This window comes from Molothrus aeneus, chromosome Z (genome assembly GCF_037042795.1).
Source record: "Molothrus aeneus isolate 106 chromosome Z, BPBGC_Maene_1.0, whole genome shotgun sequence".
NCBI classification, from domain to species: Eukaryota; Metazoa; Chordata; class Aves; order Passeriformes; family Icteridae; genus Molothrus; species Molothrus aeneus.
The window spans coordinates 65,789,503-66,366,218 of record NC_089680.1 but is presented as its reverse complement, the minus strand read 5'-3'; the positions used below and the strand labels follow the sequence as shown (position 1 = coordinate 66,366,218).

The 576,716-nt window shown below is 36.7% G+C and overlaps 2 protein-coding genes and 1 long non-coding RNA gene across 5 annotated transcripts; 1 reads left to right on the top strand and 2 right to left on the bottom strand.

Annotated features, from left to right (window-relative positions):
* Nucleotides 1-12,620: 12,620 nt before the first annotated feature.
* On the bottom strand, nt 12,621-179,765 carry FER (FER tyrosine kinase). The gene is made up of 20 exons (XM_066568772.1): nt 179,644-179,765; nt 167,262-167,369; nt 160,950-161,208; nt 157,059-157,232; nt 153,606-153,705; nt 131,169-131,352; nt 128,122-128,259; nt 127,164-127,283; nt 121,321-121,443; nt 117,986-118,175; nt 94,954-95,046; nt 88,345-88,548; nt 84,767-84,889; nt 68,851-68,907; nt 65,761-65,876; nt 64,056-64,150; nt 50,099-50,222; nt 27,721-27,875; nt 23,880-24,002; nt 12,621-20,530 (listed from the first exon to the last, which is right to left on the bottom strand). Exons 3-20 carry the CDS (start codon nt 161,154-161,156, stop codon nt 20,388-20,390), a joined length of 2,469 nt encoding a protein of 822 aa, XP_066424869.1. The 5' UTR covers nt 161,157-161,208; nt 167,262-167,369; nt 179,644-179,765; the 3' UTR covers nt 12,621-20,387.
* A 32,371-nt stretch (nt 179,766-212,136) lies between these two features.
* LOC136569029 (uncharacterized) lies at nt 212,137-250,964 on the bottom strand. 3 transcript variants are annotated; one of them, XR_010785309.1, is made up of 4 exons: nt 250,692-250,964; nt 227,307-227,432; nt 213,531-213,634; nt 212,137-212,446 (listed from the first exon to the last, which is right to left on the bottom strand). It is a non-coding gene; the product is annotated as an uncharacterized lncRNA (long non-coding RNA). The 3 variants fall into 3 exon arrangements; XR_010785308.1 differs by having other exon boundaries at nt 250,713-250,964; XR_010785310.1 differs by lacking the exon at nt 250,692-250,964 and adding an exon at nt 228,296-228,571.
* A 123-nt stretch (nt 250,965-251,087) lies between these two features.
* Nucleotides 251,088-522,722, top strand: FBXL17 (F-box and leucine rich repeat protein 17). The gene is made up of 9 exons (XM_066569489.1): nt 251,088-251,896; nt 265,570-265,692; nt 268,922-269,179; nt 269,886-270,017; nt 335,530-335,637; nt 344,019-344,149; nt 429,135-429,211; nt 504,786-504,928; nt 517,989-522,722. Exons 1-9 carry the CDS (start codon nt 251,165-251,167, stop codon nt 518,124-518,126), a joined length of 1,842 nt encoding a protein of 613 aa, XP_066425586.1. The 5' UTR covers nt 251,088-251,164; the 3' UTR covers nt 518,127-522,722.
* The last annotated feature ends 53,994 nt before the right edge of the window (nt 522,723-576,716 follow it).

The following is a 576,716-nucleotide window of genomic DNA, read 5'->3' as shown; positions in this document are numbered from 1 at the left end:
GATCTTGAGCAGTTTATGACTCAAACTGATGTTTAATGTATGTGGGTGCTGGAAGTCAGGATTTTTTCTTCTTTTTTCTTTCAGTGCAAAGGTATTAAGACTCATGTGCCCTTTTAAAATTTCCTAACTATGCACACAATATTTTGTTGGAGGGGTTGTTGCAGTTAATATTGGACTCGATTATAGTGCAGGTGTATGTTTCATGATGTTGTTGATGGATGTCTCCTAATTGTGCAGGATGGGAAACCATGAATATAAGGACATGACGATTTTCATAATGAATGACTAAACACTGTAAGAAGTGCTTGAATAAATACTCAGAAAGAATTTTAATACCTTATCCATGGTAGCAGGAGCAACAGAAGAGGAAGGAAAGAGAGACCATACTTACTGTGGTTTGGGTGCTATTTTTTATTTTAACATGGTTTTTTCAGTAGATTCTCTTTACTCTCAGAAGAGTAGAATTGATTTTTCAATGTGGTTATGGGGCATCTGAGAGCTTTTAAATGATGCTGAACAAGGGAGAGTTGTGAAAATTGACTCTTGCTGATGGTATCCACATCCCTTTAAAAAATACAATTAAAACTTCTGTGTCTTTCAGGTGCTTGTCTAAGTCCACATGTTTGTGGGAAGGAAGGGGGTTCCTGTTTGCAAGGAAAATGTTTTGCAGTAATTGGTGGGTGCAAGGTGTATAGAGGTGTCCTGTGGGGAGTTACGTGGGTAGTGACAAATCAACAGCCTTGAAAGGTCCTTGACAAATCAATGCCATGGCTTGAATGGGATCTAAGAGAAACATGTCTTTCCAGTCTTGAAACCTGAGTCTGAAGGCTACAGAAGCCTTGAAATAACTTTCCATCATCAGCCAGGCCAATTCCAGTTACAGCAAGGGACAGTCAGAGGAACCTGGAGATGGAAGACCACTCAGCTACCAGATACACTGAGTTTGAATGTTCTGCCTAATACAAAGCAGAACATTTGTGGTGTAAATGAGCCTTCCATGACCCTCCTGACCTCAGCAGCTTCATCAGCACCAGCAGCAGTGAGAGACACTGACTGAGGCAGCCTGGCTGGGATCCCTGCTAAGGGCACTGCTTTCCCCAGAGCCAGCTTGGTGACAGCATGACTGGAGGGCCCACCCAAAACCTCCTTAATTCCTGGATGCTACCACATGTGAAGGTGATACAAAACTTCCTAAATTCAGAAGCAATCTAACCTTACCAGCATCTTTTGTGGAAGAGTTGTGTCTTTAGCTTACAGCTTCAGAGGATGAATGCTATTTTCAGAGGGGGAACTACTCCATATTTGAACTACTCCATGTGGATTTAATCGTGTCATAGTAGTGATAGCAGAACCATACCTTTTCTCCCCTCTGACTCTTTCGTAAAGCATCTCTGAAGCAAAGCTTACAAAGAAAGAAAAATAAAGTGCTTAGCTTTGATCTTCATGAACAAGAAATAGGCAAGACACCTAGAATACTTTCAGTAAAACTTCTTCCTGGTTATGTTTGCTTTTCTATAAGCGCTTCGCTGTTCTTTGAGGCCGCATTTTACTGCAGCTGATGTTGGATTTCTGTAAAATTCCTACCTGCATGTTTTTACGCATGAGTGAGGGGTGTGCAATGAAGGGTGATGGATGAAGCCAAGGGACCATCTGGAGAGCAGCTGTCACCTCCGTGCTCTGAGCCAGGGCGGCCCTGATGGCCAGAGCTGGCTGCTCACTGCACCCACCTGCACCAAGGGCTGACCTCTCCTCTACAGGCCCTGGACAGGGGGTTGAATAGGGGAAGGCTGAGTCCCTTTCCCAGGACAGCCCTGCCTCGATTCAGTGTGTGCTGCTCGCCCAGCGGCATCACCCTTTGGCTGGACAGCAACACTAACAGTTCATGCCTGGCTTAATTAAGGCAAAACCTACAAATTTACATGGAAGATAGCATTTCTTTATTTTTCTCAACCTGTATTATTGCACTCTCTTTTTCCCATCTGTGCTCAGTATCACTGAAACACAGTCCTGTCATCTGAGCTTGACTTAAAATGTTAGCATTTGAACAGGAGGGAATTAGAGAAGCTCTGCCCCCTGCTCACCTCTAATAATAATTTGCTCTAAAAGTATGTATGGATACGTAGTAAGATGACACCTGTGTCTTGTAGGAATGGATTTCTCGCAAACAGAAATAATCAGCTATTGCATGGCTCAAGCACTGTAGCAGAGATTGAAAGAGGAGTTTCAGAATAAATATATATATATAATAAAGAAATTGAGAGATTGAAGTGAAATCTCATTTTTTGAGAATAGTGCCGGTGTTTTGGAAAAGAAAAATAGACAGAAATCGTTGTGCTTTGAAGTTTGACCAAACTTTTCTGCTGAACTTTCATGTATTTTCTGACACTATGACAAGCAAGGAGTCAGCTAAGATGAGGAGGATTAATGGAAGCAGGTGGGACATCCACTGTAATGTTGCATGGATGATTCCAGACTTGTTCTGTTGCAGGCTTTGAGCAGGGGTGATCTTCGGGGGCCTGTGCTCTGTAACCCCACCCCACCTACCCTCAGGAAATTTAATTGCCTTCCTTTTCTGCTGGAGCAGTGACAGGGCTCACACCCAGCAATGAAATGCCTTTGATACATCACCTACTGTGTAATAGCAAGGAAATCCAATGTGCTCACAGTGCCAAGGGGCAAAGTAACAGTTATGGGAAGGGAAGGAATGGTACCCACAGTAACACCCCTGGCCTCCTCTCCCCCTGGCTGTGCTTGCCTACAGGGTGACCACAGAAGAAAAATGCCTGATTGAATAATGTTTGCACAGAAACCAGCTGTGAATTCCTTGGGCAGCACAGTTAGGATGCAGTTTGTCAAGTGTGTCTTTTGTGATTGTAGCTCTAACAAGAGCTCTGCTGATATGTTTTTCATCTAGCAAAAACTACGTTGCCTTTATTCGCCCTCTGTTCAAAGACCAGCTGTGAGGATTGCACTGAATTGTTGAATAATCTCTGCTAATGCATAAGTAATACTTGCTGACTTATGTGAGAGTCCTATTTCTTACTGAAAAAACATTTCATTTTTATTAGGTAAAGTAAAAAAACCCTATTAGTAAAGACTACAACTCAATACCAGTTTAACTTTCATTTTGCTGCTCTATTTCCTCTCATAATCATGTAAATTGGTGGCTACCTTCTTTGAAAACAAAAGTAAAAACCAAACACCCAACAACAACAACAAAGAACTAATCCTACCAGAAACCTCTCACAAAAGATTAACTAGTACTTTCAGCACAGAACTCCTGCTGATTGAGGAGGAAAAGATTTGGTGGTGGATACAGGCAGACCGCTGGGGAAAAGCCCTAAATATTAACAGCAGCATCAAGATGCCATCTTGAAAGAGGTGGTATGCAGGTCCTTATTGCAATACTCATATTTTTTCACGTTGCTGGAACATTTTCCTCTAGCTTTTATGGTGAATATTTCCTACAGAGCCACCTAAATCCTCAGACACTGGTGGATGTACCCTCTATCAAATGAGTAGAGTACAACTGACTTTCTGCATGCACAAGCAGGGTAACGGGGAAATTTGACAGGGCACTTAATTATGAGCATCTTAATGCAATTGGTGCAAAATGGGTCTTCTACCTTGGAAAGCAAGTTGCCACAGGTGGGCTTTCCACCCCTCTGCCCTGCCCTCCCTACAACACAGACCAGCTGCGTATGTGAAAACTGAGTTTGAGAAGCAGAGCTGACCCATGGCTCACAGCCCTGTGAGTCACTCAGTTTGCCCGTGCACTATAGGTTATTTACCCTATCAGCCTTTTTCCTTTATAGCTGTATTTGTGCCCAAGCTGCCTGGTTATAACCTGCTTCATCTACTTATAAAAATAAAATTTTATTTTAAAAGCATCTGAAAGTTGGTGGCTCTTTTTGCTACTCAGAATTTGCATAGGTGGGCAAATAAACAGCCATAGGTTTGGAAAGAGTCCTTGTTCAAATAACCAAAAAACCCTAAATATCTCAAAAATCTGAAAATTTAGCATCTTTTTTATCTTTTCTTTTTTTTTTTAGTGTAAGTAATAGCATTTACATAATCAGAGAAGAATCTGGTGACTGCCAAATCTTTTGTTCATGACATCAGCTGCTGTCAGAGAGAATGATGAAAGAGCAGCCTTTTAAGATTTTACTGCAAAAGTAAGACTAGTGTTTCTTTTCGGGTCCTGCATAATGCTTCTTACTAGCTTTCACTGGTTTCCCCCCGAAATAAGAATTAAAGACTAGTGCCATCTATCCAGAATTCTTGCTAAAGGGAGTAAGAACCATACAGGAAAATATATGGTTTAGAAGGACTAGTTGGTCCCTGTATTGACTATTTCTGTCCTTTTTTCTGAGGACTTGATCTCCTCTCTCCAGCTTGTGAAGTCCCAGATTTTCTGGGGAGCCATTCCCTTTGACAGTCCTGCCACAGCCAAGACTCTGTGACATGACATGATCCAAATGGCACACAACGTGTCAGCCTCCTGTCATTTTTCCACTTGGCACGCTGCAGTGTGCTGTTTATTCACGAACACAACAGCAAAAGAAAAAGACTTGGAAATGTGTTTTCTGACACACAAATTTGCCTCCCCTTGGAAAACAACCTTGCTGTCAAAAGGGAGGGTGCAGATAAGTCTGCTTGCTGTGCATGGAGTGTCAGTGCCACTGCCTCCTCAGTCCTAGATTCTGGAGCATTTCTCCAGAAATGAGACAGAAACAGAGAAAGAGCAGGCTCATTCCTAGTGAGACTGTGGTAGTATCTTTGAAGCAAAGCAAGCTTCCCACATGAAGAAATATCTTCAAGGTTTAGTAACAGATTGGTTCTTGTCTACAGCTGCCTTTAAAAATGCATTTTAAGACTAATTACTTAGTAGTCACTTAATGAACTTGTTTAAAATTTAGAAAGAAAGTACTTCATGACATTTTTGTGAATTATTGATGTTAAAAAGATCAGTAGTTTATCTGAGAACAGAGGAAAAGCACAGCTGAATACTCAAGAAACAGAATGCATAAGTGGAGGGGCTACCTGGCTGCTCCTGGTAAAACAAGGCAAACAAGATCCAAGAATTGCCTTGGATGTGCAGAACAGAGCTCTGGTGCCATCTGAGGAGCAGCTGCCAGACCCCAGTTGGGTCCCTGCTCCTTGTCTTCACACCTAGAACAGCAAGAGGGAGAGGAGAGCTGCTCAGGCCTTTTTATCCATGCCTGGCCTGGCCACCTGGGATGGCTGCCAGCTGAAGGGCAGTGCTGCAGTTTAGGATCTGCCACTAGAGCAGCTGCTGTGCTTGCTTGGGACTGCAGCTGCCGGTGTGTCAGGAGCATAAAGCTCTGTTTCCCAGCAGAGCCTTGCCAGCTTTTGGTAACAGCCAGGAGCCTTAATCACATCCTGGATGGTTGCTCGAAGGTTGGGAGATCACACAGTGGTGTGTTATTCCATACAGGGCTTCCATCCTTGGCTGTAGTGCTGGAAACAGAACTTAAGTGCCAAGGTCTCTGCGTGGTTTTCTTTGGCTCATGTAAAGGTGTGATGCTTCAAGTCTTGACTAAGTTTATTGTATTCTATGCAGTGAAAAGAGGAAACTCACTATATAATCAGTGATGCAATAGGACCACTGGATGCTGCATTTCATTTTGCATCTCTCTATCTTCAGAAGCTTGAAGTGTCAAAAAAAGTAGTTGAGAGTTAAAAGCCGAGCAAACAGAATGATTGGTGTTTTGCTCCAGTCAATAGAAAGTGCAGGGGTGGAGCAGGCCCACAGTGATGCTAAGTGTGTTGTGCCCTGAATTCCTGCAGCACACATGGAACACCACGCCTAGCACCCCTCCTATGTGCTCCCACAGGTGTACTTTTTCTCCTGTCTTATGTTGTTGCTGAATATAGTCTGCACAGCTTCCACCACTGTTGCCACAACTCTTTAAACATCAACACAATCAGAAAAAAAAAACAACCCCACAGATGTCTTGGAGCCAGCTCTTAGCAGTGATGACAGCTTCCTTAGTGCTGTTCTACAAGCACATCTAGTAATAAGAAATGAAAATGTAAATGTCAGTGAAATCTCATGGGGCACACCTAGGAATCTCAGGAAAGGCTTGGTGTTGAAAGGACATTTCCCTAGGGGCTGGAGTAGGGCAGCTGAAGTCAGATTTATTCAGAGACTTCTTGTCAGGAAAAAAATGTACATCTGAGTATGAACGTGCCCCTGTAAAGAGGCTCTGTTTCTTACTTTCCACATTCTGCTGCTTCCCTTCCTGCTTGCTTTTTGTGCCCTGTGAGGAGCAGCAGGCCTGTCATGCCTGCCCATTTGAAGCATTGCAGTAGCCTATCTGACCTCAAAATATGTGTCACTGTGCAGCTTTTGCTGGAGGCTATATAATGGATGGGTTATTCTCAATGGGAATATGAGAGTCACAAATCATTTCCACACAGAGACCCAAGAAATCACATTATAGACTTAAAGGCCAGTGGAAAGTCAACAAAATGCCCTTGGGCCTGAGCAAACTTTTGTCCTGGATCACAGAGATCACTAAGTTTGAGAGAAATAGATGTGGCATTGGAAATTGTTTTTATGTTTCTGCAATGAAATAATTTTGTTCAATATAAAAATAAATACTTGCCATTTAGCTGAGATTATCAGTTTGTTGGGCCAGCAAAAGATAATGTCCAAGGCTGGAGCCTCAGGCTTATGGATAGCTGTCTCCGGTGAAGGATCCACAGGGTCTGGGCAGACTGACATCCATGAGCTGCTGACCTGGGTGCCTGACCATGGCCCATGCCCGGGAGCCTCCTCCCAGCACAGGCTCTCTCTGCTGGTGCTGGCTACCACACAAAAACACTGGGTACACTAAGCAACAGCCAGGCATTAGTTTATCTTTCAACAAGTGAAACAAACAAGACTTAGTCATATCAGCTTCTGAGAGGAAAGCCAATCTTCTTAATGCAGAGTATATGCAATTCATTATTCATTTTGGTGAAATGCAGAGTGCACCTTGCTGTGCAGGCCAGCTGCTCATTTATAAAATTGATTATGCATTCTCTAAAGCCATCTCTAGGGAGCAGCTAAATTGCATCCATTGCCACCAAAGTCTTTGATATCCCTGTGGCTGAAGAATATTATAATAACAAGGAATAAAAGAAAGATAGGCTATGTTCTGATTTTTCATGTTTGTCAGATTTTCTTGCCTCAAAATGTTTCAGGAGAATGTGTTTCTGGCATGAAAGTTGCCCTTAACCTCACAGCAAGAGCACCCCAAGATGTCTTAGAAATTGAAGGCTACTTTTATTATAAAAAAATTAAGAATTTATCTGCTTTAAATTTTTTTCCCCATAATAATCAGGTGCTTGTTTCAGATAATAGCATATTGACTCTTTGATTTTGTTGCTTTAATCTGACTTCTCCATTATCTCTGTGAAAAGTAAAACAGAGAGAGGACGGACCATTGGGGATGACAACACTGTATGAAAAGATCTAGCAGTTTAGTATTCATTCTATATATCAAATAGCTGAGCATAAAACTGCCTGAACTTTGACTTTTCTGTAATTTTCTGGCACAATTTTTTTCCTGAAACTAATCCTTAGTTCACCCTCCCCTCAACAAAAGCTTCCCTATACCAGCATAGGTGAGCATCAGAATTTAAAGCAGATACTGCTTACAAGTGGATCATGAAGAAACTGCAGAAAAATTAAAAGACTGCATGGGTTTTCCCATTTGCTAGTTTTAAATTCACTTAAACCTTGTATTTCACAGTGATTTTGTAATTAGATGAGTTATAGCTATAAACCTAATAATCCCTGAGTGACAGACTGTGGCATATGTTGTTTAAGCTTTTCAAAGTCATCTGTAGTCTCTGTCTTTCAGGAACTGCTTTAGGTGGTATTTTCAGCTCAGAGGAGGGACAGGGCTGTGGAAGGATGCAGCATGCTGGAGCTGCCAGGGTCCAAGACAGCTGTTGGCATGGACATCAGTTTTGAAGGGGCAGATTGAGCCCCTTGGGGGGAATATCTGGTGCCACCTCCATGCTTAGTCAAGTGTCTCCCACACATTTCTGGATTCAGCATGTCTGTGAGCCTCAAAATGGACATTTCCCCAGTTCAGTAGCCAGACACAGAACTGGGTTGTAGTAAACCCCATAAATTTGGGAAAAGCACCATGGAAAATATGAACAATAGGAATGCTGAAACAGCAAAAGAAAATTCCTGTTTCCCTGACCTCTGCCCCATAACCTATCTCTGTAACTTTGTAAGGCCATGTTACTTTAACCCTTACTATTGGTCAATTATGGATACCCCTAAACCCTTACCATTGGTTAAGTTTGGATTCTATCCAACCCTATAAAAAGGGCATACTGTACCCCATTTGACAGTAGAAGAGCTGTCACAGGGACCCTTCACAGACTTCCCCAATAAAGCCATCTCTGTGGACCCAGCCAGTGCCTCTCCTTCTCCTCTCTCTGCCGTCTACTGCAGCCTCAAGCCAAGGGCAAACTTACCTAGTAAGCAAGAGCTGAAATCCTGAGAGCTTGCAATCACTATAAGAGCTGATAGCTACCAAGCTTGCTATGGGGTTGGGCCCGCAGCGATTCGGTCTGAGCTAGCTTAGCCTGTGGGCACCCTGTTCCCCCGGGGACTGAGCTCCTGAGCCCTATTGCTCTGCATATTAATAAGGCCAAATCAGAGGCTTTATTACTGGGTCTGCATGGAGGCAATCTACTTTGTTCCAAGACCTTTCCCTGCAGCCCTAAAAGCCAAGGTCACAAGTGCTGGACAAGGGCTTTTCTCTCTGCTCCTCCCTGTTGTGAAAATACAGACTTCATGGGGCTGGAGGAGGTACTCCAGGGACTGATGTAAACACCTACAGGATGCTTATGTTGCTTATTTTATTTTATCCCTCCACCCTGCCCTAGGAACACCCCTGACCACCTGCTGCTTTAAACCAGCACATCTGCAGCTCTTTCACAAGAGACAGTTTCAGAGTCGTGGGGTTAGAATATGAAGTGTGACTGCTGCTGTGAGCTGCACCCTGAGGAGATGCATGAGCACTCCCTCAGACCCAAAATTTCTCTGTGTGCTCTCTTGTGCTGGTTTGGCCGGGATAGTGGTAATTTTCTTCGCAGTAGCTGTGTTTTGTATTTGTGAAAACGGTGTTGATAACACAAGGATGTTTTAGTTTTTGCTAAGCAGGGCTTGCACTGAGGCAAGGGCTTTCCTGCCTCTCATACCACCCCAGCAGCGACCAGTTGTGAGTGCAAAAGGACTCGGAAGGGCTTTTCCCATAGTTTTCCTGCTTAAATATTGCTGCTGTATTTAAAAAAAAAAAAAAAAAAAAAAAAAAGAAAAAAACCAACACATCCTATCCTAACGTTCACAGGGCTTGACAAAGCCCCAGGGCCTGGTCCATCTGAAGTATTGGAGAAAGACAGAAAGTCAAGGTATCTCTCTGTAAATCAGATGCATAGCACAAAAATTACCCCTGTTCAGGCTCAGACTTTAGATACCTGACCCTCTGGGTCCATAATTGTGAGAGAAATGGTGCTGTCTAGCTCCATCATATTTCAAGGTTCTCTAATTATATTTAGCTAGATCTAGGTCACTGCATTCTTTTAGTTTCAGACTCAGGGCAATAAAGTAGTGGAAAGGATTTTTGAATGCACAGGGATGTAGGTTTAGTTGAGTGAAGGTCTTTATGACCCTTGTGGGTAAGGGCTTGGTATGTGTTTGTCTGACTTTACAGGGGCTATGACTTCCATGTCTTAATGTTAACAGGATGGGCTTTCATAGCTACTGACTGCAGACTAAATTTCAGCAACTGGATTGTCCTACTAACCCTTCTCTGTACTTTCTCTTTAGCGAATTGCACTTGGTAGTGCAAGCTTTTCAGAGTAGAAAAATATTTCAATATACTCCAGGTGTTTCTAACACAATGTCATTTTTATTTCAGCTGTCAGAGAATTAATCCATCTTGAGCTGAAAATGTGTCTTGAAGATACATGCTTCTTCCCATTTCAGTGTGGTCAAATGGCACCCTGTTCCTTTGAGGATTCTTTTGAGGATTCTAAGCTAGTTAGTAGCTTGATTTTTCTCTCCCCCAACTTCTTTTTGCAGCAGATTAGATCATTGAAAGCTATGGGAGCTTAGTTATTAAAAAAATAGAGAGAGCACAGTGCCTCATTATTATGTATTCTCAAGACAGAGCTATTTCTTTAGTCCTGATGCATTTCTGCACACAGTTTAGCAGCAGTGCCTTTAGTGCAGCAGACCTGCAAGGAATGGAGGGTGATGGAGGAGGAGATGAATACTGATGAAATTGCATCAAAGACCTCTGTGTTGCAGTGTTAGTGCTGTTTGCATGTGTCATTGGCTTGTGTATTTTCTGTGGTTATCTGTATCATGTCCCTTGAGATGTAAAGTGTACAGTTTTAATCAAGACAGTTGTAATCAAGACCATATCAGTGAGGTTACTGCATTTTTGCACTTTCTGATGGCTGGAACAGGAGTTCAAGGAGAATGGAACAGTAGCTGCAGTGTGTAATGAGACAATCCTTTAAACAATTTTCATATCAGGACCTTATCAGAAAATTCTGGCCCTGGTGAAAGTTCATACTGAGTGATCTGTACTGGCCCTTGAGCTCTACACTGAGTAAGTGCATCTTATTGCAGATTTCCCCAGACTTATTTTTAGGGGGTAGAACTACCAAAAATCTTAAATATGGCAATACTTGGCTTCTGATCTCTCTATGGTCCTTGGCTAAGTTAAGCTTCCAGAGTGTGGAGCTGGTGGAAACACAGGGATCTAGGAGAACATTTATGGAAGTCAGCAAACCTAGTGTGCCTCTAAATTGAATATGCTGAAAAAAACTCACTCCCCAAAACAACTCTCTCCCTCCCTGATTTTCCACAAATTCTCCTCATCACCACGCTGAAGGCAGGCACATTCTTCTACTTGGAGTCTTCAGATGTGAGCCTCTTCTGTGTCTCTGAGCAAGATTAATCTCTCCTTCATTTAACAAAAATGTTATTTCTGCCAAACATCAAGAGAGGATTTTAACCCAACTATCAAAACAGCTTTGCATGCACAGTATTTGGATCTAAAAGGGAGAAAAAGAACTGATCCAGCTTTGACATGCAAACGCTGGCTGACTGGAAAAAGAACCCCAAAACAGAACTGCTACACAGGATCAAACCTTCTGTGCCCAGATGTCTTCTGTGTGCAGAAGGTTTGATCATTAGGGCTCACAAGTCAGCAAGACATAAAAGGTCCCAAGTGAAGAACTTGAGCTGAAATACAAAATAAGGTGTTATGGTCAACTGGGAATTGGGGAATATCTACCTTGGAGCATTTTCTTACTGCAGGCCATGAGGTTTGTTAGGATAAGATGTACCTGCATGGCTGAATTTGCCATCTCAAGAATAGGGAAATGCTATGATCTGCCATTTAAAGCAGTCCTTGTGCACCAGTGTCCTTTGGGATCTTGTGAGAAGTCTTAATCAACTAAATCTTTTCAACAGCAAATCTTTTAACTGTACTTCTAAACTGGAGAAACTGCAGGACTGTTCAAAGGCCCTGATGCCCTTCAAGGCTCCTTTCTTCAGCCTTATTTCTATTTCACTGCAGTGACACTTCAAATGAGGAAATCTGATCGCCACCCTGTGCTGCTCAGTGTTTGGCAGTCACAGATTTTCAAACAGCATATTTCTATTATTTGGAGGCCAGGCATCACTGAGCAAAACAGATTTGGCTGCAGTAACTTTTTCTAAAATAATCCTGCTAATAAATTAGTCTCAGCAGAATTGTACCAGACCTGTGTGCAACCCCACGCTGCGCTGTCTTCTGTTCCAACACACACTGGGGAAATTCAGTGGACGAGCTTTGGACTTACACATCATCCATTCATGATTACTGGGAGATGGTGGGGAAAAACATCCCAAAGGTTTGTAAAAGGGAACAACTGTATTCTATCAGAAAAAAAAATTGACACAAACCCCAGGTACCTCAGTCCCACTTAGGAACCAGAGCTGTAAATTGCCTTACATGCTATAAACTCCTTCTTCAGTCAGGCACTAAGTCTTGCAAATTACAGTCCTTGCCAGTGTGCAGAGTGCTTAACAATACCGTGTAAGGTACAGGTACCCAAAATCACATCTTGCTACCCGGTTTTGGGTCTTCAAACAAGGTGCATTTGCAGGGAGCATTAGGCAGTGGAAGAAGTTCTTCATATAGGGGTATTCATACTTTAAGTTACCCACAGGATCTCAAAACATGTTTGTATTTTTTAAGGCATAATAATGTTCTCATAACAAAGTTCTCAGCCCATTTCAACATCGCCTTCCCCTTCTGTCCTCTAGGTTACTTCTTGCTTCAATTTCTTCTGATATGCAAAAGGTAAACCAAAGTAATGCAGAACTGCGAGTGAGGATCATACAGAAAGATTATCTCCAGAAATTTTTTAAAAAATCAAATCAAATTGGGTCTCCCCCTGCTGTGTGAAACAGAGTATTTTGATTTGTGTCTATTCCCAAAACAAATGTTACTAGAATTGATCTTCCACTTGATTACAGAGGCAAATGAAGAAACACAACTTGTAAATATCAAATAAAATGAGACCGCTTGATACAAATATTTTACATTTATTGGAAGAGTACAGTGAAACAGGGACTGCAGACTCATTAGTGGTAAGTGGTCCAAAGGAGAAGACAAAGGACTATTCAAAAAAGGTCTGCAGTTTACAGGAAGACTGAAAATCTCTTACATAACAGTCTAGGAAAATAAAAAGTTAGCTTGAGTTCTAAAGTGTGACTTTAAAGCATATAAAAAATTGGCAAATAAATAAAGTTAAAATGCAGTTCTATTTAAAATTATAAAGGAGCGACAACTGGCAACTGTATAACATAGTTATAATTTTCAGACTTGATTAAAAGCCAGATAAATTCACAAATGTTGTTTCTTTATTTTTTTAATTTTATTTTACATGTACTTTAGGGAAGAAGGACCCATTTCCAGTGTTATGTATTATCAATCTGTTTCACAAATATATTATTTTTAAACAACAAAGAGCATAAAAGGTGCTTTACCTGATATTGCTGGTGCGTATTTTGGCACAAAATTGAGAACTGGATACCTAAAGACATCTGCAAATGGCATCTGTGTCCACTCAAGGCTACTGGTGACAAAGTCTGGCTTGTGATGGCAAGCCAGTGATGTGAATTTCCCTCCTTCCCTAACACCCCTGTTCTGTCTCCAGCTGCCAACAGTTACACAAAGGAAAGCAACACATGCAATTTTAAAATCAGCAGTCCTACAACCCCAGCCCAAGTTTCATCCCTGGAAGTCCTTTAACAGAAGGCACAAGGCAGGCGCTTAATGCTGGCTTTCACTCCTCAATATTTCTCTGTAGGAGTCTGCCTGCCTTGGGTGTCCTGTGTGATGAGTCTGTATCATGGGGTTTTTTCCTATTACCTGTTTTCAGCATTTTAGTGAAAATTAAGTGGGAAGCTTGCTAAAAAAACCAAATTAACTTGTGATTTGCAGGTAATGGTACAATTAACACTGGAAACAGACATGTAAACAGACATTTCAACTGAGACCCAGTGCAAGAGCAATTCCCTGTACACAACAATAATGCTTATCTCCTGGAATTGCAGGGTTCAGCACTTCATAGTGGTGGGGTTGTAAAATTATTTCTGTAAGTAAATGTTGTATGATATAATGAATTCAAATTCCTGAAAGCAAAATGATGAAAATTAACACTGTCTGAAAAGGTCTGTTAAGAAGAAGGAAGCTCACAATAAGGCTTAGGTGGAATTAAGTAATTGCTGTTGATTTGGAAGATGCTGTTCCAATCTGGCCTGACAGCAAAATGTCAAGGAGCATATTTAGCTCTTTAATTCTCCCTATGTGGAGCAGAATGTTCTGTATTGTAAACCACACAGTAACAAATGTTGTTCCTCTGATGTATCTTATGATGTGGACAATTTGTGATATAGCTAGGATCTGCAATTTCATTAAAAATGTGATTTGAACAATATGCTTCACCTTGATTCATGGTTACTTCCATTTTCATACAAACACACTGCCCTAGGTTTTAAAGTACAACATCACCACATTACTTCTGAATTAAACAACAGCAGGAGTGTATTTGGACTTTCCTGTCACCATAATAATTTCATTTGATAAGTGAAAGGGTGCCATCTGTGATACATGGAGCCTTCAGAATTAGGAAATATTTGAGAGATGCAACAGTAAAGATTATTACAGCAGAGCTCAGCTGAAGTGTAAGATTGCTGCAACCCTCTTTAGAGAGCAGAAAGATTCTTTAAGAATTGAGGCAACAGCTCAGAGTCAATTGGTTATATATCAGTTATCCAAGAATTTTGCATTATTACTTGCATGTAACAGCAAAGGAATTCTTCATATGTTGAGAAAGACTGAGCTGACTGAAAAGAGTACAGTGCATCTTTTTTTAGTAATGGAAAGTTCTGGCACATACTTTCAATATCTGTAATGCAAAGGGAATCACTGTTCTGATTTTTGTTTCAAAAGTCTAATTGCCTTATATTGATGAAGAGTTTCAATGGCTGGCTCACTTACTATATTCACAAAACTTAAGTACTTATCTATAAACATTTGTGTTTCCAGAACTAGATGACAGATCCAAATAGTAGCAATTCAGGATTTTTCCAAGTGTTCTCTGCTCAGTGTGAATCCTAGGTTACCATACTGGTTCAGAGGCTGTATTTATCAATAAAAAATAAATCAATTAAGTTGTATTTACAAGGTATTCCACTCTGGGAGACAGAGGAAGAAAGAATCTAGTTCATGGCTCTTCTATGTTTTCAATTTATGACCTCAGTCAACTACATTTAAGGGTTTTATTTATCAATTTTTTCTAAATATGCCTAGAATTTTTTTGTTTGAAGAAGGCATATGGATCTGAGATCTTTAAATGCACCACCCTTCCATAGCTACAATCTCAAACACCTGCAAAACAACAATTTAGCTACTGAACTAATTAGTTGTTTAGCTCACACCCCCACTCCCAAATAAACCATCTGAAACTTCTAATTTAAGTCCTGCCTAGATGATGTCTGAGAAAATGGCATTCTGAAATAGCCAATACTATACAACTGCCTGAAAATAAAACAAATCTGAGTTAACACCCAAGTTCTATACCTGCACATATATTCCAGCTGAAATTTTATATCAAAGAGAAGGGGACATAATGGTAACTTAGGGTTGTTGGTGGAGGTAGCATTCCCTGGGAAAGAACAGTAAATACACCTCTGAAACTTTCTGTTTTATAGAGTAGTACTAAGGCTGAAAAACAGATATTTCTTTTGCTTATTTGACAGAGAAGTGAAATCAAGGTGGATTCTAGGGTCAAAACTCTGAAAGTTTAAAGTCAGGGGCTTCCAGCCCTGTTCTATATGGTACTTATTATAATGAACACAATGACTGATAACTGGATGTGAAAATATGCAAAAATGTTGGAGCTACCAGGCAGATCTTGCTGGAATTTTCGAGAAGAGAATCTTCCCTTTGAAATTTCAGGTCTCAGCAAAGTAAAGTTGGTATTAATAACATACTAAAAGGCAACTCTGCAACACATATAGGAGCTGGATATGACAGTTCAGTACCACTTTGAGGAAATAAATGGTAGTAGTACTTTACTGTTCATAATGTGACGTGTGAATGAATTCTTCCATTTCAATTTGAAGCTTTCCACCTTTAAACTTTATGTGTTGATAATGGGAAGCTACCCCAGGGAACAGTTACTCTTAGAAAACCTTGATAGGCTCCTGAGGTTGATTCACTTTCCTAGTAAGCTGTTGCTGGTTATTAAGGACTGCTTTTTTGTTTGTTTTCAGTAAATCTGCAAAAGGGGACTACTGAAAGAAAACATTTTTAATAGAGCTGGTATTTCAAATTGACCAGATCTCTTAAAAACTCATGGTTGTTTGGAACTTCAGGTATACTGGACTTGCCCTGTGCTTGCCATGCACCTTTTAATTACTAATTGAGGTCCTGTATTACTAATTACTAGAAGTGAAGGACTGCATGAAAACCACTCTAAGAGGAAAAAAATGCATTGCTTCATTGGTAGCCTGACTAGCCTAGGAAGAAAGTTTCCAACAATATCTGAAGTCCTTTTGTGCTTTACAAGAAGAAAAAATTAATTGTCAAACTCTTCCTTTAATAGCAAACTATTTTATGCTTAGCCATAAAAATGTTACAAATTCAAGTGCACTGGCACAAACAAGTATTTCTAGCGCCTAAAAACAGGACAGCTGTTACAGAAAGTGAACTCTCTCAGCTTCTTTCTCTTTATTTAATATTTATAATGAGTTATTATTTATGACAATCAATTATTCTCAGAACTGCTGAATACCATGTTTGATGACACTATTTACACACTAGCTTAGCTCTTCAAATATTGCACTCCCTTATGTCTGTGACTAGCACTGACAATTAGAGGATATGACAGCAAGAATACTGGAAACAGGGCTAGTATTTCATCACTGTTGTTAATATTTGTGCAGCAGCACATCTGAGAAAACTGGAGGGGAGACATTTGTAAATACTTCTGAGACTTGGTTACACTGTAACCTCAGAAAAATGTGGGGGATTTTTCTTCCTTTTTGTTTTCTTTATTACCTTTACAATGGGTGCAAAAAGGATAACAAAATAGTTATAAAGAGATAACAAATAGGTAACTTCATAGTCAATTTTAATAATGTGCTTGTATTTAAGTAAGCATAACAGGTGGTCAAAGACATTAATGAAAAAATACTTGAGTATGAATAACCTAATATTTCCTTAACCAGTTTTCTCTTTCCTGTCAGTGAGAATGGGCTTTACCAGCTGCAGTTCTCACTGATGGCCTTCAGGTGATGCACTTCGCAATAATGACTTCCAAAAAAGTTTTAAGCAATTCCGCAAAAGGGCATATTTTTTTAACAAGAAATGCAATATAACTGTAGCTGATAAACAAAAAGCTAGTTCATTGTTTTTTTAAAGAACTAATGAAAATGCACATTTCAAAGTTAATGCCTTTGTGGGATGCTAACTCTACATCATCACCCTTTGCTGAACCAAGGTTTGTTTCTAGACAAGATACTTTCCCTATTTTACTTTTCATAAAATAAAGAAGCTTAGAAAACCTTATGACTTCACTGAGGACTGGACTTGGGAGATAATATGCACTAATTTTCTACTAAAAACAAACTAAGGATGCACTTCTTGCTGTCAAAGCAATTTTCTTAAAATAATGAATGCAACTGCTAGGAAAAACATGAAAATAAGAGAAAATTTGTTGAATTCCCTCTCACACTACAAGCTGAGGATAACAGTATTTAGAGTTTTGTGCGTTTAACAATATAAAATAATTCAGGATTCTCTCGGGGTCCCTCTGGTTGTGACAATGCCAGTGTAACAACCTAACCTGAAATCCATGCTTGCCAAAGAGGCTGAAGCTTAACTTCCTTCTAAGTTCTCTTTTTAAGTTTCCTAAACATAGTACATGAGCCAAATGACCTGGCTAACCTGGTAAAATTAACCTGGCAAGATTAAGTCATCAAGAGGCCATGGAGAGAAGATATTGCAGCCTTGCTTCTTTAGTGCCATGTCTTTCTTTTAAATTTCATGGCATGGCAGGCTTGGTTGTGAATGCTCCTGTGAGAAGCCTACAGTAGCTACAGGTATGGAGTCCACTTCCTAAATTGAATAGTTTCAACACTTACAAGTCAGACACGACAAATGAATTCTGCCACAAACTGTTAAATTAATGCTACAAAAGTTTAAATAATCGAAAAGACATGTACCTGTGTTGAAATTTATTCTATACTTACAAAGCCATTCTGGTATTCTCCCAAAGTATTACTAGTTTTGAACTGAACTGGTGCCTACTTCAGTAACAGTAACAAATTTTCCTAATGCTGTAGAAATTCCCTGTTTTAAAAAGACTTCAAATTTAAACAGAAGTGTGATATATATGTATGGGGGTTAACAATTCCAGAATAAAATGTTAGTACTGTTTTTATCCTTCTATGAGAGTCAGGATGGTGACTGGTTAATTTATGACAAATACAACAGTATTTTATTTTATCTGAATGAAGCAGTATTTCTTGCTGTCAAGAGGGCACATGGCAAAGAAACAGTCCATCTCTCTAACAAAAGAATATTAACTCTCCAGAAAAGCTATGCTGACACTGTTATCTTTACTTGCAGACTTCAGGGATGCATATGTAAGGAAACGCTGTTGGATGGATTTTCCCAAATGATTGTGAAACATTTCTTAGATCTTAGTACACTTGCACTTGCATTAGCATACTAGCAAATTAAGGCACAGACTCTGTGTACTACTTAGAAGCATACAAGCTAACAAGAATGTTTCCTATTGCTCTTGAAAAATATCTCTGGGCTACTTGAAGTACAGAACTAAGTAAATATATCCAGTACACTTACAATGAAGTTTTAATTTATGCCACCAAGTTTTCCAAGCACTACACTTTAATGGGTATGTGTATATAAATGCTTATCTCCAAGAAAAAAAATCACTTAACAAAATGCAAGAAGCACTTACCATTCCCTACAGCTGGATACTGACAGTACGACCTCAAATGCAGGTGATGTGATCCCACACGACCATTCACTGTTGTAGTTGGACACTAATTCCTATGTAACAGACAAATTCTTCTAGCCTACACATATTTTGGTCACACATGGCCCTAAACCACCACTCAGCACTACTGTAAATATACTTTAGAGAGCAAAAGATGATGTGGACAATAGAAAAGCCACCCTAAAAGAAATAAAAATGTAATGTAGCCACTGACTTCACTAAATCTCATTCCCACTGTAACACTAAAATATAAGGCTAATTAACATTCCAGATGCTGTGTTACTTACAATCCCTGTTTCTTACTTGCATTAGCAGCAACTAGTATCCCTTGATCTGAATAGTTTAGTAAATTCCTAGAAGTATTTTAAGCACCTTAATGCTGGAACTCAGACAGGGATACAGTAACTTGTTCCTATTTTTATTCAGAGCCCTAGAAAACAATTCCAGCTGCAAAGAGGACCCAGAGTCAAAGTAACAAATGGTGCACCTCCTCCCTCCATTATCTAGTAAGGTTTTATTCTTTCTGGCTTTTTTTTTAATATATATTTATATGTATATATATATATACAAACACAAGGTTTATATTCTTGGTGCATTTAAACCTTGTTTATCCCCAGTCTTTTGATATTTGATTGCAATAATGTAAGAAAAATAGAAGGTTAGTATTTCTACTCTGCTGTTCCCTGTCAGAGGCTTTAAACATACTTCTTTCCTTTTGGTTGTTTGCACAACTTCCTCATGCCACACAGAAGTAGTATTTTCCTTTGGACGCTATGCATGAAATGTTCTTTTGTTCAGAATAAACTTTTGCATGCTCCAGCTGCATTCTGAGAATTTCTACCAATTTAAGGGAAAAAATCAGGGTCAAAAGCAAATCTAGCAGCATATTTATTAGCACCTCTAAGATCAATTATATTTGTCATCTGCTGCTATCATTAATAAACCTTTTTTTTTGGCCTAGTATTTCACATATTTTTGGAAGGCAGATAGTTTGCAGTATTTCTTAGCATGTGCTAAGAAATATACTTTATATTGGTCTTTTTTGTTCTAAAATAAACATAGGTCACCATAAAAGAAACATGCTACTGAATTCTGATGGCACTGAAGGAGAAAAAAGGCATTATTTAAGTAGATCACATAAAAAGTCAGAAGTATTTCTACTGTATGGTAACAAATGCACAAGCAATTCAACTACCAAAAAAATTCTGGATTTTTCCATTCAGTAAGCATGTTTGCATCCAGAATCTAACTGAGCTTCATGCTTCAAACCAAGTATCACCTAAATATATCAGATGTAGAAAGAATTTTTTTAAAGGAGCTTCTAGTTGAAATACTTGTCAAAACTGTCTTCAGTTTTAAGGCCAACATGTATGACAATCCCCACATTAATATGCTGACATACAGGACAGGGATAGCAGAGTGGGAGCACAGCTTAAAGTAGAATACTTCTGAAAATGTCACTAGCAGTTATTTGCTGTAAAACAGATAAAAGCCACAGTCCCTTAAATTTATAGTATGTGCTTTCCTATGTACATGTAACCTAAATTACAGTACTACTGTGACTGGATATATAGCATTTCGCAGTATATATCTTTAATGCAGGTGTAGGCACCATTCAAGATGGTACACCAGTTAATTTCAAAGTAATCCTAGAAGAATATTGCAAATAATGCTATATAAATGCATAGTGTCTGAGGGAAACAATTACTTCACGGGAAAATAAAGTCCCAGAAATTGAGTTTGGCACTTCTTCATCACTATGTCACTTTCTTTTTGATTGAAGACAGCTCTTTCTGAATCTCACTGAATTTTGGCCGGTTTTCTGGCTTGTAGTCCCAGCATCTCTGCATTATTTTATATATTTCTTCTGGACATTTTTGTGGTGCAGACATTCGGTAGCCTGGTACACAGAAAAAGTGGAGAAAAACTTTTAGTACTGAAAACAGATGCATATTGACAAATCTAAAAAGATAAGAGCAAAGTTCAAGACCATTTCATTTATAAAGACCTTCAAGACAATATGAGGAACATCTAAAATACATATCCTATACATGACAGATAATTATGAAACTAATTAAAATTCAGGTACCAGTGACATTCAAGTTGGGCATGCTGCTCATCCCTAATAGCAGCAACTCACACAGATTTCTTTCTTGTATCTTAGGAAGCAGCTACCCTCTGGTTTTCAGTTGTATTTCCTTACTTCACTGCAGTGAGGAAACTGATAATAAAAATGAAGATGTGAGTAAATGTATTTGCTCTTTTTGAAGATGTATCCACTTTAATTCTCACATTTCTTCCCTTTTTTGTCTCCTTAAGGAAGTTCTTCCCCATCTGCACTTTAGTAAGTAATTTTTCCTCCCTCTGTTTTCTTAACTTTTGGATCTTTCCATCTTATCTCAAATCTCTTTCTCTTCTGGTTTGCTTAGATAGGCAGTGGCTTCCACACTTCTCTGCTGCCATCAGCCAAGGAGTTCTCTGACTTGACAATGAGCAGGAGAATGGACAATCAGTTAAGTAAATTAGCAGCTAATCATTCAAAAGTCGCAGGTAAGTGGCTATTCAGGCATATCATCAATAGCCTGGACCACAGAGGTGTACTCACAGCAGTGAAGACAATTTCTCAATGAGTAGGAAGTTGGGAAAAATGCCAGGAGGATTGTATGTATGGACAAGGAGATCCTGGACAAAATCAAACACAAAATCAGGTAATGAAAGGAATACCAAAACACTGTCTGAGCCTCCAGGGATGAAGTTAAGAAAGACAAAGCCCAGAAGGGCTTGAATCTGTCCAGGTGTGTCAAAAACAACAAGCAGAGCTCCTCTAACTGTGCAGGGGACAAAAGATTTGAAAAAATGTGTGCCCACTGCTGAATGAGGGACTGATCAACTCAGCAACACAGGACAGGGACAAGCTGAGGTACTGAACACCTTCTTCATCTCAGCCTCTACTAGCAAGACTAGCCTTCGGGAATCCCAAGCTCCAGGGATCAGTGAGAAAGGCTGGAACAAGGAAGATGTACCCTTTGTGGAAGGGGACCTGGTCAGAGAATACTTAAGCACACCAGATTTAGTTAAGTCCAGGGGCTCTGATGCACCTGTGAGTACTGAGAGAAGGGCCTGATGTCACTGCCACACCATACATACTTTCATACATCACTTCAAGTACAGGGAGGCGTACCTGAAGACAGAAGTAAAGCAAATGTCACTCCTATCTTCAAGTCAGAGCACCCAAGGAACTGCAGGCTGGTCAGCATCACCTTGATCACAGAAGGAGATGGAGCAACTAATGCTGGAAGCAATTTCCAGGCAGTACAAGGAAATCATCAGGAGTAAGCATGCAGAAAGTCAGCATGGATTCACTAAGAGCAAGTCATGCTTGACCAATGTGAGAAACTTCTTCAATGAGATGAGTGGCCTGATACATGAGGGGATTCCACTGTAAAATCCCACAAAGACACCTTTGGATTTATGGGCTAGATGACAAGACAGGGAGGTGGATTGAAAACAGGCTGAACAGTGAGCCTTGAAGGGAGGTAATGAGTGGTTCGAAGTCTGAGTGGAGCTCCAGGGTGCAATCCTGTGTCGCACCTTCACTAAGGCTGTGGGTGAGGGGCAGGTGCCCCCTCAGGGATGGTGACACAGCAGTGTCCCCCTTGCTGGTGGCACCGAGCCCGGGGGGGGTCTGATACACTACAGGGTGGTGGTGCTGTCCACAGGGACCGGGACAGGCTGGAGAAAGGGCTGGCAGGAGCCTCAAGAATGGGAAGAACCAAGTGCTGCACCTGGGAACAGCCCCGGGCACCAGTATGGGCGGGGAATGCCCTGTGGGAAGCGGTTTGTCAGGAAAGGCCCTGGGGCTCCTACTGGACACCAGCATGAGCTCTTCCAGCAAAGAATGCTAATGGCACACTGGGCTGCACTAGTAGGGGTGCCGCAGCAGTTTGAGGGAAATCATCTGCCCAACCTGTTCAGTCCTGGCTGAGGCCACATCTGGAGTGCTGGGTCCAGTACTGGGCTCCCCAGTATAAGACAGACACAGGCACAATGGAGAGAATCTCATGAAGGATCACCAAGGTGATGGAGGCACTGAAACATCTCTCTCTCCTATGAGGAAATGCTGAGTGAGCTGGAGGAGCTCATCCTGGAGAGGAAAAAGCTCAGGGGATCTCAGCAATGTATAAAAACACCTGTGGGGAGGGTGCAAAGAAGGTGGGTCCAGGCTCTTTCCATGCCCAGTGACAGGACATGGAGGTAATGAGCACACACTGAAACATGGGAAATTCCTCCACTTTTTTCCCTGTGAGGGTGACTGAGTACAGATTGTCCAAAGACAACCACATTCACAGAGATTTGCAAAAGTCATCTGGATGTGATCCTGCTGAGCTGGGTGGTTGGACCAGACGACATTCAGAGCTCCCTGCACACCTCAGCCATTCTTTGAGTCTGTGATTCCACAAATTGTCAGACAAATATGGCTCAGGCTCCAGGATTTGATTTGGCCTTTAAGGAGAAACTTTATTATCACCTACAGTGCTTATAAAACTATAACAAACACTGACAATGTGTGTAAATCAGCAAACCAGAGTTTTTTTGTTTGTTTGCTATTTGTTTTTGTTTTAAATAATTTGGAAGTTTTACTAGCTTAGAACATATTTATAAATTATACAGTTGTATTATGTAGGGAAGGAACAGTTCTGAAATGCCACTAAAGACAATGAAAATAAATCAAACTCCTGAACTCCTACTCACAGTTATTTGCTATTTTACCCTTTTGATTATTTTGTAAAAGAGAAATGCAGCTTGCAATGCTCAACTAGTTTACCATTCTCCACCATAATTGCTAAATCTTTCTGTGAAATGATTTAATAAAGAAGATGGAATGATAGAGATCTTTTTCTGGCAGTTTAGAATATTTATACCTGCATTAGCATCATCTTAAATAATTCAAGCTTCTGCTTTGCACAGCAGTAAATCCCTCCTTTCCATCTCACCTGTTAGTTCTGCAATAATGGAAGTCAGCATGCTGTAAGTCTTCCAACCTTTAAGTTACTGGTCAGTGTATTCCTTTTTTTCCAAAAGGCCTATATACATCACCCTGCTCCTCCCAGAGAGCTAGTCAGCAGTTTAGGAAACCTCATATTGTTTTTGCTAGAGTTGCTACAAAACTTGTATGTTATTTCTTAGCTATTTTACGCTGAATCCATACCATTTATCCAGCAATTGTTTCACTTTCAAGGAATAATTACCTTTCTCAACTTGCTCTCGTGCTTGTTGGTTGGTCATTCCAGGGTATGGGCATACTCCTAAACTGAAGGTCTCCCACAGAAGAATTCCAAAGCTCCATACATCACTCTCAGATGTGTATCTCCCTAAAAAAAGGAAAGCAAACCTTGAATTTAACATTCAGAGAAATTGGTATTTCAGATAATTATGGCGCAAATTTCCTGTAAAGGTAGAAGTGTTACACTGGCAATCTCCAGGCAAAACAAAGCTGTAGCTACTAATAAAACATTCTACAGATTTCAACGTCTCCAGTATTTCAAAGAATGAACAAATTATATTAAAACAAAAACTGTGGAGTAACATAAGCTAACCATAAGTTCTACAGCTATACACAGACCACTCCAGTTTGTCAAGCAAGTTAAAAATTTCTTTCCTTCTTAATGTACAAAAATATTTTTCTTTTAACATAAAAGGACAAAAAAATGTTAGAGTTTTCCTACTCATTTACAATTGTTTTCAATTCCAAATATTCTTTAAAAAATTACCTTTTCTAGTTTTCCATTTTAGCATGGCAGTGTTTATTCTGAGAGGAGCTACCACCAACACTGTTTCTAAGTGTGAAGAAGGCCTGGTTCTTATGCTTTGAGAAACTGATCTCTGAAAATCAAACTAAGGCTGGATGCTGCAAAACTGACACATGCAATCAGTTTAAGAAAAAAAAAAAATCAGGCCTGCTGGTTCAATTGCCTCCAATTATGCTTCAGAGATAGCAAAATAAATAATTGATAGATAACTGAATTCCAAGCCTCTTTGTGGAATTGTAGCTTTCTATTACAAGGAGACATTTTGGAGCAGATATTTCTATTGTCAGTGATGGATTCTCATTAGAAAATTAAGACTCCTAGCCTTTTGCAGCAGAATCAGTGAACATGTTATCTTAAAAATCCATTTTCAACATCACTTTCAACATTTTTCATGGCTGCTCTTCTTTGTTGCGTACTATCACTTTGTATTTACATATCTTTATTCTTAAAAACAACACTTGTGAATGTATTGTTTGTTTATCTCTAATCATCAAACTAGATAAACTAAGCCACTTCTGACTAGGAAAAAAAGGAAAATACATGTAAATTATAGTGACAGTTGATGACAGTGACAACTGTTCTGACGTCAGAAATCTCAGTTTACTCTTAGACTAAATATCACTTCCAGCTGTGCTATGTTAGCTTGTGTGCCTCATGGTTGGCAATTATGGATATTCACTATGTTCTTTGGAGTAAGATTAGTTTTCTTGTCTGTGTATCAACTTCCCACAGTTGAGCATCCAGAAATTTAACACTTTTCACTGAAAGCATTCAGCAAATACAAGATAGGTGATTAGCTGTTTTATTGGGTTTTTTTACAGAAAGTACAAGTTCTGTACAGTTAATTATATTTTATGCTATTACATTATCTGAGGGGAAAAAAAAAGATCTGTCTATAAAAAGACCCCAAGTCCTCCCCATGTTACTATTAACATCATAAATAACTCAAAATATTTTGGGGAGAAAACATACATATTAAATGTATTTTAATTTTCAAAGATCAGGAAGCAAAAATACCCCACAATCATCCTAAATATGTGCCGATTTTGGTCGGGTAGAATTAAGTCTATTCACAGTGCCAGGTACAGGGCTCTGTTTTAGATTTCTGCTGAACTCAGGGTTGATAATTCAGTGATGGTTTTCTTATTGCTTTGACTGCACAGAGCCAAGGCCTTCCCTGCTTTTCACACTGCATGCTGGTGAGGAAGCTGGGGGTCCTTGGGAGGGAACACAGCCAGGACAGGCGATCCCAAACAGACCAAAGGAAGATTCCAGACCATGTGACATCAGGCTCAGTGTATAAAGTCGGGGGACGAAGGAGGAAAGGGGAGCTGTTTGGAGTGATGGGGTTTGCCCTCCCAATAACAGTGTAGAATGGCTCTGAACAGCACCCACGGAACCAAAGCTTCCATTTCTCAAAAACTCCAGTGGCATCTGAATTTTGCTTCTGACTTCTGACACAATTTGTGTCAGAACCACAACATTTGCCCTAGCCTGGTTTCTAGCCTTCACAACTTGTGGGGCTTTTTTAAATTAACATACTTTAGTGATCACTCTTAATTTGTCATATACAGTGACTTCAGCAAAGACAAAAAAAAGAACTTTTTTGTAGCTTCTTAACCACATTGGCATTTATGTAATGGCCAAATGATCCTATTTCTCATTTTCCTCCAACCTTTGAATCTTGATATTCAGGACTGACCTGGCCAGTGGTTACCAATTAGTTTTGAAATACTGCAGATTTAATTTTATTTCATTTTGATATCTTAAAAACCACCAATCATACCTACACAATTCAATGCAATTATTAAAACCTTATTATTAGAATGGAAAACAATAAAACATAATCCAGTAAGTTTTAATAGTATCTTTCAAGGGAGTGGAAAAAACTATCCTTCAAAAACACACAGAAATCTTTCATGACATTTTGAAAGTTGAATATTGACTGCTGAACATATTAACATGTTTGAGAGAGCTTATTTCCCAAACATTACAGAAAATGACCTATAGCTGCTGGAATATGTATGTGCTTTAGGAAACACAAAGTAAGTTGATGTTAATCAACAATCTCCTCTTCTCCTGTACTGTGCAGAAAAAAGACTCAGCAGTACAAAGTGAAGGTGTGGTCACAAGAGCCTGTTTCCTGCTAAATGCAGTCAACTGGACCACATATGGTTATAAAGATAGGTTTTCATAATACATCAAAAATACTGTATGTATTTCCAAAATAACAAAAATAAAAACCCAAACCACCATTTATAGTGGATCAATCACCCAAAAGAACAAAGCATTCACCAGTGAATGTTGGCAACACTAACACCTCTTAGAGTAACTGGTAATACAAGATCTATTACTAAACTGAATTTACTGTCAGCCTTTTAAAGGGAAGATCTGCATTACTGTGTTATGTCATTACCTGCTGCAAACATGCTAATGAGAGGAAGCGTTCTGCTATCAATCATAATTCACAAACTTATGATTTCCAATGCATGATTTCCAAAAAAAGGCTAAATTTAAGAGATGGCAAAAATATTTATAGACACTTCAGATGAAGAATTCAAAAATATTTCATTCTGTGTACTCAACTAGAGAACTGCTTTAGAGAAGTACATTCAAAACATGTCATCATTTATTAAATGTGCTGCTTCTCCACAGCCCCCTTTATCTAGAAGAACTTATTTTATAGTTTCATATAAGCAAAAAAAGGTAAGAGCAGCAGCTTCTGCTTCTATTCTGGAACTAAGTAGTGTGGTTCACTTCCCTCAGTGATAAATAATAAATTTTTATCCCCAATATAAAAACCTAGCGATACACAAAAATGCAGGTAAAGTAAAACTGCAGTTAAAAACCCCCAAAAATAAAACAATGACTGTATCTTTCACCAATGCAATGAATTATCTAACACAGTGTTCTAGTACATTAACATTTTCTACTGTTTTCAATGAGGGGCTATAAATATGCAGAACTTGCCATTCATTTTGCTAACGATCATAATTTAGATGACTGATGAGGCTGTCTACAAGAATGAGTCAGCAACAGAACCAAAGCACTCTGCTATTGCTGCATAATAGCAATTCTGATGTTGCTGCCTTATTGTTTTTCAGCAGCAAAACTGCATTTTTTACATAAATCAGACTGAAATACTAAAATTATTTTAAACATTCTTAATTCGAATGAGGGAAAAGAATTGTATGTACATACACTCAAATATTGTGGCTCTCATGCTCTTTACTGTACTTTGGATTTTTTTTTTTTCAAGAAAATCCAGTTATGCTCTTACCATAGTTCAGAGCTTCTGGAGCAGTCCACTTGATTGGAATCTGCTTTAGGCCTGATGATGAGTACACGCCATCGTCCTCTTGCCGGGACATCCCAAAATCACTTATTTTCAAGATGTTGCTTTCACCTACCAAACAGTTCCTTGCAGCCAGGTCTCTAAATTAGAAAAAAAAAAAACCCAAACCAACACATTTTTACAGGTCTGAAAGTAATTGGAAGTCATTTAAATTGACCGAGCCCCTCAGCCAAGACAGTTGTACCTCTCAGAGGCTTATTTACAAAGAGTAAAAAACACTTCAGAGCAGTCATGAGGAAACAGAAATGAGGGAAGGGGGAAAAAAAGTCAGAAATAATCCTATGAAAAAGCAAAGGGAGGAGATGCTGGAGATGCTCAAAGTGCCTGAGCAGAGAATCTCCTGCAGTCCACAGAGACAAGGCAGAGTGCAGCAGGGAAGGAGTGTGAGGCTGAAGGACAGGAGCTGTTATGGAGATTCAGAACCTCCATTCCCCACTCACCCCTCAAGGGAGGAAGTGAAGAATTTCAGAATGAAGGAGTGCCTCAGAAGAAGGGAGAGGGAAAAAGCATTTCAGTTTTTGGCTTTTATTTCTCACCATGTAACTCTAATTTGCAATACATTAAATTCATGTTACCTAAGTTCAGTCTGTTTTGCTGTGCTGGTAATTGGTAGGTGATTTCCTTGTCTTTATCTTGACCTCCAAGTGTTTCTGTCTTATTTTACTTCCCTATCCTGTTGAGGATGGGGAGTGAGAAAGCATCTGTGTGGGTGTCTGGCAGCCATGCAAAGTTAACCCACCACAACTGCCCTCCATTTATTCCTCCACAAAAATAAATCCCAGATTAATGAAGTGGAACCTACGTAAAACGAAACAGAATTTGAAGAAGCATCCTGAAATGTGTTCAGGAAGTGTTTCAGTGAGAAACCTGAGAAACAGCTCCATCTTCCCTCTGCCCGTTAGAGTTTCTATCAAAAGTTAAAAGCTACTCAGCATAGAAAAGAAATTTTGGCTCAGTGATGGATGAGAAGCTCAGAAAGTCAACTCCCTCCCTTCACCTCAAATTTTTAAATTTTTTTAGATCAGAAGACATGTAGTAATACCTGATAAAAGACCTACTGTGACTTTTCTACAGGCTAATAATATATTATCAACATACTATGTGTTGATATAGTACATTGATAATATATGTTACATTGTATGTTACATTTCAGTGTTTCACAGTTTTTTAGAATACAACATAATAAAATATATATTATTATTCCCATGGTAATGTAATAAAAAGGGCGGGACATGTCAAGCAATAGGATTAATTCCATACCATTATGAACATCACGGACAAAATATTTTTTAAACTAAACTTACTGTGGTTTTGCTTATCTAAATAGCTAATATGCTCACAAATGGCTTACATGAATATTCCAGAAAAACTATATTAACTTTGATATTTTGAATTGGACCTGTAATATAGTTCTGAAGTGAATCCCTTGAGCACTTAATGCACATTCATTGGTTTTTGAAGGATGAATTTGGTGCATGCAAACTACATTGCTCTTGGAAGAAACTAACTTAGAATTCTGCTCATGATGGGCACGAAATTTGTTTTTCTAGCTACAGAATTTTCTTTCCCAGGAATTTGTTTCTACAGCTTATGCAGAAAGGTTTGAACCAGTGACAAACAGCTTCCAGCATTACCCACGGTAATGACAAAGGACTGAACTACATATAACCCAAACTAAAAGTCTTGAGCCATATTTAAGGATGCTGAAGCTCATACATCTGCTTTAATCAGCTCATCCATATTGATACTGGGCTATGTTATTCAATATGTAGACAGAGCCTAGGTACGACCCTAAATATCATAACTTGATTTAAGAATTTTAACATATTTGACTCACATAGCTTTTCTGCCACTAAGAACATTAATAGCTCTAGAGCTGGAGTGATAGAAACAAAGTTATTCGTTTGGTTTGAGAAGACGGACCACTAAAAAACAAATCTGAACTCACAGGCACCAGCTAAAGATGTGCACAAATGTATAAAACAGCTCAATGTGCACTGTTTTACATAGCTTGATATTAGCATGTAGTATCATTACATACAGCTATATTGGTTAAAGCAAGCGAGCTGCAAAACAAAATCAAATTGTTATTGTTTATACTCAAGTGTGTAAAAAGTATCACCATGGAACTTCAAGAATTTATTACTTAGGTTCCAATCATACTTCAGTAATTAGTTTTTTTATCATGTTACTCAATGTAGTCTAGATTTTGCAACTGATGCACATAAGGAGTGGAAAAAGTAATGAGGTTGTATCTCAAAGAAAATTTACAGTTAATTGAAAGCGCAGTCATCCCCCTACCTGAAGTATGACCTAGCATTTAAAAATACTGAGTCAAGTTAAGAAAAATCTATATACTGAGATTTAGAGAAAATACTGATTTAGGTTTATTGCTCCTGCATAAGTCTGATTATTTGGGAAAGTGGACAGTAAATAATATGCATAGTATGGTGCTTATAAACAAAGACTACACTCAGTTTGTATAATTTTTGTTGGTTTTGTACATAGAATATATGAGTTTTCTTTTTCATTCAGAATCAACTAGAGAAAAAGCTTTTCATCCCTACTGAAAATTGACTAAAACACTTCCATGAAAATCAACTGGCATTCGTAGAAGTTCATAAAGATTGTGACACTCTGTTCAGGACATATGTAAATTAACACCACAAAGAACAAATTAAATGTTTGCATATTTTGAGTCTCACAGTATTAATACCTTTTTCCACTTTTAGCTAAAACTCTCCCATTTTTTATGCTATAATACTCTGTATTACTTTCAATACATAATTTCTGTTAATAAAGTCTTATGGGTACTTCATATATTTATTTCTGACATAAGCAAATTTGCCGTCTTCTATCATCCTGAGTATGATATGCTTGCTCTGTCACTTATTTAGAAAATACTTTAGAAGTGATAATTTCATTCCTCAAGCATATAAATGTCACAAAGTTATATTATCTTGTTAATATTTCTACTGTCATTTTACATCTGTTTCATATCCTCAGTGATTTGTTGCTTAATTTTACGGTTAATTTTTATATGTATTTGCATGCTAAAAAACATTTTTTAAACAGTTACACTGAAAGCTGTGGGTACCTCAGCTTTTGGGGTTTTTTTTACTATTATTCTGAGGGTTTGGTTAAGATTTTTCAGTATTTTTCAAATAAATTCTTCACTGTTCTTCATTATGTCTGACAGCTTCCTTAAAAAGGATGTTATTTTTCAGTCTAGACATAAGAGAAGACACAGAAGATGCTTTCAGTCAACAAGATTTATTACAGAATTTATAGCGAGAATCTGGAAAAAAAATGGCATCAGCAACTATTACTCCCATTACTTTAAAATAATAAATTATGACATTAATTTTCTTCCGGTTTCCATAATTATAATTAATTTCTATTTTCTACAGATAGGCATTCAAGTATAATAATTTTAAGGGGTTTGTAAAGACCCTTTACTTCTTAACCTTCCATAAGAAATCCACAGTGGAGTTCCACTCCATTTTTAAGATAAACAACGTGAGTTGGGGGAAACACGAAAATATAAATACAAAGGTCTGATGACCAAAATTAACTATGAGATGTCAACATTATAGATTTCATCAGTGTTAAGTATTTATAGTAAATCATGGCTCTTTTCTACATGGACATTAAAAAACCAAACCAAATCAAACACATAAACAACAAATCCCCAAAAAATAATGACAACAAAACTCCCGTACACCAGCTGCCCAAACAAAAAACTCCACGAAAATCAACTACAGTCTATTTGTTTTCTTTCTCCTGAAAAACCAGTGTATTCTATTTGCTTTCTCTTCCTTCTCCCTAATGCTCTCTAAAGCCAACATCCTGAAGAAATACAGAGATAATTCTATGAAAATAGGTGTCTCTGTTAAGGAATTTTTTTTCCTCATAAATAATTTGCTACTTAAAGCAGTAATTTCATAAAATCAGTATTTATCTTTAAGACAGATAGCAAGAAAATATTCTTTATTTACATTGTGAAAGTTCTACAAACTGGGCACACATTACACTGAGCTGCTACAGAGTAAGCTCCTTAGTAAAAGAGAAGCTGACTCTCACTATTTAATATCAAGATTATAAAAGTTCCTAGTACTGCTAGAAACAAAGTTTCTTCCCCCCAGCTACTAACAAGTAAAAACTAGTATGTAATTTGGAAATTTCCTTTTTAAGCATTGCTCTGCAGTTCCTGTAAGTACAAACAGGACATCTCCTAGGGATGTCAAATATGGGTCAAATCTGCTGAAACTTTAAGAGAGAGGTCATAGGACTTCAGCTAAAAATTCAACAGCCTGTTCAAGGAGGAAGTAGAGGCAATTCCTCTGTGCTGGGAGCTGTTACCACCTGGATTCACATCTGTCCATAAAGACATAAACCTACTAAAGCTTTCTCTAAGGACATTCTTACACTCCCTCCCCCCTTCCCCTCCACATCCCTCAGGATCTGCAGAGAAAGTACTACCTAGCATTGCAATGGAATTCCATGAGTTAAAGAAAATCAAAACTTGAGAGCAAGCTCCTCATTACTAAACCAGCAGCACAGACTGCCTCACTGAACTAATTAGCCATTTTATATTCCATCCCTGGATCATGCAGTTAAAACACTCTAAGGTGATAAAAGCAAGTAATTAATTAGTGAACAGGATCGGTTTATCTCCTCTGCACATTAAATTCAATGAAAATAGTCTATTACCTAAACACAAAAAAAAGGGTGGGAAGTGAAACTACAAGATAAATTGCTGTGTTTTTTGTGAACTGTAAGATACCTCGCCTTCATACACCTGATGTAATTTCCAATAATGTCTAAATCAAAATACAGTAGTGCCTAAATCTATTTCAGAACTTTCTTGATATGCTAATTTTGCTTTATGTGGAGGGTACAACAAATAAACAACATATCGTGTTGTATAGATACGTGCCTAGTAACAGACTGGGAAAATATTAGAGGGTTAGAAGAACATCCTTTCATGAATTCTGTGTTTTCTTCCCCCTTTTAACTTTAATTATTTCTTTACATTATTTTAGTTGTTATGAAAATATCGGAGCCATATTAACTACAATGCTAATAACTGCTCTCAGCTCCTCATATAAAATGCAAGTCCATCTTCATCTCCAGAGATGAATGGTGCTGGCAAACCAGAGAAACTCCAAGTTGGGTACAGTGGATACAGCAGTGGTTTCTCAATAATGTCAGGTGCTCTGTTGCCATCCACAGTTTCGGATATTGCTCAGTTCCTCTCAACTATAAAATAAGCAACTTTACCCACCTCACAGCATTGACGACCTTCAATTACTCTTGATAAAGCACTTCGCACTTAAGCAAAAGACTTAAAAATTTTGCGAAAGGAACTCAAAAGGAGGAAAAGTAACAAAACAACCCCCAAAAAATTGTATTCAGTAGCTGAACACAACTGTCAACTTATTTACTGTCTGCCACCCAGATATGACTCAAAGGACTGTACAGATCTACTAACACATTAGAAAACTTTTATCTTTGAGGTTTCTTTGGTAAGCTACTGTGTGCCCTCCATTTTCCTAGCAGGGCAAGTTTTCTATACCAGCAATTTTAAGAAAGATAAAAACGGGAATAGTAGACAATGAGCACTTTCTGAGGAGAATCAAAGCAGTAGACTATGAAGATGGAAATAAAGCAATAAATTGCTGCATCATCTATTCCTCCCCTCTTTTTCCTATTTCTAAGGTTGTCTTCACAATGCCTGCTCTTGGAACAGAAACATTCCTATCAGTACCATCTAAATGGTTTTTATTTGCATTGTTTCTCAACTGTTTTAGAACTTAATAGTTATTGCCTGTATTCTTCTGAACAGTTATTTTGATGAAAATGGCATCACAGTCATTTTGGTCTTTAACAGTCATCTATGCATTGATATCACTACAGATTTTTATAACCAATTTTTCCTGTGCACTGCTGATTATATGTAATATGCTGAACAAAATGTCCTTTTCTTTTCTTCCCCTTGTGCTATATCTTGAAGCAAAGATTTGCAATCCAATTACTTTTGTGTGCCCATTTTAGTGAAAAAACTAAGTGTCTGGACAGTAATCAGAGAGGAAGACAGGCAACTTCATACAATATTAGAGTGACAATATTCCTACAATATTAGAGTGACTGGAAAATTAAATATACATTCTAGAAATCCTTAATGACAGAACAGACATAGGAATAAACATCTCTGCTGGGTTCCATGCAACCATTCCTAAGCTCTTGGATATCAAGAGAAACATTACAGGACATAACGACAAATATGGGTACATTTAGGAAACATGGAAGGCTTGTAACAGTCCTGAAAAGTCTCTTTGATATTAACTGAATTACAGGGGAAACTAAGTCTCCAAAAATTAATTATTCAAGATGTACCAGAACACAAGTTTACATTTTGTGCTTGATAAAATTACAGTGGACTTCAATTACAATCATAATGCCATCCATTTCCATAACCAGTTATATAAGTATATTGTATTATTCATGGGAAGAAAAATTTTTCAAGCAAAAATTTACACTGTATCATTCACAGAAGCAACTAAAATGAAACACAACAGTAGAATACAAAATTTTGCTAACAGGAATATTTTTAATATTATATCATGGCTTTATTCAACGTATGTGATAACACAAGTCTTGTTACAATGAGTGTCCTTGCCCTTTTAGACTGGAAGGATCACTCAATTTAGTTCTTAATTCTGAATCTAGTTTTGAATTAATCTCTTCCTTATTCTACTAATTCTACAATAATTCTATTATTATATCTTATTATATAATATAATGTAAAAATTTAATTGATATCTCTGTACAGAAGCATTAAATACTGGTTTAACTTGTTTAAAAATTGTAATCATCTGAAGAGGCAGACCAGATATGGTCAAAGGTCACATTCCCTTGCCCATAAGATATCAGTGATAGAAAAGGCTGCATGCTGGATTAAAAGAAAATGTCTAAAGCAGAGTAGCTTCTATCACTGATTTTTTGATGATTAAGGTTTTTAGAAAATAAATTTTTCATTCTATTAAATAAAGCCATTTTCTAATGTTAATATCACAATGTATTAAGTTCAAATGACTAATAATGCAAAGCAGAGTATGTGGAATTGAAAAACACTGCAAGTGCGCAAGAAATAAAGAAATTCAAAAGCATGATTATAATATGGGTCAATTTTTTCCCACCTTTTTCACTAGAATGAAATAAAATAGCACAATAACACAGTATTTGCAGGGCTTTTGAAGTCCTAATGAAACAGGAAATATTTCAAAATCTTCTCAGGCTACATTTAAGTACTTGCCACAGGTTAATATCAAAGTTCATCTGAGACAGGTAGCAACTTTATTGCTTCTTCAGTAGTCAGAACCAATAACGTGGTATGCAACAGTAGCTCTAGTTTAAGTTATCTCTACATGCATTTCCGTCACTTACATTTATTTTTGTTCCTACAGCAAAGAGGCATGGTTTAAGATTTTAAAAGTAACAGACAAGCATGGACTAATGTTCATGATTTTTCAGTAGATAAAGTATTTTATAGGAATTAGATCCTGAAACACTGTATTAATGAAGGTAAAAAAAGGTAAAGGTAATAATCAGGCTACAAAGAAATGAAGCATCCAGCATAATTAAGGTACAAGACACTACATATTCATGAAAATAATACACAAGGAATAAGAGAGAAACCAAATACATTAGGCCTAATTAGAAATGAGGAGGAAAAGACAGAACAAAGAAGTAGCAGAATCAAGCATTGCTAGACAAGAGGATTGTGCTGCAGTCCTAACCTGACTGGCTAGAAAGCAAAAATAAAGAAACGTCCTGCATTTTTAAGAGACACTCACAAAGAAAGCCAATAGCAAAGGGAGGAAAGTCAGCCACATTTTAAGGCAATAATTCATCTGGGGATGTTCCTTATTTAGGGAGAAAAGAATTTAAATGAATGGCACAGGTAACTTACGCCAGCTAAGCATTCTTAGTAATGGAAACCATTGACAAAGATGTACAGTAATAACCCACTAATTCATAATTTTTCAGTCAGAGAAAAAAAAATCTAATTTGTACTTTACAATATTTCTCTACCTTTAATCAAGGATTACCAACAAATACTTGAAATATTTCAGTATATTAAAAATAGCCTGTTTTGTAACTATAATAAAAAAGGATGAATGAAAATAAAGATGAGGAATAATTTACTAATTGTCTTAGCTAAGTAAGACCTGCAGATAGCTTACAGAAATACAAAAGAAATTTCATGTGACTAACACATTGCAGAGAATTATATATATAGAAATTTAGAGGAATAAAATTACCTATTAACTTCCTGTAAATTAACAAGACAGTAAATAAACTGAACCTCTGTTCTGTTTTTGTCTTTATTATTTAAAATCCATAATAGTTTTCCCACTCAAAAATAAAACTTTTATGTGGAAGAAAATATTCTGCACTTTTTTCATCACCAGAAAAAGAAGAAAGTGATGGAATTTTCATGGAATTATACTGGGGTATCCAAAGTGGGAGATGTTGAAGAAAAAAAGGAGATGACAGTGCTGATTAAGGATCATGATTACATCTCATATCGATAGCAGGAGACAGGATAGGACTTCCACAGCTTTTGGGAACTGGATGAATTCACATGTCACATGCATATTCACCATGGTAGAATTTCATAGCTGGGCTGAGTCGAGGAAGATATGTTACTAAGTCCAGGGCCTCCAAATTCATCACGTACTGAACTGTGTCCTTTTTCTTCTATTAAAACCTTATGCCATCTGATAGCAAAAGTCATCTGCTTGTTACAAGAATGTCCTTGCCCTGGAAAATCCAGAGTTCTGTATTTAGAAATAGCCCCTCTGCCTCTGGTTGCTCTCTGTGGAAGCATGTTCCCTCGTTTATAAGGTTGACTCCCTACAGATCTGAATGTTCCTTGTCCTACCAGGATTCAAAGTTTGCTGGAGGTGCAGAAAACACTTTCCTGCGCTTAATGTAAGACAGGAAGAGAAAACTATTAGAAAACTATTGCAAAGCTGTGGATTTACTGCACCTGGCTATTATTCTGAAATATTTCTAGAGAAAAAACTATTCTGCCATTATAGTTTAGGAAGACAGGATCCTTTTTGCCATCTAATGTTACATTCATTTTAGCATTTGTTGTGGGCAAAGGTTATAAAATAACTGAAGTCCAGATAGTCATCTGCTAAACATTTAAAATTTTCCTGCTTAAAGAATCATGGGTAAGAAATATCTTAGAAGGTGATATAATATAGGGCAACAAACTAGAGTTGCTTGTTTTCATTTAACAGCTTTGTTAATGATCTGAGGGAAAAATCAAACAGGAATTTAATTACATTTCCAGATAATATCAAATTAAGAGCAGCTGCAAGCAACAGTAAGGGCAAATAAACAAAAAGAAAGAAGGAAAGGAGAGAAGGAGAAAGAGGGGAAGAGAGGGACGAAACATATCTGTTGGAATAAGCATTAGACATAGCCTGTAAAACAGAACTATTATATTTTAAAAAATTAAGCCTAAATACAAACATTCAGTAAAAAACAAATACCACTAGGCAATTATATAGAAAAAAAAGAGAACCAAAAAAGATATGGATTACAACTATATAAGAGTAAAGGAATTAAATTGAGCATCAGAAAAATAAAATCTCATTATCTACTAGATTGTGAGAAATCTGTCTAGGAAAAGTAAGAAATTCTATTTTATTAATGAAGTTACTTCATCAACCAAAAAAGTTTTACAGGTGTACGGACCAGCGCCTGTTTCAAAGGGATGGATTAAGTAAATGAATCCAACTTTTTACTGACTTTAAGTAAACATTAAATTGTCAGATGCCCTGGAATTTATTGTTAGTATCAAGCATAAGTAAGTACACAACTAAAGTAAGTACACAACTAAAATGGAGTGGTCAAAGAGGGAGAGACACAAAGAATGATTAATTTCCTGGCTTAGTGCATTTGTTCATTTTATCATATGAAAAGGTGACTTTTTCAACCAATCACATAATCGGAGAAACAACAGAATTCCAAATACAATGACACAAACAACTAATTTCTGTACAGAAAAGGGTTACAGGCGTTGCCAGTTGAGTACAGGTAGATTCCCATGAAGTTAGAAAGACACATGTGGTGCTGAGTCTCCTCAAATTTCCATCAGGCAGCTTCAGGTATTTATTTGTGGTTAGAGGTAGTTTCACATGTCCAATGTGGCCCCACACTGTGTAGCAAACCTATCACACAAATTTTGGCTTCCTCAACTGCAGGCTTCTTTAGGGAGTACCAGTTTGTCCTTTCTCCTAACCCAGGCTGGTGTGAGCAGCACATCAGTGGCACTTCAGAGCCCAGCTCCAGGTTCAGACATCTGCAAGGGGCTTGGAGCATCAGCAGAGTTAAAATGTGTAATTTAAAAGAATATGTTAAAACCATCAGAGAAAAATACTGGCCCACTGTCAAATCTAAGAGATTACCAAAGTCTGTATAAGTTACTGTAAAATACTCCCCAAAAGGGAACTGATGCACTTAAATTTAATAGCTCCTTGATAGTTAAAGGAAGCAGAAACCGCCTGATTAAGGAAAAAAATATGTCTTTATGTTTGATGTAGAAAAATCTTCCATGACTTTTACAGTCTTATTTCTAAGAGTTCTGTCTACCTGACTCTATCTGAAGGTCATAATGCTCTCTTGTGGTTAGAGAGATGCTTATTGACTTACAATACTAAAACCAACTGATATCAATTTACGACATAAGTCCAGCTGTGCTATGGAAGATTAACAATATATACAGAAGTTTAATAACTCATTTGAAATAAATATGTATTAAAAAACAATCAGGATAGGTATATATATTTGTAACCACAAAACTAACATTTTATACTTGAGTTCTGCCAAAAAAAGACAACAGCAGCATGGGAGACCCTATCATCTCAATTTTGCCCTTCATTTAGGATACTCAGAATTTTCATGACGAGGGAGTGGCATTTCATGAATCCATGCCTGACCATGAAGAAGAGTAAGAAATTAGTCCAGATAATCTCATACAAGAGAGCATGGTCTGCACAAGCAAAGATAGGCAGAAAGGGTGGCTTCCTGGAAGCAGATGAGAAGTCAGAGAGGTCTAAGATACCAAGCAGAAAGGACAGTCAATTAATTTGTTAGTGGATAGGCCTGGAGATGCTTATAACCAACTAACTACTAAGATGCAATATTCAGAGCAGTAAAGTTCAAAACCTTTCTTCTGAGCACATGCAGGCTAATTATCTTACTGATCTCCAAAATCAAAATTATTACAAAGCAGAAACATTTCAAATCAGGTATTTTTACTTACACAGCATCCTAACTCCTACATATAGTTTGGGTTTTTTTGTTTGTTTTTTTTTAACTGGGGCTTGGCCCTTATTCCACTCATCTATTTTTATTTCCCAGCAGTCAGGACACTTGATGAAGTATCTGACATCCATCATTGCCAGGAGCTTTTTATGTCTGGCTTGAATGACTCAGCTGAAATCTGTGAGCATTTAAATACAGCAACATTGATTGAAAAATTCTCACAGTTCCATGTACCCTGATGATCTCCATCTATCTTCCAAACCAGTTAACATGCCAGTATGCTTTCCCTTGCTGTTTACTACCTTACATAAGGATTTTAAAATAGCCTTTGACAAAGAGTAACTCCTTATTTGATTCAAAACTTACAGTGATAAAATATTGTTTCGTAAAAGTGTATCCATGCACTACAGTTTTGCTGAATGAGGAGGGAAGAGGCTGAGAACAACAGAGTAATGACAAAAAAAGAAAAAAAACATGTACTTAGCTTTCTGTGTGTTTTATTTTACTCATCCTCAGCAAGTGCAATTCCTTTCAGACAGTTTAAATTTGATCACAATATTTTTTGTGAGCAGTACCTACTGGAACTGAATTTACCTTTGAACCTAGCTTAACAGGCATAAGTTTCTCTTACCTTTATGAGAAAAATGTCCTGATTTTACAAAAAGATCTAGAAAACAGCCCTTTCTATATTATTTGATATGTAGACCTATATGGCATGAAGTTCTCCAGTTCCATAAACTTTAAAACTAAGTTATTTAATGAATACACACTAAAACCCATCACACGTCCTTCTTTCATCTGTTTTTCACCACATACACAGCCAGATAACAATGCTGAACATGATACATCAGTGATAAAACTACAGCACCGTAAAGGTTGCAGGTACTTCTGAAAAACCTCCTGAGGCAGTGATAAAAACCACGTAAGGTATATTATCATTAGTGCTATCTGGAAAAACAGTGGATAAACATTTTGTCAAATCCACAAAATAGGAGTAACCCAGTAAGCATATATATACATATTTGTGTGTGTGTATGTATGTGTACAAAACACAGAAAAGAGAAATAACTTTTTCTTCTGGAAAACAATTTGGGAATTAATTATTTGTTACCACATACAGCTGAACAATTTCTTATTAAAAGAAATTTGTTTCCACTCTGAGATAACTGTGGTATATTCCTCTTTAGCATGTCAAGAATTAGTATCAGGAAGCCAAGAAAATATTGAAGCGATACATAATACCTTAGTGCATTGTATCTTAGGTAAACATATTTTTCCTTTTCAAAAACAATGATTAGAATTTTCTGCTGTAGGAAAGAAACCAGGAAAAGATCTACACCCCAAAGAAAATTAATTGGTGCATGAAAGCAGGTTTTAGCTTCCCTATACAAACACTGACACACCCTGTGGTCAATGACTTGTGCTCAAAGATCCACCCTAAACCTCATTTTTAAAGCAACTGATGTAGTTCCCTGCCTTCTCCCCCTTCTCCTCCTCCCTCAATCTTCTGCTTTTGTCTTATCCTATCATCTAATTCATTGTTCATCATCTACTAATACCTCCTTTGCCCATTGCACAAATGGTATACTGCAGCCCATCTTTCTTAGAAAGTAATTACATTTCACCCACTGCTCACCACTGTACCAGGATTATGAGAGTAGAGAAAATATTATTTACACTATCCAGAAGAGCTATGTGACTTTATGGTCAGCACCACAGCTTGCACTAACACTAACAGCATGTTATTTTTATCTTAGTTTCAATAGCCTGTAACTTTCATTTTTTTCCTTTTTGCTTTTTAATTAGAGAGAGCATGTTGCTTTCATGCAGTGAGTAGATTTATTATACTAAAAATATTACTCAAATTATTTTACTGAGTAATACTTGTAGATGCCTAATATTTATCAACAAGAAAGTGATATTGCAGCAAATAAAAACAAATACAGTACAATAATATTACACTTAAAATGTTACTGTTTGTTAAACAGAATGAGAGAGTCTAAGAAAATTTGCTTTAACTTCTTTCAGCCTTATTTCCTTTATTCCTAGCAAAGGTTACTAATTTTTTAGGAGGGAGCTTTCTGTATCAGGGATATCTCATGAGAAATAGACTAATTCAACTCCAATGGCAAGAAATAAATATTTTTCATACTATGCAATTTCTGTGACAAAAAAAAAAAATCTGAATCTTCTGGCATTTCCTACAGATTGTTTACTACCTGAGAATTTATTCTGATATAAGCCTTTTTATAATTAGCTTTCAATACTTAATGTTTCTCCTCACTGTCTATAAAATACTAACTATTAAATAGTTACTAAATTCTAATAACTTCATTTTAGTTTACCCAGAACAACTGCCCCCTTAGAATAACATAGATGCACTTCTAAAGGAAGAGATCATGTAACTATATTCATCACATACAACATTTTGTTACAGTATCTGGAAATATTTTGAACTTTGTGTTGGTTTTTTTGGATTCTCTGATGATTCGTGGAACCCAAACAGGAATTCAGCATGGCAGAAAGACCAGACCATTATCTGAGATTTCAGGGAACAGATTCATTGCTATTCACTTAAACCTGTAAGAGCAGAAATATCAGCTAGTAAGTAATAAAACCTTACCTGTGCAATATGTACTTTACCTATCCAATAAGAACAAAAATATTTCCTTCTTAACAAATTTTCTTTTTGCATATTTTTTTCTCTCACTCACAATCTTACTCAGTTGTCCAGTAAAATCTAGAAGGGCAGGAGCAATGTAAAGGAAAGGTGTGAAATTTTAGAAAGAAAAGCCCTGGACTAACAGAAGGTAAAAGAACCTCAAAAAGTTTCAGGTTTAGGGTCACTTTCTTACAAAAGATTATCCTTAAAATGGCACATTTCTGTCCCTTTATATTTGTAAACAACATATGCTCCTTAGCAAGGATTTTTCATGTTCTTCTTTGTGAGACTAAGACCTCAAGTCACAAATAAGTTATGCATAAATGCTCAATGTTCCTTAAAAATGCAAGAGTCAGCTGACCAGAATGAAGAATCTGCCTTCTAATGGTAAATATCCAGCCTCTAATTGCTAACTGACAGGTGAAATGTACCAAACAGAAAGAAAAAATAGAAGTCATTATAAATTTCTAGCTATTCTGAAAAGTAATGGATTTGCAGCTTCCCTTGTATTAGCAGTTATCAGTGAATTCTATCATCGCATATATCTGTATTAATACAGCTTACTGACAATATTGACACTATATTTTTAAAATACTTAGGTCTACAAAATAATTCTGCAATAACATGCCAACCAATTTAACTATTACTATCTTTAGTTTAATTCTACATGACATTTTAAATCACCATCCTAGAAAAAATTGAATACTGAAAGCTCAGAGGTCTGAAATAACTGGATATTTTCCCCATTTTATGGAGAACACATGAAAGATGATACTTAAGCACATACTGAATAGGCATCACTAGGCAAAATTTACAATAAAATGAAAATATCTGCCTTACTGAATATTTTAACACACACTTCAAAACATAAAGAACTATGCTTAACTGATCATATTGGGTTATCCCTGATGCCATTCAGCTGATATACAGGCAGTGTTATCTTCAGACATAAAATGGAAGCTAAAGGAAATGTCAATTAGGCAAAAATAAAGATGAAACATTGTAACAGCCTTTTCAAAAGAAAATACAAACATAGAAAGAAAAAGGTAATTTCCCTTTATTTAATATGAAGAAATGTCAATTTGCCATTTGAAGCTAAGGAACAGCATAATCTAATATCCTATACTAAACTGGCCTCTGGGAAAATTAATTATTAATATTAGCCTCAGAATGACCACAGTTGAACAAGAACTTTGTTTTCCACTAGTATGAATAGATACCTTATATTTTAATATTTGAAGAGAAGAGTAGTAAGTGGTAGAGATAAGTAGTACTGGAAAATCCCCATGGCAAATAAAACTTGTCCTAATAGCAGCTGAATAAACGATCATGTTATTCCTAAAGAGGAAAAAAAAAAGCACCAGAGCTTCCAGTTCTATCATTGATGTAACAACTATTAAGTTAATGTAATACTTTGTGTATTTGTGTAGTCTACTGCATGTTTATTTAATACAGTAACATGAAAAAGCTACAATTCAAATATGTATTTCCTGCACATTGTGACCACTAACTCCTCTGGTAACAGCACTACCTTGAGCATACATCAGGAATATATAAAGATAGCATGGTCTTAGGGAGACAGAATGATGTGGAGATTTACAGTAAACAAAAATGTATGCAGACCTTTCTTATATCACACTCTGGCCATCCAAATCACACACCTATTACTCTAATTACAAGCCTTGTGCAGCTATGGCAAAGCTCAATCTGTGATGCCTAGTTTGCTTTTAATATAGCCTTGGGTGAATTTCAAATGAAGCACACAAGGGGAAGCAGTATCAACCAGCAGAACAATTGCACAGTGTCCACAAGGAAAAAACTATATTTCTCTTCCTTTTAAATTCTTTTGTTACCAACCATGTCAAAATTCAATAGCTTAGAGAAACAGATAATAGATTAGAAGAAAGTTCAATTTTTATTCAGAAGTAACTCTTCACCATAGCTCACAGGCACTTCCATTACAATATATTTCGAATTCAATACTCACTCTAATTTATTATAATGAGTTTAAAGTATATAATATTCATGGGCTTAGATACTCATGTTTCCTGGGTTTTTTTTTTCCTTTAATGCTTTCAGATTAGATTCATAAAGGCTCACTAAAGAAAAAAACAATCACTCTGCTCGAATAAGATCTCAGACAACCAGAAGTACTAATTCAGAACTGATCCACATTTAATTGTAAATGTACTTCTCTAAGATCAAACCACACTTACCAATGTAACAGCAGGAAAAAAAGAGGTGGGAATCTCTTAAAAATCTATTCTTAAAAGCTGAAACCTGGTATATAATACTCTAAAAACTATTCCTAAATGGCAAGCTTAGTGAAATCGAGCTGCCTCTCCTATATGACAACAGTTGGAGTGACCCATATTAGTTATTTTAGGGCTGGAAACACCTCATTTTGAATGAAAACTTGGACAAATAATTTCCTGGTGCATTTGAAGGCACTGACACATCTGTCTTTGCCAATATTATGGTCTGAAATGCAGTTTTAATAGCCACTAATGAAAGAAGGATCATGGCAGACCAAATGTCCCAGCAGCAGCTATGGAGTGCTGGCATTAATATGCTGAGAGGTGAGCAGCACCACTGTTCTGGAAACAGCGCTTCCTTTATTTGTTTAGTAACAGCTGGGAGTCCCAAGAGCAGCTCTCTGAACTCAGTTTTTTCTGGAAAGACCTGGTAGACAGATCCTTATTTACCCACAACAGAACCATGAGAAGGAGGGTTCTTGTAATCTTGCAAATGGTTCTTTCATTAGTACACTTATGACCAATAGAATGAATAAAAAACAATAATGTGTATAAAACTGGCAATGCTTTAATTGCACAGCATATTTATAATCTAATAAAGTCAGTGGAAATACTCATTTTGGTGAAAAACCCTCACAAGTTAAATGGCAACAGGGAAAGTTGCATAAGGCATGCCCATATTAAGAAATAAAAGCTCAACACATGGTAATGTGCCAATCAAGTTCAAAGTTTGATTAAAAATTATTTTATAGATATGGCAGAGTAAATTTTAGTGGATTTTTTAAAAACTAACAATATATCTTATATAAAGTGGCCTGCAGAAAGTAACAGTTCTTCATCAAAGTTTCCATTTGTTTTTGTCTTTAAACAGAATAGAAAAATTTCTAACATTTATATCGGAAAAAATTACTTGAAACATCATTTTATATAAAGCAGAGACATCTTCTTATAAAAAAAGGATCAAAAATATGATTATTCACTACATTTACAGAGTGTTTCCCCTGTAGCACTGACTATAATTCTCTCAAAGACTTATTCATTGAAGCATAATCAACAGATATTACTAACACAGTAGTACATACTTTTTCATTCAGTTATAAATAAATTTTCTGTGAAAGAAAGCTATAGAAATAGAATCTCAGATCATTGTTTTATACATGTAATTCTGAAGGAATCATAAAAAGATAATTAATAATGGCAAATTAATCCTTGCAATAAACCTCAGAGACTTGAGGTGGTTTACCACCAAAATGTTGTCTTTCTTTGTAAGTCCTACACTAGCAGAGAAAATTACAGAAACTGCAATGAAGGTCTCAGGCATTGCAACTGGCCGGGAGGAAATGCAATATTCAGAGAAACAAGTGCCCAAGCTGCTGCAGAACAGAACCAAAGCTGTCATTCCAGGGAGCACAGGGTTGTGTGGAGCCTCCCAAGGGCACATACAGAGAAGTGTTGAGCTACTGTCATTCATGGGATTTAAGCAGAGAAATCAAGCAGACAGGTTGTTCCTCCTTCTTAGGAAGGAGACCTGTTCCATTTTGGAGCTAAACTGTCACTCTCCTGCTCCCAGGAGGCTCCAATCCCTCCTGAAACACACAGAACTGAGCAGCACCTTTGCTAAACTGAAAAGGATCACTTTTCTTCCTTTTCATGGTAGCTGAACTGTTGTTCCAAGTAGAAACAGAAGATTTACAGGAAATAAAATACCTACTTAACTATTTATTATAGTTCTTAAATTCATGGTTATGAAAGGGTTCTGACACTCTTTTTCCAAAATTCTATACATTGGCAGTTACCAGACTTGAGAGGAAAAAAAGTTCTCATAGCAGAGCAGATCGGCTAAACTAGATTAGTATCAAGGAAGCAAGTATGTTGTTCCTAGCAATTTATATGTAATTAAATTGAATTATACAATCTAATGAAAACTGTAGAAATCCTGAATTAGTATCCACAGTGTCAGAATTTAATAACATGAAAGTAAGCCAGATTTAACACAACACAGGTGTTTTCACAGCTACAAAACCAAGGCAAACAGAAGAAGTAGAAATATGACTAAAATGGAAAAAACTAGACCAGAGAACATGATTTTCTTGCCAACCAACACATCTTTAATTCAGAATACAGGAGACCTCCTGAAGATAAATTCATTGACTGAAAGGAAAATTTGACATTGAATGCAGGGACTTTGGTCCCTGTTTCCTCACACTCATAGTGCATCTGTTGCAAAAAAGTCAACCTGATCTTGTAGAAGACATCCTTGCACATCCAATAAAGTCCAACAGAAATTGCAGATTCCCTCCTATAGCCCCCAAGACAGCTTTGAAAACTAAACATAAATTATGGACAAATTAATTCACCACATGCAAATCAAGTACTGGAAAAGAAGGCCACTCCCAAATGCTTATTAAGCCAACTCAAATTATCACATCTCCATCCTTATCTTCTGTTTCTAATTAACAGAAAAATTGAACTATCTAAACAATAGCATATGGTAAAAATGAAAGCAAGAAACAATTCTTCAACCTCATGTTAATTAAATGGAGATGAAATGACTACATTCTTCTGTGCATGTTCAACTACTCTTTCATTTTTTTAATAACATCTTTTCATGCAGCTTTTTTTCCCCCTGAATGTGAAGTCATTTCTGTTCTTTAAAGAGAGAGAGCAAAGAACAAGTGATATCTGGATGCTAGAGAAAATGCAAATGTAGATCAAATAATAGTTCAATAATCACATGCCTATGTAAGCATTTTCACCTACTGATACAGTTAACACATAAAAAAAGTGGAAAACAAACAGCACATTAGTTGTGGCACTGTCCCAACTACTGAAAGGGTAAGTTAAAGTGTAATTCAGACAATAATTTCCAAAATCCAACACAAATTTGGGTAGAATTTTAAAATACAAAAGTGTAGCTACTGCAGTTACAACTAAAGAGCAGCATAAAATATAATGCAAATAAAGTGATGAGTAGCCCTAATTTCCCTTAGCAGGTAGCCAATTATGCATGGTACTAAATTAGTCACCTAAAATACTACAAATATTTATGTGGGATTCTAAAAAAAAAATCCTTAAATCAAAGAACTTAAATTGAATACTACAAAAAGACAACAGCATGAAGCAAACCAATTTCATTTTACTGCAATCTATGTAATAGAAACTATTTCTAACTATACATTACTGATCTTTAAGCAGTAGTAATCAAGGCCTATGGACCTTTAAACAAATGAAAAGATTAAGGTTTTTTTAACCACTGCTTAGTCCATTGCGTCTAGTTAATTTTCTCACCTCTTTTTTACCTGAGAACCACTTTCAGTAGATGAACTTTCTGACAAAAAAAGAACAAGTTTAATTTCTTTCAGAAAACCACTGTTCTTTTTACAGAGTGCTAAAGCTTCTTCCTGCTATGAATTAAATTGTTCCATTCCCACTTACCTCCTGTCAGCATTAAACTTACACATGACCAATCTGTCCTACCTGACCTAAAATGGAGGCAGTAAAGGCTCCCAAATTCCTTGTACAGACCATGCAGCCAGATAGCTGCACTTCCAGTGCTTGGGAAATTTCTGTGGGCTTCTGAGTTAGAACACCCAAGAACTTGCTCATGGACCATAACACAGCTTGATTTTTCCCTGTTTTTCTGGGCTCCTGTAGCAGACAGGGGTTCTGGACTGATGCACCTCCAGCTACTCCCCAGGGTGTCCACAAATCTTGGATCAGTGCTCAAAGAGGGAACAGACCTAGAAAAATTCTATGTATGCTAAGCCTACCAAATTACAGTTTAGCCATTGGTCAAACACATTTTAGAACTTCATGAGCTTCTTTCCCAGAGTAAGCATTTGTAATCAACCTGTGTTAGCAACTAAAAATAAAACCAACCAACACAAGTTCCTTTATCATTACTGCAAAAATCACTAAACTTGGTTGGTTGTTTGCTGATTCTGAAATTTTCATTATGTTTACCTATTGAATTTAGAAGAATTAACTCATAAATAAAGTAAGCAGATGCTATAGCTAACCACATAAAACAATAAAGAATGTTGTATACCGAAGAAAATAAGTCTGGTAAACTAATACTGGAAATGCATATTTTGATTTATAAACCTGTGTGTTTCATAAAAGTAGGAAGTTCTCCTGAACACATGGTTTGCTTGTTTGGTTACATTAAAACTATTTTTATTCAGAATAGGTTTCCTAAAAATTTTGGCTTGTCCTTTAGGAAAGTACTAGCTCTCTATGATAACCTTCTCTGACAATCTGTGATAATCAACAAATTTCATTAATATTTTAGAAGTCAAAAAGTAAACAAGGGGGAAGAAGTTCTTATCTCTTTGTATTACAGTAGGTGTAACCCAGACTGTGTGCACTGGCACGTCTATGGCACTAACAAAACATGTCAGATTTCATCTCTTTTTCCTGACTTGGGAACAATATGACACATTTGTATTCAGATTTTCAACTGAAAATTATGAAAAACTGAAATCTTCATATGGTAAGACAATACTCCACATATCTTCTCTCAGAAACACATTCTCTAGATCACTATTATCTTTGTAAACAAATTTTAGGAATAGCAGTTCCTATTCACCTGCAGAGCAGGTGAGCAGAACAAATTTCTAGAGGTACAGTGAAGCCACAATGTCATCTACAGCTACTAGAACATTCTATTTCACACATCTGTGCAGGAATACCCTTTTCCCAGTGCTAAAAAAAAAAAATTATAACACTATTTATAATTTAGGCAGCATGCTACCATTTAATGAATAAATATTGCAAATTTTTTTCAAAAATTGCAATAACGAACTTCAGTTATCCAGCTACTATTCTTATCTTTGCTTTAATTAACTAAGAACAGAAGAGCTTAAACAGGCACTTCGGATTTAACATTGATCTGAATGTTATTAAGCACTAGAGCATTAATGAGGCTAGCGTAAATCACTAATGCTGTTACTTGCTCTGATTTTTATGCCGTTATATCCTTGACAAACAGAGCCAAGCTGAAACACATTCTGTCATGATAGAATGCTTACAGTCCCTTTCTTGGATTTCCCTAAGGGGGTATTACATAGTTTTAGATCATGAGTTCAGGTTTTTTTCTCTCAGTGTTTTTTATAGATCATGATCTTGCAGAATTGTTTTGATTAACTCAATGTGCAGGATTGCAACTGAACCATTCACTGCTGATGAAAATCTAAGAGAAATGCCACTCAGGTCTCTGATAAGAGCATTCACCAGAAATGTGTTAAATCCCAAATGAACTGATTATGTAAATGAGATGTCACACAGTTCACCTACAGATGTTCCACAAAGTGTAAGACATCAACATCAGAAATGAAAACTTGTTCTCCATAATTTTTCTGTGAAATAGATCATCATTATGTTTACATCCTATATTTCAGCCACAGCATTAAGCATATTGTGCTATTCTGAGAGAACAAAACAGGTGGAAACTAATTCCATCCTCTTTGATACAAATGGAGTATAAACAGCAATGGCAGAGTCAAACTGGAGAAGAAACAAGAAAAAGGAATGGTATGAACAGAAATAAGAAACTCAAACAGCATAATGCTCCATAATCTGCCATACTTCAGAAAAAGCAGTTCAGGAAATAAAAATTTTAATATACAGAATTTTAGTTCTTAATACTTAAGGTAATCATTTAATACCTTAACTTCTCTGTTGGCCCAGCAAGTATCTGTAAATTTCAGACACGACATAAGCCTCACAGACTGCTTCTTACTATGATTCATTCTCACTGTATGAATCAGGCTCTTTATAATGCATATCATTAAGGTGAAAAATAATTTTTAACTTCTACTAATAGCACCAAACTATAGACATCAAATAATGTGGTACTTATTTGTTACCCAAATGAGTATTTTTGAATTAGACAAGTAATAATGACCAATTCATCAGAAAAAGTATATATTTTTAAATCGTAAGGTTCACTTCCGTGATAGTAAACACCATACACCTTTGAACACCTTGCATTTCTACTGAACAAAGGTACAAGAGTGAGAAAAAAAATCTTCCTTACCTATGTATACAATTTTTAGATTCAAGATAGGCCATTCCAGAGGCAGCATCTAATGAAAATTTCACCAACTGTTTGGTTTTCAGCTCATCCTTCTTTTTTCTTAGGAATGACAGGAAATCACCTCCTAGAAAATCAGACAGATGGACAGTGAGACAGACTGATAGGATATACACATTTATCTCTCATTAGGCATACAAGACCAAACAAAATGCAGGTTATTAGCTGTTCTCATCCCAAGTTTGAGGCTAGTCCAAATAAAGGAAAGAACTCATCTTTCAAAAATACATTTTCCCTTAAATATTAGGTGCTTGAAGGTGAAAATTGCACAGCATGCTTTTGATACACCTAGTCTTCACTAGCATACATTAAATACAGACTCACAAACTGCTGACAAAAATAACTGATAATCTGTGATGCACATTCTTCTCTAGTCACAGAATTACTAATTGTGAATAAAGAGGTTAGGTCCTGTTAGCTACATGAAAGTAATTACATTTTAACTGATCATTTGCAGTGATGCTTCTCTAATTCTACACGGATGTGTTGGAGGAGTAACAAAGTGTTTTTCTTCTTAAGCAATGTTAACTGGACATTTCACCAGGGCAGTGGAAGGTGAACAGTTATTACTCTGCCCTCAGAGGAGCAAAGCCACTGTCCTCTCATCTGAGAAGTGGAAGGGGTCAGCGTGGAGAGTTTCCAAAAAGAAAACTGTGTTAGCAAAAAGTATTCTGAAAAACTGATTTAGGACAAAGGTAAGCTGGAAGAATATTATACAAACACTGCAAAACCATGTTCCAACTGACATAAATGTATTAAAAGACTTTTCCAAAATACATTTTATTGTTCCAGGCAAAGACCAAAAAATCACAGCAGACCTTTTCATATCACACAATTATTTGATAGTGAGTAGCCAGTCATTGCCCCAGTATTTGTTTCTGTTAATTTAGGACTGAACTGACTATTAGGATTTGTTCTTACAAGCTGTTACACAATTTTATCTACTGCCTTTTCTTAGAAATAGGAAATGATGGTATTATATTAAAAGTTTCATATGTGATTTCTTTTAAGAGGCTATCTATATTTATATTTCATGGTGTAAGAAATAAAGTAAGACTATATTAAAGAAAAAAGTCAGATGTTATGAAGCCTTCAGACATTACATTGGAGCTGCCCTTTACTCCCAGACTGGGTAACACATAGATGGGAGAGCAAGAGGTGACTGGATAGCCTTGACTCTAAAGCTAGTCAGAAACACCCTATACTGACTTTCAAATTCCAGTGAAAAAGGACAGATGACTACTGCAAACTGACTGGGAAATGATAGCTTTTCCTTAATTTGAGAGGTTACTGACATAGTCTGGTAACTGGTAAAAAGTAGGTATTGCTAGTGGAAAGTAAGATAAACACTCCAAAAAATAATGTGTCATTTCTTGTACATGTAAACAGAATTATTCTATTTACAGCAGACAGCTAAAAAAAACTTGCAAGCAACTCATCCCTCCAACACACACAACAAACTGATGAAAATTTTGTTATTTATGTGCTGAGACCTCACTGCTCTCTACGCGGGAATCATCTTTGAATGAGAAAGTATGACTACAAGCCTTTATGAATGTGTAATCTTCCCTTCTTCACAGACTGTGGCATTACTTTAATAAGAGCAGTAGATCAAGGCAGCTTTATAAAAATACATTTAAGACCCTAAAAGACATTTAAGATCTTAAAAAAACCTCTACTGTCAATCAATCAATGTTTCAATATTGAAGATGAAGAATTGCTAGCAACTTCATGTAGGAAGAACTGAAAGACAGATAAGCTCAGTTTGATATCCTGAGAAAATAAAATAGATAAAAGACCAAATGAACAAAAAAGGACAAAACACAAACAAGCAAAAAAACACGCAGAAACAAATGCCCCTAAAATCTTGCAAAAATTCTCTATTTAAAAAAACTTGCCATAACAACATCAGTGTAAACTATAATTCTCACAATTCATAAAAATTCTTCGTATCAATAAGTTAATGCTCTCCACAATCAACAGTGAAACTATCTGTTCTCAAGTAGCAAGGTATTAAAGACAATAAGGAACTTAAACCAAACTTTAAACAAAAGAAAACCCAACCGTATCCACTAAAAATTTTTAAAATAATACATGTTATAAATTTGTTCCCAATATGTTCAAGCAATCACACCAATATCACAATTTTCAAGACTCTGTTTCTAAATGATATTAAAAGCTGCTCAGTTCCTAACATCAGAATATGTCAAACTCACAAAGCACAAGCCTGTTACTTGCCAATGCAATTCACTACCATCAGAAAGTGATTTAGACTTGCTGATTTTCAGAGTGTGGCATGCATTGTATGAAATTCTAGGGTTTCCAGCAAAAACAGCACCATATGTCGAGCCGTACACAGTGTACTAGATGCCTATCACAAAATTTTAATTACATTACTTTAATCTGTCTCAGGGTTTTCATCTTCTGTTTTGCTGTACCTGTCCTTGGATAGAAATGGCAAAAATGTCTTCTAAATATTCTAAATATCTGTCCTTGCATAGAAATGGCAAAAACGTCTTCTAAATATTCTGTTTAATATTAATTTAAAAGTAGTGTTAGTAGCAGACAAAATAAAAGAGCCAAGTAACACCCATCTCATTCTGTACAATATATGTAATGTTTACGCTAAATCTGATTATCGTCATCGTGATACTAACATAGGCTTAAGTGTCTGTCCTTTAATTAACAGTTACTCCGCAGTAAATTCTGACCTCTACTGTGGTCAATGTTCCAACTATTCATCTTCACAGCAAAACATCCGCATGAATATCTCCAAGGCTGAATTAAGAGTATTTCTCTACAAACTCTTCAGTGCAGAGCAGTGGTTATCTTCATGTACTTTTAAAAATAAATTTTAATATGAAAAGCCCTAATTTAGCATTTGTAGCACATAGTGTCACAGCATTATTTCCTATGTAATAGCTGTTGATAAAAATGAAATAAACAGACCAATGAGACTAGGGAGACTATATAATAGTAGGCAATGTTTTCTCTTTTATGTGGAATTTCCATTGGATTCTGCACAGCTACCTGTTATTCCAGTTAATGGCCCACAACATGACTAGAAAATGAGGTATGCTCTAACAGCACTAAGAATTATTAAAAAAATTAGACCATTTTTATATATATTATCACCTAGCAGAGACGGCATGCCTGTTTTGGGTTTACAGGAAAATATATAACAGTACTGGAATCCCTTCCTAGTACAACAGAATTATTCTACTAAGCAGAGGACAAAATATAGTTCATAAGCAGAAGCTCCATGAAAGCAGCCTGTTATAACCAGGTTTCTGAACACAGTCCTTCATGTATTTTGCTCTGGATGGGAACTATTTCTCATTACATGCTGGAATTCTGAGAGTGTGAAAATACCACGCATCAGCAATTCCTAATATTGGCTGTGCTTTACAGCATAAACTTCTTGTTGTACAGTAAGTGGCATATCATGGTAATAAAACAGTTCACTCCTCTGCACACAAAAAAGCAAGCTGTTGCTTTGGAAGAGAAAAAAACCCTGTGGTCTATGAGAAGAAACCAAAAATGCAAGAAACAACAATGAATAATGTTAAATACGTTTACAAAGTATTACAAAGTATTAAGTTATGGCAATCTCTTATTTGACTGGCATTTATAATCAACTATGACCACATATTTCAGTGTTTTCCTGAGATAGTGTCCACAGTGACACCTACCTACCTGCTCTAGGCACTCTTGGTATTGTTCTGACAACAATTCTGACGCTGAATACAACTAAAATATGTTTTGAAATGAAGATGGGAAATCTCCCACTGAATTGGTATATACACATAAATTGTTTATATATTGCATCTCTATCTAGTATCCTAATAATATTATAAATAATTATACAAATATTAATATGTCTTAATACAATACCACATTATGAACAATAGGAAGTTATATGTATTCTTATTCACATATAAATTTTAATAAAGTGGGGTAATTTCCTTTGTTAAACAGCCTTTTTAACTATGTTTGTTTAAAGAGGTTGCTTAATTCTTCTTATATTTATACACACATTCATCATGCAGATGCATCTTGCTTGTGGTCACACATCCTAAAGGTCACCTAACCCAGGGGAGCTTTAGAACTCAGTATTCCTAATTGCTTTACAGGCCATTGCAATATTATTGAAATTACCTTTAGCTGCACCTGTAAGTGTTTATAAATTTGAGAATTTAAATGGTCAGTATTCCAAGTAGCCTTAAAGCAATTTAGAATTTCCTTTATTGTCCAGTATCTTAATCCCATATACATGGCATCAAAAACATAAGCCCAAATGGAGTTACTTAAAACTATGAATTTAAAATAGTAAACATGCATCTCTAGGGAATTCTAGGAGATATGTTTTTTAAGTATGTAAGAAGCGATTCGACAACCTATTTAAAGTACAAGGGTTTAAAAATGCTAAAACACATTTTCAGTAAAGTACTGCACCTTCACATTTCAATTAATGCATCACTTGTGTGCAATGCAATACTTTAACATTTTTTTTGGTTTTTTATTTTATATATGTAGTACCAGAAATACTACATATTTTATATATGTAGTAACTTTCTGTACAGTACAGAAATTGTAAATAAACCCAAGGTTTACTTTTCTAACTGCATACAGAGTACTATTGTGAAATTCAGTTAAAACTTTATTTTTCCTGCAAAGCAAAGCAAATTAAAGTTGTTATAACCATGCAAAGTGCTGCCAGTGTAGTATTAACAATGCCAGTACTGAAGTATGAGTAGAAATATCTGTATGTGAAAACAAAAGATGAAGAAAGAAAAAACAGTTAAACTAATAGTGTGCACTGAGACCCAAGGACAGGAGCAACAGCAGCAACGAAGTAAACACAGAGAAAATGTGGCTTGTACCAGAACTGTGCTGCGGATGGCTTTCTAGCAGACGTGTTGTGAGATCAGAACAGAGATGACTCATGAGCACAAAATAACTGCACTGTGATAAAATGAAGATGAGAAGAAGGTTACAACACATTTATATGTGCTATTTCACTTCCTTTCAACTGGATGACAGACCACAGACATATGATTATCAAAATAAAGGAAATATTGACTATGCTCAGCAGTCCTGCTTTAGATTTCAGGAGGATCAAATAAGGTAGAGCATGAACCCAATATCCCATGTGACATAAGTGCCTGTCCAAACAGAGTCTGTCATCACCTGTCAAGAAGACATCAGAAATCATAGCAAGACATCAACAGCTAGCACCCCTTGTCTTCTGTGCTGCCAAAACAACACTACCCAGACTACTTGGACTCTTTATGTTTTAGTATTGTGGCTGTAAGGATACCCACTGTGAGTGTAGAGATAAAACCTACTTCAGAAGCTACCTGAAAGGAAGACCTCCCCAGGAGGTCTTCCATTCTTCAATAAATAATTCCTGTAAACTGATTATGCTCAATAATCCATAATCAAAGGTGTCAAAAAGTATTGTAGAGACACGATAGCTGATATGAAACAGAATGTACCTGAAGAACAGAGGATTTTTTTTAATCTAAAGAAAAACAATTAACAATTAAACATTTTTTAAACAAAGACACATTCAATACCTACTATAGCAAAAACTGCTCTAGGCAAAGTAAAGAGAAAAAAATGAATAACAACAAATAAAAAGAAAGAAGTTGAATACAGAAGTTTTTGCAACTACCAAAATACTTCACTAATTTTTCATGTTTGGTTGTTTTTATTCAGTTTAATAAATGGAATTTCTAGTTTAATCTACTTGCTGATTTGATTTTGTACAATATTGATACAAAATATAGTAATATCAAAGCCTAGAACATGTGAAGAGATAAAAATCCAAATATAGTCTGAAATGCTACTATAAAAGGAGACCAGAAATTTGGTCCTGTTTTACTAAACAGTAGCTCTGAGACAAAAGGAATTTTTAATCACCACCACCTACAAAGGAATCTGACCTTTCTTAATAATCTGGAATTCATGAAGGAAAGAGGGAGGAAGAGACCCATATGCCCTACAGAGGTATGAGCAAGGCAAGGAAGAAGAAACAGGGTCTGTACATATCTGTGTGTGTACTGCACGAGGGCCGGTGAGGAGAGGGAAAAGTTGGACACATGGAGAGAAGGAATCTGTGGGAGGTGCCTGGCTCTTTGAGCGAAACGCCCAACAACAGGAGATGGCACAGACAGAAACACAGCCAGTTGCAGAGACACAGAGACAAATCAAAATGGAAGCTGGAAACTTAAGAGGATAAAGTGAGAGAGAAAACCTAGAGAAGCAAACAGGAGTCTGTGTGAAGAGAAACTGTAGGGTAGACAGAAGGTGGCTTCATCAACGAGTAATAATGAGAAGATAACTTATTTGACTAGAGAAAAAAAGAGAACAGAATAGAAACAAAGCCAGACAGTCACTATCACTGCAGTTTACCTCTAATTGGAATTTGATGGATCCTCCTTTTTTTGTTGTTGTATTAATTTTGGACAGTGTGCAGTAAAGACTCAGGATGTGACTGCAAGATAGGACTCAGATCTGAAATCTGTTCACAAAAGACAGCTACAGAGGACGTACAACCGATACAAACAATGGGTGAGATCATGCAAAACTTTATTAAAGTTTAAGGGACTCTCTAAAGAGAAGCAATTAGGAAAAAAAACATGAATGATCTCTATGGAGATCTCACTGCCTTCAAAAGTAGGAAAGAGGAAAAAAAATACTGAAGTAGAAAACACAGCAGCTGAATCACACAATGTGAAAGTAAAAGTTCAGGTATTTCCTAGCATCAATCAGCATTCCAGGTCTGTGCATGAAATCAGTGGCACCTCAGAGACAGGAGGTCTAATCTAAGGCTCGAGTAAGCTACAGTATACATTGTCTTCAGCTGCTCTTAGCATCTGCTCTCCTTTATCCAAGAAGAGAATTAATTTAGCAAAAAGCTCAAGATAATAGGGATGTTGTATTTCATATTAATAAATAAATTATACACATCTCAGTCTCAGTTCTGAGTTTTTAGTTATAAATGGGTTTATTGGTTCCAGTGCAAGTTACAAGAGAAATATATAAAGTCAGCTGTGATTTGGTGCTATACTCCGAATTATCACTACATGCAGGAAATAAGTAATTTAAGATTTAGTAAATTGCATCAGCTCCCCAGCACCACCTATAATGGATCTGTAGGTACTTCTACACTTTATGCCTTGGAGCCCTCTTTTCCAAAAAAAGCCAAAAAGTGAGCCTGGTAGGTCAGGAAGACACCACACTTCATTTGCACGTTTCTGACATAACACACGCCATGGAAGTTGAAAAGTGCTCTAACATACAGAAAATAGCAAATGGGAGCCACATTTCAGAAGAAAGGGAGTGAATAAACTAAGCCAGACCAAAGCCAGCCACAGGCAGGACAGCATGAACAGGGTTCAGAGGTAATCCCACACTTGGGTTAAGAATCACAGAATTCCTTGGGTTGGAAAAGACTTCCAAGATCATCAAGTTCAACATTCAATCAAACACCACCATGCTCACTAAGCCATTTTTCCAAGTACTAGGTTTAGTCATTTTCTGAGCACTTCCAGGAATGGTGACTGGCTACAAGCACAGCAGAAATGGCCATGCTCATTCCGGGTGTGCCTGGGAGTCAGGGCACATCCAGCAGAGCTGGACCTGAGCTCATAAAACCTGCCACATCTGATTTGTTTCTGCATCAGTGGCACAGCCAATTTGCATCCCAAATGATCCAGAACAGACCTCTACAGGTTACCTTATCCAGCTGCAAAAACAGAACTTATGACCTTGCTGACTCCCCCTTGGAAGCTGGCTGCACATGTCTGGATATGAGTATAGCTGAAACCTAATTCTGACAATCTTCCCACTAGATTACTGGTATTTCCACAGCTGTTTACATGTACAGGCATAGCTCTACCTCTTGCCAGCTGCCAGCATTCAGAACATACCAACAAGAGTTACCTAAAACAACAAACACAAACTCACTGTTAAGTTAAAAAGGAAGTTGCTTTTTTAAAAAGCATGTATCTATTATCAGAAAGGAATTCTACAGTGGTATCAGGAAGGCACACTGGTACCCCAGTGAAATGTAATGCATTAGGAGAATGAAAAATGTCCATGAACACACTGGGGAGAGTGGGTGAGAATCAGATCAGAGCAGATCACTGCTAGAACAGACTAAATATGGTATGTGGCCACAGAATGGATGACAAGCCAAGAGACAACTTCTGGGAAATTGTTTAGAACTGTCTGAAGTACTGGACCTGGAACAGGTATATCATCTAATTTTCATAATGTCATAATATATAATATCCTCATCATGGATCATATTAGCATAATGCATATGCTAGAGGAAGCTATATTAAGACTCAAGAGACAAGACAGACACTTCAATTGCCTATATTTGAATGCCTGACATAGCAGAAATAAAATTATTCCAAAATATTTTTGGGGTTTTAATTTTAACTATGTTGGTTATAAAAATGTTTAAATATGTAGAAATCCAAAACAGAGCAAGCAGGCTACCAACTTGAGATTCAACGTTTCAGCTTCGAAAAGAAGGAGGTCACAAAACATGTGACTTCAAGCTTCCATCTACTACCTTGAATCAAGCACTGGAACACACAAAGATGTTTGCATCTACTTTTAATTAGACAAATTTTTCAGAGAGAGCTGGTGCAAGCACGATGATGGTGCTTATCTTGCACACTCTTTGCTGGAGTGACAGAGGCACCATGGAAGATTCTGTAAGATAAGCTGCTAAAATAGTTGCATGAAATGGCAACTGCACCACAGGATTCCACATCTATCCTCAAAATGCCCTGTTCTAGAACTCATATTTCAGGGACATGCCAAGTTCTTACCTCTAAATTAAATTCTCCTTTCAGGACTAAGATTCAAGTGAATTGAAATTAACATAAAGAAGGAGAAGAAAGAGCGTTGTAGCTTAGGATTGCTTTTTGCATCTTACAGATTGCATTTGATCTTGATTTGTTCTTCCCCTAAAGAAAGAGGAAAAAACATTCAAATCTTTAATGGGACTCCTGCAGTTCCTTTTTGATTACATGGGAGATTGGATGATAAATTATAAGCAAATGAAAATGCAGTTTAATGATCCTGAGTACTGCAATGAATTAAAACACACTTTGTCACCCGTGATCACTAAAAGAGAAGTTGGGGCCAGAAAGATAACAGTTAAAAAGGGTAAAAGAGAAGGGGATTTTAGTTTCTTTTTTTTACCTGTTTTTTTTAAATGAAAATATGTTGAGTTCACTCTGAAAAGAAAAGAACAGGAAGCTGGCTCTGTAGCCCCTTCAGCATTTTCCTGATAAATCTTTTCCATGCCCCAACAAAATTCCACATCCATTTGTCTCAGCTGTCAGTCTGGACTCTGGCAGTATTCCAGGCAGCCTTTCTGACCATCATATAAATTTGCTGAAAATGAGCTGTTACGAAAACTCCTTATGCCCTGTGTGGCATAAAGAGACAATGGCAAATAGTTCTTTCACTGTTCTGAATACCAAAGCAGTTCCTCAAAATTATTTCGCTTTCTTCAGTTTTAAGGTCAACAATGCAAGATAAAGCACAGAAATTCCACTGGGACAACAGACACAGAGCAAAGAAAAATTAATAAATTAACACAGAAAATATGAGTATAATGCTCAGTTTTTCAGATTGACTTGTCATTACAGGAAAGTAACATTCTTTCTTACACAGCACTATAAACTCTTACACAAAGTTCTGCTATTTTTCATGTGGGAAACAATCTCTAACAAAGGATTATCTGCATTAGAAAATTCCAGTGGTTGCAAATATGCAGCAATTCCCCCTGAACAGCTTTAAAACTCGTGCTGCACATTTACTACATTACTTTTCAGTCAGCTTAGTCAAGTCCATAGGACAATACAAACACATGGCTCTACACTACCATCAAGCATTTGGCAAGTCTCAGCATACAGGGTTTCTTCCCCCAAAATTCACTAGCAATTCTCATTTTAATTTTCTCTATCTTTCTTAGGATAAACTGCATAATTAAAGTGTATCACAACAGATTAATAAAATGTTACTGTATTCAGTTATGAAACAGTCCAGTATTCCTATTTTTAGATCAGAAGATACCAGAAAAAAAAACTCCACCAAATGTAACCTTTGCAACAAACCTTATCAAATCCATCTTAAACAGCATTTCACTATAAAGTAGTAAAAATTAAGAGGAATATTACAAAGAAAATAACCTATAGTAACTCACATGATGTTCAGAGTCATACAAGACACTAACATGTTGCAACAGTCTGATTTATCTAAGCAGCAGTCTTTTTACAGTCCTAACATTTTCCAACTAGGAACAACAGTTGTCATTGAGAAATAGTCATAAGTCATAGAAGAAGGGGAAATCTCTATGGTACATTCTCCATTAATAACAAAATGTTTTAATAGAAAGATAACAATTTCCAAGTAGAGTTGTTTTCTCATTTCTTAGTCTACTAAAAATTTCACAGAAGAAAACCAGGCCACTGTAAAATTCAGGGGGTTTTATTATTACATGATAGCTGAAAAGCAATCCAGCAGCTACAGCATTGGGCCCTTATAAAGATCTGGGCTGTCTATCCTTTTAGTTAGCATTTTAATGTCATTTAGGTGAAAAAGAATAAAATCAATTATTTGCAAGAGTGCCTTAAAGGTTATTGCAAATTTATCCACTATGCAACCACAAAAATTTATAAACCATCTGCTTGGCTAAACTCCTTTTTCACAGAAGCTAGCTACTACAACTTAAGCCGGCAAATCAGATTTGTGTATAGATCTCAAATTACAAATACATAAAATGTTAATAAGAAAAATAGTAACAGTTTATTGATTCATTTTCCTTGGCTATCTTGGTAATTTTGGGAAGGTGAGGGGAGGAAAGGCAGGACAATTTGTTTAGGATAAAAAAAAAAATCTTTTAGTAACTCTGCAAATTCCTGAATGGTGGTTTTGGGTCACATTTTTTACATACATGTAACTTTCCATATATACATGAAGGAAAAATTGCTGCTACATAGAGTTTAGCTTCTGTTAGCATACAACAAAGAACATTTTACTTAGTTTATTTCTTCAACAATTTAAAAAAATAGTTTATAGAAAGCAATACTAAATCTGAATTCTACAATAAATAAGCAGTGCACACATTCTGCATACAAGATGTTCCTTCCCATTTGCAGAGGAACCTGCAGAAAGACCTGTAGGAAAAGACTCAGGAGAGAAGAGACCTGGCCCTCTGAAAACCCAGCCAATGGCAGGGAGATCAGATGCATTTTTCTCTATGTGCATCCCTTAAAGAGAGATCTGTACAACACACACATACATTACATTAAGACCTTTCCCTAATTTCCTGATGGACAGATTGTGAAAGCAACCAAATCTTTCCTTCTGTACTGGAGTAATCTACGATGGATTGACACTGGGAAGACATGTACAGTGAGACCAGTATGGCCAACAGCCAGTGAACAGTAAGCAAAGGATGTTTTTTTCTCACTAATATGTAGTTAATTATGTTCAAGGCCAGGTGAGTGGGGCTCTGAGTAACCTGTTCCAGCAGGAGGTGTCCCCTGCCCATGGCAGGGGGGTTGGAACTGGATGGTCTTCAAGGCCCCTTCCAACACAAACCATTCTATGATTCTATATATCCATACATTGTTTACCATTTCAGTTAATCCTTCCTACATCACCCATCTTGACATTTCTTTATTACAGGACATATGACTTATGTTAACACCCCTTAAGAAAAGGGGTAAGTAACTGTCTTTGACAACTTTGTTTCCCTGTTACTTGCTGGCAACATTTGTGCTATTTTTGCATGTACCAAAGGATGGACGCATAATTAAAGATGCATCTGCAACCTTTCTTTACTGTTTTCACTGATGCCTTTATCTGTATGCATGTCTTTTAATCCCATTTACACCTTCAACAAAGATTTGTCTGCAGAGCCAATTTATAAGAGAATCACCAACAGAGCAGCACCTCTCTATATAAAGTGCTAAGTTTCAATGTACATTTCTAAGACCTGAATAAATTAAGACTCTGATTTGAAATCATAATTTGGAATGCAAAGCAGAATTAGCTGCTATGGAACCACACCAGAGGAGTCTCAAAAGACACAGTAGGTGTGCAGCCTATGTGTATTTGGGATATAAAAATGGCAGAAAATTTGCAAGCATTAGACAAAAGTCCGAAATCACAGGAGAAATCCCTTGTTTTATGGAGGTACTTCTAATTTTATCCTCAGGGAAAAAACTGTCAGACATTTATAAATTACATGTGTTCTCAGGCATACATTCACAGAACACAATTCTAAGTTAAAACTTGACATTTTTAGTTATTAAACAGAATGTCAGAGTTAAACTGCTTAAACACCTTCAAGCATACACACATTTAAAACAAAACAATGAAGATACTGAGAAAGTTTAGTGTCAAGCAGAATACAAGTTTACCATTATCCTGTTCCTCAAAGGGCAGTATTAAATACCAAGTCAGAGCACTATTAACTATCACTTTTTTGTCATCTCATCCAAACTTGTCACTAAAAAAGGAGAAAAAACAACAGAATCGCTGCTTCTCTACTCATCTAAGTGATTTGACATTTCTCTGGCATCCTTATGTTTTCTGCTCATATGGTCAGTTTTTGGTGTGCCAAAAAGTAAGAGCACATGGGGAAGTGTGGTGGCTTGAAGGCAGTCCCTTGTTTATCTGGGTGTGCAGGCAGAGCAGCCAGCCCAGAGGGTTTACAGACCATTGAAACAGGGCAACAATTCTCTCTGGAAGAAGCTTCTTTCTGAAGCAAATTCAATCCCAAGAATGTTTGGATAGACTTGAACTGCAAAATAGGCATAAGAATCAGAAGAAAGTTCTAACTCAATTCCTCCTCAATTGCGTTAGCATGTTTCAACAACTTGTACAAGGCTCTGGAAAATCTGAACCAGAATGATAAAGGTGTTAAAAGATCAGAATTTACTTCTATCTTCAGAGAATAGACGTAAATTGGAGAAGTAAATAAATAAAAATAGAAGTAAAAATGGAGAAGCTGATTACTAAAGTACCCCTTAAAACCGAGGACACTGCTTTCAGTCTCCGTTTTAATAAAGTTAATTGTGCATACAAATATAATAATCTAATATAATCTAATTTAATAAAGGCAGAAAACTCCACAAGGTCAAATATTTCATCAGTGCTCTCACTGTACAGCATGTATTCAAGAATTATAAGCAATCTAAGTCTTCCTGAATAAAATGGTTATTAAAGAAGCTGTATAATTCTGATGACGAATCCAGTGATATACAAAACAAATAGAGTGTTGCATATTAAGCAGTACTAGAGGCTACCAAACCAACACATTTTGCAGCTGCTGAGAAAATCAACAAAGAGGTAAAATTGCCCAAAAGCTATTATCATCTCAGTCATTTGAAATTCACTCCAGCCATTGCTGAATAAAATGAACCCAATTCCAAAAATAAAGCAACTTTAAAAGGAAACAATACATTCTGGTCAAGAAAAAAATGTATATTAATAAAGGTGATCCAAACAAGAGTTATTAAAATTGAGACATTACCCAGATGTGAAGTTTCTTTAAATACTTCTTAATATTCACTACTGAACTCTATTGTTAAAAGAAATAACATTTTATATCTCATCAGGAGAATAATGAAGCTTCTGTTGTCATTAAAGGCTACAGTAAAATTCTCAACAGACTTGCGGAGCTCAAACACTCCAAAGCTAGTAGAACCAGCATTTTCAAAGATTTTCAATACAGGTGACTTTTGAGGTCAGCAAAAGGAAGGCAGAATAAGACAAATAGAAAATAATACATTTCACATTATGGAAACAATGAAACCTATGGAAATATGCTGCAAAAAAAAAGGAAAAAACCAATTACCTGGAACAAGTTCCATAACAATATATATAGGCTGTCGTTGAGTGCAAACTCCTATAAGTTTTACAATATTAGGATGATCATATTGTTTGAGTATTCTGCAAAACACACAAGAAAGTTTATTATATTAATAAACTTTATTGTACAGGCTGATTAAACATTACAGGAGAATATCTAAAACCTTTAATGTTACTTTAATGGAAGATATCATTATTGTTATCAATGAAAAAATATCGTTACTGTTATCAAAATCAATGATTTGATAGAATCTGTTAGATCAATCACCACTCTGTTTTAAATGAACATCATAACTGATTCACTAATAAATAAAAAATTATTCTTATTGTAATTTTACCATTTGTCTATGTGACACTTATCTATATATAGCTAAAAAATGGCCTGATAAAACCCTTGCATATAGTCAGAATTTCAGTGGTGGACCAGAAGCAGAGCGACATCAAAACAAAACATGGCTTGTCTGTATGTTTCCCTGCTGCACTGTTCAAAAGAACACTTGTTCCAATTTTACTTTGAGAGATTAATTAATACAATAAGTTTTAGAAGACTATAAGGACATCAATTTTCAGAATTAAATGAACAATTAACATCTTTTGACACAATGCTTTAATAAGAACATTTCCAGCCTAAAACAGCATGCTATGATTTTTAAGTGAAAAGAAGAGCAAGAAAAAGTTCTACAGAGACCTTGTAACTTAAATGTTCCTTCTGATATTTACTGACTCAAAGCACCTCCTCTCTTTCCCTTTTTCCCAATGATCAAGAGTAAAATACTAACCTACACACACATTTAGCGAAAAATAACACATTTCATTTTTTTCAGACCATTTTTTCCCATTAGTGTCAAGCTGCTTAAAAAATGACATATCTCTGCTGTTGTCAAGTTACAAGTTTTTTTAAATTATTCAATAGATAGGGTGGCTGATCCTCATTCTATAAGTGCAGATGATATCTTTTATTTTCCAATACTCATCACACTAACTTGGGAATGGAAATTAAAGCATATGAATCCTCAAAGCAAGAAGAAGCAAGGTAGTTTAAAAATTATGACATTTATCTCAAGACAGCCCTCACCCTGGAGTCTCAGAATCTACCTATGTACATCAGATGATACTCAGAATGCTTTTCACATTGTCTCATGTCTGTAATTTGCAAAATAAGCATATAATCTCATGCTGATTGACAGAGTATAAAAAAAGCTCTACTGGAGCAAACTCTTCTTACAAAGAGAAAATTACTGAACGGGGCCTATACCCCACTAAGACAAGCAATCTGGGCACATTTGATCACCTCTACTAGCCATGAATATAAGGCAGGAGTTAGGCCTGGTATAATCATACTTAAACTAACAACATTTCCAGTCTTCTTATCCCAATCCTCATGGTATATCTTAGAAGTTCTAAATGAAAGCACTTAAGACAATAAAATTTTATTTTACAGGCATGGCTTGTCAATAAGATGGTTTCAGCAAGTGAAAATGCTACTGCATTCACACGTTAAAAATGCCAATGTTTAGTTACTAGGGATGTAACTAAAAATGCCAATATTTAGCTGCGGAATGTACTGAGGGAGAGAAAAGAAGGAAAAGTTTGACAACTGCTTTTTTAAATTTTTCAGAATGTCAGGTTTTGTAAATGCATCTGGTGATAAAAACTGAAAAAACTGCCACGAGTAATTTTAGAGAACCTACCTGGCTTCAGAGAGAAATTTTATTTTCAGTTCTTGAGGAAGATCTTCTTTGCAAGTTTTTACAGCAACTGGGGTTTTATCCTTTAATGTTCCTTTATACACCTCACCAAAATTACCCTGAAATCAGGAGAAAAAAGATCATTCTAGGTAAATAAAATCTTAATGAATTGCCAGAAGAAATAATGCAGAGAGCTACTGAAAGTGGACCAGAATTCTGGAATGTGTTTATGAAGCTAAATGAGATTTTCTTTCAGTATCTGTCCTAATCAAAGCCATTCACTCTGACATAGTACATCTATTATATGGACACCGCATATGAGTTCTGTTTTGACCTTGCTGGAAGGAGGAAAAAAACACCATTAATTAAGTAATTAGAATTTTCTCATAAAACCTTTTAGTAGCTTTTCAAATCAACTGACATGGACTGTAGTACTTTGTTCTTCTTATTCTTACTCTTGCCCTCTTTTGTTTTCACACTATTGTATCTTGTGAATAGTTTTTAACTTGCAGTCTGGAAGAGACCAAAAACTGATCTCAAAAACTGTGACAAAACACACCAAAATAACATAAACATTCTCATATACAAGAAAGAAAAAACAGAAAATATGAAGAAGGAAAACACTGAATATTAGTTCTTATAATAAATTAAACCCACTGCAAAATGTATTGCTGTGTATGGTGATCCAGAATTTCTTTAAAACCCAAGCTCAGCACTGCTATATAAAGAGAAATCTGTAAGGCTCTCATTTGGACAAGACTTTAGAAGGCAGCTCCTTTTATCACCAGACATTTTAGGTAGTGAATAACATACCCCTAAGGCAAGTTAGGTTTTTTCTACCTTTCATAGAAGACAATTGAAGTACTAAATACCATAAAAGACTCCACCTGATGCATTTTTATTTAATAAAAACAAAAGGAAAATTAATTAGGACACAAATTGAAAGAAGAAGGAAACTGTGAGGTATAAAGTACTGGTATCAATGAAAAAACCCTCAAGAGAAGGAAACAAGAAGAAAACTACAGATCTCCTACATCTAGTAAAGCTTTGTATTTCCCAAAGAATAAGCACAACTCAATTTTGAAACTATGTCTGATTAATTTCTACACATACTACAGTTCTGTGTCCTGGTGTCTGGGGCTGCATGTGACTTCAAAAAAGTCTGCTGGAGATGTTTGCCTTCCTTTCCTGAGTGATGAAGATTTCATTACATCATGCAGCTGAATTTAGTGTTGCCTAAGAAAGATGACAGAAAAGGAGAAAAAGAAACTCACAGATGGAAAAGAGTAACGTGCTTCCAGTAACAAGGGAAGAAATGCAGGGCTGAACACACCTGCAGAATTTTCTGTATGCTGGGACAAGGAAGATGTAGCTGGCAAGGGAGGCTCAGGATCTCTGAGAGCCCTTCTAAAGCACTTCCAGAGGCTAGTACATTACCTCTCAGATCTGAAATGGCATGAGGCACCCAAGGTAAGCAGGTGAGTTGCTCCCAGGCCACTTTTCCTTTACCATTCTGGTCAGAAGTATTTAACAGTGAAATCTGAATCCATCCTGAGCTTTCTTTAAGTCTTGAAAATGGTTTACTTCTTTATTGACAATACTGAAGTATTATTAGATAGAGAATCTTTATAAAACACATTCCAATTCTGCAATTTTCATTTTGTGGGGTATTATTGAATTAATGCTGAGTAAATAAACTGACCATTCACCCCTGAGGTGCATCTTTTCTAAAGCTTACATCTTTTACACATTAAAATTTTGTGATTTCTTCCTCATCTTTTCCAGGCCACTCAAGGTTTTGTAGACTCTCTGATTTCTCACTTCTGTGGTGAATGGCTATTTTTTATATCACAGTTTGTCATATAAATGTTGATATTCCTGTCATTCTTATCTTTTTTAGTATGATCACATCTTGTTAGAGGTGAATGCATAAGAATCATGCTGTGTTCCAATAAAGTTTTTAGCCTATTCTGTATTTCTTAAAGAACATCCTTCTATAATTAAAATTCTGAGCTGCCTTTACTGAATGTTAAAAATGCTTTGTGCCAAAAACATGCAATACCATGTAAATTGAATTTACTAAAAAATGCTTTTCAAATTGCTTTAACTGTCTTTACACATCAAAACTAATTCATATTTATTTTTTAACAAGTCAAAGCTTTTTTTGTGGCGGGAACATCTTAATTTTTCTCCCTTGATACCATCCTGTTTAAGAATGTGAAGATCCTGCAGTACCTGTATTTCATGAAGGCACAGCTCAATATGGTCATACTTTTTGTCATCTTAATCTCCCAAAAAGCTTTTATACTGGGAAACAGAAGTTTATGGAAATATTTTACTTCCCCATTCTTGAATTTCTTACTGACTTTTTTTTTAGTGTGCACCATGACAAGAAGGTAATTAACTACTTTGATTTGTCTCTTCCTCATTTAATCTTATTTTCTCAGTTTTTGGAAAATCTTTTCAAACTACTCTGTGTCCAGAGTAGCACCCAAAATGGTCATGGCAGGTGCAAAGGTGCCAAAAAAAGTGAGGAGTTTGCCTGATTTTAAAGATCTGTAGTTCCTAAGCAGACTTTGTAAACTACATGTTTATGAACTACACAAGACATAATAAGATTGTGAAATTATCTAATTCCATCAATGAATGAGTGAAAATAATCATGCACAAACAATTAGCATTTGTTTTAATAAATAATTATTTAGTCATCTCATCATATCAAATTTTGTACACAAATGCATAAGTATACACCTATTTCTCTACGTGGTTTTATTTATATTTTGCAACATTTGTCTCCAACTACAGAAAGTAAAACAGCCACATCATGCTTTATAGAAATCTAGTTAGCTGAAAACACTTACAAAAGAGAAAAAAATATGTATGCTACTTAAATACTTTCAGCACAATCATTATAATGTTTACTAGCAAATGTGACTTATGTCTGTTTAAAGCATAAGGTTGTCTCATGTATTAGTGTAAAAAATTGACATAAAAATTACATACCAGAGCAATTTAAAAGAAAAGGTACACAGAAATAGCTTAATGATGACAGTATACTTACTCAAATGTTATTTAGCTCACTTTATTACTTACTTTGCCCAGTAATTCCCCCAGCGTGACATCTTCATGATTGAGAACCCACTTCTTATCCTATGAAAAGGAAAGCAGAATTTTCAGTCTGTGCAAATATGCAAGATACAGTTTCTCTAAGACATATTTCAGAAATGGAGCTGAAAAAGTATTACATTTAGAGCACCCAATCACAAGCATACCAAGAAATTTTAAACACAAGCATTTATAGTTCAAGAGTTTAGAAATCTTGCTATACAACAAAATAGTGGGTGATATTGTATAGCAAATTTTTATTAGAAATTAAGCCTACAACATGGAAGTATGTAGATAGATTAGCACTATGTAAAGTTTCACACAAGCTCTGGAATAATATTTAGCACCCTGATTTTAACAATTTGTCAAGTGAAAATTAGATAAGAAAACTTCATTTTAGTATACAAAGTAACTTACTACTAAATTTAAGAAAAACTCCCACATTTTTCTCCTCAGTGCACATGGAAATGAACTGATCTTCTGACTTGTCAACAAGACACATATCTGCATCTCTTATATCTTTTTTGGAAGTTGGAAATATTACAGGCAACTGCTTGAAAAGATAACACGTGTCATGGTTTGACACTGGCACAATGCCAGTGCCCCCATGAGGATACCCTCTCCCTGGTTTCTGCTGTGAGATGTGACCAGGAATAAGCAAAGCAGGCTCCTACTTAGAAATAAAAAATTTATTAACTAAACTACAAGAGAAAGGGAGAAAAAAAAGAAACACATAAGGAAAATGAAAACTTCACAAATACATCTCCTCCTCCTCCCCATCAAATTCCCAATACAATTCATCCCCCAAATCTTCGACTCTCGGTCCGGCACCACCCTTCAGAATACTCAATCCTCAGTTCATCAAGAGGAGAAGGAGTCCTTCTTGTGCCAATGGTGACCTCTTCCTTTCATGTGCAGCACTCTAACCACTGAACACGGACCAGAGCTGCTTCTAGGGTTGACTTTTAAGGATGCTTTGTCCCACTCCAAAAAGGCACAGTCTCAACTTTGGGACACCTGTCCCCCCAGATTTTTCATCCCCTGGGGCCGAGGGGTACCCACACCAAACCCTCTTGGTTCTGTGGCCATTGCCTCCCCCTAGAATGCAGTCCCTGTATCACAAGGAACATGGGTCTGTCCATGGCTATACAAAGAGAGTCCAGCAAAAGCCACTCCATCATCTCTTCCCACTAAAATTCTTCTCTATTCTTCCAACATCTCTCACTTGCCCAGACCTCTCTCACACTTGCACATTTCCTTCCTCATCTTCCACTCTATCTCTCTTCTAGGAGAGGTCAATGTTCTGTAAAGTTCTCATTCTCTGAAAAGGGGTTAAAAGCTCCTACAAGCGGCTGCCTGAACCCCCCCTTCTTCTCCATCCCAGCCGTGCTGCCGGCACAGGCCCATGTTTATCAAGCTTCAAGGTTACAGTCTCAGGCACCGACTCTCTCTCTCTCTCTCTCTGTCTCCGGGGGGGGGGGGGAGCTGCCTGATGGTTCCCGGTCTCTCTCTCTCTCTCTCTCTGTGTCTCTCAGGGGGGGCTGCCCGGTGGCTCCCGGTCTCTCTCTCTCTCTCTTCCACCCTTCCACCCCCGGGCTCAGGCCTACCTCTCTCGGCCTCATGGCTTTCCCCTCCCCCTGCCCATCCAGCAGCTGGGCCGGGGGAGAGACCCGAACTCTTTCCCGCCGGAAACCCAAGAGAGCCTCCCCGGGGAGAGCCCTGCTTTTAACCCCGTTCTCAGAGGCGGATCCAATGTCCCAATGGCCACATTAGGTGCCAATATTAAAATCTGAGCACCAATTGGCCTGACTACAGCATCCCAGAAAACATATTTCCTGTCAAACCACCACAACATGGCAGGTAAAGCATTTGTCCAGGAATTGACCATCCCCCTGTGCTGGGCACTGGTGTCCAGTTCTGGGCCCTTCCCTTCAGAAAGGATATTGAAGGGCTGGAGCATGTCCAGAGAAGGGCACTGGAGTTGGGGAAGGGTCTGCAGCTCAAGTCTGATAGGATACAGCTGAGGAAGTGCGGGGTGCTCAGTCTGGAGAAAAGGAGGTTGAAGCTAGGTGGGAGTAAGTCTCTTCTGCCACATCCCAAATGAAAGGGACAAGAGGAAATGGCCTTAAATAGTGCCAAGGGAGGTTCAGATTAAAAATTAGAAAAAAATTCTTCACTGACAGAGTGGTTAGGAATTGGAGTAAGCTGCCTAGGGAGGTCATGGATTCACTCTCTCTGGAGACTTTTTGTCGAACAGGAATTCAGCAAATCTAAAAAGGGGTGGGGATCATTGCTATTGTGATTTCTACGCTTTTGTTCATAAGTAGAATGTTACAAGTGTGCATTCCAGAGACTCTCTGAATGCCTCTATTAACCCAAACTCCCAGCACACAACACCTCTCAGTCCCATCCCAAGAATTCCTGTACCACACTACCATGCTGCATGATGGAAACCAATCTTTACTGTCTCTCTTCCCTGGGTGGGAAACTGTGAGACTTAGGAGGAAATTCTCAATATACAATAGTTTATTTTTCCCCTATACACAAGATTATTGCTTAAAACTACAGCCTCACTGATCAAACATCATAAGAAACGTATTTCCTTCATCTCAATTGATACTTTTTGCAGAATGAATGTCAGATTCAGAAGCTGTTATACTACAAATAGATAGGAAGTGCCATCAAACTGCACACTCTTTCAATAATAATACTCAAATTTAAGAAAATAATTTGCAAAGAAAGCTGTAAAAAAAACAAACCCACAAAAATTATTACTTAGAGGTATTAACATAAGAGTTTTTAACATTGAAATAAGTGTGGTAGAGCCAAAAACTTAAAGAATTAAAATTCAATGGATTTTTTACTGCTTAACTACAAGGATTCTGTACTTCAGTGAATAACTTTTTGAATAAATTGACAATATGACATTTCAAAAGCTTGTTTATGAAGGAAAAAAATCTGATAATTCTTCAGAGAACTAACAAAAGAAAATAACAACATGAAGTGGAAATCAAATTATCTGTTGAAGGATTTATTATCATTGCATCTGTACATTAATCTGTACTTTTATGAAAGCCTTCAGTCATTTCTTATACCACTTTAACTCATTTATTAATTTATTGTGGTTCTGCCAGATTTTTCACAATCATTGAATTAGTCAAAGCTTGATCAGCTTCATTTGATATTACTCCTATAAACTGCACAAAAGAAGTTCCTTCAGCAGACAGTAAGAAAAAAATCTAGCAGAAGAGAGAGTCATATACATCATGCCAATGTACAATTCTGACATTAAAAAAGAAACAAACCAAATTTTCTAATTTGCAATGTGTTAGATATTAATTTCTAACAGATATTCTTCACTATTTGAACACAAATAGTGTTCAAAACACAGTGTCATTGGTCAGATAATTGCCTTTAATTAGTAAACTATAATATGAACAGTAAGGTCAAAAATAACAAGACATTCTATGCAAGTTTGTTGTCTCACTAAACCTACTTGAATTGCTCTGAGTTTAATATGACATCATTCAATAATCTGAATAGCTGTCAATAATTAAAGACATCAATAAGGCACATTTATCAATGTCAAAATCAATGCATAAATACTAGCACTCATAAACAAAGGTTATGAAATAAAGTAATATGTCTGATCACGAAGTTCATCATCTTCTCTAACTGCCTTATTCTGATTGTGAATAGAATGTAAGGATTTTTCCAGTTGTCAAATGCCATTACTCTACAGATTAATCAAGTATGCAAAAGATAATGAAAGTTACAAAAGAAATGTGACAGAAAAATGGGACAGAAATATTCTTGAATGTAGATATAGATCAACAGACACTTTAATGCATATGAGTCCAAGTCACAGAAATTTTCATTTCAATAGAGTTAGTTGCTTCTAAATCAAATGGAGCAAATCCAGTACATTTTTGTACCTAATCAATGTAATCTGAATGACAGCAAACAGAGCTCCTGAGACTATTAATGCCCATTAATTTCACCCAGAAGGAAGACATTTATGATGCAGCCCTCTTCTTGTGACATCACTATCTCTTTACCTTGTGCTTGTTCAGATTTTTCTCTTGTTAATTTTGGACCACGGAATATAAAAGCACTTCCGAAAAATTCAGTCACACAAATTAGCATTTGAGCATACTCATTTGTAATCTTAATTATATACTTTATTTCCAAATGGAATAACTTGGGAAATCTACAAGCTTACCACATTCTGCTTTATTTCTGTCCTCTAGCTTCCCCCAGGAGGAGAAACTGAATTACATGAACATCACACTTCAAGCATAGCTTTACTAATAAGATGATGGGAATCCTATCAGTTTATCTTACTTTGGAGGTATTGTTACATCTGTTGGTCAAACACTGAGAAACAAGTTATCAACCAGACAGTTCACAAAGGGGAGAACTTGGTCAGCCTTGACAGTTACCCTTCCCCAATAGCCAGGCACTTGATAACGCACATCACACACAAGGTTTTTATATGCAGCAGCTTGCCAGGGACTATCTTTCTAGACTCTGGCAACCACCCAGCACACTTGTCTGATTTCAACAAAGATAAGCATTCTCAAAGAGAAGAGTTATTTCAGAAGTTAATTGTAAGTGACAAAAACCAAACCTCAAACAGACCAGTAATTAAAGAAATAAAACTTTCAATTGTGAAAAGCAATACTTAGAAATAATAAGAAATGTCTCCTTTTACCCATAAAATAAAGTATTCTGGATATACACTATTCTTTTCCTGGATACGTAGCATTCCTTTTATAATGTTAGGGTGTTTCATGGTTCCCTAGGTCATGATAAGGTTCAAACCTTGAACAGTTAGCAGAGATTCAATTGTTCATCAATCCTTACTTTGGTGAGCATATAATGGAGTTGTGTGCAAGGCACTAAGAACAGTTTGAACAGCAGATGGTTGCTGCAAAAATGAAATCTCAATTTTCCTCTTCTGAGCTATGAGACTGAAATGTTATCACTATTACCCTAAACATCTTCAAAATACATAAGTGCAGTTTTTATCCTGCCCATCTCCCTTCATTAGGAGAAGCTACATCAAAGAGATCACAAATTACTATACCAGGAAGAACACTTACAAATCATCTGCAGTAAATTAGAACAGCTTTCAATAAAATACAAAACATAATCATGATCTAATACTTAGTGTTCAAATTCCCTTAGCATTATTTTTCTATAATTCCCAGTAACAATTTCAATCATTAAGAATCCTAAAATGGTACTTTTTCAAATTAAAAACCAGCAGTAAAGCAATTAGAAAGTAAACTTTTAAAAACAGATGTTTTGAGCATTAGGTATGAATTTATGAGCCTCATCTTAAATATTTGGTTCTAAAAATCTTACAGTTTCTAAAAGGAGAGAGAAAAAAGCCACCTGTGTTTGTATTCAATTTCAGAGAACCACCAAACAACACCAAGATTCTTACCCAAACTCCAAAGCAAGATTTTTCAAAGAGGAAGAGTGAAGAAATCCTGATCAGGTTCCTCCAACACTGTGAGTAAGTAAGACTTTTTGTTATCATCGCTGTTATTTACTCATCTCATGTTCTCTGTCACATTAGTTACTCTTCCTAGTTCAAAAGGTAGTATCTATAACAAACACTGTCACTGTTTTTCATCTTAACTGTAGATGTAGCAAAGTAAAAAAGGATAAAAAACTCTATAGGCTGGAAACTTCAGCTAATTTAAGGAGCCCCAGAAGGAATCAACCAAAACTTATTGCTTTAAGAGAACTCAAAACATATGACTTTCCAATCTTAAGAATCTATCCCAGAACAGCATGTGGCATTTGTGAAAAACCTAAATATCCTTCCCCTTTCCCTCATCCCAGTATATTAATCCTTAACATTCTTCTAAAAAAACTCAAAATAGAGGGATATTGTCAACATCTCAGGAGTCAAGTGCATAAACAAACATGATGCCTGTTTCTTCATGGTTTAAGCAGAAAAAATGCATCAAAAATACTTTGGAAAGTATTATTTGCTCTCCTTCTTCCAAGGTAAATAGGAAATATCAGTAGTATGAATTACTGCAGCTAAGAGCTATTTTTCCACATCAACAAAAATGGAAAGTTAATCTTTCATTTCCAATACTAAGGATAATTGGAGTAAAATTCTTTTTATGGCTAAGAAAATCAGAATCGCAGACAATTTTCATCAGATGGGTATTCAAATCTCACTTATCAGAACGTGATGAACCAGACAAAAAAAAAGTAACAGCTGTGTACATGTGGATAGGGCTTATCAGCATAGGAATGAGAAATTGTCTTTTTAGAGAAGTACTATTTTTGATACCACCTATGCCAGTAGATCTAATGTTCATACCAATTTCATGAATCATAAACTATGTGTTTCAAGTCCTTCAGATTAAGTACAGAAATAAAGGTAGCTGATGGGAAAGATTTTTCATAAGAAAAAGTGGGTTTTACAGGAGGGGTTTTGAAAAACCTCACTGGCAACTTCTTTAAAACTGTTTCAGAATAGATTCATGAGCTGTAAAAATTGTTATGGAAGCTGCTTTGCATTATTAACGGCACTGTATTAAGCCACACTGATGAAACTCAATGTGAGCTGTAAAAGAGAATAATAGCACAGACAGGTTTAGCTCCTTGGGGGAAAAAGTACTATTTTATCTGACTTCTTACTGCTACATAAAAACTCTTGTGAAGTTCAACCCTCCTGCTAAACCAAATTCTGAATTATCATATAACAGGAGGAGAGAAGTAAGATTTCGAAAAGCTACTGTGCAATTTATAAACTTCAGAAGTGACCTCAGATTACCTGCACAGCTGTTCTTTGACCATTCTTTCTTGAAGATCAGTAGACAAAGCAACTGTACAATTCAACATACAATACCTGTTTGCCTCAGGGTTTTTTTGCAGTACTTCCCTAAACTTATGTTTTCTTTTTCATGAAAGGGCTAAAATGATGCTAAGAATATTTCAGAAAAAAAACAGGAAATAAAGAAAAATAAAGAAGTTTAAAAAAACAACCAAGAAAAGAAAAAGACATAGAATGTGAAATACTTAAGCACAGGAAAAGGAAAGTCAAGTTTATGTCAAAACCTTTATATTTCAAGCATATTAAAACCCACGCTATTCCTCTCAACTGAATACAGTAAATTCAGCTACCAAAACAAAGTACTCTGAATCATCTGTTAACCAAATATATTCCAACAGAAAAATTATCAGCTCTGGATCAGGTATGACCAACAAAACACTCAAAGGCAAACAAAACCATGGGGTAACGTGATTTTTCATTTAAACATTCCATGTAATTTAAACAGAGAGGAATGGAAAAGCAGAGTCACATTATGCATGCACAACACCCTCCCCAAACACTCAAATTATTAAAATAGGCTAAAATATTTTCACATATGTGCAAACACATTTTCACTTCCACCCACATATAAAAAGGTTATGTCAAATGGGCTTGGGGGAACTACAGGTGTTTGTAACAATGTCCAAGACAGTCTCCTTGAACTATATAAGACACTTAGCCATATACTTAGTCCCATATCCAGTTGTTTCCAGTTAGATTTCTTTACCCCAGGAAGAGAAAGGCTTAATTCATCCCTCAAAAATAATGTCTAAGTTTCAGTGGTCAGCATGCAATACCTTTCAGAGTACTATAGTTCCAAATTAGACCTTCCACCAAATTACTATTTTCTTCAAACCAAAACCCCAAGATTCTTCATTCTATGTTTTTCTAGCCACACGTGTTCATTTTGCATTGTCTTTCATAAGCTTCAGATAGCATGTTAAAACCACTGAGCTGGAACAGAAATAACCTATCTAAATTTCAAATAATCTCCTGTATTAGCTAATTTGTGACTGTGCGAGGACATGAAAAAGGCAAAGCCACACAGAAAAGAAACTGTAGCCTTAACTTATGGTATTTCAGTGTACCAGTGAGCTTGGCCTGCATTCCAAGCAAGATGTTGGCTTTGAATCAGAAGTCATATAACACTACATAGATGCCAAGAGTTTAAAAAGAACATGCTGCACTGGGTTTTTTACAGCAGATGCATACAGTTCTTTAACAAGATACTGGTATTTTCTCACATACCACCAACTCATTATTCAGATGGCAAAAGCAATGGAAAATCTCTTAGCTGCAGAAAAAAAAGCTGATCAATGAAGAACACACAAAAGGAAGCAGCAAATACACCAAATGGTTCTGCTAGATATTAGCAGATTCTATTATTACTTTAGTAAATCTTCTAAATGCTGTCTTCCGCAATCTTTTTTCTCCTGTATTAGTGACAAAATTTTCCTGTGTGGTCTGTAGAATCTACAGATTCTACAGACAGATTACGCAGTAATCTTTGTTACTGTGTTCGCTCTGGCTGGGGTAATTTTGTTTGCAGTAGCTAGTCTGGCATTATATTTTGGTTGTACATGTTAAAGTATTCTCTCGACAAAGATGATTACCCATGAAGCAATCTTTATGACATGCATGTGTGCACATCCTCCTCTAAAATTAAACATGAAATGTAAACAGTGAACATGAATGTTTTGAAGAATTTACCACCTCTTCTAGCAGCTGTACAAGTAGCTGTGAGGAGACAAAGTTAAGACAACTGACACCAAACAGACCAAAGGGATATCCCATACTATACAGCATCACTCCTCGTATATAAAGCTGCTCAAAAAGAAGGAAGGGGGAAGATGTTTGAAGTGAAGTCATGTTGTGGTGCCTGGAGTTGTGCTCCCCCAGTTGCAGAACTTTGTTTTCCCCCTTGTTGATCTGCATGAGGCTCCTGTCAAACCCATTTCTCCAGCCTTTCTGGCTGCTCTGGATGGCAGCTTGACCCTCTAGTATATCAGCCCCTCCTCCAAGAGTGGTCTCATCAGTAAAACTGCTAGTGCCCCATCACCCAGCTTGTTAATGAAGAAGTGGATGAAGGAAGGATTGGATACATGACTGACCCTAGCGGTAGAGCAGGAGTTACTGGCCTCTAATTAGACTTTGCACAACTGGTCACCACCCTCTGGGGGTTATCTTGATTTTAGTAATACACTGTGTAAATCATTGGCAACTCTATTAGGAAGAAATCCAAGTGACAGAAAGGATAGAATTGGTAATAGCATTTACTTCATTATGAACTGAGCTTGAAATCCATGCACTACTGTCAATAGTAGGCTAAGTACAGTATTTACCTTGCAAATAAGGAATCTTGAAGCCTTACCTATTCTCACCTCTGAATTCTTCCTTAATCAACATTTAAATAAACAGATCTTCTTGAGAATTCAGGCACTATTAGATACATCAGATGCACTAACCTGATTTAAGAAAAACGTACCCCTCTTACCCTGTAGCTCCTTTTGTGTGTATCCTTTATTCCTCCACAGCTGAAATGTAATTTCGCTCCTTTTTAACATTTTGTTCCACTTAAATTGGTGGAGGCCAAAATACTTAAGCAACCACAAGCTACTTAACAAATGTAACTCTACAAAGGAATTTAAGAGCACAGACACTCATTCCTATTCTTAATCTAAACTGTGTTTTCTGACCCATGAGAGCCAATGCTCAAGGAAGGTTATGTGCTTGTCAGCCACATACTATGAAAACATTGAAAACTCAAAGCATTATTTGCATTAAAGTCATTCTGACTGCACTAGTGAAAACAGGAATAAGAATATAATTAGAGGTCTACAAGAAGTTTACAACTCACAGTCTAATAGAAAATAATTATTAAGGAACATCTGAATTCCAAATACGGGGAAGAAATCAGAATCCATTAAAAAAACCCAAGTATGTTAGTTCAGCAGAAAAGCTGCTGCAATCATATACAATTCCAATATAATTTTTTATTGCACTATATTAACATCTGGTTATAAAGCTTCTGATAAAAGGCCTAGTTTTTAAAAGTGCTCCATAAGGCACAATTTACACCCAGAATATTACAGAACACAGTCAACCCTTTGATTTTCACATGTATAGCCAAATGAACAGCAGCAAAATCTAGTAAATCTAAATAATCTTTGATGAAGGATGCTTTAATTGAAGTAGTTTATTCTCTTAGCTATCAGTGATCAAAAAAATTCGTCTTAATCTTTCATTTAATAATTTTTACCCCTTCCTAACAATATACCTTTTTATTTTTTTTAAGAATGAATGGCTTCCTTCCATCTCTTGCTTTGTAAATTTTACTTATTTTTTCTGCTTCCTACTGTTTCAGTTGTGTTTGAGATAACTCATTTTATTCAATTTGCACTCCACACAGCAGTATGGCACTCTGTAATTTTTTTATATGAAAGTTGTATAGAAAGTAGGAATGCACATGTTGCTGAGGTTTCATTTAAAATTTTAAGGACAGAGATTTTTCTTTATGAAATTGGTCAGAAATTACATTGTGTTTGTTAAAATGAAATTCATCTACTTGATAAAATACTTTTTTTTCTAGGTTTGAGCGTAATGCTTACACCCTTTAGGAGGCTTATCTTTCAATTTTAATCTAAACCTAATCATGGAAAGAAATACCAGAAAAACAAGACTGAACCAGAAACACTCAACAGAGCAGATGTTTATTGTCATGGCCTCTAAAAAAAACTATAAAAAACTTTGATCACTGAATATAAAACAATCCTTATTACTCTTTGTTCAGGTAGCCTTATCTGCCTCCATTATTATAAAGCATTTTAATGAGGTTTTTTGAGAAAATAAATCCTTTCAATTTTGAAACTAGTCAATATACCTGAAACTATACATAAATTTGGTTCAGTACTTTGTTAGCACAAAGAGTAAATTACTCTCTTTTTTCCCTTTTCTCTACAGGATGACATGCCTTGACAAGTACAGGCCACCATTAAGGATGATGCATTCCTTTTGTTATCTGACAGAAATATTGCAATAATCTCTGCTAAAAAATGTTAAAAGCAAATCCTGTGACACTTCTCCAAACTCTGAAGAAATGAGAATGTAACTGAAATGTACCTCTAATGTTAAGATATGAAACTCTGCTCTCAAATGTCAATAGCTGCAGGCTATTGATTAATTTAGTGCACATACAATAAATACATTCATTTCCTGTAAGTATGTGTTTTGCGTATTATAAACACGCACTTTCAATGGTGATCAATTTCCTTAAAGAAAACTGAAGATATATTTTGACATTTGAAAATGCATGTATTAGACTTCAACCACACCCTTGAAAATTACAGCTTTAGGCCAAAAACCAACACCCAAAGATCACTACCACCAGGTGCTTCTTGGCATTTCTACAGAATGCCTGGCCAAATTGGTGGGCATCACACAGGTAAGCCAGGGTGCCACAGGAATCCTCTTTGGAGTGACAGATCTAGCCAAGGCAGAGCTGCAATAACTGCATCACTACAGGCTGCTTCTGTCTTTTGGATTCCTGCTCCTCAAGAGTTGTCCTCAGGTCAAACAGACTCAAGATCATCTTCCCCACAGGGAGCACCATTACTGCCACTGCTTCCCTCTGCAGCACCTTAATTGTCTCCAGCCATGAAATGAGCATCTATAATTGTGTGATGGCATTACTTTGTGATAAACTTGGCCTTTTTAAGTCTCATTGTTTCTATTCAGTATCTCCCAGCAGGCATAAGAAAGCTTCCCTGAAACTGAGACTGTTCAGCAGCCTCCTTCAATTCCTCCTCCTGTGCTTTGCTGGCCTGAGGGGCACACACTACCTGTACTCTAAGCACATGTGTTGTCTACAACAGTGAACCTCAGCTTGCTTTGTTAAAATAAAACAAACCCGCCCAGAAAACCCATCAACAAAAAATTAGCATCATTTCAGATTTTTACTAATGAATTTTCATGAAGAAAATCTAACTTAAATTTATAGCTCTTCAGAATTTCCTTCCAAGTCTAACTCATCAATACATTCATATTTTGCAAGACAGCATCAGATCTGCAGAAAATTATCACTTGCAAACTTATTTATCAGCACTAGAAACACTAATAAGAAATTAGTTTGTTCTTTCAGCACTTTTCTTTCACCTCATCATTTATGATCTATCATTTTCCTATGCACACAAAACATATCAGACCATATCACAAGCTTCTTTGTCACATAAAAATAGATCCAGAATTTTAAAATTAAAGTTACTAGCAACAAACACATGGCTTAACTCATCTGACAAAGCAGCAGTTAATTTTTCCATAAGTTCAGAATTTGAATTAACTACAGAGCATTCATATACCATGAGTATTTCAGCACTAGTGAAATAGTAGCAGACCTCCAGAGCAAATCAATTGGTGCTCAGAATCTGAAACATGTATTTGGGAGAAAAGCATAATTTCAGGCTAAATCTTTCCTGGTTCTGAAAACTGAACTCCCTCCCATGAGCAGCTATGCATCCTGAGCAGATTTGCTTCAAAGGTGTATTTACGATCCAAATGAAAACTTCAATACAGGTACACTTAAATAAAAACGGTATCCCTTATTTTTTTGATCATTCTCTTTTCTAGTAGTCAAACTGAAGCACATTCACACCTTAATACAGGTGTTGTAATCTGTAAAAATATAAAAATATATATAAAAATATCTATTTCAAGAAATCTATCAACCTCCAAAACAGGAGGTCAAAGATCTTAGAAGGTTAAAATACATCCAGTATGGTTAAAACAGCATTTTTATATAATAAAGTCCTTGGGTGTGCTTTGAGTTACTCAGCAGCTGTGTACCAGTCAATCCATCAATAACAACCTGAAGAACATAATGTACACTTTTTTCAAGAAGATTATAAAAAAGTATGACACTTTTCCATTAAAGAAGTTACTAGCAAATATCTTTTTAATGCCATCAGTTTTTCTAATTTAAATTCTATTATTACAGAATCATTAAAATTCCAAGCAGGCAATTCAGTCTACATGAAATGGGACATGGGACAGGCCTTTTGTGACAAAATTAAGCCTGTTCCTTTCAAGGGCAACATCACAGAAGGTGAACACTAATTTTACTAATATAGTAAAGGAGGATGAATGACTATGGGAAGGAAGGAAAGCAAAAGCAAACTAAAAAGAATAACTTTTTTTTTTTTTGCTGTGAAGTTTTTCCTATTTAACTTTCAGTTTCTAAATAGGTTATTACAGGGACAGCAATTTGCATAAGAAGATTAAAGATTACATGAAATGACAATGACTGCTCTGCAGCTATAATGTGAACAAAGCAAAAACAGTCTTTGCAGATACCAAATGAACTTTAAGGAAATGATTAAAGACATCTTGGTAATAGCACATGATGCATAAATTACCTCCAACACTAGGTGTCAGAGTGCATATGCTACTTCTGAAAACGACCTGAAATGTGTCCACTTTCCCATAGGAAAGTCAGAGTTCCATGCAAATTAAAAAGGAAATTTCACAACAATCTTTTGCTTAACTCTGAAGTACATCTTTCAGAGTACAGCAAATAGTTTCTATCATATGGGAGAAGTAAAACCACCATAAAATTATGGCTCAAGCCAAAACAATTTAAATATTTTTGAGAACTGTTGCTCTTAAAAAATTCAAATCATGTAGCTAACACCCTTTTCAACACTGCCTTGTTTGGCTCAAGCTGCTGGTCAGGAAGCACTAAGTATACTATACATTGGTTTTACTTTACACCAAGTATTAGTCGCTCTAGAAACTGACATCCTATTACATAAATTCATGAAACCCTACATGAAATTGCAACATGTATATTTTAAAAAATCTACACATTCACTTTCCTGTCACCCATTCTTAGTACTAACAGTCACCCTTTCCATTACTTCACATAACATATCAGAATGGAAGTAGAAAGGTTTACTAAACCCAAAGGAAGTATTCTTGAATATTAAGACTGATGCACACCAGGACAAGGTCAGTCATATGAAAAAACAGATGCAGCCTGTGGATTTTACGGATAGATGCCAATTACTTGCATAATTTTTGGCAAATCTGAGTAACTGAAGTAGCTGTGCACTGCACCTCAGATCAACTACCAACTAACACAATTCTAGAGGAAATACTATTATTTCCACTAATTTTTAGTTAATACTGAGCTTAGTTGATACAAACTCAAGTCAACAAACCCAGGGAGGAGTGGACCCACTTCATTTTCCCCCTGAATAGAGGAAAAACAAAAGGCCTGTTGGAACTTTGGGGTTTTCCTTTCATTATCTTTCTCGTAGAGAATTATTTCCCATTTTGTTGCTAAGAGACATAACGATCAGGTACTTAAAAGAAAAAAGAAGTTGTTCCAGGAAAGGTACGGTTGGTTACTCTCTTATCTGAGGATTTATCTTGGAAGGGCACAGATACCCTAAGAACTGAGCTGGAAATAAGGAGGGCTGGGGCAGCTGCGAGCTCCATCTTGCTCTCTCAGCTCTGGAGAACGGTCGGAGCTGCTTCCTGCGGGGGAATTTGCTGCTGCCACCGGAGCGGTAATGGTGAAATGACCAGGAATGTCTTTTGGGAATATGTTTCTTCTATAAGATAGGGACTAGAAAAATTATTCGGCTATAGTTACATAAGCCTATGGTAAAATTAAAATTTAACTCTATGAAGAGAAAATACAAAATGAAACAAAAAAGGAAAGAGTAAGAAATCCCCTATCGTCCAAGTAAGCAAAAGAGAATGAAAAATGAATGCTGTTTTACAGATAAGGTGTGCCAGTTTATCAGACAATAACTAAGATTATGTGATAATATTCTATACTATTGTTTTACATTTGCTAAAACAGGGCTGCTCTCACATTATGTACACTCAGAAAACAGAAAAAGCATTGCACATTTAAAACAAACATGGTATTAAAGAGAGAGAGAAATTTGCAAACAGTCTCAAAAAAATTTCATTTTGAGCTTGACTACCCCCTATTTGTAGCTTAAACCAGTTATATCAAAAAGAATTACACATTAAAATTAATGTCCTATGCTTTCTCATGTTATCTATAATGAATGTATGCAGTAACTTATGTTCAATGAAGCATCAGTTTGGTAATCACCAAGATATTAACCTAAAATATGTATTTCCAATGTCCCATTCTTAAAATTTTTAAATTATATAGAATAGTTAAGGGCAGATTAAGTGCAATTTTGAGAAAAAGAACATACTTGATTTTTTTAGGATTATTAGCAGGAAAGAACTAGGACCCTGGAGTAGGTAACTAATGGTGAAATATAAATTGTCATACTTCCTGAAATTTTGATGAACACAGGCTTGAAACCAGTCTTGAAAAAATAAATGTATGAAGAACAAAAGGCTTACCCATAGTTGAGATGCAAAGATACAAGTGGAGTTGCCTTATGAATGAAATACCAGCTAGATAAATACTACCTGTAAAACTGCTGGAAGAAGTCAAGGAGACTCTTAAAACACTGATACAGTTTAATATTTAGTCCTTTTTATTTCCATCCTGAAAGACTTTCTGCAATACCTTCCTGATTAAAAAGTAAATTTTTATTTCAAATTTTCATTGATGCTGGAATATCAGTACCCTTTCTTGTGTCTAACTTATTTTTGCAATATAAAATAGGGACAAAATGCAGTTGTCGTAAGTCTTCCAAAATTTCATGAGACCTTCTCCATTGTATAAAATAGATTTTTTACTTTATAAAAGGTAAGGCAATGAACTACTACTTTGAATTACTTAGTAGGGAAATCCAAATGTGAAACCAAAAATAAAAGTATGAGGATACTTGATAAGAAGTTGAATGCCATTCTTTCAAAATAGCAAAAATTCATGGTAAGAATCAGGATGGAGAGTTGTTTTAAGTGAATGTATTGCACAGAGGTGAGAAGTTTAATAGAGATCAAGAAAAGAGTCACAAATAATAAAAATGAAAAATCTTCTGAGAAGTTCCATAGAAGCTTATTTGAATAGTAACAGAAACCCCAAAAGTTACTGTCTGTCAAATAAAGGTTCTGGAATGTATGCATTACCTTAACAACAGGATTAAGCAGAACAACACCCGACTTCTTCGTAATAACTTGCTTCGTTGTGTAATGGTGTTCTATAAGCTGAGGAATAGTTGGAAACCCAGTTCCCTCAAAACGATATTGATTCTGTATGGAGGCAAAAGGAAAAACTTATTTTTCTATAAGCAATAGTTTGAACAAGAAACTGTGAAAGTGCTTGACCAAACTTTCTTCATTAATAACAACACAGGAAAAAAAAATATAGAGTTATTTTAGATTCTGTTTCTGACCTATTGAGTAGCATTTATACTCACTTAACAGGAATGATAGTTATGAAAATGATAAATTAATAAATGCAAAATTACTGCATCAGTCATTTAAGGCAATATGATAAAATAACTATTTTAACTCTTAATTTAAATAGATAAGCCAGTTAAAATCAAAATGATTACAGAGTGAAATAAAAATATTATAAACCAGAAAAAACAACACCAACTCCTTATTTATTTCTAAAAATTACAGCAAACAAACTAAAAAATCTATATGATAAAATACAACAAGCGATAAAACAAACAGGAGATACACAATACTGTCCTAATCTCATCTTCCTTCATTTATTGACTCCTAAAATTAGTAAATCCCTGGCATAGAGTATAGAATGCATGATTGGTCTGTAAAAAGAGTTTATCAGGAATGTCTAAACGAGCTAGAGACAAAGGCAGGTGATGCACAGGCTTAAAAGAGAAGTCGGGCAGGACCCTGCAGCTGATTGTGAAACACGATAAAGTCTCCTGCTTTCCTAAGTCTCAGCATCTACAGAGAGCTTTTCCCAGAAGGCAGCAGCTGCCACAAGCCCGACAATGCAACAATGAACAAATACTGCAATTTTCAAAACTCAGAGCACAGGTGGTGATTCAAGTTCATTTGCACAAATGGACAATGAACACCTCTACCACTGGCATGCTTTCTTTCTAGCTCGCAGGGCTGAATTCCTTACAGAGTGCCTTCTAAGTTCATTGTTTCCTTAAGGGTTAAAGCATTAACTTCCTGAAATGTGTCATTGTTTTGGTAGAGACAGCAGGGTCTTGTCAGCTGTTTTTAACATTCACAGATCTCTATCATAAAAATGTTTCCATAGTCTGAATGTTTTGTCGTTTGTTAAATAGTGACTCAGCTTTGATAGACCACTAACACTAGTTCCCATCCCTTTAAAATAAGCTCCTTCATACTTCTCTGCTGATGATCCAAAAAATCTACTGTCCTAAGAGTCTCCTCAGCACAACCACCACTATTGCCTATAATTTCCTCATTCCAGATCCAGCCACTGCCCATCTGCTGCCATTTATGTAAAACCTTTAGAGCAGCCACTGTCCCTTCATTCTGTGTATTTACACCCAATTGTGACCCTTACTAAGATCACTAACAAACAAAAATTTTTATATGGCACAGCCTCAAATAAGCAGAAGTGAAAACAATGGTAGCCTTGAATGACAGCAATTAATTTTGATGCTTAAAGCTGAATGATGAAGTAATTTATCACACACATAATTGTATCAAGATTAGCTTTTAAAACAATGGTAAAACCAGAGAGAGAACACTTAAACAACTGAAGGATTGCTGTTAAAACAGATATCCTGCTATAATCTTCAGTACTTGAGTCAGAAAAAAATATGGAAACCTGTCAATGATTCAAGAGTGTGGTTTGATCAGTCAGAAACCCAATTCCACATTGTTCATACCAATGTAAACAAACCAACAAATCCTTTGTACTAAACTCTCCTTAAACTTGCCTACAAAAACGTCCATGAATAAATCCCTCACTACATGACCCCAACACTCCCAACACCTATTTTATAGAGCTTAATAAAGCTAATTAGCTTTCTAAAGCTAATAAGCTTTTTCCTTGTTCTCAGAAAATTCACCGAATAGGAATGCATACAGTGGACTGAGCATCTTTAAGGAAAAAGAAAGTGTTAACTTCCATGATTGCCAAGAAAATCTACTACAAATTAACCCCAAGAGCAGCTGAGCATAATGCTTGTACATTTGTAAATGTACAAGCAGGTAAATATCTCGACCTGACAATGCTGGGACTGTCCAGGCCATGAAACAGTATCAATCTTACATTTCAAATTTAACTACTAGGTTCTAAACTATGGAGAGAAAGATAGCTTCATTTGTTTTGTTTTGCTTTGGTGGAACCCCTCCTATACAGACACACAAAAGAAGAAGTCAGCTTACAGGTAGGCCCCGAAGTAATAGTTGAAACTTGGACTTGAAAGTCCAACCTATCTTTTCAAGATATACTTGCACATAACAGTGATTTGCACAAAATTATTTCAGTTAGACTACATATATAATGTGCTTTTATTTCTGCTGGGTCAGATCAGGATGCACCAAGCACCTTGTAAGACTCTAGGTATAGGAAATTTTACTGCTTTTATTTTCTCATTTAGCAGTCTGACATATCAAAATACTTTAAGGTCATACAATCAAAATAAAATAAACACTGATTGTGTGTTCACTTCTCAAAGGAAAATTCTAGGTGAGAACTAATGAACACTCTCCAGCATGACAAGTGTCTATAATCATTAATCTTAGAGAAGCATTGCAACCTCTGTGAATCTCAGAAAAATATTACTGCTTCTCAAAAGAAAATAAACCAGGTACACAACACTGAGTTACCCCAGGCATGCTGCATCATCTGGGGATTCAGACAATGAAATTCCCTCAGTGTAGTATCATTATGCAATTAAATTTGAGAATTTTTCTGTACATGGGAAACTTTATTACAAGGGACTGAAGAGACAGCACTACTGAATCAAAACTGAGAATGATTTGGTGCAATTTCATACTTCAAGAAAAATTTCTAGCAATGTAATGGGAACTGTCACATTTTGAATAAGTTTAAAATTCGGCAAGGTAAAAAGAAACTTACATACATGAAAAAAAACAAGCAATGCATTAAGAATAAAAAACCCACACTGTATAAAGGTAGATAATAATTAATATATTGTTCATTAATTCATCGATTTTTCCTCAGAGCAACAAGGGGGTCAATTCTGGTCCTTAGAAGCATACACACTGTGCAACATCCAAAAGTGTTTGTGTTATACTGAACAAAACAATAACCACAGGACTAAAAAGAAAATAGGCATGAGAAGTGCAACGGGGACTTCAATTCCCATGTTTATAAAAAACAACACAGATTATTTTCTTCTGCATGGCTGTTTCAATTTTTCAGAAGATGCAGTGGGATCTTTACAGTCTGAACTAGAAGTAGCTTAATTTGTACCAACTATGAAAATGGGTAACCAAGCAATCAATAACCAAATGTAAATGCACAAATAAAGAGTAACAATTTCCAGATTTCAAAACATTTACAGAAATATCTTGGCTTTTCAGTATAAAACAAAAGATACTGAATAACCTGATACTTCATACTTTTCCTTTATTTCCCAGAATGACCTTTACCCCTGATTACAGCACTGATGGAAATATTTCTAACAGCTTTCATATTTGCACATAAAGGCTAAATCCATTTGCTATAGTAAACTATGTAGATCCTAAATTGAATATTCAGTACTATATCAGAGACGTACATCAGCATATTGTATGATAAAGTGTCTCCGTTGTCCATCTGAAAACACAGAAAGGACATATTCACCAGGTTTCCCGTGGCTCTCTCGCACCAAGAAGTCTCCTTGCTGTTTTAACAGCTCCTGGGCTTCTATTCTTGGAATTGCACCATGATACCAGTCTTGCTCAGCCAATGGTTTCTCAGTGGTTGAGATTACATCAAAGAACTTGGGAAAAATATTGAAGAAAAATGTTACTATAATAGTACACTTTTAGAATTTACTTGTACACGAAAAGTATCACAAACAACAATAATTTCTGTTTTACGTATCTAAATTATGTATTTTCATTAACCAACAAGATCAAGGCTGTTACAGCTCTTAACACTTGCACAAAAGCATGTTAGTCACTTTCTTTTCTTTTTACCTGAAAAATCAATATATCAAAAGCAGAAGTTTAAGGAATCATCTATAAAGCATGCAGTATTTTTATCTGGCTTGCAGTTTTTTGTAAGCCGTACTGACCAACTCTTTCTCACACATTCTGACATGCTATTAAAAACTGAAAATTAATCAATTCTCAATCCAGACAGAAACTTCTCAGACAAAACCATAACACATTGACTCATACAAAGCACTTAAATTGGATAAATTGTTTTCACAGAATTCATCAACTGCATCCCAAATCAATTAACAATTATGATCCTTTTTTCCTAACACGTACCCTGTAGTGCAGAATACACACTTGGGTGTAGTGTCCTTATGAACTCTATCATAAGAGACAAAGATTGTAAGGAATTGTTTTCACTACATGGAATTGGCTGCAAATGGAAGCTACTAGCTATAGTGGAAGCTAATGAGTTTTAATTTATTATTTCACACATTAATTTTAACATGCCTACATTGTTTAACAAAACACTGACTAAAACTTTGTATTTTGTCACTGACCACTTCAGACTTATTTGTTCCTACCTTTGGGTAGGAAGGCAAGCCCTCATTTAAGCTGTATGTAATTCAAAAGCTCATAGAAATTCTCACAGCCAGAGTGAACAATGTAACACAGCACACACTGTGAGTAGAACAGGTATGTGGATGTGTCCCAGACTCCTGAAGTGCACCTAGGCAACGGCACAGAGATCTCTGTCTCAGTGAAGCACAATCAAACAGATGCAAGCAAAGCAATACCATTCTGAATTAACCTCTACTATCGCTCTGCCCTGATAACACCCCAGGCTGGAGGCTATCTGTACATTTAAGGTTCTTCTCAGAAGATACTTACACTACAATGCCTCACCTAGTCCAAAAAACACCAGGAAAGGTCTCAGACTCTGAGAGTGGAAATGAGCAGACACAAGAATGGGAATCTACACAGGAATCCTTGTTTCCAAATATCTGCAATTCTTTAGTACTTGCATACATTTTTAGCTGTTAAAAATATCTTTGTTAGCTTCCAGTTGCCTAAGTTACACTTCAAAGGATCAGTTTAGCTCTTTGTCAGGATCCTTAGTCAGGATCTTGACGGAAAACTGGAGAACATATTTAAGAACCTGACAGACCCTTGTGGTCTCAGGTATCAACAGACAGAGAATCATCATAGATGAAATTCTCACCAAGGAGAATTTCAGACCTGAGATTTGAAACAAGCACTATAACCAATAGGCTGATCACAAGAAAGAGTGTGCTCTGTTACAGAGTCAGAGAAGCACTATGTAAGAAATAACTACAGCTTGAACACAAATTGCACAGAGTTTTTAGAGGCAAAAGCTGTACTCCAAGGTTATGTGTTTATCACCACAATGAGGGGTTTAAAAGCAGAGATATTGATTGGCCAAGAAGATAGTCATATCTTTCAATTTCATCAACAGTTAAAAAACATCCCAGGTGAAAACTGTTCACCACTGTTAAATGACATTATGACATTTTCTTTCACAAATTTCTAAAAGAAAGAGAAAAGTTTCCAAAATGTTAGACAATGTTATTTACTTGAACATTTATTTCAATTAAGTATTTTATTTATTTATTTATTCAAATATTCTGAGCTTGACTTGAAAGAAAACCTAGATCTCTGTTATGTTCAGAGCAGCAAGCTCTTTAACAGGAGCAGATTCCTACTTGAGAGGGAATGCTCCTAAGGATAAAAGGACAGTACAGGGTTAGTAATCTACTTCATGGCCTTCATGAAAGACAGTTTAAAAAGAAAAACAACCTGACATGCAATTTATTTATATCTTAAAAGGAAGCCACCAGATTGTAAAATCTGCTTATGTACAAACTGGGTTCAGGCTGAGGCACCATTCAGACAATCAGGATCAAATCCCAAAACAAAGCATCTTAGGAGCCTTTATGACAGAGAAAGAATTTATGGAAGGAAAACAGAGCATTTTAGACACAGATAACAATGGTGTTGTCTATAACTATATATTTTCCCTCTCTTTGAAATTTGATTGAAGTATTGTTTATTACTTCAGAAAGAAAGAGTGGAAATTCCATGGAGTTTTCTTTGTTGATTGTCCTTCAATTTACCTTACCTTTACTTTTTATCACTACAAGATGGTTTTTCTGATGAAGTAAGCAGCAATTATTTTTGTCTTGAGTGTTATTAAAATCACATTATTTTTATGAACAAGTCTTCTGATTCCAACATATTTTCTCTGTGATATAATATTGACCCTAACTGGCTATAGAATAAAACATGGCTGAAAGCCCAGAAAAAAGAGTACCAATGCAGGATATATATCTACTTCAATATTGATTTCAATTCAATTTACCACTATTAGTACTAATATTTCTACTGCATTTTATAGTTAGAATTAGATGATAGATTAGTCTTTAAGGAAAACAGAGGAGGAAAAAAAACCCTACCTGCACAAAATGAAATTCCCACCACTTTTCTTTAAACTCTACTTAAATATCAGCCAGCAAGTTAATATGACAGGTTTATATTCTAGGCCATAATGTTTTACAATCTCATTTGGGGGATGGATCTCTTGCTCATTTGTATGTACATTTACAGAAGCACTCAATGATTCAATAGCCTAAAGGAAGAAATATTGCTTCTAGGATTTTTGTTGTTAATTTTGCTGTAAGGTAACAATAATTAACCAAACTGTGCAAAAAGAAAGGAACTCACATTGCAAATTTCAACTGTCCCTCTCCCCAACTTTTTGTTTTTTGCCTATATTTAAGATTTCCATTGCCCTTTTAGATCTCCATTTATTGCCATATTTCACTCATGGATTATTGGGTGGGGCTGGGGGGTGCGTGTTCTTATATATTTAATTACACTTTTTCTTCTACAAGGAGATGGCCTCATGTATTTCACCATGCTTTTCATCATCATCATCAAATCCTCATTTCATCATGCTGTCCTCTTTCCTTATATTGAGCCCCTTTCTCTCTCCCTGCTTAACAACCCATTAAAACATAGGCTTTTCTCCAACAGTAAAAAGAAGCAGTCCTCAGCTGCTTCTCTTATTTCAAGAAAAAAACTGAGCAAACAGCAGTGTGTTATGTCTACTCAAAAAATTGTATATTATTCCTGCACTTGCACCAAGAATTAAATAAAAATAATAATGGGGATGCTCAGCAGCATGCTCAATATTCTATTTTTGTATATATTCTGAATGCAAATTCTGTTCAGTAATCCCTTATTTCCCATGTTTGAGCAAACAAAACATTTTCTCAAGGTATTTTTTCTCTCACAGTGTAAAAGAGTAGCACTGACACAAATAAGAATGTAAAGCAATAAATTTAAGTTGATAATTGTAGACAAAACCCTATGGAATATTTAGTCTCTGTGTACCTGGCTCATGCCCACATGCTAACAGTACACCATCTGAAACAAGCAGTAATTCCACCTATTATCCTATAACAGTAAAAAAAAATCCTATAAACAAAAGCAGATGTTTCTGTCAAGCTCAAATGTGTCTTATAAAAAAAAATAAGCAGAAGGGCAGAAGCTGGCATTCATGATGCAATTTGTTCAGACTCTTCATTCAGATTATTCACAGTATTTCATTACTGGTACATGAAAGTTACCCCCACTGTTGTGTTTCCTCTCCTCATTTCATTAAAGTTACATCCCTTGCTGTTATAGAAAATTGGCTTGTATTTTGTCCAAAAACTATCTGAATCCTTCACCCTGTTTCTTTCTCTTCAAACAACATTTTTTTCCTATGTTACCTTCCCCTTCTGAGAGCACATACAGAATTTCAATGTCAACACACAAAAACTCCTGCCTGCTTTACAGTGGCACAGTTTCCCTATGACTTTTTCCAGATGACATACAAAAAATTAGTCCTTTCAAATTTATACAAACAAAATTCAATTTATTCCACCAATTAAAAATACTGGACAGTGTTTATAATATAGCACTACATTTAAATCATTACATTGCTCCATTTCTAAAGTTTTAATATATTTAAAAATTAAATACTTAGAAGTACTTTAAAAACTTTAAATGCTTCAACTCAATAATTTGAAAACAGGTAGACAGGATCATTTTAGACTAGACTATATGAGAGGATCAGTACCAGTCCTTTTCCAAATCTGCTTTGACATCCTTTTCGTACTGGTCTATTTAAAAAAATAAAATTTTTTTAATGGATGTTAATATTACTTTATAATACACATTCAATAATAATTTTGAATATTTTGTTGATGGATAAGTTTTAAGTACCAGTTTATATATTTAGCAATTAAACATGCTTATGTAGTTGTCAGCAGGAAATAGCTGACCACATTTAATAGCTAAGTACTAATTCGTGAAGCAAATTTGAGCTGTACACATATGGTCAGCTTTTCTAGCACACACAAAATCGCTAAATCAAAATACAAAGCAAAAGTGAAAATCAGCTGAAATTTATACATTGTAACTGAAGTAATTTAAGTGTATTTAAGAAACAGGTAATCAAGATTGCACTTGTTACTAGATTTTACTTTCTGATTCAAATGAGCCAGCACCAATCTTACTTCTTCCAAATATATTCCAAGGTTTCCCCAATCCTATCTATCACGTATCTACAGCCAGATTTACATCAGCTTACATGGAATGAAATCAGAGTGTGGCACATAGACTATTTAAAATGACACTTTTACCCAATTGACATTTTGACATTGACTTTCCCTGATTTAATTTAAGCATTTTATGTCAAGATTTTTTTTTTTCAAGTTTTTTTTTATCTCAATATTTTTTTTTTCTTCCAGTTTTTCTCTGAAGCAGTTTCAGGTAAGTTTTTTCTGTGGTTTGTGGAAGCTTTTTGGTTTATTTTGAAGTCATAAGTTTTGTAATACAGAGAAACAGAGATGAACACTGTGTCTCCCCTACATGAAGAACAGAGGTCACAGAAATACACATTTTAATTAGTTTTTAATATTAAATGCTGCCTTTTTACCACAACTAGAACTTTATTAAAATGAAGATCACAATAATGTGGAGATTTTGTTTAACATTAAGGATATTTTAATATTTTAGCAAGGTTTTTCCTATTACTTTTCAAATGCCATGCAACTTTTATGTTTTTCAGAGGAAAAGCTTTTCTACCCTAATTTTATCTCATGATTGTACTTATTTTTCCATTCCTTCATCACCATGTACAGTTGTCCTCTGTATACAACAAGTATATTTACACATATGCAATTGTTATTTCTTCCACTCCTTCTGAATACTATCTAGCTTAAATATGGTTTGCTGTGCCCTTTAATGGGTCCTTGGATGCACTCCTGCAGCATAAAATAGAAGACCCATTGCTTCTGAAGTTTTCTCAAGAATGTTACTTTGAGCTTGTATTTTAGGTGACAAGATCACAATTAAAAGGCAATTTTAAACAATTTTTAAAACTTCACCCAAATTTCTTCCAGGTGTTTTTCCCCTTTTGTTTGGTTTTTGAGTTGTGGTTTTTGTTTTATTTTAAGTTGGGAGGGTTATGGTGATCACATGTTCAAGAAAAAGGTTTTCAAGTTTTCCAGTACGATCTGATGCATCCACCAGTAGAGGTTCAAGGCTTCTAACTAATCTTGCAAGCTTCCATATGAAACAAACAGAAGGAAATACAAAAGTAAAACAAACAAGGACGTTTGTCCAAGCAATTACAGAATTTGAACAAAAGCAAACTGTATCTCAGAGATACTCAACAACCATTTTTAGTGGGGTTTTAAGCAAGATTACTTCAAGTAACTTACATAGTACAGGAGTAGTAGCAATAGTAACAATATGCTTATACATTGGAGCTTTTTTAAAAAAAATACGGGTAATACAATTACTGCAACAATGGTAAAAATTGGTAAAACATGTATGGCCATCTAACCTAATACAGATTATTATCATACAGTGCATTTCAAGAAAATCAGCCTCATTGGGAAGAATACTCTGAACGATATAGCACCACTCCAGGAGCTGCAAAGAACATACAAACTGTGATTCTCCTAAAGTGTGGCAAGTTGTTCTGACACACCACTATACCATGATATTATCCTGTATGCTGATCAGTCAGAACAGTGTTTATATAACATTGTTTTAATGTAATTTTTGTCCATTCAGATGAAAATGCATGATGTTTCAAGGAAAAAGAAATCTTATTTAAGCTGAAAAAACAATACACTATATCACAACACTACAGTATTGGTACTACTTACCGATGATGAACCCAACATGGATTTTGGAGACCTTATAATTCCAGCTATGGAATGACGTATAGTGTCAAACCTTGACACTTTATCCTTCTTGTCCTAGGAGAAAGGCCATAATCTTTAGTGAAAAAAAGCAAATCTGTAGGATCATTATTTATTGGAGAATGTACAATATAGAATCCTGAATTTCACTTAAATAAAAGGTAGGGGCTGAACTGCTATTGATACAAGCCAGAAAGTGTCAAAATCAGCAGGATTAAGCAGAGATCAATTTAACCACTTACAAACTCTGTATTTCCTAAAATATTCTGTGTAAATATTTGAACTATAAAGAAAACTGAAATTCCTTTATACTCCAAAAACAATAGACATAAGTCTCAGTTCTCCTGAAACACCTGAAATTTTAAAGGGACAATGATTTGAAAATATGTAATAAAAATCCCCACATAGTAAAAAACCCTATGTATGTGCATTATCCATACTTAATAGATTTTAGGGGTTTTTCCCTTTATTAACAGGTCCTTCTTTAACAACAGACTACCTGTAAATATTAGCACCCATTGGTGCAAGTAATAGGAGCCATTTCTCTTCTGATATTATTGTAAACCATAAGTGTCACTGTCACTTCTGACAAGCCACTGCCTGAATTTAAAATTCTGCAAGAAGAGGGTTCTGACTGGAACACTGAAACAGCCTTTAAGCATCTCTAGTTCAGCAGAAGTCAATAGAAATTCCAAGGTGTCAAAAGCTGACTTAGTCCAAAGACCATATTTTTCTTTATCTCTACTATCAGCTCTCAAACTAAAAACAACTTTTAAAAAAAAAGTATTTTCAATATGGACAAACTGAGTTTATTACTTGTAAATCACCTTCAGAAACAGCAAAGATACTTCAATGACTACTCATAAAGTACATAAATTTGAAGCAGAAAAATCACACATTAACAACCTCATTCTAATTAGCTTTAGGTTAACTCAAAACTGTAAAAAAACTGGTAATGAAGACAGACTACAACTGTCTGCCAATGTTACAAAGAAAAATTGCTTCCAAGTTTCCAATGCACACCTTTAAGAGAAGAAACCTAAGATCTCATAATGTAAGAAATGCAGCTTCAGTTTATTCCAAGATTTCCAAACAAGCAACAAATCTGCACACCAAATTTGGAAGTCTTTGAAAATTATTTCCAAATAGAGTTTATCTTACAAGATACAGGTTAAGCCCTCTCAGCAAAATAACGCTATTTATTTTTTAGCAGAAGTCTGCAATTTGCCTTAATTTGTATGCTATTGAATAAAAGAGTGCAAAAACCAGCCAAATTGTGAGAACTCTGATAGGGAGTGCATCTGTCACAGAAATACTCATTAACAGGGTGCCCACTTACCCATCAATAACATTTTTATACATTTTATCAGACTCAATTTTATCATATACTAAGTAATTTAATTTTAGTAAAACAACTCCGTGCTGAAAGCTGATTTTTATTCTTATGACACTGCTGAATTAAACTGCTCACACCAAAAAAAAAGAAAAACCAAAAAATACCCTAAAAAAAATCAACCAACCAACCAACCAAAATAAAACCCAAAAAAACTCAGAAAAACTCAACAACAAAAAAACAAACAAAACCAAAAAAACTTCATTAACAACTAAGACACAAAGTCTACATTAGCTTGCATGCTGGCTGTGGAATGATCCACTCAGCACATCTCTTCAGAAGTGAGGCATGAAATTTAACACCAATTACTTGTATACTTCTTACATAACAGGAGAAAGTAAGTTACCAAAAGATGTACGAACTCTACTTCACTTCCCACAACCAAAACTCAAGAGCTCCCTTTCTAGTGGACACTAACAGCCTGCTTACCTAGCAACAACATCAAACTACAAGTAAGGTTCTACATTCAACAATTTCTCATTAGCAAAAACATATTAACAACAGGGGGCTTTTTTGATTCAAAAGATCAGGCTCAAGGCCTGGGACAACTTTGATAAGCACCACTGAATGACATACAAAGACAAACTGCTGCATAAAATAGAGTGAGTATTGAAATGTGGATTTTAAGGGATAAACTTTGGCTTTGTTCAAAATGTAGTGCATCCTGTTCCAACTGTAGCACATTTATAAACAGTATTTAGCATTTCTACAGTTCTTTCCCCTGTCATATTGAAACTAGTCTATATCTTACAGCAATGAAGATTCAGAATTTGCACAGCAGGCATAACCAAACATATGACAAAACACAACTGTAGTCAGTACTGAGTTTATTTATTCCATTCAAGTATTTTTAGGGCAACCCAGATAAAGCTAAAGAGCTACAACAGTGGTCTTCTTCTGACTTTTTTTGCCATTGCCCAGCTGCAGTGTGCCTTAGAAGGAACTACTTGATCTTGCAGGAAACCTGTTTTTCACTCAGAATATTATAAACATCAGTATAAAGGGATTTTTTAATGCACATTAAGTATATCTTTTTTCTAAACTAGTGTAAAACTGCAACCCAGAACATCCCATCTACTTATTTTAAAATGTCTTTATGTACATCTGTGTGTAATATCTTACTAGTTAAATCAGGGTATTATTTTAAGTCTGACTTACAAAATAAAAGCAAATACACATCACAGCTATCATTCAGTGATCTCTTCCCAGCCACAGCAAATTTTGAACCTCTTAGTCAAGACACTCAATTCAACAAAGGATTTAGTAGTTGAAAGGATTATTTCAGGGTATTAGGTAATTTAAAATTTCTGAAGGAACCTAGCAGAGAGCAGAGGCACTCTTCACTCAGAAAGTTCATTACAATTCCACACAGTGCTCATTCCAACAGACATCATGTCACCAAACAGAACAAACATGCCAAATATGTAGTCATGACAAAAGTTTCAAAGTTGTAAGACATGTGACTATCAGATTAACTACCCTGATCTAGACACTGGAAACGTATTAGGAATTCTGCTTCAGTGATGCTATAGAGAGCATTGTGGAGTATTACACTTACTAGCATACACAACACAGCCACTAAAGCATATTAGCTGATTCAGTTTCATTTCAGCTCAAATTAATTAGTTTCAGAGACATTAAGAAAATGGTAGCATGATTTCTCACTTATTTTATATAACACCAATTTCACTAGAAAGCAAACTAACCTGTAGATCATAATATTTTATGTAATAACTGAATTACTACAGAAAAAATTGTACTCTACCATTAAGAAGCTAGGTATGTACACAAATACAAGCTGTCATTAGAAAACATTTTAACCTATTTCTTTTAAGTGTGTTTAAACACACCTATGTCATGGGAACACATAAATTATGAAAAATGCATGACTGATATTTCCTTTTTTAGAACTAGCCATGTTTCTAACGACTCCGCAAAACAAATTGAAATTAACTATATCATAAACTAGATATAACTGAGGTGGGGGATATCATCAGGTTTAACAATGATAAGCTGTGGGATGAGATGCCATCCACTCACACCACTGAGATGCCCACAGCCTGGGGTAGGCAGGCAGGTCAGCAGGAAAACACCTGAAAGAACACCAGGGAATTTCAGCCACCCCAGACACAAAGTCAGCCTTGCTGGGAGCCCACTGAAATGGCTCTACACAGCTGCAGATAGCAGGGGAGTAAACAGGAAGAACTGGAGATGTGCTCACGCTTTCGGGGCCATAACCTCACTGGTATCACTGAAGCATGGTAGGGCAGCGCCTGTGGAGTGTCAGAATCGAAGGATGAAAAGCTGTTCAGTTTTCTTTCCTTCTTAAGAGGGGAAAAAATTACTTCAGCTTTTTTCAAGAGATGTCACAACAGAAGACAACCATTCTGACATTCTTCCATTCTTTCTCCTCTCACAAGTGACAGAAAGAAGAAATTAAGCATAAGAACCAAAAAAGAAGAGCAGGATTCAGGTCAGTTGAAAACCATGAGTGAAATACCTGCTATTTTACTTGAGGATTTCCTCAACTGCATCTTTAAATATGACCAGAATCTGGGCTTCTGTGTTTCCTATATTCTCTTTGGGGGATCTTGTGCAGTGTGAGATCCTGTGTGTTTTAGTGGATTTTTCACTACAATTTATCTTCCATGGTCATGCCCTTTAACTGATACGTTCCTGTGGACAAGTCTCTCATTTGCCAAGCACACAGTCTTGTCACTGAGCACAATCACTGCAAATCTTAACAGTGTATGAGAAATAAAACAATATATCCAGCAGAGTGACACAACCAAAAGGCAGACCAGATGAGCCATAGTCACAACAGTATTTTCAATGAACATAGGCAAGAAAAAGCAACAGGAAAAAAAGGTTTTGCTTAAATTGAAGTGTGTGATGTAAAAGCCCAGAAGAGTTTTTTAGCTGTATAAATCCAGGACTAGGGCTGTATTTTAGATGTTGCTATAAAAGAGAAATAGTCTATATTCTTTTTAGAAAAGCAAGTAAGAGGCTAGAGAGAGATCTAAGATAAAGATGAAATAGAATTAATGCTTCTGAGTGACAGGCAAATACTAACACTACCAATCAAAGGTGGAAGATTATCAGCAAGAGACAAAGGACAATGCAGCATATATTGAATATTCCTAAAACACTAGTCAGCCATGTATGTACAGTGATATAAATAAGCCCATACTCTAATATTATTCCATTCAAAGAAAAAAATGCCTCATGAGTCAGATGTGAGCTGTCCACATGGATACAGAAGTTGAATGTGGGCGTGCAAACTAAATCATAGAACCTTTACAGAAAACTCAGAGGAAATGTGATGATGACTCTACAAGACAAAGAGAAAATGCTCTCAGAAGAAAAGGGATTTCAATTAGAAGAAATTAATCAGTGATATCTAAAAAATGAGAATGATATCACTGTTTCTGTAATAGGGTTAGGGAACTGGTCCTCAGATATTTTGTGGAAAACTCAGTAGAATACAAGGGCTCTAAGATAAATTTAGACAGGGAAATCCCAGCAGCTACTGCAAACGATGTTCAATGAACATACAGATGAACCAGGCATACAGTCAGCATCTGCCAGAGTAATTAATACAGTTTTTTTAAAGTGAATGCTAGCTTCCTTTCTCGTTTGATAAGACACATTCCACAATGAAAAAAGTGCTGAACAACATTCATCTCAAGGCTTTAAATTTAGACAATGGGCAGAACAAGGAATAGTTTTGGTTTTTTTGAAGTCTACGGAAATATGGAGTGAGAATGAAGTTTTGTGATTTACAAGCAGAAACTCTTCAAAATAGAGAAAATAACTTTCTGAAAATGATCATCTGCATTAGTCACTTCAGTAGTGGAGATTAGAAGTTACTAAGGAGTGGCCCCAAAAGCAAGTCATAAATTTATACTGTGACATTAACTCTGAATGAGTGGATATACTAACCACAAAAAACTTTGTATGTCTGTTTCACAGCTGTTAGCACTTATTAAAAGAGATGTAAATGCCGACATATTAAAATTTGAGCATACAGCAGAACATGGCCAATACCCCTAAAGCCTATGATGTGGTTTCAGAAATAAGACTAATCTTGTTCCTCAAAACACTGTTCTCTGTTTTTTTAGGTTTTGTGGTTTTTTTTTTTTGGTCCCATTCATGTCAGAATTAGGTATCTCAGAAAGACCACATGCAGAAAACCAGATAAAGAATCATGCCATCTTTACAAAAAAGACACAGAGTATTTTAAATTATTAACATAGCACTCACACACAAAACCAGTTGCTGGTTGCTGATTGCTTGAGTTGAGTAGATCATCTCTTTGGAGTCCCTTTCCAGGAATTATAATATGCATTTTCTTAGTTTACTATTGTAGATATCTAGAACTGTGCAGAGTCATGTAGATATAATACAGTTATTAAAAATTTAAATAGTCAAAGTTAATTAAAAATATCTCATGTACAGAGTGAAACCAATTAAACAACATAGGTATTCAAAAATCACTTTATGATAAGTTAGCATTTTCTGTCTCAAACATCTTCCAAAGCAGCAGAAATTATGCATAATTGATGTATACATATTATAAAACACTGCACTGGATGCAAATTAATATTACCTATCCTGCATTGCAGGGGGCAGCCTGAAAAACAAGACTTACAAGTGTGAAATTTGATAATTGTTATAATTTCTCAGACCAAAAGCATATCCTAGACTATGCCAGTGGAGAAATAACGTGTAAGAAAAGGAGAATGACAATTCTTCAGAGCATGTCTTTGCTCTCCAAGCAGCTGTAGTGTAAGATAAGCCTTACTGGTTAAGATCTGATGTTTCTACATGCAACAGTCATGGAAGGATTTTCCTTCCATATTTTTTAGCTGTTTTCTGAATCTATGTAACTTATTACAATGCCTTACTGTAGCAACCAGTTGCACAAGTTAATTACACATTTTTGAAGAACATGTTTCTGTGCCTGTTTTGAATCATTTGACTAATGTGGTTATTTGATGAGCCCTACTTCTTGCTTCTGCAAAGACAAAGAAAAGTCATTATTCCTTATTCACTTCCCCCATGTATCCCCACACCCAATACATCTTTATCACAATCCCCTTCATTGCACATCTGGAGTCTGTAAAGCCCAATCTACTTATTCACTAATGCTACAGAAGCTCCTCCACATATCTGAGCATTATTATTTTGTCTTTCTGAATTCTCCTACATCAGTTTTCTAATTAAGGGAGCTGAAAATATAATTGGTTACATAAAGCCAAACTCTTCTGTGGTACATAGCAAAAGGACAATTTGCATTAAGAAAAACACCAGTTAAGACACTGAAAAAACCAAAAACCTCACAATGAGGACAGTGATTAAACACCGAAACAGGTTTCCCAGAGGGACTTCCATCACTGGAGCTGCTAGAACCTCAACATGTATAAGGCATTTTGCAGCCTGGTATAACATTAAAGATGGCTCTGCTCTGAGCAAGAAGCAGGACCAGATGGACCCCCTGAGATCTTTTCCAATTTATTCTGTGGTTCTATGGCATTTGGGAAGAAGGTGCACATCAATTAATACAGCAATGTAATGTTTTCTGCTCTCTTCTTTCTTCTTTTCCTGAAAATTTCTGGCATGCTTTTTGGTTTTGATCACTTCTAGTGACCTCACATCTTCAGGAACATTTAGACCTTATTTTGAGTGGTAAATCCGAAGTCATTAATGGTTTATGTGAAATCAGGCAGTATTACTACAGGCTGGTCTACAGGAATGTAGTAACACAATACTAAAAGTCAATATTAAAAGTTTTTAAAAGGCTGTTACAGAAATAATACGTACAATTTTTAAAAAGTTCAGGGATTTATTTAACTTACTATCAAAAACATTTGTTTTCGTTCAAAATAACGTTTTTTTCTCTTATGATTACTTTTATTTATTTCATTTCTTATATATCAGATTTTGAAGTTACAACAGTGGATAGAAAGTAATTTTAATTTTTTTTCCAGGAAAACACCAGCAAGTAAAAGTATTAAGCAAGAGACTGGTGAAATATTTGGAGACAAAAACCTGAAAAATCTTTGGCAGATTTTACCTAGGAAAGGTTCAGCTATCAGCAAACACTCTGTGTAAATAGATTAATTTTTAAAAAAGAATTATGAATACTACAATATGATTGACCCTTCACTTTCTTTTTTGAATCCCTATCTATCATAACAGAATGTACAGTTAAGTTCTCTGCTCTGTTTTCTGTTTTAATTAAGACTTTCAGAAGGCTAATTTTTCAAGCTACATATGAAATGTCAGGGAAATGTCACCTTCATCTTTTAAATAATTAGCAAATCTTCCAAACACATGAACATGTGTTAAATGTCTTAACAAAAGTCGAGCACCTCTTAATGGGGGTTTGCAATAATGTTTCCAGAAACACAGTCCATTTTAGCTCTTATATACACCTAACAGCACTTTTATTTTTAAAAAAATGATACTTGGATTTCACCAAATTATCATCAAGAATGTCAACAGTTCTCTAGAGAAAAAGATGACTAAATGTACCTCAACACCTAAGCTGAGACACTGAGATCTTGTATAAAAACTGGTTTTGTGGAAGGAAAAAGTAGCCAGACAAGGGCTTTTGCAGTGCAAATAGGCTTCTGAAATTAAGTATTCCTTCTCTGTTTAATGACTGTATCTCTACACCACTAAATCCCAAGACACCTCTATTCATTGATTACATAATGATGCCAAGTAAATTGCACCTGATTTCAATAAAGGCAATTTAACAAACCAATTAAAACTCTTGAAAGCTTACAGACAAATTTAGAATTAATAAATACTTTTTTAAAAATAAGTTTAAACGCTATTACCTTATTTAAATTTGGAAACATATAACAGGGAAAATTAAGACCTCTATCCTTTAAAAACCTCAGGCTTGTATGTACATTTTCAGATATGAACTGTTTCACTGATTTCAAGAGCAGTGTTATTAATCAACAATTGCCATTATTAACTGAATGTACAAAAAATTATTAATTCTCAAAACATCATTTTACTTGTTTCAAGTAATAAAAAACTATTAAATTTCAGTCTGTATGGCTCTTGCTATATATGATAGGGAACTATCTTTTCATGGCATGGTCCTTCTCTTCCTTGGTTGCCATTGCCACATCACAGTAACAGATCTCCAATCATATTCACGAGTTTTCTCTTGCTATAATTCTGTGCAAGCTCATTAAGTTGCAATGGGAGAACATAAAACAGACTGCACTGAGTACTCATAGTCGTACTGCAGTACCTAATGTTCATAAAAGCAAGAAAGCCAACATCTTACATCCACTGGCAGCTAATAATTCAAAAAACCAATGGCATGAGAAAAACCAATGGTATGATGAACTGGCTGCTGGTGAAGGTCAGCATCTGCTAGGACAACATGCACAACATTTGGGCTGTGCTGCTGCTGCTGCTACTTCAAGAAAACCAAGACCCACAAGGCAAAAAGCAGTGAATAAATGTGCATCCACAAACCATTTCAATGCTAAAATTCTTAGGAGAATTTTTCAATCAAAGAGACTCATTTTATTCTTTAGTACTGCATACATCCAGTTGAAATAGTTTCAGGGTTTTATGACCAGAATTCTCAGAAAAACAGAGAAATGTAGTAGTGCTTCATGCTGCCCCAGAGTTTTAATCAAGATCAACACCACAGTTGCCATTTGAAGTGCTCAAGTCTTCAACATGCAATATATTTTTGAACCGGTTATATGCATCTATGCACAAAAAGACTGGTCTTGCCATCCTTCTTTCAAGTTAAAAAAGAAAAAACAAAACAAAACAAAGCCTGAGCTAGAACGAAAATTCTTGCTAAGGTAATAGAAGAAATTGATTTTTTCTACATTTTTGCAGCATTACTCCTACTTGGAAAACTGCATCTCTAATGAACTAGATTGTGATAAAACAGCAACCGAGAAATCAGTACTCCTTCACTAGAGATGGGAATATGCGTAGGAAATAAAATTTATGTCCTGATGTTTTCATATACATATATATATATATACATCTATGGAGAGTTGTTTTGGCACTTGTTAAAAAATTACAGTATTCTGTAATGGCACTTCCTCAATAGAATGGTGAAGTTTTAGGTGTACAGTAGCTAGCTTCAGTTTTAAAAAAGTTAACATCAAGCTTTTCAAACCAGTAAATATTACTCAAGGACCAACAGAACTTTATTACAACTACTGGCCTAATAAAGAGAACTAGAGTCACCACTCTGTGGGCTGATAACAAAAAGCCACAAGTGAAGAACCTCTAGGCTACATTTTACAGAAAGCATGCAAAATTTTCCAGTGTAAGTGCCTGAAGAACGAAGCTATGCATACAGTTCTCAACACAATGAACTCAGCAGACCAAGCAAATACAAACACAATGTCCAGGACATTTTTACACAAGGATCCAGATTGGATAACATAAAGTCTTGCAAATAAATCTCCAAAATACCTCAACTGCTAATGTTCTCTGCAACAGTCTGCAGTTGAAGTAAGGAAGGGACGAAGATCACCCACAGCTACCACAAGCATGTTGACGAATTCCTGAAGAGCAGTGTGCATGCCAAAGAATGCCATCTGGAACTGGAAATTGTCTTTACTAGCCACAAACTTAAAATAACAGTAACAGGCTTGCCAGAAATCCATATATACTTACACACCCTGCAGACTGAGAAGCACAAGCCATTCTCCTTTCCTCATTACAACCTGTGTTAGTTATTTTAAAACTCTAAAACCCTATGACAGGAAGCCAAGCCACATTTCAGCAGAGAACAAAACAAAACCAGTTCTCATTCTTTTATTCTAGATCTTCACAGGCAAAGCTTCTCTGGTCTCACTGAGTACAATGGCATCAGTATCTTGACAAAATGTGATCTCATAAAGTAAATCTGTATAGCAGTTTGTAGGTGGGGGATTATAAACAGCACAGAAGAGAATTACAGCTATGAGCTGCAAGCAGGCAATTTATTTCTGCCATGGAGGTTACTTAGGAGACGCTCAAGAAAAGTACAGGGAATGGAGAACTAAGGCAACAGGTCAGTGAAAAGGACAGTTTGGGGAGTTTCTTCCTAGAGATTACGCAAAAAATGTATTTCCTGACCTCAACTCAAGCAAAGGTTCCATCCAAAACATGGTTTTCTAAGGAGGACTGCATCTGTTTAAGTTCAGCATTTTGTATCCAAAGACATGGGAAGACAACTGATTCAACCAACTGGATGCAGTACCAAATAAAGGGAAAACTAAAGCTATGGGAGCAAGTGCTCTGTGCATCAGCAAATGAAGCAGCTGATGCTGCTTCCAACTGTGCCAATGGGGGCTTCGCCCAAAATATATCTAAATGCAGTATTTATAAATATAGCATGAACTGACTATGCCATTTATTAGGGACTGCACTTACTACATCAGTCAATTATTTTAATTAGAATGCACTACTCACTAACAAGAGCAATGACTGTCTTTCCAGATCTCATTAAATATATTCAAAAACACTGATGGATTTTGTTGGTTTTCAGCCATATTTACACTCAGTAATACCTGCTGAAGATAAGTGCTTTACAAAGCTAGTGGTGGAGTCCAGATCTTAGGCATTTAAGTCAAGAAAGTCTGGTTCCTGGCAGGGATTAGATATATTGGAGTAGCTGAAACCTGAACAGCTGTTGGGGAAGCAGTGGACAAAAGTCAACGTGTAAAGAACAAAGAATAAGAACAGCATCACTATATTGCATGATCCTGAAATCCATAAATCCTCCTATGGTTCAAAAGACATCGAAAACTAAATATCCAATAGCTGCGAGACCCAGGCTGCAGGCAGGGACCTGCAGCCCAACTTCAGCAGAAGTCCATGCCAACCTACAGAAAACACTATTCTCTAGGGGCATGAAGTGGGGAAACCACCAAATTTTCCCCTGACTTCAAAGAAGTTCTTATAGGCAGCAGAGAAATCCTGTCTCCCCAGCCAACCACCATGTCATTTTACCAGAGGGGCACTGTCTTTATGTTTGTCATCACAGTGTTCTGACTGGTACAAAGTAAGATTTCTTCACTTCTGCCCTCTACACACTGGCATCTACTAATCAAGATTCCTCTTATAATTCATTAACTGGCTTGAGTTGACTCACTGACAGGCTCTAATGAAACCACCTGACAAATGCTGTGTCAGGCACCAAGAAATGGCATTATATGTTAAGTGATCAGGCAGGATGTGAAGCCCTTTTATTCTCCCAATAAACAGCATTACTAAATATGGACTGGTAATTGTAACCTGTTTGGAAAAATCCTACTGTGAGAGGGTACATTTGTTTTATCACAACAAAACAAAGTTTCATGGAGTTGACCCTGAAGAGCTTCAGTCAAATGGGACATGACAGGTTCTTAGCCACATCCACATTTACATTAGATAAGTTAAACAATAAAACTGAAACTTTCATAACTGGAAAGAGCTTGCAGTATGCCTAGATTCAAATCTGATCAGGTATTTCTGTCTGACAGCTGTTTGGCAGGGTAGTCAGAATATGATGTTTACTTTTGGTCTTGACAGATACTTGTTTATGCACAAATCAGCCTGCATGTTAATAGATAAAATGATAGACCAACTTTGTGACAGCTTGAACACAAGTGTAGCACCATAACTGAGGTAGGCTTAATAAGTGATCTTTGCAGGGTGCCAAAACAATAAATATCTGCCAATTTAAACAATAGAACATCAATGCCAACCCTCAAAATTGGCAGTGTTCAAATTCAACTCTGAGTGAAGCCTATGGTCCACTGAACTCATGCACAGATCACAGCTACAAATCCTAGACACAAACACAACTACTTTGAAAATATAAATATCATCAATATAAACATGGAGGACAGAGTCAGTACAAATGCAAAGACTTTGAGTTATTAATTCAGTCAATAGAGTTTCTTTTTTTATTTCAATCATTACTTACTAAAAAGCATCTGAACAACCAAGCAGCGTTCCCTCAAATTTCATAAGCTGTATTTATTTGGCATACTCAAGCTGCTTGTTGAATCAAAAACCAGTCTCCTCTTTTACAGAAGAAAATCCTTTTGTGCCCACACCCCCCTGCCCTAAAAAATCAGTATTTTCTAGTTTATAGGTGTAGCTATATGTGATTCAATGCATCAACTTCTTAAAAGGTATGTTAAAGAAAATAATTGATTAAATACTTCAGTCATGTTAGTTGAAAACCCTATTTTCCTCACTATTTTTATTACATATTATAAAGCTACAAATTTCATTGTCACACAGTTCCTGAGACATCAAGATCAAATTGTACATACAATTATCCACAAAACCAGTGTTAATTTACATGTTATATAAAAAATCCCTATGGAGTAACAGATCAAATGGACAAAAGTAGCAGCAGTCTCAAGCAGACCAAAAACAGCCGCAGCTTTGCATACTTCCACAAAACAGCCTAAGAAAAAAACAGCTGCATTTTTTTCAAAAAGCTACCTCATTTGCCTGTATCAAAACTAGTCTAAAACAAATAATTCCTTTATTAATGGTCCTTATGTAATTGTTACATAATACTGTGGCCTGGAACTTGAATCATCGCTAAATGAGCACAACCACATCATAGCAGGATTCTATTAGGTAGGAAATGTTTATAATTCCACTTGCAGGTTTGTCTTTTTCCAAGCCCTACAGAGAAAACATCATCTCCCTGTTATGCTATAAGAGCCAACAAATTAACATAAGAAAACTGTATTTATATCAGCTGCACTGAACTTTGATTTTCCTTGAGGATGTGTGTTTCTCTTTCAGACTAACAAAATACAAACATAAAAGTTTTTTAGTTTTTTTAAACCCAGAGTTACTTTAACTGGTTTTATAAACCAGAAGTTACTTTTTTTTGTTTGTTTCATTGTTTCTAGCTCAGAAGTTACTTTTAAAATTTTTCATTTTTAGAACTCTCTAAATACATCTCCCCTCACTTAAAAGCCATGCAAAAATCTGCATCATCTTTCATTACAATTGTCTATGGCCAGCTCAGTCACACCAGCTCCTTCTGTACTGCAAGATTCACTGAATTACACTGAATTCAGTATAAAAATCACCATGATCAACTGCTCTGAACAGCAATTAGCACAGAAGACAAAAACTTCAGGTTAGCATGATACAGCAAGTGTCAAGACTGTCAAGCATCTCATTTCGGCCCCCCAAACCCCAAACCAATATATTTGTGCTTCCATTTTATTTTCATTTTTATAGGAGTTGCTAAGTAAATGCTACAGAGGTTTCCAGAGTGAGATAATTTCAGTTAGATATTGTGAAAGTCTTCGTTGTTACAGAGTTCTAGCAAAACTAAGTAAATTTAATCTAAAGGGGAATGACAGAAGTTTGTATTATACATAAAGCATATATTATATATTATATATTATATTATATATATATTATACATAAGTGATTTTATTTCATCTTAGTATTCATAGCCAAGATCTAGAAACAAAACAAGTCATTCTGAGGCACATCAGAAACAAAAAATTGCAGATATAGCTCAGGTATATTACTTGTATACTTCTCTTGTATATTATATATATCTTATATATATTGTATATTTTTTTTATCATACCATTTATGCTGTGATTTAGCATTCAATTTACCACAGTGGCAACATGTGTTGATGAAGTCAGTCCCATGATGATGAGCCACAGTCTCACAGAAATATTGTCTCATGAAATTATACTGACAACTGCTCTGTCTCCAGCCCTTTGTCCTGCGTGAGTCGTACATGATTATGCTGTAGGTTTCTCCAATCCTATGTTTGGTCCTGTGTCCTGGACAGACTTTGGACCCACACAATAGTCTTGTCCTCAGCACTGTCCCTGACATCTTTTCATTTTGCTCCTGGTAGGACTCCTAGGCACACTCTGACCCTGACTAAACACTCTGCTGCCTCTGGAGCTGCCAGCGTGTGGCTCTGCCACTCTATCCTGTATTTGGTTTCTTTCCTTTTTCCCCTCTACTTTTACTAATCTATACTCTAGCTTCTAGACACCATCAAATCTTGCTTTCTTCAGAAACTTCAGCAAAAAATCAGATTTAAGAAATCATTTTTCTTGCAGAAATATCTTGCAGTAACTTCCAGAAAACAACCTGCTTTTGGTCTACAAAATCCTACAGTGCTCTAAAAGTAAAGTCCTTCAATAATTTTCAAGAATTACAAATTTCCACATATCTTGGCTGTGATACTGGAAGCTTTCTTTCCTCTAGGATGAGGACATCAGTTTCAGAAACTCCTGGATATCTGTCATTATTTTCATGCAAATGTCACTGACTTTCTCATGTTACCCTAACACAGCAGCCAAAGAGAAATTAACTTTCTGATTACCTGTTTCTATACTTCCCTTAAAAGAAATTGAGATAAGTATCCTGGAATTTTTTGACAAGATTACAGTGACTACCACTGTCTCACAAAGAACTTTAATTTTCCCTACTATTAAAGACTGTTTCGTACAAGGAAGAGCCTCAATGTCTGTTGGAAAGAGGGCTTCACCTGTTTGAAAACTATTATCCAGTGCTCTTTATGGCCTAGATTTCCAAGACAACTACATGAGACCAGCAAACTTGAGTCACAGCTTCATGTCAAAAGCAGGATACCTTAAGCAATCTAAAATCGGGCATTAGTGCTGATGTTCAAGCACCTGGATCCTAAACTGGCCAGAAATGTATTGCATCTGACTGCTAGATGATAAAAGAAAGAAAAAAAAAGGATTATCTCAAACATGCTATTTCACTTACCCCACTGTTAAAAAGCACCAACAGTAAAACCCAAAAAAATAAAAAAGAGAACAAAAAAACAGCACTTAAAGACAGTGGTCTGAAAACCGGATTGGCATTCTGGTTTCTCAAGTCTGTAGCAGGCAAGAACCTCCCCACATCGCAGAAAAAAACCAGAAGCTAAGCATAAAATCATACACTTCTATCTGGCAGAAAACTACCAGTGACACTAGATTAAAAACATAAATCCTAATTCTAATAATTATTTTACAGCAGATTTTAGGAGTTTTAGAAGCATAATAATTGCCTTTAAGGACAATGGTATTTTTAATCAGGCACTTAAAAAGGAAGAGAGAAAAGCAGAGAAGTGATTTAAAGCAGCCAAATTCTATCATATTACTTCCTGTGCACTGCCTAGAGGCTATGAAAAGTGAGCAATCACATTAATTCGGTCCCATCACTATGAAAAAGATGCAAGAAGACAATGATGATGATTCTGGCAAAGAATTACCACTTTTCTCCCAGCACACAGAGAAACATATGCCGGATACTAGTATGTGATTTCTGTTCTAAAGGAAACGCCTGTGTGAAACTTTCTTAATCTACAGAGAAAATTTATAGTGAAATAACAAGTTCCCAGTGGGTATGCAGTTCTGAACACTACTATGGTGAAGCCTGCTTCCCCAAATAAGGAATTAAAGGTCTTGAAATATTTTTGGCAGCTCAAGAGAGGTCTAGGTATCTCAAGTGCTTATAACTCTCCTTCATACAGAGAGAGTAAACTAATTCTGCATTTCAAATATTCTAAAGAGTCCTCTTTCTGTGAATGATCCACCTCCCTTAATTCCTCAAAAATTTTGCTTATACTTCTAATTTCACTTCTCCCCAAGACCAGGTTATTTCTCAACAAATTTCTGATAGATAATATGCTAACCTTAAGAAATACTTAAGTTCTGAGCCTTAGTGTGCAAACTTAGTCCAGTCTTTTACTTCAAAAGTCTCTAGGCATGTTCAATGGCAAGAGTCTTGACAGCTCCACTGACCTCTTATCCTGTAAATTCTGAACAGTCAGTGGAACAAAGCATGACTGATTTTATCTGCTCTACTACCTTATTATCTCCTTTTGTATTGTTCTTCCTCTCATATATGTCCATCAGCAGTTAGGATTTAAAAAATAAGCTAGAACATATTCACTAGGAGAGAATTCATCTTCTTCACACTTCTTAACAGCATCTGACATTTGGGGCACTTTTGATCCATGTCAAATTCTGGCTGTAAGCCAGAAGCACAGGTCCAAGCCAGCAAGTTTGGAAAGTGGCCATAAACAAAACTGAACTTCAGCTGTCTAGGAAGCCACCAAATAAAACTGTTTATTTCCAGGTCTTTAATAAATAAATAGGCAAAAATTTCTACAGCATGACTGTACTGGCAGCGTTTCCTCAGCAGAGACTAAAATAAAAGAAAAGAAAAGGATACCAATGCTGTACAGACTAACTGTGGCCCTGGGTCTATTAACAACATAGTTAAGATTTTGCAATAACATGGTGGAAGTGTACAAGATTTATAAATATATAAATCAAATTACTGTGAAGGGCTCCCCTACCATGCTCTAATACAATCTTAGTTTTATATAAATGTAATGAGCCTCAAATCAGTAGAGAATTACTTACACAGACAGATAAGGGAGATGTTTGGTGATGCATTACAGAGCATAAGAATGTATCTCCTGAATCAGTAAGAAAAATGTCAAATTTATCTCTACTGTTACACTTTCTGCAATTGCTGCAATGGCCTGTCTCAGAAGGCAATCACTTCCTTGCATCTGTTTCAAAATAAAGAACCTGCATAGTCTGACACAGCAGGGGAAAAGGAACCTCCAAGAGTGTCGTAGTTCTCTCAGGAGATTATGTTTCAGGACCTTGTGATCCAACATCAAAAATGTATGCAATGAAGCATCTTTAATGAAATCACAAACTCCTGCAAAGCCTCTCTCACATCTGTGTAACTGACAGTGAAAAAATCAAAACATACAAATTGATTAAATTTGTCAATTATTATTTTGGTGAGAGTTCTGAACACATTCTCTTCAAACACAAACCTGCAGAACAAGAATCTGGCTATTGGTTTACTGATCATACTAATTAGAGGACCAAGTCTTGGATTCTAGAAAGCAAGGATGAAAAGATAAAACATTCATATTAGGTAGAATAATTTACAAACAAGTAAAGTAGCACTTCAGCTCTGTTTCATGTATTTAGGTTTTTTTTTTCCTTGTGTAATGACTGAGATCTAATTTTTTAATTACCATAACCTTCACTAAAAGCTGACTTATTTTTAAGGCAATCATTAAGGATAAGCTCTCTGAAGTCTTTTAAAAAGGAATAACAAACAACAAAAGTGATTAGATACGAGCTGAACTTCTGTGGGTTTTTTTCAAGTATTATGCTAGAACAAATAAAACCATTTTCTACTGTGTACAGTTTTAAGCCTGGAACTCTACTAGCACAAGGCATTACAACCTCCCAATGGCTGTACCATGGTGTTTCAGCTTGCTTCTGCCCTGGCTATCTCTCCCGAGTTCATGCTAACCACTTTGGCTTATTCAGTCATAACTAGTCTTCTGGCATGGAGCTCCACCTGCTGACAAGTCTCTCAAGTGTTGCAGAGCTTGCACACCAAGTCTCAGTTTTGTCAACCAGGTCCAGGAAAATGCTGCAGTATGCAAAATAAATCTACAAAACACTTCTACAGTGAGAACAGTATGTAATTTCAAACACATGTTCTTAAAAGTCATGAGTTTATGCCTTCATAATTTTTTTTATCATGTATGGAAAAAGGAAAAGATATGTTAAAGTGGTACAGAGATTTCACTATTTGATTGCTAAACAAAATTAATTACTATTTTATATTAACTGAATTTATTGCCTGGTTTAAGAACTCCCTGAAGACTCCCAATCCAGTAACAATTTCCAAGGCAATACTGATGTTGTAAGTTTAAAGCTTCACCATGAAATGCAAATTATCATAATTGTATGTAATTACCTGAGTAAATGTTTAGCTGGTACTGCAATATTCAAAAATTAATGATGTTTTTATTTCTAATCTGATCATCAGACATATAAAAGTTTTGTTGCTGTTGTTTTCTTCATTTGAATTACCATGGACTACTGCCATGCTTTGATGATCACATCAACAGCAAAAATACACCCTACGTAACTCAAGACAAATGACAGGCCATACATCCACTGACTGAACACCTAAATGTGAAAGTTAGCTCAAGTAGCTTCCAGTTAAATTTTATGAAGTGACGTAATACATAAAACTTTGGATACTACTGAATTTTTGTCAAAATATATCTATTTACATGGAATAACCAGTTTTTTTATAGTATCTTCATACTTAAAGTAGAGAAAAAAAATGTGAACTATATATCTCCCATTAACATAGTGAATGGCATAAAAGCATAACTCTAAGGGGCTAAAAAATAAGATTTTAAACTTCTAGTGCTGTCAGCATTATAATTATCTCTGTCTTGCATGGATAAGTCAGTAGAAAAGTATAATTGCTAGTAACAATAAGATGTTTCATTTTTCCATATACAATGATAAAACTGTTAAATGCAATGTTCAGAAATTTTTATTTCACTCCATGTTATATCCTGATTGAAAAAAAGAGAATGGTTTGACAATTTCCTTTTTTCCTTAAATGAGTACATGACTACCAATACACAGCAAATATACTTCAAAAAATATATTGACTGAAGCAAACCATATGGGAGACACTAACACAATACAAAACTTCCTACATTTAATAGAGGCAAAAAAGAACAAGGAAACTAAGTAAAAACACTCACATAACATTATACTGTCTATAAAAACATATCTAACAGCATTTCAGAATTTCACTCTGTGTTAGTATTCTATTATAGAGTTACCTAATGTAAAAGAAGGGAAAGAAAACAATTTGCAAACTATTCCACCATGAAATTGACTCTATTTATATGATATAAATACTTAGGAGATATGAAACAAAATTGCTTTGCATATCCCTCTTTTATATTTTAAATTACAAAACAAAAAAATTACTTGTGACTTGAGGACATGAAAATTTACTTCATATGGATTTTCTAATCCTTAGGAAAAAAAAACTTGCAAAACAAGTGTTTACAATTAATTTCTGAACAATAATAAATAATTATATTCGAGTGTATCAGAGTAACATTTAGATGAACTGCTCTCAGAAAAAGAGGAGAAAACTAATTTATAGCTGAAGAAACAGTCATCCTCTTGAATGAAACTAGGATGAGCAATCAGCAGCAAGAACATTTAGTTTCTGATATTTTACAGCCTTATATTTTTAAGGAGTTTTACTAAAAAAAAAATAAATCCCATTTTAAAAATCACCACTAAGTTTATTTACAGAAACAACCCATCAGAGCATTATTTTTCCATCTTGAGATATAGTCAAGACTGCCAGGTCAGGGGTGATGCCAAACGTAAGCAGAGACTGAAGGAAAGAAGAACACATTAAGAGCAACCCTGCAGAGAGGGACTCCGGGGTGCTGGTATACAAAAGTCAGCTGTCATCATCCATTTGCAGCCCAAAGGGTCAACCACATCCTGGGCTACACTCAAAGCACCATGAGCAGCAGGATGATGGAGGCGACTATTTCCTTCTACTCTGCCCCTGTGAGATTCCACCTTGAAAACTGCACCCAGGTCTGGGGTCTTCAAGACAAGAAAGAGATGGCACAATCCCAGAGGAAAGCCACTAAACTGATCATAGTGCTGGAGCACCACTCCTATGACAAGAGGCTGAGAGAGGAGTTGTTCAGCCTGGAGAAGGAAAGGAAGATCTCCAGGAAGATCTCACTGAAGCCCTTAAGTACTTAATGGAAGCTCATAAGAAAGATGGAGGCTGACTCTTCATGCTGGCAGACAGTGATATAAGGGGAACCGGTCTTAGTCTAAAAGAGGAGAAGTTCCAGCACCTGAGTAGAGTCTTACTCTGTCGGGAACACAGCTCTGGCACAAGCTGTGGGAGAGGAGACGCCCCCACTACTGACAGTGGCCACCCAACATCACCTTAATCCTCTCTGCTCCATTGCAGGGTGACAGCAGCAGTCCCCTCATGTGCAGAGACAACAGGCCTGACTACTTCTGGCTCACTGGAGCAACCAGCTGGGGAACAGGCTGTATGAGAGAAAAAATGCCCCAGAGTCTGCACTACCTCTCAGCACTTCTACTTAGTGTAGCTCAGGTGTAAGGACTTATACAACATCACAGGCATCAAATCATTTAACGATCACCTCAAATCCCTTCTCAGAAAGCAAGGACAATATCAACACCATCAGGCATGCTTAGCTCCTGTCTTTTTTCAAGTCTAAAGCTGGTAGAATTCCTTACTAGGTGCAGGAGCTCCTTCAGGTCCAAAGGGAAAAAATAGCATGAGCAGCAGAATGAACAGGATCCAGTGCAGGCTGCAGTAGATCACGACCATCTCCTTTCTAGGGCAACATGTGCTGATCCCAAGGCAGCCTCAGTGCCAATAGCCTGCGTGTAAATGTTGTATCCTGTACATGTAAATGCTGAACTTGACTTAGCTGTGCAAATAAACATGTCTGCTTTCACAGTTAACCCTGTTTTCAGTCCCAGTCAGTCTCCTGTACAAGATAAGGACTTCCACATCTGGCACCCAAAAAGAGTGCATGTCCAAGAGTGGCAAGCTTTGCCTTGAAGAAGCAAGGAAAGTGGTAATTCTGCACAATTTATTCTTCAGATGGACCTTAACACATCACACTTCATGACAGGTCCTCTCTGCAAGGTAGCTTGAATAACATGCATTATTTTCATAAATGGTGAAGGCACTCCAAACTCTCAGATAACACAGGCCAGACAGAACTGCATAAACTAGAGCAAGTTACTTAAAGTACACAATCCACGTTAAAAATGAATGTTAACATTATCTCTGGCATACAAATGCATACCTGCTTTATTTTTTCAAGTTGCCTTAACTTGACAAAATTTTACCTACTGGTTTAAAAAATAAAACAAAAACCAACATTATCCTCTATTTCAGGTTACACCTTAGTGGGTTAAATATTTCTGCCTCCTTTTGTACCAGCTTCCTGAATCTGTTTTACCTTCTCCCTAAGAAGCTGACCAGATTGCCTCTCATCATTAGGCCTCTTCCTAATTGCTCTCATGGCTTTTCTCTGCAACCTTGCATTGAGTTAAAGTGGCAAGATTTTGTAAATGGTGCATCCTGCTGTAGTGGAAGGTGTTGAAAGGGTTTGGAACTAGGCAATCTTGGAAGTGTCTTCCAACCCAAACCATCCTATGGCTCTGTTCCCCCTTCCCCTGCCCTCCTGCAGAGGCCACCATGCCCTGAGCACAGAACCAGCCACACTGTGCCATCTGCCCTGGCGCACTGTGGGCCCATCAGTGGCTGCAATGGAGGTGATGAGCCCCCTCACCTTGAAGGTGACACTGGAGGTGACACAGTGCTGGCAGTGATGGAGCTGATGTGTCTCTGTCCTGTTGGCCCTGTGTAGGCCTGTGCTCAGCACAGAGGATTATTTTCTCCCACTCACTGAAACAGAGGTTTAGACACCAGAAAGCAGACTTGAGCAACCTTGAGCTGAAGGAGAAGAGTACCACTCTTATGACTAGACTCATCACCTCAACTAATACTAGGAGACACTAATCACTAACACTACTACAGGATATGATATTAAGTAACTAACAAGATAGCCTGCACCAAAAAGACTCCAAGCCTCCTAATCTTCTGCAATCATTATCCTGATCCTTCCTTTCTCTTCATCTTTTTGTACTTTTTTAAACTCCTTCTAGGTCACGACAAGCATACAAGCTTTGTAAAATAATGTTTTGCACTAGTGTAAATGAGAACCATCTCATAGTGCCTTGTAAATATTAAACAGCAGTGGAGAAAGAGAATGTGACAATCAAGTATAATTGTAGAATGGGAATCAAACAGTTCCACAAAGAGACAGAGGAAGAAAAACAGCTCTCCCCTCAGAAACAACTATTTAATTATCATTTCACAGAGCTACTGCCCCACGGGCCAAAAAGAATGTGAGGCTAAACCTCAAAGAAAAAAAGTCACAAATATCTCCAACATGTCAAAACTAATCCACAAAGGCAAAAACTGTTTGCCCCTTTAGTAAACAGGTACTGTTTGCTTTTTTATTTGGCCTACAAACTCTGCATATAGATGCACACAACTGAGAAAAGGAAGTCACACAAAATATTAGCAAAGTAAGGTACTTATTTAAACTATATGAGGTCTCATCAGACCAAAAAAAACCCTTTTAATTATTAAGAGCATGTAAACATTTAAAAATAAGTTGTAAAGAAACCAATGTTCATTTCTGTTTGAGAAAAGAGTAATTACAGTACATAACATTAATTTTTCTCAATTACATAACAATTGCAGCAATTCCAAGAGCTTTTGCTGTTCGTTTTCTACCTAAAACTGTAAATTTATTTCTTCAACAAAGCCAAGGAAATTACCAATAGCTACTCAGTCACATATACTAAATCCATGTAAGGGTTAAGACTTTTCTTTGTTAAACAGTATAATGAAAATCTAAGCATCAAGTGTAGAGAAGATGAATCCAAGTCCCCACACACAGATTGTTATGAGCTACTGCCACTTAAAAAGAAAAAATATCATGCAACTGAACTTCTCGTCCAAACAAGTACCCAGAAATGCAAAGTGAAGCCCATTCACTTTAAATCACCTCAGTGAGTAGCTTGATACTCTGATCCCAGGTCTGAAGTACAATAGCAGGGCTACACAATTCAGTAAAACAGATGTAAAACTTACTATAGAAGTCACTGATCTGGCATCTTCTTCGTAATTCACTACAGGTGGTGGCTCTTTCCCATCATTCTCTTGAACTTTCTGTTCCAGTAGTTCTTTCTGGGCTGCAAATTTTGCCTCAGAGCATCTTAATTGCTGGACTGTTTGCTTAAGTTCTTCAAGTGCTTGCTTTTGGCTCAGCAAGAGTACAATACTGCAAAGAAAAATAAAAATTTAACAATGTACATGAATCAAAATAGTCTATTTGCTTCATAAAATCTGGGGAGAAGAAAGCATGACAATTCTTCAACATAATCATTTGTTCAAAGATGAAGCAATTCTAGAAAATTTTCAAAGCAACATGGTAATAAAAGCAAACACTCATTCTCTCTCTCTATCACAAAAAATAATGTTTAATATATATACGTAGAACTCCTGCTTTCATCCACTTTTGACTGAATTGATAAACACTGGGGTTCCCCCTCCTTTAGAGAATAAGTAAATTTTAGATAATGATTTGAAGTGATGAGAAATTCACTCCAATCAGTGTAGTTGTTGCAGTAATAATTTGCAATATTAAACTCCCCTCACATCCAGTATAAATTCATATGGCATCACATAAGAGGTATCTGGTTTTTCCTCTGCACTGTAAGTATTTCTGGGCTGGGGTATAACTGTCTTATGAAGCTAAATAAACGTATCTTTATGAGAAGCTAAAAGCAACTTTTCATCTTCACCTTATTTTTATAATTCTTCTCTGAATACCACTCTGAATACCAGCCTACAAGAACAGATGAAGGAGGTGAATGGACCAGAACTATGAAGAATGAGGACCATATAAAGAAAAATCTCAGTATTGTGTTACTCTGTATCTTCAGGATAACCCCTTGAAGACAAGCCCTCCTGCAAGCCCTACCCTTGAAGAAAAAAAGAAAGGCAAAAGTAGTTCATGCAGGGATTGATCCTTCACAAAGTGATGCTCAGCCAAATGGGTACTCAAATGGGTTCCAAATAACAGGGGAACCACCTGTCATAAAATCCTCTTTGGCAGGAAAAGATACAAATAGTATTGATACAGGGGAATATTATATCAAGTCAGTAATAAGCAAAACTCCTCACTATCAGGAAAATGATTGTTCATCCAAAAACGGTAAGTGTGAGGTATGCAGACACAATTCTCAAATCTGAAACTGAGATTTGGCATGGACTTGCACATATTTAAAAGCACCAGAGAAGCAAATGAACAACTATTCTGAAGTTATCCTAAAGATAATGTGTTTTCATCTGGTCTCCTTTATGAGAGAAAAAGGACATCACCATGTGAAAATAACAGGTTTCAACCATCAGCAAGGCTTTAGGTGAATACACACTGGCTGGGGTAACATCCCCAAACACAGAATGGTTTCAACTAATCAGGATACAGCAATAACACAACATAAAAATACCCTGAAAAGTCGCTCATAAGCTAGTCTCTTTCTGAACTGCAGCAAAATGGATTACAATGATTTCATTTCCCAAATCCAACCTTCAGTGCTTGCCACTCCAGTCATGCATGAGGAATCAGATCTATAAAATAATTCGCCTGTGGCTTGCATGAGTGCAAACTGCAAAGTTCTTATTGCTAGTAATAGCTACAAGCAACTTCACAGAGTGACATCTTTTATGAAGGATCCCCGCAGATCACAGCTACATGTGAGAAAGTGGTAAAAAGGTGTACTAAACCAAAACCTAAATATTCAATATGCTATATTTTTTAAGGGCAGCGGGTATGCTTGACATATACATATATAAATAAAATACAATTAAAACATTTTCTGTGTTGAAGGTGATATCATCATTTGAAGATGGAAAGGGATATTAGTGTGGGGATAATAGTACCAAGACATTGCCTTAAGGTATGACCTTATGCAGTCATTATTAAACCCAATGCTACAGTTGGACAAGATATTCTGGGGACAGTAAACATCCTGAAACATCCTGATCAACTCTGCACTGCAGCTAAAAGGTGAAAAGGGAGTTTGTTGGAGGCAGGCATGATCAATGACAAATCAGAACAAGGATGACTTGTACAGCTTGACATCTAAGCCAGATTCCCTGCCTTTTAATAAGAGAAACAGGTACTGGTGCAATTTGAACTGAAATCATCTTCTCAACATCACAAACATCTGCTAAAGGATCAGTCAGAGAAGCCTTCACACAGTAAGAAACACAGTGAGGGTCTAAACTATTTTCAGGGGGTGATAACTGGTAACAAAACAATACTGAGGGGAAAAAACCCAAACAACACCCATTAATCTCAGCTAGTTCAATTATAGTTTATCCTTTAAGTAGCATACAGCAAAGAAGACAGGTCAAGAACCAAAAATTGGAAAACACACTGTGAGTGCATGTGAACTTCACCACAGAAAGGACATAAAATATCTATTTGAAACACTGACAACAGATATATAAAGTTTTGTACGAGAATTAAATGTTTCATGTGATGGAACAATGTGATACAATGTTTCATATGAAAAAGTTCCATCAACAAAGAGCATCAAGACTCTTTCAGTAAATGAAGGATTACCTAAAGGACTTGCATTCCAATTCACTACTGCTACTGTAAACAAATATTTATGACCAAATTAGTAAGATTAAGACTGATTGCAACAAGGATCAGAAAAATATCACTACAGACAAAAGGTTTCTTTATCTGTTGAACCGACATCAGTTTAGAAGAGTATGTAAATATTTTTTCTAACCAAAGGTAGAAGAACTAAATACCTAAAGATGTTGCCCAGGAATGATTCTTCATAATAATGTTTTATTTATGGTGCACTAAAACACTCACTAATGTCTCACCTTTGTTATTTACTATGCAGTACTACAGGGTATGAGATTTACATACTTTACATTTACACTTCTGTAAAGGAAATGCAAAGAATGAACTTTACCTGACAAGATGCAAACATATTACTGCATAAGAAAGTCTTGCACAAGACTCTGAAAGCCTTTCACAGAATTAAACCTCCACAAGGAATTCTGCCAAACAGAGAGGCAACTGAACTCACTCATCTTCTTTGAGCAAGCTGAATTGAATTAATGAAAGGTCCAGCTCTTGAGCCAAAAGCTCTTGCCAAACCATGGCAATTATATTAAACTTATGGAGCTGCACAGTTCTTCGGTGAGTTGGGGTCTGCAGTGGGCAAGTTTTATTTCAGAGACAAGAAACTAACTTCCCATTGTTTTTCACAGTAATTGCTAAACACAAAGCAGAACAAGATTAGTGAAAGTTATTTCTTACTTAAGTTTTAGGAATTGCATTATAGACATTTTTCCCCTTCAAACTATTGTATTTTGAAATTTAAATTTCAACTTACTCAGATTTCTTTTCACATGTCTTAGATGACTCTTCTATTTTTTTCTCTAGTTCCAAAACAAGTTCCTCTTTGCTCAGAAGGGTTTGCTGCGTTTGCATCAGTTCTTCTATTACTGTTTTTAACCTGTAAACAGATTTCAGAAACCCAGCCTGTGAATGCATAAACTCTATATATCTGGGAACATTGTAATCTTTTTCCTGAAGATGTAAAAAAGCACTATTTTCTAGATTATGTTACTCAGTGTTTAGTGATAGTTCTTTTTTTGTGTGGCTGGACCTTCACATTGCTAATCTGTATTGTTAGAGATTCTGTGTGAGCCTCTGTATACACACTAGGTTACAGAATGATCTCTTGTCTGCAGGTTCTCCTACCAAGAAAACATTTTTTCCAGAATATGTGATGAGTTCCATGAATTAATGCCTTCCTAATACATTGCTAATTTATGAGATGCTTTAAGAAAGACAAAAGCCTTCTGACTCATAAAACATGTGTTAAATAAATACACAGAATCAGTAGCTGGGTTGTATTTATTTCTAGAAATAGTAAAAGTACAAATGATCACTTTCTGTTGTAATAGTGATTGTATCTTTCTTTACGATTAACCTTTTCAGGTTACAATCTCTGGTAATGGTTAATTCAAAGTAAAGTACAAAACCACTCAATACTAACAGAGAAGGTGTATTACACTTTAAAACCATTATGAACACTTCATAATTATATTAGTAAATACTCCAATAACAAAAAAATGTTCCATGAAATGCACAACATTTGCATTCTAAAGAATGTATGTAAATGGCTTACATAATGACAACTTCTAAAATGTGTATCAATCAAGATTGTTAAATCAGAACAATCTCTTAAAGATAAATAAGCATATACATCTTGTTTCCTTTTTGTCATTTATCTATACATCTTTAACTATCTTATTTTATTTTCCCTGTATTTTCAAGCCCAATTTCAATAAAATTACTGAAGTAAAAGGCAGAACACAAGCAAAATATATGTAGCAATTACCATTGCACAGATCTATTGCCCAAAACCATTCCAGACCAGGGAGTGGTACACCCAACTCTCTAAATACCTAGGAGGCATATGCCACATGTCCATATATACCAAACTGAGTTATTTCATTCTAAACACTGAATCAGTCCTCTCCTTCCAATATATTTTATACAATGTTGATTATATATGATCTGTACCTAGTCATGCACTCTATGCTAGGAGACTGGAACCACTAAAAAAAGCCATAGAGTGAATGACAAAAATTTATTTCCCAAAAGACAAACCTTCCACATGTGTTTGAGATAAAATAAATACTTAAAACATTTCCCTCAAAGTAACATCATCACAGCTCTGCTTTTCATATACATTTTTATCAGTTTTAGGCTGTCAAAATCTCTATGCTGAACTTTTCTATGTTTTCTTATACTGGGTCTCCAACTTATTACCAACTAACTTTTTTATTTTAATACTTTGCTAAAGAAAGTAATTTTAAAAAAATTAACTGTTTTTTAAACAGCTTTCTAAACAAAATTTTAATCAACATTGTATTTGCTTAACAACTGATTTACAGGAAGCAGATGTTTTATCTAATGATCCAGCATCAACAGTCATGAAATTAAAATGAAATTGATAAGACTTCATCAGTAGAAGGAATGAGTATATACATGCAGATACAACATCTTTATTATTTCACCACTTCAAAAATATTATATTTTATATTTTATGTTGCAATATCAGATTAAAACATTAAGTTGATGTAGTTCTTCCTGAAACTTCTGAGATACTTCAGAGACATTTTATTTATCTTAGAGAAAAGAAAAAGAAGCTACCAGGTACACAAAAACTACTTGCCTCCTTGCACTTCATATCTATTCTTTGTTTAAACAATAACTTTCATTCAAACTGAAATGAACAGCTGACAAATGCATCAGCTGACAATTCTGCAATCTTGTATCATTTTGGCCCTTGTTTACCAAAGGAATTTTCTTGTGGTGCTGGATATGCCTTATGGATACAATCAGTTTACAGAAGGGTTTCTATGACTTAACAGTTAATCACTGTAACACTTGAAAAATCACATAATGCCCCTGCCTGGAAAGCTTCCATTCCTATTCCTTTAGTTTTAAGCTCTGTTCTGCTGCAACTATCAATTAAAAGTTTGATCTTAGAGAACTCATATTTCAGAAGAATTGGACATTACTATGCTCATTGATCAGCCTTTAGCTGAGGTTGCTTCCTCTCAGCTTTTAATGCGTCTCTTCAAAGCATAAATTTTTATTCTGCTACACTTCTCAGAATTTTTCAGTACTATTCAGTGACACTATGAATATTTATCAGGAGACACCATAACTCATTCCTTAGAAAGGTTAGCTAGTCAACACTGACTTTTAACTACCTCCCTTTGTCAAAATTTTATTCATAAATATAAGCTCACCTTAAAATGTAAAAACCAGTTTTCTCATTATGCTCCCTTAAAATATAGGTTGTTAAAACCATTAACCAGTTATGTATGCAAAGCTGTCATTTTTCCATTGCATAGTCAATAATAACAGCTGATTCAACTAAATATTATTGATTATAAATCAATATAAGTCTTTGAATGTTTTAAATGTTTGTGAAATAAATCTGCCATGTGCATTTATTTTATTTGGTAGATACTGAAGGTAGTTCTCCTCTGCAGAAACGTAATGCAGCATTTTAAAGCTCCAAGGCCATGATTTTAATGTTGAAGATAAAAAGTCAAATTTATATTGTTTCATCATGTAAAGCTGACTTTTTAAAAGTCATCAACTATGGATAAATGATATAGTACACTTCTCTTGCTTGCAAATTTCTCATCATACACAGCTGACAGAAATACAGGTTTTTTGGCTGCAGTGGCTTTAAGGCAAGATATCTAAAACACAGTTAACAAGAGATATGAGTAAAGACCAAGTTACCAAGAACTGTAAAAAAAAAAAATGAAGGGTTCTGACCTGCATTAAAAAGCAAAAGGACAAACAGGATAATAATAAACAGTTTTTACAGTACCAGGGGACAGTGGAGCTTCATATGTAATCTGCACTCCCTAATATATTCATAATAATCCAAATAAAAGGACAGTTTGAAAAGTGACAAAAAATGCTGATCATATAATGTTATTTGAGGTAGGGGGAAGGCTGAATGTGAAGGATAAAAAAGGATTATTCTGGACCTTATGACACTCCATACCTGGGCTTTCATTTCAATACATATGGAAATAGGCAAATATGTAGTGGGGAAAAAATAATCCAAAGCTTTACTTATGTAGAGAATGGAGCATGGGTCTAAAATGACCACTACCACTCAGAAATGAAATCTTGGAGATACAGTTGATGATTCCCTGAAAACACCTGATGACCTGCTCAGGTCAGAAAATCAAACTGAATGCTTCTCTAGGATTTGTTAAAACCAAAGCAGAGCAAGAACACAGGAAACCTTGGAAGGCCTCCCTCTAAACTGTCTATCTGGATTACCTGTGAAATTCTAGTCATTCATCTCAAAACTAATATAGCAACCTTGAAAATATTCAAATAAAGACAACCAGATGGATAAAGGATGAGTAAGCTTTGTGAAAGGACAGATTAAGCTAAAAGATCACTCTGAAAAAGAGATCACAGAACAGAAGTTGAACAGAAATTTACATTATCATAGGCAGAAAGGAACAGATTGTTCCTCTTCTCTTCCAAAACAAAAGCTTAAGAGCCATAAAACAGAAAAAGATAAGAGCAGGTTCACAAAATAGGAAGTTAATTTCTGGAATTCCTTGACGAAAATTCTATGGACAACAGATACTTTTACACACTGAACCTGACTGAAAAAGAACACAGAAGTAAAGTACTCCCAAGGATATTATAAACTACCTCCACGTCCATTAAAGACATTTATCTCAAAATATTTCAGAGATTAAAATTACGGGAGGCTGAGGAATTAGCATTATATGGTCATCCTGGTTTTGTTCTCTCAAGACTTTTTCCCTGTTGTCTAACATGGGAATGAAGAAAGTTGTGTCTGTCTTTGGTCTGACCTTCTAGGGTTTAACTGTCTTTCTCAGAACCCTCAATATATACCAGAAAGTGAACACCTTAATGACAGCAACACGTAAAAGGGCTACCTGATTTGTGTTCCAGAAATAATGCCACACCATAAAATTTCTCCAATTTGCAAAACCACTTCAAGTGATGAATGATGAATGATTTGCAAGAGAATACTATGAAAATTGTACTGAATATATATATATATGTAGGTAAATATACAGACATACATTTATAACAAAATTATATATTTCATCAGAAATGTTTATTAGAAAAGCAAGATTTCATCTCTTTTATTTAGATATGCTGCTGTCATATTTCTAAACAGTTGGATACAAAAGGCAAGCCAAAGGCAGAATCTTTGAAAAATTTTAATATTCCATTTAAAAGGGAGGCCCAGTATTTATATATTTCGTGCTGCTGTGTTGAAGTACATCAAGATGTACAACATCTGTGTTTAGGCAGGAATAATCTCAATATAGCAATGATGCAGAATATATTAAAAAGAGAAGCATGTTTAAAGGAATTGGGGGGGTTTAATTATCATGGGATCTTTTCATAAGATAAAGCTGCTTCATGACTAAGAAGGCAGATACTTCATATTAAAAAAATATTTCAGTACTTACCAAGGGAATAGATATACAGAAAGTAATCAAATTATACAGAAAAAAAAAGAGAGGATGATTAACAGCCTTTAAAAGGAATTAATAAAATCCCGAGTTTCTGTCATGTTGAGAAAACACGGGGATGAGAGTAACCTGCAGAAGACACTGCTATATGTTTACATTTGAAAATACTTCACACTAATTTTGGTTTTCAGAAAAGCCTACAAAAAATAAGGATCATAGTTTGATTAAGGAAGTGAAATTAAAGAAAAGAAACTAAATGTAAAAGTTCCCACAATATGTCATTGATGTCTTATTTGCATCAGTTTTACTTTCTAAGGAGAAAATATTTCAAATAAGTCTCACGTGAACTGAAATACAGTAGACACAGCAAAAATATCAACCAATGAAATTCTAAATTTCCCATTTTTAAAACATGATTAACAGTTGCAATCTCACAGATGACCCCCAGGACAATTTTATGTCAAAAATTAAGGCCAATAATACACAAACATAATACTCTCAGCAGTTGATTCATTCCCCATAACAAATGATTAAAGGTGAGCTTGGTAAAAGTAAGGAAAATATTTAACTAGGCCATATATTAACAAAACACAGAGAGTTAGTTCATCACCCTGAATAGCTAAAAACTGTGAAACACTATACAACTGCTACATCTGTGCTACTAAGTTAATGTACTCTAAAGGTTACAATAATGAATAACAATCTCCTTTAGAAAACAAAAGCAAACACTTAAAAAACAAGATAAATTTATTCATTAAAATTTTCTACATGGTGATTTAAATCACTGACCACATAACTCTACTCAGTGGTTTCATCAAAATATTTTGCTGCTTTTTCTAGGGTAGTGAATGTGGAAACACTTTTGGGGAAATGAACCAGCACCTTCCCAAGGAGGACTCATCATAGATTTGGGGCATTTTGTTAACTGGCACAAAGAATTGCATACTTTGAAAATAAGGACAAGTTTTTGAGGAGACTAAGGAGAAGGATTTTGTGCAAAGAACAGTACAACCAGCATGGGAAAGAGTCTGTAGCCTGAAAATACAACACATAGAAATTGGACCTTAAAAATGGAGACACAGCCATGCAGGGATCTAAGTGAGCATAGATATAACACAGAATAGCATTTCCAAAGGATGAAAGATTTGTAGAGACTTACATGACTTGCAAACTTTCTGCTGTTAAATTATTCCACATGATCTCATTAGCCTGAAGGTTTTCATTTTCTTCTAGTAAAGACGTATCAAACTCTATTTCTTGTTCAACAACTTCTGATGACCTAATTTAGTAAATAATTGTTATAATTTAAAAATCAACATGTATCTTTGAGTGGATCATAGAGCAAATCATTAGGTTTTGAAGTATTTAATTAACTAGATTATAGTTAAAATTATATATGACATATAAGGATCGATAGCAATTGGATACAAATTCTTTTTCCTGTAAAAAAAACATAATTCTAAAATCTCATGAGATAAAACACACTGTTCTTTGAATGAAGTTCACAGCAAAATCAAGATTCTCAAAGACTACCAATGTGAATGGGTGCCTGTTATCTGCTTCCATCACAAACCTGCACACGATGACCATGAATTCACACATAACCGTAACAAAAAGAAAATGAAAGAAGTCTCAGAGCTATTTTTTCATACAGTAAAACAGAGTAATAGTTCAGTAAATGGGAAATACACTTTTTAATACACGCAGAGCATGTGTTATCTGCATGCTCTGAAGTCTCAACCTGCAATAACTGCCGAGTACAAACATATCTAGAGTTGACTTTAAACTAGAACAAGTTTAGCCCAGAATGCAAACTGCATCCAAATAAACAGCAAACTGGCTCACATTGAGTCTAGACTGTAATGTGTAGTCTGCTGTCAGTATCAAAGTCCTGGCTATTCTCATATAACTGGAAATTTGTTTTTCTAAAACCAGCCAAACAGACTGTTCAGCCAGCTTTCTGTATGTGCAAAGTAAAACAATTTTCAAATGAGGATGAAGTTTTACAAGAAACAAGGTAAAAGGAATCAAACAGAAACAAATTCCTCTGAGCACTTAAACAGTTGCAGTTTAATGCAGGGTTTTCTCAAGAAGAAACATGAGATAAACATGCTTACCTGTGAGTATCTATGAAGTCATTATACTCAGAGTTAGGGTCTATCTGTTCCACCGAGGTCTGGATCTCTTTATGGACATTCACAATCTCTTCTGTTACAAGACTGGTGATCTCACTATACTCATCCAAAATCCCTTTTCTAGAAAGGAAAAAAAAGTCTAGTGTATAATATGGCACTGAAGGCATAGATGGCATTGAAGATGCTTCAAATTTTCTATTTGTTGCTCTGACAAAGTCTTGCTCCAGCTGGCTAAAAAGGAAAAAGTATGACATTATTTAAAGAAACAACGCATCATCTGAGGACTTTCCTCTATAGGCTTAGGCTGGCTAAAGTCTCTTAAGACCACACTCCTTCTGTTGATTTCAGTGCACCAACACACAGCATAGCTAAACTAAAAACTGGAGAGATTACAAGGAAAGGGAATGTATATAGTGCAGCGATGATGCTCTTCTTCACACAGGACTTGCCACGCTTCTTATAACCTACACTGAAAGTGAGAAACAACCACTCACGTTAAAATTTCAAAGGTTTTTTAAACTTCAACAAACACAACAAAGGACTGAATCAGGAAAAAGGGCAGCGCTGGGAGCATCATCAATTGCCAGAGGCTCATCCTCAAAATGCCTGCTCCACCTTTTATACCCCTGGAGGTCCCATCAGCCAACCCTGGCCCCTCCCAAAGTCTGTCTGTCAACTCTTCTTCACCATCTACTGGTGGAGACTGCTTTCTTGTAACCTGACTGGAGGTCATACGTTGTCATGCCATGCCCCCTAGCAACAAGCTTTTTCATTCCCAAAGGCACTATACAAGGGGCACAAGTACACACCCTCCATCCACATGACTCTGACAACCTGTCCAATGGCAACAATACAGGGAGGAAAAGGGGACTATGGGGAGAACAGAGGGTGTCCAAACAAACTACTATAACATAACCATACATCAACAAAAACTTCTCCTAACATACACACAATATTAATCTCTTAATTGTGAGAGCCAATCATCACATTACCAATTTATAACACTGAAGATTTTCATGTTTCATGGCAAAATATATTCTGGCATAAAGCAAAATGATTTACAGAAATGTGTTCATTTCCTTTCAACACTGGCTTTCCATCTTGTTATAACGTTTTTTTATATACATTATTCATCATTCAGACAAAAATAGGCATAAATCACAAATAAGCATATATTTACAGGAGGAGAGAAAATTAACCAAGAAGTTGCTGTGAGAAAATACAAGCCACCCAGCCTTGTCTTCATCTGCTTCCAAGAGTGGGAAAAACCAGTGGAAAAGGAATGGTAAAGGAAGAGGTGGTATTGTGACACTACTCTTAATAGCATCCAATGACACATACTCAGAACACCCTCCTATTCTCCTTAACTTTTAGTTTTCCTTCATCATGTACCTACATAATTATTTCCTATTTCATTTTTATCTCTGATAAACTTGTTCGTTTGCCAGGATCTGAAGCATGGTGGCCACCCAAAAAACAATGATGAATTTTGTCTAGCCAAATATGCAGAGGAAAAAGTGTAAATGCATTTTTTCTGGAGAAGATCTCAAGTTGTGTTTGCTCTGTAAAAAAAAAGAATGGTGTGATAGGATTTTTTCAGTGCACTAATTCTGAGCAGAAAACAGGCAAGAGAAGGCATTAAATCTTGTCTTTTTCTGAGAATATAATGTGTGAAAAAGTTCCAGAAAGTACTTCATGGAGTGTGATGAAAAGATAGGTAAACATCAACAATAGCAGTGCCATATCTTAGAGAATCTATATCAATTACAATGACAAAAAAGAGGAAATATATCATCAGCAATAATAATCTATTAGGTCTAAAAACCTAATTTACCTGCAAAATTTGGGTTATTGAGGAAATTTTGTTTCACAGAGGTTGTCACACTAAGCTCTACACCTGAAATCAGCATCTCTATATGTGCACCAAAAAAAAGTTATTATAATAGAATCATTTTCCAATACATTCAGAACTCACAAAAAAGTCTATGTAGTGAAAAAAGTACTTTCTACAGGTTTTTACTCCAGGAAGAGTAAAGGTAAGTTTCAATAAGCTCCTGTTCCATCATAAATTTCCTCAGTTAATTATTATGGCTTGTGATTCTACAACAATCACCTGAATTAGAGCACACATATTTAACTGTAGCCTTTTGTGATCTTACATATAAAATTAAAAGGACCAAACAGGGAGTACTACAAAGCTTTACTTCAATACCAGCACCTGAAGCAAAAAAATTAAAATGTTACTGCACAGGGAAGCTAATGATGCCTGCACCATATAAAGTGTGGAATCTCCAACTCTCCCTCAGTTCCTGTGCACTGAAATCAAGACAAATGCTGAATTCAGAATAGGTAAGACAATGAACTAAAAAAGAGTGTTTCACATCTAAATTAAAAACTTACATAAAAAGCTAACCACCCCTTTTTTAAGCTAAGACAAGGAGGCAGCATGGTGGTTACAAACCAGAAAGGAGGGCTGAAAGTCCTCACTATCTGTTCTCAGATATCATCACTTTGCATGTACTCTGTAATGATGTAAGAATGATCTTTTAGGAAAGAGGTTATAGTATTTTTAAGGGGAGACTCCTTACAGAGAGATCAAGTTTACATAATTCTGTTAATCCTCCCACCCATACCATTAACTATGCATCTGATTGTAGCTCCTCCACAATCACCTTCAAGACAGTTGGGCAGTTTAAACCAAATTTGTTGCTGGTGGAATTTCATAATAATGACTACCAGAGAGGCAACAAACTTGCTATAGTCTATAAACTGAAGGAAAAATCATGAGCTCAATTGTAAACACCGCAGTCAATCTGTAAGAACTTATAAGAAGATGGTGTCTTGTTCATAGGCTTAAGTGAGCACTCACAACTACTGTATGTATCAATTGGATAGACTTTTTTCAACTGTTATCCCCTGATACATAAGTAATTAATCACAGTTTCTTATTTTCAACTATTCTTATAAATTAATTAGAATACTACACAAAGAAATTTTACAAGTTAGAAATATTTAAGAATACATCTTACAGGGCTTTAATCATTTCTTCTTGCATCTTCTGCAGTGAATCAAGTAACAGAGGAAGTGTAGTATCATAATATTGGTGCTGATGTAATTGTGCTCCTTTCAGTGCCAACACATACTGGTTATGCAACATATGAAGTTTCATAGTGGCTTTTTCACACCGATCTTTGGCTTTCTCTGTCTCCTTTCCTGAGAGAAAACAAAACAAAATGGTGATTTAAAAAGTATACAGGCCTACAGATGACACACCTGCTAAATTTATGTCAGGTTTGCCCCTTTATCTGCAGTAATTTTCAAGATACTTCTCTGAGGAAGGTAAAATCCAACCACTTCCAGATAATTAGTAAGATCAAATGTCTAGGTTTTCTAGTTAATAAACTTCATAAGAAAAAAAAGGTTATTTTCTTTGAGCAGAAACGTAAGAATTTCTTATCTAAAAGTATATAAAAACCGTAAGTATAAAAAAAATACCATATCAACAAGAAAGAAATCTCGGATGCATTATTATCTCAAAGCTTTTCTTTTATTTGCAAAATCATATTTTTAGAAGAGAAAGTGATGTCCTCCTATAATAGATGCACTAAAAATGTATTATTTTTTTGTATTCAAGCATTCCTATTGCTACCTATAATCCTAATAAAGCAATGATGCAGTCAGTCTACACATGAGCAGCTGAACCCTCACAGTTACTCCTGCTCAAAATGGGCAGCTTCTCTCCTACACCTTAACATTCCCCTATCCTGATCAGGATTGGCTCTACAGCCTCAGCTTTGCACCACTGAGACTGGAATTCCTCAAGTTCAAGCTGACAGGACCAGCTGAGAGTTGAAATGCAGAGCTACAAGGTACTTCATGAGGTCCCCTATTCCATTCTTTGCCACAGTAACTGCACAGCTATGTGAAGAATGTTATCAACACTTTTTCCACCACAAATCCAAAATGCAGCCACGCAACAGCTACTGAGAAGAAAATAACCGTAACCACAACAGACACATAAGCTTTTAATGATATCCTTGTGGTCTTCTTGATATTTACGAAGTATCTCATTACTTTTTCAGGAACTAAGAACATTTTAAATTAATCTCATATCTGCAAATATCAAGCAAGAGTCACAAGTACCTGCACAGATAAACATATGCTATCTAAAGCAATCTCATTCAGACCACTGCATTTCTTAGAAACTTAAAATAATTTATGTAAGTAAAAACATGTCTACTACCCAGCACAAAGCAGCTGAGAAAAAAGAAAATGTAAGCATTCATAGCTAAGTGGCAAAACAGCTGCTTGAAAGCAGACCTTGAAGAGCTGTGTCATATAAAGAATACACAAGGGACTGTGAACTTAAATAAATCAAAACAGAGCAACATTAAAGGCACACTAAAAAAAAGTTGAGGGAAAACCAGTAACAAATCCTCTTTCATATACATTGGAGTCGGCAACCTTGTCAGAAAAAGTAAACAACAGTCACCATATAAAAGGAGCTGGTACAAGAAAAGATTTTTTTTTCCTTCTGTGATCACTACCTCAGACCTTCAGAGATTTCCAGGATGAAATATTACTTCGTGAAAGAGTCAAAGAATCTCTTTTTTCTAAGCTATCAGAAAAAGAGGTTGTTGAGAATAAATGAAATGAGAACAAATTATGAGGACTGGATGGTGCTTAGCTTTGAAACTTCAAAGGTACTTGAGAAAGTTTTAGCTAAAATATTATGATTAGTTTATACAGGAGGAAGTAGGCACTCAATGGAGAATCCCAGGAGCATCAGCTGGACTCTGACAGATGAGGTGATGAAGACGATGATGATGATGAAGATGCTGTCTGAAAGTAGCAAACAGGGAAACCAAATGTGAAGAACTGGAATAAAAGCTGTTATAGTTTGACACCAGCCAAATGCCAGGCACCCACGAAAGCTGCTCACCCACCCTCCCATGCTACAGCTGGACAGAGGGAAAATAATTTAATGAATAATAGAGATGGGCAAAGAGAAAATAATTTAATGAAGGGTTCATGAGTTAAGGAAGGGGAGAAAACACTCCAAGGGCAAAACAGGTTCAACTTAAAGGTACAAGGTGAATTTATTACTAACAAAATCAGGGGAGGATAACGAGAAGTCAAACAAACCCTTAAATACACCTCTGTTCCCCCACCCCCTCCCTTCTTCCCTCCAACAGCACAGGGAGACAGGGCATGGGGGTTTTGGTCAGTTCATCACCTGAGGGGTTCTTCCACTCCTCCAGGAGAGGAGTCCTTCCCCTGGGAGGCCATGGGGTCCCTCCCATAGGAGACAGCTCTCCATGAACTTCTCCAGTGTGGGTCCGCTCTCACAAACAACAGCCATACTGCAGCTGCTGCAGCATGAACTCCCACCATGGGCAGAGAATCCTCCCAAAACTGCTGTGGCATGGATCACTCTTTCCATGGGGTGCAGTCCTCCAAGGCCAGGCTGCTCCAGCCTGGAAGCAAGGGCCCTCTCTCCACTGGGTCTCTCACTGGATCACAGCCTCCTCCAGGCATCCATCCGCTCCAGCATGGGCACCTCCCCCATGGGCTGCAGGTGGATCTCTGCATTCCCTGTGCACCCAGGGGCTGCAGGGGCACAGCTGCTTCACCATGGTCTTCACCACAGCCTGCAGAGGAATCTCAGCTCCAATGCCTGGAGCACTTCCTCCCCCTCCTTCTCCATGGTGTCTCCATGCTGTTTTCCCTCCTCCTCTTCTCTGTGTAAGAAAAAACTGTGTCCCCTTTGTTTTGATTTTCTTCTTAAATATGTCATCACAGAGGTGTTACCAACCTCTCTAATTGGCCCAGCTTTGGCCCGCAGCATGTCCATCTTCAGAGCCATCAGGGATTGGCTCTGCCAGACATAGTGGAAGCTTCTGGCAGCTTCCCACAGGAGCCACCTCTGTGGCCCCCCCACTACCAAAACCAGGCCTTCCTAAAACAACACAAAAAGCTTGAGAGGTACTGATTAAAGCAACAGTAAATTATAGAGTGAATATTTAGAGAGGTGCACATGGGTAACGAACTATTCCAGTTTAATAATCCAAATGCACACAGAAATGAGATCTTGGGGTCAGTACAGCAAGGTTGATGGAAATATAAACTCAGTGTTCAGCAGTTCAACGTTACTTAGCAAAGGAGTAGACTGGGTTGTTATGCTACTGATTCAATCCACCTAAAAGTATGCAATCTGTTGACCTCAAGGAGAATATATCTGACGTGCAAAAGGATTAGAAAAGGGCATTACCATCAGAAAGGTGGGAAACAAGACAAACACCAGAAGAGTTACTACAGTGAAGGGTCCCAAACCACTAGGAGTCTGAGGAGGAATGCGTAAGAACAGACACAGTTAACAGATTTGCACAACCACTTTCAATGTAAAAACCATATATTTTATGGCATTATATGGAAAGAGTAAAAAAAAAGACCTTCTTCAATGAGCACACAGCTAACCTATGTATTCTTCTGGTAAAAGTTATCATAAGCAAAAAAAAAAAGAAATTTATATGGTTTAACAGTGAAGGGACAAGTATATGCAAAATAAAAATAAAGGGAAAAAAATCCTGAAGAGTTACTAAGAAACAGGACAGCACTTCTGACTTGGAACTCCCTAGGTAACAAATTACCGTGAAGCCAAAGCAAGTTTCTATCAGTTTGTACTCTCCTATGGCTCTCTAGACACTTGCTACTTCACACCACTGTCAGCTACATTTCAAACACAGATTAATAAAAATCACCTTAAAAGGATATTATGTCTTTCATTTAATTGAAAACAATCCAACTGCTGACCTAATTTTGTACATGGAAGGTACAGATTTCTTACATTACAATTTATCTGAGTTACTGTGTACAACAAAGACAAAGCACATCTCCAGAGCTGTCACCAGAGAAGAATTTTTCATGCAGGTATGAATGAAACACTCCACTTTAAAAATTTCTGTAGAACTGTTTTGGAGAGATAACATTCACAAGGCTATCTTAAACTTTAGCCAGACATAGCAGGTTTTGTCTTTGGCAAACCATCTAAACTTATGTTTCATACGGAGACTAATTTCCCCCCCGCCAAAAAAACCCCACAGTATTTATTTCTAAATGAAATGTAGACAATTTGTAAGGGAAAAAATAATCCAATACATCAGAATAACATCCCAGAAGTTAAATACACCCAAATATGCATGTCTGACATCAGCACAACAACATAACAGGAGGGTAAAATCCTATTTTCCTTTCTGCCTTAGGAACTATATTCCTCTTGTATATAGATTATTCCTGACCAGAAAACCTCAACTAATTTCAGAGTATCATACATACTTTTTTCAAATACAGTAGGTTACAGAGTCTGGTCATCTTCAGAGTAAAACATAAACACCATAAGGTCTTTCTGGAGAAGGAAAGGTATGTGGAGCATGGGGAAATACTGGAAGGTGACTGAAGACAGTTTGGAAGGGAAGGGAACAGGTCATGTTCAGGTCATGTACAGTAGAGGATGAAGACTGGATGAAAAAGGAGAGGACAAAGCTGTTGGAAGCCAAGGCTGAAATGTTTTGCTTGCCAGTCCATAGTGAGACACGCTGTTCAGGAAGCCAGAAGAGTCAGGCAAGGTCGTAGCAGAGGCAAAACTGCTGCATTATTTTTTGGGTTATTCTGTGTTTGGCTATTCATACTCAAGCATGCCCTGGATCAAATATTCTGAAATTATCTCCATATGTCGTAGTTTAAGAGCTACAAGTTTTCTATGCATGTGTTTAAAAGACGTTCCTCATCAGTTTTCAGCTTATGAAATATTAGCACATCTGAAATCATACCATGTACCGTCAGTATGGGCTTGTGACCTGTGAACTGCAGCAAACCACCTTCAACAGCAAACTAAACTGAAAATTTACACTAAAATTATCCAATCCCCATAACTCACAATTTAGTAATACTATATCTCCTTCAGAAACCTCATTAGCATCTAAACTACCTGATTTTCCCATCTGTTTTAAGGACTAAGCACCTTTGCTACACATTATTCCTCCAAAGAACACCTCAACTAATTGTGACATAAATCAAATTACCATATTCACTCAACTTTAAAATAGAGCCTTGGATCTATATTTAATTCAGGGTACACAGTTACAGTATTATTTTCATACTGTAATTTATTTTTTAAAGTAGCAAAATGCAGTGAAGCAGCAGACACAGTTGTTCTACATGTCAATTAGCACAGAGGAAAACATCCAATTTTCTTTATCTCTACAATGAATTTCATAAATAGATATAATTATAATTCTACTGCCATCAGCTGTTGACAACACTGTTTAATGTTAATAGAAACTGATGGGTATACAATATGTCACACCATAAACTGTACTGTGAAGCTTGTAAAATTCAATTATGAAAGTTTTATATTTACAAAGAAAAGGCTGGCATTCTTTTTCACTCATTCTGGAGTCTAGCATTCCAATTTCTAATAGAAACTCATTTAAGATTTTACTGCATAGAGTACAACACAGCCATCCAGGAAAATAATGTTTTAGTCTATTTTCAATTAAAAGACAGATTTGCCAATCCGAAGTTCTTGAAATCATAATTATTAGACTCTTATGGCCTAATAATCACCTAAAATAGAAGAAAAAATACTGGATGGGACATTAAACTGAGAAAAATTTCAGCTCATAATGTTCACTTCATCTTTTTTTAAATCAGCATCAATGTACAGTGCAAATGCTTCAGGGAAGCTGATCTTAAGGAAATAAACACTGCAGACAGAGAAAGTTTTCACACATATTTTGGCTTTAAAATAAATAATTATGCCAGTGAGCTCAGGTTTTTCCCCTCTTTCCCAGGTTTTCCAACTTCTTCCAGCTAGACCTTCATTCCAAAGTGATGACAGAGTATTCACAAAAGACTCAACAGAGATCATTATAAAGGTTTAGCTCACAACAGACAAACTAAATTTCTAGATTTATAGCCCCTGGTACTGAAATGTGACCTTTGGCTTCAGCACACAGTGAACACCATCCCATGTAGACACGCCCATGACACAGTATTACACAAGGCCAGTTTTTGACAATTAATTTATTTTCAAAAGGATCCAATGCCACATCTCATGTCATAATACATGGTTACATCTCTCCAACAGAAACAGAGTGAAAAACCTTAAATATGCTAAAATTGTGGGAACAGACAAACAAAATGAAAAACAGGACAAGGTGACTATTTACACAAATAACAAGAAGGAAGGAAGTCTTTATACGTAAATAAAACTGTGGCTAACAATCCACAGAAACTGAGAACTAAAACATATGCCAGGAGCATAACCATCTCTTGTAGTTCAGGCACTGCAAAAAGCAAATCCACCCAAATTTCTGGGTATAGGTAAGTACAGGGAAGAGCAGCAAAGGCAAGGTCATAAGAAATGTGGGCAGCAATGACGCTGCCAGGGGAAACCTGGACGGTACCAAAAGTGACTAAAGAGTTCTAGGGGCAGACATGAAAAGCACAAGGGATCCTCCTTAATCCTGCTACGGAAGAGAAAAGGTGCAAGGGGAGCACTGACAATCCAGGCTGGTAAGTAGCTGCAGAACCAGTGTCAGCCACATGGGTCTGTATTCGACAACCACGGGACCCTTTTTGCAGACCATCATCTGCTTGAAAGATAGGAAGCCCCTTCCTAAGCAGAGTAAAAGTATTTTTGTCAGTAAGATGGCTGACCTCATTAGGAGAGCTTTAAACCAGTAACTACACAGGATGGAGAGGGTGACCCACAGTCCTGAGGAGGGAGACTGCTAAGGAAAGGGCACAGTAAGATGGGAAGGGATCAATCACTAAGAAAACAAAACAGGAGGTGCAGGTGGGCAAGAAGATCCCTGCAAAGCACCAATGTGAGAAGTCCCAGTAATCCTTTCCAGGACCTCAACATGCTGGCATGACATGCCTGTGTATTCCTGCATGCAGTGTGGGTGATAAATGTGGTGAGTTGGGTGTCTGTGTGCAGCTGTAGGACCAGGATGCTGTCAGGATCACAGAGGCAGAACCAGAGCTATGCAACTTAGAGTTCAGACTCCTGGGGAAAAGCAGTCAAGGAAGTCAAGGAGAGAATTGCTCTTTACATGAGAGAGCAGCTGGAGTGCATGGAGCACTGCCTCAAGATGGATGAGGGGTGACAAAGGAGTGACCCTGTGGGTTAGGATTAAGGAGGGAACAGATGAGGTCCCACAGAACACTAACCATCTTAGCTCTGGATTAAAATCTCACTAAGTATCACATTATTTGATTTCAGAAAATTTTTAAATGGAAAAAGAGGAGAGAATCAGAGCTTTTGCTGGGTTTTTTTTTGCTATTTTTTTTAAGGAAGTAACAATCTTCCCCTGAATAAGTATGGAAATCTTGAGCATGTAATAATTTTTAAGACAGAAAAAACTTTCTTCTTCAGTTTGATTTAGAAACTTTGATTTTTGTAAATACCAGCACTAAACTATAAAGCTGTCAATGCATTTAGTGATCTACAATGCATTTCCCATTCTTTATGACTGCAGTTTTTCAATAATTTTCCAGAACTGCATTTCTTTCCATCTACACATTTTTTCTGCATTTTCAACAACACAGACCATTTCTGAGGGTTTTGCTGTCTTTACATTTGTTTATCAATACCAAAAGTCCAATACAGTCAATTCCTTATTTATTTCAACTTTGGAGACTCACCTTTTCACAGAGCAATATTTAATAGTGCCTGGAAAAGAACACTCCATTACATTATTTGCTTACATTATAGTACCAAACACACTGAACACATTCTTTACACTCATGAATGAGATGGCCATGGCTTTCAAGTAGCTCTTTTTCTAGAAACATATTTTTTTAATACAGTAAAATATTTTTACATTAGAGAATCATAAAACTTAACCCAGCTGCTCCACAGACTGAAACTGCAGTGGGACAGGGTTTTTATCTCAACTGAATTTTAGTATGGACTAAGCACTTAAATTAAAGCAAGTAATTTAAAAGCCTAGATATGGTGGGGAAAAAAAAGACTACTTTTATACATCAAATCAATGTAACAATGTATACTTATGTAAATTGATTCTCAATACAGTACATTACACAACTTACAGTTAGTTCTTGAGAAAAAAATAATTGCACCCTGCTTTTGGAGGCAACCCTCTAATTTCTCCAGTTCTACTTCCTCATAGTTTGTTCAATTTCCCAGATTTTTATTGTGCAATAGGAAAGATACAGGTTGTAGAAATTGCTCTGTAATTGATTGCTCTGTATTACCCACTTAACTGACTTTAGAACCTTCCTGATCCAAATTAATTATATTTCATGCTATAATGCTAGAAACATCTAAATACCATAGGTGATTATGAAAATCATTTCCTCACACAACAGTTCTTATTGATCTAAAAAACAACCACCAGTGACATGACTTTTGAATCATTTGGACTCCCATACTGAGCCCGCTTCACTTCCCTAGAGCTAGGCTAGGATATTCCAATTGGAAGGGACCTACGAGAATTACAAAGTTAAACTGCCTAATCAATTCAGGGCTAGCAAAAAACTAAAGCATGTTTTGGAGGGCATTGTCCAAATGTCTGCTAAACACTGACACCCACCTCTCTGGGCAGCCTGTTCCAATGTTCAAACACTCTCTCAATGAATGAATGTTTCTTAATGTCAAGTCTGAACATCCCCTGGCACGGCTGTGAGCCCTTCCCATGTGTCCTGTCCCTGGATCCCCGGGAACAGAGATCAGCACCTCCCTCCCTCTCCACTTCCCCTCCCCAGGAAGCTGCAGAGAGCAGTGAGGTCACTCCTCAGCCTCCTTTTCTCCAAAATGGACAAACCCCAACTCCTCAGCTGCTCCTCACTAGACAGCCCTTCCAGCCCTTCCACCAGCCCCACTGCCCTCCTCTGGGTGCATCCCAGTGCCTTCACATCCTTCCTCAAGTGTGAGACCCAGAACTGCTCTCAGTGCTCCAGGTGAGGCCTCACAAACACTAAATACAGAAGACTGTCCCCGCTGCTGACTCTCTGGTTGTGCTGTGTTTGATGCACCCCAGATGACATCTGTCAGCAGGTTGGGAGTAGAGTGGGCCATTCACCAGCACAACAGGTCTCCTTCTGCAGGGGTGCTCTCCAGCCACTCCGCTCCCAATTTAGACTTTTAAATATTCCTATCTACAAAGCAATTTTTATGCAAACTGCTGCCACTAAACTAGGACAGCTTTGACTGTCAGTGTCTGGAAACATGCTCAGAAATTTAGTGGGTGACCAGCCTTATCATCATTCTGCAAAACAAGAGATGCAAAGAGAGTGGTCTCAATTAACACAAATTTTACAACACCATAATCCCAAAGACAGACAGAAACAAGATAGGATCTTCACCTTCAATCTCAAAGGTCTTTTTCCCTTTTATGTCTTGCAAGATTGTTACATTAATGTGTTTCTTCAACAAGTAAAATCACTTACTCCTTTCTCCACTCAACCAGTTTCTGAGAAGAGGATAGGTTTCTCCCAATTATTACTTGACAAATTAATGATTGAAAATAAGAAATAGTTTTGTAATGGGAAAAAAAAACCCCAAAACTATTTGTGAATATTTAAAGAGTTCAAATTTACAGAATACCACATCTAAACTTCTGAGTAAAGAATCAGTTCACCAAAGCTATTAGCGTAATCTTAAGTAACATAGCATAAAAATGGCAAACATGAATGTTCTATCTTTTGAACTGCTGTCAAATACTGTCAGGGCAAGCTATTAAGCACCTCTAGCCAATTCTCAGTCCTGTGCCTGCTGGTCTGTGAGGAAAGCACCTCCTGGTGCTGCATGTCTGTGTTAAGAGGAAACAGTATGTCCAAGCTGGTCTCACACTCCATAAGAAATCACCACAATCTCTTTGCACTCCCTGGGGTTTCCTGCTCTAGAAGCTTTATTTTACACAGAAAAAACAATCCTACCCTTTCAAGCAAAAGTACTGGTAGAAGTGTGTTGAAACACTTGCAGTAGAGCATTAATTTTAAATCTATGCAGGCTGCTGGCCTCTGTGAGTAAAACAAGACCAGTTCAGCCAGTGTTACTTGTTTTGTCTTAACAATATGAGAGTTTCAGTCAAAGCTAAGCTTAAAAAAAAATCTTACTAGGAGCTTCCCTCATTGCAGCAACAACTCCCGGCAACACATATCACCAGGAAATGTAGCCTATAATAACAATTTTAAAGGCATCTGAGAATGAATTCACCAGGCACCTAGTAAGTATTTTCTGACCACTTGGCTATTACAAAGAATAGTAATTTGATTTAATGAAAGCTTTCTAACAGCTCTCTTATTTATCACAGATGTTGAGCTTATGCTGCTGTGAAACTTCAGTATGTGCCACAGAAGTCACATCAGTTCTGAAGTATTAAATCACCTGAGTTGCAGAGAAAACATTCTTACAGCAGAAGCAATGTAGTATAATGCGGTAGGTGTACACTTCATATTTCTAGGCTCCTCTAAATCACAATGTTGTCAGGGAACACAAGCCTAGAGAAATCTAGTGAAATATTCTTTATGTTGCTGTAGCAGCATAAAATGAAATTATGATATTAAATACTTAGAATCCATGTATTTTTCCCTTACTGTTTATTTCAGACCCACTGTGTCACGTAAGAGCACTGCAAAATATTTTCTACATTCAATCAGTAATGAACCAGGAATAAGACTATAATAAACACCTGTAATTAATGTATTTACACAAAAACTGTCATTTTTCTAAAGAGTATGTTGTATTAAAATTCAGTATGAACCTCCCAAAGCTACACTGGCTCTGTTCCAACTTGCAGTATTTGAGCAACCCTTTCAACATCTAACACCAAAATTAGCTACAAAACAGATGCTAAATTTTATTGATGCACTTCAAGTTTTTTTAAAAACCTGTAATGAACTGAGTAAATTATTGTTTCATGTTAGCATTGTTTTCTTATTTATATAGGAGTAAGTAAGGCTTAGTCAAAACTTTCAAGGATGAAAATATTTGAAACCCCTACAGATACACTAAACTATACTTAGAGATGCACAATCCTGCAGAAACAAAAATAATTGTGCAAACAGCAAACTTAAGTGGAAGCAGTTACTGGTCCAACAAATGAGATTCAAAATGTAATGAAATATCACACTTGATATCTACAGTTGTCCTACGGTCTGTATTTTGCATTCTTAATACACTATTCATTAAATTATTTCAGAAGATTTGTGACTTCTTTGCTGAAACCATGGTTTTTTCCATCTGGCACAAATTTTGGCTTGATGTGTTTTTCTACAGCAGCAACCTCAACATGCCACATTCTAATCACCTTGTTACTCAACATCACTGATGAGCACAGCCCTGTAAACGCAGACTCAAATACACTCTGAGACTGTTACTCTGGACGGCTGTTGGAAGACGTTTGTTGTGTTGTTATTATGCTCCCCCGGTTTAAGCTGGAATGTTCCGTTACCCCCTTTTTCTGTATAATGGTTCTGTCTGGAATTCCCCCTCTTTCCCAGTTATCTGTCCATCACCGGTTACTCTGGAAACTCACGCCCTTTCTGTCACCCCCAAATACCCCGCTTTTATCCAGAATCTTCGGTGCTATACATGGAATTATTGGGCTGGGGACCGGGGTCCCACCTTTGAGCTCTCTCGGTTGGCTACCCGTCCCGTCACTCTGACAAAGCCCGCGCTCACCGTGGGCCCCCATTCGCTGCCTGTCTGAGCTCTCCCCCTCCCGTTTCTCCTATATAACACGTGTATTCCCTCCGCCTGCCGCCCTTCGGTCCGGCGGCTTCCCCTGGGTGTTATTCCGCGTTCTGGAATAAAACCTGGACCGGCCCTGGTTGGAGGGACACTCTCCCATTCCTGTTCTGTGGTCCCGTGCCTTTTTGTCCGCCTCTGGCAGAGCTGAACGCTGATCCTGCAAGCCACGGACAACGGAGCGGCTCCCGCGTGCTGAACCGAGAAACCGTGAATTTCTCCTGTTCCGTCTGCCGGCAGGCAGGAAACAGTGGCAGAGGCGGGACTTTTAAAGTCACGGTTACCGCATATTTTGGCGCCCAACGTGAGGCCCCTTTGTGTTCTCTTGGCATCGCGGCACCGGTAAGCGCCTTGCTGAGGAGAACTGCAGGACCCACGTACCGAGACAAACAGTCTCAATTGGCTGCGAAATCCCCCCGGGGGCGAATTCAGCAGCGTTTTAGCACGCTGTACTCGCTGGGGACGGGACAGCAGCTCCCAAGCACCTCAGGAGTCGTCCCGGGACAGGACACCACTTCAGACGTTTTTTTTCACTCTCGCTGGAATTCCATGAGTCTTTCTCTCCCCCTTGTCCTTTTAACCCTTTTATTCCTCGTTGCCCTGGGCGGGCAGAGGCAATTTTCGTCTTTCCTCAGCTGCGCAGCCACTCCCTTTTCAGACAGGGGCCAGCAGGGAGCTTTTCTTGATTTCTTTTTCCTTTTCCTGAAGTGGTGGGTGGTTTGAGCTGCTCTTAACATCTCTGCAATGGGTGCAAAGCAGTCAGCAGCTCAAAGGAGAGCCTTTATCCAAGTTGGGGATGTTCTTGCTGGGGGGGGGGGGTTTCATATTCCAAAAAGAGAGTTGAATAAATTAATAAAGTGGCTGTTTTCTCAATTTCCTGAAGTTTCCACTGACCAATTAGATAATTATAGTTTTTGGGATCTTATAACTAAGAAATTACACGACTCTGTAAAAAATGGAGAGACAAAACTGGCAAAAATCAGCTTTTGGTCCTCCCAAGTTAAAACATTATTAAAATCAGGTTCCAAATTGAGAAAACAGTCCTGTTCTTTGAGTTTGCAACCCAGTTCTCCCTCTAACCCTGATCCTAGCCCTGTCCTAATACTGGGATTCTGAGAAGAGCAGCTCAGTCCAGCAGGGCGCAGGGTGGTCATCTTTCCCCTGGCTCTTCTCAGAAATCCCAATCCCCCCGCCCTAGGAGTCCTGGCCAGACTCTTAGGGCATCTTTTCCTTTTCCCTTTCTCCTGGTTCCCAAATCCCCAGTTAAAACCTCTCAGGTTCGTTTTCAGCTCCCCTCCCAAGATGGCTCCTGTGGAGCACAAGATGGAGGGCGCCACATGGCTTTTCCCGCCCTTTTTCCATCTTCTCTCCACAATCCTTTTTGGTCAAGAAAAAACCCTTTCCTCTCTCCAGACTCCTCCTAACTTCCCTCCCCCCACCTCCATCAGCACCTCCCCCTCCTCCGGGGGGAGGGGGGAAGGGACCTGGGATCCGGAGCCGGTTTCCATCCCATCAGTGGCTCCGGTCTCATACCACCCTGAGGGTGCGGGGGGAACCCAAGCCCAGTGGACTCCCTTTCCCCACCACCAAATTAAAGATCTCTGCAAGGCCCAAAAGGATTTCTCCCGGGAGAGTGAATACTTCCAGGGGATTCTAAGGGCCACTTTAGCAGGAACGGAAGTCACTCCCTATGACCTCAAACCTTTTCTCATGCCTCCTCAACCCCACTGAATATGAGATGTGGGAGGCGGCATGGAGAAGGGAGGTGGAGGGGATCCTTCCCTCTTTGTGGGTGAACCCCCACACGGGGCTCGATCGTAATGGTGAAGGCATCTCGGTCAAACACCTGTGTGGGGAGAGAGTTTTTGCTGACGGTCCGTTCCAGGCCAGAATCATCCCGCCTGAAGTATTACGGGAGAGCCGGAGAGCAGCAGAGAGGGCTTTTTAAGGTTGCCATCAGGGGTGCCCCAAATTTCCTATTCAAAGATCATGCAGCAAGCTGACGAGCCATTCATTCTTTTTGTTGAGCGTCTCCGGAAAGCCATTGAATCGCAGGTGCAGGGGAAGGAGACCAGGAAAGAACTCCTAAAGGAAGTGGCCTCCACCAATGCCAATCCAGCCTGCAGGGATGCTATCTTGAGCCTGCCACTGGACTCTACTCCAACCCTGCAGCGGATGCTGGAGATCTGCACCCACAAAGTCTCCTTGGCTTCCAGGGACCTTGACCCAAGGTCCAACAACCGTCAGACGCGTCGCTGCTGCTGATACCTGGGATGCCACTCCAGTTGACCCTGCTCCTGCTTCCCAGATGAGCCATCCACCGCCATCCAGTACCCCTGGGCCAGTCCACAGGGGTACTTCCCCCTGCCACCTGTGTGGACAGTTAGGGCATTGGATGCCTGACTGCTCCCTGCGGAAACAGTTTTATGAGTTTAAAAGGGGGCAGGGACTTCAGGGGAACCCCCCCACCAAAAAACTACGAGCTGAGCACAGTTCCCCCTTGCGTGCAGAAATAAGGCAGGTTCAACATCATTATGCAGGGAGGGGAAAAAGGGAAAACCGCCCGCCACCTCAACCAAATGTGACTATTTTTTACTGGACTTGTCATGCTTATCATGCCTCTGACCTATGTCTATTCTAACCACCTTTTCTAAAATTGAACCTTTCAGGCTGCAGCTGACGGAGCCACTCCATCTGAAGGACTCCGATTTTCATCTTGTGACTGTGTGCCCGGAGTGCCCAGATAACTGGGGACGGATCACCTGTGGGTATATAGTTGTCAGAGACACAAAATTCACACCATCAGAGGTAAACATTGTCCCAGGTCTCTTGACGTCAGACCTGGGGCAATTCTCAGTGGGGCTGTACTGTGTCCGCGCTCCCCTCTTCCTGCGCAAGGGACAGATTATTGCTCAGGCCATTCCAGTGCCTGAGCTAACCTGGGTCCCAGGACCGCCCTCTACACCACCTCAAGACAAACGTCCTACGGTGGCCTGGGCTCAGATCCTTGGGCAGGAGAAACCAAAAATTACTTGTCAACTCTCAAGGGGAGGAGACCAAATACGCCTTAAGGGTCTTTTGAACACAGGGGCAGATGTGACGATCATTCCTTCTCAGGAATGGCCGTCGCATTGGGAATTGCAGGACGTGGCTGGTCATGTCCGTGGTGTTGGGGGCCTTCAATTGGTCAAACAATCAAAGAGCACCGTGCAAATTAAGGGGCCGGATGGGCAACTGGCGTCTATACACCCATTCATTTTGGATTATACGGAACCCCTGTGGGGGAGGGACCTCCTTGCCCAGTGGGGAGCCTGAATTGACCTACCAGTGGCTCCTCAGGTTTTTCAATTAGCGGTCGCCGCTGAGAGCTCTACCTGGAAACTGAATTGTAAATCTGACAAACCAGGTAGTGCAGTGGCCGCTCAATAAACAAAAATTGGCGGCGCTCAATAGGCTCGTCAAGGAGCAGTTACTTAAAGGCAACCTGGTGGAGACCATGTCAGAGTGGAACTCCCCAGTGTTTGTCATCAAAAAGCCAAACAAAGATAAGCGGCGGCTCCTTCACGACCTCCGACAAATTAATATATTATTGAAGATATGGGTCCCCTCGAACCCGGGATGCCGTCCCCAAAGATGCTCCCTCGAAATTGGAATCTGGCAGTTATAAATATCAAAGATTGTTTTCTCCATATTCCACTTCACCCGGACGATGCCCCGGGTTTTGCCTTCACGGTTCCTGCCATCAACCGTAAGGCCCCAAGCAAGCACTACCATTGGCGTGTTCTTCCTCAGGGGATGAAGAACAGCCCTGTGATTTGCCAGTGGTATGTCACTTCCTTGCTGTCCCCCATTCGTGCAGCCGCCGAGGATGCAATAATGTATCATTATATGGATGACATCCTCGTTTGTGCTCCGACCGACAACATACTCACACACGTGCTTGACCTGACAATCGATGCATTCAATGCTGCAGGGTTCGAGCTTCAGCAGGACAAAATTCAAAAGATGCCACCCTGGAAGTATCTGGGTTTGGAGATAAATAAGCGGACCATTGTTCCGCAAAAATTGGTTATTCGTACAAATATCAAGACCTTGGCAGATGCCCATCAGCTGTGTGGGTCTTTGAACTGGGTAAGGCCTTGGCTGGGTATTCCTACTGATGTCCTAGCCCCTCTTTTCAACTTACTGAAAGGGGGAGAGGAGCTTAGCTCTCCTAGGGCCCTTACTCCAGAGGCTCAGGCAGCACTGGAAAAAATCCAGCAATCCACTTCGGCCAGGCAGGCCCACAGATACCAACCGGGTCTGCCGTTCAAATTTATCATCTTAGGGAAATTGCCACACCTCCACGGGGTGATTTTTCAATGGGACAATTCTATCAAAGGCAAGGACCGAGGCTCGGAGGACCGCCTCTTGATCACAGAGTGGGTTTTCCTCAGCCACCACAGGTCCAAAAGGATGACATGGCCATCAGAGCTGATGGCAGAATTGATCAGAAAAGCAAGATCCCGGATCAGGGAGTTGGCGGGGTGTGACTTTGAATGCATCCACATTCCAATTAAATTAGAGTCAGGCCAATTCAAAAAAAAAACCTTTGATAAACTTCTCAAGATTAATGAAATATTGCAATTTGCACTGGACAGTTACACCGGCCAAATTGCAGTTGATCAGCCGGCCCACAAATTGTTTATTCAAGAATTCTCATTATCATTAAAAAGAATTCAGAGCCGAAACCCTTTGGAGGCAGTGACTGTGTTTACCGACACGTCTGGAGCATCCCACAAGTCAGTAATGACTTGGAAGGAACCTCAAACTCAGCGGTGGGAGGCCGATGTTGCCAAGGTGGAAGGTTCTCCACAAGTAGCTGAGTTGGACGCTCTTGTCAGGGCCTTCGAGAGGTTCTCTGAACCATTCAATCTTGTAACTGATTCAGCATATGTCGCTGGTGTAGTGTCCAGAGCTGAAGAAGCAGTTCTTCAAGAGGTGTCCAACATTCCCCTATTTAACTTGCTCTCAAAATTGGTAAAACTGATCTCCCACCAAGAGCAACCTTTTTTGGTGATGCGTGTCAGGTCACACACTGATCTGCCGGGGTTCATTGCAGAGGGCAATCGAAGAGCTGATGCCCTGGCTGCTCCTGTTCAGATGGCCCTGCTCCCAGATCTGTTTGGTCAAGCTAAGATCAGCCACCAGCAGTTCCATCAGAATGCCCCTGGCCTGGTTCGTCAGTTCCAGCTCACACGCGAACAGGCCAAGGAGATCGTGGCTACATATCCACAGTGCCAGTCCCATGAGCTCCCATCACTCAGCTCTGGAGCTAACCCCCAAGGTCTTTCTAGCTGCGAGGTGTGGCAAATGGATGTTACACATATCCCTTCTTTCGGCCAGTTGAGTTATGTACACGTTTCAGTGGACACTTTCTCCAGTGCAGTCTACGCCTCCGCCCACACAGGTGAGAAGGCAGCTGACGCCGAAAAACATCTTGTGCAGGCATTTGCTGTCCTGGGCATCCCCAAGGTCACCAAAACCGACAACGGCCCAGCATACAAGTCCAGGCAACTGCGAAGTTTCCTGCAGCAATGGGGAACAGAGCACAAAACAGGCATCCCCTATTCCCCAACAGGCCAAGCCGTGGTGGAGAGGACCCACCAGAGCCTTAAAAGGGTTTTAGAGCAACAACATACGGCTGTGAAGGTGGAATCTCCCCATGTCCATCTCGCAAAAGCACTTTTCACTATCAACTTTCTAAACTGTTCCTTTGAGAATTTAAATCCTCCAATAGTGCAACACTTCGGGCAACACAACCAGCTGCAGCTGAAAGCCAGGCCTCCGGTCCTAGTTAAGGACCCGGAGACGTGGAAAACAGAAGGGCCTTTCGACCTGGTCACCTGGGGGAGGGGATATGCTTGCGTGTCCACTCCCTCGGGGCTTAAGTGGGTACCATCGAAGTGGGTCAGGCCCTTCCTTCCAAAAAAGGCACCAAAGGTTGGAGGCGTGGCACAGGTTGAGGAGGCTTGTTGGAAGAAGAGGAGGCAGAAACCCTTTTCCCTTGACCTTGATGTCCTCTAAGTTTCCCTCTGGGCAGAACCAAAATTTTAAGTTCACCTTTTCACCCTGTTTTCTTTGATGTTTCAGTGACACCCCATTCAAATGGCCTTCTCTCCATCTACCATCCTGCTGCTGGTGACAGTACTCGGGTCCCACTTTCCACCTTCAGGCACACCTGGATTGTCCCTCAGCCCAAAGCCAATAAACATCAGACTGGCTGGGGGACATCTTTTCAGGATGGGGCTTTTCAGACTGGATGAAGTCAATTCTAAAAACTGTTCTGTTGGTTCTTTTTATTTTAGTTGTAGTTTTAGTTGCTTGTTCTACAATTTGGAGTCTGATGAAGAGACTGCTGGGTAGGATTGTTCCTACCCTAGAGGTAAACCAGGTGGTGGCTCTGGGACCATACAGCGAAGCAGAAGATTCGGAATCGGATCAATCGGAGGCCTCCTCAGCCGTGGATGACGACCAATGGGCTTCTGCACCTTGCAGCCACCTCTCGTTCAGAGATTCCATCCCGGACTCAAGCTGCCTTAGTCAGACTCAGTTCACCTCATTTTAAGTTTGTTTTTTTTTTTTTTAAACAAAAAACGGGGAGATGTTGTGTTGTGTTATTATGCTCCCCCGGTTTAAGCTGGAATGTTCCGTTACCCCCTTTTTCTGTATAATGGTTCTGTCTGGAATTCCCCCTCTTTCCCAGTTATCTGTCCATCACCAGTTACCTTGGAAACTCACGCCCTTTCTGTCACCCCCAAATACCCCCCTTTTATCCAGAATCTTCGGTGCTATACATGGAATTATTGGGCTGGGGACCAGGGTCCCACCTTTGAGCTCTCTCGGTTGGCTACCCGTCCCATCACTCTGACAAAGCCCGCGCTCACCGTGGGCCCCCATTCGCTGCCTGTCTGAGCTCTCCCCCTCCCATTTCTCCTATATAACACGTGTATTCCCTCTGCCCGCCGCCCTTCGGTATGGCGGCTTCCCCTGGGTGTTACTCCGCGTTCTGGAATAAAACCTGGACTGGCCCTGGTTGGAGGGACACTCTCCCATTCCCTGTCTGTGGTCCCGTGCCTTTTTTGTCCGCCTCTGGCAGACCTGAAGGCTGATCCTGCAAGCCACGGACAACGGAGCGGCTCCCGCGTGCTGAACCGAGAAACCGCGAATTTCTCCTGTTCCGTCTGCTGGCAGGCAGGAAACAGTGGCGCAGGCGGGACTTTTAAAGTCACAGTTACCGCAGATGTTCACACTGTTTTTTGTCAGTATCACACATACACAATGTTTCACAGTGCTGTCCATTTAATTATATAAAAAAATAATACAGCAAGCTCTTATATTTGTTCCAAAGACCCCTGCACGCCCTATTACTCCAATGCCCCAGTTCTGCAAAGGAACATGCTCTGCATTACCACTACACATACTCTGTGGAGTTTTTTTAACAAAGCTTTCTAATCCAGAAGAGACTACTGCATCCAATCTGTCCATAGAGTCCCAAAACCCAAAACATGCCTCACTAAAGAGGCACTGGACTAGTTCAGCTTGCTGACTTCATCCTCTCTCTGCCTGTTATCTCTTACCATACATTAAAAAACATAAGAATGAATGTCTGGGGGAAAAAAGGGCAGAAAATTATCATGCAAATGACTAGCATCAACCAGACTGCCTGACACCTGGAGCCTCCATGCACAAGAAAAACCAACCAGACTGCATTTGTGATTCCTGTGGTAATCACTGGTCCAGAAAGGAGCAGCTATGCATGACTTACTGGGGTAAGGGCTAGAACAAACAAAATAAATCAGTCATTTCTGACTGAGCCATTAGGCAGACACTGGTGGCCATAACAAGGCAGTGCAACCCAGCCCAAGGTGGAAGTGGTAGCCAAGTCTCAGTGGTGCTCCCTCTGCAACACAACTGTCCACTGCTTCCAAGCAGAAGCAGAGCTAGCAGAGGCTTCCCCAGAACAGCTCCTGGGACACAATCTCAGATGCTTTCACCTTTCTCCAAATCTGGACAGCACAAAGTCTTCCATAATGAAGCTCCTGCATTCCTTCAGAAACCAATTCCCTTTTCCCGACTAAAAAACTATCCAAAAAATCCCACCACATGCTTTACCCATTGCCCAAACACTAACAAAACCTGTAACTAAACAGTATCATTATTCAGTCCTTAACACTTACTAATCTTTCCAATGGTCCTCCTAGTGTTTTCACCAAAAAATGGAAATACCTGTAACCCTGCATCAGGGTGCCACTGATTCAAAGGGACTACCCACTTCATGGTGCAAAGTATCACACACAGAAATTCAAGTTTACCTGAGACTACTTCCTGATTCCAGAAAATCATAACATCACTTGGAAAGTGATGTTATGTACAAACTTTGTACTGTACAAACTTTGCCAGCCTTTACCCTTATCAGTTAATATCCTCTACCATGTTTGTTTAGCCCAGAGTTTAATATCACTTTTAATAACTCAACTAGAAAACTAGGAAGCAATTGTCTCCACAAGCTGAAGAACCAATTGTACCTCTTTCACTATTAGCTCTAATAAACCTACTCTCTCACCAGAAAGCAGCTTTGCTATTCTGAAACAAAGCAGAAGAAGTTACTACATTTCAAAATCACTACTCTTGCAAAACAGAGGCATTTGTCAGACTACTTTGCGTGACTTTCATTCTTTTCCTGGGGACCAGCTCGTACAGGTGCTGCACGAATCTGCACGTAACCCCCAGGGTAAAGCTAAAATTCTATGTCCTCCAAGAGGCAGTTTTCCCCTTTGGCTCCAGAGAGGCAAGGCCAGTCACTGTCTTACAGACTTGTACAGTCTTTACAGAGGAACAGACTCTGTTTAAAACAACATTTTACATAAATGAACCTGGGTGGGCTATTTTAACACATTACTTGCAAGAGCTGATGTCAAAAGATTTTCATTTTTTTGTTTAACAAAATGGTTTTCAGCTTATTTTCAATACTTGTTTATGCCCTCCCACTGTTCTGGTAAGCACTGTTTCTTGTTTTCAATAATTCTTGAAATCCTGGAAGACTGAAACAGTTTGTACATTAACAAAAGTAATATATCTTAATAGCACATAATGTGAATAAGCTTAGCTTACTGAATAAAGAATAGCCTGGAATAATGAAGCATTGTAATTTTAAGACTTCCCTAACTTTTCACTTCACCAGCAAACAAGTTTGACAATGTACAAGCTCAAAAATACCATGACTTAGAAAAATTCAAGCAGCCCAGCTGACCTGCAGCTGATAAACTGTAGTAGCCCATCAAATGCACAAGTATTTATAAACAGGAACAGGGCCTGGGATGCAGCAGGAGAGAAGCAATTCTGCAACTTTTGGGAGAAAAATATTTTTATGGGCATCAGTGTTTATCAAAGCAAGATTTTAGCAGAAATTAAAATAAGTACGAATTATAATAAGACAAACATTAGATAAAAGCCTGAAAGAGAAGATCAAAGAAAACCATAGGAGATAAGTGTCTTAAAAATAATTTATGTTTGCTGTCTATCTGAGAAACATTAATTCAGTTAATCAAAACATCACAGCTGCTGGCAGACAAAACACTCCTTTATTCCAGTGGGAAAGTATGGTGCTTCAGGAATAGAGAATGACCAAATTAGTAACAGGAAGAGAGGATAAAACAGGCTAAAAATAACATACTAAGATCCGAACATCCTATTATATTTTCCATGATACATACTACATATTCCAACGCTAAGTAGTTACTTGGGAATAAACCAAGTAATCAAATCAAGTTACATACAGAAAACATGGAACTGGATGAAACTGACATGAAAGCATGCATTTTTATTTTTAAGTGTTTATGAACTTCAGTAAAAGAAACAGAACAGTAAAAGTTCAACAGTGCTAAGCGTAACTTCTTATCTCCTGCTGTTTTGTTCAAATTTGAGACAAATTTGGAAAGAAAAATCTCTCCTCACTGAGAGCTACTATAATTATACTACAACAGAACCAAAAAGATTAACTCTCATTTAGACACTCATACAAAACCTTAAGATGGATCTTGGAATTGCACTTACATACCGCCAGTCAATTTTCACTAAAGGAAGAAAAGAAAATCTAAGAAAGACACATAAGAACTACTATTAGCACAATATTTCAATACATAAGAGAAGAAAGGCTCTCTTTTATCTCATCATTCAAGCACAATTCAACAGGCATCAAAATCCATGCAGATTGAGCACATCACACCCTGTGTGCAAAATGACTTATTTTCCTCTTTTAGATGAAGTTGACAAAGGTTTGATGTGTTACACTGACAAGAACTGATGCTGATGCCACTGTAGCAACAATAATAATTCACAGGCAAGTAGGCTGCAGCTAGAATGCAGGTGAGATCAGAGTCCATCTGAGCAATTTCAGATTTCAAAAACATCCACTGAAGGAACGCTACAAGAACTTAAAAGAATCACCATTTATATTTTATTAATTTTAAAGAGGTTAAACCAAACATACATGACAACAATCAGCCTGGCTTACTTAAGATACTAAATTATCTTTTATATTGTAATCAAGCAGCTCAAAATAAAAAAAATTACCTTATTTCATTGTCATAGTGTTAGCAGATTTGAAAAAAGCACTAATACATATACAAAATGAAGTAAACCATACCTTTAGCCACAGCTTCTTTATACTTTTCTTTGGCAGAATTTACTTCTTTTATTAGTTGCCTGTAGCTAGATTTAAGTTTCTCTAGTTCTGTCTTTGTGACCTTTAAAAAAGGGAAATATTAAAAGCATTAAAAATACTTATTCACAACACATTAAAAAATAGCATTAGTAAAACAGAATTAACATAATTTATTATCCAAAATAAGGATGTTACACTTTCCACTGGACTGAGAAAATCTTAAAAGGATATTACATGGTGCAAATTACATGGTGTACATTACATGGTGCGAAATCAAAATCAATAAATGCATGGAATTAAGTAAGAGGCCTAAGACACAAATCCCCATTCACATCAATGTAATTAAAAATATTTAGAAAATCCAGCTAATCATCAACAATATTCTATTCCAATTACAAGGAAAAAAAAGTCAAAAAGATGCTTAACAAATCATACTGGCTTAGAATGTCCTATGCATAGGAAGGAATTTCTTTTGTACCTAATAAAAAGCAAAATTTTTAGACATTATACTTCCTACAATTGACTAAGGAACAGTAACTTGGCATTAAATAATCTATCAATGGTAAAATTTAAACCCTTAAAAGGAAAACCAAACCCAATAACCAAAAAACCCAAACAAAAACCCAACTACAGAAGCAACTAACCAAATAAGAAACATCTACCATGAAACTGAGCACTGAACACAACATTTTTGATCACAAAATTAAAGTTTTCTCTTCTACCGCCAGCATTCATTTAGTGTGTGACAAAACTAGTGCACTGTTCAGAAACAATCCCAAATAATGAACTTGCAAACAAAACCAGCCATCACAATACCAAATCACCTACCATATATTGTAAGAAAAACAAAAAATTCTAACAAAAAAAAAATCCAACAGAATAACAGACATCAATTGGAGATTCATGGAAGAGAAATTATTTACTACTTTTAATGGAAGTGCTCCTCTCAGTGAATGTGTAGAAAATAAGTTCATTCTACTGAAAAATTGTTCCTCTTGCAGCTGGCAGGAAGAAGGCTGAAGTTCACAATTTTCCCTTTTTTTCATGATGCAAGGCCCAGATAACACTACTTTCATCAACATCTGAAAACTTAATGAAATTCCTTAAAGATCCAACAAAGTGCTGTCAACAGCTTCTATTTTTGGGCCAACTGTACAATATTTAATTTGAAGGCAGAACCTTTTCTCCACATCAATCACATATACTCATCTCATATTTCTACAATCTGTTAATTATACACATCTGCTGTTATGTACCAATAGAGGCAATATAGGAGAAATAACTTTATGACAATTTGTATTTAAAGACATCATCACAAATGGAGAAAAAGATGCAATTAGGAAGTAATTAAGACCTAAATAATAAGAACGGCTTCTCTTACAGAAAACTGAAAAATAAAACAGGGCACTAGCATTAGGAAACCTTTATAATAACTACATTATGATTCTTAATCTAGATTGTGTTTTTCCAACAGATAAAACCAACACCAAGAGCATGTTCCCAAAGAACACTTAAGGAATTAAGACAGTCAAGGATTACTTTAAGCTCCATTTTTATTTCAAAAGGTCTTACCCACTTAATTAGCACAGTACTCTACTTTTTTCCCTTCAAATTTCATGAAGAAAGAAAATTATTCAACATCTTAATGGAAACTGGAATAAATCTACAAGATACAAGTCCATTACATTTGTGCAAAAGCCATGTTATTTACTATTCTCAAGAATCTGTCCCATAAGATTCGTCATTGTAGAGGTGTGTAGAATAAGAAAGGATGACATACATCCATTTCAACTAAACACATTTTTATGCCATCTTATCCTAAAAATAGGAGCTGTACAGACACTGATGTCACAAACTTTGCGTACTGTATTGATATATAATTGCCATTTTACCTCTGTGCATAACATAATCAGAAATAATACCACAGAACATCAGAAGTCTTTTGAATTTCAGGGAATCATTCTTAAAGTGCTCCAGGTACATAAAACCTTGAACAGTGTCAGCTAACAATAGGAGAACACTATTCAAATACTTCTTTGCAAATTCAGGAAGGGGAAAAAAAGAAAACAACCCCAAAAAACCTTTAACCAAACAACAATGCAAGCTTAATCAGCAGGATGCAAAATACTTTCATGGCTATGCAACGCACAATAAAATAAAGTTAATATGGTTTGTAATAGTCATTTGGCAAGTGCTCAGTATGCATTATGGTTTTTTGGAAAAGTCTTATTTTAAAAAACAATTTTATAAGAGGCTCTATTAGAGTTTAGCCTATTAACAGAAAACAAAACATTGCATAGTCTCTTTTCAAAGTATACCTGAGCTTACAGCACTCTTACTCCATTCTGCCTTTCTTTCTTATCTTTCTTTTTCTCTTTCTGCAGTTCTTTATAACTAAATAATTCTATTATTTCTAACACATGCTACCAGTTTTTCCTCTTCTTCCTCTGACTTTTTGAGGTGCACCAATTCATAAGTAGCAGTAAGCGGTTATTTGGCTTGAAGTTTTATCAGATAATCACAGCCTACTGACCATGCATCAAAAAAGACATCCCCATAGTCCCTTCCTGAGGAAGATGCCAAGATTCTAGCATATTATGGAAGCAATCTTATTAGAGCCAATGTATTTAACTTTAAATAGTCTTAGTTTAAATACAGAATAGCTCCAAATTCTTCTCAGAACTGGCCCAAGAATCTTTTACTCATCAATCCATGACAGTGTTACTGCTTTACTCAGATGTTACATTTTAATTACACTACTTCAAATCCCAAATTCTCTGCTGGAAGAAAGAAGAAACAGTGCTTTTCCTTCTCTCAGTAGACCTTTCAGACTATGGCTCTGATTTTTGACATCTGTAGCTAAACTTCCCCCAGAGCATCTGAAACTGTGATTTCTGTCAGCTTTACTGACAAGATACAGCACTTTGAACACAAGCACAATAACAGACATGTCATGGAAAACACTCTGAAGAGTTTTACCGGAAGTCTCAATGTTTAGTTTACACCTGCTTTATATTTTAGAACAGGGACTAGAACCCTGTCCCCTCCCAAAAGAGTATGGACTGCCAAGAGCACTCATTAAGAACAGTTTACAGTGCCCTGGTCCCATGAATGTCTAAAGTGGAATTAGAACAGGAAAAGAGATGGAATAGAGAAGTGTCACACAAGAATTCATTATCCTCTACTAGAATTACATTTCCAGTTCCATCTGTCCATGGAAATTCATAGGGAAGAAACCTTTCCATCTTTGTCTTTCCTGCTAGCTGATAAGGCAATCTGTGTAGAAAATGATTAAAATTTAAGCTAAGCATTCTACATATCACCCACTACTCTTTTACCACAGCATGAACAAAACCCAAAAAACCCACTCTTAATTTAATATTTTTAAATATAGAGAATTATAATCAACTTATCAAGCACAAATGAATAAAATACCTTGTACATCTCCGCTTCAATTTGTTGATGAACACCTACAAAACTCTTCTTAACTTGCTGCTTATCTTTGATCATCATTGTAAGCCTATGCAAGGGCCCAGAATTAAGATCCTCTGCATGTGTCTTCATTATTTTGCTCAGCTGTTCTGTTTGCTGTACCACAAGCAACCAAGACTATAAAAAAGTCAGAACAGAAAAGCACTTATTTATTTCAGCTCACAATAACCACACAGTTAATAAGAACTGTGGGAAAAGATGTATCACTGTTTAAAAAAATTCAGTAGAGCAATTAATTTTAAGCTTACCCAAATGCATTCGAGATCCTCCTGCAACAGCAAAATCATGCTTCAATCTCACTCATAAAATCATAAAAAAGCACCAGAGAGAAAAATACAGTATTTAATATTCACCTTTCAGCATTGTCATAGTATTTCTCTACACCAAAGAAAGCACTGCAGCCTTATTTTTTTTAAATATACCCCCAACATCCCTGAGAACCATGTTCCAACATCCTTTGTCTTCCAGTTTCCCCCTACAGTTGCTCTGCCCAAGCTGACTTCCACCTTTGTCTGAATACCTGACAGCAATATGCATTTGAGGGTTGGTGGTTTAAGAGGACACCATTACATCAGCTGCTTCACAGAGCAGCATCAGTCAGTCCACCAGTATCAAAGCACAGACACAACACCCATCTGTCACTGTAACCCAGCATCCTTCTGTACCCTTGCTTTAATAGCTGCCTCGGACATTCTGTCAGTTTTCAGGACTGCTTAATGTGCTGTGAGTGGCTTTGAATACAGATACACATCTACAGATATCAGAGACACAAATGTGAAATTAAACTTCAGTTCAAATAAAACCTTGGTTACCCTCAAGATTGCTGTCACACACTGGATTCCTTAAAGATAACTCCCTGACAATGAATGCTGTGCTACAGCTAAGATTTCAGAGTGGCTACATGCCACAGAGTTACAAGGTTTTGAAGACACCTAGCATATGAGTTCTATTGGCATTTATCTTGGCTCTTAATCTGAGATAAAAACTTTAGAAAATAATTTGTTTCTTAGTTTTAGGGTTTCTTTATATCCTGTATACAAACATATATACCTAGTATTTCCATCTCTACATGACAATGCTGCAACAGGAACTGGATTATACAGAACAGAACCTAAGACGATTGACTCCCCTATATACTGGACTATCTTTAACATTTCTTCCAGCTTGTAAATATCCCACAGATTGGCACAGAGATATCTGGACTGCTTAAAGTGTGGTGTTATAAAATGTCAAGGCCTAAAGCTTTCCTGCTGTTGCTGGAGACCATTTCAGAAGCCATACTGCAAAGCTGCATAGGATAAAACAGCACTGAACACTTGTGAAAAGAGTGAGCCTTTCTGGTTACAGAAGAGTTCATAAAAGTGCTCTCCGAGGTGAAAATGTAGTTAGAATCATCCATTTTCCATAAGGCTGATTTGTTACTGATGAAACAACTACTGTTTGAATCCTGAAAAATCACACCAAAATCATTTTTCAACAGTACAGGTATTCTAAGGAAATGCTTAGTTTGTAAGTCACCAAATGAGTTTAAATAAGCCAGAAACATAGCAATTACTTCCCTTTCTATTAAAAAAAAAATAAATCATGTATTTCCCTGTTCTTCACATCACTCTTTCCATCAGGAAAAGGGGAAAGTGATGTTTCAATAGGGAAATATCAGTAAAGCAGGGTTTCTGGGCTTTGTATTATTGTATTTTATTATTTTAAATTAGGAGAAGGTGACATGAAAATGCTTCAATAACAGAGATTTATATGGGACAAAAAAGCTGGGTGGGAACAGCAGAAAAAGTAAAGAGCATTTCCTTACACAAAAAAATGACCACAGTTCAACAAATGCAGTAAAAAACATTATTGTTTGTTTTAACACTATTTTTCAGACATATAAACACACAAAAGAGCAGTCTGGAAGGTGTTAAAAACACCCCTTTTCTAGCATTACCAGTTGCTGTTACCATGCCTTCCAGCAAGTTTGTTGTCTCCACATGAAAAAAACCAGAAGACAGATTTTCCCAGACACCATTAACACCATTTCTCTCTAAGTGCTCACTCTTACTGTACACTTAAGAGATCAAATCAAAACAAAACAAACAACCACAACAACAAAACCAACAAAACAAAACCCATTAAAAATTAAACAGCTTGCTATTGCGTTTTAATGCCACAAAATGCCAAATAATACCATAATATGAAAAACAGGTACTTTATATCTCAAAAGATGTAAGAAACTGGACTCATTTCCCATATTTCCATCATTCTTTGGTTCTGTAAAATGTCAGGAAGAGAGAAAAAAGTATCACAAAAGATTAAAATAAATTAGAATGAGATTATTAAATAATCAATAATTCAGGCTTTTAACTGCCAAAACCAGTAAATAATGTGTCACTACACAACTGCAAAATCCAAGGTGTCAGTGAAATTATAAGGCAAGCCCATACAAAAGATCTGCCAGTCCACATGAATATTTTTGCTGTTAAAATGTGGAAAACAGAGAAAACATACAAATCAGAGATGCAACAGTGAAAAATTACACCTCCTTAAGAGAATAAAAAAGGGAATGAAAATGATGCTGAAGGATAACTTGAGCGCCTTCATTCAAAACAAGATTTCAAAATGTGACATGCACACCTCTTTTCAAGGCAAAAAGAAGATGGCTTAAGTCAGATCTCCAGATTTTTTTTGATTTATCTGCTCACAAGAAGTGCTCATGCCATTAACAGGATCTGTCCTACACTGAGATACCTATGTGATGGTTAATGGTCGTTTAAACTTTATAACGCTAAATACTCTGTGCCAATGAAAAAAAGGGCAGTATTTCAATTTACAAGGCAAGAATTATTGTGAGGGAGGGAAGCAACAACAGAACGTGTTATACATAAACACTGCAGTTTAAATAACAGTGCTGAAGCAGCCCAGCTATAGCAGCACAGCCTCCAAGTCACAGGCACTTTAAGCCTGTATACATCCATCCTGCCACACAAGGAGCACTCCTGTTCCTAATGCTACACCACAGCCACTGTCCAAGAAGCCATCCAATAAGCCCAGGACATAAAAACTGCTTTGTCTGAAACTTAACCTGACCCACAAAGGGTGTTTCCTGCAGAGAGAAAATGAGGATTCATGCCAGACTGAACAGACTGTGTAACCTCTGCTACAGAACAAGGGCCAAGAACCAAATAAGCCATCAAAACAGAATAGTCTTCTCTTGTCAGTAGAGAATCCAGATCTGGAGTAAAACTTTCAAACAGGTGATAAGGGAAGTTTGCTTAATTATTACATTTACTTGGAGTTGCTCTAAATCTAAAAACCAGTAATTTGGAGAACAGCCTTACGTTTTAAAAAAGTCAACACAGTTCTTTTAAACAGAATACAAAATAACCTCACAATTATGAGAAACATCCTGAATTAATTTTGTTCTTACAACACGTACTGCCATGTGAGAAACAGCTGGAATGCTAGGCTTTGCCTTGGTTTCCTGGCATTTTTCTATTTCTGTCACAAATTCTATATAGCATAAACAATAGTTCCTATCTTAAAAGAAAAGCTTACTATAGCATACTTGATTTTCAAAGCACTAAACAAAGAAGCAGGCTCAACCCATTTATGTAAAATACTGAGTTTCAAGAATCAGGATTGATTCTCATTCAGTTAATTTTTTCAAAGCAAGACTAGAGCTCAACTTATGCATATGTCACTGAGAAACTAAAATAATCTATTTTAAATACTTTGCCAACATTAACTCTCAAGAAACTGAATGGATAGGAATCCAACTCAAACCAAAAACACAAAAGTAAACCCAAAACCCAAGGATATTCCAAATTCAAACTTCAGACTTACCTTGGACACATTGCTGATATAATCCAATTGACAAGCGCTCTCTTTATCTACTTGGTTACAAAGATTCTGTAAAGTGGATGCATATTCTTTATCACTTTTTACTCTCATTACCATAAATTTCTTCACTGTTTCCAGCAGTCGTAGCTCCCAGTCTTGTAGTTTTAATAAAGCATCATGAGAATACTTCAGGTCACCTCCAAACCCCATTTTTTTAAGGCACTATATACCAGACAGGGGAAATAGAGGCTCTTCACCACATCTGAAAGGGAGAAAAAGACTGATGAGACAATTATCAAACTTCTGATGAGACAAAGGGCAATTATTGATGCCTGAACCCTGAAATTACCTAATCATAAGATTAACCACATACATTAACTTCCTCAGTATAAACGGAAAGGAGGCTCAGAGCAGTGTTTTTAACAACAAACTCTGACTGGAAAATATTTCAGCCTTAGAAATCCAGTTTACATTTCTGCAAAATCGTTCCTTCCTAACTTAAAGTACAGCATGAAAGAAAACACAACAGCATCTAAGAAAAATACTTAAGACTAACCTACATATTTAACCAAATAAGCACAGCTAACAGGATCTCCAGACAAGCTGCCAGCTGCACTTTTCTGCTCCTGGTGACCTGAAACATTTGTTTCTCACGTTTACTCTCCTAAGAGCACAGAAAAATCCACATAAAACACCAGTTCTCAGGCACTGTGTCTGTGAGAAGTTGGTAACTATTTAGAAGCTAGTTTGCTCCTAAGCCCTGTGTTAACAGGCCATTAAACCTGCAGATTTAACCTCCCAAAAACCAGAAAATATCCCAAAGTAGGTTTCCCATCCAACCATACACTGGTCCCCTGGGTCAGAGTTCTTCAGTTCACACCCTAGGACAGTCCAGTCTTATTGTACCAAACTGACATAAAATAAGATTGATAAACAGATAAGATATGCTGCCTTATGAAACCCTGTAGCAGAACCAATTGCTGGAGTTAGCTCTGAAACACCTGCATCTGATGCTGATAAACACATAGCTACATTGTGGAAGAGCTGAAACCACACAAAGAAGTAATTCCTACACACTCTTGCACAAGGTTTTGTAATGTGGGCTGAACCCTCTTTTCTGTGTACACACCACCTGTTCCTATACTAATCAGCCTCAACTAGGTAAGATAAACTTATATAAACTGCAACCCTTATCTCTGTACTGCAGTGCAGCCACAGCCTGTACACTGCCTATTCACTAATTCCTGCACTACAGCAAAGTCTTGGTTCTTTTTAACACAGAAATACCAATTTCTTCACAGACTTTACACATTACCACTTAAATTAGCAGTGTTCTACAAACATTAACAAATTTATCTTCCTAGAAGTCCAGTGAGGGAAGTAGGACTAATATTCTTATTTTACATTAAGAACTGATGCACATAAACTAATGTCAACACTGTGGCAGCTCATACCAATATGTACAAGGCTTAAAGACAGACTTTTCAGAGTGCCTAGCATTTTAGCATGTTAGGTATTCAGAAAAAATAAATGTTACTGGCTTCAGTTACTGCACAAAATTTCTGAAGATTTTGCAAATCAGAACCTCAAGCAACATCTGAAATAAGCCTCATGTACTATGTGTTTATTCTTAGAACACAAACCATGCTACAAAACAAAACAAAGATTCAATAAAGACAACTAGAACAGTGACACATTACTATAGTAGAGGAAATGTATTGTATTTGAAGATGTGTATAGAGGCTTTGCCCCAGAAGTCCCGGTTGCCCTTGATGGGCTGCAGCTGCGATGTCCTTCATTGGGCTGCAGCTGTAACCAATGAAGATGACTGGGATAAAAGGGGGCGGGTTAGCCAGTCAGGGAGAGCCTTGGAGGAGCCCTGACCTGAGAGAGAACAGCATGCAGAAGAAGGAGTCAGTGAAGATGGGCAGCTATGACAATACACTGAAGAGGTATGGACTTTAGAAGTCTGAGAATATCATTATGAGACTCCAGTAATAATAGAAGAACTATAAGTGGTGACCCCGATGTGATAGTTAGCAGAAGATAAGACAGCTGAGAGCTGTGGCGGCTAAGAGCTGCGATGGAACATAGCCTTTGGGTCAGGGAGCTGTGAAAGAGTATGGCCTTTGAGCAAGGAGCTATGTGTGTTGAACATGGCCTGTGAGTCATGGAGAAATGTACGCATTGTAATCGAACATCTGTATAACTGTTAACTCAAGTAAAAGAAAAGGGGGAAATATAGTAGAAGAAATGTATTTGAATATCTGTATAGAGGCTTTGCCCCAGAGGTCCTGGTTGCCCTTGATGGGCTGCAGCTGTGATGTCCTTAATCGGGCTGCAGCTGTAACTAATGAAGATGACTGGGATAAAAGGGGGTGGGTTAGCCAGTCAGGGAGAGCCTTGGAGGAGCCCTGACCTGAGATAGAACAGCATGCAGAAGAAGGAGTCAGTGAAGATGGGCAGCTATGACAATACACCGAAGAGGTATGGACTTTAGAAGTCTGAGAATATCATTATGAGACTCTAGAAATAATAGAAGAACTACACATTACTATGTATATACACAATACAGACAACTCAAAGCTGTCTGAATAACCTTCAACCTGTAAGCTTTCATAAACTCTTTAATTTGAAGCTGTATATTTTAGTCAGAATATTTCTTGATGGCTAGGAATTCAGTCCTACACAGCAACAGTAAATAGTTAATGTTGGTTGTATTTATGAACTATGTCATTATTAGTAGCATTATGAAAATACCTCCACAGTTAAAATTGAGGAACACTCTTGTAGAACCACAAACATTTTAGCAACATGGACCAAAGAAAAAAAACCTTAAAAAAACCTTTTTTTTTTTAAACCTTAAAAAAAAAAAAAAAACCCACCTGTTTATTAACATGACTAAAGCTGCAGTAGTGAATCTTCAATGTCCTTTACATCTAAACCCATTTTTATGACTTTTCATCTTTCTCCTACTTCATTTTAGCACATTACCAAACTCTCCTAGCACAATAGCTGTGAGAAAAGATAGTATCCTTGTTTACTTACATCCAGATTTAGAAGAGATAGGAACTGAATCTCACAGTGAAGTTCAGCTTTGTATTATGAGTAAACTAATGGCTTGCTTGCTTTTACCCTAACCTCTGTTTTTTACTGAGAGGCAGTATGGCAAGGGAAGGAGGAAATATTTTCAGCATGTGATATTTCAGTCTGCTTCTAGTGACTTACAAAGGAGATATAGGATTACAAAAATCAATAGAACAAAAGACCCAACAATATCTCACTCCAGCCTGCTAAGTTCCTCTACACAAAGCAGTAAACAGATTTTTTTCCAATTCCACTATTAGATGCCTGGATACATAGGCAAAAATTGTACATATACTGGACTCCCGTCTTTTTTTTAAATTATTCCTTTCTCTGTGACAGAAGCAGCACAGCAAAAAATTGTTTTGCAAAAGTGGTAAAATTCTGATTTGCTAAAACTAACAAGCACAAAGACTGAGAACTGATGACTCCCGAATGGGTAAGCCAGCTGCCATGTGACTTCCATGTAAATTGAGAAAATGTTCAAACAAGACATCCAGCCAAATTCAAGTGCTTTATTTGGAGGCTAAGAAATGGTGAAGAAGTATTCAAGACCTAAGCCATTTGACTAAGCTTAAATTTTGATAAACTAAAAACTAATTCTGTTGCTTTAAACCACTTCTGATTTTTTAATGTTTTTTAATATTTTTAAACAACAGAAAACAGTACAGATCACACAGACATTAATTTGATGTCAGAACTGTAAGATTTACCAAACACATGAACACACAAATCTGATTTTCAAATACTCTTAAAAAACACAAGCAAATTTTCAAGCAGTGTTCAAAAATACAATATCTAGCACCAACACAGGCAGGTATTTTTCCAAGTTTGCTATCTCCCTCATTAGTGACCACAGATGAGATGACAGCTGCCCTACAGAGCAATACAGCAGAATATTTCAGTCAGAAGGGACTTAACAGTGATCACCCAGGCACAGTAATGCATTTAGATCAGTCCTGTGTCTCCAACCATGGCACCAGAAGACATTTAAGAACAGCAGACTAGCTGAGCTGCTATTCATGGTGTGATTCTCCTTGTGCTTCCCCATGTTCACAGCTACTGGATTATGGGATACTAATATTCCCATATTTTTTGGCTTTACCACACAACATTAAAACACCCACACTGAAAGACAAAGATTCCCAGACAGATTTTGTAATCAGAGACCACTGGCAAAAAAATCAGCAAAACCAGAAAAATCTGAATCCAGAAAAGATTTAATGTGTAACTGATATGAGATATGAGGAGTTTGAGACACAAGCATACTTTCTTCTCTAATGTTCAAAAGATGAAAATACAGTGTGAGAGCTATTCTGGGGGAAAAAAATTCTCAAAAAAACATGGGAGAGTATTTTATCTTAACGGAAAAACCAGAGATGGCATGAGGTTTTAAAACAAGCTAGACAGAGAAGTGATACTAACAAACATGATATGCTAAATTCATACAGAAATAAAGACCTTCAAGAATTGCTTTACTCTTACTGTGAAGAGATTTCTTCTGCTTCTGGCAGATATCCATGAGGTTTACCTCTTTTTCCATGTGTGAACAAAGCTTGCACAATTTGACATGCCAGTGAAGTTTCAAACAGAATTGTGCCAAGTCTTGTAAAAGCAATAAAATACCAGTACCACCAAATAAGACAAATGAGCTTCAGCTATTTTTTTATATTTTGAAATATAAGATATATATATAATATCTTAGAAGATATATAATATCCTATATTATCTATTACAGACATAGATACAGATGGCTAAAAAAATTACTGTACCTGTAAATTAGTCAAAAAATATTTGTTACACTTAATAGTAAAATGCATCTCACAATCAATTCCAAGAAAGTAGGACTTACTTTCTTTACAGTGTTACTCTCAAAACAATGAACTAATCATTCACAGGAAGTACACATTGAAAGTACATTTAATAATATAGCGTGAATGAGCAACCAGATCTTAAACTGTTCTAAATTTAAGCAGAGTTACCAAAGACAATTTAAAATTTCTCTCAACCATCAACACAGTGGTGCAGTCAGATTCCAAACAAATCAGTGTTAAATTTTTTCAGCCAAACAGTGAGAAACTTCAAGGAAGTTGCTAGTCACATAATCCTTCAATATTGTAACACTCCCCTCAGGAAATAAAACCAGTATTCCAGTTAGTCATGCTGCTGGATTCCAGCAGCAACTCTGAAGAAAGTAGTTTCCATAACTGATGTGCGTTTAATTTAAAGATTGCAGTCTGTCTGTGACACATGAAAGTGGCCATGCTGTGTCAGACCAAAGGTCCTGTGTCTGACACTGCCTGAAATCAAATGACCAAGGAAGAACAGAGCAGATACAATGCAACACTTTCACTTGTAACAACTGGTGTCTTCTGCTACATATTGCCATCAATTATGTCCAAGGTTGTGACTTTATAAACTTAAAATAATGATGGATCTACACGCATCAGTTGGAACTTGTGGTTTCACAGTACCAGCGACAAGGTAGGCAACTAAAAAACTACAAACCCAGAAAGCACACCTGGCCCCCAGCTAAATTCAGAATAGGAAAGCACATCACAGATCTGGATTCTCCTACTCTTAAGATGCTGACCATGAATTTAGATTATTCCTAAATCTGCACAGGCTCCAAATCATAGAGAATACAGCATGCCTTTTATTCTGCAAACACTTTCTACAAACATTAAAAATATTTCAAAATCAGAAAAGAAAGAGGATTTGCATTCAGGAGACAAATCCTTAAAATCAAGGCTTCTAAACTAAAAGCGTTTTTACAATAGATTATCAATTTGTTAGACAGTCCTCAATTTCTCAATGTGAGGCTTACAATAGTTATATTCCATTAAAATAATGAAATAAATCATTCTTAGCGTTCCATTCACACCTTAAACAAAAATTAGACAGTCAAACAACTGACATTTCTGTTAGTGTAGGATCCATTCCTGGAATGCACAAGACCATGAAACACAAAACAAGTGCATTATCTACCCTTTGTTTACACTAATCTCATATTCATAAGATCATCTTTGTATGCATAGATATGATGCATACAACATAAACAAGTAAAACTAACCCTTCTGCAGAGCTTTTGTCAACAGTAAACATCTGAAGGGGTAATAAAAGTTTGCCTGATTATTTCAAAGCTGATTTGAAATACTGGTCCATTCAAAGCAAAGCAGGCGCCTAATTTCCAGGAAAGCTCTTCTGCAAAGCATAACTTAGCCCACATACCTTAAAAGTTTTCCTTCAGAAATGTCCTTTAGTACAGTTTTCCTATGTCAGCAGCTACTTCCTCTGATTTTCACCTACTGAAATACACTTTTTTCTTTTCTGGGGACTCTGTGAAAGAAAAACATATCAAACTTCTTTTAACTATCTCACCGTTTTCAAATACATTGCAAAACTCAAACTTAGGTAAATTGCCCTGCATTTTCAATTACCAGAGGCCAGCATTTTTTTAAAAAAAACAGTTCAACTAAAAGAAAAGAGCAGATTTCTCAAAAGACTGCTAGCAGTAGTATGCTATCACTTAATACACATAATTTTGAGTGAAGAAATAATTTTTCCTCTACACATGTAAGAGAAGATTTTTCTTTAAGTTCTTGGAATTTTTTAACACGTGTACTGTAGCTGAAAAATTAGACAATTTTATTTATTTATGAATCTTGCCCTTGGCAAAACGAAAACAGAAACCTATTAAGGAAAATGAAAGCACAGAAGGCCCAACTTTGTTATATGAAAGACCAAGTTAGTAGTGGTAATTTCATAAGAGTGGAAGAAAACAAGTGGCAGCAAGAGAAAGGAACCACTCAAGACACATAAATTTCTATCTGGCTCTAACTACTCTAACATCTAGAAAAGTAGGAGGTCAGGAAGTTAGGATGACTAGCAGGACCAGAACTTCAAATTGTAAATCTGGACCACAATTTAGATGAAGCAAAGTGACACAGAAGGGTTTTGAGGGTTTATAGTAAGGAAAAAATATATTGGGTTTAAAGAATGGTAAAGAACAAGCTTTGCACGCAACTTACAAGTGTAAGGTATACTGTATAATCTCCATGTGTGGACCCATGATAAGCATTCACTCACAATCTCACACCACAATGTCCAACTGAAAATGAGACATTCCGTAACAGTTTAGCAATGCCCTCATAGGAAAAAACATATAAAGCAAAACTGAAAGAAAGACAAGTGTGTAGGGGTGAAGAAAGCAAAACTATTTTCAAAATCTCCATTATTTAAAACAAAGCACTGCTCATGACACATTCATAAAACCTTGCGAAGGGACAGTCTTAGTTCACATTCAAGCAGGCATTATTTAGTATTCCCTTCTGGTTACTTAGTGACGTTTGAGAAACAAAGAACTGCCTAATATAAATACAAAACTTCTATTCTCCATGACCAAAAATAGAAAAGACTAAGTGATGCTAAGATTCAGGCACTGTAAAGGAACAGCAGCTATGCAAGTAGATACGAAAGGAGAAAAAAAAAACACAGGAGGTTACAAGCATTATAAAATTCATCACATTTCTAAGAAACAGATATAAAATAATTTGTTCCAAATTTGCAAAGCCCAAAGGTAAGTCTCCACTAGCAAAAAAGTACAAGCAAGAGCAAAACATTAGAGTAAATTTGGCTCATCTTACTAACATAAATACAAACTGGATGGAAGAAACACCAGACTGTCACAGGACAGGAACATAAATCCTAATCCCCATTCAAATGGGACTCATGAAAGTGGAACAAACATCACCACCAGCACCTGGGCACATTGAAGTTTCATGCAGATGTTAAGAACTGCATGTGGTAAAATGAAGCCCATAAAAAAATTCCATTTATCAAATGAAACAACAGATTGGAGCCACTTCAACACAAAAAAGTTCTATCTTCTGCTCCCTGAACACAAACAACAACACACCTTTATTTCTCTTTTTAAAGAACTGAGCTATCATGTATTTTGGAGTGCAGAATTTTGTTTGTCAATAAGAAAACCAAATGCAAACCCAATTTTTCTTTAGAATTCCTGTTACTATTAACTTTTTACCTATGTGCATTTTTTCATCTGTACACAGGTCATTAGTAGAACTTAAAGCTGGTAATGCAAGTCCAATACAGGTCTAATTGACAGGCACAGACTAGCTAGTACATGGAAGCATAATAAAAGCTTTCCAGTGAATTGCACAGCCATCTGCCAGAAGGCAATAAAATCTCACAAAATTTCCACTGTTATTTCTGAGCTCAAACATAGCAGAATCTGAGAATTACAAACATCTTGCTACCTCAATGCAATAATTCACTAGCTAATGAAGGTATAAAAGACAAATTTATAAGAAGATAAAGCAAGAACAGAAAACTTAGATGATCTGTTGTTTTCTGAAATTACTAACAAGACAGTTAAGGCCAATCCCCAAATCAGATCCTCTTCAAATTTAGGATATATAAGGCGTTCTCTAAAAATGAAGCATCCGAGAGGCAATTAAAAATATCAAATTAAGAGTAGGAATTCACCAGTCCAACACTATTGAGCCAAAGCATTGAAATTTCCAAAATATTAAGTCTGCAAAAGCTTAGGCTTAAGGTGAGCCAAGCAAAGAAGTATCAAGAGAGGAAAATAAATCAAATTTTCTTCAGATGGGACAAGGCAATCAGAAGCACAACACAGTCTGACTCTGATACTGCACAAGGTGGTTAAAACCTTGCCTAAGTATCTGTAGACTAGAATAATTCAAAAGAAAAAAAGAACAATGCAGCTTTTACAGAGCAAAATCATGTTTCACAACTTGAAGAGTTCTATGAAGACATCAAGGATGCTGTAGGAAAAGGTGTTGGAAGTAGGAAGTTTCTGCTGATGTCTCTGATAGGAAGCTACTAGAGAACTGAAGACCTTGCAGGGTAAGATTAAGAGACAAAGCCTGACAGGGGAAAGAGCTCAGAAGCCTCTCCATAATCTGTGCCAGGACTTGGACTGCTCTTCAGTATGGTTACCTGCCTATACATCATAACAGAAGCATCTGTGCTTTATACAAAATTACTCTGATTCATCAGAACCAACAGATCATTACAAAAGTTGCAAAACATCAGAACACTGAGCAGCAAGCACAGAAAACAGCATATGAAGTCACATGTCAATAAATGCAACATAATACACTGGTAGGAGTTATTTAATAACAGTACCAGAAAAAAATGTAGTAGTCTCTGAACACACAGCTTCAAAAACATTTGTTCAGTGCTTTCAAGCAGTCAGGTTAGAAACCATCCAGAATATTAAACTATTTTTAATGAAGGGAAGGGAAACCATAACATAGCTTTATGCTGCTGATACATTAGTGGTATGCCTGTATGTTCAAGTTCTTCAAGCTAAAGAAAAACTTAAAGCACAAAAAAATATATAGACAATATTGATCATAGCATGGAGCAGCTTACCCACAAAGAGAATTTTCAGCTCACAAAAAAGGTAAGAATGACAGGTGTAAGATCAAAGTACACCAAAAGAAAAATCATTATAGCACAGAGTGATATGCTATGTCAAATGCCTGAAGTGTTTTCCAGAACTTGAGAACATCAAATGAAATTTTTAAAAAGTTGCTCTTATGTCCTTCTTTGCCCAGAAAATAATTAAATTAGATAATTTCAATGCCTAAAGACATTTCTGAGACCATGAAACAAAGAAGTACAAATTTATTATAAAAATTCATTTTAAAAAACAGATCTGTAGAACAGCAAGAGTGCCAACTCAAGATGTCTCTAAACTGTAAAAGCAGAACAGGAACTATTACTCTATATTTACGCCAACAGCCCCTTCTTATCTGATAGTAGCAAGTACCGAGCTACATGCATTTTACTTGGTCATGCACTAACATCCTCAAACAGTGCACTCTCAGTCTCCCATTCCTGCACCTGTAGGAAGACCACATTTTTTCTTAGCAGTTCCTGCAGCTGTGATGTTATTAAAAATAAATGCAAATAAGAAGCAGTGGGTTTCATCAAAGAATAGGATTTACGCCTAAAAAAAAAAAAGCTAAACAGATAGAAGCCCAAAAAGACAGCCGTCAGATTCTCTACCTAGAATCACAAGACACAATTCTAATTTTTTTCAATCTTTCCTTTTAAACCACTTTCTAAACCACTGCTGTCCTCTAAACACCCTGCAACTGGTCTCCATCTCACATAAGAAGTCAGAAGCTGAAACAGTAGGACCAACTGTAGGACCAACCAACTCTGACAAGAACAAGAAATTAGTTCAAATTATTTTCAAGCTCCTTGCCCATGTGCTTACCCTCTTTCTAGCAACTTGATAACATATCCTTATTTGTTCATTATCCAAAAATTCATGTTCTTTTTCCACCTAACTTCATCTTCCACCACCACACACATCCATTCTGTCCAGCCTACAGACAGCCAGTGAGCCTTCATACTCACTGACCCCTGCTTTGTTCCAGATGACATCTCCCATTTTCCAAGACTATTCGAAACAGCAATCTCATTCTCCTCTCCATCTTCAGCTGTTTGCTACTTCCCATGGCCTGGTAACTTGCTCAGCATGTTCTTTATCATCTCAGGCCTTTTGTGAAAGAATGGGCAAAGGGTAGAGCTGACATCTGGTAGCAAACCATGCAGTAAGTGCTTCTTAAGTGCAGTTACTTAACCAGCTTTGTTTCCACCCAGCAGAAGTTTCTACCTTACAGTCACAGCTAAATAGCAAGACTGAATCTCATCAGACAGACAAACAAGAAGTGAAGGCAGATACAGGTTAAGAAGAAAAGAGCTAGTCCAGCTGACAGAAGTCACATCCTGTCACTAATGCTTCAAGACTCTTCTCTTGTCTTGTTCACTCTGAAAAAGTGACAAGATCAGCCACACACCCTTCTTTTGCTTTCAAAGCTAAACACACCTAGTTTCCCATTACCTTTCATGCATTTACAAGAAAAAAAATTTTCCTTCCTCTATTTTTCCAAGAATTATACTTTCCCTAAATTCAGCTCCAGGACTCAAGGAAAGGCAGAGAAAAGCATGGCCTCAATAGAGAGTTCCTGACTTACAAATTTTTACTGACCTCTCAACTCTGCAGTGTTGCAACATGTATCGCCACACTAGATCCTAAAAGAAAAATGAATTGAGCAAGATAAGGTTGCTAAAAGTGACTATCACAGGGCAGGTACTGTGCATCTCCAGCCCAGTTAACCAATTCTACCAGCTAAAGAGAAGACTGCTCCAGAATTACAAAGAAATACAATGTTATAAAGAAATATAATGCTAAAATGTCCAAAAATTGGCCACAATTTGAAAACAGAATAAAAAATACATCAGTGAGTCAAGCTTACTAAAGTGTGTATTATACAGTGTATTAAAGCTGAGCAAAAAAAAGAGAAGCTAAAGAAAATTAAACTATTGCATTTTCAAGGGATTTCTTGTCTTAGACAACTAGTGAAGGTAGAAACAACTTCTAGAAAAACTCAACACTGAAATTAAAAAGTACCTGTAGTAACCATCTCAACTGAAGAGTTATTCTAAGCATGTTAACTTATACCTTTGCTGATTTCTCTTCGATATTTAGATTTCAATTAGCTCCCAAGTTCTTTAGTCTGAAGGTAGGAAGCAGTCTCCTGTATTTGAAAAAATACCCCAAACCTCTGAAAGTAGCATTTCACATCTTGATATCCATCAATCTCGAGATGAATACATAGCAAGTCAGAAGTAACACACACATAAAACCCACATGCAAATCCTGAGTCCCAAGGCTGCCTATGTAAGCACAGCTGCCTATGTAAGTGGAACAGGACTGAAGAATACTCCTACTGGGGGTCTCTCATCATCACAAAGCTACACCTAAGACTTCTCCTGAAGACTTCAGGTCCCAAAATTCACTGGCTGCTGCCACTGCACATTTCAACTTAGAAATCCAGAGTACTACCAGAAGCTTCTCACAGTAGCACTGTCTTAGCTCTCAAGATTTAAGAAAAAGCCATAGAAAAAGATAAATCCTCAGGATGTGAAGTACTTTATAAAGTCTAGAGACATTTAATTTCTTCCTATGGCCCAATATCAGCCAGAATGTCTCACTTCAGACAAAACAATTAGGTAAGACATCTGCCATTAGTCTGTAATAAATGACAATGTGGTCTCCTCAGGAGAAACATAATCTAGTTCCAAGTATTTATTATTCTTTGGAAAGAAACTGAAAGAGCAATCAGGATGTTTCTTCCTCTTTCCTCCTTCATTAAACTAATTACATCCTTCTGGTTCATTAAACCTTCTACTTAGTTAACTCACTGCTCATTCAGTCTTCTCGGGGTCACTTATTTCCTTAGCATCATTGGACCACATTTAATGTAGTTTGATTACACAGTATTTTGTACAGAAAATACTAGCCATGAGGACCATAGGTCTATGAGATGGTTCTGTCTCTTCCTAACTACTGATATTCCAGGCTGTTGCACTACAGGAGATACAACCTGTCCTGTGGTTCAGTGAAAGGTGTTGTCTCAAGCCTTTGTTTGCGGTTCCTGAACTGACTGTTCCTTCCCATCTCCATATTGTGATAACTCTCTGTGTTAAATGGGATACAGTTACTCTCACCAGAAATGCAAATGACTGAAAGATGCATTTGTTGAACCTTCTTACATGCTTTAAGTGTGTAACAAATTTTATTACATACATTCTAGAAATATATACCAAAATGTAAAACCTACCTATTCTTTTCTTAGTTCCAGTCAGTTCTGTTTGGGTATCATCAGCTATCCTAGCTATAAAGAACACTCCTTCTGAACAATATTACTCTCATTTGAAAATGTATGAGCTTTAATTAATGGATGCTATTACAAACAGGTAAAAGTGGTAGAGGTTTAATCTTCCAGATGTCTGGACAAGTGATCCTGAAGTGCACATGCATGATTGGATTCTTCACGTGGAAATTTATTTGAATACCTAAGATTCAGCCTATCTGATCGTTATTGCACTAGGTGATTATTTCATATCCAGCCTTTCCTTCTGCTGCCCAAAAGTGTTCTTTCCAGAGATTATACCAGGTAGCCGATATTTCATTTAAAAGGACAATATTCTTCATAACATAGTATCATTCAGAAACAAGTTAGAGATGACAATATTGTTGTACTGTAGACAAGGGTTATTTAGCTCCCTCAGAATTCTTGTCTTACTGTACTCTGAGATACCTAAAGGGAATTTGACTGCATCTCGAAACCTGAAATCCCAGCTTAATCTGAGAAAAATTCTGTAGAGACACACAAGCCACACTATTGTAATTGCCAAATGTTGACAACCATCTGCTCAATCAGAGCTTTGGAAATGGCATCTCCGCCCCCACCAAAACCAGACTTACCACACCCACACTGCTAACCCCTACATCCCCACTCAGGCTCCCCAAGCCTGGATGGGGTGACTGGTGATGGAATACCAGAGCACAAGAAATCACTGTGTCACAGCCCACTGGACTGATTTTTTGCACAGGGTATGCACTGCACGGAAACATGAGGCCTTGAGACACAAGGCATACAAGGACAGGATACCTCCTGAAGACTGTTCTGCAAAGGGCACAAATCTCCTGCAATGAGCGTCCACATTGTATCTGAAGCAGGGCCTGGAGTCAACTCCCATCAGTTAGCTTCCTTTCAGAGGATACCACCTGGCTCCAGAGAAGGAGAGCTAGAAGCTAGAACACAACAACCGACCAACTGACTCAAACTGAGATTTTGACTTCAGTAAGAATGACATATAATTACCTTCTCTCATTAAAAAAAAATCATTTAGATAAATTAGATTCTCTGGATGCCAATTAAATTTATTAAAATAGTAGCTTCAAATTTACTTAACACATTCACTGATGAGAGATTTTGTGTTCCAATTTCAACATTCACCTAATCCAAAAGGCAGAACTGGTATTAAATAGCTTTCCTCTATCTTTGTTACAGACCCTTTAGAACTGTTTGGTTTTTCAGATGCACACTTCAACTGACACCATTTTTTCTGTATTTGGCATTTTCTTTTATCTGATGAACTTCAGTTTATCAACCATATCATGGAAATTTCAGAAAAGCTGGGAGGTAACACAGCATTCACAGCATTGACATACAACAAATATACCTAAAATAAACAAGGATGTGTTTTTCTGATTCCATGTTTTCTATTTTTTAACCAGTAAAAAGCTGCTCTAAAGTTGTATGATTTTTCTTAACATTGCAATTCTCACATTTTTACAATGCTTAAGCTGTCACATTTTTTGAACTTAACCACTTTGCCTGACTGTAATCCTTATCTGTACTTCCTGAAACTTAGAGAACAAATGCTGTGGCTTATTATTTTACACTCATGAACATTTGAAAGCAGGAACCACAACTAGGAAATCAGATGCCATCTGAAAGACACATGAAATATAGAAAGGAAGCTTTAGCATAATTCTAAAAAGCTGTACTTGAGCAGACACAATAGTAATACACTGCAGTGATCATAATTTAACAAATTTATACAATGTAACAGCAGATAAAACAAGCTTTATGTATTCAAAAATCAGGATTTATCCTATGATGCTACTCCTACTTGTTTATATGTTTACCAAAGGTGAATTTTGTGATTTACAAGTGTAGCAGCTAACAACGCCCACCAGCTCAGCCATTATTAATAGGTTATTTGCCTGAGTATTAAAGCACCAAATATTCAATAAAATAATTCCTGTCTTATTAAATAACCATTAAATCTACGTCCTTTCCAGCTCTCTATTACAAGAAAGAAAACAACTTATACCTGCCACTCTCAATTCAAACAGCAAACATTACAAATGTGATGACAGACAATGTAAGCTACAATATGCTGTCAATGTATGGAGTAAGATTTTCCAAATTTTCTAAAGCAAAAAGTTAGGCATAAACAGAACTGACAAAAAGCAGCAAAGCTGACAAACCAAGTACGAAATTAAGAAACTCACAAAATGAGGATGCAAACCCAAATTCCACCCTCTTTGGAATATGCACTATGTGATTGTGTAATTACTTTCATAGAGCTTTTCTCCAGAAATGCCCAACCCATTTATTAGAGAGGATGGAGTGCTCTGAGTATGATTCAGCACTCTGTCAGAGGAGCTCATCTTCATGACTCTTATCAGGCTCATTGCTATAATTGTGTGTCTCCCATTTACTAAACAGGCAATTTCAAGGAACAAATGGCTCATGATTAATGAACTTTAACATTGCTCTGGATTTAACTTCTGCTTCTGGCAAAGAGTGCTTATGTAATATGCAACAATTCACAGACTTTTCACAGGTTGCCACTACTTACAAGATAACTAGTTTTTCATTAAGTCTTAATTATGGTAATTTAGTTTTACGCTTAAGCATTATTTCTAAATGTCTCAGCCCCTCATGTTGAAATAAATCACTTACAGAATCACAGTATGAAAAAAAAAGTTGTGAGACTCTTTCGATTAAGTAATGACAATTGCAAGATGCCTACCTGTCTTCAGACCAAGACTTGAATGCCATGTATTGAAAAATGCCAAATACATGAGAACCATTAAGAACTTATTCATTAAGTATTTTCTTACTAGCTCATACTAAGAGAGGGTTGCAAGTGAACTACAGTATTTCGCAGGCGGTATTGTACAGCATACCTAAAGAATAGATTAACAATATACATGATTGTTCTATTTCCCCCTCAACAGCTGACAGTATGTGTTTGTTGTAATAGAGAGCTACATGGCAGAAAGCTCTCTCAGTATGCAATTGGTGCTGTTACTCCACATTCACCCTGTCAACAACCTGAAGGAATTATCTGGTCCAAGCAGTAACTGTGCCCTCAGCAGCAAATAAGAGCAGCCATATCAGAAATCCTAACAAAATACCCTTTTTGTCCAAGGTGCAAGCCCACAACATCAACGACGTTCTAAAGAGCCAACTAGTACACTCCAAAGATTAGTAATTCTGTGAAACCCATACATGGGGACAGAAATCAGACACTGAACTTCAGTAAAGTAATGAGTACAGCGGGTTGTCTCTACAACCTGCTAAGGCACACATCTGAGTATTGTAAGCAGGTTAGTAAGAAACCCAGATATGAAGAAGAAAGTTTGAAATTATATGTGGTTAAAGCACCTAGCATTTTCTCTCAGGTGTAGAAAGCAGCAATGTAAGGGAAGCTGGTTACTATAGAGCAAACAGAAATCTGAAATCCAAAGCAGAATGGTGTCATGAGGTACAGTTCACTCACTCAGATTAAAAACAGCATTAAACCCTAAATTGTTGTGAATTTATTTTTAATATCATCAGGGAAACACACAGGAATTTAAAAATTCCCTATTATTTCAGACTCCTTACACTGAACTGAACTCTACACTTAAACTTGAAAGAGAAAATAGAGAAGAATTACCATAATGGTTACAAATATGATTTCATGCTACAAGCTGACAGCAATCAAAGCCTTCCATCCAGTGAAGCTGTCCCACAAGAAAAGAATTATAATCCCAAACACAAAAATAAACGCCATTTTAGAAGGACTCTTGCTGGTTTTTAAGAATCCTTACCAAAACTTCCTATGTACTGTATGAGACCATACACTCTTAAAATAAGAGGTGACTATCTTCTCTCAAACCTGGAAACAAAGCTATGAATTTCACTGATTCACTACTGCAAAATTTTCAAAAATAAACCTTTGTAAAGAAATGCTACATTTACCTGACACAAATTATAAACAGCATAGACTTTCTGCATATTTTCATGCTCCAAATTTTAAATTAACTCCCTAATAAAATGGTGAATACTCAACAATTTCAAGACTATCTCTACCGTAGAATAAAGCTCTCCACTAGGTTTTTGAAATCCATTTTCACAAGGCAAGTACAGCACCAATATAATTAGGGCAAGACTAAGTGAACAGTTTTATCTTAGAATAGGAGCATATATGCAGTTTACTTCCTACTGGAATGCATTTAGTCTTTCTTCCCTTACTGCTGTTTCTTCTCCCTGCCAGCAAAAAAGTCTCTTTTCCTAGAGCTACTTCCCACACACTGTAAAAAAAAAACTCCTCCTTGCAAAGTGATGACCTCATGCTCCTAGCCCCATCTCCTTCTATGGAGCAATTCTGGACTTGCTGCCAGCTCTCTCTCCGCCTTCAGCCTGACACGGCAAACATATCTTCCTTCGCCCTGCTGCTCCCAGCTGAGGGAACACCGAGGACAGGCAGCAAGTTGGAGGTGAGACCAGGAAGGGATAGGGGATTTCCCACGGACAAAGAACAGGCCACCAGACGCCTGCCCCATTCTCGTATCACCACAACACCTCTGCTCTCCACTGCAGGAAGAATGACACTGAACTCTGAGCATTTTAAGTATGGAAATGCATCCCATGTTACCTAACTGCAGTGCACCTCCTGTAGCCAAACCTTTCTTCCCTTTTATGCTCTTAGTTAAATACCTCTAATCTAGTGAAGCAAATGTCACTCCCCCTCTCTTAACAAAGGCCCATCTCACCTTCACATCACTAAAGTTCTCTGATATCAGTGCTCACACTGATACATTCTTTTATCTTTTTTGCTAGTTAATCTTTAAGCTCTATCAAACACCTCCAGAGGAACTGAAAATTTCTATTCTCCATACTCTGTTCATTGCCTTCGCTACCCCGTCTTGCTTTCAAGTATCAGAATTATTTCTACATGATCACTTTATACACTGGCAATCCAAATACCAACTTACAAAGGACAAAGGACTCAGCTGTGACATGAAGTTACAGTTGTAGAAAATCAGGAAATCTGATGGATAACTGAGCTTTTGCTCAGCTAGTAAGTGATATTGAGACCTACATAGGAGACCTAATCTTCTCTCTCAAAGAAGTATCTCCAAAGCCCAAGTTTACTAGGGTTAACATTCCGCACACGTGTATTTTAAAGTTCTAACTGTACTGACAATATTTGTCAACACATTACAAGGAATTTATAAGATGAGGGAACATACATCGGTCTCACCAACAATAATCATTACTCTGACTCAACTTATAATGTGTCCATCATCTGCAATTTGCTTTGACTGTGAGCAGATGATGTGTGAATGTCCCACCTCCCTGAGATTCTCAAAGACTACCACTTACATAAAATAAACTGTTGAAGCAATCTCCTTGTTAGGTATTGTAAACAAGTAAAATTAACTTATTTTAATTAACTTATTTTAATACCCAATAGGTTTTTTTGGTCCAGTTTCACACATCACCCATCTTTTTTCACACTGCAACTTGTTGAAGGAATCTGCAATACAACAGAGCAGACCACCAAAGCCACTTTGAGCAGGTCTGTTGCAAAGCAGGGAAAAGTTATTTCACCTACATGAAAAGCAGTGATGCCCTCCTGCAAAGAGAAAATGACTTGGCTTGTTTTAAAGGTCTTACAAAACCCCTGGTGCTCACACAGACGTGTCATTTTAGGGGTATGTATGCTCATGTGAAGTCCAACCAAAGAGAAATACACTCCAACGTGAAAAGGGATGTTTAATGCCCTTCTGTGTAATCCACTCGAACACCAAATATAAGTATTCAGTACACGTGCAAATCCCAAAATCTCAAACACACAAAGCATTAGAATGCATACGAAGAGCGCCAGGGCAGCGACACTGACAAGGCCTCACCGTGCAGGCTCCAGCACTAAGGCACAAGTTCTCGCAGGAGGCCGCTGTGTTGTACAGAACAGTCAGGCGGCACCAAGGAGCAAGAGAACTCAAACCCCCAAACTGCCTCCCCGGGGCTGTTGCATTTATTGGGAAGCAGGGATGGCCACACAGCGTAGCTCCTGGCGGTGGCCGGCGCGTCCTCCCGTTACTCCCAGCACTTCCAGCCCGGCCGGACCACGGGAGGGGAACAGACACGCCCGGGACCGCCGGACCGGGACCGCCGGACCGGGGCCGAACCCGTCCTCTGCCTCCCCCCGCCCGGACCTCGGCGGCGAACCCGGGGAGGGGGCGGGACGCGCGCCCGCCGCGCTGCCCCTTCCCCGCCGGGGTGGAGCCGCCGCCGGGCGAGCGGCGCCTCCGACACCTCCCCGCGGGACGCCACCGGGACGCGACCGGATGCGGCCGCCGCCACCGCCCCGGCGCAGCGGAACGCGAGCGGCGCCGCTGCCCGCCCCGCCCCGCCCCGCCCCGCCCCACCCCGCCCGCAGGTAGAGCCGGCGCGGGGCCCGCCAGCGTCCCCGGGCCGGCTGGGGGTCCCGGCGCTCCCGGGGGTCCCTGGCCGGGGCGGGGGCGGCGCCGGCGGGGCGAGTGCCGCCGGACCCCTGCGCGGGCGCGGGCGCGGCCCCGGCGGGAGCGCGGGCGGCGCGCGCGGACCGTCCCTACCTGACAAGCCGAGCCCCCTCCGCCGCCGCGCGCGTCACGGGCCCGCCCGCGCCGCGTGACCCTGCGCGGGCCTATGCGCGCGGCACCGCCCGCCGCCCCGCCGGCCAATGGCGGCGCGGTCCGCCTCCCGCTGACGCGCGCGCGAGGGGGCGGGGGAGGGGCGCGCTCGTGCGCCAACGCCTCCCGCGCGCCTCCGTCTCCCGGCAACACTCCCTGCCCCCTTCCCCCGCGCGTCCCCGCGCCGCCACCATGGGGACAGCCCTGAGGACAGCCCCGCGTCCCCGCAGGTCCCTGCTGCCCGCGCCGCCGGCAGGGAGGGAGGCGTGCGAGGCTCAGCGGTGCGCCTGGGTGACTCCTGGGCACCGCGGCTGCCGGACAGGTGGACAAGGAGTGATTTGGTGATTTGGTGCTGCGGCAGCTCAGCCAGAGAGAGGCAGCGAGCAGTGAAAAAAGAAAGGCGGTGAAAAAGAAAATTGGGTGTGGAAGGAAAAACAAAAGGGGGAGAAATAAAAGGGGCAAAATTTAAGAAGGGGGAGGGGGGAAGAAAGGGAAAAAGAAAAGGGGGAAGAAAAAACAAAATAGAAAAGGGTGGGTAAAGGAAGAAAAAAAGAAGGCAAAAGGAAGAGGAGAGGTGGCAGGAAAAAAGAAAGGTAAAAAAGTGGCAGGAAAAAGAAGGGAATAAAAGAAAAAAGGGGGAAAGAAAAACTAGAAGGAAAAATGTAGGGCAAAAAAGAAAAGAAAGAAAAAGAGGGGAGGAAAAAAAGAAAAACAAAAAAAGAGGGAGGAAAAAAATCCCCTTCATAGGTTTCAGGAAAACCCATTAATATTAAAGCTTTATATTGTCTTTTATAATAGATTAAGCTGAAAGCAAATGAAAAAAAAAACAATTTAATGAAGTAGCAATAACAAAATCTGCATGATCTATTTCAGAGATACTGAAGACCACTTAACAGTTTTGATTAAATTTACAGAAAAGCATCTTTTTTTTTTTTTTTCTGAGAGGGTGGTAGTGATTGGTATTCAGGACCCTAAAAACAGAGATATGCACAGAGCGCTCATATTCCAGTTCATGGCTTCTTTTTAGACCCAAGTGTTTAAAAAGCACTAATGAAACTTTGGTGTGTGCAGTTCTCTACCTCTGTTTAAGCCATTCACACATTTTCTTCCCAAACAGCTTATAAAAATATTTTCCTTTATTTGCCTGTTTATCAAATAAGAAAAAATTACATTCCTTTGTACATTGTCTCTATGCACCTTGAGGCAAATTGAGACCTATATGCAATAATAAACAAATTTGCATGGTACTGAAGGAAAAAAAAAAAAGCTATTTAGTTGTAGAAAATGGGAGTTTAAGATGTAATTTACATTTGTAGATTTCCAAATGTGTTAGATCTGGGATAAATATCTTATATGCTAATACTGAATTTGCTGTAAGAAGTCATCAGTTAGAGTGTTTTATGACAAATGCTGGTGCAAACAGCATGAGCCAGTCTTCATTCAGCTATATTCAAACACAGACTATTTTATTGGGCAGGTATCTTATCAGTCTCATGTGCCTGCAGAAGATGTTGCATGATTTTTGTCTACAGTTCAGAAGTTTACCTGGCCTTGAGACCCTTCAGCTTTATGAAAACTGGTAGGCAATGGTACAAGGGTAGAAAACTTTCCTCATTAGTTTTCTGATTAGAAATTTTTAAACTTTATTGAAGAATCTACTTGATTTTTGAGGAAGAGAGGATTCTGTGTGCTTTTTTATGTAACAGGGTTGGCTTTTTTCCCCTGAAGCTTTCATATATATTTAAAATAAAGATGAAAAAGAGATGTTCCTATACTATAGTCACTGCAGTGTAGTGTAGACATATGCAAAATATTTTGAAAATCAAGTTGTTAATTTTATATAGAAAGTGCTGTTATTAATTGAATACAAAAAGCTTTTCAAGTTTATCACCACTTGCAATTAAAATTCAAATTAGCAAGTTTATTTGTAAAAGGATCCTCCCTATCCCGGTGTTCCAGTTCTGCACACATTCCCTCACTCAGCCCAGTACATATTTCCTTTGCCCTCTTCCTCCCAAGCCTGACCCAGGGCCCACTGCCTAAGTACAAAATTGGAGAGGCTGCTTCTTGCAAGTATCCAGAAGAGATGAAAAGGATCAGGGAAATGGATATGATCTTGCCTCAACACATTCTGGCTGTACGTTCTTCCAGCCTCTCCCCTTTGCTCCTGTAGCAGGATGCTCTGCCTAAGTGGGGGTAAAACAGCTCAAACTTGACACTATTTGAAAAAATTATCAGTAGTGGGTGGGGAAGGGGCATCATACTGTGTTTGGTGTTGAAGAATCAGCCTGATTGATCAGTCCCAAAGTGAAATATTCTGAGGAAGTGAAGAACATTTCCTGACATGAACTGGCACTGGTGAGGATATGCCAGGTGAAGTTGCTATTAGAGGCAGCATCAAGTCATAGTGCTGATAACCTGAAGCTGCTGAGGTGATGCTGCGGGCCCAGAGACATCTGACTGCAAACCACCTTGTACCACAAAAGCCCAGCCCCTCTTTTTAATTGCATGGAATTCTAACACACCACTTCTTAGAGCGACTGTGGATATTCCACCCCTGAATGGGGATGCCCCTCAAGGCTACTCCTCAAGGCTGAACAGAAGGAATTTGCCCTCTGTTATTGGTGTGGGTAACATCAATCTCTACTTAGTAATTGTTTTGCTGGCTTTAATATTATTCCTTCAGTATTTAATAAATTGTGCATTATACTAGTAGTTATAACTATGTTCACTGTGTAGTAACAAAATCTGATTAAGATCCCTTAGTCCAAGCATTTTTATCATCAATTAAAATGAATAATTCTTCTATATTGTCTTGCAATCCTTAATTCTGCAGGATAAAGCTGTACTAAGATTCAATTATGCCTATAAAAATCTTTGGACATAAACTCTTGACCAAGTCTGGGACTGGGTGTGGATCCAGCCACACCTGGTTTCCTCTCTGAGGAGAACATTAGAAAGCTAGAACCTTTTTGAACATCATGATGCAGCAGGAAGGTTTCCCTCATAAACCTTGTTGAAACTTTCCATTCTGCCCTCAGCAGCTCCTAATGTTAATTCCTACTCATTATATCTTCATGCTAGACCAGAAGTGATCAGCATCAGTACTTAAAACCTGCTGGTTTGGAAGATTTTGGCATTGAAGCATTATTTCAGACCTTACTCCAAAACTACCTCCCAAAAAACTCAGCAGAACCTGGACACATGCTGGGTTCCATGTTGCAACTCCTCAACAGCTACCAGGCAGATTACTTCATGGCCCAACCACCTAAAATTATAGCAGCTGTCTGGTAAAAATACCTGAAGAAATGAGTTCACTATCCTGGATCATTCTTTACCTCTCACATTACACATTTTCTGTAAGTTCATGCTTCAGTTTCTTCTGGCTTTCCAACTGCTAGAGAATTGTCAGTCTGTCATAGGTCTATCCACACACCCTTGTGATCCTAGAAATACCACAGTTTTGCTTCTTAAATAGTAAAGCTCTTGTCCTATTCAGATAAGCTATACGTTTCAAGAATTCTCTTCCCTTTGTTCTTCTGTTTACTGCAATTCCTCTGGTACACTGCAAGTTTGTAATTCAGTCAGCATATTTTCATAGTTTTTAATGCTTCTTTTCTACCTTTTATCTAGTTTCTTTGTTTATGGCTCATTGCCTAAAATTCCTGGATGTGACATGCAAGTTATCAGTTGTTCTATTCTGCTGATACTGATGTTGAAAAACCTCAAAGTTATTCTTAGGAGACATACTGTAGCATTATATTCCTTCAAGAATTATGACTGTAAGCTAAATTACATGCCTGGAAGGGAAATATAAATGTAGGAAATAGAGAGATGGAAAGTTCCTCATTATCACTCCGTCATAGTGCTGAAGTAAAATGGGAGTCATTGCAAAATTCAAGATTAAATAAAGCTCCTGGATATACTAAAGAATTCTATTATATACAAGTCAGCAATACAGAAAGATTAATATAGATATACATTCAGAAGTAAAGACTTTTAAGAGATTTCTGTGAAAGATAAAATAATAAATTTTCAAAGAAAACCCAACAAAAATGTGAGCTCAGGCTTTTAACCTGCAGTATGTTTCCCTGATCCCCAACAAAGGCATATTAATTCCTTCCTGTTGAATTAGATTTGCTGCAGTACCTTGATGAGTTAGGCATGAATGAGTGTCTTTTTCTGAACTATTGAATGTCTTTGAAAAAAATTGCGTTTTACCATTTTACTCATTCTTTTCTTATTTTCTCTCACTATCATTGTAAGGAAATACCAAGAAACCTTTAAATTACTATACCAAATGTGTATTGAAGATCAGAGCTTTTGTGTCAGAAAGAGAATAATGTTGCTGCTGCTCTTACAAAAATTATTCTGGTTCTTCTATTGCATATCCAGATAATATCATCATAAAACTGAGGCATGTTAAAGCAATGAAACAAAAAGCATGTGAATATGGAGCTAAGCAAACAGCTGAACTCTCTTTTTACTTCTGCCATAGGTATTCTACTTATGCAAAGCACTCCCTGCCTCAGTATTTCTATCTGTAAATGACAACATCAATACTTTCCTTGCAGGATGTTAGAAGGTGTAGATTGTTAATATTTACAAAGCATCTTCAAATTTTTGTGTGGAAAAGGTGAAAAAATGCAAACAATAGTAAGCAGAGTAAGGATATTATAGCTATTCTATCATTGATTATAGAAGTCTTATTTTCATATTCTTTTTAGAGATTTTCATTATTACTTGCTATTTTTCTCCTCTCTACCCTTCTTTTTCTCCCACTCCCATTTTGTACTTCATATTTTGAATTTCAATGTCTGTTGCTATGGCAACACCACGATCTGACTAGTGCTGCCTTCAGACCCTTTTCAAATCTATGCTGTGCTATTTAAAACTACACAATTTGTGTTTAAGGGGCCTGGAGGTTTCCTTAGAATAACCTGACAGGATTTTCCCAGCTCTAAGCTATAGTGCAGATACATACTGTTAAATCCTAATACTTGCCAATGCTTTTCCATCCCAGTTCCCATTAATTTGACTATTTTCTTTTCTAAGGTGGCTAAATAAATGATCGTGGAATTAACAGAAGTACCATAAGTAGAAGTAAAAGTAAAACATTTACTTTTATTTATTTCCATAATTATTTACATATATGTACATATATGTGTATATACATATACAAATAAGCAGGCTCAATGTGCACATACACAATTTGTTTTTCTTGTCTGTAAACTGTAATCTGCCAGAGAACTTCTCAGAGAAGTCAAAGGAACCACCAAGTTCAGTTTAATTTTATAATGAATTAAAACTCAGAAGACAAAAGGAAAGATTCCCAGTGGTGTGAGGGAATTCAATGTTTTTTTTCTTAAAAGCTGTTACTGATTCTTGCTAATGCCTGAGTACAAAGAAGTGTGCAGTAGTGGAGTATCCAGTCATAATCCAAAGCTAAAGACACACATTCAAATTTCTGATTTTGCATTCAAATTTCTGATTTTACATTCAAATACCTAATTTCCTAAAACTGTTTAAAGTCCTGATAAATTTACTTCTGTTACCATTAATTGGAGTCATAAGCTTCAGCCTAATAGATGGTCACAGATACACTGCTCAAATACTGGAACACACTCACACAGAAATCAAACAGGGTGTTGAAAGAACATCCTGTATCAATTTGTGATGAGGGAGGAGACCTATAGATAAGTTCCTGAGCATAAATTAAAAAATAATTACAGAGTTTATGCAATGTCATTACAATGATCCACCATTACTGATATGACAAGCCCAAGTTTTATCCTGGGATAAAATTTTATCCAAGTTTTATCCTGTGCATCAGGTGTCATTACAGACTGACACACTGATTTAATTTTTCTACCTCTAGATCTGTGGAGTAGCATTGCTAATCTTTGTTACTATGCTCCTGTCTAATTAAAAAAAACAAACAAACAAACAAAAAAAAAAACAAACCACCCAACCAAAAAAAAAAAAACCACACCAAAAAAACAAACAAACAAAAAAAACCCTCAAACTAACAAACCAACAAAACCAGAGCTCATTATTACTCTTAAGCTAAAGGAATAATAATTCTTCGGCTAAATGTCTCTCCTTCTCTCCTTGAAAATCATGGTATTTACATCTTGCTACTTATTTACTTAGACTGGAAAACAGGGTAAATGTTTAAAATTCAGATGATACAGAAACCACCTTAAAAGATTTCAATGGTGTTAAAGTAAGCTCATTTTCCAGCTGCAAGAAAGCAGGCCAGCTGTGTGTGAATGTACCCAGGTAAAAGCCCACTGAGCTTTCTGTTGGTATTTAATTTCAGACTGCAGTTCATGATTTTAAATATTTGGATACAATACCGAAGTCAGCATTGACTCCTCTGCTGTCCTCCACCTTAGAGGTATTTCTCTCCTCAGTCTTCAGCATTTTCCTCACTTCTGCTCCCAGAAGTGCGCCAGAAGTTTATGCACCGGTTCTGCAAAAGATATAAAGGAGATGACCGGGCTTTAAAAAAATATTATCACTTTAAAATGTACATGATTTCATTATATAAGTCTTGTTACAATTTTTCAAACAAAGTGTGTTTCCTATCTGCTGAACACCACAGCCAGGAAGGTGTTGGGCCAGCACAACTCAGCCACGCAGTGAGGAGCTGGGGAAGGAGGATGAGTGTGCCAATTCTTCAGGCTACTATTGCCACTAAAGCGTGCCTTTCCTGAAGCAACAGGGTTGAATTACCTCTATGGTGTCATCATTCCTGTCCAAACCTGGGATAGGAAAAAAATTTTTCTACTCTGAGAAGACAAAATTGTAATGCACATGCTAAGCTACTTTATATGATTAAATAAATCGTGGCTCTCACTGTGAATACGTTTGTATAAAACAATTTTCAGTGTATTAAGAAAACCCACCTTGAGGACAAATTCCAGCTTAAAGTATTCTTGCATCTCACAAACAATGTTCATTCCTCCTCCCATGCTGCAATATGCTACCACCCTAGGTTGTGCTGACACAGCTTTTGGTAGGATTACATTGTGAAGAAAATGGATAAAACTAAATAAAATCCTACAAGCAAACAAAAAAACACCTTAAAACAGAACTTGTTAATCCATGGCCTAGAAGCTCAGTCTTTGCCTTGAGACAGCAGAACAGGTTGATGATTTAATCATACTGGATAGATAATGTTTATATCTACTACAGTAAAGAAAAGGAGTCTTTCTAAAATATAAGCATCAGCAGAAGATAAAGTAAACTTTATTAAACTTAAAATCCCCAAGAAGGCAGTCATGAAACAGAGTTTATAAGATTACATGTTTCTTAAATGTTGTTCCTTTAAGGCAAAGCTTTTTTTTAGGGTGAAGAGTTTATATAAATTTGTCTCCACAGCACCATGGCTGATTAAGGGACTTGACATCTCTATAGGAAAGTGATTGAGGTGTTTCCCAGAGCCAGTGTACAAAGAGATGCAGCTCTTCCTCTAAACCTCTCCCTAGATGTGACAAAAAATTGCACAGATTTGATTCATGAAATTGGATTACTCTTCTGTTATTTTTACATTTCTGGTGCCAAGGGTAATTCCAATATTAAAACCTGTTAAAATATTTTTCTCACTTCCTCATTTTCATACTTGGGAGTTTTTTTCTTAGTGGAGTATAAGTTGCCCAATATTTTATAATTTTGGCTATGCTACGTAGATAAACCTCAAGGGAAAAGCCAAAGTATTATTGTTGTCCTGATGTCAGAAACATGTTCTTAAAATCCTATGTCTTTTTGTAATAGAACTGTCCTGTCCAGTAATATTTTTTCAGTACCTATTAGAAAGAGAATACCTGGAGGGACACCATGTCATTGCAAACTATGGAGCTGAAAAATTTAGAAAGAGACAACAGTAGAGCTCCCAAGGCAAAAAATGTCAATTTTGCCATTATTTACTTTGAAGCTTTTATGGAGAGACACAGGGATTTCTTTAGAAGTTCTCTAAAGCCAAATTTCTGCTTATCAGAAACTGCTTTAGATTCGTGGAGCTCAGTCGCCTGGGATACTTTACACAGCATTGCTCTTTTTGAAGCACAGTGTATTTAACAACTAAAATTGTCTTTTAAGTATTACTCACAATAATAACAGCACAGCAATAATAACTGGGTACAAAGAGCTATCTGCCATACAGTTTTTAACTCTCAGAGTCCATTCCAAGCAGCTTCTAACTATGTAAGAGCTCACACTTCTTGCCTGGAAGGACCAGCTAGTCAGGTCTGTGAATAAGCATACATACATTAACAAATAGATTCTCTCAGAAAGTGGGTTGGGGGGGAAATACATTTTAAAAAATATTTTAAAATAAGAGAAAGACAGAGAGAGAATGCAGATCAACAGTTTTCTCAGATTTTAATACAAGCTCGACTGCTATCTGGTACTTGTAAAATTATGGCCAGCTGACTAGATCCTAGCCCTGGAAATTAAGCTGGTGCTTGCTAGTGTATCCAATATGTTGTGCCACTAGACATATAATGAGTATTTAGTAGATTATATCACATTTATACAGTTAGGCCTGTCAGGCCTACATCATGTCTTAAGGATGGGTGAGTACACACACAGAGTTCCGTGGACCTCTGCAAGTTAATCACCCGGAAACCAGCAGTAGGATTTGCAAACAAGAGTTTTATGCAACAGCAACCATTATTCCACACAGCAGGAAGCCTTTCCTGGGAGGTGCTGATACCCTGCCCATTGAAGCTAGCATGTATCAGCACTGACAGAGTGGGAGCACTTCCAAAGGCCAGCACTACAGATTCCACAGCTTGCAGCAATATGAAACAAATGAAAAATAGGCAGATATCCATCTTCCAGCTCTGAATACCTGTTGGTGAAGCTGTAAAAAATGTATTACTAGGTTTTTACTTCTTTTTGCCCTTGTCTAATCACCAGCAGTAAATCAGTTGTGCCCTCTAGAATACATAGCAGGATAAAACAAGTTCTGACTTGATTCTGTTTCATCATTTAAATAAAAAAGTCAACAAAATATATTTTAAATTAAGAATTTATCAAAATAGTTTGTTTTGTTTCATAGATGATGACATAATCCCTTCTTTTTAACACTGTATGTAATTATGAAGCGTGTCTCTTGTAAAACATGGAATGTTTCCCTGCTCAGAGATATTTTAGGATTCTGTTTATACCATTTTAGTTGAAACTGCTCTTAAATTGTTGATGGAAGTGTGCAGAATATAATATCTGTAGCTTATCAGCATTCCTCACTTTCAATATCAAATTACAGAAATTTCTTGGCTAGTTTATATTAGATATCTGGTTTGTGCTTAATTAAAAAATAATCTTTTTCAACTGTAAGAAATTCTGTTTTGATCTGATTTATTGTACTTCTAGATGATGAGAGAAGTACATTTAAAGACACATCCTCTGTGTTTCATCTGAGTGTCTTCTTGTATAATTTATAAATTATACAAGAAAGGAGTGTATGTAGCAAGACTGGTTTTGCTGCACTAATCCAAGATTTCCATTGGCACCTTTTCTATGGATTATTCAAACAAACATCTTTAACTATCCATGTTTCACATAATTTTTCTCTATTCAAGCAAGACATGTCAGAGTTGTTACCTTGAATTTTCTATGTAGTAACAAGGATAGCTGTGTACTCCACATGTGTTTGTCACCTTGTGACAATGCCTTGTTTCCAGTCACCTATGCCTAAACATTTGAGTTGTGATTGCAGAGAACCAGCCAAATGAAAATGTTATCGCAACTAGGTGCCAGAGCACAGGAGAGGACCAGGATCTCCCCAGGCCCAGGGAGACAAGGTGAACTCATCTCTCTCAGGACAGGAATCTCACAGCAATCAATCTCAGCACTCCAGGAAGGGAGCAGGGCAGTGCTCAGTGCAGATAGGCTAAAAGTAAGAGCAATCCCAAGTCCAGGGCATCTCACAGATCTGTGAGGATACGGCAGGGCCAAGATCAATCCATGACCCTACAGACCCTACATGGGCAGGTGCGGATGAAGAGCAGTACTCCTTGAATGTCACCCTCTGCCCGTGGGAGAAGGTGGCAGTCTGTCACATGGATGAGGGTCCCACATGAGGCTGAGTAGAGCTGCAGAGCTGCAGAGGTCAACTAGTGCCTCAGAGGTCAACTACTGCCTCAGAGGTCAACTAGTGCACCAGAGGTCAACTAGTGCACCAGAAGATGGCCAAGAAGGGATTTTTGGGTGACATGGCTACCTACCTTCTTGGTGGCCTTCTGCTTCACTTGCTCCAGTTTGTCAATGTTTGTTTCACTGTATGTCCAAAACTGGAGGCAGGAGTACTCTAAATGTGGTCTAACAAGAGCTGCATGAGGCAGGATAATCACTTCCTTAACCTGTGCTCATGTTATTATGTTATCCCACTCAGGCTGGGATGGTGTTGGCCTTCTATGCTACAGGGCACAGAGCTGAATATCTCAAATTGCTGTACACCAGGACCTTCGTCTCCCTCCCAGCAGAGCTGCTCTCCAGTTTGTTTGTTTTTCATTGCATCCATAACATCCTACTCTAGGTATAAAAGTATTGTAGAGGAGAATGTTCAAAGCCTTACAAGTCAGTGAATAAATGGGCAAGTGCAAAGGCAATTTTGCAAAGTGCAAAAATATAAAGGTTAAGGCAAATCAGAGTTAGTCACTTTGTTATGCAGCCTTTATGTTGTGCTTCCCTATTTGTAGATGTTCTGAGAACCACAAATTTAATACTTCATAGAATCAAAAAATCATAGAATGGTTTGCATTGGAAGAGACCTTTAAAGGTCATGTAGTGCAATGACCTGAAATAGGCAGCAACATAAAAAAAATCAGGCTGCTCAGAGCAACATCCCGAGTGATCTTCAATAATTCTAGGAATGGGTCATCTATAGCTTCTCTAAGGAACTTGTTCCAGTGTTTCACCACCATTACCAAAAAAATTTCTTCCTTATCTAGGCTGTATCTACCCTCTTACAGTTTAAATCATCACTGTGCTATGTTTTTAACAGTTTAACAGGCCCTGTTAAAAACTCCCTCCTCTTATACAGCCCATTTAAGTGTTTAAATGCCACATAAAGTTCTCCCCCAGAGCCTTCTCCTCTCCAGGCTAAACCGTTCTGACTCTGATAATTTTTGTGGCTTCCTCTGGACTCTCTCCAGCAGCTCCATGTCCCAGCTTCCTGTGCTGGGACCCCAGGGCTGGAGGCAGCTCTGCAGGTGGGGTCTCAGCAGAGCGGGGCAGAGGGGCAGAATCCCCTCCCTGCCCTGCTGCCCAGGGGCTCTGGGTGCAGCCCAGGACACACTTGGCTCTCTGGGCTGGGAGTGCCCATGGCTGGCTCATGTCCAGCTCTCACCCACAGCACCCCCAAGTCCTTCTGGGCAGGGCTGCTCTCGATCTGTTCCTGCCCAGCCTGGGCTGGCACCAGGGATTGCCCTGACCCAGGTGCAGTACCTGAGCTTGGCCTTGCTAAACCTCATGGGATTCCCATGGGCCACTGCTCGAGCTTGTCCAGGTCCCTCTGGATGGCATCTGTCCCTCAGGAGTGTCAGCTGCACCACTCAGCTTGGTGTCATCTGCAAACTTGCTTAGTGTGCACTCAATACCATTGGTTATGCCATTGATGAAGGTATTAGAAAGTATTGACCCCAGCACTGGCTCCTTGTCTTGGGGTGTATTTGATAGGTATTGATGAGTACCTGATATGTCAACTGTAATGAGGTTATTTAGACACAGGTCTTCATATGCAATTTAATAAAATTCATCTGAGTTCATAAACTCCTTCTCTTCCCCACAATTCTGGTCTTACGGAGCACAGAAGTAACTTTCTGACTTTGACTTTAAGCAATAAATGCTGTATGCATTTTTTATGCTGTTTAAAAACAATAGCAGTATTTAAAAATGCTCCTCACATTCATCTTCAAGTGCCATATGAATAGTCCAGTTTCAAACCTGCATATAGCCAGCTGTTACAGTTTAGCACGACAGAGAGTCTGGTATAACTTTGAAGTAAGCTATGGACTCATATCCATCCTTAAATCAAAATTCTCTTGATAGCTTTGAGATGTAGCTATAGTCAAATTCAGAAATAAAGTGTTTCTTCCTTTCATTGCTTGGCACAAATAAGCTTCTGAAGATAATGAATGTCCAGTCTCACCAGTGGGCAAGCTGAAAAGTTCATTCAGTATTGTGAAAGTCTGTAGCATTTCTTCAGAAGGCCTGCAAGGTTTGTGGTATATTCATTTGGGGTTTATGTTCACTTTGTTATACTATTTCTGGAAGGTACTTGTAGACAGCTGAAAATTATTGAAAAATATTATCTGATGAACTGTATTAATAAAAAAACAGGTTCAAAAGTGTTTGTTCTAAAAATTGTAACTTGACAAATTGAGAGGGAGTATAGATTTCATGGGCAACAAGGTTGTCTAATTGTAAAGTGGTCATCAACTTAGGCAACTATCAAATTCCGATTGTTCAACTCCAAAATTACTCATCTTTATTTAATTGGTAGTCATTCTTCTAATTTCCTTATACAATAACCTGCCCTTTAAATGAGAAAAAGAAAGGTGAAATTTAGCTTAGAATCCATCTCTTATTTCTGAAGGATAAATGTCCCACCTTCCACCTGTGTATTAAATTTTTAAACTTTCTTCTCAGGCTCCTGGGTGATAGCTATGAATTCTGACATAAATCTCTTACTAAGACTGCATAAATCATGCAATGCTTTTTAAAATACTTTTAAGATTGAAATGCCAACTAATAAAATCTCCAAAATTTATAGAGCACTGAAAGGAGCAATGTTATAAAAATGAGCAGTCTTCTGTTCCTGACTTGCAGTAATAGCAAAGCATTCCAGATCTGTGTGCGAAGTCATTTCTAATAAGCCACAAAAGTTCCTTTCAAAGCCTGCTAAGTCCCATCCAAAGCCTGCTAAACTCTTTGGATATGCCTATCCTAGTATATTTCCTGGTATATTTTTTGTCTATTGCTTAACATTGCCTAGATTTATCCTTGGGCGTGATTTGGGAGTCAGAATTCATCAGGCCCCTCCACCTCTGACAGGTAGCTTGCTTGCAGCTCCTCTCTTGGAAAACTGTCTAGAGACTTGACTGGAAGAGCTGCAGTCTTCTTGGGCCAGTTGGCCTTCATTATCACAAGTATTTTCCTGGTAACTTTATTTACTGGTGCTTCTGAGCAGGTTGACAGGACCTGCAGTTTTCCTCAGCGCTGTTTCAGGGTGCTCTCATATCTACAGGACAAGAGAGAGTTTTTTCTAAAATGGACACCTCTTTGTGCATGCTTAAGTGACCTCAAAATTGCCTCTTGTCAGAATGAAGTCTTCAGAGTAGCATAAAATTATTTCCCAGCTACTGATTCCCTAAATCCCACTCTGCAAGTCCCATAAGATTTGCCTACATTGCCCTCTGTCATTATTTCCTGACACTGCAGCAAGGGAAGAGTATGAGAGCATGTCGGTATCACTCAGATAGCAGAAATACTCCTGACCAGTGCTGACTTCATACTCATACATTAAATATTATAGAAAATATTAGTCATGCACCAACTGTGTGATGCTCAGAGTCTCTGGTGTGTCTCTCTACCGAGGGCAGGCAATACTGATTGTGATCACAGAGTTGATTATAAGCTGTTTTGCTTGGACAAAAATGTTTACCCTCTATCCATCTTTTATTAATGAGGCTCAGGGCCTCAGTCCCAATGGACAGCTCCAACAGCAGGACACAAAAACTCTTTTTTCATGGCCACATACTGGGATTGTTGAAAGGTGTTATAGCACTGACACTATCTTTGTACAAACTTTCTTTGTACAACCAGATTAATCAGAATCATCTAAACAGATCCAACTCAAGAAGTTTTGGTGTGTTACACCTGGAGAATGAAGTCTGTAGTTATGAATTATTTAGTCCTTCATTGTATATGTCTCATTTTAAACAAAAACTGTTTACCTACATTTGACGGTAATGAGGAGAGGAGAGGAGAGGAGAGGAGAGGAGAGGAGAGGAGAGGAGAGGAGAGGAGAGGAGAGGAGAGGAGAGGAGAGGAGAGGAGAGGAGAGGAGAGGAGAGGAGAGGAGAGGAGAGGAGAGGAGAGGAGAGGAGAGGAGAGGAGAGGAGAGGAGAGGAGAGGAGAGGAGAGGAGAGGAGAGGAGAGGAGAGGAGAGGAGAGGAATTTGCATCAATTTATTCAAAATTCTAAACACTATCTGCTTTAAACAAGCACTCCAAATTGGAATCTGGTTAATATGAGTTTTAATAATGGATCTCTTGAAAGAGTGTCACAAATCCCTCAGTGACAGTAACACAAAATTATTGTGCCATATTGTAAAAATTTTACCCTTGAACTGTATCTTACTTTAAATCTTGCAGTACAGCATATAGGCATAAGTATATTAGAGATGAAATGTCCATTTTAGAAGTTCTGATACCTTTCTATTTCATGCTCATTTTATCCCTTTTATTTCTGAAGATTGGAAGAACCCATCTTGTTTCTCACATAGGTAAGTCTAGTAAAGAATATTACATTCTGATTAAATTCTGCTACAGAAGGATAATATTTTAAGTGAAATTGGAAAAGTAAGGAACAGAAAATAATTACTAAATGTCAATTATGCAAGAGTAATTTTCTGCTGTAATTTATTTTCTGTTTGGCTGTGCATATTGATGGCATAATATACCCAGAGCTGTGCTGTTGTTTTTTGCTGATGTAACCTTTCTGTGCACTGATATATCAACAGACTATTGTTCTATGGAATCTTTTTTTTTTTTTTTAAGAAAAATATTTTTCAACCATAGTTAACAGAAAGTATCCTGGTTTTGTAGATGCATGTTTTCAAAATTTGGATTTCTCTGATTGATACAGTCAAGACAGTATACCTCATGTTACACTTCAGAAATCAAGTTATATTTTTTTTTCCTTGGCTACCACCCATGATCTGACAAATTTAGAGAGCTGCTGTTGTTGATCTCCATGGAGGGATGCATGCTAATTCCACTGGAATAAAAATATAATCTGTGTGCTGTTTCCCAGAACCATCATATGAATGAGACATGTATCTTATTACAGCTTTGTAAGCATTAGAAACATCCGGAAGAAAATTTACTGAGAAACTTGTTATGCAAGACCTGCTTCACCAGTGTACAGAGCCTAATCTTGTAACCGGCTGTACAAGAACCTCCCATACAGGAATTCTGGCCCTGTCTGTTTGTTTTGACCTGCCACTCGGATTTTATGGAGTGACAGTGAATGCTGGCTGTTGTGCCTGTTTGGTGCTTGTTTCCTCTCTTCAGGCCAGCCAGGCTGCTTTGTCAGTTTGGCTGAGTAATGCAGACTCTACAGGCATTACAGACTCCACAACTTAGACTCCTTCTCTTTGTGGTAGCTCTTCGCTGGTTGCTAAACAGGGCTGGATACCAGCTCATCAAGGCTTATAAATTTGGGGTGCATTTCAATATTCCTAGTATAGGTGAGCTTGGCAAGAGTTACTTTTGATTAAAAATGTAACAAAGCAGGAGTGAAAAATTGGATCAGTACTTAGTAAATTACCCGTTCCTGAAACATGTGAATTCTCAAGTTTTGAGGGAACAGATTGCTTCAGCAAAACAAGGACCTCTCATTATTTAGAAAAGTATTAAGATCAATGTGAAAGAAAGTTGGGAATTCTTCATCATTGGGACTGAAGTGAGCAGTTTAGTATCTAACACTCCAGTCTTTTGTCTTGAAGCCTGTCCTTCATCTCATCATAACAGCATTTTTGTTTGTCAAATGGGCTTACCAACAGTAATGTGAGATGTAGGTGTAAGAGACACATTTACAGAATATCTTTTTACATGTTCCCTTCCATAACCCTTCCAGATATCAGAATATACAGAATTATTAAAGTAAGTACAGCAGGTATTGCTAATGAAGCTTGTGACCTAAAACCTGCATCCATTTGCATGCCATTACATTACATATTATTTTCCCCTCAGGTCTCTTGAACCTCCTTTTTCCCTTTGCTCAAAGAGCAAATTCAGATCTGAATAGTTGTTACAGAATTAGATTTAAAAGGATTTTCCTTTCATTACACTTAAGAGAGATTTCAGAAGTACTCAGGGAAGCTGAAACTCCTCTGCTATGCCTGGCAACTTCTTGAAGCTTCTTAGCAAACATCTTCCAGGGGCTGAATTTTCCATCTACCTCTCTAAAGCATTCAAATTTACCTGGGGCAGAGGATTTATAAAATTCATTGGAAATCTAAAAGCTATTGTCAGGGCAATAAAGATAAAGTATGAGAACTTCCCACTCTATTATGGTAATTGGTGTCTGGAGCACAAAATGACATGCTATATATTGTCACATGGTGTCTTCTTAAGACACATCTGTTTGTACTTGGCTGGGATGATGAGTTCAGACAATTCATCATTTGATTCCACAGAGAATCTTTCTTCTCTCAAGCTTTACGATTATGGCTGGTCTTATGCCTTTCTCATTCCAGCCTTGCTTCTGGAAAGATGCCCAGTGATTCAGGTGAAGTTAATACATGGTCCTATATTAGGAATACTGCTTGATGTCTATCAAAAATGGAACATTTAACCAGTAAAATGTGACAGACTTTCTTAACTTTACCATTATCTGTATTTCCATAACATAAAATCTTACCATTTAAACCTCTAATTTTTTTCTTCACAGGTTACAGTCATGTTTGGTATTTCACTTGAGTCCTATCAATGTAGGAAAAATGTAAAAATGGAAAAGCACTAAACCCAGCAATCACTGGATGCCAACCACAGAATTGTTCATTATATGTAGTAAGTAACTGCTCACACACATGGACTCCAAGTAGTTTTGAAAGGGGATTAATTGAACTCCTGTTTTGTACTGTCACTTTAAAATTTTTTCTAACTTTTGAGATTTTAACCCATATGCAAATAAAAAGGAAGCCTAAAAGACTTAAATTCATAAATTAAAACACACTTTATCTGTATCAGTCTTGATTTACTTTATAGCCTGTGAATTCTCCTTCATTTTAGAATTGTGTCTGAAAGCACAATACTACAGAAGTATTTTTATCTAAAAAATAGTATTTTAAACTTTTTTGCCCTTCTTTTCTCTTACATTTGTATGAAAAATTATGGAATATTAAGATTTTTCAGTACTGTCTAGGAAAAGTGACATGCCATGTTTACATTTCTGAGAAAACAAACAAACAAGCAAAAAACAATGAAAACAAAAACAAACCCCTGGTATTCTGAAAAGGAATTCTAAAATTTAGAAAAAAAAGTATTTTAAATTACTTACCCCTGTCTGCTTGTTTTGTAGAGATCTTGAGAATAGCTTTTCCCCTTTCTAAATATTTTTTTAATAAGAAGAAAGAGATTATTTCTTTCTAAAAACCCAATGACTCATATGTGTGAGCATCATTAGTCTATGTTTTATTAAAAGTTTTCTGTGAAGCAAGGGTATATGGGCTACTGGGACACCATGAAACATGCAGAGTTCCCTGATTGACTTATTAAGGAAAGATATTGCAATCAAGGCAATGAAAAACAATCAGATAATCAGAGCACTGCCAACAGAATTAGAAAGGTGACTTTCTGAAGACAAACCCAAACTGGCAGTCAATGTGAATTTTAAATCTAGTTTTTATACTTACAGAAGCCAAGAGTGGCCTTTTTTTTTGTTTAAATTTGGGTATTTAAATTTAAAAAGAAACTTTGCATTTAGGGATAACTTATTCTTAGGTAGGATTAATGTCTTCCAGATAATTCAGCCAGCAAATTTTGGGTTTCATTCATATAACAGGTATCAGATTGGTACAATTAACTTGTCTTCAGACTCTTTAAACAGCATTCATTTTACTTGACAATGTTACATTAGAATTCATCTCTCTCTGGTAGGATCCTACACTTTTAAAAGAAGGTATTAAGCTGAGTTTGAAGAAGGAGAAGAAATACTACCTCAAATCTATGGAATTAGGAGATCAGCTGTTAACATTAGACAAACCTTTGACTGCTGTCATGTCCTAGTGAAAGGATTTAAGGGAGACAGAGATCTTTTAAGCTTTCTACATATTAAACATGAAAACTATTCTGGAAAAAAATTACCGTGTATTTATAGCCAAAAGCTCAACTCTTGGAATTCCCAGGCTTTGGATTGTCCACCAACCTCTATTTTCCCATTCTTGGCATGCACTATAAGCCTGTTTGTAATTAACTGATCACATACATCCCAGTCCTCACCTGACTTTCTGCTTCCTATGGTGCACAATACATAGATAATGCTCCCTGAATGAGGAACTATTCATAATTTTGTTTCTTTGTTATTGTTCAGTGTATGGTCCCATGTCACATTTTTAAGTTCTGGTCTGAAGGCAGAATTTTTAATTTCCTCTTGGGCTTTTCCGTGCTACTCATCACTACAGTGTCTGAGTGCCTTACAAATCTTAATGAATTTATCTCCACAGCACTTCTGTGCACTGAAGAGGAATTATTATTCTAATTTGACAGAGAGAGAACTGAGACAGAATAAATTAGAAAATATCCACTATTTTTGACAGTCAATTTGAGATGCTTACAAGCTGATTTTTCAAATGGTTTAGATACAAGATATGTTAGATATGTTTAGATATCTTTTAGTTTAGACATTATACTGGATACATTCAATGCCTGCTGCTCGTGTTGCAGGTATAGATACCTAATATTTTCAGACCACGGGAAGGGCTTGGAGTTACAACAAAGAGCAGTACAGAGGTGACCACTTGCCAGAAGTACTACTTAGGTGATGTAGCTGTGATAGATCCATGAGAGAATGAGGGATACATGCACTGAGGGCACCATTCCATTTCCCTGAATTTTCAGACCATCCCTTTTTTTCATCAGGTTTCTGCTACATCCGCTGCTGCAGGTCTTCTAACTTCTGCAAAATTAATGGAAGGATTATTCAGCATCCTACCCTGTATAATTCTGTTTTTCCCCTAGAGCAAGACTATTCAGACAGCACTGGATGGGGAACAAACCTTGTGTAAAATAAATTTCCAAAGTATAATACAAAGACACAAGAGGGATTTATTAAGTTTGTATAGGAAACATTGATAATGCTTTAAGCTATGTTTTTGCACATGATCTTGCATGTTTTTTAAAAAGCTCAAGCAACAAAATAAAGCTGCGGACAGTATGTCACCATACAGATAGTCACCTAGATCATGCTGGGTCTTTATGCAGCTCTGAGCTGAGCTGCAGCATAGTGTCTTCAAAAACTGAGTGGTAGAAAGATGATTTGTGAAAGATTTGCCGATAGTCTAGGAACTTTGAGATTTGGGAATGTGTAGTTTAAATCTAATTTCTAAAGGTTGTGTGAGTTCATGCCCCTTTTGCAAATTTGGTCCTTTCTAGTCCTTTCCCTCCAGTATATGACAGATACAGTTTTGTTCCTTTATTCCCAATTTGAGTCCTTTCTTCCCCTAGATGCCCTTTTCTCCCCATTTGTCACAGTTTTTATTAGCTTAGTTTGGTGTCCTCTGGAGTTCCTAACCAAGCCTCAGGCTCCACAGACAGGCCTCAGAAAAAAATGGCTTTTAAAATACCCTTTGGTGCAGATTTGTCATAGTGCTGTGTCTTAAGTGATACCTGTGTGCTCACAAATCTATTTCTTATACTTCTGTTTAACACATTGCAATTGAAAACACTACTGTTTCTTTGCTGTCTCAGCTTAAACCTTATTCCTCCTATTAACAATGAGGTGCAAAAAATAAAGATCCATAAGATTATTGACTGTAAAAATAGTATCTGTCTGTGTCATTAATTCCTTGTGTGTCTTGGATAAATCATAAAAATTTGCTGCTACTTTCTACCCCACAGAAAAAACAGGGGCAGCAGTATTTTCATTCTTTAATCCACATATTTCCTTGTCCATCTCTAGCCTGGACATGCTTAAGATTATTACTGAGTTTAATTCCACTCTTTTCACAGGGTCAGAGGGTGAAGTGCTTTTACCCCGTGGCAGTGCTATTGTAATAGGATCCTGATCTCAGTTAGGGCCTTTGAACTCTATTACAGTTCCAGCAAATAACAGCAAAGTTACAGGACTTATTACATAACACATAAAACATACATGGCAGTGTGTGAAAGATTAGTTATAACAAAATTACCTTTCTACCTTGCACAGGAAAATATGAAATTATTCATCTCAAAGCCTGTTTGATAAGACAGTCATGATATTAGTGGATTTTAGCATTTATAGCATTTATTCCAGAAGGAGAATATTATCTTTATTTGAGAAGTAGTACACATCTGATATTGCCTCTGACTATGTCATGGTGTTATCTACAGCAGCAGACATATGAAAAAATAGGACTGCTGAAAAACACAAAAGTTAAAAGCTTTTTCAAAGAAGGCAAATTGCTTAGGGGGAAAAAGAGAAGAAGGTACAGAGGAAAAATTAATCTCTTGGAATAATGTAAATAAGACTTAGGGATAAAAGAAGGACATAGTAATTAATGCAAGTCTGTGCATATATACATATGTATTCTGTCACTGTGTCTTGCAGGCATTCATTACTGATAGATATTATTACTGAGCTCTTAAATAAAATTCACTGAGAAATCCCACAGCCACCACTGTAGTACCAATTCATTACAGTTTCAAAATGTGAACGATTTTGCATGGCAATGGGGGACATAATCACTGCAGCACAAAGGTAAAATACTATAAATCATTTGGAAGAGGAGAGGACGGGAAGACATGTCAGAGAATTATAGTTAAAAGAGGCACTCAGGAATGATTCATTTTCACTACTTTTTCAGTGACGTTTTTGATTTTATTTTGCTGGAGGGTGGGGAGATGATTGCACCAATCCACACACAGTAAGAATCAATCTATGGAAGATACTTCTTAGTAACCCCCCTGGCTGCAGCAATTCTATCTTATCATCCTTGGTTGTGTGGAGGTATTTTATTTTCCAATGTAAGCAGTTAAACTCAATAATCCTATTACTGTAACAAAGTAGGATGCAAGAATCTCTAAAGAAGAAAGAAGAAAAAACTAAATTAAATACATTTTGAGACGTTAAAACAGCCTTTAAAAATCTGCTTTATTTGATGCTTGCATTTGCACATTGATTTTTGTTATTAAATAAGCAAGTGAATAATCATTAAATGAGTTGTAGTTGTTCTAGCATGAAGGACACTTGATGGGATCTTGTCATGGTTCTGCTCAAATAGAAGGATCAGGCAATTGCAATTAGGGGAGTCTGTGATGGAATTTTGTATCTGCAGCATCCTGCACAGAGACTGTGATCAAGCATCTCATTAAAAGCTTGGTAGAGACTGTGGTGTGGCTGAGAGCAAATTGATTTAAGTTCAGTCTGGATAGTAATACTAAGATGACAGCAGGGAAAGCAACCAGAGGATATGGAAAAGATGTGAGCCCTTTTGCTGAGCATATGCATCCTTCAGCTGCCACTTCATCTGACTTCTGAGTTAGAGGGCACCTTACTAGATTTCCAACAGCGTTTGCATCATTGTGTAGCTGCATTGATCTGGGTGGCACAGTTTTAAAATTTTTATCTCTAGATCAGAGCACAATATTACAGTGAATTCTTGAGTTTTGAAGCTGATGAAGAATTAAACTGCTTATTTCTAGAGCACAGCATCATACTATGAACACTTCCTGCAAGGTTTGTGTGCTCAGCCTCTGCTGGTTCCAGATAGAGCAGGAGTGCTGATTTAAGCTGGTAATATGGAGTCCTGAAGCTTTGGCAGAACGGGGTCTGACATCTATAAAAGAAGAAGTAGGGAGATTGGAAGGCAGTCTTGCCATGCAACCTTTGGACCATTCAGCTATAAAATGGGAATAACGCTATTCACTGTGGCACTTCTCATACTAAGTGGAAGGCTCTATGCATTTTCTGGGTTGGATTTTCTATATAAACACAGGGCTGATCATAACAATTTTTTCTGTGGAGCCACTTGATTATGTCATTCAGTGAGCTCTGCTGTATTGCCTACATCTGAACAAGATCTGGTTTGATGGAGCATTTAACAGAATCCCATGGTCAGATATTATGGCACTCTACAACGTATTGATAAAATGTCAGACAGTGTTCCCACTCAGTGATGATCAGAATAAGATAGAGGAAATAATGTGCAAATATCCTGAAATATGGCTTTTAAAAGCTAGTGCATTTGATGGTGCATTTAATAACCAGTGCTTTTAGTTCTGGAGCTAATATACTCACATCCTTCCTTATCCAAATACTAGTGTACTAGAAATAAAAGCGAACAATATTAAGGAACAAATCAGCCTGGAAATGTGTCTTTTTTCCTCTGTGAGTTCCCATTGAAATCAGTTCCTAGTTAAGCCTCCCTGCTTAGCTTCAGGAATGCCAGAACCTGTATGAAAAATAGTTTGAAAACAAATGTAAGTCTAAAGGAACTGCAGAGATGCTTTCTTAACAACATTCATTAATTATTTGTTCTTTTCCATATTCCAGTATTTGAGCCAGAAGAAAAATCTCTGTATGTTAGATTTTTTTAAAAATACCTGATTTCTAAATACTAATGACATTTTTAAAATTGTCATTAAAAATACAGATTTAAAATGTCCATCAAACTATTAGAAACAATAGAATTCCCATTAAAAAAAAAACAACCTATACAGTTTCATTTCAAACTAAGAGGAAAAAAGGAAATTTCACTGCACCAGTAAAGTAGAAAGAGCTGACTGTTGAGTTTGTGCCTTTTCTCTCCAACAGCAGAAGCAAGTACCTCAATCTTTACTTGACTGTCCTGAAAGCACAGCAAACAGGGGCATTAGTTTTCACAGCAGTCTCTGGATTCTGCTTTGGAAGCTTCTGAACTGTAGGGATGGGGTCCATAATACTACAAAAAACCCACAAATCTCTGAGAAACCTGATGGCTTCTGCTGCTGCTGGGTGGGGGTGAGGTGAAGGCTGGGATCTCGTTATCCTGACTTCAGCAGGAAGGCTCCTGCCCCACCTTAGGACTCAGAGCCACAGCATAGGCTCCACCCTCAAAGTGGAAGAGGAACCAAAAGGAGACAGATGTGCCTTAAAGTGAAGTGTTTGGGCCACCTGGCCCCAGACTGTGCAGGATAATCAGGAAAAAGTGATTGCAATGTGTAGCTCTGTTGTAGGGACTGAGATACTGAATGCCTTTCTTGTCACTGTCTTTACTAGCAAGGCCGGTCAGAAAGGAAGGAGCAAATAAAACAAATATCCTATTCCTTGGATTTGGGCAGTGAATGCTTAGAGCAAAATGGTCCTCCATCAGTTCATGGGCCATGGTGGGATGGACCCCCGAGGGCTGAGGGCACTGATGTTACTGCAAGGCCACTCCCAGTGATCTATGGTTGATCATGGTGACTGGGAGAAGAGGACCTGGGGGATCCCAATGAGCACCAAGTGTTGAATATGCACCAGCAATGGGACCTTGCAGCAAAGAACTCCAATGGTATCCTGCATTATGGATACCTTAGGAGTATTGCCAGCAGGTCAAGAGAGATGATCCTCTCTATTCAGCACTGGGGAAGCCACACCTGGAGTGTTGTGTCCAGCGCTGGTACCGCAGTACAAGACAGATATGAACATTCTGTGAGAGCCCCCTGAAGGGTCACAAATATGTTGGACTGGAGCATCTCTTCTAGGAGGAAAGGCTGAGAAAGCCGGGGGTATTCATGATGGGCAAAAGGAGGTTTAGGGGAATCTCCTTGGCAGAGAGGGACAGAGCCAGGTCCTTTCCAGTGATGACCAGTGACAGAGGAACAGGCAAAGGGCTCAGATTCTGAGGGTGACCAAGCACTGGCACAGATTGCTGAGGGTGGTAGAGTGCTGATGTGGTAGAGTCTCCCTCCTTGGAGGTATACAAAATCCATCTGGATATGGTCCTGGAAAATCAGCTCTAGGGGGCCCTGCTTGAGCAGGGGGAGTTGTATCCGGTGACCTCCAAAGGTCCCTCCCAAACTCAGCCATGGTATAGTGTGATGAGGAATAAATGACATTGTACTTTCTGCTTACTTTTTATAACTCATAATTATTTTATAATCCATTAAGGTACATAATGTATGTATAGTACTGTTATAATTTTTTCTTCTGTTGACAAGACACATTTTTTTGTCTATTTCTTGGAGCAGAGACTAATGCATGATATTGGGTACTACAAAGTAATGTCCAATATAGAATGCTTTCCCCTCATCTTGGATAAAGTTCGAGACTTTGTTCTTTAGAAAACTTTTCCAGTTCTAAATGTGAACAATACCAGCAGATAATTTAGGGGTAAAAAAAAAAAGCCAGCAGTCACTTCTTATGCTAGGTGGATGGGCCTGGTTAAACCAGACAATATTAAATGGTTCAGCTAGATGTGAGGGGAAATTGCTGTGATATGGCTATAAAGCTCAGAAAAGGAGCACTTTTGTAGGAATTCACAGAGGGAATGCTAGGACATTTCAGTGCAGATTAAAAAGGTTTGCACATTGATGTATGTCTCTTTGAGTTCACAGAGGATGAGTTGGGAGTGACTGATGGGCTAATATGGACTATTGAAACTGCCTACATTTCATATTTACTGCAAACAGTGACATTTCTAATGCAATATGGCCAGTCTGGCAGTTATCCACCTTTAAGACAAAAACCAAACCTTCCGAATGAAGAAGGAATACTTTGTTCTATTATGTAATGTTCTCACATTGATTTTCTTTTCCCTTTAAGATGCTGTGTTCTGGCCATCTGGCTGACTTGCACCTCCTTTAGATCTGTTATTGAATGAAACAAGGTAGACTGTTGAAAAGACTAATACTATTTAGTGTATTATTGAATCTCAAAGACATTCATACTCAAGTTTTTCACTCTTCTGATAAGCTTTGTTGAAAAGAAAAACAGGATGAAAGTTGTTGCACATGAATTTATCAATGTTTGTTTACTGTGAGTAGAACTTGCAAAATTTCACAGATGAGAACCCAAGTTTCTGAGACTCTTTTAAAAAATTATCTCACACTAAAACCAGGTTGCCAAAACTATGCTAGAGAATTTTTAAACACCTCTTCTTTTTTTTATGTGACTAGTTATCCAAAGATAGAAATATGCACTAGCTCCTACTTTGAGAAGGATCTATGTATAGTAAGTTCCTAAATCTATAATCACACATATGTTAATGAAACATGTTGGAATGATTCATATATGAGATGAAAAGATGCAGTCACAATCTATTTAGAAAATGCTGACTGGACAGAAAGAAATAGGATGTGGTCTATATGTCACATATGCCTCAAATTATTTATACCCTGGAGGCAAAGTTATCTTGAATGCATATGGATAATTTTCTAACAGGTAAAGCACAGAGCAGCATCTTTTATATATCATATAAGTACCATATATCACTAAATGTCACTGAAGTGCTGTGTGAGCAGTTCATGGCAAACACTACATAACATGTAGATTAAAAAACCACATGAATTACCAGTCTAAATGGCATGAAATTCATGGAGCTTTTCTACCAGTACTCCAACATTTTTAAAAAACTTCGAAAATCCTGAAGATTAAAATCTTGAACAAGAGTCAAGATGAGGAGAGAGCATTCTGTATCATTCATTATTTTGTAATGTGACAAGTTTATTTGTGATGAAGTATGAGTTTTGAACTGGATGATTGCTTATTATATCTGATTACCTGTGTGTGAAAACAGAACTCAGTCTTGCAAGACACACGTGAGACTTTGCCAATGTATCTTTATATCTTAGTAGTTGCCATACTAAGCCACTTAAGCCCAAAACTGTAACCTTCCAAATGTCAGGTAACCTGCAGTCTAATACAAGAGAAATATAAGGTCAATAATGGTGTCAGTTGCTGACACCAGCATGCACTGGGTGCCTAATATTGATTTCTGTGCATTCTCCTCATAAAGCTCAGCTTTTCCAGTGCTGAAAAGCTTGCTGCCACCACCACAGCTTTCTCTGGATCCATGTCACAAACCTTGCAGCATTGGTGGGTGCTTGATCCAGATATTTGCACACCAAACATAGTCACAACCTAAAAAGAGATGCAAACTTTAAGCACCACAAAAAAACCCAGTAAAAACGGCTGAAATTTCCTATACATTAAATTTGTGGTAGTTTGATGGTGAAATATACTATATCTGCCTGATAGGTAGATGCATGCCTGGATCTCCCTCAGAAAGAAGAGACACCCAATGCTGTCAAAGACCAGGGAGTTTCCAGGAGGTTTTCAGAGAGTATGCTCCTAATGAGGGAAGAGTAGGACATATCTCCAGGCTTTATGCCCAATTCTCACTCATTAATATCCATGATAATAAGTTTATGAAAGTAATTAATTATAAGTGTATTAGTGAATTGCACTTACAATAATTGAATTGCAATTTAACTTTAGGAGTAAATTGAATTAGTCTTTCTTATAGGGCTGCTAACTTGCAAGTTAGTAAAAGTTAGAATCCATATCTGGTGGGAAGTGACTATCATGTCTTTAAAAAGAGAAAATCTCTGACATAAATGGCACTTGGACTTAATAGTTTATGCTGTCCATCTTTCTGAAAAGTTACCCACACAGGCATCTTGCTCACCCAGAGCCTGTGAATTATTCTCCAAGACACTTTTAGACTGATTTAACATTTAATAGAAGCTATGATGCTTGAACATTTAAAGTATCTTCTTATTTAATCACATTCAAATGACAAAACCTTTCTTATTAATTCTTATAGCAGTATGAAAGCAGGCTGGAGACACTGAGATTTCAATCTGGTTTAGTCAAAGAGATAGAAATGGGAAAATAAATTGTGAATGTGCTTTAAAGAAAAGTAAAATTTCTTCCATTTAAGCAATTGTAAAACATCCAGGTCAAGATTTGACATTCATTAAACAGTAGAAATTGCTAAGTTTGTCTTAGATCTGCAGTCCAATATGAGCTTCTACTAAACGCTTAAGTTGTTAGTAATGTAAATGTAAAATGTGGCTGACAAAGGTGAGCTGTATTATAGTCCTGATCTGTGTAGAACTGACTGTGAATTATGTTGATTTTGTCATATCTAAGTGACTTCTACCAGAATTTTGGTGAGAAACAGCTGCAAGTTGGTAGAATCATAGATGGCCACAACTGTTTGATCATGTGTTTCAGAGTTCCTGGTCTGTTTTCTGTCTCAGGGATGCTCAGTTTATCACACATGAGAGAAACATCTTTGCAGTGCATTTCCCACAATCAACACAGCTCTTTAATATTGAAATTGATACATTGGCTAATCGTTTTGACTGAGGGATCAATAAGTTTGGTGACTGAGCTGCTCTTTTGTCTAAAGTAGAGATGAAATACAGCATAGATATAACAAGAAGAATCATTTTTCAGTAATTTTTTATTCTAGGAAAATATGTTGATCTGGAAAATATCAATTTTCTACTTTTTGACATATACTCCAAGTTATAAGAAGAGTCTTTAATTGCCTGTTCTAATCCAAGGTTTCAATCCCTTAAATTCATTAAAGAAATGTCAGAGCAGGGACACAGAGAACACTACATATAGAGGCTCCTTTTGAACTGATGAAGAGCAATTCAAGATGCTGAGCTGTTTTCACAAGAGATTTATGAATAGAACTTCTCTAATACCAAGCCACAAAACTGAGAACACAGGTATAACAAGCAGCATGGATTTGCCTCTTTATGCTCAATTCATTTATTTCTTTGACCCAAGACAGAGGGATCAGGCAATTTCTAAAAAGGACTGAGAAAAGTTAGCTGGAAGGGATTAAGCAATATTTCCTGGCTGCCTCTTCATTTTGTCTCAGAAAAGAGAGAGAGTTAAAACAAAGGATGGTGGCTATCTGAAATTGCTTAGATTTGTTGTGCAATTTTTATTTGAAGAATGAAATGGAGGGAAGGACCTGGATACATTTTGGAGCTTCAATTAATTCATTTTGGAATCATATACATAGAAATTTAAAGACTTCTTAGAGAACATGTTCTTCTGTCAAAATAGATGTTGAGCATGCTGTGGGTAACATGGTCCTCTTATGCATCAAGCATCGCCAGGAAGGTTACACTGGCAACACACTAGGACTTCAAAAAAAAAAAATTAGAAATCCACCATACCACAGAGTTTTGTTCAATATCTGTCACTTCCTGTGGCTACTGAGTCCTTGCAGACCATGAAAACTCTAAAAAGGAGATAATTCGTGAATAGAATAGTCTTTGAATTCGTCACTTTCCTCAGAGTGATGAATTAAAGGAAATTTCAAAAGCAGACTGGCCTTGTCTTCTAGTCAATCCTTTCAATCTGCTCACTAATCTGAGCCTTTGTAAACTTGCATGGTCTAGGAGATGTGCAGTATTCACAAATAAATTGTAGTTTGGAATGCATTAATTTCCAAATGTGGTTATTCTACCTGTGAAATGATCTTGTTGCCTCCAGTACTATTTGGTCAAATTACCAACCATACCCTCTTGTCTTTGACCTTTGACAAGTCTAGCTGCTCAGTCTCAATCAGCACAGGCAAACAAGTTTCCTTCTAAGTCATGCAAATCTTTTACCATGCACCAATTTAATCCTCCTACTTCTTTTTTTTTACCCCAGTCACAGCTCAGTCAGCCTGAAGTTGGAAGGAAAGTACTTACTACCTGCCTGGAGAGAAGTGTTACAGTATAGGTCTAGGACAATTCATCTCTTGATAAATAACTTTCTTTTTTCTCTCTGATAAAACAGAGGAAACAAGCACAATTTAATGAGTTTCACAAAATAAAGCCAGTGCTGCCCTTCAGAGAGAGTTAAATTTCAAAAAATGTTACTATATATTTATACTTTCCACTGCCTGCTCTCTACTACCATTGTAGATGAGATCCTGAGCTAGTGGACCTTCAGTCTGACTGAGCAGACCTCTGATGTGACTTTTACATCTAAACAGAAAATGACAACATTGATTAATCAGGAAACACAAAAAAAAAAGAGAGAAGAACTCCATGAAAATGACTAAAGTCTTCCATATATTACAGCCTCTTTGAAAATTTGTTGCACAAGAAGCTGGCACAAGACCAAATTCATGTGCAAATGAACTGAGGGCAATTTTTTTTCCTTCAAAGTTATTCTAGGAATTAATCAGCACTACAGAAAACTAAGTGCAAGTTTAAATCCTGGTTTATTACTCAGCAGTAGATTAAAAATGTGTTTTACTATAACCTGTTAGTTTTCATGCTGCTCATTCCTTTGTTCCCTGTGGTGTGAAGCCATCTGTTGTGTTGACAGAACTACCTGGGAAAGGAGGACAGCATGTACAGACACTAATCTGAATGCTGAACCTTCTATTTTGCCAAGTTTTTTTGTCAGATTAGTCCCCAGCTTTTATCCACAGGATGTCCCTACAAGCAGTTGTGCTGGCCATAGCAAGGAGAGGATTTTACCATGCAGAAGCAGGGCTGAGTCAGTGTGCTGGCTCTGCTGGGGTAGAGTTAAGAAATGAGGAATAGCTGAGGCAAAAGTAGAATCATACCAGTGCTGGGTACAGACCTTTATTTTCAGGAAGAAGGCATTTCTGCAAAATATGTTCAGCCTCAGGAATTTCAAGCATACCTCAGGCTCTGATGGTGAAATTGAGTTTATAGAATCTACTGGCTTTTTTTTCTTTCCTCATCTCAGACATCATTCAGGATAATAAAATGATTAAATTTTCAAGACACCAGCAGTCTTCTCTCACAATAACTTCAATTTAAAAGCTTTGCTCATAGATCTGCGGTGATATGATACATCAGTGCTGGCAAAAGTATAAAAATGATGCCATCTGTTGTTGGATTAGATACAGACATCAATTCCTTCAGCTGGGCAACCAATCTGAATTGTTAACAGCAGAAGGAAGCAGGGCATCCTGAACATCCACAGCCTGGGCTGGCAATTGTTGTGATCCAATAGGTACTCTGGTACTATTCAGTAACTTAGAAGATCTCACAAACACAAGTTAGACAAACAATTTTCACCCTTTTAAAAATTCCAATAGCAAAATTATTAATGTGAGTAATTAAACATGAGTTTGCATCTGGCACTGAAAATCAGCCTGAAGGCTTTATGATCAGTGAGAATAATACATTGCAATAATACATGTGAACAAACTAGTTCACAATATTCTATAATTTAGATTTCCATCACTCTTTCCTGAAGGTTCTTTAAGAAGCTAATTTCTGTAGCAATCAAGGTGAAAGCATAAATATCATGATATAAGATCAATTTTTAAAGAATTAATAAAAAATCTGTGAGCCCAAAGACCATCTTTAAACTCAATGACAACACCCCATGTATTTTGTATCATGTCAGTTAAAAAATATTGTGAGAGATAATGTTGCATCACATGAGAGATAATATGTGTTACATAATACATTACAATATCACAATAATAATCATTGTGATACTGACTGTGATGTTCATTTTGCATTTCATTCAAATAATTTCAACTCTTTTGACCCAAGAAACTGGACAACAGCCTGGAGTATTGCCAGCTCTTCTAATTAGGACAAAGAGTGTTGATGCCCTTTCTGCAACTCCATTTATTTTATTCAAAAGTAGACTGGCATTTTTTCTTTCCTGTATTAACTCCTGTTTTCCTGAACACTGAAACAACTGAACAAGAATGTTTATTCCATGTTTGCTATCTAATGTTATGTCAGCTGCACCTACGTACAGTCTTATTCTCTTAACCATTCTTTTAGGGTTACATTTTGATCTTCATATAAGTCTTCAGCTTTACCGGAGGCTGTCAAGTTTCACACCATGAACAGTAAATGCATTTGGCTTCTTCTTCTTCTTCTTCTTCTCTGCCTATCTTAACAGCACTGCATCTCTCCTCTCACCTGGGGAATGCAAACCCCAAAACTGAAAAACCTGTGACACTGGTGCTTGCAGCAGTTATGGGCACCCCAGTGCAGCACAGGCTCAGCGTGTCCCCGAAGACAGACTCTCACTTTTACTGGTTTAGCCATTGGAAAGTAGGTTACAGAGCACTGCCCACTAGGTAGAGAAGAGCAGTGTACTTCATACAGAGGCTGCTGAACTGTGAATTGTGTGAGACCCTTGATTAGTGTAAGGAATAACTGGATTTTGTGTTTAGAGCCAGTGGTGTGATCACTGCACCTTGAGAATCACTCTTGATTGATTTTTTCACTTTTAGCAGCAGGGAGAAAATTACTGAAAGAGGTATAATAGGGGGATAGAGAAAATATGCTACAAAAAAACCTCTTAAATTAACCTATGCAAATAACTTTGAACTGACTCTTGGATGCTTTTGCTTCCATTCATCTCTCACTTAAATGAGATTGAGTATAAGCAGCTGTTCCATACAATGGAAATAACTTATATAAGTTACTGGAAAATTTGGGGAAAACATTTCTAAATTAGCATTTGCATTTAAAAATTTTAAAGGAGAAACAAATGTTTGTCTGTTGGTTGTGATGTCTTGCAAAGGGGAAGACATCAATCCAAGTGCCTGACAGAATCACGTAATCATGTAATGGATGTTTGATCTCTTTGTAGCCTTCAGCCAGGATTAGAATCTTCCAGTTCTGTGGAATATGCTGGGATGGGCTTCCCACTGCTTAAGATTTCCAGCTATACATGAAACTTCTCCACTTGATAGCTCTTACAACCTGAAAACTTCTATTTCAGTTAGCATTTTATTTTTATATATTTTTTAAAAAATATGTTAATCAGCTTTAGCAGAAAAGGCTGCAAAAGGGCTGTAAAATGGTTAATCACAACAGAGTAACTAATTGACTGTCCAGCTCGTGATTGGTGACCCACGTCTGGCCCACAGGCTGCTCATATCCTGCCTCATGTCAAGGGCACCTAAGTGCCTCAGAGACTTGAAAAAATGCCACAGCTGGGGCTGCTATGGCAGAGGTGATGCTACTCAGGTGTCCTTCTATCCTTCAGGAAAACAGCAGGAAAAACAACAGCTGTACAATGAGAATGATCAGGGCTCCAGCCTTCAAGTGCATCCCCCAGGGGATTGCATTCAGGGTGAATACTCATAATGGCTGCATCTTCAATATCTTCCCTGGAACAAAGGAAGTTTGGATTCAGTAGTTTTCCTTAATAATTTGGTTTTAACTACATTCAGGCATCCCTGAAAACCCTAACCTTAAATTTTTATTTATATTCTTAAGATAAATATTTTAGTCAGTGTCTGCCATTTGCTTTTAAATTCTGCCTGACACAAATTTTTTAAATTTAGGTACAGAAAAGGAAGGACTGCCTCTATATCTGGAGCTGAAAAGACAGCCTTGCCTGTGACAGGGTGTAATGCTGAGATACAAGGAGAATGGTCTGATTTCAATCAAATGACATTTTAATTATTTAGTCCATTTAATATATTATTGAAAAACTCTGATAATGCTGCTCCAGAAAAGCTTCCTATACTGAACTGATTTTTTTTTCTGGCATTGTATCAGAGGTTTCCAATATTCTTAATTAATCACAGTTAGATTATCTCACTATATTATTAACAATATATGAAGCTTCAATATTTCATTTCATCTTAGTAAAAGCGGCCTACTTGAGCCAGTGAGTCGTTCAAAATGGATTAAGGTACAAAACCCAAATAATTAAACACTGATTTATTTTTAAAAGCAGATGATCATTCTCAAATTACTTCAGCACCCTCTACAATTAGAATATTAGTCTGTAAAACCTAATTTAGAGGTTTTGATTGATTCTCCCAAACACACCTCTCAGGGGGAAAAAAGCAGTACATACTGATTGTGATTACTTAAATTCTTTGAGGTTTTGGAGGTCTGTAACTCTGAAAAGGTTATTGAAAAGGAAGGTGATTATTTAAATTCCAGCAAGCACATATTCTCATTCAGTCAAGGTCACTTATCAATCAAATGAATGTCATTTCATAAACACCCCTGAACAACTGTGTTCTATTATCTAAATGGGAAGGAGAGGTGTTAATGGGTGTCTAAGGGATGAAATCAATTTAGCTTGGAGGCACTCAGCTGTTAGAACAGTTGTTAACATGTCAGGCTGCTAATATATGCTGATTAGTATTAATATCACACGACGACTGAAATGCGACTGGCATGACATTTCTAAACCAATGAATGGTGATTACAACTCTCTTTTCTTTATCCTCTTACTTGAGTAATCGCCTCTGGCTATGTGGACTATCAGATCTGCAGCAGGCACAGCACAGAGTTTGAAGATTTGTACCCACAGGCACCTTCTCATCACGGTGATCCTGCTGGAAGAGGAAAATAAAAAGCATTTGACCTGTTATTTACTGGCAGGAGGATCCTGCATGGCTCACTGAGAAAGTAAGAAGGACCTGCACTAAGGAATTGGAAATACACGTTTCTCATAGATACTCATGCTCACAACATATCCTTAATGTGTTGATGCTAACAAGTGAAAGTAGAGTTTTCAAGTACTGAATAACAGAACATACTAAATGAACTTTTTTTCTCTTTGTGTTTTTTTTTTCCCTGAATACGATGTCAATACTATGGAAATGTTTAGTGCCAGAAGGGAGAAAACATTGATTAAAGTTACCAAAAACCCATGATAAAACAAAAGTTTTGTTGTCTTTGTAAACAAGTAACTTGTTTACTGTGCCATTTGAGTAAAAGAATGCAGAGGGATCACCAAAAATCAGGGATGTCCAGACTCTTTGCACCATCCTTGTATAACATAAATATTCCAGTGAAGGCAGCTTTGCAACTAAGGCTGCCTGTCTTAGAAAAATAATCTCTTCCATAAAACCTATTCAGAAGAAAAGATGATTAAACCCCTTCCCAGAAAACTCCCCACATTGATTTAAGGGTACTCAGTAATTCTGAGAGAGTAGGCAACAAAAAAAATCAGAACTTGGGGGGAAGAGGAGAAGGAAGGAAAATATAGGGAAGTTATCAACACTGGCAAAGATCATTATTATTATTAAAAAAAAAAAAAGGGTACAGGTAAAACTGGAAGGAGAAGACAGAATTTCAAGAAAGGTTTTCAGATGTCTTTATCCCAGCTTGATAATGCAAATGTTTTAAATCTGTGTCATAGAGTAACAAATTTTTGAAGAACTTTACAAATAATTCCATTTTTAGACATACATTCCTTATATGTGAAGATAACAAAGTATACCTAATTTGTGTGCAAGAGGAAACAACTTCCAAAATCCAAATCTTTATAAAATCATTTTTAAGCTTTGTATTAAACTAAACTACGTCATATAGCTTAATTTAAAATGTTTCAAATGGACTAATTATTAATATGGGCTTTATTTTAAAAAAAAGGACAAATTGAAACAATTCAAATTTGCAGTTATACTGTCTTGAATATTGTGTCAGCCAAGGTTAAGTTGGAAAACAGTTGCGATGCCTCAAAAATCTAATTGTTAAGCATCAGTTCCAACCTGGTTCCCCTCATGAAGGAGGAATGAGAGAAAGTAATATTTCTGTGATGCTGGAATGTCACCAGGGAACATTTAGGACAATATGATCCATCACATCACCTTGCATGAAATACACCTTTTCTCTTGTCTACTTGTCATACCAGGAAGAACAGGCAATTTGGAGAGAAAAAATGACATGGGACATAAACAAAAAAAACCCACTTTCAGCATATCTGTGTAAGAAAACAAGATCTCTGTTAATTGCTCGGAATCAGTCCTTAAACTCTATAGAACACATAAGTAATTGCAGTTATGTTCTCATGGAAAAACTCTTCCCTTCTATATTTTTAACTTTTTCTCAGATTAAGGTAGTTTGCACGTGCACATCCCACTCCAAAGAAAGCAAAATTCTTTGTATCTCAGAGGTGTCTTAATACATCCAGTAATTTTGTATATATATTCAGAAGGATACACTGACAGTCTTGTTAGTGATACACAACCATGGGCTAACCAAGTGGATTACAGCATATGTATTTCATTTCTTAAGAATTATAGCTACCATCTATTTTTGCTTAATGTAATCCAGATGATATAAATATTGCAAATTAATTTAAACAGTAAACTAAAGTTAAGATTTAAGGCAATAGTGTGGGTAATTCAGTTCTAATTCTTAAGCAAAAAATGTAACTATTCCTTTATTGTCATTGTTCTTAAGTAAAACTGTAGGTAGAGCTTGTGAAAGAAATAGAAAACAGAACAGAGATTTTAACACTCCCCCTTCCCCCCCCCAAAAAAAAAAGAAAAAAGAAAGTTTCAAATAAATTTTTTAAAAAGAGGATTCAATGCAGAAAAAGCAGCCTTATACTCTTGTGCCAGTATTGTGTTAGTAAAATAATGCACCATAAGATTTAAAAATTAACATTTTCAAAGATAATTAAGAAAATCATAAGAAAGGATAGAAAAAAAATGCACTTGGTTTAAAATTAGCCTACTTACCTGCTTTCAAATAGAATTTTGGATCATGCAGAACATCTAGGTTATACTATTACTGATGTTCAAAATAATTTAAAAAATATAGATTGTGCTCTAGTATTTCTTTCGAGACAACATGAAGACTTTGAAAGTAATTTGTCACAATTTGATTTGAGAGTAGAACTGGAGAACTCTTTGTTTGAACCACTTCAGCTGTGTCCTAACTCACCCATGCATTGTAAAACAGATAATATTGTTCAGAGTAGAATTCCTGAATTTTTATATATATATAAAAATATCTATAAATATAAATAAATAAATAAATAAATAAATAAATAAATAAATATGTTTCAAGTTGCTGATCTTATAAAAATTAGAAGAAACAAGAAACTCAATGAAGTTACAGGCCCTCCTGTAACTACAGGCCTCTGGGGTTTTTACCTTCTTATTTTGAAAACACAATTTTGTTAATTATTTTTGTTTTGTCTATTTCTATTTTCAAATCTATAACTGCTAATCAGTCAAGCAATTCAACCTAGCCAGTAATGTTACATTTTTCTAGATATTTAAAATTATGCAGATCTTAAATTTTTTTTTTTAAAAAGGGTTTTTAAAAGGCTAGTCTGATTTTGGGTTTTTTAAAGCAAACAGAAACTATAAACCCTTTAACCAGAATAAACGCATTCTTTTTAAGAAGGACTTGCAATGATGCATTCTTAAAAAATGTAATTGTTTAGCCTTATTGTAGTTTTTAAAACAATATGTATTTTTATGAATACAACATGATGGTGATGTGTTGGAGAAGAGAGATGGATGAGAGAGAATCACATGGACAAGTGGGTATCTTTTAGGAAGGCAAGGACCTGAGAGAAGGAAAACTTTCACTGCTCTTTTGAAAACCCTCTGTATCTTCTCCAAGCATGAACACAGGGCAGTTCCTTTTCCTCTTGAGAAAACCTGAGGGATGCAGCAGCCACCCCTGTGAGCACTTTTTGAGTGAATAAACAGCCCTGGGAACAAACACCTTCATCCTGGGGCAGCTGTATTTCATATTGCACCAAAGTTTTGCCTTTAAAACTTTCAGTAGCTGCTCTGTGAAAGAGGTTCAGGATGGAGAGAGCTTAACCTGCCCTGTGTCATCCATGGCCTTGTGTCTTGCTTGGGAACACAAGTCATCTCTACCACAGCAAATGTGCTGGTTCATGAAACAGCAGTGCCAAATCCAGGCTTTTGTGCTGCACCTCTGTGCTTGTTCAGTGCCCTCTCATGGGACCCACAAAGCTTTGCTCTTGCAGTAAATGATGACCAGGGAATCACGTGCTTTTCCACATCCACAGCAGTGACAGGAGTGGATGCCCTCCTAACTGGATTGATGCTTCCCCTCTGTAGTTCTACTGAACCGCGTTTTGTTGCATCTGTAGCCCATGGTCCATATCTTATCCTATCTAATGGCACATAAGAAATATTGCTTTGAATTCGTGTGTGCTGGCCTGTTTTTTCAATAAAATTGCTGTCACACACTCCACTTGAAATGGACGTGTGTGATATTCATGATGTAGGCTGAGACAAAAAAAAAAGAAACCAAAAAAACCAAAAACCAACCTGGGAAACATTTTATCTCCAATCTTGGTTCTCTAAAATTAAGAAAGACTGGACTCCACACTTACTTTGGTAGAAGACTTTAAAGGAAAGGTTTATTCAAAAGAAAAGGTATGTAACTTGTTCACTTTCAAGTGAACAAAAATAAGTAATTTTTATTACTACTGTTTAGCACTGTCTTTGCCCCATGATGTTGACTGGAGCCTTACCAACCTAATTTCTGCAATATCTATTGGGACGTTAATGCAATGAAACATGAGCAACTGAAATCTTAATAGTAAAGATGTCATATCAGTTTTAATTTCAGAGATTCTTCTTCCATTTTCTTTACAGAATAATATTGCACAGAAGAGCTTTTCCACAAAGGTCTTATACACACTACCTCTGTTGGCTGTTGATTTTTGCCTTTTTTTGTTTTATATATTCTCTGTATTCTTACACATACATTCATAGCTCTATAGCCTATTACTGGATTCAAGGCTAGTTTTACCTGTGTTTTTCCCTGCCCTGATAGGCAGAAAATATATTCCAAAGCCCCTCTCCTATCTTGATTTTCCTTAGAACCAAATGTTGAAAACCAGCTCTTCAAGACATAACATTAACAAGTTCAGTTTCCATCTGAGGAAGAAGGACCTAGAAGGGGCTTGGCCTGGAGGGGTAATTAGGTCATCACTAGAGCTTCTAATTGGTGATTTTTGTCAAATATGCTAATTTGCTAAACTTACAAAAACTGTTTTCACGCATGTGGGTGGGCTTTTCTGGACATTTTTCATATCTGGCCCTGGAGGCCTCCAACAAAGACCAGACTTTACATTACCTCCTATATCAATATGATCTCAAAAGAATGTTGTTATATTTTTAAGTTTTTTAAGGCATCACCTTTATTTCAGACATCAAAATATAAGTTATGTGCAGCTTGTCACTGAAAGAGAGGAATGGCCACAAGAAAGAACACAATGAAGAAACAAAAAACATAGAAATGAAAATAGTGTCATGGTAGTTGGATTTACGAACATTCAGCATAATGTATAAGATGCTAACTGGATGCCTGGGATGTATCAAGAAAAACATCCTTTTGTATCCCTGTCACCTCAAATATGAGTTATCATAGGATCAATGTACATAAAAGTTAATATATAAATGTGCCTTTCACCTGTGCCTCAGGCACTTAGTAGCGCTAAGCAGGGTTATAATTTCATAGACAAGTTACTGACTGTTGGGGGTTGGGGTTTTTTCCTTTCCCTTCCCTCCCTTTCCCCTTTCCCCTTTCCTCTTTCCCCTTTCCCCTTTCCTCTTTCCCCTCCCCTCCCCTCCCCTCCCTTCCTTTCCTGAACTTTCCTTGTTACTTGTGGAATTTCTTCCCATTGAGTTGCTAAGAAGCACTGGTGGCTGAGTGCCTGAGAGGCAGGGAGTTGGAAATCCCCTGGTTTTTGGGAATTTCCCTTGGAAGGACAAAGATACACAGAGAACAGGGGCAGGAGAAAGAGGAGGGCTGGGGACTTGTGGATGGTCTGTCTCTTTGGGCTTCAGAGGAGGATGGTTGGACCTGTGGCATGGGGAAAGGAATTCTCTGCCACTGCCATAACCCTGGGAGCTGCCTTTCTTCTGCTGCTGGCCCCACATCCCCTGCCCTGCTGTTTCCAGCTAATGCAGTGGAGCTTCTGATACACCTCATCCAACAGTCTGGGATTTTTGCTCATTTCTGCCATTCCAACTTGGTGCTTCTTGGAGTCCTGGGGCACTGCAATCAACTGCCCCAGGGGGTTTGTGAAGCAAAGCCTCTCTTCCATCCCTTCCCGTCTGGGTCAAGCCGCCATTACAGGGTGGTCCCTGGGCTCGCACCACAGCGCCCCCTGCAGCCATGAGGGAATCACCGCACCTGCGCTGCCCACCGGGAGCCACCAGCGCCCCTGCCGGCTGTGACCGGAACTGCACCAAGGGGAAAGTGGCTGCGGCCGAGGGGGGCACCGTCATCGGGTTCTGGTTCTGGTTGTTGTCTGTGCCATAGTCATTGTTGTTTATTGCCTTGTTATACATACTAGTAAAGAACTGTTATCCCTATTCTCATGTCTTTGCCTGAGAGCCCCTTAATTTCAAAATTATAATAATTTGGATTAAGGGGGTTTACATTCTCCATTCCAAGGGAGGCTCCTGCTTTCCCTAGCAGACACCTGCCTTTCAAACCAAGACCCTGACATTCTTCTTTATGTATTTTTTTCAGTCTTTTATGGTGAAAGGTAAGCTTTCCTTGTCTTAAGAGGAATTACCAAAGCAAAATAGTTTTGTAAATTGATCCTTGTTCTTGCCCTTGTGTTTGTCCAAGTATCAATGCAGTAGAAGGCTGGCAGTGACCGAGCTGAGCCAGAGCACTGCACAGCTCTCTAAGACCTGCTGGATACAGACATCTGGATGTTACAATTTTTACTGTGACTAAAAGTCATCACATAAAAGAGATGAACATTGTCTCCATTTTGGTCATAAGCAGAATATCACTGACACAATTTTTTCCAAGTAGTTTATGCTGAGGAACAGAATTTCACTACATTTTCTAAGTGTGCAGGAGAAACGACAATTTAAACCTGCCATAGGTCTTAAGCTGGTGTCTCCTAAGACTTTCAAGTCTGCAAGTAGATAAAAAACTGGCTTGTTGTGCTGTGCCCTAAAGCAATGCTGGAACTATGTCTAATTAACCTCCTGATAAATCTGAAATGTCAGGAAGGAATAGCACTAGACTTCAAATGCTTTTTCACTTAGTAAAAAACCTATGGGTAGTGCTAGTTTTTCTAGAATTCATGCCAATTGCTCAAAAATTGACTAGAAAATAGTGAATAGTTACACTTAGAAAAAAATAGTATTAGAAAGTACAATTTAAAAATTACAGAATACATTTTAAACCAAGATTATGCCAGGAGGAAATTCTATTTTGTCTACATTGTCAACCTAATGGGTTGGGCAGAGCCTAATACATGAAATTATTTTTCTGCTCTTCAATTTTAACAGCGAGGTTTATTTGTAAGTACTCGCTTTTTCCTAATGTAGAGCTTTCTCCTTCTCTACATGCCTGGAAAAAATTTAATTCATACGAATGTGGAAAAGGGAAGAGATGATGTGTGGTAATATTAATCTGAATGTTCCATTTATTTGATATAATTTTGTTAGATCTGGATCTTATGCAAAACCATAATTAACATTTTTCCAGGTAGCTTAGTAAAACCAAATGAGAGGTAAAAGTAATGGTTAGAAATTAAAATGCCCTCTTATGAATACCTGTCTGGCTAGGCATATATTAGTCGTTACATATTGATCTTGCATGTGTGCATCAGAAAATAGAAAATATTAATTTCAATATTTTAATTACTTGTAGTGAAATTTACATTCCCGTATACAAGAAAATAGATTTTTTCATTAAAATCAGATTTTTTTACTCAAATCCAGGAACTCATGAACAGGGAGGCATATATACAGTTCCTACATTTGTCTTTTATTATTGATGAATTATCTTGTTCATATTCAAACAAATTTGTTTTGGGAGGCTCAAGTTTAATGCAAACTCACCCTCTCAGTAAAGGTTCCTACAAGGACTAGCAGGGCTGGTTACTTCCCCTGCCACCCTCCCCACTAATCTCAAAAAGCCCCAAGCCCTAGCTGTATTTTACCAGCATTTTCCTCCATCTTAAAGTACTCTAACATTCCCATTATCTTCTGTAACTTCCCAAAACTAACCACTGCAGAAATGAATGGTCCAGTGGTTGAGGTCATGCATGAGGAGGAAGTGCCTGCATCTAAATAATCTATGGAATTATGCATGACTTTTTGGGTAATGTGCATAACTCTTCAGAGTCTTCCAGAACGTGTAGAGAACCCACCTCCTCCTTCAAGCCTTAATGTAAGGGATGAGGATACAGATTTCGTTTGAGAGAAATCTCTACTGCCTATGAAAACAGAGGATTATGGGCTTTGCTTCCCAGCTACGCTACTGTATCTATTGCCAGTGATGAAAAATATCAGAGTTGGCTCTGAGTGGTGCCAGTTTGGTCTCACTTAGCAACAAAAGAACACAAAAATACTGTTTCTGAGATATCTGCCTAATTCTTGTTCCAGGAGGCTTCAGTGCTTTGGGACTAGACTGACAGTGCCATCTGTGTCTTGTGTGCATGTTTATCACATTCCTCAAGTTTAGTGCACTGACACTGAAACTGATGTAACTCTGATTGTTACCAAACTTCAGCTGGGCTGCCAACATTCAAGTATCATGCATAAGAGAAAAAGTGGTAGGAATGAGTTATTACAAATCCACTATCTCCTCAGAGCAGAGCACTGTGGTTTAACATGTGTTCAAAACCTCACTAAAAATAGCAATTCCTTGCCAAGTTTAGCAATTCCTTGCCAATGAACCTTGTGGTTCATTTCACAGGTTTATTTGCACACATTCTCTTGCCTCCTCACTCCTAGAAAAAAAAAATTAAAAATGTCTTTGAAATCTGCATTATTTTCCATCCTAAACCCTGACATTCACTGTTTTCCACTTAAAAAATCCTGCAGTATAATTTCACTGAGCATGAATGGCACAAAAGGGGGAGTAAGCCACTCAGAACATTGAAGTTTATTCTGCAATGTAATAGCAGGAACTGATCGTACCTGGGGACTTCTGGAGTCACCAGGGGAATACCCTGTGATTTCAGACAGCAGTGGTATCTGGCATCCGTGGCAGTTTGTGATAATACACCACATATCTTCAACACCATGCCCTGTATTACACTCTAAGGACAACTACATGGCTGCAGTAAGTGACCCTTGACACTTCTGACAGGGTACCAAAACATGAGGAACATAGAACTTGGTGGGATGAGCACAGAAGTAAGAACACATTGCCAGTGTTTGCCCAGAAGTTTTTGGGTTCTTTTCAGTTAACTTTCCAGAAACTTTTGTGGTGCTCTCTGCAAGACAAATGAAAATAGGTTGTAGATCAGCTGAGGGCACCAATTAATGTGAAAATACATCTGCTATGTTTGGTTTGGTATTTTGAAACAACTCTGTCTTAGCTTCTAAGGCAAAGAGATCCTGACTATGCAATCCTCAATTCTGGAAGTCAATATATTGTCTGCAGGCCTTTCTACTGTCAAGCTACCCTGCTACACTATCTTTAATCTAATGCCTATGGTATCATGAGTTACCGTCTGTCACCTAAAATACTCTCTTCACTTCATGGACAAGATTAATGCAATGAGCCCCCAGTCATTTTTAATTCCTTGAAGTACATGCTTAGAAGTCTGGTGATTGCTGGTGATACAAAACCATGTTGATTACAAGCAGTTGAACAGATCTTTGCTCTAAATTTCATATTTTCATTTTTATCTCTGTTATTTTTTCTTGCCCTATATACTATCAAATTTTAAAGAGATTAACAACATATGATAATAGTACTAACTCTTTTGTGATTGTTTTCAAAGAATTTGTAAATATCTCAAGATATATGTGAGAAGGAACTATCACTCAAAAATCACTTTCACTACTCAAAACATTATGGATACCTGCCTTTCTTTTTCCTCTCTCAGAGAATCAGTTCCTGAGAGAATGAGTTAAACTGAAACGACTTTTAAAATGGCAGTGAGATTTTGAGAATGCAGCTCTTACGCATTTTACATTTTATCAGCAGGTATCTTTTCTGCCTCCCATGCAAATAAGTAGGGGAAAAAATATATGGGACATATTGCTCTGACTGGTTGAGTTAGAATTACAATTCCTAGTGAGATAAATGGGTCCTGTATTAAAAATGTCTTAGTTACCACCTGTTTGACAACAACTTTCTTAAATTTGGCAGATTAGTGCAGCTCCCCTCTGTTTTGTTGTGTGTTTATGCTCTGCCTTTGAAATTTGAACTGAAGTCTTACATCTACAGGAGGCATTTGCCTCCATCCCCCCAAAATTTCCAAATTAAAAGTAATTTTGAAACATCCCCCCCAGGTCATAACCAGAAGGAGTGAGAAAGAGAACTGGTGGTTAGGTCTGACCTAAGAGAACAGAAATGACCTTCCTTCCGTCGCAGATAAGCAGTCATGCCTTGCTGCCATCAGCTGCTTCCCACTGGGGTTCTGTTTAAAAGCAACCTGTGTGCAAAGCTAGCTTCTCTGAAGAACAGACTGACAAAAGAGATTGCTAAAAATAGGAAGAAAAAGTGAAAAGCAAGAAAACAAAGTTTTAACATCTGCTGTAACTTCTAGGATCATTTATTAAACACAAAAACCCTCAAGTATGAATATAAAAAGACTTCTCCAGTGTGATGAAGGTCTGCTGAGAGGGATGGGAACCCCTCGTGACTACAGAAAACACAGCCACTTACTTGCTTGCTTCTGGTGAAGCAAGAGTACAAATAGATCTGCTTCATAATTTCAGTAGAGCTTCTGTATGCAAAGGATCCCCTTGCACCTCCAGTCATTCCCCACATACTTTTCCTGTTATCTTGCTCTTGGGAGAAGAGACACCATCTGGCTTAAGATCCCTTTTTATTGCTTGCATAGAGGAGAGTGCTTCAGCTGATAAGGGAAGCCAGCCAACATGCTCAGGCGCTGTTATACCAGCCAGGCTGCTAAGTATAGGGACTGCTAGATTTTTCTTTTTTTTTTTTTGCATTCATTTTTCTCTTTTCACCTTAAAGAAAGTCAACTCAAAAATATGATGGATCTGTCTTAAAAAAACAAACAAACAAAAAAAACCCCCCAAAACAAACAAAAAACCTAAACCAAACCAAACCAAAAAAACAACCAAAACAAACAAACAAAAAAAAGATCAACAAAAAACCCTCACAAACCCACCACTCTCTACCAAACAATAACTTTATTTGTGGAAGGGGCTAACAGCAGGCCTGTTAGCTAAAGGAGCGAGAAGAAGCTGATAAGAAGCTCTCTCCAAGGCTGTAACCAAGGAGACCGAGGGAAGAAAGATAGAAGAACTTTGCAGCTGGATGAAGCATTTTTAGAAAGTTAATTAAGTCACTATAACTTCTCACCAATAGTATTATGTTGATTTATTGTGGCCAATAGTAAAGATAGAAGAAGCATAAACAATTGGAAAGTGTATAAAAATCAGCCATGTTCAATAATAAAGTGTTGCCAACTGAGACTGCTTGTGGTCTCTGCTTTATGTCGTGACTGCCTCGACCGCGACATTTATTCATCACAGTTTTCTTATTCCACACATAACATAATGAAGAGAAACTAACACTGCTGTGGACGGAAATACGTTGCAAGACCTTGCATGTTTACACTAGATTATCTCCTTGGTTGCATACAAAGGCTGTAACATGTTAGCTGTCAGGCAGTTTTGCAGTAGGTTCTTGGTTTTCTGTGTATTTTTTTTTTCTTGTGCATTCATCTTATGCGACCTTCTTGGTACACATCCGCATTTTAAATACTGTATGGCAGATAAAGTATGAAAATGACAGTCCAAAACATTTTTTTATGAAGTAACATTCACAGCTCAGTTTCTGAAAATCATTCCCCTGTCAATTCACTTTAAAATGCTGCGCTGTTTATTTCTCCATATCAGTACAAGCACTTCTCACACTGTCCCCTGTCTGTGCTCTGAGTGGTTCTAAGTCATTGATTTGCATAATGGCTTTGTGATTATTTCCCTGGCAAAAAGGAAAATGTGCATCTCTCTAAACTGATCACTATAATCTCCCTGCTCTGACTGACTCTGAGTACAATTTCAAAGTCTTTTGTTCATTTGTACAGTCATGCATTCTCTTGTTCCAGCTTTCTAGATTTTAAGGGTAAGAAATGATTTGCATGAAAATAAAGTGATGAAAAGTTGAAAAATTTAGAGTTTTGATGAGAAAACCGAGAGAAAAGAATTAAGATTGAAAGCAAGTGCTTTTATTATACATTTCATCCTGCCTTTTTTATCTAATTGCTTTCCTTCCAAATTCTGGTTTTATGAAGGAGTACAGGTTTTCTCTGCAGTTTTTTGTTTACCGCAGTTCTTTGTGCAAGAAGAATCCTAGACTTTGTTTAAAATAATAATTCTCCCTAACAAACTATCACTTATTTTTCTTATCAGATTTGATTCTGCCATTTCCATTTTACTAACCCTAGGATATTTTAGCTTTTTTTTCTGCTTTTTTTTTTTTTCTTTTTCTCCAAAATAGCATACTTGGGTCAATATTAGAATCAATCTCTAAATGCTTGAATTAAGAATACTTTGTATTCTTCATATACAATTACTTCATATATTATAAGAGTTAATACAGTGATTGAATAGAGAAAACTGGGAAGTTGTAGAGGAAGATTATTAGAATAAGCAAGGGAAAAGTCCTGTAGATAATGCTGTCAGAATAACCAATGGTTACAAAATGCTTAAAGATATATCTGGGTTATAAACTAGAGGATTGTTTCTGACTACTGAAAGTATTCTGAATACTGAAAGTATTCTGAAATAGTTTTTCAGTAGGAATAGCAAGGGTTTGTGCTTATTTACAAAAGTGATGGTACAGTGTTCTTGTCTAAAATAGTTGAGGATTGCATATGATTAAATTATCTGAACAACAAGTGTCTAAAGCCCAAACCCAAAAGAGCTGCTGATAGAGTAAAGGGACTACTGAAAGACTTATCCAAATTTGCTAGATTTTTGAAACAATTGTCTCTCTTTCTGACTGAAAGTTGTCCCAGTGGGTGTTGTCCAGAGTGCTGCGACCTTCCCAAAGAAGTGTCTTGAAAAAGGCACCTTGGGGGCACAGGCAGGTCTGTGTTCACATCAAGTGATTTCAGCTCTTCTGGGGTCCAGGTGGCACAGAAGGAGAGATGGGGTCTGTATGTGGGGTTCCAAGGAGAGCCCTTATTCAGCTTCTCCCTCAAAAGAGTCTAGGAACAAAGAGCCACTCAGGCACGGAAAGCAGGGGTTTATATAGAGATCTTGAGGGGCAGGACAGAACACTAGCGCCAATGGGATGAGGGCACTGGGGTGGAGCGAGGGGAAGGGCCAGTGGGGTAGAAGAAATCAACCTACAGTTGCTTTGTATAACATAATATAACATAAAGGGCTCTGGGGGCAATTTTCTTGCTCTCCCTAACCAAAAGGGTTGAAGCTTAGGGATTGGCCCTCCAGGGGAGTGCAACAGGCTTTTTACCTTTGCTGGTTCTCAAGCCCCCACAGAAAGTATCCAAGAAAAAAAGCTACCACACATTTGTCAAGCAGAGAACACCGAACGAAGTTTATATGTCCCTTCTGACATGCAGAAAGAGAAGTCTATCTGAACAAAACTCATTTAACTATGCAATATAGGGAATTCATGGAAACAGAAAGAAAATACAACCTCATTAGCAGTATAGAAAAAGGGAATAAATTTTTTTTCATGTTAGGCAAATGCATAGAAATTAATGTACTGATACAAAGACAGGACACAAAAACAAGTGTAATTCATGTATTTAGTAATGATTTAGAGGATGATATCAATTGAACAATAATTAACTTTGCCAATGAGAAAAAGACAGCAGCAAATACAAAATGTTTGATGTACACAGTCTTACTTTTCACACATTTGTTCTGATGTATGTGCTAGATAAAGGTTAAATACTAGCCAGCTTGCTGTGATTATTATTTTTCCTTGTAATCTATATTTTTTCTCTACAGAAAAATCAATAAAAACTATGCCAGAGAAAAGGCTGTGTAGGACAAATTTCAGGAGTGTAATTTTTGATTCAATACTCTGCAATTAAAATATTTTAAAGTTATTTTCTACATTTATTACTTCATATAATTTAAATAATTCAAATCCTAGTACATTCCACTACCTCAAACCCACCATACTTTTCTACTTCTCTTTTTCTCCTATCTAAGTTTTATCCAAAGGAAAAAAAAAAAAGAAAAGGTATGAACACCTATCAAAGCAGCTCTAGACAAAAACTAGGGTCTAAATAAAGACTGAAGTAGAGAATTAGTAGAGAATTAACTTGTTTTTGCTTACCTGTTATTGCTGAATAACTTTTTATTTTGAGTGTAAAAACAAGTAAGACAAGCTAGTCTCATTCCTTTCTTCTTGGGACATTGGCGTGCAGGAATAACTTCGAAACAAATTTTGGAAGAGATTTAACTGAAAATCAAAGCAGAGCACAGTGAGAGAAAATATTCTGGTTTAGCTATATAAAAAATACGTATTTGACAGGGCTTTCTGCCTACTGCTTTAAAGTTTAGCTTCAAAAAGGAAACTGATCTAACAAATGTATTTGAACAATGTTTGTTAAATCTACATGGACAATCTCCCTGTGAGTTTAAATTTGGAAGAAGAATGAAAATAAGTTCTATGAAAATAATTGTGTCAATTCTGAAATGGATTGAAAATCAAATGCACGGAATTTATTTCACACTACTGAAATGGAGGCTAGAGGCTCCTTCTTTCACGAAGATACAACTTGTCTTGTCATGTCTGAGACCAGAAATGACTCCCTGCTCAGAATGCACCTGTTTTCCCCCTCTGTATAACTCTACATACATAGCCTAACTCAGCCTAACTCAACCCAGCTTTGTAAAATCATCCTGATATTTAAAAAGTACTGTATTCAAGGTAATTCTTACTAAAGCTCATCACAGCTTAATGAGAATGTCTGGGCCTTCCTCACTTAACTGAACTCAAGTAAGTTTCTCAAATGGTCCTCAAATGGATTGAATTTGTACAGTCTTGTGTGGGAGGGGGCCACAGGGATAATGGGGCGGAGATGCCCTGGGAAGACTCATCAGTCTGATTGCCAATCAGCTGTGGCCCACTCCCCCAGTTCCAGAAGGTTCTCTGTCTCTCGTTCCCCTATTGGACGGTGTTATCAGACCACTCTCTCCTCCCACTCCCATTGGTACATCTCTCATCACCCCACCTTGACTCCTCCTCTGATCCCTCTCCCTGTTGGTTGTTTTGTATCCTGACCCTGCCCACCTTCTTCCTGTTACAAACCCTGGTCCCACCTTTGTTCTGTGCTCTGGCACTGGCTCCCCTTCAGCTGTGGTGGTGGTGTCCCTGCTTCTCTCCCTTTCTGGGCTCTGTGGTTTTCCTTCAATAAACCGAGCTGGACCCTTAGCCATGTCTTGAGCCCTCCTTCTTCATCTGGTCAGACTGAAGACTATCTATCCAGGACTGAGCCTAAGGTGGGCTTGGAAGGCTGCTCCCTCGGACCTCGAGGAAGTTGCTCTGTCTGCACCTGCCCAGGAGTTCCCCCACGGGGAAGAACTAATCCTGCAGTCTTGAGCTTAAGACCAATTGCTCAAATACGCTGTGGAAACAGAATAAACTTCAAATCAAAACACTATCAGGAAAAGCAAAAACTCTTTCATTTTCAACGATTCTTTTTTCAATGGAAACTTTGGTACAGAGTGGTACTAAAGCAGCCCAAGTATAAGATGAAAACTACTGGACAGAGAAAAATCAATTCTTTCACCTCTTCAAGGCAACATCCTTTAGGGGATAGGATGAGAGCAGAATGTAAACAGTTTATTACTTGATGCTTCAGTCTAATGCAAAGGAGCACTAATGCTGACAAGCTAGCACACAGCAAACAGTGCCAAACAGCTTACAGCAGCCCAGCAGTCCCTCCACTTGGAGACATTAACCAATAGAATTATAGATGTGGATAAACAGAGGTCAGTATATAACGTGCTGTTTAATAAATGGAAGGTAGAGTGAATAGAACAAAACAGGATTTTTCATTTCTGGAAAAGAAACAAGACAGCGTTAAGTACTGAATTTGAAGTAAATAAAGAAAAGCTAGCAGTGTCTACTGTCAAATGAATGGAGAGAGGGACCCCTTAAAAAAGGAAGCGGGCTTGTGTAATATATTTGGATTTTAATTTGTGGCATAACATGGATATTTTAGAAATATTTCTTAAAGTAGTAACATGCTAAGGCAGAGGGAATGCTCATAGCAGTTACTATGTCAATTGCTTTGCTCAAGTCAGTAAAGGCAGCTGGAGAATAGCTGCCATATTAACTGTACAATACTTTAGCATTCAGTGAGAATTTGTTAGCAAACACTTTGCAATCTTTTTAAAATGCACGTACTACCTTCACACACAATACCCTGCCTGTAGAGGGTATCGCGATTCCCTCATTGTTATGCATTTTAGGGCAGGGTTTCACTGTGGTGTAGCAGCAGCGCCTCTTGCTGCTGGCAGCTCTTGCTGAACCCCACTGCTTTCCACTGTTGTGGAACTGCACTTCCACTTCAGGACATCAGCATGCAGGTGACCTCTGAGAGAAATGACATGGCACAATATTTAGGTTATATCTTCCATGTTTAATCTTAGTAAGTCATTCTTGTATTGCTTCAGCCATTTGATACCCATGAAGTCCTGCACACTTGGGGGACAGTTGAAACTATGTTATGCTGGTTATGCAGCAGTACTTACTGCACCCTTTTCTATAAAAATGTTCCATATTAAGTGAAGTGGAAAATGGCATTACTGTTGCTCAAATACAAGTATTGGGCTGGTGTTCTTTCACAAAGACAATGGCTGTGGAAACAGCAGAAGTTGTATTCATATAAAATGCTATCCTTCCCTTTCTGGAAGGACGGAAAAGGGGAAAATTCTTTGTCCCCATAGATTAGTGGTTGTATGACTTTCTTTTTGAAAACTTGAGGTTGCTGGGTTACATAATGCTATAGGATGTATGCCTCTAAGGCAAAAGCTATTACAATAAATTTCCATACAAGGAATTTACTCAGATAAGAAACTTATCTTGATCCTGCAATTCAAATTGCCTAAACTCTTCCACTGATATCTGTTTTTTACCCATCATCACTTAAAAGTGCTCTTACTCAATATGCAAAGTCACTCAGATTTGTATAATAACCTCCAGTATGGTTATCACCAGGGAATAGAGCTCAATATTATTATAACCTGGAATTTGTACTTTATATGTTCTCTCACATTTTTCCAAGAGCAAATGGCTCATCCAAATGCTTCATACAATGCAATATGGCTTTAACCTTGAGCTCACCATATCTGAAACCGTTGCTGTCACTGAATTTTAAGTAAGTATAAAATCAGTATTTATGTGTAAGTTAACAAGTGTAAATTGTTGTTCCTCTAAAATGATAAGCAGCTTTTGTTCAAGATGAATCTATTAGATTTCAGGCAACAAACTCCCAGAAAAGAATTTATTTTCAGCTAATTACTAACAAATTTTTCATTCATTTCAGCGAGGTTGGGATTCAATCCCAGAAACACATGTATGATTTTTCTCATAGTTCAAAGCTGACCATTTAAACTTCTGGTTCTTCTCAAGTATTCTTATGCAGACATTAACAAAGGCACATGAGAGTTTCAAATTATATAAAGACTTTTTCTTTTTAAACGTCAAAGTCTCTTGTTTTGTGTGTGGTAACACCTATTAGATATATGCAGAAATGCAGAGCTGAAGCTAAAAATTAGTGGTTGCCTGTAGGGGGAATGATCATAATTTAATTTTATATATACCTTACATAAAAATGCAGTGCCAGCAAGCAAACCCCAAGTTTGAATCTTCTAAAAAGACAAGTAAGCTTAAAGCACCTATTATTCTAATGATTTTAAACACTTGTAAACTAAAAAAGTGAAAATAAAAAATTAAAAGTACTGTGCTAGTTTAGGCTGGTATAGAGTTAATTTTCCTCATAGTTTCTAGTGTGGGCCTGTGTTTTGGGTTTGTGCTGGAAACAGTGTTGATAACACAGGGATGTTTTTGTTATTGCTGGGCAGGGCTTGCACTGGGCCAAGCCCTTTTCTGCTCCTCACCCCACCAGTGAGCAGGATGGGGGTGCACAAGGAGTTGGGAGGGGACACCAGGACAGCTAACCCCAACTGACCAGAGGGATATTCCAGACTGTGTCACTTGATGCTCTGCATGTAAAGCTGGGGGAGAGGAAGGAAGGTGAGAATGATCAGAATGATGGTGTTGGTTTTCTCAAGTCGCTGCTGTGATGCAGCCCTGTTCTCTTGGGCATGGCTGAACACCTGCCCAGCCATGGGAAGGGGTGAATGAATTCCTTGTTTTGCTCTGCTTGTGTGTAGAGTGTTTGCTTTCCCTATTAAACGGTCTGTATCTCAACCCATGTCTTATATCACTTTTCCAATTTTCTCTTCCCATCCCACTTCATTGCTGGCTGGGGTTAAACCACAACAGTCCTAATGAATTCTAGAAATTATCTTGAAAGATACTTTACTCAATACCAAAACCCATTATTCTTTAAAGAGAAGTTAACACTCATTTAAGGCAGATGTGGTGATAAAGCATTTTCATTCGGGTGAATGTGCTTTTAAATAAAATATGGAAACAAAATGTCAGTGAATATATACTTAATATGCAAGCACAGGTTACATATGGAAAATTACATGCAAATCAATGGCCACTGCAAATAAGGAAACAATATAGGTCTCCTTAAGTCCTATTTTTAAAAAATAACAGAAATATTTGCCATTTCATTGTGTGAATGTTGGACTTTCATTGCTTAACTGGAGGAAATATCAGTGTAACTCGCTGGACACTGCCTGCCAAAGGTAGAAAATACACTTTTATCTAGTACCTAATACCTCTGACACTACAGGGCACAAATGTACCCTTGATCTTAAGCACTGGCTGTAAAGGGTACAGCATCCCCTGCAGGGGCTGTGGGATATTACCCGCAACTTTGACATTCCCTCTCAAAGAGCTGAAGATTTTACAAATTTTTTGTATCTCTAAATTTCTCAGCACAATGGAAAGACCCCACAAAATAAAACTGTTGGGTCAACTACTGTACTATACATGCATCATATGCCTGCAGCAGCATGTCTATGTCAATGACAGTATTTTTTTGATAACAGATATTTGAAATACAGACAGATAAACTGGACATGGCGGCCTAGAAAATGTATTAATTTCTGCTTTGTATTTGAAATACTCTTGGAGAATATAGCTGCAAAGAAAGGATAGCTGTGAAGAATGGTATTGTGGACATATGTATTCATCCCATATCCTTTTTTACAAAAAAATACCCGTTTTAATTTAAAGTAATCACAACAGTACTATTCCTTCAGGATATAAAAGTCAATTAAATATAGAAGTGCTCCTAGTCCCAAGACTTGTAACCTTGAGAGGTAGGACAGTATGATAGAAGAATGCAAAGGCAGAGGCCAAGAAGCAAACATATGTTCAAAATAATTTCACTGTAAGAAAACCCCTGTGCTTCTGTCAAAAAAAGTTTGTTCAAAAGGTTGACAGTGTATTGATGTTTGTAGACTCAGATTTTTGCAGATACTTTATATAGTATCTTCTTTATCTTCAGTTGCTTAGCACAGCATTACATTTGTCCATGATACTTTATAATTCCTTTTTTTATGAACTACTAATAGTGCAAGAAGTACTCAGTTGGATTAAAAATTTTTTCTGGCAGACTTGTAAATGGTGTCACATGTGCAAGGACACTAAATAGGCCACACAGATTTGTCTGAAAAAAAACTTTGGCCAAGGATTTTGATATTTTTCTTAATAACCCAGTGGAAGCTAAATATCTGTAAAGCTCTGATGAGAACTAGTGAATCAACTATATCAAGTTGTTCAGTTGAAATCACTTCCCTGATTAAATGTTTGCATCCCGTGTGACATACTCGCAGTTCTGCTGGTTGTATCATTATGTATGGAGAGGAAACCAAGTCCTGAAAAATTTAGAAATATCCAAAGGAAAATAAAGAAGCAGTATTTTGGACCTTCCTTTCATAGCAGGAGGGAGACCTTGCTGGGTAGGCCCATGCAAGCACATTTGGCCTAGGAAGCCTCTGAGTTTCATTTAGCATCCCTTTTTGGTCCTCCAGTATGCTCTGTGATGTCTTCCTGGAGTCACTGTAGCCTCACCAGCAAAAAATAAGACTAAAAGAGGGCAGCAGACTCAAGCATCACAGATAGCTCACATCAGCAAGGAAGAAAGCACTGTAAGCAATAGAGTAATGACATCTCAGAAGAAGGGGAGAAAAAAAACCTGTTCTGCTGTATGCACTGCAATAGACCTACCAAGCGCCTATGGCAAATGGGATATGGAGTGGGATTCAGCTTTTGAGTTCGTGCTCTCCTTCCACCTCTTGTTTGTTTTCTGGAGAGAGATTAAGCTTTTTAAAAACTGTAATACAAGAAGAAGGTTTGATGTGGTAGAAGGATGTTGGGTTGGTTTTTTTTCTCATCTATAAATCCCTACTTTAATTCTCTGTGAATTACTGAATGTAGCAGAAAATAATTTGGTGTTAACCCCTGGCCTATGGTGTTCATTTCTATCATCTGTGAAGATATAAATAAAATGAGATCATCCTATTCAGTTATGTTCAGCTGGTATGTTCACTAATGATATCCCTATCCCAGTAATGAGTCCCTTCAAAATTTTTACAAAATACTCAGGAAATAGACTACAAATAATAAATACATGTTATGCAAAGAACATGATTGCCTTTTTTGAAGAACTGTGACATCAGCAAGATGACAGAAGTAGCTTATATATACCCTATACAAATACATTGAAAATGGTTTGAAAATTTTGGAGTGGTTCCACCTGTACAACAAAGTGGTTTTGAACATTCAAGGTTGTCTTTCAATTAAGCACAAACTAGGATGGGGCAAAGTTTTTAGAAAACACGGGGGAAATGCAGACAGACTGTAGCAAAAGGTTGCATAGAAGAATACCTCCTTGCCTTGTTGACTGCCCTGGCAAGGCATTCATCTCATTTAGGCTCATATTGAGATCAAAAACTTTTATTGGACTTCTGACTTTCAGGAGTCTCCAAATCTGTACAGAAAGTTAGAGGCTCAATCTGCCCTCTGTCACCTCTCTTTAACTGGCCTTGCCCTGTGGCCTGTCATCTTCTGATGTAGCAGCACCTTCTGTGCCAGCCCATGCTGCAGAGACCCACAGGGAGAGTATGATCTTTTCCCCTCAGAGAAAGAGCAACCTCAGGCAGAGCAAAGAGGCGCCTTCTTTGTGGCTCAGCCACCCCACTGAACATGCCCAGCTGTCAAGATACAGCAGACTCTGAATGAATCAGCAGCTGCACACATTGCTTAAAAAGAAAAGCTTGCCACCAGAGCAAGAAGCTGTGAGGACTGCAAAACAGTAACGTACTCAGCTGTAACTTTCTTGATATGCAAATTGTCCGTCTGTCTTGAAGGATATGAGTACTAAAGACACTGAAGAAATATTCATTAAAGAGTGCATACAGTCATATGATACCTTTTGCTGTGTAAAGGGTTTTATCTTTTATGCTGTCACTCACAGCATCCTTCAGTAGAATTGATCCAACTGTGAGATGAGCTGGTATGTGGTGAGCTGGGTGAAGAAGTGGCTGAAAGGCAAGACTCAAGTGCTGTAGCAAATGGGGCAACATCTGGCTGAAGACCAGTCACCAGCAGTGCTTCTTAGGGCTCAGTACAAAGGACAGTACTATTCCATACATTTATCAGTCATCTGAATGCAGAGAATGGATGCACCACAAGCACATTTTCTGGGAAATGCTATTGACTCTCTTGAGGGACAAAAGGCTTTGTAAAAGTACCTAAATAGATTAGATATTGGCTAATCATCACTGGTGTGCAATTTAACAAGTGTCAGATTCTGCATCTGGGAAAAAGTAGCACCAGGCATTAATCTGAATTGGGAGAGGATTGACAGCAGCTCTGCAGAAAGGGATCTGGGGGTGCTGGTGGACAGCAGGCTCCACCTCAGTCAGCAGGAGTGCGTCAGACACAGCACAGCCCAACAGCCAACAGAGGGGATTGCACAGTGTGCAGTTCAGGCCCAAAAATTTAGGAAGGATGTGAAGACACTGGGATGCACCCAAAGGAGCTGGTGGAAGGGCTGGAAGGGCTGTTCAGTGCAGAGCAGCTGAGGAGACTGGGTTCTTCCAGTTTGGAGCAAAGGAGACTGATGGGTGACCTCACTGCTCTATGCAGCTTGTTAAGGAGGGGAAGTAAAGAGAGAGGTGCTGATGTCTTCTCCCTGGGATCAAGTGACAGGATGCCCAGAAATGGCTCAAAGCTGCACTAGGAGAGGTTCAGACTTGACATTAGGATGCAATTCTTTACTGACAGAGTGGTCAGACTCTGGAACAGGCTTTTTGAGGAAGTGGTCAATGCCCCAACTCTGCCAGTGCCCAACAGGTATTTGCACAATGCCCTTCATAACACATCTTAGGTTCTGGCGAGCCTTGAGGTAGTCAGAAAATTGGATTGGATGTACATGTTTTCCAACCGAAATATGTGATTCTATTTTGTTCTGTTCCATTCTGTTCTATTGTACTGTATTCTAAATGGGCATTTATGACAGTTCCATGCATTATTTCCACAAACTACATAAAGCAGCCTCTAACTTCTCACAGAGAAACAAAAAGGTTCTCCACCAAGCAATCCATTATTGCATTGGATGTTCACGCCCAGTCACTGGTGCTGTCAGTTTTGTCCATGATGGTGACTGGTAAATAATATCCTTGTCTTTAATCTTGTCTCTTGAGCTTTAACATCTTATTTTCTCTCCTGTTAAGTTGAGGAGGGAAGTGAGAGAGCAGCTGGGTTATCATCTGGCAGCCAGCCAAAGTCAAACCCCACAACTACTCCAAGTCCAGACTAGAGGTAATTTTTCAAACAGTTTTACTCTTATGAAAAAGTTGCCTTCAGCTTTTCCTTGATCTTTGGCAAACTGCGGAGCAAGTAACATGATAATGGCAACACACTAATTGCAGTTCCAGTCAGTGTGAGCTGCAAGGACAAATGATACATTTGTTCCCAAAGGCTATTTTCAGAGCTTGTGAGTAATACATTGCTTGTGAATCAAAAGCTGGGAAATACTGATAAAACACCGTAAAAGAAAAAAAAATCCAGTAATGACTTTAAAATGCTGTCAAATCAAATACAGTGCAGATGAGGAAGGAGGATGGGTTCATAATTTTCCATCTACATACTAATTAAGACTTGATTTTTTCATAGTCTGAAGCCTTTCATGCTGATATATCACAAGTTGTGTGTCAAAAAGTAATATAAAATTGTCTGAAGTCTCAAAATAAATCTCTTCAAACTGGAAGCTGCTCTCTTTTCATCTCCAAATTATTTCACACACATTGCATCATGATGTCTTCAGAACATTTAACCCTAATGAAGTTGAATCATCTCAGACATTTTAAGACACTACAGCATTTTAGGATTTGTCTCAGAGACTGTGTTATTCAGGGAAGCACGACAGTCCTGAACACTTCACCTCTCTTCCCCCACACGAGGTTCTATGAGTATTAAGATGTGGAACTAAATTCATTCCCAGCCCCCATTGTGGGGGCAATGAGCTAAGTAAGTAGATCATGGGAAATGACTGGTAAATTTTGTGTCCTATTTCTTATTCTGCCACAGATTTCCTGTGTGGCCATAGGTTGCCTTACTCTGTCTGTGCCTCATATTTGCCTTCTGTGCATGTAGATAACAGGTTTTTTTCTCTCTTCATGGTAACATGAATCTGAGTTCATTAATCTTTAGAAGTCACCTTGTCCTGTAAGAGTCACACTTACTATGTATAGCTCATTCTGTGAACTCAGGAAAGGCTCACATTATTCTTTTTTCTTCTCCCCTGCACTTTTGAAGCCATTGATATTTCAGTGTTGGCTAAGATTTCCAAATGGCTAGGACAGCGGAAAAGCCCTCTGTCCTTCTCTTACTTGTGGCTGTGAGCGCCAATGCCAACATTAAACCTTTTCCTTAGGTAAGACTGTTTGAGAACTATGGACTACAAAGAAGAGTAGGGGAGGCTTACCTTTTCAATTAACTCCCAAAAATAAATATTAGATAACCACTGCTGAGGAATCCCTTTTCCAGTTCATCTATTTGTTACAAAAAGTGCCCCATTGATGTATATGAAAATTCTTTACCGTAAATAGGAAAAATGGTTTATCTCATGAACAGGCAAATCAAATGATGAGCATACAACACATTGGAATGTCTGATTTGTGAAGAAACATTGAAATACTTTAGTTTACAAAAAATCCAAATTTCACGGCTTACTGCATTCCTGTAGTGGTGTACCTGTAAGTGGTGCACCAGCTCAAATGCGAAAAAGCTAAGGGAAATTATGGTATTTCACTGTTCTCTTGCATTTAGATCAAAGCTTTAATCTGCAGCCTCTGATTTTAATTATATTTAAAATCTTTAAAGAAAAAGGGTTTTTTTCCCTTAACTTGAAATGCTATTCCTCTTAGAAAAAAGTGCTTTGAATGTGAAATGCACATGCCTTAAGGAAGAAACACAGGATTACTTTGTGCATGACCTATTACTACACCTGAGGACTTGAAGAGTTGCAGGTAGGACTAATTGACTCTTCACCAGTAGAGGTTCCCATGGGAGTAGAACTTCCCTAATAATCATGCCTCAACTTGTACAGCACTATGTGCCCCACCTTAGTATTGACAATCCTAAATCAGCAAGTATCTAAACACTCAGACGGCAATGCAGAAAAACAGTAAAGTGACACAGGCCAAGCACACCTCTATTTTGATCTTCACCCTAGGTTATGGTTCTCTTCTTTTTGAAACCACAGCTTCACACAGCTGTTCTTACCAGTCCCTCCATCATTTGTACCTCATTCAACATAACTACACTTTGTCCAACTGATACAACTTGACTTCATAAAGATAATTTCCAACATCTACTGCTAGCACCTGCACAGAAATTGTCATGATACATCTAAGGCAACTTGGATGTTAAAATAATGTTTTCTTTTCAAAAACTTGTCAGTGCACAATATGTTGTGGAAGAGCATAAGGCACTACAGGGTCATATGAATTACATGTTAATTATACTCAAAGTGACTTAGCTCATTTTAAACACATATATAATGACCAAAGCATTTACATGATTAAAGAACTTCAGTCTGAAGATTTACCAGGAAACATAATCATAACCAACTCAAATTTACATTGAGGTACAAAGTGGAGAATAAGACACAGGAAAATCTACAGAGAATACAGATTTTTAATTAACAAATATTAGGCACTACTGTCCAAATTAACTGCAGCTGAGAGAGTGCTTCTCAAGCAGTAAAGGAATATTGTATGTGACAAGCAATTTGTGCAATTACTTCTAAATAATCCCACTTTGCAACAAGGCAGTGTGTATGTTTCTGAGAAGAAGATGAATAAATACTAAATTTCAGAAGTCATGTCATTCTGAAAAATTAGGTAGCATATGCCCTAGCTCTTGCAAAAACTGAACTGAAGTTATTTTGCTACTGATTTCCTATAATAGTATGACACTTCCTGCAACCACCACAGCCATGCCACACTGTTTTTCCCTTATATTGCAAAATGGAACCATCTCTCTCTGAATCCTCTGAATGATATTTGCCTGCAGACTGGATAATTTCCTGCAACACACACTGGTAGAAGAGGAATATACTCTACTTTATGGATTGTGAGAAGACTATTAAATGTACATTTAGAAGAAAGCAGACAGTGCCTAGCAGGGTTCAGTTGGGCAAAAGAGTGCATTTTAATTTATATGGGAAGTGAAAGAAGAGATTGACTTATTTTCTTAGGTACTTTGATGGTCTGGGTTTGTATGCCCAAGACACACTTTCAAAATCTGAGTTAGACTCAAGGCTAAATGTTTTTCCCAAGTGATCAAGATCTACAATAGGCACCAGTTTTCAAGAATCCTCTGAAGCACCTAAAGAACTTTTCAAGCTGTCTGCAACACCCTGAGCAGTTAAAGCAAGAATCACATTTTCTTTTTAATATTTCAGACAGTTACTTTGTGGTTTGGTTTGTTTTATTTTTCTTATGAAGAAATCTACATCAACAAGCTAAACTTTTCCTGTTTTAATTCTTGGAGAAAAGCTTTTCAAATGTTCACTTATTTCTACCTCATTGTTTCTTTAGTCTATATGAAGCCTCACAATCTTTTTTTTCCTCCACAGATTCTCACTTGTATATTTAAACATGACTAGACAAACTGCACAGTAAATCTCTGACAGTGAAGTTGAACCTAAGCAGCAAAAAGATCACATCTTTTACAGTGTGTCGATGCCTGGGCAGGAGAGGGGGCTGTTCAATTCCTTGAAAGCAGCATTATAGGCTTTCTCCCTGCCTGGGATCCCATTTACCAGGCACAGACAGCCAACAGCTAATGCCAGCCAGCTGCATCACAGGCTCTTTTCACTTCATGCCCACATGCCATGTATTGTTAGACAAATGCATCTGGAAAGTGAATCAGCAGCCAATTCTGCCAGTCCCACGTGGAGCACAGGAGGCAGCAGCTGTCAACAGCTGTCTCTGTTGGTTCCTACACACTCGAGGCACTTTTGTGGAAAGGTCCCTCATTTAAACTTCTAGTGTGGGAAAATTGTTGCAGTGCATAATTCAGGACTTGACCTTACAACCCAAAGTCCCACAGAGCTATGCTGGACCTTGTATATGCATAGAACCTGATGAGTTGGGAACATCTATCCAACACTCAACAACCTGAGTGCAGTATTGCAACAACTGGGACAGTTCTGTGCAGAGCCTTGAAGTCTTCAAACAATCTCTTCAGAAACACACTGGTAGGACAGGTTAAAATATATGAAATATAGAAAGCTTGCTTTATACACTTCTTAATTCAACTAGTTTTGTTCACTACCATCCCTCAGCCATAGGACACCATGGAACCCAAGAGAAATGCATTCTTTTTTTCCAGTTAGGCTAGCTGATCTCATAATACATATCATTTGCATTTCCCTGGCATACTGATAGGGAAGATACATGCATTTCATTCAGTAGAGGTCAACCCTTTAGCATTTTGTCTTACTAACTTGTGCAAAATGCTGAAACTGTCCTAACAATAGCATTAATATAATCTGCCAAAGTGCTTCTCATCTTCTCCAACTTTTTATATTTGCCTGTTAGATATTTCTTTAATTTTAGGGATATGCATTTTGCAGGAGTACTAATGTTTAACAGAATTCCTCTTATGGGAGCAAGGTGATGAAACCTTGAGAGGTTACTGAGGGATACGGTTTCTGAAATGTTGGTGCTGCAGCTGCTACTTCCAGATAAAGGGCAAGTTTGCCTGTAGGTTTCTGCCAGCAGTAGTTAACACAAATTCTGGCAAAGGCCCCAGTTTCTCTTCAAAGACAGAAGGGAGTTGGCACTCCTCAAAAAATGTTGCGACAAAGACTACCTTTTCAAAAATATTTCATCAAATTTTGATTATATTTAATATATATACATACCTCTGCCAAGGTTTTACGTTTATGCCATCAGCCTAATAGACAGACGCTAACTACGCAGAATAATATGGCAGCGTGAGTCATCTATTTTCAGCCATTCTATTGTTTGGCTGCTTGAAACAAACATTTGTGGGCAGGACAGAGATGAAGAATAGTCCAGATATGAAAAGAAGGTGTCATTACCTGAATTATGCTATCAATTTATAAGTTTGTCATGAAGATTTCTTACAAGTTTTCTCTGTAAGTGATTATTCAAACATCCATTTTAATGGAAAGTTAGCATGGACTATTTACTTCCTATCTTGTGGGCTATCAAGACAGAATCCTCTAACTTTTCCCACTTTTTTTTTTTTTTAACCCAGAGAATATTACCTTGGGGGGTGTTGTTCTCAGAAGATTTTATCATCTACTTCTGTATTTAAACATCCTATACCTAGACAGATGTATTCTCTCTCTGTGCCTGCCTGCAATCTAATTTTCCTACAATGTAATTTTCCTGCTCCTCTTCCTTAGAAGTATATGGCAGAAGCAGCAATGGCATGTCTGTGATGTGGTTGGTTGGTTGGTTGGTTGGTTGGTTGGTTTGCTTGTTCTTAAAAGTACATGTGTGGATCCTGCTTGGTAGCCATCCCCTGAAAAACTTCACAGTTTTTAAAAATTCCTCCCATCTTTTCTAATGCTTTTAGTTAATGCTTTTAGGTTACTTTAATAACCCCTAGTTACTTTTTCACTGCCCAAACACCCTCTGGGTGAAAAACCTTTTTCTTGTGTCTTGTTAAATTTCTCTGGCACAACTTCAGGCCATTCTCTCGGGTGCTGTCACTGGGCACCGAGGAGGAGAAATCAGTGCCTGCCCCTTCTCTATCCCTTTGTAAGGATGTTGAAGGCCTCAGTGAGGTCTCCTTGCAGTCTCCTCCAGGATGAAGAGAGCAAGTGACCTCAGCTGCTCCTCCTATGCCTTCCCCTCTAGACCACTATCTTCATGACCCTCTTTTGGACACTCTTTATAACCTTTGCATATTGACACACCCAAAACTGCCCTCAGGGCTTGAGGTGAGGCCACTGCATCCCAGAGCAGAGCAGAGCAGGACAATCCCCTCCCTTGTCCAGCTGGTGATGCTGTGCCTGATGCCCCCAGGACATGGTTGGCCCTCATGGCTGCCAGGACACTGCTGACCCACATCCAGCTTGCCATTGACCAGGACACCCAAGTCCCTCTCCACAGTGCTGCTCTCCAGCCTCTCATTCTTCAGTCTGTCTGTACAGCCAGGATTGCCCCAGGTGTAGAATCCAGTGCTTGTCCCTGTTAAACTCCACCAAATTGGTGATTGGCCATCTCTCCAATTTGTTGAGGTCTCTCTGCACAGCCTTATGACCTCTGAGGGAGTCAGAAGTTCCTCCCTATTTTGTATCATCTGCAAACTTAGCGTACCTTTAAATTCTTTGTCTAAGTCATTTATGAAGTTGTTGAAGAGCACAGGACTTAAGATGGAGCCCTGTGGAACCCCCCTCGTTACCATTCTTCTGATCTTGCAAGACTCTAACTCCAGTTTGAGAATCACAATTCTTCTTTGGAAGCAACTATCATAAATAGTAAAAGGTTATGATATTACCAGAAACTAATTTCTCAAGAGTGTTAGCAGCCAGGAGCATTGTAGTTATTATGTCCGCTTACAAGTTGTACTGACCTTGGCAGTATTGTGCAGTCTTTAATCAAAGCAACAAAAAGAAGTTCTTACACTCATGTAACCCTTTTAAATTAATTATTTGGAATGGTGAAAAAAGCACACATGCATAATACAGACAGGATTTCCATAAATACATTGAAAATAAGACTACTGTTTAAGATAACTTCTATTTTGATTTGTGCTGGTTTGTTTGTTTATTTACACATGATTTTTCACATAATGCTCCTGTAAAGAAATTTTCTACAAGACAACTGTAATTATTCTGTGAATTAATGAAAGAAATCTAGAGAGAATAATGACTAAGTTATCTTCTTCTTTTTCTCCTATGATTGCAGCCCTTTTGTAGCTGCATAAAATTTTAACTTAAATATGGTGGTTCATAGCTAACCTTGAAATACCTGGATACAAAATATTTTTTTAAGTACTGTAAATTCAATGTATGCTCAAACAGAAAAACTGGGAAATGGAAACATAGTGCTGATGTTTTTATCTTCATCACTTCATGGAAGGGCAAATCTTAATTGGCAATTTATTAAAAAAGTAAAAAAAAAAAAGAAATTAGGGATTTCCTATGTAAAGATTTCTGGAGGCTTGAATGCAAGTGTTGTAATGCCTGAAAATAGATTATTACTACACACTTACTAGAGAATCTTTATGCTGACACAGAAGGAAAAATTATGGCAGGTCAGAAGACTGTGAAACATATGCCCTCTCTTCTCCTACCCTCCCTTTAATTATTGACAGCCTGTCACTTAGATGCCATGGTATGATGAATAATAAAACAGGATCCAAGCTTCATTTCTCTCCAGGATATCTTCTTCCAAACCAAATACTGCCATCGTCAGGCAGACCATACTTCATGTTTACAAATTCGAGGGTTTATTAGCTACTGAGGGGGTCATCACCTCAAACAAACAAAAACCCGGTTATTTTGAAGATCTTTCAGACTGATACCTTATATGAGATAAATAAGGGAATCTCCAAATTTTGCCTTCTATCTTTGGGAATAATGTTACTACTATCTAAACACACCAAAATGTTATTTTGGGCAAAACATGAATGAAACCATTCAATTATTTCTCTTGTTATAATGAGAGATAGACATTACCATTACAGCCATACAAGAGACCCTGACTGCTAAGCACTTCCAGGTATATATACTCTGCATTCTCAATAGACAGGCAGGTCATTGTGGAAGCAAAATCTAAACTGTTGCAATTCAATGGGTTGAAATTAGTGTCATATTTATACTTTTTTCCTTCCAGCAAAGTAGAACTTGAACGTGACATTTGAGCATCAGATGATTATATCTGCAGAACAAATAAGAAAAGGCAAACTACCCCTGCAAACAGATAATTCACTGTATATATTACCCAGATATTCATCAGAGTAGTGATATTAATCTTCCTTTTCCTCTTGATATACCCTGAAATTGAGACTTAGTCATGAGAATCACAGCCCCCATTCAACCATGAGAATCACATGAAGAATTAAATAATACAGTGGTTGCAATGAGGACTATGACTTGTAAGGTATCAATAAGTAAGCAATAAGTTACGTTTCATTTAAACACTGCTGATTTTGGCCAAGGTAGAGCAAATTTTCTTTACAGTGGCCGGTATGGGACGGTGCTTGGGATTTGTGCTCAATACAGAGCTGATAATACAAAGATGCTTAAGATGTTGCTGAGCAGGGATTGCACAGTCAGGGCCCTTTCTGCTTTTCACACTGCCATGCTGGCAAAGTGGCTGGGGGTGTGTGGGTGGCTGGGAGGGGACACAGCCAGGACAGGTGACCCCAAACTGACCAAAGAGATATTCCAGACCTTGTAACATCAGGTTCAGTGTATAAAGTGGGGAAAGGAGGAGGAAGGGGATGTTTGGACTGATGGTGTTTGTCCTCCCAAGTAACCCTTAGCATGATGGGCTGTGCTCTGCTGGAAATGGCAGAACATCTGCTCAGCCATGGGAAGCAGGGATTTCATTCCTTGGTTTTCATTGCTTGGGTGTGTGGCTTTTGCTTTCCCTCTTAAACTGCCTGCATCTCAACCCACGAGCTTTGTAGCTCTGACCCTTTCTGACTCTCCCTCTGATGCTGTTGGTGGGGCAGTGAGGAACTTATCCTTTAAAGTATTCTTCAAGTCTTCCAAAGAATCAGTTTTTTCCAGAAGAGTATCTTTCCAAGTTTTATTATGTAACTCATCAAACATATAATGACTTCAGAAATCTTGCCAACTTTTCCACCGAATCCTCAAAAATACAAACCTACAACACTGCACATACTAAGAGTCACTATTATGTTTTCAGGATAATGGCCATAAGGCATTAGTCCCCTTGAATTGTTTTATCTCTGGGCTTACTGTAAGAGGTAGCCTGTCTTACTGGTTTTCAAATGCGTATTTGAAAGCAGAGTCTGAAGGAAGTTATCTGCTCTCCCCTTTTTATCTTTTCTCCCTTCCCTTTTTCCTCACTCCTATGCCTGAAGTTCCTTATCACTGCTCATCCAGTGCAGCACAGTGGACAATCTGTCTCTCTTTATTGTTGTGAGCAACTACATTTTTCTTCTCTGTGCCAGATTCAGCCAGGAGGAGGGGTACTTTCTCCATCTCCAGTACTCTGCCTGTGCAGAAGTGAGAATAATCCAGGGAGTGGGTTAACATAATCCAGTCTTTTAGCTGACAAGATCTACTCTCCACCAACAATACCTTACTGTTCCATAGTGGTGCCACTTTTGAGCTTGCTAAAAATTGTAGGTCTTCAGGAATGGAGAACTGAGGAACCTCCATTCATACCCCTGTAGACCAAGGGCACTGTCCAGGTACAACCCCAGCCAGCAGCTGAAGCCCACAAAGCCCCTCACTCACTGCTCCCTGTGGGATGGAGGAGAGAATTGGATGGGTAATGCTGAGAAAACCCCTGGGTACAGATCAAAACAGTTTAATAGGTAATTGTGCAAGCAAAGCAAAACAAGGAATTTATTCCCTTCCCATGGGCAGGCAGGTGTTCAGCCATTCCCAGGAGAGTAAGGCTCCATCACATAATGGTAACTTGGGAGGAAAATGCCACCCCTCTGAATGTCCCTCTTCATCTTCCCCCCACTTCACTGCTGAATCCCTGGTCTGGAGTATCCTGTTCCTGATGAGTCCCCTCTCAATTCCTTCCTTGTTCACTGGTAGGATGGAGAGAGAAGCAGAAAAAGCCTTCGTATCTCTGCAAGCCCTTCTCAGCAAAACCCAAAGTATCCATGTACTGTTTCAGTCACCAATCAAAACACAGCCCCTTACAAACTACTGTGAAGAAATTTAAGTATATTCCAGCTAAAACCAGCATGAATAGTGAGAAAACTAGGATTTTACAAAAGAACATGAAATCTGTTTCTATACCCAAGATGGAAATTCTGCTATTTCCTTCCATATTTCATAATGACATTTGTAACACACCACTCAAAGCTACTGGTGTTAAGCAAGCAAAGCTATGTAAAGAGAATAAACATACCAAATCACATAGTGTTATAACTTCATAATTCAATGAAACTAATTCTACTTTAAGCTTACTTATTTAAGTTAAATAACTACTATCTCTCAACATTGGCAATATGGCCAAAGATTATAGACCCACTTTTCTAAAGGTCAGTCCTGAAATACAGATGAACATGCACTTAAGGGGTATCAGGACTAGATACAACATGGTAACTTAAAAATTTCTTGTGTTCCCTGGCAGCTCAAACTTAAATACCATACTTACCTTGGGTCACCAGTCCTTGTGGCCCATTTAAATATGTACAGAGATAACAATGAAAAGTATCATAATCTATTACTATGTGTGTAATAAACCCTTACTATCATAAATAGAGGGGATTTTACTGCTTAATTCCAAGATTAAATTGTAGTAGTTTTCAGGCATTTCAGATTACTGGTTTTATGACTTCTAATTTAATGAAATACAAGCACTACTAATGAAGAAATGAACTAGTTAGTTACATCTGCCTTCTGACATTAAGTAGTGAAGATTTCACAGCTGATATTTGGTCATGTAATATTTCATTATGCTTTTACTCTTCAACAGGTGGTTACTATGCTTGCTTTTCATGAAGCAACAGTGACACTCAGTGTTAAAACCCTTGCATAGACCAGAAGCACCCTCTGCTTCCCTGTATTTCTCATCATTCATTTAAATCTCATTTAAATTACCATAGTAATTTAAAATTTGTTTAGCTCTTGCAGGCTATTAGGAAAAAAAACAGTCTACCATCTTGAAAAATTGGATAAACTCTCCCTCTATGTTTGTATCTAAAAAGTTACGCCTAGATTATTAAAAAAACAAAACCCAAAGCTTTGTTATGCTACTTACATAATTCTCTTTTTGAATGAGACCTCAATTAGACTGGATTGCAAGGTTCAGATATTGAAGCAGGTGGTGTTTTGGGAGAAGTATGTTTCAACTTCAGATTGAAGACTGAAACAATAAAAAGAGTTTCTCCTTCTGCCTACAGATACTGCAAATCTTTGGGGAACTTTGAAGATCTACTTGAAACAGACATAAATGTGTAGGTTTAGGTAATAAAGACATTTGTGAACAACTGGGATGTGGTACAGTTTGTCTCTGGTCACAGCTGGTGAAGCCCTGTCCTGCCCTGCCTGGTGCCCTGACCCCCATGGCACTCTGACAGCATAATTGCCTTGGAACTTGCCTACTACAGTGATAAAAATTTTATACATGCAGCAACTCCAGAAATACTGTAACTTCTGATACACATTATGTCTGCTATTGATGACCCAGCTGTACAAAGTAATTCTGAGGTACCAGTGGCATAAAAATCTCCAGTTATAACCAGGTGACCACCAGGGTGAGGAGAGAAAGTCTGTGGTCTACCTGGACTTCAGCAAAGCCTTTGGTACCATCTCCTCAGAAAAGCTGGCAGCCCATGCCTTGGACAGGAGCACTCTTGGCTGGGTTAGGAACTGTCTGGATGCTGGGCCCAGAAAATGGTGCTGAACGGTACTGGGTCTAGCTGGCCTCTGGTCACTGGTGGTGTCCCCAGGTTCAGTGCTGGGCCCAGTTGTTTAATATCTTCACTGATGATCTGGATGAGGGGATTGAATTTACCATTAGCAAATTCACAGACAACACCAATTTGGGTGGGTGTGTTGGTCTGCTACAAGGCAGGAAGTCTCTGCAGAGGGATCTGGAAAGTTGAATTGATGGGTCAAGGCCAGTGGCCTGAGATTCAACAAGACCACAAAAACCCCTGCATTGCTGCAGGCTGGGGCAGAGCTGCCTGTTTGTAAAGCATCTGGGGGTGCTGGTTGACAGCAGCTGAACAAGAGCCAGCTGTGCCCAGGTGGCCAAGAAGGCCAAGGGCATCCTGGCCTGTGTCAGCAACAGAGGGGCAACCAGAGCAGGGCAGTGACCATCCCCCTGTGCTGGGCACCGGTGAGACCACAGCTCGAGCATTGTGTCCACCTCTGGGTCCCTCAATTCAAGGAAGGACATTGAGGGGCTGGAGCGTGTCCAGAGAAGGGAAAAAAGCTGGCAAAGGATCTGGAGCACATGTCTGATGACAAGCAGGTGAAGAATCTGGGTGCATTTAGCCTGGAAAAAAGGAGGCCTGGCACGGGGGGTACCTTATTGCTCCCTGCAACTCCCTGACCTGAGGCTGGAGCAGGTGGGGTCTCTTCTCCCAGGGAACCACTTACAGGATAAGAGCATGCAGTCTTAAGCTGCTTCAGGGGGGATTTAGATTGGACACTAGGAAGAATTCCTTCACAGAAAGGGTGATTAGACCTTGGAATGACTTGTCCAGGGAGGTAGTGGAGTCACTATTCCTGGAGGTGTTTAAGGGAAAGCTGGATGTGGCACTGAGTGCCATGGGCTAGTTGATATGACAGTGTTTGGTAAAAAGTTGGATTTGATGATCTCAGAGGTCTTTTCCAAACTAATGGATTCTGTGATTGCCCAATCTACTTGAAGGGAAAATAATCATACCAAATATACTTACAACAAACACTCTTGTGGTTTAACCTTAGCTGGCAACTAAGCAAAACACAGCTGCTTAGTCCTGCTCACTCCCCCACCCTAGTGGGACAGAACTGGAAGTGTAAAACTGAGAAACAAACTCATGGGCTGAGATAACTAACAGCAGTTTAATAAGTTAGAAATAGTAATAGTAGTAGTAATAATGAATTGCAAGGTGAAATGAAGACAAAACAAGGAGTGACAAAATAAAACTCAAGAAAAACAAGTGATTAAAATGAAAAAAAGAACAGCTACAGTTATACCATACCAGTTGTTTTGGCACCCAGTGTAGTGCATTCAGGGGCAGATTTGACTGAATGTGCTACAATGAATTTGTAGCTGTTGCTGCTGTTAAGCTATTAATTGGCAGGCTACTGTGCTTGCCGCGGGGCTCACTTTCCTGTCTGCCTGTTGGAACCCAGTGCTTGTTAGTGGCTGCTCTGATTTTGCTGCTGGATGCACTGGTGGTCACCTTGGCATTTTGTGCCTGGAATACTTTGGAGACAGCCATGTCAAAGTGCCTGGGCTGGAGAGTGCCCAGGGCAATCTGTGCTCCTGTGCTGTCACACTGGACAGGCTTGAACTCCAATGTGAACTTGAGTCTAAGTGACTGTGACCTGGGGAGGAGTCCACTGTAGAGCACAGAACCATTGACAGGCCATGGAGGATCTCATGCCGGGGCAGGTGGATGTCCAAAGGCACATGTGATCCCATCAGAATCCTGTTCTGGAGCAGGCTCCTGCCATGAGCTCTGGACCCCTGGAAGGGCTCCACTCTGGAGTACTGCAGCCTGTGTGGGAAGGACACACATTGGAGAAGTTGAAGGCAGCCAGCATTTATTGAGTTCAGATTGGTTTGAAGATTTGACTTGGACTTTCATCTTTTAATGTTGTTTTTGTTTTTCCTTACTGAAATAAAATTTAGCAGTCTGTGGGAGGAGGGAGTGTGTGAGCCACTACTGGCAGGCAGATGGGACAGGCACAAACCAATGGCTAAGGCACAAAGAGTGAATTTATGTCCATTATCATGCTAACTGGAGGAGCCCTAAAGCAACACCAGGGCTACCCAAGTGCAGAGCAGGCACTGTTAAACTCAGTCCATATACCAGGATGACCGGTCTGCTGTTCACACAGTCTTACCAAGAGTTATTCCCAGCTGTCTTCTGCTTTTCAACCCATTCTCCCAACAGAGCAGAAAAGGCCTCGCCATTTTTTTTTTTGCAAAGATTTGCGGTGGTTTATATTGATGAAGCTCACTGAAGTATAAATCCAAACAAAATATTCTATTGCTCTGCTTTTATCCAAAGGTATATTTAGTACTTTTCTCATAGGAAACATTTTTACAGAGCTGCTGAAGACTAATAATAGAGGTAAGAAACAAAAATAATAGCAACATGGGTATTTTAATCCTAACATAACTTGTCCCTGGGCAAAAGGCCAAAACATGCGCTACACAATATAAAATACTGTGCATTTCTTTTCTTGCCCTTTGTTATTTAATATTAGTACTGAGCCATATATACTCTAGCTATAACTTGCCTTCTCCTTCCCCAGACACCTTTTACTAAAGACAAAATTGCACATATATTTAAACTACATATCTAAGAATATATAGCTAAGTCAACTGTTTTAGAACTGAATGCTGAAACAAATTGCTTTTTCTAGGCACTAAGCAAAGTCTTAATTAAAGCAGTGCAGCCTCTAGCAAGGATTTACAAACCAGGGCACCTGCATCGATGTTCAACACACTGCAGTTAGAGGTGAGTGTCTGCAGGAGGGCATAGGGGGTCAGAGGTCCCATATGAGCCCTGTTTTGAGATCTACAATGAATTAGAACAGCAGAAAACAAGTAGTTTCTGGAAAGTGCTGGTTGGAAGATGATGCTGACAGAAGAAAACTTGGAAGACTGCTCTTAGTGGTCTCTAAGCTTGTGTTGCTTTGCCACTCCAATCCTCAGCCACTGTCCTGCATATAATCTGAGACCAAGGGGAAGCGGTCTTCTTACATTTGCCTACAAAGTGTAGCACAAAAAATATTTGTATTAGTTCCTCAAATATATGCACATATTTTATATGTCTTACGTGTATATTATAAGACAATGACCTAAGGGAGGAGGTCCAGCAGATGCCACAAAGATGATGATGGGGCTGGAGCATCTCTCTTGTAAGAGAAACTGCAGGAACAGGACCCGTTTAGTTCGGAGAAAAGCAAAAGGGGTTCTCAGTAATGTATATAAATATCTTCAAGGCTGGTGCCAACACGATGGTGTCAGACTCTTTTCCGTGTTGCCCAATGGCATGACAAGGGGCAGTGGCCATAAACTAAAACACGGTAAGTTCAACCTCAACAAGAACGCCACGTTGAGGGTGGCAGAGCACTAGAACAGGTGAGCCATGGCATCTCCCTTTCTGAGGACATTCCAAACCCACCTGGACGCGTTCCCGTGTTACCTGATCCAGGTGACCCTGTCTTGGCAGGAGAGTAGGTCGAGATGATCTCCAGAGGTGCCTCCTAACCCCTAACGATTCTGTGGTACGTGAAATTCTGTGCATAGACGCAGATATTACAGGCGTACGTGCCATGGGCGGCGTGCAGACCCGCGTTCACACAGCGAGTGCACCGATGTGACACACGGCGGGCACGCACCCGCGCCCGAGCCTCCGCCGGCCCAGCGCGGCCGCTGGTGGCAGCAGCGCCGGCCGCGGAGCGCCGCCCCCGCTCCCCGGGGGAGGTCAGGCCGGCGGTAGCGGAAGCTTCTCCCTCCCTCCCGGCGTCCCGGAACCAGCCCCGCCGCCGCCGCCGCCGCCTCCTCCTGCCTCGGCCCGCCGGCAGCATGTCAGCTCCCGGCGCCGCCTCCCGCAGGTGACACCCGCCCTTCCGCTGCCGCCGCTTCCCCTCCTATATGGGCCACCTGCTCTCGAAGGAGGCAAGGAGCCTAAGCCGGGATCGCCGCCGCCCGCGGGGGAAGGTGCCGCCGCCGCGCAGCCGGAGCTGCTTCCTGCGCGGGCCCTGCATGCTCTGCTTCATCGTGCACGGCGCCAGCCCGCCCGCCCCGGAGCAGTCGCTGCCCGCCGGGGACCCGCTGCTGCCGCCGCCGCCGCCCTACGTGTCGCTGACCGCTGCGGAGCAGCGCGTCGCCCGCCGCCTCCTGCGCCTGGCGCCCGCCGCCTGGGAACCTCCGGGCCGCTGCCAGCGCCTCTTCCTCTCCGGCCTGCTGCCCTCGCCGGTGCGGGGCCTCCTGGGGCCGCCCGGCGAGGTCTCCTCCGAGATGGTGTGCAAGCGCAAGGGGGCCGGGCTGCCCGCCTGCCCGCCCTGCAAGCAGCCGCGCTGCGCCGCCGCCGAGCCCGAGCCTGGCGCCTGCCAGTGCCCGGCGGAGCCGCAGCTGCTCGCCCTGCCCGGCACCGCGGGGGAGAGCGGCGGGGGCACCGCCGGGCAGGGCGGCGGCGGACAGCCCGCCTCGCCGCCGCCTCCCGCGCCCCAGGACGAGAAGGAGCAGGGCCGGGAGGAGGAGAAGGAGCGGGGCGGCGAGGCAGGCTGCGAGGAGCCGCTGGAGTACCCCGGCGACAGCTGCCGGGAGGTGCCGCCACCGCCCACCCCGGACATCAACCAGCTGCCGCCTTCCATCCTCCTCAAGGTGGGTCGGGATGGGGGGATAGACGGGCCAGCCCTCTCGTTGAGGATTTGGGAAGGGCCTGTGCCAGCGCCCGGGGTGCTGGTGTCGCCGGGCGGACTCAGAGCAGGGGGAGCCGGAGGAGGCCGGGCCAGTTCGGAACTGCCTCAGTGCCTGGCTTTGGGGGGACGGATAGGGTTCTGGGGTGTTGTTTGTGTCCCGTTCTGCGACCCCATTTTTTTGTCGTTGGAAACGGCTTTGTGAGGCATTACCTGGAGATGCAGACACACAAATCAGCTCCAGAAGCTGTCACCGTTAACTTCGTAAGGTGCCCTTTTTTACAAGTCGACTTTTACTTGCATCACTGGTGTAGTACGGGCCTAGGGGCCTGTCACTGTAGAGTGACAGGCTATTTAGAGCTTCCCTGGGTGTTGGAGCTACATAGACAAGTTTTCAGTGTTGATTATTAAACAGCTTGTATTGCTGCGTATTGTGGATCAATTCAGGCCTTAGTAGTCCCACAGTGTTTGCAGCCTTCTTGAATTGCATGCTTTCATTACGTCCTACGCTGTATATCCGAGGAACTGTCTCACCTCTCCTGTCCCTTTTGCTCTCTTTCTGTTCCTTTAATACTGTTCTCCTTTGGAACTACTTTCCATTTTTAAGCTGATCTTTTGACCACTGTACTGACTTCCTTCAACTAAACATTAGCTAAACAGAGGAGTCTAGCTGGAACTGAGCCGGTGATGTTTTCCATAGTCTGATGTCAGTGTTCCTTTAAATTTTGGGAATAAGTTTTCAGGATTGCAGGAGTTTCTCTGAGGTCAGATGACTAAACTTAAAGCAGGATGTAGTAATAGAGGAGTGAGAGGCTTGACTCTTGGTGTTTGTATTTTGCTAGTTGTACATCCACTGTAGAAAGTACTTCCTTTTTTCTTTTGTTGTCAAACAGTAACAACCTAACAACAATCTGTCTTTCTTGCACAGAGCACTAATTCTGTGGGAGATTTCGTTGGTTTGAGGGTTTTTTGTTGTTGTTGTTTGTTGGTTTTGTTTGTTTTTTTCAATACTCATAAGTGTGTTAGTAATGATAAGCATGTTTCATAGATGCGCTATGCAAATTAATTCTAGGCAAATAAGAATTCATGAATTCTATCATCTGAATTAATCTCATCTGTGATTACAAAATTGAAACTTTGTATTGTAGTTCTTCTGGAAGGGAATCCATTTGTTTGCCACTGTTACTGGAAGATAACTCTTTTCTTTGATATTTAATTTCTGGACTCATCTGATTAGTGTAGCTGAAATACTTTTGATCAATGGCATGAGTGCTTTTCTGTGGTTACTTTTAGTACTCAGTTTCACTTTTTAAAAAATATCTATCTATAACTGTGCCATAACTTTAATAGTGAAAGAAGTCTATCTTACCTGTGGACTAGTTTAAATGTTATTTAGTGTCTATTTCATTCTTAACCGTGCTTTCAAGATTGTGGGGGTTTTATGATTGGTTGCTTTTTTTTACAAACAAGGGGTTTTGCTTTAATCCCAGGCAGCCACTCACACACCACATCCACAGACTGGCTGGGTGGAGAATTCAGGGGAAAAAAGTGTACCTTGTGGGTTGTGATAGGAACACTTTAATAACTGATGAAAAATAGAGTGTGCTACTAACAGTGTTTGTATAAAAAGGAGAGAAAGAGAGATCCAGGTGATGCACAAAACGTTTGTACCAGCTACAAAACACTGTTACCAGCAGCTGGGAAGAATTTTATCCTAGCTGAAATCAGGACAGACATCTACCTTCCTCAGTGATTTTTGTCTCTGCAGTTGTCCTGTAGTCAGTTCCTTCTGCAATGTCTGAAAAAATAGGCCATTATTTCTAGCATTGTGGTAGGAGCCAACCTACTCACCCCCAAATTTGCCCTTCAATCCATAGCTGTACTGATGAGTTGGGTTTGTGGTTTTGGGTTTTTTGTGATTATTTATATGTATATATACACACAAGATATGTGTATCTTTATCTATATATCTGTATATATATAGATATATAGATATATAGATATATAGAGATATATAGATATATATCTACCTATTCCATTGTTTTGGGTTTTTTGGTTGCTTCCAAAATATACTAGTCTGTTAGGAACTTTGAACTTCAGATGTCTGTCTTCAAATGTCCTGTCAACTGGATTTACATTTGCCTTCTTTTGATCGATTTTGATACAGATAGAATTGTCCTAGAATATAATTCTTTCTCCAAATCTCTCATTTTATTATGAGAGGGTGGAAGACAAATGTACCCAAAATCTTGACTGAACTTTTTACAGTAGGTGTAGGACACACAAACTTTAACGGAAGGACAAGAGATTCCATCCTGGGAAACATCAGGAAACAGATCCTGATGGTTTTTTTCTTGATTCCCAGGTCTTTGACTTTCTGTTGTAGTGGTGATAGTGCAGGAGAGACTGTCACCGGTGTCTGTAGGTGGGCTCAAGACAAGCCCAATATGTCAGGAACTCTTTTGTGAGGAGCTTGCCACTTTGTCTGCTCAGGTGCTGTTTAGCTGTTTACAGTGGTTCAGTCTCCTCTAAGCCAAGGGTTTGGGATGGGTGGAAGGGTTTGTCAGACTGAAGTTGGCCTGCAGATCATTAGATGGGCCCTGCTCGACTGGGAGTTTCACAGTGCAGTGTGCCAGTTGATCCTGTTTCCCTGGCTGGTGAAGGAGTATCCTGGTCACTATGAAGTGATAAAAGAATGGTGAAACATGTATAAGAAAACAATTTTATACAGTGGGCAAAATGTCATCTTTAGTCTTGCTAGAGGAGGGTGATTACCTTTGACTAAAGGGTAATTTAAAGCCATTCTCTTTAAAACTTGAGGAGAATTAAGGAATTATAGATCAGACAGCTATAGATAGCTCGACTGTGAGCTATAGATAGCTAGACATGTATGAATGAAAAAAAAAAAGGAAGCTGTTTCTAACTTCAGAAAATTACAAAATCTGCTGCATACAACTAATTTCTGAGAACTTTGAGTTGTATATCACAATTTTGTGCCTATTGAAGAGTCACTGCTGCTTATTCCTGGAAAATAAAAGAGAAAAATAAATCTTGCTGTTGTATGTGTTACCTCTTTGCAGTGCTGCTGTTTAATCAAAAAAGGTGTAAAATGGTCTGAAGCCTGAGCCATGAACTTAAGACAGAATGCCAATTCAAACACTTCAGATTTCCTTTTGCAGTGTATTAACAGGAGTTCTGCATGTAAAACACAGAGGGGAAATTCTTTCCTGTGCTTGGTGCTTTTAAAGCCTCTGCTAGAGTACTGCAGTAGGTTGTGGGCACTGGGATCTCTTTAAGAAATCCACACACAAATGTGAGGGGCATCAGAGGAGAGCTGGAGGTCATGAAAATATGGCCTATTACAGTAGTTGGAAGTTTCTGGACAAACTGAATGACAGTTGTTCAGAAAGAAGACTGAGATGCAATCTTTAGTTAAGAGAAAATTGATAGAAAGTTCCTGTTCCTTGTTGAATAGAAAGAAATAATAAGCTTAATTTGGGTGAGATAAATGTTCTTTCACTGTATCATTTTCCAGGCCTTGGCAACAGTGGTTTCCCATCTCTAAGGTTATGTGACTGATACCTAGAAAGGTTGATCTGAACAGAGACTAGACAGACTAAATGGACAAAGTAGATACTTATTGAAAGGCCTTAAAAGGATACACCTTGGGCAGTGCGAGAGCCTGGCCAGGGCCACACCCAGATTGAATCCAGGATGGATCTGGGTCACAAGTTTTTACACTTTTATAAGTTTTGGTTTATTTACATACTGGGTTAAATTGTCCAATTACAGCTCCAGGTCATGGAGTCTCAACTCCCTGGCTTGCCCCCTTCTCTCTGCTCTTGTTTCTGCTTTTTGGATAATGGTTGTCCTTGATTCTGTAGCTGGGAAGGGATTGTTTTGCCAACTACCCTGTGAAGAGAACTCTAACACCTAATATGAAGTTTCAGAGTTACATACCAGGCAGCAGATAATCTGAAAAATATAAAAGCTGAAACCCAAGGTATCATGAGAAGTTGAGATTTTTATTTATTGATTCTTTTCTAACATCAAGGAATGTTTGGGGTGTGCTTGAACTTGCTTCAAAACAAGAGAGTCTAGAATGGATGATGTCTTCTTTTGAGGTCCCCTTTCTCAGTTTGCTGATCTTATTTTTATAAAGCATGAACACGTGCCTGTAGCACTGACCCTGTGAGTTTTGGCTTAGGGCTAATGCACTCTAAGGGGAAGATAAGTGTGTGTGTGAGTAGATATATGGGTATGTATTAAATGTAGGGTTTTCATAGGTATATTATTACTGTTATTTGAAGCACTATTGACTCCTTTTCTCTTTACTCAGTGCTCTTTACTTATTTTTCTCATTCTTTTTGGAAAGTTACAGGTTTTCTTTTGTTGCAATGATAACATTTTTTTATTATAATGTTGATTGAAACAAAATGCATTGCTGCTGTCATTGTACTGTTAGCACTGAATTTAAGATAATCTGCGTTATGTGAAGTGGGTTTGATAGACTAAAGATAGACCTTTAATTTTGTCTTCTGATTTTATGAATGCTGGTGTTTATACCTGAAAAGACTGCATGTGCATTTTATAGTTGCACTGTGATTTTCTTTTAAATTTTTTTTAAAATTCTTTTTGGCTAGTGAGGAGGAAGAGGCTGCAAAATGCATCATTTGGATTGGACTTTATCAGCAAGGTCATTGAGTCACTTTTGTAATATTAGCTTTCTTTCCTATTTATGCTGGTGTTCCAGCATATTATCCTGTCTAAAGTTCATGTTGAGTCTTACTTTATGTCTAGCACTAAGAGATATGAAATGGGTTTTGAACCTTTGTGACTGATGTAGGAGGTAAAATATCCTTTAATTTTGCTATTAATTTGCCTGAACTCATATTTCTTCAGCAATGATCAACACAGCAATGTGGTTTGTTAGGGATTTGTTTTGATTTTTTGGCTTCTTGACAGTTTTTTGTTTTTCCCATGAAGCTTACTGTGATTCTAGTGGGGAAATGAAGTTGCCTGAGGTTCACTGTGGTGTTACCAAACTTCTGGAATACAATTGAGGGGCAAAATTGTGAAGGGAAGGTGTGCCAGTAGACTAGTAAATAACAAAAAGACAGTATATGCTCATTATCTCAATGATAAATTTCTGAAAGATGTTGTAAATTTTATGACTGATTGCAAAATTATGAAAACAATTGTTTTGCTTTGCAGAGGTGTGTTTGAAAAGGTGGCTTTTGTTCAAGCATGTAGGTTTTAACATCACAGAATGAGCTATGTAATGGAGGAGAAATGTCATGGAATGAAATTTCTGGTTTCTTTGACAGGGATAGATGCCTTAACCCTCATGGCCAGTAGAAGTTTCCTTAATGTTGTTTAGGTGTTGGCTTGGCTTGTTCAACATCTCCAAAATGACGTATTATTGCATGGAGGAAACTAAGAGATTACCAGTTGTGCAGTGTTGGAATGTAAAGTAAATTAAATATAACATGTGCTTTCATTCCCTAATAATTTATTTGTTTCTTTTGTTTAGGTTGCCTGACCCATGTTTGATCTTTCACAGATTTTGCTTTGTTTTAATGTCTTTGTTTTTAAACTGGCATCGTGACTCAGAAGCATTACCTGGTGTCTTTTGGTGAGGACAGTTGGGTTTCTGAGAGTGAAAACATTGTGAGCTCCTGCAAGTAAAGCTACTCTACTTATTGGTCAGGACTCTTCCTTTCCATTAGGAGGACAGTAATTTCTTACAGACAGAAGCTAATGTTGTGGTTTACCTTGAAGCTAAGGCAATCTGTGAGTAAGTGGCTGGTAAAGGCAGTGTCTGTCTCCTTTTGTAACTTCTGGCTGTGTGTTCCTGTCACTGGCTTTGTGCTCTGCAGAGTGATTATGCAATTGCTGGGGGAGTAAATTCATCTGGCTAATCTGACACCAATCTGTAACATCGCAAAACTTTTCCTTAGAGTCAGCTGCCTGAAAGGACTTTCTCTAAGTACAGTCAGTAAATCCAGTGCTAAAATTCAAGAGACTCAAAGTAGGGGACAAGGACAGTTTGAACTTGATTTCCTTCATGGGTGTCCTGAGGCTCCTTTCAGAGGTGTGTGAGTTCAATGTTCACATCTCCTTCATAAACTCACAATTATTTGTATTTCCCTTGTTCTTTTCAAGTTATGTGTAAGCGAAGTGAAGAAATATCTTGAAAACAGAGCACATACTTGTTCTTCCTTCCTCTTCTCTGTCTTGGTTTGGAAAGACAGGAGTCTGCTAAGGAAGGCAGGAGCCTCCCCTGAAATGGAGAATGTAAACCCTCCCCACCCCTCTGAATTGCTATAAATTTTAAATTAAGGGGCTCTTAGGCAAAAAAAACATGGGAGCAGGAAATAACAATTCTTTAATAGGGAAGAAGAAATAAAAGGATAAAATAAACAATGCAGTACACTAGAATAACACTGACAGAGTCAGAACCCAACCTGACACCCTGTGGGTCAGGGTGTTGGTGACAGTCCAATTGGAAATGTGGCTGCAGTCCTCCTGAAGTGTCAGATGTGGTTCTGTTGGAGCATGGGGTCCTGCAGAAAAGGATGTAGTCTTCCTTTGACAATCCAGTGGAAGAAGAGGCAGCTGCTGTTCCTCTGGGGAATCTAGTGGAGAAAACCGTGCTGGTGTCTCAAAACTTCTGGATTGTATCTGGGTAGCAATACTTGGCTCCTCCCTCTGGGCAGAGCATCTCACAATGGGATGTTATAGTTCTTATCAGTCACCCAGTGACATTCAATAGTCTGTTATCAGAAGATGTCCCCTTGAAAGGGAGGAGTGATTGTGATCACTCAGAGAGAGAGATAAGGCAAACTGCCCACTTGACAAAAGACAACTGCCATACAGATGGTAATAGAATACGTCTTGCCTTGCAATCTGGAACATGAATTCTTGAATTTTCTGAAATAGAGTGAAACAGCCTTTAATATACATAAATCTTAATCTGGTAGTTTAACTGCTCTATGCCTGCAATTAGCAAATACTGTATTTTGTTGTTCATAGTAAAATGTCATGCACTAAGCATGTTCTTTTTGTCAAATGGTACTTGAGAAATATTTTTGTTAATGAAATTGTAGTTAGTTGCTGAATAAATTGATGAAACAAATAAGCAGTTTTCCAAGAATGAATGTCTCAAGTTACTTAGGCATCATGAAATGTTTGAGTGTACATTTTATTGTTCCTTTGTGGTTAATTCCTTAAGATTTTTTGTTTCAAACAAATCTGCCTGATGCAGTGTAATGAAAACAATTTTATAGATACCTGTTTATGAATATGAAAGCTTCTTATTGATAGAGGGGAGCTTTATTCACAGAAATGAAATTATTTCTTTCAAATGAAAAATGATGGACAGAAATAGGGGATGTGTAGATTCACCTTTTAATATTTTCTGCTGTGGGGCCTATATTTTGTTCATGTCCACAGATGTATGCCTGTTTTTTAAAGTTAGCAGTATCTTTTTAAATAACAGTATTAGGAATCAACAGAATTCTCTTGCATCATTTCCTGAGGCAAAAGTTTCTTTGGTATATGCAATCAATAATTCTAACTCCTTGATTATGGTTTTACTCCTTGGTTATGGTTTTATGTTTACTTTATATTTGATCTTGGTGATGTGAATTACTTCTTAGAAAACTTCATGCTGAGGAGATTGTGTTAGCAACCACATAGTCAATTTTCTACTACCAAACTTCCTTTCATAGTAACTTTAATGGATATGGTTGACTTTTTGCAATATCGTTTGATTAAAAGTGCAGTTTTTTTTCTTTGCTTGATTCTCTTTGAGGAACTTAATTTAAGGCCAAAATTACCAAATATTTAAAGACACACTAAATAAATTTAGCATATGGATTTCTGATTTTTTAAAACTGCTCTTTATTATTTTTAAAAAACATATTTATAGGATGCTTTGTGGTGTTTTTTGTTTTGCTGTTTTGTTTTTTTTTTTCTCCTCTCTGAAATACTCTAACATTTCACACAAGTGTTCAAAACAGTCTTTTTTAAATACACGGGTTGAACTCTCTAGCATACATTTTATATAGAAACAGTGGGGAAGTGTTAAGGATGTAATCTCTGAGGTCCATTATGCAAGGACTTAGTAGTAAAGAAGAAAATGACGCAAAATAACTTTATTTCTAGTTTTTCTGGTTGGACCCTTCACTAATATTTGCTTTCTCCCTGTCTCATCCGTTGTCTTACAAAATATTCTAAAAAGTTGAAGAAAACACCAAAACTTTGTTAGACACTTTTTTTGGTGGTCTGAATTGTGCTGTGCAAGGACTTGGTTTAGCTGGTTTAAAATCAATTTGACATCACCTGATTCAGAATGGTGGATTGACTCACGTGGGTACTGTGGAATTAGCTGTGTTTTGTTGTTTAAAGGTAAAACAGTGTGGCTTTTCTCTTGTAAAGGATTTGTATGGGTTTTTATTCAAAATTAGACTGTTTGCATTGAGTGAAGCAGACTGAATGTGATTTGACTGAAAACTTCCTGTATCTGTTAGCTGACTTTTGCTGTCATGGGCATTGCATTTTTTATTTTCTTTTGATGTAGGTTGGAACACATCTCTCAGATCATTAAATCCAACCATTAACCTGGTACTGCCAAGTCCACCAATAATCCATGCCCCTAAGTGCCACATCTACATGTCTTTTAAATACCTTCAGGGATGGTGTCTCCACCACTGCCTTGGGCAGCCTGTTCCAGTGCTGGATAACCCTTTCAGTGAAGAAATTTTTCCTAATGTCTAAACCAAACCTCCCCTGCCTCAGCTTGTGACCATTTCTTGTTGTCCTGTCAATTTTTGCCTGGGAGAAGACCCTGAATCCCCCTGGCTACACCCTCCTTACAGGCAGTTGTAGACAGCAATAATGTTCCCCTTGACCCTTCTTTTCTCAGGATTGAAAACCCTCAGCTTCTTCCTATCTGACTTGTGCTCCAGACCCTTTACCAGCTCCAGTGCCCTCTGGACACACACCAGCACCTCAGGGTTTTTTCTGTAGTGAGGGACCCAAAACTGACCACAGGATTGAGGTGTGGCTTCACCAGTGTTCAGCACAGGGGAATGGTCACTGCCCTGGAGTGCTGCCATGCAAGCCGTGAGCAGACAGTTTCTGCAGGAGAGTGCTGTGTCAAAGCAAACTGGCAGACAAAATTCACAGCCTTTCACTTATTCCACCACACAGGTTGTCTGGTCACGGGAGGAGACCAGGTTGGTAAAGCAGGACGTGCCTTTCACAAACCTGTGTTGGCTGGGCCTTACTCATGGTTGTCCTGTATGTAACAACACTTGAGATGATCTGCTCCATACCCTTATTCAGGACCAAGGTCTGATGACAGGCCTGTAGTTTCCTGGATCTTCCTTCAAGCCTTTTGTGTAGATGAACATCACATGTATCATTCAGTCAACTGGAAATGCCCCTGTTAGCAAGTAGGACTGCTTGTAAATAATGGAAAGTGGCTTGGTGAGCACTTCCACGAGCTCCCTCAGGGCCCACGGATCCCATTTTGCCCTGTAGACTTGTGGGTCTGAAGTGATGAAGTGGGTCACTGACTGTTCCCCTTTAGATTACAAGGGACTTTATTCTTCTCCCTGTCCCTGTCTTCCAGTTCAGTGGGCTGGGTACCTGGGGGCAGCCAGTCTTGCTGCTGAAGACTGAGGCAAGGAAAGTATTTACTGGTTTTTAATGAGACTGCACAAACAGTTTATTTCAAAGCAAGAGCTTGTGGTTAAAGAATTTACTATGTCTGGAAGGTATGATAAAGCTGTCAGTGAGGAAGATCAGGTATCCCTAAAATGGGATGTTGCCTGAAGGTTCATAGAGTCTCTTGCAGCCATTGAAGGGAAAGATAAACCCACTAATTTTAACAGTGACATGAAAGGGTGAATCAGGAGAAACTGACATCTGCATTAGGAATTTGAGCTGAAAGAGGGTGAGATGAGAGAGAGGGAGCTCCTTTTCCAGAACTCTGCGTCCTCTACCCCTGCCTTTTGCCAACAGGGAAAATAATGTAAAATGATTCTATAAAAAGCTATTCAATTTTTTTTCCTTTACTGTGCTGAAGGATATTCTGGTGTTTGGAAGAGGGATTAGACAGTAGAGGGGGGAGCAAACTGAATGGATTCATGGATATGGAAGTGTAGATGTTTGAGTACAATCGTCAGGAATTAAATGTGCTAACTAGTAGAACCATTGCCATCCAAGTTATTTGTCATAAGCGGGAGTTAAATGAACAGGCCTGTGTGTAGGAATAGTTTTCAGCTGTATTTATACATCCATTGGAATTAGAAAATTTAAGCCACAATATCAGTGTGTGAATAGAGAATAATACTGAATTAAAGGCTGGTGAAGTCATCAAAGTGAGTAGAAGTGTTTTATGCACTAGTGTAGTATTTTAATCAGTAGCTCAGCTAATCACTTCATGTGAGGGTGATGTGCCACCACCTGGGATGTGTATAGTCCTTGCTTCTAAATTCCATTTAGTGTAATTCAGTATGTCATCATCTAGCAAATGCAAGCTCTGAAGATAAGCTGTTGTTTTACATGGCATTATTCAGCATTCTTTTATAGCTGGAACTTTTATAGCTATTACAGATAATAAAACTGGCAAGGCCTTGTTTTTGAACACATACCTCTTGTGTAACTTACATGGCTACTCCTGTGCATGCTGGGACTTCTGCAATGGTTTGGGTCTCCCTTCTCATCCCGGTGGCCTCACTGTTTTCTGAGAAGTCAGTTTGCAGCACCTGTACTCCTTAATTGTCTCTGCTTCTAGACTTGAGTACAGCATGGAGTAAAATATTACTACAAATGCTTTTGGACATTTTAAAGAATATTTTCTATGCAGCAGTACTGTTTGTGTCAAGTGCTTAATCAAACTGGTTTCTTCTTTGTTTTGTTGTTGCTACAGCTGCTTCATGCAGGAGAAACAGGTTAGCAGTAGGTCTGTGATTTGTAAGGGCTTTCAGCTTTTAGTGGGATGGTAGCGTGATGGGTTGATCCTGACTGGGCACCACCTTCCCCTCCAAAGCCCTGGGACTCCCCTTCTTGACTGGTGAGACAAAACATTAGGAAAGGGTCATGAATTAAGGACAGGGAGAGATCACTCAGTGATTACTGTCATGGGCAAAACAGACTGAACTTAGGGAAATAGGTTGAATTTTTTACAAATCAAATCAGACTAGGAAAATGAGAAGTAAAACCTACATCTTTCCTAACTGTTTTATCCTTCCTTGGCCTAACTGCACTTATATTTTTCTCCCTCCTTCCCCCAGCTGTTCAAGAGGACCAGAGCAGGGGTTATAGTCAGTTCATCATACCTTGTTTCTGCTGCTTCTTCATCACACATTCTCACTCTGTCTCTAGCCCAACTTGTTTCTTCTCAATGACATTTTTTTTCTCCTTCTTACCTTATTCCAGAGGTGCTACTGCCATCACTGACTGTCTTAGCCTTGGCCAGTGTGGGTCCATCTTGGGTGCTGGCTTACACTGGCTCTGTAAGATATGAGGGAAAGTTCTAGCAGCTTCTCAGAGAAGCTGCCTTTGTAGCCCCCCAACTCTCAAAACCTAGCCATGCCAACCCAGGATAAACAAAATAGAATACAGATATTATTTATGGGCTTTTATTTTAACAGTGGCAGCTGTGTTAGCAACAGTCTTTACTGTACCAGGTTTACTATGTTCTTCAGTACTGCAAGCTTTGGTTTCTCAAAGGTGGTATTTCTACAAATAAACATATTTATTTCCCACTGGAGTAAAGATTAGTTGAAGTGTTTTATAATGCCAACCTTGATATCCTTTGTTAATATTAATTGAAGTCTAAATGTCTGTCAAGTGTCTGTCTAAACATAATGTGGATCATGTTGCTTTGTTCTATTCTAAGGTTTTTATAACTGTTAAAAGATTCAGTCTTCTGTTTCCTGTTGGTAGCAGGAATTCAATTTTCCTAGTGCTCTTACTAACTTAGAATTACTGAGCATCATCAATGAGCATCAGACTGTCAGCTATTCTCATGTTTAGAATTACACTTTTGCAGGAAATGTCAGATGCCAAATTACCACTTACTATTCAGTGCTTTCTTTCTGCTTGACTGAGGGTGATGGTATTTTTTGAGTGCTGATTGCAAGTGCCTCCTAGTCCTGCTCATGGTTTCACCAGTATGGACAAGAACTACAGGGATAAAGCAGGCAGTGATTGTTTGCTCTTCTGTCTGCTGTGTTTAACTGGCTGCCTAATGAGAAGCAGACACTGACTCTGGTAATGGCCAAGCAAAGGCCTGCAGGGAAATGGGGTTCATACACAGTCCTTCAATACTGAGGAGTCTTGCATAAGAGATTGCAAGTTTCTCATAGCTAGAAAAAGAGTAGAATGATAAATTTTGCAAGCATGTACAGAGAATCATGAATTTGACCCCCTCCTCTAATTCAAAATCTTCTTCATCAAGGGATCTTGTTGGGATGTACATATTTAAAACTGCTGGGGTAAGCCATGCCCTAGAACAAGGAGTACAGTTCATGGTTGTTATTCTCGACAGTTTGTTGTCTTGTCTGTTCCAAAGCCCACCTAATGAACAAAGTTCTTTAAGCTACCATTATATTTCAATGCTTCATTATTCTTTCTTTTTTTTTCCCCCCTCTTTGCCATCCCTTTTCCTTGGCCAAACAGTACTAGTAGTTTCCTTGAATGTTTTCATGTTTGCTGAGCTTTCCTATGGACACTCTTGAGTATTTCCATGTTTTCTTGAGAAAATTACCTGAGATGGGCAGTAGTACTTCTATGTACTACTTGATGTTCTCAGATCAGTGGGAGGACTTTTTCACAATTTGCAGTCTGTACTCCTGTGTAAGTATAATGCCACTACTACCTTTTCTCAATATGGGATCACATGTAGATTTAAGTTCATTTGTGCTGACAGGGTACCTTCATGTGAACTCTTGACAGACCCTCTTTTTATATTTATTAATAAACAACAGTGTTTTTATGAAAGGGATGAATGTAATACATGCTGTGGCAATTTATGGTCGTGCTATAAAGTTACAGTTTATTCTTTTTTTTGCCAGCTGCTACAGTGCTCAAAACCTTGGGGTATAAAAGGCTAATTTTGTGCTTCAGTTCTCTTCTATGACACTGATTTACTCTGCTAAATACTCTACCATCCCATATCCCCTTTCTGCAAGACTTGATCTTTTAATACCTTTATGACTCTTCTTACCAGTTCAGTTAAAAAATAGAAAATAAAAAGAAAGGTTTCCTATCCATTTCATGATGGGAATGAAAGCACTTTTTAAATGACTTGCAAATAACACTGAGCTAATTTGTAATTCTTTAGGTGTGCCATCTCAGAAGCACTTCTGAAATTCAGGCTATGAGATGAGTACTTAGGATATATTCTGTTGTTGGTTATGCTAATATGACTTACTAATATTGTCAGTTCTTGTGGGATGTAGGTTTTTTTTTTGTTATTGTCTGACTAATCAAGCAGGGGGCAAGTGTGTTTATAATGCATGCTAATACTTTTCTGTCTTTTACAAGACATCTTGATAATAAAATATTTATGTCTCTAAAATAAGATTACTTGTGACAAATTTATTTTTTCTTTCTTTACAGATATTTTCCAACTTATCTCTGAATGAGCGTTGCCTTTCAGTGTCATTAGTCTGTAAATATTGGCGTGACCTCTGTTTAGATTTTCAGTTTTGGAAGCAACTGGATCTCAGTAGTCGTCAGCAGGTATGAAGATGTCATTGTGGAATAATTGTTTTCATGACTCCGAATTTGTTCTTGGAACTTGTACTTTTGACCAGGGGTAAACAAAAGAAACACATAAAATGATGATATCTGTAGTTGCACGTATTTTTCTGCTATTCACTGAAAATATCTGCACCCTTAGATTGGTTCCTTTAAATATAGTATATTTTGTCTGAGATCAGTTACTATACAGTGTGGGCATAAGTACTATTTAAATTACCTGTCTCACTCTGCATCGGGTACTCTGAAGGTGTGAGATGTCTTATTAATTCAAAGACAAACATGAGCATTTCTGAGGTTCCTGTAGTTGGAAGAATGGTCACATATGTGATGCTTGCTCTGTTTAACAAATTTTCTTTATTTTATTTTTCAGCTGGTATGGCTCCTACTCATTAGATAAGAGACTGGTTTTTTTTTTTGTTTTCAGTGTTTTGGTTATTTTAGGCTTTTAGCCAATCCTAGAATTAAATATTTGTGGGTTTAATTTAGTGAGATCCCTAGGAGCCTGGCCTTAAATTGTACAGGGTAACTTCCCTCCTTGGAAAACTTTAGGGATGCCAGTATTGTTGGGCCACTGCCCGTGGGTTTCTTGTTGAGTAGTGACTTACGGGGTTTATAAACTGCATCTTGACCATTTAATGAAAATACAGAGTGCAGAGAAATAACAACTGGACAGTAGCATTTGAAGAAGGATTTTTTTTTCTTTGCAATTTGCTGTGGTTTCATCCCAGACAGCAGTCAAGGCCCAGGCAACCCCTTCCTCACTCCCCCACCAGTAGGGTTGAGGAGAGAACTGGAAGAATAAAAGCTACATAATTAATGAGTTTAAAGAGTTTAATAGTGAAAGCAAACCACACACACATATACAAAATAAAAATTAAGAACAAGACAAAGAATTAATTCACTGCTTCCTATCAGCTGGCAAGTGCTCAGGCAACCCCAGCAGAGCAGGGCCCTTGAGAAGACACTTGAGAAGACACTTCTCAATGACTTGAGAAAACAAACCCCATCACTGGAAATGTCCTTTCCTCTTTCTTCCCCTCACTGACTGACTGACTTATACATTGACTGTGATGCCACATGATCTGGAATATCCCTTTGGTCAGATGGGGGTCACCTGTCCTGGCTGTGTTCCCTCCCAGCCTCTTTGCTAGTGTGGCCAAGTGAAAAGGAGAAAAAGCCTCGGCTCTGCGCAATCCCTGTTTAGCTGTAAGAAAGCCAGCATGAATCCAAAACATAGTTGCATACTAGTCACTGTGAAGAAAATTCTACCCCAGGCACAACCAGCACAGTTCTTTTCCATTTTAACACCTGCCTGATGAAAGAGCAAGAAAAAAGATCTGACTTGCTACAAATGAGAACCTTATTGAATGCAGCAAAGACTGCTCCTCAACTGTATAAGACAAAAATCAAAAGGGATTCATGTTGCTCTCTTGCCCTCTTTGGTTAAAGCTAAATCTTGTCTATGCCAAGTAAATTTTTCTGAATGGTCCTTTGTAGGATTGTCTCCTTTTAAGATTATTGTCATTTTGGCTGACTACAATGTCCATAGATACAAAATAGATGGAATTTTTGTTTTTACAAAAGTGATAAGAGAACTTTGCTCTCTGAGCACCCAGGGGCTGCTCTGTCAGCCACACTGGCACCCCCTGCTTGGGACTGAAGCCCCTCTGTGGCAGCAGCCCAGGGAGGTGATGGATGCCCTGCTCGGCTCCCTGCACACCCCACACAGTCAGACCACTTTCCTTACTGCCTTGACTTCAGGTTTGCCACAGCAGAGTCTCAGACCTCTGGGTCCTTAAAATAATGTAATCATTGTGCAACAACACAATAACACCTCAGGCTGGAGGAGGAGGGACCCCAGAAAAGGGACCCTTGTTCTTTTATGCCCTCACAGTCTGTGCATGGGTACATCTGGGGGCTCTTGGCTCCTGCTGTATTTCCAAATGTTCCTCACCTGGCTGCACCACAGGTCTCTGTGCCCTTTGTTTTACAAAGGGCTGGCACTAGTTCATGGCCTTTTGCCTCTGGCTGTGCCACCTGGAGCTTGGCTGTACCCTGAGCTATTTGCACTGAGTGTATTCCTCAACAGTTCTCCCTTTGATTAAATGGAGCATACCTGCTAACATATTAAAATGAAAAAAGAAAAGTTTTAAGACATTGAAACGTTGCCCTTCCATACAGCATTACTACAAATAAGAAATATAGTAGAATGAAGGCTAACACAATTTCTATAGGGCACAAATCAGTATGAAATCACATATATTTCAGTAAACAAAGGCAGTAACGTTTGGTTGGCTCCAAGTTACATAGTTCTGTTATTCTACCTACTATATTTTGGTATTCTACCTTCTGTTGGTTAAATGATTCCTATCCTTCTTGTGTTAATTAGTCCACATACTCAGTCTTTCTGGTCTTTTGGTTTGATGAGTTTCTTGGTTTGGTGGTCTGTGGTGTTTGCCATGTCCCCTTGCCAGAATTACCTTTTACTCAGCTGGAGTTTATTCAAACACAGTTGCTAAGTTTGCTTTGTTAGTTTCTTCCTTATCTAAGAAGTTCTGCCAAATGTCATTGTGGTCCATGAATTCTGCATTCTTTGTGTCCACTGTCAGTAGTACATTACTCTCCCCAAGATTGTTAACCTTTCTTAGGAGCTGAGGACATTGAGGCCCATCAAGTCTTAAACCTTAATAAGGCAATTCTACCAACAAGTAATTTATCTTTCTAATACCTGGACATCACAGATAGTTTGTTCATGGCTAAAAAGAGAAGTAGGTCTGTGGTTACCCTCCTAACTCTGGAGCTCAGTCTGGTACTTGAGAACTTCTGTCAAGCTGGGCAGCCATTTGGGATTCTTTTTGTGGTGACATAAATTCCTGCAGCTGCCCATATTTTCTGTACTTGTCTAGCTGTTGCCTCTCCCTCTGTGAACTTTATCATGAAGCCATCTAGCTACAGTCTACATAGTATGTCAGAACTGGCTTTCCCCTAATTGACCATATTCTATCAAAACCATCTGCCCCCCCCACCCCTCTGAAACAAACCAATTGCAGTAAAATATTCAGCCATAGGTAGTATTTGTAAAGGAGGTATAGTTTCATTTTTCTTATAGCTCATGGAAATTCATTTTACAAACAGCCATTTTTGTCCTAGTGACATTAAAGATTTTTATGGAAAAAGTTATATGTGAGTATTTGTTTTTTCTTTGCAGGTCACTGATGAGCTGTTGGAAAAAATAGCATCAAGAAGCCAGAATATTACTGAAATCAATATTTCTGATTGCCGCAATGTATCTGATACAGGAGTATGCATATTAGCAATTAAATGTCCTGGGCTCTTAAGATATACTGCCTACAGGTGTAAACAGCTTTCTGACACCTCTATTATTGCAGTTGCCTCTCAGTGTCCTCTTCTTCAGAAAGTGCATGTGGGCAATCAAGACAGACTCACTGATGAAGGCTTGAAGCAGGTAAACATCCGTTCCCCAGATTCCTTCTGAAAACTTAGTATATTTCAGCTTAGCAAGAAGAAAAACATACCCTTTCATTGGATTTAATTAAAATTATGAAAAATCTTTTTTTAAAAAAGTTGGTGTATGGAGACTTTTATTTTGGTGTGGTAAATGCTGTTCTCTAGGACTGCACATACTTTTTAATACCCAGGGATTGAATCATCGCTTTTGTAGTTAAATGTGCAGTTTGACTCCTATACTTCACTTCTGTTAGATTCAATTTTCCTGAGCTTGGTTGCTATTCAAAACCCATGTTTAAGTAACTCGTTTTTGCTTCATGTATGTTGAAGGTGACTAAGATCTTCATTTGTTGGAGGTGCAGGAAGGTTTCATCAACTCTCAGAGAGTGTTAAAGGAGCATTTAGAAGTTAGGATAAATTAAATAAGCTGTTGAGCATAAAGGCATTGTTAGCTACCTGTGCACACAGCAAATAACTTAGTTTTTATGTGGTACTGTTAGCTCCATTTTGTTGACTGTAGTTAGCAACTTCATTTTGTCACCTATGTAATTAGAATCTTTCTTGTTTGCATACAGTGTTTCAAAGCCGAAAAGAAAGATAATTTTTAATGGGGGGTGTAGAAGCAGAAAAAAATATTTTCTCCCATCTCTTCATTTCAGTCAAATTCTGTTGTTTTTTTCTCACTTTGATTTCATTAATTGCAGCTCGGCTCAAAATGCAGGGAATTGAAAGACATACATTTTGGGCAATGTTACAAGATCTCAGATGAAGGAATGATCATTATAGCTAAAGGCTGTTTGAAGCTGCAAAGAATATATATGCAAGAAAACAAATTAGTAAGTACATATTGTGATTTTGTTCTTCCCAAGGCATTTTTTGATTGTCACAGCTTTCTGTTGCTCTTTATCTTTTAAAAATTTTCTTTAGAATGGCTGCTTTTTGCAAGTGAATTGCTTAAAAATGTTTCTCGCTGGGAAAATTGCAATTCTGCAGAGATGGCACAGAAGGTGATGCAAAGTACAAGTTAAGCTAAATGCATTAACTTCTTGTTTTTAACGTGGTATTTCTTCAGTAGTTGTTTGGGAGGTGGTTTGTATAGGAAAACACAGTTCATATGAGATGTTTCTTTTGTTTCTACAAGTGCAATAAAAAGTGCAAACATCTAAAAGATTTTTTGGAGCTCAGGTTCTTGATTACAAGTGATACACTCTGATAATATTTTCTTGAAATATGTCACTTTCTCATCAGGATAGAGTAGTGTGCCTATGCTAGTAGAAGGAAATTGTTGAGGAGTAACAAAACAATCTTGAGTCCTAATTCTAAGCAGTCTCTGAAAGGATGGTTTCTAATGCAGAGAGAGAGTGGCTTGCAAATGACTTAAGTTTTTTTTCTAAATTTCATTCTATTTTTAAAATTTATTTCTTGTAAGAAAGTAAAATTGATTGCAGTTGAATTTTAACTGTCAGCTAACATCGTGGTTATGACCTTTGTTTCAAAAGTGTTGAATTGGAACAAATAAATTGTGTTTGTAAGAAAGTAGCATACCTTGTATTCAAGAATTAGTCAATATTTAGCTTCAAAAAGATAAAGAAGTGGTAATGCTCAAGATTGGTTTGCCTTTTTTTTTTTTAATAGAAACCATTCTCAAATCAACAAAGAAAGAAAAAGGCAGCCAGTTACTGCCTTTGGTTTTGATTAGTACTGTAGAAAGTTGAAAAATAGGAGACAGAGACCTAAACTGAGATTTCTGTGTAGTTTAAATGCAGAAAAAGAACATGCCCCTTCTCTTGTGTTGAAACACAATCTTGAATACTGTCGAAGCTAGTCTTTCTTACCTTAATACATAAAAAACTTTAAATATGACAAAGAAAAAGAAATTATCTGAGAAGTCTGGAAGGAATAACATCTTCCTTCCTTCTCTAGAAAGAGAATGTTGGGTTAATTAAAATTAATTAACCCACCTTTTAAAATTAATTAACCATGTCTTTGAAAAGAAGAGGAAAACCTTCAAGATTTGCATAGTTGCATGTGAAAAATGACTTAATTGTAATTAAGAAAGTAGTGTGTTTAAATACCTGCATAAGTACTTGATCACCGGAAAATTTGGAGGCAAGGAATTAACTTAGCTTTCCTTGTAGATGCATCTTAGAATTCTCATCATTGAAGTTTTTATTCACTTTATAGTATGAAATATAACCTAAGAAGTTGTTATTGCAGTTATTAGCACTTAAAGACTTCGTGGTTTTAGTATCTGAAATATCATTGAAGTTCCTGGTTGAAATAGAACACAGGAAGTATTTTAATCCTTTTTAAGACAATCGTGAATTGTGCACTTAACTTGCGCTCTACTTGGTTACTTCATTGTTGAAAACATAACACTAATTTTTATTTGCAAATAAGACAAAAATATTTGCTATCAAATAAATAGGAAATTTCTCTTAATTTTACCCCTTCTGGTAATTTGTCTAGTGACTTACCAAAACTGAATTTTTGCCTAGTTTTTAATGAATTTACTTTCTTTTTTGAAGTATCTAATTGTACTTAAATTCCTGCCTATCCTTAATTTTTCAGGGGGAAGAAAAAGTCATGGGGCAAACTTGGTATAGCTCTGTAAAATTAAAATTCAGATTCATAGATCTTCATATGTTCAAATGAAATAAGTTTTGAAGCTGTTATGAACTCCAGGGTGTTGAATCCTTAGAATAAAATAACTCCTGAACAATGCCCTTAGATGACAAAGCTGAAGGAGCTGCTGTGCGTTCCCTTTGCTAGGCACAAGAGACTTTCAGGTCTTGCTGGCAGTGTTGTTTTGTGTGATGACCCAAGACAACTTTTAAGAGTTCTCATGCAATTGTAAAATAGAAGCTTTTACATGCCAAAATAGATTAAAAATAAAGGGATTGTTTAGTTGGGGAATTGCCTTTAAAGGGAGTCATGGTCGGCAAATGGTTTGTCAAGTTCTGTGGGTTACTTTTCTCCCTTCTAAAAAATCTCCTTAATATTTGGTGTGGCACATATTGCTTCCTGCTCCACTGGTGAAGAAGGTGTTTTGGGGAGATATGTGTTGGTGTGTGTGTGTGTATTTTCAAAGTGAATAAGCATTCATTCTCTGAAATCAAAATATTCTGTAGCAAGAAAAGTGTACTTGACACACAAGGGCTTGGTCTGTGTATTTAAAGTTCATAAATTGTCAGTATGCTAGAAGGAGGACTCCTTCCTTTTTAAGCAAATGCTGTAGCATCCATGTAAATAATGTAAATAGTCTTATGTTTTGCATTTTCTTGTTTATTCCTTTCTCAGAGGTACTTAAAATCATGTGTATGACTCTTATAGGCAATTTCTATTAATTTGAAAGTGTGTAGTGCATTACAGGTAGTACATGATGGTTGAGTTTTCATATAGGCTTGTCTCACACTAATGGATTTTACACTTCAAAAATACATCTAGGCAGAGGCAACCATCAGCTAAATAATGCCTTTGTGAGTGCTACTTTGCAGTAAAATGTGTGTGGATCAGGCAACACAGTTCAGTTGCTTCATCTGTTGCTAAGTAACTCTGTTATCAGACTGCTGAGCAGAAGCAGAGAAAGGAGAATTTATGTTCTGATTGTTGAATATGCTAGACATTTCACAGAAAAATAGACCCTTTCCTGTCTTTGAAGTGCTGATTATTTCATGGTAATAAGCAAAAGCTGCAATTAATAAATGGGACAAAGAATGTAGGAGGAGAAAGTTAATGTTGCATGGCTAACTCAACAACAGAAGGTTGTTGTTATTTGCATAACTGTTTAGGATTTGTATCTCTTCAAAATATGTTTATTTTTCCTCTGTCCTTTGAATGACAGAAAATTATATGCTGAGCCTCTTCTCTGAAGCATACTGGCCAAACTGGGACCTAGTAAAAATAAAAAAAAATATAACTTTTTAGGACTTATGAAGTGTGCCACCATGTTGTGTCTCTTGATCTACCCCCAAGAAGTCTGATGCAATTGAATGATCTCACAGAATTTCAGTGTAAATGGAAGAGCAGATTATAGCTCTGTCCAAACAAAACTAGAAAATTTCTTAATTTCTTGGCTGAATTTAGTTGGACTTCTTATTTTATGGTTGTGACTGATATGGTGTGCTATAACTTCTGTGTTTGCATCATGTGAATTTTCAATGTGAATGAAGCTGGTGGCAGATGGATAGGTTGATTTCATTGTTATCTTTGTACCAATTGCTGTTTTTAATCTTTCCACCTGACATAATGAGTACCTAGCTTAGATGTAAAGCCAGAGAACTGTTCCACACTAATGTGTAGTAATCTAGCTGAGACACAGAGTGGGGGTACTTCACCTGGATGGCTTTTATTGCAATAGAATGGTGGAGTCCTAAAATATGTTAAAGGATTTTTGAGATGCAGAACTCAGTGACTACAGTGCACTCAAATGAAAGGGTTATCTCCAGAAGCTTTTGTGCAAGCTGTCTGTTTTCCTTATTTTGAATAAAGGAGATCTAGATTTAGGAGCTGGAGAAAACCTTTCTCCACTTAACTGAATTGATTTTATACACTATTTTCTTTTTAGTTACTTTTCCTTAACTGGGTAACTTAATAGCTAAAATTATGATACAATTGTTGCCAATACTTAACCAGGTGGTAGTTACAAGTTTGTTCCTTTCTATTCCACCTATTGTCTGTGGATTTTTATGGTGACCTAGATACAGGTAATGGGAGAGAGCTTTTAAAGATAAAGCGGGGTGGAGTTTTCGATACTGTAAGAGAATGTCAATATTCCTACTTCTATACTTTGTTCCCATTATTCTCTTTTACAAGCTCATTTAAGAGTGGATGAGCTAGTATAGTAGCTGCTGTGGCAGCACTTCTTCCTTTCCAATAAAATGATGTTGTGAAGTGGATCCTTAAAGGCAAATAATAAGTTTGATGGTTCCCAGATATGTTCATTAAGACAGTTAGAATATAACTTGGCTGTGTTTCTATTTCTTCGTTAGACTCTTGAGCCTTCAAGTTTAAGATAACCCAGTTTTGGCCCAGTTGGCAATATACTTGATATATGATGACACTTTTAAAGTACGTATTTTACAGGTGGCTATTTAGCAGTTTTTTAAGATGAGTATTCTGTAAGGGTTCTGCTTACCTTTGCAGTTTGTAGCAGACAAGAGTTTAAATTCAAGTTAACTGTGATGCTATGTTTGATAGAAACTACAATGCTTAAGATATGTGAAAAATATGCTTTAGTTTCAGTAAATAAGAATTAAGGTAGACTACACAGAATATTACGGTTTTGTCACACAATTAAACAGTTAACACATGCTTTTACAGCATTGACTGGAATCAACTTAGTATAAAAGTGTATAGTAAAAAATAAAATTAATTCTCATATTTTCCGAATAAAAAGTATTGTGTGAGCTGATTAATTTATTTTTGTCTTTTAATGATATTCCCCTCCCCATTTCTGTTTTTACTTTGGGAACCATTTCCCTTCCTGCTTCATACTTCTCATCTACAAAACACTTACTTCAACATTGTACCTTGTGTCACAAACATTGAGAGGAGAGAGTATTTTGCTTTGAGTTTAGCCCAGGCAAATTGTTTCAGGAAGAATGTATTATAGGGCTTATAAACTGCACAGTGTCAAATGTTTAGAATGTATAATAATTTACTTTGTTTCAATGCTAACAGGTAAATGAAAGAGTTTTTTTGGGGAAAATATTCCAAAAGAATGTAATTTCCCTGTCCTTTTTCCATCCCCCAGAATATATTCCATATGCTATTTCTCTTTTTACATGCAGTTGCTTAAAACTATTCTTCTACTTGAAGAAATTTCAGAAAAGAATTGATTTCCCGTGTTTCTACAGGCATACTTTCCCAAAATACTTTTGAACCACTTTATATCATTATTTGAGGTTTTGAAAATCTCAATTTCCAGACTTTCCCCTTCAATTACTATTTTTACAATTAAACCCCCATGTTCAGAAGGACCCTGTTTCTGGTTTTCTTTGCAGACACAGGCACCTCCTTCTCCTTCAGATGTGACCGAGGTTTCCTGCAGAAGAATCTCAGACACTGGATTTATAAAAATAGAGGTTTAATAGAGATCTAGTATCAGGTCAGTGAAGGTTGGGTGCCTTCAAAGAGAGACCCAGAACAAAGAAAACCTCCGGCAATGTGGTTTGTCATAAGTCAACCCTTGTGACTTATGCATCCACCTCTCACACACTCTTCTCATGCTTTGATCTAATGGTAATTTTTAGTTTGTGGTCTTCTAGCACTTTTCTGGTTTCTTTCTCCATGTCCACCACACAGGCAGGCCCTTGATTTCTTGTCTCATTGAGTTACAGCTTCTGCTGACAACTGTAGCCTTCTTATTCTCTGTTTTTTTTTCAGGTGCACCTGCACAGAGGATGGAAAGCTAAAAAACCACTAGTCTTAATATAAGAAACATTGCCTAGCAACAACCAAAATGTTACTATGTTATCAATATTCTTTTCATACTAAAGCTAAAACACAGCGCTGTACCAGTTCCTACGAAGATGACTAAGTAAATTAATTATTCTGGCTGAAAGTATATCTAGGTCTAAGTTCACAGCTTCTGGCCTAAGGCTTCAGCAAATCCAGCTACTGATGCTAACTAAGCAAGCAACACTAAATCTCACAGCTTTGTAACGTCATATAGCTCATCCTTCTTAGGACTTGTTTATCCTGAATAACTAGCATCTCTCAATAACTAGTTGCTTACTAAAAGTTTATGTACATATTCAGGAAGATCGTGGAGTCATGGAATGATTTGGGTTGGAAGGGACCTTAAAGAGGTCTGGTCCAACCCCACTACCACTGCACCAGTAGGCCAGGTGGCTCAAAGCCCCATGCAGCCTGTCCCCTTCCAGGCATGGGGCAGTCCATAGCATCTCTGGATAACCTGGTCCAAAGCCTCACCACCCCCGCAGTAAAGGACTCTGTACATACTGAGATGGATTTCTCTCTTGTGTACGCTGTATATCATAGCTTTGGATAATGATGTTTCATCTACTGTCAAGTACTAAATTAGAGATTTCTGAAGCAAAAGCCTTGTGGAGATGGCAGGCTGATAGTATGCACTAGTAATGATGAAGTCCCTCTTGTATTTTAGTCTCTCAAACAGTTTACATACACTCCAGAACCACCTAATGTACTATAAAAGTAAGGTTCAGCATTTTAAAAATGCGTTTAACAGCTATACTGATACTAAGATGAGGTGTAGGAAGTCATGCTTTCATAAGAACTACATGAGACATCTGTCTGGTAGTAAAAATGCTATGGAGAAGTTTGTCTTTTGACAAGCTCTTCTGAAACATTTACTTTATTAATTTTTTTAACGACATAAAATGATTCAGTCAATTTCTTTGAAATCTAACTTACAGAACCTTATTCCTTAGAGTTCAATTTTTTTTGTCTTTTGTCTTTTTTTGTTTAGATCCGTTGCATTTTGACTTGGGCAGTTTCTATAATACTGTTCCTGCAGTGAAACATTTATGCCAAGTGTGATGTTAATAGAAGGGAAAAAGGCAAAATTTGTGTACATATGCATAAAGCAGCTACATGTATCTTCTGTGAAGGCATTAGAACCACAGTGCAGACTTCAATTTTCAATGTAACTTTAAGTACTGTGTCAGTGAACACAGTGCGGTGTTGTCACCCTTAGGTGGCGGCATTGACTTTGTAGTGGTGACGAGCTCCCGGTCCGAGCTGTGGGGAATTGCCAATGCGTGGCAGATAATTTCTGAGTATTGTGCTGGTTCCACAGACCCTGTGTTCCCTTCAGCTGCCAGGATTGCTATCAAGAGTAATTCTTAAGTGTCTCAATAAGGTCAGCTGTATGGTTTCACCACTCTCTGCTTCTTTTCTATTGTTTCTTTAGACAGGTACTGCATTTTGATGTTGTGAGTTTACTTGACATGTACAGTGTGTGTGTACGCATTTAAAAGCCACCAACAACTGGGGTTGTAATCTGTATTTCTGAATTAATTATACTTTTTGACTCCTTTCAGGTTATGTGCGATTGATTAATGACTGTACCTACTCTACTGTTTAAAAAACTTCCAGTTTTGATATTAATATAAAATTAGGCATTATGCCACTTGAAGCATATCTTTGGGCTGTAATTTGTTACCACTTTTAATAAACATTCTATGTATAAAAGTGTGTAGTACATATGCTGTAGATTAATACAATGACACTGTGAGTGATGGTATGAAAGAGTGGAAAAGTGGCTGATACAAAACTTTTTTCTACTGTTTGGTCAGCATTATAAGGGGATTTTCCATTTGATACTTGCAGATGATGTATTTTGCATATAATTTTAATAAAGGGTAAATCTGTTTGTTTATACATTCAAGTGACATCTTTTTATGCCTGTGCATTAATGGCTTGCCATGTTGATGTTGTACATCAAGCTTAGGAAGAACTGTAACAAATAATGTTCTCAGTATTGAAGATTCTAGTATTGAAAGTCCAAATGGATGGAGGTAATGCAAAAATTCTAAATGGAATATACAGGAATATTTCAGGAAATTGCGAGTTTTAAATTTTGAGTTAGAATGTAGGCACTTCTGCTTTTTGTTTCTTTTGTTTGTTGTTTGGCTGCTCTTGTTGTTGAATAAGTTATTTGAGCTTTTAATTAAAAACTTGATGACCAGGAATTGGTAGCTGGATATGGAGCCTTTTCAGTTGTTTGAAATATCCATATTTAGTTGTCCTTTGGGATCACTGGTACTACAGTACTTTAGTCACAAACCAAAGTCCATTATACTGGAGTAAAAAATCCTTCCACTAAAATATATGCTGCGAGATACTAAAGTTATCTAAATGGAGCTGAAATTTCTGTAATTTGTTTGTTTTCTTGTTGGGTTTTTGTTTACTTGTTTTAATCTGGTGGTATCTTGTGTCAAAGAGAGCACTGGCAAACTCCAGATGAATCACTTGTAGGTTCTTCATCTGTTAAATTGGTATCTTGACTCATGTGGTACTTTGTAAGATTCTTCAGCCATTCACTAAGGGTGGCAATAAATCAAAACTGATAATATTTCTCCCAGTGAGCTGTGATGCTTACTGAAAGAGATCATAAGGATGATGCTGTGAAGCAAATCCCTTAAAACTGTCAGTATCATTATTTTAAAATAGTGGTAATTTGCATCAATCAAAGATAATACAAATATGTTTTTTATTTGTATACGACAGAGACAAGATTATGTAAAAGCAATGACAGCTAGGCATCTTTGTCTATATTATTTCTTTCCAGCAAATTCCAGTTAAACTTTTTTATCTTTATGAAGCTAGAAGAATGAACTTGTCAAATTTCTGAAGCTGTGGGAAAACACTTTTGTTTCCCAAAGAAATTCACTGTAACTTATATAGGTTACAGTTTTCAGTACAAGAGGTCAGATAACAAGTTCTACAAATGTCTGCATTCTCTCCTCTCATCTTGCTATAGTGACTGGTACCTGGGAGCACGCATATAAATGTGTGTTCTCTGTGGGTATATGGAGGTGTTTTTCCAGGCAGTTGTATTGTCCAAAATGCTACATTGTTGGTAAACAATGTTACAGGGCAAATTGAATATGCACGGAGACTGAGCTGCTGAAACCATCCTAAATTCTGTCTTTTTTGAGTGAAGGTTAAATTCTTACGAGTTTTAAACTGCAGCATCAGTCCCCCTTGTGAGTAAATTTTTACATTTATACTTGGATTTACACTTAAATTGCAAATTTATCATTCATGCTCACTTTATGCACTTTCATCCTAGGGATTTCAGCATTATTTATTTTAGAATTTGCTCTGGCCTTTCAATTGTCATTGTTTTTTTAATCCAGAATGATAATGTTTAAAAAACTGTGTTTGTCTGAACTTTAGACATAGGTGCTCTTGTAGTTATTGTAGCAAATTTTGAACATCCTATTCTGCTTTTCAGAACTACGTGTACCTTTGCCCCAGTTTTTTAAGAGTCTTTAGCTTAGTGTTCCTCCTTTTCCTTGTTTAGTATAGTTTGTTTTTTTTAATTAATTTTTAATTAATATTTTCCAGTAATGACTATTAAAAGTTATCTGTTGTATCTGAGGCTTTCCCTAAAAATTGTCTTTCTGGGGTGATCCTCAGACACCAGCTTGTGGTTGTCTCCATTTGGTCTTGTTCTGTTGCATCCAAATGTGATTTTTTCAGGATTTTTTTCTTTTGTCTATGTCTCTCTGGGAATTGTACATTATTTTGTCATTATGCAATTAAATTACAGTTTTCTGGAACAGCAAAATTATTTTAAATTCTTTCAAGTTTTTGTGAGATTTATATATATATATGTGTGTGTGTGTGTGTGTATGTGTGTGTGTATCTGTGTATTCTCACTGTTACCCTATTGATTCTCCTCCCCATCCCACTGTGGGTAGTGAGCTGCTGCCTGGGGTTAAACTACAGCAATGGAGAAGATTTTGCTGGTCTTCCCTCTCCTACCACCTTGGTAAATTACAAGTATGCTTTAAGAATATTTTCTATCTGGAACATGGAAATGTAAATTAGGAAAAAAAATCTAGACTACAAAATCATGAAAAAGATCAAATACGATTGGGAAGACTTATTTTTAAATGTTTTTCTTCTTGAATGTAGAGAAAAACAAACAAAATACCTCCAAGGGTAAGGTTTTCATAATGTATTTTTATTTTCCTCACTCCCAAAAGAAAAAACTACTAGATTTGGTAAATGCCTCAATGGGCCAACTTTGTTGTGGATGAGTGTGCATTGCCAGCAGAAGTTTTCCAGAAGGCTTGTTGGGACTGCTTCCAGAGGCTGCATTTTTGCAGTAGTGATTGCACGTGGTGCTGCTGTTGGAGGCCGTGCCTCTGCCATGGTCTCCCTCATTAACGCATTAAATCGTGCCCAGAGGATTTGTTGGTAGGCCTTGTGGTCTGGTGATGCCACCCTGCTGATGCTGTCTGTAGTGTTGTGCCAGAGGTACATCTGTGCAATTCACCACTGTCAGGGTTTGCAGCAAGGTGTAGTAGGTGTGACAAAAGAGGTGTTTGCTTTGCATAAAATGTCAGCTTTGCAAGTCTCTTCATCTGCACAGTTCTCTTTTATCATATTTCCCATCTGTTCATGTTTGGAGACTTTAGAGTTTTTAAAAGATGCTTTTATAAAAGCAATTTTATCGTTTTCTTTAAAGTAGTCTGAAGTTTTTCAATATCTTTTTTGATTTGCTCTTTAAAATATGTGAAAATGAAAGTTGTTGGTCACACTGAAATTGCTGGATTGTTTTGGTGGGAGGCGGAGTGTTTGCTGTTAATCTTGTGCAGCTTCTTGAAAATACAGGGAATTACTCATCTATGCAGAGAATACTTACATTGTACAACATGAGTGAGAGATTTGTGATTGTATTCTTGAAATTGGATGATTTCAGCTACTACATAAGGCTGTTTAAATATATTTGTTATTTCAGAAAGATAGTAATTTCTAGAATAAAATAGTAGTTGATAATTTCTGTGGTTTTAGGCATTTTTGAAAATACCTTAATGGTGAACACTTCAAAAATTTATACTTTATAGGTTTCATAACAGCTCTGTATTGTACTGTTTTACTTCATTTCTAGTACATCTCTTGCATCTCAGAATTCCTTAGAAAATTTATTCTTCCTATAGAGTTCATTCTTGAGCTAATGTGCTGGGGTTTTTTATAATGTCTCTTAACAATGTACAGTCTGGAAAACACTGTGCTGTTACTGATGCTACTAGACTATAATTTCTCCAGGTTTTGAAGTGTTTGCAACAAAGTTTCAGAAAGTTTTGGAATGCTTTAATGAGATAGAAATAGAGTGGGTGTTCGCTCTCTGTACATCTTGTAGCTATTCTGTGCTTTTTTGCTTTTCTTTTTTAGCCTTGCTTGGGAAAGGTGATGCAAATAAACTGTTTTGGAAGGATTGCTACAGCTGACCTTTTGTTTTTTTTGATTGTGATACTAGTCCTCCGTGAAATTAATGAAACTGCAGTGCCTGTAGAGATAAGTGGTTGATGTTATTTTTTTTGCTGGGAAAAAAACTATGTGGACAGTGCATTTTAAACTTGAATGGCACTACTTTCTTACTAGTTCTGTTATACAAATAGAAAATTGGGAGGACGATCATCCTTTGGTGGAAGTAGTTTTTTGTAAGGCAACAAAATTCTTGTGATTCTATCTGGTAGGACTGTCGTGTCCTGTGAAAGCCACTAGCTGCCTCCTCTATATGCTTCATTCTTGGTGGCAGAAGTTATCTGGAAATTCCAAACTTCTCTGAAGGTATTCCCGCCATTTCAGATACTTTGGTAGCGGCCTAGTTGTTTTCATGCACGTGACAGTTGTGCTGCATTACAACATAAATTCAGGTAGATCATTGTTTTCCTCTCCTATAAACCACTCTGTCTGGGACTGAAAAGTATGATAGAATTGGGATGTCCTGGATTTTCACAGTGAGATACTGCTGGTTTAGTTCATTGGCTTGTGCTTTTATACAGCAATAGTGATTCTTGGACTGTAGAAAGAGACCTAATATATCTGTGAACTGACACCCTCCAAAAATAAAATTTGGGTGAGATAATGCAAAAAGCTGCTATGCTAAGTTCCTTATTTTTATTGTTAACTTTGGCTTAGCTGGTAATTTCCTCTAATCTTAGGAAGATGATGATAGTGTGGTTTCTACATTAAAGCAGGCACAAGTAGAATATTGAAACAAATATTTTAAGCTCCCGCTCTCAAGCTACAAGTATTTGTAAGGAAAATTTCAAGTATATTTTAATTAAGAAGTATATCCAGATGCCTATTTTGACTATTTTTGTAAATTTTAAGCTATTTACTTAGTAATGCATAGCAATGTGGTGACACTAATTCAACAATTGGTAAAGTCTACGTATTTCTGTGTCTGCAGATCAATATCTACTTGCCATTTGGCAATAGATTTTAAGTTTGAAGATGGACAAGGTAATAGAAGGTGATTAAAGATACTAAATGTGCATTAAAGACACTTGAAAACTTGGTGGTTTTTGTGGTATAAGCACTTTTGATCTGAAGAGTATTTCTCTGTGGTTGGTTTGCATTTAGATGCTCTTAGCTGTGCAGAAATTTTGTAGTGCTATATGTTTCTAAATGCTCCACCATTTTAGCATGCTATTTGAAGAAAAAGTATTTAAGTATTTTATTCTATAATATTATCTGCTTATATTTTCAAGCAATATTTGCAAGTAAAAATATAATATTTTTGTCAGCAGTTAAAAAAAATTAATACATTCTTCTTTAATTAAACATGTTTCATGTCTTTGTGTCTGGTCTTTTTAGGAAATTCTGCTTTGAAAGAAGTGAAACTTCAATACATAATGAAACAAGGCAGATCATATATTTAGGTACCTTCTCTTATGAATGTGTGCCTCAATAAATTGTTCTTTTAATCTGGTAATTCTGTTAAAGATGTCATTCTATATGTATCAAATCTGCCATGCATGAAGTGGTGTGCTAGGGCTGTGTTTACTAGGACAGGCAGCTTCTGCCACAGTTAGTCTCTAACACAGGAGACTGCGCCCCTCTTTCATCTAGATAATTCTCCAGGCATATTTGTTCCTGACAAATTTGGCTATCTTAAAAGTAGTGTTCAATTTTTTTTTTCCAGATGACACTGCAAATTATTTTCTTTGTTTAACACAGTAGGTGGAATTATTGTTGTTTTTACTGGTTGACCTTTTTGCAATTGTATTCAGAAGGCATATGATTATGGTTTTCTTTATTTTTTTTTTATTTGTTTTCTTGTCTTGCAGAAAAGACAGGCTTCTGATTGTAAGGAGTAATTACTAATATTTGTACACCACAAAATCAACATTTTTGTAAAAGCAGCTGTTGATTCTGAAAACAAATATTATGAACAATTGCCAATTAATTTCATATTGCAGTCATTGCAGTTTGTAGTACTTGCATAAATGTAGCATTACAATTTCCGTTTTCGTCACATTTTCAGTTGCATATAGCTTTCCTTTGCTTTTTACTTTAGAGAGAAATTCTCCTTCTAGCTAGGGAGAATGTATGTGCCAATCTTTTGTTTGGAAAAATTCTCATTTTTCACAAAAAAGTAAGAGATCTCTATGAATATCTCCTTTTGAATCATTAAAATTCAGGTTTTTTCTACACTAGTTAAGAGGGGAACCCACAGCAGTATGACAAATGTCCTTCTGCTGTTTTATTATCCTTTGAAAAATACAGTTTGCCTATGTTCAAACCCAGGTTTGAAGAGGAACATTGTTATTTTCTGTATATACATGTAATCTATGCTAAAGAAAATTTATTTTGAGATGGATTACTTAGATGGATGTAGAGCAGTGTGACGTGACTTGGCACAGGTTGAACATTTTCTGTTCAGAGTGTGAAAAGGTTTCATCGGGCTACCTGGTACTTCTGTCACTACATGCTGTGGTCTGCTCTAAGTGTAGGATCAAATAAAAGCAGTCATTGGTGGTTTTTGTGTTGTTTTGTCTTGGTTTGCTTTTGCTCATCTATGTTTTGTTCTCTGATGGTTTTATGAGAGGAAGGTGGGAAAATAAGGAAAGCTCTTGACTCTATTCTGTCTTGTCGGAGAGGCTTTCCATCCCTGTGGTAAAAATCAGTGGATGGCATTGATTTTTTTTTTTTTGGCAGCTTTAACTAAATATCTAGATTTTATCTTGGAAAAATAAAAATGAAATTTCTTGGTGATGGATTTTGGGTGGAATTTTTTGCTTGTTTGCTTTTGAGGCTTGGGGGTTTTTATGATCATTTGGAGAGTATGGATTGGGATTAAAGAAAGTGAGAATTCTGGAAAAGCCTTGCTACTAAAATCTGCAAGATGATTAAAAAAACTTGCTTTCCCAGAAGTCATATGTTCTTCAATATTGAAAAGAGAGTTTACAATGGGTGCTGTAACATTCACTCCTACTTTTTCCATGGTTCTCCCCTAAAGTTGAAGCTTGGCCTAATCAAATGACAGATCAGTTATAAGTGATGCTGCTCTCCAAATACACCCAGTCTTACAGCCCATTCTGGCTTTTTTCTGCTGGAAAAGAGTGGGGATTGGCGGTCAGATTTTCCCCAAAGTCTTGTTTCTTTGCCTTCTTTCTTCCCCCCCCCCCCCCCACCAATTCTGGGATGTGTGTAAGTCATTGGTGTTACTAGTACTGTTTCTGAGAGTGAATATAAGCCATTTTTATCAGAGAGGATTGCTAATTTGTGCTCCACGTGATCTTGTCTTTAAAATGAAAGATTACTAAACTAATAGATGAGTGTGGAATAAAAGGAAAAGATTATGAGCATCTCACTAACTTGGAAAAATTAATTCTTTCTTGAACATGTTCCCTGGTGTATAGGTTCCTCAAAATAAGAGGAAGGGGAAACCACATCCTAAGACATTGAGTCTGAGGATAGGAATTATGAAAAATGGTTTTGGATTCATCCTTAGCAGTGAAATCTCGCCCAGCTGTACAGCACAATGTTAAAAATTATTTCACTGCTGAGCTGGAATACATTTGCCAAAGGTAGACTTTGGCCGTGTAGATTGCAGGTCTAAATTCTCACTGATATTTTCACGTTTTATTCTATGCTACCATTTTATAAACATTTACCGATGGATTTCAGTGGTAGAAAAATGTCTTTAAAAAGACAAACGTGTTTAGCAGAGTAAAGATGAAGGAATTACTAGTAGACAGGTGGTAACTTAGTGATGGTGCACCATTTATAAATTTGTGAACTTATCACTGAATTGACATGTATTCCAATGCCTTGATGAAATCCAATCCATTGTATTAACACTGTAATTTTTATCAACTAAACCAAAAGTCTTTATCACTCAGTTTTGAAACTATATCTGAGTGAATTTATGAGCCTAAATCAGTACTTTGATTGTTGAGAGGTGAATCACAGATGAAGTTCTAAATTATTCACCATCTCGTAGCTGCTCTATGTACAGTTCTTGAATTACTGTTGTGATTAAAGGTATTTTGGTATGCCATATGCATTTCGTTGTTTGTTTTCTTCCTAAACACTAACTTAATATTATGTAAATAGTTTAAATATCAATTTATAAAATATTTTGATTTAAAGTTAGTTGGGGTAAATTAAATGCATCTGTGTAAGGTGAAGGCCTCTCTTATGTCGATTTTTTTAAAGGCACAACACACCACATTATTTGTGAGTTGCACAACTCACAAATCACATCTCATAGCCAATGTGTGAGGAGTTGTGATGGATGGAGGCTGACAATTCAACCTTAATCTTCTATTCCTGTTATTAAGAATGTGTTTTTTCTGAGCACTGTGGACTGCTTCAGGGGATTGTGTGGTGTGAGGGAGGAAAGGTGCAATTTTCCTCTACTTAATTATTGTATATTTCAGGGGAATTGTTTATTTGTTGCTGTAATCAAAGTTGTTCTATGGAATGGTTTTAGAATCTCTTATCTTTTTGAAAGCTGTCCCTGCTCTCCAGTCAAGCAAAGGAAAGCAGAATTCCAAAGATTCAGATAAACGAAAAAATTAGACTCTTCTGTTGATTGAGAATTTTGGTTTAACAGTAGCAGCATTAAATGCTGACCTTAATTCAAAATTTTTTAAAAACCATACCCTAATATATTAAAGATGTTATTTTCTTGATTCCTCATAAAGGTCTATTTTTGTGTCGCCATGTTTTTTCTTTACCATTTCTCGTCTGAAATGGAAATGATTTTTGCAAATGTTTTATCCTTGTTATTGAGGCTAATCTAGTTGTTACACAAATAGCATGTCATTTAGTAGCTAACTCATTTTTTTCTATATAGTGCAAGTGGTATTGAAAATGTTTACTGAAAGTTGTTATTTGTCTCACTAAGATTTTAGACTTTTTTTCTTTTTATTTTCTCTTGCAAATTGTTTGAAGGAGGCAAAGGGCTTCTCTCTTTACAGACCATAATTCCTTTTCAGATTCAGGTAGTTATGATGCAACCCCATAATTTTCACCTTGTTGTTATTCAGTGTTATTGCAATCCTTTTAAGTTGACTGAAGCGATTTTTTTTCCCCTCAAGCATTCCTTCTGTTGAACACTTTTGTCTTTGCCTTATGTACTTTCACAGTTTATTATCAGTTTTCACTTGCTGACACTGAGTTTGTTCAAGGTCAGTTTGTTTAGCTTTATCTGTCTGATACCATTAACACTGGCATACTCACCCAGTAACAATAAACAAGGTTTCAGAAAGATTGTTGTTTTGCATCAGAATGAATGTTAAGACTTCATCAACAGGGATGAGAAATTAGGAGCAGCAATCCCTGAAGTAGGGGGTATCACCCGAGCTGGTAGTAAGATCTGCTGTGCTCTGCACAAAGCAGTTACTCAGGAGGATGTGACTGCAGAGTCAGTCATACCTAATTTCAATCGACTTTTAATCTGTTTCTGGAAAAGTGTCTAGCTCTAAATATCTGCTGTCTTTCTAATTATTACTTTGTCTTTCAAGAATGCTGAACTTAAGTTTTGTTATTTTTTCCTTTGTCTGAGGTTTGTTTTTTTTTAATTCCAGACTAGTTGAAGTGTTTGCTATTTAAGCTATATTTAAAGCTTCACGTTGACTGCCATATGCAAAGATATCTCATCAGTTTGCATCATGTGCATTTTATTTTATTCTGTTCAGAGAAGCTAAGAAATATTTAAGATACTTTTTGTCTTATTTTCCTCAGGTATTTCTGATGCTTTTGTCATCCTTATGATTTTCTTTTAAAATCTGCAGCTTTGTATTTAAATTCAAATCAAAGAAAGATCTGTTTCAGTTTAATTCTCACAATTTTGTATACTTGTCCTCCCTGAATTATTTTGTTTTGAAGACCTAATTTTTTACCCATTATATTAATCTAGTAACCCACTTGTAGGTTAAATAAAAACCCATTTGGAGCAAAGATGATGTAGGGATAAACACTGACATATAAGACTGAATTATCAGACAAAATGTCGTAGTTTTATTTGAAAAAGCTATATTTTGTCAAGAAACCTTAGTTATATTAAAACCTGTGAAAACCATTATTTGTCTTAAGGTAGCCAGCTTCTTTAAATACAGCGCAGTATTCCTTAAGGAGAAATTGTAGTGCTTTGATGTTGCCAATTAGTGCCTTGCACAAATTCTGACAAATCCATCTGTTGTCATGACTTGCTGTAACTGTTACAGTTGTTGTGTGACCTTGCAAGGATGGACTTGAGTAAATCTTTCTGATGCTAATGTAGTGACCAGGAGTTTCTTGATGGAAAAGGGCTGAAAATAAGAGAACTTATTTTCTATGAATTCTTTCTGTTCATTTCAGTGTTATTCCTGGGTGCATGTGGGAATGTCAGCAAGTCATGATGCTCCATTGTTGTGCATAATTATCTAGCCATGAGAAATTCAGCAGGCCTCTAAAGAGTCCAGCTAGTTTCTGGAGTTTGAGTGATACTTTTGAGAGATGATGATTGGAAAAACTACTTTTCAACAGAACGTAGTTAAAAATTAATACTGACTGGAGATACTGATTTCTGAATTGTGTAAGCGTTAATTAGATCTACAACTCTTCAGAATATCTGATTTCAGTTTCGGAAGTTAAGCAGTTCACATAATTCAGTTCCTATACACGCACTTAGGACTTCCAAAAAGTTATTTCAAAATGCTTTTAATATGCTCCAAATACTTTTAATATGCACAGTTCTATTAATTTTGAAGAATGATCATGCAGCACTCTGGAAGTCAGGAACTTCTTATTTAGGGTATTAAATGTGTAATCTTAATATTAGGCTGTGACCCATGTCATGCAAATCTGTGCTTACAGAGGAGTGGAAAAGTGTGATTGTGTCCTTTGTGATATGAGTTTCAATTCTTTAACTGGACTTCAAGACTCAAAAAGAATGTATGAAATTTAAACAACAATAGCACATGTAATTACAAAGCTAAACCAAAATTTATATTATTATTGTGTAGTATGTAAAAACCTGTATGCTTTTTTATTTTGTATATTCTACAAGCAACATAATCTGATTTAAAGTCCTCTATTTTCTTTACTTTCTGTTGAAATACCCTGTTTCAAGGAAAAAGTGGATACAAAGAACTTCCTCATGTAACTCTCAAACACCTTCTGTCAGTAAAACAAAAATCATACCCTGCTCCTTGCATCTGTGCCCTTCAGTGGTATGAGCCAGCTGGCTTTCTGTCTTCCCCCAAGATCAGTTGGAAAACTTTAATAATAATAATAATATTTGGGGGAAAAATGTGCCTCTCAGTTTAACTTGAGGACATTTGCTGGCTTTTCTTTTACAGGGAAAGAGGATTTAAACAAACTTTCCATAACATTTGTTGGTTGTGTATTTCGTCGTAACCACCATGAAGTTCATTGCATTTACGGAGATGATGAAGCCAAGATGAAAAGATATAAATTCATGAAGACTCAGTTTCACAGCTGGTGTATAATCCTTTCTGTTGTCACTGGTGCCCTGGCCCCAGTACCCAGCAGAACAAAAGGAGCTGAATTGGAAATGGTGGGAGCTGGGGAGCCTCTTGCTGGCAGCACATCTCATGGCCATAGGCCTTGTCAGGGCGCAGTGTGATACCCTTTATTCCGGGTGACAGATGTGAGGTGGGTTCTGCAAGGGGGAAGTCATTACTAGTGTGAGGGCAGTGTCAGATCAAAAGTAACCAGCGATCAAACAAGGTAAAGGGCTGTGGAAAACAGGCTTTCTGTCTGGCCTCAGCACCTGCTGGATCACTGAGGGGAATAGGCCTTGTGTGTCAGGTTGTGCTGATTCCCTTTGATCTACAGAGAATGAGCGAGGATGGAAACTGAAGGGGAGAGGGAAGAGTTTTATTTCCCATTTCTTCAGGGCAATTGAAGGTGCTCTGCTATGTAATGCTGGTCTGGACTTCACAACTGAAAAAAGACCCCTGTCGGAAGTAAAATATTCAGTGCTTGGGTTTTCTATTTCTAGCCTGGTCTCACTGATTAATTCTTCAATGGTGTTTAATTTTGATGACTGAAGATTAAATCAGAAATTTATATTAGATCACATTAATTTTCTAATATAATTTTTATTATATTATCTAATACTATAATATTATTAAGATTAAAATATTTGAAATATTTATATTTCTTTAAACAGGGAGATGTAGCTGCATAGGCTGTAAGTAGATGCAATTTTTTTCCTGTGGAGACTTTTACTATAACTCATAATTTAAAGTCTAGTTAGCTATAAAGTAACAATAAGGGATTACCTGTAAACATTTCAAGTGTGATGATAAGCCATACTTGGTGTTCCACAAAGAGTGTTCCATTTCTGATATACTTACCCATATATATGCACACCTGCAAAACCTAAGTAATTTTGTAGTTGTGATGGTTTTTTTATGGTGTTTCATGACACAATTCTGTAAATTAATATATATTATTATGCAAGCTTCCTTGTATTTCAGATAATTCCTCATGTCTGCATCTTTTTTAATTCTGTTAAGTATATTTTACAATTCATTTTGTTAGGGGTGACTTTCTTTATACAGCTATATAGTAATAAAAAATTATTTTATTAGGAGGCATACTTGTCACACTTCAATTAAAAATTTCATTTTCTGCCCTCAAAATGAGGAATATCTGCATCTTGTAGAGTGTATACTGAAAAACATTGTACTCAAACCAACTATTAGAAATGGTTTCGTAGTTTAACAATTACATTGTTCTTTTTTCTATGATCTAAGCTTTCTTTGTATTTTAGAAAAGATTCCCAACTTACCCCTCCTTTCCTCTCTCTTCACCTTCGCCTTCACCTTCACCTTCCCGTTCCCCTTCCCGTTCCCCTTCCCTGTCCACTCCTCCTCCTCTCCTTTTTTCGTTTCCCCATAGAGTCATGGAATGGTTTCTGTGGCAAGAGAGCTTACAAGTCACCTGGTTCAAATTCCTGGCCATGGACTGAGACACCTTCCATGTGTTGCTCCTAAGTTGCTCCAAGTCCTATCCAACCTGGTCTTTGACACTGCCAGGGCTGGGGCAGCCACAGCTTCTCTGGGCAATCTGTACCAGGGCCTCACCACCCTCACAACGAAGAATTTTTTTGCTAATATCTGATCAAAACCTACTCTTTTTTTTTTAAGCTATTCCGTCTTGTCCTGTCATTCCATGCTCTTGTCAATAGTCTCTCTGCATCTTTCTTGTGGGCTATCCTTTGGGCAGAAGTCACCCGAAAGCCCTTTGTTTTCTAGGATGAACAATCCCAATTCTCTCAGCCTTCCCTTGTAACAGAGGTGCTCCATCTCTGATCATCCCTTCTCTGGACTCACTCCAAGACATTCATGTCCTTCATGTGCTGGGACCTCAGAGCTGGACTCCACCAGCAGTGCAGATGGAGTCTAACAAGAGTAGAATATAGGGTATTTTTATCTTAATGAGTATGTTTTGTAGTTTTTGTTAAATCTGAAAGTGTTACTGTGTGTATATTGCCCGGTATTTCAGACAGTAAAAAGGTGCATAATCTTCTTTGATAAATTAAATTTTTAAAAAAGAAACCCAATTAAAAAATACTCCAGAAGTTCTATTATCAGCTTGAAAAGTTTTACGTAGTTCAGTATTGACTAAGCAAAATAGTCAATATTGACCATAGTAATTTCATACTTCAGAATTGAAATATCTTGTGCACCTCTGTAATATTTGTACTGTTACTATGGAAAAAACCTAACCTGGTGTTCTGAGTTCATTCTGTACTTCTATGGCTGGCCTTTTCTTCTTGACCTCAGCTTTCATGCAGCTTCACAAGCTTTACACTTGCATTAATTGGTCTTAGAGTATTCCCTTTCAAGTGACCATGTGGCTTGAGATCAAAATAATAGTCACACAATAATTAAAATGAGTAATTAGTGTTCAAGTATCTTTCAGAGAAAAATATTTAGATCGGTTTGTTCTTCTCATCTCTGAGATGAAAAAAATAACTACACATCCCCACAAAAAAAAACCAGAATAAATTTTTGTATTCAGAGAGATAGTCATATATGCTTTTCATCCTGCCGCAATCTCAATAAATGGGAATGAATGCTATGCATTTGCTACTTCTTTCCTTTGTTATTTCTGTTGTTTTTGTTGTTAAGTAAAATGGCACTTTCAATGTACCTGTGAGCAGTAAAGTATAATAAAGCTTCAGCTGCTGTGCCATCTGAGTCCTCCTAGTAATCACTTTGACCTAAAAATTTAAAACTCTATTACATTTTGCCTATGGTTTTTGTTCTCTTCTCTGACAGATTTATCATTTAACATGCAGCTTCAGGTGATGTGTTTATCTTCTGAAAGCTTAATGCTTCAATTGGCAAAAAGTAAAACCCTAGCCAAAATAAAAATGTCTTCCTACATTTGTTCTATACCTCGTCTTGTATTTGCAACCATTTGAATAAAAGCAGTGCAAGACCTGTCTGCAGAAGATTAGCTATTTATCTTTTTTTTTCACTTTAATTTTTTCTTTGCATGAATATAGACTCTTCTCCAGCTATTTCGTAAATTTTTTAGCTCTAGCTTACCTTACAACAACAACAATGATGAAGATACACCAAAAAATGGCCCAGATTTTATAAATAAAGCAGCTTTCTGTGTTGGGCTAGCTTTGTTTACCATGCAGTTTTTTTTTCCCACTACAAAACTAAATAACTCTTTGCAGTGTTAAAATAAAAGTTCTTAACTTTTAGTAAGAACATTGAAATCTTCTGAGCATCTCTGGGAAGTTAGCATTACAGAAATTTGGGTATGCAAAAAGCTCAGAAAAATATGACTAAGTAATGTATACATACAAATATCCCACTGTTGGATGACAGGAGGATGGTGACAGGCTCTTTCCAGTGGTGCCCAGTGACAGGACAAGGAGCAATGGCTGTAAATTAAAACACAAGAGTTTCCACCTTAACATGTAGAAAAGCTTCTTTACACTCAGAGTGGCAGAGCTGTCAAGGGAGAGCGTGAAATCTCCCCTGCTGAGACATTCCAACCCCACCTGGACACATTCCTTTGTCACCTGCTTCAGGTTTATTCATAAGGCTTCTTCTTATATGTAAAATTATAAATGTTTCCAATTTCAGTTTTTTCCTTCTAGCAAAAAAACATGTGTGTCCTGTGCCAGCCATTGCTTAGCTAATGCTGAAAGTACAACTCTCTGTGTGTTGGATGCTTTAGGTACTTACTTCAGGAAGATTTCTGTAACAGTAATTCAATTCATTTTATGGACAAGATAGATTTGTATCACAGGACATTGTGCCACTGTTTGGTAAAGCTCACTTCCAGAATGGATAATAACAGCTCCTTGTGTGTTTTTGAGTATATGAGGGCATAATTTAACAAAGGCTCTAACACAAAACCTGTGTTGTATCCTACTGATTTTAATGTTTTGTGTGTTGGGGCTTTCTGGTGGATGTTTGGGTTTTGTTTGTTTTGGTATGATTTTTGTTTGAGCTTTTGTGTGTGTGTGTGTGTGTTTGTTTGTTTTGGTTAGTTGGATTTTTTTCTCTCCATAAAACCACTGAACTGGCACAGTGTGCTTTCTTTATTGTTGCTGCAATGCATTTGCACAAAGTCTGGTGCTGTAATGGAGGGCAGAGCTTATTGCTAAATATTCCCAAGCTATTGTTAAATATTCCATGAAATTTTAAATGTGGCAAAAATAATGTTGGAGTTTGGCACAACAGAAATACTGCAGATAAAAAGATGAAGATCCTTTTGATCTGCAAACATACCCTTTTGATGTGTCAGCTGTTTATGCACTGACTAATGTCAGCATACCTCTGTTTCACATGAATTACATGGGGTGTGTAACTGATGAAACGGTGTCTATTACAGTGAGATGAATGTATCTGTGTATTTCCCTTGATGACAGCATTAGCTATATATGTAGCCTGTACACATTTTCAAGGATTCAGTTAAAATTGCTCTTTCGACATAATTTTAGTAAATTTAGAAGGGCTGTTAAACTCTGTGTTTTGTTAACAGTGAGTACACCAGTAATTGTATTTCCAGCATAGGGATGGCATTTGCAACTGCAAAAAAGGACTGCAAACTGACTTAAGAAACTGCACTGCAGTATATCTTAATGACCCTGCTTGAACAATCTCTAGTTCAGTGAAAAAAACAACTCCACATTTTTGAGTACTCTTTCACAGCTGGAGGGACATCTGTTTGCAAGAGGGCATCATTCAGGCAGTAAGATAAGACCCTTGAGGTGTACCAAAGTGTTGACTGCCACTTCATTTTTTATCTGTTTGCCAGAGTGCAGAGAATGAACAGGAAGGGAGGGGTGGGAAAAAGGAAAGCTTGGTCATTTTCCAAGGCCCCAGTGTCTGTGTGTGAGGGGTTAGAATTATAGGCTGGGAGGCTGACTTTTATTGGGCAGGCTTTTCTGGTGGACTTACAGCCCCCCTCCATCCCCTCCCAGGTGGTAGCTGGCTTTCATAGCCAGAATTGCTTGACATTCTCAGACATGGTTAAATGGGACCTCGGCCCCAGGGTTCACATGCTGCCAGCTGGAAGAAAGTAACAAATGAGAGCAGATGACAAAACAGACGTGCATAGAAAGAGAGGGGAAGAAAGGAAGGAAAAACAAAAGGTACGAATAAGAAAAAGAGAGAAGGGAAATCATAGGGGAGGAAGGGATGGTGGAGAAATGAAATGGTGGCAAATACTGAGGTCTAGGAAGTTCTATTTGTATGGAAGGAGCTCTTTCTGTTGCTACATAAAATGCAGTAGCATGTGCTTCTCAATGTTTTATTTTAAAGTGGTAGTGTGCTTTGTAATGATAAAACAGCTATGAGGATGGTGAAATTTGAGGGGAATTTAATGCTATTCCATGTCAAGGCCATGTGGTTGTTGATTCTCCTGTAATAATTTTTCTGGATTGCTTGTAGTATTCCTTTTTGAAAAGTTTCTTAAAATATTTTTTGATCTGCTTTAGTACTTATGTAAGCAATATTTTGAGGTGGCAAAATATTCAAAATGTAGAGATCCCCTTAACTTTGAAAATGGATACTAATACCATCAGAAATATTATTTATGAAAAAAGAGGAGGGAAATTAAAATGGAGAGCAGTAGGTCTGAAAACAAATTGAAAGAAATCCTGCACTTGATGTACTAGCATGTGTTCTAAATTACTTGTTTTTATGTTATGTTCAGGTCTTTGTTTACTGCTCTGAAGGGAAGGAATGATTCTTTTTTTTTAGATTGGAATGTTTTTCACACAAAAAACCCTTTTTTGTAGTTAATGATGCTGTTACCTTTAATTCTTTTTGGTCTGCCTGGATTTTGTAATATATTAAGTACTAATCCTAACAAATCAAGTCAGAAATTTGCCAGATATCTCAAATTTGAGTATTGATCTCATCTAATTAACTTTGATTTTAAGATGCTATAAATTAGCTTAACTATTAAGTATCAGAAGCACCTCAGATGATTTTTTTTAATTTAATTTTTTTTAAAAATCAGAAGTATTTTAAGTCTCTGATTGTGTTTGGGCATGGTAAATACTGGGTTACATATGTGCTGTCTGTACTGGCTACTTTGAATATGCTATGTTTTGTCCTTTTAATATTTAAGACTATTCTGTCGTCTTGGCTGCAATATGAAGTAGGTTTACTGCATGAAACTATAATGTGGAAAAATTTAAAGTACAAGCGTTTGTCTGAACTTGTAAAATGGTAAAAGGCAGTAGGTATTAAATAAAAAAGTGCCATGCATTATACTTTCAACTGTAATACATCACAAATACAGTCTGTATATAGTTCGATGATACTGAGACCTATCATTCATGTTCATTCATATTTTTAAGCTCAACTAGAAATCCTTAATGATTTAATAAAACAGAAAATAGGTAGTGTAGATAACTGCTGTGGCTTGTTCTCATTCACTGCTTTTCAATACCAGGCTTCATGACCAGTCAGCTTCTGGTTAGTCTTGCACTGCTAAAACATAACTAAGAATTTTTAAGGATTGATTAAGAAGGGTGAAACACCAAGCTGTAATATGAAGATGGTTGGAAATGGGAAAATCAATATTTCAAAATTTATCTTGAGCATGACTTATGTTACTATAAGTGATGGAAGACATCCTGCTGCAGCTAGTGCTGTTCCAAAAAAGTAAGTGATTGTGGATGGGAGATCTGTGAGATTTGGGAATGAATTTTTGAAAGGTGATTTTTGCTCATCAGATTGAGTGAAATCTAATACTTTGTTTTCCTCCACCATCTAATCTGCTTTTACTCTTTAATTAATAAAATTTAGCAATTAATTTAGAAACTTGACAGTAAAATACAGTGATAGAACATCAGTTGTGCAGCTCTCCAGTTAATTCCAGTATACCAAGTTCTGCTGCCTCACAAATGCCTAGTTCATCACCTAATGAGTATATTTAATTACAAAATACTACTGGTCACTTTGGTACTGTGAGAAAAGCTTTTGAATAAGTTCACAGTGAAAATATGACCAAAACATGTTTGTTTCTCAGGTATAATTTATCAGAAGAGGGTTGGAACAAGTTCTTGCATTACAGTCTTGTATAATTTACTGTACATTCTTTTTCATATTACTGGGTTATTGTGGTGCTTCATGTTCTCAAGATACCTGAATGAGCTGTTTATCAAAAAAGAAACATAAGAAAACATATGATTTTGTGGTCATGCCTCTCTTCCTGGTGCTGCTTTTGTGACAGACAATGCTTTCTCATAAACATGCTATTAAGATTTCACTTGGCATATTGTTCACTTATGATGATTTGATCCTTATTCCTGGAGTTTTACTCTCATTATTGTTCTAGAATTTTAATATTAAACATGAATGTAATAGAAATATATGATCATATACATTAGGTCTTAAGATTTTTCTTGTCAATTTCCCTGGGACATAGATTAGCCCTATGTGTGCATTTCATTTCTTTTTGTTCTTCTGTAATGGTAATCTACACTTAAACTATTATGGATGTCTCAAACAAGGCTCCAACTTTTCTTTTACAATTCTGATAAGTCTAATGAACGTAAAAAAGCTCACTTAAAGTAAGAAACGTTTGCTTTGTGTTGTTACATCACACCATAAGTGTCTGTTTTAAATGAGATGGTTGTTACTATCTTTTTTGTATTTACTAGCTCAGAAATGCTAGTTTGAAGATGAATGCTAAAAATATTAACAGAAATATTAAAAAAGTGAAAGCCAACAAATGTTTAAAAATAATGGACAGAGATATCCTGTGTCCACTCTTCCTGTTTGATTTCTATGTTTTGAACTTCTTTTTTGAGACTGTATTTAGCTACATGAAAAATTTGATATTTTTATTAAGCCTCTGATGTAGCCTTTTAGAATCAAGCTTTCATTAGAGGAATAATGATCTTAATTTTCATCTTTAACTAGAAAATTACTTTTATTTGTCATTTAAGGAAACACTGTTCTATTTTTGTGTGTGCATGTGTGCAGGGCCTCTAAAGGCTATGTTAAATTTATAAAATGCTTATTTTCAAAGTTTAAAGAAGTTATTTTACAATTAATAAATTTTATTTGTATATAGCTACACAAAACATGTTCTGTTTGGTATTCAATTTTTCCTTTTCAAATTTTTTAGGTTTTATTTTACTTACTTTTTTAATGACATTAATGTTGCTCTGTTTACTGAGCTTCCCCTTGAGCAAGAAGAACTTGCAGATTATGTGAGTCCTATCTAAAAGTATGATTATTGTGAAAAACTTGCCTTTTTTTTTTCCTGTTTTCAATTGCAATGCTGGAGATCAGTGTTAGTGAAAGGCTTCTTTTTGTTCATTGTACTTACAGCTGCCTTTTGTGAAGTTGGTAAGATGGAAATTACAAGGTCATAATCTCTATGTGTTTTTAATACCAGTGAGCTCTGACTGGTATTCAAAATACTGGTATGTGTAACAACATTTTTTCAGCATGGTGTTTGTTCTGCTTTTTAGTTTGTAAAAAAAATTACCAAAATCATACCATTATACTAACTTTCTTAAAAAAAAAGGTGCAGTTAACAATCTAGCTACAATACTTGTAGTAAAATCTAAAAAAAAAGGTACAAATACCCTTCTGCTTCCTAATATTTTCTGTATGTATGCATTTAACTACTGAATTTAAGACTCTTTGGTTTTGTAAGAGGTGTAAACGTGCCAGTGATTTCAATTAACACAAAATCATTCTTTTATACAATCAGATATGTAATTAAATATAGAAATTAATGTAAATCTGTTCAACAGAAACTAACATTTTCAGGCACAAATTAGGTTAATTTGTAAGTTCATACAGTGTTTTTTGAAGATGAAAAAGGCCCCTCTGTGTGCAGTATTTTGTCTCTTTATTGAGTCTCCATCAACTATGAGTTCAACACAGACATGCGTGCAAGGGGGGTGTGGGCATTACCTTCATTGTAAGCTTTGTACATGTGGCAAATCCTGAGAAACAGGGAATTTGTAAATTAATGCAAGGACTTGAGATTTACTTTGTAATAAATTATTGTAAAGGAGAATTTTGGGGAATAAATGCAAGTCATTTGGTAGTGCGTGTGTACAATTTAATAATCGAAAACAAGATTGTGATAAGCATCTATATTTCCTGCTAAATTGAAGACATGGTGTACCACTCTCTTTCTCAGTGAGCTGTCTCTTATTCACTGTAAATTGCACATGTAACAGAGAAGATACTTTTAAATTAGTTGAAAGAGTATATTTTATATAATAACGAAAAACCTTTGAGTCAGAAGTGCAGCTAATTAGTCAGTGTTACTACTGTTCAGTTAATATTAAATGGTGTTTTCCTTTTAAAATTGTTCCCAGTTTTTCTGAACAATAATTGAAGAGCTTAATAAATTTGATTCTGTTTCTGACATTTGTTTGTGATTAGCTATTACATGGTTGTTCTTTGAAGCTGAAATTTAATATATAATAAATAATAAATGAAATCCTTTAAAATAGAAGCAATAGTAGTTAGGCTGTTATCACAATGCTGTGGCTCTGTAAAACAGTGTCATTGTTGTACTCTGGAATTTTAGAGGTGGTTTTCTATTGACTTCAGCATACATTATCATCACAGAGTTTACTTGTGTAAAGTTTATTCTTTAGTAATACAATAATTTATATAGCAGTATTTATGAAGCATTAAAAATTAATATATATAATGTCAGGTACCAGTGGAAAGAATATCAGAATATTTTCTGTCTCTTAAATTGCAAAAATGAATTTTGAGGGATAATAAGTAGACAGTTTAAAGTTTTGAAGCTTGATAGCTTTGTATTAGAAGTCAGCTGTTTGTGCTAAAGTATATAACGTAAAATTTGTATAGCTACAGAATTTTTAGTATGCTCATTACTTAGCAAAGGTGTCTTAATGAGAGAAATGGTGTCATAATACCTTGTGTGATTTCCTATGTCTTGGGATCATTAGCAATGGGAGACTGTTATTTATACCATTTCTCTTTCTTGTCTATGTAATACGAAATTGTTTTTTTCCTCTGATAGTATAGACCTTCTTGCTTCTGTGAATAGTCAAGCAGTTTTTTTTAGGTCTTCCTTTCTCTTTTGTTCTGTAATGTAGGTAGCATCTCCCTTTAGGTTCACTATTTTGTGAGGATCATTTAAAATATGTTTACTTTCATTTAGGTAAAAGTGACTCAATGTAGGTAAAATGAACTAATTAATACTACAGATCAGGCTGAACAATACAAAATGCATCATTACATTATTATTTCACAACCTGTTTTTGAATATTGTCTGTTTTGTTTGAGCAAGTCCTTTTTTAAAATTTTGTTCAGGACCAGTGTTACACTGCATGATACATATAGCGCTGTAAGAGAGTAGCTTCATTTGCTCTGTTTATATGTCAAATAAAACATATTGCCACCTTGCTGTTCACTGTGTTTATCTCAGTATATGGATAATAATAAATCTGGAGAAAAAGAAAAAAGTGCAAAAAGAAAGCATCTCATCACAAAAAAGGCTCGTTTTTAAGAGGGACTAATCAAATGACACTGATAAAAAGAGGTCTTTGAATCTTCATTATCTGATGTAGGTGGCTGAGCTCTTGAATTTTGTACTTACAAGTCACATTTTTCAATGCAATTTGTCAAACTAGAATGTGATTAATCTATCTGTCATTCTGAATTGATATCAGGCAACTTGTCAGAGTGTACATAATGATATATGACTTTGTCAGCTTTTGATAGTAATATTATATTTACAACTAACAAAATTTAAGCATGCATCATGTTGACCTTGAAATGAGTTTATTCTATTTGAGTTTATTCTGTTCCCTTGATTTGTGAATGCACGTGGCTGTTGATAAAAAGAAAATGAGCCCTTTACTGGAAAAATGGAGCTCATTTTGTGCTCATTAATTAAGTATGCTTGTTGTTGCACACCAGCTCATATGCTAAGAGTTTGTTTGAATTTTTGTTTTTGCATTTTTTTCCTGACTTTGTGTATGTATCATTTGAAAGACATAGAAGTATCTTAGAGCATCATTTAAATTTTCAAATACTACCTAATGTATCAAAATAGTATTTTGCAATTTATATAAGACAGTCACATGCCTGAGTCAGGTTTTATACTGAAGAGAAGTGGTCAATAAACATATGTGACTTTGAAGCTGAAGTGATTTTTTCTTTTTACATTGGCAGGAAAACCTGGCTAAACTGTCGAGGCAGAGGAAGGGTCTATTCTTTCTCTGTGATAATCTTCTCTAGATACTGTAACACTGAATTTTTCCAAATTACACAGGCTTTCGTAAGTGTTGTGTAAATCACCTAACTGCTTTCTGCGTTGATTTCCCCATTGACACATCATTAGCTAAGAGCTACCTCATAAACTGTTTGAAGAGCAGGAGTATTCTCCTTTGAAACTGAGACTTATGCCTTATGGAGGATATTGTGTGAATTGTCCATGTTTTAGCCCTGAAAATATATTTATTTAGCTGATAGTCAGAATAGGTGTTAAACTATATGCTAAAATGTTTGTGAATTAGTAACTGTAAAGGAAAAGAGCCTGCTCATACAACTCCTAGAATTGTTTGTAATAAAATCACATAGATTAGGGTAGAGCTTCAGAAGTTACCCAGTCCTTTGACCTCCAGAAGTTATCTAGTCCAGTCTCCTAGTCAAGGCAGGGTTTTCAGGTTATCTTCAGGTGAGTTTTGAGTATTGCAAGGATGGAGACTCCACATCCATTCCAGGCAACCTGCTCCAGTGTCTGGCTGCCGTCTTGCTGTTGTACTCTTGCTAGCCCACCTTGTTATCATTCCAGTGAGGCAGATAATTGGAATATCCATTCATCTACTGTGTACCAATACTTGGTCTCACTGGTGAGACAATGGATAAATTGCAGTGGGACAGCAGTGCTTGATAAATTGATTTATGTTCCAAAAATAAGAAATAATTTTGAAAATCAAAAGCATGATTTTTATTTTTTCCAGGCTTTGTGTGTAAGGGATAAGAACTGTACATATCAGTGATTAAATAATTATTAGCAAGAATAAGAAACCAGGCAAGAAATTTTATATGCTTTCAAATATTAATCTTTACTTATATGTAACTAATTATATTAAGAAACATCTAAAGAAATTATTAGGGATAAATAGAACGGAAAATAGTACTTTGAGGTTGTAAGAATATGATTGTCAGTTCATGTTCTATGGTGTATTGTAGTCACAGAATTGTGTCTGAATAGTTCGTCTGGCAGTTTGGGGGAGGACTGTTTAAAATAAAGGCAAATAGATGTAAAATTTCTTGTGTAATTTTAAGGATATTGATGTTTTCAATGGATCACTAAGATGGAAGAATGTAAGCATTTTATAGAATGTTCATTGATACTGCCCTATATAGAAGAGTTTATTTGCTACAAATATAATTGTAAAGAGCATGAAGCAACTAAATAGATGAGGAACTCTGAAAGCTCTCCCTTCATGACTGGTAGTTGATTATATTGTTTTCAGTGAATGAAGCTTTTTGTGGGGGCAGTAGCTGATTTCTTATACATAAATTTATTATGTTGCTAATTTACTGTATGATTCTTTTAGTGGGAGGAATGACGCTTCTTACAGAGGAATTGGTTTATTCTTTGTGCTATCTTTGTATGTGTGCAGGTGCCAGAAAAGAAAGAATAATCTTTTGTAGTAATGGCAAATTCAAGAAACAGACTGCAAAAACTCCCACACAACCCTGAAAGTGCTTATGTAACAAGCATGATTTCCAGTGAAGTGAGTGTTATAATTAGATAATAAGGAAGCCTTTTAGGAAAGTCTTCAGAAGTCTCTGATATGTAGGCAGTGGTAATTTATCTGTGGACAGATCATGCTAATAATGATGGTAACAATACTATTAGACATCTGCTCCTACTCTCTCTCTTCCCATCCACTCCCTCCCACCTCCCCCAGTTATTTTACTGACTGAACCACTCTTTTCTTCCAAGGTTTTAATTTGAAAGATAGAAACGAGTGGAGGTAACTTAAGCAAACCAGTTGAACATTAGAAACTATGGGTACTGGAAAATTTGTGGTATTTGTGCCTGGCAGTCTGCTTTGTAAGGACAATGTCATGAGAAGAAATGACAGGGGACTCAGGTGCTCTTAAATATCTAATTTTTCAGTGTGAAAAAATAGAATCCTTAATTGCAGCTTGCTGGAATTGAAAACTAAAATGTATTTGATTATTTTACTGCATATCTAAAGTATCTGACAAAGGAAAAGTCAAAGGCAAATTATGTGAGTAGGTGCTTCTACTAGAGTTTGAGGAAATTGTTGAGCTCAGTTCTCTGGATGGGGAGTGTTTGTGATTATAAAATTGTAATGGGAGGCAATTTTTTTTTTATGCTGGTGGGATAGATACAGGAATTTTTAATCTACTCTAATAGTTGATATTCTGATCTTAAAGGAAACAATTATATTGTTCATTACTCTTATTCTGTATATAGGTAAAGCTGTCATTTTGTGAATAACTCTCAGCAGCTTTGGTCAGCTCAGATTTATTTGATGTTGTTCCCCTTATGCACTTTGACAGGTGGTTTAAAAATTATATTTATCAAGTTTAGCTTATTCTGATTAGGCCGAAATCTACAAAGTGTGTTTCTTTAAATATAGGACTTTAAATATGAAAAACATATTAAAAAGATCTTTTTAGGAATGAAGAAAAATTAAGATCTTCCTTCCAGGAACTGAAGTCCAGTAATTTTGAAAATCCTCTTTATAATGCATTTAATTTTTTTCTGAAAAGGACAATATCTTGTCTTCAGCTTATTAGCCAGAATGCTTTGAATTATAATACCTAGCTCTTAGATAATTCTCTGCATTTCTAAAGTATTCTATAAATATGTAGTAGTTAATCCTCTTGAAGTGTATCAGTATTAAACAATGAAAAGCTTCATGAAACCCAGACATTTTCTCATGTCTCAGATTCTCGGGCCCATGAGTCTTAAAACTTCTTTTGTCTTTTCACAGTATATTCTTCCAACATTTTGGTGGAGAATATCTGTAATTAATGTGATCTTTTTAAGAATTTGATTTTAAGAATTTGAAACACATTTCTATTCTAGGGATTTATTTACCTCTGCTTATGTCTTTTACAACCAGTGGATTGCATACATGATTCCCATTCTTGTAAGCATAGAACTAATTGTAACTGCAATGGAATCATGGCAGGGACTTGGTCTAGTGCCTACCAAAACATTGATTATATGATTGGAATTACATATTTGTTCTTGCAAGTCATCTGCAGGAAGTTCATTAATCAAATTAGGCTCTAGTGCTAAATTTCTGGTGGCCTTAAACTCATGGTTGCCAAGCAAGAGTGAAGTCTGACAGCTTATGATTGAAGTGGTCAGCTGCCATTTTCAGTAAGATTTGGAGGGTGAAAGAGAAAAAAAAGTACTTTGTTAAATAAACATTCACAGTGAAAAATCTTAGAATTAAGAAATATTTCCTAAAGAGCATTTGTACTGATGTTTCTATGTTTTTTTTTTCTTTTCTTAAAATAAAATTTGGGTGATTTCCTTGTGTATTGCAAATAATTACTGTGTGTATGGCTTTTGCTCTGTGGCAGAAGCTGTCATGGTAAAATTTGCATTAAGCTGCACACATGATTTTAATTAAACATGCTGGATATAACAAGGAAGCATTTAAAGTAGAGATGAAAGAAAGTGTAAAACTTACCAGTCCGCCACGGTAAACACATGGAGCAGATAGAAAAAAATCTTTAACATGCTTTGCTTTTTATAATATCACATGCATTTAAGTGTTTAACCTGTGCTTCAAAAAATGACAGTGTAATTATGTATGCCATTGAGAAGGAAAACTTCAGTTATCTGTCAGTGATTATTTGGCAGCATGGATGAAGAATCCTTTTACATTTCACTTTTTCATACTCTTGAAAAGATCAGGCAGGCATGGCCATGAAGACCTTTCAAACAGTGTAAGGAAGTTGTGCACCTGATAAACGAAGCTGTTATTCTTGTGTGAGGTAAGAGTGGTAGTTGATACTGGTTATTTTACTGGTCTACAACATGCTTGCGCTGTATAGAGTTGGTGATAACAAGGTAGGATTCTTTACACCATTTCAGTAATGCTTGAAATGATGACATACTCCAAATGTGTGATGTATTTATAATCAAATCTTTAGTGGCAAAGTTGACTTGTCAAAAATTAGGGAAACCTGATTTAACACTGTGCGTTTAACCTTTTTTAGATTTGTTGACTATTATAAAGGATTTAAATGAAAAGGTAGTATTTTCCATTTTTTTATTTTGGAACTTCATTTTATTAATTCATTTTCATTTTACTGATGTTGCTTGTATTAGTGGAAATTTAGCCAATACTTTCTTTTCACTTAGTTTTCAAATTATGATCAATAGTAGTGTTTTACTATTTGCTCCTCTGTTCATTTGCTTTTCCGAAGGCAGAATGTTTTCCTCTCCTGTTTGTTCTCTGTTGTTGATGCTTCAGAAATAGTAATCAACTAATTTAAAAATATTACTGTTGAACTAAGTAGGAAGTGGGGAGAGGGTTAAGTCTCAAGGATCCAGGAGTCAGGGTGACCAGGTTGGGAGCAATCGGGAGAAAATTTTCAGCTTCACTTCTCTAGCAATTGGGAAAAGAAGGGATGAAAGGTCTTCTGCTGAAGGATAGGGATAAAAATTTTAAATTTTCCAACTTATTCTGTGTTTTTTTCTCTTTGTGATTTTAATGATTTAGTATTCTAAAGGGAGGATAATGAAAACCAGAAAAAGTAAATGTGTCCCAGCGTATTAATATTCATGAGAAGTCTATTTTTCAGATGATCTTTAATAAAATAAGGAAATGATGCCATCGTAAAAGCACCAAGAGCTAACAATTGTATATTGTTAATACACTGAGATTATGTAGTTCATAAATAGGTCCAGGAAGGAATCAAGAGTTTCACTGAGTTTTTATTTCATATTCATACCAGGAGCATTTTGTGGGATCAAATTCTTTGCAAAGAGGTGATACTTCCTGTTGTAGAGAGAAAGAACTGTTTTATTTCTGTGTCAGTTTAAGGGCAAATAGATTAAATCTTGGTTCACTGTTGTAGCAAGTTTTGACTGAATGTTTACTAGATGTTTTAAAGTAGTAATATGATCTAAACTACTACCAGAATGACAAATTTTTATTTTGTGACAAAGGTATATAAATTTGGTTTTTTTTAGTAAAATAACAGTCTAAGACAATGGATTGAATGTCCTTACCTTCTTGTCTTCATTTAAGATTAGGATTGCATCAAATAGACTATCAGATAAATAATTGAGATAAATCCTATTTACTGTGTAAAAATTTCAAAAATTTGAAATACTTGTTTGTTTCAGAATATTTAGAAACAAATGGTTTGCTGTGTGTTAGTCTATAATTTTCCTGTTCTAATTTTTGATGAAAAAGCCCTTAATTTTCTAGAGGCAGAAATACATGTCCCAGAAATGGGGTGTCATTTTTTTCCACTTCCAACATTAAGTTTTTTTTCAACATTGATTTTTTTTCCACTTTCAGCATTAAGTTTTATAAGCAGAACTCTGCTAAGAAAGAACTGTTTTCTCTTCAGAAATGTCATAGCAGGAGTTGAGTTTCAGAGTTCATGGATACCTTAATTACAGTTCTTGAGTTGTTCTATCCAACTATTTTTGGCAGTGAGGTTCCACATCATCTTAAATATATTTGATGTTTATAGATCCAAAGTAATGCCTTAGATAGTAAATTGCTTTTAAATTCATACACATAAGAATGTGAGGGAATGACACAGTCCAGGAGAAAAAAATTCAGATTTTGATAGGGTCTTCCTGAAATGCAGGTTATTTCTTTGTCAAGAGCTATAGCTGAAGATATGATGATGATAATGGTAAGTTGATGATTATACTTGATGAGAAAAAATATGTGACAAGTGTTACTGAACTGTGTGCTTTGAGTTACCTATGTCAACAGGTACAATGTTCAGTATTAGCACACTTACAGATATTTGCTGTAATGATTCAAAAGTATGTATTTTCCCTATTAGAGCTTCATTTTGTCATAGACATAACGCTTCAAACCCTCTTGTCATCTGTCAAGGTTTGAGCAAACAAATTTTGACACAAATCTGAAAACTGTGACAGTTGAGTGACAAGCTGTCAAAGGTTACAGATCAATTGTACTATTTATTGCCTTAACTTCTGCTAAGCAGATAAATATCAGGAAAACCCCTGAAATCAATCATTGCAAATACTGCAAAAGTTTAAGCAATAAAAGAGTAATAGATATACAGGATCTAAATTTTTATTTCAGGACTAGAAAAGAACATTTCAGCAGTGCTTTTTATAGGAATCATCAATGCTAAATAACATTTTGTGTCTTAGGAATGCTGAATGTTTTCAGATTGTAGTAGAAACATGGGTTACACTTTAAGGTTTAAAGAAAAGCACGGAAACTGAAATGTCAATAGGCCTTTCCATATAGTATCACAGAATGGTTTGGATTGGAAGGGACCTCTGGAAAAAACGAGTCAAACCTGCTTCCTAAAGCAGGTTCACCTAGGGCAGGTTGTGCAGGATCTCATCCAGGTGGGTTTTCAATATATCCAGAAATGGGGATTCCACAGTCTCTCTGGGCAGCCTGTTTCAATGCTCTCCCAGCCTCAAAGTAAAGGATATTTTCCTCCTGTTCATATTGAACTTGCTGTGTTTCAGTTTGTGCCTGTTGCCCCTTGATCTTGTCCAGAGCACAAGTGAAGAGTCTGGCCTCAGCTTTTTGATACCTGCTGTTAAGATACCCTTTCCTCCAGTCCCCTTCTTGTCTTTGACCTTCTCCAGCAGCTCCTTGTCTTTGTTGAACTAGAGAGCCCAGAACTGGACACAGCAGTCCAGATGTTCCTCATCAGGGCTCAATAGATGGTCAGCATCCCCTCCCTTGTCCTGCTGGCATTGCTCTTCCTAAAGCACCCTAGGTTCCCTTCTTGACCCCCAGGGCACTCATGGTTGGGCTGTTGTCCACTAGGACCCCCAAATTGTTCTCCTCAGAACTGCTTTCCAGCAGGTCAACCCCTCACCTGTACTGCTGCCTAGGGTTTTCCTCCCTCGGTGCAGGAGCTTAAGCCTGCCTTAGCTGAGCTTCACTGGGTTCCTCTCTACTCAACTCTGCAGCCAGGTTTCACTGAACAGCATCACTATTCTCTGGGGTATCAGCCACTCCTCTAGCTTTGTATCATCAGCAGACTTGCTTGGGGTACACTCAGTCCCTTCATCTGTGTTATTGGTCACTGAACCCAGTATTGACACCCCAGGGACATGAGGTACAGGCCTCCAAGGTAACTTTCTTCATTGCAGCCAATACTGGATTGAGCTTTGCGTTTATGTCTGAACAATGTTGGTAACACACCAGTATTTTGGCTGCTGTAATTGCTTGTGGAGGGTCAAGCAATTTATATCCAACCCCATCCCTCCCAGAGATCTGTAAGCTGAGTGTGGGTTAGAGGTTGGGAAAGGACAGAGTTGGGACAGATGCCCCAAAAGTGACCAAAAGGATTTTTCTATACCAAATCCTCAAGCAATAAAGATGAAGGTAATAAAGTTCCCAAGAAACTTCTCCACATGCTGTAGCTCTAAAATATTTCTGGGTGTTGCTAATGTCAGTGCACAATGTCTTTGTAAAATTTCAAAATGTACAGTTACCGGATAGAATACTTACAAGATGTACTATGCTGAGGTTGGTTCTAAACTGCTGAAAATATTCAGTAGATTTTTGAGAAGCAGAAGGTAGCCTTTGCTTGAGAAATGTTAGCATTTTATGTCAATGTAGACCAGGTCTCCTCTTTTCTTTTCTTGGTACTCAATCGACTGGTATTTCTTCTCACCATCCCCCTGAGCCCCTTTTGCCACCAGCCTGCCTACAAATGTAGCTGTAGCCTTTTATTTTCACTATGACTTCAGAGTCTGAGATTGTGGAACCACTAGGAACCAACACATTCAGAATTGCAGCTACTGTTCTGTCTTTTAGGGTTGTCTTGTCACTTCTTCTTAATTCTGTGACTAAGGTAACTAAGGATTGCGTGAAAAATAAAAAAAAAAAAAACAAGACTAATTCTGTGGCAGAAACAAATGTGCTTAATTCTGAGAAAGCCAGTTCATTATTGGTGGACTTGTGAAAGTCACTTTTCTGTGAAGTTTGAAGCCTATAGGTAATTTTCTTGAAAAACTAGGAAATACAATTTTGACTATTTGGTAATTCAAATTTTCCTCCTTCTGAAGAATAGAATCATTAAATTTTGAGTTATCTCAGGAAAAAAGATTAAATTTCTTCAGTTAAGTTTAGAATTAACTGTCAGACCAATGAATTAAGTCCTTTCTCAGTACTTAATTTTTATAATTTTCCTTGGAGATGATACTGTCATTATGAAGTTGAGCTTAAATAACTGATATTATTTGTTATTTCTATACAATTTTGAAAAATATGGGAAGAACTGAGGTCTTCACATATGACTGTACAAGTGTATATCTCCCCAAGTTTTCTTTGTTTTCTCTGTTTTTAAGGAGGAGCAGCTGCTCAGCATTCAGTAGTTCATTCAATAGAACTGCAAACGTAAGATTTTTGTTCTGTATGGAAGAAATGAAACAGTGTGGTAAAAATATAAAGCTTGGAAATTGTTTTAAATTATTGAAATTTGTATGTCAACAAGATAAAATTCTTCTTGGATTCCTACAAAATAAAGACTCAGTGGCTACAATTTTTTATCTGTCTTGAGTCAGATGCACAGTTGGATTTGGAGAAAAATATTTCTCCCTGGAGTAAATGTCTTTTTTTTTAATAGAATTCAAGCCATCTGAGTTTAGAAAGCTATGAGTTCTGGTTTGCATGTTTTTAATTTAATTTCAATTTAATTTGTTTGGGATAAGATGCCATAACAGTCATAAATTATCTTTCATGTTAGCAAAAAAAAAAGGGATTGAGAAAACATGCAACATGATCAGTGTCTTGCCAATGTTTTTTGCATTTTTCTTTATGGTGCTCTCCAGAAAATCACAAGTATCATTTCTGCATTGTATATTTAAACCTGATGTGATGAAAAAATTCATGTGTCTAAACTAAATGTCAAGGTTGTTAGAAGAATAAGGATACAGCTTGAGTTCTTGACAGCATACTTGACTCGATGTGCTTTTTTCTGATAATCCATGCATAAAAGATGCTCATTGAGGTCTTAAAAAATCTTTATAAATATTGATATTTTACACTCATCTTCCACCCCTAATTTTACCTTCGTTGTCTTTTGCTAGTCTTTCTCTTTTGATTTGGGTCATGTGACTGAGTTTTCTGGGCTAGAAGCAGTAGGGTTTTTATGGGCATGGAGTCCCTCTGTCTCCTTGTTGTGGTTCTGTTTAGCCAGCTGGCTTCTAGATTGTGTGTGTTTGTATTTAGGTATTCTAGAGATGAAACAGACTGTATTTCTTTGTCTAATTCAAAAATGGAGAAAACAACAAGCAGCCTACACCCCCTGCCAACCCCAGTACCTTCTGTTTACATTCAGAATAGCTTGTTTTGTTTATTTAATGTTTCTAATAATAGATATTTTAAAATAAAAGTTTTTTTTTTTGAAATTTCATTATTATACTCGGGGATACCAGGAAATATAATATCCTGACCATGAATTTGAAAGCATTTCCCTTTCTTGGATAGCTATGGCATCTCTGTTAGAGATGCATGGATTTCCTCTCTTAAAGAGAAACAAGGAAGTAAATGACTAGTACAGTATCTTTGGATGCTCCAAAAATGTCTCAACATGCCTGTGGTGCAACATGGAATAAGTCCAAGCTGACATTTAGTTGTATAAAAAAAAAACAAAAAGGCATTAAATAAATGTGTTGTTCTGTAAGGTGATGAAGAAATTTGTAGCTTTTTTTCCCCCTGCTGCTGACATTTTAGAACTGCATAGAAGTCTTAATCTATATCAATGGCTGAAAAATAAGTAGTGTAGATTTTTTGTTGTATGCTTATATTAGATTGTTAATACAACAAAAATGGATCTTGTAAGTAACATTTTTGATTTAAAAACTTTGTTAATATTAATGAGAATGGATATAGACTAGTAATCAGAAACTATAGTTTTTAAGGAATATGTGGGGTTTATAATTATTACTGCATGCTTTCTGTTTTCATATGTTTCTATAACTATATGACTTTTTGCCTTCTAAATTTGAAGTTAAAATATTGCATTTACTAAAAATAAAAGTTCAGAAATATTGCAATCATGTTATTGTAATAATGTTTTGGGAACAAGTTTAAAGAAGTACATTAATAATGAGTACTTTACTTATTCATTTGGATTTCTGAAGTATGGATGTAATATTTTTTTCTGGTTTAGATTTTATATTTACAGAAGAAACACCTTACTGCCCATGAATATAAAGCTGTTTCAAGAGTCTAAATTTGTGTTCATCTGCATTTAAGGGGGAAGTTGTCTTTAACCTTGATATCCAGCAATTTTGTGCACAGAGCGTAGAAAGTTGTAGTTTATGAGCAAGAATTGTACTGTGTACTACTTGTATGTGACTTCAGGACAGGCGAGGACAATCTATTTTTAAATTAGAAGTGGGGTTTTATAAATCTAAGTTTCATGTCATAAATACTTCTTATTCATAGTGAATTTAGAATAGGAAACCTTTTTCAATGGTAGGGTTGTTTTAAACAGAGTTTTCATGAACAGAAAAAGCAAGGGAACACTGATAATAAGGGCAGAAAATAATGAAAGGCACTCAAAGGAGATGCACTTTAGAATCAATTTGTGTTTATTTTGTGTTAATTTTATATTTTTGAAACATTTTACATTTATTATATATTTTATATTTGTTGATATGAAATTCAAGACAATCTGGTATAGATTACTGTTTCTAAACCTAGTAGTCCTGGCTGAATATTTCCAGTGGTCTGCTAATTGAACTCTGTTATATAATTTTGTAATGAAAGGCTTTTAGATTATATGTGTGCTAGCTTTCATTGAATCTCTTTTTGTTGTAGTAAAAAATACAGGGAAAAATGTGGGTTTTTTTTTAAATTTCAACATTAGTTAGGTTTTTATGTGGTGCATATTTTTTAGTGATTTGAACTTGATGTTAAATTTTATTCTTTACACTAAGGGAATTATATTTTAAAGTGAAAGCCAGAAGAAAAATAGTTTTTATGTTATAGGAAAATTGTTATGGTCCCTGGCTACATGGAAGATACTGAAGGAGATAGAGAGAGGAGATAGAGAGCAGGAAATGCTCTCTTGAACTACAGTAGTTATGGGAGAGGATTTCACACTGAGATACAGCTAAAGTGAGATATATAGACCCTGAGTGATGTGCAAGAGCAGATTACGGAACATGTGGGAGATTTAACCAGTGTTGTAGTTGTGAGTTAAAAACTTTCTATATGAGCACCTGTCAGTAAAAGGGGCTACTATGTGTTGCAAATCAAAATAAAAATTGAAGGACAAAAATCCCAAAATTAGTGCAGAACACACCCACACACTTGTTAGTGTGCACAACTTCAGGAAACAAAGTAAAACAAAACAATTTATTGAAAAGAACAGAAAATGTGCAGTAAAAAAAATTAAACCCACATAGTAGTCAGTAGTCAGTAGCAGTCAGTCATTCTTAAGGAAGAAGAGGAAACGTGCCATTAGAAAGATGTTAAAATGTGGCAAAAGGTTAACAAGAAAGGTTAAACAAATCAATGAGATAAATCATTGGAGGCAAGAATGCATCTGTTACAAGATGAAGTTTCAGTCAGATGAAGGAAACAGCATCATAAAACAAATGCAACATTAGGTATTTTGTCTTTTTATTTTTCTGGTTTAATGGTTATGTGCATGATGCAGGGAATTACAGGGTTGTAAGCCATGTAAATGCATTGGATATAGTAGATGAAAAAACAAGAGAGGGCAGTATTTGTGAACACCTGAGTAAGATCAGTTTGGACAAGGTGTTTAAAGATAGAATTATTTTGAAAGGATTAACAAACATAGAAAAAAAAGGTTTTGATTGATGAAGCCCATTTGGAATTCCATTTTTTTTTTTGAGCTGTTAAAGGGTGCTCAGGAGACTAAGCATTAGAAGGATAAGAGATAATATTTATGAATGACCAAAAACTACCTTAAAGTGTCGTAAGGTAGTGGTAGTAGATTGTAAGTTAAGTTTAAAATGTGAAGTGACAGAAACACTTTTATATAACTTTCAAGTCATGTTGTTTTAGAAAGAAATAAGGATTTAATTTTTTTTCTTACTGCCATCCTTTTAAAGTGTATTATAGTATAGAGGCCTTAATAGTTGAAATTTATTAAATTGGAGAGACCAGAAAATTATCTTTTTTGCCTGGTATGCAGTTAAAGGTGTTGTTTCATTGTCATCATCGCATAAGATATCATTGCATTACTGCTGTGTAAACAAGCAAGCAATTTTTGTGCTTTTGTATTGTGATAGTGATTATAGCTAATCATGTGTGGAATAATTTTGTTACTAGTGATACTGCTCTTCAATATGCTATTGTATATTTAAGGTTAGTTTTATTTGATGGTTTTTAATGTTTCTTTCCTTTTATATTTAGAGATCATTTCAAGGCATACTGAAAAACAATTTAGTAAAATTAATTCAATTTTAGTTATAATTGTTTAGTGTATTTTTATATAGTAGTTGAACAATGAAGCAAGTTTGACAAGAGGCATTACTTAGAAGCTGTGACTAAAAATATTTTTCATTGTTTAATGCCTTCAATTTTTATGTATCAGATTTTTAGCCCTAATTTTTAACATGTCTTTTCATTTTACCTAATTTAAACAAAATATAATGATGTGTGCATGTAGTAATATACCTGAAAATATTTTACTTAAATTAATAGCCAGGAGTGGAATCGAAGATTTTTTTTATTATGGAATAGTTAAAAATACGGCTTTTTTATTTCCCCAAATATACTATATATATATATATACTAACTTCAAATATACACTGAAATTATTAAGAACATTTGGAGTTGGTGTGTTTTCATAATTAGTCAGCTTCTCGCATTATTAGTATTTCTACTAATATCCTTAATTTTTTTACTTTAGGAAAATACTTGGCAACAACTGTAGCAACAGTAGTTCAGGCAATTCTGTTGTGAGAAAATCATAGAATCATGGGATGGTTGGAGTTAGAAGGGACCTTTCAGTGTGGTCTAAACCAACTTCCCTGCCATGGGAAGGTACATCTTCCACTGGAGCAGGTTGGTCAGAGCCGCATCCAACCTGACTCTTAATGTTTCTAGGAATGGAGCATCTCTCAGTGCTCTAGTGTTTCACCAGCCTCGTTGCAAAAATTCCCTCCTTACAGCTAATCTCAGTCTACCCTCTCACAGTTTAAAAACATCAGCCCCTGTGCTACTAGGCCTTGGTAAAAAGTCCATCCTCATCTTTCTCATACACCTCCTGTAAGTACTGAAACAATGCAGGTGGAGAGGCAGAAAGAAACACCACACTGATAAAGAATGCCCAAAAACCATCTCCTCCACCCGGAATAAACCAAGCAAAAATGATTATTTCTTTCTTAATTTTTGTATTTTTCATGTGGGAGAAGTGTTCAAAACAGGAGTAGGTGCAAAAGCAAGTGCAAAATATCAACACATATTTTGAGCAATAAACCATTTTGTTATCCAGAAGCAATTAAGTACTTGAGAAGAATCTCTAAATTAGATTTATGTGATTGCAGCAGCTCTTCACATACTTGTGATGTGCTCTTGAGTTGCCCAAGAAAATTACACACTAGTGAATATTTTGGAAGAAGATGTTGGTTTATTATATAAATTCTTACATCTGATTTTAAGAACAAGAGGAAGAAATTGTGCTTTTTTTTTCAGAAGAAGAAACTTGTTGTTATTCCTAGTTCCTTGCTGTTGTTAATGATGAAGGGAAACTAGTTCAGTCCTTCCCTGGGGCTGTATCATGTCTTTTTGTGTAAATTTTGCAAGTAAGAAGCAGGTCTGTGATCTTTCACCTTGTATCTGCAGCAGTGAAAGGAGATATGATTTATTTGTTTACAACAGTATGTCAGAATTGGAAGATTCTTCTGGTTTTGGCAAAGGCATTTATTTGGGTATGTATTGAAATCTATTTACAAGAGCAGAAATTGTCACTGATGTTGATGAAACCCAGTAATCAGAACATTATTTTCAGTTTTTTGAACAATCTGGGGCTACACAGTTTAACAGACACAGCACAGTGTGGTTTTGTTTAGATAATTTCAGTGAAGTCCTAATTTTGTAATTACCTGTACCTTTAAGCTTCACATTTTTTAGCAATACCATTTTTTTGTAAGCACTTGAAAGTTGAGGGACTTGAAAGTAAACATAGAGGGACTCAGTGACTTAGGCTTCTACAAAGCAACGCAACTAGGACAAAATGCACAAAAAGTGAGAGACTTTATGTTCAAAAATGTTGAGCAAAGTGATGTACTTACAGCAAATGTGTTTCCACTCAGCTACTTCAGCATAGCCATATTACTTAGAAATTTTAGGTGAATAGTTTGTTTTTTGTTTTTGCCTGTGCTTTACCTTGTATCTGCCCATTGGCATTTGCAGCACCATTCTGCATAGAATGCATGGACCCAGCAGGTTCCTTTAAATTGAGATCCCAATAGAAACAGGGATTCTTTGATGAACTTTCTTTAGAAAATAATACAGATTTAAACATCTCTCATGCCACTTACTGTCTTGTTTGAAAATGTGTATAGTCCCTGACTAATGTGCATATATAAATAAATAAATATATTAAAATATATAAGTATATACATATTAAAAATATTATGTAGTTTACACTGTAGTGTATGTATTATATTTTTATAAGCCAAGATATTGTTGTGCAGTAGCACAAAAGAATTTCTTAACCCGAGGTTTTGTGTGTAGGTTTATATAAAGGTTTTCAGTCCTATAGATAGTTTCATCTAACAGAAGTATTTAGAAGTGCTAAAGGAGAGAGAGATAAGATGTGTTGAAAAGTAAGTAAAAAGTTATTACTACCTTAAAAGACCTTTTTAATACTGGATTTGTTCATAGTTTTATGGGCAACTCAGCTTTCTTGTAATGTAGTTTAGCTTCTAAAGTTACTGATTTAACCTTTAGAGGACCCTAATTGAAGTATGTGAAGTTACAGTTAAAAATATTAATGTATAGGATACTGTGATTTGAACTGAAAGATACTTAAAGCTAAAGCAGTGCTGGTAAAAACAAAGGAGTGGAATTGAACAGATTTGCAGTCTTTCATGACATTGTTTTGAATCAGGTATGTAATCTGAAGCTCTTAAATCTGTGTCTGCGTAATGGAATAATACTGTACTTTTACTGAAAACCAAAGAGTTTGGCTACATATCAGAGATGTGTAATATGGTTTTAACAGTATGAGCCTAATTATGACTTCTGTGAAATACTCTTGTGTATTACAAGCCAAAGGACTGTGTCAGGCCATGGGTTTGAATCTAAGCTTCCTGGACCCCAACCAAGGTGATGACAAGCAGTAATGGAGAAGTAGTTACTACTGGGAAGTCCACATCTAGTTGCCATCTTCAGATTCATTATATAATAATCTTTATCTTGCTCTTACCTAAAATTCCAACCAGTTTACTGGATTCTTTTTAGGGTTTGGGTTTTTAAAAATTTGTTAGTTTCTTGGTGCAGTGTGTGCCTGTGGTGTGATGTTGGCAATGGGGTGGCACCTTTGGTAAAGAATAGCTTTTTACAAGGTATTCTTTTTACAAGGTATTCTTTGGAAAGTGTAAAACTACTGTGCAGCAGAATGTGAGAGGGGAGAGAGAGCAAAGTGTGAGAAACAGCACTGCAGACCCTGAGGTCAGTGAAGGAGGAGGGCAAGGGTGTACTCCCCATGCGGGAACAATGCACACCATGCACACTGTGTTGCAGACCACTGTGTAGCTCATTTCCACATGGCACTGTGTGGAGATGCCCTGCAGGACACTGCAGCCATGGAGAACACATGCCAGAGCAAGCTCCTTGAAACATGGCCTGTGGAGGGGGTGCCTACAGATTTCCCAGCAGGAACTGTGTCCGTGGAGCAGTCTTTTCCTGAAGGATCTCATGTGGTGGAATGGAGCCACATTGGAGGAGTTCATCACAGGACTGTATCCAGTAGGAGTGATGCCACGCTGTGGGGAGAAGAGTGTAAGGATGGGGTAGTAGCATAAGGGAGCTGTTCTGGATTAACCTCAACTCCCTTTCCCCATTCATCAGCTTCCCTCAGAGGGGAGAGGAAGATGGAGTTGAGTCTGTTTGTCCTGTGACAGTAATTGTGAGTGGTCTCCTTAACTTGACCCATGAACTTTTCTGTGTAGTGTTCCCCTTGTCTTGCTGAGGAGAGGCTGTGGGGGAGTGGCTGGATACATGTCTGACAGCCAGCCAGAGTTTGCACAGCACCGTGGTATTTACCTGGAGCAGTGTCTGTAGCAGTACAACCAGTAATTCTCATGCCTGAACCTCTTCAAATTTCAGTTCCTGTTGGAGGCTGCCTTCTTTTGAGCTCATTTTTTAATAAAGGAAGTTGATCTGCAGAGAGATTTCCTGGCAATTCTCTCAACTTTGCCTTTGTGAATTTTTGAGGAGAGCTCCTTTTAGATCCTTTGGATTTGTGACATTCAGGAACCTGGCTGTCAATAAGAAAGCTTCCTGATCCTATGCAGAAGATTTACTGTCCCTTGTAGAGATACAGTTGCTTCCTGAGTGCTCTACCTGAAGTGAGCTGTCAGCATGGCCTGATTATCTGTGTTCCCATATGAATTAAGATGTATGGTTTACAGCTACTAAAAGTAATGCGGACATTTTTATCATGTCTGTGAGCCAAAAGAATAAATGCTCTGAATATTTTCTGGCTCCTTTCAAAGCCCTGCTGGTTATCATTGCATCATGCATTCCACCTTAACTCACTGTGAGGGAAGCACAGGTCAGGCACACTCGGGTTGCTCAGCAGGACATACTATTTGTGATCAGGTACGTAGAGAAGATACACGTTGGTTACAACTTTATGATTAAATTTTTCACTTTCTTTTTTGTCCATCGGATGAACCACAAATCACCAGCATGGGGCCCTTTTCAGAATCTGTAGGATTTTCTGTCTGTTCATGGTGCTGGATGCTTGTGAACTAGGTTTGAAGTTATTTTCCTGTTATATATATATATTCTCTGCTAATGCTATGTCACAGCACACTATAAGCAGAAAGATTACAAATACTTTTTGTTAGAATGCAGTATTTTAATCTTGCACATTATTGATCAATAAACACTTCAAGTCTATTGTGAAATCCCTTTTGAAAGACTGAGGAACAAATTAAGAAACTGCACTTAGAGAAGCCATCATTATAATGACAGGCAATTTAGTTTGAGGTAACTGGAGCAGTGAAGAATGCAATCCATCATATCAGCAAGTATTTTTACAAATTTTATTAGTCTGACAAATGTTATGCAGACCATCAAGGTCATTTCATAGTAAAGATGGGATATTGTTTTCATATTCTTACAGCAACAAGAGTGGTTTGCATAAACTACATGTTCAGTTCCCTATGGTTCTTGCAGTGCTGTGATGCAGTGAGACAGGAAATAAAAAACAGCTGCAAAATTAGACCTTTTCCTATTTGTGCAGGGCACATTTTCAGGCTAACAATCCTAACTTTGTGGGAAATAGCCTTTTTAGTGACAGTCACCTTAAAGTAATAAGGTTTCCTGTCTTTCCAGTCCCTGCTAAATGACTTTACCCCACTAAAGCACATTCCATGGCACTTGAGTTAAGCCTGTTTGCACAGGGCACTTACTGGATCTGTTTCTTACAAGAAAATTACCACCATAGTTCATAACACTTGGTAGAAAAGTGCATCCCTTTGATAAGATCTCATGAAATGAAAAATTTCAGTTGAAAACACAAGAAGTTTATTAATATGGATGCAATTCCGATTTTCCTAACAGGAATTTTTCAAAATATAGCAAGAATATGGAAAGTTTTTTCCTTCAAAAAGCAGGTTTTTTACTTATTGCGCTCCCTCGGGAACCATTACCCAATAAGCTTTTGATGTTGTATGTATTTTGGGGAGATACAAAATTTGGTATTTCTCCACCTATCCATTTAAAAAAAAAATTTGCATATATGTCATATTCATATAGTCTCTCTGACTGCAGATGAATGTCCCAGCCTAGTGGGTGCAGTTGGTTTTGTAGGATTTTTGTGTGATTTGGTTTTGGTTTGTTTGTTTGTTGAGTTTACATTTGTGTTTGACACTGATCTACTTTCTCATTGGATTTCTAATTGTGATCTAGAGGAATATTTGACAGTTTAAGTCATTAAGAAGAGTGAAGTAAAGTCATTAAGAAAAGTAAAAACTACTAAGCAAATTTGCTGCAGCCATAACTACAATTATGTTTTTCTCATTAAACCTTGGTGTTTCTAAAATCTTCGAGACCTAGCTAATTATTCTAACTAGTGTGAGGAATATATGGAAGAGAGACCCATTGTGTCAGAAAGTCTCATGACTTGCTTCCATAGATAGTCTCATGATTTAGAGGTGCTTGTATCTGTTTCAATCTAATAAAAAGATTTCTTATACTTTTAATACTAGGAAGTTGAATTGCTGTGAAATTTGAAACTTTGTTTGAATTTAAAATCTTTGTTATAAGTCTTTCCACACAAGAGTTGTAGTTATAATTATGCCTAAAGTGATAGTTTTTCCTTATTTTTTTTCCCTCCTGGTATATATCTCAGGTGAGAGATCAGACCTTTGATAAACCCTGTGCTCTCATTTGCTTCAATTCTATGATTTTGGTGCCCCTTTTCTAAGTTTGTCTGGTGCAATGATGAGTGAACAGAATTGCAAAGAGCTTTTATATGTTTTTACTGAATTCATTGTGGAATTGTGTTCCTTCTCTCTTCTAGAAGACTTTACCTATATACATTATAGGCCAGTTATTATCATCTGTGTTGCTTATACTTCCCAACTTCACCAGTAAAGTTAGTTTTGCTTTTTGAGGACTTCATATCCTTCTTGATAAAACTCTGTAATACCTGTTTAAAGACTGTTATACAAAATCTGTTTGTTAACTGTTCAGTCCCCCAGCTCAACTATTATCCTTTCAGTGTAGTTCTTTGCTATCTCCATCATAGCTGTTTTTACTTTCTTGTCCTTAAATTCCTATATTGATTTCAATCTTCCTCAGCTTAATTTTTTGTTGATTTTCCATGAAAAGCATTAGTCACATAAATAGTTGATGTTGTAGCTTCTTCATCCATGAAAATCCCTCCAAAAAGTCGTAAAAATTACAGATGCTAAGTAGACAGTGGCCTACTTCAGATGAATGTGTGCTTCAGGTTTTTCATTTACTTCTACATCCTTTTTCTTTCCTTAAAATGTATTCTGGTAATTGTTGGAATAATTTATACTAAGGAGGTCAGGAGAAGAGGGATTGAGTTAATGATAGCCAAACACTGGCTCTGCAAGGATCTCATTTCAAGGTAATGAGACAAAGACAGTTAAGGGTCTAACTATCCAAGGATAAAGAAGCAAGGTAGGAGATGAGTATTATCATTGTCCAACTGGTCATTCTGTTTGTTTCTGAAGAAAGAGGCTGCCAAAGAAAGTCTAAAGAAGCCTGAGACCTTATTTATATTCTGTTTGTTCTGTGGAAGTTATGAGGATGGGAGAGTGAGTTGGGGATGGAGAAAGACAAGAAACAAAAATACATTTCTGACACCTTTCCAGATATTACATTAGGAGTAGGAGTAACACAATTTTTCTTCTGTTTTTTTCCACTTGTGTGTAGAGAGGACTTAATTCTTGCAGTCTCTGTCTCTATCCCCTGTCCCCCAACAAAAAGAAAATAAAAATTGCTGATGCAGTACAACTGGAAGTCATTAAACAGTGTACTTGGGCACTATTGACAATAATTTGAGAGCTCACCTAATTGATTGCTTTCCCAGAAGCTGGAAGTGTTGAAGATGCATTGATTATGCAGAGCATTGGATATTGTATAGTTTGCTGTTTCCACAGAATTGCAGCTGATTTGTGAAGGAATTCTCAGAAGGTTTAGAAGTCAGACAATAGTTTGTGTGTTTTTCAGTAAAGTAATGACTCATCTTCCCTTATTGATTTATATAGCTTGTTTTACAGCTCTGGTATAAAAAAATTTCTTTCTGCTTGTAATTGTCGTATTTTACCATCGTACAAGGGTGAGATGAATTTTTCCCAATGATGTTACATTGGGAAAAATTAGAACTATCAGGAAAAAAAATTTTTTTAAAAATCTTACCAACAGCCTGGACTTAAAAAATTTACTTAATATGTCTGGGTATTATGTATCTATTCACAATTGGGTTTATTTGTTTAAAGTCGTGTTGGTTTTAGGGTGGTCTTGGGGTTTGTTTAGTTAGATTTTCTGTTTTTTTTAAAGCTTTGAATTTCTTAAACGAAAATGAGAGATTGTGATAATACTGTGTACTAATTTTGTCTGGGTTAGAGTGAAATTCACAGTACCTGGCATGGGGCTGTGTTTGGTTTTATGTTGCAGACGGTGTTGATAATACAGGAATGTTTTTGTTGTTGCTGGGCAGGGCTTACACTGGGCCAAGCCTTTTTCTGCTTCTCACTCCACCAGTGAGAAGGCTGGGGGTGCACAAGGAGTTGCGGGGACACAGCTGGGAAAGGTGACCCCAGCTGACCAAAAGGAAATTCCAGGCCAAAGGGCATCATGGCCAGCAAGAAAACTCAGATGGGTAAAGGTGGTTGGCCAGACCGCCAGTGTGACTTGCTGGTGTAGTTGTGAGCAACAGGTTTGGGTTTCTTTGCAAATTTTTTTTTTCTTAGTTTTGATTTTTGTTTTTTAATGTTTTTTTTAATCTTATCTAAACTTTCTTTACTTAGCTCTCAAGTTTCTCACTTTGACCATTCTGATTCTCTCCCCAACCCCACAGTGTGAAGGATTCAGTGAGTGTCTGTGTGATGTTTAGCTGCCTGTTTAAACCAAGACATAGTGACATATTTAATCAAAGCTGAAGGTGTAAGGTGTTTATTTTTATTTTTTTTTTCTTTTTACCCACTTGCTTGCTGCTTAGTTTTTGGGTTGGTTTGGTTTTTTTCCTTTCGTTTTCCATGATGACCTAGAGATTTGCAACAGTTATAATCTTTGCTTCCTAAATGTGCTGAGCTCTGGGAAGAGCAAGCAGGTGATCATTTTTCTATTCTTAAATCTAAATTAATGAACTTCAGCACCCTCTTGTGCTGGTCCTGCCATTACCATGGAGGAGGCAGGGCTTCACACAAGCCGGGCAGCCACTGGGTTCTGCACTGGGGTTAATCGGGATTGTAGCCTGCTTCCAATCATAACTAACACAGCAGTCCCACTTGGATTTCTCATTAGCAATGTGCTGTTCTGAAATGCATAGATGCACTGATAGATTGATGTAATCTGAATAGGTATGCCTTTGGACAACATGTAAGGATAAAAAATATCACATCTAACTCATGTTCACATTCATATTGTTGTTGCCTAGTTGCTTCTGATACCATTTGTAATATCTCAGCCACGATTTCCTCGCCCTGTTTTAAGTTATGCCTTGATATGATTGCAGAGAGAACATGCTGCATTTCTAGTTTCTCTATCTGTGTGCACATACTTAAGCTGTAGATTCTGACTTGTTTTGTTTTCTTCTGTGTCAGTAAGGGCCCTTATGGGATGATTTGTCTTCCTATTTTAGTCTTTGGCCTTGGAATTATAAAATTGTTTAATCCAGATGACAAAAAGGCAAATGGATGTCATTAATATGTTTAAGTACCTCCCTGACTGTACTTCATTTGTTCTTCTTGCTGCATATTCTCAGTTGGTTTTTTTTGCCATCTGCATCCAGGCAGCCTCTTCTCATCCAAGTGATGACAGCCAGGTATACTAATAGATATGATTTTCTTACCGAGTAATACCAAGAACTTCACTGGATGCCCATTCAGAAAAGAAAAAATATCAAGATTGCTATACATATTATGAGATAAAATAAAGCACAACAAAAAGTTCCCTCTTCTTTTGTGTTCTGACAATCTACTTGCTAAGAGGTCTGTTAAAAAAAAAGCAATTCATAGAAATGTTTGTCATGAATAATTTGATTATATAGTCTCTTACCAGCTATAAATGCCTTTTCTTTAATGCCTTCTGGAGGTAATTGATTTTCCTTGCTATTGTGGTTAGAACAAAGCAAAAGTTGCAGGTGTTTTGTTTCGTTCGGGGGATTCTTTTTTAGTGTTTTTTGATGCACGAATTAAAAAAAAAGATACCTTAATTTCTATCCTAATGGTTTAAATTTTTGTCACTAGGCATAGTAGTCTATCATTAGCAGCTAAACAAAGAAAGATGTACAAGGACTCTACAGAACTTCCACTTGGTTTGCTTTTTTCTGGGCTAAAGATGATTATTTGCTAAAAATCTATAAATTAAATTTCCATTGAAGTATTTGCAAGGATGTCTGTATGTATCTATGCAATATCAACTTTTTTTTAACCAGAGTGTGTCTTGGACCTGAGTCTTTGCATACATGCATATTAAAATCCTATTTTAGCAGCGTTATTTTTTGGTTTTTTTTTTTTTTTTATTGTCGCTGTGTTTGGAGGTTTCTCCTACCAGTTACGGCTGATATCAAACTGTGATTGTAATGAAGTAGTCAATCACAGTAGTGAATGCGGAAGATTACCATTTTAATGACTAATTTTCCTGCAACTTTTCATTGTCGGCCAGTCCCATTTATGTAATAATTCTCACAGGATGTAACATGTTTACTTCCTACCATAAAATTTTATGTAGAACTCTGTACCAATTTGTAAATGTAGGGACAAGACTCTAAAGCTGCTGTGAAGAGAATCTTGATGTCCAGTCTGTTCCAATAGTGCCTATGCTGAATAGCCCAAATGTCCACTGGCTGCAGTGCTGACTAGATCAGAAAGCATGTAAACAATTGTATTTCATACAAGTGTAAACCAGAGAACTATATTAAATCACATCCTCCTCCTATCCATCTTTTCATCATGTCTGATGCATTTCAGGTTTTTAACTATTCATGCCTTAAAGCTGATTCTGCATGAGATTGATAGAGTATGTCTGTCTCCTGCTTGATGAGACTAATGTAACAGAGGTTTATTGGTAACACATGCAGTTCACTAAGTAAAAAAAATTGTGAAGAAAAAAACCTCTTTATGTTGTTTCTTATTATCAAGAATTTCTGTTTAGTGTGATGTCTGTTTTGTTAAGACCATATATAAATCAAATCAAACCAATTTTCACTTCTGTGCAGTATTTCTCATTTTCACTGATTGTACACTGACTACACTTCCCAAGGGCATCTGAAATTGTGATTCTTTTGCATGATGTTTTAAAAAAAAGTCCCCTCCAGTTAGGATTTGGACTCTGACTTTATTTGTTTTGTATGCTAGAATAGTATGGAATATTACATATTTTTCATTAATGATACATGAAGACGTCTAGTACTTGCAACAGGATGAATAAACATGGGTACTTAATACCTAATAGCTTGTCTGTTAGCCAGTAATAATAGTATAATACCATGCCCATTAACCTATATTGTAAGAAATCGTTTTTTCCTGCACTTTTTTCTTTTTAGAAGGACTTTCCATAGTGAGAATGTAATTTTGTTTTAACAGCTTACAATATCAAGAGGCAAACTGCAGAGCTGGTTAAATTTGCTAAATTCTCTATTGTCTTGAAGAGACAGAATGAAATAGTGTCAGCCAGTAACAGTATTTGTATCTGAAATTTGAGTGACATTCTGTGATTTGTTTTCTCATTTGTTTTAAAAATAATGGCTCATATTAAATAATGTGTACTACCCAGGGAGACTAATATGCAAAGGTTTTTGAGCAAGATATAACTATTTTAAAAAATTCTTGTGGTATCCCAGTGAATAGATCCATTAAATGATTTTTTTTGTGAGCTATAAAATGCTGGGGTTTAGATATTATTTTGATTAATGTAGTATTTTTCAGTAATATTATATATGTTTTATGTAAATTATATAATATTTTTTCAGTTATTGAAAGATAAGAAACTTTATAATTATAGTATATTTTCTTAGACCTATGTAGTTGTAGTCATAGTTCTTCTGTCTTCATGTTAACTTCTATTTATTACAATATGCAGGAAATGACATTGTTTTATTTCTTCTCTTGTTTCCTGTGTGACATGGGAGACCGGTTGATGATTAAACAGCTTCTTAATTCTGTGCTTCAGTTTGAAGAGCATAAGCAGCTTAAGACTTTTTCCTTCCTCCTGCCTTTACATGTGCATTTTTCTTATGATTTGTAAAAAATGGTGACCATATGATTCAACTAGAGTCCACATAATCAGAACTGAACAGTTCCCTCTATGAAATTTGTATTGGTGCATGGGGCAGGCAAAATTTGTTACTTGTGGCTGTAGTGGAAAATTTGGGGAAATCTTGTCCTTCTATGCTTGTGAAAGAGGAAGAGGAGATGAATCTGTAAATTGTGGGGTGCCATAGGATGGAGATATCTAGAGGCTAGATTGTATAGAAACTTTGTGGTGTTTTTGCCAACTTTCAGTTTCTGCAATAGCAATCTAGATAACTGCTGGTGGCAGACTTCGGTAAATATTGCAGCTAATTATATCAGCTTCATGATGTCATACTGTATTTCCATTGTGTATGGCTAGTGTGAAACTTGAAAAATAAAACATGGTTAGTTGTTTGAAAAACAGATGCAGTTGTGAAGATATCTTCACTGCGGGTTGTGATATAGACTGTACTGTGTATGCATCACCTTACCTGTATGTATGTATTTCCTTATATTTTCAACAGCTACAAGAGTTTCCTCACTCATTACAATTACATGGTACCCATGAAACTCCGAAGAAGAGATTTGAGTAAGATTTTGTAACTCTCTAGTTCTACCAAATGTTGCAAGCGTCTTAACTTTATAAGAGGAAATGGTCACATTGTTTTAAAATAACCAACCCGGTGGCCTTCTCTGTTGAAGTGACTACATCATTGGACAGGTGAGGGGTTACAGATGTCACTTATCTGAATTCTGTAAAGACTTTGACACAATTCCCCTAAAACATGCTTCTCAGTTCAAATTCCAGAGAGATGGATTTGATGAGTGGGCTGTTAAATGGGTAAGGAACTGGCTGCATGTCTCATCCAGGGGGTAGTGATGAATGTCTTAGAGTCCTAATGGGCATCTGTGACAAGACATGTCTCCCAGGGGACAGGGTACAGGGACCAGTGTTATTTAATATCTTCATCAATGACATCTTGAGGGGATTGAATGCACACTCATCAAATCTGCAGATGACACCAAGCTGAGTGGTGCAGCTGACACTCCTGAGGGACAGATGCCATCCAGAGGGACCTGGACAAGCTCGAGCAGTGGCCCATGGGAATCCCATGAGGTTTAACAAGGCCAGGCTCAGGTGCTGCACCTGGGTCAGGGCAATCCCTGGTGCCAGCCCAGGCTGGGCAGGAACAGATCGAGAGCAGCCCTGCCCAGAAGGACTTGGGGGTGCTGTGGGTGAGAGCTGGACATGAGCCAGCCATGGGCACTCCCAGCCCAGAGAGCCAAGTGTGTCCTGGGCTGCACCCAGAGCCCCTGGGCAGCAGGGCAGGGAGGGGATTCTGCCCCTCTGCCCCGCTCTGCTGAGACCCCACCTGCAGAGCTGCCTCCAGCCCTGGGGTCCCAGCACAGGAAGGACATGGAGCTGCTGGAGAGAGTCCAGAGGAGGCACCAAGGTGATCAGGGGGATGGAGCACCTCTGCTATGAGGGAAAGCTGAGAGAATGGGGTTGTTTGGCCTAATGAAGAGAAGGCTTTGGGCTGACCTAATTGTGGCCTTCCAGTACTGAACAGAGCTCTAAGGAAAGATGGAGAGAGACTGTTCACAAGAGCATAGTGTGACTGGGCAAAAGCCAAAGGACTCAAACTTGAGAGTAGGTTTAGATCAGAAATTAGGAAGAAATTCTGGACTGTGAGGGTGGTGAGTCACTGGCAACAGCTGGCTGGAGAAGTTGTGGTTCTTCCATCCCTGGAAGTGTTCAGGGTCAGGTTGCTTGGGACACTTTTCTGTCTGAACTAGGGCAGGGTCTTCCTGCTCACGGCAGGAGAGTTGTAGGTAATCTTAGAGGTCCCTTCCAGCGCAAACTATTTTATTATAAGATTACATTTTCAGTTGTATTTACTAATTCCTAAAATAAACATTTGATGCCAACGCACCAAACCTGTTTTTACTCTTAAAATTGATGGTGGTTTTGTAGGCCTAAGTACCAGGTATTTGCTGCCTGTGTGTGTGTTAGCCTCAGGTTACAGTGGCTCTGGTACCACTATCATATGTATATTAATGTTATGTAGATGTCACAAACTTTAATGAATTGCATACTAGGAATATGATTATATTGGGTAAATGAAGGGATCTGGTTATAGATACATCACTCTTATATTAGTGCTTTGGCTTGCAGCACTTTATTTAACACTTTGTTTCACTGAGAAAACTTATACCTAGTGAACTATGTGAAAAATATTTATCCCTGTAGCATACCACACCACAGTGATGCTTATAGTTACTTTGGGTAAAGAGGGAGTTATAGTGCTTCATACTATTCTGTTTCTTTGTAATGAACAAAAGCTTTAATATGTGAGAATTTGTCAGAAGCAATTGTTTTTTGAGTTGGTATTGTATGATAGCAGTGAGAGTGTTGTCTAAGTTGGTATTTAAGTTTATCATATGAAATAAAAACACTATAAGAATGATAGATAAGTTTTACCTATGAGAGAGATGTGATGACAAAACAAACTTCTGCTAAGGAGGTGATTGTGTTTTTAATGAAAGGGATATGGATTTTTCAGGTTCTTGACCAGGAAAATTAAAGGGTTTATTTAAGTATCTAGGAGGTCTTCAGAAAGTCGTCAGAGTAACAAGGCAAATGAAATGTTTTTTTCTGTGAATGATCTTGGAGTTAACCAAAAGGATGCAGACATAATAGTATTTAGTAGTTTTCATTACCAAGACCTATTGTTCCTATTTATGAACATTAACCATGATCTTGTGAGGCCATTTTACAAGGGAAACAGTATGAGCATAAAACACTTGTTACATGAATGTGACTGTAAAATAAATTTCCAGCCACTTTAAAAGCCTTGAAGTTGTGGTAAACAGATATATTTGCCTGAGTAAATGAATTTAATGGGAATGTATAAGTTGAAATTGCACAAAGAAAGTGAAAATAAAAATTACTTTCTTTTAAAAATGTTTCAGGTGGTAATGAGATTATTCTGTTAGGGTGAACAGTAAAGCTGTTGAATAAACTGGGGTTTTAAGAGGGTTTTTTTAACTCATAATATGGAATAGGAAATATGCCTCTATAGCTCTGGAAGCATTAAAAGTGAAGATAATGCAAAGTCATCTTTTGTCCCTGAGAGAATAAATATTTTATTCATACACTTCTTAGACAAGGAGGAAATACTAAGCTACTAGACCACTGAACCATGGACCTATTGTGTGGTTACATGGAAATTTTTTCTTCTTTTGTATTCAGAATGGTACAAAATAAAAATACTTTATATGTATTTCTTAGCATGTGGACACATTAGTCTGTTTGATTGAGTATTGTAAAAGCAAAGGGGAATATTATTTTAATGTTTAGAAATTATCATGCATTCTTCTGCTTAAAGAATATGCTGAGAAACATCCAGTTTTCCTATAACCATTTGAAAATGTAGAGTATTCCTGGTGTGTGACCCTTGTTAAAAATTTCATAATGCATTGGTACTTTATTTTTTTAAAATTTTTTAATTTTAATTTTTAAAAATTATTTTATAATTTATTTTAATTTTTTATTTTAATTGTCTACATTTTGTAGGTTATCAGGTTATGATACATGCTGTTTGGTGAAACCTGTTTAGTTTTGGAAGCAGTGTTTTCTAAGTCCAGCGTAAACACATTTTGATAATAAATTTTCTCTTTTAATGGGAGTATTTTATAAGATGAAGAATTGCTTTTACAATTTTATTTGCATTTTTCAACAAATAAATTAGGGTGTGCTGATTATCTTCTTTAATACAAATGCATGTAAACTGCACTTAGTAAAATTGTGAGATAATGGGAATCATCGGTAATTTATATTGAGAATTTAGATTTGTTTTCTAATCCAGATATTTAAACTGATTTGAAGATAATGGTTGTCTACAGTTATTTAGTATTTTAAACTGTATATGTTCCAAGTATGTTGTTTTGTTTAGTACTAAATAATTTGCAGGACAAAATAGACCAGAAAAGAACCTTTTTGATGCCTAGTGTCATCAGTAACAAAAAGAAAATAAGATTAAAAAGTGATACTCTGTGCCACAGAAATGGAAGAAATATTTTGTGTGGCCTTTAAAAGTACTTAGGGTACTTAGAGTTCTTTATCTGAAAATCATGTTGGAGTAATTAGGAATGATTTGTATACCCTTTCACTATTACCAAGATAAAACAGGAGCACTGGTCTTGAAAGCCAGTTGTTCAATCCTTTTAGAAACCAGGGAGAAACTTTGTAAATCCAGATGCGTTCTAAAAAGGTACCTTATAAAATTATGATTCCCCTGAGTATTGAATTAAGTATACTGCAAAATTTTGGGATTGTTTTCATACTTGAAGTGTTTTAAATTAGTTGATGTTACCATTATGTAGGTGGTGAGGCCAGCTGGTAAACGTAATGTAAAATGCTCCTTACAACTCTTCAGTCCTTACACTCTAGTCTGTCTTCTCCTCTTGTATCATGGGCACATTAGTGATACTAACTCCTGGAGTGCTGCAAAAGGGTGAGGGCAAGTGCAGCAATTCCATTCTCTTCACTCTTCCCTTCCCATCAAATGTGAAGCTGGGGTAGTGAATTGTTACAAAATGCCTCAGAGTGAGTATATATTCTCATGAGGTCTGAGGTATAGCAGGGGTACACAGGACATCTAAAACTTAAGTTTACTTACAAAGAAATTTTGTTTTTAACTTGTTTGTAAAAATTCACTTATGTGATGGATTAATGAATCCCTTTCAGTTAATAGTGTAATATTTTATTTTATGAAAGACTATACATTTGTTCTGTAAAAAGATCTTTTTTCTAATGAAAAGGAACGTCTCAAAGTTATAAATCAAGATTGTGAAAAGATTGAAGATCTAACTGAATCATTACAAGTATACACTAAGAAATGGACATAATTTCCTTTTCAGTTAGTTTCCTTCAAAGATGCAGGAATAGAAATATTTATATTGCGCTTTTAAGTGCTCATAGAAATTGGTAGTACTACTGGTGCTTAAAGCTGGAAGTTGTTGAATTTCTGTTTTGATTAAGCAAATTGTTGAATTTACTGAAGGTGAAGAAATACATTCTGGCAGTTAGTTAAGATGAGCCTTGCCTTCTGCTGTTCACTAATGAAATTTCGGTGTCCTAAGAACTTGAGTGTGATGACAGATTATCCATGCCTTATTTTTGTCAGTGTTCTGTAATTGCAATATGGGGTCATGAATTAAATGCATGTTTGCCAATAATAATTACTTTGTCACAGCTTTTATGACAAATATAGTTGAAGTTGATGCTTGGGGAAAGCAGGCAGTGTATCAGTCCTCTTGAATAGGAGAAGTCCTTTCTAGTTGAAATTTTAAATAAATCTTCGGAACATAAACTTCATTTTCCACAATTTCTGCCTTTTGTTTTCTGAGGGAGTTATGGCAAAAGAGCCCTATATTTCTATATAGCAGTCTTTATTTGTGTGTATTTCTAAGATAAGTTTGTGCTGAATAACTATTAATTTAAAATGAGTTTATATTTATGGTCAATTTAATAATATAATTTATTCCTAAGAAATTATATTATTAAAATATTGTTAGGAACTGATTCTAATGAGTGCCCTGGTTTGTTTGGTGGATTCTTAGGACTAAATCTCATAGCAAATACTTAAAGTATTGCATCTTCCTGTGAAAAGTAATTTAAAAAGGAAATGGAATTTTTACTTAAATTTAAATGTGGTTAAATTATAACGGAATTTACTTGTAATTTCCTACTCACGGGACTAGGAAGATATGTATAATTTTAAATATTTTTAGATATATGCTTTAGATTAGCTGTGTAAAATTTAATAGTATTCTACTTTAATACTTTGATCTTTCTTTTTACCTTCCTTTTGACCTCTTTTTACCCTAAAACATAGTTTTGAAAGTGTTAGTCAAAAGAGAGGCAAAGTAATCTTTCCCTTTGTGGGAAAGAGGCATCATCTGATAAATTTAGAGATAGTAAGGCAAATATTAAGCTAAGTATGAAGTACCTATGTGAGCACACACGTGTTGTAAAGCATCTTCTCTCAAAACTACTTCCTTACTGTGATTTTTTTTTAAAGATGTTCATGTAATGATATCTAATTTCTTTCCTGGTAGTAGAACAGTGGTAGCCTGAATGCCTCAGTTTACAGCATACAGACATTTTTGTATATCAGCAATCTTTTTGCTTTATATTTATTTTTTGTATGTATTGCATAGTTGCAAATTTAGTTGAATTTACCTGTGATCTGAATTAGTCCCTTGTAAATGCTTTTGCTTTGTGTGGTTTGCCTGAATCTTTTGAAATTTATGTATTCTAGAAGTCTTGGTAAAAAAGAGTTAAACCAAAACTATACCAGCTAACTGCACATCATTGTAGGTTGTGGCACACAATGATTTCCAGGGAGACAGACCAGGGAAATGCACATTGAGCATGTGAGACCTTAAACACTGTCTTGGATGGTGTAGCCATCTGCTTCATGCCAGGCGGGCTTCAGAGTGGGTGGCACGTGGGCCTCAATCTGTAGCAGATAACAATGCAGAGGTAAGGCAAGAAAGTTCGAGGACTGAATTGGCAGATGAGATTTTTACAAACTTAATCTCTTTTCAGACATAAAACTGAATTTTATTAAGTTCTCCCTGGCTCTTTTTTCTTTCTTTGGCTCTTTTTTTTTTTTTTTGGCTCTTTTTCTTTTTTTGGCTCTTCTTTTTCTTTCTTTTTTTCTTTCTTTCTTTTCAAACTTCAAATAAAGTTTGCTTAAGCTGGCGTCCAACCAAAATGGAGAAAAAATTTATGGAGTAAGGAATTGGGAGAAAAAGCGTTTATTCTACCATTAGTATTGCCTTGTGTAGTGAATACTTAGCTTCATGACTCTTCTATATTTACATGATAGCGTATTTTTACTCTAGCAAAGTTTATTCTTCTTAGGAATGTTTTTGCAACTTTTATTTATGTATATTGCATGGAAAAAATTGCATATTGAGAACTACTTACAGACAGTAAGTAGTGCACCTGTTTAAATAAGAGAACAGTGTATTTGTTCTGTGACAGTTGATTTTTATATTCCTATATTTTTTTGCAGTTACTTCTGTTTTAGGTTCTGTAGGTGTTCATTAACTGTGAGGCTTTTTAGTTGGAATTTGAGTGGCTGTTATTGTTGCATCTCAGTCTTTCTTTTTGAATTATCATCTCTGTTTTTTCCTTTTTGCACTTTGATTTATTGAATAGAATGTAAAATAAACTAATACTTAAAAATCTAATTCAGAGTAGGCAAAATATTGAATTTCTGTAAAACAATGCAGAACTGGAATTCATATATAATAGGTTGCAATACATAAAAAGAAAATGATTAAATCATATCTCACTTATCATAGATCTTCTTGATAGGAGCAAAATCTGTGCCATTAGTTCCAGACCAGCGTATTTCCCATTCACAATGCTTTAGTGCATAACTTATAAATCTGTCCTCATCATCCTATATTACTTTTTCAAAGCAAGTCTAACATGAAGCAAGACACGATGAATGAAAGTCAGTGAAGGTCGACTAGACAATCCAATTACTAAAGATTCTTGGAAGAACAGTACTGTGATCTATAATAGAATTGTGTGTGAATTTCTGTCTTTGTTGACAAGAGTCATTTCTGTAGAACTGCAGGGTTTTTTTATGGTAATCTAGTTTTAGATTATGCTAGTCTAATCAGTTTGTATAATACATCAGAATGTCAGTTGTTTAAAAATTTGTTAGTTCACAGAAGCCATATTTATAATACACATTTTATGTACCTGTTCTATCTCTTGAGTAGTGAAGATTTAGCATACAGCTACACATTGCATAACAAAGAGGCAACGTTAAGGTGCATAATCATTGCATACATATCACTGCTAATTTTCCATGCTTTTTTTTCTTTCTTCATCGCTCACTTATTTTTCTTTTGTTCTGCTGAATAGATGATCTCTTACAAGTATACAACAGATTCATATGGTAAAAGAGGTTACTATTTCTGGAACTACTTCTGATAGAAACCTAGTGACCCAGGAGTGACCCAGTCTGCGTGTTGGGAGTTAGTACAGAACTTTAAGTCTGTATAGAAACTGTTGGTGCTGGATGCTGCAGATGATGAATAAGAAGAAAGCCTAGTTAAGCAGAAGAAGAGATGTTTCCAGTCTTAGAAGTGTTCTTGAACTTTGTTGCTTCTGTATCACAGATCACAGAATGAGTTGAGTTGGAAAAATTTTTGGGGTAACTAAGTCCAAGCTTTCACCAAACATTTTGTTAGTCAGCACTGAGTGCCATGTCCAGTCTTCCTTTAAACACCTTTAAGAAAAGGGACTCCACCACCTTCCTGGGAAGCCCATCCCAATGTCTGATCACCCTTTCAGATATGGCTGAACTTTACCTACTTTTTGTTTTCCTTGATGCAAATAGATCTAATGAAAAAAAACCCAAAACCAACCAAACCTTAAGCATACCAACATTGTATCATTATGGTTTTGAGCCATATATAAATAAGGACTGTTAGGATTTAGTTGTCTGTTGTTCTAAATGAAAACTAGGTAATTTTATTTAACTACCAGTTTATACGTAAGTTTGAAATAAATTCCAAATCACTACATAATCTTCTTTTCCCCGAACCCTGCAAAAAAAGAAGAGCAAAAAGGTGTAATATAAATTTTACCTTTTAACCTTTTAGCAGATGTTTAGAATTACAGGTATTTTGATCTGATGTTTCCATGCATAGTCTCTTACATTCATCTTAGGAGAAGCCATTTAATGAAATTGCAAGTGTGTGTGTGTGTGTGTAAATATAGAAGTACATATATGTATATTCTTTCCCAGCTAATTCAATCATAGGAAAGTGGAGTCATATTTAAAGTGTTTAACCAAATGGAATATCAAGTGGTCTTCATTACAGGCTGTCTAAATGGGAAGCATGTTGTTAAAAAAAATCAATTGCTATAAATGACATAGGATCTGAAAAAGAAGTAATGAATTCCTAGATACTGGTATAACAAAGGATGCTGAGAGGAAGGTACAATTGATTGAAACAATTTTTACAGTGTTTCCCAATAAAAGTTGAAGTAATCTTCTCCAGATAGTGGAGTTTTATTGTCTGACAACAAATGACAGAAACATTGCTTTTTTTATTTATAAGTCAAGATTTAAGAACAAGTTGTTTGCAGTAGCAAAATATGTGTTTGAACTACCACAGTAATTGTAAGGCATAATCAGGTTATATCACACTTGTTTTGACTGGAAAATCATGAGACATACAGAGGTAATGAAGAATCTCTTTCTGATTAAAAAAATGCTGCATATTTAAAAAGCACTGAAAAGGTTCACTGCTGATCTGTAAACTGTTTAGTATAAATGGTCACAATCTTCTGCTATTAATTTTATTAAAACTATTTTTCCACAGGTATTGTTTAGATTACACAAAACACTGTAGTATGGAAAGTAGGTATTTTAAGACATAGTAATTTTATTATTTGCATTCAAAATGTCATTTTTTCAAAGTCTTCATGCACCTAAATGTTAGCTATAATTAAGAAATTATGTGTAGATTGAAGTTTTAAGCTCTGTAATGAATTTGTGATATTAGGCATTTATGCTACTGATTTTTCATTACTATATTTTCTTGATAGGTAGGACAAAGCTGTCTGCAACAGAGAATTACACTTGAATCTTCTGTAGGGAGGGTAGACTAAGATTGTAATAGAGTCCTTCTCTAAAATTATTAGCTAAATCAGAGTTTTAATTTATTTTCTGTAGGAGATAGACTTTTTTTTTCCCCAGCCCTGGTTTGGTTCTGGTAGCATCATAAGTACTGCAAATTTCTAAGCCTTTGACTTGTGATAGTATTTGTCACAGGTTCTTGGTAATCAATATCTCAAAAAAAGTAATAGTTGATGTGGCTGTCCTTAGTTGAGAGGAGTGGGCAAAAGTAAAAATGTAAGGCTGTGTCAGATCAAATCAGAGAAGAAATTTCTTGCCATAGTGGTTTGCTTTTGTTCAAGCAGGCAAACCTGAGACATGGGTCTCTGCAGATACCCCATGATTACTACCCAATTTGTGATTGAATCTGTTCAGCTAACCCTTTTTCCTTTCCCTTTGGCCTGTTTTCAGTCTAATTGGGTTCTAAATACACAATCTAAAAGGCTTGCCTTTTATTTGGCAGATGTGCAGCAGTAAAAATCTCTGCTCACTGAGAAATTGTTTCTTTGAGAGAACTGCACTAGGTCTCTAACAATTTTCAGTAAACCTAAAGCAATACAGCTTTTATGAGGTAATGGGCCTATATGCCTATATACCCACCCATATCTCTGGGTTATCTTTTCAAAAGTTGTTCTGCCAGAGTCCTCGCCAAGGTCACCATATGCTGCCAGGGTGCAGGAATGTGACATCTTGGGCAAGTTGGAACTCTGGGTGATGGTGATCCAAAGCACAGGAGGAATGGTGTTCCTATATGAATTCACCTGAGGCTCAGCTGTGCACTACATCTTTCAAAACTTGTTTTGCTTTTTGGTTCTGTGGGAACAGGAAGGCATCCATAGAAACTCTGAATGTTGTGAGACATTCCTGAGCCATGTAGCCGGAAAAATACAGGCTTTTTCCCACAGTTAGTATATGGTTTTTCATTACTGCCATTTGCACTGGGAATATATACTTCTCAGAAGAAAAAAAAAAAAAGAAAACAAAAAGAAAACAAACCTTACTTGTTTAAAGGAAGGTGTGTAGATGTCATCATAAGTGTACTTATGTTAGTATTACATTCTTCACAAAGTTACTTTTGATCATTTAGTCCACTTACAAAGCAATGTATTTACACAATAGATTGTGTTTTATAGTTATTAAATTTTATGAAACAAACTTAATTGTAGATGAAAAATAGTTGTATAAATAAATAAATCTCAATAATAAACTAGATAACATCTCCATTTGTCTGACAATATAGCAACAGTGCTATATTGCCATGAGATTACCTAGACTCATGTGAGAAACAGATGTAATATTACTTTTAAGTTGAAATATTCAGGTGCTGTGTTTTAGTTAAAAAGAAATACAAGGCAAGGCATATAAATTCAAGGTAGCACACAATTCAAATTCTTTGGAAAGTCAATGATGGGTATGGTATGAATCTACGGGATGACAATAACTAATTTGTTATATTTTCATTTTTGTATATAATTTATGAAATAGTGAATAGAATTGTCTCTTGGGTTATTTGCACATAAATAGGATGACAGTAAGATCTGAATTTGTGGCTATCATCTCTTGCCTTGTGTTTCTTTTCTCTGCCTTCTGCCAAAAATATTTTTTTTTCCTAATTTTCATGTATATATGTCCATGCATAACTGTGAAAACCCAATAATCTCTCTCAAACTCTTGAAAAAAATAATGGTAGTGGTAATAGTAATACTAAAAGTCTAAATGAGCCAATGTTGTGTAGCAATTTCTTAAGCTGTGTTAAGTATGTGGTTATATCACCTTTTCAACTGTTACCTGTTTATCTTTTCTGTAGGTGACAGATCAGTCGGTGAAAGCTTTTGCTGAACATTGCCCTGAGCTGCAGTATGTTGGTTTCATGGGCTGTTCTGTAACTTCAAAAGGAGTCATTCACCTTACCAATGTAAGTATCATAACTACTTTCTGCTAGTCACTAGTGTTTTGGACTACAGCCATGTCATAGGTGTCAGCCAGGATAAGATTATGTGTATGATTTATAGCACTGATATGGACAGAAACATGATTTAGTGAGTGAACTTAGCATTATTTGGATTTCACTGTATAAAAACACTTTACCAAAAATATATTTATGGGACTATACATTTTCTCACAAGTAACAGTGATGTTCAGGTCAAAACTCTTTAAAATATGTAATTGCAGCTGATTCCATTGCAAGCAAAACAAAATTCCATTTTAAAACACAAAATTCTAATTGCAAGAGATTTAGACAGACCTCTGGTTGCAGAAGTGTACCCCCTGTGTACCTACACTTTGACTATATTCATCTTCTTATTTGACACAGATAGTATGACATGCTTATACATGACATTTTATTTTCTTTCCTTTTTCTTTTGCATAAGAGGAGTGAGTGATGCATGGGAAAGTTTACTTGAATGAATCTGCAGAAAGTGATTTAAGTTTTCAATAAAATGGATGACTTGAATGTGGTGAACAAACACCATCTAATTAAAATTTGTAACTGAAAGTAAATCCAGGGATCATGCAGACATGGAAATAGTTAAAGAGATCTTGAGGTAGGAAGTAGAGAGCATATTTAATAAAAATGGAGTGTGACTGGTGAAAGCAAAGGCTTTCTTGATGCAGCTGTAAAGGTCTCCTATTGTTATACAGAACCATTCAGCATATCGGTAAATTAGTTTCATAACTTTAGAGCTGCTTAGCTGAAGATACTGAAGAATTGAAAACATTTGGAACACATGCAAAAAGAAATAAGCCAGGGAAATTAATTTGTATGGCAAAGTTATACAACCTCAAAGGATGGAATTTTGAAATCACTGTATATTGAAGTGATGAGTAAAAGGTGTGCAAGTCTGTTGGAGAAAGAAATGATACAAATATTTTCATATCATATAAAAACTACCTATATATAACTATAGGTTATGTTTATATATACAACATAAATATAGGAGGTACAAAATTTAGACATTTTGCATAGACAGGGTATATAGTCCAAGGCTTGGTGGGAAATTTCCACTAAGATCACTCCTCAGCTACATGTTTTGATTGCTGCATTATTCTGACCTAGATTTATTGAGTATTTAATAAATGTTAGATGTCTTATCCTTCAACAAAATGGCTTTATAATCACATTTATTAGATGGAAGAAGAGTCAAGAGCTTGACTTTTTATTAATGTGTTTCTGATTTTCACGTGTTTAATAATAATAAATTATTAGAAATCCTTCTTTACATTGGAGCGACCCCATTGAGCATAGTCCTTCAGAAATGTCTAAGAGGGTGCTTAGACTTTTAGTATGTAATTACTTTGTAAGTAATTGCTGCATGTTGGGACTTGAGATTTAGGTATTTCTGTTTCCTTCCCTCAAGCTGTATCTGTACAACTTTTGTAGGCTGTGAATACTGCAGAGACGGTGATGTGATAATACTGAACGTCAGGGATTGCTTAACCTGGAGAGGGCTCAAGGGAGATCTTGCTGCAACCTTTCAATACTTAAAGGGGGTTTGTAAGAAAAATGGGGACAGGCATTTTAGAAAGACCTGTAGCAAGTAGTAACATTATCTGCTGCATCTGTCTTTCCCAGAATTCATCTGTTGATGACATAATTTTTTGTTCCAACCATTTGTGGTTGGTTTTGAGTACTTACCTGGTGTTTCATAACCATTTAGTAGTAATTCCAGTCTGAAGTTACTAGAGTTTGCTCTCTGTGGCCTGTGAGTGTGTTCCTCCAGGCTGTGCAGAGCTAGTTGCCTTCTGTCCTGCTTCCTGTGCGCAAACTGGAGATAACAGCAGTGGCCTTGGTTGTGGAATTGCTTTGGGGCTGATGGATGTATAAAAATTTAGTTTATTATTACTGTATTTTCCCCCTAGTAATGTTAGCTTACTTTAAAAGTACTGCCACTTGAAAAATTCTAAGTTACAGTGCTGCTGTGTTGCAGAGCTTTTTTAATAGCTAATTGTGGGGTATGGAAGAGAAAGTCTTGTATACTTAAGAAAAGGGAGAAACATTCAGGGTTTATTTTTCACTCTTTTTTGTACTGAATACAATGACAGTCAGAAAAAATTTGCTTTTTGAACAAGACCATGTCATCACGTTGGTGCCTTTTTTCCTTGAAGTCATTATAAACTGAAAAAAATACTGATAAATAATGATTATTGGGTAAGATGAGAGGCACTTCATGTACATACACAGAAAGAAAGGGAAAAAAGGAGTGTGTTTATATGCAATTCACTGTTAGACTCTCAATTGAAACCAGTTGTTCATTCTGATGACCTGAATGTGTTTCATTTTCCTTTAGTTTTAACGTGTCAAAAATTGTTACAAAGGAAGTGAATGACCTCCTCCATGACATCAGAGTATTTAGTCCAACACTTATCTGTGTCGTTTCTGTGGAGGCGGGAAGAACATGTATAGTGTTTTAGTTTATCTTCTGTTTCCACCACATCTCCACTTACTGTTTTCTTGTTTTATCTTTTATTATTTAATTAGTTTTCTGTGTATAATTTTTTTCTTGTTTGCACTCTTTCTCCCATCCATACATCTTTGTCTCTCAAGAGTTTATCCCTGGTTATTTTTATCTTTGCTTTTCCTGTAAGTGTGAAGATCAAGACAAATATGAAAAGTGCCTGTGCACATTAGGTGATTGTGTTGAGCACAGAGCAGCCAGAAGGGTAATCATTTAACTGTGTGGGAATAAGAAACTTTGTATTCTTTCTAGTGCCGTAGTGATTTTGTAGTGTTACAGCTTTGACCTCAAGAGCAGTGGCATTTTCCTCCCCTGTTGTGGTAATTGCTTCTCAGCAGTTTAATTGTTGCGTTTTTAATAGACTTTGTACAGCTGGCATCAGCAAATCTTGACATCTAGATATAATTTTATTACCAAGCCACTTCCTTGGCTTCTTCCTTTGGTTCCTGGTATATATGCAAGGGTAATAGCTTTGTAGCAATATACTCTGTGCTTCTACACCATGTATTTCTGACAGACTGTCTGGAAATTTTGGTTACAGATATCTGTTTATGTATGAATCCTTGTACAGAACCTCGACAGAAAAAAATTTCTAACTTATTCTGCTAATCACCAATGCATGAAGACAATTAATCTAAGAACTGTTTTTGGAATCATGTGATCTTCACTTCGTCATCTCATAATAGTTACCCATGTCCCATCTGACTTAGTGATACCTGTGTCTGAGTTGGTGGTCAGTATGAAGTCAATCAAAATTTAGATTTATGGAGCAAATTTTTGGGCTCATTCGGTGTAGAAATCATCAGTGTGACAGATACATAATGATAATCTACACATGACGGGACTGATTTTACAAGAGCCTTTCTGAACTGGGATAATGTATGGTTTCTTTCTAGTAAATGATTTGTTTTGACACCAGGTGTTTTGCTTTTTGCTCTTTTTATGGTAGTATTTCAGCATACATTCTGATCTTAAAATCATTAAGCTTCCTGCCTAAGGGCATGATTGCTGTTCTTTGGCTAGGTACGGAGAAAACAGTATCTTAATCAATTTGTATAATAAGCTGGATTTCATAAGATGAAATATGATTTATTTCAATCTATTTGCCTTTAGTAATGTGCCCTTTTAAATATTAGTCTTTCAATGACAGGAAAAAGGCATTAAGCGAGGGTTTTTGAATGCAGTGATTCTGGGACATTCTTCATGAGTGTTGGCTTGAAACTTTTAACTGATATGGTGCTGTGTAAGTGAACATTTTTTCATCTTGTCAAACTGAACCTGATGATTTTGTTGAATGAAGTTAAATGTGTCCCTCTTAAGAAGTTCTTCCTCCTCTTTTGAAGAATTACATGGTTTTACCCAACTGCCATTTCTTTCAATGAAGTGAAAAAGACATTGCAGAGAAGACTGCATGGTTGAAAGTGTTGGATCTGGGAAACTTTCAGTTCCCCTCTACTGCCCCAAAAAAATTTATTAGAAGTACTTGACAGTAAATAACATGAAGACGTAAACTATGAATCAGTAAAAATGGAATTCTACAGCAACTTTCATCGTTTATAAACTGGAAATGAGTCTTGTAACACAGATACTATATGTGCAGTTTATATGTGTGTGCAAGTCCCTCCCCTAGAGGTAATTAAATCTTTGTCCTTCCAACAGAGTTTTTGATTGCTTGTTTGTTACTTAAGCAATGGAACCTCAATGTTTCACAGTACCTAAGAATTGAAATTAAAACTTATTAATATGCAAAACATTTTGATCAGTCTTTGGGAAAATGGTCTCCTTTGTAATTATTCAATAATTTTCCAAATCTTTAGGCCGTGTATGATTACTATTCTAGGATCACAGTATATCTGAATTGTGTAGTTCAGTTATCGCAGCTCTTCAGTAAAAATTAATGAATATGAGTGACTTTTTAAAAAATAGTTCATAGATTCTATTGATATTACAAGCCAAAGAATATGGTTTACAGTTTTTTTTTTCATGTAGCTGTTTTTCATTTCCTGCAGTCATACATTTGCTTTTGGAGACTTAAATCAGAGACCAGTTTATTTCCTGAAGGCATGTATACACAGAGTGCCAAGAAAAGTAAGCTTAATTAGCAAAAGATCTGAGTTTAAAGCTCATTAAGTCCTTATAAGGACTTTCCTTCTGAAATTATTTGGCTGTCATACTGAAGAGGATTAATCTTACATGAATTGTTTAGCGGTGGACTTGTCAGTTATAGGTTTCAATTGGACTGAGGTTTAAAGTTCTTTTCCAACCTAAATGATTCTATAGTTGTGTTCTCTTCTATGCTTTTTAGGGCAGCATATCTCTACAGGAATTAGGGAAGCATGCAATGGGAAAAAAATTGTGCACCCATTATAATAGCAATTTCTATACAATAACATCTAAATATTCACAGGAGTTGATACACCCACCCTTAAATTACCTATGATCCCAATGGTAATAGTAATTTTCTATCACCTAAAGCACTACACATATTTTAGTATTCCAAGTTTCAGTAGTCAAGATAGAAATCTTATTAATTGCATGACATTCAGGCACACAAACAGTATGATAAACTCTGAATCTTCAAATTTATCATTTGGCATAAAATTTCATTTAAGGCAACCAACCAAAGTGTTTAAAAACCCCAAAGGTTTTAGCATATTTTAAAATATCTGAGATCCAAAAGTAATAATGTCATTACTTTTGTGTAAGTGATAATCAGTAATTTCAACAAGAATGTGTTTATAAGTATCATACAAAATTAGTTTAAGTGTTGCTGTTTTTTAAAAATTCTGCTATTTTCTGTTTCATATTTTAAGCCCTCTGCCTACTTGTGTGTTTTGTCACATTAAATATTTCTTTTTCTGTTAAAACATTTTAACTGAGGTAGCTGAGTTCAAAGTTTAAATTCTGCTCATGCATGCTTATTTGCAAAGCTATAAAATTAAGATTTCAAGAAAAGCTTGGATATCTGCAGAAGAAGGGCCCTGAAATTGCTCAGTAAAATGGTGTTGCTGCATGAACAAAACAAGTTTGGTTAAAAAAAAACACAAAAGGAAAAGTGTTATGCATCCTAATTCTCTAAGATTGATTATTTAAGTTACAGAATATACTCTTGCTCTTGAAAAAATACTGTTTAAAGGTACACTATTTTAATATCAGAATTTATGAATGCACTGTGGAGTCTAGCATCTGTTTTTTAATTGTCTACTTTGGAGAAGTTGGGTTTTTCTTTTTAATATCATACTACTTTTAACTGTGAGGGTTAGTGTTTTTCTCTTCCAATTTCTTCATAGTAGTGATTGTAGCACTTCTCCCCTAAAATTACTTCTCAGGTAATATATAAGTATGAAATTTGTTGTTAAGGTGTATATACTTTTAATGAAAAATTATTACATACACATTTATTGCAATTCACTGACCAGTAATGGGATGTTGATACCTCCTAAGTAGGCAGGGAGGTCTTCTTTTCACTGTCGTATTCAGATTGATCCAAAATTGTCTCAAAAGCAAGTGTGTATTCAGTTCTGCAGGTCTTGAAAGCCATTGACACTTCTGTAATGGCAATTCTGAGGTTGTAGAGACTATGTTATATTGAGTATGTATCAATCTGAAACAGTCTCTTCAAACTTCTAAGACGCAAAGGTTTTCTTCATTGAGTATGTTGTGCCTGAGAAAAAGAAGAATTAACCTGTCAAGTAGGTCAGGTGTTTAAAATGAAGGAATGTGACAGTAAAAGAGACAAGTGATGGTTGAGTTACTCTATACTGAATATAATATTAGATAGACTATTACTAGTGTGAAGGAAAGAAGCAATGAGGGAATGATCATTCTCCTGTGAGGGTAAGGAACAAAAATCTACCTTGAAAACCCTATTAATTTAGTAGACAGGGATTCTAGGAAGTCAGTTTAGTTTTTGATTCCAGCTATGCAATGCCAATTTTTTTTTCCTGGGAAATCACAAATGCTTTCTGCTGCATTCATCAATGGATCATTGAGGTAGATAATATATGGTTGTTACCTCTTACCTAATTTGAAGACACAGTTTTTAGGCATTTTTAAAGGAGCACTGGCCCCTTTCCATGCATTGATACTTTAGTGTATATTTGTATGTTTTAGTCTGTAAGTAATAATAATGGCAAAATAATCACCAGTATCATCATCTTCTCATAAGAAGAATGTTGTTGAGAAAGAAAGATTGGGGTTTTCTTAAGTGGGAGGATTTTCTACTTGTCTTTTAAGTCTCCTTAGTCGTTTAATGTCATAGAATATATTGTTGAATTGTCCAGCAGGTGTATTTTATATGTTACAGGCATAGACCACATTATTGCCTGCATGGTTTAAAGGCTGAAATATCTAGTATGAATAGCTTTATGAAGGTGGGGAAATTTACAGTTGCTGAAAGATTCCTCTTCTTGTAATTTATGCAGGAAAAAAAGAGAAATTGGTTATGAGCCATTTTTTGGCACATAGAAGATAAACTTGATGCTGGTGCAGTGTGTATGAAATTAAAATAGACAGAGCTTGTAAAAGGTGTCTCTTTTGCCAACACAGTATCAATCACTATATGCTCTGCTCCCTAATACACAAAGTTTATTTCAGAATTTTAGTGGCAATACAGCAAGTTACCTCCACAGTGATACCTATGGTAGTATCATAATATTAGAAATATTATTGTCCTAGATTCTGTAGATGTACCCTACAGATGTTCCTCAGAGGTGAGGGTTCTTGATATTATGCTTGTTTTGCAGAATTTTTGGGAATGGCATGTAGTTTATCTTCAGCTTTTTTTGGAGCCTGTTAAAAACTTAAAGAACAAAACTTCACTTTATGTGGAAGGCTACCTACATTTGAAGTCCTTTTCTCTTTCTTCTTTTCTTCTCACCCCAGGCTGCCACCTCTCCCCCTACCCACTTGTCCTAAATACATTGACTTAATAATTAACTACTGAAGTGGACCAATTTTGTGATCTCAGTTGGATGTCTTTACCTAATCAAATCATTAGTGACTTAAATCACTGATGAGGATCATTTTTTCTCTCTTACAGGGAAAGTAAATTTAATTAAAGTGTCAATATTGCCTAATGCAATTATTTTTCCAGAGTATAACAGAGATTATTTCAGACAGCTTAAAAAGCAAACAGTACTTGGAGGTTATTATGACTAAAGTGATACTGGAGAAGTCTGTAAAAATTTTTTTTTTGCATCCATAACTGATAAAAGTTGTAAAAGGGTTTGGTTTTGAAAGACACGGGAATGATTAACACTAGGAATAAGTCAGTTTAATTAGTGCATAACTCCTAATCATATTGTTTTGTGACTCCAAATTTTGTTGTTTAGAATATCCAATCTATTATTGATAACTGTGCAGATGAGACTACAGTATAAATACTGTATTTTCCAGGGAGTTTGTATTATTTGTTTACTTTGAAAGCCTTATACTCTGGAGTTGATAATTGCATTCATTTGAATCTAAGCACAAACATGCTGTCTCACTTCCTTCCATGCCTTATTTTTCCTATGGCTAAGTGAGTTGATATTTTACCTCGGTATCTTAAACTCCATGTATTTACGAGGAGGAGGCCCTTATTGTAGGTTGTATGACACCTTGAGTGAGAATGTCTGGATTTTATGTACTAACTGGGTGCCTGAATCACAACTTTGCTCAAGCTGAATTCTGTGAATATCTCTGGTATGTTTGCTTTTTGTAAAAGATATAGTAATCACATCTTTCATGACTAGCTTGCATATATTGTGTAACTTCCAAAAAAATTAACAGTTTTTTCAACAGTTATGTATGTGAATGAATTTCAGATTGTTTCTTTCTCTCATATTTGTCTCAATAGCTAAGAAATCTTTCAAGCTTGGACCTACGTCATATCACAGAACTGGACAATGAAACCGTGATGGAAATAGTAAAGAGATGCAAAAACCTTAATTCTCTCAATCTGTGTCTGAACTGGATCATTAATGACAGGTAACTTCATTATGGCATCCAAAAGCAGTGTAATGCAAATTTAACTGGTTCTGTTAGTTGAGAATAATTCCTTATGGCTTGGGGGTTGGAGGACATTGATTAAAGCAAATAATGTTTGCTGAGTGCTTGTTCTTGCTTGTTTTGGGTAAATCATCCAGACACCTATTTTGTGGTGTGTTTGCCTATTTCTACAACGGAGAATAGTTTAGTTGTGACCAGATGGCAGGACTAATTTGTTTAAGGCAGATTTCTGGAGAATGTGCTCTGTACAAAGAGTGAAATGTTCAATTGCTATTGAACTGACTCAATTCAATAGGTGTCCAGGATTTAGATAAATTTATATGCACTAAAACAGTGAAGCATACATTTGACTATATATGTAAGAATAAACTGCCTGTGAATTAATAAGTGGAATTCTTGTATTTTTAGAAAGCAACAAGGTTGTTTGGCTGGTTTTGATTTTTTTTTTGCAAAGAACTTCAGAATCAAAATGGAAGAATGACACGGTTATAAACTAGCCTTTTCCTTTTGACCAGAATACCTCCTATCCTGCTGTATTCTGATCTTTTGATCAATTTATCTATTTCAACATCAAGTATGTGGACAAAGATTATGTATAGTTATATCACAGATCAGATGAAAAATGAGAATTTTAAAAGTGAGCAATTTTTTTTTAAACAAAAAATTGAGCAAAGTCAGTGCCTGACAGTACAAAGGAAAGAATATTTTTAATTACTTCTGCCTTACTATTTCATTATAACTGCTGCTTTAAGCAAAAGGAAAAAGACACTTATAACAGAAAGGGGTTCTAAAACAGTTTCATATAAACCAGAATAATGTATTCTAGCAATTGTACTTCTTTCCCATGATTACTTTTTGGTTTTCGTAATAAGGTATGCTTTCAAGGTTTTCAAAAATCATTAAGGTGTACTGATGTGTAGGTGAGCTCAGACTTTGGTGAAAGTGTAGTATTCTAAAAGTAATAAAATTGCATTGTGTTCACTAGGAAGTACCAGTAACTTTTGCCATAACTTCTTTTAGTCCTTAAGACCATTTTTTGGATTTGTTTGTTTAGGTCAGACCGTTGATGAAACTTCATTGGTTTTGAAAGGATTTAGTTGCCTCATCTTTCTGTCTGTAGGGCCTTATTTTCACATGTGGAATGAGGTGACTGGAAAATTCCAGGATAAACTAGAAAAAGTAATAAGAATAAAAATTCAAATTAGAAAACCAGGCAGTTTTCAGGTTTTAATTAAAGTACTTAGAAACATATATCCATCTGCTTGGATGTTTTGAGTACGGCAGTCTGCTAAGTTTGATCTGAACTGCTGTCAAACTGTTCTTGAAAATCCTTTATTAGAATTACTATAAAAATAAGTATATATTTTAATTCTATGCATATTACTCTAAAACTTCACACTGAGAATGAATTATAAGAATTGTGAATCTTAGCAAGACAAGGAAGCCCTTTCAGGGAGTGATAGATAATCTGCTTCTGTATGTAACTTCTAGTTGTTTATTTTTGCTTCTTAAGGTTTTCCATTTCATGTTTTTTCTAATTGTACTTGTTAGTACTTAATATAACAATTAAAGTTTGTAAATTTGAATTATCTTCTAGTTAAAAAAAAGAGAGAATTTAGAAAATAATTAATGCCTGTAGATCTGAAGCAGTTATTTGACAATTCAGAAATTTTTCCTATTCTGAAAGTGGCATGAAGCTCCAAATGCTAGGCTGAACTGAGTAAAGTTGATTGCTTTACTCTTCCTAAAAGCTCAGTTGAGAATAATGGAAAATTATATAAAAGGAACATGATACAACTGCATGACTTTATTTGAATAAAAATTTTGAGTGTACCCACTTTGAGAATAAAGGTGAGCTTTCAAAAGCTCACAGGACTGTTCAGGTGCTTGGGTTAAAATGCAAATTAGTTTAAGTTAAGTAAATTAGTCAATTATTTAAGCTTAACACTTTTTTTTTTTTTAATGCCATTGGGTGGCTCCTAGTCAGAGGGAATGTCAGAGGAGATTCTGTCTCTTGAGTCTCTTGATACCTTTCCAGTGCATATTAGATAGTAGCAGTCTAACATTTTTCCCAATTCCTGTTTTAAAATAAATATTAGTTCCACCTCTCCCCTACTCCCCACCCCATTATCAAGCAGGTTTACTTGTGATATCCAACTGCATAGGACTTGTATTCCAGATCTTTTCAAACTTAAAAGGACAGTGTTCTGCTCACTTTGCAGAACTGAGGGCTGAGGCTTCTTTAAAGCCTTGGAAAACTGTTTTGCTCCATTTTTTGTGCATAATATTGAGTGTGAAAGAAAACTAGAAAGCTTTTAAAACATCAGTTTAACTTACAAGAGCTAAGTAGCTCTTAAAGGCAGTTGATTATGGCTTGGCAGAAATAAGTCACTGGTTTTAAAACTTACTTTCAGATTTCACGATTGTTTCCAGAAATCCATTAAAATTCTTTCCACAAGCAAGAGTATAATTCTAGAACACTTATAGTCCTGTCTTGCTTGTGACATGGTGTTAGAGTTAATCCTGTGATCATTACATTTCTTCTTAAATAACTTAAATTTTCAGAGTATATTAGTATATAACTATATAGTATATAGTTATATATAGTATAATAACTATAATTTTCAGTGCCTACTTGGCAGGCATTTGCTAAGATTTTTGTTGCTGTGATTCTTCTGCATATGCAAGAATTGATGAAGACCGTTGTTTCTGTGTTTTGATTAGAGCTATTTTTTTTTTCGACATATGCATCTAAAAATCTTATGTGGGACAATAAAAAAAAATAATTTACCTAAGACAAAAAATATGTTCAGTTGAGATACTCTTGACATTAGTTTTAAAATGAAGGAAAAAGCTCATTCAAAAGCTTCATATGCTATTTTTCAGATTGGTTATATTTGTTATAGAAAAAATCCTACTTCTTTCAAATATGAACAAAGCCAAGCTTGCAAATTCTTTTCATATGCATCATGAGTAGATTACATCAAGTCTTTGCAATTGCAAAGGATTGAGTTCTTTGTACATGGTGAGGTGAATAATATACTCTGAAGCTTGCTTTCAGTAACCTTATCACCTTGAAGTTGTTTTTATGGTCACTGCCCTTGTTCCTTTGAATTTCAGTTGATGAAGTAAAACCAGAACATCTAGAAATAAATGTTTTGTGGGAACAAATCCTGAAGGATTCAGGAAATGTAGTATGATGTGCTGGCAAAATTTTCAGAGGTATATGGATTTTTTAATAGTTTGAGGAACATCTGCTATTTATTATATCCATAATGATCAGGAGACAAACAGCAGACAGTCTAACATTATTTTGCGAATCTCATCACTGTGGACTGAGAGTTGCAATTCACTTTAACATCTGTGTTACATAATTCACTTAGGGACAGACATATAAAAGCTATGCAGTGACTGTGAAATCTTAAGAGTGTTTCTACTTGCTTCAGTTATCATCTTACTAAAATATTTCTTTATATTTGTATAATATTTGTGTAGAGGATGTTTGCCAGCCCCTACTGTATCTATCTTTCTTCTTAGAAAGAAGAGAATAATGCAGATAAGGCAAGGAACTTCATTTACAGGTACAATGAGACTTTTTTGTGCCATGGCACTTCCAGTCACCCAGGGTAAGATTCCACCTGCAATACAAAATTATCAATTAGTTTTACAGTGAAAGGACAATATTTTCCCAACCGTTTAAGAACTTTGGTTCTTCCTCTGTAGGTGGTGCTACATGTTCTTGTAATAATGTCTCAAGAGAGCTGCATTTTTTCATATAATTTATTACACACGTTGTGGGTGACTTCGAGAGCAGGTAGCTTGTGGGTGACTTCGATAGCTAAGATTTGCAGAGCATCAGGATGTTGTTGAGAGCAAGTTATGGATGTGACTTGGAGGATGATATGCAATATCTCCATAGCACAGTAAAACAGTGAGAATTCTGGTTAATTACCTTGTGGTGATATTGCTAACCATCACTGGACGTCTGACTGGTGATGGGGGGGAGGGGAGGCATTAATGTGCACCTCCTTGAGCTGTTAGCACAGATGGAAAACCTGGATGTAGTCTTGTTATTCCATTTCTGAGAAAACAGCTCTTTCTTCTTTTTGTTTCCATGAAAATGCACTATGGATAAACCAGAGTAGGCAGTGTAATGGGACAGTCTAACCACACTGTAATGATTAAGATTTGTTGGTGAGGATTACAGTTGGAGTCCAGGACAGAGGAACGTGTAAATACAGACATTTAACAAGGAGAACAGTCAGGAAGTCAACATACAAAAAAAATTCAGTGGAAACATGGAAACAGACCATAAGCTTGAAAATCAAACTGTTTGTACAGCCTCGGAGTCAGGAGAAAGGAGAATTCACCTTCAGAGATTCTCCATCTATTTTATTTGACTAGGTCACTAATGCACTATAAATTTCTCAGACCTGGGTATCATAGTTGTCAGCACAGAATGTTTTGGGGTTTCCACATTGTTACTTAGTAGAATAAATTTTATTAATGTGGTCTTCCATACATTAGAGAAGTGTTCAAAATTTTATGTTGACTGCCTACCATGAGTTCATGTAAATCCATCTAATCAGCCTTGGGAGCATCTGATGAGACCTGGATTTGTTGTGGGTAGTGGATACAGTGCTGAAGATTATTTCAGCAAGAGATTAGCTCAATGTGTTTAGTCCCAGAGCTGCTGGTATATGTGAATGCCCCAGCATTTCACTAGCAGATATGAGCATCACAATAGTAACTCCATTGTTACAGTGTATTTTTAATAAAATGCAAGGTTAGTGAGCACTAGAATTATCTTCTGGAAAAGTAAAAGAAAAAGTTTTTTCCTTCTGAAATTAAAAGTCTCTGCATATTTGATGTGGAAATTATTTTAATGAAATTGCTTCTAAAGGAAGAATTCAAGGCTTTCATCTTGCCTATGTTTTTCCTAATCAAAAATGTCCATTTTAACTTTGATGTCTACAATGCATCTTAGCATTCATCACTTTAGATGTGACTGAAGTTGCAATGTACTTCAAGAGCATTGATACTTATTCCTGTAATATCTGGACTTGTGGATATAGTAAAGTTTTCCAGAGAATAACTGTACTTTTATACAATATTTGTCATCAATCACTCTAGGTGAATACTAGCATTTCTTTATTCTAATGTAATTTCAGCTATTCCGAGTTATCTGAGAGATCTCCTTAGAGTACTCTGCATATTTATCAGATGTTTAGTCAGCTGCATTAAAAACTTGAACTCAATAAAAACTGAAATAATGTAACACAAATCAATTTTACTTTTAAAATTACTTACTCTTTTGAATGTCGTACTTTTTAATTAAATTTAGAGGAAAATTTGCTTTACCCTGCAGATGTTTTATGAAATGATTTGAAACTGACTGTCAAGTTTTTTTAAAAATTCAGAACAAAGCATACAAGTTGGACAAAGAATACACCTAAGCATGGCAATTTTTTTTATTGACTTCAAGTTCTGGGTCTTGTATTATTTTTTTTAATGATTATATAAAAAGGGAAAAAACACCCCTTTTGTGATTAGTACAGAGTAGTGGGATAAAGTGAAATGAGACACCCACACAGGAGCAGGGGAAGAGTATGAGAAGAAAGGAGCAACAGAGAAAAGTATTGTGAACTGAATGCAACCCACATTCCACATTGCCCTCTGGGAGAAAAGGGAGTTGGGACTAAACTTTGCTCAGGAAAAAATGGCAGCTGAGATGTTTCTAAATTTGTTCTTGTTTCTCATTGTCCTGCTCTGTCTAATTAGCAACTAGATCAGTTTCTCCAAACCAAGTCTGTTTTGGATAGGTGGCAAGTGATTTCCTATTCCTTATCTTGATCTACAGGCTTGTTTCATCTTATTTTGTTTCCCAGTCCTGCTGAGAAGGGGGGCTGAGAAGCAGCTGGGTGCCCAGCTGGCAGGCATTTAAGGTATCCTTACCCAATCTGCTGCACAAACTACTCCAGTATATGTCCTACCCGTGGCCTGCAGTTCTCCAAGGACTGCTCAATTGTGGTTTTTTTTCCGTGGGGTACAGTTCATAAAGAACGAGTTGCTCCAAGCATGGATTCCCCACAGCTCAGTTTGTGATGCTGTGAATGCCAAGGTAGCATTTATGCTTCAGTGTTTCCTTTGGTCGACTTGGGCATTGTCACTCATACCTTATTTCAGTGTTGTGATATCTTACATAATTTAGTTTTGCTCTTGTTGTGCAGTATTGTGTGAGAATTGCACCTTTCATGCCCACGAGTGCCAGATGAACTTCCTCCAGAATAAAGCAGTGGCCGTATAATTATGCTATTCTGGGTATCTTTGTTTTAAATGTTTTCTTACTCATCAGTGCAGTGGAAAAAGAATGTGGGGTATGATTCCACACATATCTCAGCAGTTACCCCAGAAATCACTAATCTTACCAGTGTTAGTCATCTTCTCAGCTTCTATTAACGTGCCCTGAATCCACTTTATAAAGGCTTCTGGGAACTGTTTCTTCAGCATTGTTATCAAAGAAATTAATTTTTACAAACATTTGATTAGAACAAATCACTCTCATACTATCTGCAGAATTTAACCGTTGATAAAAATCAGAATGCATTTTATATAATTAAGTGTAACTTTCCATTTATTTTCTTTAGCCTGCTAATTCTACTTATCTCTATAACTGAGATAAAACTGGTACTAAAATAAATAGTTTTTTAGGGACCATTTTTTGGTGGAGGTGTATGTTATCAGAGACAGTAAAACTTTCAAGCTCTTGTCATGATTTGCCATGCTTTTGTCTTTCTTAACATACTTGAAAAATGGGGAAAATAGTCCACTCTTGTCACACTGCTGAAATGTATGATAAATGGCGGTCTGTAAATAGTGAAAATATGAGGAGGGTGATTAAGTCTGACAATTCTCATGTAAAAACTTGAGATGATAAATATCTCCTGTGATTAGTTGGTAATTTAGTGCAAGGGACGAACATCAGCCTAAACAATTTTATGAGTTGTGGCATAAAAAAAAACTCTGTGAGATAGGTATGCACTTGTTAAACCAAAGGAGAATTTTCTTAAACTTAGTTGCTAATAATTAAAAATGGCAGACTTGACACAAAATGTGGCTTGATGATTTTCTGTATGACATTTCTTACAAAAATTAGGAAAGTGCAATGCTCCCTGAAGGCATGGAAATGACAGTGTATTATAAATCTGATTCCTCAATGCATCATGAAAACGAAAAGGTTTCTTGTATATATAGAATTTCTGTACAGATAAAATACTTCCAGTGCTATAATTTACAGCAGTACAGAAAATTAAAAAAATCCAACCTGCCATGGCTCTGAAAAGAAGATGTAGTCTTCATTGCAATTACTGTTATATTCTGAGGTTGCAACCTATAATTCACCATGCAGTCAGAATAGACACAGTACTTGAAAAGATGAGAGAAAAAGGGAATGGGTGTCCCAATGATTTACTGCACTGACTGCATTGTTTAGAGCCTGTCAGTATATCCATTATGAGTACCATTTGAAAGGAACATAACCATGTTCTAAATTCACGTTAGGCTGTTTCCTGCTGCACGAGTTCTAAGCTCAAAATGAAAAAAAAAAAAAAAGCAATTATTTGGTGGGGTTTTTTTCTTTGTATATGTGTGGGTGAGAATGAACTTATCTTATGGTGGGATCATGCAATCATATAAACAGGAAATGTGTCAGATGCTGCATGCTAATTATCTTCAATCCTGATCAGGTTACTCAGTGAGCCCTTCATTTCTTTTGTTAAAACCCAAGAAAACTGGTGTATTCTGAATTTTCTGTAATATTAAATGCAGGGACGTTTTGTGTCTAGAATTCAAGATTGGCCAATAGGTACTGACTTGTAAAGGATACAGGATTTTAATGTACCTTTGAAAAGTTGTACTCAGCTGGAAGAGGAAGATAGTGATGAAGTGGAAGTTAAGCTGACAGAATGAATAACTTGCAGTATTATAGTATACTGCCCTGAAAGTGCAGTAATAATGTAATGAGGAAAATAAGCAGTAGTTTAAAGTGGAGGTCATGGTGATGCCTATAGGATATAGTCAGGGAAAAACAAGTAAGCAACACAAAGAATAAAAGTTTTGAAAGGCTAAAACTGTGTCTCTCTGCTTGAAATCCTGTTGACTTCTGTTCATACCTTGTGATTGTGATTTGCTGTTTCTCAGAACTATGGTGAATTGGTCTGAGACTTCCTTCAGTACATGAATCTAGTTTTCTGTCTCATGGAGTAGAGAAGAAACTGGTAAATACTCCCCTCCATGTGCCTGAAGGGAGCTAGGACTCAGCCAGCTTGTCCTGCTAGCTTTCAGAGGGGCAGAGTGTTCCCAGGCCTCGCAGTTCTATACAGAAAATATCCTGCCCAGTTATTAAATAGAGCCTGAATTTTTCACTGTCAAAACCACTTATATCTCATTTATAACTTGTATAATTTCTGTCATTCTGGCATGCTAGGAATGCTATGTCAATTTCTCAGTTGCTAAGTACAAGAAGGGTGTGGACATACTGGATAGAGTCCTGCAAAGGACCATAAAGAAGATGAAGGGACTTGAGCAGCTGTTCTGTGAGGGCAGGCTGAGAGAACTGGGGCTGTTCAGTGTGAATAAGCACATGAAATAAGGGAGCAAAGAGAGCAGAGCCAGGCTCTTTCCAGTGGTGCTCAGCGACAGGTGGTGGGCAAACACAGGAGGCTCTCTCTGAACTTCAGAAAACATTTCTTCACTGTAATGGTGGCTGACTACTAGCACAGGTCGCCCGGAGAGGCTGTGCGGTCTTCCTCCTTAGAGACAAGGATTCTAGGTGCCTTCCAGGCCTCTTCCAAACTTACACACTCTGTGACTCTCATACTAACCTCTTGTGTTAGTTTGTGTTTTGATTGTTAAGGTAGATGGAGATACATGAACTGAGGTCCACCATAGCAGCCATATTCCTTGCCTGCTTCTGATTTTTTAAAGTTTGTCATGACATGTTTGAACAGACCATTATCTCCTGATTCTGGAAAATGCATTGGTCCAAGAGGTCCTAAAGAAGGCCCACAAGGAATTAGAGATATATTGCTATCAGCATCATTGATGTTGCTGCTTATAGTGAAGAATGGGAAAAATCGTGTATTGTCATAATTCTTTTCTTGTCTTTCCAGTACCACTTACCTCCTACTCTGTTTTATTTCTTGTCTTAATTTTCCCTCCCCTTCTCACTTTATCTGATATAGTCTACTTTGTCTGGCCTGTGGCATTTAGTAGATGGTTGTGAGTCTGTGGTAGTCAGAGAGTTAAGAGCAATTCCAAATACTATGTATTGGAAAAAATTTTCCAAGTTCCAGTCACTCCAGACTAAGGTTTGTAGTCTGCTCCCTTGCAGTACAGTATCAAAAAATTTGTTTCCAAAGAAAGTGTTTTTTTTTCCTGTATTATTGTCATTCCTGCCTGTCCTTGCAACATCTCCCAGAACGTGAGAGAAGGGAACAGGACTTTCTGTCTTGTTTCCAAAGGATAGAGTTAAAATAAAACTAGTTTACCTGCTCTTAGTGCTTTGTATTTCAAATTTTCATAGTTCTTTCTCAATTACCTTAGAACATTTTTATAGGTGGTTATTGCCTTTGACATGATCATTTTTTCTAATGAAAATTCCATCTGTGCTTAGCTGCTTAGTTTCACACAGGGTAAAGAGTCACCTTAGCTTTCTTGAATCTGCTTAGTTCTACACAGTGGTACTTCTCTTTCCCTTGAGAAAAGAAATCCTGTTACCTCTTGACATGCTGTAGCTAGCCAGATTTACCAACACCTGCCAGCTTGTCATTAGTAGAGGTGTTTCAATGTAGTATGTGGATCTCAAGTAAATGAAAAGTACTCCTAAAAAAAGAATTGTCTGGAGGCAAAACGCTGCCAGTAGTGTTTTCCTGGCTTGTTCCTTAAGTTTCCTATAGACAGAGGAAAGGCAAGCTGCAGTGAAATGTTAACCTACCTGGAAAGCTTTTCCAAGTCTATGTATAGTAAAATAAAAAGATTGGTCTTCCATTCACTTTTAGAAAAAGAGCTTTCACAAATAGAAATGACAAGTCATTAATGATTAATTCTTTAATTTCATTCTGGTAAAATTAACTAATATACTTCTATATGAGCATTTTATAGAAGTCAGCAGAATAACAAGCCATGCTTGATACATGATACATCTGGTTTTATACAAAAAAATTATGTGTTAAAGTAACACACAAATAAAACTGGTTATTTGAGATCAGTGCAGTTACAGTGTCGGAATTATTTTGATTTTTACTTATATTTTGTTACTTTTCTTTCAAAAAGAATGTATCTTGAAGTTTATGCTTTTGCCTTTATATTTCATTTTTTGAATGCAAATATACACATACATATAAAATATATTCTCTGGGTGGTTAATAATAGATTTTTGCATATGAGTAGGTCTGCTAAAGGTGTTGAATAAATGAATGCTTCCTATTTAGGGAAGTCTTAAGGAAGACTTAAGGAAATCCTAAGAGTTACATCTAGGCAAGTTTCTAAGTCTGATTTACTATAATTTGTTACTTGACGAGTAACATATCAGTCATATTTTTTTTGCTGGAGCAACAGTACATTTCGGTCAGACTTTACCAAGAGTTAGTGATGCTAAACCCTTTGTTTCAAAACCTGAGACTGGATGCAGCATCGAAAAAGCCTGGCTGCCAGAAAGATTAATCAGCTGCTTGTGGACCCTGCCCAGTGCAGAATAGAACAGAGCCCAGAGGCTAATTTTTATTCTCCATCTACTGTTGAACAATGGTAATTGATTTATAAAACTGAATTTCAAACTCACAGATGTGTATAGTGGATTATCTATGAATTGTTCTGCCCTCCTCTGATTCTTTCCAGATACACATTGCTATTAGCTTGACTTTAGGAGTTATGCAGTTCTGCCAGTTCATGTTTCTAAGCATCTTGAAAGTCCTTTTCAGTGCTACTGAAGTTTCACAATTTGTTTCAATCTGGAAAAATCAAGCATGAGCTGATATAAAAGGGAAAAATATCCAGCCATACCTGGATTGGAAGAGTAAATTTGGGAGATACATTTGATTTGTACAATACTAAAAGGAGACAAAAGGCCTTTTATAGTCCTTAATTAATTCTGTTTTGTATATGAAATACATTAATTCCAACATATTTTCAACATATTTATAAATCATACATAAATCGACTTAGCGTCTAGCAACTTAATTTTTTATGGTTCTGATTACAGTCACTGAGAAGATACCCACTCTTGAAATATTTATGTCCTTATTGAATTGATTCAGATAAATTTTACTCTTCAAGATGACATACCTTTCTATTGCATAACTTGCTTTTCCATGCTGCTCTTGGGAGCTTTTTATCAACAAGTTTGCTTGTTAGGCTGAAAAGTGTACTAAATGTTACTTAGAAAGGCCTGTCAGATGGCATTCAAATATTCATGCAGTTTTTTCTGATACTGAAAATACTTTGTACTGTGAAAACTTACTTAAAGCAGAAGATCTTACCTTGTATAGCTCTATTTTCTTCCAATCTATGTATTTCTTTTGGCTGATAGTTTTCAGTGGTTTCTTTTTTTGCATGTCTGTATCTATTGGTTTTGATTTCTTTTAAAGTGGTCCTTTAAATCTTGACATATGCAGGCTGTGTTGAGAGGATGCCTTTCCTCACATGTGTGATATATTTTATGCGTGTATAAAATATATATCCATTTGCTACCTAAAGTGTTTCTCTAATCTGTATTGAAAACTGTAGTTCTATTTCTACTTTCAGACACAGTAATACTAGCCAGCAGAATTTAGCTTAGAAAATTTGTGCCATCCTTTAGCATTTCAGCAGGGCAAAAATAAAAAGTGCATGCTCAAGCTTTCATCCATTAATTGTCTTCTGGCCTAGGAGACCATGTCAGGAATTTTAAATTATATTAGACTCTCCTGGGGCAATGGGAGAAAAAGGAAAATACATTCTGTGTAACTTAGTTGTGCTCAGTGGTCTCCATTTGGACTGTTTTCCTGCCTGTTTCTGGTCTCTTCTTGATGACAATAGCAACAGAACTGCCAATAATTATTGTAGCTTGGAGCTAAATGTAATGGATGCTCTTGATTTTACATAATAGCTAGAGTAACTCAGAAATTTTAGGTTATATTCAAACCTCAATTCAGCATAAACCCACTAAAATCCATTCTATTTTAAAACTGTATCAACTTCCAAGAAAAATAGTGTTGGTTTGTGTTTGTTTTGGTTTTGCATTTAGTGACCAGAAAAAAATTGAAATACTGTTATGTGGAGTCATAGGTTGGAGACAGACACATGACACAACACAGCAAACAGCAATGGGTTTAAAAGGCTGCCCTTTCAGAGGGGCTTTGGGCTCAAATAATTGATTGGATGGGACCTCTCTGGCCAGTGGTGTACCTGCATCGCAACTAGAACTGGGCTGGCTGAGGTCTTTGCTCGGGTTTGAATCCAACCTATGCCCACCTTATCTGGAGACTTTTTCTTCTAGGTTGATTGAGTTTAAGGGGCAGCTTCAGATCAACTACAATGTTAAAAAATATGAGTATAACCTAGCTTTTCTAGTAATATCTTAATCTAGGCATCTCCTTACCTGTGATACTAAACAATTGTTCTAAACATGTGCTCTAAGCAAAGGTTCCTACTTTGAGGATTTTCTTATATAATTCTCTTCTAAAAGATGTTTCGTTTTTTGTGATTACGATAGGTTACTATCCCAGAATGCTGTAATAAACATTCTTCTTTGCTGTCCCTGACAGATTTAATTTTCTAATTAAAACATAGTCATGTTTTGAAAAAATCTTATCACAGAATTGAGGGCTGTTAAGAATGTTTAAACACTTCAGGTCAAATTGTAAAATAAGCATTTCAGAAGAATATTCACTAGCACATGAACTTTTATTTTTGCTTGTAACATTGTTTTGACTAATTGTTCTTCTGTATAATGAATGTATCCCAGTGGTCAATGCTGTCAAATATTTGCTGAATGAAGTTTGCAGACATGTTTCCTGATTAGCCCTGGTGTAAATGGTGATATATTCATATATCTGTTAATTTGAATACCTATGAAATTCCTTTGAATTCTATGAAATAAATAAGATGAAGCAATGTGAAAACCACAGGTTTTGTAAAAAGGAATACAAAACTTAGAGTTTGAATTTTCACTGTTGTAGCCATTTCTTACATGTTGTAGCATACCAATCAGAAAATATTGAAATTGGAATTTAATATTTATTTCTTAAATATTTAATATTTATTTCTTATGGATTGATTGGTCTCTTCAAGTACTGCTCCAAGTACCTCAACACAATGAATGTACAATACTGTACTGTAACATACATTAAGATAAAACATTAACCTTTTAGAAGTTAAAAGAATGTGTAGAGTTTAAGTTGGTTTTATTTTTCCTTTTTTCATAAAATTGTTTTCTAGAATTATGTATTATAATTGTCTGTAAGTGAATGATAGACCTTTAAAAAAACCATCATGAAGCATTTTTTTAAATTGGTTTCCAAAATGGAAGCTGCTTGGAGAGATGTAAGAACAGGTGGCAGGGAGGCATTCTTCTCTGGATCTTGCTCTAATAGCTGGTCTTTTCATTTACAATCTTACTAACACATTAATACAGTTTAGGTGTTTAGAGATTTCTAACACATATTTTTGCAGTCCCCAGGTCTAACACAAGAGCTCAAAAAATGAGATTAAGATAGAATTTGTCACTGGATCTTCAGCTTTACATCAGCAAGTTATTTATCTCACTTCCCTTTCAAGCCTCATTTTACATCATTATTTTGAGCATTCAAAGGGTTAAAAAAGTATTGCAGAGCAAAGTAAAGCTTCTCTTTCTGAGACTGCAAGTTATGCTACTCATTTTATCAGGAGGGAAGGCGTTAGAAACCCTTCTTCATATCCTGTCTATTGCCTGTCACAATTAGTCTTTCTGAGCAAGTGCCATGAGAACAGTGGTGTTAAACAGAAACTTGTTTTAAACTATCTTATTTTAGCAAGTCATATGTCATATAAGATTCATAAATGTTGTTCAATTGCATGTTAAAAGGGCTACAGAAAAAAGAAATAATTTTTAGGTATTTTGGCTGAGCATCAGCTCTCAGCTTACAGTATTTTAAAATTCACTGGTGGTATAGTTTATATAGGTAACCCAGCTATGTTCCAGTTAAAAAACAACATTCACTAGTGGTATGCTTTTAAATGTCTGGAAACAAAAGTTGCACAAAATCCCTTCACTTCTGGAAAACAAATTCTTACAACAAATACATACAGTGAGGTGATGTTCTGCAATTTTCTTTATGAAGGTTCCATCATTCAATAGAAGGCTTTAATTTTTCCTGAAATTTCAAAATATTTTTGCTTTGAAATACTGAATATTGGATAACGTCTGTATATTTAAAGATATATATATTCATGCATGTTATGCAGAGTTTGTTCAGGAACATCAAAGTAAATTTTTTACAGACTCTTCCATAAAGAAGATATTTTTCAACATAGAAGTTTTACTAATAAATGTACAGTGTCCAGACTTAGTTATACATTAAGATCAAAACCCTGTTTTAGAAATACAAGGTGAAACTTAATGATATATTATAAAGTCTATATTATGAACTTAGTCTTAAAAAACTGATACAATTTTACCTTTTAAAACAGGATTCAAATCCTAGTGACACACATTCCATAAGAGATTAATTTCAATGTTTTTCAACATTGCTGGTAGCTGTGGATTTGTATCTTGTGAAGAAATTCCTTTCTAAAACAAGAAACTCTACAATTTCCCAGTAACAACCATGGGCATTTTGAATAATAGCACAGCACAAAGTGTTGTGTGGTTTTGTTACCTCATCTTCGGAAGTGTCAGTAAATACCTGCAGAGAAGAGGAAGAGGGAATGAAAAACAAGGAGACAGCTCTAATACTGAATTGTTGGATGTAAAATCCAAATGTTACAAATTTCTTGAGTATTTTTTATATGCACGGCTGGTTTAGAATGTCTGTGTAGAAGTATCTAGTTTATTACTACTTACAATACAGGGGCTCTAAGTGAGCCAAACATAAGTGCAAGTGTGAATTGTCATAAAAAATATTTTGGTAATAGTGAAGGATGCAGATGTTCAGTTAGGACACAGTATTTGGGAAATCAGAGGATTTTAAATATTTCTAATATTTCATTTCTATAGTTGTTGTCACTTTTCATTCATTGAAGTATATGATTTAAACAAATTTTTTCACTCCAGCTTTCATTTATGTATGCAAGTGTAAAATATTGTACTGCTGTAACCATCAGCATGAAAAGGTGATTAATAGTCTGCTTTTTTCTGCTTTTGCATATTATGTGTGGGAAATGATAGAGGTGACGATTTGTCTAATTGCTCTACTGTAGTTACAATTATAGAGAAAAGGTCAATGTAGTCATTGTCAATTAAACTGCAAAAGAAAACACATTTTGTAGTCCTGAAGAACCATTATGTCAATTTTATGCTGTTCATCAGTGTGTAACACAAGTGCTGGGATATATAAATCTTATCTTCCGTGGAATTACAGCGGACTTGCTCTATTACGGGCACTTGGTGCTGCTGAGTAGAGATAACATTAAGTACTCTCTGTTAATTGCATGTTCTTTCATTGTCTCATGTTTCTCAAGATTTGTGTGCAGTAAAACCTGGCTGCTTTAATGAATAGAAATGGATACGCCAGAGTGCAATTTGACCCTTCTATTTTCACATAGTTAAGAGATGATGAGTGACAGAAAAAGATCTTTCGCTACAAAAGGTGCTGTGGTGTTAGCATCAACTTTAACAGATGTAGTAATGTCAGATATTGAAATACATACACTGAATTTGGTGATATAGTGCATATACAAAATAGTGCAGTGGTATCTTAACTGTTGCACTCTTTTTTCTACTTTCTTTTCTTTCCCTCATCTTTTTCTTCAGTCTTGGTTCTCATCAGGATACACACATAAAACAGAGGTCAGTTATAAGAATAATTCCATATAAGTACTGTCCTGACAGCTGTATAAAGTATGGTTAAGTTTCTGTAGGTAGTCCTGAAGATATGCTTTCCACTAAGAAATTGTTTTTATTTAAAAAATGCTTCAAGGACTGTCAGGGTATGGTAAAATTTTATGTACAAATTTTGTTCTTATTCAAATAATCAAAAAAAGCAAGGGTAATTTTTTTTGTTAGTACTCATACTAACAAAATACTCTAGAGATACTCTAAGAGAAAATTTGAGTGTTTCATTGCACCTCTAAAAAAAGGGTCTCACTGTGTCAGACCACATTATGTTGCCACCATCTAATAGAGTTGGGTATGTCAAATTGGGACATTGAGTCAATATTAATTAAAAAACAATTTAGAAATTGATTTAACCTCTCAATTACACCTTTAACATAAGGAGTTATTTTGTTAACATATGATAGGAAGAGAGGAAATGTGAACATAGGAAATGTACTATTAAAAGATTAATTGCTTTTGGGGTACACTCTCTATCTATGTGCTGGAGGTATTCAAAGACATATTCGTAGCTGTGGAGGTATCAAAAATACCTACAAGGCAAAACGGTAAGTACCAAGACACCATATATAGAATGAGGGTCCAGAAGAGTAGCAAGAGACAGAAGCATAGACAGCTGCTTGTGGCTGGTCCCAAAAAAACAGGCAGGTGTTTTTTTATCCACGTGTGTAGATTGGTATAATTCAAAAAGAGCACTGACTGCGAGTCATAACAGACTTGTCCTAGGGTGACATTTGGGGCTGTCCTCCCTAAATTTACCCTAAAGCAAAGCTCTTCATTTATTCTTCAATAACCTACCTTGGTATATTTGATTAAAGCAAGCTTTGAACTAAAACATAATTTGTTTTATTTTGAGACATTTTAGCCAAGCTATGCAGGGGTTTTTTGATCGCTTTCTTCCTAGGGTCATGGGGAAATCTTGAAAGCACAAATCACTGGTACCTAGACCATGATCATCTCTGGTACCAAACTCTGTGTACCTCTGGTTATCATATTTTCTTGGTTGTATTTATGTCTTTGTTATGATTTAAAAAAACAACCAAACCAAAACCAAACAAAAACTATGAAAAACTGGTGAGATCAAATAGAGCTGGTGTTTGTAGGAGCTGTCCCTCAGGATTGTAGGTATTGTGAATCTGAAGGAGTGGAGTGAAGGTCTCATCATCTCGTCTCGTCTCATCTCATCTCATCTCATCTCATCTCATCTCATCTCATCTCATCTCATCTCTGTATTTTTCAAAATAAAGAATAAACTGATAGTATGTGGGACTAGGTTCTATGTCTAGATATTTATGTTTGTATTTATTTTGGAAGTGAAACCGTAGTTTTTTATCCCATTTGTCCTATGTCTGTGTTACCTTCTGATTACAGAGTCAAAAATTCTTGATAAACCTTGTACATTGAGCAGAAAGCTCTGGAATGACAGTGGAGGGAGAAGTGCAGGAAGAATTGTTCCTGGGCTTGGAGTCACTGTGACTGCTGCACTTCTCTGTTGGGTGGAAAACAAGGGACAAGATGGAAGCTATTGAACTGATAATCATTTCATAACCTTTGATGGGTCAGAGTATGTAGGATATTGGCTGTTTGGAGGTTTTACTGACCTTTTAAAATAATTTTCCATTATGCAAGTATGTTTCTGAGTTTGACAAAGAAGGAGAATCTGGATGCCTGCCATGCTTGACTTGAGCTCTTGATATGCAGAGCATGGTACTGGACTTTCAAGGAGGATCTGATGGATTGAGACACTGAAATTCGCAGTCTGAAACAGTGTTAATATCCGGTAGTTCAAGTTTGACCTGCACATTTTGCTAAATATTCTTTGTGAAATAACATATGCTCTAAAGTTTTGAAAGAGTAGTTGAATCTTTAGGTTTTAATTAGTTTCACACTAGATGGCAAGTACATGAAGAAGATTTGATTTTTAGCATGATCCTCTATTGCAAGCAGAATAAGTTTTTTACTTAGGGAAAAAATGGAAACATTATGTATTTGTTTGCATAATAGATTGGTTAAAAAAAAATTTAGAAATGCAGAGATATTTTGGAAAACTGTATGGCCCTGTGAATTAAGTGTTGGAATTGAGTGCTACTGTAGGCTTTACTGTTACTGTCTTGTTTTTTTAATCTCTCAATGATCCCATTTATCCCTTTACAAAATAATAATAAGAAACTTTTTAAGGACTACTAATTAAAATGTCTCAAATATTTACTACAAAGCACATATAAAGTGAAGAGAAACTGTTCATTGTATAAATTGGGAATTGAATTTAAGCTAGATTTCAGTATCTCATAATTTGAATATGTCTTAAAATTTAAGTGTCTTCTACCATACATCAGATTGCAGTGTTTGTAACTCTGCAGGATTCTTTTAGTATAATGAAAAAAGACTAAATGGAGTAGAGTCAACTATCATTTATTTATAAAGACAGTATTTTATAGATTTGAGATTAACTGTATTCATTTTTTATATTTGCCATGCTTCTCAGAAAGAGGAATAAGAATCTCTTAATACTTGGAGAAAGAGATCAGAATGCGTCACTTGCTGCTGTAGCACTGAGAACTCTAATACTTAACAAAAGTTGAGATTTGTAGCTGTAGTATTCTGCTGCAAGGGACTGCAGCTGATTTCTTGAGAAGTTTCTTCTTCCTGGGTAGTCTTGTCACATTCATTCCTTTCTCAAGCAGGAAAAGAGACACTAAGAAATATGTATTTATTCATAAGTAGACTAGTCTAGCTCATATTTGTAAATCCAATTTTTATATCCCTCAGAATGAAGTTAACATCTATCTTTCATGTTAGAATCTTACTCTTACTTTTTCCATGAATTCTGTTTTCTTAATTTGAACCTAGGCAGGTGTCATATATTGAGAAAGATTGGGGAGAGATCAGCATTCATTCATTATTTGTATGCATATCTTCTAGGTGTATATAAAATTACAGCTGTTGAAATATTTGGGTGATGCAAGAAGAAGAGAGGTAGTAAATAACACTGAAGATAGACTGTTGATGCCAAGCAATCTAGATCATTTTAGTGAACTAAGATCATGCTGGGAAAAATGTGTTTCAGTATAGCCATACACAAAATTGTATATTTAGTAACATAGAATGCAGAATGTACCTGCACAGTGGCAAAAGTGTTACACCTTTGAGAATAATGATTCTCAAACAGATTTAGGGATTATGATGAGTAAAATGAACTCACGCTATCTAAACATAGCAGAACGGTTGAAGAGGCCTGGGGTAAAGAAACTTATTGAATCTTTGCGTACACCCTTAAAAATGATATCACAGTGTGACAAACAGCACCTGTATTAATATTTTTAAAGTAAAGGAATATGGTCTTACAACTCAAAATAAAAAAGGAAATCAAAGACAATTGACTTGCAAAAAAAGTCTAGAAGAATTTTAAGATAACAGCTGGTGACATTTTAAAATCTGTAAGTAAGAATGAAATAACTTGCATTTGAAAATAGACATTTACATGTGAAATGAAATACATTTTAAATAGTATGTCTTAGAATGAATTACAAAGGAAAGTGAGTTCTGCTTGCTTTTTTATTTTTCCCCCAGATTGTAAATGATGTGTTTTAACTTTTCCAGAAACCCCTGGCTTGCTAAAAACAGTGTCATTAGAATAGGATCTGGACCTCAGGGGGTTCAGGATCAGCCGTGAGCCCAGGCCGGGACAGTTGCGTATCAAAGTCTCCAAGGATGAGGTCTGCACAACCTCTCTGTGCCACTGTTTGGCAGTCTTCATGGGGATAAATTCTGAGGCAGGTGTCCAATATGAAACTCTTGTTTCAAATTACACATTTTTTGCCTCATTCTCCTGGCATGCATCACTGTTGGAACCTCACTTTGTCTGGATGACCTGGCAGGTAGAGGAAAGCTGCTTTATTTGCCCCCAAACCACTTCTCCAGACTGAAAATGCCCCCCTGCCTCTCAGTAGGACCTGTGCTCCAGCCCCAGACCATTGTGCATGGAGGGATAAGGTTGATGTCCTTTACTCCCCGAGTGCACTGCTGACTCACGTGCATTTCGCTGCTTTCCAAGATACCAAGTCCTTTTCTGCAGATCTTTTTCCCACCCAGCTGGTCCACAGCCTGTCCTTCCCCTTGCAGAAAGTGCAGATTAAGATCATAGAATGGTTTGGGTTGGAAGAGACCTTCAGGGACTTCTAGTCCAGCCTCTATGCCATGAACAGAGATCATCAACCAGATCAGATTGCTCAGACTGCTGTCCAGTCTGATCTTGAATGTTTCCAGGGATGGGGCATCTGCCAGCTCTCTGGGAAACCTGTGCCAGTACTTCACCACCCCCACTGTAAAACTTCCTTATCTCTAAATTAACCCTTTCTTAATTTAAAACCATTACCCCTTGTTTTATCATAAGAAGTCCTGCTGAAAAGTTTGTTCACCCTTGTAAGCACCCTTTAAGTACTGAACAGCCACAGAAAGGTCTTCCTGGAGCCTTCTCTTCTTGGCACCACTTGTCACTGATGCCTACTGGGACTCAACCATTGACTGTTGCCCTCTGGATATGACTGTCCAGCCAATTCCTTATACACCAAACAGTCCACCCATCAAATTAATTTCTCTCTGATTTAGGGAGAAAGATGTTATGGGGGACCATGTAAAATACCTAATAAATCAATTGACCATGACTGATAAATTATGCGACTGTGTTAGATGGTTATTAGGTTTCAAATTTATTTAGTGCAGTTACTTCATTGTTACAAACTGTGCTGCTGTTTGCTTGTAGGTTATTTGCGTCACAAGCTTTAGAATTGCTTGCCATTTATATCAGGATTTCAGTAGCTGCATGACTTTATCACTGCTAATCTCTCTATACCGAGATAAGCTGAGTTAAATAGCAGCTAGTTCAGCAAGTAGTAGTAGTGTCTTCTGAGGGGAGAAGAGTGTCCACAGACTGATGGTTGGTACCGTGCCACAGAACTCAAGAGTTTGTTAATACAGACTTGTTCAGATGAGTAGAATACCTAATTTCATTTTACTGCTATTCCTGAAAAATATTCACAATTTTCCCAGAGTTACTATATGCATATTCTGAGCATTTGTGGAAGTATTTAATTAATATATTACTTTACAAAACTGTTTCCTTTTTTTTTATTAGTAAATCCAGATCAGTTTCTACCCATTTTTGGGCTATTTTTTAAATGAATTTTAAATGTGTTATGCTCTAAAATAGATCCCTTCAACTTTCTGGGACACTCATATGCCTGCCAAAATTCAGGCAAGAATATCTGGAAATTATTTTATCTTCATATACCAGCTTCTTTTATTCATATAAGTGAAGCAATGGCTGTAGTGAGTATTACATAACCAACAGTACCCTTTAAAGAAGGTATCCTATAATGTATGCTTCAGGCAGTGATTAGCCTCATAAATTCTGGTTCACAGTACTTCTGTGTAATTATTGTTAAAGCCTTAGGATATTAGTAGGGCATTAAGCAGGCCATCTTCTTTTCTTTACATATTGTGTATTGCTTCTGTAATTTCTCAGAGAAAAAAAATGGTATTTAGATGTAATTAACTTAAGGAGCTTTTAAGAGATTACAAGTTGAGCTAGGCAAAATGGCATAAGCCCTTCATGTTTTATTAAAGAGCCGCCTTGAATAGCTTGTACTGTCCCATGGCTTTAACAACTTAAATGTGAGATTCTTCATATTCACTGGGTGTAATCATGATTCTATTTCATGTTTTATGCAAGCAATGTCTTATGCAATCTTTTCATTTGAGCCTTGTGTTTAACTTACTAAAATTTAAGTTTTTCTTATGGGAAATGAGAAATTCAGGAAGAAAGTTGAGTAGCCTAAGTAATTTATGAAAGCAAATTTGAAGAGGAAATATTCAACATGAAACTGACAGGGTGTAAGTGCTTATAGTAGGATTTACTACTAGGAAAACATCTGTATCTTCTCCTAAATAAAAACCATATAATGCTTATTGGGATACTTTGAAGGCATTGGAAAAACACTGGAACTGATGAGAAACTAAACTAACCTTATTTCTTCAAGAAATAATTGGAAACACTTATTTTCAGTTTGCAACACTTGATATGACTGTTCAGATAAGATGGGTGCAGCACCAGTTGTTTTTTCTTTTTACAAGAAGAGGCTGATGGTAATAGACCAGTATCTTTATTTGTGTTTTGGGAGAAGTTGGAACTTAAGCATTTAATTATATTAGAACTCACTTTTCTTTTGAAAAAAATAAGGGATTATGAAGACCATTGATACTTCTGCTTGGAGGTGTAATTTACAGAATTTATTAAAACCTCTAATGTTTTTATTTTCTGGTCACGGGTATTTATTGATTATTAGAGATAAATATTTTTGCGCTCTTCCTCTAACTGACACTTAACGATAAAAAAGTTTCCTGAAAAAGCTTCCAAGGTCAGTTACATATCCTTCACCCTTATTACAGAATCAGGGAATGGGTTACAGCAGAAAGGGACCACTGGATGCAGTCTAGCCTCCATGCCCAAGCAGGTTTATCCTAGAACATGTTGTTCAGGATTGTTCAGAGGGCCTTTGAATGTCTCTGGTGAAGGAGACTCCACAACCTCTCTGGACAGTCTGCAGTTCCTAGTCACCCACACAGTAAAGTTCTTAAGTTCAGGTGGAACTTCCCTTCCTGTGCATCAGTTTCTGCCTCTTGTCCTGTTGTTTGGTACCATGGAGTGGAGCCTGGTCCACGCTCTGACCCTTCTCTGCAGACATGGACAGACGTGGGTGAGGTCCCCTCTCAGTTGTCTCTTCTTGATGCTTAACCGGCCCAGCTCCCTCAGCCTTTTCTCATGAGATGCTCCTGTCCCTTAATCATCTTTGAAGGCTCTGCTGGACCTGCTCCAGGAGCAGCTTGTCTGTTGTCCTGAGGAGCCCCAAACTGGACACAGCACTCCAGGTCACTACCAGGACTGAGTAGAGTAGAGTTGCAGTTACCCTCCCTTGACCTACTGGCAGTGCTCTTCCCAATGCACCCTAGGATCGCTTCCTCACCCCAAAGACACTGCTGGCTCATGGAGAGCTTGTTGTCCACTCCCGAGAACTCCTCACAGCTGCATTTCAGCAGGTTAGTGTATCTGTCCTGGTGCCTGGGGTTATTCTTCCTCAAGTTAAGGACTTCTGCCCATCTCTCCAACCTGTTGAGTTCCTCCTGAAGCGCTACAACGCTCTCAGGCCACTCCTCCCTGCTTTGTGTCATCAGCGAATGGGCTGAGGTGGGCACTCTATCCCTTTATCCAAGTTAAACAGTACTGGGCCCAGTACTGAATTCTGCAAGACACCACGAATGACAGGCCTCCAGTGAAACCCTGTGACACTGATCACGACCCTTTGAGAATTGCCATTCAGCCAGTTCTCAGTCCATGTCACTGTCCACTTGTCCAGCCTGCACTTCCTGAGTTTGCTTATGAGAATATCATGGGACATAGTGCCGAAAGCCTTGGTGAAGTCCAGGTAGACAACATCCACCACTCCGCACTCATCCAAACAGTACTAACAATGGCTAAAGCTGTCTTGGTAACTCTGGAATAGGAGTTGATATTGATATAGCAAGTATGATGTCTTCTTTGCCTGTATTTTTATAGTTTATATATTGTTTGCTCTGAATTTGGAAATTAATATTTATAGAACTTGTTTAGGACTACATTTACCTGAGCTTGGTTTGGGTTTTCCAACAAATTGTAATTAGTACTTAAATTTAATTGGAATGGATCTAGGAAGGATCTAATCTAGGAAGGAACTTGATATTCAATAATTTGCTGTCGCATAGCTGTTACCTGTCATTCCATAGCAGTCACTTGGTGCTTTAATCATTGAAATATGTAAGCTGATCGTATACAAACTGGCACAGAAGAGAAAAGGTTCATTGTTCCAGTGCTCACAGAATATTTGGCAGTCTTGTTTTGCTTTGGGTGGCTAAGAGCTGGTGACATGGTAGTATGCCCCTCGACTAGTGTATTAGTTCTGTGCTAACAGCAGTCATCTGTTCATGCCCTCTACCTAGTCAAAGTGGAAAAATAAGTCTTCTGAGCACAAAAGCTGAGAAGAGGTTTATCCTGAGCCCCAAAAGTGAAGGTGATGAATCAGGTTTGAGTAGAAAAAGAACCTGATAGTCCTTTGACAAGCAAGACAAAAAGCTACCTCCTGCTCTTTGTCTCTTATTGGTCTTCTAAAAATAATGGTGTCATGTATTGCTAAGAGGAAACTTTGGTCTACCACAGAAAGGAAATATACCAAAGTTTCATTGTGTTTAGGGCTTTTAGTGCCTGGAGAAGAAATTGGTTCTGTTACTATAAATTCACTTTCCAAGCAACCTTTAGCAAGGTACTCCTGTACTGCTCATTATTGTTACTGTCTGAAGATGCTGCATGTGAGACATTTATACTTCCATTAGGTAACACCATGGATAATCATTGTAGGGAGTGTGAGAAAATAAGAACAGTAGGGGTCACTTGTTTAATGAAAAGGTGATGACCCAAGAGCTTTATGCTTTCTGGGAGATTGCCATAATAGGGACATATATTCAATTAGAGACTCTAATACTGCCAGAAGCCTGATAGAAGCTTAAGCTCTCTCATCTGACGTAACAATCTTGTTTTTTCTGATTGTTTGTGACTGCAAGTGAGAAAAGTGTTTCAAAAGGAGTACATGGATAATCCTGTGCTTTATTTGATTGCTAAAATTTTGCTAGTCTCATTTGGCTATATTGAAGTGATTAATTTGAGCATATGCTGAAATACTTTTTTGAATTGACTCTTAAATTGGTAGAGTGGAAGAAGAAGTTATAATCTCTTTTTTTTCTGCTGTATTTAATCTTTGAAAAAATGAATTTGAATGAAAATGCTATTGTGAGGAGTATGTAAAAATCAACTTCTATTTCATAGTTGAACTGATTTAAGAAAGAGGATCACTGATGTTAATTTATGCACTTCACAAAGCTTTATTCCAGGATAAAACTTCTTTACAGTGACAAGCAGTTGTGGAATATCTGTACTAACATTTATAGTGATTAAATTTATATTGCTTGTGAGCCCATTAAAACCCAGTTAAACATATTGAATTTTAATCTGTGGAGACAAAGGAAGTCAGATGCATATTGGTTCTACAAGATCCAGACATAGGTGCTTCTTCAGGACCTGAATCTTATGGGCACACATTTTCCCAGTTCTTGTAAGATCTGCATTATGTTACTTCTGTTTTCCCAGTTCAATCATGTTCTAATTCATCAACCCTATAATAACATCAAAAATTCTGATTTGTTAGCATTGGTTCTGCACTGGGTTATCTCTGTAAATCTCTGAGCCAAGTGGTGTTGGAAAGGAGATGATTTTCTTCAGAAGTAATTTTCTTTGTATTATTTTTCAAAAACCTTTTTACTTTTTTAAAAAAGTGATGTTGATCTAATACTTATAAATTTTAATTTCATTCAACCATTGAAATCTTATCTTAGTGTTATCTGTTATATATCTGTTAGCAGATATTTACTGGGCAAATATTTGTTTTTATTTCATAATGCTGTTTGAAAAATGACTGGAGCTAGTGCAATATGCCAATTGTCACCTTAAAATATGTATATTCACAACAAAATCATAGCTTAAAGGGTTATTGACACCTGATTTTTATGGATGCAATTAAGCCATGCTGCTGTTGGTATGTTTTCTTCACCACCTGCTTCTCAGAGCTGTGATGCCACCTGAATGTGGGGTTTTTCAGGGCCTTTTTCAGCTGGGGCACTGCTGGACTGGATTTTGGCCAGCAGCGCCCCGGTAGCTCCAGACGTCCCCGTAGTGGAACATGTGCCTGCCAAGGTGTATCTGCTCATGTGACCTGGACCTTTAATGAAGCCTGATGGAATTCAACAACTTACTTGGAAACACATGTTGGAAGTTTTACTTTTCTAAGTTTCTAAGTTGCTGTATGGAAAAAAGTGGCCCAGAAATATGTGACTTATAAATAATTTCAAAGAACCCTCCAAAAAAATTATGTTCTACCTTGATCTTAGTGTTCTTTGAATGAACAATAAATACCAATTTTTTTGTTTACTATTGCATTTTCTGTACAGAGTACTGTGTACTAATGTAGGCTGTCTACATATGTTTCATTTGCCATCATCCTGTCTCATTTTTAATTCTTTAAAATACAGCAAACTAAAAGGAAACTACTGATGTATAGCTTTTCTTTGGTTTGAGTTTTGGTTTTTTTTCAATTTTCAAAAAAGCAGCAACTGCAGGTAACATACAGTTAATTACCTACTAAATGTAGAGGTAAAATGAGTCAACAGATTGTAACAAATAGACATTTTAAGAAATACTTGTCCAGTATTTTGTGGACCCAGATTGTCTTTTGATGGTCTTTAAATAGACTTGCAAAAAAGATATGGAGCATTTGGAAGTTTAAAACACAATTTGCTTATAATTCTGGAAATGAATACAGATTTAGCTCATTAAAAACCTCTTTAAACTCTCCTGCTGCTCTAATAAAGTGGGAAAATTCCCAGAAAAGAGAGGCAAAGAAGCATTGATTGCAAAGTAGTTACAATTACAGTGTAACTTCTAACTTTGCCCATGAAGTTGTGATACAGCTTATAAGAAAGGTACAATTGTCAAAAAATAAAAAAAAGAAATCAAAATATTTGTGATTAATAAAATTCTAGATATTCTATTATCTTACCATGAGATGGTAATGTTAATTCTGCTCTATAAGGATAATAAGCCACAATTTGATTCTAGGCTAGATCAATGTTTCTTTTGTAAAAATTACAAAAGAATTTACCCAGTGATATAAAAAGAAAATAGCAGGTTTTCTAAGTACAACTACTTAGAACTTTGTTAAGACTGTTTTTGACTACAAGCTGGAAAATACCACCAAAACCTGTAAAGACCTAGAGGAGCTGCCAGCAGTTTTACTCAAGAGAAACCTGAGCTTTTTATTTGGTGATTTTAAAATGATAAGGAAAGATAGGGCAATGCTGCCAAGTGCATGTGCTCTGGTCTGATCTGCTTTCTGGATCTGCCAGCTGCGGACCAGCTGTGCTGGCCTGAGTAGTGCCAGAACTGCAGGCACCCCTGCAGACAGGCTTTGTGCAGACTGGCAGCAGCAGGGGAAGCTCAGATTAATGAAATCTGTTCTTCTGTGACCTCTTTTGAAGGAGTAAGGGAGGCAAGCTGGGGCCTGGTGACAGCCTGGCTTGTTATCCACGTGACAAACCAGAAATTATACATGATTTCAGGGAATACTGAAGGAATCTGCTCTGAGGTTGTTCTAGAAAGCCAGAAAAAGTGACTCTGTCCAATGCTAGTATCCTGGTGTTCTAGTAGGAGTGGTGCTAGTAGCACTGCTATACCTAGCATTGTATTCCATTCTGTGTCTTTATCTCTGCTGCTGTCTTTATAATTTCCATGGGAAAAGTTTAGGTTTAGCCTTCCTTGATTTATGATTATGATAGGGTTTGCTAAAATCTCATTTCAAAATTCTGTGTTTGAAAATTGAGAATTATCTGCATATCAGTTCTTAAGCTGAATTTTCTCTTCCCTGCTATCAGTACATTACCAACAGAGGATGATGGAAAGGAGGGAATGAGAGACAGAGAAGACCTGTAGGCCCAGCTGCGTAATTAGCTTCTAAATCCCTTGAGGCACAGGCATAAGAAGAAAAAGGATAGGACCAGAACAGGTTATTTACTAATGCTAGCAGGTTAAGCATATTCATCTGGTGCCTCCAGAAGGCGTTATAAGGGTCTAGTAATTGCCTTACTTTAGTCCCTTTCCCTATTTTTTAACTCTAGTATTAATGCACTTAGTCTAAACTAAGTAGATTTTGTAGTTTACTCTGTCTTTTCTTCATGCTTTTTATAATTGGAGTTCATGTGTCTTGGTAAGTTCTTCCTCTGCTGTTCACATGCTGCTCCCACAGTGGAGATCAACACTGGTAGAGGTCAAAATCAGATCTGTCAGTGCAACTTAAAAATGGCTCAAGCACAGCAAGAAGTGTTTTGCAGAGCTATCAATGGTTCATCATTTTTATGTGATGTTTTCCCTGAATGATGTCTTTCTATGAATATATACAACACACATACACAAAAAAAAAAAAAAAAAAAAAAAATGCCCTAAGGTGCCTCCCCATATTCACAGTTTCTTTGGAAACAAGAGAGAGATTTCTTTGTCGGTATATAGTTCATTGGACCAAATATTTTTACACTCGCTTGGGAAATTGTGTGGTGTACCTTTCCAAAGCTATGGTTTTGACTCATGCTGCTCTTGTATTAGCTGCAGGCTATGAGCTTTCCTGTCATCCTTTCTGCATTTTTAATTGACCTTTGACATCTCATGTCATGATGGCTTTTCTGGCTTTTCTTATGCTTGTCCTGCTGCTGCTCATACATCCTTTCTCTCTTGCCTCACAATACAGTAGCATTTTCTGCTTGCTTTCTTTAAATTAGGTACATGGAGATGGCCTATAAAATTCTCTGCTGTTATGCTAACCTCAAAGGTTTCTGCTCTTTGGATATTTCATGGCTGGTTAGTGTTTTGAGATGAAGAGATTTTGTTGAATAGTAATTTAAATAAGCTTCTCTAATTTGATCAACATTCACATACTGAAATCAGGTTTTTGTTTCTATACTTTTCAAGCTTCTTACTGCACCTTGACACTTACTGCAATTTTTCACACAAAGAATTCTTCCCTTGTCTGATGTTCTCTTTCTCTTCTCAATGGCACTCTCCTTCAAACCACATTCTGTAACTTCTACAATTAAAAAATCGTACAGCTCTGTCCTCTTTACTTAATCTATTTTATTGTCCCACTGTATCACTGTAGATTTTCTATTTCTTGTTTTTGGAAAAACTTCTCTGGGTATCTTGATGTTGCAGATCTTCTAATCATTGTTAGTTGTCCCAGTGGTGCTAACTCGGTCGGTTGCATAGTGAGTATGTGGCATGAGAGGTTTCTGTTTAGGTTGCATTAGTGTGCTTCTGAATTTGACCAAACTCTTCCAGCAAACCTGAACTATTTGGAAAAAGGAATAATGAAATAAGATTAAAAGTATTCATTGTTAGTAGCTAGCACAAATGAAACTTACATTAATCCACACAATACTGACTGGTATTTTAGGATGTATTTATGACTCTGTTGGTCCATTTGTTTGTGGCTTTGACCAAGTTGCATGAAAAAACGATGATCCATGTGTAATGGTACCTGATTTTTTTCACTCTCTTGCAGTAATCAAACTACTTAAACAGGCATGATAGACATTTCACTGCTTTTGAGAACTGTGGATCATTTCATATATCTAATGCTATCTTAAAATTTCTCAACAAATTCAATGAAGGCTATCTGGTAGCTTTGATCACTTGGAAAAGCTGTGCATGGAAAAACTGATTTTTGGATCTTAATTTTCTTTAAACAGTTTCTACAAGAGTTACTGTACCTAATTTAACTTGAGTGAGTAATGTTCTTGCCAGAACAGTCATGGCCTAAGCTTTGTGTAATGCTTGTTTACATTGCCAGTACCACAACTGAGACCCATTCTTTGATGTCTTGCTTCCAGAATGAGTGAAGGCTGTGTGATAGCTGGAAATCCATTAAACTTCTTCATTTTCAGGTCTGAATGCCAATTTCTCACAGTTGAGGTAGCGTTATTGCTAGTTTTGGAAAAAATAGCTGCTTTTTCTGTAATTCTGAATTTTTCAACCAAAGTCAGTCTCTATGCTTGATTAATCTTGAGAAACAAGAAGAATGGTACAGCCTGAAATTCTGCAGGTTGACTAAATTACTAGATTCTATTCTAGTAATCTTTTTGAGTATGTGTTAAATTGCAGCACCAGACTGAAGGTACTGCCTTCTCTACTAGTAAAAAATTGACTACTCCGAAGAAAAATTGGTCAAAACTGAGGAGAGTCATTAAAGGAAGGAGTAGCAACTCAATGGATGCAGTCTTTCTTTTGGCACAGGTGACTAAAAGCACTAGTTGGAATATGTAATTTCCTTCACCAAAGGAAATCAAATACTCTGATTAAATGTTTCTTTCTACTCTTTGACAAAGCCTTACTTTTTACAAAATTTATCAGTCTCAGTGATGATACCACAGTCTATTTTTATTCAGAAACTGGGTTGTGCCTCAGGTTGCATATATTGGAAAACAAAAGGCTTGCATGTATGTGAGTGATAGGCAGTCTTGTAATGCATGATAGGTTTTTCTACCAGCTCTTAAAATTCTTTCAGCTCATGTTTTTTCCAGCACCAGATGGCAACATGTCTGTGGCATTCCACTGAAAACTTATAAATTTCACATGTATTCTCGGGGATCAGTACCTAAGTGGATTCTAACTGGTCACAAATGTAGTTCAAGTTAAAGTATTTGTCACACAGCGAACATCACATGTGATAGATGTTATGTAAAGGAAAATAAGTCCTGCCTTCGTATTTCATTTTATCAGTAAGTGTATTCTTTCAAAATAGCTTTTAGTTTTGTAATAAAGAAGAATGTAATCAATCCAGGAAAACTCTTCAGATTAATTGCTCCCATCTTGTAAGTTATCAGATAAGATTTTTTTCTTTTAAATCATATTAATTAAACATGGATGCAGCAGGTATTATTGTGATAGTATTGCTCTGGCATTATTTGATTATACATTATGTGTAAATAATCTTGGTATGTTTTGTCCCTTAAATTATATATAATGGAAAAGTGTTTTTTTCTGAATATATGACTTCATATTCTGAAGCCTATTGCTGGAATCATCATCAGCTGTGTACTGAAGTGTCTCCTTGTTGCTTCTTTTAAAAAGTGATACAAGAAGTCAACATCTCATTAAATTTTAAAAGTGCGTTGGAATAAAATGGTGCTATGGAACTTATGACTTTCAGCTGTGCTTTTTAGACTTTTATTCCATTTGAAATTTTATGAGTGAGGTGTCAACCACCAGAAAATTTTTCTTTTTTTGCTTCAGAGCAAGTTATGTTAAGGTGACAAACTAAAATCAGTGGGGTGTTAACCCTTTCAATTCTCCATTTATTTTCCAGTTCTTCTGGTCTTATAATAAAGCAGTGACAAAGCTAGTTTGACTGCAGATGTTCAGCATTTTTGAGCTGTATTGGGCATTCTTGAGCAAACCTTCCTGGAAATTTTCTGCTACGTGTTACCACAAAAAATGATGGAGAGAAACAGCAGGTTTTGCTAAGGCATATTTATTTCTATTTTATTGTTTCAGTGTACTGCTGGCTTCACTGAATCCTACATGAATTTAAAGAACTCTTTGGAAGTCCTCTAATCTGGACATGCACTCCATGCATCCTTAAAATACTTCTTCAGCACAGAAGGATTTTAAGCAGATACCATGTTTGGCAAAACAATCCCTTTATTGCTCTTCACTCCATAATCTGAGTTTGATTCTGTCATTACTTGATCATCTGTAGTGAAATATGCATGCAAAGCAGAAAGGGAACATGTTTGTTTATAACTGCAGTTTCCAATATGTAATTTCTCATTGTGTCTTCTTTTTTTATCTGATACTGTGAAAAAAAAAACAAATGAGAAAAGCAATGCTTGTTGGCTAAATTTAGAATGGTGGCTAAAGAAAATTGAGACCTATGTGCCTCTTTGCCTCATGATTTTCCTCAGACCCTCCACAGAGGGGATTATCCTGCTGTGCTCAGTATTGATGAGGCCTCACCTGGAGCACTGAGAGCAGTTCTTCGTCTCACACTTGAGGAAGGCTGTGAAGGCACTGGGATGCACCTAGAGGAGGGCAGTGGGGCTGGTGGAAGGGCTGGAAGGGCTGTCCAGTGAAGGGCAAGTGGGGGGTCTGGATTTGTCCATTTTGGAGAAAAGGAGGCTGAGGAGTGACCTCACTGCTCTCTGCAGCTTCCTGGAGGGGAGGAAGTGGAGAGGGAGGGAGGTGCTGATCTGCTTTCTCTGGGATGCCATCATCCAGAGCATTAGTGAAGATGTGAAACAGGACACAGTATTGGCCCATGGAGTACACTGCTGGTAGACTTCATGCCAATTACTGTCACTCCCTGGACACAGCGTTTCTGTCACGTTTCAGTCCATTCCACTGTCTGCTCATTCAGCCTGTGCTTCGCCAGCCTCTCTATTGAGGATCTTACAGAAAGCAGCGTTGAAAGCCTAAGAGAAGTCAAGGGTAGACAATATCTGCTGCTTTCTCCTTATCTACCAAGCCTGTCATTTCATCATAGACAGTGATAAAGTCGGTCAAGCCTGACTTTCCCCTGATGAATCTATACTAACTATGCTTGATGATCTTATTGTCCTTCCTATGCCTGCTGATGGTTTCCAGAATTAGCTGATGCATTGCCTTCCCATGGATCAAGGTGAAGCTGACCAGCCTGCAGTTCCCTCGATCAGCTTTCCTGTCCTTCTATGAGATAGTGACATTTGCTTTTCCTTAGTTCTCAGACACCTCTCACAGTTGTTATGACTGTTGAGAAGTTAGTGAGAGTGGTTGTGCAGTTCTGTTTGCCAGCTCCCTGAGCACTCAAGTGCATCCTACTACATTGAGAGTGAACACCCATATATTTATTTGTGTTTAGTTTGTTTTTGTACTCTTAAGTAGCTTCCACCACAGGTACATCTTTGCTCCAGACTTTTCCCCTGGTCTCTCAGATCTGGGATTCATCAAGGCCTTCTCATGGAAACTGAGGAGAAGGCAGCATTTACAGTACTTAATCTTCTTTCATGTTCTGTGTCCCCTGCTTCATACAGCAGAAGGCTTAAATCTTTTCTACCCTTTATTTTGTTCCCTATGTATTTAGAGAAATCCTTTCCATTGTCTTTGACATCCTTGACTGGACTCAGCTCCATTTTGGCTTTGACTTTCCTAACCTCATCCCAGATGAGGTTAGGAAAGGATGATTGAACAATGCTTCTGTATTCTTCCCATATTAGCTGTTCCTGTCTCCACTTTCTGTATGTTTTCTTTTTATGTCTCAGTTTTGCCAAGAGCTCCTATTCCTATTTCTCTTGTAGAAAAGATCTGTGCAGAATTGCTGGTTTTTCTCTGCTCCATAAAGAATGTTAAACACTTATCAGAGAATATTTAAGCAAGCATTCTTTATTCCATTTCTTTGCAAGAGGAAAGAGTATTCCGCTTTCAGGAAGAATACTGGGAACCAATACCTTTGTCTGCTGCATGAAGTGTTGAATTTCTGGAGATAGATTTATTGAAATTTTATATAAATGTCTGTGTGTTTGAAACATCTTTGTTTAGTGTGGGATTCTTACTTTGTGTTCTTTGGTATCTCCATTTATTTTTATAGATCATAGGAAATTGTGTGAGAGCTTGTTTAAAATGTATAATGGCATCAGAAAACTTTGTAGTTCTTCCTTTGAGGACTTTTCTATTTTTCTCCATATCTGGACAAAATGTTCAACCTCCCGGGTCAACAACTTTCAGGAGTATGTAACCATTTTACAGAAAGTGAGCATGAAGGGTAATGCTGTCTTATTTTTGAGAGCTCCACTCTTATTCACGTAGTGAGAAGTCTTCTAAAGTTTGGGTTTTTTTAACCCCTTTATAGGCATTAATTTTCTCTAGAGATGTGTGGGAATTTAGCTTGTATGGTTTTGGCTAGTTATTCTTTTATTGTTGTTTATGTGTTTCACCATTCCATACAAACAGTTCAATGAATAAGAGGGTTTGGGCTTTTTTTGTTTTATTGTTTGTTTTTTTTCCCCAAGATTATCAACCAAAATAGTAGACCTCTGTAGTGGGAACACTTTCTTGAATGAGCTGCATCCGTGGGAAGGGAGTATTTATGATTTTTAAAGTGATGATCTTTCTAAAGCTGTATTGGTCAGATTTTCTGTTGTCAGCAAGTGGAATATTGTTTTCATTTCTTTGTCTTTTAAATACCGTTCAGGGAGTTATGTAGAACATAATTGATACATGCAGAAAGGTTTAGAATTTTATATTCTTTAGTGTGCCACACTTATGTGGAAGAGATGAGACTAAGAAAGATACATTCCTTTGAGAATGATAGAGATTTGTGCCTGAATGTTTACACTTCCTAAACCTTTTCTGAAGTTTATTTTCATACCAAGCCAGTTATTTAGCCAAGATGTTGTTATAGAATAATTTTTTAGGACAGAAAAGACATTTTCAGTTGTTTTGTTAATACAGTTTTAACACAGTCTGTATTTATGTATGCTATTTTGCTTACAAAATTCTAAAGGTGTTTTGGGACACGAGACACCATGCAATAATTTCTTGCCCACTGAGTGCATTGCTGATTACCACATAAAAATCCTACAGTTCTGCTAACAAACCATAAACTCTTACATTGCCTCACAATTGTTTTCAGTAGATGATCTGCTTAAGAGAAATAATATATAGCAAATGTGTGTAGGGAGCAAATGATGCCTCTTCATAAAGCATTTAGGCTTTGTAACAAAAGCCATTCCTTTACTCCATTGTCAGGAAGTATGTAAAGGTTTGTCAGGCTATGAAAAGAAAAGAAAACATGGTTATTAATGACCAGAAATGTTTGCCCATTCTAACAAAATTTTCTTAGGTACTTGAATGATTTGCATGCATGTGTGCAAGACCATAAGTGGATTTGTGTGTGTGTGTGTATGCAAAATCTGTGATTCTCTACATAATATCAGAGTACCTGAGTTACAGAGGAACTTCTATGCAAATAAGTTCAGTGTCTTGTAGGTACATCAGAGTGATAGTCTGTTTTCAAATGCTCCGTTTAAGAGCAAAGAAATCATAAGGAGTTCTAAGGCAAGTTTAGCTGAGCCATGTGAAATGCAGAGAATGGAGTCTATGGTAGTGGGTTTTCGTGTTTTTCCTTTAGTAACGTGTTATCACATCTATGTCCCATTGCAAAGACAATCAATATGACACCCTGGCAAGATTAAAGTATCCAGAATAGAATGTCAATGCTGAGATGATATAGATAAGAAACTTTGATGTTAATTAAGAAGAAACAGAGTAGTAAACTTTCATGTACAAAACCAGAAAGAGATACTCTTTCTTAGAGGAGGAGGGAATAAGTAAACATCTTTTGTCAAGTCAGACCATACAGTACCATATCACAAAATGATTCAGCAGGGCTTTTGCCTGTCTTTCTTTGAATGTCCCCACATTTTAGAGTAGCAAATGTATAATATTATACTTGAGACTACTTAAGTTTAGAGTTCTAGATGTCATATGTATTTGCTTTAGAATTATGGTTTGGGCAATGCACTCTGTATCAGCTAAGGAGTTAGGTGGTTCAAAAGTAATAGAATGAATAGAACTAGATTAAAAAATTAAAGTATGGAATGACAGAATGCATTAAATTAGTATTTTATGTAATTAATACTTTACAGAGAATGCTTTGCAGAGGTAAAGCATAATGGATTAACAGGTGTGGTTTATGTTCACAATGACAACCAAAATATCATTTGTTCTCTTCTACATTTTCTACTAAGTTTAATGATGAAGATGATTATGGATTTTTAATTTACAGCACTTATAGTTGCCTCCATTTTCTGTGCTAGACATGAGTTCTTAAGTTTGTTTTTTACCCCATACTGGAAATTAGATGTAAAAAGTAATAACCTCATTTCTGTATTTATGATCCATTTTCAAAGTTACAGTGGTTACTCTAGTCTTCTGTAATGCACTGCCATGTCATAATAAAAGGTAAAATATTTCCTGATCAGCAAAACAAACAAGCCTCAATGTAAATGCAGTAACTTAAAGTCAAGTACTTAATTAAGTATTTTGTTGAAAAAGGATGAACTTAAACATTCTGCTTGCCTGATTTCACCCCCTAACAAACCGTAGCTCAATGTAGGGCCATATTTTTGTAAATCCAGAGTTCTCAGTGTTCTTGCTTTTACTTTCTAAAGTATTTTACCCATGTTTTTCAATTAATGTCTATATTTCTTTATTGCTTTTTTGCAATTTCAGCCACTTCCTAGCTAGTATCTTCTGATCTATTTTAAGCTCATTTTACTCTTCCCATAGCCTTTAGTTTTCTCATGAATGGCTGTGCCTGTATGAGCGGTGTTCAGCAACTTAGCAGTTGGTTTCAGACTTGGTGAACTCAGTCAAAATTACAGAAGATCCAGGTCCTCTAGTCTATAGTTCTGTTGCAGTTGTGTACTGGCCATTCGTTAGTGTTGCTTTTTAAAATTTCTTATCTTTTACAAAACCACTGTATATATAAGAATAATTTAAAAATATTTCTATTTACCAAATATGTTCTTAAACATGTTAAAAATTATGGAGTTTTGATTCTAATAGTTTTATCTCATTTTACAGCCATAAAATTATTTTCTTGCCTAATTTTCATCAGTCAAACATTTAGTGATGTGTGTCCTGGAAGAACAGTGAAATTCAGTTATGAGAAATGGTGATTAACATTTAATATTCATACATTTACATGCTTAATTTATGATAATTTTAAAATCAAATCATATGGAACTTAATGCAATGATATAACTCACTTGTTTGTCACTAACAAGTGAAAAGTACCTTTAAAGTAAGCAGATTTTGAAAGCTGAAATGCCACGAAATATTTAAAGGACACAATAAATGGATAAGCAATTGTACAGTTTCTAAGAGGTGGAATAGGCAAAAATGAAATTTGTAATTACACCATGATTTGCTGGGTCTTCTGTTAGATTTATCATTTAGTATTTACTGCACTGGGAATGATCAGAAAATCAATTAACTGGCCTTCATATTTGGCATTGGTTTACAAAAATTGTTGTATTTACTATTCATTGCAAATTCTTCATGAAAAAGCAAACTATAGCTTTGATTGAAACATTAGCTAATAAGCATGAGTGATTAAAGTAAGATACTCTATAGTAAAAATACATCTTAAATATTTGTGTTACACTGGCTCAAATGTAGGGTCATTGGTTTTCTATCACTAAAGTAAAGTATGTTTCTTTTAGGATATTTTGAGTCTTCATATAATAAGAATACATAGCTTTTCTTAGGTAAGCTCAGTATATCTTTGCCAAGGCTGTTTATTGGGAAATATATAAAGTATTTTAAAAATTTATATAATTAAGTTTTTTTTCTAACTTAGTGCTGTAGTTTTTTGTGGAAGGCATTATAATGCTACTACATTAGCTCAAATTTTCATTTCTAATTTCATTGATGTGTGTTAATTGCTTAAGACAAGTAATTGAAATTATTTTAAAAATCCTTTAGGATTAAATCAATAATGAAGGACATCACGACTTCTATTTTTCACTTTAGCCAGTTGCAAACTAAGCAATTATTTAATTAGGTTTAAGTCCCTTAAGCTTTTTGGTTTTATTTTTCATGTGAAAACCACTGTTTTCACATAATTGTTTATACGTATAAATTCTCCAATTCTTTCTAGTGCAAAACAAGTCATTATGTAAGAAATATTACTGAATTTCAAGCAGTTTTTCCTACTCAAATGGTTCTGTTTGAGCTTGCTTTTGTTGTCAAAGCTGGAAATATAATGATAGTGTGTAAATTGTCACCTGACTGTATATGCACTATAAGAAAAAGCTCTGTTCTAATAAACCATTGGATTAGAATAATTTTAGAATTAATAAACTGTTACCCAAAGTTTCAATTTTTTATCTTCATTCTAGAGAGAAAAATCATGTCAATCTTTGACATGTCCAATTTCTGTGTTTTCTCCCAATTTTGACCCTCTAGCTGGTAGCCCTTTTGAAGAATTGGGCCAGTATCATTCGTAGTATTAAATCTGTTGCTTGGCTCTTGATTCTGCCTTTCTTAATCATAGAAGTTGTGCTTTATTTTAAAATGTAAGAAAACTATGTCTATGATTTTTGTTCTGTCAGTATCAGCTTCTTTGTGCCTCTTCTGCCTCTGTTACTTGTGCATGTGATTTTGGGAGTGAGGGCAGAAAGCAATAGACTGTGATAATGCTATTGAGCCATCAGTGAGGTGCCTTGTAATCACAAGCCCATAGCTTCTCTGTGCATAACAGAGCTCTAAGTGCAGATCAGGGACGCTGATGTGAGCAGCAGTGTAAAAAAATATTTTGAACTTCATTTTCAGATTCAGAGGCTAATCTTAGGGGAGAAGGTGATAAGCTGTAAATCAAACAATAAGACACAAATCATGTCAGCTGTATAAATTTTTTTGGCCAGCAAATTAATTAAATGTCACTTGTTCCTCACAGGACATGAAGATACATCCAGGAAACTTAACAGTAGTCACATTACACATATACAAATACTAAATACAATATGCCGTATTCTGTTCCCTTTTCCATTTTCTGATAGATGTATGAGATTCAGTTATACCAATTTGATGGTTCATTTGGGCTGTGTGTTTACTCACTAGAAGTTCTGAGTAATGAAAATGAACATGCTGCTTACTTGTAAATAGTAGATTTGGTGATTTTTTGGCATCTCCAAATGTAACACAGAACAATAATCTCACTGCCATTTTCTCAAGGAGTATCCTAAAAGCCCACAAAATTAAGCAAAGTCATAAGGAAGAGTAAGTGAATAGCAACTTCCAATGTCTTTTTTTCTTTTCTGTGAATTCTGGTATATTTTTCTATAATTGGATCAAATATGTTTGTTAATATAAAAATGGAAGCATTATTAATTAGCTGAAAGCTGAATACTTGAAAATTAAGAAGCCCATAATATCATGTATTAATTTCTGCCTTTATCTATTCACATGTGCTTATCCTTATCCTCTAATTAATGAATTTTGTTTGCGAAATTAGTATTTTCCAAGTTCTGTGCAACTTCATGCTTGTTTTAAACAGTGGATTAATGAAGCATACTGTTTTTCTTTCATAGTGCATTTGCATATAGCCCAAATTTAAACATATAAATCAACTTTTAAATTTAATGAAACTTTCCTTTCTGAAAGCTGAACTAGACAATCTTCTTTTTCAGTCATAACATTGAATAATTGTAGAATTCTTTCATATTTTTCTTACTGTCATGCCTTTTTTCAAAGGAGTAGACAAAGTGAAGAATTCAGTCGAGATGTTGTCGTCAGTAGATCCTATACATGAAGTATTACAAAAGAGTACATAAATTTCTGATCTGGAGTTTTAAGCATTGACTCCTCTTTCCCCTTTCTGATGTAGACAATGTCCAGAATCCAATCTGGACAGAATACCTGTAGTTACATTTCAGAGACCTTTCCAGAAATGGAATGCTGAAGATCTTTGAGTGGAGATTAAGTATGGAGGTTTCAGGTTGACAGTTTTAGATATCCCAAACTTATAGAAACCACTCAGCTTCCTCAAATTTACCTTAGTTCTCTTCTAATTTTTCAAATCTTACACTTGAGCACACTCAAATCTTAATGTTCTAATCACCTAATGAACTGATTTTCTTAAGGACAACTTCAAACCTCACCTGAATTATATGAGTTTGATGCTGTAAAAGTAATTTTTAAGTTTAGACTAAAATGAAGAATTTTGGTGAAATCTGAATTTTTGGACATTACAAATAATTAGTAGGATATATTCCCGTTTTTAACTGAGTTGTAAGCAGACTCAATTAATTTCTAGTTTACCTGTGGTAGTTAGCTCAATTTCTAGTTTCTATCTGATAAATGTAACTTCAAAACTTACAGGTTAGTCACATTGCTGTTCAGGGCACTGTGTGGGATCTTTATTATCCCATTTCTTCATGAAGTAACCCAGAAATAGTCTGGTGTGCACTTTGAAGCTGAGCTGAGAAATTGTCATTGTGAGTGTTAACCTATATCTCTTTCAAATGCCAGGAATATGTTTCTGCAAGAAAAAAGAAGGAAACTGTCAGTCGTCTTTAGATCACACAAAACTGTACTTTCTAATGTTTATCTACCTTTAATTTTGTCCAGATACCATATGGGTTTTCATTTCCTTTCTGTACTGTAAGGCAAGATAAAAGTTAATTTATTTTCAAATTCAGTAATTATTTTTCCACTTTGTGCTGGATGCATCTGCAGTTCAAGAGAAAATTAACTTCATGTAGTTCAAAAGTCATTTTGTAATTCAGAAGAATTAACTAGGAATAACACTACATTTAACTATATTGTCTACATTTGATACTAGAATCTAATACAGAAATTTATGGAGTTGCTATTATAGTGGTTTGAATTCTGTAGTAAAAACAAAATTTGTAATTTAAAAAAAGTAATCTGCAATACATTTATATGCTGAATAGTTCTGAATTTGCAGTCAGACTTCTAATCTATCTCAGAATAAATTTGAAGAACCTGCCTTTTAACAAAATTCTGCTACATGAGGGCAGAAGCATATGAAAGAGATGTGATTATCTAAGGTTGTGAGAACTGATCTGACTTTCATTTCTAGAATTCCTCCTGAACATTTTCTGCACTGCTTCTGTTATCCCCTGAACTTAATAACTTAACAGTGTAAGAGATAATTGAGAAAAACAGTCAGGTAATGAATGTAGTCCTCTTACTGTGCATTTCAAATATGAATCACTATTGTGTTCAGTGGTTCTGCAGTCATAGAATTCTTTGTGGAAAGTGTCAGTCTTTCTGTACAGCTTCCTAGATCATAGAAAAGATACTGAATTTATATAAAGAAACAAATCATTACTATGCATAACTGTTGAGCTCTGGGCTAACATCTTGGATGGGAGGAATTTGAATGTTTAGGAACTCATCTTACAAGAAACAGTAATACTTCTTCATGAAATAAATACAAATATACAATAAGTACATGATTTGTACTCTCCAGAGCATTACTGAGTAAGTGGCTGAGGCACAGAAGTCATACAGACACAATTTTATTGTTGCATGCCTCAAGTATTTTTCAGATCCATAGGAAATGTTGCTGGACTTTGTTGCTTTGAGAAAAAATATAATTGCCTTGCTATGCTTGCTGTGTAAATTCTTACAGTTGAACAATTATCCTGACAAGTTAAGAATTTGTGTTTATTGGGTTTTTTTTTTACAGACTGAAAAACAGTGGGCATATTTAAAGAATTTCACACCTCGCAATTGCCTTCTAAAGTCCACCATTCAGATCTCAAATTTTCGGAATTCTTGCTATGAATTTCTTTTCATTTCAGTGACTAAGCTTGTGACTCAGTTATGGTGCCCCTGGTTTATAGTAGATGAAGTAGTAATGGGAGAGAACTGTGATTAAAGTTCTGTGAAGGTAAAGAGCTCTGAAGAAATTGTAGCCTACCAAAAATTGTTCTGACATATTTATTTAATTGCAATCAAGCAAAATTAGCAGTGTTTGATCAGTGCAATGAATATTATGGGGGGAGGAGGTGAATTTAAACTGAAAACATTCTTCTTGGTCACACAAGGTGATATTTTTCAGTAGGCTTTAAGTATTACTTTATTTACTTATCTGTGAAGAAAAAAATTACTGTAAATAATTCTGTAAGGGATTTCTTTTTATTCTGAAAGCAAAGCTTGTTTCTCTAAAAGTGAGTGGATGCTTTTTACAGTGTTTTGGAATCATAAATTTATAAATAGCATTTGCAGAGTTTAAACTCAGTTTAAAGTATTGTGAAGTTCAAAAAAGGTAGTTGGTTGCACTGTAATAAAAAAAAAAGTAGTAACAGTGGTGGCAATCCACGTGTGTCTTGGAAAAATGTGTGCCTGACATCTTCAACTAAGAATGAAGAAGAATCCTTTATGTTAATTTTTTCTTTTTATAAAATCACTTTAGAAGTCTTAGTGATATCACTGCATTTTACTCATTATTTTCCTAACCATCTACCAAGTTTTTAATTTCTCAAGCTTTATAGAAGATTCAAAGTATCACCAATGAGTATATAATTCCTTTTTTGCTTAAATATTTCTAGAGATACTTTTAACTTGTTTATGCAGGATACACGTCTGCTAGTGAATAGTTACAGATTGGCGCTACAATACTGTAAATTGCTTACAAAACCATGAAGTATTTCTTCTATTTTACTTACCATTTCTGGTAAATGGGCTGCCTATATGATTGTTTGAAAGTAATGGTAGCATACTGAGTCTTTTGTGCATTCCACTTTATCTAATAATCTCTTCTTTGTTATTGAGCACAAATGGAAATGGAAATGCTAATTTTAGGAGTATTGTGTGTTGCCCAGTGATTCTGATTTCATGTTTATTTAAATTACAGCAAACAATTCAGCTGGGTTAGCTCACAGAGCATTTCGATTACATCTAAAATAGAACGAAATCTAAGAGGGTGAATTACTTTTTCCATGCTACCTGCTCTTCTTCAGAGTGACTTCTCTGTGCACTGTGATGTTCAAAATTGAGACATTGTCAAATTTAGGACTTGAAAGCTTGTTGAACATTATTACAGTATGTTTTTCCGTTTGGGTTACAGGTCTCTCGTTATAGTCTCTTACTAATCAAAATGCAGCAAGGGTGCAGCACTTGTAAAAAGCTGTGAAAAAAATTCTGCAAGAAGTTAAAAGTTTTCAGATTTTCTCTTAAATTATTAAGGAGAGTAGCATGTACTTGCTTTAGAGTATGTAGCAGTGCAAGCTGTGTTTGTGGCTTTTAGTTAAGTTACAAGATGCATTTTGTTCAAACTCAAAGGAAATACTTTCTGCCCCCATTGTATTAGTGTGTTCTATTTGCATCTTTTTTACTGTGTCAAAAGAGCAACTGGCATGCTTTTTTACTTTGTTATAGAACAGAGCAGCAGTTCTATGACAAAGTAAAATAACACAAGCCTTTTGCACTTGAGTTATTTAGATCATATTTCTTTAAAGTGTAACTCAAAAATAACTGTGAAGTGACTAGTGGAAAAATTCAACTGTTCATGGCTTTAGTCATAGTTAAAGGTGGTTGTTAGCTGTCTATACTTATTTTTTCTTTTGATGTACATTTTAAAATATTATTAGAATCATAGGATCATTTAGCTTGGAAAGACCTTCAAGATCATTTAATCCGGCTGTGAAGTGCTTCACTGAACCATGTCCACAAGTGCCATATCTATGTGTCTTTTGAATACCTCTGTGAATGGTGACTCCACCACTTCCCCGTGCAGCCTGTCCCAATGCCTGACCAACATTTCCCATGAAGAAGTTTTTCCTAATACCCAATCTGAACCTCGCTGAGGGACCATACAACTTGGGACCATTTCCTCTTGTCCTATCACTTGTTCTTGTCCTGTCTGGGAGCAGAGCTCAAACCCTACCTGCCCTATACCCTCCTGACAGAGAGTTGTGGAGATGATAAGGACCTCCTCCCCCCCCACTCAAGCCTCCTTTTCTCCAGGCTGAACACCCCCTGCTCCCTCAGCGGCTTCCTATCAGACTTGTGCTCCAGACCCTTCCCCATTCCTGTGCCGGTGATGGAGAGAGACAGGGAAGCTGACTCGGTGATCAGAACCCAATTTTATAGTGGGATACAAATGCTTATATACTATTTCAGGGAGACTAGTAATGTGTACTACAATGATTAAGTTAAAATTACATACACAAACTTATGCATATAACAACATCTCTCGCTTGCAGATTTTAATGACATTTTCTTTTCCCAGAAAACCCGTTTGATTTAATCTTCTTGCAATCCAGGTCTAATTTTCAAAGTTCCGTTTGCTTTTGCCAAGGCATCCTGTTATCAAATCTCTTATGTTAGCCAGGTCCAAAGTCCATCTTGTCTTGTGTCCCCCAACATTCCAATAGCTCTGTTCCCTTCTCTGGACACACTCCAGGCCCTCAATGTCTTTCCTGCACTGAGGGGCCCAGAACTGGACACAGGATGCAAGATGTGGCCTCACCAGTGCCAGGACAGGGGGGCAATCACTGCCCTGCTCCTGCTGGGCACAGGATGCCCTTGTGCTTCTTGGCCACCTGGGCACAGCTGGCTCATGTTCAGCTGCTGTTGACCAGCACCCCCAGGTCCTTTTCTGCCAGACAGCTTTCCAACCCCTCAGCCCAAGCCAGTAGTGCTGTTTGGGTTTGTAACTGTGTGTTACCATTCTTATTCCTGTGAAGTGTTGCAATGTAACAATTACTCTTCCAGGAAGAAAAAAAAATCAAATTTTAAAAGACTTAGTTTGTCAGTACACTTCAAGAACTGGAACAAAGTTTTTAACATAATTTAAATTTTCAGGCTTTCTTTTTAAAAAACATTTTTTTCTTCAAATGTCAGTACAATTTATTTTAAATCATTAAATATGCTCTTAACTTCTGCTTTGTATACTCTGCAAAAAGATAAATTATCCATCTTTATTCATAGAGGAAACACAGTTAAGGACTCCTAAAAGCATCTTTGATTTCAAGATAGAGCAAGGGATTCCTATCTTGTTTTCATGAAAAAACAGCATATCTTAGCTGAGCCTCAGTATGGGATACAGAAGAGCTATCTTTTCCTTTCCAGAATAATTTGAAGTTCTGGAAGAAAGGTAGAGTAGGGAGGGCAATATTTCATCACTGCATCCCTGTAGAGATATTGTAGAATATAGAGACCATCTGTGTGCTGTATAGATAAATATTTTTTATAATTATTTTACTATGTCTGTCTGTTTTGTGTATTTGATCATATATCAGTACAGATGAATGACAGAAGGCTTTTAAAGTGAGTAGAAGAAATACCATAACATGCCATGTTTTAAGGAGTAGTAGTAAAGAGTGACCAGAAGTCAAGAAATACCAGTACTTACTAAATTGATTGAAAATATATAAAGGGGCATGTAAAGGTATAATCCTTTATATAAGCCTTCTATAATGATGCTTAAAAATATAATCTTATTTCTCTGTTAAAAAAATGTCATAGCAAGTGGTGAGATTGCAAGCCTAGTCACACTTATTAATTATGCTAAATTTTTATTTTTAATTAGAGTAGCTCTTTTGAGACTAAATCTTTTAGCATTAGGCTTTTTGAAACCTATGAGATAAAAAGGAAGAGGTTTTTCGGAATATTATTTACATGATTTTAATTAATGATTATAATCTCCATGGTCATTTTTGAAAAAGAGCACTTAATCCCTTAAACAGTTTTCATGATTTGCATTTTGCAGAAACATGTAAGCCCTGCAGGCTTATTATCTCTGATTTTTTCCAAACCAAACTTATTTTTAGAGAACTGTATTTTGTTTTTACTCCAAGTCCCATTTCCTATCATAACACCTGTTTCTCATGCAGAGTGCACTGATTGGTAGAAAAGTAAAGTTTGCTTCCTTTTGCCAAGACAGCACATAGCCCTTGGCAAGGTTACTTTTGAAAACAGGTTTTCATGCAGACACCGTATATAAGCGCTACTGCTGTTGCCAAGATCCTCTGACTAATGAAGGGTCGGCGCAATAGTGTATTCTTTCTCGTTGCTGGCGGCACGTACATGTAGCGTTTCTTCTGAGAAAAGGCAGTCTAGTGTTTCAAACAGAAGCTAGAAGTTTAACCTTCTGGGAGGAAGGTCAGTGTTAGTTTTTATTGATAGCACAGAAGAAAGTGACTGTATAGGAAAATGAAAGATAAATTCTGTGGCAAGCTGAAACTCTTTAAAATACAGAGTTTTCAAATGTTTTTTAACAAAAATTAGTTCTAAAACTTCCATGTTTCCAAAGTTACTTCTTTGAATCTCAAAGTAGGATTATGCTTAGTTTTCCATATTGATGATTTGGGGAACTGATTCCTAACTAGGAGGGATTAGCATATAGACTGAATTTAAAGGTCAGAACCTCAGGTGCTTACTTACAGATTAATTTTTTTTTCTGTTTCCCACTTACTGGAAAAATGTGTAGCAAAAAAGATCAAGTATTGCTCTTAGTATCAATTGCATTTAGAAACCCATTAAAATTCCATTTTTTTCAAATATGTGGAGCAAATAATCTTCTGTGACAAAGAATAAGTGCTCAGGTATCTTCAGCTCAGATTTTTAAATAAAAGCTCTTGGTAAAACTTACTTTAAATGGATAGGCTATAATCTACTTAAAAGTCAAGCATTTCTAATGTAAAATTTGAATTAAATATTGTGTCTCACAGCTATAATAATATAAACTATATATTCTAGCAACAAGTGAGAAAATTAAAACAAGAGGTGAGGTAAGTTACTTCAGGTAAGGTGAGGTAAGTTACTTCAGGTAATCCAATAGCTACTCAGTGAGTATCCTCAAATAGCTAATGAAAGGTTTTAACTTGCAAAAAGTTCTTGGAGAACTTCCTTTATATTGTCATTCATAAGGAGCTGTAGTAGTCCATCATATGCATCACTTACCATGAGGTTGGTAGTGAACTTAGCAGCAGCACTCATAATCATTAAAATTTGCTTCATTATTAAAAGCAACTGAACTCCTCTTTTATAACTGTGTTTTCCAAGACGGTTAACTAATTTCCAGGAAAAACTTGCATGTCATGTGCCTCAGACTGGACTTGTTGCAGGAGACTCCTTTCTCTGGTTTTGTGATAGCACTGTATGTCAGATACAAGACTTTTTGTTTATTTTTGTTGTACTAAGTATGCATGTCGGTACTTCATCTTGAAAAGACTTACTTTTATTGTAATAACCTCTATCTTTTTAATAGCAAATACATTTTTAAATTAAGCAAATCATCCCTGTCATGTATCTTAGCCTTAAACAACAACTTAATATGGATGCAAAGTAAATGCAGCCCTTATTAAGCAGCTGCAGGATTCTGTTTTTTGATTCTAGCTTGTCATTTGTTCTTTCAAAGCAAGGAGCATCTCCTTTCCTGGTTAAAACCTTTTTCTGATTAAAAAAAAAACTGTTTAAAACTGCTGTATAGCAATTTCATGGGCTCTTATATTTAGTACTTCATTGAACCATGCTCATTGGTTTGAAACTGTTTCTTCTTCATTAACTTGGAGTGTACGTGCCACTAGGTTGGTTTGGGCTGGAATAGAGTTAATTTTTTTCGCAGCAACTCTTTTGGAGCTATGATTTCTATAACATTAGAATTTTTGCTGAAGACAATGTTGATATTACAGGGTTGGGTATTTTAATTATTGCTGAGGAGTGCTTACATAGAGTGAAGGCCTTTTTTCTTCTCATGTTTGCAGCACAAATCCTGAACATAGCACCCTGATACTTATTATGAAGAAAAATAACTCTATCACAGCCAAAAACAGCACACAGAGTTAAGTGTGTCTGAAGTAATTTTGAAGTTTTCTTTGTGTGCTCATAATGATCTTTCTAATTAAATTGACATGGCCTTTGACCAGTAGGATAATTAGCTCATTGTTTCAGGTTTTTTTTCAGATAAAATTTGCTACTTATTTTCAAAACGATTACATTTCCTTGCTTTCTCAGTGGTGCAGCAGACATGAAGTACTTACTTACAGTGAGACATATATATCCTATTATGTTTATAAAAAATAAAGTGTTGAATCTTGAGCTCTGTATCAGTATCTTGGCTTTCTGTTTTAATTGGATGTTTAATTTTTGGGCATAAGGCCAAAAAGAGCAACATCAGAGGAGCAACACTATTTCTTGAACGAAGTTAATTAGTCTTTTTTGAGTTCTTCTAAGTCACTTCTTCAAATAGTCGTTGTGTATATTGGACCCATGTCTACAACAGTGATAAACAAGGTAGCACTCATTATTGTGTAATATTGTGTGTACCACATAATAATTCTCCAACTTCAATGCTATAACCAGTTAAATCTTTATATATATGCAATGATGAGTTGATTCTGTAGTTCCAGTTATTGAATTAGCTATTAAATGCTGTCACCAAATGTTTATGATTGGTAGTTTTATATTTTATTTAAGTTATTCCTCCTGAGTACACTACAGGACAAGGCTCAGTCTGAAATGCCAATACCTACCTTAAAGGTATTTCCTCTCAACCCTACATAACAAAAGTAAGTGTGTGCTGTTCTAACAGAGGAATAGCAGAATGGAAGTCTTCTGGAAACTGTGTATTTTGTTACTCTGGTAGTATGCAGAAATCTGTGTGACTGTCATTTCCCCACTAGAAGCTTCAGGCATGAATGTCTTAGGTTCAAACAGAAACTAGTTTGCAAATGATTTAACAAGCTTTAAAGAGATTGAGTCTACAACCACTGAAATCACTCAAGTAGTAACTCAGCTGATGAGAAATTCCTTATGTAAGATTGGTCCTTGGAAAATCAGTGAGTTTTTTATTTACAAATCACTTCTGGATGTTCCTCGGAGCGTTAAAAACTCCTAGCTTTTGCAGTTTCTTTACATTATACTAAATATTCGTGCATGAGCTCATAGTCTTTCAGCTATTCACTTGCTTGTCTAGTGACCTTATTCAACCCTAAAACTGAAAAACAAAAACAGCAGAAAAAAAAGTTAAATAGTCAATTCCTTATTTTACAATTCAAAATAGAGAAGCAACACTTGTAGCACTTTCTTCTTTTACATATTTTAAACTTTTCTGAATGCTTGTTTTACATACTGCATTTTATAAACAAGGCAGACAGTAAAAGTGAAGCTTGCTTTTAGTGCAGAATCATGAAAAGTCTATGTCACAGGTGTCTGTGGGAATCATCTGGTCCTACCCTTGTCTTCATAGGGTGGGTGACCTCACAAGATTTTGTAGAATGACATGTCTCACTGCCACAGCTTTTCAGGTAGGTTTTTGTGGTTTAGTGTAACAGCACTCTGCTGGTCTTCTTCAGCCCACTGCAGTTGTACTTTGGGATTAAAAAAGTGAAACATATCCTAATGCACTCTGCACAGCTCCACTGATATACGTTATTGTGTTGCTTCTTCAGAATCTATTGAGGACAGTCCAGTCAGTGTTTTCTTCCTGCAGCTATTTTTGACTTGAATTGATGAAAAAATCTGAGGGACAGGCTCAGAGACAAACTCAAATAGCTACAGTAGTCAGTCAGAAGAGAGCAGCTGAGGCCTCTGGGCTTCAGGAGCTTGGGACCTGCAGCTGCAGTTCATGAGCAGGCAAAAATAAGTGTGAAGTTAATGCAAGTACTGGATATTTTGCACCACATAGCTGCTTATCGGGAATGAAAAGAAGGATGAAAATAGATTTTGGAGTAGTAACTATTGTGTGACACTGGCTTCTTGGCACTGACCTGATCTAGAGAATTTTTCTAAGGGCAAATTCAGACCATAGGGTTGGAAGCATTAGGGGCTCAGGTTAATGCTCCTGTGGTGAGTTCCATGCTAAAGAGATCAGGTGGAATAAACAATGGGAGTCGTTCAGTTAGTTGGGCTGTATTCACTTGTTTCTTAACTGCAGTGAGGCATTCTGCTGGTCTCTTAACACTTTAACACTGCATGAGAACCTTGCCTCCATGTAATTTTTAACTTGTGATTTGGAATGGCTCTAAAATAATCCTATATAATAATAATCTAGATGCTCATTCAAAATACTCCTGTACATAAAAGACGTGGAAGTGCATAAAAGAAAATAATACTGCCCTTTGAATTTCTGTTGTTGAAAAATAAAGAACTGGCTACAGTATTTTCTCTTTAGTACATTACTTTTTAGTATATTACTTGCCTCTTATCTGTCTCACATTTTTCCTTTGAATTCTCTTATCCCTCCTCTACTCCTTCCTTGACCTTATGTAAGAGTAACATGAGTAGTTCAAAAAATCAAAAGCATCACACCAAAAAACCACAAAACTACAATAATGTAGGGGCTTCGACATGTTCTATGATTTTTCCCAGCAAACTGCATTGGTTATGGAAGTGTTTTACAAATGTCAGGTGAGGAGTTCAAACTACTGAAACCTCTTCAGAAGCAGCATAATATTCCATACCCTGTGACATTTTCCAGATTATGGCAGTGGTCACTATCCAGAGGTTTTCAGAGCCACTTGCGTGTAGATTGTCACAAAGGCAGAGAAAATGAAGCTTGAAGTTCATCTCTAGTTGAAAGTATTCCATTGTGTCTTTAAAAATACCTTCCTGTAGATTTTATCTTATTTGTAGACAATCTATTGCAGGGTCTTGTTGCTTATGTTAACATTATCTGGATATTTCTTGCTCCAGCTGAGGACCACGTCACCACTGATGAGGAGCAAGATTTCTTTTTGGTTTAAAGAGATTTTAGTCCATCATCCAGGTTACTCCTTTGTAATTGTTGTAATTGAGTTAACTGTCTGGTGAAGTTTAGTGAGTCAGAAGTAAAGAAGGGCATTTAATCCTCCTCTTTCAGAATCACATTTTGACAGATTTCCTTAGCAGTAGAATGATATAGCAATCTTTTTCCAGGTTTTCCTCTAACTACTGGGCATACTTTTTGCATAGTTTGTATTGTTCTTTGCCCCTTGCCAGTTTTGTTTCCGTCTGTGCTTGGTTCTTTCTGATTTTGTCCCTAAATTCTCAGGCCATTATGCTTACACATCTGATACAGTATTATATTTATTTTAAATCACTTCTGAGTTTAAGAGCCTGAAAAGTTTTGCTTTGTCTGCAACAGGTTTTTTTTGTCATTCTTCCTCATTCTGTTAAATTGTGTTTCACCAGAATTTTGTATTCTTAATGACTGGAAAATGAGAAGGAAAAAAAGAGGAGACTACTAAGTTCAAAACTTGTAATCTAGCAAATTCAGAATGACTTTGATTGGAAATCTTATTTCAAGATCACTTTCATTAGTTGACTTCAACTTTATATTCTCAGCCCTCTACTTAAAATGCATCTTAAAAAGCCTCAGTTCCAGTTGCCTGCTTTGTCAAAAATAGGTGCAAGCACATTACAAACCCTTTGGGAATTTCCTGTTGTCTTCTGCAGTTGACTGAAGTATCAGGTCAGCTAATTCAAATCATGCTTCTCATAAAAAGCCTGATTCACAATATTGTCTTCAGCAGGTTCTTCCAATGAAATACAAAGTCCTAGCTCAGTCTTGATTCAGTACTTCAGATGGCTCTAACTGAATAGTGCTCATGTTACCTTTTTAGTGGTTTGTTTGCTTGTTTTTTTATTTTTCCATAAAGTTAGGTGTTTTAGAAGTTGAAAATTACTTTTCTATCTCATAAGTCAGAAAATTATATTCAGGACAAAAATAACATTTATGTCCAGAGTTACTGCCATAACTTACATCATTTAAAACCCATTTGAGATACAGCATAAGAAAATACCATAGCTTACTGCATAGAAAATCTTATTCACTGCTGTCTGTGTTGGGCACTGATGAGGCACCACCTCGAATTGTATCTCCGGTTCTGGGACACTCACCAGAAGAAGACACTGAGGGGCTGGAACATGGCCAGAGAAGGGCAGCAGGGCTAGGGAAGGGTCTGGAGGACAAGTCTGATGAGGAGCAGCTGGTGGGGCAAAGCCTGGAGAAGAGGAGGCTCAGAGGTGACCTTATCATCTCTACAATTGCTTGAGAGAAAGGTGTAGCCAGGTTAGGATTTCTCCCAGCTAACAAGTGACAGACAAGGGGAATTTGATTCCATCATTAGTAAAGTGTCATAAATTTACATTTCCCTAAGAAAGCCATTATTCATCTTTAACATAGCATATGTTAATGCATTTTTTTTCATGTAAAAGTAAATATAGTAATTCTCTCCTAAATAATAAAAGAAGTATTTTTTTCAGTTAAGAGATTGTAGATAATTTGTTTTTTCCCTGCAGTTGATTCATAGCAAATGTTCTATGCATTTCTCAGCCTAGCATAGTGCACTCACTGATTATTTTACTGGGGTTCTTTGAAAATGGCAAAACTAAAATTCTCATACTAGATAATCTGTATTTAATTGCTTTGAGAAATAAAATGCTGTTGGATCTTAGTTTTAGAATACCTATATAGAAGAATATTCTACCTCAATCTTAAAATAACACTTTGTGGAAAATGTGCTTATTTACAGGGGTTTCTTTTTCTTATACACCCAGATAGAAATCAGTTTTTCTTTAAGTGGAAATTATTGGTTATTGAAAGGTTTCTGCCATTAGATAATACAGGATTGTAATAAGTGGGTGTCGTTCTACTTGAATTTAGGGGCCCTTAATGTTATGTAAAGGATATCCTCAGGATGTTTTACATATATCAAAGTGTGGAATTAAATTATAAATGAAATAAAACCATTATGAGCATCTTAGTCACACAGTAAAACTGATCTGTCCAACAAACCTGTCAATATGGCTAAACAATGGTACAGTAAGTGGTTTCTAACTAAGTTATACATGTTTTTCAAACAATAACTCAGCTGTAGCATAAGTTTTTTTCTGCACTGTTATTTAAGATAATGCAAGTTCCATCTTGTTAAACTTTGTGAAATTAGGAATTAGAGATTACAGAGACTGGATTGTAAAAATTCATTTAATGGAAGATTTCAGCTGTTTAGGGTTCAAAGACACTGTGAAGGATCAAAAGTGTGTTTATACATTTAAACACTATATATTCTTGTTTATTTGTATAAAAGCAGAAATTTAAAACAATGGTTAGTAAACTGCCGGTGCTTCAACATATTTCTAGAAATCTGCTTTCTAAAAGAACCTTTTGTCTATTAATGAGAGCATCCCTGCCAGAGAAATCGATTCCCACGTAGACAGCTCGGCAGGATCACTGGTCGGGCAGGAGGGAATGTTACAGAGTTGTACAGCAGTACTGCAGCCTGTGGGACAAGGCTCATGCTGCTGTGGGTGCAGAACAAGGCTTCATCCAGCAGCAGTCATGGTGCAGCATCCTGGGACCTTCTTCAGGTGCTTGTGGCACAGCAAGGTGCCAGGGGGTGACTGGCACAGACACACTGCCCTGCCAAGCTCAGGGTGCAGGGGAGAGGCTCTTCAGGGTGAACTGGTACACTTATGGCTTGTCACATTTCCACCTGGCACTCAACAAGGGTAGTGAGTTTTACTTGGGAGATGGAAGTGTGTCATTTCTCTTTTCTTTCCCAGAAACATGTTTGCTTACCTTCAAAGCAGATACAGTCTTTTCATACTTTTACTTTATACTGCTTTTATCTTTATTATTAGCCTTAAAGAGCATGCAGAGGTCAGGTATTTGACCTATGGAGCATAAAATTTGAATGATGAATTTGATAGATAGGATGCAATGTACGGAAGAACAGCAGGGCACAGAGTGACTCAAATAGTTTCAATGTACTGGGTAATTCCAGTGTTATCTAGTGTAATAATGTGTATGTGCTTGTGAGGAGGCAAAACGTGTTTCAGCTAGGCTGTAAGAATTTATGTTGAGCTTGTAATGAAGTCCATCAAGTTCAGTGAAGTTGTTAGGGAGTAACAGAGGGATCTGTCAGCAAGGAGCTGTCAGCATCGTCAGGGACATTGTTGCTCCTCTAGGTGTACCAGCCTTCCCTCTACCAGGGCTCCAGAATTTTTTTAGCAGTCTTCCTGCCCTCTCTTCCTCTACTTTGTAATGAGTTTCTTCTAATAGCTTCTGTCTGTGAGAAACCCACCCAAGTCAGTGTCTTCGTTTTATCCCTCTTTAAATCTTCAAGGGATAAATCCTTGCCTTGAAGGGAATGCTCTAAATGGCTTGTGGTGTTCATGCTCTTAACAGCTTGTGCTGTACATGCAACAGAACTAGCAAGAAAGACAATTAAAAAAACCCCAACTTTTGAAAGTTATAATAAATGGGGGGATAGAAAGCAGAATGACTGTGTTTATTGTTATTGTGTACCATAGCTATTCAGTAATAAACATAATTACAGAAGCCCTAATGCGATATTAACTAAGTAGATTCATTTATTTTGTGTTCAGAAACCCCTTCAGAGACATTGTCTTCAAACTTTTAAACATTCATACACAGTGCAGAGGAAGAGAAAAATAAATATGAAAATAATTTATTCTATGTTTCTTAAATTTATAATGCTTGAGGTATCCCTGGGTGTGGATATTCCCATACCATCATGCCTAAGAGTGTCACACTGATATATAAATAGAAAAAAAATAGAGTAATACCATTTTCTCTGATTGAAAGCAATGTTACCCAAAGATGGTGCATGTTTTTCAGATATACACTTGAGTTACAGTTACGTTTGATGTTCAGTATGTTTCTGCAAAACAATAAAATCCTTATTTTTACTCTGGTTTCACTGGGCTTGACTTTTCATCCCCACACCAGAGTTAATGTTAGAAATAATATTGGTTAAAGGCCACCTCATGGTCTCTTCTCTTAATTATACATCTGGTGCATCCATTTACCCTTCTAACATGTAAGCTGCAGAATGGTTACCTCTGTCTAAAATATTAACCAGATAAGTCACTTCTAACCCTCTACTAGCAACACAATGGTCAGTCTCTGTTGATGAAATATAAAATTAAAATCATTACTCAAGACAGAGCTGTATTAACACCATGTATCATTTGACATAAAATGCTCAAACTTTGTAAAGTGCAGAAGTAATATCCCTCCCTCTTTGGTCTTTATTTAACAATTGTGTGGTTTCACAGGCTTTTCAAAAGAACATTTTAGACAGTGGAAGTGCCTGGAAATCAAATCTTTATTAAATATTTATGGGCAAGGACACCTAATGACTTCTGGGGGACCCTATGAAGAGATTCAGTATCCATAGAGTGCACTTATCATTGTTTGTTGTTGCTGTGATGGCTGATATTAAATATTTAAGTGGTGACAATTTGCTCAAAGCTGTACAAGACCAAAAAAACCCAACACGTTATTCCAGCCTTTAAAAACTTTGTCTTCATCAAACAAATGCAGAAAGTACACTAACTCACTATGAATCATACCTGAAAAACAAACCTGAGTAGAGCACCTTTTCACATTGCCCTTGCTTTCCCTCTGCCATCCTCACTTCAGTGCCTTGCAGGAGTCGCTGCAGGAGGAAGGTACTTCCTGTTGGGGAAGGTGTCATCAAAGGCCACTGTATGCTCTCTCACCTTTACAATAACTGCAGGACAGCTGTTTGACTTTTTTCATTTCCCCTGTGACATTGTGCCTAAGATGGGAAAGGGCACTGTTAGCATCTCCAGGAAGAGGATCCCGAAAGGCTTCACTGATGTAAGATGGGTCACAACACAAGAATTTGGAGCAAGAGTTTTTGGCTCACTGGGTGAAAACAGAAGAGATTGGCTGCTTAGCATACAGGTGCAGAATTGTCATCACATACATAGAAGAAGTACAGGAAAGTCTGATGGGAACTGAAGGAAAAATATACAAAAAAGGTATAGTACCCAGTACAGCTGGTGAAAAAGATGGGATTTATTTTTCAGAGCTATTCAACATCCATATTAAGTAGATATTCATGATATTCTTAAAAGACAAAGACAAAAGCTATAAGGAGGAGGCTTATAATTTTATTATTGTCCTTCCTGTTTGGAAGGACAATACAATTTGAAAGAAGGTGGTACTTTGTAGCATGCGTGTTGAGAATAGTGTACCAAACAAGCAACTTAACATTTAACAGTTTCTGTGGATAGAGACAGGGAGGAGACAATGTAGAACTGAAACTTCTGACTGTAAGTAATGAAGACAGTGTGCAGAATAAAGTATTGCCATCTCCCTTGAATAATACTGTGTAGATTCAGACTTCTATTTTGCAAAACAGACTAGCATAGGAGAATGAAGGAAGAAGGAAGGAAGTCTGAGAATCATCAAGTTACCCACCAACAGAGGAAGTAATAACAAATAATAGGAAATTGGAACCACCATAAATAAAACTAGAAGAAAGAGAAAGCATCACAAATTTGATCACTGAAATCCTTAAGCCAAGAGGTGTTTAAAACCTTTAGAGAAAAAAATGACTGTGCACCAAGTGGCTCAGTCATCCTTCCTGAAGGATTTTTTACTATGGGGAAATAAGAGCCTGTTAGAGCACTTCGTTTGAACTGAGCTGGAATCAAAAAGTGCTAAATTGGATGCAGGCAGTAGCAGATAAGGAGGTGGGTATGTGTGTATTTGTTCTTCCTCCAAGGGGTGTTCATTCCAAGTTATGACAAACCATTGTTTGTGATAGATCTTTTATGTTAATTAGGAATTGATTGTGGTTTACTTGCACAGTCCTGATCTGTGACTCAGCTATCGTGGTATTGATGGATCTATGTATGTTTTTTAATGTGTATCTGTCAGTTGGCAAAAGAAAGACTAACTAAGCCAGTAAAAAATTTGCAAATTGGTGTGCAGTTACTTTGGTTTTCTCCATTAACTGATTTCCAAATACTATTTTAAAATAGAAAGCTTTAACTTTTTAGACTCCATGTATTTATCTTTCAGTTTATTTGACATTTTCTGACAATTTGATTTAATTAAAAGAATTTTTGCTTCTTCAAAAACAATTACACTGATTTTTAATATCCCTTTAGTTTGTAAAAGAGAAAAATATGTACAGATTTGTACTCTCTTGTGAATTTAAACAAGGAGAGGTTTTTCAGATTTTAAATGCATTTAAAAATGAATATATTGCACTTCCATAAAGTTTACAAAGGGTACTTTCACTCTCAGGCATCATTTTGCATAATAAGGAAAGAAAGGCAGAAAGCAGTTACTAAGTTTCTAAAGGTTAAATTAAAAAAAATTAGAAATTAGAAATTTATGAAAATTATAGGATCATAGCAGTGTAAACCTGGAAGACCAATAATTTATTTTCAATTCATTCTCTGTTTGAGGCAGTACTGGTACACCAATCCAAAATTACGTCTGACCTTTTATACCACATTGCTTCGTAGGAAACCTGTTTTAGCATTCCACTGTTCTGACAGTAAGGTGGGGGAACACAAAGAGAGCTGTCTTTATTACAAATCTTTTTTTTTTTCCTTGCAGAGATCATGCAGAACAATATATTAGTGTCTTATTTAATAGCTTCATTTGACACATAGGGAATCTGTTACATGTTTTCATCTTAGCCTTTGAATCAGATCACCTAAGCCCAATACCTTCAACCTGACATTTAAATGCTAAGGTCTTATCTAGAGCTGATTTTGTCTGTTTTGAAAATGGATCTCCTGAGCTGCAAGCAGAAGGCAGCATGAAGCACCTCAGTTGTGCCTTTCACATCTTAGTTTTATTAATACAGTGCTGAACAAGATTCACTTGTATCATGCTCTTGGATAGTCTGTAATAAGTTGAAATATTTCACCAGTCTTAGTTCCGTTTGCTTTTATCTTTACTAAAGCAGGAACAAAAGTCCCTGTTCATTTTCTCTGCTTTAGTTTGAAGAGGAGTCTAAATGTCTATATATTTAGAAAGAAAACAGGTTTTATATATTTAGAAAGAAAGATGCAATTTGGTTTTATTATAGTTTCGTGAGTAATAAAATATATTTAATTATTGAAAGCTTGCCAGTGAACTCATAAGGACTTCTCAGCATGCTGTGAGTTAGGAAAAGTGGGAGAATAGTAGTTAAAGTTTTTTGCCATGTATAAAATACAAAGTTTATCTTCATAATCAAAAAGGAGAAGGATGTGATTAATACAAGTTTTGCTGTCAATTGTGTGTGCAGGGATGTTTTAAAGTAAATTTTGGAAAACCAGTGTTGTGGATCAGGGCAGGTGTCTAAAAAGCTTGCAATCAGAATTCTTGAGTAATGTAGTTGTTAATAATATATTAAATCTATTAAATATGTGCTGCTACTCTAGCTGTCAACCTTTCTGTTTCCATTTTCATATCAGACAGACTCCCTCCCTCCCTCTTTCCTCACTCTCACTTTCATCCCTCTTCTCTGCCTTCACCCTTCTATTTTCTTTACCTTTCTCTCCCCTCTGCTCTTCCCCCCACCCCTTTTTGCTACACCCACAGCAGTACAGCAGTGATTTTCTGCACCTGGGTTGTAAGAAAGTGGAAGAAAACTAAAAACAATTCTGTTAGTTTTTTAGTATTTGCAGTATGAAATGCAAATCACTCTTCTTACAAATAAATTACCAGGAGAAGCAAAAACAGATGAAAAACTACTTTTGTTTTTAAATTACTGCATTTAAATACAATTTAAAAAAATGAGGCCAGAGCTGGGTTAGGATGGAAAAATTGAAAAAACAATTTGATTGTCCTGTGGTAAGAACTGAGCGCTGTACTAAGGCAGAGTCATCATGCCCAAGATCATCAGCAGAACAGGGAACATGGTACACCTTTTCATCAGAAAACACCAGTTCATGCTTATCAAAATCAAATTAGCAAGCAGGAAGCCAGGATTTAAACACTGTTGGTTGCATATGTACTTACAGTTCCTCACCTGATGTTTCTCTTCAAGTGCCAGCTATCAAAGCATGGCAATTTGTAACTAAATGCTGGAGAAGTCTATATTTATAAGACACAGTGCAGTGCTCCAGGTAAGCAAGGGACCTCCTGCATTACTGCAGCCTTGCACAGTGGCTGATTGTCCTCCCAAGGAGCCCTGTCTACATCTGCACAGCACTTCACTGTGCTCTGCTGGGGGAACCTGGACTTGGTTTTTTATTTTGGGAGTTTGCATATTTAATTGCATTCTTACTGTTTACATTTTCTTAGAAAATGATTAGGACAAACCTCAAGAGCTTTTTTATTTACAGAGAGTATGTGGGTAGCTGTGTCAGATGAGCATTAGATTTGGTTAAAATCCACACAACAGTATTTTCTAATATTTTTAAATATGATTAATAGTGATTTTTGTTCATTATATATTTCACATTTTGATAGTAAATTTTAAATAGCTTTATTTCTAATGCAAAAGTCCATATATAATATTTTAAGTAAATCTGACAAAGTAATTGGAGGTGTGTGTTTGAATGTGGTTGTATATCTACATATCTCTTTAAATACATCTTAACATTTAAACAAAATCTCCTCTTCCCCTGTGTGAAAAATACAATTGATAGAATTGTTCATCCCAAATTGAGGACCAAGTAACAAAAATTTGCATAATCCATCAAGATTGTGTTCCCTACACAGAGTCACTATATATGAACTTAAAATTATTTACATTTCTTAGAAAAGATGTTTTCTACAAATATGAAGGGGAGAAAACTGCCTTTTAAGCAAAATTTGAATCAATTGACTGACTCTTGCATTATTTTTCACCATTAGAAGTACTGTATTCTCTGGCGTGCTCATGGTGTAGGAAGGAAATACACAAAATAGAAAGTAGTTTTCTGAAGAGATATGAAATAGTTTGTGGTTAACATTTTAATGATAGAAGTTGCAAAACCAGCTATTTAGTTGGTCTCTGGTCCTTAACAATGATGAGGACACGTGCAGTTTCTTGGAGAAAATCACACCAAGTGATTTGTACGTTGTTGAGGCAAGTCGTCAGTACGTTGTTGAGGCAAGTCAGATTTACTTCTTGTTATAAAAGCTTTTCTTTATTATTGATGCTTTGTGTCCTAACACTCCATATTGGCACTGTGGCAGGTTATTGCCTTGTGTTCTGTTCCTGTTTTTCTGAATTGCAGCACTGGAAAGCCTGTGGGGAGGCAATTCTTGCTGTGTATTGCTGCCCATAAGTGTTTTTGGTAATCATCAATTTAAACACTGAAAGAGGTATGGAAGGGATACTTTATTGTTACTACTATGGGTATCTAGGATTGTTAAAGATCAGGTAAATTGATGAAATTAGTAGGGATATGTGTGTTTTCTTTCTGTACTGTTGGTGAAAGATTATGGATTGATCTGCAAATCCTGTCAGTGAAAGGACAGAGAACAACTTGGATATGTTTTTCTCTCTCTAAATCTTGTTTTGGAGATTAATGAGAAAGTGCTCAAGATCCCTGGAAAACTTCCTGTGTATTACTCTGTCTTGTAATGCTTTTCAGTATTAAGCATTTCATGAATAAATAAACAAAAATGGACTATGAATGATTTTATTGTGGTTTGAATAAAATGCAGGCACAAGCAAGCATTAACTACAGAGATTGAGTCTCTGCAAAAGGGAAGCTGGGTGTAGGAGCAAGCACAAGGCCAATCAGGACTTAATATTTATTCTTCAGGTATGTTTCTGCCATCATTGATCAGTTCAAACTAATTTACTTATGAAACCAGTGGTTGCCAAGCTGAGAACTGGAACAGCTGCAATCTCTCATTGGTCTATAACACTGAACAAATACAATATTTTATTTTAAAAAAGGATTTGTGTGGTAGTTTTGGTAGTTTTTTAATTATTTATGTTCTATTTATAGAGTTGACAGCCTTTAAAATGAAAAACTTCATAATTTTCCTGGTTTAATTTGTTTGCTTGTTTGTTTGGAGTGCCAAGGGAGTGCCTTTGTGGTGCTGACTACAGCTCTCCTCTGCTTACTTTATCTTGGAGAAATCATGGGGTTTTTGAAAAACAAAAATGAAGCATTGTAATAGATATGTAAAAAATTGCAGCCTTTTTTTGCATGTTTATTCTTAATATTTTCTTCATGCTTGGTGTTTTGGTAGCCAGTATTTTTTAATTCATCACCATAATTTGTTCTCTCATGGTTTAATTTTCTTCAGTCCCTTAAAATTAAATGAATTAAAGTATTACTGACACAGGAATTAAATTTATGAATGAAAAATGTTTTCAGATGGTAATTCTAATAAATCACTTCAATTAGCACTCAAGAATCAAACAGCTGTGGTATCCATGTTTTAAAAAAGAGCTTTATTTAAAAAAAAAAAAATCTTGCCATGTGGATTTGCTTATAATATCTGTTATTAAAAAACGCAAAGAAAACTTCCAGTCCCTACCCAATGAGGTGGCCTTAGAACCAATGTCTGCTAGAACAGAGCTTTATCATTTAATGCCTAATCTAAAAAATATTTTCATATGTTTTCAGGGAATCAGGTATAACAGATACATCAAAAATATAGTTACAGGATTACAATAGTTTTACTATTAACTGAAGGTCAGATTTACTTCTTGTAAATCTGATCTCATACATTTCTATCGGTTCAATTTTAATTAATTCTAATTCTATTTTATGTTTTTTCTGTCACATAATCGTATGTTTCTATGATTTATATTTTTCTTGTCCTTCTTTCAAGTTACATTTATAATCATGACAATATAAGAGAGGGTATGGCAAGCATACCCTCTTATATTGTGGATTTTTTTATCCTTTATGCAATCTTTTATCTCTGTACTTTAAAGATTTAATCAGACAAATTAGCAAATTATTGGGCTTTCTTCATGTAAGCATAAATAACACTGATTATACCACTTAGTTTTCATGGGCTTTCAGTGATTGAAAAAAATAATTTTTATGTTAATTGCTTGATAATCAAGTCATTATTAAAAAGTCACTTAAAATTGAGAAAATTAGGGTGGATAGATGGAATTGTGCTTTCTATTTTTTTAAGTAGTGCAGAAAGTTCAAGAAATTCCATCTTTTATCATAAAGTAGTTATTTTTAGAGCAGCCACTATTTTAGTCACCAAAAAGAAAGATTTAGCTTTTTGTATTGTACAATACAGGTTTTGTTGTTTTTTTCTTAGCACTGATGAGCAGAGTATCTGTAACTGTAACTGTACCAGAGTATCTCAGGTAATCATTTGGACCATAAGAGTTCTGTACCCAGTCTCTATTGATTTTCCTACTTGATTCCTCTTTTGTTTATATTGAAGCAAATTTTTAAAAACATTTAAAATTTTGAGTATCTTCTGACATGGGATAAAATCATATAATACCTTATATGTAGCCTTTCCCGCAGTAACTCACACCAATGTTCACTGGGGCAGTTTCTGAATGCTGCTGCTATTCCAGCAGTGTATGAAAGATAGATCCAAAGTGTAGGATTGCAGATTTTCTGCTACTGTTCCAGATATTTGTAATGATGTGTTGCAAGGCAGGGGTCTAAATAACTTTCTACTTTGTGAGAATGGAGAACTGAAATGTATTAAAATTTTTCATTTTGATGTCTATTGTACAAACATGTGCCTGAAATTCCAGTGATGCTTTTAGCTTATATAAGCACTTTTTCATCTACAAGACTCTATATTCTGATATTATTTCTTAAATTTTTTTTTCTAGTTTGATCACACTTCAATATTATTGTATTTTAATGTATTTTGTCATAACTTAATAATCATTCATGCTTGTTCTGTAACTGACAGCTAAAAAAAAGTTATACATGTAAATTATTTTTCTGATGATTAATGTATAAGCCAGTATTAACCTGTATAATCTGTATTAACCAATACAGTCTTTATGGCAAGATTGACCCTTTGTAACATCTCTGTCTGGGTGAGAAAGTGAATGCATTGTCCCTTGACCAGAAATGAGAATATGTCACATTTATACCTGGTTGCCCTTTCTCTTCATGCTTTAAGGTTACAATTTTTAACAGCCAGGTAAGCTGAACAGAACTGCTGTTTTCCTTCAGAATTTTTTTCCCAGTCTCCTGCACAGCTATTTAATTTTATTGATGGTAAGGCTTATTGAGGTATAAGTGAGAAAAGGCAGCATTTCTCAGATCACAGAAATTAGTGAAAGCACATGCATGTTTGATATTTACTCTGAATGTGACCATTTGTTTAATATGTCCTACTAGAAAATATTTTTACTTGGTTTGTAGACTATATTACAAAATGTCTGTATGTTTTGAGGGGTTGAGTTTACACGTTATTGAATCAGCTGCAGCAGCTTTCACAGATACATTAATTGAACAAATGCATTTGTAGTTAACTACTCCCTTGACAATAAACAGAAATGATCACCGAGTCCCAGAGCTAAAAACCTGTCCAGATTATCCAAGTAACCAATGCTATCTAACTGAGTTTCAGCAGCTCATACCCCTGTTCACTGTGACAAAGAGGTACTTGTATTACACAATTACTTCTGGGAAAAGTACCCAGTTACTCTGGGGCCCTGCTGCAGGCAGGCAGTCATCTCCCAGAGATGCTGGTTTGTCTAAGTGAAGGAATGCCTCTCTCACTAACATGCTGGTTGTCCAAATATGTCCAGAGTAATAGAGAGCCCTTCAAATCAACCAGCATGTTATACTCACACATCTGTTTGGCAGGTCACCTTCACCGGAAAAGGACTTCCATGCAGAGTACTTATAGCAGTTCTTGAAATATCAGAGAAGCATCACTGGTTTTGGTTAACTCAATGAATGAAGGATTCCTGACAGGTTGAGATACTTTTCACTAAGCATTTGCATGATACATTTGCCATGCTCATCTGGATGACTTCTGTACAGAGAAAATTTTTGGTTTATGAACTTTATGTCACTTTAAATTCTTTGGAGTTTTTAAGTAGTAGTGGTGTACAAAAAATATGCCACATTTACTATGTAAAAGTAGAAAATAGTCATGCCTCAACTCCAGTCAGCAACTAAGTAGCATGCAGCTTGCACCCCCAGCTACTCCGACCATGTGGTGGGAAAGAGAATCAGAAGGAAGTCAAAACCCCAGAGATGAGGTAAGAACAGTTTAATAATGGAAATAAAACAGCAGCAAGAGGAGTAGTAGTAGTGTTCTGCATCACTGCTGTTCCATTATTCCTATTGTAATGAAAAGAGAGACAGCAAAATGGGACAAATAAAACCCAAGAGAAAGAAGTGAGGCACAATGCTGTTGTTCACCACTTACTAATGCCCAGCCTGTTCCACAGGAATGCTGGGCCCCTCCTGATCAGTTTCCCCTGGTTTGTATACTGGGCATGACACTCTGTGCTGTGAATATCCCTTTGGCCAGTTTGGGTCAGCTCTGCTGGCAGTGCTCCCAACCAGCTCCCTGTGCACCTCCACACTGGCAGAGCTTGACTTTTGGTAAGTACAGTTAGGCAACAACTAAAGCATCACTGTGTTATCAGCATGATTCTCATGCTAAAGTGAAAACACAGCACTGTTCAGTGTCCTTTCACTCTACTCCACCCCAAGGGATCTGTTATTAACAGGAACCTCAGTAACCCTTCCTCCAGAGGCAGGTTTTAACATTAAATTGGTATCAAGGACAGTCTAGGAACATTTCAGCATGTTAAACCACGTGAGGTTCTTGCTGGCTTGCATGGCTTGTCTTTTAATCTCCTGTTCAAATTACTTCAGTTCTTAACCCTCAATATTTTAATATTATGCATTGTTATGTTTTTCAAAGGAATAGATGTACAGTTGACACCTATGGTCTTCAGGGACTGCAAGGAACTTGGGTGCAAAGAGTTCAGGTAGCTTTCAAATCCAAAGACTCACTTGTATAACAGGCCTTTAGAGGAGTTGCTAAAGGGTAAGGACCTGTAGATTGAGTGTTTCTCTGCTTCTTTGGCAGTAAATATGCTGTATTTTGCAGAAAGGATATTGCAACTGGACCGTGATTGTTTTGTTCTGATATCTTCTTTTTCTTGCAATTATCTGCTAAGATGGTAATGTACTTTTCATTGTCTGATATTTAGAAGCTTTTATTTTATTAATTTTGGCTTGGATAATTGCAGCTATAATTTGGAAATGCTCAAAATTTCTTTGTAGGCAGTCTTACTAGTCTATCAACAAGAGACCTGAGGTTTTTGACTGCAGTGCTAGGGATTTCTGTAGACTGTCCAAGACTCATGAAAGAAAAAAATAGTTTCTCCTCCTCATGTAGGATCTGAACATTTGACAGCTTTTGTCTGAGTCATTAATAGATGGTTTTCCATATTCCTTTATGGAAAGAGCCACTTAATTGTTCTTTAGGTTCCAGCTAATTAGAGCATAGACAAATAGTTTGCTCATCCCAGTATGAAGCTGGATGAACTATATACTTGGTTTTGCTTGGGCAGAAGAAACTTCTTGATCATTCATCATGAATCTGAACCAGCAACAGAGTAAATCCATGAGGCCCTGGAGGTCAAATTGTGGAATTCTTTTTTTTATATGTCTGTCAGGAAGATTTGTCAGCAGTTATCTTCCTCATCTTTCTATTCTAACCCACTTCATATCATAGAATCATAGAACTGAATAGCTTCTTCCAGAGCTTGTTTAAGAAAGGGCAAACAGCCAGGTGATAAGGTGAGAAGGGAATACAGCAGCCTCAGTAGTGTGCTGATCAAAAGCTGAAAAGAGTCAGCTGCTTTTTTGGATGTTTTTAACTCATTGGCATGGCCAAATAGTTAAAAAAGTGAAAGGATGGCATTCAACATATTTACACGCTGGGACCCTTTAGCCCTGATGGAAGGAGATACTAATCCAGGATGCTTCCTTTTCCAGTATGCTTCTTAAATAGACTGAGGTCTCTAGATGAAGGTCTAGAGTCCTTTATTTGCAACATAGACTCTGATTGTCTTTGAAAGTATTTCATATTGGTTAATTTTAGTGTGTCTTCAGTGGCTTTCAGTTTTGTCCCATATTCCTGTGTAGATATTATTATTTTGTATGCTATCAACAATAATTTGTTCTGGTACATGTAGTATCTAGATATATATAGTATATGTCTCATGGGTTACTGTAGCCTGGCATTTTAGATGGATAACTTCTATCCTTACAATTTCTGAGCTGGCTGTGGCTGGAGGCATTGTTGTCCTTTCTGGTAATGAAGCAAAAAGTGTTTGAAATCAAACAAAAAAGCCAGTTAAAAAAAAAAAAAGACAATAGAGATGAAGATATGCATAGGACATGTGCCCCAAGTCATATGCTAAAGGATCTTTGCTTCAGACTATGGAATACAGTACAAGAATTGAGCGTGGGAATAAAAGTGAGAGTTGTGTCCATTCTTTCTGTGATGTTGTAAAAAAATTTACATGGTTAGGACCAAAACACTTGCATAATGGATGGATGAAAGGAAAAATCTATTTCCTGTTCAAAATCTGTGAGAAAATACTGCTGCAAATATTTTTGACAAGATGTCAGGAGTAATTTTAGTTTTCTAGTAGTGTTCTGGCTAAAGGAAAATGTCTTATTTGAAACACAAAGCTCAATATAACTGTAAATCTTCAACAGCTTTGATAGAACATATATAAAAGTAAACTTTTGTTGATAGATACCCCACTTTTTTCAGGTAATGCTTTTCCATGTACCCTGAACTATTTGAAACTTACCATGTTTCTATGAGTTTACCATGAAATTCTGAAACAAGATGTTTTTAATACCAGCTTCAGGCAAAATGGATCTCCTTAGAATAATAGAGTTCTCCCACAGTCCTTGATTTCCTTTATATGGCTTCCTCTAATGAAAGCCAGTCCTATTCTCAAATACAGTTTGAGACAGGACTTATATGAGGGTTTATTAATTCTTCTTTCCACTGGAAAAGAGCATTCCTGACTTCTGACAATAGCCACCGTACTGTTAAATATAAATATATTTTTATGATATCAGAAATTAATGAAATTTGGCTCAAGATTGTTCCCCTGTTTGGCATTGTAAGATAAATTATCTTTAATTGTCTTTTTCTTGAACTGCTGCTATAAAGAGATTTTCTATTTAGCTCAACTGGCAAATAACCACACTGTTAGAAATATTCCTATTTTTATACATAAGGCAACATATTTTATCTTAGTTGTTAAAAACAGAGTGCTGAAGCATCTGCTTTCAATACACTTAAAAGGAATTGCATTGATGTTTTTGTTGCAGAAAGAGCAAAGAGTATATATTTTTCCTATATGAAATAAATGAACTGATGTTGAAGCTGTGATTTTTTTAAAAGCCATATGTAGAAGGCAAATCATATTTGCCATATTTATTTCTGCAGTAAACTATTATTGGCTATGACACATGTCTACATGTATGATACACAATGTGCTGAGGTTCATTTGGAATCTCGATTTTTACTGACTTTTCCTGAGGATTTTTAAAGGATGCTTATCCTTCCATGTAAGGGTTATCTGTATGGAGCAGGCAACCTCTTATTCATGGCTTGAAGCCCCTTGATCTGCTACAGATAGCAGCCTCTATCATTTATTTTGAGCTTCCCACCTATTCTGGAAGGCTGGACTGATTTTCTTCTGTTTCCTGCATTCCTGTTGGATGTTTTAGAAGTCAGAATTTCAGCTGCTTTCCTGAATACTAAACACTGCTACAGTTTTCTGAAACATGAGTGTCAGCATGAAAGGCTTGGAGAAGTGTTGAGACATCTTTCTGGAGGACTAGGAGGAAATCTTACTTTTGAACTGAGTGATGGTAAAAACCCACTCAGGGTGCTGTTATGCAACACTTTTCTGCAATTTTTAAAATTTCAAACTGAAATGTAAAGTCTGTCTGCCTGCTCCTCACTTGTAGATAAATACAAAAGGAAGGCAACTGCATATAAAATTCTTCAGATAAATTTAGTTCTGCATCTCATTTGTGCACATTCAGGAGTTTTTTTTGGCTCCTTGTCACATTTGACAAATTCTTCCATTTTACTGTGTAGCAACTTACATTTTCAATAAAAAAAAAAATTAATGACCATACATTGTCCTACATATTTATCTGGCCTTTATTCATAAAGATGCTTGGGGAGCTGTGTATCTATTTGCAAATCTAGTCACGTGTACAAACATAGATGTTAGAGTTAATACTCAGCTCAAATTGCTTTCACAAACATGAGCTGTTACTGTATTAAGAACTTCATTCAACATTTAAAAGTCTTCTTTTTTTTTTTTATTTTCAGGATATCTAACTTGTAATAATTTCTTTATGAGAACTGTAAATCCATTTTCATTATTCCCTAAAGGTAGATTTTTTTTTTTCTCACTAGAATTACATACAGTGAGTTTGGGGTTGCTTTATGCTGTTATATTTTTTTTAATTCCTGTTTTTGCTTAGTATCTATAATAAGCTGAAAGACTCATGAGCAGCTATTTTTTGCCCTGTATAATTACAATTAATATTATCTTTTAAATACAATACAATTATAATTAATATATCTTTTAAATAACTCTGAAATATTTTATAAAGCCTCACAGTATGTTTAGGAAATACATGCATGTAATACATAATTACAGGGGAAAATCTACATTGACGATACATGCAATTGCATTTTTCCAGTAGTCATAAGATCTAGTGTAACCATTTGGTTGTTGAGTGGTAGATTCAGCACATAGCTTAAAATGCTTGGTTTTATCTTTGATTTTTAGTAGTACTGTTTCCAAAGCCATTATTTTAAACATTATTTTCCTCAAGTGTTTTTTCCTATGTAAAACTTTATTTAGCTTATGTATTTTTTTGTATTAGGAGATGTACCTTTCCCTGGTGTCAGACATTTTTGTTTCCTTTTTTTGTCACTTGATTAATGTATTACACTGTTTTATTTACCTGGGTCTGCAGTTTTGGAAGCTTTTCATGGATTATATCTCTCCTCTACAAAAGAGTAAAATTATTTGTTTTCATCTGATTTTTTTCCTATTGAATGCCAGAGTGTGTGTTTGTAGGGGATTACAAAGTATGGTAATAAATTGTTAATTTCATTATTGTGATTGTCTTCAAAGACCACTGCTGAAGTGTTTGAGAATCCTTAAGAACAACTTATTAAGAATCTTTATGTGCCTTTGACTCTAACTTGAGTGCTTGTAAAGATTAGTGGCCACTTCTATCTTCCTTGAACTTGTAGGGTTGAGAGGCCTATGAAGAGTTATTTGAGTGGGCGTTTGTGGGTTTTCCGAATAATTTTATATAAGGCAGAAACAAAGTTTAGAACCATGTTATATATAAACCAGGGAGTATATTCTTATTTGTTGTTCTTCTAATACTCTGTTATGCTAAGAGGAAAAACATACTTTAAAAGTTCTTGGATGTTTGCAATACATTGTTTTTTTCTCCATTACTTCAATACTTGGAGAATTTCTTGATAAAAATTTTATTTCTTTACATATTACCCGTCTGCCTAGCTTTTCTTTTTGTTGTTAGTTGCAGATATAAATTCTTATTTTATAACTCTTTCTAGGAAATCTACCTGATTAATGATGTTTTCCAAATTATGTAAGAAATCAAAAACTCCCACTGTGTGAAAATAATCTGAAAATCCTTTTTCCACTGTGTTTGACAAACATCACTGTTTTCACCCTTAGTAATCTTCAAACTTTACACACGTTAAACAAGATTAGTCTGGATGAGTACAAATGAAAATTATTTCGTGTGTAACCTGACACAATGGACCCTGGAGGGGAAAAAAGATGATGGTTAAGAAAAAAGAATGAATAAGTTCCCATTCCAGCTCTTCAGTTAGCTGGAGCTCCTATCTGCCAGCCCTTCCAAACCATCTCAGGCTACAGCCACCTTTGTAGGGATTTAATTGCCTTCCTTGTTGTCAGGGGATATGCTACAGCACACAGTGATTATCTGAGACAACCAGAGGAAATGGGTGCAGACACTGAGTTCCATCTCAAGAGCTCTTTCTGTGCTGCCACCCAAGGCTCCTGTTAAACCCTGCCTCTTTGTTTTTATGTAAAAAACACCCCAAACCCAAAACCAACCAAACAAAAAAACATTTTCACAAACAGTATCATAAGCATATATTTAGTGTGGGAACCTATGGTGGTGAAATTTTGTAACTGGGTAAAATAAAAATGTTTATTATAGAAATAAAATAATCCTGTGGACGTTCAGTTTTCAGTGAGGTTTTGATACATGTAAATGAAATAAGAATGTGAAAGGTAAGCTCTTAGTGACAGAACGTGTTTTCATCTGCAGTCATAAATCAGTTGTGAACATTTAGATTATATAATTGTTTTGTAGTAGTATAGGTTTATCTTTATTTCAAGGTTTAAATTATTCTAACTGCTCTTGGTTTTAAATCGGTGCTGCAATATAGTAAACAGACCTGTAAAGCTATTTGACAGAGATCTTTTTGGAGGAAAAAGGTGCTTTGTAAGTAGGCAGTACAATATTTAATAAGTATGTGCAAGATAGTGCTTGTCAAACCATCCTGAAATCTCTATGCCACGACTCAGTCTTACTTTTGAAGTAAGGAGCCCAGAGGGTGGCAGTGAAGGCAAAGTTATCTGGCTTTGTCCAAGCATTTCTCACAAAGACAAGCCATGCTGAAAAGTAGAGACATTTTAGAAATCACCAGGTTACCACTGGTAAAAAGAAACTGGCTGAGGGGAAAAGGGAAAAATTTTTTTGTCTCCAATTGAGAGGCACAAGAGAGACACACGAGAAACCAAGATCTGAGATTACTGTGATCATTGTTGTATTTTTTGCAGGGACAGACAGTGTTTTCATAATTTCTTATACTAAAAGAGAATGATAATGGTTCAGAATAATCTGTTGGGAGTTGGTGGTAATTATTACAGCTGATGCCAACTGATAGCCAAGAATTATGGCTGTTTCTTGATTCCCACACTAACAGAGTTCTTAAAGGACAGAAAGGTTTTGAAATCTGGATTCAACTGAAGAGTTACATGTATTTCAGTTAGCTCTGTCTCACTAGCAAGTGCTTAGCATGATCTCAGTTTCTTCAATCATGTTAAAGATTGTGGATTATTACTCATTATATTACTGTAACAAAGTTTTATGGATTATTTTAAGATGCCTTTTGTGTTGCCTCCATTTCACTGAAATGCTGTTCTTGTAATTTATCAATTAGCAACTTTTGTTTATATATTGTTAAATAAAATTAATTAAAATTCACTTTAATAGAGGGGCTACTGTTTTTTAAACACTGTCAAGTAATTGATAATAGCTAATTATGTGATCTTGAAATCAAGCTGTGAACTGTGTATAGAAAATTCACACTTCTTCTAATCATTGTAATATCCCATGGAATGCCTGAGTCATGATGTCTGAAAGGTGTGTATGTTTGAAATTGATTACTTCTGATGAATATTGAGGAGTAGTCTAAAAAAATTTTTTTGTCAACTTTTTATGTTACTTGTACCTCTTTGTGCTGTAGTCAGAGTGTGACTGCAACCATGTCAATCTCTGGCATGAAACAAAATACTGTATTCATAGTTGTGGCAGTGCTTCCTAAGAGAAAAATAGCATCATTTTATGGACTGGCTCACAAATGCCTAATTTATGTACACAAGGTGGCAGTACTTTGTTTGCGGGTGATAGTAAGGGGTGGAATTATAACTCGTAAGACTTTTTCCTCTATAAATATCTGCATACATTATTTTACTGGTTTTATATTTTTATACCAAAAAATGGGAAAAACCTACATTAACATAAGGAGAAATATACATAGATACTGTATATTGGGTATGTTTTTATCTATGTTACTATTTAGAAATATTAATGCATTAAAATACTTCTAAATACATTTCTGAAGTTCTAATATTTCTACTTTGAAATATTTGCAGTACATAGATTAACCTTTATCTGAAAAACCTAGCATTAAAAATATAATAAAGAGGGCAAACTGAGACATAATAATATAATTTTAGTCTAAATTTGCGTCTGCTTATTATTTGCTCAGTAGTCTAGAGTTCAGAAGTTTTGGCACTGCAGTGATCATACCTGACTATGTGATGTTATCAGAAATACCTAAATCTTTAAGAAAAGTTGTTAACCCTCATCTAGAGGTCATTCAAATGAAATGTAAATACTCAATTAAAAAATCTTTTCTTTCTTGTACCTTTCTGAGACAGTGGGCTTGTAACTGTAGTATGCAGTGGAAATTAGTCTTTTTTTAGCCAAGATTCTTAATTTACAATGCAAAATGTAACTGGAAGCTAAGAAAATTACAACAGGAAAATTTCATTAGGAAACAGTCAGATTTTGCACTACTTGCAATTTTGGAAGGTTCAGAAAGTCTTGGGGTTTGAGATTCAAATATATAAGCAATGTTTTTGTAGGAAACAAATACTTTGAAAACTTCTTTCAAATGTGTAACTAAAAAATTAATTTGGTGGTGGCTGAAATCAAAATTAGAGGTATGGATACAAATGTGTTCTCTGGTTTTTACCTATGATGGTCTACATCTTGTCTGACTGCACTGGGCTCCCGCTGAACTGAGGAATTATTGACTGGTGACAGTGTTAATTGATTGATGTAGTCACAGGAAAGACTGTCATGTTGGTTTTCTATGATCTGCTACTTTCAGTTACTCCTCCACCTAGCATAGAAATATTATTTTACTCTGATTTAGTCTCACTGCTGTCCCAAACTTCATCACAGAGAAGGTAAATTTCATTCAATAGATTAGTGGGGATGGACTTAATTTGAAAATGCTCAAACTTTGTTTCATCATGATGAACAAAATCATGTCTTGAGGTACCTAGGGTGCAGTGAATAATTCAACTAGAGCCACACAAACAAGTCACACAGGAAATGGGAATCACATTAAAGCCAATGGAGAAGAATTTGAGGTGTATGAACTCTGCTTACTGATACGTCCCTTGGTCTTACTATGACAGAAATATGCTGAACTACTGTCATAATTTTCTAAAAAAAAAAAAAGCAGTAAAGATACCAAGCAGCTTAGTCACATGAATAATTCATCCAGATAGCAGGAGGAAATAGTAAGTGAGCTCTTCTAAAGCCAGGATTAAACCTGAAGTTGCTAAAATCAGAAAAGGCATTAGGATTCCACTTACTAATGAAGTGCCATAATGAAAAACTCATGCGATTGTGTAACAACTCGCTAGAATGGGAATATGAAAGGTCTTGTTCTGCTTTTTGGGGCACAATTTGGTAATTATTTGTTTTAGAGGAAACTGATACATATCTTCAAGCAGGTAAATAATGTTAATTCATTTCTTTCACGGCCCCAAGCAAAAGATTTAGCCTGCCATATCACCACTTATATGTTTCTTGCTATGTCCAAGATGAATGTTAGCTAAAACACATCTCCATAAGTACATTAGGATGCTAGCTGGTGCAGAAAATATTTTAAGATTTTGTCAACACTTTGAAGTAACCAGTATTGGAGGTAATTAATTCTGTCAATGAGCTACTTTGAAGGCCTAGTAATGTTTGATGCCATTACCTTGAGATTCTGTACGTGGAGTTAAAGATTTCAAACTACTTGCCATAGCAAGTAATTTTGCATTTATGATTTGTGGACAAATGTCACATGTTTTTTTTCCCATGGGGGAGGTCATTCTTTCTCAACCAGTCATCCTGTGTACTTCTGCTGAAAGTACTAGACAAAAACTGAAATTGGAGGAACAGGTGGAAACTTAGCTTTCAATCCAATATGAATGCATTACTTGTGCTTTGTGAATCACTTTGGCTGACTATTTACCTCCTAATGAAATTCCAATCTTGCAATTAGAAAACAAGCTTTCAGTCCTTCTATGGATATTGGGAACCAAAGACAAATACAAACTCAAATTGACCGTGCTTATCATAGGTACAGACAAGTTAGTAAGATTAAAAGTAAGGTTTTTATCTAGATAAAAATTTGAATTAAAATGTTACAAGACTGCATCTAGCAATGAGTTACCCACTCCTTTATCTGTTCTGCCAATAATCTAGGAAATACTAGGAGCTTCCATGTGAAACTTGAAAACTAGTAATTTAATCAGAATTTAAGAGAGTCAGAACATAATCTTTTAAAATCATTGTTATCAGTACAGTCTGTGAATATCTTAGCATACAGTGGATGGTAAAGAAAACAAGATGTCCTCTAAATACAGATTTTATTACTAAAATCCTGAATGGGCTTCAAAGATTTCTTCTTACATTTTTTTTTCTAATTTGCTGCCACGCCAGTAAATGTGGTGGTAGTGAGAGAAATTCTGAACACAAGTGGATGTCAGAACAATTTGGCAAATGGTATCTGTTTTGAATTCTTAAAAATGTGAAGCATTGTGTTAGACAGTGGACATATTTGCTCCAGCTGACCACCAGCATGCTCTGCTGTCTGTGTTGCTTAGCTGTCTAAAAAAGGTCAAAGCAAACTTAGTTTGTACATTGTTCCTTCTGTGATTTCTCAGTGTTGCACACATGGAATATATGTCACATTCTCCTCCCCCCCACTGTTTCTATCAAGTGCTCACACTGGTTACACTTCTTTTCCTGACTTCCCCTGGTGAGTGGGGAAATGTGCCTGTGTTACTTTTATATACAAATGACTTCTTGCACAGAGGGACTGACAATTCCAGCTCTGTTTGACCTGGTTTAAGTGACTGCCAAATTTTAGAGCTAAGATTAATAGGAAAACCCTGGGTTTTTTTCTTCAGAAAGCTTTAACTATCAGCAAAATTTAGTACTTCAATGCAATATAATATTACTATGGGAAAGCAGGGAAAGGTAGATCTGCAGTTAGGTGATTTCATAGAATTTTATATATATTTTTTAATATTGGTTTGCTAAAAAAATCTATGAAAAGATAGTTATGTATAATGAATTATGAATGCATCATGGAATTCTTGCCTGAACTCTTCAGAGGGGCAAAAATGCACCACACAGGAATTTTCTTAGTTTTTTTTAATATGTAGATTTTAATTAACTGCATAATTTCTCATGGTTTAGGCAGTTACACTTTTGTGGATATAGCTGGATCGGTTTAAGAAATCATTTGATGCTGTTTGTGGTTGTCCTGCAGCAGAACATAATAGTCAGTGTCACAGCTGAAGTGCCATGACGGAATCAAATGACTATTTCTGTACTGTTCCAGTGCAAAGTTAGTTGAGGCTTGCTGGGAAAACATGTAAACTTAGGCTGTCAAGCTTTAAGATATTCACACCAGTGAACTGAGCATTCAGCTAGAGGATGATATTGTACCATTGGGTTTCTTAAATGCTTCTGAAAAATTAGGAAAAAAAAAATCAAATTCATATAATTTCAGTCAAAATCATTCTGCTTATTTTTAAGTTGAGGTTTTTTCTTTTGTTTTGGATGGCAATTTGTTACTTCTGAACAATTTGATAGTATTTGGGGTAGCTAGTGAGACAACACTGAGATGTAAGTGCAGGCAGGTAACCTTAAATCATGTTCTTTTACAAAACTAAAAGCTATGCTATGATACAGCAACTGAATAATTACTAATCATCTGAATTCCTTACAGAATCAGAACACTATAGCAACAAAACTCAGGGGGCCCTAAGACAGGAGGGAATGAAAAAAGTTTTTTCACTTATTTCTGAATGTGTTTATAATTGCTCAGTTATGAAATTTCCAGCTATTGAAAACTGCCATGTTTTGTCCCTTCAGTTTGAAGGGACACAATATATTCCTAATATTCCTCCTAGACAGATTATTTTCCAGTAAGATTGCATGAAAAGTTACCTTCTTAAGAATTGAACAGCATTAGGTGAAGTTTGTACATTATTAGGTGGTATTAATATCTGCATTTAGAGACGGTAATTAGCAATCTATTAAGATCATGATGCATACAAAGACATAATGCTCTTCCAGCTTCCAATAAATATATTTGCTAGTATATTCTCTGAGTTAAAAGGAGGCAATTTTGCTTTATACAAATTAAATAGAGCATCATCAAGCTTGCTTTTTGTTGCTTTATCCAAGCAGTGTACCAGTAACAGAAGCGCTAGCCAGACAGCCACATGGAAAGAAATTCATTATCATTTCATGAAGAGCTTCTGAAATTTGCCTTTTAACTGGTTGTTTTTTTTGTCTTGCATTTGTTTGTTTGTTTCTTTGTTTTTAAAGACATTGCTATCTCAGTGCATTCTTTCCAATTTAAAGCGAAGTTCTAAGAACCTTGGCATTCTTACCAAGATTTAGACAGTAGTTCATGGTAAATCAAGAGTTTTAAAATTTTAGCGGGCCTAGATATTTTTCCCTATGCTTAAATTTGCACACTAAAGTATTTCCAGAAAGGTATTATGCATGAAGTATTCCAGATTACTCATACAAGCTTTGCTGTGATGCTGCTCTTTGGGTGAGACCTGAGAACTGCAGAACTCAGTTATTGCCCTCATTCTGCAATCTCCCTTCTTTATAGCATTTGTCAAAAAATGCATTGAACTTGATTTTTTCTTTGATCAGTTTTGCTAACTTCAGCAGAATTAAATGAATGTAATAGATCTACCAACTTGCTGTAATTCTTAAAGTATAAAGAGAATGGACCCCAAATCAATTCCAAAGAAACATGAATTATGATGAGTACTGGTTTTTATTTTTTTCCTCTTTGATTATCTTGGCTCTTCTCTTTCTCTGTCATTGCTTTGTATAAGCAAAAATTTACTGCAAATTTGAATGTCCTTCTGCAGTAGAGGAGAAATATCAGATGTGATGATAAAACTACTCTGCAGAGAGCTTCCTAATTTCCTGTAAAAGACTTCACTTCTTCTGCTGTCTAATAGAAGAAATTACCAATGTAAACCTTGTTCATCTCGTATAAATTTAGATCATAGCTCTCAGGAATACTGCTGTTCCCATTAATAGGATGGAGAATATTTATCAAACTTTTATAGGGACTTGATGTTTTCACAGAACTGAACCTTTGCAATATTTAAAACATCTGTTTACAACTCATTAAAAACTAGATTTATGGAATATGTTTCCATTTTGGAAAGGAGAAACTGAGGCAGAGGTTTTGCTGTTTTTTTAAACTTAGCAGGAGAGACCCTTGATGAAATCCATTCTCAGTCCCCATGACCCATTGACCATTATCTGCAGTGTTGTTTCAAGAAAAGGCAGTCTTTAAAGCTGTACATTAATGAATACCTGGTAGAGGTTAGGGGGTTCTTTTTTTAATTAGAAAAAAAGTCAGAGATACAAAGGGGTTTGAAAGGGTAAATCTCAATAGATAAGATCGGCTGCCTATGTGCAAAGCTCAGTGAAGTATATATCAGCCCCTGTGGTATGAAAATAAAGCAGTGAATGTGGTGAAATGCTCTCTCATATGTGTGTACTCCTGGTTGAGACCAAGAAGTACAGAACTGTAAAAATACAGTATTTTATTTTCAAAATATCAGGTGAAGTTTTTTTCATTTTTATGGAACTATTTTAAAGTTTATCCAAGCATTCTAAAAGCACACTTCAAAGAACATTTATGGGAAGTTAGAGCATGGCAGTACAGTTGCCATTTCTTACTTTTGCTATAATAAACTTGGAAGCTTTTGTTGAAAAAAAAGAAAAAAGGGCTATTTTTACTCTTACTCTATACTAAGTTTAATGGAATAGCACAAGACTACTTACAAAAAAAGAAAATCTATCAAAACTGAGGCCACTGTAACTCCAGGAAACATCTTGAGGCCTGAAGCAGGTAAATGTAATCTCTAAAACCTGAGGAAGAATAAAATCCACTGCTATTCAAAGCCCAGTCTCCCCATGCATGAAATGGTGCAACTGAGCTGGTGTATGCCCTTGTGTGGTTTGTACTGGGAGGGAGAATTATAGCAATACTTCAAGGTTTTCTTCTTTGGACTGTCTCTTCTCCTTTGCACTTCTCTGAATTTGCAACATATGTGGCGGTCTGTCTCTGAGCTTCATTCCATGTGCAGCATCATTACTAAATGATTTCAACTAAAGATTCAGCCATAACACACATTCAGAGTCTGAGTATCACCCCACCCTCTTTGTACACTGCTTTGGCAGTGGAACTTCAAGGTTCTTGTTTGAATTCACAAGGATTTGCTTATTTGTACAAAAATAGAGTCTACAATCTGCAAACTACCCATCTTGTCTATAGCTACTATGCACTGTTTATTTTCTAAATATGAACATTTTTGTATTTAACAGATAACATTATGACAGTTTCCTTTACAGTTGTCTCAGGAAAAGCCACCATGGCATTCACTGTATAAGGAAGTAATATCTATGTATGCAACTCTTCTACATCAGTACACTAATCATAAAATCATAGAATGGCTTGGGTTGGAAGTCACCTTAAAGATCGTTTCACTCCAACGTCCCTGTCATGAACAGAAATACTTCTCATTAGATCAGTTTTCTCAGAGCTCCATCCAATTTGGCCCTGAATACTTCTGGGGAGGGGGCAATCACAGGTTCTCTGGCCAGCCTCTTCCAGTGCCTCACCATTCTCATGGTAAAGATTTTCTTCCTAATATCTAAACTAAACCTACTTTCTATCATTTCAAAGCCATGCCCCCTTGTCCTAATTCTCTCTGTATGCCCTTGTAAATAGTTCCTTTCCATCTTTCTTAAGAGGTTCCTTCGACTACTTGAAAGCTGCAGTTAGGTCACCCTAAAGCCTTCTTTTCTCCAGGCTGAGCAATCACAATTCTTTGAGCCTTCCCTCATAGCAGAGGTGCTCCATCCCCCTGATCACCTTGGTGCCTCCTCTGGACTCTCTCCAGCAGCTCCATGTCCTTCCTGTGCTGGGACCCCAGGGCTGGAGGCAGCTCTGCAGGTGGGGTCTCAGCAGAGCGGGGCAGAGGGGCAGAATCCCCTCCCTGCCCTGCTGCCCAGGGGCTCTGGGTGCAGCCCAGGACACACTTGGCTCTCTGGGCTGGGAGTGCCCATGGCTGGCTCATGTCCAGCTCTCACCCACAGCACCCCCAAGTCCTTCTGGGCAGGGCTGCTCTCGATCTGTTCCTGCCCAGCCTGGGCTGGCACCAGGGATTGCCCTGACCCAGGTGCAGCACCTGAGCCTGGCCTTGTTAAACCTCATGGGATTCCCATGGGCCACTGCTCGAGCTTGTCCAGGTCCCTCTGGATGTGTCAGCTGCACCACTCAGCTTGGTGTCATCTGCAGATTTGTAAAGGAGGCACTTGATCCCTTTCTCTGTCTCATTAATGAAGATATAAAATAATACTTATCCCAATGTGGACCCCTGAAAGACATCACTTCTCACTGATGGCCATTCGGACACTGAACTATTAACCACTGTAGTAGAGTAATTCAACAGCATCCTATCAGGAGTGCAAATATTTTGCCAGTATTTTAGTGGAAAAGCTCATCTGAAACAGTTCAAGAAATAATATATTGCTTATTTTATAATACAAAACAATGTTTACTAAAGATTATGCATGGGCTTGCTGGTAGTGAACACTTCCTTGGTTTTCCTTATGACAGTAGACAGGTTCCCACAATAAATGTAGGAAACTATATTTGAAGTGCTGTATCAGATAGGCCTTTTCATTTAAGTCTGAATTCCAAAATACTTTAGAGTTCTTAAAAAAGTAAGAGATGCCATTTAATTTTTTTCAAGACTTAAGCATGATTATCTGTGGCAAATCAGACTTATGAGGGGTTCCAGGTAAGATTTTTTTTCCCTAGTAGTTTATTTCTGTTAAATCCATTACAGTATCTAGTTCCTCCAAACAGAAAGGAACTGCAGGCCACCTGGAATACTACTACATGTAAAAGTCAGATAGTGGAATTACACAATTTTCTAAACTTCTTTCTTGGTTTAATTGCTTGCTGGACTTATATTCATTTGGGGTAAGAGGAGGCATTTGATTTTAGATAAGACTACTAATAAATATTTGAAAATAGATATTTATTGCTGAAATACAGGGCATGATAGCTTAAGCAAAGAGCTGATTCATTTATCTGTGTAGCTTTCTGATTGGAGCTTGCACGCACCTGGCTAACTCAGAGCACAAGCAGATGCTGTGGGACTTGGCTGCCCTCACCTTAGTTTTTTGTAAGCTCCAGCATGAAAAAAATCTTGTCTGTTTTCCTGTGCTGTAAGTGGCAAATCTGTTCAGCAAACTTTATTTTAAATTACATTGATTTTTCTAAAGAATACCTCCCTGCTAATCACAACTTATTGACCTAAGATAATTGCTGTTAACTTGTATAACTAGTGACACTTTGCATATTGGTTCCAGACAAAAAGTGCATTTCAAATTCTTGTGCTTTTGATAACAAGTCTTATACTGTTTTGCTGTCTCTGCGGTTAGTATTGTTTCTTTTAGATACAGTTCTTGGTCTTAAAATGAAAAATCATTTTAAAACATATATTTTAAATATGATTCAAAAATGGCAGTTACAACTGTGTACAAGGGTAACTGAAAAACAAGTAAAAATCATACTTCTTATTAGTATAAATTATTAGAAAACATACATTGGAAGAGATCTATTGTTCATAATGCAAATGAAATGATCAATGAAAGAGAATCCTGAACCAAGAATATGAGCCCATCAGGGTATTAAGTTCATCATTTATTGTTACGACGTTTTACAAGGGTTTATAGATCAGTCAGTAAAATGTTAGTATTTTCACTGGTTTAGCCTTTAAATTATTCTTTCCTAGTGCAGTGGGCCTCAGATTACATCAGTGTCTTAAGACTATGTGGTCAGAGGTTTGGTTTTGTTACAGGAGAGATTTGGTTATTATATTGCATTACTGCCTTCCATTGGAATACCTAAGTCATCAAAACCAATAACTTTGAGTGTTATTTCATGTACAGCTAATTTTTTCTGCCTGAATTTAATGCTTGAAGTGCTAATTTTTAGGGAGCATAATCTATTTCTTCATGAGAGGTTTATTGTTTCCATGGCATGTTTTAGTGTTCTTGTTCTTTCCTAGCTCCATCTTGCTTCCCAGTAATGCTGTTGGTTATGATTTGAGGAATAGCAAGGTATTTACTTGACTGCTTAGAGACAAATACAGTCAAATACCAGAGAAGACTTGCAAGCAGTCTGATGTTAATTTTGAACCTTACCAAGGTGGTATGTTAATGTTTTGGGGATTTTATACTTCTTTTGTGGGTGAAGCTCACTCGCTCCCTCAAACTGTAGACTCATAACCAGTAATTGGCAACTCCAATTAGCTCTGCTCAGGGCTGAAGAGTCTCAGACTGTAACAAGGTCTCCCTGGACTACTTACACTACATACACTGTACTCGTATTTTCTCATTAGTTCCTTTCAGTTGCCACAAATGCAATTTTCCAATGTTTTCAGATTTAGATCAGAAATATAATAGCTCTATTTTTGTATACAAACACACACACACATATATATAAAATACATATGCACACACACATACATACACACATATATATTAATACAATAATTTTTCATAACTTAAGGATCTGTGTTATCTTACAGGTAGAATCATGCAGTTTACTTCATTAACCTTAACTTTTCAGTCAGGGCAAAGAATGTAGGGATCAATTGGCTAAGAGAAGAAAAATTACAGGGTTTCAGATTGCTTATTTTTCTAGTCTGTTAAGAGTTTTTTTATTATTTTTAAGCTCTTAAGTTTTGGGAAGTCATAAATCTTGACTCTGAGAAATCATTGCCTGTATTTATGTGTGTGAAGTTTCAAGAATATGGGCCTAAATTTGAAGTCGCTGGTAGACATATCTGTGTTTCAGTCATGCAGTTTTATGACTTTTGAAGAGACGTGTTGGCAGAGAAGCTTTATACCAGTAACTCTTTTTAGACCTAAGTAATTTTTCATGTCTACAGACCAGGTGGCAAGAGCAGCATATCCAAGTACATGATAGTGGATAAAATTCTGTAGTTTCTGTAACCCACATGGAGAGTTTTCTCCTGATAGCAATTCTTAAAAGTTGAGCAACATTATAGTTATGTTGTTTTTACCTTGATATTTTTTTAGTTTTCAAAGTAGAAAGACATCTTAAGAAAGTGAAACAATAAGAGGCAGTCTTAGGTTTATTAGTCTCTGAATGTCATGAATTTTGGGGTGTTTTCAGTGTGGATATGTTCAACATCACAGTGCTCAGTTATCTTACATTTCCAGTTATCTTGCAGACTTCTGTGATCTTGTAACTCTATTTTGAATTGACAGTATGTGGGTACATTTTTAGTTATATTCTTTATTTCATATTATCGTTTGATTGACTGGTTTATGTCAAACTAGTTTGCGCTTTTTGCCTTTTTCTTGCTCCTGATAGCACTGTAAATTTCACAGTATGCGATGTTAATTTCTTACTTTCCAAATCAAATGCAATAAAACTGAATTGCCCAACAGTCTGTCAGAGAACAGCATTCATAAACTATTGAGTGGATCTAGGGAAAACTTGCTGTAAGCATTTATTGGGTAATATTTTCAGGTTTAATAAATAAGCAGTGTCTTCCTAAATTTTTTTATGTTCTCTGTTTTGATATTTTAATGTATTACATAGTTCTAAATGATACTCATTTGCAAAGTAGTAAGTGAAAAGATTTTGACATTGGCTAGCTCTGATCCAGACATGTGTATTAGCAAAGCTCTAACTATAGTTTTATTTCTTTATTCCTTGGCTCATTTTTGGTAATAAGTTATTTTGAGTGTGAAAATCTCTTTTCTTTCTGGATGAGTGTTTATGTTTTAATTTGTTTAGTATTTAGTTTATATTTTAATTTGTTTAGGCCTTTAATTGATAAAGGCCTGCTCAGTAATGCTGGGTGAAGAGATTTAAGAAATTCTCTCAGTGTTGGCACAGAACTGTTGCCTTCATGTCCATGTTAGGTCCCTGACAGAGAGGGGATAGTTTAATGGGGCTCAGTTTTCTGGTGTGCTCACTTCTGAAATTTGCCACAGCTTTAAATAATAACTTTTCTTCTTTTTTTTTATCAGTATAATTCTGGCTTGTTGTGTTTCTTTCTTTTTTTTTTTTTTTGGTTAGGCTTCTTTGTTGTCTAATTCAGCAACATCATAAATATAAATACTTTCAAAGATAGATATGACAATAATCTGACATCATTTTGATGGATTATTGCAACAGAATTAAGATGATCCTTGCTTTCTAGGAAAGGTTAATTTGATTTTTTTCTCTTAACCTTTTTCTTTGCTGTCATGGTTAACAAAGATTAAAAGGTAAAAGCAATAAATACAACTACTCTTATTTTTCCTTACATTGTAAAGAAGTCAGTTTTCACAAGCAATTATGTATTGTGTGACTGTCTATAGAGCAAAGGCAAATGAGGCAATATTAAGTGTTTCTCCTGTCTCTGAAGATTGATGTACATGAGTATGATCTATAGAAAGGGTAATAGAAATTAAAACTGGAATTAGATTGACTTATGCAAGGTGTGGAAAGCACACAAAAGCACATAAATTCAATTAAATATTTTAGCTATATATCATTTTTTCTCCAAACTAGATGTGCCATTACCTCATTCTTCAAGATGTTAGATATTTTTCATATTGTCAAAAAACAGGAAGAAATAAGGCATTCAAAGCACCACATTTTTAGCCTTTTTTCTTTTTATATTTTGGTGGGGTTTTTTGCCTCTTTAATGGATATAGCTGAAGACTGTGAAGATTTTCTTTTCCTAATAGGAAAAAAGTGAAGACTATTTAATTTAGACTCCAGGATGTCACTGAGAACAGGACTGGAGTCACTCAAGCCACTTTAAAAAACTTTAATCCTTAGAGCTGACACTATCTGGAAGTATTAAAGGATACATTTCTAAGGGCCACGCAGTCAAGTGCTTATGCATTTGTGGAGATAATATAACTTTGACTCTGACTAATTGAAAAGGTGTGCAATTGAAGTTGTAGAGAAAATTAGTTAGTCTTTTATGTCATTTTGACTGCCTTGTGATGGTATTTTTAGCCACTGATTGCCATACTTCATTTTTGTTATATTAGTTGTCTCTTAGTGGGTAAAAATTAGCAAAAATAATTTGAAAACCCTTAGATTCATTTCATATAGTTTACAAAATATTTTTTAGGTTCAGAAATTTTATCCAAGGGTAAGAAGGTTTCATAATATGATCGCTGTGGTAAATGATATATATGATTATAAAAGCTTGTTTTAACCTCAGTGTCCATTGAGTTTTTGATTTATCTTGTTTGCTGAAATGCCTAATGAAAATGGCACTAATGAAATACATTATAATGATTTTCCTTTTATTCATATTACCAGTAATAGCAATAAAATCTCATTATTATGAAGTATTTTTCTGGAATAAATGATAAAAATATTTTCTCATGGTTTAGTTATTTTAATATGCCAGGTAGCAAAGATTACCTGGCATATTAAAACAAACAGACACAATGTTCTTCAAAATTGTGTCTGACAGGAACACAAGAAATTTTTCATGTATAAAGAATGTGTTTAGTGCTCTAAATCTTACCATATTTTAGGAAAATATGTTGTTCTGAGGTTATCTTGTACCAAAAAAGCATAGTCCTGGTGTAAATATTTCTTTCCTTGTGTATTCATGATGGAAGATAACCTTTACCTAATGATAAGAATTGCAAAAAATTTCTAAATATTAGTCTCTCACAATTTCCCAGGGTTGAATGTTTATAGTAGCATTAAAGAAACTGTTATTAAGGTACTCTGTCAGAGGTGTGATGTTTATGTATAGTATATAATTTTCATTGTACTTTTTAGAAGAAGGAAGCAGGGAGAGGACAAATAGGTATAAGGGCTATTGTTTAGTTATTGCTTTATTGTAAGCTGTAAGAATTAGGTGATTGCTTTTAAAGTCTAAAATTCCCAGCATGAACCGTTAAATCAGATTAGGAGATAATCTATTGGAGATGGTAAATGAAAGAAAAAGGTCTGTGAGGATTTAGGTGTATCTTTCAAAAGTATGATAAATTCAGCAATACTTATTTTCGTAGAAATCGGCAAGTAAATTAATTTTTTGTAATGTTCAAGGGTTGATTTAAGTGTCAGAGTAAGTGATTGGGTAATTGACCTGAAAATTAAAGTCGAATATATTGGATCAGAAGAAATTCATCATCTGTTCATCTAGTAAAATACACTTTTAAAAATGTATCTATGTAGAAAATAGCACAATAGTCGTGCTAGCTGATCTAATAAACAACTGATCTACATTAATAGGATTGAAAATGTATTTTATGATTCTGTGATTACTGACTTGGAAACATAGTATTGTAATATAGGCTTGGTTACAGGTACATCATAAGCTCCTATTTAATTTCATTAATTAATTCATATTCATTTTCTTGCTTACAAAAATCAAACAGCAAGAATAACATAAAAACCTCTATGTTTCATTGCATATTCTTCACAGTTATGATAAGGCAAGTGAATGAGCTGTTTTCTCATCTATACAAGCTTCTCCAGCAATGTGTTAGAACACCATGATCTGTAGCATTTCATGACCTGATGAATGCTGACTCATGCAGTAATCACTGAAGAAATACAAACATGAATTTAAAATTACAATTTATTATATTTTGTCCTTGTTACAGTGCATTTATAGTTCTTCCCTTAAAGAAAGCTGTCAAAGCTTAAAATTTGCAACAGAAACTTGCCAAAATAATAAAGAAATGGGAATTCACATTTGTGTATTTTTCCAAAGTGCTTGTCTGTATACATTTTGAAAAACTCATATTCAGAGACTTAGGTGAATATCCATATAAAGGCATTCAATTTAAAATAATATTTTTCTGTAGTGTAAACATGTAGCCATATTCATTTTCAGTAAAATGTATGGATCCATTTGCAAAATGAAGAAACTGAGATACAGTATGTTTTATCTGTGGATTGTACTCTTGATATTTAAAAGTGATTTACTGCCTAATAACAGTAATTTTACTGTGTCTTCCAGATGTGTGGAGGTAATTGCCAGAGAGGGACGGAACCTGAAAGAACTGTATTTAGTATCCTGTAAGATCACAGACTATGGTATGTAATATACCTATATCTTTATTTTTTGTGAAGATTGAACTGGAGTTCGGAGGGACTGTTATCAAAAGTATTGGAAATGTAGAGATAAAAATTTTCAAAACCTTTACCCATAAAAATAGGAAATTTATAAAAAGTGTTTGACTTGCTTAAAAATATCTGTGGTTGGGAGTATGAAATTCAGTGTATGTATTTGCTGCAAAGTATCCTTATAGAATTGGCAGTTACTGGGCAGACTGGGTAGCATCCCTTTGAATAGTCCTGGAGACCAGGAGAACACTTGAGAGAAAATAAAAAAATATATATGTGTTTCTAGATGCTGTAAAAGCATAACTAAGCAAGCAAAAATGTAGATTGATCATCTGTTGTAAAAAATTTGAATGAGTTTGATGGTCCTTTAAAAATGCTGTTATGGTAAAATAGAGGAGCATTTTCGAATTAAATGTCCCCTCTGATAGGCCACATAGAAGGACAGATTTTTCATTTAGAATAGGAAAAATTCTAATGCTTGTTTGGAAAGGCTGCTTTGCTTTTTGAAATAAGATACTGACCTTAAATAAGACATTTATTTTTGCCATAGGGCCGGATTCTCAAATGTCTATCTCCCACTTACATGCCTAAATTTCAGTAGGATTTACAAACTGTGTATTTGAGATTTTCATTTCAGGCTTGCTGATTTTTTTTAAACTTTACACTGCTTAGATTTTAATAAAGAATTACTATGTCAAAGTGATAAATTACCATTCCAGTAGTCACAAAATCAAAAATCATTCTTGTATTTTCCTTTTCAAATTCTACACTTCACTGGGGTTTGTATTGTGCATTCAAGCGTATGTTGTTCTGCAGAGTTCTGCTCACCTTATATCCACAGTATTGGAAGATGAGGCCACCATGCAGCTGCTGCAGCTGCAGAGCTTTGAGCATGGCAAAGGAGAGGGAACACAGGCCTTTACTGCCCTTTCCTCTGGTCTGCTGTTGTTTGTACTTCCATGGGCAGAACAGACATTGTCAGAGTTGAAAATGGATTTTCTCACCACTTGTCTGAGATGAATTTCTGAATTTGTGAAATGTCGTGTGGAAATTCAAAAGGAAAGGAAGGAAGGAAATTGTCTGTAGAACACAAGGTGATAATAATGAAGGTGCTTCTTGTCCCTGCTGAAGGGTGAGAGGTGCAGGACAGGGTCTGAAGGCACACCTGTCTCTTCTGTCTTTGTACTGCAGATCTACAGGCCTGACTCTTGTCCCTTCTGACACTCACAACCCATGTGGGAAGAGTTATCATGGGCATAATGGAATCCATGTCTTGAGGATCAATAATTTCTCAAACTGATTTCACCCTTCATTCACTGCAGTTACTCAGAGGAAAACATGATTTTTCCCAAAAGTAGGGAAACGACTGAAAAACTGAAGCAAAGAAACCTAGGAGAAAGAAAACCTTGCTTATGAAAGAATAAAGAGAGAGAAAAGGAAGTGTCCGTAGCTAGACAGAAGGCAGGTGTGTTTCAGAGAATGAATGAGTAGAAAATAATTGTAGCATTTGGCTGATTAGCACTATCCAACCTCAGCTTCTCTTCTGTATACTTAGGCCCATCTGTCACTATCATGTTGTAATCTGCAGTCACTTAGTATCATTGCACTCAGTTACTGGGAATTTGAGAATATTTTCTGTTGATACTGTTGCTACTAAGCTTTACAATTGCTTAAAAACTCAACTATTTGTGCTATTAAGGATCCAGTAAAACAGCTGAGATATACTGATTTTTGATACATTATTGGCTAATTGATTAGCATTATAATCTTCAGCATGTCTCAGCATGCCAACCTGACAAATAAATTCTGCTTTTAATATGAGCTGAAAATGCAAAACAAACCATAACAAAGTAGAATTTATAAGCATAATTTATGGTTTCTAAGGAAGTCAAGATTTTGCCGTAGATTAAAAATGTGATATTTAGTGAATGTTTAGTAGGTAAACAAGAGTGTTGTACGGTTGAGCCAAGCCTAACCCTTATCTCATTTATTTTCTGGCAATTTAGTAGAAGATTTTCTCACATTTGATTGCTGGTAAGTTAAAAAGTGAGCACCTTACAGTGTTGTGAGCTCTGTTCATTTTTGAACCTCCTTTATCAAAGGATCTGTCTCTCTTCTCAAAGGGAGAAGAGCAGCTGCAGTTCTCCAGAGGCTTTTGAGGCCCTCATATCCTCAGTGGAGGAAATCTGCTGAGGAGCATGTACCTGACTTCTCAGGGAGCCTTTAAGGTGGTGTCTTGCAAAGACTTAACCACTCATGCAGTTCTTCAGGCTCCATCAGAGAGTGTCTGAGGCTCTATGAGGCTGTGACTGGGTGAGAGCACATTGTCCTGTGCAACCATGCTCTAGTTTTTGATAATTCTGAGGGTGAAACACAGAGTTGTCCTTGCTTTGGTAATTAAAATCTTGACACCAGGTTTGTACAGATGCAGGATTTTGAAAGCCCTCTTTGAAACTGTTCAGTGGCAGGTTTTTTATGCTACGAAAGTTAGCAGAATTTTGATGTTTGGGACAAGATCATAATTGCTTAGTAACTCAGCTGGGAAAAAAAATGTAATATTGCTAATTTCCAGGAAAAATTTTAACCATGTGATAAAATAATTTATCAATAATAACTTCAGTAAATAAAGAAAATAATTACAGCAAAAACTGTTATTACTGTATTGCATAACTCAATAAGGTATGTATGTGTGAGGTAATTTCATGTCCTCTAGAGAAGGCTGTGAAGTGCAATCTTTGCCATTTTATTAATTTCCTTCTTTTGTTTTCCTAATTTCTGCATAGGATAGATAGTATAAAAAGCTACCAGGCATACATGGTTTTTTAATGTCATTAGTATTTTTAAAGTGCACTAAAATAACTACATTTTATTTGGAAGCCTAAAAGATTAAATGAAAACCGCTATACTCTAATAATGTATCCATTGGTGGCATTCCTTTCTCTGACATTTTTCTGACCAGAAAAATATTCTTTGTAGTATACAGAGAGATCAGGATTCAAACAGGAATTGAAGTATGTATACATGCTGAGAGCTGTTAACTGATGACACGAAAAAGCATTCTTTATTTAATGTTACATTCCAAAATGAATGATTTTGTATTTTCATATACAAAAAAATGTGTTTTGTTTACTTCTGAAAGAAATTATGTTATTATACCTGTTTGTAGGTCTAGCATAATTTTCTCAAATGTATTTCTAATTAATGATGTCTGTTGGAGTGTTGCATGCTAGAACATTGACAACTAGTTTAAAAGTTTCTTTACATCCAACACATTTTTAAATGCTAAATAATCACTGGAACACATCTAGACTGTCAGGACAGACTGAATTACTATAATCTTTGAGATAAACAACTATTTCCCCAAGAGCACAGACAGGGTGAAGTTAAAGCTAAACATTAGTTCCTCATGATGTTTCCCCCTTTTCTTAGGGAATCATGAATTAAGCATGGAATGTCAGTATTATCTTTGAATTTCCTGCCTTTTGTTGATTTGTGTCACAACCTTAACTTTACTTAAACATGGCAGGTTTTGTATTTAAGCTTTTCCTAAGAGCTGGTAAGGAAACGGGATTTTCTCAACTGTGGGGAGACTGTGTGTCAAATGAATTAGGTTGATGTGAAGATGCTGAGTGGTGAGCTAGAGCAGCAAGCACACACAGAATTGTGTAACTGTCTCTTCAATTTTACGCTCTAATTCTGGGTTTTATTGATATCCTTAGTGCTGGGAATTTGTTTTAAGTAAATTATTACTTATCAAGTTTGTAATAGTCCAGAGTGCTATGCACTCTGAAACACAAAAGTGAGATTTTGGGTTCAAAGATGAAAAGATTCAATGAAACTAGCCTGTGAAACAGGAGTAGACGTTTTAAGGGTCTTGCAGTAATGCTAAGTGTATATTTACTAAGAATTACTTTACAACCAGATTCTTTTCAGTAGTGAAAGATAAAAGTCTAATGCTTTACTTCCACTTTAGAAAAGCAGTCAGACCAGTGTTTCCTCTATAGGTGCAGAAAATAATTTCAAGCTTTAAATGGTAGACTTCCACTAACAGAACACAGGGGAGGGAAAAAAGCAAATCGAAACACTACCTCTCCAAAAAATAAACCTAAAGAAGTAAACTGTGAAAAATGTTTGAAAAGAAGTGTTCAAATCCAGCACTTTGTACAGCTGTGCCTTATAAAATCACTGAAGAACTTTCCGAAGAAACAAAGTGCCTAAATAGTTATTACTAGGAGTGTGGTTAGCAGAGTGCAGGGAATAAATTTATCTCACAACGTTGCCTGTTGAGTAACCTGCAGAAGATGACAGTTAACTTCATAGTTGTATTGTAGAATTTCCATTACCTAGTAGGTCTGAATTTTGCATAACTTAAAAAGTCTCTATTTCTAGCTGTAAAGAAATTGCACGAAGCTTTTCAGAAGAAATGCTTGGCGCAAGGAGCTGAGATGAACTGTGGTCTTTTGCTGAAAACTCTAGGATTCTAAGTATTGAAAAAGAGCTCTCTAGATATGTAGCCTTTTTCTTTTCTAAAATTCCTTTTTCATATTGCCTGTTTTCAACATTTAATGATGCATTTAGTGTCTGTGAAGACACCTTGGGTTTTTTTAAGGGTTTTTCTTCTGCTGAGGGTGTTTGCTGAAGCAAAAAAATGAGTTTCAACAAACCATAATGGAATTATATAGTTTTATATTAAAATGTTATAGATAAGGCATAGCTGTTACAAGTAGAAGTCTGGAGGAATAAGATAGCATTTATATTGAATCAAGTCCAATTGTCACAAGAAAAAAACATAACTGTAACTTACACTTATTTTTCATAACTGGATTATGGATGCTTTTCTCAGAAGTGAGATACCACTAACAATGGTAGTTTCCCTAGATACTATTAAATTCTAATGTTTAAATACTTAGGATACATAAGCTTTCTATTTTAAAATAAAATATTTTAATTATCAAGGGATCAGGCTGTCCTACTGGGAGTTCTTGCATTTTCTCTCCAATATTTAGCATTTGTCATGTAAATCATAAAATATAAGCATAGTATGGGTATTTTCACAAAAAAGAATGTTTAACATCCGCTTCTCACTTGGATTAGCAAATCTGTCTAAGGCTTGATCTCACAAAAACTTTCCTAATATTAGGTTTTTTGAATCTAGTTTTAAAACACTGTGTCTTCTGTACAAAGTAACTCAGAAGGCAAATGCATTTTTGGGGAGATAAGAGCAGCATTTTTGGATAGACAGAATGGAACAGGTGGTGAACACATTTCTGAATTTTAAATATTTCATCCTATTAAATTCTTTCATTCCTCTCCTGTTTGTGGTTCTTTCTCTTTTGCACTCTTTTAGTGATGGAATGAGAGCAAGCAGTGGTCACACTGACAACCATGTTTATGCTTGTAGGTAAATGTACAGATAATTTTTTAAGGATCAGGGCCTCTGTTACCTCCTTTAGTGGTGTTGTGTGTGTTATGCATATATGTATGTTTGTGCTTCTATAAAATGGTGGTAATATATTACAGTACATAGTAGTATCTACTACATATATATATACATATATGTTACTTTCTTATAAACTTTTCCCTCTTTCTTTTCACAACAACATTTTCTCTTTAGTTATTCAGAAACCTGAATTCACTGAAGTAAGTCAGCCAGATTGTTGATGTTTAGCGCCAAATTTTGAGGTTATTTGCTTGGTTTTAGTATTCTTTTTCAGTGCATAGGTTGCAACTTTAACTCGAGTAGACTGTAAGAATTAAATTAGCCGAAGAGTAAGTAGGTGGCAAGCAATCTGTACCCACTTGTATGTATTAATGATACTTCCTTTCACAAAATCTAGCAGCTACTAAAGGGGTTTTATTTGCTTTTGTCATTAAAATGTTAATTTTTTTCTGAATCCTGAAGGATATATTTCTGTAGAAACCGTTGTAATTATGAGGATCACTGAAAGCCTATCCTGGAAGTAGAGATGAGTTTCAGAGTTTTATGTAGTTTAACAAACCAGCAGTATTTATTATAACATGCTGCCTGTTCTTCCATTATAATAGCATTACTGTTTATGTTGGAGTATGAAGGGAGAAGTTGGGGTTTTTTTACGTGCTTCAAAACCTCTGAAAATTTCCCTTCAGCTAGGATGAAAAATTACAGTGTAGAGATTTTGTAAGGACATTTTAAAGCTTGTTTGGTTTTTTGTTGTTTTAGTTTGGAGTAGTTGCTCACATAGATTCTTGGAGATATTGAGACCTAATTTTGTTTCCATAGGGGATCCTGTTGACATTGAAACCAAGAGACTTGTTAATGTGAGGCAAGATAGCTGCGTATTGATGTGTTTTGGGAATGAAACCCTATCAGAGGACATCTTTTTTCAGTTTGGTTCAGAACTTTTAGGAATGTTCAGGAGTGAATACAAAACTTTAGTCACCTGTCTGTGGAAATCATTAATAAGGAAAAGTCTAATTAAAACCTTATAAAAAGTAATCCCTGAAGCAGAAAAGAGCTCTTGAACAATGTTGTCAGCGCCATATATAATTCATAACTATAAAACCCCCAAATTTTCTTTTTGTGCAAGTTTTATCAGTATTCCCAATGTCACAAAAATGGCACGCAGTTTTCTTTAGAAGCTGATTTGAGATACCACTGTGCATCTTCAAGACCCATACAGTGAAATAAATTACTGCAATAGCATATTTCTCAAATAATAGACAATTGCAAATCCTTTGTCCTAGGGTACATAATAAAGGATTTTCTGTATGAGCAATGAGATGAGACAAACTTCCAAACTATTTTTTGTCATCCTGGAAGGTGGGTTGTCCCCCTTAACCTGTACCTTTAAAAATAATGTGCTATAATAGCCAGATGGAGAAAGCTGGATATAGATGCACTTTTGAATTGTCAAGATGAACAGAGCAGAAGCCTATGATTTCTACTCAGTTTGTTCCCAGTTGCTTGTTCTGACTGTGGAAAACAGAGATGCATTGTACTTCAGGTTTGATTTGTCTTGTAGAGAGACCCACAGGTACTATTATTTTAATTTAAGCTTTTCTGTGGGAAACCTAGTGCTTTGCATTGTTATTTCAAGTCTTTGGTGAAAAATTTGGCAGCAGTTTATCAGTCATAATAGAAAGTTTAATTTTGTGCTATTTTATCACCAGAGAGAAGTGCTTAAGTTAATCTTAGGAAAAATGCACCTCATTTCTGAGTTCCAAGACATATATTTCTGATACAACAAAAGTTGAAATGGCCACAACCTCTTCATGTACTACCAGATATACATTTTCAGGTTCTTGCTTTATTTACTGTGTTAGGAGACTTTAATATAATATCAGACTTCCATTTAACTCAAGATCTGGCTTCTGTTCTCTGGTGTTAGTTGTATTTTCTTGTTTTGTGTGATCTAAAAAAGTAACATACAGCTTTATTCCTCCAGTGCCCGTGTTAATCCCTGTATTACAACCAGTGTGCTGGGTGCCTCTCCAGTGAGTACCACACAGCAGAATATACCTAAACACTTGCCTGTGGAGCTCAAGACTGATTTAAAGGGCAAATAAATGATTACATGTAAATTGTGCAGTTATGATCATATTATGAACATTAGGATCATTGTTGTTGGTTTGGTTTTTTCTTTTATTTTGATTTTGCACCTCCAAAGACTACCAACAAAATGTATTGTCATTTTTTACTTTCATTTCAAACAGTATCTGGTATGTCACACTGCAAGGAAGAATACCAATTCTAACAGAACATTTGATTTGCAGTCAGTGGTAGATTTTTTTAACAAAAACAATTGTGAAACTTTATTTAGCATACTTTTATTTCTGGCTTGGATAGAATAATTTAATTTAAATATTTAAAACATGTAATATTTTCTGATAAACACCAGTTACAACTCACATTAACACACTGTTGCTATAATCCAGTTTTATATTTAGTTCATTGCACTTCTGAACTTCTTTAAAATTTGCACCTAAACCACAATACTTGTTGAGTAGCTATTAACAATATACTTTTAAAAATCCATACATTTGCTACATTTAAAATTATTAATATAAACATAGTATTAGTCTCAGAGGGGATTATTCAACACTCCTTCTCATAATTCTAAATTTTAAAGCAGTATTTGTATTTTTCTCTGAGAGAAACAGAACTCAAAAAGAAGAAGAAAAAAAAATTGCCAGGTCTTTTTCCATTCAATGGGTTGTGATACAAAAGTCTTGTTGATATTTGTTATCATACAAGTAGAGAGTTGCACCATATTTTAAAAGGACTGATCATTTGCAGTTGCAATTTATTTCTCCTAAATTCTAGAAGCCAGTTTTATGATCCCCCCCTTTTTGCTGCACTATAAAATATATTTTAAAAATTACCTTTTAAAGTTAGTGTGTTTCTAACAGTGTTGCCTAAATAAAAGTTACTGTTTTCTTCAGCTGGCATCCAAAAGGGAGAAGCTCATTCACAGTTCTTAAACATAAAAACTGTTCTTTAAACTTAGCAAGTAATGAAGTCATTTCATCATAATTGCTCAAACTAAGTTAAATCTTTAAAAACATTAATTTCATGGTGGAAGAATTTCCTTTCCACATTCTGTTTTGTACATTCTCTTGCTGTGTTGTTGGATTCCAGTATTACTCAAATTAGTCAAGAAAAATCTAATTTTCACTGTAATCTATCTGCCTGCCTTGAAAAATTCAAATAAAGTGCTTTGTAGACATACCACTAGTGGATTTATTTTGAATGCCTAAGTTTTAAAAAATGTAATGATTTCTGTAGTCTTCTGCAGTAGGATTTTGCTAAGGGAATGAATACCTAGAAAAAGGGTTTTTCTTTAAATGTATGAAAAAATAGGGATTAAGATATTGGTGGAGTTGACTAGAATAGAAAGCAAACTAAATTGCTATTGCCACAGCAATATTATAAATACTGGTTTAGAGCTTTATTTTTTAATTTTAAAAAATGAAATGTTTAATTTAAACAGTTCAGTGTCTGAATGTTTTTAACAATTGGAAGGAGAATATGTATACAAATTCTAACTTGACTACATATCTGCCTTTTGACATATTTCTGAGGTCTCACTATGAATACGCATTAATAGATCTGTTATGTATAAGTATTGAATCTGCCAAATACTGAAATATCAAGTAATACAGACTGGATCATTCTTAATTCATATTAGTTTGAAACATGAATTACAACTCAACAGCAAAATATGTAATAAAAAAATTTAATAACATGGCTTGTTATCAACTTGTCTAAGAGTTGAGGATGCATCCAAAAAACTTTTAAATTTATTTAGTAAAATGTTATGAGTGGCACTTCCCCTCTGCATTCCTGTAATTGGGATTCTGGGTTAGCTTTATTATGACAAAAGTATTTGATTTTTGCATCTGGAATGAATTATACAAAGAGGTTCATGCTGTCTTTGTAGGCTGTAAAGTCTTCACAGAATAGAACGGAGTGTAGAAACTGTTCTGTTAGCAGTGGAGGGAATGTGATTCACTTCATAAATAATCAAGTAATCATTGTCCTTTCAAAAATTAATAAATTGACATAAAAATTATGTTTTGGTCAACTTCAAATATTTGAAGAGTCTTCTATAAAAAAATTCTTCTCGAAGTAGCTTTTAAATTATGTATTTTAGTTTCTCATAAGTCAAGTGGGATCATTTTAGCTTTTGAAATGTCAAGTATCTTTCCAGAACACTCAGACAGCAAGATTGCTTTATTTGCAGTTCTCTTTGGCTTGGTGCCCTCATTCCTTAATTTTAGCTATGCATACTGAACAATATTTTTTCTAATTACAAGATGCCTAATACAGAAGAGTAGGAAAATATGTCCAAAAATGTAATATGGAATATTGTTAGCACAAAGAGAAATGAATAAATATGGTTAAAGAGAATTCTTGAATAGTGTAAGAAAACAATTGTAATAAATCTGAAATTCTAAAAAATGTGTGCTTTGGGATATTCTGTTCATTTTTACATACTTTGTAATAGGTAAGTGAAATATATTCCATGATGTCAACCAGTTTAGATACTTTTAAAAAGACTATAAATATGGGAATGTTTAAATGTTATTATCTAGGTATAATAATCCAGAGTACAAATTTAGCAATATTTTCAGTTATCTGAAGACATTAATACTTTTTTTTTTTTGAGGGGAGAGGTATGCTGGTCAATGTTTGATTGTAGTTTTTTAAACTCTTTTTAATAGAATGTATCCTATATATGATGCAACTCAATTATTTTTGTGAACTCAGGAGCTCTAGGAACATGGTAATTTTGCTATGTATGGATATTAGAATGAAGATAAAATGTAAATTTTTTTTTCATACTACCAAACTTTGAAAGCACTGAAATTATAGATTGCATTTTGTGTAAATTATTTCAATATGAAGATATAGTAAAAGCATCTCCCTCTGCTTCAAGTATGAAATCAAGTATGTTCCTTGATTAAATCTGTATGTCTACATAACTAATAATTGTCTAATGTTGAATTTGCGCTTAAAAATGTGTGTTCTCTCAAATAGCTAATTAATTAAAGCATCTTGTTTTATGAGTATTTGAATTAATTCACCTTAAACAGGAGTATTTTCTCAATTTCATTGAAAAAAATTGCTGTCCTGAAGTTTAGTGAGCAACCAGTAAACAAAAAAAGTCAAGAATTAAATCATCATTGTTTATTGTTTGTAAGGGTTTCTCAAAGGTCTAGGTCTTGCATGAGAGCATTAGCCACACTGTTAATTTTATATAATCAATAAATCATTGAAATTTTGATTGAAGGAGACCTGTGTTGAGTCACTCAGTCCTGCAGGCACCCAGAGTGGGGATGTCACCAGCCCTTGATCAGGTCCACTCTCTGTGGCTCTGCTTGGATATTACTTAAAGACCTCCAGGGACAGAGGCTCCACCATGTGTCTCTGGATATTTCATCAGTGCTTCATTTACATGCTAAAGACTTTTGTTTTTTCCCCTCTAATGCCCAACCTAAATCTCACTTGCTACACTGTGGTCATTGACCTTGTGACATCTTTTGGTGAGCTGTGAGTCAGATTTGACTCCATCCTTTTCATAACCACCAATACAACTCAGATCTTACCACAGTATTGTATTTGTGGGAAAAAGTATGTTATTTTTGCATGTGAAACAAACCTGAAACTTAAAAAAAATATTATTAACAAGTGTTAGCAAATAGGAATAGCTTTCTATTTCTTGGTTAGTCATCCAATGACTCCACCTATTAGGAACTTTTTATACTGCATATTTATCATACTGAATTTTTCCTTAGGCCTCGAGCATTTTGTTTCACCATTACATTTTAACTTATTATTTAGAGAAAAAAAAACATGCCTTGTGAATGAATTAGATTTGTTTTCTTTTTGCAGTTAACATTGAAATGTCATTAAAAATCAGTGACAGTGTTAATTGCCTACAGCTTTGTTTTAGACCAATGAGCGGATATTGGGAAAAAAAGTAAAACGTCTTTCTGGCTATTTGGATATTTGTACATTTTCATGTTGGTAAAACATGATTTCTTTACCTTTCATTTTGTTTTGAAATCAGGCACAATGAAGAAAACTCATTAATATTTGAGCAGCAATAAGTGCTCCATCATCCTAACCTGCCAGTTTTGCTGGTACCGTCTCTATTATGAAAAGTGGAATCAAGGAGACTGTAGCATTTAACTGTGGCTGCCTAATAAAAGGATAATATAGCATAATTAACTATAACCAGTTGCTGGTCTGGTGCACCAAATCCCAAATTATATGCATTGTACATCTCCTATGTTCCTCTAAGTTTTCATCTGAATCTCTGCTATTTCCCTAAAAGCATAGGTTTGTACCATTTTTACCAGCAAAATGGAAAACACCAGTAGAATGTAATCTTTATGGTTAGTCTGTACCTGCCTCTTTTTCATTTCTTTCACCACCATTAAACTTTGTTATCTGACTTGGTGTACCAGTTTTTCTTGATTGATGTTTAAGAGGGACAGAAGTACTCTAAGCAATTGGAAGCTATTTTCAAACCCTTGGGGAGTTGTAGTCATAACTAATGATGTCCTAAAGTGGCCCTGCCATATCTACATTTTAGAGGCTCAGACAGAGAAACATGAAACTGCTGACTGGAAACATGGTATCCTTCAATATTTTGAATAGGCCAGGCAGAATGATGACACTATAAATGAAAAGGTATTTAAAGCTGGGTTTTTCAGAAAAAAATGAGCTCAGAAACATATTCTAAATTTCGCTGCCTGTTCTTTGCTTTATGCATTCTAGTTACATCACATTCATTAGTCAGAATTGCCGTGGGGGGTGTGTTTTCTGTTGGGCTTGGTGACACTGGAGCCTACGAGTAGTTCTTTGAGGCCATGTACTGTCATGACTCATGAGGGACTTCTTTTATTTGTGCCCACTTGGGACTGTTCCTGTATATGCCAAGAAAGTGGAAAAACATGTTGATATGGAATTTCAATGAAAAAGACCCACTTTATTTAGGGGATACTTTTGGCAGCTATGAAACAGTACCTACTTGATCAAAATCTTGAAGTCTCCATTTTTTACTGGTAAATCCCTGAAGTGATGCTTGTGTATGTTACTGAAAGAAGACAGAACACCCACTAATTTCACTTTGGCTACCTTGATGATCTCTTTGTTTCTTTTCTGTAGTTTAAGGGCATATCAGTTCTTATTTTTCCTAGATGTAGTTCAACAATTCTTTGTAAACAGAACTTGTTTTTTCTACCATGCTGTGTTCTTGTCATATAATTAAAGGAGGAGGATTAAGAAACCATTCTGATCAAATGTAACTGCTAAGAAAAAAGAAGGAAAGAAGAAATTTAGTCTGTCCTTTAATCAATAAATATACATGTACGCTTTAATAGAAACTGCAAACTGAAAGAAACCTAATTCATTGAGGTTACTACTCCCTCTGCAATATATATTTTCTTACAAGCTATGATTTATGACCAGTGAGGTTTTGCACAGGTTTTGTAAAATAGACTGAAGATACACTGGTTTTGTGTATGTATTTGTGTATATGTACACAATACCTTTTTGTGATCTTATGTAGAGGGGTTTGCCATTAGCTATGTATTTGCACATATATTTGGTTATCAAAGCATGCACATGCAGGTACAAACATGCACGAACACCTTGGATTATGTTTGTTTTTTATGTAGTCATAATTGAAGAAATGCCTTTAGAGTGCAGACATAGCACACATCTTACAAGGGTGTCTTTAAGTGGAAGGAAAAAGATTAGATAGCAGTATAAATAATTTTTTTTTTCATATTTGACTTCTAATACAGCTGAGCATTTCATAAGTCAGATACAGTACTGGTAAAGTTTGCATGCATTCCTGTTATTTTTAATCAAAATAAAAAGGTCAACAATGTAGTCTTTCTAGTAAAATAAAGTACAATTTGATTACTTTCTGCTAATGCATATTATGATTTAATTTGATTTTTAGGAAGAGGGAGGTCTCTAATGGAAAGGAAATGGACTGTATAAATTAGGTGTACCCTCTTACATTTACCTCTGTTCATGCAATTTTAAATACTTTGTTGCTCGTGCCAAACAAAGAAATAAAAACATTTGAATTGTAAACAATACTGAGCACGTATATATGAAATGCGCAAAACCTTTTTCAAATTTACGAAGTGCCTGAATCTCCTCACTGAGACGTCTACCCAAAATTTACAATTATTTATTGTAAAAATAAATAAAAATTAAAGCTCAATCTGAAAGCTGTGTGGTCTGAAGATACAACCTACAACCTGTCCCACAAGAACAGAGTTCCCCAGTTCACGGAGATGTATTAATTATATGGATTTTATGGAAAGATTGTTTCAGATAAAATACAGAAACTGTGTAATACTTTTTTAGCATGCGTACACAAAGCTCTTCCTTTAGGTGGGTGAAATTACCTAGCTACACATCTCTGCTCCGTTCTTCATGTAAGATGCTTATGATGCTCTAATCATCACAGTTGCAACTTTGTATATTGTCACTCTTCTGATTACCAAAGATTCCAGTACTAGAGATTTTGCAGCACCTTGCAGTTTGCAGATAAAAAGTCCATAATCTTGAATCAGAATTTAACAAAGCAGCATTTGTGTAGTTCCTATGGGAAGTGGCTTAGAACTGCACACAGAAGTTAAGCTTATTACTGTACTTGATAATGGAGCTACTGACAGGTCTTTTGTTGAATGGGAGTAGGTGCACATCAGATTGTAAAGATGGAAAGCCTTGTTGGTTTTTTGTTGTGGTTTTTTTTTTTCTGACATAGACTTATCTTGAAGATCTGCTGATATCACATAGGGAATAAAAGCAGCTTTAGATGTATGGGAATAAAAGCAAAAGAACTCAAAATAAACCAATCAGTCAAAGCAATAACATGTGCAGCTACAGTTTAGGGAAAAAATCCTTGGATTTTTTGCTGTCAGCTGGAACCTTGATCAGTTTAGGAACTCATAAAATGTTTTCTCTCTTCTTTTCAAAGTTTTAATTGATTATGTAAAACATTTTCAGATTCTTCAATGCTGAATACACAGTTTATACTACCTTTCAACTCTCTTGATAGTCTTGAGGCAACCTTGATCTGTTTTGGAGACAGCAGCCATCACTGTTATATTTCATAATGCTTGGAGAAAAATTAAAAATTCAAGTGTTAACTCTGACTGTTGCAAATTTTGGATATGTATTGCTGAAATAAGTCACTTTGTATGAGGAATGCTACTGTAGATGCCTTCTCTCCTACCCCTGGCCTCTTTTCACTTTCCTAGTATTTTCAAAATGCAATGCAGGTATTTTCAATCTCATCCAAAGTTAATAAGCAAACCACTTTATCAGAGAGCCCAAGTAAGACAGCAGGCTCACCTAATAATAGGTGGTGGTGGCCTTTGGGAATTAAGAGGAGGGATCCAGGGGTTTGGTCACTCCCACAGTTTGACGGACCCACATGGAGTTAGGATGTAGTTTCAGTAAGAGGAATGTGGGCTGTGACAGGGGTAGATGGGGAACTCTGAGGTCAGGCACTCAAAAAAATTACAGAATATGGGATCCCTGGGATAGAAAGCATTGCATGGATTTTTTATCCATAGATAATTTTATCTCAGGAAAGGAGAAATAGCAGGTATGGATTTTAGAGTGGAAGTACTATAATACTATGAGCTGTGAGAGGGTCTTCAGAGGAGTTAGGGGTTGCCCAGGCCACCCTTTTCTTGGGGAGAAGAATATACACAACAGGCATGTACTCTTATCTTTCTTGTTCTCTGTGCAGAAGTGTTAATTCCTAAACCATTCAGCTTCTCTGTTCCTGCCAGTAATGTTGTATGAAAGAGTTCTTTTGTAAATACACCCTCTTGCCCCCAAATTTAAACATTTAAATGAATCTTACCTCTATTATGATTAAATTCTTCCTTTTCCAGATGGAGACTAAGTACTAGAAAATGGCATCATTTTGTGACAGTGCATCATATATTCTAAAGCTTTTCTTTTCATTGCATGCTTTAGGTGATCAGTGTTTCTAGTCAGTTAGGAGAGAGGTTTCAGAGTCAGATCTACGTTAAGAAGCCCTGGAACTTCTTACTATACTGCAGGGATGTGAATTGTCAGCAAGTGGTAGGATATCGGAGTCAGAAATTTACACAAAGTCAGGAACTTTTCATTGATATTTTTTGTTCTTCATGGCTGTTGTAGAGTTGACCATTTACATTCACATTGTCTTTAGTTATGCTTGCCCTTTAGATTTGCTCAGTATTGTGGCCAGTTGTGCTTAATTTCTTTATCAGTGATCTGAACAAGGGGATCAAATGCCCTCTAAGTCATTCTTGATCTGTGGGAGGGCAGGAAGGTTCTGCAGAGGGATCTCAACAGGCGGGATCCATGGTCCAAGGCCAGTGGTCTGAGGTTCAACATGGTCAATTGTCAGGACCTCCCTTGGGTCACAACAACCCCATACAGGCTGGGAAAAAGTAGGCGGAGAGCTCTCCTGTGGAAAACCTGGGGGTGCTGGTCAACACCAGTGGAACATGAGCCAGTTGTGCCCAGGTGGCCAAGAAGGCCAATGACACCTGGCTCAGATCAGCAACAGTGGGGCAGCAGGAGCAGTGCTGGGCACCAGTGAGGCCACCTCAAATTCTGTGTGAGGTTCTGGGCTCCTAACTATAAGAAGAACATTGAGGGGTTGGAATGTGTCCAGAGAAGGGCATCAGGGCTGGGGAAGGGTCTGGAGCACAAGTCTCATGAGGAGCCGTTGAGGGAGCTGGGTGTACTCAGACTGGAGAAGGATGGGGGAGGAGTTATCGTGTTCTAAAACAGAATATATTGTAACTAGGTGAGGGTCAGGTTCCTCTCCCTAGTAACAAGTGACAAGACAACAGGAAACAGTGTTGAGTTGAGCCACCAGAGGTTGAGATTTCTTCCTAAGTAGAATTTCGTCGCCAGAAGTGTTGTCAAGCACTGGAACAGGCTGCCCGGGGCAGTGGTAGTATTTAAAAGACATGTAGAAGTGTCACACAGGGACATGAGTTAATGGTGGACCTGACACTGATGGGTTAATGTCTGGACTTTCCAACCTAAATGATTCTGTAACCTTAATAGGTAATTTCATGTGTCCAGATATGAAGAATTTCTAGTGTCTTTATATTCTGAGATTGGGAGAGCTTCAATAAAACACCCATTTATATTTTCCATTTCAAGTGGCATTACAAGCATCAGGTTTACACATTCTTGCTTAGCAAGTACATAGAAAAGCAAGAATGTCCGCTTCTCTTCATTGGTTTTATTGTTTTTGCTTCCACATTACAGTGTCTGTAGTTTGCCACTGTTACCTGCAAATTTGCAGAAAATGTCTTAGCTTTTGCAGATTTAATCCTTTTTTTTTCCTTCAGATATGCCCTGTGGTCTCAATTTTAATTTATTCCGAAGAAAAAAGTCCCTATTCCAAAGTGACTTCTTTATGATGGGAAAGAAACTTAAAAAACTAAGTTGTTCATTCCATCTCCAATTATGTGTTGAATTTAGCTTGCAGTATTTGGTACTTATATTTATCTTTTCCAAGTACCTGTTTTCCATCTTTCTTCTCAGAGAAAGAACAAGGGAAATATTTCAGCTGCAGTAATGAGGACAGAATGCATCTGAAGGTGGGGTTTGCTTTTCTTTGCAAATAGCAAAAGAATAAGAGGTGAGGAGTTCTAGCTTAAATATTTACATGTGAATTTAGTAACTACAAAATCAGTAATCTGATTAAAATTAGATGCAGTACTTATGGGTTCTGTACAAACTCTAGGATACCCAACTTTTAAGCAGATTTCAGAAATATTGTATGTGTCATACAGTACTTGAGAACTGGTTTTGTGAGCTTCTTTTGAGTATCATAGTTGTCAATTTAAAATGGAATTAGCCAACAGACATTTTAAGAGGCTTCTGTCTATACAAATAGCATTTGAGTACCAAGAGACCAATATTGATTGACACAATATTTGTTGCTCTGTCTAGAATCTTTGGCACCAATTCATTGTTCTTACTGAAGAAAACATAGGCTAAAATTACATAAAACTAAGTTAGGTGGGAAAAATAACTGCATTTGTGGTAGAAGTACATAAGATTCTTGGAGCTATTTTGTATAATTATGAAAGTATGGATTGTTCTTATAAGTAATCAAGAGTGACATTTAAAAGGAGAAATAAAGATTAAAATTAAAAAATTGATACAAAAATTATGTGATCCAAAAAGTTCACAAATTGATCTGTTACTCCAATACTTAAAATAGAGAACATAAAGCTCCTTTCTAATTTGATTCATGAACAAAAGAAAACTTGTTATAGGAAGATGTGAAATAATAGGAAAAACTCCTCATTGAAAGGACCCTGAGAAATAATTCCTTGGCTATCAAGGTCCAGGAGACATCTTTTCTGTCCTCTAGGCAGAGGTAAGCCTCAACCTGTCTGGCAGCAAATAAACAGGGAAAATTATGCACGAAATACATGTCTACTTTAGATTCCAAATTAGGCAAGCTGACCTGCAGAGTCACAACTTCAGAAAGAAAAATGGACACAGCCTAATGTAAGAAGCTTTGCAAATGCATTAGTCAGAGAGAAGTCACCAGGAAAATAGGTGCAGCAGAGAGAAGGATTTATTTTTTCTGCTTTGTAGAAATTGGCTTCCTGAGGTTGTGGATTTGGATATCATAGATGACTAGAATCATTTGAAGCTTATCAAATCCCTCTCAGCCAGCAAAATAACTAAGCGTTAGAACATATGATAAAAAGAAGCAGACAGTTTTCATGAGAAAGACCATGGTATTTTGTACATGAAAAATGTACAAATTTAACTATTTTCATAGTTGCAGACATTGGCTTCACTGTGCAAGCATGAAGGCAGTCATTCATGCTGCTTAAGTGTTTCTCTATTGTCTTGAAAACTGACATCTGATATTTCATGCAAAATTCTGCATTGTCAGTCCAAGACACCTCCTTTTTGCAACTCTTTGGCTTCCTGAAAACTTGTAACAAAGTCAATGATGAAATCAGTTCTTATGATATTTACACTTGAAAGGTAAGTTTGCTTTAAGTGATGGGATTTGAAGAACCTGAAAATTCATCTTCTTCAGATCTTTATATCTTCTTCTATACTGCAGTGGTAGTACAGTTTTGAAGTTCCATCTGCCTTGGAATAAAAATCCAAGCCTGCCTGCCATGATTTCATGGTTGTCTCTGTAAAGTAAAATATTTTTCTGTTTCTAGTCTTTTAGTCTTGCACTGAGTATTTTTTAGTCAGGCTATTGTTTCTGCCCACTATTGCTATGTTTGATTCCTCCTCAGCCTTTCTTCATGTGGGTAATGCCATTTCCTAGATTGCTTATTGCCTCTGGTAGGAAGGACAAATTATGCATGTTTTGAGATGCAGAATAATTGTCTACTAAAAGAATTTATGAAAGATAAAATTAAGCTTGCTGTCTCTGTTGAGAATGATTTTGGCTTTGTATACCAGAGTAAGTCAGAAGTGTGTGATCAAGTAATGTGGAGAAATAAGAGCAGAAACTGAGAGCAAAATTTTGAAAAAGAAAAAGGTATTTAAAGAATGATGGAGGAGGGAACGGGGGAGGAGGAGGAGATATAGAACATATTACATGATAGAAAAAATTGAATTGTGCTGCAGCATCAGTATTTGATGGATGGACCACTTGGGGAATAAGGAATTGTCTGGATGGTTGCACTTAAAGGGTTGTGGTCAATGACACCAGGTGGAGACTTGGTGGTCATCAGGGCCAGTGTTTGGACTGGCCCTGCTGAACACCTTTGTCAGTGACACAGGCAGTGGGATCAGAGCACCCTCAGCAAATGTGCTGACAACACCAATCTGTGTGGTGTGATGGACACACTGCAGGCAGGGGATATCACCCAGAGGCACCTTGACAGGCCTGAGAGGGGCCTGTGTGGATCTCATCAAGTTCCACAGAGCCAAGTGCAAGGTCCTGCACCTGGGTCAGGACAATTCCAAGTACAACATAAATCACAGGCTGGGCAGAGAATGGATCGAGAGCAGCTCTGGGAAGAAGGACTTGGGTTGTTGGTGGATGAGGAGCTCAACATGAATGGGCAGCTGGGCTCACAGCCCTATTGGGCTGCATCCAGGGCTCTGTGGGCAGCAGGGGAGGAAGGGGATTCTGCCCCTCTGCCCCACTCCAGTGTGATCCCACCTGCAGAGCTGCCTCCAAACTGAGAAGGATAGAGTCTAGAATAGTCTAGATAGCGAGTCTAGAAGAAGCCATCTAGATGTTCAGTCTGAGCACCTCTCCTAGGAAGACAGCCTAAAAGTGCTGGGATTATTCAGACTTACTAGTAGCCTTTCATTACCTTAAGAGAGGTTACAGAGCAACAGGGGGAGGTGTGGAAGGGCATTAGTGAGAGTACAAAGAGTAATGGTTTTGAATTGAACAAGAGTGGGTTTAAAATTACATATTAGGAAGAAATTCTTTACTGGAAGAGTGGTGAGGCCTGGCACAGGTTAGCTAGAGAAGTGATGGCTTCCTCACCCTTGGAAATGTTCAAGGCCAGGTTGGACAGGGCTTTGAGACATCTGGTCTAGTGTTCCCATGCATGGAAGTAGGGTGTGAATGATTTGATCTTTAGGGTCCCTTCCAACCCAAAGCATTCTGTGATTCTATGATCTGCCTTACTTCTCTGCTTTTGAATTCTCTTTTCATTCATGTTACCTGCTAGGAAAAGCAGATTCCAAAACTGACTGCTGTCACTTTTCATTTTTATTCTACTTCTTTCTGGCAAAAAGAAAGAAGATAAAAGCTTCGCGTTTGGGGTTATTTATGTATCTTGTAACTTGCATAATGTCCTCTGGTGTTACTGGTACTGTCCATGAGTTATTCAAGGAGCTTTAAATGCTTTGTGTTCTCTATGTGTGGGACAAGACTGGTTATGGATATTTGGAGATGCAGGATAATTGTCTACTCAGGGAGCTAATGAAGTATAAAGTACAATTACTAAATTCTTACCCTCAGTTATTTTGCTATAGCTTTCCTGGGTAGGCAAACCAGAAGAATTGTAGAGCTATCCTGCACCTTCTGGATCAACACTATATCATGGACCATATAAAAACAGTCTGACCTTCTTTGTATGTAATGAAACAGTTTATTATCATCTCTTAGTTGTAGCACATAATGAGTCTTCTGGAGGTTGGAATTTTAGTAGTTTTTAGAGTTAACACTTCTGGTTTATGTTTCTGTTTACTTGAACACTGGAAGAGAGGACACAAAAGGATACAAAAGGAAGTGTTTTTCTAACTTTTTAATTTCAAATGACTAGAAGAATTTTTTAAGCATTATTTTATCCTTGATGTTTTTTGGGGTTTTTTTTGCAATCAGCTTTCACAGCATATGCTAGGGTAAACAAAGCTTTAAAATGGGATTGTGACTTAACTGGTCAGCAGTGTTTCAATTTCATCACTTTAATATCTCATATCCAGGGAATACAGATGTATTAAATAGAGAAATGGGATGATGATTTTATCAAATAAGCAGTCTAGTAATTGGGATGAGATACTTCAATGAGTGCAACAGTTTTCCAGATATGCAGTGATTCTTCAGCAGATTTCTACCTTATGATTTAGAGAAGTAGAAAAGTGCTTGTTGAGCTAGCAAGGAAAAAGACCAATTTCTAGTATTGCAGGAAACATTTTTCTTACAAATAAATGATTTGTACTGAGGTAGCAATTTATCTGGCATTGAAGAAAACAAGCTGTTTTCGGGATTTTCTAGCAGTTGAAAAAAAAAATTAAAGCTAAATGTCTTCATGCACTGGGTTCACAAACCAGCATTAGGAGTCCTACTTTTGTTTGCTGCAGACAGAGATCAGGAGAGCATTCTCGTTCAGGAAAACAGAGAAGTAGCAGCTGCTATGAAAAGAGATAGGTTTAAATGCAATTTATCTACTATCTGAAATTAATGTTTGCATTTGCTAGATGCAAGAATATTACTTGTTAAGTGTGGTGCTTCTTTATTTATTGGTGGTGTTTGTTAATAGCCCTAAAGTAAGAATACCTGAAAAAGTTATGTTCAAAGCTCCAGATAATTTATCTCCTTATGACTTTTTTTTGCATTATAATATGTTCTATTATAAGATGCAACCCAAACACTGGCCAGGTAATAGAAGCATTTACTTCTTGGGTCAGAAAACAAAGAAATGTGGCATGTGGCCTAGAGCAATTATTGATGCATATGTTTTCAAATAATGATGTTATCTGAGTTACAAGGAAATGGAGTTAATAAGCAAAGATAAAAACATAGATGCCTGTGCTTAGTTGTCTTGAACTGAGTAGAAGACACATTATTTTTTATTAGTTTTTATTTCATTGAGTATTGGTTTTGATGTGTGACAGGTTGGGGTTTTTGTGATAGAGTTTTCAATGCAGATCTTACCAAATATTCTCTATAAATTTACTCTGTTCATAATTTCTATATATAGGTATTTTATTGTGGCAGCCATAACTGGAATACAGCTTTGCAAAGATGTCAAAGTCATCCCTTACAAATAATGTCTAACAACATTGTTAGAATAAAAATAAATATGAACTAGGTAAAGCTTTCCCCTCCCACCCATGCAAGCATGCACACTAAATGCAGTCACCCCATGGCTTGCTTTCTGCAGCATCCTAAAATCTTTTTTTGCAGCTGTCTTTGAATATTTTGTCGTAGTGATCATGCACACATACATACATATGTACCTCTACCCATGCATCCTTATGCAAAGTAAAATTCTCCTTTTTGTCTGTTTGTATCATCTTTAAACAAGACAACCAACCCATCCCACTATATATTTCCTTTTATTCTGATTGTATCTCATGCAGATCATCTATTTGAGTTGCTATATTCCTCCATTTGAGAGATAGCTTTTATTTTCTCCTGTAGGATATATTGAAAAATATCAAAATCATTTTTATGAATACTACTTACATTGGTTTGTTGCTGTGGGGAAAGATCAGGAGAATATGCTAAAAGAACTAGGAAGCAAGAGGAATATTTAAATAAGCAACTTATGAGCAAACAAGTAAAATGCACAAGTTAACTGTACACAAATAGCTGCTCAGCACCAAAGTTACTGCAAAACCATATCTAGGGGTTCTGTAGAGAACATCCTGTCAATTCTGGTTCTAGTAGGTTTTGTGTGAAATAGATTTGCATTTTGGTGTGTACATTTGACCAGCTTTACCAGTAACTTTGTATGTACTGCTAATACTATTGATGTCAGTTGTATAGGTTTTAATTATACAGGCGGTCCGTACATATCCTCAGTGCAGTTCATTTTGCTGGAGTTTTCTTATATGGAAATAGGAGTGATGTGTACATACAGTGTAGGTTTTTCAATAATACCTTAGAAGCTGTAGAAATAACATTTCACTTTAACCTTGCTAGCAATCTACTTTTTTGAAATGAATGATGTATAATACCAATTGATTTTCTATAAACCTGAAAAAGTTGATATGTCAATAAAATATAACACATTAAATAGTGCTGTTTACCACATCAGTGTGTTATTGGTGATGTGAAAAGGAAGAAAGCTTTGGAGACCAAACTGTGATGTTTGCTAGGACAGTCAAAAACTTATCATGGAATGACATGACTTCAGAGCAGTCAGTCAGACTGTTCTCCAAGGCAACCCAAGAATAGCTACCCTGTCTGTACCTCATGTACTGGGTTTTTAGTCTTCTCTTGAGACAGCTGGCAATGTGCCATTACAGGCTAATGCCAAAAGCAAATGCCTCATCATCCCTGAACACCCTTACATATCAGCTACAGAGGTGTGTAGCAATCTTTCAAAAACAGAAATCTGATCACAAGATTGAAGCATCTTTTTTTCAATTAGTTTGGTCACTGAAGTTTATCAGTCATCTTTATGCTGTCACAAGAATTTGTGATAAACCTGTTTCACATGGATAGACCTAGTTTCATGTGAAACTGGGGTGCAACGGTTTATTTTTTAGTCATTTCCTTTTTGACACTTTTGATTTAAAATTGACCACGTGGTTAACAAGAAACCTGATGTTTGCAAAACTGCTTGAGACGGAATTGGTTTTTACCCCTGCTGTAATGGCACAGTGAGTTATAATATTCTTCATGTTAATTTGTTCTGGTTCCATAATAAAGTTAATTTGTTCTACTTCCGTGGTTGATTATCTTTCTAGGATGAAGGAGGAAGGGCAGTATAGTGAGAGAAAAGTTACAGCTTTTCATGTCCTGGTCTAAACCCTTTATGTGTTAAATACTGTCATTTATTGTCTCACAAAAAGACTAACAGCAGTTGTGCAATCTTCAATATATCACAGTGAATATTTAAGATTAATTTACCAGTTCCTACCACATACCTGTTTTGGTTGGGACTATTTCTGTGACAGTGCAGTCTGAAATGGGTATGGACCTAAATTGAAGAAAACATGGTACTTTGGGTTTTTAGTATGGTTAGCATCCTAGTACTTTTTTTCCAGCATCTTGTTCTGTAAAAATTACCTCTGCAGTAATGAAGATGCAGTATTTTCATATGATTCTAACTGTTGCATGTATAACCTGTTTTGCAAGGGACATGTGCTAACTAGGCAAGCTGAGTCAGAAGTGTTAACATGACCTTTTTATTTTTATTGTTTATTAATTAACCAAGATTTGAGTTTCAAATAATAGAGAACACTCAACTGACTTGATATATATCCCATGATACATAAATGCCAGAATTCAAGACAAATTCTTAAGTGTCCTAAGGCTGAGTCTGCTAAACTACAGCAGTGGGCCTTTTGTTTGGATTGTTTCACTTTGTTTCCCTCTTGATTCTTTCTCACTAAAATTTAATGTTACAGGTTATTAGAATTTTTTATAGATTTTAATTTTCTTTCTCATGAATATGCTTAAAACTGAGATAAATAGGTATGGCCCCATCTATTTCAAAGGATGTGTATATCCTAAAATGTTAAAAATTGCAGATTCTTTAGCACATCTGATGATACTCATTTTCTGCAGAATCTGGCTTTAGGTGTGGAACCTCAGCTTAGCTTCAGTCCTGTATTTGAGTTTATTAATCTCCTTACATCAAAAACAGGGAGAAAATTGTTATGCAAGGAAGATAGAAAGATGTCTAGTGAATCTAAAGAATGTCAACATCAAGATGGAGGTACTTCTTGAAAAATACATGCTCTTGTAAGGATTTCTGCCTGGCAGCTTAATGATTAGGTCAGGAGCTACTAGGTCTTTAGAGCAGTTTTAAAATTCATCCTTCTCACATTAATACTGCTTGTTACTCTATCTCATGTCAGGATGTTCTAGGTGCTTATTATTTAAAAGCTAACATTCACAAATTATACATCTAATAATTTATGCCTGATGCATGTAGAAAGTGAAGACATTTTATAATGGAAATATGACAGAAGTTAAACTGGAAAGGCTATGCAGGGCATTAGTATAATTCATCACCTGTTCTGTACATTTAGGCTGTTTTCTAGAAATCCATTAAATATGATAGGAAGATGGATTGTGGTCTGTTTCTGACTGACATTATCATCAGTACACATGGTAATTAAGATCCACTTACAGAAGTGTTGTCTGCAGGGTCCATCAGTAGGCTAGCAATTAGAAATAAACTGAGGTGGGTGAACCTAGTGATTTCAAAAGACTTTCTGGTTGTAGAAATAAATATGGTGTATAGCAAATACTTCTGTGAACTTTGGATTTCTGTTAAAACATTTATCACTTCATTAGAACTTACTAAAGTTCATAGCAATATTTCTGATGCTTAAATGTGGACCAAGGGCCTTTAGAACTGTAAAATCAAACATACATTTACAAAAACATAAAGAAAAAGGTTGCTGTTTAACTAATGATACCTCCACTGTGAGATTCTTGTCTCTCAAGTGGACACCAAATACCATAAAATATAATGTTGTCATCATACTCTACTTTCTTTAGAGTGGCTTGAAAAACATGCGGAAGAGTATGTGTTAGACCACACCATAGCTGAGAAATGACTCTGCAATTGTTTTGCATTAAAGCAAATCCACACAAATTTGTGCATTAACATGCCACTACTTTCTTGTTTCCATAAATGTTAGTGTCTTAGATAATTCAGGTATTAAAGGCAACCAAATAGATAAAATAAAGGTGGAGGTAAATTTGTATGTATTGAGTATGTGCTCTTCAGCCAGCTGTCAAAAGATGAAAATGTGGCTTTGAATTACATTTTATTTTCATTCCTCAAAGTTTTATAATGGACTGCTTGGTTAAGCTTCTTTGTTTTAAAATAAAATCCAGCAGGTGAAAAGTGTAGTCTCTTGTAATATTCTTTCTGGCACATGTTGTAGGAAAATAAATTATCCTGGTATAATGCCCTCAAGTTTTATTTAACACAATTTTGAACCTGAAAGAGAAGCTTCATATAATATGTTACTTTGTAACCTGTAGTTTGAATACAGAAGACTATATGTCACTATGTTGGTTCAGTTTTTCTTACTCCCAGCAAGCCCCTATCTTGAACTAGGACCTGGAGATAGAGCAGCATGAATTTGTCACCCTCCTACTTTTAAAGGGACATGCAATGAGAGTGCTGAGGATCAGGTACTACCATGTGGTTCTGGAGTTAGGAAGTGTGGCCAAGAAGCATCAATATGTTTGGATTTAAAGCCCTTCATTAGGAAAAGGTTTTTATTCCTCCTGGGTAGAGATTTAGTTCACAGCTTGGTAGCCAGATAGGTATGTAAAAACGCTATGAGGGAGTTAAAATGTGGGACAAGCCTATTTGTGTAACTGGTCATTCCCTTTATTAAACAAGGTTGTATCCTCTGTCATCAGAAATTCATTTAAATAAGTAAATGACTTAGCAAAAACATAGCTTTTTTTTATATTTTTAAGTTAGAATATGACATGTGTCATATTTTCTAAGTTTTTATACCTGTGATTTGTATTATGCACCATTTGCCTAGAAATCAGGAATGCAACTTAAATGTACAAAAGCAACATTTCATTTTTGGTGCTGTTAAATAAAACTGCTGTGAATGCATGGAATGCATAAAAGTGCTTATCAAAACATGGATCACACTAACAGTCCAAACACACTGAAATTCTTTAATCTCTAGCTATGGCAGCATTCACAGTTCACTGCCTACCTATTGCCACAGGTACGAAAAGATAATGAATACCAAATAGTAGGACTAAAAACATGGCAAAACAGATCTTAAACTCTTACTTTCTAAAATACTTTCCATAGCTTTTGAGTTAGTACAGGAAGGAATGTGCAATATGAGGAAAGGGGAGAGTTTCTTTATTCCCTCATGTTTCCATCATGTTTTCCTTTTGTAAATGTTAATAAGGTGGTGCCTGACATTCCTTAGCTTTTCAAGAGTGGCACAGTGCATTTATTTTTATATATGGAGGGGTTTTTTTAATGAGGAAGTAGTTAAGTAAAAAGTAGAAGTCTGTTTGTGAAACATGTCTGAGCTGTAACTGTGGTGCTGTAATGCCAGAACATTACAAGATAGTTATAGATGCTTAAAATACAGTATCTTCCCTTTTCTTTCTGGCAGAAGTACGTACTCTGGTGTTTGTTGGGCAACTTTTCTTTCTTTCTTTCTCCCCAGGCATATTTAAATGCAGATATTTAAATACATCTCCTTTTTATGTCATTTTCTTACGCTTTCCAAGTAACTATATGGTGAACAGCCTTCTGTATTTTGCCTTGAAATATTTCTTTAAAAATACGATTCAATGTTTAGGGAGTGCTCAGCCTGAGAAGGCTGCTTGCTAAACCCATTGTCCATGTAGGTAGGATAGGTGACTGATTACAGCCAGACTTTTAATTAAAGAATTGAAGATTGTTTTCACAGATAAAAGCTTCATCTTTAAACTATTTCCTAGGTTTCTTAGGAGACTGTAGCTTGCTTGATCATCAATTTTGGGATATGCAAAAGTTGGCAGACTGCAGTGTGCATCCCACTTGGCAATTTAGAAAGATCTGACTTCTAAGGCTTAAAAAAGTCTGACTTTGAGATTTAAAATGCAGTGTTACAACATTTTTGAAAGTTCTGGTGCAATACAGGAAGAGGCTATTGAACATCTTTATAACCCACATTACTTGTGTTTGGTTCTTGGCATTCACATGTTACTCATTAATTAAATAGCAATTCAATTTTATGATATTTTCTGGGCAGTATGTGGCTTTTTCTACCATTTTTCAAGATTCCAGTAGTATTACAGAATTTTCTATGGTATTTAGATATCATAGCATTAAGCATTTCACAGTATTTGGTCAGTTATTGCTAATCTAATGAGTTAGTACCTATCAGCTTTGTGACAAAAGTGGGGTTGAGTTGGTGTAGCCCCTTCTTCAGAGCACCCCTCTGTAGGTCCCAGCAAGGACCTTATCCTCCTGTGTACTGCAGAGCCTTGTTACAGTTTTTGCTGAATACCACTGGTGTTTTCACTCTTCCTCTGAGAATCTCTTGGCTACCAAGATCTATTTGGGTCTTCTTAGACCTGCTTGGACTGCCACTCAACTAGGAAAAAAGTCTTATTCCTTACATTTTTTTGTTGTGTTAGATTTTGGTAAAGGCTCCAGAGTAAATGCGAGTTATCAATTCAATTTAATGCACTAGATTGCATAATATCAATTTATAATCATTTTATTTTTAGCCATTTATACCAAGATTATGAAGATTATGTGCCATCTATCTAATAAGAGGTCTGCCTAATTGGAGAACGTTTCACATTCTTTTGTTACATGGCAGTACCTATTTTGAATCCATTTTGACTATAGTCAGTGAGAGGACTGAGAGTGAGGAAAATAGTGAAGACTAATTTCTGGTGTTGTTAGCAGGCAAAAATTTTGTTTGTGGCTGATTATCAACCTTGCAAGTCAGCATGTCAGTAGAGTTAACTAATCTTGAGATGAGTATTTCAGAGAGATGTTTTGCAAAGTGCTTTCTGGTCATCAAACATAATTAATGGTGTAATTACCTGGACTGGGTAATAACACTGGGAAAAGAGAGAGCTTCCTTCTTCTCTTCATATTTGTGAGAAATTTCTAATGCTACAATTTGGACATAGTCTCAGTGCTTGCCATTTAGAAGTTTGCTACAAGGTGCTAAAAAGGCAAGAAGGTGAGGGCATGGCAGGAAGTGGAAACTAATGGGATGGAGTGCACTGCTGGCAGCCTCATCTTTATCAAAGCATTTGGTTTTTTAGAACAGTGGTATAACGTATATGTCATTAGTAGTGACGCATCTTTAGTTTCCAAACCGAATGTGTGCCATTTAGGTTTAGTTCTAATGCTTGTTACTAGAGTTAATAGGTAAATGTTATTTTAAAAGATGTCCCTAAAATTTAATTAGTATCTCAAAGCTGTTTTAATCATGTTTAGAAATGCTAAAATGTTATGAATCAAACAATTGAATGAATCATTCCATTATTGTATAATTAAGACTGACTAAAAGTAAAATTATATTTTAATGGCCCTCTTCTTTCCCATTGAGGCCCATGGCAAGAATCTCATTGACGTCAGAAAGTGCAGGATTAGGCCTTAATATGATCTGCCTTTTTTGTGAGTAACCTCAGTATAAAATGCTTTGTCTTTTCTTTTTCAGGATAAATGTTTAGCTGACTGTTCAGTCACTTGTTCAAAGCTTGTAGATGGAAAAAAATGTTTCTGAGCTAACATAAATATTTTTCTCAAAATCTAGCAGATCTTATAATTGTTTTTTCAACCCTGAAAACAGATCATTAAAATATTGATCCCCTTGCCTGAGGTTTGTATGTTTAACTATATTACTAAAACATTAAGTTTTGTGGTCTGTGTAGAATTATTTAGTGGGAACAACAGTAAAATTACCTGGTTGACTTTGAAGTGTGTCTTCCTCTGATTCTGTTCAGTGGCACTTAACAGTGTGACACTTGATGCCATCACAAAGCACACCTACTTTGGCCTCAGCTAGTTGTTGATGCAAATATGGATTGCCACAACTGAAATCTCAGTAGCATAACAAGTTGATAACCACAGTAGGGTGAAATTTGTCTTAAGGACATCGAGAATAACAGGTCAAAGGATTGTGGTAAACTGAGAAGAGTAATGGAATTGATGTTGAGATTCACAATCCTCCTGACTTTCAACACATGCTCTTTGAGTTTAATTATGAATTAATTGATATTTTTTTCAACTCCTCCATAGAAAAGACAAAAATAGTATTTTTTTTAATTAATAAGGTTAAGAAAATGAAATACAAAATTTGTTATATGCTCTGTTGTTGTACATTGGTTCCTCTGTGTGAAAGACATAAAAAGCTTCTGCCTTATATCCCAAAGCTGGATTCCTTACTCCTTTAAGATTAGTCACTATTTTTCACAGCTAGCTAAACACATTCTTAGTGTGTAAGCATTTTATACAAATCGAATCCCACTAGGGAAAATGGGGAAAGATAATACATTGAATATTGTATGTATGGGAATGTTCAAGTTACTATCTGAGAGTGTAAGAAGATCTGTTTTGAATTCTTGGCCTGAGTCAGGTGGACTTCAAAGTAATGTTTTCTGTATTGTAGTGATTTCTTGAATTGCAGAATTAAGAGAGACAAGGAGAAGAAGAAACAATAGAAACCAACAGTTGCTTTTCTGACAGCTAGATAGCAACAAAAAAACAATAAAAATCACTGACATGTTTGCAAATGCTTTAGGATGGCTGGAACTATTTTTTCAAAAAGGTGTTCTATTTTTCAGAAAAAATTGTCTTGTATCTAAATAGAAGTGTTTATCTCTTACAAATATTTTAATCTAAACATCGCAGCTGTAGCATAATTAAAATGTGAATAAGTATATTCATCAAAATACTGCTTTGCAATAACTGGAACCAAGAAAAAGAAAAGAGGGGTGCTTTTGTTTTCTTTTCTTCTGAAGTTCTGTGTTTGTGAGAGATTCCTTAAAATGAAACAAAAAAAAAAAAAAGTAGTGGGACATTTTTCCTATCAGGTGTAATATTAGTGCATAAAATAGTTCATATGTTTGTGTTCATAAGTTTACATTTGAGATCAAAACATAAATAGCTCTTATTTTTGGAGGTCAGTAATGCAGAAGTGTAGCTTAGAGGGAATAGTGGTCAAGATAACTGGAATAAGAATTATTTGATCAGTTCATTATTCAGTGTGCTTCTTAGAGTAGACTGGGAAAAAAACAGAAAACAAAAAAACAACAGACATAAATTGAAATTCATCTTTTCCAGTTCAGAATGAAAATAAAAAAGTGAAAGAGCAGATCAGTGTAATTGGAATTTATTGTTATTGTGTATTGTCTCCTCTGTTTCAGTGGAATCAAAGTTTTAATATCACAGGTGAAGGTATCCATAAAAGCTCTTAAACCTAGGTAATTTGTTTCATCTGACTAACATGTTTTACATATTGTGCATTTAATAATGAGTCAAGTAGCTAGGCCAATAATAAACCAGTACAATACAGACAAAAGATAACACTGATTTAAGGTCATTGTGTCAAACGCAGCAAAATACTGTTTATAGCATGTCAGGAATAGCTTTACAATTAGCACTAATTACTGAGAAAAAAGTCAAAACATCAGCTTTAAGGAAGGACACTTTTCAGTGCAAGATCAAAGCCGTATCTCTACAGAATAGCAAAGCTATTTAATTGCACCGAAGTGCTAATTGGATTTTGAGGTGCTTTCATGTGTTTTCCCCCAATTAGCCAGTCATCCCTGACCAAATCCACCTAAGAAGAGATTATGAGTTTTAAAACTCTTGTCTGCACAGTTGCAACTGGGGCTACCTGTGTAAAAGCAGTAGTACCTTATTTTTATGTAAATTGAGGTCTTTTAGGTCATATTACTAGGCTTGCAGGGATGAAGAAATAAGGAGCAAAGCAACCTCACACTGTGTGGTAAACAATTACTTAGATATTCTGTCGTCTTTATGTCAGTGCAAGAAAACAGAAAAGCTACAGCTAACACTCTTTTTGTTACATAGTTCATCAGTACACAGTGTTTAGAGAGAGCTTTTGATGCCTGAGGAAAGACTTGTCTTCAGAGGCTTTATCTGTGCTCTGCATTTCTGTTAATTAGAAAGAATAATTAGCTTTTAATGTTTTTTAAGGTAAAATCTGCACTCTTTTCCTAACTTTTTAAATAATTTAATTTGTGGTTTTCTATTTGCAGAAATTACTGCAATGATTTTTTCACTACTCTTATTTATGAGTTTAATTAACATCCTGCACATTTATAAAAGTACAAAAAGTAAAGATAATGGTGACAATTGATAAAACCCATACAGTCTCAGAAAAAGCTATTATTTGTCAGTAGGTGAACTATGTCAAATACTCATAAACCATAATCTCTTGAGGCAAAATGCATATGTGATATTTTCCTAAGACAATTTTTTCTTTTTTTAAGAGTCTTATATCTTCCCCCTAAAAATGCTTAGACAACTTGCTGTCATCCAGTCACTGTAGTGGGATCCTGAGGAAGCAGATACTTTTCATCCTGATGGAAGAGAAGCATATAGTGAAGACCTACAAGAATGTCTTCATGCATCCTTCAAGAGCTCCAAAGTCCCATCAGAAATTGCTCACAAAAGTTCTATTTGAGATTTTCCCTAATAGAGGAAAAGGACTTTTGTAAAGGAGATTCCACCCAGGTGACCAGTTTCTCTTTGTGGTGGTTGGATTCATCCCAAGGCCACTCTGCAAGTTATCCAGCCTGAATTCTGAGCATTCACACTCCTGAGCCCTGCTCTTGTAGTCACAGTATTGCGACTGGTCCTGTCTTCCTTCCTTCCTTCTGTGCCACAGAGCCTCAGGAAGAGTCCACTGCGTTTTATACTTCTTTAGAATGAGTTTTTCTCATCAGTTAATTAATCATAGCAGACCTGGATCCTTTGTCTGTGCAGTGTAGTAATTATGGGAATGTAGGGTGAGGACATCAGTAGTCTGGAGCATCCTTTAGATGCAGGAAGGAACTTGGGTGCAAACCAACTGGGTGCTCGCAACATCTGCATTTTGAGACCCTGTACAGAAAGGGCTGAAGATTCATGGAATCAGAAGAGTGAGAAGGAACCATTATGATTCTGGGACATGTGGATAAGAGGAAAATATTTGAGTTTGGTGTCAAGTGTCCTAGTTCCTTCACTGCATTTTGCAGTGCAACTTACAAGATTTTAAACACATAATTTATATCAAATATGCACTTGTATACTATCATATGAATGCAGAGGTTTTTTCCAAACTGATACATATTATTGCTGCTGGTTATATGGTAAATTTCAGGGTTTACTATTATTCTGATAGTTCTTTGAAATTGAAAGACTCAATGGAGCAAACATCCTTCACATGTCCTCATGCCGTATACTTGACATTTTATTGTGATTAAGGTCTTCCACACCAGGCTCCTGTAATTGAAGAGGGAACTAAAGTAGCAGGTCTGTCATGCTGATTCCAAGATTTTTTTTCTTTCACAGAATTGCAGTAGGAAATATTTTTGATTGGTCATTTGAATATTTGCTTGACTTTAAGGGAACATATAGTTCCCTTGAAACCATTTAGTTTAAAGTTTTTGAGTTGTGTCTGAATTTGAGAAACATTTATTGCTTTTAGAAATTGTTAACTTGACCTTGTAGGGCCTAGCTTCATTTGTTCTTGACTGTGAGAAGACACTCAACAGAGAACATCACCAGAATTAATTGTGTAGGACTTGCATGCAGAATACATACTTGCACATGAAGTGTTCGGTAGTTATAGTTCATTTTTATTACTCTCAAACAAGAAGATACCATGCTAATTAAAAGTGAGGATTTCAGGTCCTTAAGTATATTATTTGCTTACCAGACCAATAGACAAATAAATCTTGCATCTAAGAATAACTAGGGTCACATGCTTTACAAGAATATAAAAAGGAAATAACATATCTGTAGAGGAAGGTTTATTCTAACCCCAGCCTGCTACCATTCAGGCTATAGCATTTTCTAACCAGTTGTGACATGATGAAGTAAATACTGTACTGTCATGCTGACATAGTCCAATTGTTTACACAAGAATTCTAAATTTTGTGTTATTTACACATTTTGTATTTATAATGAAATTTAAATAATGTCACTGCTTACTCTTTTGAAAGTACTCAACAAAGTATTTAGAGTATGCACTGTAGCTGTGTAAATGGTACTGTTACTAAATTTACCATTTCATTGCTTTTTTATTTTATCAGCCTACAGTTGCTGTTACCTTACATTAAGCTGTGTTAGAATTATAGTCTTAGTTTAGTTTTAGTACACTGTCCGTTACCAATTCTAGCAGTATATTCTGTGCTTTTTCCTAATGCAATCTAAAATTCTTTTAGCTTTAAGATGAAGTATGCTCCACATATATGCATATCTTGATCTGACAGTATGAACAGTACCCGTGCCACATGCTGTATGGATATTTTTATCCTTTTTAAAGGATTTATTCAAAGATCAAGTATCCTGAAAACAGTAATTACACTATAAGCTTTCAAGAAAAATCTTGTCCCATTTTGCTTTTATTTACTGTTGAATTGTTCCTCTCTTAATAAACAGGTCTTATATTGACTCAGCTGTAGGCCATTTCTCAGTTGAGACTGGCAACAATTAAGGACCTGTGATTTAGTGAGTTTATTTCTTAAATAACTTAGATGCAGAATTGAAAAGTCTCAGCATTTGGAAGAGAGAATTTCAAATACAGCTAGGACAGTAGACATACATTTTGTACTTAATGCTTATTCTCTCTTTCACATGTAAACAGTTTGCGTTTTGTTATTCCAGAATATATGCTTTGCACCACAGCTTTTATGTCTACTAATGTATCGGAGTTTATTCAGTCATAGTGCCTGGGTTCAGTCAGAAACTGTGTCCTTGTATGACCTTGGTCATTGGCATTTTCATCCTTCTTTGGTGTTCAAAAATATATTTTTAAAGGAAACTTGAAAAGCACCAGCTTAACAGGAGCTGTAGTGTTTGGGAAAAATTCTTTCTAAAGTCTATGAGAAAAGGTTAGGTCAATTTGCATTAAAAAACTAAAGTATTCCATTCCTTTATGCTTTTCTCTTTCTCAAATGATCCGGTTTTTCACAGTGGCTGTGTGAACATCATTACCATATTGCTCTCAACACTTCAGATCCTGCCAGGGTCTGAGCATAGAGACATACAATGGAGGATAAGGGTGCTTTGCAACTCATAGGAACAGCCTTTGTTTGAAAGGCCCTGAGGATGAGCATCTACTTTTTTGTTTTAAGCTCCGTGAGGTCATGATCCTTTTCAGTTTTCAGCTCTCCATCCTATGTGCTAAAGTACTGGAAGTGATTGGATGGCCAGGCCATTCTAAGCATTCCTTATGGAGTTTTTCTTATTTTAAAGAAATTGAAGTTGGCTATCACCTTTTTTACATGCATACACACACACACACATACATACATACATGCATATATATATATATATGTGTATATATATATATATGTATAAAAATAATTATCTTTAGTGTATTTTGAATTTGAATGTATCAAAGAGTCATTGAATGGTTAGGATTGGAAGGGTCATTGAAGAGCACCCTGTCACTATGGGACAGTTTTCACTTGACCATGTTGTTCAGATCCCCATCCAACCTGGCCTTGAGTACTGCCAGGGGTGAGGCTTCCATGGCTTCTCTGGCCAGCCTGTGCCAGGCTCTCACCACCCTCACCTCTATCCTTGCAGTTCATATGACTATTAAAGAACATCTTTCTAAGAGTAGTTATAGAGGAAACTTACGAGTACAGATCTGAATATTATCTTCAGAAAATTAAGCTCACTTCCAACAAAAGTCACAGATGATACTCTATCACTATGAGGCAATTTTTTTGTTTAAAATAATAAATTACAGTTTTCTGACAAGTTGGAGCATTTTTCATGGAGAAGAGCTGTTGGTGACACTTTCTAAAGTGCTGCAACATTTTACTAATTTAAAAAAGTCTGCCTCAGATCGATTGCGACCTTATCAATAGGATGGTCTCATTCATCTCCTATGCCGGCTGCTGTCGCCTTGCACACTAATGGCTTTCATCTGCAGTTACTCCTTTTAGGAGATTCAACACTTTGTACTGCTTTCAAGTTCTTTAGAAGAGGTGAAGCACTGTTGGTGGCTTGCTTCAAGACAATGCCTTTCCTTTTATTGCATTCCTCCATTGTATCATATGAAAATGTAACTTAATAAATCCTAAATTACTTGACAGTAAGTTTTTTCTTAATGATGGGTAAGAAAAATATGGTAAATTTCTACCTTTTTTCTATTTGATAGGTAATACTATCAATAACGTATTACACATAGTTTTCTAGTTGTAGGGGATAGTGTGTTCCATAGCTGTGACTGTTTGGCATTCTTCATTAGATACCTGTTTTGAATGCTTTTCCAATTTGTCCACACCTTTGGGAATAATTTCTCCATGGGAGATATATGTTTCAGTTTAACCTTCTGAAAAATATTTGATCAAGCAGTTCAGCAGTTTTCAAGAATTAAATTAGGTTTTTTTGTCCACCTGAACCATTAATAAATTAATTTCATAGAGTAGCTGTCATGGCTTTGAAATTACATGAAGTTTGAAGTCAGGGTCATACTAGTGTAATTTCTTTCCTTGTACAAATTCATCTATATGTGCCTAAATTTTAAGTATATGCTTGCATGTATTCAGAGAATACCTGTCAGAGATTGGCAGTGCTTGTTCTGTAGGGGGTTATTATGTATCCCTTCACAGTTCTCTTTCTAAATTGTCTGGAAAAAGGGTACAGGCCTTTAAGAACTCTCATCTGCTATTGGCAGCTGTGAAGTAACCAACCATTTGTCCAGTGGGAGAAGCCAGCAAAGAAAATACTTCTGGTGCACCATGCACTCCTCCATCCAGCACTCTGGATCCTGACAAGTCAAAATGAAGGAGATTGTTAAGAATGAGGAGGAATGATCAGAGACATTCAAAGTGAATGTCAAGGGAGAAAGCATGCCGACAAATGCTGGGAGAAAAGCAGAAAGTTTTTGCTGGAAACAGAGGAAGATAAAACTGAAGTGAAGGGTAGATGTTAGAGCTACAAAGAAGAAGGCAACAGTTTGGAATGTTTGAAGGAAAAAAGGGCAAAAAATGTTTGAAAATAAGAATCAGGAGTTGGTCAATGAAATAGGAGAAAAACATGAAGTAGAAACATCAAGAAAAGAGCAGGGGTGTGGGGATGAATGGGAGGTTAGGGATGAAAGCTCATGAGAGCATATTCCTACAGAATCCAGAGATTTTTTTTTTATCAGCTTAGTCTCAAGAAGGAGAAACGGGTTGTTACATTTGTGTATGAGAACCATTGATGGTAGTTTTGGATTGTTTTAATTTTATAGTTCTACAAATCACAGGAAAAAAAATAGAAGAAAAGCTTATTTAACTTTAGGATTCCAAGTGCTTCTTAAAATTAATACACTGGTGAAGAAAGTTCTGCATGATTAGTTGCGTGGTTATTTTGTGTACATTGCATGATAGGTTTTAAATATCTGTTGCATAATGCTTTCCATTCTCTCCTTTGAACAGGACAAATTGTGTACTGGGGACACATTAGAGCTGCAATGAGGCTGTTGTCTGTAGTACATCTGCTTCTTTTATTGCGGAAGTTGGAAAATATGTGGTGCACGAATTGGAGACTGTAGAAAAAAGCACAGTGTCATGCTAAGACAGCCAAGTGCTCTGCCAGAGAGCTGAATCGCTGCATGCCTCTGCCAAAGGCTTCCTGTGTGGTGCTGGGCAAGGCATCTAGATTTTTACAGGCCCCTCTGTGTGCCAGTATACTGATCTACTGTATTTAGGGTGCATAGGTGAAGTCAGGATGCTCTCATGAGGTATGTTGAAAACTTCTGTTGCCAGGCACTTCAGCATTTTTTGATAGTTTCAACCCTTAGCCGTTTCTGGTTTTAATCTTCATCTCAGTTCCTGTGCGTAAAATTGTTATAATACAATTCAATCTAGGTCACAATATACTTAGGGACATACTGTCATATCTTAATTTTTGCAAAGAATATAGACACAGTAGCTGTGTCACCATATTCCTAGGTTGTAAACATAAAAGCATATTGTGTGCAAAAATAACAGTGTATTTTAAAGTTAGTAAAAAATGTTAAATTGATTCTCATTCAGTGACAAGCAATCAAATCTCCACATTCAGTGTGACAGGAGTTTGTTGGGATCTCATGCTTAATTACCATTCTGTCATCATCACATGTAGGCATGAAGGATGAAATTAAGCAGCTAACCTAGCTAGTACTAGTTTTGCCTAACTTCTGTGTGTTTGGATTTACAGTGGTCCATGTCACTGTGTTTGCTTGCTCATTTTCTTCTGTTTTAGCCCTCCTAGAAACATACTTACCTTTTAGGTTTTCAATGGATTCGAGGTAAGTCTCAGATGTTTTAAGTTCCATAAATTTTGTTAAAATAATCTTCTGGGTGAAAGGTAGAAACACCAGTACTTCCTCAATCAGCAACATGTCCAAAATGCTATATGTCAATTTTTATTAGATGTTCTAAGATCCAGGTAAAAATAGCTACCATGAATGCTCTAATTGTTAAAATGAATGCTGTATTGGATGTCAGAATACCTCATCCTCAGAAAGGATTTCTCTTCTGGTTGAGTTCCTTACAAATTAATCGCTTTTCCTTCCTATGTTGGTTCTTTTCATACATAAAATATTAGAGGTTTTTCTCTAAAGCCTTACTGTAATGCAATTAAAAAATCAGCAACAACATAAATCCTTTGGAAACCAGGCTTCATAAATTCATAGGATGGTTCTTTGATTTTATTTCCTTTTTTTCTTTTTCCATTTAATTAATGTGATTTAGAAATAATTTGGGAAGTATTATGAAACTTTTGTGGTAGCAAGCTGTGCCCATGCAGGAGCTCCTGATTCTGTAGTACATAAAGGTCACTAAGGCCAACAGATCATGCACATCCCAGCTGCAGTGTACAGTTCCTGAGGGCTGGGTCTGAACCCACCCGCACCACACTCCAGTCTCTCCCCATGTCTGACAGTGCAATTTGTGTCTTTTTCCTTGTGTCTAAAACCTGTATTCCTGACAAGGTTTCTGTTTCCCATACTCTGTAGAGAGTTGAATTCCAGGGATGCAAAGGACTGGGTTTGGCAAGTATAAGAAAAGAATACACAAACTTGCAATGTCTGAAACATTTATTTTTGCTTATTTGAAAGAGTTTATTGAATTTGTTACTCTCTCTTTAAGATATGCCCTCACTACCTGTGGTAACGCTGTTGCCACGATGTTGCTGTCCCCATTCACACAAAGCTGCACAAGAGCAGTCTTTAATCTGCTGTGTTACTGCGCTGTTTATTGCAGCACCGTGAGTGACTGTAAAATCTCTGGCAGCAACTAGGGAATCTACTTGCACTAGGCATCGTTTAAAACCCGAATAGAAGAGTCCCTGGGGTCCTTACCCTTCAGGGCTCACATTTCATGTATAAAACTGGAGTCCAGAGGTAAATAAAATCAAACTGGAAAATACGAAGAACCAATGAGGTGGTCACGGTCAGCATGAAAGGACAGCAGTCTCAGCATGCCAGTGGCATGACACTGATTTTTGAGAATCTGTGATACTTACCATATTTGAACTCAAAAAAGTTACTAGAGTCTCGAGGATAAGAGATTTTGAAAGAAGTCTGACATTTTTATTGTATGGGTTGCATGCAGTTTCTTTAGGTTGGTGCATTTTTAAACTTATTTGATAATGGTTTTTCCCAAGAAGCAGTTCTTGAGGGATTTTGTGTATGATACAGAACATGTTATACAAGTTTGTTTATTGTTTCATAAATTATGAGGCCTTTTTACCAGAGTTCTGAAAGTTTCCTTTGTACTATTTAAATTGCCTCTGCCTTTACAGATTTCTGCCACTCATGCTGTTGGTTGAGATTTTTCAATATGTTCAGTTTAGGCAGTTTTTTCTTTTTGCTTTCTTTTTTTTTTCCCTTAACAATGAAAAAAATATATGCTAATCCTTATGCTATAAAATATTTAAATCGTCCAGTTCCAATCTGTCTTAAAATTTTTTCTGCTTCTGGTAAAAAAATCTTACAGTGGTGTAACCAACCACTGTTTGGTTACACCAGACAGTGTTGAAGAGAAATAAACAACTTCAGAACTCTTCCCTGTAATAAAACTTCAATTACTGATGTTTCAGATGCTCCTTTAAATCTGACTGTGCCTGAATGTATTGAAATATATACTGGATACAAGTTATGTTAAATCTTCTTATGTTAAATCTTTCTTACAAGATTGTTGGAAAAAAAAGATCAGTATAAGGAAGATAATGGCTTTTTTTTATTCTCAAAGAACATGAAAGAAATATAATGCCTTGGAAGGTGGAAAGATGCAAAGATGATACACTCAGTCTCATTGCTAGAGAAGATAGTGGGTGAGATTGAAAGTAAAATGAGATAAAATTGATCAGTGAATCTCAAAATCAAACAGAAGCATGAATTGACGTACATTATTTTTGTGACAGAAAAATAATTTGACAAAAAATATTTCTGGGTAATTTTCTGGAATATTCTGTCAATACACAGAATGAGAAAAATGCATACAATTCAGCCAATTTTAATTTTGATTTTAATCTTGATTTTTTTCATTTTATAATTATGTAAAGAACTACAAATAGTGGAGGTACCTTGTGAAAGAATCCTTATTTATTTACTTACATATGAACGTAGTGCCATCACTGTGGCATTATTGAAAACAGAGGTGGCAAAAGTGCGTTGCTGGACCTGGAAAACAGTATGGAGAGAAGCGAGTGAGAATTCTCAAAGACATTGCCCTGAGCCATCAGTAAAGTTTATTTTATGCTTGTGACCTCTGACTTGAAGCAGGAGTTGTCCGGTAAGACAGTATCATCTGTCTGCTGCTTGAGAGAAGGCAGAGGTCCTGATGCCTTCCTCTGCTCTTAAATGTGACCTCAGAGACAGTCAGTACTACAAATATGTGTGTTTGCTATAAATAGAAAAGGTAGCAGTTTTGAAACTCATCATTTTGATTCAAACATTGCCTGTATGAATTTATGACATCTGGAATTGCAACATGCTTTTATGTACATGTGATGATTGTCACAGATTATGACTCATGAATCACTACTGCATGAAATATGGCTTTCAGTTACTCATAACTAAAATTCTAATAATTTTCCAAGTGTTGTACATACTTACATGTGTAGAATACTATATTAGTTTTAAATTATGAAAGATCCTTGGCATAATCCTTCTGTGATAAATATCTCAAATTTAAGGGAAAACATTTGTTAAAAGGCCCAGTGTAGTGTCTGAGGACAGCATCAAGAAAATTATTGAGAGTGAACTAACTGCAAAACTGGCAAAGAGGATTTGTAAATCTAGGAAATGCTAAGCATCTTGGATAAATTGTATTTCTGGCATGATGGAAATAAATGTGAGGGACATACATATATATATATATATATATATATATATATATATATATATAAAAGTAATGTATATATACAAGGTTCCCAAAGGAATAGTTCTGTATTTGACAGTGTTTGATGGTGATCATTTCTGTTGAGGAAATATTTAATAGTATCTCAGAATTAGGGAAGAACAACTGTATGACACTCATCATTAAACTGTTTTAGAGCCCTATGCAGTTTTATACTAAAAAATAGCTTCAGCCATATAAGAATATGAGATTAATTTAAGATATGTATGTGTCTTGCTTTGTACAAATATGGTATATTCTAGAAGATAATTGAGATTTGTGTTCACACTGATCTCCCAAAATTATGGGGTTTTTATTTTTTTACCAAAGTTTCAATTGCTTCAATTACTTCATGTGAAAGAGATTTACCTACCACCTCACGTGAAAAGATGAAAAATGGATCTCTTCTTGTGGTGTAGGTGCAGCCCTGTTTTGAGTGGTAGGAAGTTGTGTCACAGTTGATGGGACCATAGAGCAGCATTAGACAGTGATGGTATCCGCTGTGTTTCTTTATGTATACCTGCTTTTTCTTCTGGCTCAAGAGACCATTTATGTGCAAAGACAAGGAAGAATTCACCCATTCTTCTGCATTTTGCTGTCATGTGAACATCAGAAGGGTAAAAATCACTTAGCTTGAATATTGAAATCATTTTAAGATAGAAAATACCTGTTTCTGTGTACTTTACTACAGAGCCATTGTTTACTCTGGGCTAAAAAAGCCAAGTTAGTTAAAACTGGGTATACGTCCTCTGGAAGCTGATATATCATGAGACATCAAAGAATACCACTCTTTTGTGCATCACTTCGAAGATATTGAAAAGAAACTTTCAGATTAGTTATGTTTTTGTGTTCTGTTTAATATTTCTATGTTACACTACATGGATATTTCAGAGAAGCACTACTAATGAAGCATGGTTTCCTCTGGATTTGCACTTATGTGCTGAGCTCAGGTTGAGCCCCTGATGTCACACTGCAGTTGTTGCCTCCATGTGAGCATTGATGGGTCCTCAGAAGATAGTTCTCTAAAACCTCATGGGAAATAGGCGACTTTGAGATTCCTCCTCTGCCTCACTTGACTGGAATAAAACAGCAGGTCATGTTGAAATGGGGCATTGGGTTTTTCAGGTTTTGTTGGTGTGTTGAGGTCAGTAGAAGGGAAATATGGGCACACTGACACAGGTGGGAACTGAATGTGCTTTGTTTAGCCTGTGTTCTCTTGGGGCACCATGTCAAAGATCCAGTGCTGGTTGTTGGCAGGTCTGGTGCTGGTCCTACTGCCCCAAGTGACCGTGCTGATCATACGTGTACATGCGCTATACAAAATGATGAAGCCTGGAATTTACCACAGAAAATTTCCTGCAGTGACATGATTAAATATGGAAATTAGTGTGTCATGGCAGTCTTTATATGCTGTAATCTGTTCTTTTGTTCTAATAAATTTATTCTGTAGTCAGCTCTGCAAGTCAATTTACTTCTAGTTTTCAAAGATCCCTTTTTGGCATTTTGATTGTTACACAGCTATTGAGGAGAAAGAACAATAATCAGAATTAAAAGCACTGAAACTAAAAAATATTTTTTTAAAATTCAGGATTGAAATATTCAGGAGCAGTGCAGGTTAATATGTTCAATTTGTTTTGTATGTTGGACTGTAAGAATATAAAACAGATGGCAGAAAAGGCTGTTACTAACTGGGATACCCCATCATTTTTCTCCTAGAAAATTCCAAGTTTTTCTGAGCTAATTATTTTTATTTCTGAAATAAGTATTTCAGTTATATATCAAGAGACATGTGGTGCAAATTGATCTCAGGCTAGAAGTAAATTCAAAATTAGTGATTAACACAGTTGCACACAGTTTTCTTTATGGCTATATTTTATAGATAATTTTATTTTCAATCTTATTTTAGTAAAATAATGAGTTATTGTAAATGAGATTGGTAGTAATATTTTATCATTTATCTTTTCTGGTTCTCAAAACAAATAAAGCAGATGTCTGAAATCATAACATATTGTGTTAATATACTTTAGGGCTTTTCTGTGTAGTGATGAATTAGTGTATATAAACACACATGAATGTGGGAACTATAACTCAAATTAAATTCATCATCTGCTGCTAGCATAAACCAAGGTCAAAAGAAAAGAAATAAAATCATGTTTGATTTAGTGTTGGATTGTATAAATTTAATTTCTATATTTAGAGTTTAATTTTGCAGATTTCTTGCTATAAGTAGTCCCACTGAAGTATATTATTTTCATTGTGTAGAAAGATGCATATATATGCAATGATGTGAAGCGACTGAAGATTTTGTAATTGTTTAGATGTAGAACTCTGCATATGTGTTAATTGTGTTTACAATCACAACCTTAATTGGAAACTTGTATTTCTTTTTGAGTAGAGTAGATAAAAGTGTAGAGGGAGACATCAGTTACAAAGCAAATTTACCTAGTCTCTTAATATCCTGCACTTTTATTATCATTTTCACCTTGTGTGACCACTAGAAAGGAAAGAGCATACAATACCCGATAGCTAGATAGCTCTCTGTTCAGGAGGATTGGTATTTTAGCCTCATGTGTTCTACTTGTATAAACAACAGTGTAAATCAACTGAAAAATAACTAGCTGACTTTTTTTATTCCACCTTTTGATAGAGATTTTTTAGTAATGCATAATAATCTGTTTATAAGGATTGTATATTTTTAAGTAAGGATGCAACTGCAAAAACTGAGATTACTGAGATTAAGCATTTAATGAATTGCATACTAAATAACCTTCTGATAAACAGATTTTCTTTGTTCTCTCTGGAGCAATTCAAACAATAATAGTGAAACAGCACAAAAAATACAATTGTTTGTCAATGAAAAAGTCATGCTGCGAAAGTGTTTTTACAACTGGCAGTAAAGAATTTCTGATTAGACTCTTTCACTGGGCTATTTAATTTTTATTTTTAATTCAAAACCAATGGATCAAAGTGTTTAGAAGGATCTTACAAAGTCAATACCAGCCTAATTATTTCTTTAGTGACAATCTATGATACTTACAGTGCCTAGACTAACAAAAGTTACTAGAGAATAGGGTATAAGAGATTTTAACAGAAATCTGCCCTTTTTTTTACATGTTGGGTTTGGGTTAGGGTTTGGTTACCTGTTATAATTTTGGACATGGCAAGTAAAATGTGGCATGAAAAAGACCATAAGCTTATTTTACTTTTCCACAAGGACCTACTTTTTCCTCAGTCACATGGAAGTTCCTCTGCAATTGGATTCCTTAGGGGCTCAGAAATAGCTCATCTTCATGACATCTGTTTCCTCAGGAATTTTCTAAGTTAATGCTCTCTGCCATTAGTAGCCTGCACACTGCCTTTTTCTATACCCACAGTATGTCTCTGTCCCTAGGAAGAGAGCTGTTCAGAATTAGGAGAGAGCAAGATAACTTGCAAATTTTATTCAATAGCATTCAATTGAGTACAATTGCATTGTATTCATGGTATTCTCTTTGTCAGTCTGTGTGTGAGGATTGCATGGATTCCCTGACCGAAATGTGAGCCTGCTCTTGTGGCCAATACTGGAGTGCTGAAAGCAGACAGATGTGAAGGGGAAGGAGAGTGGATGGAGAGGACAATCCTCATCCAGCCTGGTCCTCGACAATACAGTTTTTCAGTTTTTCATGGCTTGAGCCTGGCCCAATAGGCAAGATGGATGTTCCGAGTCTGCCAGTACTCCGGAGCAATGCTGTGGCTGCACCAAGATGCAAAGTAGTGAATTACTTTCAGTGAGCCAAAGTCAAGACTGAATGTTCTTTTGTCTGCTTTGTATTACGTTAATAAATACTCAACTCTATTCCTGGGAACAGAGGGGAAAAGTGTGCAGAGTCAACACTGAAGTCAAGAAATATTTATCATTTTTTAAAAATCATTGCTGAAAACAGTAAATAGTGTGGAAGCATTGCCAATTGTAGTACTGTAGTACGATATAACATTAATTATTGTCATGCTACTTAACACCCACAGGTATTTCAAATGCACAGTAAGAACAACAGTAAATATACAAGCAAGTCTTCAAATTATGCAGGTTTAAAAGTGAAACATATGGCTATTTCCTAGAAGATATGTTACAAGTAATGTAGCATATGGGTGTCCATATGGAAAGGATTGAACTGCCAGTACTGTAGAGATTAAACTAATGTATCACTACTAAGGAGATAGAAAAATGTGTCTTAGTCACTTGCTGATTATTAGTGTTGGTAATGCAATTTTTTGTTTTCTTTATTTTTTTTAAGCTGCAGGGTAGACAGATTGATTATTTGTAAAGGCATAGCTTATCAAGTTGTAAAACATAGCTATAGAGTATTTGAATAAATTCATAATCTTTATGTAATCCAATTTACTGCATTTCTATAGCACTGTACTTAATGTACTCCTCATCAAAAACCAAATCTGTTTACATTCATTAAAATAAAGTGATTCATGGTACATTGACCTAGTTATTCTCCAAACCTATGTTTCTTGAGCCACTCATGAAGTTCTTTTATATATTCTGCCCTTTAACTGAGAGGGATCCAGTGGGGCATTTGTCTACTTCCCCCTTTTCATACCTGGCAAATAACTAATCCTCTCACAAAATGTTTTTCTCCACCTTTTGTATTTCCTTCTTAGTTCAGACTCAGACTGCACTTGTCTTCTTACTATTTTCTGTTGGTGACATCTCTATGTGGAATTGGGCCATTAGGAGAAAAAATCCAGGCTGCTTTGACACTGCACTCTGCCAGGAGCATGAGTGCTTCCCAGCAGCATCTGGTCCATCTTTGAGTTAAAAAATTCCTGAAAGCTTAAATCTCTATTCTTATGTTATATTTGGTCTATTACAGGCAGTAGGCGCTTCAGAAAGATGTGGTGGTCAGGTACAACACATTATTACCCATGCTGGGATGGATATTCTCCAGCATAAGCACTTCACTCATTGATTAGTTGGCAGATGGGCTGATTTAGAGATTATTCATGTTCATGCCTACTTTTATTGTAAGCAACCTGGGATGTCAGTGATGGTGGCAAAAATCAAGTTTGCTGGCAGAACATTGTAGCAGTTTCATCAAAGATCTGTATCAGTTATTTTTATTAACCTTTTTAAGGTTTTCAGTAAGGAAGTCATTTAAAGTAAAGCCATTTTGGGAAAAAACATTCATAGGATCCAAGGTGTGCTTGAAGGTATTCTTGCTGTTGAGGCAAATAAAAAGTACCATATTTCAGTCTGATGGTGTTAGTTTGTGCCCAGTACAAAACACCTAAGTGCAAAGTGTGTAGCATATGTTTCTTTTTTTAAAGCTGTGTAAATGGGTTATGTATTCATTCATCAGACATATATATCTGCAGCAACTTTCTAGACAATACCTACATGTAGCAATTAAAGCAGTTATGTTTTTGTAGCATGCTAGCAAAGAGCTAGTTATGCAAAACATGCTCTTCATGCTTGTCCTATATGGCTTCATACAAAGTCTACACTAAGATGAATGACAGTGTGAAATATAGCAATATTTATAATAAAGCAGAAACCTAGTTTCTTAAAAAAGGTAAAAAATATGCTGAGCAGACTTAGAGTTTGAAGTGGTTAAAGCTCTCTAAATGACAATAATGTAAGATACAGCATAAAAATAATTCTATGAAAGAATCTTAAGTTACACTTCTCCTTCACTTCTTTTATAAAAACCCTATCTTAGCTGTTTAAATCTGAAAGCTTTTTATTGTGTATTGGTTCAGATGCATCACAAGCAAGTGTCATATTTTACTCGTGGATTTTGCTAATTATAAACAAAATAAATTATAAAAATTGTGCTTTCAAGTATGGCATTGCTATGTTATGACCATTGCCATATGTTACAACTATATACAAATAGCAGTAATTTTCACAGAAAATATGTAAGTAATTTTTTAATTTGCTAATTGTTCAATTGCCTTCCATATTAAGTCAGATAGTGTGGGATTCGCCTCAGCTTGTGCTAGCCATGAGTCATCTGTACCTCTTCAGCTGGTGAGGAGCAAGACCTGTGGTGCACAAGGATGATGCATTTTTTCAGATGTATCTCCAGATGTAGCTCTCCACTGAGTTGACTACAGAGCTTAGACCAACAGCAAAGATGAGGATCCTCACTTTACATGGCTAAAATTAGATGAGATTAATCCATCCTTAAGTTCATTCTAAATTTTATTAGTATGTCTTTAAAGAGAGAATATGGCTTTATGTTGGCACACAGTTCATAGCACATAACACACATTTAACTGTGAAAAATATCTGGTGACATCATAACAGAGTCCTTTCTTTCAAACTTAGTAATATCAGTAGTATTTGAGATTAAATGTAACCTTGTACTTAGTTGCCTGATAATTTGCAAACAGTTTACCAGAGTTAGGAAAGAATACTGGAACAGTTAGTTAAAGACAGAGTTGCTTGATAAAACACCACTTAAAATATCCAGGTCCTCTTTAAAATCACATTTTGAAATCACAGATACATTTTTCTGTATCATAGGAAATCATCAGCATACACTGCCGTATTTTCATAGACATCTTTTTTAAAGCACTGAAATTCAGCAATTCAGAATTTTCTTTGAGAAATTTTAACACAATTGTTTCTTTCATTCTCCTGAAAGTCGAGAGTCGAGACAAGATCTAGTTCTTTTGGGAACCCATTATTACATGTCTCTAAATGTGTCAGTTTTAAGCTTATACAATCTGTCTCTAACATAGTTGTTCATTTGCTGTTATGTCTTAGTGAGAAATGTAATTTTGGATGCTAAAAATTAGACCAGCAGAAACTAAGCAAGTAGTAGCAGTGATGATCTCAGGTGTCAGGGGAGGGACTTAGTCATATGTCCCACACAGAACATCTTAGGTGATTCATCTAGTAGGATTGGTGTCAGGAAGGGAAAAACGTATTTAAACAGTTTTTTAGCCAGAATTATGAATCATGAGTACCAGTAAACTTCAGGAATGAGAGAAGAGTATCTGCAAAATCAGAAAGAAATGGCAGAAGGCAGTCTGGTGGAAGTGTCATGAACAGCTGTGCCAGCTGCAGTGAATTTAGATTAGTGTCTGCATCAAGATTAATGGGAATGAAAACCTCTCTGCTGTAGCTACTCTCTGTATTCTAGTAGTTGTAAATTCTTTTAAAATCTTGAGCTAATAGAGTTAGCAATCATAAAGTCAAAAGTGATTGTGGATTTGTGCAGATGCCTCGAGTGTCTGTAGCTGCTCTGGTCCTCACTGGTTCTGCTCACATGCCAAGGAGGGGGAATAGGTGCATGTGTGCCAGCACAGAGTGGGGCACTCACCTGTGGACTGCACGTGCTGCCCAGCCAGCAGGTGTGGAGGGCTTGCTCTGGACCTCTATGCAGATCCATGCCTCTCAAGGCTGCCAAGGATGAGCCAGTATGAAAGTTTGCTTTCATAAGCAAAAGAAGAGAGCAGTGATTAGTGTTTTGATGGGCAGGAGAAAAATTATCTCGATGTCTTCCACCACTGATCATCCCTCTTGTGAAGTTCACTTTAAAATAGATGTGATGAGGCTACCACACATACATACCATGAACTTCCAAGACTGGCTAAATTGATATAAAAGATGTAAACCCTTTTTGAATACTGCACCAGTATTTTTTTAAGTCTTAAACAGATGTTAGTTTTCATTCTGAGAGCAGACTTTTAAAAATGCCATAATAGAATGATACTTCTTTTATATTTCATTTTATAACCAGACGAGGTTTCCTCAATACTTAACTATGGATTTGGGATTTTGATGTTGGGTTTTTTTTGGCGGTTTTTTTCCCTTCTTTTTCTGCTGGTCCCACAAATCTTCTGGCATCTGAAATTAGTCTTGATTCTGTGCCTTGTCCCACATGCTGGTTACATAGCCAATGTACCCTTTATCAACAGAGGAGTACCCAGGTGGAAGCCAGGACGAATTTTAGTTTGCTCCTTTTCTTCTCTGCCTTGGGTATTTAAACCTCGTCTGTATGAGATGTTACACTGTTTTAATTAAAATATTTTTAAATCAATATAGTTAAATCTGTTCAAACTCCTTATACAGAAGCACTTAAACCTGCTTAACCTTTGCTAGAATTGGTTTAGCTAACATAGATAAATTGCTGAAGTAAGCTAAATTAATTTAAGTGAAGTCTTAGCTGGGATAAGTGCATTTACATTAGATGTTTGCACCAGTTTAACTGGATTTAAAATCAATCAGTTTAGTTAAATCAATGCATTTTTTCTTGTATAAGCTTGACCTTAGTTAAATAATTTTGTTGTGTGCAGCAAAAGTCCAACTTTCTGAAATACATATTTTTATTTCTAAGTAAATTGATTGAAGATTTGAGTACATAGTTGAGCTTATGATAGGTTTGTGATATCTTTAAATCATGTTTAAGATTCCTTGGTGGTTCTACTCAGTATGGTTTTGTTTAGAGACAGGAAACTAATCACATTTTTGAAATTGACAGATCTGGAATTCCTGCCAGCTGACCGTTGTAATTTCTCAGAGTTTCAACCATGATAAGGTGCACAAAACAGCAAATAAGTGGCCACTGAACTACTTGGTTTGGAATCAAAATTATACTTCTGGAATGATTTCACCAAGGGAATCTCTTCAAGTTATTCAATAAAACCTCTCTGTTCTATATCTGTTATCAGTGGATTTACTGATAGCAGTAATGTAATGCATATAATATGAAATCCTTGATACTTGACCTAAATATAAATTCTAAAAGCCAATCTATAGAAAATGATTGCTGAAATTATTGTTGAAAATTTTTCAATATTTCTGCATTCTGGTTCAGTATGAATTCTTATAGAACTTGTTATCTAGAATCCAAATCTAAAGTCTAATGTCCTTCCATGTCCAAAAATAAATCTCAGATATCTGAGGAATAAAAATGTGAATTTTGTTCCTTTGTGAGATGTAACACTTGACTGTAGTGTAACACTTAACTGTTACTGTATACTTTGTAACAATTAGAATTTTCTAGTTCTGCTTGGGTTAAGGTTGCACTCTTTGAAATGGACAAAGAAGAGCTGAAACCTAATCTGGTTGAAAAGCTGTAACTAATTTGGTTTTTTGGTTGGTTTTTTGGTTGTTTTTTTAGTTTGTTTGTTCATTTGTTTGTGGGGTTTTTTGTTTTTTGGTTGTTTAGGGGTTTTTTTTGCTTGGTTGGTTTTTGGTTTTTTAGGGGTTTTTTTGGAAAGTACTTTGGGTAATAGCTGGGGAAACTGTACTCAGCTTTACTTTGTAATCCAAAAATCAAATAGTGTACAGTAAGCAGGGAAATTAATTTTTATTTTCTTATTTCTATCCCCTAAGACTCAATTAACAAGCATCTAGCTTGTTGGGGTTTTTTTGCTGGAAAGTGAAGTAGTTTCCATCTTTTAAGTCAGAGGCTTGACTGCTTTCATTTTACTTGCCAGAAAATTAAATTCAAACTGTGGCTTTAACAAGAATATTTATAATATATATGTCTTGCAGAATATGATTACATATGTTCCTGGTCATCCACCTATATACTTGTCAGTATTCCTGAAAAAAGTTGGTCCTAGGCACCTGTGATTCCCCAGATAAAAAGGCAATAGGTCCTCTGTGTCAGCTTTTGAAATGCATTGGAATATGCATGCTGTGTTTATGTAAGATGGTTTGTCTTGCTGAATTTGTCAAAGATTGCATAATAAAACTTTTAATCCATTATGTTTTGCTAAAAAAAAAAAAGGAAAAGAAAAAGGAAAGATGGCCAGTGATCCTTTGTTAGGCAGGGTTTTTCAGGGGAAGGTAATAGTAATTATGGAGTAGTACAGCTCTTTGGAGACATCATTTCCAGGGGACCTTGTTCAAGGGGTTTAGAATTTCACATTTTGTTTTCTCATCTCATGAACTGCCACCTGCAGAAGGGAAACAAGACTTAAAATCTTCTTTTATCGTGATAAACACCAATCTCTTGATCACTGTAGAAATAATGTATTGTTTTCCTGAGATAAAGGTTTATTTCTTTATAGATTTCAAAATAGATCTGTAATGCTGTCATATTGCAAGTCTTATGCCAAATTACTGTCTTCTCTCAAATGTCTATTAGTGTAATGAAGTTTCCATTCTATAATTCTTTTTAATGACCTCTGGATACTCTGCAGTACATGCTGGGTACTGGGCTTCTGCCCAGTAAGGCTTGAAATCTGAGCTATTACATGACTGATCCATCTCTGTGTTCAGCAGACACACTTTGTCAGGATTTCTGTTTTTGTATCAAAGTTCATGATGAGGAGTCTGCAGTACTTGTAATGCATTTGTGCTGAATTCTGCACTCTGAGTTCTTCTGGTGTTACCATGCTGAAATAGCCTTGAAAATGTTCCAGTGGAGTTTTGCAGCTGCACAAAAATTCATAGCATAATTGAGAAAAAAAATGAATTTTGGGCTCATCCAATTTGATCACAGACATGCAGTTTGCATCTGATTCTTAACTTCTAATGTAGATTTCTGCAGTTTCTTGTGAAGGTTTGAAGAACAGTTTGAGATTTTGGCACACTCTGGCATATTTGTCACAGATATTTTGCCAACTGTTACAGTCAGTCTCTACCAAATACTCAGTGTATATGTGTGGATGTTCACATGCAGCTCAGGACTCTCACTATGCGCCTGTGTTACTATATCTACTTGCACTTGACAGCCATTTCAGCATTTTGTTTTGTGTTTACTGTGTTTTTAGAGGGAATTTGAAGGCTGACCATTTAACTATGCTTGTGCTTCAAACTGTTGAAGCTGCTGGTAATGTGTTGTTTTGGTAAGAACTCCCAGGACATGAAGTATTTTGGATACATAAATTTAACGCATGTAAGAGTAGTGATAAAATGTTTCACGTACATTCCCCAAATCCCTTTCTTTCAAAAAAAATGAAATAGTAAAATAACTTGCTTGGGTACAATGTTGTGTCTTTTATATCCTCAGAGTGCTTGATGTTTATAGTAGAACTTCTTTTTACTGTTCATGTGGCAAAAGTAAAACTCTGGGACCATAGAGAGAGAGAGGGAGAGAGAGGGTAAATGTTTCATTGACAGTATTTCTTCCCTCAATTAAATGACCTTTGGGTATATAAATATATAAACCATAAAAGGCTGCATTTGACAAAGCAAGGTTTGAATTATATCTAAAGATATGCTGTATGTAATTGTAGATACTTGCTGAATAAAGTATCTTTTTGGACAAATCAGTATGCAACTAACGAAAATGTAAAAGCACTCATCTTAGAACTAGGAAAATATTGATCTCTGTTCTTTTTATGAGAAGTAATTCTAGATCGACAGTAAGTCTGTTTAAGGAAAGAGATCCTTTCTCTGGAAGTATGAACTGTCCATCCAGCTGCTGTCAACTTTTTTTAATGCCTCTGACCAAAGAAACTGCAATGATTTTTTAAGGCTTTTGACCTAGGTTCATTTTTAAAAATCAACATTTACTGGAGGAATAAAATTGCTTTTCATTTAAAGACAGTGCCTGTGTCTACAGGTAAAATGCAATTTTTTTTCTATTGTTTAGAAAAGAGATCTCTAGTGAAAATTAAATGAACTTCCTGCTCGACTTATCTAATCATAAACTAAAACTATTTTACATAAATACCACCTTAAAAAGTTTTAGAACCCCGAGTGGAACGGATTGCTACTGTATACTCACTTCACTGCAAAACTAGTCAAAGGTTCACTGAAAAGCTGGTCAAAGGATTCGGTTTCATTTCCCTTTTTAATCTCAGTAAAAGCTATTCCTGAGAGTTTGAGCATGCACCATAGGCGTCCTATTTTCCCATTATTCGCCTCTACATGCTTCTTCTCTTCACGAGACTTTATGATACAACCAGGTTTCCTACACCAGTGGTCAAAGAGAAACAATATATTCTCACACTGATTATTATTTAGAATCTCTTTTGTTATGGATGAGAGTATGTCCAAAGGCTGCTTTTCCCAGGACAACGCTAATGTTTTTAAATGGCCCCTGCAGGCAACCGGAACTTCAGATCTCTGAGAGTGACACATGCAGTCCTGAAATACTTTCTTTTCTGCACTTAAATGCCAAAGAAGGTCAGGGAAAAAAAACCTAGGTGGAAAAAGTGTAATTCATGCTGTTGCGTGGGAAGAGTGCTAGTGCTTGCAGAACAACTGCTCAGCTTTGAATTAAAAAAGATGTTTTATGATTCCCCTCTTCCCTTTCTGGCACTCTGCAGCAAAACTTGGAGTGGCTATGCATTGATTCTAAAGATGCAGAAATTATTGAAGATAGACATTAAAAGTAATGAACAGTTTATAATCATGTCCTATAATTAATGTCAATTCAACTTAATTTTACATTTCTATTGCTTATGGAGAAAGCAGCATGTCAAAAGACTAAATTAACTAGGAGGAAAACATTGGGAGATCCATGCTTTGTTCCTGTCCATGTCACAGATTTCATGAAGTTTTGGAAATTACACTTAATTTGACTTGTTCTTTTCTCCTAATAAAAACACCTTTTTTGAAATGGCTTTTAGATGGAATATTTTACCTGTGATACTAATGCTACCAACCTTTAATCAGGAACATTTTACTGTAGTTACATTATTGCATTGGAATAGTGCTTCACAACCCTTGCCATCACTGAAACCTTGTGTTGGTGAATCATGAGGAAGCATTCCCAGGTGGTCAAATACTTGGGCAGTGCAACACAGCGCATGATCCTCAGGCTCCGTTGGTTGCCCTCGTGCAAACACTAAATTTAGATATGGGTTCACTTGTTTCTGTCTTCTGTGAGGGAATTGATAGAGTGAAAAAAAAATGCTAGAAACAGGAGAGTAATGGAAGTTTGTCAGGGGATTTGTTATGTGCATAAAGACTTCCAGTCTGCTAAGTTCTCAGACTTTTTATATTTTATCATTAAAAATAGAGATATGCATTTTTGTATAAGGAGTATCACCAATGGCTCCCAGCTTTAGAGATAATATGTGATTCCAGATGCATTGCATGTATTACAGGGAGACTCTTTTCTAAACTCCTTAGCTAACCTTGAAAAACAATGAGGTTTTCAAAGAAGGGTCAAAACAAATGCACTATACCAAACCTTGAGGATTTGGTCCTTTGATAATGGAGAAAATCTGCCTTAAAATTACATTTGTTATTTCTCTTTTTAAATATTTTCAGATAATAGCTTTATTTGTTCGTATAGCCAGTATTTACTAGGTTAGCAAATATTCAGATTAAGTTCATAGTCTTTCCCAAGCTGGAAGATAGTTTTTAAATTGTGTACAATCTCATTCAATTTGTCCCCTTAGCAGAAAAAAAAAATGAATGAATACCACAAATTAGTTAGATGTGGGTTTTTCTATTGTTCCTGGAAACAGACTTCCAAAATCTTTCTAGAGAAAATAAAGAGGACTTGATCGCACTCTTTTCCAAAAAAATCAGTGGTAACTTTATAGCTGACTTCATAACTAACTGTTGGAGAGGTATTGACCCTGAACATAGCACTATTTTTGTAAAGTGATACTCAGAACTCCACGTAATAGTTCATCAATTGAGGAAAAAGCCTATAATCAAAACCTATGCACATACACAAGAGGGAAATCAGCTTCATCCTGATTCTTTGACATTTTCTTGCTTTTGAGTAGATATAAATAAAAGTGTGTGTGTCAGCTTTTTGGTAGTTACCCTGCAATCAGCTGGCCTAAAGAGACATTTCACAAGTTACATTTTTAATCTTTTTTTTTTTTCATTGAACATTGCACTTGATCTTTTTCTTTCACTTTGTTTCTGTCTCTATCTACACATATTCATAAAATATGAAGGATGAAAGAGCAAAAAACATAATTAACAGAGAGACAAGTTAACAAAAGAAGCTGTTGAAATTGATTGTAAATTATAGTACTTATTTATCTATTATTAATGCAACAATTTGACAATAATCTTCCAAGTTTGCGACTAGAGCAATCAGATGAAAAAAGAAAAAGAAAATATTATTTAATTGGATTTTTAATTGGATTTTAATTTAATGATTTTTCTAATCTGTGCAAGCTTTTTTATAAAGGACATACCCATTCCCTCATAATTTTGTTTACGTAGATTTTGATTCAATCTACGTGTATTTTATGTTCAGATTTTAGTTCTTTAGTAAGAGGAATTCTTATTTCAACAGTATTCTGAATTACAGAAAAAACTTAATTGAAAAAGAAAACACTGAAAAAACTGCACGTGGAGGTGTCTCATTTACAGTCAGACAAATATTACTACTAAGGAAAAATCAGTATAATACTTCTTAATATATTTCACAATAAATTATATGTTTTGCCTTTTTGTTCTTCAGTATTAGGTATACTAAAGTTTTTTAATTTTAAAATGCATTGTAAAATCTAAGATTTTGGTTTTGTATAGAGGAAGGTCTTGAAAAGCAGTGCATTCCAGGAAGAAATAAGCAAATTGTACCTTTGTGATAGTTCACATCCCAAGGTGGTCTTAAACAAGCTACTATTTTTCATAAATATTCTCCATTAGCATCTCTATAGGTCAACTTCCTATTCTTGATTCACCCAGTTTGCCAGATTTCCAAGTGGACAAGTCCATATGTAATCTGTTCTACTGCAAGGTGTAAGTTTAAACTCTTTCTTGTCCAAGAACCTTTTTTGCAATTATTTCCACTGTCCTTTTGGAGGTCACTTCAATGAAACTGGCTCTGATTAGTGTTAAACCTTTACACAGGGGCAAGCTTTAAAGTATTTCTTCAAATTTATGGTATCTGACTTTGCACTTTCCTGAAAACTAAAGTTATCTCAGATTTTATTTTCTCTAACATTTTTTTTTCAGTTTTGTTATTTGTCACAGTCCTCCCCATGTTACTTATCCAAGCATTCAAATTTTCCTTGTTTAGGATTCTTTAGCGATCAGATACACATAAAACAGAGTAAGCAGTCTTTTAATGACAGTGGTTGTTCAAGAAAAGATATGTTGGGTTTTTGGTTTATACATACATATATATATATATATATATATATACATATATATGTATATTCTACTTGTCAGTAATGAGCAATATTCTACAAACTCTTATGGGAATGCGGGAAACCTTCCTTTTGAGCTAGTGCTTTAGAGAAAGAGAGTATAATTTTGTGAAGCCACAAAATGGTCCAGGTTCTTGGTCATGAAAATCAACATAGTGCCATTGAAATGAATGAAACTTCAGATTATGACAGGTTAGATCTTCCTGAATGAGGAATCATAATGCCTATTATATGTAGTTCTGCTGCCATGCTAAGTAACTGTTTTCAGTCCATCTGGGAATGGACTATAAGTGTGACTGAGAACAAAAATGTTTAACAGGTACGAAAAATTTCTCATGTTTTACTTGAAGCAAATTTCTCTTTCATTAAAACTATTAATATCAGCCTTTAATGCTCAATGTAACTATTCTTAGAGATTATTTTGTAGCATACAATTCATTCTTCCTTGGGAATAACCTTCACTTGTTGCTCACAGCTGAAGCCATTGTCTGTCTACATGCATAGATCTTCTTTTGGAAAATTTAATTTAAAATATCAGTGCTAGGAGAATTCTAATTTTTGTCTCCCAGAGATAATTCTCAGAACAAAATGGCTTTACACACAAACACAAAATACTTACACACTAGGATTTTGCTAGAAGTTCTTGAATCTTGAGTCATGCATATGGTCAAGTGGAACATTGAAACTAAACTCTGTCAGTTCCACTTGACCATATGCATGACTTTTGCTGCTGCAAGCTTTTAACTAAACAGAAATGGTCACTATTATCTCTGTAAGATTGCGTGAAGGCAACAGCAATTTGTGAAATTGTCTTGTCTGAAAGGGTCCTTAATGTGCTTATTGAACACTACAATTTCTTGGTAATATATTACTAAGATATATGTATTGACATATATGTTATAGCATTGATTTCTTGATACCAAGGGTGGCTGCATGGTACTTGGCTGATGAGTTGCTGCAGTGGGAGTTTTACTTCTGGCACCATCACTCCAGTGACCAGCATCTCATTTCTGTGTCATGTCTGGTGCTTCAGTTTGAGCTGTTAATTTACTTCAGAACTAAAGGATTTCCCATGTGGCAGAGAAGTGTCATTTAAAAAGAAAAAGCCCTTTATTTTGCATTTATTAAATAAAAAAGAAAGGGAACAAATCTTGTTAATTGTTTTTATAATGAAACATCATCTTAGTGAGGTGAAAGGTGATAAAATCATATTAAATGTTTTTTTCCACTGACTTGTTACTCCCTTTTATATGGTCTAACTAGCACAGGGACAAATATATTTTAAAAAACAGACAGCTAGGACAAACATGATTATCTATGTTCACCAGTACATTTTTATGTTCTAACATTGTCAGTAACAAACTTTTGCTATGATTATGTGTGAAGTTTATGTGAGTGTAGCTCACATAGCTGAAATATTCAGCTCAGTGAATATTCAGATTACATATTCAGCTCACTTGCTGAAATACTTCAGAGATCAAAATGGATGCATTTGTCTATACAGTCTACAGTCCCTGTAGAACCAGTTTGCAAATGGTTGCAGAGTTGAAATTGGCCTTGCATCTGAACTTTCTGAATCTGTTGGCAGTGACTGTATATTTTAGTACTTACAAAAATACAGAAAAGTGGTAAATAATGTGAAACCTGTGCTCAGGCCCTATGGACTGGGAGCCTGAAGTATTGCAGATTCCTACAGTCTGAAAAAAAGCCATCCCTTCTGGTTGTTCTGACCCAAGGAACTCATACAGTTCCTAGTGAATCTGTGCAACTATTTCCACAGCTTTAAAGCTGCAGCCAAATTTTCTAGCACTGTCAGATTATGCTTTGGAGGTCTGTTACACATTTATACACTATGAACACAAAATATGCCTCAGCAACAGGTTAATTGCCCTCAGAGGTACTTGTTTCAGATAACTGGGATGTATGTGTAAGTGGTCTGAACTGGTGAGCAGTTCACTTGATACAGAGTTATTCTAAGCATATAATTTCTGTACATTATCTTTGAAGTCTTCTAATGTAGAATATCTATTCTTTTAATATATTGTTATACAATACTCATTACAGACATTTTTAACTACATGACTACTTCCTAAAATTAAGCAGCAAACATAAGCCTTAAATAGCTGACGTTTCTTCACTCCCAGTTTTTGGTATCTTTGAGATATTTAGAGGAAACAACAGGTCACAAACCTAAATCTAGGTTTTTTTTCTGATGTCCAGATGTTGGTTAACACAGTAAAGTAATTCTTCGTCTGGAGCTAATATAGTGCATTCTTCGAGGTATTTCATTGATGGCTTCAGTCAGTGAGGAAGATGCTTATATTTTGGTTTATAATGGAATCCAAATAATCAAAGTCAAGTTTTCACTTTTCAGTGAGATCAAAATAGAAATTTGTTTCTAATCCAGGTGTATGATGGAGATATGGAAGAGGGCTAGCTACATGACTATTGAGTTAAAACTACATAAAAGAGATAATTTTCAGAAAATGCAAGTAGTTTAGAAGAAGCACCAAGACAGTTGATTTTGTAGCAGATGATACCTATTACTTTCTTGTAAAGCATTCAAATGTATATGAACATTTTTCAGTCGTTTTCTGCTTTGAAATGATTAAATGAAAGTAAAGAGGCAGTAATTGCATTTGATGAGGAGGTTTCCATTTTTTCTCTAGCTTTGGTCTCCACCCTGTTAACTGGTGTTGACATCTATTGAACTGAGGGTTTATTAAGGCATTGCGTCCTTCTTAAAGCTATGTCTTAACCTGGTGTAAAATTCGGAATAAATTGGCTGGCTACTCCACTGGGTTCTTTGCAAAACTTTTCAATATATACCCCAGAACATGCTCTAATTTCTAGGTAATTTTTAACTTCCTTCAAGATGTTGATTTTACTGTAAGATCTTGTATGAATTTGTTGCAGATTAATTTCTCTGAGCATGTCCAGGCTTATAAGTTAATTTTAGTTCAACAGCTAACTTGCAACAACCAGAATAGACAAAGATATTACAGTATGTCTTTAGAAAAGACTGATGATTTCATTCAGTGTCTCAGGATCCTGGACTTTAATCTCCCAATGAACCATTGAATGTCTGTCTTTGTAAATGGAAAGTTCACATTTTTGTCTTTCTGTTAAATCTTTTTTAAAGGAGTGAGTGTCTGTGGAAGGCATGGGACAGGGAGTGTGTTTTTCTCTTAATTTTTTTTGAAATTTTCAGCCAAGTGATGAAGCAAAGGATTCTTTGGACACATTAATAATCTTTTGAAGATGTCCATGCAGATTTCATTTGTACATTTATACATATGTGCATTTAGGAATGTCTGCTTTTTTAAAATTAAGCATTTTAAAATGCATAATGTTGTGTATTTGCTGCTTTAAATGTGACAATATTCACTTTTATTTTAAATATACCTACCTCCATGTAAAATATACATCACTGTAGCAATTCACACTAGTGGTGTTCAGCCTTCTTTGATTTGTGGATCTGTACAAATTTTGTAATGGAAATATGGATGTTCTACAAATATTTCTAGATTACTTTATGTCATATTTGAGTCTTCCATGAAGGCCTTCAGAAATATTGTGTGTTCCTACAGTCCACCAAAAACTATTTGAAAATTACTGCATTATAATAAGGAAAAGCGTATCTATGTTCATTCTCTCTTAACCAAGTCATGCAGTCATAAATTGAGTAGTATTATGGAACTTTGGGTAAATTTGTTGCTGCATTTAGAAAAGAAAAAAAAAATCAAAATAAAACAAGACAAAACAAAAAACCCCTCACTTTGCATTCTAGGCAATTTTTTAGCAGATTTACAGTGTAATTCTATTGAAACTCTCAATCATCTTGCCTCTACTATTTTCTGTAGGTGTTATGATGTTGCTTATGGCTGTTAGAAAGATAAAGGGAAATTTTGCCTAGTTTAATTCAGATTTCCGTTTCTCATTTACCAAGTCCAAAATTGCAACCAAGATCTAATTATGTACACAACAAGATATATATTTGAACATGACTGGATGAATTAAAACACAATCTGTTGCTTCTTGTACTGTTTATCAACCCTTACACAGGCCATCTGTTTATGACAGTTATGACTTGTCTCCTTCTAATTTGTCTACCATTCTTAAAACTTTTAGCATAATTTTTGGTAAGAAAACAAAATCTTTTGGTTTTCTTAACTTCTTTGGGTGGGAATAGGAGAAAAGGTTCCTTTATTTATATAGACATCCCAGAGAGTGATTATTTATTTAAAACAATTTTGTTTGCATGTAAATTAAATCTTTTACAAAAAGGGACCATGTCTTAGTGATGTATCTGCAATTAGAATTTAGGACTAAATTCCTGACTTGAGATTTAATGAAAGGTTTTCATTAAAGGAGTATGAAATACATTGATAGTACATGATAGTATCATTCTCCCATATAATCAGTCAGAAAAGTACTCAGTTTCAAAAAACCTAGGAAGATGCATAAGCTTGGGCTTCTTTCACTAAAATTATTAAGTGACAGTTAAGTGTTTTCTTCCTAGCTTGCACTAAATTTTGGAAGACTGAAGAAGAGGTCTTGCAGTTTGGAAAAATGGAATGTTAAGTTCAAATGTCATCATACTGACCTATTGATTTTGTCTCATTCATTCCTGGTGTGTGTACAATTCAACTAAATAGTAATAGTGGAGTTTCAGGAGCATAGAAATTAGTTACAAGTTTGAAAATAGCTCACCAACATATTTCCCACATTGCCTTTATTAATGGATGCAGTTGGAATTTTGTGATCCACATTGTTTAACAAGGACTGGCACCCTGTTTCCTATACACCAAGTCATTTATAATGGAATGTAAAGCAGTACGCCTCTGTAAAAGCTGTCAGAAGGCAAATAGGAGTGAATGTATCTGCTGAGATCATGTATCTGGAAATTTCAGTTGGTAATAGTTCAGTTAGTTTTGCTTTCATGGTCACCACTCTGCTAACACAACTGCTTAGCCTTCTGGATTATGAAACAGAAAATGATTCACCATGTTTTCTTCCTCATAAAATTCTAAAATTCATGCTGCTCAAAAGTATAAATAATATTGAAAGTAATTATTCTTCCGGCAGAAAGGAGCAAATTTGTTTCTTCAGCCTGTGTGACTGCTTACACATCAAGAAAAGACTTTGAAACTGTTGCAGATGTGCTACAGATAAATGTTTGCCACTCTATAACAAGATTCCATGTATACCATCTTCATTTGGATAGTGTTTGACTGCTTGGATCCTTTTCATAAACTACAATTTGCTTAATTTTTTACCTGATAGTAGAACAGACTGTGTTAGCATTCCCAGAAAGATTGTTTTTACAGAAAATAAAGCACCGTTTTGTTTTATTTTTACAGAAAAAAAAAGTATTCATTTATCTGAGTGATACCACTGCTGAAGGAAAAGACTTTTCTGTGACAAAACTAAAGGTTTTCTGAAATACTCCAGTGTTGATCAAATAGATTTTTCATCAGACTGTTTTAGGCTGCTGGTTTTAAGCTTTATTAATGAGTAAAGGTATCAGAACCTGAAACTTCCAGTGGTTGTCTGACTTAAAATGTGTTAGCTTGTGACTGTCACTAGCCTTAGTAAGATGACTTTCATTTAAGTTTGCAAGCATGAGTTCATTAAGTGTATATAGATTAACACATGTGGTGTCATTTGTACAATTACAGGTAATTCAGATCCACAGTTTAGCAGGGGCCTTCTTCTTCCTCACACAAATACTCATAAACATTGGTTATCATTTATGGCAAATATGTATTTAATACTGTTTTTAGACTGGCATAAAGAAAATTTAATACTTTTTGAAAAAAATTTTTGCTGCCATGTAAGCACAAACTGTAATGAAAACAAATGGCTGACACACAAATAGACCTTATTATAGAACTGTGTAGCTCCCAGTAAACAGCTTTGGTTGAGCTTGTACTTGGTCTACTGGTTATATCCCAATTTGCAAGCAAACAGTGTCTTCTTCAGTATTAAGGTATTCTGCTTTTTGGAAAAGTGAATGCCTGATTCAAAATTGGGTAATTTTTCCTATCTTTTAAAGTAATGTGGTCTGTATGCATGCCAATTCTTTATCTAGCCCATTAAAATCTTCATTATTACTTAATTATTTCAGTTTCTAGTTTTCTTTTGCTCAAAGTGTCCTGAATGACATTATTAGGTAAGTTATTGCATTCTTACACAACCATATAAAAGGGAAAAAATTTCCATGTTTATTGAGGTGTTTATTTTACGGAGCCAAAAGGAAAATTAACGCCCACTAAGCAACTTGCATAAGCAGTTACTTTAGCATGGCTGTGCATTTTTTACTCTGTCAAAACCATATTTATATTTTAAATTTGGCATTTTCTTAATTTGCAGTACTAATAATTAGACATGCTCTATTTGGCATGAACGCTGCTGTATTTTCTGATCCAGTTGGATTTTGTTAGAGAGAAAAGGTTCTACTGTACTAGACTGCTTTACTGTAGAGTTCCCACGAGGTGGCCTTTATTTTTAAGGGAATGGATCAGATGCCTGGAGAAATACTTAATAAAACAAGTATTTTTCAAGCCCTTAGGAAGTAGCATTTTTTGTTTGCATTTCACCATGCTAATTATTGTTTAAAGAGTTCCTTAGCTGAATACACTTGGCTCATTTTATTAATTTTCATTCTATTCATTATACAGGACAGCTAATTAATGCTGGAACTGTTATTGTTCTAGAGAGATTGTGTAACCATTCAGCTATAAACATCTTGGAGATGCACTATAGGTGTCAATATTTGACACCTTACTCTTTAAGGAATTATAGATAATTTATGGTTTTTCTCATCAAAACTCAGCTTTAGCTGTCATAGAGGACTAAACACAACTTAATTTAGATATTAAATAAAGAGGATCTTCAAAACAAGTTTTCTGAAAGTAGTTCACTTGTTATTTTTAAAGCCAACTTTGATGATTCACTGTATGGAACCTTTTTAAATTATTTTCATTTCTCCTTGTCAGCTGTGCTCACTCTCAGCATCCAGTTGTATTGATTTATATGAACAACCTCAGTTGCATTAGTCATAATGAAATTAATGGCAAGTTACATCACTTTTCTCTGACTGTGTTTTCCAAAGCAGAACAATATAACTGCATTGGAATGTATTAAATGTTATCTTAACAGACACAGAATCTTGTGTTAAAGTTAATTTATGTTGAGCTGTGAATTGATACATGCTGACAAAACCAGGAAAATGCAGAATTGAGGCTGGCAGTTTGTCCTTCCCGGATTGTATAGATTTGTTGCAGCACATGCTGTGTGTAACTTCATGCTGTGATCTAAGACCTAAGCAACAATTGCTACAATAGGAAACAGTCAAAGCAGTCTGTCAGCCACTGCATCAAACCTTATTGTCTGTCCCTTTTGGATACCTTTTACATCTCTAAAGTTACTTTCAGTAATATACTTTAACTCAGCAATTTTAAGAAAAATTATATCAATTCCAAGCTTCAGTGAAATAAAATAAAAACCTATAGATTATTTATAAAAGCATGTGTTTTAATTCTTACTTTATTTTATTTTACTTTAAAAATCACATAGAGTTAACATCTTGGCAATAGCTTAAACTCTACTCTGGCAAATATCTTTGGTATTTGGGACACTAGGGAAAGCTGCACTTCTGGAAGGGTAACATGGACCTTGCATTAGCCATCTTCATGCCTTCTTCCATGGGTGTCCAGCCTTTTCTGCCTGTGAAGATTCATTTCTCCTTGACAAAATACAGTGTTTGCACTTCTGCTGATCACTGCAAAGCCTTTAACAGCAAATGCTATTCCCAGAGCTGCCTTAAACACTTATCCACGAATGTACTCAGGCATAATTAGATAAGAAGTCTGCACAAGCTTAAGGTTGTAAAATAAATGCTATCACTGCCTGTGCTCGTTTCATCCTGGCTGTGTCCTAGCTTCATACCTGCTCTGGCTCAACTAGGTTTTCTCCTTTAAACAGTGGAGACAGAAACATTATTACCATTTTACTTGAACTGTATGCCTTACTCTTAAACTAATTGCCTTGGCTGGTAAGTGTCTTCAAAATTGTTCCTGGAAGAACTATATTGTCCCAGAGCTCTAGCTGTCCATATGCTCTATCTTTTGAATCACAGAATTGTTTAGGTTGGGAAAAACCTTCAAGATCATCCACTCCAACCATTATGCCAACCATAAACTGTCAAGTCCAGCACTAATCCAAGTCCCAGAGAGCCACATCTACATGTCTTGCATATACCTCCAGGAATGGTGACTCCACCACTGCCCTGGGCAGCCTTTCCTGGTAATTGACAATGCTTTTGGTGAAGAAAGTTTCCCAGGATCGAATCTATACTTCCCCTGTGTCAACTTGAGGCTGTTTTATCTCATCCTGTTTCTGTTATTTGGGAGAAGAGGCTGATCCCCACTGGGCTTCAGCCTCCTCTCAGGGAATTGTAGGGAGCAGAAAAGCCTCCCTTGAGCTGTCTTTTCTCCAGGATAAACACCCCAGCTCCCTCAGCTGCTCCCCATCAGACTTCTGCTCCAGACCCTTCCCCATCTCCAGTGCCCTTCTCTGGACACCCTCCAGCACCTCAATGTCCTTCTTGTAGTGAGGGGCCCAAACTGAACACAGAATTCAAGGTGATACCTGACTAGCTCTACGTCTTCAGTGAAGCTTCCTAAATGTAGCAGTCATATTAGTGTTAGTTACATAGGTAACAGTTGGTTGTTGATGAAAGAGGGCAAAACTAGTGTATGAAGACATTCTAAACAAATTTAAAGTATGTTAAAAATAAGAAACAGCTGAAAGAGCAGCTTGGCTGGTGCACATGGATTATTTTGTCTGAATATTCTTTTTTCAGAATCCTTTTTTAATGCTATGGAAATGCCATAATAGTTAATCAGTCACATCACTAGGTAATATTGACTGTTGCTGCTATTTTTCAGATTGCTTTTCTAATAGAAGCCTAAGCATTTCTTGAGTATGCTATAGACTAATTTTGACTTTCTTACTGCCATCTCAAGTTGAATAATTTCTTCCTTCTCTTTATGGACCTCTCTTAGAAATAATAGCTTTCAAACTGTGGTCCTCGACCATGTGGGACGTAGCTGTTGGACTGGTATTAAATATACAGGTCTTTTGCAGAGAAATTTGACAATCAGCATATGTGATGCTTTATCTGATACATTGAGTGTTTGCATTGGTTTGTTTGTTCACATTTCTAGCAGTTCACTACACAGCCAAAATGTTGCAGATGTGCACATGGAAAGCATTCTACTATGTTCAATGAAAACATTTTTATTATTATAATTTGTTTAGAAAAAAAAAGACACATAGTTAAAGGGGAAACATAATGTGCCAGAGAATAATATTCCAGAGCTATAAAGAGTTTTAATAAAGATGGTAATATTCTCTCTTATCAAATATTCATGTATTTATGTGGACTATACAAATATGGCTACATGTATATGTGTATGAATCTTTTTTGTTTCACTTTTTAAATTGATATGATATGATTCTTATGAATAATAATCTGCACTCTTAAAGTAAAGAACAGTAAATACGACATCAATATCTTAAATGGCATTGGGGTTTTTTTCTGGGAGTTAAAAAGTACTGCATGGTCATTGAAATACATGAACAGCCTATCTGGTGTAACACCTCTTGCTCTGTGGTTTATTTGGGTGCATTGCCTGTTACATTTTGTGAAAGTATTGCCTTTTACTTTTTGTGTGTTCTGGTGAGCAGTCAAATATCTAACCTCTTGTTAGGTACAGAACAGATATACATCAGGACTTATACAATGAAATTCTAAACTTTCAATAGCCATTTTCTTCCACTTTCAGATTGTGTACATAAAATTCTATTTTTGTAAACAGTTTTATCTTCTAGTAAGTATTTATTTGGCTCTTTTGTCTCAATTTGATTCAATTTTATGTACAAAAATTGTATCTATTGTACTCCACTTGCTGCTAAGCTTATCAAAAATTAGGAGTTGTTACACTGAATCATGATTTAAGTAGTTATTGTTCTACCATCAAACAGTGTGAAATTCTTTAGTGCGTGACAGAAGTAACATGCTGTCATGCATTAATTAGATGTTCTTCATCCTTCAGTCTTTTAATCTTTTTGATGTGTACCCTTTCAAGTTGATGAATTTATGACTCCACTTTAAAAAGGCAAAATGCATAATTCTGTTGTTCTTGAGCTTAGGACCTGTGTTTTCTACATTTTCAGTCTTTGGCAGAATGAGTACAGACCTCTGTCACAGATGTCATCCTTTGTCTCAGCAAGTATTTGCAGACCATCGAGCAGGCTTTTCAAAGTCACAATTTATTAATCAGAAGAATACAGTAGCTAGATTCCTTAGGAGAAAAATACAAAGCTAAATGTACAAAAGGGTGTGTTCCCACATCATTTAGGATTACCTTCTGTCATTCTCCAAAGAGGCGCGCTCTAATCTTGCCTGATCTCACAATTGAACAGTCTAAACCGTTAAATTCCCTCTCTGGGAAAGCATCTTTACTCTCTGCCCCCTCTCTTACAATCCCATGTGACTAAGAGCTAAAGTAAAATTCTTCTTTTTTTGACAACCAGCATTTCTACATCCTGAATTTTTATTTCTTCTGTGAAATTTGGAGTTGACAAACTTAATTCATTCACTAGAATAGTCTGTTAATAAGTGATTGTAATATTTTGAATTATGTAGGTGTACATATTACATATGTGCAATGTGCATACTATTGTCTAATAGCTGAAAATTCTATATCATTAATCTATTTTTATTAAGTGTTACAAAGTTATTTTTCTAGCTTCTGCCAGTTTATGATCTTAAACTGTTCCAATAAAACATTAAGTGATCACTCCCTATTTGATGTTCTACTTTCTGTGACTATCTATAGTTCCTGGAGTACTCTAAGGAATGGCTTTTTAGAGCAGTTCACAGAACTTTGGGAGCACTGTATACACCAGTTATCCAAACAATTCAGAACTTCAAAAGAGGTTGTTTCTTTCCTATCTCTCTAGGTTAATGCATTGCAGGTACCTCAGATCGTTCAGGTTTACAGATCTCGCTTTTTGTTGTTCTTCAATAGTGGCTATTGTATCTGAATGCCACTAAGCTTCTGCATACAACAGCAGCATGGAGTTACAGCTCTCAGAGGTTAGGTATGTGTTGTTTAAATAAGCCCAAGCCACATTATTTGTTTTGAAAAGACTGTATTTAAATCTTCTTGTTCCTTATTAAAAGGATTCAGTTAATTTTTGGTGTCTTTGTTAATGTGACAAAAAAAAAAGTTTTTGTCTGTAGACTGGAAGAAGTAATTTTAAGAGTCCATAGCACCTCTTCTCAATAGTCTCCTGATGCAAAAAAAAAGAAATTTACATATCCCTGTCCACAGAGCCAGTTGTCTCATGACAGAAAGGCAATCAGATTGACAAGGCTTGGTTTGCACTTGCTACATCAGTGCTGCCTGTTCCCAGTCGTCTTTCTGTCCTTAAGATGTGGCTTCCAGGAAAATTGGTGCCATGATTTTCTTGGGGATTGAAGCGAGGCTTACTGCCTTCCATTGATATTCAGACTATTTATGTGACAATGATGGAAATTACTTCAGTATAAAATAACGCAAAGAAAATGAGTTATATTTTAGTGTCCCCAGGAAAGTGAAAATTGGTCCATAGGGGCTATTTTAGCTTAAAACCTAGGGGTTAAAATCAACAACTCCAACCACTTTTGCAATCCACTTCTGAAATGGTTATTTTTAAATATTTTTATAAGGTGTCTGCAGTCAGAACAGAAGTAAATATGCTGCATGCCTTTCAGTTTGTAGTACCAAGGTCTTTTTGCATCCTTGTTTTGAAGATTTGGGAGGGGGGGATGCTTTGTTTTGATTTGTTTTTTGCTGTTGGTATGCATTGAGTAAAAGATACTGAAATGGCTGAAATGTCACAGAGCTTATGTTTGGATTAATAGATTTAATTTAGACTGCAGATATACTTATGATTAAATCATTGTTGTCAATGTTGGATTTTTTTTTGAGAGACCTTTATAAAACACAACAAACCATTTTCTATCCATAGGTTAGCTTTGTTCTTAGTATGGACTTTCGGGGAAACAGGTGCTTAATAGTTGTAACATTTAAGAAAATTTTGAAAGATCATTCTTTTCTGTATTTTCAATTTAATTTCTAGTTTAGGGCAAAGCTTTGCTTACATTGTAGGGCAACAATTTACTACAAAGTAGTAAGCTTTATACCTGTAAATGTTTATGATTTGTACATACCTTTAGTTGTATTAAATAGCCAAGATGAAGAAGTAAATCAAGCAATAGGATAAATTTTACTTGGGAAGTCATAGCTCTCTAAGTGCCATGTGTTTCATAGAGTTTTATCTGTAGGAGGAAAGTTGGTAAGTTGGTTAGTTAGTGATTTTCTTTGTATCAGTTAATTAAGTTCTTATTGAGTACAGCAATGTATACTGTACCAACTTAATGGTAACTATGGTTACCACAACCAGATCATAGCCAAGTAACTCTATACCATTTATTTTTGTGACTCTGAAGGAAAAAGTATTTACCTGTATTAAATGTATTTTATATAAAAAATATAAAGTAAAATACTTTTTCTGCATGAGAGGTGACTCTGTCATCTTTCCTCCCACATGAGGTCTTTCCAGTCCTTGGGACTTTCTTCCTCCAGGCATTTTCCTTATGGTTCTTTAGGTAGCAAATACGTTAAACAATGAAATTTTATTTTCAAAACCTAAACCAGAAATACATAAATTTATGTGTTACTGTTTCCAAACAGCTTCTTTTTTTTTAACTTACAGTAGTATCACTACTTGAGTGGTTTTCCACCATACTCCCAAATTAAGGTTAAAATATTATTTCAGAGAGAAGAGATTTAACCAGATTTTCTAAACTCTTAGAGAAAAAAAGGGTTGCTCAAGGAGTACAGTCTGTCTCCTTTTCATTTCCTTGAGGCCTCTGGTTAGATTGGTTTCCTGTTGTGGTCATGCCATTCTATCTTTCTGCATTTTGTTGCAGTCTCATCCTTCATTCTCAAGAAATGTTGCCCAAGCAACTTATGCACAAAGGTTCAACAGTAAAATTATCACAGGAGACCTCAAGCAGCCTGAGGCAGATGAAGACAGTAGGGAAAAAATGAAATACACCATGTTAAAATGCAGGTTGGCCATGCTGAAATGATTCAGCATTCCACTGGGAAAACTTGTGAGGTTGGGCAACTTTGTTTCTAAGTATCTCTAGGATTTACAAAAGATGAAGTATTTATTTGTTCACGTAGGTTTCTGGGCACAATGTTTTGTGAGCACTTGCTATAAATATTAAAATACCAGTAGTATAAAGTGTTTTTTAAATAACCAGTGACCAATCTCCCTTTTGCATTTCTTCTGTACCATAGGGAAAGGATTTGCTTTATCCCCTATATGTCTATTACATGGATGTACTGTATGGAAATTTAGTTGGGAATAAAGATTGACATTCGATTATGAGAACAGTGAAGTTCAGAGCTATGTTCTCTGTCTATGTTTTTACTTTAATTTCAAGGGAACTGCAATGAAAACCAGGAATGTACTTAAGTGCATGACTGTAAATGGAATTGGCTGAGATTCCTGGTAGAAGGCCAGTTTTTGTACAGATTCTGTCTGTCTTGCTTTGCTATTTCCTGGTGGCACTGAAAAGTAGCTGTTATGAAAGGTCTTGACTATAAAGGAATTAAAAACAATGTCATAATACCTGTCAGCTGGATGTCCGAAAGCCTAGGCAGAATTAGAGTTTTTACCAGGAAACCAGCACCAACTGGAGTTTTGCACTGATACATCCATGGTAGCCTTTATTTGCTACAAGATGAACTACAGTGCTTGATGCATGATTTATGTCAGGATATGATTAACAAACATTCATTTAATCATCAAAATACTCCTACAATTTCAAAACAGAAATAAATGAATTGCATAAAAAGTTGTATCACTCAGTGAGTCTTTCATTTGAGGCATAAGCAATATGAATTATGAGCTATGATTCCTCTGCTGGATGAGCGAGGTAGCAAAGCAGTCAGTGATTTCTTCCACTGCTGTGCATGGGTGCAGCAGCTAAACACCTTTTGACACATGGAAATGGAAATTGGCATGTACTGCCTTTCTGCACATAGCAGATTAGCTAAACTGCAGGATTTAGTAATTTGCATGGCAGACAACCACCAGCCTCATCAGTGCAGGGATTAAACCTGCAGTAAGCATTGTGAGCAAAATGATGGAGCTTTTTCTCATGGCATCAAGATTTGTTCTGGAGAATAAAATTCTGTTGCCCTAATGTAAGTTTTTATAAGCAAGCATCTGTAAAGAAAAGCCTTTTCTATATATAAGCAATATTTAAGCCATACTGGAGGGAATGTTATTAACATATATAACTTCAGGTTTCTATTTGTAAATAAAATAGTATATTACAATCAGATGGCAATGTATTGTCTATATTCAACAGTATTTTACAAATTGCAAGTGTTTGTATCTAATTGCATGCTAATTTTAAAGTTCTTTTCCACAAATCACTTTAAATGAAATACCAAAATAATTTTGGTGACTGTTAAAACTTCAGTGCATTCAGATGTTTATAATTTACCTGGATGATTTTTCATTTTTCTCTTTTGTTTCTAATTCAATAGAGCAAGATAAATAAAAGATAGAAAATACTTTTTAGGTTGCCTATTTTTGGTCTATCTTGTAGAATATTTTTTTCTCTCTCCAGAGCTTTGTCCATTCATTTTTTAAATAACTCGGGCAAATGAGAATAACTCTGTAGCACCAACAACAGCAGAAGATTTTTTCCAAATCCACTAAGCTGATCTGCTACACCATATTTTTAACACCTGAATGTATTGGTTTCTTTGCTAATTTTATTTCTATTACATCTTCTTATTGCAGTTTTAAGTCTCATAAATTTCTAATGTTTTTTTTAAAAATTAGGCTCCCTAGGAGTGAGTAGATAACTGTCAAAGCCACCCTAATAGCTTTTGGCTCTAAAATAAATTAAAAGATTATACAGTATGTTCTTTTGTATAATTTATGTTTTATATAGGTATTAATAGATAAATATTCATTATATATGTATATTACATAATGTATACATATAAAAATAAAAATATAATGGAAAGTTCTGTAAGAAGACTTCTTCTTGGTAATCCTTGGCTGACTGATTGATTTCTACTCTGTCTAAACCCCTAAAGAGATTGGAAATTTTGAATTCCAATTCTTGCACATTTAAGTGCTTTTGACATTAATGAAAGAAAGAAAGAAAGAAATGCAAAAATTATTTTTGCATGAATTCATATGTGTCTGTAGTGCCCTGGTGTATGGATGATATCAATCATAATTAATTTTTAAAAGCTTTTTTGTCCAGGCTTCACTGAAGGCTGACCAAATGCAGTGCCTTGTACGTTTGCATTTTAGGTAATTACAGGAAGAAAACAGAAAGACAGTTAAGCCTTACAGAGTTTTATTTTCAGTTAAATTGAAATCAGACTTATTGATTAAGGAAGCACTCTACAGTGTAGTAGATGCATGTCATTAAAAATATTTTTAATTGGACATAATTGTGTTCAATACACCAGATTTCCAAACGGTTGTATTTGGTAATATTGTGCAAAACCTGGGGTATTTGTTTCCAGACATAAAAATTACTTCAAATTAAATTAAGACTAGGCCAATTATCAGTTGCTTATAGCAAAGATATTTTTATTTTTCTGTTATAGCAACCTTAAACTTGAAGCTAACACCCACATAGCAGCCGCTGGGTTCACAGCTGAACATAGACCTTCCCTCTGATGGACATTTCTGTCTGTAGCAGCAGATGCATTTATATGTGTCAGTTTAATTTAATCAGTTTAAAATAAAGTGAGGTTAAATTACAATTTGCTCTTAGTGGTAGTGCACTATGGATGAAATTTGTCTGGTTTTGTCAACTATTCCAGCTGATCATCCAGAAGATGTTTCCGTTTTCTACAAACCTGGTCCTTTCAACTTCAATAGCCAAGTACCATTATAACCAAACAAAACAGTTTTGCTTAATACAGCTCAAGGTGTAGGGATGATTTTCCAATTCCAGTTGGAGACATTATACTTTATCTTTTACAGAGTAGGGGCTGTACATCAGTTGATTTCCATTCCACAAACCTAGCACTGGAAAAAGAAATATGGTATGTTGCTTTTGCCAAAATAAATGGGACTATAAAAAGGAGAAAAATAATTGGATGCCTTGTTAAATATTCAAAAAAAAAGAGAAGTTCATATGTCAAAGCCAACATCTTCAAACTACTCGGGGTATTTTTGTGTATCCTTCTCTGCTTAATTTCAGCATGTCAGGTTCTTCCCTTTGATCGCTGACCATGTTTTTAAGCCTGGCTGTCATTAGTGTTCAAACACACTTTTGGCTATTCACTGCTGATTGTGCTACAACTTCTCAAGTCACAGAATTCAAACTTAGTTTTGTAAGGGTTTTGCTGCATGTTTCCTCATTAAATTACTGCCAAGCTTTTGAATAATAGCATTGTATTCTGATTATTGTGAGCCAGTGCACAGAGGAAGAAAAGCTGTTGAGCAATGCAAACATTTTCTTAGCTGAAACTTGTGGCTTAAAATGTTTTGCTCATACAAGCAAGAGACATGTGTGTACTCAGTAAAAGAACTTGAGGATGAAATAGCCAAGCTCCTTGCTGCACTGTGTAATCTTTCATGTAAGCCTGCCTGATTCCACAGGACTGCCTTGAAGAAGTATTTAAAAAAATGTTTCAGGGAAGATTAGAAAAATATTAACTGATAAATCTATTGTCTGTATAAGGTGAGTTAATTATTATATGGAATGCAGTTAGTGAACATGTGAATAAATGCAGTGTATCCAGGAAGAGTTGATACAGCTGCTAAGAGAGGTTGTACTTCAGTACTTTGGAGAAGTCAGGAGGCAATAAAGAAGACCCAGTTGATACGGTCTGTTGGGATTTCCAAGAAGCATTTCCCACAAGGGAAGGTGATTTTTCAAAGAGGAAAGAATCCTGAACTGCAGGATTCCTTGCCACAGGATGTTATGGATGTTATGTTCTGTGAGCTACAAGACTGATCAGATGAACTTACAAGAGTACAGAGGCATAAGCCCCAGTTTAGAAAATCCCTGGCCACATTTTTCATGTGAGCAAAGTGTTCTGGAAAAGTATTGTTACATTTTCACTGGTTCTCATGGCCCTTCTTTATCTCCCACCGCTGAATGCTGATAGAAACTCCATAGTGTGTCTTTTCTGTGACCCAGAATGGTCTTCTAAGGGTGTAGTTCCACACATGGAAATTTCCAGAAAATATGGTCACTGGAGTTTTCAAATGGCATCGTTTCTGTGTTTGATAGATGAACTGTAGTAGTATATGACTTCAGTATAACATATAACTTCAGTATAACACTCTTGTCAAAATGTTTGGTTTTCCAGAGAGATGTCTGGTAATCTGGGGACAGATTTTGCCAGTGTGTTCTAATGGTCTTTAGTGTCACTTTCATGAAAATATTCTCTGTTTATTTTCTTCTCTTTGTCAGTTTTACATGAAGCACTGAAAATATCAAAATATGGTTGTAACTTTACAAACAGTGGCAAAATTTCAAATGAACTTAGATTATTCTAATGTAGTGGAAGGCTTTCAGTATTTTTGCCCTACTTCAAGTCTATAACATTTTGTGTGGAGGTACAATGATCTATAATTACTATAGTTTTTCCTATTGAAAAATGTATTCAGAAAGTTTCTAACTATCCCTACTTTTTATTATAGTGATATTTTAAAAGGTGTCTAAAAAAAAGTACAAAGTTTATTTTCTGCTATATACGTATTTATAGTTTGAAAAATTAGGACTTCTTTTCAAGAAATGTGCGGGAAAGAGACCAGGAAATTGGTATTGTCCTACAAATATCAGTGAAACTGTAAAGAAACTACATAGGTGCTTTTACCATACATACAATATGTCAGTAACAAAATTCAGTTAATATTTTGGAAAACTGCTGAAAGAAAGAAATTATGTATTACTTCTCCTTCCACAGCTTCTAATAATGTTTCTGGCATCTTTTGGCTCATTTGTTTGCTAATCAAGTCGACCTAGATATTTATAAATAATCCAAATACCCTCACTGCTGTACACCAGCAATGCAGTTCTTTGCAGAACCACTGGAAAGTGAGGTGGGTTTTTCTCTTCTTCTAGATCTCATTTACATGCTGATTAGCTAAAATCTATATCTTGTATATCAAGAGCTACCAGCTCTTTGAAATTCCCCTTTTTTTTTTTCTTCCCCTGAAATTCCTCTTTTTTTTTTCTTCCTAATTTGGGAATGTAGCATGAACAGAACCGCCCCATAGCTGCTGAAAAATCAACTCTTTAAAGATATACACATTACTTGGAATAAGTCACTCCTTCATCTTCCTTTTCAACAGCTGCCTTATAACTTGGGTTAAAAACTGTGTGAACATCTTACCCCTTGATTATATACAGGTGGCTGACTTCTACACCAGAAACCTTGGCCTTTTTTCTTAGACTGAGATTTTAGCTGCTAAAATTTTTGTTAATAAATCCCAGCTTGACTTCTTGAGTCCATATGTCTGAAAAGTGCTACAGTCCATGGCGACCAGGGTGACAGTGATTTTTATCTTTTGTGTCATTGTCATGTCATGACAAAACCTTCCCAGCCGGTTCAGATCTCTTGTCATTTTCTCCTACATACCTTTTTTCAGCCCATTCAGAACTTCCAGATCCTCTTTCTTTTCCTTTAATAAAGGTTCAAATTTTTCTTTTAATTCCTTATGACTTTTTTAACTCTTTCTTTATTTTTTACTGGAAAACTGTTTGTGAAGAAAAAGTGACAGTGAGACACACCATCGTTCTTACAGCACCAAAATGAACAACGAGAAAAATTTGAATTTTAGAATACAACTATAGAATGTATGGCATGAGATTTCCTGCAGGGTTTTATAAAACTATGTCTTACTGACTCACAAAATGTCCTGTTAATCTCAGTCCTGTCTTAGTAGTATTATTTTTCTGAAAAAAAAAAAAATATTAGTAGTATAAAGTCAGTTATTTTCTCTGAAAAGTGAGATAGGATTTTTTTTTATTTTGCATTTATTTCAATTTTATTAATTGATTCTTGCTTCTTCTGGAAAAAGTAATTAAAAGAATTCTTATAGATTATGTCTGTTAATTGGTCTATTTATTTTGATTGGTAGAAAATATATAGGAAAATATGTTTATGTGTGTGTTGGTGTGTGTTTGCACCTGTATGTACTTCCAATTTGAAGAGACAGCTTTTACATTGTTGAGAATTATGAAATATAATATCATTTACAAAGTACATGAGAACTGCTTCTCAAAACTCAATTTCAGCATTATTCAGTGTGTGCATGGAGCTGAGGTTGCCATCTGCAGAGCTATTCATTTCATGCCTTTCATGTCTTTCCAGCTCTGATAGCCATTGGGAGATACAGCATGACAATAGAGACAGTGGATGTTGGATGGTGCAAAGAGATCACGGATCGTGGAGCCACCCAGATTGCTCAGCGCAGCAAATCCCTCCGGTACTTGGGACTGATGAGATGTGATCAGGTAAGGAGCCTTTTCCTGACCTGGTGCCTCATTCTGAGTGTGATAGTGTTCCTGTGTGTGTGAGGGAGGCAGCAGGATTTATGTTTTTCTGAACAAAAATGTTCAGTATTCACTACTCGAGCAACTGTTCTGGTGTGCTGTGTTCACATAGACAGCTCAAAAGTCACACAGAGGGCTAGAAGGAGCATTATAAATGTTTGCTGATGTAGATTTTCAAAATACATCTGTAGGTTACAGTCGCAGCCTGAGGTGCTCACAAGTTTTTTATAAAATCTGCCCTCTGACAGTTTTGAATACTTTTGTCTGAAAGTGGTTGGCATGTCATGTTATAACTGTGACAGACTACTTTGTTTCTTAAAAAGAAAGGGAAAAAAAATCTTCAGTGTAACTTCAAGAGTGATATGTCTGTGCTCTTGATCGTATATCATGGTTTTAAAAACAGAAGGACAGAGATTTTAAGGAAATCATAATGATAAAAAGAGAAAAACAGACTGAGTCTCTTACTATGTAGCTTTATACTCAGAGAATAGTAAGAATGTCTACAAGTTTTAGCACTTTATCATTAGAAGAAAAATAGTTGAAGCCAGTCCATCTCCACTTTACCCTGTATATAGCCTTCAGAAATCACGTTTCTGTTTAGAAGAGAGATCAAGCCCCAGGAACATAGCAGAATAGCTAAAGGAAAAATCATTGGAGGTCCAGAGTCTCTGACCTTAAGTCTTCACATAACCCTGCAGGGATTGTTTCTTTTCCAGCCATCATCAACAAAACATCTGGCTTGTGATGCCCATCATAAGCATCTCTCAGGCTTGTGGATTTCTGATTGGATACTCTCTATGGAAAAACAGGTTTTAGTCTAAGAAACTTCATGCTCCAAACCATTACCTTGCATCCTTCACAGTGCACTATAGAAGACAGTGACAAAACACAGTATTTCAAATGGCAAGGAATAATAATGTCCAGGTCAGTGGTGAAATTAGAAATAGCATTTTGCAAAGCCAGCCTTAGGCACTTTCCAGTTTGCAAGAAGGTTGAGCACTTTGGAAGAATTGCTCTGTCTATCAAAGCTGAGTCCACTTAATCTCCTAAACATTAGTGTTTTATAAGAGCCAACAGACAAAAAGAGTGTGTGAATCTCTTTGATGGATTGTGCTAAGATTATGTACTTAGAGAATGTTTAAAGGGTAACTTGACCTTGGGAATTAGACCTGACCCAGAATCATCTAACCACTTCTGCACATGTATTTATTTTGTGAATTTAGCTAATGTTGAACAATCAACAAGGATCTAATAAGTGCAATAATTTTATCCTGTCTTTAACTGCTATAGAAAATCAATGATCTTGATGTTGAAAACAAGCTCTACTGCCTCATAAGTTAAACTATATGTCATTTTCATAGACATGTACTACAGTCTGTATTCCTTCAATTGCTGGTAAATGCTTTTCTCGTTTTTTAGAGCAGTATACAACACCTTTTGTATTAAAAAAAAGTCAACTGCTAAAAGGAAAAAAAAAGTATTACTTAAGAAAGCTTCAGGGAAGATATAAAAGCACTGTTGACTGTGTGTGCCTTGCTAGTGTGTATGTGAATCTGCAAGTATGCAAAGTATGGTAGATAAAAGATATTAAGAAATTCGTAAACACTGTTACCGTGAACAGTGTAGTAGCGGGACTACCACTGGGAATTATTTTCTTGTTTGCAAAGCTTTGATGGGAAGAATAGCTCCACAGACAGAATGAAGTAAGTATCCTTGACTTAAGGGATTTTTGGCAGCTAGAAGATGCCAACTCCCTTTTTCCACTGCAAATGAACAGAGAAATTACTGAACAAAATTGCGTTCTCAACTGTCTCTCCCCAGTATCATGCAGAACTAATTTTTTCCAGTGGCTGCTCTATTAAATTAAAAATGTCAGTGTCCAGCACATCATTAAAGAGAATTCCTGAGTGGTGCTGAAGGGTTTATTTACACTCCCGGTTGGCCAAAATTCTTGTCTTTGTACTGTTGTCAGCTTGCAGTGAAGAGAAGGTTTGAAGATTTGTCCCATCTAACCAGGCTTCCTTTTCTGAGGTACTGACTGTTATGCTCATACCAGGTAGCTTTTATGCCTTTCTAAGAATTCCCAGGCATTTGGAAAGGAAGTACTTAAACACAGTTACATAAGGAACATATGTAAGTAGACTTCAAATGGGTACCACTAAAACACTCTTTATGAGCCAGGCATTTTGGAATTTCTTTGATATGCACTTGACATAAATTAGAGGCGTCAAGGGTCCTCCCCAGAAAGATCAAGAGAGGCTGTGAGCCTGGGTAAAGACAGTCTCTGTTTTATGCCATTGATTATCCAAGTGCCTCCAGGCAATGTGTTTCAGTAGATGCAAAGCATTATTGATCCACACCATGAAAATAATCAAATTATTCATTTTTCATCAAACTGCTATTGCCATGACCTTTCTTTTTATCATTTTTCCTACCATCTTACATGCACACCACAGGAGCAATATGGTCTTTGCCTTAAAATAGATGACATTGTGTTGAGAAATATAATTTAAAAATGCTGACTTTACTATGAGGTCATCATAATGAGAGCATATATTTCAGTTGGGACTTTTCTGTATCAGATGGGATTCATCTAAGAGACTATCATCCAGACCTCCTGAAGTGTGAAAGTGATCTAGTATAGACTCTAAGTGTTCTTAAATACCTACATTCTGGACAACAGAATTCACCACTGGTCTGCATTCCAACATGAACAGGTACTTGAAGCAGCTAGGCCCCTTCTCCCTTCTGATCTCTCTCACAGGACAGGTTATCGACTGTGCAAATAAATTTTTGTGTACATGGGTATGTGTGCATCTGTGCAGGCACCAGGCAGCCCTCAGGACTGCTCAAGTCATATGTTCCATGGAAAGAAAATGTTGCTATTCTGAGTCTCTATGTCTTTTGAAAGCAGTAACAGATAAAATCAGTAGATATTTAAGGCCTAAGCAGGACATTTTAGAGGCTTGTAATTGGAAAAGGCATGAAAGAGAAGGCATTTCTGTTTTGCATTCTGGTGTTCTGCCTGTGTTTGCACTGTGCCGCGCTTCCAGGGGCAGTGAGCCAGGCTTTGTTCCTTCTTGTCAGCTCTTCACAGTGCTCTGGGAGCAGGGTGCAACCACAAACTCCCCATTCCTCTGCACAGAGGAGTGCTGTGCTGCTGGGGGCTGCAGCCCAAGGTTGTGTTTTAGGACTTGATGTGGCTGTGTTGGAGCACGTGGTGGGTTGGTGCTGCTTGGGAGCCCAGCAGCTCTTGGTTTGTCACCCGGGAAAACACCAAGAAAAGCATAGCAAGGGGTTATATTAAATTCACTTCAGGTTAGTTCCCCACAGCAGAATGAAAACATGTGTTCATTCTTCCAACCAAATTTTAATTGTAGCTCTGTATTTTTTATCACAGCTTAGGAAAGGGGATATTTTAAAGATAATTGAACCTTTCCTTTAATTACTTTAAGTATCTTGAGAAAGGTGTGGGCAGTTACAGGATGCTTTCTTTCCTCCCACAAACACTGACATCAGAATTCCTAAGAGCTTTTCTTGCATCCTAAGGGCATAAAATGATGCCTGCGTCAAAATAACAGATTTAAATGCACATTTCAAGTTTTCCTTTCTGAACACAGTGTACTGTACATTCCTATCATTAAACTAACTTAGATCCTATTTACATCTTCTAGTTAATTAATTAATTAATTAGGTATATTTTTTTATTTCATATTTTAAAAAATGGAGGAAAAGGGTGATGTTCTCCATACTATTTATTTCTAGAAATCATTTGAAAGATGTCTTTATAGCACTTCTTTTTTGTGCTCTCACAAGAAGTGAAACAGCTTTATATAGTGGCAGCTTGAAATCTTTACCCTTAGGGAAAATGGTTGGGTATCAACTAGGAAATAGGGACTAAAAATTTGTTGTTTCTTTTTTTTCTGGGTGATAGTTTAACTGGTTGAACAATGTGTCACAATAATCTTCCTGCAACTTTTCTCACACACAATTTTCATATTTCAAGATCCTTTTCCTATAACTGTGGTGCAATTTGTAGCAGTTATCAACAGTGCTCCCACGTAAATGTAGGAGACATTTCTTGGGTAAATAGGCAGAAAAATGACACTGAAAAACAGAGGCCACAAAATTCAATATTCACCACTATGTGTGAATGAAATGAAATAAAGAGAGTCCAACAAAGCCAGCTGTGAAAGGATACACAACTTAGTTAATAAATCATGTTGGCCCTTATTCCTTGCTTTTTTTTTCCTTGCTTTTTTTCTTTCCATTTTTTCAGAGGAATTTCTCAGAAAAGACATGGTTGCTTTTCATGAAAATACTTCTGGAAGCCTGTAGCTTATTCCAGATGACTTTCTCAGATAAATTGTAGCATATATTTCCTATTCTAGTTTTGCTGAGATATTAGAGCACAGAAGTTGATGGTCAGTACAACTGACAAAATGACAAACTATTTTATGTTCCCAGAGGCAAAAAGATAGATGATCCCTAAAAATAAAAAATGGTCAGTTAAGAAATCATTTACATCTTAAGTACGAGTAAGATTTTTAGATTATATGTGAATTTTTAATATAATTTATCACTTTGTCCTTCTACAAAACCTGTTTTACAAATATTTGTAAATACATATTCAGTGAAGACCACAAATCATTAGCAAAGTTAGAAATGCAGCTCCTGTTTAAGAGAAACATTTTGACCCATCACTCACAAGCTTTTACTTTACACAGCTAATCTGCAACTGAAGGTAAGTGAAAAAGAGCATTATCTCTTTTATATATCCTAGGTTCTAGAGATAAATCTTTCAATTTCCAATACCTTTTTGAGCTTAAGGCTTCTTAATCAATGGCAGAATAGTGAGAATACAGAGCCATGGCTTGTTTTAATGTAATTATCACAGCAATTTGCCTTCCACTTTCAGAAAATGCTATCATTAGCCTGATCAGAAAACCTGCCAAATTGCTACCATTTCTTCTTTTATGTTACAAGGGGTTCATTTTGAGATTTGAAATTATGGTTTTGTGATTTGAAGAGGAATGAAAATATCCAATCCTTCTCTTTAAGAAAAATTCTGTAGCCTTTTTTTCTCTTAAATTACTATAATTTGTTCAAGTACGTTGCTGCATATTAAAAAGGAATTGCTGTATTTTTTAAATTTTTATATGTATAATGTAGGAGCTGCAATTGATACATCTCTCTATGAATAATGAAGATTTTAGATTCATGAGATCTGTGAATCTCATTAGAAAGAAACCACAGCTATCCCACAACAAAAGAAGAATAGCATTTATTTCACTTTGGTTTTCAATACAACAATTTTAAAAGTCTGAACAATACTACTTTTGGGTTTTCCCCCCTAGCTAACTAGGATAACAGATCCATTATGTGTGTAAACGAAAGCATCTGCTAAAATATACACACAAAAAGAAAAGGTTTTTATACAAGCTAAAGATTTTGCTCTTCTAGTTTAACTGTTTTTTTGCTAAAAGATTTTTATTCTCCAAGCTGATTCCTCTGCAGCAGTTCTATGGTACTGGGCTGAAGATGGAATTTTCCAGAATTAATGAAATTGTCCTTGTTTCTAAAAAGCACCCACCTGAACCATGTCATTCTCTAAGAGAAAGATGGACCCTTAGGTGATGATCAACAGTTCAAAATCATGATAAGGCCAGCTATTAAGGAAGAATGCAATGTGAACTGGTCAGCATCTTTATGAATAAAAAATCAAAAAGGGAGAAATTTATTTAGAAGCATTGCTCCCTGGAACTTCCAGTTATTTTTGCCAGCTGGCAACTTTTGAGAAAGACTTCTCTGTTAGTTTTACATGCCATCATTTTGACAGATATTACAGTAATGTGCTCAAATTATTTTTAATGTAGTCAAATAGGAAGGAAAATATTCAGTGTTATTAATTCAACAGGCAGAAAGTAATCTGAAAGAATATTTATCACTGTATAAATTACCACTGTCATTTCACTGCATCTGGGTCTTTATTAACTGCAATTTTTAGAAGAAAAAAGTTTTTGAAATGTGTGTAATACTGAAATGTGTGTAATATTTTTACCTGGAAATATTCCATAGGTGGAGTCTAGAAGTTAATCTGATGAAATGGACAGAATTAGCAAATCAAATAATCTGCCAGCCTGAAGGGCTCCTATAAAGTGGTTTCTCTGCTTTAATAGAAAAATAAAGCCTCACAATAAACAAAGGGAATTGAGAGTGAAACCTTTGTTACTTACACAACTTCAATAAAAAATAGTGTGTTGCAGAAAACTCTGCATCCTCACAGAGATCTGAAATGGGTGTTGCTAGTTCGCAGTAGACTGGGAGTTTGGGGCAATACCATTCACATGAGAAAACTACCACAACAATGAATTTCATTCCTTTCAGGTGAGATTTAAACAAGAACTGTAAAGTAGATATACTCCACAGGCAACCTTCCCACACTTCCTGAAATCCTTCCAGAGTGCTACCGAGGAATATTAGAAGACTTGTGCATTCCATTTATTTCAGTTCACACAGCAGAAAAGATTGCAGATATTTCAGTTTACCTACTCCTTTACCTTTACAAATATAAATGGGTAATTAATTTCTAGGATTTAACACAATTTAGTTGTCAAATGTCATGATAATAATAACACTGTACAGACTGTACTTGCTGATTTCATTATTTATGAGTCTACAAATACAGTGTTTTTGTGTGTGTGCAAATGTGATTGTTTTTCTTCCTTTTTTTCAATAACATCATCCTCTAGGTCAAAACACATTATTTTCTCAAGGCGTAAGGAACTTTATTTGGACTATAGGATATTGTGCTAATATTGGTAGTGCTGTTATTTTGTTAAAGTCCTAAACAAGGGTTCTGCCCCTGGGCATAAGGGCAACTGAAACTCTGTGGAATATGTCTGCCTTAGCTGATCAACTGCACTTCACACAAAACGTTTCCAGAAATCTTTAATTTTGTTATGGCTACAGGCAACAGTTATAATTGGGCCACCTGAGAATATAATTCATTCAACTATTAGCAGAAAAAAAATATCAAAGTACACTTTTTATAAGATACTCACTTGAGGAAGCAAAATACAACTTAGAGAAGAGAAAGACTGTGTGAAAATGTTTTGCTTATAACTCTAAGTGTGTATATATTGGATTTTTTGTAAAACATTAGAGAAATAGTAACATAAAAGAGTTTTCCATATCCATCATTATGGATACACACAATGTCTATAAAGTCATTTCTTTAACCATTGCATGCATATTTGGCTTTCAAGCAATACTTCTCTACATGTATTGAGACAGAAGTGTGCACAAATTCCAGTAGCCCTAATGCTGATATACCACTCCATAAGTAAAATGCCAACAATATTGTAAGAAACCCTTTGGAGACAAATCCATTTGCATTTCTTCTGTGTGAAGTTGATTTTGCAAATGTTTGTATGTAGAAATGTTATGATAATACTTGTGCCATTTTTCTAACATAACTATCTGTATGGCAGCCCTAAAATCTTTTGGTCTGAATGATACCTCTCACCTGCTAATATTTCCCTAAAATTCCTAGCAAGTACTAGATTTCTAAGATTAAGCTAGCAGTTCTATGTATTACTAGTGCCTTTCTGTGCTGATATTGCTGACTCAGGTTATTATGATTCAGTCTGTTATTTTTTATTAATGATTGATCTATAAAGTTGTGTAATTGTAGATACCAACCTGTGTTGTCCTCAGAAATCAGCCAGCCAATGCCCCTTCCAAGGGCTTCATTAGATACTATGCAGATATTATTTTAGCTGTCATCCTGAATAGTGGTCTGAGGGACACAAGCACATTTTGGTACGAAGTTCTAGTAATGCACCTTTGCACTAATCCAGTTTTGCAAGCTTTAGCTTTTTTATTTATATAACTGCTTATTGGTTTCAATTATTAACTTGGAATGGAGATATTTTTTTCTTTTCAATTATCAAGTGAGTTTGTCATTAAACTGAAGTCATTAAGATGTGAAGATTTTTAGGTTTTGTTGTTGAAAAAGATCTATCAAACTCTTTAGATTATTGCTGAATACTCATACACTGCATAAAATTTGCAGTTTAAGTGATGACTCTACTCTTGCTTTTCAGTATTGCTCTAGATAACACAGACATTCTTGGCACATTTTAATGGCTTTAGAGTCTGATCCTGATGCACCTGTAGGAGGAGTTTTGGAGATCAGTATGAAATCTTAAAATTCTTGGCAATGTAGTGAAAGAGTATCCAATCCCAGAGAAGATTTCCAGGACATGATATCAACTAAAGACAAGCTGAGGAAAAGTAACTAGGAAAGTCCTGTTTAGGAAAAGCCCTTATACCTCAGTTTCTGTTCCTGAGCAGTGAATGGAGGTGTCAGTCTCATTAAAAAAAAAATGCCTAGTTTGGCTGATGGTTTCAAATGTAATCTCTAATTTACCTTAACAAGATTAGGAAAACTTGAATTCATCCTTCGAATTTAATAAGATCTGTTGTAGGAGCATAACAAAAACAGTAGGTTAAAAAAAATCCTGGCCCTTTGAAATCATTTTATATCTTTAGAAATTCCTAATTTTATAATCTAGAAATTAAAGAAAACAATGCTGAAATTATCACTAAACCAAATGACACAGCAAATTTAAATGAAAAAAATAAAATTACCTAATAACTATTCTTGCTTACATTTTGGATTCTTCATGAAGACTTGTGGAAAGTGGCATAACATAAATTTCTGAAGATGTTCTGTGTCAGACAAGTGATGTTTCAAATCAGTAAATGCTGGCAATAGGACTAGATGAGTAAATACAACATGCTAGATCAAAATATGAATGAATATTTTATTGTGAGTAGCTTTCAGTTTACTCTGGGCCTGAAAAAATCAGCTCATAAGTGTTGGTTACTTTATTATAGGAAAAATATTCACAGAATGGTGGCAGTTTTCAGGCTTTCTGTTATGGGCAGACCATTTTACCTAAAGGAGAGTAAGAGTGTTGAGCACTGATTTCCCATTTTTCTCGGTATTTCAGCCACATTTTGTGTGTACATAGCAGAGTGATGGTGAAAGTTCTCTAGAGAGGCACTCACAAAACCTTTTTGCCAGTGTACCATTCCACAAGGACTCAAAGGGTGTTCTTGTTCTTCTTTCCAAGATGAACTCCTAATTATCACATGAGAAATGTTCTCTAGCAAGGATAATATTTAAATACTCTCTGCACAACCACACTATCATTAGGTGAAGGAGAAGTTAAGGAAGTCCTACCCCAGATAACATTTGTCACAAAGTCAAATGCATTATTCTGGGAAATAGGCAATATGTGTTCAAGTGTCTTTAAGCAAAAAGTATTCAAAATTATGACTTCTAGGTCATAATCTAGGCTCTAATTGAGTTAAAGGGAGATTTTCTGCCATTTTCTGTAAACCATTTTCTCCTTTGTTTTGTTTTTTCAATCTATTCCTTGGCCTGGAATAAATAGTTATTTCAGGAAGAAAAAATAATTTTCAAACCAGTTCTTTGTTGTTATTTTGGTTTTTTGTTTGATGACCAGGATTTGCAAAACCTATTACTTTCATTCTTAATGATACGGGCTGCATTCTCTCATTATGCGTTAAAATATAATTGAAGAGCTATTCAAATTCAGATGAATGATTAAATATTAGATAATCTACGTAGTTTATCTGCAGACAGTAGTCTTTCTTTTGACAACTCAAAAGATGAAGATTAATGAAAGTTCTGTGAAAGAAAAATATAGCATTTTACATCATATTAAGATGTGGAGATTTTTAGTTTTCATTCATTGAACAAGAATGTTTAAGCTCAGTAGGGAAAATTGTTCTGTTTGTGCAATGAACTTATTTTGGGAATGACATTCAGTTTTTCTGTTTTATCACCAGCCAGGCTGATCTTAACAAAGAGACAGAAGCTTGTGCTCTAATGGCTGGGCATAAGACTTCTTTTCATCTCAATCCTACCACTAGGGAAATGATGACAAGGATCCTCACAAAGTTGACTTAGATATTACTTTCCACATTCTTTATTAACAAAAAATAAAATTTTATTTTCTTTTTTCCTGTTTTTCAGATAGTGCAGTTTTTAGCCCAGTAGTATGGAGAGTTTTAAATACTAAAAGTTTTTCATTTTTTTTTTGTGTCTTACCTGACTTTTTTCATGGCAAAGAAAAGGTATCAAAATATTTAGAAAGAGAATATTTTTTTTCTCATCTTTGGATCCAGGTTGGTTGTCCCACTGCCAGTTTTTTTTTTCTCCTTCTTCTGTTGTATAATCTTACGTTGAATTTAATTTGGCATAATTTTTAAGTCCTTGCTTTTTACTCTCAGTATTAAGAATATTTATGTTTAACTTAAAGTTACATATATTTGATCATTTATCATGAAGCTTGGTAAGGTATGTTTTTCCTTTATCATGAGAGTAAACTCAGTTTTTCAGACTCAAAGTAATTTCTTTCTTTATATGTTATGGTTCCAAATACATCCATAGGATTTGTCATTACTTTACTGTTTAACAACAAGTCATAACAAAAGTTGTTGCCTAGGATTAAACTAATAATTTAAAATATTTGCTTAATGCTCCAGTAAAAAATTGAGAAAAGCTTCTACTCTTCAGGCTTTGGTAATAAAACAGCTGTTTTTGTCAGTGGCACTTCTGCAATGGTTTTATCTGCCTTCTTCAGACTCATGTTTATTTTGTAACTGTGTTTGGCACTTGATGCCAAAAGCTTCCTTCTTCTGTTTAATAAAGTATTAATAGCAAATAGCAAAAAATTTTATCTAGTAATAATTGTATCAGAAAAAAAGTAGGACAAACAGTTAGAGGTGTTTTACCATAGATTTCTTCATAGGTTTTTAAGACTAAAAGATACCATTGTAACATCCTCTGTCTTCCTAAGTGTCATGGGCCATGCCTAAGTTAGCCTGGTATTAAATATATCAGCTTAAATCTAGCTAGGCTGTACCTTGGGTACATGTCCTGAGTCCAATACATCTGGCATGGAGAGTGTTTAACTACCTTCCTGTGGGTGAGCATCATCTTTGTAATGAATTCGCTTTGTTTGTTTCTTGTAACGGAGAAAGAATATGCATATAACACTGGCTCTAAAGCCATGATATCCATGCTGTTCTAACAAATAGTGCCCAACAATTAAGTGCTAAGTCACAATAACTTCTATGTACTAGCATAATTTGCAGCTGTCTAGTAGATAAATAATGCATCTTCTTCAAGCTCCCCATTAAGAAAGAGCAAAATAAGTCACTGTTGGTTGTAAGCCTCTTTGTTGTGGCTGAGTTAACCATTAAGAGGAGTTGCTGGTAGCCTGGTTGATTCTGCCATGGGTCTCTGCAGCATAACTCTAATGAGAAGAAACTTTTGGCTATTTTTTGGATAGGCATAAAGTAGCAAATTACTGCTACTTTGGGGATTCTTGCCTTCCAAGCAATATTTTTGTGAATTGTAGCTTACAATTTGTGAGTATGTATTCAGCTCTAAATATCAAATATTATGGGGGACTTGTGCTACCTCTGATTTCATTTTGCTTTTTCAAAGTCACTTCTTGTTTTTCAGCACTGAAAGATTTACTGTAACATAGCAATTTGCCAGAGAAGTACAGTTTGTGCTGTGAAGTTAAACCAGTTTTCTATCCAAGTCAGTCTCAGCTAGATGAAACTTCCAATGAAGATTGAGTATTTCTATTATCAAAGTAGAAGAACTGGCTATTAAACCTTTCATTTATCCTTGTCATTGGGTGCAATCACTGTTCAGAAGGAAGCTCTCCTTGTTATCTTTTAAGGACAAAAATATTATTAGATACTGTGGTTACCGTGCTTTAAAAATATTTTTCACAAGACAGATCTTTAATAGTAGTAAACATTTTTCAGTCTGGCTTTTTGCTTATGGCCTTAAAAGTGGAACACTGAAGGAAGAAAAGCAAACAATGCCATCAGTTGTACATGCTACTGATGTAGGTGAATCAGTAACTGTAGTTTCAATGCATTTTAAAACACCTATTGTTCAGCAAAGATTTCAAAGAGAGCCAACTAGAAGTCATGGTTCTTAGGTTAATCTTTTATTTGTCTAAAGGCTGAAGAAAGTTGTTTACCTGAGTGATATGAACTGCAATTGTCTTTAAAATAATTGACAAATTAATCCCCTCACAGCACTGGAGTTGTAAGGGTGTTAGGTTTAGCTGGGTTTGTCTGATTACCTTGTTTTGTGAAGAATAAAAGTGCTAACATTGATGTCTCAAATTTAAGAAAGACATCCCAGGCCCGACCATCTTGTATGTTTTAATTATTGGTACCAATTCTGCAGTGTTATCCTCACAAAAGAAGGCTAAAAAAAATCTGCCAGTGATGTATGTGAAGACATGCAGGACTTTTACTTTTGGAAAAGGGACATAAAGGAGTAATTGATCTACCTGCAACATAGAATAGTTCATATTTTTCCCCATCTTTAGTCATGGTATCGATAACTTTTCATTTCAAGCCTGTTGATAGCAACCATACAGTGCAAGTTCATTTCAGTAAAGTTAATTGTGGAGTTACTACTTAGCATTTTTAAATGTCTCCCAAACTGCACCATAAATTAAGTAATAGATGTAATCTATTTTCATTTGCCAAAGCCAAAAAAAATCTCACATTTTTAAATGTATGTCTGCTTGAGCAACTTTGAGTAGATAGGTTCTATTTCAAGTTAGAAATCTGGGCAGCATTTTGTTACTCTCAAGTTACTCTGGGCAGCATTTTGTTTAACCTGGATGATAAAACCTCTTCCTTTACAATGAAATCATAGTGGGGTTTGATTTTGGTTTTTTTTCATTCTGGTTACAGAATGTAACCAGACATTACATTCTGTATATTTTTTTGTGATAAATGCACCCAAACCTATAGTAAGAATGAGGAGCCCCATCCTGGAAGTCCACCCAGGAGTCCGATGCTTTTCCATTCTTCTAGCTTGCCTATTGTTACCCTTTTCATTCACTTCCTGCGACTCACAGGTTCTGTTCTTCTGTTGCAGGTGAACGAGGCCACAGTGGAGCAGCTGGTGCAGCAATATCCACATATAACCTTCAGTACTGTGCTGCAGGATTGCAAGAGAACACTGGAGCGGGCTTATCAAATGGGCTGGACACCCAACATGTCTTCTGGCTCCTAACTCTCTGTACCAACATGTTCCACTCTGCTGCATTCGGTAGATCTAATGGGGATTGCAGAAGGGTTTATAACCTTTCATATGATGCAATATAGTTGTGAGTTTACAGAGGTTACAGTAAAATGGCAAAAGCCGTACACTGATTTTAACGTACTGTACAACTAAGTACAAATATTGAAGCAAAACTTTAGAAATGCATTGTGGTTTTGTTTGCATAAAAGTGATAAAAGCCTTTGACAAATTTCTTGAAGTGGATTCCTACTAGTTCTCTGGATAGTTTGAGTTATAGATGTTAAGCTTGCTTTCCTCTGTTTACTTTGCCTTGGTCATGTGTGTTTCCTTTGATCTGTAAATGGTAACTCAGTGCTAGCACCAGTGCAGTTGATCAACAGAGGCATGTGTTGAAACTGGGAACTAAACTTGATGCTTTTTATTTACTAAAGCTATGCCAGAGGTTTTAAGATATAGAGTAATAAGAAAATCTACAGTGAATTACCATTTTCTTATCAACATATTCCTTTTCTTTCTTTAAATATAAGAAGCTGTAGTGATATTAAAATCTTTCCACCTTGACATTTTAATAATGAATAACACTGCTTACCCTAACAATAATAGCGAGCTACACTTCATGAAGACAAAGAATAGCTGAATACAACAACTATCAGAAATAAGTTGGTGATGCTTATTATATTTGGCTGAAAAGATTTTATGTCTATTTTAAATTAACTTGAATCCTCTGACTATGCTGTTCCGTTGATGAATCGGAAAATTCAGATGAATGGGTATAAGTCAATAGCAGGATCCCTCTCATTTCCTGTGTGGTTTTCTTTTAGAATGGATCTTCCAATGCAAATAGTGATTACCTTGAGAAGGCCATCTAAACATGAGTCCCATCGTGGGTATCTTTGGTAGGATCAGATGCTTCTTAATACAGTGTGTGCAAGGAGATATCCAAATTAAACACGTAATATGATTCATTTTCTTTGTGGAACTGTTATGGTTTAACCCCAAACAGCAAACAAGTACCACACAGCCTCTCTCTTACGCTCTCTCACACATTGCATTTTAAGGAGTTAAATTTTAGCAGGGAATTGTGAAAAATACAGACATTGCAGCTTCAATTTGGAGTTGCCTTAACCTTTAGAGTATTACCATTTGGTTAAGAATGCTGTCAGGTATGTAACACTGGATATTTGTTTTTAAAAGGTTACAGCATTTAAATCCATCTATGAAATGCTTAAGCTTCAGCTGAAAAGTTGCCATTATTGTCAAAATGTTCTGCTAATCCAGAAGGCCTAATGCAGCATAACATAGAAGCTTGTTTAGTATGGCTGTGTAACCCTGTAAACCTATTTGTTGATTTCCATAGCATAATTTTTTACAACAGAAACATCAGCTCACATTACTTCCAGTGAGGATGTTGAATGTTTTCTTATTAGACTTTTCAAAATGGGGATGAACTAATTTCTCTGGAAAAAAAATATATCGTAAAGATTTTGTTTAAAATAAGTGGTAAATACTTGTGAACATGTGTAATGCTATGCTGTTTATTTACTCCTAAATGGTAACAATATTTTAAGAATAAAGCCAGTGAATTTTTTTTCAGATATAGTACAGAATCTTAGTCAATTTTCTTTTAATGTCTCTTAATGAGTGCATTAAAACTATTTACACAATTTGTAAGTTTCTATTTTTTTGTGAGACCTTTGATCTTGAAATAAATTTTAATAAAATAAGGAAGATGTGATGTTTTCTGTTTATCTGTGCTTCTAACTGTACTTAGACTGTACTAACAGAGAGTCTGAAATCTCCATTGTTGAATAGATAGAACTCACCTGGACATGATCCTTAGTAAACTAGCCCTTCTGTGACTGACAGAGTTTAATTAGATGACATCCATAGATCTTTCTCCATCTAAAATGTATTGTAACTCTACAGATTTTAAAAATAGTATGGGTCTTTTAAAAATAGGTTGGTTCTCTATTCACTTCAGTCATATAAGTCACTTCCAGTAGTTTTGCCTTTTAATGACTACTCATCTCTCAGCTTTATGAACATAATCATCTATAGATCTCACCATGACTAGTTAATTTTAGTTTTATGTGATATAAGAACTCTAGATAGAAATATGTTTTTCTAATTGCAGTGTTGACACAGATAGTTCCTTGATTTACTTTTATTAATAGTTTCCAAAGTAGTTTTAGAGGAATAAATAATACTGCACACTCATCTTTGACATGTCATGCACGGAAAATATCATTATGGTGGCAGAAAGGCTACTGCCTCTTGTAAAAATAAAAATTATCCCTGTTTTCTCATATGCAAAACTTAGAGTGAACTGAAAAACTCATTGGCGGCTTCTGGATTCCCTAGGTCCAAAAGGTCTACTTTACTAGAAAAAATATGTCCTTTTTTCCTTCAAATTCTTTATGGGAACCTGTTGTTAAGATAGGGTAACCTGTGGCTCAGCACTTTCTCATCAGAAACATTTCTAGGATGGGCTCGTTCAGCCTGCAGGAAGGGCTGAGACAAACTCTTAAATGTTTTTTGAATTAAGGGGTAGGTGGTTGTAGGAGAAAGACAGATAATGTTTCTTTTCAGTCATTCACGCTTTAAATCCAGGTGTAATTAAGGCTTAAAGCAAACTCAGATAGTTCACCTGGTGGTCATTCCACCCATCTCTCACCACCCAAAGGGTATGTGGAGGTGACTGTTCCTGTGCAATTTGTCTCACCAGAGGGAATGTCTAATGTGGTGTTTCTCATGCAGGTTCAAAGTCACTTTTCCCAGGCTCCCAGATTAGTGGGAAATCTAGTGAAATGCCAAATCCTAGATGGCATACCTCCCTTGTTATCAGGTGCTCTGTGCAGTATAAGGCATATTCTAGTAGTCTTTGAACAGGGACAAAGTGTATTTCTCTCAAAAATACCAAAACTGTGTAGTTGAGCCAGTTATGCCTCATCAGATGGGGTGAATATCTTCAGGCTTACATGTGAATGTCCTAATACCCCAGGTGGGAGTTTTATACCTGAGCCAGTTGTGCCAGGGAGGACATGGGCATGGTAAAAAGTTTATCCCACCTCACATGATCTGCTTCTTATCAGCCTTCTCTGTTGCCTGGCTCAAAACCCAGCTTGCTGCCAAACAAAGGTTGGTTTGTTGTGGCCATCCTCCACTGGTGGTCATCCTCCACTCATTCACCCTCTCTGCACCTTGGCTGTTCTTAGGCAGATCAGAGATTTTGCCACCACACATCTGAAAGCTCACCTTCCCACTTTGGTTGGGGGTGCAAATCTGCCCCCAGCAAATCACGTGCTGCTTTTGCCAGTGGCTGATTGAGTCACTAACCTCTAACATTTTGGTCTCTCACACTCCCCTGCAAAGGATGCACATGGACCTGTTGGAGCAAGTCCAGAGGAAGCCACCAGGATGATGAGAGGGATGGAGCAGCTCTACTTTGAGGAAGGGCTGAGAGAATTGGGATGGCTCAACCAGAAGAATAGAAAGTTTCAGGATGAGGTAGCTCTGGCCTTCCAGTGCCTGAAGGGAGCACACAAAAAAAGATAGAGAATAATTTCTACATGATCATGTAGTGACAGGTCAAGGGAAATGATTTCCAGCTGAAGAACAGTAGGTTTAGATTAGATACAAGGAAGAAGTTCTTTACTGTGAGGGTGATGAAGCACTAGAACAGGTTGGCCAGAGCAGCTGTGGATGCCACTTCAAGGAGGTATCAAGGTCACGATGGAGTTCTGAGCAACTTGGTCTCTGCCAGTGTCAGAGGGATTGGATCAACCAAGTGATCTCTAAGGCCTGATCTAACCCAAGATATTGTTTGATTCTATGAAAACAAGCTTCAATCTCTTTTAAACAAGAAAATAATCCTACTTAGAATAATTAACAGTTAATTTTTTCAGGCTGTCAGCTGGGCTCCTCATGAGCTCAGTGATGTCCACCCAGATTATCAAGATAAATATGGCCTTGGTGAGTCTTCATAAACTGTAGTTTTGGCAGGAGCAAAATCAAGAGAAGCAGCAGGTCACATACACTTTGGTTTTATGAAAATAGAAACCAAAGTAAGCTTTCTTCAGGTCATGGGATCTTGAATGAGGAAAGGAAAAGGACTATTACATCTAATAAATAATAAGAACAGGATAGGATAGGATAGGATAGGATAGGATAGGATAGGATAGGATAGGATAGGATAGGATACACTATTTCTATTGGAAGGCACCTGTAGTGACCAGCTAGTCCAATTATCTGACAGTGCTGAGTAACAAAGGGCATAATCCAAAAGCCTCTTGAACACTGACAGGCTTGGGGCATTGATCATCTGCCCAGGAAGCCTGTTCTTGTGCTTGACTACCCTCTTGGTAAAGAAATGGTTATTAACAAAATAATGCTTTGCAAAGCAACAATGGTGAGAGCTTGCATGAAAAGAATATGATGTTACCTGACCTTTTAAACATTCAGATTTGTATTTTAAAGCAGGTGAGGGTTTATACTGCTTATTTATGAAACCCCATATTAACAGAGAGTCACTTTAAAGCAGATCCATTTAAAGAGTCCACTACAATAAAATATTTTAAAAAATGTTAACTTGCCTCCTGTAATTTTTTTCTTACAGCTTTCTCCCTGAGTGATCTGTGATACTGGTATACAGGTGACTGAGATTTTTATTTGAAGTTCTGGTATACTTAGAAGCAGAGATGTGAAGCTCTTTTTTCAAACCACAGACACTGGGAGATTCTCCAAGCTTGAGCATGTGGAATCAGCCATGGATTGGCACTACTGAAAAACCAAATAATTCTTTGTGATAATAGCTGTGCTCTGCCAATCTAAACAGGGTAGGTACATGGTCACATTTTGTGACTCATATTTTATGAGGTCTTATATTTCCAAGTCCTGCTTTATTAAAAGCCTCCCTGTAGTAGGCTCTTTGGATGTATTTTCAACACATATAATCATTGTAGATTACATAGTTGCTGAAAAACTGGGGAAAAGTTCAGATGTTCCTCTGGCTCTTTGTCTGCATTAGGCTCAGATTAACACAAATAAATTGGCTGAATCACACACAGCATTGTGCCTGTGGTTGCTTAATTGGAGATTCTTTCACAAGCTGAAGTAAGGTAGAATGGAGTAAAGGTCTGTATAACAGCTGCATCTTCACATCTGTTAAAAAGAAACAGGCAAAAATTCTTTAATTTATGTTTAGGGTTGGGGTTTTTTGTAAAGGCTCTCAGGATTATATAAGGTAAATCCAAGTGTTTCAGCTTTATAAAGTTTTGCTAATGGGTTGTGTTTCAGGTTTATTTGGGGGCAAAAGTGAACCAAAACAGCGAACTGTTTCCCCTTCAATATTTAGGCTGGTCTTTCTATATATAGCTGATGAAAAGTGTTTGTGCTTAAATGAATATTAGAAGTCTTAAAATGAAAAATTTAACAATGGGTATTGTTGGGCATTTCCAGCTGCTGTGAAGTTATAAAGACTTCTGGACTGAAAATTTCATTATATCATGCTTTCATCATGTACCCTATTGCAAAATGCTACAGACTTTGGTGTTTTCAAAATACCAACTTTTAGAGAAAGCTGCAAGAATATTCTCAGCAGCACTAACTCCCAGTGCACACAGTTAACTCACCCCAGGTGCCTTGCTTTGGCTTCTCCTTGAACCAAGATCAACATCTCAGTTCTTACTTTTGAAAGACTAAAAGGTTGCCTTTGTGCTGTTGTTTTAATCTCTGGTCAGCTCTCCCGACCACACTATGTGAGTCATGGTCTCTGAAGCAATATAAACTAAACTCTGCTGTAAGGTATGGGTATTTTTTTTCTCTAAAATAGGCAGTAATATTTATACACAAAGCAAAATGCTTCAAATCCTTCTTTCCTTGGAGAAAAATGAGAAACAAATGTAGTGAATGTTAATCACCTTGCTTGAGTCTTTCACAGGTGTTCAAATATCGAGGTCAATGAGAAAGCTAGAAAATAGAAAAAAAATTTTCCTGAAGAGAAACAAAGCAAGGATTTGCTTCCTGGTTAGGGAGCAAATAAACCTGGAAATCTTTAATAGTAATCTTTAATAGGTTGTAGCTAAAGCAAAATTACTTTTTAATGACCCTGTAGAAATTTGAAATTAAGTCCAAAGTCAAATGCCTTCATGATCTTCTCAGTAGTAACAATGGAAGGGTTTGTTCATTAGACGTTGCTTTCACTGGGCACTGCATTTTCCAGGACATGGCATTCGTTTCTGTGGCTGCACTTCTCCTGGTGGCAAGAGCTGTGCCAGGAGCACTGCTGGACTCTCAGGTCACCCTGGCTGTCGCTGGAATGCTCTTGGCCTTGTAGCTCTAAAAACGTTCAGTACTAATGATGCCTAATATCCATTTCCTTAGGTTCCCTGAATAGAGCTGTGGCTTTCTGAGGGCAGGAAGTGTGAATGGCGCAGACATGAGTTGTCCCGTGTCTGTCAGCCTCAGCACTAGAGAGCTGTTGCAGGCAATTTCAATCTGCTCACAAAGACATTGCCCCGTGGCTCATCTGTTGTTTGCAGGGTGTGGTTATCAGAAGCTGCTTCTCAGTGTCATGGGTCCCAAATCAGAGCCCTGCCCTGCCCAGCACTGTGCCCCAGAGCCCCTTGCTGCTGCAGTGGATCTCACTCACGCTGTGCAGGGCAGCAGTCCTTCCCAGCCTCCAGTGGAGCAGAGGCCAGGGAAAGCCCTCACCCAGCCAGAAACCAAGGGCCAGCTGCACCCTGGACACACAGGTCCCTCCTGCCTCTCTCCCTGGCTGCCAGGCAGTCAAGGGGCCCTGTGGGATGGGACAAGGCAGCAAAGGTTCTGAGGCAGGCTGACAGGGATACAGAGGGTACAGTGCTGAGGAGGCGACGTCACCATAAGGGTTCCTGAATTCTTATGGAGCAGGAAGTGCTGACAAACAAACCTGCAGCTTTATCCCCACAGCTTGTTCACAAGCTGAGCTTTCTGGCTGTTGACCAGACTTTGTCACCAATCCCCTCTAGGGTCTGAATGAATCACTCCTTTTTAGCAAAATTTTCTGAACACAGAACTTAAATTAAGGAATATTTCTGCATTTAGTTCTTTCTGCAACACTACAGATATTAAAGTTTTTTGCTAGCATAAAGAGCAAATGACCTGCTGACCTTTCTGTTTGAATATATGCCATATCCTTTATATTCTCTTGTGTGTGGCTTCAGAAACAGTTAACAGCAGGAAGACTACTTGTATTGCATTAGCCAGAGATAGGAGAATAACACATTTATGGATCAGTGTAATCCAGTCATTGGTTTATGGATGCAAAGTCCTTCAGGGACTGTCACAAATTCCCAGCTGTCTGTGAGAGCTAGATTTTGCAATTGCATCTCCGAGCTATCAGCAAGGCATGTAAAATCATATATATCTAGACAGCTCTCTGTGACTTTGCATCTGCAAAGGATTGAGAACTATTCAGCAAGGATGTGCAGTAAATTAGGCTCAAGAAATTTGCCTGTGAAAAAATTGCTTCTGAAAAATAAGTATTTTGGGTAAATTTTCTATGGGTGGAAATCTCCTTAGCAGAGGTAGGTTTGAGCAAATGCAGACAGCTGTTAAATACTGAAATTATTACCAGCCCTCAGAAACTTATTTTTCCCACCTTTATATGTTTGTGCCTGTACTCATAAATTTTTCAATGAAGTTTTGTTGATATTCTGGAAAAGTGGAGAGAAATATCACATCTGAATCCATTTTAAAAATACACAAACCCACAGACCAAAAAAAAAAAACCAAACACCAAAGCTATCATTTAACGTTCTTAAATGTTCTACAGTCCCATGTATCATGGCATAAGGATAAGATCTGGTACTTCGCAGAAACAAAGATGCCTTGGATAGGATCTATGTAGGATCTTTGCCAACATAACAGAATATGTTTGGGAAGTGGCAATGGCAACAAAAAAGGAAGAGAATTTTTCTGTAAAAACAGCACATTTCTTCGTTTCTAGTCTGGGAAATTGCCCTTTATGCCTAGGAGAGGATAAAATTGCATTGCCATTGTGTGAACATGTGAGAATAAGAGAAATAGATGACTGGGAAACAAACAAATAAACCCCACCCTTGATACAGATAGTGACTAAAGGATAATTCTTTGCATCATTGGGATATAATAGACAAGAACCACAGATATAAGAGAAACGGTAAGAATTTCAAAAGCCTTTGCATTTAGATGAGTAAGTCCTTGTGGCATATTGAAAATTTAAAAGGAGTTGACCGTACATTGTTATGATAAAGGCCACAAAAACTTCTGTCTTGTAAGTCAAGCTTGCATCAATAAAAACAAAAAGAAGGACTTCCTGGCTTCATGTACATTTGTCTTTCCCTCCACTTGTTTATTGCTCTCTAATAAAGGGAAAAGTTTTTTCTCCTGACAGAAAGCACAAGTGAAATAAATGAAAAACAAGTGATTTGTAGATTGTGCTTCCTTTTAAGATGTCTGCAAAACCACCAGCCTAACTTGCTGGCAGCTATATTTCAATAACTTTTTTAATGTGTTGACTTGCCTAGACTCACCCTTGAAGTATTTTTTTTAACCACAGTCTTCAAGGCTCAGTTAAACTCGCTCCTAAAACCTAAATACTGCACTAGCATTTTTATATCAGTTAGCTAAAACATACTATGGAGGCCACTTCATTATAGTGATCTATGTTCTTATATATGTGTTAGTGAGATTTATCATCTTAGTTACACCTTGTTCTTGACCCTTTGCTTAGAAGATACTTAGTGTTTAATACTAAGTACTCAGTATTATTATTTGTACTAGCATCAGAGTAGGGCTAATACTCAGTAAAACTGAATCTTCTTTGTAGCTGAAGTCACAAACATCAAGATCTACCAAAAGCTTCCATAAAAGAGTAGAGCTGCTACCCTTCTAATTTTGGGCAAACTTTGTCTTTATTCTCTTAAGTTAGAGTGCCCATAGATGAATAGGGCATCTCTGAAAATTGTGTTACCTGTTGTAATCTCCAAATAAGCAACATACAGGAGCTGGCAGCTGAATAACCAGCCATAATGTGCCACCTCTGCTCTTGGATCAAGGGATCAGGCTTGAGGGAGCTGCTAAGGGCTAACCATTCAACAACCCTTCAAAATTGAGATGTGGATTTGGGCGCCCTTGGCCTCAGTTACAGTCTTAAAACTGACCTCCATATGCCCTAGGTCAGAATTTGCCCTTTTAAGTTAGATAGTCTGAGCTGAGTACCTACCTAAAAATCCACAAACATAGGTTGTCTACTATTGAGTCTAACCTGAGTTACATCAATTTCTGTGGACTCCAAGGAGGCTGAAGTTTTTAAAGCCTGTGAGAAACATAGCTTGTGTAAAGTTCTTGGTGAAAAGAGCAACAAGGTCAGTCAGAAAGTGAGAAAAGAGTTAATACTACTTTTTAACAAGTTTCCAATCAGCCTTAACAGTGGTTTATACAAAAAAAATCTTTTACAAATTACTGCACTGCTAAAATAGAGCTATCTCTGATAGTAGTGCAGACATGGTTATAAAGTAGGTATTTAATGTAATTTACAGTTAACCTTTACCTTAAATGTTCAAACTGAGAACACAGTATTAATCAAGACAGAACTTTTGCAGTTCGTGGTATTTTGTTTTATCAAGAGCTGTCGACACTGCAACAACATTAATACTTCCAACAAAACTGACAAGAGACCTTCAGAATTTGATGCCTTTTGTATTTTAAGTGGTTACAGAAGTACACCTTCTTTCCCCAGTATGTTCTAACAAGAATGGTAGAATATCGCTTAGTCCCTTCTGAATTAAAAAATAAGCTGTTTGCTTCTGCTCTCTTCCTAGATGCAATTTCTTCTCCATGTGCACTTTTCTCTTCCACCCCCCAAAAAATTCATTCATCTTCGTAGTTCACTCTTCATTCCTTACTACACAAAATGAATATTGGTCTCTCACTTTCAATCTGTTTTATAGAAAAACTATAAAATGGAAAACCAGAAAAGAACCTGCTACAGATCCTCATTCCACTGAAATTAACAAGAATAAGACACGCCAGCAGCAGGATACATCACATAATCCACACCTACTCCAAATCAATAGCAGACAGACTACTGTGGCTACTGGGACATTCTCTATGAGCTCTATAACAGAATGCATTTAGGGAAAATGAATCTATTAGATAATATTTCTGGACATTTGCACCATAACACCCATCAATCTTGGCACTTGAATTTAGTTGATAGGCTGCATTTCTGCTGCTCTTCCTTTTCAGTTTCAGAATCCTTCACTTCAGACTTCAAATATAACATATTTTGGGGAAAATTAGTCTTTTATTTCAGCGGTGCATTTAATAAAATAATGAAGACAGAAAATCCAAAATTCTCTTCTTTGGCCCTCTGCAGTTCCATCTCTCCCTCTTAAATTTTGCTCTACTTATCTTCAAAATTAAACTTCTTTCATCCCTTGCATTATTTAGCACCTTCCCTTCCTATCCTATTCCCAATCCACTTCCCCAAGGAAAGGAAATGACATTTAGGGTCAGTTCAGTACAGTTGTATATCTTCCATTTTGAATACTCTGTTTCACTTTGGGGCTCATGGCTGTGAAAAGTGGCAGAGTTTCATGTTCCTAATAGAATAAAAATTATGGTGTGCTGCTTTTTGCTACCATTTCTTCATTCCCCTAAACCAGAAAAACAATAGACCTTTGCCTCAGAGAAATTATCATGGAGATTAATTTGGTGACATGTAACAAGATGAGCATTTTTCTTTTTTAACCTCACAAGCCTTCTCTATTTCCAATCAAAATTTTAAACTGATCTTTCTGTAGCATTTATACTGACAAGCAAGTGGGCTTTTAATAATTTACCCATGTTGCTGCAAAGAGGCGGGGAAGGACTGCAAGTTTAAAACACGAAGGAGAAAAGTTAATTTAAAGTGATGTTTGGTAAAAAGCCCCCTTTGAGATCCTGTTGTGTAATTGAACAGATTAAGAGAACTGACAGTAACTTCACGGTATGCCTAAGTGGAGGTCTCTACGGGTCAACTCTCGGATCTTGTGCCGACACGTTAAACAAGTTTGTCAATTTTCCATCAGATTGATTTTTCTCACAGGTCTGGAAGCCTCGTCTCATTTCATCATATTTCCACAGGGGTCCTTAACATTGCAAACTGCCATTTACTTTTGTCTCAAAGTGTGAGGAATGATTTTTATCTCTGAGTGGCAATCACGGCAGGCAGCTCCAGCACTGCTTATAATGTTGCACATTGTCCTCCCTCACCAACTGGGGTTTCTTTTGTGTTTTTCCCCTCTTTGGGAATGATGTGGACTTTTAGAATACATTCAAAATAATTATTAACAGAATGTACTTAGGGCAGATGTCTGTAGTCTCTGAAGTGAACAAAAAAAGCAACAGAAACCGTGGGGTTTTTTCTTTGCAGTTTTCAGCATAATGAGAGGTCAGCTTGAGAAAATATGATGTCTCTGGGAAGGTCACAGGGAAGAGTATTAACCTCTCTTTACATTTCCATGTCTATTATCCCCTCCTGTTAATGTCAAGGGAAGTTATGTGCACAAAATAGAGAGCATGCTTCTGAATAGGTGAATGCTGCTGAAGATTATAATGATATATATTTGAATTAATTGCACTAATGACAAGAATCTACTCTTAGTCCACACCAAGTTAAATAAGTGCAAAATTTGTCTGAAAGCCTGTGGGACCTGATGGTATCCTCAGATGGGTTGTACAAACATGCAGTCCCCTTGACACAAATTAAGCTACTAAGAACTTAACCACTTGGTTGACCTAATGACCTCTTGATGAAAGAAGACTGCCATTTAGATCAGTGGTATGAGAATGAAATCATAGGACACCCCAAGCCCCATGTTTTCTATTGCCTCCACCTCTGGTAGTCCTTTTCACTTGTGAAAACTGGCTGTAGTCAATCATTAAAACCATAATTACTCTCATACTCTTTGTAAGAATTTCTCACAAACATCAGCATCTAAGACAAACACAAAGTAATGAACCCAGTTCTGAATTTCCCTGGTGCTAGCCACATCGTCTTGCCAAAAACATGGAAAGATTCATCATCCCTTCTTTGGGAGTCTTGTACTACATCCAATTTTTAATACACATGCAAGTTTCATTAATTTTTCTCCAAAATGTTATATACTCAACTTAATTAAGTGATCAAAGACAACGTGGAAGTTACCAAATCATTTGGTAATAAGCAATTCATCACTGCTGTAAAATATTTGCCACAATTTTGAAATCTCTACAAAAAAATATGAAGAGAAAGAAAAAAAAAAAAAAAACAACCAAAAAAAAGCCCAAACCAGCAAAATAGACCTTGTATTGATGATTTTTGTGCTAGTATGACTGGACAGGAAAGGAATTGGAACTGCTGAACTGGTGGTCCATGGGGCACTTCCAAGCCAGGAGGAAGCACTGGATGCCAGCCCAGCCCTACACAGCTGGCATGGGAGACAACAGTCTGAGCAAGATGTGCATGCAGCTGTGCTGGCCGCTCACAGATTGATGGGGGGGGGGACAGGGAAAGGGATTGATAATCCAGGAAAGCCCCTGGGAGCCTCACAGCTGGGGCCACATCAGGCTGATTCTTTACCTCAGACTGTGGAAGGGGTGGTGCAGATGTGACCACCACCTGTGAAGAGCATGGGGGGGAAGATGGGGAGATGCCCTCGGGGTCAGTCCATGGGGGGTGGAGGTAGGGAGGCCAGGCCAGAGGCTCAGGAACCAGGGTCACGATGAGGAAGAGAGGGGCTGGGAAAGAGCCGGGTATTGAGTGTTTCTGCCCTCCCTTCTGCCTTCCCTCCTTTCTTGTTGAACTTTTTGTGGATAGTAATGATCCAAGGATGTTTTTACTGCGAGAGACAACAATATGCACAGCCCCAGATGTCCTAAAGGCATTGACTTGCCAGAGAGAAGTGTGTTCAATGAGTTAAGCTTAAAACCCTGCGCTGCTTATCACAAATTACAAAAGAAGAGGGATATCTAACACAGATTTTTATTAATTGTTATATCTGTACTTCCATTTTGTATTCCTAATTACTGCTGATAGGTAACCCCCCAAATAGGAGCAGAGCGAAATTCCTTCATTTCCATATTGTATCTGAGTATCACTCAACTATAGTGAATAAGGGATGACTTTGTTGTGCCAATAGTTCTGTTCATGACAGTTCAGTTTGGTTTGCACAGGTTGGCTCAGCCTATCTAATTTTTTGGCAAACTCTCTGGAGAGTCTCCTGGGTGAGCACTTCCTTATTGCCTTGCTGCAGTTTAATATGAAAACACACAGCAGCAGATTGTGTTAGTAGAAGGGCATGTAAACAAATATTTACAGGTTTTTGATTGTGGTGTAGGTGCCCAAACAACACTGCCAAAAATGGTCATCTGTCAAAGAGGTGGTTTAGTGAGATGGGGTGAGATAGTTAAATGAGATTTAAAATAAAAAGCCAGGTTTTTTCAGCTGTTATCAGTTTCTGTGTAAACAGTTCGCAGAAGCTGAGACGTTGCCATGTGAAGGAGGCACCACTTCCTCTGGATCCAGGCTGGCAGAAGGACGTGGCTCAGCACAGCAGCCCCAGCTCTGCCAGCCCCCGTGGGAGTTTGGGTTCCTCAACTTGTCTTCCCTCTCCAGCCTACCTGGAAAAAAGCCCCTTTCCCTGTGACCGGGCAATGGCAGTAAGAAGACTCTGACCAGGCCCTGGTCTGGATTGTAAGAGGTAGAAATTATTATTTTTGGGTGCTCCATGTATATCCCTGAAAGAGAAAATCAGGGATATTCTGGCTATTTAGGCACCTCAAACCTGGCACAAGTGTTTAAAAATCTTATAAGTTCACTGCAAAATTAGCTTAATAGACACTTCTCACAATTAAATATTTTAGACATCTTACATTTTCCCCATAATTAGATCACAATATGGATTAATTTCTTGTCACATCCAATTTTTTTGTTGCAAGATGTTTTGAAGGAGTGAAACACAAATACAAGTTGCTGACATCTGTAAACTCTCCCTTTTGTTGTACACACAAACATAAAATGGTTGACATTTGACTCTTTCATCCTTTCTTCCCTGCTTGTTCAGTGCAAATATTATCCAGACAGACGTGTTAAACAAATATCATAGTATGTACAAACAAGGATATATAAATCTCATTGTCCTGGACTAAACTATCCTCCTAAGCCATTCTGATCTGCAAGTGACCTTGAGCTAATTATTTTTCTACAGTGTTAAGTGAAGGTCACATATACTATATGTGTATACTAAAGTCACACAATTTATTTACTTATAGGTAGCAATACTTTATTAATAACATAAAGGAAACCTTTAAATTGTATTTGTATCATTTTATGGGGTGGAATTACAGCAGTTTATAAACTACTTTGTGATTATTGTTTTCTGGTTACTGTATTGGTATGAATATAAAAAAGATATAATGAGTTTTTTCATCTGGCTTTTTGGGATGGAATGGGGTGCTGAAACTGACAATTTTCTGATCAATGGGAACTACAGCCTCTTTGAAAATTATCACAAGTTACGCCTGCTACAGCTCCTTACTTCCTAACACAAATGTACTCAGCCATGTATTTCTTCAGAGTCTGTCTTAGTGCTGCCATCTTTTAAATAATATTGCAGGAGGGTTGGCTAGTACTTACAGTGTCTGTCCTCTGCATTCATTGCTGAATACTAAGTGTTCCAGGCTTTTAAGACCCCTCTAAATTATGATACTGCTATATTTTTTGCTTTAAGATTTCTGTTGGCATGTGAAAATGTGGATAACCAGAGAAGCTTCTGGTTTGCTTTAATGACAAGTTACCTGAAGTTGTACAATGGCCTGTGTTGACTTCTCTAAGCACTGTCAATGCTCAGCACATCCCAGGATCAAACCCCTGATGAGAATGGAGTGAATGGATTGACTGTTTCCTGCTTTCTTATTGAATGCTTTTATATTCTTTCATAAACTAGTAAAACTCCAATCATACAAAATTAAAAGGTCATGGTGAAATGACTTAATAGCTAATTAGAAGAGCCATTGCCTACTTTAGGGCCCTGATTCAGGGACATCTATCAATACTGTGGATACTGCTTAATCATGGAATCAATACTTCAAATTAAGCACACGTGCTCACCATTTGGCCAGGAACTGATTTGCAATAGCATTTGCATAGTGTTTAAGAACAAAGTATTAGCTTGCTTAAAACATTTTCTGATCATCTTAGTGGTTGAACCTCCACAGAGTTGCTTTAACCTGAGGAACCTCAGAAGAATCTGAAGAGATTTCTACCAATTGTGATTTTGGAATGTGTGGATAGGGAAAACATTTGGCAAAACATTTAACTGGGATCAAGTTTGCAAACTTTGGCTTCCAGATATCCTCTGTAATCAGGCACTGGTGACAATGGAGAGCAGAGACCACAAAGCCTCGGCAGATGTTTTGTGCCTCTGCTGAAATCTCACCTGCAAGTGAGATTTCAAAAAATCTCACCTGCAAAAACTAACAGGCAAAAAAAAACCCCTACTAAAAATAGCTGAAAATATTCCCCCTGACCCCAAACCTATGATAACAAAAAGAGTTTTGGATGCTGAGACTGACCTTTAGAAATAACCCAAGCTGGTCCATGTTGCACTGAGGCTTTCTTCTTACCTTGCCAGCCTGCAATACCACACCTGCTGTTTATCCTGCAAGCTGGCGACCGAGCTGTTTGTGCCAACCCACTACATTTGCTCCATCCTGGTCTGCCCTCATGGTGATCAGGAATCTAAGCCACAGAAGTTTCACTGCACAAAGGGTAAGCAGACTGGAAACAAAAATTAAAGAATAATTGTGCATACATTTTCTAAGTCTAAGCTTTGACATTGATGTGACAAAAATTCTGCATGTGACAAAATTTGATTAAAACGAATATGTGGAAAGGTTTAAGGGGATAAAGTTATACACCAAAGACAGGCTGAATGACTGATGTCTGAAATATTGAGCTACAATAGATAGGGATAACAGCAGTGGTAAAAGAAATACTTAGACTACAAATGACAATGCTTGCTAGGAGAAAAACATTATTCTTATATCTTATAAGCTGCCTTCTCTTAATAAATTAATCTTTCTTCACATGAAGTTGTGCATGAAAACTCTGACAGCATGCAGTTTAGGTGATAGGTTTCATGGACGTCTATAGGGCAGTTACTCTTTCCAAGCAGGACAGTTCATTTCAAAGTGACCACAGCAGAGCTCACTTACCACCCACACTGTGCTCACAGGATGCTTGCCAGCATGCTTGCTCTCAGTAGCCCGACACTGGATCTGCACCTTCTGAAAACCAGGCTGTTTCTTCGCATTTGCTCCAAAACTAGCAAGTGATTCATTCTGGCAGGCTAGCAATGACACCAGCCTGAGGACACTAGGAGCAGCATCTTCTGGAGATAAATGCACACTATGTATTAAACCTGAGTCATGAGCTCACACCTCAGGTAGTATTAATGAAGAAAAAAATGAGGTTGAAGCCCATCCAGAAAAACCAGTCTGTGAAAATCCATCCCTTGCTCATTTCTAGGAGCACAGAGCTGTGATGAAGCCTTTAGCATGACCTGTGAAGATGTCATCTTGTTGGCAGCCTTCCCCAGCCACCCGTGGCCTCACCATTTGGAAGCAAGCCGTGAAGAGCCCATGGAGAGATGCTATATCTGCTTGGTTATTATTAGTTGTCTGGTACTGCTACTGTTGTATTCCTGGTATCTTTCCTCACGTCGCTGCACATGGTCACTTGCTGAATTTCAGTAGTGCATGGAGAGAGAACTCTGTGTGTGTAGTGACAGGGCAGGAGCTCTGGAACCATATCCTGAGGTCAGGTGCCCACGGGGCTCTGATGCACCAACCTCACCTGGCTTCCAAGTGCCCACTCCTCCTCACCAAGAGGATGTTGGTACCTAATAAGAAGGAAAAGTGTTATGGATGGAGACAAAGGGAGATCAGTCACCAGTCACCATCAGAAACAAGCCAGGTGCCACCTGGGGAAAATTCTTTTAATTTCTTACCATTCAAGTAAGTTTGGAAAGTGAGCAGTAAAGACAAAATGTAAAGCACCTTTCTCAGCTCACTCATTCACTCAGGCTCAACATGTCACCCTGTTTCCAGATTCCTTCACCCCTTCCCTACAGTCAGAGCAGGGGATGGGTAACAGACGTTGTGGTCAGGTGTGACAGTTCCTCTTCTTCCTTCTCAGGCAACTTTCACAGCTCCTTTCTCGTGCAGGATGAGTTTTCCAGCAGCCTAGCTGAGCACATAAGGAGGAGCCTTGGTAATGGCCCTGCCAGGGAAAGCAGTGTGCCTTGCAGACAAAGACTTAATGTGTGCCACTCCCAAGGCCTGACGGGAGCCTAAAAATGGATATATGCACATTTCCTTCCCTTCTGGATTCTGCAGGGCTGTTTGCAAGCAGTTTGGAGAAGTTTGTTTTCCCAGTGGGGAGCAGACTGCTGGTTAGCAATCAATAAAGCAATCCTTTAATATTCCTCTGACTGGGCAAAAAAAAAGGTGTGTACTATAAATTTGTATTGAAAAGAAGCTGCCCCTCCCTCCTCTGAGGAAGAGCCTGCAATAGAGCCTGCAATAGAGAAAGATGGATAAACAAATAATCCTCTGGTTTTAATGAACACATCCATTATATCAGCAATAGTTATGGCAACAGGAGTTATGTACTTTGAGGCAGCATCTCTTGTGCCTTGTAAACACCTCAGCCTTCTGTCAGGGCCCCCACTGGGGCTATTTACAGCTTCAATATTACAAGGTAGCTACTCTCTAATTGTACACAACTGGATTGGTTTCTACCACTCAGGTCCTTGGTTAACCCTTAATAATAATTAATTTTTTACTGTTACACTGTATATCAGCTTAAAACTTTCAAGATGCTAAGGTGTCCCAGTAGAGTAGAAAACCTATTAAGATATCAAGACATGCATGCTTTGCAACTTCTGTTTTCATTAGTGGCAAAAAGCCCCACAGAAAGAAAAAATAAAATAAAAAGGGAGCAGCGCAAAGTCACTGAAACTGGGACTCAGAGCTTATACAACAACTTGCATTGCAGGAGGTCTGCTGTCCTCATCTACTTTCTTTTTCTTTTTTTTACAAAGATCTGTGCTCAGGACTTGGTTCCAACATACGAGTATGTTAATCAGAGCTACATTAGTCAGTCAGTATGTGACACACAAAACATGCTCAGTTGATTGAATTTTCCTCAGTGCTAAGCTTGGAGGGATTTTGTCTTGTCAGTGGGGGCTGCAGTTTTTATGTAGGCATTTATTTAAGTTTTCTTGTAAACAGCAATGGCCTGCTTAGAGCAGATGAGGTGAAAGGAAGGGAATATCCACTGCCAGCACAGCACAGTGCTTCACAGTGATGACCTCTGAACCAAATGATCAAAATTACTCTAGGACCTTCTGCCTGACCCACAGAAAAAATAAAGGAAAAGGTGAAAAAGTGGGAAAAAATGGAAAAAAATCTTATGTTAATATTATTCTCCCAAAATTCCTTCCCTTTCTTCCCATAGCATCTGATTAGAGCCATAGACTGGGCTGTGCTTTCTTTGTCACATGTTGCAATCAAGCAAATCAGGGAATATGCATTTCTCTCAGTCCAGGAAATATTCAGGAATACAGAAGAACAGCTGGTGAGAAGTGAATGCGGAGCCATTTGACAGGAAGGAAGATCTACCCCTGAGAGCAATTCCAGAGGAAATAAACATCAAAATGAATGACTTACAAGGCACTGTAACCTCATTTGTTGGCAAATTGAATGCTCTTACCACACATAAATATTCTTGAGCAGAGATCTAATCTTGTGGGCTCCCAGCTATTATAACAGCACAGTTTTAACAGCATGCAAGGAGAGATTGAACAAACATCTTAGCTGTAAAACTCATTAATGAGCCACCATAAAACAGTACATTTGATAGTATAAATGCTAGAAAATCAAGTCAGGTCTCACTGTATTCACACATGGATGAACTGAGGAAACAGCAGGGAGAAGAGCACCCCAGATGAGGTGAAGTAACTCTGCTGGGTGAGCTGTGAAGGGACAGGATGCTCCTGCTTTTCAGAACCAGTCACAGGTGCTGTTCAGCAGGAGGTGCAGGCACAACGCAGTGCTCAAAGCTGAAAGGTTTGTAAGCAGCACACAGGCATTTGGGGGTGATCTCTCCTGCAGCTCAGTAAGCCGAGAGTGCAACAGAGGGATAGTGACTTCTGCATCAAAAGCTGGAAGGAGGTAAAAGCAGAAGGACTGGTAGATTCATAGCACTACAGCCAGAGTGGGACTGCGGTAGATACTGGAATGAGACACTGCTAAAACAGACCCTCAGTTTCTCTTCCATGTGTCTTCAGGCTAAAGCTGACTAAATGTGTTTTCCTGTATCACCTAAAGGGAAAGGCATTAAGGGGAAAACAGCCTATTTAGGGTCTATTCAGGAAGACAAATACAGATTAAGAGTACAGCTTTACAAGTTCTGGGAGCCATTTCTAGAACTCTGTTTTAGCCAGGAAAATTATTACATTATTAAATAAGCCTTAGGGTATTAATTTAAGTTTGTTTTTCTTTACTTTTAAAGCTTCAACAACTGTAGCAAGTGCATGTAGTATTGTGTGTCAGTCCTGACAATGCAATTTAAATGATGCTTCTGTTTCATCCTCTCTCTTCAAACCCAGGAGAGATAGCTGTGATTTCTTTAATGGTAAGGTTTCCTCACCCTTAAAATTTATCAAAATGACAAAAACAAGGGTTTTTTCCTGTGGACGTGAGAACACAGAACGTTTATTGTCACATTTTCAAAAGGCATATTTTTAGAGACCATAAACTTTTCAACACACAGTTTCTGTATTTCTGAGCCTAGATCATACAACATTAATTGTATAGTAGCTCATTTGTCCATGCAAATGTGGCCACTGGTTGTCTATGCTTGTGGATTAATGGTAATGTAAGCAAAATGAAATCCATTACAAATTCAGCCTGATGTACCTGAAAATACTCAAGAAAGAACAGCTTTATAACAGCTCTTTTTACCAATATATTCAGGTTTTATTTCTTACATTTTTTTACAGGGACATATTGTAAGTTTTATGACCTTTTCTGAATTTGCTAATGGATTTATCTACTAAAGCAGGACCTTGAAATATGCATGTTTTTTTCTCTGAACTAATACTCTTTGCCATTTTCTTCTTTGAAAAATTGCACATAGTTTAAATTTATTTAGCTAATTTCCAAAATAATTTTGTTTTGTTTTTAATTTTTCATTTGTATAATGTGGGTCAGAGGCAATGAGAAATAATTTGGCTTTTCCTAAATACTACCTCAAAAAATTTTGCATCGACATCCTGAGCAAAAGGCAGGGTAGAGGGAGGACTGTGACAGAAATAGCAAAAAAGCAGCTCCAGAATGTCTGGCAGGGATATGATGTGCAGCATTTTATTGCCATCATACCCTCTCAGCATGCTGCTTTATATAAGTTGAAGATGGTTGCTTGCCTTTCCAATTGCAGCTTCCAAAGGGAAAAGACTAAATGATAGGGTTCTCCTATCTAATGCTTAAATTCAAACTTTTTCTATGAAACTCAGTTTTTGGATTTGTTTTTTTTTAACAGAACAGCTTCAGATGTTGGGTTTTGTTGGGGGTATTTTTTCCCCCTTCTTTTTCTGCTTTTTCATTTTTTTGCCTATGTCTAGGCAAGCTAGCTTTTAATATTTCCATTTTTACTTTCCTCCAGCTTTCTATATTCTATACATTTTCGTGCTTAGTAAAGCTTACAAGGACAAAAGAATGGAGGTGATGCAGAATTTTTGCTCTGCAACTTGAAAACACTGCAGAATATTTGAAAACTGGATAAGCAGAAAATAATGAGGAGATGAAGAAAAAAATTTAAAGTTTTGTTTTATTATTTTATTTTATTTTATTCAGAGCAACAGACAAAACACACATTTATTTCAATAAATGTTTAAATTTTTTTAAATACTAAAAGAATAATGTTTATGTTTCCAAATTTTTCCAAAGTTCTAAGGTTAAAACAATTATGGCATTTATAGACCCGAGTAAATCCATCTCTTTAAAATAAAGTTCAAGCATGAAGGGAACATTTAGTTGAAAAACCTTGATCCTTCCTACTAAACCCTCTTATTCTAGTCCCTAATTCCTAGATTTTCAATCATGCTTCTATTTCTGTGGTCCCACTGCTGATCAGAAGCTCAGTGGTCACTTTAAACCACAATTTCCTTGGTATGTACTGGTATGATGATTGATAGTTCATAACCCATATTATAAGAGAACGAACTGTGTTACCTCCAGGCAAAAAATTACTGTATAGTCTAATAAAGTACTGAATCATAAGTCTATGAAATTTTTTTTGTTGTTTTAAAAATATATTTACACAAAAAATTCTATAGGCACACAGTAGTTAAATCAGAGACTTATCAATTAAGAAATTACACTGCAATTTAAGAAATGAGCTCAAGATTCAGACAGTCTAACGTGTATCCCTGAGTTCTGCAAAGGGTTCATCACTGCAATTTATGAACTCTAATTGGTAATCTCTGCCTGGGGAATTTCTGGCCAAAGCAAATCTCAACTCAATAGCCACCAGGTGTGTCTTCAGGAGTGTTTGGTAAAATGAAGGTTAAATAAGTCAGTGTTCATTGGGAGGCTGCTTCAAGCACAGTACCCTCATCCATGCAGGTAGCACAGGTAAGGCATTGCTCTGCTGTCAGTCCAAGTTAATGGCCAATTTGGCAGCCCTGCTTCTCATGAACTGTGAATGAAATCCTGGCCCACAAAGGCAGTGATGCTACTCCCACCAGTGAGTAAGAAGGGAATTATGTTACACCTTCCAATGAAATGCCAAAGTTTATACTCTTATTGTACTGGCCGAAGCTGGATGTGAAATATTGTCATTATATGACAATGACAATGAGATATGTCCTTGACTTGAGTTTCATCTATTTTGTTACTATAATCCATTTGTTTGTAAAATTTACAATTTCACAAGGAACCTCACAAGGAACCTCACAAGGAACCTCACTGCTTTAAATTTATACTTCGTGATGAAAATGGCTCTGTGAATGCAAAAGAGTAAAAATCATGAGAAAATTTCAGATTCTACTCTCAGAGTTCATGTTTATGTAGCAGCAGATTGAAAACATTACAAGATGAAATCCAAATATAGACCTCCAGAAGTCAGTTTAAATCCCCAGCCAATGCACTCCCTCGCAATATTCTCCTATTGCTCTGCTGGATGCTATCAAATGATGTGATAATAAAAGAGACACTGGAAATGGAGCAACAGCTAATAAATTAAAATAAAATAAATACTAGTAAGGAAAAATTAAATAAATTTAAAAATCACCCACTACAGCAACAACAAAAAATAAATGGAAACAAAAAACCCTGGAGCTCTTCATTGCCATATGAAAAAATATCCCCTAGTGTTTCAAATAAATTCTCATCTCCTTGAAGTGAACTTTCCATGAAATGTATTAATATATTTTTAAAAACAAGCTCTCTGCCACACTGCAAGTTCCTTGTTGACTTAGTTGGTGGCCCCTGAGAGAACATCAGGAGAGCTTTATTTGGAAGGACACTGGGGGAGAGCAGATTAAACAGGCTTCTGGTTGCATTCAATTTTCTCTAGTTTGGGGAGATTTTGCACCTTTCTTGAAGATTGTATCAGCTGGGATTAGCACATTCCATTTCCTGCACTCCTCATAAAGCTGAGAATGAAAGAAAATTAAAATAAAGGTCAGTGAACTTGGCTACGTTTTTCTCTGGCTAAGAATTTGTCCATATGTTTGCTTCTTTTTGCTTTGATCACATTTTGTTTTGGCAGGCTCTATGTACGTGTGCATGTGTAAGGCTTTCATGGTTTTCCATTCCACTATGCAACTGCTGTGTGAATTCATCAGAATTCAGCCCACTTCCGTTCACTTTATGGAAACAATTTGTGTGTAACTTTGCTTTTAGTCTTTCATCAAATTTGCTTTTACTCAGTGATGGAGAGTAGCCCAAGGTATCCCTTTTTCTGGCTTTGAGTTGGCAATGCTTCCTTCCCCCTCAGCCCCCCAGGATCCCACATGTCCTCTCCTGTTTGGCCTGCACAGAGACTCACTGTCCTGCCTGTCCTGCTGTGCAAATCATTTACAGCCTCCCCAGGAGCCTCCTTCCTTCCACCCTGCAGTGTCAGCAATGGGATTTTGGGAACACTTGTCCCTTTTGTTCCAGACCAGGGCCACTAAACCTGTGTCACAGCCCATCAGTCAGTTGCTTGGTAGTTAATTTGAGCCATTTGAACAGACTGGATTTAAATCAGTAACCCAATCGTCACTACCAATGTCCCGAGCCAACTGCTAATCTTTGTGTACTTATACACTTGTTTTTTCTTATCATAGTTCTGAAAAAATACACAAAGAACTTTTTTTTTTAATCGATACCAACAACCACCCCATGGAACAGGTCTGAGATCAGGCCTGACAGCTTTAACCTGTACTTGCTGGCTTGCATACAGGCTCTGGAGACTACATGGCAAATTCACAGAGGATTTCCACTGTGAAGGTTTCACATGTAGAAAGCCCCCAAGCACCAGATAGAGGAGACAGGTCCTCAGCAGTGCCCACACAGGGCAAGGGGAGCAGGTGGACATGAGGGGTGCCTTCACAGACCTGCCTGGCCTCGGACCAGGCTCCCTGCGCTTGCCCGCAGTGCACTGCCCTTGCCATTTTGTTGAGTGTTCAGAGGCTCTTTGCCAGTTCCCCATTAGTCTGTCATAATGAGATTCAGCTTCTGTTTGATTTCCATGATGAGTCTGAGCAGCAGAGCCCAGGAGAAGTCAAATAAGGGCAGGGTACTTTATGCGACCAGAGCTGAAGTGTGGCTGAGCTTGACTAAACCTACAAGGGACAGCAAAGGGCAAAACAGCTTACACTGGCCAGGCCTTAGAGCTTTTCTTCCTCCTGCCTCTAAGTCCACATTCTAAGCATCTTGAGTCTACAAAGAGCTTTACTGAATATGTCATTAGAGCTTCTTTTAATTTCCTTTTTTCTTTCTCACTAATATATTTCAAGTTAATTTTGACTTAAATCTCACTAACTCTGAGGCTGTCAGCCACATTCCTCTGTGTAGGGAGACCTGCTCAAAAAGCTCACCCTCCTGTTTCACCCTTCCATTTCAGCATCTCATTTCACAGAAAGTCCAGGTGAGTGAAAAGTCATGTGAATTCTGTCCTCTGGGCTGTACCACAGTATCTCTAACTCATAAAATGGTAAATCTTTAGGAAGTACAAAACATCTGGCTCCCACGGCTTGAGTTCTTGCTTTATAGTGCAGTTCAAGTGAGCAAACTAATGCATGAATTTGCCATCTGTAATTCCTGCTTAGCTAAGAGATTAAAAAGGAAGATTAGGATCAGAGTGAGGGAGATTTGTAGGTATTATGGGCAGAGAAAATGTTAAATATTTGAGTAAGTAAAATACGTAAATGAATATATTTAGGGTTTAGGAGTTTTCGTAATTTAACATATGTCAGGAATACATACTTGTCAAAAGTTCCTGTCACAAGTTCAGGGGCCCAATGACAACTGCCGAAAACATACTTCACTACTGCAGAGATTAGGAGCAGTTTGCAGACATTTTGTACTCAAGGCCTACTTAGCTGCTTCCATTCATGGAAAACCTGGCATCAGGCTGAGCACCATCTGCAAAGCTCTGCTTGACAGAGATCTCATGAGGCACTTGGGAAGATGTCTATTTCTCATCACATGTGTAATTTTTACTAGAAAATTAAAGGCTGTGGAGAAACCTGCAAATCAAAGCATATGCTGTCAGAGGAAGGCAAGAATACACACTGCCCACAATGGCTAGACACTCTCCAACTGCAGCATGGAAAGATGGGACTTACAAGAGGGGTGCTAAAAAAAGTGATACCTGAAGCACTAAATGCCACAAACATAAAAAATAAAGCATGCATAAAATGAAAATGGATTGTTATACCAACCCACTATGCTGGGACAGGACTGGTGGTGTCAATATATCAGTGATCAAGAATAACCAACAATTACAAGGCAATTTTGCTGCTGTGGATGGCACTGTAAGACACTTTAAAGGGCATGACAAAGCTCAGCCAATTAACAAAAGAAATTAGCTGGTGGAAAATATATACTGAGAGGAATTTTTAAGCACTTGGGCTAATTGTTTTGTTTTACAATAGTAACACACCATATCAGTCACATTAGCTCATCAAAAACCTCGTTTTGGTTATACAGCTGCAGAGCAAAAGTTTGACTTAGAATGCATAAAAAAATGGAATAGAAACTAATATTTAAAACTTCATCATGTCATTATATACAGCAACACTGAAGCATGATCACTTGGTATTCTGTTCTGCTCATTTTCCTGTGTCAGTTATACTGCAGAAATTAATAAAGATTCAGAGTCTGGATATGAACTAATATGTAACTGTCCTGACACTTCTGAGTTCAAAGGACAGGCTCTCCTTTTTACTTCTGTGTGAACTGATGAATGTAACTATTAATGAAAAGAAAATGAAGCTGAGAGACAAAAGGGTAATGCCATCTCTCTCTTCCTAATCTATTGAAGAAATTATGTCTTCAATTACATAAATTAAACTATGGCCACTTCTCTTCCCAGGTCACTGAACATCCATGTTACCTTCTTCTCCCCAGTCTTCAAAGTTAAGAAGAAACACAGCACTGAAAAAAATGACGCTTCATATGCTCCTACAAAAAAGTCCCATTATAAAAAACTGTGTCAGAAGGCCACTGTTTTCCCTACGGACTTATGTGACTATCTGCAGCCTATTCTTGGAATGGGTGGCAGGCAGAGCCTGAGTAATTGGAAACTGTGATGTAGATGATGGTAGTGATTCTGTGGCACAGTCATGGTGTGCTAAGTGTGTGCCCTTTAGTTACCACAGCTCTTGAAGGATTCAGCTAGGCAATCACATATATCAGGAGCTTAGTGCAGCCAAGTGACAAATAGGGATAATTGGGTGCAGATCAAATGGGCTTTCGTGGCGTCCATTCACAGGCGTGAGCAGACAATGTCTTTCTAAATAAGGAGATGGCAAGGCATGTGTGAAAAATTATCCCTTTGGCAATAATTCTGCTGATGACAGATAATCAGAAATTTAAATGTTATTCTCATCTTTGGAGAGCTCCTAAAATAATGGAGGATGCCTGAAACCATTTGTATTTGAAGAGAGAAGCTAAATAATTTAATATTACAGAGCAGGATGCACAGCATTGGACAGAAAAATGATGAAATCCCAGTGCAGTCTATCTTGTGCTCTTGCCACACTAATTACAGATCAATTACTTCTCAGTTGTTTGCAACCTTATCAAAGAATAGTAAATTTACTGGCAGCAAAATGTGATAAGATGTCTTTTCATTATTATGGTAGATTTGTTGAAACAGCTCTGACGTTGAGATTAATAAAAACTTTCCCAGAGGTAATATGATCTGTATATATATAGTCTGAATTTTAAAAGCTGAAAACTTGATCATAGGCAGTATCATAAAAATTTTTGCTTCTATTAATTGTTATCATGAAAACATCCTTAGTACAGAGGAGGTGGAGGAAAGAATAAAATGAGTCTCTTGATAAATTGAAAGCTTGTTATTAAAATATAAGTACACCTTTTGCCTTCCACAGATCAGATAATTAATGAGAGTGAAGTACAAAACTAAAAAAATCTGCAATCATGTTTTGAGTAGGGTGACAACACAGAGAAATGCAGGGGAAAAGAGATGAATTTTACAGAATATTAGTATGGAGGGAAGAAAGCAGTGAACCTACACAGTATTAAAAAGAATTAAATAAAGTTCTGTAGTTTTGGAAGAGCCACTAACTAGCAAAATATATTGATTTTCCCCACAACATTTCCCATGTCTTTACTTCGCCAGAATTTCCATTGACTTGCCATATAAATACTGAAATCTCTCTCTGCATGAATTGCATATCAGCAACATTAACTTATACTTTCTACACTCGTTCTGAAGGTAAGGGTATGCATTTTTACTGATCCCAACTTTTGAAATTCTGGAAAATTATTTTGATTGCAGTGTTAATGTCTTTCAGGTCTTTTACTGCATTCTGGATAGGTTTTGGTTTAGGTTCTGGTTTTGGCTTCTTTCTTGTTTGCTTATTTGTTGTTTTTTTGTTGGGTTTTGGGGGGCTTTTCCAGCCAAAATTGGCCAGACTTGAGAAAAAATAGTCTAGCTTCTAGGCATCAGACTTTAATAATTTAATGTTTTTGTTGTTATGATAACTGTTTGAAATACCATAGCTGTTACTTTTTACTGACCTACTCCCCTGCAACAACCTAGTCACTCTTATAAGGAGTGGATCCTACACACCATCCATGACTCCAGGACAGTTTGATGAACTGATGAGTTCAAATGAGACTGAAGCTCTGGTCATGTTCAGGAAAGGTGACACAACTGTCCCTAACTTTCAGGAAAGGGGACAATTGTACTGCTCTTCAGTAGATAAAGTCAGGAATTCTCCAGGGCAACACTCCAAGATTAAACAGCATTTCAGGATGCAAAATTGCTGGTGATTCAAGACATCTGGTTCAGGTAAGAGCAGATTTTTCTGCAGTCCTGATTATTGTTTGGTTTTATAGGTTCAATAACTCCTTAATTCTTCCAGTCTTAGAGTGGAAAAGAAGAGGTTCACTGATTTCTATGGGAGTTGGATGAGGTTCTCCATTAAGAAGAGTCTTTCCATTAACTGGCCACAGAGATGACATATGTTGAAGCCATCAATACTGGATACTGTGGCTCTCAATGTGCAGAAAATAACAATGGAATGATTTTTTATTCCATGACACTCTGCCATTTATGAAAGGACAATAAAAATTAATTTGTTAATGGTGGTAAAGTGTTTTAAAGCAAAAAAAAAAAAATACAATCAAGATATGATGTATTGAGCAACAATTTTTTCTAAAGAAAATTAATTAGGGAATAAAATGAACTATTATTTTACTTAGCATATACCCCAGGAAATAATGAAATAATTAGGTTTAATTTAGCAAGTAATTTTTTAGTAAAAATTGCAAACACAGTTTAATGTGCCATAAATTTATCAAGGAGCAATTTCATCCCTTCAATAAATATATGGCTTTCCACGAGTAAGTTAGAAGAATTCAGTGCAAAGATTCAGCGTCAAACTCACATAGCTTTGACCATATTCTATCAGGAGGTGTGGACCATGCTAGGAGACTTTGAAATAGACTTCAGGATCTATTTAAGGATATAAAGAATAGATTCCTGAAACCTTCCTCATCATTTCCTGTTTCACTTAAGCAAATCTTTCTCAGAGTTTTAGACCAAATTCCTGGGTCCCTACTTCTTCTCCTGGATGCAATTCAAGCTTGAAAGGTAGGATTTAGCCCAAGAAAATGCCTGGGCTAAGGTTCTGAAAGATGGATTGTTGATATGTGCCCCTGTCTCTCCTGTAGATGTACCCCCTAAGGATCTGGCCGCGTAACCCCATTGAAGTAACCCTAACCAGTGATTTCTGGGGATAAGCCTTGAATTGGAAAGATGCTTACTATGCAGCCATGCCTGAGATATCGTTGCTAACACTCTAACAGTTGTGCCACTGAAAGAGATGGTACCTAGTATAAATACTATATCAGTGTGCAGAAAAGGTCACTTTTCTGCCATTGCCCAGCTGTGGAGGATGTATCTTGCTTCAGGTACTCTCAAAGGGATAAATCACCTTTTGGAACTAGAGCTTGTATAAGGTAGTGGGACTGGGAGCTCATTCCAACTTGGCTTAAGGACCCTGAAGAGTTACACTAATTTCAGGAATTTAAACAAGCTCATGTGCTGTTCCAATTAATTTTTAAAGAGCAAGTGTAGCTATTGACAGTTTTCATGGCTTAGGATCACATGTTGATTAATTTATTTTTTCTTTCTTCAACTCCAGCTTTGGAAGTTGGAAGTTTTTGGAGGAAATGCACAGTTCTGACTCCAGAACTGACACCAGTGCTTATGGAACTGGTTAGAGCTCTATTGCATCTGGCCCACAGATGCTAGTAAAGCCTAATACATAAGAGAGCAATAGCAGGAGTTGCATAAGACCTGAGACAGACATAAAATGCCTGTTGGAGGGATGGCAAGACAAGAAAGGAAACTGCATAGAAAAAGATAGTCTAACTGTCATGAGCAAACACAGTGATGAAAAATGTGAAGTTTTTCAAATAATTGCCAGACATTTGTGGAAGTTATAGTAAAACTGGAAACTCTTTTTTTTACTTTTGCCCCACAGCATGATAGATTACAAGGAGGTACAGGTACGCTCAGAACACAAACATGGAAATCATGATTCTCCTGGGGAACAGCCAGACTATGAAGTTCACTGATGTGGCAGGGTTAACTACTCTGGATATTTTAAAGATCTTTATGTATTCATGATGGCTTACAATATTTACAGGTTTGCAAACTGGAACAGCAATAACCATGGTATAGAAGCTCTGTGAGCTAGAAGACACCCTCTGGTGTGTTCATTGCACTTGGGGTGTCTCCCCTCTTTGCACACTGATGCATTGGAGCTCCTTCTGAAGGCTCTGGTGTGGGTTGTCAAATTAGGAGGGAAACTACTCTCAGTGGAACTCTTGCCATGATCCAGCATAGCAAATCCTGTGCTGTTAAATCAAGGCTTTAAAGCGATTTCTCGGTATTCAGAGAGGCCTTTCCTTTTTAGGCAACAATGGAAAATGATCTGGATAGACCCTGACCCTTAACCCACAACAATGAATGTCTCAAGCATGGTACAACGGATCAGAGTTGTTCTTGCTGCCCTCTGCCCTTTAGCATGTCTGAAAGGCAAACTTCTCACAGAATCGGACATAATCACTCCTGAATGCTTAGCATCCCTGGAGTTTCAGCTTTAGGGCCTGGAGGGGGTGGAAAGATGACCTCCTGAGGACCCTCCAGCCTTTTTCCTTATCATCTATGATTCAAACTGTCAACTAGAGGTATTAAAATGAATTTTGAGCTGAATACAGGATGAAAGTGACTTACATAGCAAAAATATCACTTAAACATTATTCATTAGCATGTAACTTCTATTAGTGAGCCAAGTTGCTTTCACTGATTGGTTTTGTCACTTGATATGCTAGAAGCATCTCATGCTGAGCAGATGCTGATTCTGTGCATGGCAGGGTCACTTCATACCTAGGGCACTGAAAATCTAAAGTTGTTCAGAATTCTCTGAAGTGTAAACAAATTGTTTCATGATAAGCAGATGAATAATGGTACAACAGTCATAGATCTGATTAAACTGTTTCACACATATTACTTGTTACCACAATGCATGCGATCACCTTGCCTCAGTATTTGTCCAGGAGTTCTGGATTTTCCCAGGTTGTGGGGAAGCCAGATGGAGAGCTACTTAATATGGGTGGAGGTCAGTTGACTGCCAAAAGGCCTAAGATTGGTAAGAAGTGGTATTTCATTTCTCTCCTGTGGTTTTAGGCTTAGGGGTTTTTGTCACAGTACTCTCAAGGTTCTCAGTTTGGAGCATATGTGGAACAACATTTATAACCGAGATGCCCTTTTGTGACAAAGGAAAACTGCACATGGATAAGCACATACCTAGGGCCTAATGATCCAAGCTTCCAGAGGGCTGCTGTGCTAGTCAGCCTTGCTTCCCTGGTGGCTTGCAGCTTATTCTTTTGAGTATAAAGGTTTTTTCCTTCACTCTCACAAAAATTAAAGGGCCTGACTTTTACAGTACTTAATAGTGCAATTTGGCATGGGTCTTCCATAGGAGGGAGGTTCTTCTTTTCCCTTCTTCCCTGCCTTGTTGTCAGATACACATCATAGCTATGATTGCTTCCTCTGGAGTGTGCTGTGGCTGCTTCTGACAAGTCCTGTGTGTATACACGGAAACTCCTTTGTAGTTTTTCATGCTTTCTTTACCAGGTGAGCTTATAGAGTGAACCATCAAAAAGTGAATAACAGCTAGTTTCCTTCTATTTTCACAAGCAAGTTAGAAGACTATGTCTGTGGTTTTTTTATCTGACTGCACAAATATCCTTTCAGATAATGGCTGTACTGGTTTTTGTGCCCTATCTTAAAGAGGGCAGTTCTTGGAAAACAGGTCACTTCTAAGTCTTCAAATTCTGCCTTGTTCCTTGTGAGAGGCAATGTGAAGTATTAGGACCCTCTGATGGTCTTGAAGGAGTAATTCAGAGGACCTGCATGAAGCCCTGAGGGGAGGTTCTCCCTTGAGATGAAGAGAGAAAAATGGGATTTGAACCGTCCTTCTAGGACACAAAATTTGTAGGGTTTGCTGTCCTGGGGTCTGTCGCTGTGAATTTTCGCTCATCCATTTTTTTACCAGAATGAAAATCACTATAGAATTAATGTAATGTAATTACAAAGTTGAATATCCCTCAGCTCTCTACATTAGATGTATGTATTAAGTTACCTAAATGGACCAGTGTCCAGTCAGGACAGCATTTTCCGGACTCCTGACTCACTGGTAGTCTGGGGCTGAAGTGAGCTAAGTGATATTGTAATAATTCTTACAAATTATTTAACAAATATTAAATTATTTTCATGAAAGGTTTCTTCCTCCACTGCTGATTTGTATCATGGTGCCTGAAGTGCTCTGCTTCCATTTAAAGCTTTTTGTGCCTAAGCCTCTGCCTTCTGCTGCCCTACCTGTCTTGATCTTTTTGCAGCTGCCACTTCAGAATTTGAAGATAAGGGGCCAGCTAACATAGAAGCATTTTTTTTTTCTCTTTCCATGGCCATTAACGTTTTTTCCTTTCTAGTGCTTTTTTTTTTCTTAAAAAGGTACCTTTGTCTATAGCTTCCTGCTACAACTTCAAGGAAGTGACATTTATCTATTACCTTACTGCTGCATTGTGAAAGTCATGAATTATGTTCGTCTACTTGGATAGACTTTCACCCTGCTTTCAGTAGGTCTCCATTAACCCGCATCTGCCAAATTAAACTGACAGGTTTAGAAAAACTTGACACAACAGATTCTAAAATTAGGCCTGCTACAAAAATCAGAGAGATTGAGACCGTGGTTTCCTCCCTCTGTGCAGCTTTAGTTGAATCAGAGTGACATGATAATACAAAGAGGTAAAAGAGAGAAACAATGTTTCAGTCCTCCTTTATAACAGGGTTTTGTTATTCTTGCTTTAAATTTCAGTGACAAAAGTGGTTCAGAAATCACTAACAAGAGTTTTCTGACATAGATGTGCCTTGTGTTCCTTTACTGGGGGCTTTATTCTTTTTTTTTTTTCCCTGACTATTCTGAAAACTTCCAAGGACAGTAGGTGGAGGGATTGTTAGAAAAGAAGGGAACATCATCTTAAAAAGAAATTGCCAAGCTTAATTGGTCAAAAATGGACATGAGCTAAAGCACTGAAAAAATGAAATCCCTGCAGACAGTGTGTGTTCACTGTGAAGTGCTGTCAATGAAACTGGGAATAATATTTTAAAAGGATTTTGGTCAGAGTTCCCAAAAAATCAGCTGTTTTAGTAGAAGTCTTGGCAGTGAATTCACTGACAGGCTTGAAAGCTTTCTCCATAGTGAGAACTTTGTGGTGAGCCCTATGCTCTCCTGCTGTATGGGGTCCAGAGCTGGAACAGTTCCCTGGGTCTAGTGCGATTTTATTAACTAAGACTTACTGTCTTTAGAAAATAAAGGAAACAGAGGAGATGGCATAGCAAATCCAGGTTATCCCAAGATCACACACCATTTTCTCTGTATTGAACTTCCCCTCTTCTATGAAGTTGCATAAAACTCCTGAAGGACTTGATTTGTTACAAACACTGGATTAACAAATATATGATGCCAAATCTTGACGTTTCTTAACATCTCTTAGTTTTGTCACAGAGTTCTTTATGGTGCTCTGCTGCTGAGGAAGTCTCCAAAATCCTCAACAAAATGGATAATGTGAATAATTTTTCTGTTCTTAAAACATGGCAAACAGTGGAACAGGAAGCATTATCTAGAAATTAATATTTAATGCACAACAGACAACTCTTAATTTTCATTTCTGAAAGTGAAAATCAAAAGCAAAGGAGAAAAATGGGAAAGTTGCTATGTCACAAGCCGCAGTTTGGAACAGAATTTATAAACAGATTTTACTTCATCAGGTAGAAGGATTCATGCTATACAGCACCTGTTTAAGTTTGCAGAAGGCTGTGCCTGTTTGCATGTTTCAAGGAAAGAACTACTGAGATTAATAAATCCAGGACCCGGTTAGAGCTTCCCCCTTCTTCTTGTTTTCTGGTGCTGCTGTTTTACAGTTTCTAGAGGGGCTTGTACCTGGAAATCTTGGTACACCTACTCAGAAAATTTCTTGGCAGATTGTTTATCTGAAGGTAAAATCTGGCCCTTCACAGAAGGAGAAATTAAAACTGCACTTTGGAACAGGGAGAACACTTTTTTATTCTGTAATACCACTGCCTTCACAGAACAGCAGTGTTGCACTGTTCTTCACTTACGGTGATCTTTAATGCAGTGAATGTCAATATTTTAGCATGTTTATGTTTTGTATTAGCTCATAGTCAATATTTAGTTAGCTTTACAGGATTTAACATTTTAGAGCAACGACAAAACCTCATATTTCCATGTGGTTTCACTGAAGCTGGCAGCATTGATACAAATATCTGCAAATTAACATAAACATGTAATTTCAAGAGCTCTGTCTGAGTGATTTTAGGTAAATTTCATCCTAAACAAAATAGAAAGGTGAACTATCTGTTGATTTCTTTGTCACACTCCAAAAAAATAAGCAAATGAGTTTTATGTTGCTACATTATGTAACACAGTTTCACTGGACTTCTTTCTCTGGGGTCACCAAAGATTTTACTTGGGTATTTCTAAAAACCAAATTTAAATTGTACAGAGTTCTACCTCCCACCAAAGAACTGTTAGAAATTTTGATTCTAAAGTCTAAACCAATCAATCTTCACTCAGCAGACTGGGTTTTTTTGGTTGGATCTTTTGGGGGTTTTTTCCCCAAAAATGAAAAAGACCATGTTGGAGATTTTGTTTTGGACAGAGATAAGTGCCAAAACTCTAGAAACCAATTATTATAATTTAATAAACATTTTAAGAGCAAAGAATTCTGTGCTACCTTTCCAAGTGGCCTGTCAAACACTATATTATATTGTAGCATGTGCAGGTCTCAGTATGTGTACAGATGTTCTTGTGAGCATGCATACATTTAACTTGGTCTGACTGGATGGACATGATTTATTTATATCTCAAACAGGGGTTGCATAGGACTAAAAGTATATCTTCACCCAGAATATGTTAATAACCTTCAGCATAATTGAGACTCTGACCTGTGGAAGCCAGAATTCAGATTGGGATACCTTTTTTTTAATATAATATGTCTTTCTTTACTATTGTGTGATAGGAATGTCATTCTATAGTCCCTATTGTGTTGTTTTTTTTTTTTTACACAATCATACTCCTCACTGTAAGTGTTATAAAAACTGTACACAACATATTTATTTTACTATTCAGTTAATTTAAAACTCTGTGCTAGTCCAATTTAAACAACTGTAGGAGATCAGGCTGAAACAAACAGAAAAAAATTGCTTCCTCCAATGTTGACTTTCAAATTGGTTGAAGGACCCCAGAGATTAAACGATGGATGTTTGGTATCTCTCTGTTAGGATCATTTTTTACTTTTAATAGAAAATTTCTGACTGAGACAAAAAGGTCAAGCAAGTTAGTGCCTAGCAAAGTATTTCTCATGTGGATAAGGCAAGAGGAAAATAAAAAATCCCAAGCATCATACAGCACCTCAATCCCCTTACACAAGCCAAGCATTTTGAAGCTAGTAGTAATTCATTCATCTATGGATCCACATCTGTTAGCTTAATAGGTGACACAAGGCTAGATTTTAAATGAGTCTAACCCAATAACCAGACTTATGTAATAGGCTTTTCAGGAAGACAGAGAAGGAAACCTTAATGGTAAGAAACACTAGCTCAAAGTATCAGTTCCAGTAGTTCCAATGGCTAACATTAAACCTTTCTGTCTGTCTTTCAGTATAACTTTCCTTTGTGTTTGCTCTACTCTGGCTATCACATTTGCACTAAGGCTCCTTCTGCCCTCCTGTTAACCTATGTGAATGCACAGGTGTGCATAATACATTAACAAAGAAAGACTATTGTTTCGAAGAATTTATTTCTTATGGTTGTTGTTGCAAAAAGAAATGCACATCACATGCAATATTTTTTCTTAGTTACTTATGAAATGTTACTGATATTATTTGTCATACTCTACCACTTAAGCTACATTAAAAACTGTAGCAAGAAATAAGTTTCTCTAACTTGGTTGTTTCTAATAAAGATTGTATCTTGTTTTCTTTTACAGGGCTGATCAGGCAGAACATGGTTTTCTCTTCTGTACAGTGGTTTAACTCCATGGGCTTCAGAAGAATTACTATTGGCTTATTCTGATGAGAGATGGAGAGGCAGATGATTTTCTACCTTAGATGAGTTGCTGGCATGGAAGCAGAAATATTATATGTGTTGGGGAAAAAATATGGTATGCACTAGCAAAATGTCCCCACACAACTCAGTAAGTTTAGCTTAAGAAATTTTTTCTCCTAGAAAATGCCAAAACAAACTAGAGTAACATTTTATTTAATGGTGTGGAAAAATTCCACATTATAGCCATATGAGAAATGTACTTAATTTTCTTTTTTTAAGCCAGTCAGCAAGTAAGGCAAGAGTGCATATTGCTAAGTTTGTTAGCACTGCCTAGAAGAGCATATTGAAAGATCCCCTGAAATGCACAATTGGATGCAAAGCTAAGATGGAGTGCTTTGTGCAGCTGAAGAGCACTTAGATGAACTGACTGGCTTCAGATGCTGTGAATCTCCAATCTTGTTACTGGCAGACATAAAAACAACAGTGTAAACCTTTTGTCTTTTATTCTCTCCTGATTATACCGGATGTGGTGGCAGAGAAAAAGCATGGCAAGGCATCTTTGTGCTGGAGATGGTTTTAGCAATAAATGCAGCCCTGGCATAGGGAGACACAACTCTTGTCTCTTCAGCTGGTGCTACGCTGGATTACTCTCAGTATGGGTTTGATCCTCAGTGTCTTTCTAGTAATGAGTGCTCTGGCAAGAGCATTAATCACTGCAAGCAGAGAATTAGCAGCTCCAGCATTATCCATGTGGTCAACAGACATGAAAAAAAAGCAGGAGGCAGAAGGGAAATATTGTGTGTGCTTTATGGGTTTGCAAATGTACACTGATTAAATCAGCAGCAATGCACTGCAAAATTAGGACTTCTTTTCTGTCCCTTGTAACTGTACATAAATAATACATGTTTAATACATTTTAAGGAATTTATTGAGATACATTCACTGCAAGGAGTAGTATGTGGTTAGATAGTAAGGGCTGTGAGAGGACTAGATTTGATTCTGTCTTTGAGAGCCATTCACAGTGCTGCAAAACATTTCATACATAAAAGTTGCAAAGCAATATGTATCCTACCTTGAAAATAGATTGTCAATATCTTAACATGAATAAGGAAGCTCACGTTGGCAGTACTAGAAGTCTGGGGATGTTTATGTATGTTCTTGTTAAAACTGCTGTCTTTAATTCCTGTCTGAGCTCCAAGTAAAGCCTTTCTGTTCAATATGATTTCATTTCATGACAGGGCAAGGAGGGCTACACTCTGAGAGAAAAGACTAAATCTTAATAACCTCCAAATAGAAAAAAAAATATATTGAGACAGAAAGAAAAATAGAAAGGAAAAAAAAGCCAACATCAGACATCAAACAAGACAGAAAGAAGTAAAAAGAAATTGTCAGCCAGAGACAGGTGAGAAAAGAATAGTAACATGAAGCAGATGTGGTTGTGCTGCTTCATCAGGGCCATGCTACAAGTGTGGGCAATTTGGACAGTAACAGGCATATCAGGTTTTCAGAGACAGGTCCCCTCTCCCTCTCTTTCTGTCTCCTCTCCACACTTAGCAACAGGACCACTTGGAGACAGCACTCCTTTGCTACTGGTGCATCCCTCTGGCCTGGAAGCACCAGGATTTGCACCAAACTGGGGCCAGAGAGAGGCACAGAGGAGATAGCTGAAAAGGTGCTTGCTATAGCAAGTAGCTGACATTTGCCTGTGGGTCCATGAGAGCCTGTATCCAAGAAATTAAAACCTTTGCAATCCACAGGTCAGTGCTGTCAGCTGGGGAAGCAGCATTTCTAGAGCCAGGCCTTACCTCTCAATACTGCATCAAGCAAAGCCCCAGAGACATCTCTTTGTTCCTTTCTCTGTCCTCCTCTGTTCCAGGTACCTTCCCTTCCCTTCCCTTCCCTTCCCTTCCCTTCCCTTCCCTTCCCTTCCCTTCCCTTCCCTTCCCTTCCCTTCCCTTCCCTTCCCTTCCCTTCCCTTCCCTTCCCTTCCCTTCCCTTCCCTTCCCTCCTTTCCTTTCCCTTTTCCCTTTTTTTCCCTTTTCCCTTTTCCCTTTTCCTTTTCTCCTAGAGCATGAGTCTGATCTTATCACCACACTTCTGGAGCACTAGACATGTCCTAGGATTCTGGGTAAACAACATTCTTCTGAAAAGTCCTTATGTGGAATGTGGAGGATGATTTAACTGTCAGGGATGTTTTTGGTTTTGGTATTGGTTTTTGTTTTTTTGTTTTGTGTGTATGTGTTAGTCATACATACTCTTCTAAGCTCTAAGCTTAAATGACTATGAGTAAAGCCTGGAGACTGTTAAAAATCTGAAAAGTATGTCTTAGCTAAGCCTGTTGAAGTTCAAGGAAATCATACACGGAAGACAAAAGACAATAAAAATTTTCAGACAAAGAGAACTGAGACCCAAATATTGTTACATTATAATACCTGAAAAAAAAAGTGCTTCCAGCCAATTAAAGTTTGGTTCTGAAGCTGGATGAAGCTATGCAAGCTAAAAATGACCAATAAAGTATTTTCTGTATAAAAATGATCTGGGAAATTATTCCAGGTATGTCTGCAGACTCAGTTTTGTAGGTTTATCTGTATGAATGGTTTCTAGAAATAAATGTCTCATTCACTGGTAAAATGAGAGATACATGAAGTTTCTATTGTGAATGATACAAGCTTATCAGAGATAAAAGGACTGATGAATTATAGTTATAGTTTCCATATTTACTACTGAAAGCACTAATTTTTAATCCTATGAACAAGTAAACTGTAAAGGGACAGACCGATTTCTGATAAAACAAGAGCTGATAAAAGCACTGGTGCAGAATGGACAATATTTGGGTTGTTTATACAATTAGTTTTTCTTCCTAATCTCCTGACCTTTGCTGCTGCTACTAACTCAAGACTATCCTCTCATAAGAAGTGACACTGCAAAGCAAAGCATGTACTTTTTCCAGGCAAAGGGAATACAGGACAAAACAAGATGAAAATAGGTTTTACCCCAAGCTATAGGTCTTCTGTCAAGGTACAGAAGCATAATTTGCTTTCTAGTCTTTTCTTCAAGGTACAGGAGATTTAAATGAACACCCTGGGAGTAGAATTTGAGCTTTGTCTAAACTCATCCTTTTGCTGCAGTGGAAATCAAACAACATACAATGTGTGAAGAAAATTATATACTTAACCATGAGTTAGTCATTGATTCAGAGAGTGTTTGTTGGAATTTTCCTCTGGAAGACATCTAGTTCAACCTCTCCCCTGAAGCAAATTTATGACCTGCTGTAGATCAGGTAAGTAATTTCTTTCCCTAGTCAAGTTGCACAATCTCCCACTACTCCTGTGCTGTACTTACCATCTTTTCTAGGAAGATATCCCAAACATTTAATCTGAATGTCCCAGCTTCAGTAAGGGTTCATTGTTCCTTCTGAGGTAATTTTCTTCTAAAGGGAGGAATTTGGCTCAAGAAATCATAAATTCCTTTCCAGCAGCTGTGGACTGCTATTAGATAACCTCTGCATTATGCTGAACAAGCCAATCTTTCTCTTTGAGGGTCATGTGCTCTAGGATCCTACCTATCTTGATAGCTCCTGGTTGATACTCTTTCCCCTACCCCACTTGATTTGGAACCCAAACCTTGCTACATTATTTTAAGTCCAGCATCACAAAGGTCAGGAAAGTGTGTATAGTCCCTCCCCTTGACCTGCTGGCCAGTGGGAGGGCCAGTGTGCACTTCCCCTTTTTTGATGTGTCTGCAATACTGGCTTGTTTTCTGCTTGATATTCACTGCTGCTTCCAGGCATTGACACCAGGGTTGCCACTCAGTCCCAGCCTACCTTTGTGCATGAATTAGTCTTTTATGTCCAGGTACAGAATTTACACTTCTTGAATTGTTCACCAATCTTCACATTTTGTGAGGTCTGTTAAGAATGAGGTTTCACTTTCCCGCTTAATAATCTCTTCCCCTTATTTACTATCACTTGCAAATCACTTTCTTAGCATTCAAATTACTGATTAAATTATTGATTCATGGGACTCACCTCCACTTCTTCCTAGCTGCCATTTAGATACAAAGCTGCTTTTTGTTACTATTTAGGTTGTCTTTCTCATTCAACAACAAGCCCATGTTTTCTCCTACACACATACTTACAAATGTTACATTAATCTCTAAATCTAGGCCGAGATTTAGTTCCATCTGACCTTTGGCCTTTTCCCTAAATACTTTAGAAAAAAATCTTATATTTTTCCCAGTCACTATAGGTGGCTGAAGGCATATGATCAGTTTTTCCTGAGCTGTTTTCACTTTTATTTCTCCAGGGTTCATCAGTCTGGATCCAAAGATCGCCAAAAGATTTCATCCCAGTGGTGTCCCATCAAGAAGCTTCTTTATACAAAATGCAATCCTCCCTATTCTTCTTGTCTCTCTAAAGAAGCCTGTGCTCATGGTGCACATGCTGTGCCACTCAGTCTCTGTGACTGTGCTCACACAGGAGCCCTGAAACCAGACATGACCTTGCAATCCCTCCTAACTCTTGCTCTACCTGGCTGTTGCTACACACACCAATGTAGAAACACCACAGGCTGGTCTCAGAATTCATTTGCCTCTGAGCACAGACCTGATTCACTGGTCAGCAGATTCTGTCACAGAAATACACTAGCTGTGAGAAAACTAATCAAGATGATCATAGATCAGAAACCTAGTAGAGAAATGTACTAAAGAGAAACAGTTTTGAGCAGACAATGTTGATCTTTCAGAAACAGTCATTGGCTTTGGATAATGACCAGTCTTGATCCCACAGAGAAGGCAAATTTTATGATGTAGACATCACTAGTAGTACAGGTGGCTGAGGCATGGGACACTTTTTCTAACCTACTTTCCTTCTCTCTTAAGTCTCTTTTTACCAAAACTTCAGAGCAGAATGCTTACCACTTGAATAACCACAGAGTTATCATCAAGTCACAGCATGAACCAGCCCTACTTTGTCTCTGGGTATCTTTCTGTGACCCCACTCTGACAATGAATTCTGCAAATAGAATATACTGAGTGCAAAACTATTGCTCCCTCCTTTGCTCTGTGTCCCCATATTCATTATATTCAGCTTCCTCATTGCTGTTTCTATTATTTCCAAAGGCTGATTTTCTTTGGTACCCTTGGATGGGTTTTATCTGAGCCGTGTGATTTGCTGTGCTTGAACTACAGGACATACTCCATGGGATTCACTGTAGTTACAGTTCCATCACTCCTATTTGTCAACTTGCTTTCCAAAGCCATTGCTCTCCTAAAAGTATCAGAATCCCTCTTTTGTCTCCTTAACCCTTTTCGCTGTCTGTCCTGCTGACAGTGGTTCATTCCAGCATGCCACTGTAACAACAGGATTCTTCATAATAGCTTCTCTGTGTTGCCCTCCAGTTTATTCACATCTTCTTGGATGGGTGAGGTTTGCTACAGCCTACGCTGTCTCAGACAGACTCTCTAACAACTGCTTAATAATTATTAGCTTATTTACCTGAGGCCAGTAAACCGAGCACATTGTAAAGGACAACCTCTACAAGCATTCGTCCTTCTCAGACAAATTGTTCAGAATATCTGTTTTTTAGCCACATGTCACTGCTGGTGGTTTTCATGAAAGTCTGCCTCACTACTGCTGTTGGCATGTACTCCAGGCTGAGCCCCCATTGCAATATTGGTGAAGACTTTGTAGAAACATGTACATTTATTCAAACAAAAAAAAAATCTTTGAAGTAGTTTCTTTAAGAACTGTTGCCATCACTGCTGTAACTTGCAGACTGGTTTAGTTACTATTGACAGGCTATTGATACTCCTCTCTGAACTGCATGAAGCTGTAAACACAGAAGCTTCCTCACCTTTTTTTCATCAGCTATACTTAAATTTTTGGTTTTGGGAACTCTGAAGAAACTACACAAACCTCATCTCCCTCTGGCACCAAATCCTCTGCATTAGGTTGAGAAGAAAGCTTCAGCTTCTGTCACTTTCCATGGTGCATCGCAGTGCACCAACATGGGAAAAGTGCCTTACAAATTTACACTCTGGTTATAAGTAATTTCTCCTATTGCCTGTTTTTTTTCCCCTGGCACAGACTAGACACTCTTCTAGATGGTTTGGTCTGATCCAGTAGTGTTAATTTCATCCTATGTTCTTTCCATCATAACTCAAAGTAGAACCTAAAAGGGTAATGCAAGGGTCCTTCTGCTGTAGGCACTCCGTCTTATTGTAGCAGCTGCTTGCAATCTACTGGGTTGTGCTCTGTTTCCTAGGTAATCACGTTGCTCTCTGTAGAATTATGACTTTATGAGGGGAAAAAAAGTGTGAATGAGAAGCCAAATATACTTTTTTCTGTGTTAAATATGACAAAGACCACAGTAGGAGAAGAGCTGCAGAGCAGAAGTGAGTGTCTGCAGTGACAGAAAATGGCAAACATTGCTCTTCTATCCATATATATGGATGGGACTGGGAAAGAGATTAAAATGCAGCACCTTTTGGTAAAAGGGTGCTGTCAGCATGATCAGTAGCTATTGTGATGACACAGACAACCCAGACTTCTGTGGACTGTTAGCAAAACCCACAAACTTTCTCCATTCAGATCAGTAGCCCTGGGAGAGAAGGTCTGTTAGGCTTGAAATATGCATTCTTCTATTTTTGTGCACCTGTGTTTAAGTAGTCAGCAACCCTTCTTATTTTGTGGAAGTAATGCTTTGGGAAGAACTGATCAGAGGGCAATATTTGAGGTATAGTATATTGTATTCAGATAAATTATTTTCCTTAATATTCAGATATACTGTGTTGGGAAAACAATACAACTTGTAAAACGTAAAAATGCAAGCCCAACAGTTTCTTACCTCACTAACTTGAGAGGTGTCTGCCAATGCTCAGATTTTCATGCTTACTCTAACACTGATCTATTACTTTATAAAATGTTTATGTTCTGACAGTCCTTCTCTTTATGTCTCTCTAAGGCATATTGCAAAATCTGCCTGGCTTTTGCACTGTGCTCAGGACTGTCCTGCTATAGCAGAAATACCAAGCAGGTTTTGTGCAATGGAGTAGATAATGTTTTATGATTGTTTAAGGTAATGTGGAGTGAAAATGGCCCAACTATAAAAACATTTAGTTTATCTGCTACAAGCTAGTCCCTCATACCTTGTGTTGCATAGTCAGCTATGTTATTGTTTTCAGCACTGAACTGATTGTGCCTACCCATTCTAGCAAATGTTTAAATAACTTACATAAAACCTGCTACATTTTTGTATCCTAACACTCCTCCATACCATTACAAAATCTTATTACCCCTTTACTTCATTTTCTCTTAGAGTACCTACGAAATGCCTACTGGATTTTGAAAAAGATTAGATCAACCAAGATGACCCATGTTTATCCACTGAACTGAGCAGCAGCAGCTACTCTACGTAGATGGAGATGTTGTGAAAAACTGAGCATGCCTGTAACAGGTGACTTGGAAAGCCTGTGCAGTTTGTCAGTGCTCTCCCATGCACTTGCTTTTGTTTTGTCCACCTGCAGCAAGACCTCTGTCTGCAACAGAACAGCTGATGTTCCATGGCTGAAGACTTGGGTTTGATTTGAGCTGGTGACTATTGTCCATGAGCATTTCCCTCTCTCTACTAGTGCAAGCCACGAGCCAAAACTCACCTGAGGTCTGTTTCAGAAAAGAAACAATATACACTTTCCCAAACGTGGATGTTCCTGAGGATTCACAGAATCACTTTCTTCTTTCATTGCCTGACAGAAGAATATTATAGTTTTCTGTGAGTGAAATGTTTCCTACCTTTGTATTCCTCTGCAGACAGATGAAGTGATCTCAGTTCCAGTTGCCTCCATCTTTAAACACAAAATCCTCAGGAAAGAAAGTACTACTTTTTGTTTTTCTCTCCCCTTCTAATTTTTTTAAAAAAGAAACAGTAAGCTGACAGCTGATAAACACACAGCTGGCAAAAAACTGGCTCAGTGTACTGAGACTCTCGACATAGTAGTAGCATAGGTTTAGAATGTTCAGTGGTATATCTATTCACTGTGGCTAGGAAGAAATGAGTAAAAGTAAAAGAAAGACTCATTTTTCTGCCTGGTGGGCTGGTATCTTTTTTTGTTGCTGTCTATTATTGACTAGATCATATTGACTGTGATGCTTCAAACACTGTAATTCATCAGACAGATGCTGACTATCTACTTGTTCATTGTTTATTTATGAGCAGGGAAAGATTTCCAAAGGTGTTCAGATCACTTAGAAGACAGTAATCAATTCATATATATTTTTTTAGGTTACAAAATAATAAGCCTAAGTCAAATTATATTTTGTTGTATGAGATAGTAAAAAAATAAACCCTCAAGGGGCAAACAAACTGTTGTTACTGAAAGAATTACCCATCCAGGATGGACTCAGCTGCCTAACACCTCATTAACTATTTAGCAGTTCCTTAGAAGGAAAAATCTACTATACAGTGAATTCCTATCAATTTTTAATATAGCAGTGCCTGGAGCACTGGACTGAGTTCCTTACTTGTGCAGATGGTATAAGCAAAGCGAATACTGCCACATCTCTTAATGGGGGAAATCTCAGATAAATCCCAAGGCTTCTTTCCTTTGTTCTGGTTTACTTTATATTCTTAGAATTGTTAATGACCTGTTGCTGAGCATTTCTGCAGAGTTCATGCCAGTTTTTTTTTCCTTTCACACACACATCGAGAGCACTTATTGATAACAAAGCAGTTTCATCTGAAAGCCAAAATTGCACCATATTGACTTAATGCTACCATCTTCTGGTTTGGAAAGTACCTTTGCTAGCCCAACTAGTTGTAGTAAATTAATTTAATTTTTTTCAATATGATAAAACTCCTTAAGTTATTTTTGTCTTGACCTAGTTTTAGTACCTGATCACACACTTTAAAAATAATTGGCCTGTCTTCATTAGTATAATTTTCTTTCAGTTTTAGAATAATCTATCATAGTCAGAAAACTCCACCAAAATCTTGCTAGCTCTTTTGCTGTTTCCATACTGTCTGCTTCTCTATCCTGTTCCTAATTATAGATATTCTGTGATCACAGTTAAATTTACAGCTGCCAGATTACAGCTAAATTGGTTTTCATCACTCTTTTAGCCTAGCCTCTGTTCTCAAGCTTTTCCATTTTTCTCTGTCCAGGCTTAGTTCCCAACCTAATGTGACACTGCTGCAGGGACAAAGGAACCTATCAGTGCTTTACACTTAGAGTGTCATATCTGTCTAACCTGTCCTGAAACAGAAGTTGTTTTTCCCTGTTCCATGGCAGAGCATTGTCATGTCATTTGTGAGGTGGGAACTTCACAATGTGAAATGCTGCTAGCTGAAGAACACTAAATGATCTTAGTCTCAGCACCAACAGCTATACCCAGGAAAAATAGTGGGTTTTTTTTGTAACCCCAAAGCAGCAGAGGCTGCTATGGACTGGACACAGGTGGAAAAGAAAGAGTAAAATGTGAGATTTCTAAACAACTAAAAAAGAACTCAGATTAATACTATTTTTAATGCTACCCAAACTATGTATTGCTATCGTATTTACTCCATCACCTTGTTCCCTGCAACCCAGTGACTCTGCTTTCAAATCTCTGCAAAAATACTGTGCTCTGAGATGAAGATAGCCAAAATATTTTTCTTCCCAACAGACTTGTACACAGTAGCCTATTCATTCCCACTTGGGCATGAAGTAATCTCCATTACCTAGCTGCCACAGCAGGCAATGAGGCAACAGACTTACAGGGGAAAAAAAAGAAAAAAAGAATTTGCTTGTTCTCAAACCTATTTGTCATACATAATAAAGCCTTAGCAGCCAGTGGTGATGTGATAGGGATATGGCCCTTTTGATTTGATTTCGGTTACAACTCAAAACATCTTTGCCTTTAATTCTTTTTCTCTGGCTGCTCATATAACTCCACAATAAACACACATTGTCTCCTTGTTTCATTTTAAAGCCACTTGGGAACACTGTGGCAACATGCCATAAAAATTGGGCTTATTCCACTTCATTCCACTAACTCAACTGTTCCACTAGGTTTTTTAGTCTCCTGAAGATTTATTAGAAAGTTTTATCTTTTGTAGCGCCCAGTCCTTCTGCCAGATGTACATAGAAGCTCTTAAAACTCAGAGCAATCTGTCAGAAGAGTTGTCAACAACCTTTTTACAATACTGCTGACCTGTTAATCTAGTACTGTCACTCACAATGTAGAACTCATTGTATTTCTGGTAGGAGAATCCCCAAGAGCACAGAGGTTTACAAAAATAGCTAAAATTAACAAAACACACAAAACTTTAAGACTACTATTAAAAATAATGCTATCTTACAAAAATTAGGAAAAGTTATTATGGTGTTTACCAATTCCTGTAATATATTTTCTGATGAGGGACCTGTCCCAGAAAATCAGTAATGCCTACTTTGCTTTCTATATATATTTTCCCTGGGGACAAAACATTGCATATCCAACAGAAATTACAGAAAGTCCATGTCCAAGAATACAGATTTTTAGCATTTATTTGCTTATGTGCAGATGACATAAATACATATATTGTCATACCTTATGGTAATAAGTTTATAACCTTGCTGTGATAGCAACTGCTCCAAGCTGTGTTTATGTACCACTGGTTCACTCAGGCACTGTGTGTATGTGGTCTATTCAGGTCTCCAAGTCAAATGTAATAACAGTATTCTGACAGAGTTTAGTGGAATAATTCATTTAGCCTATTTATGCATTTGTAAAGCTATTAGAATAATTCAGAGTCAAACGTACTTCCCAGAGGAATTCTGTGGTCGTAGATCAGTATTTACTTTGAGATCTTTGCTTGAAAGGAATTAAAATAAACCTTAGCTGTGTTTTAAGCCTGTCACTCTTGGTTTGTTCATCTCTTCTGTCTAAGGTAATCCAAGAAAATGGCCATAATCTGTTTAAGGAATGTATTTATTTCAAAAGATTTTTGGATTAAAACACTTCTCAAGTTTGATTTATGCTAGTTAGTGACCCTGGCGATGTTCCTATTACATTAAGAATGTCAGAACAGCTGCACCAGCTTGGACAAAAGGTTTGATGTGTCCAGTGTTCTGTCATGACAATGTTGTCAGGGACACTTAGAAAAAAAGATGTCAGGAAAGGATAAGCGTAAAAAGCATCCTGGATGGCAAATGCACTCTGACTTCACTGCTAGAAGTACTTAGTCTAATGTATAGATCTCATGCTGTCTGCTGCTTCAGAATGGTGTGATATGTGTATAACAGCAAGTACCATGCCTGCTGCTTTCCTTCCTGATGACCTCACTGGTGCATTAGCTAAAGTGCATCTATCTTAACATAATTGTTTTCCTCTGTCTGTAGAAATATCTGCAAAATCACTAAGGGTCAGGTCACATCAACTGTAACTGATCAATGAACCCCCACAATGGAGAAAGACCCAGAGGAGATGGGCAAAGATGTGTTCCTGAGGCTCAGGGAAGAGCACTTTCTTTACCACAGCTGTTGCAAAGAAAGCGGAACTTACCCCAACACAAACTTGGCATGAGGCTGGCTTTTGGTTTAACCAATGGCTCTGAAAGTTGAGTGGATCAATGAGTTGTGTAAATGTCCTTCCATAAGCTAATCAAAAAGGTGTGGGTATCATCCTGAACAGAACTTCATGGGAGAAGTGTACAAGTGACTCAGCCCAACACAGGGACATGAAAATTGAGGAACCAAGAAAATAAACTTCAGAGCAGCAGGTATGAGCTGGCTTCAACCAACCACCCCAGAGATGGAAAGCATGGGGACACCTGGAATGGGAATCAGATTTTTGTTGTTATTCAACTGTGTACTGCAATTGCTTTATTATCCTTGTGTTGCATTTTCTGCACAATGCTGCTGTATTCCTCTGCTGAATCCCTTGTAATGTCAAATATCTTAAAATAAGTAAACTTGGTATTAAAACATGAATGTCCAGACATGGAGTTTCTGAATGAACCTGGTTTGGGAGTACTGGACACTAACTTCCACCTAGTACCAGAGGAGCAAAACTAGTTTTGATCATTTTCATTTGAAATGTCTTCAAGTTAATTTCAAACACTTGCATTGCAAGATTCCCATGAAGGAAGAGCAGTTGTTTATGGATACAGCTGTGGTTATCACATATCCTCTGAACAGAGAGAGACAGCTCTCTCCCAGGATTTTCCTGGACATCTGTGGGAAGCTATGAGAAAGATCAGAGAAAAGTATGAGAAACAATTCGTATCTTCATTTGCTGCACCTGTTGCTGTACACATGTGGAATGTGTTATGGAGATTTGTTTTACCAAAGGGTGATTTCCTAATTGGACACTGGTGATGGTGTTTGGATTCATTGACCAATTGGATCTATGTGGGTTTTTCTTAGTAGTATAGTATAGTATAGTATAGTACAGTATAGTATAGTATAGTATAGTATAGTATACCTGCTACCATATACAGCTAGCAGGGATGGCATAAGATTAAATTGTGAGCAAATGTAGTTTAAATGGCAGAATAAACATCTTCAATTTTAGATCTGCAACATTATGGCATAGCTTCTGAAGATAAAGTGAAGGTTCATCTCTTGGCCATTGAAGCTTCACTGGCAAAATCACTAAGGCTGACACCACAGAAAGTCTGTCCATCTCTGTTTTCTACCTCATGTAATTTATACGTGCTGTACATGCTTATGATATTGCTTCTTTCTAATTGTAATAAGAATCTTTAGTTTTCTTGTTACAGATGTCCTTATCATTACCTTAAAAACAGAACAAAGTAAAGAATATACTTTATTTTATTAAGTGGGAAATACACATATTTTTAGATGGGAAAAAAAAAAATCAGGCTACAGTGTCCTAACTAATGCAGAAAAAAACCCCATTAATAAAATGCAGTTTACCCATTGTTGAGGTGAGAATAAAGACTGAGGTCCCAGAGGGAAGAAGCAAGCAGACAACATTTTTAAACATTGTCCTAGACTGTTTGAAAGAGAAAATGAGACTGAAAGGAGACCTCATTGCAATCTACAACATCTCTGCTAGGGGGAGAGAAGAGCCAGACCCTAATCTCTTCTCTGGGGTGCAGAGAGAAAGGACCCAAGGGAATGTCCTGAACTTGCATCAGGGCAGGTTTAGGCTGGGTATCAGGTAAAGGTTCTTGCCCCAGAGGGTGTTTGGGCATTGGAACAGGCTCCCCAGGGCAGTGGTCACAGCACCAGCCTGACCAAGTGCAAGAAATGTTTGGAAAATGCTTTGGTACATAGTGTGACTTGAGCTGTACTGCGTAGGACCAAGAGTTGTACTCCATGATCCTGACAGGTCCCTTCCAGCTCAGCATGATTCTGTGCAAGAGATAAACAAAGCAAAAAAGTATGGAGACACAAAGAAAAAGTTCCTGTGAAAGAAATTCTTGAAAGATGTTGTTATTGCCTGGGGATCACAGGAATTCTAAAGCATGTGAAACTACTAATGTATGGCACACAGAAAGGCTACTGACTCATAACTATAGACTCCCAAAAATTTTATATGTATCCCTCTGACAGGGGAACACATAGATTTTTACATGCTATTCCTGTGAATACAGAGTCTGATATTCCTATATATGATGCTTGTGTGGACTAAAATGTCGCAAAGCATTCATTCATGGTACTTTTATTTAATGTACAAGCAAAGGAATAGAGAAATCATTGGTCATTTTAGCATACCAATAGGTTAAATACTTCACTAAAAGCCAATGCTTTTCACTTTAGGGTGAATAATCAAGTGCTTACAAGCCTCTTTGATTCACATTTATTCATAGCTATAGCTAAAAATGCTCAGAAGTTTAGGTAGAGAAATACTTATCTGCAAGGAGCAAGAGCATCTTGTGGCTTGCTGAGTATATTTACATCCAGTTTTATTATCTACAACAGAAAAATGCTGAAAATTATGAAATTGTTCTGCAAAGAACTATAGAAATTAATGAAAGACTGAATAACTTAGTTCCCAGTTTATCAAAGATTCTTCAGTCAGAGGGAAACATAAGCATCAACTAAAAGAGAAGATACAGTACAACAGAGCACCTAGACATAGCAGACAAAGGACAGAAGAATCAAAAGGGATAAAAGCTGTAGCTTGGCAAATTTGATACAGTTGTGTAACAACTAGTTTTACAGTATCACCAGGTTACAGCTGTCCAGGGATATCAGATTGTCTATCCCTCAGATTTTCTTTGCTTTCAAGACTGGACATTATTTGAGGAGAGAGATGCTTCAGCAAGCACAGAGACAAGAAGTGAATTTACAGTGACTATAACATTTAAAATCAGATTAACTATAATAGCAATAACTCTAGCCTTTAAAGTTCTGAGCTGATTTTTTTTTTTAATTTAGTGTCTTTCATCTGAGGGATTTTAAGTGCTTAACAAACACAGACTAATTAATCCCCTCAACACTTGTGAAAAGTAGGTATTTATTACTAGATCTGCTTTTCAGATATGTAAGCTGTGAATCTGTAAAGTTAAGTGATTTGTCAAAGGTTGTGGAACAAGCAAATATCAGATATGGACTGCTGGAAAATCTACGTTGTGAGAACTCATAACTATAAAACTGTGTTATATTCTGGATAAAACAGTTGATCTTTTAACTTCTTAGCAGTCAGGTGGTGTTAACTAAGTATTTGCAACAGCAAAGAAAGAGATCTGAACAGAGGAGGTAAAGGATTTTAGTGCAGATCAGTGAAGTTGGGACATTATTGAAAAAAACACCAGGGAGAGGATACAGTTTATGTAACAAAACCAAAACCAGCTAATGATATTAATAAAGTTGGGGATGCGGTGCTTTTTCTTTGTCTAAAATGATGGTGGAAGATGCTTATAAATATATTAAAAGGCACTGTTTATTGAAAATACTTGCCACAGACAGCATGCTCTAAGTTTCCACTCCCTATCTGATTAAATCCAGCTTGGTGCTGCCTGGTATCAGCATGCCGGGTGTCCATAAATCCTGGCCTGGATTACGTTACATTAAACTTGGCCAAATTCTGAATTCACTGTAAGCAGTAGTAAAATTCTTTCAGACTTCAGTCTTAATCCTGGTGTAATTCCTAATGAAGACTATTTTGGGTACTGCTGGAAAAGGCATTATTCCACATTTTTAATTTTTCTTAATGGGGTGGCTCCTGCAGAAAGTATGATGCTGTTAGGCAAGTCTTGTTGACTCTTCAAGAACGGCTGAGGAAAGTATACAAAAAAAGAACCAGAGCTTTCAGAACTGCAATATCATGGAGTTGCAACTGTGGACAACTACCTAAGCTAGTAGTGATCTTCAATCCACAGCCAACCAAAGCTCCAAGCACATACAGAAAAGTCTCATCCACAGCTGTGAAGCAGATGCTTCTAGAGAAGTACTGAACTCAAATGCCTCAGGCCTCCCAGTAAAAAAGAAGACAAAATTCTTCTCTACCTCTCTTTCACACTGTGATGCTGAGTATCTAAATATGGTCTCAAATTTTTCCCTTGTTTACAACCAAATTTATTTTCCATGTATTCTTCTGCAGACTGAGCAAGATATGTCTTGATACCTGCAGAACGCAACAAATCAAATAATTTTCTTGAATATTTTGTAGTGAAATTTGCAAGCTTCTGAAATACTTTTATTTTTTTTTCTGTTAGCTGTAAATTAAAGAAAATTATGCTAGAAGATCTTGCACAGTATTCTGAGATTTAATGCCACTGAGTTGCATATTGCAGATGTTCTGTTTTGTGTTGTTATGTTTCTTACTCACTGGGAGTGAAATCCAGATCTCACTGAAGTCCATGATGAATTTTGCGTCCATCTTCTTAAGCAGGCCAAAAAAAAAACTTTAAACGTAAAAGCTCTAGGCCCATACACATGTCTGAGAAGTTATTGGCAAGCAAGGCTGAATACTTTCAAACAATTGTTATGCATATGCAGTACAAACAATAGTATATTGTGTATGTGGAAACTTTGTGCAAGTCTGAGACCTTTACTGCTTCTGTGTCTTTTGATGTTAAACTGCCACCTCTTTTAAAATGCATGCTACCAAATTACAGCCAGCTCTTATAAATCAACAAAAAGTAACAAAAGCAATGACCAGCTAGAGAATATCAGAGTAATATGAGCGCAGCTATACCTGACAAATGTAACCTGACTTGCTTTTTAAATGCAGTTTCTTCAACAAGAAAAAAAGATAAATATAGTAGATGAGGAAAAGGGGAAAGGACAGTAGAAGCATTTTGGGGAAACAATACAACAAAGCATCTCTTTTCTTCAGTTCTCTAAAGGGCTGACATGCAGGGGACTGTTCTTTTCCAAGCTTTTTTCTTTTTAAATGCTTCCACATAGCTTTAATATATTCCATCTACGCTTAGAGAAAATAATGAACTGACGAATAGATGATACTTTGAAGGGATTAACTGACTGCTGCAGACCAAACTAGATCGACTGCAAACTACCCCCAAAACTTAGTGAACTTATTATTTATAGCTCCTTTCCCACAAAAAAAAAAGCAATATAGTCAAAATTAAGTAGTCTTTCTTTGAAAATTGTAGTTATTTTGATAAAAAGTGCTGTCAAAGCAACAAACATCAATGCCACAAACTGTAGATCATGCACTTTCATGTAGGGTTTATGAGTCTCCTTGTGAGAACACTTCACAGATAAAGTATGTCTTCCGTTGAGTATCACATGAGCATTTAATTTTTGTTTTGGCATTGGGCCCATTGTGTTTATGAGGTTCTTTAGAGAACTGGAATTGATGACCACAAAAGAAAAATTGAGAGCTACTTATTTTAAACCATTATTATAACCTTTCAAGGTTTTCAGGACCAAAAAAAAAAAAAAAAAAAGAAAAAAAATAAAAAAAAAGCTCTTTTAAGGAAATAGATAGATAGATAAGGACTCCATAGCAAAAAAGCTTTTGAGGTCTACATTTAGTCTGACAATATATGTAGTCATACCAGGCTTTATACTCCTATTGTGCTATAATGATATCCTTTGCTGCTTTGCCAGTTACACTAAAATACCATGTATTACACTTTCTTGATCTACAGTATTTTTGTTGGCAAGGATAAGTTTGCAGGTAAAATTTCAATTCAGTTGAACAGTCTTTGATTTTTCTCATAAGCTTTTCCATTACTAGCAAAAATTAATCATATATTTTATTAATCTTGATTTATTGTCTATCACATATGTAAATTTACACTACAGATATAAGAATCCCTTAAGTCGTAAAGCTTATGCTATAAAGCATGATCTTGCAGGTACAAGTCATGCAAAAGAAACTGTGCTGTGTCAGATCTGCATGATTTTGGCAAGATTGTGTTAAGTGTCTTGCTACAGCTCTTCTCGTAAGTGACTTGTAAATCACTCTTTATGACAATTTGAATGGACTCTGGCCACAAACATGTTTTATAACAACACACTTATTTTCTTTAACACGTGGAAGATTTATCCACTCTAGGTCTAACACTGTTGGATTAATTTCTGTAAAATCCTAAACATCCTTTACTGCACCAAAGATGAGGAGAAATGAATATGCTCTGTGTGACAGTCTCACTCAGCACCTTGCAGGAGCAGCATGTTTTACTGAACACTGTGATACTGCAGTTGCAATTTTAGTTCTACACTCTGAACAAAGAACATCCACTCTGCAGCTAACTATGTCATATAGACCAACTCAGAACTTAACCTCAAAGTTCTGTTAAACAGGAATATGTGACAATAAAATCAAGTAGCAAATTCCTTCTGTTAAAGTTCTGATATTCGATTACATGTCAAAGGAGGATGAAACCAATCAAATCCTAGGTAACTTAGAAATAAAAAACCCCAGCACTCTGACTATTGACCTCAGAGCTCAGAGTGCCACAGTCTGATTTGATTTGCCCTAGGGTTTTTCCCTCTTCTCTTTCTTCCCCCTCTGAAGTAAAGTTTAATAGTTACACAAAATTAATCATTACTCCTATTCCTTGGCTCAGGGAAGATGCAGCAACATTTGGACAGCAGAAAACATCAATTGTCACTCAAAGTGAAAAACTTTTTACTGTTGTGATTTAATTGGCAGTCTTTAGATAAAGTGATTTTCCATTCTGTTTCTACCACATGCCTGTTGACAAAAGGATTTCAGAAGTGTAAGACAATCATTGTTTGTTTTCTTTTGTTTATGCTGAAATGCTAAATGATCTAAGAATACACAGTGGATTTTATAAGATATTAATAATCCCTCCTAATTAGGAAGTCTGCTTATGAATTATTTTCAAGATCTTACTTCTACTCTTTTAGGATTAATCTCTAGTCCTTCAGTTCTTGATTTTGGCATTTTCCTTCAACATTTGTAAGACAGTCCTAAATTTCAGAACTGTATTTCAGTTATCTTGTAGATGGATTCCACTATCGCCTGTTTTCTTCCCTTTGAAATAGAAGGTCAAAAAAATTAGTTTTGAGAACACCTTTCCAATGTCAAATGTAAGATGCATGTCTTTGGAGTGCCTATGGCCAAGGTCCAAAATGAAGGACAGTAAAAGCAAATGATTGCCAAAAAGGTGTGAAATTAATTTCTTGACTGTACAAGTCTCCTGTAACTTCAATTTAAAAGAGTAAGATTTTAATGAATAATTTTCATTAAGCTGAGAAGTCTGTGCAAAAGCTCATCTGAGATGAAACTTATTAAAAAAATCATAATGAAGGAAGAGGGATCATGAGTGCCAAAAGACTACTTTCTCTCATCTAAGTTTTTGACATTATAGTCTGAGAAAATAAAATTCTCATATTTTCTCCTCTGACAGTACAATGATCTAGAAGGCTCTGGCACAGCTGATGGTAAGGAGAATAATATTAACTTAGAACTGGCACAAAGCAAACAATGCAATTCAAACTATTGCAATGTTTTCATAAATCCATTCTCCACTAGATCCACAGCACCTTCACTGACAGTGAGACTGCAACTGAAATCTTGTTAAACAGTCCTAAAATATCTTAACCTTGTTGCTTTTCTGCATTTAGCTTTCCATGATGATTATCAGACTGGCATTTGTCAAGCTGATGTCTGTTTTGTTGGCATAGATCACACAAGGCAGCTAATTCTGTTCTGTTCTTGTTTGGCTGAGTCTAATCTCCTGGAATTCAAGAGTCAGCCAAACTTGGTAAACCATGCAGTGGAAAAGGCTGCCTACAAAATCTACAAAAAAATGTGCTATATTAGTGGACCTCTCTGATTTAGGAATAAAGAGGGCTAAGAAAATGTCCTTTCCCTCATAACTCTGTCTTGAAAGTTGTTGTTTGTTGTGTTCATAAATGTCTTTGATAGCCCTTCCCTTTCTATTTCGTGTTGGAATTCACAAAAGTACAGGACTACAAATAACAGGTACCCAGGCATGAATGTGACATTTGCTATTTCAAAAACATTTAGGCCTCACTCTTCAAACTCTACTCTGCAAACTGTTCATAAATGTAGTTGCTAAAGGAAGGGCTTTCTTTTCTCTCAGTTACATGAGTCTAAGAATAGGCTTTTTAATTAAAAGCATTGTTGAAGTCCAAAGAGCTAAAAGCACTGCAAGGGTCTTCTACCCCACCTACAGTAAATAACTCTTCAGAGTTTCATCACTGAAACATCTGAGATTTCTTTCTTCCAGTTAAACCTTCCAAAGTGCATAGTTGCACACAGACTTCTCCAGAATTTGCTTGCTAATTAACTGCAGTAATATATATCAGACTTGTTTCCGTTTGTTCTTTTAACCAGATTAGATTTTCTCCCCAGCACAAAGGACCTTGTTCCATGGCTGCAGTACCAGTGGAGCTGCTGCTGTACAAAGCACACAGCATTGGGTGAGAAGCTGCACCAAACACTCATGGGGGTAACCTTTGTGCCCTGCTGACAGACAGCTTGGAGACCATCATCTGCACAGGCCACAGCACCCAGCGATGCCCTGTCAGGTCTGCTCCCCTGGCCAGGAAAGCATCTCCTCTGCACAGAGCTCTCCAGCGTGTGACGCGTGCTGAGCCTGCCTTAGCCAAGGAGCTCTGAAGTTTCCTGAATGGAGATACTGTCTTGTGCCATTCAGCTACCTGTAAACTCCTCAGCCTGTCTTTAGACTATAAAACGCTTACTTGTGCAACATATTGGGGCAGTGACAGCCTCCAGTGCTAATTCAGTCCAGAATTGTGGCATGATCTGTAATAACCTACTCTGCAGCTCTGTTGCTTGGGATTTTTTAAAGTTGATTCATTTTCACTAAGGTTAGTAATGTTAGTTAATGGGTGGTGCTGTGTGATGAAGGGACAGTGTCAAAGTCTAAGGTTTTGTTATGTATTGAAAGATATGCACAAGCAAGCACAGGGTTTTGCAACAATAGGAACTGTTTATGATTTTACAGCTTATGATTCATATGGAAAATGAACAGCAAGAATAATGGTTGCAGTTGCACAAACTTAAATTGAAAATTATCCTGAAAGTTGATTAAATTCTGAAAATTATTAAAGGGTATCTTGTCAATTTTTTATTCTTGTAAAGTGTGCTATTAATAATAAAAATTAATAATCACTTTTACTGCACAGGGGTTTATGGCAATCAAGTACAGAATTTCCATCATGTTTCCAGGTGATAACCTGTGCCTTGATTTTCTAACTTGTTTTCTTTCACTTATCTGGACACAGACAAAAAAATACCCTAGGTGTCTATCCTGTGCAACAAGTCTTAAACCAGCAACAAACAAAAGACAGCATGCCCATAAGCAAGATTGGTGATTTTTCCATTAGTCAATGCATCACTACAAAACCAAAACCCACATATATCTGCAAGCACCTGTTTCTGGTCATATTATTGTGAATTCAGTGTTTGGTTTTACATGCATGTAAGCCTTTTTTAGTCTTCTGAGGGTTTTGTTTTGTTTGTCTGTTATCTTTTAAATCTCCTTCTGTCTGTTTTGCAAAGACTGCTTGAAAAGAGAGTTTCTAAACAAACACTGATGTTCTAGACCACCATTTGCAATTACTCAGTGCAGAGAAAGAATCCTGAAAGGGTAACTTTCATCATAAGGAGTCTGGAAAAATGCAGTCTCAGCATGTGCATTTGAACAGCAAGCAACACAAATTATCATTTAAGAGTATCCCAAGGTCAAACAGGATTAATATTTACCTTAGCTGGTTTGAGTCCTGCCCTGTCATCATAGGAGATGCATGGATGCTGAAATGAGAGCCTGCTCATGCAACATAATCTGTATAACCTGCATAACCTATCTGCTCAATACAGAGCTTTTTGGATGACTAAACAGCAATCTTTGCAATAACTACATTAATACTGTAGTTGTTTGTTGGTTTTTTTTTCCACATTATACTTTATTTTTATAGTACAGTACTTAATCTTTCTGGCTCCTACAAGCTTTAAATACTTGCTTCTACAGTGCCAATACCAAAATTGGAGGTTTTGCAAGATCCTAGCTCTGTAATAAATTAAGATTGAGAAATTGCTTTCAAAAGTCTTTTAAAAAGATCTTAAAATTAATGTCTTTAGGAATTGAAGTGGATGGGAAAAGGAAAACTCTATATTTATCCTAGGGCCATGGATTCTCTTGCTTCAACTTTATTGATGAGATATTTCAGTTATTCTTATTGAATCAATATTAATGACAAATCAGTGCAATGAGCTTTACATTTTGTAAAGACAGACGCTCTACACAGGCTCTTGAGTGGGTAGAAACAAATGCTTTTATTTGGCCTTTCAAACTGATAGTATTAAAATATTTTAACTTCACAAAGGCATAAATTTTGAGCCCTTTAAAGTGTGTGTCAACAAAAAAATTCCTCATAATTAGATATTTAGCAAACATGAGCAAAAGTATTTATGAAGACAAACAAACACAAACCTGAATGGCAACACACTATATCTTAGTTATTACTGACATATATGGAGGGGACGTTGCATTTAACTTTAGTACTTCTGTGTCTAGGAATAGATTAATAACCCTATGTTTTTGAAAATCTTTTGCCTTGTAATTTTCTCCCTTGTAAGCTTTGGGGATGAAAAAAATAATGAAATAGCTATATGAAGGTAGGAAATATTCTGGCTCCTTCTCAAAGTTTTCCTTAATGTATTAAACTTTGCAAATTTTCAGACTCACATTCAAAGTTATGTGCTGAAGAGATCTTGCCCAATTTGTGAGCTAAAGATCTTTTGACTGCTCACCCAGACACACAAGATCTGAGCTGACAAACTAAAATGGAAGCAAAGTTGATAACTAGATTTTCATTAAAAACAACAGCAAACTCTTAAGAACCACATGCAAAAAGGAATATGCATGATTCCTGGGCAAAATAGCGTTCCTGAAAATATCTTGGAAAGATACCCCTCTTAAAGTTATCTAAAATTCAATTACTGTACTTTGTGCCATGGCATTTTCTTTTATTTTTATACAAGGGTCTTGAACTAGCTTCTTTGAACATCCAAACCCATGAAGTTATTGAGCCTCGGTACATTACTCAGTAGAGTAAACATATAATCTATCCCTGGTTAGTGGACTGGAAAATGAGGGTTAGGGGAGCAAGGGAGTTGCCAGACAGCGTAATACAAAGAATATTGAGAATCTTAATTTAATTCCTCTATTCTAGCAAGCTGAAAATACTCACATGCACCAGTAAACACTGGTTCAGTTTTGTCTGAAGCTACATCCTTATATTCTTTTCATAAGATTATTTCTTCTTCCTATGAGGAAACAAAAGAAGGACAAAAGAAATAGGGAGTACATACACAAAGTCTCTCACAGCTAAATGTGTCTGAGATGAAAAAATATTTTTAAGTTAGAGAAATCACCTAGAAAGAAAGCTCTTATCCTGTTAAGAATATTTGCAATCAAATTAGGAACACACTTCTCTATAAAGAATTAATTCATTCTCTCCCACAGTATTGTTTATATCTATGGTACCTAACTCTTCTCATATGGAAATTAGTCCAAGATTTTATTCAGAATTATTCTTTTACAGCTTACAGTATCAGGAATTACTAAAAGATGAGAGAATTTGTGATGATTAACCATTCTGTTCAATTTGCAAAACTTGAAGCTGAGATTGCTTCTAAATAATTTTTTGTCAACATGCTTATGCAA

Bases quoted from the DNA above. Each gene is read 5' to 3' on its own strand.
- FBXL17 (XM_066569489.1), top strand. From the start codon at position 251,165: ATGGGCCACCTGCTCTCGAAGGAGGCAAGGAGCCTAAGCCGGGATCGC. The intron at 335,638-344,018 runs GTAAGTATCATA...TTGTCTCAATAG, and splicing joins GAGTCATTCACCTTACCAAT to CTAAGAAATCTTTCAAGCTT. The intron at 504,929-517,988 runs GTAAGGAGCCTT...CTTCTGTTGCAG, and splicing joins GACTGATGAGATGTGATCAG to GTGAACGAGGCCACAGTGGA.
- FER (XM_066568772.1), bottom strand. From the start codon at position 161,156: ATGGGGTTTGGAGGTGACCTGAAGTATTCTCATGATGCTTTATTAAAA. The intron at 157,233-160,949 runs GTAAGTCTGAAG...ACTTTTTTATAG, and splicing joins ATATCAGCAATGTGTCCAAG to TCTTGGTTGCTTGTGGTACA. The intron at 27,876-50,098 runs GTAAGGAAGATT...TTTCTAATTTAG, and splicing joins TCTAAAAATTGTATACATAG to AGACCTGGCTGCAAGGAACT.